Source organism: Manihot esculenta, chromosome 12 (assembly GCF_001659605.2).
Source record: "Manihot esculenta cultivar AM560-2 chromosome 12, M.esculenta_v8, whole genome shotgun sequence".
Taxonomy (NCBI): Eukaryota; Viridiplantae; Streptophyta; class Magnoliopsida; order Malpighiales; family Euphorbiaceae; genus Manihot; species Manihot esculenta.
Genome location: NC_035172.2, coordinates 1372957 through 1925878, shown reverse-complemented (window position 1 = coordinate 1925878; position 552922 = coordinate 1372957). Strand labels below are relative to the sequence as shown.

General features: G+C 35.9%; 76 protein-coding genes, 1 non-coding gene and 2 pseudogenes across 128 annotated transcripts; 33 read left to right on the top strand and 46 right to left on the bottom strand.

The window, feature by feature from the left end:
• The first annotated feature begins 2507 nt into the window (after window positions 1–2507).
• On the top strand, window positions 2508–8729 carry LOC110628536. Its single transcript, XM_021775253.2, has 2 exons — window positions 2508–3036; window positions 3918–8729. The coding sequence occupies exons 1-2, from the start codon at window positions 2956–2958 to the stop codon at window positions 5013–5015; spliced, it is 1179 nt and encodes a 392-aa protein (XP_021630945.1). The 5' UTR covers window positions 2508–2955; the 3' UTR covers window positions 5016–8729.
• Window positions 8730–8923: 194 nt separating this feature from the next.
• On the bottom strand, window positions 8924–10505 carry LOC110628158 (probable E3 ubiquitin-protein ligase XERICO). The gene has a single exon (XM_021774677.2). The coding sequence runs from the start codon at window positions 9624–9626 to the stop codon at window positions 9192–9194; it is 435 nt and encodes a 144-aa protein (XP_021630369.1). The 5' UTR covers window positions 9627–10505; the 3' UTR covers window positions 8924–9191.
• Window positions 10506–10653: 148 nt separating this feature from the next.
• On the bottom strand, window positions 10654–17550 carry LOC110628156. Of its 2 annotated transcripts, XM_021774676.2 has the most exons (15): window positions 17043–17546; window positions 16018–16175; window positions 15751–15862; window positions 15446–15586; window positions 14531–14635; window positions 13681–13764; window positions 13488–13603; window positions 13294–13395; window positions 13069–13182; window positions 12912–12968; window positions 12724–12790; window positions 12556–12609; window positions 12380–12454; window positions 11265–11300; window positions 10654–10963 (listed from the first exon to the last, which is right to left on the bottom strand). In XM_021774676.2, exons 2-15 carry the CDS (start codon window positions 16035–16037, stop codon window positions 10850–10852), a joined length of 1197 nt encoding a protein of 398 aa, XP_021630368.1. In that variant the 5' UTR covers window positions 16038–16175; window positions 17043–17546; the 3' UTR covers window positions 10654–10849. The 2 variants fall into 2 exon arrangements, with proteins under 2 accessions (XP_021630368.1, XP_043804502.1); XM_043948567.1 differs by lacking the exons at window positions 10654–10963; window positions 11265–11300 and adding an exon at window positions 11308–11462 and having other exon boundaries at window positions 17043–17550.
• Window positions 17551–33691: 16141 nt separating this feature from the next.
• LOC110627911 (probable protein phosphatase 2C 14) lies at window positions 33692–36349 on the top strand. The gene is made up of 5 exons (XM_021774301.2): window positions 33692–34307; window positions 34406–34576; window positions 35197–35367; window positions 35462–35641; window positions 35780–36349. The coding sequence occupies exons 1-5, from the start codon at window positions 34029–34031 to the stop codon at window positions 36242–36244; spliced, it is 1266 nt and encodes a 421-aa protein (XP_021629993.1). The 5' UTR covers window positions 33692–34028; the 3' UTR covers window positions 36245–36349.
• A 2727-nt stretch (window positions 36350–39076) lies between these two features.
• On the bottom strand, window positions 39077–41182 carry LOC110628370 (alpha-L-fucosidase 3). The gene is made up of 5 exons (XM_021775011.2): window positions 40893–41182; window positions 40141–40350; window positions 39885–40054; window positions 39516–39786; window positions 39077–39452 (listed from the first exon to the last, which is right to left on the bottom strand). The coding sequence occupies exons 1-5, from the start codon at window positions 41134–41136 to the stop codon at window positions 39181–39183; spliced, it is 1167 nt and encodes a 388-aa protein (XP_021630703.2). The 5' UTR covers window positions 41137–41182; the 3' UTR covers window positions 39077–39180.
• A 2404-nt stretch (window positions 41183–43586) lies between these two features.
• Window positions 43587–46189, bottom strand: LOC122721378 (GDSL esterase/lipase At3g27950-like). The gene is made up of 5 exons (XM_043948990.1): window positions 45205–46189; window positions 44918–45127; window positions 44649–44824; window positions 44240–44510; window positions 43587–43974 (listed from the first exon to the last, which is right to left on the bottom strand). The coding sequence occupies exons 1-5, from the start codon at window positions 45500–45502 to the stop codon at window positions 43733–43735; spliced, it is 1197 nt and encodes a 398-aa protein (XP_043804925.1). The 5' UTR covers window positions 45503–46189; the 3' UTR covers window positions 43587–43732.
• Window positions 46190–46330: 141 nt separating this feature from the next.
• LOC110628624 (eukaryotic translation initiation factor 4B2) lies at window positions 46331–52299 on the bottom strand. Its single transcript, XM_021775399.2, has 3 exons — window positions 50912–52299; window positions 48019–48450; window positions 46331–46755 (listed from the first exon to the last, which is right to left on the bottom strand). Exons 1-3 carry the CDS (start codon window positions 52057–52059, stop codon window positions 46731–46733), a joined length of 1605 nt encoding a protein of 534 aa, XP_021631091.1. The 5' UTR covers window positions 52060–52299; the 3' UTR covers window positions 46331–46730.
• A 151-nt stretch (window positions 52300–52450) lies between these two features.
• Window positions 52451–56544, bottom strand: LOC110628347 (sufE-like protein 2, chloroplastic). Its single transcript, XM_021774981.2, has 3 exons — window positions 55717–56544; window positions 55556–55610; window positions 52451–54545 (listed from the first exon to the last, which is right to left on the bottom strand). Exons 1-2 carry the CDS (start codon window positions 56404–56406, stop codon window positions 55590–55592), a joined length of 711 nt encoding a protein of 236 aa, XP_021630673.1. The 5' UTR covers window positions 56407–56544; the 3' UTR covers window positions 52451–54545; window positions 55556–55589.
• Window positions 56545–57922: 1378 nt separating this feature from the next.
• LOC110628346 (protein PECTIC ARABINOGALACTAN SYNTHESIS-RELATED) lies at window positions 57923–65239 on the bottom strand. The gene is made up of 11 exons (XM_021774980.2): window positions 64824–65239; window positions 63962–64012; window positions 63769–63859; window positions 62972–63048; window positions 62209–62297; window positions 61667–61786; window positions 61401–61517; window positions 61135–61278; window positions 60922–61045; window positions 59885–60076; window positions 57923–58524 (listed from the first exon to the last, which is right to left on the bottom strand). The coding sequence occupies exons 1-11, from the start codon at window positions 65112–65114 to the stop codon at window positions 58165–58167; spliced, it is 1656 nt and encodes a 551-aa protein (XP_021630672.1). The 5' UTR covers window positions 65115–65239; the 3' UTR covers window positions 57923–58164.
• Window positions 65240–65878: 639 nt separating this feature from the next.
• Window positions 65879–71962, top strand: LOC110628847 (coilin). Of its 3 annotated transcripts, none has more exons than XM_021775664.2 (13): window positions 65879–66143; window positions 66223–66287; window positions 66402–66677; window positions 66861–67010; window positions 67401–67470; window positions 68798–68875; window positions 69205–69445; window positions 69601–69641; window positions 70217–70411; window positions 70646–70720; window positions 70805–70957; window positions 71389–71548; window positions 71654–71962. In XM_021775664.2, the coding sequence occupies exons 1-13, from the start codon at window positions 65961–65963 to the stop codon at window positions 71839–71841; spliced, it is 1875 nt and encodes a 624-aa protein (XP_021631356.1). In that variant the 5' UTR covers window positions 65879–65960; the 3' UTR covers window positions 71842–71962. The 3 variants fall into 3 exon arrangements, with proteins under 3 accessions (XP_021631356.1, XP_021631357.1, XP_021631358.1); XM_021775665.2 differs by lacking the exon at window positions 71654–71962 and adding an exon at window positions 71232–71260 and having other exon boundaries at window positions 71389–71530; XM_021775666.2 differs by having other exon boundaries at window positions 66088–66143; window positions 66446–66677.
• A 5443-nt stretch (window positions 71963–77405) lies between these two features.
• LOC110628151 (protein-tyrosine-phosphatase MKP1) lies at window positions 77406–81670 on the bottom strand. Its single transcript, XM_021774670.2, has 2 exons — window positions 78572–81670; window positions 77406–77834 (listed from the first exon to the last, which is right to left on the bottom strand). The coding sequence occupies exon 1, from the start codon at window positions 81122–81124 to the stop codon at window positions 78866–78868; it is 2259 nt and encodes a 752-aa protein (XP_021630362.1). The 5' UTR covers window positions 81125–81670; the 3' UTR covers window positions 77406–77834; window positions 78572–78865.
• A 3521-nt stretch (window positions 81671–85191) lies between these two features.
• LOC110628734 (NDR1/HIN1-like protein 6) lies at window positions 85192–86810 on the top strand. The gene has a single exon (XM_021775531.2). The coding sequence runs from the start codon at window positions 85297–85299 to the stop codon at window positions 86482–86484; it is 1188 nt and encodes a 395-aa protein (XP_021631223.1). The 5' UTR covers window positions 85192–85296; the 3' UTR covers window positions 86485–86810.
• A 112-nt stretch (window positions 86811–86922) lies between these two features.
• LOC110628733 (serine/threonine-protein kinase AFC1) lies at window positions 86923–91238 on the bottom strand. 3 transcript variants are annotated; one of them, XM_021775529.2, is made up of 12 exons: window positions 90968–91238; window positions 89843–90023; window positions 89273–89299; window positions 88992–89145; window positions 88858–88906; window positions 88650–88764; window positions 88303–88394; window positions 87963–88119; window positions 87806–87870; window positions 87625–87722; window positions 87434–87536; window positions 86923–87304 (listed from the first exon to the last, which is right to left on the bottom strand). In XM_021775529.2, exons 1-12 carry the CDS (start codon window positions 91067–91069, stop codon window positions 87155–87157), a joined length of 1293 nt encoding a protein of 430 aa, XP_021631221.1. In that variant the 5' UTR covers window positions 91070–91238; the 3' UTR covers window positions 86923–87154. The 3 variants fall into 3 exon arrangements, with proteins under 3 accessions (XP_021631221.1, XP_021631220.1, XP_021631222.1); XM_021775528.2 differs by having other exon boundaries at window positions 89843–90029; window positions 90968–91235; XM_021775530.2 differs by lacking the exon at window positions 89843–90023 and having other exon boundaries at window positions 90968–91230.
• A 26111-nt stretch (window positions 91239–117349) lies between these two features.
• Window positions 117350–119282, top strand: LOC110628369 (annotated as a pseudogene).
• Window positions 119283–120889: 1607 nt separating this feature from the next.
• Window positions 120890–124516, bottom strand: LOC110628209 (paramyosin). Its single transcript, XM_021774752.2, has 5 exons — window positions 122735–124516; window positions 122563–122639; window positions 122355–122466; window positions 122053–122169; window positions 120890–121490 (listed from the first exon to the last, which is right to left on the bottom strand). The coding sequence occupies exons 1-5, from the start codon at window positions 124145–124147 to the stop codon at window positions 121140–121142; spliced, it is 2070 nt and encodes a 689-aa protein (XP_021630444.1). The 5' UTR covers window positions 124148–124516; the 3' UTR covers window positions 120890–121139.
• A 1444-nt stretch (window positions 124517–125960) lies between these two features.
• LOC110628368 (mitogen-activated protein kinase kinase 7) lies at window positions 125961–126905 on the bottom strand. The gene has a single exon (XM_021775009.1). The coding sequence runs from the start codon at window positions 126903–126905 to the stop codon at window positions 125961–125963; it is 945 nt and encodes a 314-aa protein (XP_021630701.1).
• Window positions 126906–140580: 13675 nt separating this feature from the next.
• LOC110628361 (E3 ubiquitin-protein ligase RGLG2) lies at window positions 140581–145786 on the top strand. Of its 2 annotated transcripts, none has more exons than XM_043948983.1 (11): window positions 140581–141312; window positions 142743–142968; window positions 143057–143170; window positions 143256–143353; window positions 143884–143963; window positions 144082–144187; window positions 144280–144407; window positions 144495–144732; window positions 144859–144915; window positions 145009–145187; window positions 145315–145786. In XM_043948983.1, the coding sequence occupies exons 1-10, from the start codon at window positions 141046–141048 to the stop codon at window positions 145087–145089; spliced, it is 1395 nt and encodes a 464-aa protein (XP_043804918.1). In that variant the 5' UTR covers window positions 140581–141045; the 3' UTR covers window positions 145090–145187; window positions 145315–145786. The 2 variants fall into 2 exon arrangements, with proteins under 2 accessions (XP_043804918.1, XP_043804919.1); XM_043948984.1 differs by having other exon boundaries at window positions 140583–141312; window positions 144498–144732.
• A 138-nt stretch (window positions 145787–145924) lies between these two features.
• LOC110628360 (protein SIEVE ELEMENT OCCLUSION C) lies at window positions 145925–150740 on the top strand. 2 transcript variants are annotated; one of them, XM_021774999.2, is made up of 7 exons: window positions 145925–147935; window positions 148151–148258; window positions 148344–148789; window positions 148963–149075; window positions 149177–149304; window positions 149446–149934; window positions 150019–150740. In XM_021774999.2, the coding sequence occupies exons 1-7, from the start codon at window positions 147756–147758 to the stop codon at window positions 150622–150624; spliced, it is 2070 nt and encodes a 689-aa protein (XP_021630691.1). In that variant the 5' UTR covers window positions 145925–147755; the 3' UTR covers window positions 150625–150740. The 2 variants fall into 2 exon arrangements, with proteins under 2 accessions (XP_021630691.1, XP_021630690.1); XM_021774998.2 differs by having other exon boundaries at window positions 148139–148258.
• Window positions 150741–154574: 3834 nt separating this feature from the next.
• Window positions 154575–157538, top strand: LOC110627720 (protein SIEVE ELEMENT OCCLUSION B). Of its 2 annotated transcripts, none has more exons than XM_021774068.2 (7): window positions 154575–154863; window positions 154960–155058; window positions 155131–155579; window positions 155659–155768; window positions 155854–155996; window positions 156087–156578; window positions 156677–157538. In XM_021774068.2, the coding sequence occupies exons 1-7, from the start codon at window positions 154657–154659 to the stop codon at window positions 157301–157303; spliced, it is 2127 nt and encodes a 708-aa protein (XP_021629760.1). In that variant the 5' UTR covers window positions 154575–154656; the 3' UTR covers window positions 157304–157538. The 2 variants fall into 2 exon arrangements, with proteins under 2 accessions (XP_021629760.1, XP_021629761.1); XM_021774069.2 differs by having other exon boundaries at window positions 154584–154863; window positions 154963–155058.
• A 4285-nt stretch (window positions 157539–161823) lies between these two features.
• Window positions 161824–163372, bottom strand: LOC110627428 (protein JINGUBANG). The gene has a single exon (XM_021773728.1). It carries the CDS (start codon window positions 163275–163277, stop codon window positions 161964–161966), a length of 1314 nt encoding a protein of 437 aa, XP_021629420.1. The 5' UTR covers window positions 163278–163372; the 3' UTR covers window positions 161824–161963.
• A 3123-nt stretch (window positions 163373–166495) lies between these two features.
• Window positions 166496–167510, top strand: LOC110627792. The gene is made up of 2 exons (XM_043948604.1): window positions 166496–166773; window positions 167074–167510. The coding sequence occupies exons 1-2, from the start codon at window positions 166669–166671 to the stop codon at window positions 167161–167163; spliced, it is 195 nt and encodes a 64-aa protein (XP_043804539.1). The 5' UTR covers window positions 166496–166668; the 3' UTR covers window positions 167164–167510.
• Window positions 167511–170354: 2844 nt separating this feature from the next.
• LOC110628786 (vignain) lies at window positions 170355–172045 on the top strand. The gene is made up of 4 exons (XM_021775588.2): window positions 170355–171028; window positions 171103–171335; window positions 171424–171564; window positions 171676–172045. Exons 1-4 carry the CDS (start codon window positions 170557–170559, stop codon window positions 171934–171936), a joined length of 1107 nt encoding a protein of 368 aa, XP_021631280.1. The 5' UTR covers window positions 170355–170556; the 3' UTR covers window positions 171937–172045.
• A 2796-nt stretch (window positions 172046–174841) lies between these two features.
• On the bottom strand, window positions 174842–178096 carry LOC110628009 (protein terminal ear1). The gene is made up of 5 exons (XM_021774442.2): window positions 177186–178096; window positions 176171–176858; window positions 175940–176059; window positions 175674–175815; window positions 174842–175564 (listed from the first exon to the last, which is right to left on the bottom strand). Exons 1-5 carry the CDS (start codon window positions 177925–177927, stop codon window positions 175265–175267), a joined length of 1992 nt encoding a protein of 663 aa, XP_021630134.1. The 5' UTR covers window positions 177928–178096; the 3' UTR covers window positions 174842–175264.
• Window positions 178097–181944: 3848 nt separating this feature from the next.
• LOC110627455 (D-cysteine desulfhydrase 2, mitochondrial) lies at window positions 181945–186410 on the bottom strand. 2 transcript variants are annotated; one of them, XM_021773764.2, is made up of 8 exons: window positions 186255–186334; window positions 186052–186127; window positions 184607–184933; window positions 184093–184135; window positions 183628–183975; window positions 182835–182964; window positions 182526–182702; window positions 181945–182322 (listed from the first exon to the last, which is right to left on the bottom strand). In XM_021773764.2, exons 3-8 carry the CDS (start codon window positions 184895–184897, stop codon window positions 182049–182051), a joined length of 1263 nt encoding a protein of 420 aa, XP_021629456.1. In that variant the 5' UTR covers window positions 184898–184933; window positions 186052–186127; window positions 186255–186334; the 3' UTR covers window positions 181945–182048. The 2 variants fall into 2 exon arrangements, with proteins under 2 accessions (XP_021629456.1, XP_021629455.1); XM_021773763.2 differs by lacking the exon at window positions 186052–186127 and having other exon boundaries at window positions 186255–186410.
• Window positions 186411–187653: 1243 nt separating this feature from the next.
• LOC110628730 (protein SDA1 homolog) lies at window positions 187654–192541 on the top strand. The gene is made up of 15 exons (XM_021775526.2): window positions 187654–188149; window positions 188365–188541; window positions 188637–188761; window positions 188847–188991; window positions 189269–189418; window positions 189512–189565; window positions 189839–189934; window positions 190031–190090; window positions 190230–190304; window positions 190380–190433; window positions 190628–190729; window positions 190843–191487; window positions 191646–191744; window positions 191883–191990; window positions 192155–192541. The coding sequence occupies exons 1-15, from the start codon at window positions 187757–187759 to the stop codon at window positions 192302–192304; spliced, it is 2433 nt and encodes an 810-aa protein (XP_021631218.1). The 5' UTR covers window positions 187654–187756; the 3' UTR covers window positions 192305–192541.
• On the bottom strand, window positions 192527–200227 carry LOC110628729 (oxysterol-binding protein-related protein 1D). The gene is made up of 8 exons (XM_021775525.2): window positions 199185–200227; window positions 197516–197869; window positions 196728–196815; window positions 195813–196282; window positions 195239–195394; window positions 194753–195061; window positions 193995–194339; window positions 192527–193017 (listed from the first exon to the last, which is right to left on the bottom strand). The coding sequence occupies exons 1-8, from the start codon at window positions 199722–199724 to the stop codon at window positions 192844–192846; spliced, it is 2436 nt and encodes an 811-aa protein (XP_021631217.1). The 5' UTR covers window positions 199725–200227; the 3' UTR covers window positions 192527–192843.
• A 5989-nt stretch (window positions 200228–206216) lies between these two features.
• LOC110628229 (actin-related protein 3) lies at window positions 206217–213082 on the top strand. 2 transcript variants are annotated; one of them, XM_021774787.2, is made up of 9 exons: window positions 206218–206724; window positions 206856–207312; window positions 208906–209052; window positions 209894–209986; window positions 210103–210222; window positions 210932–211042; window positions 211512–211637; window positions 211728–211826; window positions 212403–213082. In XM_021774787.2, exons 1-9 carry the CDS (start codon window positions 206678–206680, stop codon window positions 212481–212483), a joined length of 1281 nt encoding a protein of 426 aa, XP_021630479.1. In that variant the 5' UTR covers window positions 206218–206677; the 3' UTR covers window positions 212484–213082. The 2 variants fall into 2 exon arrangements, with proteins under 2 accessions (XP_043804852.1, XP_021630479.1); XM_043948917.1 differs by lacking the exon at window positions 210103–210222 and having other exon boundaries at window positions 206217–206724.
• Window positions 213083–214645: 1563 nt separating this feature from the next.
• Window positions 214646–219341, top strand: LOC110628331 (T-complex protein 1 subunit epsilon). The gene is made up of 9 exons (XM_021774949.2): window positions 214646–215058; window positions 215573–215891; window positions 216632–216980; window positions 217151–217283; window positions 217411–217463; window positions 217788–217890; window positions 218434–218600; window positions 218708–218821; window positions 218948–219341. Exons 1-9 carry the CDS (start codon window positions 214860–214862, stop codon window positions 219116–219118), a joined length of 1608 nt encoding a protein of 535 aa, XP_021630641.1. The 5' UTR covers window positions 214646–214859; the 3' UTR covers window positions 219119–219341.
• Window positions 219342–221576: 2235 nt separating this feature from the next.
• LOC110628710 (probable pectate lyase 5) lies at window positions 221577–223567 on the bottom strand. Its single transcript, XM_021775504.2, has 4 exons — window positions 223393–223567; window positions 222558–223298; window positions 222304–222442; window positions 221577–222052 (listed from the first exon to the last, which is right to left on the bottom strand). The coding sequence occupies exons 1-4, from the start codon at window positions 223509–223511 to the stop codon at window positions 221831–221833; spliced, it is 1221 nt and encodes a 406-aa protein (XP_021631196.1). The 5' UTR covers window positions 223512–223567; the 3' UTR covers window positions 221577–221830.
• A 4587-nt stretch (window positions 223568–228154) lies between these two features.
• LOC110628709 (ultraviolet-B receptor UVR8) lies at window positions 228155–232369 on the bottom strand. Of its 3 annotated transcripts, XM_021775502.2 has the most exons (7): window positions 232090–232369; window positions 231256–231295; window positions 230830–231118; window positions 230386–230735; window positions 229878–230279; window positions 229237–229627; window positions 228155–228761 (listed from the first exon to the last, which is right to left on the bottom strand). In XM_021775502.2, exons 3-7 carry the CDS (start codon window positions 231052–231054, stop codon window positions 228519–228521), a joined length of 1611 nt encoding a protein of 536 aa, XP_021631194.1. In that variant the 5' UTR covers window positions 231055–231118; window positions 231256–231295; window positions 232090–232369; the 3' UTR covers window positions 228155–228518. The 3 variants fall into 3 exon arrangements, with proteins under 3 accessions (XP_021631194.1, XP_043804640.1, XP_043804639.1); XM_043948705.1 differs by having other exon boundaries at window positions 231256–232369; XM_043948704.1 differs by having other exon boundaries at window positions 230830–231295.
• A 15387-nt stretch (window positions 232370–247756) lies between these two features.
• Window positions 247757–252480, bottom strand: LOC110627927 (ALBINO3-like protein 1, chloroplastic). Of its 2 annotated transcripts, XM_021774330.1 has the most exons (12): window positions 251994–252480; window positions 251791–251901; window positions 251638–251712; window positions 251446–251506; window positions 250768–250841; window positions 250578–250682; window positions 250134–250241; window positions 249826–249929; window positions 249499–249684; window positions 249282–249420; window positions 249072–249185; window positions 247757–248341 (listed from the first exon to the last, which is right to left on the bottom strand). In XM_021774330.1, exons 1-12 carry the CDS (start codon window positions 252333–252335, stop codon window positions 248261–248263), a joined length of 1500 nt encoding a protein of 499 aa, XP_021630022.1. In that variant the 5' UTR covers window positions 252336–252480; the 3' UTR covers window positions 247757–248260. The 2 variants fall into 2 exon arrangements, with proteins under 2 accessions (XP_021630022.1, XP_021630021.1); XM_021774329.1 differs by having other exon boundaries at window positions 249072–249420.
• Window positions 252481–253040: 560 nt separating this feature from the next.
• LOC110627928 (photosystem II core complex proteins psbY, chloroplastic) lies at window positions 253041–253879 on the top strand. The gene has a single exon (XM_021774331.2). It carries the CDS (start codon window positions 253171–253173, stop codon window positions 253762–253764), a length of 594 nt encoding a protein of 197 aa, XP_021630023.1. The 5' UTR covers window positions 253041–253170; the 3' UTR covers window positions 253765–253879.
• Window positions 253880–254739: 860 nt separating this feature from the next.
• LOC110628727 lies at window positions 254740–255845 on the top strand. Its single transcript, XM_021775523.2, has one exon. The coding sequence runs from the start codon at window positions 254933–254935 to the stop codon at window positions 255707–255709; it is 777 nt and encodes a 258-aa protein (XP_021631215.1). The 5' UTR covers window positions 254740–254932; the 3' UTR covers window positions 255710–255845.
• Window positions 255846–257023: 1178 nt separating this feature from the next.
• LOC110628856 lies at window positions 257024–262127 on the bottom strand. Its single transcript, XM_021775677.2, has 6 exons — window positions 261317–262127; window positions 261069–261136; window positions 259591–260974; window positions 257797–259440; window positions 257601–257652; window positions 257024–257415 (listed from the first exon to the last, which is right to left on the bottom strand). Exons 1-6 carry the CDS (start codon window positions 261459–261461, stop codon window positions 257274–257276), a joined length of 3435 nt encoding a protein of 1144 aa, XP_021631369.1. The 5' UTR covers window positions 261462–262127; the 3' UTR covers window positions 257024–257273.
• A 152-nt stretch (window positions 262128–262279) lies between these two features.
• Window positions 262280–265370, bottom strand: LOC110628684 (very-long-chain 3-oxoacyl-CoA reductase 1). The gene is made up of 3 exons (XM_021775476.2): window positions 264365–265370; window positions 264180–264249; window positions 262280–262728 (listed from the first exon to the last, which is right to left on the bottom strand). The coding sequence occupies exons 1-3, from the start codon at window positions 265000–265002 to the stop codon at window positions 262474–262476; spliced, it is 963 nt and encodes a 320-aa protein (XP_021631168.1). The 5' UTR covers window positions 265003–265370; the 3' UTR covers window positions 262280–262473.
• Window positions 265371–266330: 960 nt separating this feature from the next.
• On the bottom strand, window positions 266331–268716 carry LOC110628343 (very-long-chain 3-oxoacyl-CoA reductase-like protein At1g24470). The gene is made up of 3 exons (XM_021774971.2): window positions 267887–268716; window positions 266895–266964; window positions 266331–266779 (listed from the first exon to the last, which is right to left on the bottom strand). The coding sequence occupies exons 1-3, from the start codon at window positions 268525–268527 to the stop codon at window positions 266531–266533; spliced, it is 960 nt and encodes a 319-aa protein (XP_021630663.1). The 5' UTR covers window positions 268528–268716; the 3' UTR covers window positions 266331–266530.
• A 155-nt stretch (window positions 268717–268871) lies between these two features.
• LOC110628344 lies at window positions 268872–286950 on the bottom strand. 3 transcript variants are annotated; one of them, XM_021774973.2, is made up of 8 exons: window positions 286624–286949; window positions 286271–286549; window positions 285734–285794; window positions 285375–285499; window positions 284829–284891; window positions 284616–284740; window positions 283668–283859; window positions 268872–269250 (listed from the first exon to the last, which is right to left on the bottom strand). In XM_021774973.2, exons 1-7 carry the CDS (start codon window positions 286726–286728, stop codon window positions 283715–283717), a joined length of 903 nt encoding a protein of 300 aa, XP_021630665.1. In that variant the 5' UTR covers window positions 286729–286949; the 3' UTR covers window positions 268872–269250; window positions 283668–283714. The 3 variants fall into 3 exon arrangements, with proteins under 3 accessions (XP_021630665.1, XP_021630664.1, XP_021630667.1); XM_021774972.2 differs by having other exon boundaries at window positions 268872–269253; window positions 286624–286944; XM_021774975.2 differs by lacking the exon at window positions 268872–269250 and adding an exon at window positions 283022–283500 and having other exon boundaries at window positions 286624–286950.
• Window positions 286951–287278: 328 nt separating this feature from the next.
• LOC110628342 (nucleoprotein TPR) lies at window positions 287279–294414 on the bottom strand. Of its 2 annotated transcripts, none has more exons than XM_043949042.1 (8): window positions 294020–294414; window positions 293660–293899; window positions 290258–293557; window positions 289271–290129; window positions 288515–289179; window positions 288152–288299; window positions 287993–288074; window positions 287279–287632 (listed from the first exon to the last, which is right to left on the bottom strand). In XM_043949042.1, exons 1-8 carry the CDS (start codon window positions 294137–294139, stop codon window positions 287530–287532), a joined length of 5517 nt encoding a protein of 1838 aa, XP_043804977.1. In that variant the 5' UTR covers window positions 294140–294414; the 3' UTR covers window positions 287279–287529. The 2 variants fall into 2 exon arrangements, with proteins under 2 accessions (XP_043804977.1, XP_021630662.1); XM_021774970.2 differs by having other exon boundaries at window positions 288515–289185; window positions 294020–294412.
• A 1677-nt stretch (window positions 294415–296091) lies between these two features.
• LOC110627893 (GDSL esterase/lipase At3g48460) lies at window positions 296092–297851 on the top strand. The gene is made up of 2 exons (XM_021774275.2): window positions 296092–297048; window positions 297135–297851. Exons 1-2 carry the CDS (start codon window positions 296092–296094, stop codon window positions 297849–297851), a joined length of 1674 nt encoding a protein of 557 aa, XP_021629967.1.
• Window positions 297044–300160, bottom strand: LOC110627892 (E3 ubiquitin-protein ligase AIRP2). The gene is made up of 5 exons (XM_021774274.2): window positions 299755–300160; window positions 299157–299319; window positions 298997–299063; window positions 298652–298886; window positions 297044–298553 (listed from the first exon to the last, which is right to left on the bottom strand). Exons 1-5 carry the CDS (start codon window positions 299841–299843, stop codon window positions 298343–298345), a joined length of 765 nt encoding a protein of 254 aa, XP_021629966.1. The 5' UTR covers window positions 299844–300160; the 3' UTR covers window positions 297044–298342.
• Window positions 300161–301520: 1360 nt separating this feature from the next.
• LOC110628185 (probable LRR receptor-like serine/threonine-protein kinase At1g67720) lies at window positions 301521–306517 on the bottom strand. Of its 2 annotated transcripts, XM_021774712.2 has the most exons (15): window positions 306294–306515; window positions 305500–306037; window positions 304888–305402; window positions 304661–304793; window positions 304148–304219; window positions 304004–304072; window positions 303795–303866; window positions 303570–303638; window positions 303305–303477; window positions 302979–303232; window positions 302715–302841; window positions 302558–302623; window positions 302291–302477; window positions 302078–302210; window positions 301521–301973 (listed from the first exon to the last, which is right to left on the bottom strand). In XM_021774712.2, the coding sequence occupies exons 1-15, from the start codon at window positions 306361–306363 to the stop codon at window positions 301647–301649; spliced, it is 2805 nt and encodes a 934-aa protein (XP_021630404.1). In that variant the 5' UTR covers window positions 306364–306515; the 3' UTR covers window positions 301521–301646. The 2 variants fall into 2 exon arrangements, with proteins under 2 accessions (XP_021630404.1, XP_021630403.1); XM_021774711.2 differs by having other exon boundaries at window positions 302979–303477; window positions 306294–306517.
• Window positions 306518–307966: 1449 nt separating this feature from the next.
• LOC110627349 (two-component response regulator ARR11) lies at window positions 307967–316011 on the top strand. Of its 2 annotated transcripts, XM_043949068.1 has the most exons (12): window positions 307967–310104; window positions 310273–310349; window positions 310477–310567; window positions 310646–310782; window positions 310879–310955; window positions 311078–311546; window positions 312705–312785; window positions 314206–314358; window positions 314487–314873; window positions 315058–315134; window positions 315270–315833; window positions 315876–316011. In XM_043949068.1, exons 4-11 carry the CDS (start codon window positions 310767–310769, stop codon window positions 315729–315731), a joined length of 1722 nt encoding a protein of 573 aa, XP_043805003.1. In that variant the 5' UTR covers window positions 307967–310104; window positions 310273–310349; window positions 310477–310567; window positions 310646–310766; the 3' UTR covers window positions 315732–315833; window positions 315876–316011. The 2 variants fall into 2 exon arrangements, with proteins under 2 accessions (XP_043805003.1, XP_043805004.1); XM_043949069.1 differs by lacking the exon at window positions 312705–312785 and having other exon boundaries at window positions 307968–310104; window positions 310477–310782.
• Window positions 308957–310734, top strand: LOC110628367 (two-component response regulator ARR11). Its single transcript, XM_021775008.1, has 6 exons — window positions 308957–308969; window positions 309477–309578; window positions 309740–310011; window positions 310124–310145; window positions 310273–310364; window positions 310477–310734. Exons 1-6 carry the CDS (start codon window positions 308957–308959, stop codon window positions 310732–310734), a joined length of 759 nt encoding a protein of 252 aa, XP_021630700.1.
• A 6358-nt stretch (window positions 316012–322369) lies between the features above and the next one.
• On the top strand, window positions 322370–327040 carry LOC110628565 (two-component response regulator ARR11-like). Its single transcript, XM_043948924.1, is given in 6 exon segments — window positions 322370–322717; window positions 324719–324732; window positions 324734–324872; window positions 324963–325349; window positions 325535–325611; window positions 325742–327040. Coding segments are annotated over 6 exon segments (1752 nt in total). The 5' UTR covers window positions 322370–322587; the 3' UTR covers window positions 326747–327040.
• Window positions 327041–327282: 242 nt separating this feature from the next.
• On the bottom strand, window positions 327283–330761 carry LOC110628566 (protein WVD2-like 7). Its single transcript, XM_021775302.2, has 8 exons — window positions 330430–330761; window positions 329180–329770; window positions 328795–329109; window positions 328637–328698; window positions 328483–328557; window positions 328048–328153; window positions 327877–327948; window positions 327283–327789 (listed from the first exon to the last, which is right to left on the bottom strand). The coding sequence occupies exons 1-8, from the start codon at window positions 330496–330498 to the stop codon at window positions 327574–327576; spliced, it is 1506 nt and encodes a 501-aa protein (XP_021630994.1). The 5' UTR covers window positions 330499–330761; the 3' UTR covers window positions 327283–327573.
• Window positions 330762–332605: 1844 nt separating this feature from the next.
• On the bottom strand, window positions 332606–333795 carry LOC110628332 (small heat shock protein, chloroplastic). Its single transcript, XM_021774950.2, has 2 exons — window positions 333381–333795; window positions 332606–333295 (listed from the first exon to the last, which is right to left on the bottom strand). The coding sequence occupies exons 1-2, from the start codon at window positions 333625–333627 to the stop codon at window positions 332790–332792; spliced, it is 753 nt and encodes a 250-aa protein (XP_021630642.1). The 5' UTR covers window positions 333628–333795; the 3' UTR covers window positions 332606–332789.
• A 583-nt stretch (window positions 333796–334378) lies between these two features.
• LOC110628366 (tryptamine 5-hydroxylase-like) lies at window positions 334379–336477 on the top strand. The gene is given in 3 exon segments (XM_043948937.1): window positions 334379–335361; window positions 335557–336276; window positions 336379–336477. Coding segments are annotated over 3 exon segments (1722 nt in total). The 5' UTR covers window positions 334379–334458.
• On the bottom strand, window positions 336315–338906 carry LOC110628333 (protein HHL1, chloroplastic). 2 transcript variants are annotated; one of them, XM_021774952.2, is made up of 6 exons: window positions 338540–338906; window positions 337998–338135; window positions 337258–337344; window positions 337052–337099; window positions 336639–336803; window positions 336315–336548 (listed from the first exon to the last, which is right to left on the bottom strand). In XM_021774952.2, exons 1-5 carry the CDS (start codon window positions 338813–338815, stop codon window positions 336657–336659), a joined length of 696 nt encoding a protein of 231 aa, XP_021630644.1. In that variant the 5' UTR covers window positions 338816–338906; the 3' UTR covers window positions 336315–336548; window positions 336639–336656. The 2 variants fall into 2 exon arrangements, with proteins under 2 accessions (XP_021630644.1, XP_021630643.1); XM_021774951.2 differs by having other exon boundaries at window positions 336661–336803.
• A 2672-nt stretch (window positions 338907–341578) lies between these two features.
• On the bottom strand, window positions 341579–343028 carry LOC110628906 (annotated as a pseudogene).
• Window positions 343029–346864: 3836 nt separating this feature from the next.
• LOC110627275 (BAHD acyltransferase At5g47980) lies at window positions 346865–348454 on the bottom strand. Its single transcript, XM_021773525.1, has one exon. The coding sequence runs from the start codon at window positions 348437–348439 to the stop codon at window positions 347144–347146; it is 1296 nt and encodes a 431-aa protein (XP_021629217.1). The 5' UTR covers window positions 348440–348454; the 3' UTR covers window positions 346865–347143.
• Window positions 348455–351948: 3494 nt separating this feature from the next.
• TRNAF-GAA lies at window positions 351949–352021 on the bottom strand. Its single transcript has one exon. It is a non-coding gene; the product is annotated as a tRNA-Phe (tRNA).
• Window positions 352022–353216: 1195 nt separating this feature from the next.
• Window positions 353217–357639, bottom strand: LOC110628215 (serine/threonine protein phosphatase 2A 57 kDa regulatory subunit B' theta isoform). 2 transcript variants are annotated; one of them, XM_021774760.2, is made up of 3 exons: window positions 357479–357639; window positions 355611–357303; window positions 353217–354066 (listed from the first exon to the last, which is right to left on the bottom strand). In XM_021774760.2, exons 2-3 carry the CDS (start codon window positions 356826–356828, stop codon window positions 353707–353709), a joined length of 1578 nt encoding a protein of 525 aa, XP_021630452.1. In that variant the 5' UTR covers window positions 356829–357303; window positions 357479–357639; the 3' UTR covers window positions 353217–353706. The 2 variants fall into 2 exon arrangements, with proteins under 2 accessions (XP_021630452.1, XP_021630453.1); XM_021774761.2 differs by having other exon boundaries at window positions 355611–357252; window positions 357479–357637.
• A 2094-nt stretch (window positions 357640–359733) lies between these two features.
• LOC110628240 (serine/threonine protein phosphatase 2A 59 kDa regulatory subunit B' eta isoform) lies at window positions 359734–378138 on the bottom strand. 2 transcript variants are annotated; one of them, XM_021774805.2, is made up of 4 exons: window positions 377968–378138; window positions 376055–377776; window positions 373230–373583; window positions 359734–360033 (listed from the first exon to the last, which is right to left on the bottom strand). In XM_021774805.2, exons 2-3 carry the CDS (start codon window positions 377264–377266, stop codon window positions 373263–373265), a joined length of 1533 nt encoding a protein of 510 aa, XP_021630497.1. In that variant the 5' UTR covers window positions 377267–377776; window positions 377968–378138; the 3' UTR covers window positions 359734–360033; window positions 373230–373262. The 2 variants fall into 2 exon arrangements, with proteins under 2 accessions (XP_021630497.1, XP_021630496.1); XM_021774804.2 differs by lacking the exon at window positions 359734–360033 and having other exon boundaries at window positions 372896–373583; window positions 377968–378137.
• Window positions 378139–380601: 2463 nt separating this feature from the next.
• On the bottom strand, window positions 380602–412405 carry LOC110628853 (probable thimet oligopeptidase). 5 transcript variants are annotated; one of them, XR_002490127.2, is made up of 21 exons: window positions 412154–412405; window positions 411856–411977; window positions 411491–411654; window positions 406816–406906; window positions 406470–406649; window positions 405430–405510; window positions 404807–404887; window positions 385445–385537; window positions 384658–384738; window positions 384398–384560; window positions 384155–384275; window positions 383999–384071; window positions 383288–383395; window positions 383062–383159; window positions 382932–382977; window positions 382630–382726; window positions 381877–381950; window positions 381689–381793; window positions 381448–381528; window positions 380872–381217; window positions 380602–380734 (listed from the first exon to the last, which is right to left on the bottom strand). XR_002490127.2 is itself a non-coding variant. In XM_043948950.1 (21 exons), the coding sequence occupies exons 1-20, from the start codon at window positions 412311–412313 to the stop codon at window positions 381107–381109; spliced, it is 2130 nt and encodes a 709-aa protein (XP_043804885.1). In that variant the 5' UTR covers window positions 412314–412405; the 3' UTR covers window positions 380602–380990; window positions 381060–381106. The 5 variants fall into 5 exon arrangements, 3 of the variants coding, with proteins under 3 accessions (XP_043804885.1, XP_021631364.1, XP_021631366.1); XM_043948950.1 differs by having other exon boundaries at window positions 380602–380990; window positions 381060–381217; XR_002490128.2 differs by having other exon boundaries at window positions 380602–381217; window positions 381689–381783.
• Window positions 412406–413181: 776 nt separating this feature from the next.
• On the top strand, window positions 413182–417035 carry LOC110628336 (signal recognition particle subunit SRP72). 2 transcript variants are annotated; one of them, XM_021774961.2, is made up of 6 exons: window positions 413182–413551; window positions 413660–413796; window positions 414298–414650; window positions 415052–415148; window positions 415248–415526; window positions 415850–417035. In XM_021774961.2, the coding sequence occupies exons 1-6, from the start codon at window positions 413410–413412 to the stop codon at window positions 416834–416836; spliced, it is 1995 nt and encodes a 664-aa protein (XP_021630653.1). In that variant the 5' UTR covers window positions 413182–413409; the 3' UTR covers window positions 416837–417035. The 2 variants fall into 2 exon arrangements, with proteins under 2 accessions (XP_021630653.1, XP_043804964.1); XM_043949029.1 differs by lacking the exon at window positions 413182–413551 and having other exon boundaries at window positions 413664–413796; window positions 414295–414650.
• Window positions 417036–419913: 2878 nt separating this feature from the next.
• LOC110628218 (F-box protein SKIP14) lies at window positions 419914–424171 on the top strand. Of its 2 annotated transcripts, none has more exons than XM_021774766.2 (3): window positions 419914–420257; window positions 420760–421681; window positions 422621–424171. In XM_021774766.2, exons 2-3 carry the CDS (start codon window positions 420773–420775, stop codon window positions 423170–423172), a joined length of 1461 nt encoding a protein of 486 aa, XP_021630458.1. In that variant the 5' UTR covers window positions 419914–420257; window positions 420760–420772; the 3' UTR covers window positions 423173–424171. The 2 variants fall into 2 exon arrangements, with proteins under 2 accessions (XP_021630458.1, XP_021630457.1); XM_021774765.2 differs by having other exon boundaries at window positions 419914–420278.
• A 1791-nt stretch (window positions 424172–425962) lies between these two features.
• LOC122725245 lies at window positions 425963–427016 on the bottom strand. Its single transcript, XM_043962237.1, has one exon. The coding sequence runs from the start codon at window positions 426457–426459 to the stop codon at window positions 426211–426213; it is 249 nt and encodes an 82-aa protein (XP_043818172.1). The 5' UTR covers window positions 426460–427016; the 3' UTR covers window positions 425963–426210.
• A 144-nt stretch (window positions 427017–427160) lies between these two features.
• On the bottom strand, window positions 427161–429475 carry LOC110627280. 4 transcript variants are annotated; one of them, XM_043962235.1, is made up of 3 exons: window positions 429136–429475; window positions 428557–428893; window positions 427161–428389 (listed from the first exon to the last, which is right to left on the bottom strand). In XM_043962235.1, exons 2-3 carry the CDS (start codon window positions 428580–428582, stop codon window positions 427417–427419), a joined length of 999 nt encoding a protein of 332 aa, XP_043818170.1. In that variant the 5' UTR covers window positions 428583–428893; window positions 429136–429475; the 3' UTR covers window positions 427161–427416. The 4 variants fall into 4 exon arrangements, with proteins under 4 accessions (XP_043818170.1, XP_021629229.1, XP_021629228.1 ...); XM_021773537.2 differs by lacking the exon at window positions 428557–428893 and having other exon boundaries at window positions 427161–428400; XM_021773536.2 differs by lacking the exon at window positions 428557–428893.
• Window positions 429476–431041: 1566 nt separating this feature from the next.
• LOC110628876 (trihelix transcription factor GT-1) lies at window positions 431042–438615 on the top strand. 2 transcript variants are annotated; one of them, XM_021775700.2, is made up of 5 exons: window positions 431043–431948; window positions 435964–436002; window positions 437531–437662; window positions 437814–438038; window positions 438223–438615. In XM_021775700.2, the coding sequence occupies exons 1-5, from the start codon at window positions 431348–431350 to the stop codon at window positions 438423–438425; spliced, it is 1200 nt and encodes a 399-aa protein (XP_021631392.1). In that variant the 5' UTR covers window positions 431043–431347; the 3' UTR covers window positions 438426–438615. The 2 variants fall into 2 exon arrangements, with proteins under 2 accessions (XP_021631393.1, XP_021631392.1); XM_021775701.2 differs by lacking the exon at window positions 435964–436002 and having other exon boundaries at window positions 431042–431948.
• Window positions 438616–439921: 1306 nt separating this feature from the next.
• LOC110628877 (mitotic spindle checkpoint protein MAD2) lies at window positions 439922–441902 on the bottom strand. Its single transcript, XM_021775702.2, has 7 exons — window positions 441612–441902; window positions 441489–441504; window positions 441267–441397; window positions 441040–441160; window positions 440832–440935; window positions 440624–440745; window positions 439922–440325 (listed from the first exon to the last, which is right to left on the bottom strand). The coding sequence occupies exons 1-7, from the start codon at window positions 441682–441684 to the stop codon at window positions 440269–440271; spliced, it is 624 nt and encodes a 207-aa protein (XP_021631394.1). The 5' UTR covers window positions 441685–441902; the 3' UTR covers window positions 439922–440268.
• Window positions 441903–446209: 4307 nt separating this feature from the next.
• LOC110628875 (putative ABC transporter C family member 15) lies at window positions 446210–452529 on the top strand. Of its 3 annotated transcripts, XM_043962206.1 has the most exons (11): window positions 446212–447555; window positions 447631–449060; window positions 449161–449247; window positions 449360–449962; window positions 450067–450231; window positions 450396–450486; window positions 450586–450690; window positions 450912–451432; window positions 451505–451568; window positions 451680–451919; window positions 452161–452529. In XM_043962206.1, exons 1-11 carry the CDS (start codon window positions 446655–446657, stop codon window positions 452298–452300), a joined length of 4347 nt encoding a protein of 1448 aa, XP_043818141.1. In that variant the 5' UTR covers window positions 446212–446654; the 3' UTR covers window positions 452301–452529. The 3 variants fall into 3 exon arrangements, with proteins under 3 accessions (XP_043818142.1, XP_043818141.1, XP_021631391.1); XM_021775699.2 differs by having other exon boundaries at window positions 446213–447555; window positions 450396–450690; XM_043962207.1 differs by lacking the exon at window positions 452161–452529 and having other exon boundaries at window positions 446210–447555; window positions 450396–450690; window positions 451530–451568; window positions 451680–451763.
• LOC110628879 lies at window positions 452493–453516 on the bottom strand. Its single transcript, XM_021775703.2, has 3 exons — window positions 453241–453516; window positions 452950–453038; window positions 452493–452834 (listed from the first exon to the last, which is right to left on the bottom strand). Exons 1-3 carry the CDS (start codon window positions 453268–453270, stop codon window positions 452672–452674), a joined length of 282 nt encoding a protein of 93 aa, XP_021631395.1. The 5' UTR covers window positions 453271–453516; the 3' UTR covers window positions 452493–452671.
• A 4134-nt stretch (window positions 453517–457650) lies between these two features.
• LOC110628896 (glyceraldehyde-3-phosphate dehydrogenase, cytosolic) lies at window positions 457651–460376 on the top strand. Its single transcript, XM_021775719.2, has 12 exons — window positions 457651–457778; window positions 457872–457904; window positions 457989–458089; window positions 458172–458287; window positions 458394–458493; window positions 458863–459009; window positions 459091–459151; window positions 459236–459333; window positions 459521–459663; window positions 459764–459847; window positions 459930–460019; window positions 460123–460376. Exons 1-12 carry the CDS (start codon window positions 457775–457777, stop codon window positions 460169–460171), a joined length of 1026 nt encoding a protein of 341 aa, XP_021631411.1. The 5' UTR covers window positions 457651–457774; the 3' UTR covers window positions 460172–460376.
• Window positions 460377–464018: 3642 nt separating this feature from the next.
• Window positions 464019–467715, top strand: LOC110628103. Its single transcript, XM_021774597.2, has 2 exons — window positions 464019–465522; window positions 466195–467715. Exons 1-2 carry the CDS (start codon window positions 464815–464817, stop codon window positions 467476–467478), a joined length of 1992 nt encoding a protein of 663 aa, XP_021630289.1. The 5' UTR covers window positions 464019–464814; the 3' UTR covers window positions 467479–467715.
• A 319-nt stretch (window positions 467716–468034) lies between these two features.
• On the top strand, window positions 468035–474419 carry LOC110628104 (DNA polymerase alpha subunit B). Of its 5 annotated transcripts, none has more exons than XM_021774598.2 (17): window positions 468036–468505; window positions 468801–469087; window positions 469174–469249; window positions 469454–469585; window positions 470025–470385; window positions 470465–470560; window positions 471081–471160; window positions 471630–471705; window positions 471803–471979; window positions 472373–472477; window positions 472580–472675; window positions 472758–472850; window positions 473022–473060; window positions 473154–473195; window positions 473524–473654; window positions 473751–473877; window positions 474023–474419. In XM_021774598.2, the coding sequence occupies exons 2-17, from the start codon at window positions 469012–469014 to the stop codon at window positions 474179–474181; spliced, it is 1866 nt and encodes a 621-aa protein (XP_021630290.1). In that variant the 5' UTR covers window positions 468036–468505; window positions 468801–469011; the 3' UTR covers window positions 474182–474419. The 5 variants fall into 5 exon arrangements, with proteins under 5 accessions (XP_043804660.1, XP_021630290.1, XP_043804662.1 ...); XM_043948727.1 differs by having other exon boundaries at window positions 468037–468505; window positions 469161–469249; window positions 469515–469585; XM_043948726.1 differs by having other exon boundaries at window positions 468037–468505; window positions 469161–469249.
• Window positions 474420–474486: 67 nt separating this feature from the next.
• LOC110628105 (TLC domain-containing protein At5g14285) lies at window positions 474487–476042 on the bottom strand. Its single transcript, XM_021774600.2, has one exon. It carries the CDS (start codon window positions 475395–475397, stop codon window positions 474654–474656), a length of 744 nt encoding a protein of 247 aa, XP_021630292.1. The 5' UTR covers window positions 475398–476042; the 3' UTR covers window positions 474487–474653.
• A 252-nt stretch (window positions 476043–476294) lies between these two features.
• Window positions 476295–477979, bottom strand: LOC110628490 (TLC domain-containing protein At5g14285). 2 transcript variants are annotated; one of them, XM_021775174.2, is made up of 2 exons: window positions 477151–477979; window positions 476295–477051 (listed from the first exon to the last, which is right to left on the bottom strand). In XM_021775174.2, the coding sequence occupies exons 1-2, from the start codon at window positions 477639–477641 to the stop codon at window positions 476901–476903; spliced, it is 642 nt and encodes a 213-aa protein (XP_021630866.1). In that variant the 5' UTR covers window positions 477642–477979; the 3' UTR covers window positions 476295–476900. The 2 variants fall into 2 exon arrangements, with proteins under 2 accessions (XP_021630866.1, XP_021630865.1); XM_021775173.2 differs by having other exon boundaries at window positions 476296–476742; window positions 476867–477979.
• Window positions 477980–478123: 144 nt separating this feature from the next.
• On the bottom strand, window positions 478124–483193 carry LOC110628488 (3-oxoacyl-[acyl-carrier-protein] reductase 4). The gene is made up of 11 exons (XM_021775171.2): window positions 482823–483193; window positions 482524–482666; window positions 481059–481112; window positions 480645–480725; window positions 480184–480229; window positions 480009–480103; window positions 479894–479926; window positions 479386–479520; window positions 479194–479287; window positions 478961–479043; window positions 478124–478363 (listed from the first exon to the last, which is right to left on the bottom strand). Exons 1-11 carry the CDS (start codon window positions 483010–483012, stop codon window positions 478331–478333), a joined length of 987 nt encoding a protein of 328 aa, XP_021630863.1. The 5' UTR covers window positions 483013–483193; the 3' UTR covers window positions 478124–478330.
• Window positions 481088–482517, bottom strand: LOC110628489 (putative F-box protein At1g67623). The gene has a single exon (XM_021775172.2). It carries the CDS (start codon window positions 482075–482077, stop codon window positions 481280–481282), a length of 798 nt encoding a protein of 265 aa, XP_021630864.1. The 5' UTR covers window positions 482078–482517; the 3' UTR covers window positions 481088–481279.
• Window positions 483194–484542: 1349 nt separating the features above from the next.
• LOC110628365 (putative F-box protein At1g67623) lies at window positions 484543–485635 on the bottom strand. Its single transcript, XM_021775007.2, has one exon. The coding sequence runs from the start codon at window positions 485633–485635 to the stop codon at window positions 484841–484843; it is 795 nt and encodes a 264-aa protein (XP_021630699.1). The 3' UTR covers window positions 484543–484840.
• A 9906-nt stretch (window positions 485636–495541) lies between these two features.
• On the top strand, window positions 495542–501585 carry LOC110628074 (microtubule-associated protein futsch). The gene is made up of 6 exons (XM_021774536.2): window positions 495542–496644; window positions 496775–496883; window positions 497242–497362; window positions 497486–498208; window positions 498571–500533; window positions 500876–501585. The coding sequence occupies exons 1-6, from the start codon at window positions 496449–496451 to the stop codon at window positions 501295–501297; spliced, it is 3534 nt and encodes a 1177-aa protein (XP_021630228.1). The 5' UTR covers window positions 495542–496448; the 3' UTR covers window positions 501298–501585.
• A 461-nt stretch (window positions 501586–502046) lies between these two features.
• On the top strand, window positions 502047–505833 carry LOC110627910 (uncharacterized membrane protein YuiD). Of its 2 annotated transcripts, XM_043948598.1 has the most exons (6): window positions 502047–502405; window positions 502892–503431; window positions 504236–504392; window positions 504498–504548; window positions 504945–505037; window positions 505484–505833. In XM_043948598.1, exons 2-6 carry the CDS (start codon window positions 503301–503303, stop codon window positions 505559–505561), a joined length of 510 nt encoding a protein of 169 aa, XP_043804533.1. In that variant the 5' UTR covers window positions 502047–502405; window positions 502892–503300; the 3' UTR covers window positions 505562–505833. The 2 variants fall into 2 exon arrangements, with proteins under 2 accessions (XP_043804533.1, XP_021629992.1); XM_021774300.2 differs by lacking the exon at window positions 502047–502405 and having other exon boundaries at window positions 503320–503431; window positions 504228–504392; window positions 505484–505831.
• Window positions 505834–507356: 1523 nt separating this feature from the next.
• On the top strand, window positions 507357–513493 carry LOC110628329 (cyclin-dependent kinase G-2). Of its 6 annotated transcripts, none has more exons than XR_002490042.2 (8): window positions 507357–507517; window positions 507725–509605; window positions 510010–510145; window positions 510292–510380; window positions 510567–510678; window positions 510768–510874; window positions 510968–511565; window positions 512980–513493. XR_002490042.2 is itself a non-coding variant. In XM_021774943.2 (7 exons), exons 2-7 carry the CDS (start codon window positions 507900–507902, stop codon window positions 511065–511067), a joined length of 2250 nt encoding a protein of 749 aa, XP_021630635.1. In that variant the 5' UTR covers window positions 507357–507517; window positions 507722–507899; the 3' UTR covers window positions 511068–513493. The 6 variants fall into 6 exon arrangements, 1 of the variants encoding a protein (XP_021630635.1); XR_006348085.1 differs by having other exon boundaries at window positions 507722–509605; XR_006348086.1 differs by lacking the exons at window positions 510968–511565; window positions 512980–513493 and adding an exon at window positions 510462–510482 and having other exon boundaries at window positions 507722–509605; window positions 510768–510786.
• LOC110628364 (luciferin 4-monooxygenase-like) lies at window positions 512499–515652 on the top strand. Its single transcript, XM_021775006.1, has 8 exons — window positions 512499–512633; window positions 512726–512818; window positions 512922–513003; window positions 513379–513452; window positions 513775–513831; window positions 513926–513966; window positions 514081–514142; window positions 515519–515652. The coding sequence occupies exons 1-8, from the start codon at window positions 512499–512501 to the stop codon at window positions 515650–515652; spliced, it is 678 nt and encodes a 225-aa protein (XP_021630698.1).
• Window positions 515653–522271: 6619 nt separating this feature from the next.
• Window positions 522272–527079, bottom strand: LOC110628328 (lipoxygenase 6, chloroplastic). The gene is made up of 9 exons (XM_021774942.2): window positions 526400–527079; window positions 526033–526310; window positions 525708–525948; window positions 525295–525621; window positions 525097–525182; window positions 524903–525010; window positions 523819–524120; window positions 523422–523688; window positions 522272–523230 (listed from the first exon to the last, which is right to left on the bottom strand). The coding sequence occupies exons 1-9, from the start codon at window positions 526782–526784 to the stop codon at window positions 522471–522473; spliced, it is 2754 nt and encodes a 917-aa protein (XP_021630634.1). The 5' UTR covers window positions 526785–527079; the 3' UTR covers window positions 522272–522470.
• A 3914-nt stretch (window positions 527080–530993) lies between these two features.
• LOC110628330 (NADH dehydrogenase [ubiquinone] flavoprotein 1, mitochondrial) lies at window positions 530994–534460 on the top strand. The gene is made up of 3 exons (XM_021774948.2): window positions 530994–531216; window positions 531707–533165; window positions 534125–534460. Exons 1-2 carry the CDS (start codon window positions 531214–531216, stop codon window positions 533162–533164), a joined length of 1461 nt encoding a protein of 486 aa, XP_021630640.1. The 5' UTR covers window positions 530994–531213; the 3' UTR covers window position 533165; window positions 534125–534460.
• A 1474-nt stretch (window positions 534461–535934) lies between these two features.
• Window positions 535935–539190, bottom strand: LOC110627699 (GDP-mannose transporter GONST3). Its single transcript, XM_021774048.2, has 2 exons — window positions 538973–539190; window positions 535935–537454 (listed from the first exon to the last, which is right to left on the bottom strand). Exon 2 carries the CDS (start codon window positions 537436–537438, stop codon window positions 536338–536340), a length of 1101 nt encoding a protein of 366 aa, XP_021629740.1. The 5' UTR covers window positions 537439–537454; window positions 538973–539190; the 3' UTR covers window positions 535935–536337.
• A 1322-nt stretch (window positions 539191–540512) lies between these two features.
• LOC110628900 lies at window positions 540513–545411 on the top strand. Of its 2 annotated transcripts, none has more exons than XM_021775726.2 (9): window positions 540513–540654; window positions 540900–541597; window positions 541882–542930; window positions 543159–543420; window positions 543525–543731; window positions 543894–544067; window positions 544357–544551; window positions 544639–544752; window positions 544920–545411. In XM_021775726.2, the coding sequence occupies exons 2-9, from the start codon at window positions 540935–540937 to the stop codon at window positions 545247–545249; spliced, it is 2994 nt and encodes a 997-aa protein (XP_021631418.1). In that variant the 5' UTR covers window positions 540513–540654; window positions 540900–540934; the 3' UTR covers window positions 545250–545411. The 2 variants fall into 2 exon arrangements, with proteins under 2 accessions (XP_021631418.1, XP_021631419.1); XM_021775727.2 differs by having other exon boundaries at window positions 540649–540751.
• Window positions 545412–546230: 819 nt separating this feature from the next.
• Window positions 546231–550908, bottom strand: LOC110628898 (OVARIAN TUMOR DOMAIN-containing deubiquitinating enzyme 4). Of its 7 annotated transcripts, none has more exons than XM_021775724.2 (7): window positions 550316–550448; window positions 549701–549822; window positions 548551–548591; window positions 548222–548320; window positions 547470–547634; window positions 546702–546749; window positions 546231–546499 (listed from the first exon to the last, which is right to left on the bottom strand). In XM_021775724.2, the coding sequence occupies exons 1-6, from the start codon at window positions 550371–550373 to the stop codon at window positions 546734–546736; spliced, it is 501 nt and encodes a 166-aa protein (XP_021631416.1). In that variant the 5' UTR covers window positions 550374–550448; the 3' UTR covers window positions 546231–546499; window positions 546702–546733. The 7 variants fall into 7 exon arrangements, 6 of the variants coding, with proteins under 6 accessions (XP_021631416.1, XP_021631417.1, XP_043804950.1 ...); XM_021775725.2 differs by having other exon boundaries at window positions 546231–546466; XM_043949015.1 differs by having other exon boundaries at window positions 546231–546749.
• Between the last annotated feature and the right edge of the window lie 2014 nt (window positions 550909–552922).

The window sequence follows — 552922 nt, the reverse complement described above, 5'->3', positions numbered from 1 at the left end:
ATATTTGAAATTAAAATTTTAACCATGAATATTATTTAACATAAAAATAAAAATATATATAAAAAATATCTTATACTTTTAACTGATATTATTTTAACATAAATTAAATTATATAAAATAAAAATTAATAAAATCACATTATATTTTTTATATCTATTATTTCAAAAAATAGCATTTAAATGATTTTTTTTTTATCTTATTTACAACATTTAAAAGACTTTATAAGGACAGAGTGAATTTAAGAGACTCAATTCCCAAACCTCTGAATAAGATCCAGAAAATGTCATGAGTTTGGACTGTACGAGCTTGGCTTAAATGACTGATTCAAGTGGTACACGCTACTCAGACATGATTGACCTCCTAACATCAAGCCAACGTTGATTTTTTCTTCTTCTCCTTGTATTGTTCATTATGATAATGGTTTGCTTTCCGGTTGAGAACTTGACTCTTTCAATTGGAAATGGGTCATCAAAATTAATTACACCCATTACTCCTTCCTCCCATTTGGTTTCAACTACAACTTAGCAAGTGGGTCAATTGGTCCGGTTTTAGTTTCTAAAACTAGATATTTATATCCAAGAAATTATATATTAATGTCATTAATCATGAATTCCATTTTAATTACCAACATTTAACTATATAATTAAGCGATTATATTAAATAATTTATCAAAATATTAATTTAACAGTAATTCTATGAGTGTTTTCTTCCTTCAGTTTTGATTTAATTTATCTTTAATTCTTTTTTAAAAATTATTATAAATTTTCTTTCGTCGAAAAAGATTGTTATAGTTTAAATTAGACTTGTAGGTGAAAGCAAATATATGTATTAATATAAAACAAAATACTACTTTTATATAAAATTAAATTACAAATTTTAAAATAAAATATTGATTTTGAAGTGAAAATAAATAAACTATAAAAGTATTTTTTATATATTTTTATTAAAAAATTATAAATTTTTTAATTAATAATAAATATGAAATTTGTTTTCTATGTGTATTTCAACTCATATTTTAATATTTTTTAAATTAAAAAAATTAAAAATTTTCATTTTAAATAAGATAATTGTTAAAAAAATTAATTAAATTAAATTTCGTAAAATCCTTTATTCCAAATAAAAAAATAAAGTATATATTATAAACATATAATATATCCAATATTAAAAAAATAAAAATACGTGATAATAATAACAATAATAGTAATATTTAAATCAATAACAACTCAATTTCAATAAAAACAATTACTATTAGAGCTGTATTTTTAATGATATTATTTCTTATTATCTCAAATGACGCTATTCAAATTATTTATTATTAATACTCTCTTATTTTATAATTTTTCTCCCTTTTTTATTATTTTAAAATTATTATCTATTTATATATATATATTAAATATATATATATATATATATAATTATTATAATTCTATTTAATTTTATTTTATTTTAAAAATCTCTCATTAATTGTTAAAATATATTTTAATATTTTTAAAATGAATATAATTAAAAAAATTATTTTTCTTAATATATATATATAAATAAAATAGATAAAAATTATAGAATGAAAAAGTAAAATAATTTAATATTTTTATTAATTATTTTAATAATAAATAATTAAAAGCAAAAGTTTTATTCAATGTATTAATTTAAAGTCGCTTATAAACGCTTTAAGCTTATGTTTGGATATGTGGAAAATAAGTGGGGAATGAAAATAATTTTTATTTTTTTAATTATTTTTTCTCCAATTTAGAGAGGGAATAAAAAAAATGTACTTTTATTTTAAATTTACATATATATCCCTACATGAATAATAAAAAGAATAAAAAAGAAAAATATAATAGTAAATTTAAAAATATATCATTATTTTCCTCTCGTCTTAGATATTTCTCAGCTCTAATTTCACATAAATTAATTTTCATAAATTCCATCCAAAAATGTTGAATAAATTGAACTTTTATTTCATAATTGGATAAATTTTAAAATTTTTATTAATATATTTGTGAATATAAAATTTATAATTAATCACATTTTTATTTTTAACTATCCCCTAATTCTTTTTCTTCCCATAATTGTTGGAAAACATCGAAGCACTTTTATTTATTAAATTTAATATCCATTCCTCTTTCCAACATATTCTCTACCAAATTTATAAAAGAAAAAAAGAAAAGAAAAGAAAAAGATATTTCCGTTACCCATGTGCGTCCAGTCCAATCCAAAACATCTTCCAATTTTTAAATTACAAAATTAACCTTGTATTATTTTAAAAAATTAAAATAAATAAGCTTTTTAGAATTTAGAATTAATAACCTGTATTAAAATCCTCGTCGAAGAAAGCACACAAGAGGGACACTTGTCTTGAGCCAGTCGTAGACGCGTCAGGAGCCAAATGACATAATTGTCCTAACCTTTCCTTCCATCCCCCAGCCGATGTAAGGGTAATTTGGTAAATCTAAAAATAATACTCTTCTTCTATATAAAATCCATGGAAACGGCTCATTCTTCTTCAACATACCTCTGGTTAAAGCAAACAGACATAGACGGAGTCTTTACAACTGCCATCATTAGCAAAGTGAAATAGGCCATACCCTTTCCTTTACTTCCTTTATATTTTTTTATTTCTTTCTCCAATTTTCAATATTATTTTTGAGGGCCATCTCTTTTATCGAAGCTTTTGTGCTTTCTTGTAAAAGGGGAGTCATTTTGAGAGGGTCAATAAAACGGCTAAATTTGCTGGTTCTTCGCTGGTGAGAAGCGGAGATCGTGGTTGGGGTTTGTTTTGAAGCAGGGGGACTTGCTCATTTGGCAAGGGTTTTTGAGGGGATCTATTGATCATTTCGTGGTTGCTGATCTGGTTTTGGGAGAAGTTGCAAAAGTGGGGTTTCGAGATTGGTGGAATTTGTCTGGTGGGTAGATTATAATTTCAAAAGGAAAAACAAAGGGGAAAGCAGAATCAAAATGTGGTGGATGATGAGTGAAAACGGTGGACATTACTGCTCCAAGAAGACTGATGATATCTGCGGTGATGTTTGTGGCCAGGTATTTCTGTAGTTCAAGGGTTTTCATTATTTGCTCGATTTGTTTCAATTGTTTATTAGAACCCAATTGGATCTTTGTTCGGTTACTGAAGTGAGGAATGGTTTTTTTTTCCCCATAGAATGTTGCTAATAGATGCATGTGATGTGATTCTAGCTCACTGGATTTTAAGGAGTTTCATATGTGCAATTATGTCAATTTGAATTCCAGATTTGCTTTCAAGTTTTACTTTGAAATTCAACTGTTCTTGTTTCAAAAGTTATATAATTGAGTGTTGGGCTTTTCTGAAAATGCTTGTTTGGGGATTTACATATCACTGTTGAGGGCTTTTCAGTTTGAAAAAGATGGGTTCGTGGATATTTCATTCAGGAAATCAGCGCCCCCTCCGCTCCATCCACCCCCTCTTCTCTCTTCCTTCTTAAATAATCATTGAAATTTTAAATTTGATTATATAAGAAAAGGATGCTGATGAATTTGCAATATCTGGGTCCTTTGATTCTGGGTGTTTTCTTCGCCTGCTGGAAGCTGTGATTTTGTCTTTACTTTTCCACTAATTTGGAGAACATTTGAAGCATCTTCGGAAAAAGAAGCCACCTTTAAGCAATCATTGTTTGCATTAGCTTTCCTCCAGGAATTGAACAGAGCAATCTTTGTTTTCATTAGCTTTCGTCCATCTTTAAGCAATCTGAGCTAAAAAAATGAAACATGTTGTCTTGTGTATCTCTTTTTTTTTTTTTTTTTTAAATATGGTTTCCTTTGTTATATTTTTTCCATGTATCTTTTCTAGGGCTATCAAATGTCATAGATAGAAAATTGTTTAGCTTCATGCTTTCTTCTGAAATAGTTTTGATATAACGAAAATGAACTGCTTTGATGATGTGCAGGACTCGGGCAGAGTTTTGAGCATGTCCAGACTCCGCTGTATCCTCCGTGGCATAGATTTAAAGACCATGTTATTTCTATTCATTCTTGTGCCAACATGTGTCTGTGTTATCTATGTGCATGGACAGAAGATCTCATACTTCCTGAGACCACTATGGGAAAAACCGCCCAGAACCTTCAATGAAATCTCACATTATTATCATGAAAATGTGTCGATGGAGAACCTCTGCAAGCTCCATGGGTGGAAGACTCGTGAGTTTCCTAGGCGTGTTTATGATGCAGTTTTGTTCAGTAATGAGCTAGATATTCTCAAAATACGGTGGAAAGAGTTGTACCCTTATGTCACACAGTTCATTCTTCTTGAATCTAATTCAACATTTACTGGCACTGAAAAGCTTCTCTATTTTGCAAACCATCGGGATGAGTTCAAATTTGTGGAACCCAGATTGACTTATGGAACTGTTGGAGGGAGATTTAGGAAAGGAGAGAACCCATTTGTTGAGGAGGCATATCAGCGAGTAGCATTGGATCAGCTTATTAAAGTAGCGGGGATCTCTGATGATGACTTGTTGATAATGTCAGATGTAGATGAGATACCAAGCAGGCATACTATTAATCTCTTGAGATGGTGTGATGATATACCTTCAGTTCTTCATCTTCGGCTGAAGAATTATCTCTATTCTTTTGAGTTTCTCATGGATAATAACAGCTGGAGAGCTTCAATCCACAGGTATCAGTCAGGGAAGACACGGTATGCACATTATCGCCAGGCAGATGACATTTTGGCAGATGCAGGGTGGCATTGTAGCTTTTGCTTTCGTCGAATAAGTGAGTTTACATTCAAGATGAAAGCTTACAGCCATTATGATAGAGTCAGATTCAAGCGTTTTTTGAACCCTGAAAGAGTCCAGCAAAAAATATGTGAGGGTGCTGATTTGTTTGATATGCTTCCAGAGGAGTACACTTTCAAGGAAATAATTGGAAAAATGGGACCAATTCCTCATTCCTACTCAGCTGTTCACCTACCATCCTATCTATTAGAAAATGCTGATAAGTATAAATTTCTCTTGCCTGGGAATTGCATGAGAGAAAGTGGGTAATTTTCTTAGGTAAGTTTCAGTATCTATTTCTGTAAAGCTTAGGCAGAGATATGCTGCTTCTGAGACTCCTTATGAAGGTCCAAGCGCGAACGTGTGACAACTGTGGTATGTCACCGGTGCACGCCAACTAAATTCGGAAATGTTTGGAGAGTTGGGTGAATTCTTGGATTTCATAGGGTCAAATTATGTATATAGCTGTCTTCTGGATTTGGGTTTTTATTCAAAGGCAGAACATATCCATTTGAGCTGATGGAGAACTTGCTGTGATGGTAACAGCCGAGTCATTACTGGGCATTTGTGTACTTCTCTTACTATGGGTAGAACTTGATTTTACAAGTACTCCAAAAAATAGTTTGAGCTTCTGATTTCCCCCTATAGGGGAGTTTTGTTATGAGAAGATTTATTCCTCCATGTCATTAACACCTTGATTCGTTATATTTGTTTGCATTTTTTATCCTCCTTTAATCACAAATTCTCTAAAGCTTCTTTCAAAGAAAGTAATTTGCTGATGGTTTCTCAGCTGTTAACTGAGTGTAGCCATTTCTAGTTTGTATGTTTACAATGTGTCGAGGATTCCCAGAAATCATCCTTTCGTTTGAATTACAGCAGCTGTAATGGTTAAAAATCAGATCGACTCTTACGTTGGCATTATCAAAACGGAGACAATTACCAAGCTTGATGTCCGTCTCAACCATTATTATACAATGCATGATGACAAAGAAGCCAGTATACGAACATGCAGCAAGATTCTACATGTCTGGTTATGGGTACAAGTGGATATTTTTTGGCGGTGATTCTTTCTCTTGCTTTCCTTGTTAAAACGTCTTCCTAGATATGACCGTTAAGCTATCATTTACTTAGTATTCAGCAATGTCATATAATGTCGGAAACAGCTTGCCCTGTAATGGAACACCTATTGTGATTTTTTCCAAATGTAAGTTTGAATAATTCTGAAAGGTAGGCCATTGCTTCTCTGGCAATGAAGCTGGCAGTAGCTGGGCAGTTATTCCCCTCTTAGATCAGATTAATTAAAATTAAATCTAAAATTGAATTGAATTGAGGTCAATTTTGATTTAGTCCATTAGCCACGTCTAGCTCACTAATGTGGTGGCACTTGGGCCCTACTTTGTTTTATGCATATTAAAGGCTTAATTTGGTGGGAATCAAGAATAAATCAACATGGTGGCATCCATGGAAAATATTTTAAAAATTGGAAATTAAAAAAAAAAATGAGAGAAGAATATTTGCATCTGCGTATTGATTTTATGAGGAGTTGGCTGGCAGGGCAAGAGGCAGGATTGGCATTCAAGCCTCAGGTCTAGGTGGTTGGGATTAAAAATGCTAATGGGTCCATGCCACGTTTCACAAACATGACCAAATTTATTGTGAAAAGGCTACATACGGAGACCTTGTGAAACGTATTTGGGAATAAAGCCAGGTTCTTTGTGTAGGACAAGAAAATATCGAGAAAATTACAATATATTAATATGGATATTTTAAAGAGACAAGTAAGTTATAATCGCATTGAACTTTGCTTGGGAAAGTTTTTAATTTCAACCTGATATTATGAATGCATATTTTAGTATCTTTCATGCAAATATGCAATTTCCAAAAAAGATCGTCCTTGCCTTTAGTAGCTCCAACTCATCCTTGAGCAATTTTGATAAAATTTTCTTATACAAGACAATTGCTAATATAAAGCTTGATAAATAATGTTCAAGTAATAATCTATGCATATGCAACATTTTCTATTCTACTTATTATTTCATGGAAAAATCAAAATATACAGGACAAAAAAAGGGTGTTTGGAGGAATGTGAATCATGTCCCACTTTTGTTTTAGAAATATGTATTTCCTGACCATAGCACTCCTTGAAAGCATAGCGTCCACTCAAATTGGAGAATACAAATAGCGATTTTTTTTTTTATTAAAAAATTGCTCATGAGAATGAGATGCAGCCTTAACTTTATTTGGAAAAAAAAAAAAAAAAAAACCTTCAAGCTTATAAATATCAGTTTGATCCGCAAGGAAATGCACAGCCAAGAAACCCAAAACTTAAGCTTTTGTTGCTAGTGATTGTAAATCAACTTCAACAAAAATGCGAAGAAGTTTTGGGTTCCAACATCAGAACTTTTCCACGCAAGAAGAATCATGGTACGCATTACAGCCATGTATCTAGCATCCAGATGCTGCCAAGGCCTTGCTCTCCTAAGCCCTCAAAGCACCACCAAACCATGTTCAATCATGGAAGCCTGTTTGTGGCATGGATGGTACCCTATTTTCAGAGGATGACATGTTCAACAACGCAACTGTGGATGGTGAATTCAGAACTGCTGCTAATCGCCGCCTGGTGCTGGTGCATTCTCCAGCACAGGCAGTGAATGTGGAAGAGTACAGGTATGAGCATAGCAGTTGGTATGCTGATGGTGGCCAGTGCCAAACACTTGATAATAACTTCAATTGGAAGCTCAGTGGCTGCAAGAATTTCTAAAGTAAACGTCAGAGGGGGAGGTTTGACACGGGAGCTGCCATTTACATTAAGAAAGTAAAACTGTGCTTGCATATGTATCTGTTGGTTTCTTGCAACTGCTAAAAGTATTAAATAAAAAGGCCCCCTCTGTTGTTACTGCAAAATCCATCCTTCATCTACAAAGCTACCCTCCTACCAGCTTTGCAAGTCTCAGCAAATCAATCTGGATGAACAAAAACTCATTAACTTTTGACTTGGTGATAAAAAATTTGAAAACGTTTAGCATAGGTAGGCTTGGACCAACTTGCTTGGAGAACCAAACAAAGCCTAATGATTCAAGTCACGTATCTGATTAGAAGTTTCACCAGAATACTTCAAAGTTTCGCAGGATGACAAGCTACAACTGGATGGCTTTCATCCGTCAATTGTTTTCCGTAATATATGTTTATGAGCACATGGAGATTATCCCACACCAGCACATAGTATATTCCAGAGAAAGGCATAAAATTCCCCACTAATATCTCAACTTGGTCTAAATACAAAGCTCATTGCTTCACTTTCCAGATTCTTTTATTCATAAGGATGGCTAAAAATTACATCATCCAGGTCAAAAGGTGAAGGTATCAGATTCACTCTCATCATAAAACTGGTCTATAAAAACCCAGTTCTTGCCAAAAGATACAATCAAAAGACATTGTAGTTTCAGAGCCTGTCCATAAGCAAGAAAAAGTGACTGAAAATGTCCGACCAATATCAACATCACCATCATCATCATCATGCCAAAAGCCCCACCAACAATTGGGATGCCTCATATGACAGCTTCCAGGACTCATCATTCAACAATGGATACATGTATTTTCTTGATCCTCCAAAGAGGAATCATGTTGCAGAACATCATCAGGAACCACCTATTTGTGTTAAGCTGGGTGATAAAGAAATCTGCAGTGAAAGTGTTGATACTGTAGCTGAGGAGTTCATTAAGTTAGAGCACAAGAGGTTCTGATATAACAAGTGGATATGTGGTTGCCTGGCTGAGAAATTACAAGCAGCAATCCATCTATGCAACAAAGCTTCAGTCTGGGTAATTTCTACCCAGCCCATAAATAACTTTGTATGCAAATAAGACTACATATATGATTATTGGTATAGCCTTTGTATCTCCTACTCTCTCCCTTTCATTTCTCTGATATTGTAATTAATTACTGTGGTAATTTCTCCATATTTTATCTATTACTTTTAGTCCATGTTCCTACAAGGAAGCTCCCAATTTAAGATTTATTTCTTTTAATGCAAGCCCTAATGGCAGCTTCTCTGATTTCTTTTTTAAATGTCTTTGCAAATATCTTTATGAAGATAATCCAACATCACTTTGCTCAGTCTTTAATTATCTGAGAGTAGAGTAATGATTTTTATGGCAAAAACTAGAGAAAATTGAGAAGTTAAAAATAGGTCCAAACCCCTTGATGATCTATTCTGAAATGTTCTTGTCACTTGTGCTGTTGCACACGCTGAAACTTAAGGTATAAAAATGGAACTTTTGCTAGATACAAAGAAGGCAAGACAATAGATATTGTCATGTAATATGCTTTAACAAATTTTGCTAAAAAATCAACCACAAAAAAAGCCAAGCAAAGCTACGAAAAAGTGAACAAAAATATTCTCCCACAAAATCCTAAACATCTATTTAGGACAAAAATTTCCATCAATTAGTGAGTTGATCGACAAAGAGGACAGGTACTATGTTTATTGTCAAACCACTTGTCCAAGCACCCTTTGTGGAAGAAATGTTTGCAAGACAGTTCACTCACCTCCTCGTCAGCTTCAAATCTACATAGACACACACAACATTCCACCGTAGCACCACCTCTCCGACCACTCTCACCACCACCATCACTGCCACTTCCACTATTGTTGGTCAAGGACTTAAACTGGGTTATCGATATTCTTCTCTCTCCTGCATGTTCTTGAGGATACTCATCTGGGTCTTCGTCTTGCTCGTAATTTTCAAGAGTCCAATTAGCACCCATCACTTGGAAAACAGACCTGACCATGTTCTTCAACAGAGCCACAGATAGAACCGTGTTCATAACCAGCACCGGAAGCACCCCTTCAGATGCACTAGGAAAACTTGAGAGCCCCATACGAAGAAAACCCACGAAGGAAAATCACCTTCCGTTGCTAGATTGCTAAGAAGTGGAAGAGAAGAAACCAAAGAAGCAAGCAATTTGCCTCCACATAAAAAGAAAAGAAGCAGAGAGAGAGAAAGAGCTTCAGCAGCCTGAAACGAACAAGTTAGGTGTTGGGGATAAATAGTTAAATACATTAAAACAGGGGAGGGTCAGGGTGAGGACCATCTTAAGACCTCAAGTGGCGCTAACCACCAGAAATGTTAACTCTAATTGGACAGGTTGAAGATGGGCTTACACGTGTGAGACACGTGTAAGAAATATGAAGAGAGGGTGACAAATGATTGATGGTAATAGAGAGAAAAAATATTGAGGAAAGTGGCGAAGATGGAAGCTTTCACGGGGACAGAAGAGGATTAATCTGGAGAATGACACGTGTGTCTTTAGATTTTACGGGTGGCGAAGGAGGTGGTGCCTGGTGGCAGCTTAGGTATGGCTCCGAAGTTTCTTGAGGCCTGGGATGGGAGCCGCGTCAGCCTTCACTGATTTAATTTTTCTTTGGTCCTCTCAATCCTGAGACGTCTTCATTATGGTCCCAAAACTTTGGCAGTGGGTTGGTGTTTCTGTTTCAGATTTTTGTTTTTCAGCATGAATCATGGTTCTGATAAATTCTTGTTCATCACGCGTGTGCATAGGTATTAAATATCAAGTAGTGTGAAAATTGTAAGGACATCAATGTGGAAAATTGGAAGTGAGACCCATTTGGCACTCACCAAAAGCAGGAGATACAAGAAAAACGTGTATAGAATATGGTGTTGAAGGTAGTGCGGTTTCTTCTTTCTTATATGCATTGTTATTTATTGGCCAAAATTGAAGTTAATGATTGCAATCTACATTTGTTGAGACCCACTAGTCAACTCATTCACATATAAAATAAAATCATGTATTTTTATCATTTTTTACTTTAAATTTATAATTTAAATTATACCAAGATCAACTTAATAAATAAATAAATAAAAAAGATTAATATGAAGAAATGGAGTAACCAAAAAAAAATTATATTACAAGGGAATTATTTGTTCTCTTCCCTTCGAGAACTCTACATGGGTTTCAGATGCATTTTGGTTCACAGGTGAAAAATGATCGTTAGTAAATAATAACTGCTCCAAAACCTGAAGCCGCGGTGTAAAGATGGTTGTGTACACTCTACACTCTCAGCTTCTACCATTGCTGTCATTCTAATGGGCTGTGGAATTGGAAGATTCCATTGCCTTTGACCTAAAATATGCATTTTCAGCATTCGTCAACCTGTTTTGGAACATAGTCCACTCCTTCCTGCACCTCTCCCTCACCTGCCATAACCAGGGATAGCTCAGCATATTTCATAAACAAGTTAATGAAAATGACCATCATGCATCTGCAATTTCGAGCTACAGTTTTATACGAGCGAACTTATAACAACTGCGCCGAGACAGCATGAGAGGGACTGGCAGGGAAAGAATCAAACCATTCCATGGATGATGATTTTCCAAACACAAGAATAAAATGCAGAAAAACATAGAGAACCGCTAGACCTCTTCCCCACAGGGAGAGAAAAGTCGGGAGGGATTCATGAATACAGTATAAATGAGAGTGTGATTATGCGTTACATACCCCTTTCCATGGCGCCTTTCCATTTTCTGTCTCGCCCTAGCAAAAGTAACCACGTAATGAGTATTTAATTCCAGCATATTGAAAGATAGAATGGAAAGGAAGAGGAAATTGGCCGAGGCATTGACGGATCTACAGTGCAACCAAGTGGCCATGTATCTCTTATCCAGGCTTGTTTAGGTAATTTTTCATTTTCCAACTCTAAATAAATGAGAGAAAAATTATTATTAAATCTCTAAATCTTTAAAAAATTTATTAGTTCATACTTATTTGAAAATTATCCAATTAACTTTTATTGAATATTTATATTTTTAATTCATATAATTTTAAATATAAATATTATATAGTATCTATAAATTTAAATATCCATACTATTTAGTTATTCTTATCAAAGTCTAAATAAATTCACTATAATTTTTTAATAAATTACTAAATAACTTAATTTTATAAGATATAAAAATATTTTTACTCATGTAATTTTAATATAAAAACGAACTAATAAATTTTAAACTTGATAGTTATTCCCTCATAAATAAAATCACAAAGTTGAATATTATTTTTATAGTAATAAACTACTCCATTTTATTTCAATCTAAAAAATTTAAATTTAATCTTCGATATTTCAACTTCAAGTATATTAATATTTTTTCTTTTCAAAAATATTTATAAGCTAAATTATTCATATTATTTTCTTTTTACAATAATATTTATGCAATTGAAGTTATATATTAGATTATTTAAATTTATGAAAAATAAATTTTGATTTTTTAGAAAAAAAAAGTATTATGCATAATGGTTAGATTATTTAATATTTTTATAAATTATTTAAATATAAAAAAATAAATCTAGAAAAAAATGAATTTAATAAATTATGAATTGGATTTATTTTTTTAAAAAAATAAATCATAAATATAAATAAAATTAAATAGTATTTATGTGGGTAATAGGTTAAACTATTCAAATTAAAAAAAAATTAAATAAAAAAATTCATTCAACTTGCAAAATTTTATCTATGTAAATTTTCTCCTAACTTGAAAATTTTATTTTTAATATCTATATTAACAAAAATATTTTCTAAAGTAAATAAAATTAGACTGAGGCCTAGGATATCACTTTACCTGGTTTCCAAGTGAGGGAACACTTTGATGAACAATCCATTGAGAATCCACAACTCCTATCTTCTCATGGGCAGGCTATTTTCACGACAAAAGTAATTTCATAGAAGAGTTTCATTATGACAACCACAGCAAGAAATAAATCAAATTACCAATGAAAGACAGAAGCAAATCACTACCTCTACACATTTTCTAAGGGCGAAGTCAAGACCCCATCCATGAACCAAGTCATTCTGCAAATTCCAGTTTACCGTAATAAAATATTCAAAATTTATTGTAACAGAGTAATAGGCAAAGGAATAAGAGAAAGGAAGCTCTAACAAGTAAAGGAATAAGGTGAGAAATACCTGAATCATATGCCACACACAGCGCCATGCATTTCGTGAAAACACAGGAGCCATAATCTCAACAAAACTGTATCCACAAGAGGTCAAACACCTTAAGCATTTTGCACTCCACCCTAAGAGCAAGCATGACAAGATATCCATAGGCATATAACATTTAATAACAACAAAAATGGGGGAAGTTTTCATACGCTGCACAGGGTGGCAAAAGTGGGTCAGTGCACCAGCCTGGTTTCTCCTCTGTTATTCTGAAAGGAATTCATATGAAAAAAATTCAAAATTTGTTCATATGTTAACATAATTTTTTTAAAAAAACAACAAAATATATAGTCATCCTATCATGCTTACTTGTGAACTTCACGGTCACCTCTTCTCTTTGTCATCTGCCAGGTTAATCCTTTATTAGGTTCTAAACCAGGCTGTGAAATCTCCAAGCCATGCTTCTTCACTAGTTGTATATATCTGGAATTCCATAAAACGTTACAAAAATTGGCATCCATCTAGGAAGAAACCTCTTCTCTTTGCCCGATTAAGGAAAAAATGAAAAAGGTGTTATTTGTATTTAATACTCACTCTTCTGCATTAAAATGCTCAACTCCCAGGTCCTCATCCCAGATAAATATGTAGTCATATGGCGCAACAATATCAGGATGTAGAAAACGCTTGGCATACCACCTAGGAACAAAGAGACCCAAATGAATGATACTTCATGCTATTAAACTTGTAAACCTTTGACCTCAAGACTAAAGTTTGCAATCGCTCCTTACCATTTGGTTTGCTTACGAGCACTCACATGAATAGCCTGCTTGGACCACTCAAATTCATCCCATTCACTCACCCGTCCATCATAATGAAATAGGAGGACTGTGAAGTTCCCTGAAAACTGAAAGAGGCAAAAGTTTAGATACATACACGTACCTAGAAGTTCTCATGAATGCACATGTGAAAGCACATGCTAACCTTTTTAATGTTTGCATCAATATTTTTTCTCTGATCATAACCAACTGTGAAGGTTACAAGATATTTTGGTGTGCTGGTCAAGTCCTGCAGATGCCAATTTGATAAAAACATCCCAAGATTTCAATTATAGATTACCAATAAGTTACATTTCAACTGCAGAGGATATTCACAGCAAAAATAAAAAAGCATCTATTTATCATCATCAATCCCATTTAATTGCCTCGATCAACTATAAGAGAGAGAGAGAGAGAGAGAGAGAAAGGGAGAGGAAGAGGGAAAGGGAAATTCACAGTTTTTGTCCTCCAGAAATTTCTTTCGAATAAGTTCTGGTTACAATAATAGGCAGCAAGTTGGACAAAAAAATGTATCAAACAGAATAAAGATTTCAGACATTATCATTTCCTCTGTTCGAGAGATCCTCTAGACTGGTGAAAATATAACAAGACAGAATGATATAAGGATAGGGATAGCCATCATTCCAAGATATATAACTACCCATTTCCATTTTTCTTTTCCTTATCACTCAGGAAAAGTTTTTCCTTCTCACTCCCCTTTCCCAACTCCCAACCATAAGATTAATATGAGTCAAGGGCAAGCCACCAGAAATTGTTTACCAGCAGACGCATAACAATTGTTACTCATTCAAAGCAAAAGTCTCAGCCCACATATTTGCAGTTAAATTAAATTTAAATATAAGTTTAGAGTTGCATGTATTTTCAAAAGGGAATTCAATTACAAATATTATTACATCTAAGAGTGATCGAGCCACAGAGGAAAGTTGCAGGCATATCAAAAGTGAGTTCAAGGATAAAATTATAATACATATGACGAGTGATGGTAGAATACGCACCTCACTAGGATTACCCCATAATCTGCGTAAATAGAAATCTGATTCAGCTTCAATCATTCCTGGCGGCAGTCTTTCTGCACCATGGGGATTTGAAGGGACCCAAATCTGAGAAGTTATAAGAAAGCATACTGTGAGTGAGAAAATTATGCTGACCATATAAGAGAGCTTCACTTTTTCTCCCTTCTTTTTAACAAAGAGAACACTGCTACTTGGGTTGTGCACTATAATATTACACAAATTGTAGAGGCATGTTGCATGGTCATGCATGTGATGAATTTGCAAGAGTACGCAAAATGACACTGGTAGTTCTATGATAATCAACAATAGAAGAAATATATATATACATATATATATATATATGTAGCCCAGCTGTATGTAACAATTAAAAATGCTCTTTAAAATCAATAATGTAGGGTACACATATGCAGCCACATCATTAATATTACGCATTACAGAAGCACTATGTATCCTTTTTTAGATAGGCAATGGTGTGAGAATAACAATCGTGCTTTTTCAATGTTATTCTGGAAGCAAGTGTATCATTCAACAGCAGTCATTCATTACATCCTGTAATAAACCAATTCCCAGGTTTCTTATAACAAAAGGCACTCAAATATTATATTTTTTATCATAAGAACCAAAAAAATAAAATGAAAACATAAGAACAAAAGCAAAGTGGACACCCAATCAAAGAATTTGCTGCTCCCTAATCAATCAACTAGCATCAAACACCTAGTAGCTCTTTGAGTTCTTTGCCAGTTGAAAAGACTTGCTATTCATTATATACCTGATTGTGAAAACATGTTCTGAATAAACAGAGACTCAGAAAGCTCCCTGATAACAACAAACTTGTACAAAAGCAATCTAGCGATTGTGAGCAGCATAACAATGTTAATAATAGGGAAAATCACATACCTTTGATGTGTCATTTAGATTTTCTGCTTGAGCAGTGTTCTTATTGTTATCCTTCGACGTGGTTTCAGTGTATAAGCCCAGTTTTCTGCTATCCACGTATGATAGATCAGCAGAAGGAACAAGGCTGGATGAGATATTCAGCTGCCAAAATTTAAAAACAATGTAATGTTTATCATCTATCTTAAGGAAATATAAATAATAGAAATTACAAGCATAACCATGTACATGAGAAAGTAACCAACAAAAAAAAAGAATAAAACCAGTAAGCACAGAAAACTTGAAAACTAATTGCAAAATTTGGATACCTTAGTCCGTGAAAATGTTGGAAAAGATACCCCTATCAGGAATCCAAAAACTACTCCAAGAAAAGTTGTTACAATAAGCCTCATTGTCTCATTTGGTTTCTTACTACCCATACTGCAGAAACAATAAAAAGAAAATCAGAATTATTATAGTTTCATCATATCTACATCTATGTAAACATTCTCAAAGAGAGGGAAAAACAACCAAACCAACGAAGGTAAAGAAAATCAGATCTTTTCATTGAAAAAGCCATCAGAAGATCCACACACCTGCGGGAAAGGATTCCCATTCTATTTACAATAGTATCTGGTATTCCCGAGGAATATGTGCAGCAATGTAACAATTGAAACTCTTATGCTGTTTACTGGGTCCTGAGTTGCCAATCTCCCATGATATAGATAGAGACCTTTAGGGAAGGAACGAAAACCTGCATAGCAGTAAACAAGGATATCACTATCAGTCCATGAATATTATTCATGAATCCACAAGAAGAATTAGCCAGAACAAGAAAACACAATAGTAACCAAAGTAAAAATTCAAATTGAAATTATGCAACATGGTCAGGAAGCAAGTGCCTAAATTTTGAGACCATAAAACTGTATAATTAATCCAATGGAACCGATATAAGTTTGTCATATAAAATGAAATTGTATTCTGTTACAAAGTAAAGAAGTCCTGTTACAATGCAAAAGTCAGTGAGAAACTAAAATGATAAGAATTGCCAAGATAATAAGCTCCTTCTTTCTCTCCTTTCCATTAGTCATACTCTCTAAATGACTTTGCTTATTCATAGCCTCAGAAATTGCTCAATTCATGGAGTTATAAAATTACTCTACTTATTTACTAACATTTCCTAAAACACCATCATACAAGCATGTGCTGAGCCCTTTTACAAGTAACTCTACTGGGAAACCAACCAAGTCGCCTGTTTTACAAAATAAACAAACCAAAGCACGCAATTCAAGAGACTCCAATTCAAATCCTCAAATTTAATTACCTACATAATCAAGCTACTTCATGGCCCTTTTAATTAACATCTAAATCTTAATTTGTAATCAACACAAAAACCCAGATCCCCGGCATTGTATTAGGACAGAAAAGCAGATATAGAGGAAAAAAAAGAAACAGCTTAAAGTAAATAAGAATACAGCTAGAATTGCTTGTAAATGAACTTCATCTATTTACTAGTAGCTCGAAACAAATCAAAGGAAAGTTGTTAGTATCATGAGAAGGTCTTTTGAAGTTGAAGGAGCAAAAATCTTGAGATTGCATACATAAAGCATGTAAAATGCACCTGAATAAACAGATTCTGAATAGCTAAAGCAAGATCACTAGAAGGGAGTTAAGAAACCAAGAAACCACGAGAAACCCACTTCCAAGAGAAACGAAATCTGAGGTCTAATAGATTTAGGAAAATGAGAAAAGTCGTGATCGGCTGCTGGAGTTAGGAAAACAGATAGAAGAGAAGAAAACGAGGAATTTTCCGGGAAAAAGGAAATTGCAGTGATTGGTGGGTATCTGTTTTTCCGTTCCGATGGTGAAGCTCCAGAAAAGAGACAGTTGGATCTTGGAGAGTAGGCAGATATGGAGAATCTAATACAATTTTCCGTTACTCGGGTTTTTCTCTTGAAGATATGTACGGCTATACGCTATAAAGACTTCTACTTTGGGTTGAATTTTCAAGCGAAAGTTTCAAACTTTATTATTTTCAAATTAACATTAACGAAAATTGACATTTCCCTGTTTTTTCTGGCTTTTTCTTCACTTTGCATTTTCCTTCTTTTTTTTCTCCACAATGGAATGGAATTGGACCAACCAAATTTCCAATGGACTTTGAAACTTCAGGCCATTGCATAACTTTTTCTTTTCCTTTGTGCAGAAGAAAATTTTTAATTAATGATTAATAATTTAATAATATAGTATTTTCTTTCATAATTTTTTTATTTTTATATTAATTTAACGAAATTTAATGCTTAAATTTTAAATGATTGATCTTTATAATTAATACATAAGAATATATAATTTTTAAATGATTGGATGACGGTTGAATCAATAATTTTGAAAATAGTGTTTGTGTTTTATTTCAATTAAAATGTTAATATTTAGAAGTTTAATTAATAATTTAAAATTTTATTTTTATAATATTTAATTAATTAATATCATAATAACTAATAATTAATAAAATCATTAATGATTATTAAAATCTTTAATATTTTTTAATAAAGCGACTACATAGAATAAAATTTTTTAATAAGTTTAATAATTTAAAATTATATACTTACATTTGTAAGTTTTATATATTCATTATTTAATTATGTGAAATTTAATTAATTTTTATTTTCATTTTAATTTATTCTACAAGGATTTAAAGTTCCTAAATTTTTAAATTAAATTTAAAATTTTGAATGGTATTTTCTCAATAAGCAATTTAAATATATTTTTCATAAAAATAAAAATATATTTTTCATAAAAGTAAATTTACTTTAAAAAAAAATTTAAATATTGTTAGGTACTTACAGATCTAACCTGATAATAGGTAAGTTTGAGTAAATATGAGAGATCTCCTATTTTATTTTTTTAATTTTCATTTTAAATATATATATATATATATTTATTTAAATTAATAACTGTTATTTACTTTTTTTCTAATGTATCCTTTACTTATATTATTCATAATTCTATATTAAAATTAAAACAGCCAATTTTAATTAAATTAAGGAAATAAACTTATAATTTAATAAATAAAAAAATAAACCTGTAATTTGAAATGAATATGAAAATAAATTTATATTTGTTAAATTGAGGGAATATTGATTCATTAAAAAATTTTGAAAAATGAAAATATAGAGCCTACCTTTGTTTTTATCCTAATTACCGTAACAACAAGGGTAGACTAAGTCCTCCCGAATTAAATTCTATTGGATTGATTGATTATTGGTTTTATAGACTCAAGCTGATCTCTTTGACTCGTTCTACTGAGTTTGAGTTGGATCAGAATAAATGAGAATTGATAATTTGAGCCAATGCTATACTTTATTAGAAGAGTAAAATTTTAAAATAAAAAAAAACTAAAAATTTATTACAGTCAAATTAAATTAAAATTAAAATTATTTTTAATTTAAAATTTAAATTATTAAAAATCAACACGGTGTTGGATTTAATTCGATTAAAATTTTTTGAATAAAAATAAAAAATTTTGATTTATCTGTAAAATAATTAGAATAAATTATATAAAATAAAATATTTATATTTTGTTGATAAGGTTAACGAAGAATTAGCCGCTAAGAAATGTGGATAGATAGGTTGCACGAAGACTGAAGACTGATGACGGAGACGACTTTGACTTTAGCCACGCTGCCCTCTCTGTCCCTTTTACGTGCCACCGACTTAAAGTTGGCAAAACCATCAACAACGAATGCAGTAATTCAAGTCGACCACAAAAAAGAAAAAATAAAAAAATAAGCTAACCACAAACCCATCCAAATGGCCACCTCAGCTTGTCACAGTTTATTTATAATTTTTATAATATCGTAATTTTATTTTTTAAATAATTTGATAATATATTATATAATTTTTTAAATTAAAATAAAATAAGTCATAAAATGCAAGGTACCCGATCCATAACATACGCCATGGCAAGAGAGCTAGAGATATTAACAGCACTCGATCTCTGCTCAGTCATACATTCTCAATGGCTCATCAACTAAAGTCTGAATTCCCCATGATTTCTTATCTGAGCTGGAAGCCGAGCATGGAATTTCTTATCTAATCAACCAATGGGTGTTTCGCCATTGGAAACACAAAACCTTTAAGCTCTTCCTAGAATTAAAGCGCAACCATCATTCTAAATCCAGTAAGCTAGCAATTGCACATAAGAGCTCGAGTGCAGCAGCCCTTAAACAAGTTGGATATTCTAATAACAACTAGTATTACAGTATCCGATGCATTTATTCCCAGATGAGATGTTATTCTACGCAGCTCCTGACTGTCCATAACGTAACTGCCTGCAGAAGTGTTGGAGTCTCTGCGAGTGGCAGAAGCGACAGCGGAGGCGGAGGACACCAGCTTTACTGCTCCTTCCGGCTCGTCATCAGGAAGTGTGCTCGTCACGTAATGGAGCAAGTTAGGATTTTGCAGAGAAGGGTAGCTGCTGCAATTGGTGTTGTTAGTAGTGTCCTTTGGGTTAGAGAGAGAGAGAGAGGTGTCTGGATAACAATGGCGGGGAGGAGCACTGTTGGCTGCTGAGGCATTGCTGATAGGCAAAAAGTACGACTGCTTTTATTGGATTTGGGTACATCAATTCCCATTGGCAGATGGGTTGGGCAAGGCCTGACTCTAAGCCACGTTGTGTACTGAAGTCCGAGTTCGGCTCGGCCCGATTATTCAAGTCTATGAATTTAATTGAAATTTAATTCAATAAACTCTACTTAAAAAGGAAATTATATTATTTTTACATGCAATTTATAATGCGTAGAATCGATTCGAATAGTTTAAGACAATTTTGAATATTTTCCATCTCATCCAATTAGAAGAAATTTATAATACGCCGTGTATTTTTCAAAGTCTAACAATTTAACACAAATATGCAAATAAAAAAACTAAACAGATGACCTAAATAAAAATCCTACTGCAACCGACAGAAAGTTTTCACACCATCGATAGAAGCTATTCGCCATGATAATCTAATTGACTCAAAGTTATCGAAGAAGTAACCGCCAACACCCAAGTAAATCTACAATCTTTCGATAACGTTCTGATGATCTGAGATCCAATAGAATAGAGTTTTACAAGGGTTTTGCGTTACTGAATCAGGCTTAAACTTTCTGAGAAGGGGACTCCTCTTTTATACATTGTCTTGCTTGCTGGTGACGTGTAAAGGTCTCTCCAGGATTGGGCCACGCGTCTCTGCCATACAGATTCGGGTGTACTAGGGTATCAGCTGCCTGTTACATGCGTAACGGCCTCTGATTCTCCTCATGCGTACGTACGAGCGGATCTGCCAGGCTGTCTGGTGAGTACTGTGCTGGACCCCGGGCTGGGCCGAGAGTTGGGCTGGACGCTGGGCCTGAGAGGGGTCTGCTGGTCAGGGATCAGGCTGGACTGAGTGAGGAAGCTTGGTCGAGCCCGGCCCGGAAGCTGGGATGAGCCAGGCTTGTTGGGGGGTGTCAAGTACGTGGGCCTCTGTGTCATGGGCCTTAGGCTGGGGTCAGGCCCCTGTTCTGGGGTGGAGAAATCCAGCGGTCATCAATTGCCCCTTCACCTTCTCGGGAGTTATTGCTCCAACTGCCGAGGGGGTGAATATCAAGAACCATCATGGCCGCGCCTGTTCGTGTCCAGGTGTCTTTATAATACTCTTTCATTGTTTTATCTTTGCGCAGTTTCTGAATCCTATCTGCTCTTTCCTCTTTCGGGCTTTTCTTTATTCTCCGCGTTCTCGGTTATTCTGCTTTCCTGTCCTTGTTATCTGGACATGTCTTTTCTTTCCTTTCTCATGAATATCTTTGAAGGATTCTGACAGCATTAATTGAGAATTCGGCTCTGCCTTGTCCTGCAAAACATAAACTTTTGGATATATATGTTAACCTCACCTCTTTACCATTCCCAGGCACTTTGTTGGAACAGAGAGATTTTCTTGTTTTATCTGTGAAGGACCCATTTGGTGCCTTCTTCAAGCGGGTGAAGGCGAGCTTGATATTACATTGCCGTGTTGCTCCAGGAATTTGTTTTAATCTTACTTTTACCATTTCGACGGAAAATTGTGCTGACTTATCTCTGTCTTGGGACTCTTTCGTAGTACCTGAGATGAAAATGGGTCAATTCAGAATTTCAGAGGAGTGGACGTTACCTCTAAGGAGTTTGAATGTCGCTTTGGGGATCCGTCTGGTAGGGCGGTTGATGGGTGGGACCATTCGGCAAGTTGCTGAAATTATCTTGCCCAGATCTTCTGGCCGACCTCCCCCGTTGCTGCCTCCTTTGGATATAAATGGAAAGGGCTCAAGTGTTCGGTTCGTTGTTTTCTTTGATGTGAAGCACCAGTATTATTAGTCTCTTTGATGTGAAGTACCAGTATTACGCGAGACTGAGATCTGCTACACTCAGCCAAGCTTCTGCTGGTACCTTCACACGTTAGCCCGGCGATCCTCCTGAGGTCGTAATCTGAAGCCCGTGTTTTTTTATGCGTGATATACACACAGCATATGACATGTGAGTTTGTCATGCGTATCACACTTGGGCAACCGAATGCCGTCCTACAGAGGATCCATGGGAAACGCTTATGAGGATTAACTTCTTGGCTTTCTGCAGCTCTTTCTGCCAAACTCACATATCGAGCTGCGAGAGTTTCTCCGAACCGAAGGCCGAAGTAGTAGGATAGGTGATAACGATGTAATTGTTGATGATGATGCATGTGGCTATGTAAATCCTTTAAGGATAGTCTTTCGTCCCGTAGTGTAGGCCTTTGTAACGTGCTGTAATGTGCTTTTCTTTTAATGAAGTTCTCGTTTTCGTTCATACTTGAGTTGTTCTTTCTCTACCATGGATGGAGTACTGAAACTGCTTTTCTTCGTAGCTTTAACTGAAATTTGTTTTTTCTGAGCTGAACTAACTGTACTGGTGAGCCGGACTTCGGACCCATTTAGCCAACTGGGCTTTCATATTTCCGAACTGGGTTGTCTGACAGATCTATGAGCTCGGTCTCTACTTAGATGAATTGAGCTTTGAGTCTCCTTCATCCGGGCTCTCAGGTGCGTTGTCCGAGCTGGACTAGCCGACCTGAGAGCTCTGTCTTTCGCTTAGTGAAATGAGCTCTGGGTTAGCTGGCCGGGCTCTCAGGTCATGTTGTCCGAGCTGGACTATTCCGACCTATGAGCTCGGCTTCTGATGAGTCGAACTCTAAGCTCTCAGCTCAGTATAGATCCGAGGTACCCTTGTTTTAACAAGTCAAATCTTATATATTCTATGTGATGAGTAGGTCTAACCTTTATCATGCTTTCATCTGCTTGCATCTTTGAGTTTTTCTTTCCATTTCCTTGATACTTGCCATGGATGTGGTGAAGTGATGAATCTTGTGGGTTACGTTGTCTTGGCTGGAGATCAGGTCTGAACAAGTTGGGCTTGCCTGGGCCTTTAAGTGATGGGCTATCATTGTGGACCTGGCCCTTGATAGATGTAGACAAGCCCAGCGATCATCCTTTTGCCCCTTTACCTTCTCTCCGGTTATTACTTAACCGTTGAGAGGGTAAACTTCGAGAGCAATTAATGATCGCGCCGCTCCAAGACAAAACTGTTCAGATCAACGTTCCGTCTCATCATTGCCTTTCATTTCGAATTCCTTCTGTCTTCCGAAGAAATTAGCTCTCTTCTGCTCTCTGGCTTCCTGCGACTCCTTTTGCGTTTTTCACCTTATTGTGTTCTCAGGTACGCTCCCTTGTTCTTCCATGGCAAGTTCAAAGCTTCCTGATGTTGTTAACCTTGAGTCACGCATTACTTCTTCCAATATAACTGATCACATCTCCCGGAGGCTTCTAGATACTCCGTTGTATTTCATTCGAGCACCTCGTCCAAATGAGAGGATAGTTCTTCCCTACCCTCCCCCTCCTGGTTTAGTGGATCCCCAAGAGGGTCGTAGCATAGTATTTTTCCTAAAGCAGAGAGAATTTGGTCTACCACTTCCCTTTTCCCCTTTCTTTGTTGAGGTCTTTGAATACTTTGGGGTGACTCCTCGAATGTTATCCCCAAATTCCATTTTATTCATGTCCTGTTTCGAGTCTATTTGTTTGTGTTGGGGTTTCACCCCTACGGCTTGTCTGTTTGTTACTTTTTTCCGCCTGGTTAGGGCGAAGCAAAACTTCTATTACTTTTCCCCCCGCAATGGGCTATCTCTTCTTACGGGCTACAAGGATTCTATAAAGGGGTGGATAGAAAATTTCCTTGTGGCGGAGCTGAAACTAGGGTCCTGCCGATCGTGGGATGTGGGCCTAAGTTGGGGGGAGATCTTTCCGGGCTGTAATGATCTGCCCGAATTGAGTCTTATTGAGCAGGTTGGGCTGCTTCGACTGACTTCCGTTGAGAGGAAGTATGATGTCGAGAAGTGTATGTTTGCGGCCAACCTTAGGGATATCCAGGACACGGGTATAGTGCTTTGTCCGGCTATTCCATTTCTTCGTTATTAAGAATATCAGATAATATGCTGATTCTGTACAATTTCTTATTTTTTGCAGCTTCTGAGGTTAAAATGGACGGCATCAAATTCCCCAAGAACCTTGACTTGTCTCGGGAGAACATGCACGCAATTTTTGACGCCTTTGGGGATGGGCGTTCTGTAACTGAGATTGCTATAGAGCTAGCTCAGGTCGCTTCCTCCGAGAAGGTCAGCCGGCCGTCTGGTAAAGCTTCTTCTCGAGCTTCCAAGCCGAGCTCTCACAGCACTAAATCAGCTCAGCCATCTAGCCGTGGTGGGTTGAGCTCAAAGTCTACTGAACAAGTGGGACAGGGTGCTGCCCATTCTACTGAGGAGGTGTCAAGGGGAAAGTTTAAGTCCCCTGCTGAAGACAAGGAGACCTCTGGGACGGGGATGGAGATCATCCTCCTAGGGGATCAAAGTCCAGAGGCTTCTGGTGAAAGTGCCCCTGTCCCTGTGAGGACTGAACCTGAGGGTTCTGAGGGCATTCCAGCAAAGATCGGAGGCAAGCGCCCAGCCTCTTCTGGAAAATCTGCCTCTTCTCCTGTCCGGAAGAAGTCCAAGGTTGCGACAGGATCTTTTCCAGCTCTTCCTCCCATTGGGAAAGGGAAAGGTGTTGCTGCTGACCCGTCATTGCCTTCTCCTGGCAATTCTCTAAAGACGTCGGGTATTACATCCGAGTCTCCGGCCAGTGCTGTTGCCGACCTTCTTAGGGAGCAAATGTTTGGTGGAACCACAGAGGCCTCGGATCCACGCCTTCTTGCTCTGACCGGCCTTTTATCCAGCTTTACCAAGGAGCAAGCATCCTTCCAGTCTCGCTCTCGTGAGGAGCTCGGATCGTCCATTAGGGAGATGCTTCTAATGGTAAGTCATTTTTCCTCCTCCTTTCAGTTTGCTTTGTTTCTTTTTCTTGATGGTTGCGTTTTCATGTTAGGTGACGGGCCTCTTTATGGAGGTGGATATCCGTGATCGCTCCCTCCGGGAGTCCGTAGATCGCCGAATTGAAGAGGCACGCCTGGAGGAGAATATATCTGCCACCAGTGATGCGAGGGGCAATTTGGTAGCTGCTCGGGAGCAGATCCAGTCCCTCCAGGTGGAATTGCATTCTGCGTTGGAGGCCCTCAAAAAGGCTGAAGAGAAAACAGCCGAGACGGCCAAGCATACCTCATCCTTAGAAGATGAGTTGTCTCGGACTCGCAATGTTCTCCAGGAGGCTGATGAGAGGGCAGCTACCTTGGAGGTTCGCTGTAGAGGAGTGCTAGAGCAGCTGTCCTCTATGACAGAGGCTCTCAAGGAGAAGGATGAGGCCGTTAGCCAGAAAGCTGAAGTCCAGCGCCAATTTGATGCCTTAAAGGCCGATTTCGAAGGATTTCAGACTCATCTGGAGGAAGTAAAGGCTCAGAGAGAGATGGCCGTAGCTCGGGTGCAGGTCCTTGAGCAGGAGTTGAGCACAAGCTCTGACCGTATCAGAGACTTGACTTCCTCGGCTGAAGAGTTCGACCTTCGCCAACAACAGCTGAAAAATGAAGTCAGAGTTTTGGAACGTAAATGTTTAGCCCTGCTTGAGGTGGTAAAGTATGCCGAAGAGAAGGCTATTGCGGAGTATCAGAAGTCTGATGAGCTAAAGGGTAAAATTGATCAGGCCTGTGAAGCTCATCTTCAGGACTACAAAGATTCTTCTGAGTTTGAGGAATTTGTAGCCGAGGCTTGTGAAGAACATCTTGATGAGTATAAAGCTTCTAGTGAAATGAAACAGGCTATCTTTGATAGGGCCTACCGCATGTATGTAACTGGCTACAATCGCGGTTTAAGAGAAGCTAGACAGGCTCCTGATATTCCTTTGGCCAAACTTCGTAGGCGCGAAGTGGACTCAGATGGCGAGTCAGTGCTATACGGGGAGGATGATTTCCCTTTGCCCCGAGGAGATTGTCGGAGGGACCGAGATCGGCCAGCTGAGTCTTCTTCAAAGGGATCCGAGCTAGGGTCGGAGGAGGACGATCCTGATTCTGTGAAAGAAGGCCTTCACCCTGGGTCAGAAATTGCCCCTACTATTGAGAGCGTTGGTCCGAAGGACACCGAGCTTCCTTCAGGGGTGGCTGTAAATAGAAATAGTGAGGGTGGGTTTATTGATGTAAGTCCTTTAAGGACTATTCATCCTTCTTCCTCACCGGAGAAATAAATTGTAGTAGTTATTAATGGAATATTAGTTTTCCTTTTGTTTTTCATATTCTTTGACATTTATCTTTACTCTTCGTATGTGTGATGTAGACTTCATATATTTATTCAGAAGCTCTAAATTAATCTTAAGTTGTGAGTTTAGCTCTTAGCTGTCGTCTGAGAGATCAAATCTCGGACCCATTTGATGGCAACTGTCATGCTAGTTTTCGACTTCTAGTCCTTCTTTCTTCGTTGTGACTTTGTATATAAACTGATTTAGGCTTTTGATTATAGCCTGAATATCCGCCTAAGGATTTATGAGTTCTTCTATGGAGGGAGCTCGGCCTTTGTTTTTGGCTTTCGTATCTTGATCTTTTGAAGAAATGAATCTATCCGAGCTAGGAGCTCGGTCTTGGGCTTATCGGGTCGAGCTCCCTTTGTTTTTGGCTTTCGTATCTTGATCTTTTGAAGAAATGAATCTATCCGAGCTAGGAGCTCGGTCTTGGGCTTATCGGGTCGAGCTGGGAGCTCGACCCCCTTTTTTTTTTTTTTTTTTTTTTTTTTTTTTTTTTTTACCTGCCGGAGGTCTTACGAGATCCTGGCTGTGCCGGGGTGACCTTGGGGCCTCACCGGCTATCCTTTATTTTGTTTTTCCGGGAGTTCTACGGGATCCCGGTCTTCTACCTCCAGGAGGTCTCTATGTCTCAAGGAGGCCTTCTTAGTGCCAGGAGATCTTGGGGATCCTGGTCTTTTACCTCCAGGAGGTCTCTATGTCTCAAGGAGGTCTTCTTAGTGCCAGGAGATCTTGGGGATCCTGGTCTTGTAATTCCGGGACGACCTTGGGGATCCCGGTCTTCTTCCTCCAGGAGGTCTCTATGTCTCAAGGAGGTCTTCTTAGTGCCAGGAGATCTTGGGGATCCTGGTCTTCTACCTCCAGGAGGTCTCTATGTCTCAAGGAGGTCTTCTTATGCCAGGAGATCTTGGGGATCCTGGTCTTGTAATTCCGGGACGACCTTGGGGATCCCGGTCTTCTTCCTCCAGGAGGTCTCTATGTCTCAAGGAGGTCTTCTTAGTGCCAGGAGATCTTGGGGATCCTGGTCTTCTACCTCCAGGAGGTCTCTATGTCTCAAGGAGGTCTTCTTTTGCCAGGAGATCTTGGGGATCCTGGTCTTGTACCTCCAGGAGGTCTCTATGTCTCAAGGAGGTCTTCTTATGCCAGGAGATCTTGGGGATCCTGGTCTTGTAATTCCGGGACGACCTTGGGGATCCCGGTCTTCTAGTTTTGTTCTTTCTTTTTCAAAGAGAAGTAACATTCTTAATGGAGATAACATCATTACGTAAAGAATGGCGTTATTTTATTTATTTGTGCCTTTCAGAGTACAATATTTTTCTTTACATATATTTCAAGGGAAGTACCTTTTTAAGTGCTGGATGTTCCAGGCGTGGGGCTCGGGGTTTCCTTGCATATCTTCAATTCGGTATACCCCGGGCTTGACCACTTTTGTTACCTTGAATGGACCTTCCCAGGTCGGTGCTAGCTTGCCTGCGGCTGCTCTTTTTCCTGTAGCTTCCAAGTTTCTTAAAGTCAGGTCTCCCACCTTTAAGCTTCTTTCTCTGACCTTTTGATTATAATATCTTGCCGCTCGTTGTTGATAAGCAGCAGTTCGGACTTGCGCTTCTTTCCTAACTTCTTCAAGAGCATCCAGGTTGCTTCTTAACTTGTCCCCATTAGTGTCTTCGCTGAGAAATTGAACTCGATGAGTGGGGATCTGTAATTCAACTGGAACTACGGCCTCCGTACCGTAAGCGAGTGCGAACGGTGTTTCCTTAGTGGGTGCTCTGGGAGTAGTTCGGAGTGCCCATAAGATACTATTGAGTTCTTCTGCCCAATTTTCCTTTGCACCATCCAGCCGCTTTTTTAATCCTTGGAGGATTGCCCTGTTAGTGACTTCCGTTTGACCATTGGTCTGAGGATGGGCCACGGAGGAGAACTTATGCCATATACCCACGTTCGTCGTGAAGGTTTTGAAAGTGTTGCAGTCAAATTGTCTGCCGTTGTCTGAGATAAGTACTCTGGGTATGCCAAATCTGCAGATGATATGCCCCCATACGAAATCTATCATCTTTCTGGCTGTGATTGTTGCTATTGCTTCTGCCTCTGGCCATTTCGAAAAGTATTCCACAGCTACCACTACAAATTTTCTTTGCCCCGTAGTCTTGGGGAAAGGGCCCAGGATGTCAATTCCCCATTGCGAGAAAGGCCATGGACTGGATATGCTTGCCTGAGGAGTGGCAGGGGTCCTGATGGCATTAGCTAATCTCTGACATACGTCGCACCTTCGGACAAACTCTTCTGCTTCTTTCTTAACAGTGGGCCAGTAGTATCCTTGCCTGAATATTTTGTTAGCTAATGTCTCTGCTCCCTCGTGAGCCCCACATAGGCCTCTATGTATTTCCTCCATTACCCTTGCAGCTTCTTCCGGACTTACACACCGGAGCCATGGGCTGGACTTCCCCTTTCTGTACAAAGTTCCCCTTATTACTTGGTAATTGGCAGCTCGAGCTGCTATCTTTCTGGCTTCGTCTTTATCTTCAGGGAGTTCGCCCTTCTCCAAATACTTCAGATAGGGGCTCATCCAAGTTGGGCTCTGGTCCACCTGCAGTACCATGTTTGTCTTCTTGAAAGCAGGTGTGCGGATATGCTGTATGTATACTTCGTCAGGGAGCTGCTCTAATTCTTCTTTGGTCAATCGACTAAGCAGGTCTGCCTCCTCATTTTCATCCCGAGGTATTCTTTGAAATCTGACAATAACTCCCCGCTCTGCGAGCTCGGCTTCTATGGCTTTTACTTTATCAAGATAGTTCTGCATGATGGGGTCTCTGGCTTGATATACCCCCGTTACCTGGTTGATCACCAGTTGAGAGTCACTATTTACTTCGAGGTCGGTTACCCCTACTTCCGAGGCTACCAGCATCCCATTCACCAAGGCCTCGTACTCGGCCATGTTGTTAGAAGCCTTGAATTCTAATCGTAAAGCATAACATACTTTGAAGCCCTCCGGCCCCTTAAGCATTATCCCTGCACCGCTGCCCTCAGATCCTGATGCTCCGTCTACATATAGCTTCCAGCTAAATTCTTGGGAAAGCTCTCGCTCTCCTTCCTTTCTAGGCATCTCCGAGGATGATTCTTCCTTCTCCTCGTTGAATGAGCATTCTGCTATGAAGTCAGCCAGCGCTTGAGATTTTATTGCTGTTCGAGGTCGGTATTCCAGACAGTAGGGGCTGATTTCCACGGACCATGCTAACATCCGTCCTGAAGTTTCCGGCCTACATAGGACCTTCTTTAAGGGTTGGTTCGTCATCACAACTCCTTGGTGGCCTTCCAGATAAACTTTGAATTTCCTGACTGCTAACAACAAGGCATAAGCCAATTTTTCAATGTTCGAGTACCTGACCTCAGTGTCTCTAAGTACCTTGCTGATGTAGAAGACAGGTTTCTGCTCCCCTTCTTCCACTCTTACTAGTACTGCGCTGACTGCTTGCTCTGAGGCTGCCAAATATATCAGGAGTTCTTCCCCTTTTACGGGGCTGCTGAGCACGTGAGGCGAGCTGAGGTATTCCTTAAGCTCTGTGAAGGCTTTTTGGCAGTCTTCTGTCCATTCAAAATTCGGGACCTTCCTCAATTTTTTGAAGAATGGCAAACACTTTTCTGCCGACCTTGACATAAATCGGTTAAGCGCCACCACTCTCCCGGTTAATCTCTGGACATCCCTTACGCAGGTTGGCTCTGACATATTCAATATGGCCTCTACTTTCTCCGGATTAGGCTCGATGCCTCTTCCACTCACCATGTATCCCAAGAACTTTCCGCCCCTGATGAAAAAGGCACATTTTGCCGGGTTTAACTTCATTCTGTATTGGTCTAACACCCCAAATATCTCCCTTAGATCTGCTATGTGTTGTTGAAAAGTTGAACTTTTAACCACCATGTCATCCACATATACTTCTACATTCCTGCCAATTTGGTTCTTAAAGATTTTATTCATTAATCGTTGGTAAGTTGCCCCGGCGTTTCTTAATCCGAAAGGCATAGCTTTGTAGCAGTAAGTCCCATCTTCAGTTATAAACGAGGTTTTCTCCTCATCCGACTTCTCCATTGGGATCTGGTGATAACCAGACATAGCATCCAAAGAAGACATATAATCAAAGCCGGCCGTCGAATCGACCATTTTATTAATATCGGGGAGGGGGTAACAATCTTTGGGGCAGGCTTTATTTAGGTCGGTGAAATCTATGCACATCCTGTATTTGTCATTGGCTTTCTTGACTAACACAGGATTTGCCAACCATTGTGGGTACATCACTTCCCTAATAAAGCCTGCTTCTTCTAACTTCTGCACTTCCTCCCGGGTGGCCTGCTGTTTTTCTCTTCCTACTACTCTCTTCTTTTGCTTCACTGGTCTGGCCTCGGGGAGGACATTCAATCGGTGTGTCATCACTTTAGGGTCAATTCCTGGCATGTCTGAGGGCTTCCATGCGAAGGTCGACGCGTGATCTCGGATCAGAGTCATGACTTCACCTTTTTGTTCTTTGGTGAGGTTGGCGTTGAGACTGAAAATCTTACTTGCATCTGCTTCTGATAAGGGGAAGGTTTCCAATTCTCCAACTGGCTCTGTCCGGGCTTCTTTTGTTTCATCTCTGACCTCCAGAACTTCTGAGTCAAGCGCTTCTCCAGTTGAGCTTGGTTCTGTTACTGTGGCCAAGTATACCGCCCTTGCTTTTTCTTGGCTACCCCGAACCATTCCCACTCCTTCTTCCGTTGGGAACTTGAGTGCCAAATACCTGATGCTGGTGACAGCTTCAAAGCTAAACAACGCCGGCCTCCCTAAAATCGCATTGTAACTCAGTGGGAGTTTAACCACCAAAAACACCTCATGATGGGTGCGAGCTCTGGGTGCCTCTCCCAAGGTAAGGGCCAGCTTCACCTTTCCTTCCACAAATACCGGTGCTCCTCCGATCCCTTTGATGGGTGACTGGTCCCGAACCAGCTGTTCCTCCGGGATTCCCATCTGCTGGAAAACCCGATACGGCAATAAATTGACCTTACTCCCATCATCCACTAGAACCTTCTTCACCCGAAAATTATGAATGACTGCTTCAATAACAAGCGCGTCATCATGGGGCATCTGAATGCCCTGTGCATCTTCTGAGGAGAAAACGATGGCCATGGGTGAGTGTTCAACGATCTGCATGACCTCGCCATTGCTGATCTCTCCTTCCCGGTTTCTCTTCTTTCCGCGACGGCTCATCCGTCCTCTAGTTCCTCCAACAATCATATTAATAGTCCCACTAGACCCATTATTCACTGGTCCAGCTCCGGTTCTCCTAGGCATCTGGGCTGCCGGATTAGGCGAAGGCCTCTGCCCCTCCGGTTTCTTCACAAAATTTTTGAGATGCCCCCTCTTTATCAATCTTTCAATCTCCGTGATTAACTGAAAACAGTTATTTGTATCGTGGCCGTGTGTCCGGTGGTACTGACAATACTTGTCAGGATTCCTCTGATCTGCTTCCGACCTCATGGGTTTAGGCCACTGGAGGAACTCCTTATCCTGGACTGCCATGAGCACTTCGGCTCTGGAAGCGTTGAGGGGAGTAGGCTTCTCAGGAACCCAAGGGGGGAGCACTCGTGGTTCATGAGCCCTGGGAGGAGGGGGGGGCCTTTGATCCCTTCTTTCCCAGGCCTGCTTATATGGCTCAGGTCTCTTCCCACGCTTCTTCTCGTGTTTCTCCAGCCTTCCTTCCTCTGGGGCTTTCTCTTTTCCTGCCACCCCTTTGGCAAATCTACTCGTTACTAAGGCGTCATCCTGCCTTATGTACTTTTCCGCCCTCTTCATCAACTCGGCCAGTGAGGTCGGAGGTTTCCTGCTCAAAGAACCAAAGAACTCGGCCGAGGTTGTTCCCTTTTGCATGGCCTCTACCGCCCTTCCTTCGTCGAGCTCGGGAATCTGCAGGGCCTCCGTATTGAAACGGGCGACATACTCTCTGAGAGATTCACCAGCTTTTTGCCTAACTGTTTCCAGATAGCTTGTCTTCCTATCTGCTGGCACCCCGGCTACGAACCGGCTAATGAAGCGGAGGGCAAGGTCTCCGAAACTTTTAATGCTTCCGGCCTCCAGGCTGTTAAACCATGCCCTCGCTGGCCCCGAGAGCGTTGTTGGGAACACCTTGCACATCAGAGCATCTGACAGAGTTTGCAACTCCATGAAGGTCTTATAGTTCATGACATGTTCTCTCGGGTTTCCAGCCCCATTATAGGCCGCCATCGGCGGCATCATAAACTTTTTGGGAACGGTCTCCTGCTGCATTACCTTTGAGAAAGGAGAAGAAGTAGGCAAGGAGGTTTGACTCTGATCTTTCTGACCTAGCTCGACTAGGAGCTGCTCCTTCAACCTTTTCAGTTTTTGGTTCATCTTCTCATCTTCTGGATTGGATCTTTTGCCCAAACTACATTCTTCCTCCTCTGTTTCAGTTCCCACTTCCCTGGTTGTTTCAGCAGAATAGTCGTCCACCTCTTCATTTTCTATCATCTCTCTTGCCCTTCTCCCATGGATTCGGGCCTCCGGTTCTTCCTCTTCTCCGGCGTCGTGGTTGTTAGTTTGGAGGCGGATAGAGGTGGGTCGGGGTTCATCGGTTCTGGGTTCCTCCACTACTGGGAGTGCGTTTACTGGGGTGCTAAGTCCCCTTTGTTGCATTATCTGCCCCAACCAGTGAGCAGTGGTTTGTAACTGGAGAGCCATGGTTTGAATGTCTTGGTTAGACAGGGTCATGGTGGGAGCATTCCCTGCCAAGCCTGGCGAGGGATTAAGAGAGATGGGTGTTTGGTTATTTAACGTCGTAGGGCTAGAAAAAGAGAACTGCTGCCCCTCCTGGGCGGAGCTTAAGTCATTTGGAATATTAAGGTTACTTTCTTGGTGGTTTGCCATTGTGGATCTCAGTGGGTTTTGAAAGTGAAAACTCCGGTGATGAAAAGATCTCCTTCGTTTCCCACAGACGGCGCCAATTGATGATCTGAGATCCAATAGAATAGAGTTTTACAAGGGTTTTGCGTTACTGAATCAGGCTTAAACTTTCTGAGGAGGGGACTCCTCTTTTATACATTGTCTTGCTTGCTGGTGACGTGTAAAGGTCTCTCCAGGATTGGGCCACGCGTCTCTGCCATACAGATTCGGGTGTACTAGGGTATCAGCTGCCTGTTACATGCGTAACGGCCTCTGATTCTCCTCATGCGTACGTACGAGCGGATCTGCCAGGCTGTCTGGTGAGTACTGTGCTGGACCCCGGGCTGGGCCGAGAGTTGGGCTGGACGCTGGGCCTGAGAGGGGTCTGCTGGTCAGGGATCAGGCTGGACTGAGTGAGGAAGCTTGGTCGAGCCCGGCCCGGAAGCTGGGATGAGCCAGGCTTGTTGGGGGGTGTCAAGTACGTGGGCCTCTGTGTCATGGGCCTTAGGCTGGGGTCAGGCCCCTGTTCTGGGGTGGAGAAATCCAGCGGTCATCACGTTCAAATTTAGTTAGTAAGTACAGATTACGTGCGTATAAAAGAAAAGAAAAGAAAATAGATAAGAGCACATGCGAGTACTAATAACCAAATCAGAGGTTCTCGCTCTGTGTATAATAATTAATCCAGCTTAATTATTCTCGCTCCCTCCTAGCTCCTTAACAACTATGCATTCAAACTTTTGACCAAAATTCCCAGGTTCTAACGGCTCTCTGATGAGCTGCAAGATACCACTTTGACCCCTCCAAACCCTAACTGCCGTCCACTATTTTTACTTTGACTCCTCTTTGCTCCTCCCTTCTTCCCTCTCCTCTCCCTTTTCGTTTTTCTCTTTTATAGCCGTTGGAGCTATCCTCCATCTCTCTCTCATTCTCTCCCTTTGTATTTGTGATGTTTTTGCAAAAAATGAACGCGAACCCCACCGCAGAACTGCCTTCTAATCCAGTTGTTTCTTGTTCTTTGAAGCGAAAGAGACCACCCAAGATTGAGATCCCAAATGTGTTGCAAGAAATTCAGGCTGATAAGCTCAAGTTCAAAGACCTCACCCCCAGAAATGATCCCGTTTGTTTCAGTGGAATGGGTGTTGGCGTCTCTGCTATCAAAGGCAATAAAAAGTTCATGGAAGATACCCACAAGATAGTTTCTTGCTTAAACGGCAGCTCAAACAAAGTAAGTTCTTAAAATAACAATATTTGTTTATGAGTTAGCATTGTTTCCAAAAATTTTTCTATTTTTGCTTATTGGGCTTTTTTGTTGGTGATATCCAGGGCTTTTTTGGTGTTTATGATGGGCATGGAGGGAGAAAAGCTGCGGAGTTTGTTGCAGAGAATTTACATACCAACATTCTCGAAATGATGGTGAATTGTACAGGAAATGTATCCAAGGAGGAAGCTGTTAAAGCTGGGTACTTGAAAACAGACCAAGAGTTCTTGAAACAGGTATATTTCTAACCGTATTATTAGTCGAACTTTATTTTCACTAATCAGAAGTAAAAGATGATTTTTTGCTCTTACAAGATGCTTAGAAACCTTCCAGCCAATAAATTTGGGTCCTGTTACACTGTCGTGGAAAATCTGAGCTCATTCTGATCTGTTGGTTAATCATAGATCTTAGCTTGTAACAGAGTGTTTCTTGGTCTACAAAAACTGGCTTTATTTTACTTGAAAAGACAAACTGAATGTAACTATAACGGTAAAAGGGTGATTTATGATAAAAAGACTACAAGAGGACTTGTGAAACTTCATATTTTTCTCTTGGTCTTATATGGAGCCCTATGTCGAATTTGAAAGTGTCATAATCAGAATTCTCTATTCAGAAAAAAAAAAAAAAAGAAAAGGAAAAAGGAGAAAAGGTGAGAGAGATGAATCCTGTTTATGTATCCTTTTCCATCTGCTGATTTATGCTGCAGTTTAATTCTTGGTTTCTACATTTAATTCATTGACATGGCTCTGGTGTATGGCCGTATGGGAGCACAACTGCAATTTCTTACTTACCACTCTGTTCGTTTTTATTTTTCATATGCGTGGTAAATCCTGAATGAAAATGTGACTAAATGCAGGGCGTAGTCAGTGGTGCCTGCTGTGTCACAGCATTGATTGAAGGGGAAGAGGTTGTTGTCTCAAACTTGGGAGATTGCAGGGCTGTTCTTTGTAGAGGAGGAGTGGCTGAAGCCCTTACAAAAGATCATAGAGTAGAACACGAGGAAGAACGAAAAAGAATTGAGACTAAGGTATTTATTATTATACTAAAACTAAATTTGGTGAGGTAGTTGAAAAGAGAAGTTGTAGATAATGACTGATGGAGTTCATTGATACTTGATCCAGGGAGGATATGTTGAGATCCATCGAGGTGCGTGGAGAGTCCATGGTGTCCTTTCTGTTTCTAGAAGCATTGGAGATGCTCATCTGAAGGACTGGGTAATGGCCGAGCCTGATACAATGATCCTACAGCTGACGCCGGACACTGAGTTTCTAGTCTTAGCTTCTGATGGACTATGGGAAGAGGTTAGTTTGGAACAATTCGCGGAAGGCTTTATGCACATACCTCAATGCCTGATCTTTAACTCAAACTACATATTAATATATTTGGGAATTGATTTATGCTCGACTTTATTGACTTTATTGTTTGATATCATGGCTTAGGTTGGGAACCAAGAAGCTGTTGATACTGTGATTTCATTGTGTAAAAATCAGAAGAAATTGGGATCCATTCGAGATATTCAAAGAGAGGATGATGTTTGTCATGGCTGTGTCAATGTAAGTCCTTCATCAAAGTTGCGAAGGGTGTCCTTGGTCAAGCATCAAAAGGGTTCAAAACAATCACCAAGAAACAAGCAAACAGTTGATAGCGGGAAAGATCTGCAAGATGATTATGCATGTGAAAATGAAAGTCCTCCTACAAAGTCGAGAAGGATTTCATTGTTCAAGCGAAAAAACACCAAGGTTGATTCACCTAATAAAGAAAACAGTGCCCATAAGAAGGGACCTGCCTCTATGGGGCTTGGGGCTGCTTGTAAAGAGCTTGTGAACCTTGCTGTGAGAAGAGGTAGTCTGGATGACATTACTGTGATGATAATTGATTTGAATCACTTCAGATGTAACAACTGACATGTGGATTAATCTAGTCAGTGCATATTGTAGCTGCCTGGGTATGCTGATCTCAATTCTAAGAATCCATATAGATCACATTAGTTAAGCATTTTCGGCGATTTCACATTAGCTTTCACTTTCATTTCCATTCAGTTCCTGAGATTTAGCACTTGAGCTAGAGGTTGAAGTTATAATCAGCTTTAGCTTATTCTACCACTTAAAACCAAGGGAGCTTGTTTAAAATTTGTATTTAGGCAAATTGGTTTAAAGCAGGATATGAAGGCTGCCATACAATGTGTTCTTGGTAGAGCTGATAAATAATTCATCTGCTTCAAAGACAATACAAAAATAATATTAAATCAACACTGAACATATACTAAACCTTGAATCATTTTTAAGGAAGATGCAGTTTGAAGTAAAGGACCAATCATGCTGTCCCTATCTATCATGAAAAGCAACTAATTATAAGGAAAGTCTCATGAGGAAGAGATTAGGATGAAAAAATAATTTTAAGAATTCAGAGTTCAGATCATGATCCCACCTGATGATGTGATATAATGATCAAATTAAGCATAGAAGGACCAACTGTTGGACCTGATCTGCTACATATTACTCAGCCTTTTCCCCTCATCATCTGTCCCTCTAAGATTCCTTGTCAACTCACGTTCAACTGAAAAGTTAAAAACTATAATTATAAAATAATTAGATCTCATTTACCCTACCCACATGAGCTTATTCTGAAAGCAAGCTCCATTTCCCACATCAACCTTTTATCCTTTCTAGGACTACACTTTCTCAAAAAGAAAAACAAAAAAAATCCCAATTTGATGAAACAGTTTCAGTTTGCTTTTTCACTGTGGGAGAAATTATATGATTTAGTGAAGATAAAGCCTGCTACTGAAGTTAACCCACTTTAGAAGAGGGAAAGAAAGTGAAGTTGGGAAACAGAATGAAAGGCTTACACGTTTTGAATATAATCAAGTATTAGATGCGTTGCTTTTCCCACATTCTCGCTCATTTCCACCTTCTAAACAGCTAGTCTGCAAACAAACAAGACGTAAATTATAGAACTGAGGTTCTCTTGATGATTCCACGCTCAAGAGAACTTCTGACAATGGCAGCTTATATGAGAAGATCTCATTTGCCTCCAGCTTGTTAATTTTGCACTCCATTTCCATTTTTGTTCATCTATTATCTCTAGTATCATGCATGATTCACTAGGCATCCTGCTCGCTTCTCATCAACCTAGAAGCAAACCTATGAGCCGGCTGCAACCATAACCAGGTCAGGTCAGAGTGTATCTATGTCTGTATACGGGACGAAATTAGCCGCTCACTGCCGTTTTATCACCATCACATGGTGCAAGAACCTGATGCTGCATGGCCTTTTTCTTTCTGTTCAAGCAACAGATGTAAACGAGAATCAGCAGTGCAAAATTGAATTGAAGCCATGGTACTTCTGGACGAAATTATTTTTTTATAACATTTAATTAATCACTACCCTAATAATTATGCACTATTTAAATAATTAAAAACTACTATAATAATTAATATTGTGAAATAGAACCTAAATTTAAAAGTCATGTAAATTGTTGAATTGGTCTTTACAATAATTGAAAAAAAAATCAATTGTTTATATTTTGAGTTATCCTTAAATATAAGAGGATTTCAATTCTATTTCTATAATTGAATTCTACTTGTTTATACATAGATTGCAAGGTTATTTGCTTACACACATAAATAAAAGAGAAAAGTAGGTCAAGCCATGCCAAAAGAAAAAAAGAAAACAAATATTATTTAGTATTTTATTTTTGAAAATAAGTATCTATTTAATTCTTCCATGTATTTAAAGAGTTAATAATGTGTTAAATAACTAAGATATTTTTATTTCTGTTTAAGAAAAAAATATTTGATTAATTAAAAATTATAACATTTAATCTTTTAAATTGTTAACCATTTCAAAATATAGAATAACTAAAATAAAGATCAAGTAAATAATTTTACTACATCACAAAAATTAAACAGTAATTTTTTGAAAAAATTAAAAAACAAAAGAAAGGAATATAGAAAACAGTGTAGATGGGCCATGACAACCATCCTGTCACGTGCCATGAAACCACGAGGAGATGTTTTTTTTTTGTCAGAGGTAAAGAAATTCATTGATTAATTCTGTTTAACATTATGATTTAAATTACTATTATTGTAAAAAATATTATTTTAGTTATATTAGTTAATTTTTTTTAAACAACAGAAACAATGTGAGGATTGAACCAACTGTACATCTAATCAAATTAATTTCAATTATTTTTTTTTGGAATTTTAATTACTTTGCTAAATTGCATCATATGAAATGTGCACCAACTAATGATGAAATATCATACGAGTATTTACACACACACAAAAAAAAAGATATCATACGAGTATCAATCAGCAGGTTGGTAGAAGAGAGCCTGTCCACTGGGAGGAGAGGCTCGGCCAATGTTGCAGAGAGCCCACCTGTGTTAGAAAATTGAATATGGCAGTAGACTCACATGACGTTTCTTCTGAGACTGATGCCACTGATACCTAGAAGCTCAACCCCAACACAACATGCCTCAATCACCACCCAGACCCCATTGAGATTAGAATGAGAAGAGAGGAAAATTCAACTGGGAATTTCGATGGTGAGCCAAGGCCTGGTTCAGTTTCAGTTTCTAGAGTTTGAGCCAAAATCGGATTGAAGAGTCTTTGGGTTTAATTATTAATTCAATTTTGATACCACTTGGCTCAGATTGCTTTTCTAATGCTACGGCTGTATTCTCTTGATTTGTCTTAATGAAACTGGCTTCTTCTCTAAAAGTAAAAAATAAACTAAATGAAAAGGCGAATTTCATAAACCAGCCTTTGAAATGCCATCACATTTGGTGGGCAATATTCCAGTTCTGGGAGCCATCAGCCAGAAAAATGACAAGTAAATTAATCAACTCTAGGCTGCCTATGGCAAGCCATATTCAATGGAATTGGTGGGTCTGAAAATGAACCATTTACAATTTGTTCAAAAATCCATTTGTTAGCTGCCTGAGTGTAATGAACTCCATCCCAGTTAATCCATCTTGAAGGATCTTTGCATGGTTTCCCAACCAGTACTTGTTTTCCTTGCACTGTAATCTTTCCTCCGCATCCAATGTGCTTGTTGTAATTATACTTTCCTCCATGTCCACAGCAAGCTCTCAACGATTCCTCGAACCCTGCAAATTTTCACGTCAATTTTACTTTGAAAAATTATATGTTTTCTAAAAGTTCACACGCACCGTGCTTTCTTGCTCGGCTGATAAGGTTGTATTTTACTGTGTAGACGTCGACATAAGTTATTGAAGCATGGGGCAATTGCTTTCTCAACTGGGCAACAACCTTCTTCAATCCACGATTGAAATATTGAGCTACCTCATTGAATGGAATCCCACATCCAACATCGTCAAACTCTGCTTTTGAAATTGGCATGCGATCTATAACATAAGCTAGACAACCAAATGGTCCTGTATTATGAATCCAAAAGTTTCTTCCTCCTACGCCATAGATGTACTGTTACAAATTAACAATGCAAATCAACATTAAATCAATTAATTGATTTTGTTAATAATGATGATACTTCGGAAATGATGGCTTATGCTGTCACTAACCGAAACAACGTTCTTGAACTGGTTGAGAACATCTGGAACAGATGCTCTAACTTCATTAGTAGACATGTTCAAGAAATAACCAGAAGTAAGATCGTTCTGACCAATATCAAATGTATACAACGCACGAGAGAAATCTGAAGCCTTAGGCAACAAATTTTTATAAATTCCACCTACGTATACACCAAATAATCCAAATCCAGATCAATATTTCATACACAAATCCAATAACCAAAAGCCTTGGTGATAATTAATTTACCTTTGCTACGAATGATTTGGGATCTTCTGTGAAAATCAGAGAACTGATACCATTGAACATCCAAGGAAATGGGACTAAAACCGCTCTGGCGAAGAGTGGTGTTTTGAGGTCTAATGGTGGATCCAGCAGTTGCAAAATTTGCTCCATGTCTGAAGTTGCTGCCTAATGAATCAAGGAATGCGCTCAGATATGGCAATCCAAGCTTCTCCGCTGAAAATAACACACTCAGTTAAACTTGAAAAACAATATTATTATACAAATAGCATTTCTAAGCGCAACAATCTTGTGGGAATTTTGGCAAAGCAAAAAATAATAAAAGAAAAGAAACAAAAACATGGAGATTGAGGCAACTCCATTAATTAATACGGCGTGAAGATTACAGTGGACCCATTTGGTGGATTGTCGGTGGATTTATTTTAAATTAATTTTTTAAGAGAAAAAAAGCCAACATCCCAATCCATCTCGAAGGAAAAGGACAACCAAAGAATGCTTTGCTTGATGGCGTTTGGTTCACATGAGTGGTGAAATTTAAATCTTTTTGTGTACTTTTGCTACACTTTTCTACAGATTCTTCTCTGCAGGCTTCGTGATTACAAAGCCTATCCACTGTGCCCACAAGCTTTTTCTAAACATTCATTAAGCTTCGATCACTAAGCTTTTCTTTATCTTTTTTTTTTTTTTTTTAACTGAATGATTAGCCTTTTATAGATCGAAAAATATTATAAAAAGGAAGGATTAATATGGAAAAGTACCAATGAAGTCGACAATAAGGCGGCCATCACAGTAGCGTCCGGCGGGGTGGTGGAAAAAAGACTCGCCATGAGGAGGACCTGCCTGACCGAAAGCGGCAGACAAGCCACCGGTGTCGGAGTTTGAGTCTCCGAAGTTAAAGATTGCCGGAAAATGACATGGAGAAGTGGCAAAGCATAAGGGATTCCAACTGATAATTAATAGAACAAGGATAGGAAGGGTTGAGAGTGAAGGATGTGAATCCATAAGCGATCAGTGAAAAAGCTCAGAAGAAACAGTGTTCTGAAGGCTCACAAGTGAGGGTACAGTCGAGTGTTGTATATATAGAAGGGTGTAAAGTGTGGCCCATGAGTCAAGTCTCATAAGCTTTGTTTCTAAAGGCAAATTAAATTATTAATAATTTCCATTTCTTTTTTTATTTTTTGAAAATTAGTTGTTAACAAATTTACAAGTTGATTCATATTTTAAAATCATATTAAAATATTTTTATTTTATAAAATCAAATTATTTATTTTTTTTAAATAAACCGTTAGCAATTTATTTTAACTCAAATGAACTAAATGATGTGAATAACTAAAATTATATAAATTAAATAATATATATAATTAAAATTATAAAATTAAACAGTATAAATATTAAAAATTATTATATTTTAAATAAAAAATTATAAAAAATCAATTCCAAATAAGGGTTTTTGTTTCTAGCATGTTAAATTATCTTTATAGAATTTTCCCATTATAAATTATGTTTAATTAGTAGTGATCCACAATTTAACACTCAAACCAGAAATAGCCAAAATCAAAATTTTTTTCTTTTTACGATTCGATATTTTCCCCCCAGTTTTGGCAAGAAATCAAATGTAAATCAAACAAGCAGCTGTGTCTCTATTGATGAAAATGGATAATAAGAGCTGTTTCTGCCATGAAAATTGAATCAAGCAAAAACTGAAGAAACGCATAGGTAATTGGCTGAGGCATTTCTCAATCAAATGATAGGTTATGATCCATGCTCATTTTGATAAAAGAAAGGCTTGTAGCACGCTTCATTGATGGGAGTTGCAGGATCTGACGGGAAACCATAAAAATCCCCCTAGCAATGATGGGTTTGCCCTTATATCGTTCTGGGTATAGAAATTCGAATCTAAATCTAATAAGGGAATCTTTAAACGTCAAAATTAAGCTAGGCATACGGCTGCAAAAGCTGTATGTGAAGAGAAATGGGGCTAAAACCACTCTCAAATATTCCATTTCTATCATCCATTGGCTGTCTTTTGGATAATCTTTTTGTCGGTAAATATATGGAATATATATAGAAAGGCTCTATTGCATGCGAGGCAGCAGGATAGTGACAGTGAAATGGAACCCACAGCACCACTACAGTGAAAATAGGATAATGCAAGGCAAAATGAAAGCACAAGGGAGGAGTAGTGAAACTTTAGTTCAAATATATTATTTTTTTGCAAGTTTTTAACTTGCACTAAAAAGTAATAATTTACTTTCCGTACATAAAAAAATTTAATTTCTCAGAAAGTAATAAAAATTTAAAATTTTTTAATTGAATTACTCCGATAAATTAAGATTATATAAAAAAAAATGATCAATATAACAACTAAAAGCTAAATAAGAGGATAAAAATTACAATATAATTAAATAATTAATAAAATTAAATTATTAATTTTAGTATAATACTTGATATATTAATTTATCTCAATTCGAACATCAAGAATGAATTATTTTTAAAATTTGAAACTAAGTAGGGGTGTAAACGAACTAAACTGTTCGTGAGCTATTAGAGACTCGACTCGATAAAAGTTCGATCGGGCTTGACTCGTTTTCTAAACGAGCCGAGCTCGAGTTCATTTTTTAAACTTGTTTAATAAACAAGCCGAACTTGAGTTTAGCAGTATTCGGCTCGTTTATACTCGCGAACTGACTCGTGAACAAGTTCGTAAGCAAGCTCGTGAACAAACTTGTTTGTTAGCACTAATTCCACGTCGAAAGTTGAAGGGATACGGAGAATCGTGACTTTTCTATAAAAGTACAACTCTTCTATAATTTTTTTTTATTAATTTTGGATTCGAGAGTTTAATTAAATAAAAAAAATTAATTTAGAAGTCTCTTAATAACCTTATAATTTAAATTTGTTTATGATTTAAATAAATTTGAATTATATTGAGTTTGTTTATAATATAATCGAGCTAAAATTCGAGGTTAAATGAGCTCAAAAATTTGAGTTTTTTAAATAGAGTTTGAGTTGGTTTGTTAACGTGATAAACAAGTTTATTATGAGCTTATTATGAATCGAGCTCGAACCCAACTCGAGTTTAATATGTATTTTATGAATCGAGATCTAACTTATAAATGAAAGTTGAATCGAGCTCGAACTCGAATTCGAGTTTTTAAATTTATTTTTTAATCGAGTATTTATTTTTTAATCGAGTATGAGTCTATCAAAACTCGGTTAAGTTCGGTTCGATTACTGTCTTAAAACTAATCATTTTGTTATTTTTAATTAGTTTGTTCAGTTTAAATATGGTTTTGGAAAAAAAAAAGCCCAATTAATTCTTCAATAAAATTGTGGCCTTTGTCTGTGATGCCAAATGACATTGACGAGTTGGGTATTATGTCAAAGTCCTATCCACCTCATTGGTTGATTTCTTTTTCTTTCATTCTCTTCCTAATTTAATCCAGAATCCATTATCATTCATTGATCCACAGCATTTAGATAGTTTAAGAAATTAATTCTAGAATACATTTGAGAACAAATCATTGTTTTACAAAAGACTTTATCAGGAACATTATTACAATGACAAATTTTAGCTAAAAAAGTGTGCAAGAAGAGGCTACCTACAAGCTTTGATGAGAGGTGCTGGAGGATCTGACAGCGAGCCATCTATGATGCGGTTGGCTACCCATTTGTTAGCTGCTTCAGTATAATGTATCCCATCCCAGCTAATGTATTTTGAAGGATCGCTGCAAGACCCCCCATAGACATTAGTCCCATTCACCAATTGCAATGTCTTCCCACAATCAACTCTATAATCCTCATAGTGCCCACAACAGTAACTCAAGGGATCATCAAAACCTGCACTAACACATAGAAAAGTTAGTGACGGCCTCATTTGTATCAAGATTCTCTTCGGCAAGAACAATTGACGGTTATTAAAACAACTAGTATTACCGAATAGGCCTAAGCCAACTTAATTGAATTAGAATGGCTTATATTATTGAACAATTAACAGTTATTAAAGCAATTAACAATTATTAAAACAGCTAGTATTGCCCAATAGGCCTAAACCAACCCAGTTATATTAGAATGTTTATGTTGTTGATGAGGATGTGTAACTTACCGTATTTCTTTGCTTGGCTAATAAGAGAATATTTAGCTGAGTAGATATCGACAAGAATAAGCATTGCATCAGAGAGTTGAGTCCTTAGTTTGGAGACCTTTCCCTTGAGCTGCTTGTTAAATTCTTGAGCCACTGCATTGTAGGACTTCACACAGCCAATTTGGTCTGCATTGTCAGGCTTTGGAGGATAATTGATGACAAAAAAGGGCAAGCAGCCGATAGGACCAGTGTTGTGTATCCAAAATATTCTTGCTCCTTCTTGGTAGAGTTCCTGAGACAAATGCAAGTCTATAACATGACAAACTCAACTCTGCTTAACTTAATCTCCATTACCTTATCCTACCTTACTCTAAAAACCTCGATGTGCACGCGAGCGCGTGTATATGTATAAAACAGAAAGTGAGAGTACCTCTATGGCTAGAGCAAACTGATTGATTAAACTGGGGATGGATGCCACTGCTTTCTCCTCATCTCCCATGGACGTAATCCCAAAATGAAGATCATTCTGCCCACAGTCCAAAGTATAAAGTGCCTTGGAGAAGTCCTCTGGCCTTGGGAGGCGGCCTTGTCTCCATAAGTTTCTATCTGAACAATCAGAACACAGATTTACACTAAACCTGATAAAGAAATGTCTACTCACAAGGTGACCTGCTTAAGCAAACTTCTTGGCCATCTAACCTTGTGTATACAACTCAATGGTTCGGTCTTTAAACTGTTGAAACTGTGAAAGCTGTATGCTGAGAGATAATGGGTTAAACCCTGCATCAAACAATTTTCCATCCACAGGTTGAATGGTGGATCCACTGGCAGCAAAATTTGCTCCATGTCTGAAATCTGATTCAATAGAATCAAGATATGCACTCAGGTATGGCAGCCCCAGCTCCACAGCTGCAAAGTCCACTCTATTAAGCTCATGTTGCTGACAAAGTCTTCAAATCTTGCAAAAACTAGTTGCTTCAACTAACCTATAAAATCAATTATTAAACGCCCATCAGAACACCGGCCAGAAGGTTTGCCGAAGAAAGTCTCGCCGAAGGGAGAAGGAAGACGTCCGAAGGTTGCTGAGACACTGCCTGTATCAGAGTTCGAATCTCCGTAGTTGTAAATTGCTGGAACCTGACAAGCACTTGATGGAGAGAAGACGAGCAATGAAGAAGAAAGCAGAATGATTCCAATCGCCATTGATATGGCAACAGTTTTGCTGATTCTCCAGGGACTCTTCCATCTTTCGCTGATACTGTTAGTAAGTCCTGTAGAGTTCATGGAGGTCTCCTGTTGCTTCTCACCCACACCCTTCAGTCAAACAAGCATATGTTGCTGAAATTTCAACATTGTATGAACCAGACAAGAAAGAAATCAGACCCTTTACTTTAATTTTAACAAGGAAAGAAACTTAAATTTCAATACAGAAGAGTACTGCTTTGAAAGAAGAGATTTGACTATACACCCTATGCGAGAAGGACAGATTTAATTTAAAATTTTGTATTACTTTTTTTTTATTACACAATAATTTATTTTAATATTCTGCTATGCACAAGTGTACATTATTATAATGAAAATTCAGAATTTTTGCTATTGAGCGTTTTTTTATTACATAATAATTTATTTTAATATTCTGCTATGCACAAGTGTACATTATTATAATGAAAATTCAGAATTTTTGCTATTGAGCGATCTAACTTCAAGGGTAAATTAGTAGTTAGATCTAGTGAACTCAGTCATGAATCCAAATCAACTGAACAGTAAAAAACTCAAACTCGCCCATTTATCAAGCAAATGTAAAAATTGTGCTGGAGCAATTAAGCAAACAAACTAGGAAAAATTGAAGGGAGAGAAAATAAGTTGAGAAAAAATATGTATATTTTTTAATTCTTCTCCATTCTCCCTTATAAACTATCCAAGGGGAGTGTAAGAAACAAGTTGACTGAATCACAAGCAATAAACCGGAAAGGAAGATGACAATAATAACACAAAATAAAGATTATTATAATTTTGAGCCTCTTTTACACAAATAATAACACAATAGTAGCCCTCTGTTGATTGTGGCTAATCCAACCACAACCAATAAAATGGGAAGGAAGATGACAATAATAACGCAAATAAACTGCATCAATCAAAGCAGCTTCCTCGTATCCATAACAGAAGCAATAGCTGTGTAACAATCAAGATGATCATTACAAAAATAAACTAGCAAGTCCAATGGTGTTCTGTTCACCTGTTCATTAAAATTTAAGAGTCCCTACCAAATAATACAGGCTCCTTTCAAAACAGACCAAAGAAGGGGGAATGCAATTGTACAGTGTTTCAAAATGAAACAATAGATTAACGCAAGTGTTCCAATGCTACTACTCAGTTATCCTCGCTCCATTTACCAGAGCAAAAAACAAGAGAACAATTAAAAAGAGTCAGACAGAGAGTGAGGCAAAACATTATTTGGCTCAACGAATCAAATGCTGGAATAAGAACTCGATGGATCAGCAGTATCAGTCGCTCACCATCTCTCCTTTGACCTTGACCTACCAAACAGGAAATGTAGTTAGCATTAGGGATTTTTCTTTTTCCTTTTAACAGACAAAGGAAGAATATGCACATTGCGGGAAACATATTATTACAACAATAATTATTCTGAACCTCCAAGCAAACAAATTAAAAAAGCTAACAAAACCGTACATTCAGTAAAGATAACTTTTAGTATTTTACCCTGACAACCTCACAAAACACATCATCTATACAGAATAAGATCAGGTTTTAAATAAGAATGCATTACCCTTAAATGCATCTGCACAACAAAATACCATGAAGCCAAAGCAAGCTTATAAACGGCTGCATGGCACTAACAAGCGAAGCATTCCCCTCTTCAAACTCATGTCAGAAGAGTAATTAATGTGCTTTTTTGTCTGAAGATAGCACATTGGAACATTAGTTATTTATTTATTTATTTATTTATTTTGGGGGGGGGGGGGGGGCATGGGCAGTGGAGGGTTATTTTTGGTTGTCAACTTATGTTCGAGGTATTTGTCACTGGCCATTGGACTCTTTCATATTTATATAGGCCTCTAACCTTTCAGAAGGAAAAACAAAAATTATTGACTGAGATGGAAACAGAGATTGTCTATCACTTGTATCTACATTGCAAAATCAAAACATTAAATTCCAAGTAAACAAACAAACTTCAGAATTTTACGAAATGATCTTAGTTTCCAAAAAAAAAAATCCAATAATGTTCTAACTATGTTCATAACCATTTTTTCCATGATCCATTTATAGCAATTGAATTGCAGCTAATAACCTGTTCTTCCCAGAACTTAGCCACTGTCCTAGCAGGTTGTGGCCCCAAAGCCTAAGGGTTAAAGAGCATTGGAGCTCTGAAATCGACTGTGTCAAGTGCAAAAAACTACCTCATAGATAAAGAGAATTTTGAAGTTCTAGTTGAATAGGCACAAAGGAAGATAACTGTAGATTAGGCGAAGGGCCAATCCCCAACACCCACCCCCCAACCCCAGAAAGGAGGATTAACTTCTTTGCTTATGTTAGGAGATGCACTGCAATAGCAAAAACACTACTTCAAACAATTTAAATGGCTCCAGGATATTGAATCCAAACCCCTTGCAGTCTTGCACAGATGATTATTTTATAGGTATACTTTGGGCTTCTCTACAATTCACAAGGTCTTAAAAGGTCCAAAAATGAAAAGTATGGGAACAGGCTATCATCCTTAACCAGAATGGAAAGGAAGGAGCATAATTATAGGAGACAAAACAATACTAATATAATTTTACCTGTCAAAGTCTCTGCTATGAAGAAATCCTCTTTCCCTGCCAACTTGAAATGCTCTTCGGTCATCACCAGGCCTTGTCCATGTGTCTTGTGTACCACGTGATCTAGGCCTATCCGCATACTCCATGCTTCTAGACTCATCAAAAGACCCAGATCGAGAAGATGGTCTCTCAGAGGAACTAGTAGCAGCCCTCCCTGCCTCAGAACCTGGCCTTTCAATGGCTTTCTGACCAAATCGAACTTTGTTATCTAAACCGCGGGTGAGTTGTTCTAATTCCTGCTCTTTCTGAGATAATATGCCTTGTAAATTAGGGTCTTCATCAGCTGGCTCTTGCTGATATTCCCCATTACCTTTGACTGTAAGTTCTTTCTGGAGCTCCTTCTTTAAATGTTCTATTTCTTCTTTTAATAATTTCTCCTCCTCTGTTAGAGGCCTGAAACAATTTTTGTTAGAAAGCAAAATAAAAAGATTATGTGACAGGCAGCATTGTTGATCAGCCAATGGGTAGAAATAACAATTAGAATGCATCTACAAACATCAGTAGAAAACCAATCCAATAAGCCAAAATGGAGAATCACATGAGGATGTTCAAAGCTAAAAAACTCCAGCAAGGTGCTTAAAGGAAAAAAGGCACCGGGGATAGTAAATGTACTAGCTTAGGTTGTCATACGAGCAAGTATAGGAAATTGTGTTACATGGGGGCCATATATTACATGGACAGAACCAATATATTGCATCAATATGCGCTTGTGGAAATAGCTCAACTGAAGAAGTGATGAACACAACCACAAAAGGAGTAACAAAATGAGCAAGCTAAAATAACTAAGAAAATACATTGAAAAAGGGCCAAAACCTACATGGGGCTTCAAACCTACATGGGGCTTCAATATAAATTTCATCAAAAGCCCACATGAATATAAGACTTGAAGAAGTTGCAACTCAAGAACCACAAAATGTAAGGAGAAGGGAGGAGGAACGGCAAAAAATGAAAAAAAAAACCCCATAAATTGCTGACCTTCTGACCCAAGACCAATCAGCACATTAAATAAGCAAGGTTTTCAATCATAAGCCACTAAATCAACAAGCTAGGCTAACAGAAGCCTGATCATTCAAACAATAATGAAGGTAATACCACATGCAAACTAATCTTAATATGAATGTTTCACCAGCAACATTGTTCCTAGCATCAAGGAGCAATAACAAAAATATGAGTGGGAAAAAGGCCAGAGATAGCATCATTTACATAAATATCACATTTCTGTAGTCATGTTAAATCAATACATAGAATGATGAAGATCCAGAACAAAAAAAAAGGGGTTCTCTGCCTCTCAAGCCTAACCATCAGCAGAGAGAAGAAAACGGTGGGTGCTGGACCTGCTAGCTGCTGCAGAATAATACCTGCAACTGAACTAGGTACGTCACTTTCTTCGTTCTTTTCTTCTTCCTTCCCTTCTGACTTCTGTCTCTCCCACCAACTTGGATTTTCCTTTTTCTCTTAGATTTTTTGGTGCTGGGCTGCTAGCTGCTGTGTCATAATATCTGCAATTAAACTGGGTTTGTCACATTTTTTTGTTTCTTTCCTTCTTATTTCCCTCCTTTCTCCACGCCACCCACTTGGATTTTCCTCTTTCTCTTTGATTCCTTCTTTTCTTTCAGCTTTCCTCAATTTTCCAATCAATTTCTCTAAAAGGTTCCACAGTTTTGGCCCTATTTTAAAAAAGGATACTATAATTGATGCATTGTTTTTTTCTTTTCTTTTAGAATTGGACAGTTGGACTTCTCTACTAGTCTGCGGTTGGCAGGGTGCATATGCGAGTGCTCCTAAATGATTTCTGACCTTTGAGCAATTGTGTTTTAATTTGAAGAAATTAAAGAATTTTCTGGAAAGCGATTGTGATTTACTAATTAAAATTTGGAAAATAGTATGATCATATACCTAGTATAATTTAGTCTTATTTATTTGAATTGCATTAATATTATTACTTCTCTATTTGAATGTTCTATTTTATATGGGATTGATATAGATATAGATAATTATCATATACATACACACACACATATATATATACACATATATATATATATTGTGGCTCGCCTCACTCAAGTGCATGCTACCCTTTATGCCTAGGCTCTGGGGCTCCTTCACAACACCTCAGTACGCCTTGCGCCTTTAAGAAACTATGCACATGTAATAATAAGAAAGGATGCAAGGCATAAAACCCAAAAGTATTGGTTAGAGATTTGGAGTCCCTCAACAATAGTTAACACAATAACTGCATAGAAAATTTAAGAAAAAGATATAAAATTATAGTAATGTATTATTTTCACTACCATGCAAGTGAAGAGTTCAATTGCTACCAATTTTTGCAGAAGCAGCCTCTTCATTGCCTATTCCAACAGAAAACTAATAAAAATTTTGGCCTAGCAAACTTCTACAAGATATCTCTCACCATATTCATAGATTTCCCACTTCAGTAATGATCTACATGAAGAGATAACAATCAACATCGAGTAATTAATACACTAGTGTGCTGAACAACTACAAGGTTGTCAAAACTGGAGCTGAAAGGGAAAAAAAAATCCACCCATTATAATTATGGCTACAAGATTATAGCATTTTATCCATCTTATTAATAGCCCTAAATCATAGGAATGGACCTCAAACTATTGTTATGGAATCATAGATAGCTATATGTGCTACAACCCCCCAAAATATATTCAAAAGATAACTAAACTACCCAATTCAATGGAAATCTGATAAGCACGCTAAGCATTTAAGCATTGCCGTCAATGCATCGTAATCAAGGCAAGGAAGACATCAACATTGCTTTTCAAAAAGTTTGCCTCCAACATGCATCACTAACACCAATTGAAAACCTTCACAAAATACAGACCTGTCAATGGAATTGCTGCGATGCTCCAATTCAAGATCAATCTTCCGCCAATCCTGACCCCTTTCCTCCAATAGCACTTCCCTAGGCTTTGCGTCTCCAAAGGGATTCACCTTTGGTCTTGGCTTTGAAATTACATTCTCTAACCCCTGCTGCAGCCCCGGCCCCTCTGACCTGGCAGAATGTGCACTTGAAGGCCTGCTTGAATGTGAACTGGTAGGCCTGCTCGAGTGTGAGCTTGTCTTCTTACCTTCTATCTCTATCTCAAGCTTTTTCCAATCCAAACCTTTCTCCGCCAACACCTCTTCTCTCGGCCTCGCTGCCCCAAATGGATTTGACCTATTTGTTTTAGGAATCTCATTAGCACCTACATCAGCTTTCGGCGGATCTAAAATCAATCTAGGCCTCTCCTGCTCCGGTTCTCGATTTCCTCCTCTTCTCCACCGATCAGGGTCAGGTCCGGAATCACGAAAACCAGAACCAAAAGTAGAAGATCTAGTAGGAAGTGGTTTCTTAGCAGTGCCCCAATTATCAACTTCATCAGCCCTAGAACCACCTCCCATACCGCCGCCGCCGCCGCCGCCGAGTGAACCGTAACGATTTTGGCGGCCAGAATCAACCGAAGGAAGGGATTTCTTCGTCATTGCCCAATTATCAGTCTCATCAGCTCGCGAGGGCTGATCATAGTCGGAAACCCTAGGAGGCGGACCCCTTCGCTCCTCATCAATTCCACCATACTGCCTTCTACCACCTCCCCAAGAGCCATCGGTGTCATCACGGTCACGCATACGGCCCGGGGGCGGACCTGTTCTTCCATAATTGGAAAATCCGCCACCGAGACGGCCGTACTGCATTTCCTCAGCGGAACGTTCCTTAGGACCAGTGGGGAGCCGAATCATCTCGTCAGGAGTCAAGCCTTTCGCTTCTACCACGCGACCGCCACCTAAGCCACCTGAGGAGGTGTGGAACTCGTTGAGAGACATCTTCTTCTTCTTAGGCTTGGCAGTGACAGCCTCTCGGAGGCTGGGGAAGTTCTGAGACGCAGCTGACGCGCCGGAAGTTGCTGAAGCCGCGGCTTCAGCGGCCGCTTCCTGCTCCTCACGCTCGACATCGGAGGCCCAATCGCCGATGGAGCCCCATGCCTTTGACATTGCTTAAAATAAAAACAGAAAATGAAATTGAAGATCTGATAAAGGAAAAGGAACAAATGGAGAGATCGTTAGCACATGCAATCGGAGAATATGGAGATGTTGGATAGGCAACGAGCTGGGGCTCCGTTAAGGGAGCCGGAGCTCCGAGAACATGCGAAGAAGAAGGGAAGGTCACTGTGTGCAAGGGTTGGTTTTGGTTCTGCCTCGTTTCTTTTTTTCATGAACCAGAAAAATAATAATAAATTAAAGAAATTTAAATTCATTTATTAAGAATAATACGGATAGAGTGACGAGGCTGCGAGGAGTTACAATCACGCGCGGGTGATGAGAATGGTGGTCACGATGCATCTGCTGGATAGGTGTTACTGCTTCTTCCAGTTGGGTGATGGAAGGCTGTGTGTGAACTGTGAGGAGAGCTTTCGTGTACTGGTGTGACCCACTTTACGTGGACTGTGATTTTGGAGATTATTGAATTCTACTGTCAGGATTATTTTGGAAACTAGGAGCTGTAACACTGGATCATTAAAAAAATAGAAAATGTTTTATAAAACAAAATATTAAATTTAATCCAATATATATATTTTTTACCAAATGAAAATTTTGATTTGGAAGAAAGTGCTAAGCATCAAATAAGTTTAATTTGGTGTGGTAGGGTGTTTTTCCAGCTCTTCCCAATCCTATAGTGTCTTTTTCATTTGAAAAGTTTTGAACTTAAACTATTATGTTACTTAGAAAGACAAGGATTTTACATGTTGCTATTGCAATTATTTCACTAATACTGTTGAATAAGTCATGCATGGTACAGTAAGTGAGGCTCATGTATTTTTTATTGATATAAAACTTGCCACAGAAATTGACTTCCACTCTATTATTTGAAATTGATTTTATTATTTTTTATCGCATCCTTCAACATTCTTTGTCTTTTCATCGTTGGGATATTTACTGCGACAATAGCAACTATTAAGATATTTAATTCTTATCTTATGAATATCTCTTTCTACTGAAAATCTAATTCAATAAATCTTTTTGCATATATTGTAGTGAATTGCAAGTGTTCAATTTAGCTCCATCATCATCTTGAATTGCAAGATCTATAATCAGCTTCTTCGATAGGCTCCGAGAATGGTCCAGATTCTAATACACTTCTGTCAGTCCTTCATTACTGAAAGGTTGCAACATTTCCCATTTCTATTTGCATTGAATCTCCCAATTCCAATTTTTCCCACCAGCTCTTCTTGTCTTTGAATGTACCTCTCAATAATTTCAAGTAGATCCAGCAGGACATTTTTTTGCCAAGGTTGTAGTTCCATATAGACTGATTGTAGAAGGTTTAAGCTAGTATCTCCTTAGGATTGCAGTACAAAACAGGAAAGAAGCTTGCGAAGCTCTGTAATTGATGAATTACAAAAAGTAAATACAAGGAAGAAGTGGAGAATTAGCTCTCGACAATTCCAGCTGATGAAAGAAGAGAATGGAAAACAGAAGAAAGAGAACATGTTCTTGGTAGTTACAGAAAGGAAAGAGAAAACAGGGAGAAAGAGAGGGAAAATAGAGCACAAAGAGTAAGAGAAAATAATTCACAAGTTTCTTGATACATCATAGACTTTGGAAAAAGATTCTGGTTATAGAGGAAGAAACAAGAAAAAAACAAAGAAGAAAAAGAAACAGGATCTATCACGAAGAAAAGAAGAAAGTAAAGGAAAAGAAGGGAAGAATTCTCAGGAAAAGCGGAAAAAGAAACAGAGGAAAGATGTATGAAGTTTGAGAGAAAAAGGAAAAAGGTTTTTGATTTATCAGAAAAACTAACTGTTTCTATATACATATATATATAAACTCAATCTAGCTGCTGCAATAAAGACATGCAAACACACATGCTGCAGTTAAATCAATAAGCTCTTTATACGTGTCTCAATCAATCTAACCTAACTGACTTTGGCGGAATCTTTCACTTCGCCGCCTCTGTTCTTTTTGTTGCACGTATCAACTGATAAGAAAGGGAAGAAATATCAGCCAAGAAGAAAGAAGAATGAGAGGAAAAAAAAGAGAGAAAGAAACGTGAATGTTGACATCAGTGCAACTCAGAAGAACTACTTTGCAGCTCCAGAGCAGGTCAGAACCTAACTGATCTAATATAACAGAATAAGAAAGAACAGAAAGAGAGTGAGGTGACGAAGAGAAGGAGAGAATTAGATCGACAGAAATTAGAGAGAAGACAGTGAAATTTCATTAATGACTCTGGAATAGTTACTCTAGTTAAAACATCTGCTATTTATACAGCTTTAGACATCTCTAGTAATTGTTCCTGTCACTCTCCAACTCACTCAACAACTTCAGTTCTCCACTTCTCCTAACCACCTGCTAACTAGTTACAGTCCGCACCTTCTATACAGAATCTCATCTCTTCTTCTCCTGTGGCATGTAACAAAGGCCATCTGCATGCCTTCCCATTCCTAGACTCTACTTCCCATTTCCACTTTGTTGGTAACCTGCATTTTATCACGTCACTAAGCAAAAAAATGAAAAAGAAAAAAATGTAATAAAGAATTTGAAAATATATGAACTGCAATATGGTTAAAACACAATATTAGTTCTTAAATTACTATACCATGAGTGAAGGCAGATATTTAATCTGATATGGGGAAAAGAGTGAACATTGAGCTAAGTAGCAGTTTACTCCGGTAAATATAGATTCATTATGCAAACATTTCATCAAGGATGATGGCAAGAAAGCTATGGGCCATATTTCAGATTCAGAAAAGGTATCAACTGGGGAAAATTCACAATACTGGGAAAAGTACCAGGACATCTGAGCTGTTTCTTTGCCTAGATTGTTAAAATGACTGAAGTAGTTCAAGCTGAAAACAGTATAGACATAATGGGCTGTTCTGAGCATGTGCCAGAAAACTTTAAATTTTTTCGTTTTCCCCAAAAGAACTTACCTATAGGAACTAAAAAACCATTTAATATTAGGATAACTCTTGCAGAATCTGAAAGCAGAGGGAAACAGATTCTCCAATGCATCCCTTTGAACTAGTGCCAAAACTAAATACACAATGAACATGAGTAAAATGCAGAATCACTAGCCAACACAAATCCTTAACAGTTTTAATATAACTGAAACTAGTGAAGGCTGTAAAGAGGAAAATGTTATATGAATCAGAGTAACATTTTGATTGGTCGTATAAACACACTGTTTTTTCCCAAAGCTGGCTAGCCAGAGATAACTACTATGCAACATAAGTCTTAGCTCCAAACATGGAGGATAGATTGCAAATTCAAAGTTCAATGCACATCATAGATGAATGATTTTTTGAAATCATGCAAATGACTTGAAACATTGATAGATTGATGGAAGCTCTATTCCCAATGAAACCCAATATAAACTAACATAGGTTTTCTATTTCATAATATTAAATTTGTGAAACTACATGAGGTTTATAAACTAAATATGATATTTATTCCATTACAATTAAATGCTGAGTAAAGCATCTACCACCTGTTAGAAGGGTTGGCAAGGCATGTCAGCAATATTATGCACAGTTGATACCCAACTGCATGGATAAAACTAAACCAACTCAGAATTATGTGATCGTCAGGGGACAAAAATCAAATAAATAATAAACAAAACTCAAAGAGGGAGGAGAAATTTCTACCCACCTGAGCTTGAGCAAAACTTTCAACCACAAGTGACTGCTCCAAATGCAACTCCTTTCGCTTCGCATCCAAAGCCTTAGTCCTGTTCTGCATACTGATCAATACATTATGCCAAGTATTCACTCTCGATTGGGCCTTACCATGCAAGCCCACATTCAGTGCCCCCAAATCCTCCGACTTCACCGCCACCACCTCACCGGGTTCCGCGCCATCAAGCAACCAAATCAAGCAGGAAATGAAACCCTTGGTTATCTCCGAGTCGCTATCGGCTCTGAATCTCATTCTTCCATGTTCATCCATTCTCGCTTCTAGCCACACCTGAGTCGTGCAACCCATGACTCGGTTTCCCGGCAAGCGAGCCGACTCATCAAATGGAGGGAGACGGGCGGCGTAATCTAAAAGCCGCTTCACCCGGTCAATCGGCTCTTTAAGAGACTCGAATTCAGAAACGAGCCTTTGAATCCTATCGTCAGTGACCTCGGCTCTAGCGGTGGTCGCCACAGGAGCATGGATAGCCGCAGAACAAGAAACCGAAGCGCTATGCCTTTTACAATTAAAATTCAAGGTTAACGAGTTGATAGTGTGATTCAAAGATAGACACAAATAAAATATCCTTCTACGTTCAGGATTGGGGTTATTGTGTACAGAGAGTTTTGAGAAGGGCAAGAAAGTTGGTATTTTGAAGGTTGTCATGTTTGGATTGAGAGAAAGTAAGAGAAAATCAAAAGAAATTGATGAGAGAAAAGATTGCAGAGGCGAAGAAGAGGATGGATCCTTAAAACTGCGAGTTCTTTCTGGTTTCAGAGGGAGAAGATAGTAGTGGTTAATCAGTGCATGGGATATTTATAGAAAGAGCAGTCAAGGAGAGACACGGCATCCAGCTTCAGAATTCTGATGCGACAGCCCGCCAAAATTTGTGGAATTAAATTCACAATTGCACGTTGGTCCTTTACTTTATGGTTATTTATGTTTTCTTATCATATATTTTAGACTTTTTATACTATAATTTTAAATATTTTTTCTATTTCTTCTTAAATAAGTGAGTGATAGTTTCTCATTTAATTATATAATTAAAATATAACCATTCATAAAAATATAATATTTCTTAAAATTAAAAACATTATTAATTAAATAATTAATTAAAATGGGAATTTTAAATTAAACAATTAATTCAAAGCTTATTTATTGGCAATAACATATTATCTAATTTGAATACTTTTTAATTTTTAATGAATAAAAATATTTTTCTTATCTTGACTTCCATATATTAAACTGCTTGATGAAATATAAACTAATTAAAGTAAATTCACATAATAATTAAATTAAAAATTGAAATCGAAATGCAAAAGCATATTCTAAATCAGGATCTCAAAGAGTAAATTCTAAAAATTCAAATCCAACCCAGATTTGATCCATCAATATACTTAACAACAATATGAACTGAAATTATTTAATTTTTATTATATAAACCTCATCTTGGTAAATATATAAAAAATAACAAAATGGGAAATTAATTATGACCAATGAAATGGGAAATGCATGCTTGATAACCATATTATATGGGATTTAAAATAATTATATTAATTAATAAAAGTTAAAAAGGGAGAACAAAGATCCTTGTGTTATGATAACTAACATAATCCCCCACACATAACCTTTGTAATTGGCAAAAGATGACAAAGAAATATCGAACAATCTTTCTTCCTGGCATTAACAAACATTTGGGTCAATTTTCAAAAGGCAAATAATTGAAAATTTTGCAATGATTTTTCTAATTTTTCAATTGAAAATGGTAGCAGCCAGGCAACCATCATGCATGATGACATGAACAGTAGCGTTCACCTATTGGAGAACTTGTTTTTGGGATGCAATATCAGTGACTTTCAATAGTGAATCTCACTGTTTTGTCTTTGCACCAATAATGCTAATAATTTATTTCACACAACTTCTTTTTCTTCTCTTATTCTTAGGTTTATTATATGCTATCAACCTCAATAACCTTCCAACCTTGGGACTAGATTGACTAGATTTATAATCCCAAAATGAACGTCTGTTTTTTTTTTTTCATTTAAAATATATTTAATTAAATTTAATTCTTCAATATTATAATACAAATGATCATGCATTGTTTTCGTACTCTTATTATGCTATTCTCATTTTTATACATAATATAGATAAATTGTACATAATTTCGAATGATACACAATAATGATCAAATTGTCTAATGCAACAGCTTTACTTTATCTATTGTTTTGGAGACAAAACTGCTCAACTCCAGTCACAGCAAAGAGAATGCTAATACAAATGGTTACAAGACAACCTTCCTCTCCAACTCTGAATTTCTTTCTTCTAAGTACAAGAATTAGTTTCTCAAACAATGAAATGTAGCTTCTATATAGACACGATCCTTGAAATAAATTAGTGAAAACTTCTAGCTAGAAATCCATGTGTTCAAGCTTTACACATGCAAGGAGTCAGAGGGTTTTCCCAAAGGTCATAGTGAGGGAATGTCTCTTCAGGTAACCCAGTTCGTGTTTGGTGGGTAACAATCACATCTTCTACAAAAGTGGCCCATCCCATGTAAGGGTCTCCAAAAGATTTAGACATTAGCCCCTTGTCTGGTTTTATGGATTTGTGACGGTGACCCATGTACCTACGTGCCCCGATTATCAATTTAGCAAAGTTGCCTCCATGCGTCATTACAAAAACATCAGACTTGAGGCAAACCAAGAAGTCCAGGGCTGCCAAGCTCGTTACATGCTTCCTGAAACCATCCAGCTCTTCCTTGGTAGCTAGCTCCTCCTTTGTTACCTGTTATATAGTCTCAATACAGTTAGAAACAAATAAACAAAACTTTAAGCAAAAGAACTATACAGAAGTATGCCACCAGTTTGGGTCAGTCAGTTCACATTTTGATACAATCCGATGATTGAAAATTCCCCCCCTTCTTTAGAGAAGGAAAAAGCTGGTTTCAATGATAGTTAGTAAAGGCACCCTTCAGACTCGAGATTCATCAAGCTCTAACCCTAAACCGCTATTCGCTTAGGAGTGTGCCTTATTCAAAGCGGAAGAATCAAGGAAAACACAACCATTATCTCCATACTCCGACAAGTATTTCCATTGATCCCAAAAGAGGGAAAAAATAAAACCCTCATTCAAGAATTAATGATCTATTAGAATCCAATATTGATGACTAAGATGTTTTTGAAATTAGTATTACCAGTTATAACTAGTCGCTTTTAATCTTTCTCATACGTTGTTTTTAATATTATCTTACTATATTTCTTTATTAGTTGCTGTTTGGACTCCTTTATTTCTAATTTATCTGAAACTATCCTTCTTAAATACAATTAACAACGATATGTAAGTAATTTATTGTGAAATTGCTTTTTCTTCTTTTTTTTTTTCTAAAGAAAGACATATTATATAAGTAATTTATTTCTTGATTATATTCCATATATTTTTAAAGAAAATAAATATTATCATGTTATTTAGGTCTTGTTTCTTGATCATCTAAAATTGTTTTTTATTGATTTTTTTTTCTGAGCCTTACCTTGCCCAAGAGGCCAAGATCCTTTGCATCTTAGCATACCTTGAGCCTTTAATAACTAAGATTCCAGTTTGATTCAAAAGGAATGAGAGAGAGGGAGAGAGAGAGAGAGAGTGATCTAGCTCCATATTGTCCCAGGTTAGAACAGTCCAGTTCAGATCCGAACAAAAACCATAGACAGGTCTACATTTAATGGTATCCGCATAAATAAAACCATAGACAGGTCTACATTTAATGGTATCCCCCCAGTTTATGCGCCAAGATAATTCAGACAGCAACCAAAACAATGTTCTTTTCCTTTCCCTTCATTTGGTGATCTTTGGAAGATTAATGAGATAGGGGTCAAAATTAAATGTACAAAGTAAGCTACAGAAGCCATCCTATTAGACACAAGTTTCATTTTTAAAGCTACTTATCAGTGCCATGTGCAGCAAAAATGTCAAAATGAGATTCATGCAAATGATTTCTTATTCCATCTGCACAGAGAAGGCTAATGCAATACAAAATAGAAACATACGGTGCTTACCTGCACATATCACTCATCCTAACTGCAATTTATAAATGAAAAACTGTGTAGCAATGCTTTTAAATAAGTGATAATCAAGGACTAGAAGACCTTACCAGATTTGGAAACATGTTCCTCAATGGAGCCATCCGATTTTGTCCGCCATAAACTTGGCCAGAAGCTACATAAATCTGAGTTTCCTTAGGATAACCCATTGCTCGAAGAATAACTGCGACCTCCCCAGGTTCAAGAGGGCACCGTCCTTCCTTCCGCTTTTGCAATGCCAGTTGCCATAGATGGGAACCATTCTGCACATTGGATCAACAAAAAGCACATGACATACACGTTCATTTTGGGTTCTAACCATGGTTTTAAATCACAGTCGTGGTTGCGGGTAACGGAAACAGACCTATAACGGCCGTAATGTAACAGTAACAGGCTGGCGTTACGCAAATTTTTTTAAAAAATTTGCAAAGTTTATAAAGAAAATGATATTGATTAGATTTAATTAGAACAATGTATACAAATGCATAATAAACATAAACATATAAAATATAGATTATTTAATTTAAGTTAAACATCATATAGTTTAAAATAAGAAAAATCAACATAATCTTTATAGATCGAGTAAACTAATAGCTCAAAGTACAATTTTAATTCAAAACTAACACTTTAATCCACAAAAACTTACAAAAAAAAGAGGAAAAAAAACAACAATTAAAAACTAAAATAGATAAAATTTAACTAACTTTTTAGAAGAAATAAGCTCGGAAATAGAGTAGTTTATAATGGATTTAAGTTTATATGAGAAATATGCAGGAAGATTGAAATTTGAAAGAGAAAGGGAAGAGAAAACTTAAAAAATATAGTCTTTGAAGTTACTGAAAAGTGTAGAAACTAATGAAAATGAGAATGAGAGCAAAAGATAAAAGACAAAAGAATTTTAATTATTGGTAACGGGCATTACCATTACGTAACGGGCGTAACGGCTGCCATTACTGTTACATAATGGCCATTACGCCTGCAAATCAGGAGGGGCCGTTATATAATGGAATAACGAGTAACGGCCCCCCCAAAACCCGTTACATAACGTAATGGCCGTTATTTAAAACCATGGTTCTAACCAAAAGCAGAGAGCTTACAAAACTTGCACCTTATACCGTCTAGGCCATTCTTTCTTTCTGTATTCAGCCATTCTAGCTTTCTCCTCTCTTGTTCCCACAAAATCACAGAATGATAGACCCACCATCCCTTTCTCAAATCGAAGATGAAGAGCCCTGTGCCATAGTAATGGTTAATAGCATAATTCAGAATTATAACAAAACTCAGAATGTTTCAGCTAACTTCAGATCCAAGTTTCACTTACATAAAAGGATTTGAACTTTCTGTACGGTTCCTCATCCTTGATACCAGCAAATCAGCCATCTGCTCTATCTCTGGAAGAAATTTCAGAGCATGATAATTCACCCTGCACCTAAGCCTGTTGATTTCTGGAGGAACATTATCATACCTGAATCAAGCACAAATTCAAAAACTAAAGAATATAAAAACAAGGAAAACCCAAAGTTTATTCTTCCAATAGAAGACAAATTTTAGCATAGAACCATACAGATTTCAACTTTCATAACTTACCCAAGCCGATCAACAAAAGGCTTTAGGGCCATAATCTTCTTCTCCTTGATTCGAGGTAGAACATTATCAATATAGAATTGGGCAGGTGCATACTTTGGAATATTTTTCACTGTTCGTCTACAACATAAGTTAACAAAAATTTCATAAAAGGAATTCTGAAGGCAACACAATGGAATTCACGAGTGTGCTCCTGTCTCATTTGGTGGGCCAAGAGAAATGTAAACCAAAAACAAAAATAGAAACAATAATAATGCAATAAATCAGACCTTATGCTTGAGAACAATTCTGATTTGTCAGTGAACCACTCAGGTATGTCTCGAACAATTCGCACATCATCCTTCAAATAGTCAATGAAATGGTCGACATCAAAAATATCTTTAAATTTCCTGCACATGCCCAAAAGTAGTATTAAATAAACATATGCATTTAAGTTCTTGTTGAACAATGTGAGCTAAAACAGCTTGAGAGAACTCTTACCCAATTTGAACTGATGTGTATATGAAGTCAAAATTTTGATTGATGGAATTCCCCACAAGGAGGAATATAAGTTTTGGTTACACTTGTTACAGGAGCTCATCATAAAATATTCTGGTGTCATTATTATTAAAAGTAGGTATTCTTGAAGATTTGTAACATTCAATACGTGAGATATCAGAAGCACAGACTTCCTCCAACAAATCATCATTTTTAAATTCCCAGAGTCAAAAGAACATATGTTAAGAAGATTTACATGTGCAAGTACATGTGCTCTCAATATATATGCTGTGAAAATAATATATGCATCAGAATACCCATGGTGATATCTTACGTTTGGTCTTTCCAAATCTGGTCCTGCTTCAGCACCGGCAAAATAAGGGTGGCATTCATTATTTTGGCCACTGCCACTGCATTGCATATCTACATGCAAATTCACTATGATTAAATCACAATGAAGCTCATTTCAGGTAATTAAATAGAAATCAGCATTTTTTTATGAGAATTCTTCAAAGAAAAATAATTTTCGCTAAAATTAAAAAAGCTTATGGGACAAAAAAGACTAGCAGATTACCAAGATAGAGAATTAAGAAGGCATCACCAAAACAAAACACAAGTAATTAGAAAGTCCAAACCACCTTATCAAGAAATTCTGATTTTGATAACTTTGAACTTTGCTTGTAATATTATAGGGCCAACTGAATACCATGTTTGCAACAATGATCACTTAGAAGAGCCCATATAAGCAAGGTGATTAGTGAACTACGCAATGCATCCTAAAGATGTAAAGCATTATACCTTCTTATAGCCCAGTAGGTACAGAAGTCTAGTTATCAGAAATTCTCCTTTCACCAAGGCATTACAGTTCTGCTTATGTTGCTAACGGGCAATCTAAATCAAGGGCATATTGTGCCAGAATCTAGGATGTAGAACATAAATCATGTTACATCCACATTTACTTCAGGACTAAGTTTAACAACAATAGTTCAAGAAATTTCCAGCCCTTTGAATACAGAAGACACATTATATATATGTGTGTGAATGTCTTGTGTGTATAAAAGAGAGGCAGGAAGAGTTAAATGGAGAAAAGTCCATACAGCAATTCTTTGCTGATTCAAACCACCCTCAGCATGGATAAATATGTAACCAGTTGTTTCATTCTCTGGTGGAACATCTGCAAAGGTTCAAGAAAAATTGCAAAGCCAAAACAAGACCAATGAGAAAGGAAGAAAGTTAAAACATTTAGACATGTCGAATATCAAGCATAACTTTTCTGACAAGACATAACTGGGACTTCTTTTGTGTGATTAGATATAATCAGAATATAAAGCTAAAAGTCGTACAAGTGTGTAAGCTCTTCCAAGGTTCATTTAATTCCCATCCATATTGTATCATAAGTTATATAAACTGCCTCATGGTATAACATCTGGAATAATTATAATTGTTAAATAATCAAGATAAGATTTCATTAAACACAAATAACACAATCAGAGATCAGTTATGAAACAGAGCACTTGAAAAGTTATGAACTATTTAAAACATTATTATACTACAAATAGAGTAGTTATTCCAGAAATGAAACAACAAAGGAAATCAATATGCCCTGAAAACAAAGGGAGTTTTCTTGGATATTGTAATCAATACAGTTTATGATATCAGATTTTTTCTATTGTGCAGAGAAATATAGAGTAGTTACTAATTACAGAGTAGGGATAGTGCATTACTGCATTTAATCAAAGAGAATGCAGAAACATACTCCCAGAATAAACCACATCAATCTTCACAATTTTCCAAGTTGATGGAATGATCTTTTTTTTTTAATAATACGATCCTAAAAACTATGGAATAGAGGAGAACATCATCCAAGTGTTGTTTCAAATTTATGGTAAATCACCTGATATTCCACCACTGCGGCGTTCAGCACAAGGTTTCCAAGAGGTGGTTGCAGAATATGGATTCTCCCAGAGTGAAGCAGGTTCCTTAACCTAAGATGAAGCAAATGAACAATACAACAAACAGTTCAGATAAAAAACCAACTGAGAAGATAGTAAATAGAAATAACAATATCTGATCCTCCAAGAACTTACATATGGACAATGAAGTACAATTCCATCTTTTTTACACAAGTAGGGAGCATTCTACAAAAAGTTCCAAGTAAGGTTAGTACTGTAAAAATTATAATGGCAAATACAAATGGAGGGAGAGAGAGAGAGAGAGAGGGAGAGAGAGAGAGAGAGAGAGAGAGACGCCTATTCTGCATCATAGTTTCAATTACCTAAATTTCAACACAAGCAGCATGCATGACCTTTTCATTAAGAAACTATAGCAAGCACTTAACTTTTAGGTGTCGGAAACCATAAGTTCACACAGTTTCCAAAGTAAACTTGAACAACTAACATTAAAAAAAAAATTTCGAACTTTCAAAATTAATGGCCAAGACGACCAACAATTTAGCATGCCATAAAACAATAGATGAAGAAAAGCACATATACACAAAATAGAAGTGACGCCAAAATGCAATTGTTAGTTTCCATAGTTGAATCCATATTTTATTTTACATAATATCATAACATTCAACAGTAATTCATGATTGCATGACATTCTTGAACCAACACAGCAAGCATATATCAACTTCAGAAACACCAACACATCAACATCATTCAACAAGCATGAAGTTCATAACTTCTGACAAAATGCATATAATATCTGCTCAAACAGTACATTAGGAAACTAAATTCTACAAAATACAGCTCCAATTGAGTCCTCATAGACAAGAGGATACAAGGAAATCAAATCAAACATATCTTACAGCTCCATAAAAAATTTGCAGACCGCAATCCAAACACGTAATTATCGATAATAACTCAATAAACCTCCGCTTGCTTTACTGCTGCTAACACGGATCAACTATTTATGCACAAATGCATGTTTAAAATAACATAAACTCACCAACTGGTGGAAGATCGAGAAAACCGAGATTACTGCAGCGAGAACTATAATACCAAGCAAAAATAACGAGATCCTAGAATTGTAAGGAGAAACCCTAAGATCGTCACCGAAGAATGGTAGATTGGACCAAAACGGACGGTCACGATCTCTGGTTAAGTGATGGCGAGCGTGGTGGTGATGGTCGTTATCGGTAACATTTTCGTGTATTAGAGGAGATGCGTCTTCATCTCGTTTCATTGGAGAGTTGGAAGCTCGAGTCCCGAGCGAACTCGAGTGCCTGAGCTCCGCCATGGCTCGCTTCGGACTGAAAGCTAGCTCCTAATGGAACTGTAAAATGCAACCCACTTTTATTTTTCACTCCCCGTCCGAGTAGCGGTGATGGTATTTAGTACAGTTCAGATCGAGTCCAGAGAGTGGAGACATAAAATGCCAAATCTGTAATTATGGCTTTATACTGAGGGTGTTTGGTCATTGTGTCAGAAAAAAACTTTCTCTATCACAAACAACGGATGTATCTTAAGATTACAGCTCAAATCCCTTTATATGAGTTTTAAAAATAAATTGATTTGTTTACTTAAAACAATTTTTAAATTTAAATTGTAATTATAAGTTTTAGAAATAAATTGATTTGTTTACTAAAAATAATTTTTTTTAATGAAAAACATATTACTTAATTTTTATATTATAAAAAAATTATTAATTATTTTTTATATTAATTATAGTCATTAAATATTATAGGATAAATTATATTTTAATTCTGAATTTTAATATAATTATTAGATTAATCTTTTTATTTTTAAAATAAAATATTTAAACTCCTAAATTTTTAATTATTATCTTTAATAAAAATATCTATTTTACTTTATAAAATTTTAAATGGAATATTTAATAAATTTTAAATATTTTTATTCTATAATTATTATTTATTAATATATTTTAATTTCTAATAATATAAAAATATTCAGATATACAGAATTACAATTGAAAAATAAATTTTTTATTATTTAAAATTTTTAATATATAAATTAAGAAAAAAAACCACATTCGGCTGAGGGTTTAAGAGCCAATCCAAAGGGTTCTTGCGACGTCGCGCGACATCCAATTCCTTTCTCCTGCTCTTCCTCGGCGGGGTTAACGATGGAGTCAGTGAGGCTCCGTTTAGTGTTTGGTCACATTTTAAGCAAATCGCACGAGACTGAGGGCCTGAAACGGTGTTGGATTCTCCTAAAACCACAACTCCAAACCATTTCTGATCTCTCCTCCTATCTCCTCCATGTCTTCGACCTCCAAAACGACTGCCCTCGCGGTCTTATACTTTCTGTAAGTGACTCATTATACACATATCTATGCTGATTCCTTTTTTCTTCTCATTGGGTGATCATTGTTCCATGAGTTGCAGATGGAAGGGTTTGCTTTACCACCTTTTGAATCGATTTCTATTTTGAAAGACAAGGATATCATCCGGTCAGTTCATAACCAAACACATAATTGATTATAGCTCATTTGATGATTCCTTGTTTCTATAATGTTTTTGCATGTAAAAGATTTAGACAATGTTTTGTGTTTATATTGTTTTAGAGTGGAAAAGAATGGTGGGATATCTTCTGAATTATTGATGGTAGGTGATAAGGCTAATTCTTTGGAGGTGTTAGAGATTGTGGAAACTCGGCCTGTAGCTGCTGGCATGAATCTTCTGGCAAAAGAGGAATTTGAGAAGGAAGCTGGAGGCTATCGAAGTGAAGATGAAGAGGACACACCAGAACAGGCGGAAGACGCAGTGGAGGTGGGAAATGCTCGAGAAGTCCAAAAGGTTTCGAAGAAGAGAAAGGCATCAAAGGAACTTAAGAGTTCAAAGTATGTGCATAGTCAAAAAGCTCCAGTCTTCTGATTTTCTTATTTGATATTTGGGTTTGTCTGTAGTGGTGTAATGCTCTGTATTTGATTTCCAAAAAGTATCGACCATATTTACGGGCTAATTTTAGAATTTGTGCAAATATTTTGAGTTTATTTTTCACTTCTAAAATTTATGCATTACAGGAGGAAGAAAACTAAATCTACTAGTGGTAAAAAAGGAGCAATCGTGGAAGATATTGGAAATAATGTTTGTGAGGAGCAGAATGGAACTTCGGGCACTGCCATGGATGATGAAAGAATTGAGAATATTAAAGCTCTACCCGTTGGAAAGAGGTAGATTCTAGATTGGATTGATCCTACTAAGTTTGTGGATCTTATTTCTTCATCTCTTTTTTTTTATTCATTCCATGGTGAGCTAGGCCAAGTAAAACGTAAGCACTTGTGGTTGCTGGTTTTACTGGTGAGACAGATTCGTGAATATTTCCTAGGACAAATAATATACCTTTTTTTACTAACAGATGATCAGACTCTGTGATGTAGATATTTTGTATTCCTTAAATGTGGCGCAGAATAATATGGTAGGTTCCTGCAGTGTAGCATATTGTACAGAGCATTGCATGTTGATGCTGAGATGTTTCTTTGGAGTTATTACGCCTTCTATTTTTTTTTTTACCGTATATTGGATTTACCAAATACCTACCTCTCATCTTTTCCATTCTGTAGGCTCTCTCAGCCTCAACAAAATGGCAATGGAACTGCAAGTGCAACGCCAACTTCTAGTGGAACTAAGAAGGTTGAATCCACAGTTTTGTTTACTAGTAGCGTTTTGTGATTATTAATGGAAAAAAGTACTATGTGGTGATTGGCTTATCAGCTGTATTGTCATTACAGCTCTGCTATATATAACTTTTCATGTTCAATCTCTGCATGCTTATATCATGCACTGAAGTTCTCTTTGTTTCAAATGACTGCTCATGAATTTAATTTGTCTGCCACACAAAATGGCAGGCATAGATAAGTTGATGGTTTGGAAAAGTTTTGTGTTTCTAATCCATTGGAAGATATTATTCTTTGTGTGTTAAAGACATGGTTTAGGCAATGTCAGATCTGCCAATGTTCTGATATATAACCAACGTGAGCTAAGCAGTATTCTTAAGATTTTCACATGCTATTTTGCATTATCTGAAATGTTTACTTGACTTTCATTAATATCCTGTCCTACATCAGACGTCAGGTTAATTTCTATCTGCATGTATGATGTGTCCTTTATGATTACTTGAGGAATTTGCATATTGAAGTTTCAAGATCATGTATACATCAAAATAATGGCGCAAATGGCTAATAGCCTCTCTATCAGAATCATGTTTGTGTTTCTAAAGAGGAGTCTTGGTAGTAACTTTCATTCTGCCTCCAATTCATGGTTTTTAGATAGTGGAATCAGAAACAGTTTCAGAAGCAGAAACTGTGGAATGAAAATTGTGATGAATCAGACTGAAAAGGACTTAATTGTCTGCAGATTCTGTGAATTTGTAAACTTGTAGTAGACATGGTTTAAAATAATGGAATCGTAAATGGTTTTGGAATTGGAAAGGGTGTATTGAGATGATCTGAATTGGTTTAAAACCACTGATACTTAAAACCATGCTCCAGTGAAACAAGTATTCATGTAGGATACTTATAACACTGCAAAGTACCTGATGCTTGTCGATTTCACAATAATACAATGATAATTATAATAAACCTTGTTGAGGACCATATAGGATCAATAGATTTCTTTTTATTGGTTGTCTAGGGTAGAGTATGGAGCATCCATAGTTATTGATTCCTTTGTACATCACTTTGTAATTGTTCATAAAGAGTAGCATATTTAAAAGTTGATTCTAATCATCTAAAGTTATCGTACTTTACAAGCTGGGTTGTTTAGAGTATGACCAGTGAATTCAAAGCCTGGCTACTAGCCTTCCCTGGCTAGCAACCAAACCAGGCAAGCAGGTTTCCAATTTTGTATGACTTTTAAAACTTCCAAATTTAGCTTTTCATAATCTAGACCTCATAGGTTGGCCTTTTCATCACTTGAATCTCAGGTGTGATTTTATTTCTGTTATACTTTACTTTTTCAGTTGCCTAGTAGAAGTGCTCGACGTAAGAAAGCCAAGAGGCAATGGTTGAAGGAAAAACTGAAAGCTGAAAGGAAGGAGGTAAATTGATAACTGTTTTCAACTCATTTATTCTCATTGCACTTGTTTGAATTTCAATGGTTTTGCTTTTGCTCAAGTACTATTAGTGAAGGGGAGGGGTAAGGGTAGGTTGTACGTGCATAATGCAAAGCTCACAAATATTTTGCATGCATATGTGCACTTGAATTGATAAATACATGAAGTCGGAGAGAGAAAGTATGTTGCGGAGATAGGGAGTGTGAATTTGGTTCCTATCTTAGTATCCCATGGTTCATAAATATCTTTCATGAGAATAAGAAGTGGCATCTTTCTCTGGTTACTGACCTTTTTACTATTATTGAATTCTTCAGCAACATCAGAGGCAGTTACTCGAAAAAAGTGATCAACGGTCATTTGAAAAGGGTAACCTGGGAGTCTCTGAAGTGTCTGCTGAAAAAGGAAATCAAGAAGTTTCTGAAGTAGTACCTGCAAGAGATAATGAAAAACTTCAGGAAGACCATCAACAGCTAGATCACGATAGTGATGTAGAGGATGATGTTGTTCCCATAGTAATAAGGCCAGGACATATACGCTTTGGGCCGCTAAGGAAAGGTCTGATGCTGTGTGCATGTATTATGGGGATAGAGAGTTTCTATTCTTCTTTGCTATTATGTAATTCAAGAAATATAAGATATTTAATGCAAGTAAGTTGCTCTATTAAGTCTCTGTCATAATACGTGATGTGTTTGACATGTTTCCTATTCCAGTGGATGCTGATCAGGCTGCAGAGCAAAATCAAATTCCTTTGGTATGTTTCTTTAAACATTACACATCTCTGTTTTAATTAATTAAGTAATTGAGGATGGAAGATGATATGTAGTTTCCTGTAGATTCAGGTTAGATGTTACATTGACTTTTGGGGGAAAGATTTAGAGTTTAAGAGAATAGGGGTTCTCCTTAAGTTGCAATTGCTAACTTGAAACTGTCCTAACTCTAGCAACAAAATGTTGCCTTATCAAAATTTTGCTCTTTAGTTGGTGAAGTCTTATTATATTCATGACCATATTCTTTCAGAAACATTCCAACTATTATCTTTAATGTGCCATAATATACTTGTAATCTTGTGTTCCTTTCCATGCTCATACAATTATGTCATGCAAAAGGAGGGTGTTCAAGAGAGACTAAATGTTGCATAGAAGTGCCTATTTTACATGTTTGTGAGCTGCATTGTGAGATTAGTGTTTCTAGTCCATAAATTTCCTCAAAATTAACTATTAAGGGACATAAAATGAAATACTGATTTTGGTGGTTTTTTTACTCAATTTATTAGCTTGTAATACCCTTTGTTCTCCGCTTGACATTAATGCCAAATTGGTTCTTCAGGAGACCTTTCAGTGGAATGGAACAACAAGCAAGAAGAAGGGTCAAAAATGGGGTAAAGAAAAAGTTCCATCTTACAAAAGGAATGATTACAAAAATGTCAATCAAGAGTGTTCCAGGACTCAAATTTATGGAGCGAGACCTATATCCACTCATATTGACTTTGAGAAGCTTGAATTCTATGCTAGCTTACCTAAGGTTTGTTTTTTCTATATTTCATTGCTGTGGTTGCATGGATCTTTGTTTCTCTTGATTGGTAAATAAATGGTGGCAATTGGGCGTATGGTAGGAGTAACTAACAGATCTACTTCTTAGAACTTCTCTGGATATGTAGTTACTTTTTTTAGGACTCCTGTTTAATGTTGAGCAATATGCTGGATTATTTCATTCTTTTTGCACTTTAATTCTTATTGTGTTCTTAAAATTCTGCAGGAAGGTGATGTGATTGCTTACCGATTGATCGAATTATCATCATCATCCTGGACCCCTGAACTTTCATCCTATCGAGTACAACTCTTTGTGAATTGAATTTGTTGTGGAACTCATTATCATTAAAAGAAAATGTCATTTATCATGTTCCTGTGTTTGTAGGCTGGGAAGATATCACGATATGACATTGAGACCAATAGGGTTTGGCTGGTACCAGTCCCAGAATATCCAATGATTCCTGTGAAGGAGATTGGTGACGATTCATCTGCTGAACCATCAGAAACATCCTCTTATGCAAGAGATGGTTCATTATGGGTACTGACTTAATTTCTTTTCCTTGTTTTTTTTTTTTTGGTTTTGGGGTTGGGGGGGGAGGTGTTATTTTTGGGGTGGGTGGGACCTGTTGGTGGACTGGCGGGCTCTAAATTGGAGAAGTTCTGAATTCTCATTGAATATGCTAAAGTTGTGCACTTCTGGAGTTCTAAACCTTGGTGGATGAGAACAGTTATAATCCAATTAATTTATCGCTTTAGTGGTAGACATGGTATATGGATTTTGATGTGATTTCATCTTTTTTATGTATTGACAGCTTGATGTCCAGATTTGGGTTTAATTACGGTATAGTTTGAATTGCCCAATTGCAACTTCCAGCAATTTTTATAGAATTAGCCGCATGCTTGATATTTTCCTTGCTGCTTCTGGTTTGTTCTTGATTAAGAAAACTCACAAGTATAGCTCTTTTGCAGATAGAGTTTTCATCGCTTGTGGAAGTTCGCCTTGTCACCCTAGGCAACTTAAATTCAGGGAAATCAATTGGAGTCTCTGTCAGAGGTCAATATACTGATACTGATACTGAAACAGGCGCCAAGTCCAACAATGGCAGTGAAGCTCATGCTTCTGACCGAGGTATGCCATGTCAAAAATCAAGTAATTGATGGTCTTCGAGGAGCATGCAACCAATATAACTCATGTAAATGAGCAATTACATTCTGTTGTGTTTTTGTTCCGCAGAAAATGGAGAAGTAAATGCGTGGGAAGAAATTAATCAGGCTTTGAATGCAAAGAAGGAACAGCTATCAGAGGAGGATAACTGGAACAAGACCCCGGGTTCAGGCAGGAGGCCATGGTCTTATAAAGCCATGAGAGGCAGCGCACTGGGTCCAACAGTGGCTTTGTTAAGAGCGCAAAATGAACTATGAACAATTTTGTTTTGGAAAAGTTACTTTTGAGTTTTCACTTGTTAGGTCACTTGTTGAAGCTTGACTGGAGATCAAGAGTCGAGCATGATTAATGCATAATGAATCACAGTTTTCCTTTCTATATATATAAGTTTGGAATCTTCTCAAATTTAGCAAGAAATCACAATTATCACCCGAATAATCTTACGCATATATGACAGAAGCTGCAAGTATCAACAACAACCCCCCTCTCCCCCTTTCTGGAAGACATAGTTTGATGCAATTATGACATTGTACCATTAAAGCCATACTTTTCTTTCTAATACATTACTAAAAATGGATGTTCTTTTTAATACATTATTAAAATAATTTAACAAAAGAATTTCCTTTTTTAATACATCACTAAAACATTTCGCCCTGAATAACAAACCACAAAGCCTATTGCCTATTCATGTCATCATGTCTGCTCCATGTAGTTGCTGCATCAAGGTAAACCAGATGCTGCAGAAGAAACAGAAACCACCACTTAAACATCCAAGGGCAGCACTATTTGAAGAGACTATTTGAAGAGATCTGGATTCAGCCGGTCTCTGCCAATAAAGATAAGTAATTACAACATTTCAGATAAGAGTTTTGACTCACTGTAAATAGAACTAATTTGCAAAGCCATGCATATCAACATGCACGTGTATGTGTGTGTTTTTGCACCTACTCGTTCATAAATGCAGCTCTTACTTCGTAATGTCATCAAGGTGATCATCAAAATCTACCACATCCTGCCACTTCTGAGATGAAATAAAATCCAACAACACAATATTTGCTGCTGGCATCTTGAATATCAACCTACTGCCTCCATCAGATCCAGCTAGCTTCCAATTATTTGATGCATCCCTTTTATAAAGATAGTGCAAGAAGACGAACATGATACTTAACTGATGGTTAATTAAAGAAGAGTCCAGTGGCCAATGATTTTCTAGAACTCAACAATCAAGTAACAAAATGATGTGCAACGAAGTAACACAATGGAACTTAATTGAGGTGAATACAAATTGCACTAGCAAGGAAAAAAAATAGCATGTTGCATGCAATGTTAATAGCAGAAATCCCATTGCCAACCGAAAATGACGACACTGCAGAAATTTCAATTATATAAATCTGAAACCACACATTCAGCATAGAGAGCAAAAGAATAGAGAACTAATAATTTGCTACGAATCAAAAGTTTCATACAGACAACTAAATAAAAGTCAAATTATGTCACTGCTCACATATAAGTGCCTCAAAGTGGTAAACATAGGCATCATGATAACCATATGATATTTTGCAAAATGAGTCAGTTAAATTGCTAAATATTAAGCACTTGAGTTTTACTTCGTTGACGAATTAAAGTCTTTGCAAGTTTCCAAGGAAACTCCAACAGGGGTATCAAACCTTGAAGATAGTAGACCAGTAGGCTTACCGAAGTGAAGAGGCAACCATGATAAATCAACTTGCAGCCAATGACTTGTTTCATGAGATTTTTATCATGGTTTTCCTCACTGGCTTAATTAAGAATCTATAAGTCACCTACCAAAACTAAGGCTTCAAAGCTAGGGGTAACTTTGAGCAAAAGTGCTCACTCTTCTGAAAATTCAAAAGACTTAAAAATTAGATTTCTCTCTGTTTTTCATTTGTTGGCATCTGCCAGCATAGATACATCAATTGACTTATTACAGCACGGAGCAGTAAGTAGGAAACAAAAATTTGCAAGATAAATTTAGAAATTACAACTTTTTTAATTAATAATTCAATGAGGATTACTTTATTAAAAGTATTATTAATTACAAACAGTAAAATTACTTTTTAATTTTCAAGTATAACAATTTATTTTTCTGTATTTGAAATTCAACACTTTCGTTTTAAGATCTAATTTCATTAAAATTTAAAATTTTCATTAAAAATTTCTATTAAATCAATGATTTATACATGTTAAAAAAAAATAAATATAATTTTAAAAACTCCTTTATTAATAATAAAATGGGATAATTATTATTTAGTCCCTATACTATAGAAAAACTTGCTAATTAATTTCTCAATTTTGAAAAATATATTAAAACGTTCCTCATATTTTAAAAAGTTTACTAGGTAATCCCTCCATTAATTTTGTCATTAAATATTTTATTATTTAGTCCCTATAATTTTGAAAAATTTATTAGTTGGCCTCTCAAATTATTAAAAAGTTTATTATTTTATTTTCCGTAACAGGGGTATTTTAGATTTTTTTAATACTTAACGATTAAAAATTAATGGAATAACTAATTAGTAAATTTTTTAAAATGTTAGTGATCCACAGCGAACAATATCAAAAAAGTAATTTCTATTGAGTTTTAATTTTTTATTTTTAATAATTTAAATTTTATATATTTTAATTTTTATTATATGAATTGAGAAATATTAAATTTATTGAAATTTTTATTTTTTTTTAGAGATTGAATTTGAGATTTTCTTATTTTGATGGAATTAAATTTTAAAAATTAAAGTATTGATAAAAATAGAAAGATAAATCCATTAATTATGTAATATTTTAAGGAAAAAATTATTTTTTCCTTCTATTCTTGAAAAGAGAGACTATAAATTTATAGAAATTAAATTTTAATGACTTGACGTGTTAAGTTCTAGAAATTAAATTTATAAAGATATTACAGTATTAGTTATGCGAGAAAATTTGCTTTGTAGGTGACTTAAAATTGCTAAACTTCATTATAGACAACTTGGAAAATTTATTGTTTGGAAAAATACTTCTCTTTGTTTTATAATTTTTAAAATATTTTATTTTTTCACATATATTAAAAAAGAATTTTTTTATTAATTTTATAATTATATTCATATTAAATACATTAAATTATGAATATTTATTTGGAAAAATAATAATTAATGAATGTTTAATTTGAAAATAAAAAAATTAAATAAATATGTTACTATTAAAGTAAATGATAATTTGAAACAATAAAAAAATATAAATAAAAAATATGAGAGTGAGCGATTTATATATATTTTTAATAATAAAAATATAGTTTAAATTGCATAAATATGATATACGATGCCACTTTACAAATAAATTGGATTCCACTTGTCAACTTTTTTTAAGTTTAGCTTTATTGAATAGATATTATTTAAGTGCTAGTTAGAAAATGTACAATTAAATCCATAGATTTCTTTAAATAGTCATTTAAATTCTAAAAATAGTGATTAAACTCATTTATTCTCATTGCCATTTGTTTAACTTTTTAAAAAAATTTTATAGGCAGCAAGTTATTGAAATAAACAAATTCATCCATGTTTGAAAAAAAAAAAAAATTTCTCTCGACTCACAATTTTCTTTTCTCCAACTCTTGTTTAATAAATAGCCCCTCCATTTTTCCATATGATCTTCTAATTTGATATTAATAACTGAACGTTAGGATATCATGATTTTTCTTCCTCCATTCTTCATTCCAGATGTAGATATAGCCCAATTGAACCATTGAAGATGGGAGAATCAGACCAAGATTGGAGCACAAAAGGATTCAGGCCCTACAATATACAGGTTGGAGTGATTGAGATCTCTGCAAATAAGTTAAGGCTGCCAAAGCCTATTGATGCACTTTAAATCTTTTGTTATTGAAAAAATACAAAACAAATAAAAAAAATCAAACATGATATAATTCACGGGTGATAAAAGTATTATTCACGGGCAATAAAAGTTTATAAATTAATTTTTCATTAAATTTTTTATTATTTTAATAAATTTATTTTAATTCTAAATTAATTATTTACTCAATTATTTAAATAATATTATTCACGGGTGATAAAAGTTCATAAATTAAATTTTTGTTAAGTTTTTTACTATTTTAATAAATTTATTTTAATTCTAAATTAATTATTTACTCATTATTTAAATAGTATTATTCACGGGTGATAAAAGTTTATAAATTAATTTTTTATTAAATTTTTTATTATTTTAATAAATTTATTTTAATTTTAAATTAATTATTTACTCGTTATTTAAATAATATTATTCACGGGTGATAAAAGTACTGGATATCTTTCGGATGGTGCTTCTTAAGATTCGTATTATTAAGTGATAAATTTTAAGAGCTATAAAAATTAAATATATGTAAGCTATTTTTGTTTCTTCTAATTTTAATACTCAGCTATTTAAGGCCTCCAGCAAAGGAATAAACTTCCCCACTTAGCTTCATTGAGAGCCCTTTGGATATTTCATTTGACAAAGCTATCAGTTTATTGAATCTGATAGACATACTCATCTTTGGTCAAAATTCCATCCTTTGGTCTTCAAAAGCTTGGGGACTTGGAGTGAGTGATCCCTCACCCTCCTCCAATATTTCAATAGTTTGCCGTGCTTAGCAGCCATGGTCATGTCTCACAGAGCTAAAGGAACCATCTAAGCAAGCAGAGTGTCTCGGCCAATGTCTAGCAGACCGACAAGTCACAGAACGGCGGGCTCTGTTTATGAGTCTTTTATGGCTTAATTTTTACTCTTTTGTCTTGTTTTTAGTTTCTTGTGTGAGAATAAAACTCAGTTTTCAACTGAACCCTCGACCAAATATTTGTGGTTGAGTGTTGTTGTAAACTGAACCACTTTCTTCAATCTGCTACTTTATATCAGTTTTGCTTCTCTGAAGAGAGAGCATTTAATTTTGCAGGAACCATGAAAAATCACTTATTGTTATTTGCCTAAAAAATCTGATTCAAAATTAAGATAAATTCATTCCCAGCGTGATTTAAAATGGAAGAAAAAACTCAATTTCTAAGGATAAAGGTGTTGGCCTATTGACCTTAGTTTCCCTTGAGAGAGAGAGAGAGTCGTTTCAAAGGAGTCATTGTTTCACCTTGCATCACTTCCTTTCGACGGATTTCTCGGCATGACATCATCGTCCATTATAATCTTAGGCTGCTTCCGCTAATACGACAGAAAAATTATTGAGTGCTCCGAAGTGGGTTCCACTCAATGATCTAAGCAAAACTAATATTATCCGAGTGAGAGTCCACACCCACGTAATCCACTGAGTGCACCGAATCCGTAGAATTTGTCTATAAAAAGAAAATTACTAAATTTTCTACAGCCCCACTTGACAAATTCCAATAAGTCAAATGTCTAGGACAGTAAGTTTAGACAAAGGATGCAAGTTACAGCAACGTAATGAAGCTCCAGCCAACTTTGTTTTCAGCTAGCCCACAAGACATGAGAAACATTTTTCTCCATCACACATCACATGGGCAAAAATAAGATAAGAAATTTCCCCATTTGCTTCTGATGAAGTAAAATGTCATTCTTGCCTAGGAGCAACAGTAAGCTCCAATAACTATTATTCTTACCATTCACATAGATAACATTCACAGAGATATGTTCCCATTAGTCAGTCTCTCTCGTTAACCAACGTTGTTGACCTCAAACAACTTGTGAAGGCTAAGGTTATTTCGATCTGAGTGCCTACGCAGTCTAGATTCAAGAAGTTGTTCGTCTAATAGTCTACTAATCATGTATACAAAGTACTACCCCCAGCCTCAATTCCACCTAAACCTCTCACCATTATCACTGAAGCTAAAACAAAAATGGGAACATATTATTTCCTGGTATGAAGAATCATTTCATATAAGAAAACACAAGTCATTCAAAATTTAATGTGATCAAGAACCATGAACATATAAAAGCTTCCAGAAATTTCTTTACCCATGAATGGAAATTTAATGCGATCTTTATTGCAACTGATTATTTACTTCTAATTCCTATTAGCACACAGCACATATATTTTGTACATGATGGTCAGTTAAATCACTTGTCCTGCTTGAGATGCCCACTCACCTTTACTATGAATTTGGTTCATCCAACATTTCCACCAGAATGATGAAAGAACTTATGAACTGAACTCTAAGAGGCCACCTAAGCTCTAGCTGCTGTCTTCTACCTTTTGAATTGGGACACCATTGAGAAGGTTCAGGAACTGCTCTGGCTCCCCACCTGCTCTAATGATCTGAAGATACAATATGCAGAGGAATTTAGGCAATCGATTATTTCAACAAAATGCATATTAACATGAAAGTGGCTATAGATTACATTATTAACAGAAAAGAAAAAGGAGAGGGGAGGGGAAGGTTTATTGGCTTGAGCAGAGTTCGAATCTAATATGCCATTCTGATGTCCAGACTTGGAAATCTATGCTTAGTGAAGAAAACTTTCAGCCCTTAAATTTTCAAAGTAAATTGAACCATACACTATCACAATAGTTCTTTTTTTCTAAATACTATGTCTCTCTTTTTAAGAATGACAACAGGAAATCATCTAAGCTTTCTTACAACATATATGACAACACAAGTGAACATACAAACATATCAAAGTGTTTTTTTAGCAAAAATAAAAAAGAAATATTGCATAGGGATCAGGGTTACAGAAAGAAAGTTCCTTAATTGATCTATCTAATCTTCATCCTAAGGAGTTGTTAGTCCAATTAAAAAGGCAGATTCAGAATTCTTATTTTTGCTAGAGTTGACTCTATTGTACGCATATTTCTAGTCACTTCTAATGATCATTTTGGCCTAACAAGAACCTACTAGCTAATTCTCTATTCATCATTGTAATGGTACAATCCTTTGAATTTACGCCAATTTCGGAGGACATCCTATTAACATCTCCCCATGTTATACTTAATAAAACATTGGCACAGAGACACAAAAGTGCATATTAATTATGTTAAAGATATACAAAAGTTACCTGTATATGAGTACTTGCAGGGAAGTTCATTTGATCAAGGAAGTTGTGATCAATCACCTCCTGAATCTGGATCTACTCGACTATCTTTGACAATGCTAGTGCTGCTTTTAGGTTCCCTTTGCCTTCTTCGCACAAAACTTCTTGCTCCAACTAAACATATAATATTCCAGAATTACTTGAATGTGAAGTAATTCTGGAGCCAATAACATATACATTGATCCAGGATCAGGGAATTTAAGTCAATTCATATCAACTTCGTTCATGTTAGGTCACTGGTAACAAGTGAAGTGGTATTTATGCAGCTTTCTTGATCCCATCGCGCAAGGGATGATGAGAGTTATTGTATTCTTTTCCCTCTTCAAACTCACTTTCTGCACTATCACCTGCACTGCTGGTATTAGCATCCAACATTTGTTCTTCTCTACTACTTACATGCTCAAATTGCTCATTGTGAACATCCTTCATCTCATCATCCTCCAAGTCCAGAAGAGAAAAAGACCAGGATCTTACCAGGTTTTTGGGGACTTGAGCTGCCTCATCAACTGAGGGTAACAGCATAAGGGAAGGAGGGTTACTCCCTCTGCGCACTGCAATAGAAGAAGTGGAAATCCCTTTACCTGGCGAAGAAGTATCATCTAATCTCAAAGCTCGATTATCAGAAAACACCTTTCTGGTGGAGGACGGAGTTTCTTTGTAAGGTAAACAAAAATTATCTGCTGAGGGAGCATTCTTGGCATAAAATGGATCTGTGGCTTCCAAGCCAGAAGGTGAAGGCTGCCGGGAAGACAAGTATGACAAGTCAGACCAATTAGACGATGAGGGTGAAAAGGCAAAAGAACTAGAGGAGTAGTCAGAGGTTGAAGGTGATAGAGTAGGAGACTTGTAGTTGCACTTTGGGCTGCTGTCTAGAAAACATGAAAAAGAATCCAGCGAACCAGTGGGAGTTGGTGGTGGCAATAAAGGATCAATAAGCGGAACAAAGTGTTCTGCTTCATTAGAATTAATTACCCTATTTGGGCTGCTGTTCAGAAAACAATCAAAGGAATCTGGAGAACCGCATGGAAAAGCTGAAGGTGATGATGATGGATCATCAACCGAGGAAACAAGTTCTTCAGATTCTTTACAAGCATCTACAATCATATCTGACGCGCCCATGGATGAAACATGGCCATGTTTCAGCTTAGAAGACGCCAGAAATTCTTTCATTATGCCATTAGCAAACTTCTGCCTTATTCTGCCCCACCCACTTTCCCTGGCAGGGAGGCAGGTTTCTGATCCAACGTTGGATACTGCAAGTGGAGGAACAACCCCACCAACAAGTGCCTTGTGGAAAAGTTTAAAGTCCAAATCATATTCCTCAACCTTCTTCTCACAAACCCCACTACAAACTGCTGCAGCAATGTTCTCATTTTTCCCAGAAGACAAAGCTGCTTCTTTTATAATCTCTACTTTTTGGCATCCATCAGATGGGATCTGCCCATTGGCAATAGCATCCCAAAATTCTGATGGTTCTTCCCCTTCTTTGATGATCATAATTGGACCATGGGCCCTTTCATACCGGATGACCTGGTTGGCAGCTATTTTTGCTTGGTTTGACATAACTGAGTTGCAATTCTTCCCTATCCAAACAAAGATTGCAGTAGGAATATGGACAATGAATGCACCCCGAGAGTCAAGTCCGCTTGCACCTGGCTGGCTCAACATTTTTGGCACAAGATGAAGAGGATCATAAGACGAGTGTGGTGCCATCCTATACATCCTAAGCATAGAATTTGGGCTAGCCGGCACAGCATGAACTCGCTTCTGGCACTGCAGAAGTTGACAAGCAAAACCCATATTTGGATTTGTAACTCCTCTAGCTGCCTTCACATATTGAAAGGCATCTTCAAAGCTTTGGCCTTCCATCCACATAAGGTAGGCAATGACCAAAGAAGTGGACCTTGAAACTCCTTGGCAACAATGGACAAAAACTCTTCCACCTTGTTCTCGAACATCTTCAAAGTAATCAAACACATCATATAGAATGCTTGTGATGTCCTCTGATGGGCTATCTTGCAACCAAAGTGTTTTGTACACAAGATCGCCCTTGAAATACTCGGGACAAACAAAACCAACACAATTCAGCACATGGGTAATCCCATTTTGGCGCAAAATTTCACGATTCTTAGCCACAGCATCACTCCCTAAATAAATATGACCAGCAATCCTCGAGCACTCCTTATCAAAAAATGCAAGCTTATCCTTCTTAAACTGAAATTCCTTCACAGGCTGCTCAATATTAGAATTGTCAAGGGGTTTAATAGGGCCTCTTGGGGTCTGGGGATTAGGCCACACCCCAAGGTCATCAGAGCCAGCCGCGGGCCACTCCTCAACAGGACGGCGGGTGATTGAAAGGGGCTGGAGGGGAGGCAAACAGGACCGAGCCTTACTGTTGGGCTGGGGTCTGGGGTTAGGTTGAGTGGGAGATCGGTCAGTCCAAGAAACGGACCGTAAATAGCTTTTCCGGGGGATGCCACCACCTGCAAGGCGGTCATTATCTTGCTGGCCGAACATCTCAAACTCAGCTCAATGAAATTCAACAAATAAATGGATACCCATTAAAGGATTCTTCTTGGAAAGGCCATTCGAAAAGGGAAGTTGGTTTCTTGACAATAAATAACTGATTATGAAATCTCAATTTCTCTCTTTTCTCTCTCTTTCCCAGCTCTTTTTCTTCACCTAAAACGCTTGACTGTCTCAATCTCTCTCAAGACTACTATCTCTTTCTAAAACTAGAAAGATGAAGGAGAAGGACGTAGAAAAATCAAATACGAATTAGAAAAATACAATTAAGACTTGGTAAAAGTATGAGGCATGGGACTGCCATGTTGAAGAATAGAGACAAAAAGAAAATGAAAGGAAGTGCAAAAAGAAAAGAAAATAAACAAATTCTAGTAATATAATATAGCAGACATTGTTGAATGGAGACTTACTTGCTGAAGTCTGACATCAAAGTAGAAAAACCTATAGATATTGTTTGGGTTTGATGAGGTGCGTGAAGGCTAAAGTGAAGCCTGCAGCAGCCATTTTCAGAAATACCAAACAGAAACGAAAGACTGGACAAGTGGTAAACCATTCAAAGGAGAGATCAGAGAATGGGTCAAAGGTGACACGTCATCATGTGATTCCCATTATAAGCTTGCTCGTCAAGTCTTGTGATGTCATTTATATCCCTGAGACGTGCGAACGAGTTTATTTTATTTTTTAGAATTTTACTATATACCCCTCCGTATCAAAGTCTATATTTTTTTTTTCCGAAAAATTTATAATTTAGTCCCTAAATATTGTCATTATTAATAATTCAGTTTCTATATTTTTAAAAATCTATTGAAACGCCTTTATTTTTTTTTCCGTTAACAAAATATTCCTTTAATCTATTTTTACTATTAAAAATATAGTAAAAAATTAAATTATCCCCTATTATTTTCCTCCTCCTCCTCTTCCTCCTCCTTCCTTTTCTTCTTCATCAATTCGTCCTCCTTCTATACCTTCTTCTTTTCCTTCTTCTTCTCCTTCTACTTCTGCTTCTGCTTCTGCTTCTGCTTCTTCTTTTTCTTCTTCTTCTCCTTCTTCTCCTTCTTCTCCTCCTCCTTCTTCTTCTTCTTCTTTTACTTCTTTTTCTTCTTTTTCTTCTTCTTCTTCTCTTTCTTCTCCTTCTTCTTCTTCTTCTTCTTTTTCTTATTTTTTTTCTTCTTTTTCTTCTTTCTCTTATTTTTCTTCTCCTTCTTCTTCTTCTTTTTCTTCTTTTTCTTCTTCTTCTTCTTCTTCTTCTTCTTCTTCTTCTTCTTCTTCTTCTTCTTCTTCTCCTTCTTCTTCTTTTTTTTCGGAGGAGGAGGAGAAGGAGGAGGAGAAAAAAAAAGATAGGGATTATTTCGTTGACAAAAAAACGATAAGGACATTTTAATAGATGTGAGAAAATATAAGAACTATTTTGTTAACAAACAGAAATGATAAGGACGTTTTAATAGATTTTTAAAAAATAGGAAGGGACGATTTCGTTGACGGAAAGAAACGATAAGAGAGGACTATTTCGTTAATGCAAAGAAACGATAAGGACGTTTTAATAAATATGAGAAAAGATATAAACTATTTTATTGACGAAAATAAATGATAAAAACGTTTTAATAGATATGAAAAAAGATAAAAATATTTTAATAAATTTTTGAAAATGTAAGGACTAACTTGTTAATAATAACAATATCCAATAATTAAATAAAAGATTTTATTTGAGGATAAAATTGAATTTTAAAATTTATCTCTCCTCCTTTATCTAATTTTAACGGAAAAGAAGACAGAATTACTATTTCATTGACGGAAAAAAAAACATAACGATGTTTTAATAGGTTTTTAAAAGTACAGAGACTGACTTGTAAATAATGGCAATATCCATGAATTAAATTATAAATCTTCTTTTTTTAATTAGTTAATAAAAAATAAATATATTATAATTTTTATCATTAACAATAATACAAATATTACAAAGAGCAAAAAAATTCAAAATGTTTATGAGCAAATGAAAATAAAATTTTATATAGTAATTAATATATTTTCATAGCACCTCTCTCACTTATTTTGGAGAGAGACTTTTCTGTTGAGGAAAATTTATCACGCTTTTTATCAATTTTTTTATGTCTCGTTCGAACAGAGGAAACCTCTATTGTCGGAATTTTTCTCCTCACTTCTATTTTTATCCTTTTTTGTGTTTTTATATTTTTGCTGGCAAACTGGTGGATATTTAGATTTACTAATTATTTTAGTTTTTCTTATATGTGCTTCTGTTATAAGTTGCATATAAATGGAATTTATCAAGTTGACTGTTTTTTTTTTTCAAGCTGATCAAAATCTAGATTGTAGCAGCTCACAAAGCCACGATTTGGAAGGTGCAATTAAAATGTCGAAGAGCATACCTCCTTCATGGCAGTTGAAAATTCTCTCATTAATCTTGAAGTCTTCATTAATTGATTTGAGTTGTTTTCTTTTTATTATAAAACTAGTGATTTTATTTTTTTTTGTTTTATATCCATCTTGATAAATATCAAGTATGATTTAATTGGATTAAATTCATTATATTTCAGTATATTTTTTTGACCATATGAAAGTTTTTTATCGGTGTATGGTTAAATTGTAGTTGAAGGGACTTACATCTAAAAAAACTCTTAATTTAATTTCAGATCAATTTATATTAAATTTTTAAGCTTTTAAATTTGAATCGTAAAATGTATCGAAGCATTGGATAGTAAAAAAAAGCGGAATACTGAATTTTCAGAATTGGATTTCATATTCGAACGAACATCGTAATAGTAAAAAAGTAGGTTTTTAGCTATGGAACTAGCAAAAGAAAAATTATGATAGAAACTTATGGAGTCTCCCCATTCACAATCTGACGCGAAAGTTTAGTTTTTTCTCAGAAAACATCCATCTCGTTCGTATTTTGGATATTCGTATAACCATCGAAGACTGTTGAAGTGACTAATTCCTATAAATTAAGGAAGATTGAGAATAAAGAAATTGTTGGAGTTAACTTAATATTTTTATCTAATATCAACATGCTTGATGTTAAAAAAAGATTTTTTACGGGAAGGTTGACTAGAGATTTCTTGTAAAAACACTATTCTCGCTCAGTTCATTATTTATACCCTAAAAGTTTTAGTTGTGAATTATATTTGTAAGGCTTAGACTTTTTATTTTGATTAATGAATTAGCATCTTGAGGGAAAAAAAAACAATCTATTTTCACTTGGGTAGATTTTATGTAGCACTATCATCTTAGAAACTCATTACCTTTGTAGCTCATATCAAAGTTTATAATATCAAGTATCAATAAAAGAACATGTTTTATTATTAGGCTGATTCAGTAGAAAACTCTTATAAATTTGAAGTCTTTAATAAAAAAAATTAATTATATGCATTGTATTTTTAATTACTAAATTGCCGAATAGGCAAGATAATATTATATTAAGAGGTAGAAAAACAAATGGTGAAAATAAAATTCCACAAAAAGAGAAAAGAATTCAAAAATAGAAAGATAACTTCAATATTGAAACTCAGCAGTGGCAATCTAAAGAAAATATTTTGGAAGAAAAAATGAATAAAAGGAGAAGAAAAAGATAAAATCTAGATTCCCTTTATTTATAAAAAAATAATTTATATTTAAAAATATTTTTAAAGATAATTTATAATATAGTTCTTAAAATTTAATAAATTAGTTTTTCTATTAAAATTATAATAATTTAATTCTTCAAATCTTACTTTTTATAACAATTTAATATTTTTTAATTTGAATTAACTTTTTTAATTAATAATTTTAATAAAAAAACTATTTTTTAATAAATAAAAAATGAAGTAAATTATTTAGTATTAAACAAATAGAGAGTAAGAGGAGCATATGGTCTGAATCACAATGGGATCTCAATGTCCTCACTTCAAGCATTCTTACTTTAGAATAACAGGAGCATATGATCCTGTAGGCTGTAGCATTACCTTGAAACATAACTTGAAGAGAAAGAATCACCAACCAAGATTACTTGCCTCTATTAATTATCCTATGTTTGATTCTTTCCCCTAATCAGAATCATTCTTGAAGTTCTTATCAAGTTATTCACTTGTCTTAACAACTCTTCTTCATGTTCCCCTTCTTTTCTTATTCCTCGTTTCCTGCCAAACTTGTTTTTACTAATTTTTACTACCATGCCTCTCCACCATGAAATTGAAAATAATCCTTACTTCATTACACCACAACAGCACAATGAAGGCCAACATCCCCATACACTGCCTACTCCGGCGGGGACTCCACCTAGTCCAGCGCTGCTATCACCACCACCTCAGCGTTGGGAGCGGCAGGACCAGCCACAAAGCCGACGTGTTCCAAAACCTCAACGACAACGCTCCAAGCCACAGCCACAGGAACAGGTTGATGTCCAAAATAAACGGAAGCCACCAGCTCCGCATCCCCAATCCAATCCACATGATCAACAGCCTGATGGTGAATACCGTAGTCCATGGATGTTTCCACATCGTCCAGATGAAGACAACCGCAGTCATGATCCACAGCGTGATGGCAAATATCGTAGTCCGTGGATTCAACCATCATCCCATAATCCAGATGAAGACATCAAGATGAGTCCACAGCAGACTCGTCCGCAACATCAAGATCAGCATCCCAAGAAGCTGAAAAGTGCCAGGGTGACAGAACCAAAGGATCAAGACCACTATCCCCTGCATCCCATTCCCAGTGATAGCCTCCCACCAGCACAGCAACAAGACCGCTCTCGTCCCCCTCGTGGTTTGAGAGCTCCAGCGCCCCAGCAAACCAGGCCAATCACGTGGTTAGGAGCAGCCTTGTGCGCCATTTTCTGGATTGTAGTATTCCTAGGAGGCCTAATTGTTCTCATTGTGTATCTAGTCTATCGCCCACGTAGCCCTCGGTTCGAAGTGTCTAGTGTCACCTTGAATGCAGCCTATATCGATGCAGGTTCTCTGCTCAATGCTGATATTAGCGTGCTTGCAAACTTCACCAATCCAAACAAAAAGCTTGATTTGGGGTTCAGTCGCATGATCATTGATCTATACTACGGGAATACTCTCATTGCTACCCAATATATCGATTCTTTCTTAGCACCAAAGGCTGAGTCCAGGTTTGCCAATGTTCATATGTTGACGAGCCAGGTTCGGCTTCCCTTAGGAGACAGCGCACAGCTTCAGGATGAGATCAATAGAAATGCAATCATATTTAACGTTAAAGCAGTGTTTCGGGTGAGATCTAAGCTGGGGAGTTTACTTACATACTCGTATCGGCTTTATGGTCATTGCACCATCATGGTGACAGCTCCTCCTACTGGCGTCCTGAGAGTAACCAGATGCAAAACAAAACGTTGAGTTGAATGGTCTCCTAATTTATAGTAAGCATTGATTTTGCACATTGTCAAGAATGATTCTTTCTTCTTGCTTAGTAGCATCAATTTCCGTTTTTTGAGTCTGATTACAATGGTTTAAGGAATCGCACCTTCTCTGATTTAGACTATATCAATCCCATATTCATTACATTTTGCATACTCCTTTTTCTCTCGAGAGAATACTTTCAATGAACTCAAAATGCATGACAATCGTCTGCAAGTTTCAAAGCATGTGGTAGAAAATGGAAAGTATTTTGTATGTATACCTTGTTGATTAATAACCAATAATTGGAGAGTTTTCCTTGCTGATCATCGATGTACCAAATTTATTTTTATTCTTTTCGGAATGACATTTACAAGGGCTCCAACCCCAACAGGGGGATAGAGAGACAGGGACTGTTTTAATTATACTCATAGCACAGAAAAAAAATGTGTGGAGAAGACTTCTCCTTTCAGTAGGTTTTATTTACAAATGCTCCATATGACCGAAAATTACAAAATGCCTCAAAATCCTGGCTAGCCCTTTTCACTCCTTCACAAGGAAAAACAGTAGAAGAAAACAATACACGAATACAGACCAGCCAGTTTAACTCGATACCATAATGAACGAATAAAACCTTCCGTAGTAAAAGAAAAAACACAATTTCCTCTCTTTAAAATCTCCTGTAATGATCTCTCGTAAAGAAGGGATGCCTGAGAGCCTCATGAGCTGTAAGTCTGTTGGAGGGATCATATCTAAGAAGACCTTGCAATAGATCAATAATATCCCCGGCGGAGTGATCGACGTGCTGCATCACTAGATTCTGCCAATAGAAATAAAATTGGAAAAAAAAAAAAGTGAGGTGGACTTATCCTATGATAAATTTTCAGAAACACATCGAAGTGATTTGGAGTGATACAGCTCCAAGGTAACCAAAGTGGCTCATATGCACCTGAAGGCGAGGTAGCTTCACAACCGCTTTGATGCTTTCCCTAGAGGTTGCACCATCTGGCCAGTCCAACCTTCCCCTTCTAACATACTTCTCTGCGTGCCGGCTGAAATAACCAAACAAGTAAAAATGTAATAGCATTTTCTTTGCAAAAATTTAGATGCTAAAAATAAGAGTATCAGAAAAGCACATACTCTGCTCTTCTCAACATGTGCTGAGGTAATGGACCCAAAACCCTCTCCATCATGGCCAAGTGCTCCAAGTTCTCATGTGTCTGGAACAATGCTTCACCCTGCAAATAATTATACTTGTATTTTTTAAGCTTTTTGGTATTAGAACATACTTTGTGAACTTTCAGAGGCTATGGGAACCTACCGAGCAAAGTTCTACCAAGATACAACCAACACTCCATATATCACATGGATAACTCCATCCAAGCCCTGATCAATAAAACAAGCTAGTATCTTAATTACAACAAATAAATGATGACAAACATCCATCCAAAAATCAATGCAATAGTTGAATAGCATACCTAGAATAACCTCAGGTGCTCGGTAGTGCCGGGTTGAGACAATATAATTGTGCTCATGATGTCCGTATGCTGTGCTTCCAAAATCAATAACCTTAATAGCACTCGACTTAGGCAACCTCTTGTAATAGGCACCCTCAGTAGGTGAGACTGATGGAAACTGCAATAGTAGAATATTAATGAGGTTAAAATTCACAACAGCTTTACTACATGGAACTAGAAAAGGAAAAAAAATCTTTATCAAACAAAAATGATGTGGCAAACAGAAATTTAGATCACTGGAAGCTTTTCATTGCTAACATAATACAAAGTAATGCAGAAGAATCTACAATAAAAGGTGTACCTTGTAGTCTGGTATTTTTACATACTCAGGAGACACAAAAAGAATATTCTCTGGCTTCAGATCTGTATGGATGAGGCGCAAATCATGCATGACTGCAACAATAATATTTAAAGAATCAAAACAAGCACCTTAATAACTACAGCCTCAGCACTGACATTTCCTCAAGGGAGAAAATAGAGAAAGGAATAACTTTTATCAACTAAACATAACATTAAAGATATTTAAAAAAAAAAAAAAAAGAAAGAAAACTGTATACTGTACATAACAATGTCATCCATGCAACTTAAAAAAAAAAATTACAGTTTGCAATTAAGGTAAGGAAAATAGCAGAAGCAATATCTACACACATGCTACACATTCCAAGAGTTGTCTGCCAAGCTCACGGACAAGATCAACCGGAAATGGGCGATAATTATTTTTCCGTAGAAAATCATACAAGCTTGGTCCAAGCATCTCAAATACCTGTTAAACCATTTAAATCCACCACGAAATCTTAATCCCCAGAATTTATGAGGATGGGGAAATGACATTATTGTAAATAAATTATATACTTACAATACAGATATGATTACGATAATCAAACCAGTTTCGTATTTGAACACAACTGCAAAGAATAAACCCACTTAACAATTACACAGTTTACCTCAAACTACTAAGAAGCAAATAAAGACAATTGCAATTGCACTCACCGACTGCCACTTCTGTCATACTTTCCTAGTAGATGGAGAACATCAATTTCCAACATTGCTGCTTCACGATATTTCTTCGTACTTCTGACAACTTTTATGGCAACCAGCTCTCTTGCTTCCCTATCCCAGCATTCCAAAACCTGGCCGAACGTGCCTGTACAATAATAATAGTTCAAAAAATGGATGCCAAGAGCAAAATATAACTAGGACATAATTCATCCATAGACAGAGAAGCTAGTAATAAAGAATCTGATGGAATCCTTCTGTCAAAGTATACTAACCTTCACCAACTTTTCTCTGGATCTTGTCTGCAGGTACATAAGCAAAGGAGCATAAGGAAAACTTGTAAAATAAAACTTAAAGCATGCAAATACCATAAATATCAAAAACTAATAAGCTTCAAAGCTCTTAAGTTTAATTAGATTGGTCTACAGAGCCAGTGAAAAGATAGAAATAATAAGAAGCTAGTGCTTCAAAAGAATTGTTAATGCTATTCTTCTTCCTCCTTTTTTTTTCCAAAAATATATATACATATATACATTTAAGCTGCCACTAGCCAGGCAGTATTTAGTTTCATAAGGAAACTAGGTGCACCTTTGCAGAAATAATAGAGGATGATTCTTTAAAACATATTAACTTAATTTACATATCTAACAAGAAAATTATAAATATTGTCTCAAAAAAACTTCCAACTTAATTTCCATAAACTCTAGCTGCACAAAAAGACAGACAAAGTAATTGAATGGGAAAACACAATAACAACAGAAAATTAGTTTCTGGAGCTTATTATGCAATATAGCAAGTCATATTATAATGTAAAAGCCTATTCATTGGTGATTAAGTGTAATTACAGCGAGAGGTTAAATTCTCCCCGAGAGCAAACATGTAATGTCCATCTTTGTCATCATCTCGCCATGGGGGAGAGCCTTTTTGAGCCAATCCCTTTACAAATAGACTGGCATGGTCTGGAAGTACTCTTGATGGTCCAATGCTTGTTCCATTTCCAACCTCTTGCCCATAATACAATCCTGACTGAGCCTACACACAGTCATTTGTTCATTTTTTGCAACACATAACAATGATTAAAAAAATTACCCTTTCCTTAATAATTCACTTCCCTTAAGTTCTCTTGCACCAGACCAAATACAACTCCATAATTTTTTACAGTATTAAGCAATCAAATTATGAACATCACAAGAAAGAAAAAAAATGAACATCAGAAAATGCCAGCAATTGGATTCTATGTCCATGAAATTATTATATAAGCAAATACCTATCCTTATATATTCAACTTGACGAAACTCAACTGAACAATTCTCAATGTACACTAGTTTGAGTTAGCTATATAACCCCTCCTTCTCCAATTTGCTCTATGCAGGGTCAAACCTTCCATACCCTGTTTGTGATGCTAAGAATAAAAAATTTAAACTACAAAATCAGGGAAAATCTTCAAGATCCAAATAAAGACCATCTTGAACAATAATCCAGATAATTGGGCAAAGAACCTGACTATATGTTTTGACATTAATCAACCAATTGTCAATTTCATCAGGCCAGCTGGACTGACTTAACAAAATTTAATAAACTCAATAGAGTAAATTCAGTTTTCTAGGAAAATATTCCCAGAAGGAAATTGAAAGATCATTCCTTTTTTTTTTTTGTTTCAAATCTCTCCTTCTCTCCCTAAATTACATTACCCTAAATCCTCCAAGCTTTCATCATTCCCTTGCAACGTACGCTACCATTTGTTTCATTATTCAAAAATTATGTAAAAAGGATAAAATTTCTCCCTCTAGCTGATTGAAGACACATGAAAAATTTTCACAAAATCCATAAAAGAAAAATCAGAGCCATCAGGGAGAATTATTCCTACAATTTTTTGAAAGGGAAACAAACAAACCGTTAAACAAGAGTTTGATTCAAAAACAGATCCAATTTAAAATTTGCTTTAAAAAAAAAAAAAGAACAAATATTACCTTCGTGTGAGCTTGAGGAATATCCCAAGCAAACCTGGGTCTCTTCCTGGGACGACGATCCATATGATTGTGAGGAAACTGGGTGACATAATCCATCTCCATATGATAATTGACAGAAATCCGAACCCTAAATCTGATTGATGATCGACTGATCTGTGATCGATTAAGCTTCTGCAAGTAGGAATAATTGCCCTAACCCTAGTTCTTCAGGATTTCTTTTTCAAAAGTTGATCTAGACCGTTCGTTTTTGTTGACCATACTTAGTTAGATAAGCCTGTGATATATAACCGTGGTTGAGTTAGCTATTTCTTCAAAAACTTTTTTTTTTATTTGAAACAATTGTTTTTGGAATATTCTTATTTTTTATAGCTTCTCTCCTCTCTGCAGAGGGAAAAAGCTAACAAAAACTTGAAATAAAATTTATCTTAGCCTGCATAAATAAATAAATTTAGTTTTGTATATTTAAATATTCCCATACTTAATCCGGTGGCATTTGAATAAATTTAAAAAATATTATATTATATTTTTTTAATTTTTAATTTTTATTTTAAAAAAATTAATTTATATATTCAGAAATATAATTAATAAAAATGATTATTTTAATTATAAAAAATTAAATTATTTTTTAACAAATTATTGTTTCAAAGAGCTATTTATTTTGTATACTTTAAAATTTTAATTAATATTATTATATATAAAGCTATTAATATCTTTTTATTTTTAAAATATAACTAAAAAAATATATTATTTCTAAAATATTTTTTATAAAAAAAATTTAAATATAAATTATTTAAACAAATCCATAAAGGTTTTTTTGACCATACAAATTATGTTGCATCGAAAAGCTCATAAGTAAATATCAGTACAAAGAAACAAACCCTAGAAGTAATTACTCAGCCCAAAGCCCATACAAATCACAGAAGTCCAAACATGTAGCCCATCCCCATAACCCAAACTCAAAAATAGCTGGAATGCCAAAGCCAACCCACACCGCTTGCGCCGACTCAACCGCTCATCGCCTCCCCTCTCCCACTCTCTATATAATTTTTAATATATTTTATTTTTTAAATTAAAATTAAACAATAAAAAATAAATTATTTTATTAAAAACTATTTTCATAAAAAATATTTTACACAAAATATTTTTTATAAAAATATTTTTTAAATATAAATTATTTTCTTAAATAAATAAAGCTTAAAATTATATTTATTTCATTAAATTACATTTTCAAAAACTTTAATAATTAAAATTGATGATCTGAGATCCAGAGAAATAGGGTTTTTACAATGGGCTCTGTAAAATTAGAAAAAGTTTAAACATAGAGGAGGGTATTTCTCCTTTTATATGTCTCCTTTTGTCCGCTAATGACGTGCTAACAGGACGCATATCATTGGACCACCTGTTTCTGCTACGTTGATATGGACGTACGAGGGAATCAGATCTCTATCCCATGCGTAACGGCCTTTGATCCTCTCTGGGCGCGTGTGGAGGGGTCTACGAGGCAGACGGATGGGTCTTCCTTCTGGTTCTGGGCTGGGCCAGAAGATAGAAGCAAAGCTGGGCCCAAAGGAGATCGGCCCAAGGTGCAGTGAAGGCGAGGCCGGCCTGGTTGAGAAATTCAGAGGGGTCCGGTGTCAAGGCTCGAATGGACCTAACCTGTCAGCGCAGACGGTGTGTGGGCTTCTGAGCGATGGGCCGCGATCGAGGGCTTGGCCCTTAACCGGGGTGGAGAAATCCAGCGGTCATCAATTGCCCCTTTACCTTCTCGGCAGTTATTGCCCCAACTGCCGAGGGGGTAAACATCAAGAATCATTATGACCGCACCTGTTTGAATTCAGCCTGCTCCCTGAAGTCTTTTCATCTTTTTGTCACTTGTAGCTTTAAATCTTCTCCGTCTTTTTTCTATTTCTAGCTTTCCTCTGCTCTTTGTGCGCATTGTTATCTTCACTTTCCTGCCTTTATCTTCCCGATACGCTTTCTTTCCTCTTTTGTGAATAGCCTTTAAGGATTCTGATGCCGCTAGCCTAGAGTATAGTGTTGCCCTGCCTTACATTAAAATCTCAGCCTCTGGCTATATATTAATAACACCTCCTTCTCATCCTCGGGCTCCTTGTCGGCACAACGGGATCTCCCTTTCCGATCCTCCTTCCTCTGGTTCGATCGATCTCCCGAAAGATGCAAGTTTAGTTTTCTTTGTCATGTGGAAAATGTATGGTTTATCCTTCTCTTATTTTCTTCTTTCAACGGGGTTTACCAATATGTCGGAATTATTTTTCGGACGCTGACCCCTGGTTTTAATCTCTTTATGTTTTCTGTCGAATCTGCTATGTCTTTCACGGGGGTCTGTCCTAACCTTGCTTTTGTGATTTTTGCAGCCTTTGGGGGCAAAGATGAACCGGATTACGCCCCTTAAGACTCTTACGCCGACCATAGGGAGCTTGAGCGTTGCTTCGGAGGTCTTCCTAATGGAACGATTGGCGGAGGAGGTTACTCGACAAGTTGCCGGAATCACGTTTTCCAGTTCGTCTGGACGGCCTCCTCCCCCTGCTCCTGCCCGGGCTCCTGTCTTCTTTTCTCCCGGGGAGGAGAAGGAGATTCTCGTGGTGCCCCTGATGTCTGCTCCTGACTCAAACTCATGGAATAACATGGTTTTTGAGGCTTACTATGAGATACAAGATGTTGTCTACACATGTAATATTAGCAAGGGTAACCTGCTAAAATTAGTCCAACATAGTATGTGTGTAGGTTTGCAACATTCACTTGTTCCATTGCTCTTCAGAATGCCTCGTCGATTTTCCTCGGCTTGCTCGAGGGTATCGTGCATCACATTTGGGCGATAGGAAGCCGGTCTGTGGCGGAACAGTGAGAGATGCTTATGGGAATCAACTTGTTCAGCTCTCCTATAGTAACGAGACAGAGCTCAGCCGGCCTGCGAAGCTCATCTTCCGAACTATGAGAATTCTTCTGAAGTCGAAAGCTAAGGTAGTAGTGTAGGTGATAATGATGTAAACGTAGATGATGATGTATCCGGGCATGTAAATCCTTTAAGGGTAGTCCTTCATCCCGTAGTGTAGGTATCTGTAACATGCTGTAATGTATTTTTCTTTTAATGAAATTTTTGTTTTTCGCTCATACTCGAGTTGTTCTTTCCTTATCATGAGCGAAGTATTTAGATCGCGCGTTTCGTAATTTTGCTGAGGGATCCGCTGTATCATTTTTTCCTTCTCGCCTCCTAGCCGATCCGAACTAGAGTTTATTTAGCCAACTGAGCTTTCGGTTTACTCTTTCCGAGCTGGACTAACTGCTTTTGGAGTTTATTTAGCCAACTGAGCTTTCGGTTTACTCTTTTCGAGCTGGACTAACCGCTTTTGGTTTACTCTTTCCGAGCTGGACTAACTGCTTTTGGTTTACCCTTTCCGAGCTGGACTAGCCGTACCCGCGAGCTCTGTTTTTAACCAGTGAGTTGAGCTCTTGACCCACAGGTTTGTATGATTCCAAGACGTCCTTATTACTTTGTTACTACCACATGGGGCTCGTACCCTTTGCTTAATAATGATAAGTCAGATCATGTACCTTTTTAGGTGGTGAGTAGGTCTGGTCTTTATCATGCTTCCGTCTACTTGCGTCCTTGGATCTTTCCACGACTTGCTCTTTTACCTTTTCAGTATCTATCGTATGAGTGGTGATGAGGTAAATCTTGCGTGTCAAGCCGTCCTGGGTGAGAGATCCAGGTGGAGTTCGGTCTTAAGGCCTAGACGAGTTGGGTTTGTTTTATGCAGATAGCATGTGGGCCTTTGGATGATGGGCTATTGCTGTGGGCGTGACCCTTGACAGGGGTGGGAAAGTCTAGCGGTCCTCTATTGCCCTTTTACCTTCTCGGCAATTATTGTCCAACTGGTGAGGGGGTAAACTTCGAGAGTAATAATGACCGCGCCGCTCCAAGACAAAACTGTTCAGAGCCACTCGTCGTCTCATTATCGCCTTTCATTTCAAATTCTCTCTGTCTCTTGAGGAAACTTGTTCTCTTCTGCTCTCTGTTTTCCTCCGACTTCTTCTGCTTTCTCAACCTTATTGCGTTTCAGGTACGCTCTCTTATCCCTCCATGGAGAGTCCTAAACTTCCCGATGTTGCTAATCTCGAGTCGTACATTACTCCTTCTTCCATAACTAAGTATATTTCTCAAAGGTATTTAGACACTCCGCTCTACCTTATTCGAGCTCCTCTCCGAAATGAAAGGATAGTTCTTCCAAACCCTTCTCCTCCTGGTTTGATAGATCCCCAAAGGGGTCGTTGTATAGTTTTCTTCCTTAAGCAAAGGGACTTTGGTCTGACTTTCCCTTTTACCCCTTTCTTCATCGAGGTTTTCCGATACTTTGGGATAACCCCCCGGATGTTGTCCCCAAATTCAATTTTGTTCATGTGTTGTTTTGAATCTATCTGCTTGAGTTGGGGTTTTACACCCACAGCGTGTCTATTCGCCACTTTCTTCCGCCTCGTTAGAGCGGTTCAAAATTTTTACTACTTTTCTCCCCGTGGTGAATTGTCTCTTTTCACGGGCTACAAGGACTCAATAAAGGGATGGGTAGAGAGTTTCCTTGTGGTAGAGCTGAAAAAAGAGATCAACCTATCTTGGGGAGTGGGGTTAGGCTGGGAGGATGTCCCCCTGGGTTGCAACGACCTGCCCCAACTAAGCCTTACTGAGCAGGTGGGGTATCTTCGACTGACTTCTGTGGATAAGAAGTATGACGTCGAGAAGTGTATGTTCGTGGCTAACCTTAGGGATATCCGAGATACGGGTATAGCGCCTTGTTTTAGCAATTCTGCCCCTTTTTTCTCGGAAGTGATATTGGCGAGTACGCTAATTTTTCTGGTTTTGTGTTTTTTTTGCAGCATCCAACGTTGATATGGACCCGATCAAGCCCCCAAAGAATTTAGTTCTGTCTCGGGAGAGCATGAACGCCGCCTTAGATGCCCTTCGGGCTGGGCGCCGCGTGTCTGAGGTCGTTGATGAGGTGGCTCAGACTGTGTCTTCTAAGAAGGTAAGCCGACCTCGTGCCAAAGCTTCCTCTAGAGCTCCTAAGCAGAGCTCCCACGGTGCCAAGTCCTCTCGGCCGTCTGGCCGTGGCAGGTCGGCCCCTACCCTGAAACCAGTTCAGGAGTCTAAGTCTAGTCAGGGTTCTACGGAGGATGCGGAGGGAGCTCCTTTAGTTGTTGTGAAGCAGACAGGGGACATTGAACAGACGAGGTCGGATCTTGCTCTTCCTTTTGAGGAGGCACCAAGGGGAAGATTTAAATCCCCCATCATTGAAGAGGAGGCTTCTGGGACGGGACTAGAGGTCGTTCTTGTTGAGGACAGTGTCCCGGAGGCTCCTACCAAAGATGCCCCTGAAAAGGTGGGGTCTGACCTTGCCAAGGACGAGGATGTCGTAGAGAAGGTAGGGGACAAACGTCCTGCCTCCCTCGAAATGCCAGCCCCAGCTCCAGCTCGGAAGAAGTCCAAAGCTTCCAAGGGATCAGCCCCACCTCTCCCTCCTATTGGAAAGGAGAAAGAAGTCCCTGTGATACCACTGCTATCCGCTCCTGACAATGACATTCTGAACGCAGAGGATATCACTCATCAGTCCCTAGCGAGCGTGGTTGCTGAGATTGTCAAGGATCGGATGTTCGGTGGCGCCTTGGAGGCTTCGGATCCACGCTTGCTTGCTCTCATTGGTCTCTTAGCCAGCTCTACTAGGGAGCAAGCAGCGTTCCGTTCCCGACCTCGTGGGGAGCTTGGAAACACAATCAGGGAGATGCTTCTGATGGTAAGCTAAGCTACCTCCTTTGTTTTCATTCCTTTCTTTGTTTTAACAGTTTTTCCTTTGTATTAGGTGATGGGCCTCTTTATGGAGGTGGATGTCCGCGACCACTCTCTCCGGGAATCTGTGGACCGCCGGATTGAGGAGGCGCGTCTGGAGGAGAATCTATCCGCAACTAGTGATGCTAGGGGCAACCTCACAGCAGCTCATGCTCATACCCAGTCTCTCCAGGCAGAGCTACATTCTGCATTGGAGGCCCTCAAAAGAGCTTACGAGAGGACGGCTGAGGTACAAGAGCACACTAAGTCCCTGGAAGCAGAGTTGTCTCATACTCGCAGGGTTCTCAAGGAGTCTGATGAGAGGGCGGCTGTGGCAGAGGTTCGAAGTGAAGAAGTTTTGAAGCAGCTGTCCTCCATGGTGGAGACCCTTCGTGAAAGGGATGAGGCTATAAGCCAGAGGAATGAGGTCCAGTGCCAGTATGAGGCCCTGAAGGTTGATTCGGAAGGACTTCAAGTTCACCTGGATAAGGTGAATGTTCAAAAAGAGATAGCCTTAGCTCGGGTGGAGGTCCTTGAGCAGGAGTTGAGCATAAGTTCTGAACGTATCAGAGATCTGGCTTCATCGGCGGAGGAGTCCAAGCTTCGTAATCAACAGCTTAGCCATGAAGTCAGGACTCTAGAACGTAAATGTTCAGCCCTGCTCGAGGTAGCCAGACATGCTGAGGGCAAGATCCAGCTGGAGTGCGAGAAGCGTCTGGTGGAGTATCAGGAGTCGGATGAGTTAAAAAGAAAGATTGAGCAGGCCTGTGAAGCTCACCTCCAGGACTACAAGGATTCCCCTGAGCTGAAGGCAGTTATAGCTGAGGCCTGCGAGTCACAGCTTGCGGAGTATAAAGCCTCTGAGGAGATGAATGTTGCTATTTGGCAGAAAGCTTTCCGCATGTTCAGGACTGGTTATAATCGGGGTTTAAAAGAAGCCAGACATGCTCCTGATACTCCTCTGGCAGAACTTCGAGTTGCCGAAGTGGACTCTGATGGTGAGAACGTGTTGTATGGGGAAGATGATTTCCCCTTGCCTAGAGGAACTTCTAGCATTGCAGCTGGGTCTTCTGAAGAAGAATCCGAGCTGGACGGGGAGGATATAGGGGACCTCAAAACTGAAGAAGACGATCCCGAGCCTGAAGGGGAAGACCTTGGCCCTGGGCTGGAGATTGTGCCTATTGTTGGCGTTGGGGGACCTGAGTTGGAGGGTGCTAGATCTCCTCCAGATGCAAATGTAAATAAAGATAATGTAGGCGATAACATTCTTAGAAATGTAAGTCCCTTAAGGACTGTTTTTCCTTCGTCCTCATCAGATGAATAGGTTGTAATATCTCTCTTTTTTTTTCTTTAATGAAGTTTCACTTGCATTTACTTTGCTTATTGTTTTAGCCTCATTGGACCACTTATTCTGTTAAACGGTCTGACTTATTTAAATTTTAAAGATTTTGACAAGAAACACTTAAGCTGTGCTTAATAAACTTTGTAAAGAATTTAGTCTCATCAGAGCACATTCTTTTCACAAGGCATTCTTATCAGTAAGCTCTTTCCGAGCTGAGCTAACTGCCCTCGTGAGTTTTGCTTTGTTACTTTATTAATGTGAGCTCGGGCGCACAGCCTTTGCTGAGTGATAGTAAGTCAGATCATGTACCTGTCTCGATGATGAGCAGGGCTCGTCTTTCTGCTTTGGTTCTATCTTTACAGGGGCTGGAGCTGAGGTTTTATTTGCTTCGTGTCTTTAGATTTTCTTCGGATTGCCCCTTTACTTCCTCAGTACTTATTTCATGAATAGTGAGGGAGTAAATCCCTGTACTTTATTTGTACTTGCATGGCTTCGTTTATCCTCCTATACGTTCCTGCATTTATGGGCCTTTTCATAGAGGGAGCTCGGTTTTCTGTTGTTTCCTCTATACTTGGCTTCATTCTACCTGAGTGTTGCAGGTTGCGAATCTATCCGAGCTGGGAGCTCGACTCTTTGCTCTTTGCTTGGGCTTTTATGCCCACAGTCTGTAACGCTTCTTATACCCTTGAGTATTTTCCGGGCTCTTTGCTGTTTAGACCTCTCTCTAGGTTAGCTAGTCCGGCGCCAGCGGTCAATTCGCGAGGTCGATGTAGTGCCGAGCTTACTTTTTAAGGTCAGCTTGGGGCTGTGGCACTCTTGGCTATTATGCCCCGAGCTTCTTCGGGAGGTCGGAGTTTGGTTTTTCATTGGTAGCTTAGGACTCGTCTTTGGCGTGAGATCGGAGCCGTATTTTTATGAGTTGTCCCTGCATATGATATTGGGAATTTTTGCACCGGGAGGCTTTTAAGACCTTCACCGATCATTTCTGTTTTGTTTTCTCGAGAATTCTAGGGGATCCCGGTCTTCTTTGTTTTCCCGGGAGTTCTTAGGGGATCCCGGTCTTCATGCTCCGGGAGGTCTTTTAAGATCCTCGCCGGCCGTTTTTGTTTTGTTTTCCCGAGAGTTCTAGGGGATCCCGGTCTTCTTTGTTTTCCCGGGAGTTCTTAGGGGATCCCGGTCTTCATGCTCCGGGAGGTCTTTTAAGATCCTCGCCGGCCGTTTTTGTTTTGTTTTCCCGGGAGTTCTAGAGGATCCCGGTCTTCTTTGTTTTCCCGGGAGTTCTTAGGGATCCCGGTCTTCATGCTCCGGGAGGTCTTTTAAGATCCTCGCCGGCCGTTTTTGTTTTGTTTTCCCGGGAGTTCTAGGGGATCCCGGTCTTCTTTGTTTTCCCGGGAGTTCTTAGGGGATCCCGGTCTTCATGCTCCGGGAGGTCTTTTAAGATCCTCGCCGGCCGTTTTTGTTTTGTTTTCCCGGGAGTTCTAGGGGATCCCGGTCTTTTTTGTTTTTCCGGGAGTTCTAGGGGATCCCGGTCTTCATTGTTTTCCCGGGAGTTCTAGGGGATCCCGGTCTTCATACTTTGTTCTTTCTTTTTAAAAGAGAAGCAACATTCAAAATAGAGGTAACATCATTGTACAAAGAATAGTGTTATTTCATTCATTTGTGCTTTTCAGAGTACAATATTTTTCTTTACGAATATTTCAAGGGAAATACCTCTTCAAGTGTTGGATATTCCAGGCATGGGGCTCAGGGTTTCCCTGCATATCTTCAATTCGATATACTCCTGGCTTGACCACTTTTGTTATCTTGAATGGGCCCTCCCAGGTCGGTGCCAATTTGCCCATTACTGCTCTTTTTCCCGTAGCTTCTAAATTTCTTAGGGCTAGGTCCCCTACCTTTAGACTTCTTTCCCTGATCCTCTGGTTGTAATAACGGGCTGCCCGTTGTTGATAAGCAGCAGTTCGGATTTGAGCTTCCTCCCTAATTTCTTCGAGAGCGTCCAAGTTGCTCCTTAATTTGTCATCGTTAGTGTTCTCGTTAACAAATTGGACTCGATGAGTGGGGATTTGTAGCTCGACTGGGACTACGGCTTCTGTGCCGTAAGCCAGTGCAAAGGGTATTTCTTTGGTGGATGTTCTGGGGGTAGTTCGGAGTGCCCACAGGATACTGTTGAGCTCTTCTGCCCAGTTCGCCTTTACCCCATCCAGCCGTTTCTTTAACCCTTGGAGGATAGCTCTGTTGGTGACCTCCATTTGACCATTAGTTTGAGGATGGGCTACGGAGGAGAATTTGTGCCATATGCCCATGTTCGCTGTAAATGCTCTGAAGGTGCTGCAGTCAAACTGTCTGCCATTGTCTGAGATAAGCACTCTTGGTATGCCAAATCTACAGATGATGTTTCCCCATACAAAGTCTATCATCTTGCGAGCTGTGATCGTGGCTATTGCTTCCGCCTCTGGCCATTTTGAGAAGTATTCTACAGCCACCACCACAAATTTCCTCTGCCCCGTGGTCTTGGGGAAGGGTCCCAGGATGTCTATTCCCCATTGTGAGAATGGCCATGGGCTGGATATGCTGGCTTAAGGAGTGGCTGGGACTTTGATGGCGTTAGCAAATCTTTGGCATATGTCACACTTTCGGACAAACTCTTCTGCTTTCCTTTTAACAGTGGGCCAGTAGTACCCTTGCCTGAATATTTTATTGGCTAATGTCCCTGCCCCTTCGTGAGCTCCACATATTCCTCTGTGTATCTCTCCCATCACCTTTGTAGCCTCTTCCGGGCTCACACACCGGAGCCACGGGCTGGACTTCCCTTTTCTGTACAAGGTCCCCTTTACTGCTTGATAGTTGGCAGCACGAGTTGCTATCTTTCTGGCCTCGTCGTTATCCTCGGGGAGCTTTCCCTTCTCCAGGTATTCTAGGTATGGGGTCATCCAAGTTGGGCTTTGTTCCACCTGCAGCACCGTGTTTGTTTTACTAAAAGCAGGCGTAAGGACGTGTTGTATGTACACTTCGTCGGGGAGCTGTTCTAGTTCTTCTTTGGACAACCGACTAAGCAGGTCTGCTTCCTCATTTTCTTCTCGTGGTATTCTTTGAAATTTGATGGCAACTCCCTGATCTATGAACTCAGCCTCTATTGCTTTTACTTTTGCCAGGTAACTCTGCATGGTTGGATCCCTGGCCTGATATGCCCCAGTTATCTGATTGACCACCAGTTGTGAGTCGTTATTTATTTCAAGGTCGGTTGCCCCTACCTCCATTGCCACCATCATTCCGTTTATTAGGGCTTCATACTCAGCCACATTATTGGAGGCCTTGAATCCTAAGCGCAGGGCGTAGCAAACCTTAAATTCTCCAGGCCCCTTAAGCATTATTCCTGCACCGCTGCCTTCGGCGCCTGAAGCCCCGTCCACATATAACTTCCAGCTGAACTTTTGGAAAAGTTCTTCCTTTCTTTCCTTCCCTGATACTTCTGAAGATGATTCTCCTTGTTCCTTACTGAATGTGCACTCTGCTATGAAGTCGGCAAGGGCCTGAGATTTTATAGCTATTCGAGGTCGGTACTCTAGACAGTAAGGACTGATCTCAAGGGACCATGCTAGCATCCGGCCTGAGGTCTCTGGTCTATGCAGAATCTTCTTCAATGGTTGATCTGTCATCACTACTCCTTGGTGGCTCTCTAGATAAACCCTGAACTTTCAGACTGCCAATAGTAGAGCGTACGCTATCTTCTCAATATTCAAATATCTGACCTCGGTATCTTTAAGCACCTTGCTGACATAGAAAACAGGCTTCTGCTCTCCTTCTTCTTCCCTTATCAACACAGCGCTGACTGCTTGCTCAGAGGCTGCCAGGTATATCAGAAGTTCTTCACCTTCTATGGGACTACTAAGCACGTGAGGCGAGCTGAGATAACTTTTGAGTTCTTTGAAGGCTTCTCAACAATCTTCTATCCATTCGAAGTTTGGTACTTTCCTCAACTTTTTGAAGAATGGTAAACACTTTTCTGCCGATCTCGACATAAATCGATTAAGTGCCACTACTCTCCCGGTTAGTCTCTGGACGTCCCTTATGCAGGTCGGTTCTGGCATATTTAATAATACCTTCTCCGGGTTGGGCTCGATGCCTTTCCCACTCACCATGTATCCCAAGAATTTTCCTCCTCTGATGAAGAAGGCGCACTTTGCTGGATTCAGCTTCATTCTGTACTGATCTAATACTCCGAACACCTCCTTCAAATCTGCCACGTGCTGTTGGAAAGTTAGGCTCTTGACCACCATATCGTCCACATAAACTTCTATGTTTCTGCCGATCTGTTCTTTGAAGATTTTGTTCATCAGTCTTTGGTAAGTTGCCCCGGCGTTTTTCAATCCGAAAGGCATGGCTCTATAGCAATAAGTCCCATCTTCTGTTATGAACGAGGTCTTTTCTTCATCCGACCTATCCATTGGGATTTGATGATAACCAGACATTGCGTCCAAAGACGACATATAATCAAAACCGGCCGTAGAATCGACCATTTTATTAATATCAGGGAGGGGATAACAATCTTTAGGGCAAGCCTGATTCAAGTCAGTGAAATCTATGCACATCCTATATTTGCCATTGGCTTTTTTGACTAGTACAGGATTAGCTAACCACTACGGGTACATGACTTCCCTAATGAAGCCTGCCTCTTCTAACTTCTGTGCTTCCTCCCTGGTAGCCTGTTGCTTTTCCCTTCCTACCACCCTCTTCTTCTGCTTTACTGGTCTGGCTTCGGGGAGGACATTCAGCTTATGTGTCATCACTTCAGGATCAATTCCGGGCATGTCAGAAGGCTTCCAGGCGAAGCTTGGCGCGTGACTTCGGACCAGGGTCATGACCTCGATTTTCTGCTCTTTTGTGAGGCCGGCGTTGAGACTGAAGACTTTATCTGTTTCCACCTCTGACAAGGGAAAAGTCTCCAGTTTCCCCACCGGCTCTGTCCTGGCCTCTGTTTTCTCGTCCCTGACCTCTAAGACTTCTAAATCCAGCCCTTCCTCTGTTAGGCTTGGCTCTGCCACCGTAGCCAGGTATACTGCTCTTGCTTCCTCCTGGCTTCCCCGAACTATCCCCACCCCTGTTTCTGTTGGGAACTTCATCGCCAGATATCTGATACTGGTGACGGCCTCAAAGTCAAACAGCACAGGTCTCCCCAAGATCGCGTTGTAGCTCAGGGGGAGTTTAGCCACCAGGAACACTGCATAATGGGTGCGAGCCCTCGGAGCCTCTCCCAAAGTAAGGGCTAGCTTTACTTTCCCTTCCACTGTCACTGGTGTTCCTCCAATCCCTTTAATCGGGGCTTGATCCCGAACTAGTTGCTCTTCAGGAATTCCCATCTGCTGGAAGACTCGATAAGGCAACAGGTTCACCTTGCTTCCGTCATCCACCAAGATCTTCTTTACCTAGTAGTTGTGAATGACAGCTTCAATGACAAGGGCGTCGTCATGAGGCATCTGAACACCCTGAGCGTCCTCCGAGGAGAAAGTGATGGTCGCTGAAGAGTGTTCGACGATCTGCATGACCTCAGCATTGTTGTTTTCTCCCTCTTTGCTCCTCTTTTTCCCCCTTCGGCTCATCCGACCTCCTGTGCCTCCTACGATCATATTGATGGTTCCACTGGACCCATCATTTACCGGGTTAGCTCCCGTTCTTCTCGGCGTTTGGACTGCCGGATGGGGCTGAGGTCTCTGTCCTTCCGGTTTCTTCACGAAGTTCTTCAGGTGTCCTCTCTTTATCAACCTCTAGATTTCTGCAATCAACTGGAAACAGTTATTGGTGTCGTGACCATGAGTACAATGGAACTGACAGTATTTGTCAGGATTTCGCTGGTCGGCTTTCGATTTCAGGGGCTTGGGCCATTGTAAGAATTCTTTGTCTTGGACGGCTACGAACACTTCGGCTCTAGAGGCATTAAGTGGGGTCGGCTTCTCCGGAACCTATGAAGGGAGTAGCCTCTACTCTGAGACCCGAGGGGGAAGAGGTCTTTGGTCCCTTCGCTCCCAGGGCTGTCTGTAAGGCTCAGACCTTTTGTCGTGTTTCTTTTCATGCTTCTCCGGCCTCCTTTCCTCTGGGGCTTTCTCCTTGCCTGCCCCTCCCTTGGCGAATCGGCTTGTCACCAGAGCGTCATCCTGCCTTATATACTTCTTGTAACAGCCCGGAAACCGGTACCCCTCTAGTAACGGCCCGACCTGCTCGGCGCTAGGATTCAGATCGGCTTAAGGCCGCCGGAACCCGTAGCAAGCCTGCTAGACATCCTGAACAACTGGTATAATCCCATACATGATCACACTTTACGTAAAAACTAAAACTTTTGTTTCGAAAATACATCAGCCTGAACTATGCATGGAAACATAGAACCTCATACCAGATGGGTCATCAAGCTTGCTTAAAAACATATCCGCTTTGGGTCAAGGGATTGGAACCCTTTCTTCCCTCACGGCCATCAAAACACATAACATTTGAAATCATTTCTTATCATGGAAACCTTACATACATCTTGAAAACATTTTTAGTGATCACGCACAAACTAAGGGATTAACCAACTCTCTAGGCAAAGCACAATTCTATACATCACATGCTACAACACATGGCATATCTATACTTTTCTTAACCTTACTCTATCTCTTATAACATGCTCTTTCCATTCATTCATATTCATACATCATCATCATGTCCACAACTAGGCTATAAACATACAATGCATACATGACATAACATCTCTTTACATACATCAAACTTACATAACATGCTTTTTCCTTTACATAAACTAAGCTATTCTATTACATCCAGACATGGCAACCCATGCCCAAAATCTTCTCCCAAAGCTCTTTCTGACCTACTCTGGCATACTAAACTCTGGCCCTGCAAGACTGGGGATAAGGGAAAGGGGTGAGCTACGAGAGCCCAGTGAGTAGAAACAGAGAAAAACATTTGATTTAGTTCCTCCTTTTTTAGATATATTATTATTCTTTTTATTGTTCCACCCTTTTTAGATATTTTATGCTAAAGACATTTTATTAATCCAATATTATCATTTGCTTTAATTCCACACTTTTTAGGTATATTATTATAACTTAACTCTTCATGCTTCATGAAATGCAACACATCACAAATAAACACATCAAGGATGGAATTGTCACCTTTAGCCCTCTACAAGAAAAGAACCTCAACAATGCAACATGCTCAACAAAGCTCTGTTCCAGGGGCGATACGGCCACGCCTGGACTACATATACATACTCTGTGTCAGGGGCGATACGGCCACACCTGATCTCCTCATACTCTGTGCCAGGGGCGATACGGCCACACCTGGTCTACTCATCTCTTAATGTGCATGACATATCATAACATGTAACATTACATCACACTGAGGGCTATAGGATCATCCAGTACCATCCACATCAAATCATCGTATTATGCAATGCATCAACTTCGTGATGTCTAATGCAAACATCCTACTACATATAAACATGGTGCATGGCATGGTGAAACTAGTGCAATCATCCTATTACATATAAACATGATATACGTGATGCATGAACATGCTTTAGGCATTAATTCTTAATTAAGAGATTAAGTTAGTTCTACTCACCTGAAGCCTCTGCTCAGCTTACTCTACTGGCCAACTATCTCTGAAACTAGACACCTCGCCTCGGGTCCGATCCTACACAGATGGACTCAAATGAGGTACCAAACACACTCTAACAACTCATAAGAAACTCCCCAAAAACCCCTCTAAACATCCTCAAAACAAGCATAGAACTTACTCAAGAAAGGGCTGGACAGGGCACTTTCGGCGGCACTTTCGGCGGCCGAAGGTCCCTTCCAGAGACGAAAGTCAGGCAGGTTCGGCGGCACCTTCGGCGGCCGAACCTTCTCTCCAGAGACGAAAGTCAGGCACTTTCGGCGGCCGAACATTACCTTCGGCGGCCGAAAGTCTGCTTTCAAGCCAAAACCTCAACTATCGGGGGCAAGGTTAGGCGGCCAATCCCTGCATCCTCAGGCAGGTTCGGCGGCCGAAACCACCTTCGGCGGCCGAACCTGAGTTCATCCAGAACTCTGCCTTTGGGCATTTCAAGCCTCCCAAACCTTCCAAAACACCCCAAAACGAACACACAACCTCTAAAAACATGCATAACACCTTAGTCATGCAAAAAGGAGCTTAACAACTAGATTAAACTCCAAAAACAACATCAAGAGCACTCATAGATAGTTTATGACCCACAATGGCCAAAACCATCAAAACAACCCATAATCTCACTTGCTCTCTCCCAATCATGCATACACTCTCCCACAAACATAAAGGAGCATAAACTAACATATACTCCTCAACACAAACATCACTTAGCATACATTGGGCATAAAACCCTCAAAAACCTAAACATGCATATCTACCCAAACTCAACCATCAAAACATCATTAAACTTACTTAAAACTTATTTAAAACACTAGGAAAGCAAGGATCTACACTTACCTCTTGAAGATCGAGGGGTGGTGCGATCCCTAACTCGGAGGTGTGGAGGATTCAAGCTCCAAAAGCCTCCAATGCTCCCAAAACTCCTATGAAAGCTTCAAAATCTTCAAAACAAGGGTAGATCTCATGAAAAACTAAGGGATGAGTGAAGAAAACGTGAAAGCAACCCAAGGAGGACCAAGACTCACCTGAGCTCGAGAATGGGGAGGAAACTCGCCCATTTCCGATCTGGGGGCTCTTTATAGGTGGCCTGCCGAACCACCTTCGGCAGCCTAACGTGCCCCCTAAACTCATGCATGTTCGGCGGCCGAACCTCACTTTCGGCGGCCGAACTTCAGCTTGTTCCAACAAAGCTTTCGGAGGCCTAAGGCGCTCCCGAAGCCTTTCCATGTTCGGCGGCCGAACATCACTTTCGGCGGCCGAACCTGGGTTCTCCTCCTTAGTCTATTCTTTTAAAAACTTAACTTTCTTTTCATTTAAAACCATGAAATCACATGAAAACATTTAGGAAAACCTTTTGAAAACCTTTGCTATACCCCTCACAACTGATCCGACATCCGAGATTCCACCGGACGGTAGGAATTCCGATGTCCGAACGAGCGGGGTCTTACATTCTTCCCCCCTTACAGAACATTCGTCCCCGAATGTTCAACAAACAAACAAACAACAAGGGTACAAAAGAACCTATAACAAACACTCTAGAAGAGACGAGGGTACTGCTGGAGTGTAGACTCCTGGGTCTCCCAGACACATTCTACCAACTAAGGGGTGGTTCCAAAAGACTCTTACCATCGGGTTCCTTGCTCCCTCGCCTTCTAACTCATGTGTCCATGATCCATACTAGCTGCTCAACATAGGTGAGGTCTCCTAGGACCTCTGCTCTCGGTTCACTCAGAACCTTACTTGGATCTGACACGTACTTCCATGATGAGGGAACATGGGAAAACGGATGGATTCTATCCATGGAAGCCGGTAAATCTAGCTTGTACGATACAGCCTTAACCTTTTTCAAGACTCCGAAGGGTCTGATGTATCGTGAAACTAGCTTACCTTTCTTCCGAACATGAACCACTTCTTTCCTGAGAAGACGCCTTAAGCAATACCATACCTCTCTCCCAGAAAACCAAGCTTCCTACAGACATCTGCCTAACACTTCTGCCGGTTCACGGCAGTCTTGATCCTTTCTCTTATCATCGGCCTTCTTTCTGTTGTAAGGGAATAAACTGCTAAGGGGTTTCCGACCAAAGGCATCTGTCATAACATCTGCCTCATCCGGATGATACTGAGACTTGTAATCACAGCTGCTAAGCAGTTCAACCCACGCCTCCTGAATTGTTTAGGAGCATAAGCAATCACCCTCTCTCTCTGCATCAACACACAATCTGATCCCAAAACGGGACACATCGCAGGACACTGCGAAGCCTCCCCTACTGATGGGCAGAACTAACGCTGATGCTGACATCGACCTCTTCTTTGGCTCTTCACTGCTTCCTTTATACTATTCTGACCAAGCCAACCTCTGATTCTTTTTGGTCAATCCGGTCGTAGGAGTAGCAATTCTGGAGAAGTTCTAGATGAACTTCCTGTAGTAATCTGCCGAACCCAACAAGTTCTTACTCTTTGTTATTACCGTGGGTCTGGGCCAATTAGCTACAGCTTCTACTTGCTTGGGGTCCACTTCAATTCTCTTTTCTGACATGTCCTAACCCAAGAAAGGTACACTCCTTCAACCGAAACTCACATTTGGAGAACTGGGCATCCAAGCCGTGTTCTCCTGGGGTTTACTGAACTGTCCTCAGATAAGGGGCATGCTCCTCTACATCCTGGGGTGCACCAAGGCATCGTCGATGAAGACAATACCAAGAGCTGCAAAAACTGACTGAAAACTCTTGTCCATGAGGTTCATGAATGCTGCAGGGGCATTGGCTAGCCCAAACGGCATCACTAAGAACCCTAAAGCCCATATCTGGTCCTGAGTACTGTCTTCGGCACATCCTCCTCACTGATGCTTAACTGGTGGTACCCAAATCTCCAATCTGTCCTGGAAAAAACAGATCGTCGATCTTAGGTAACAGATACTCAATCTTGGTAGTGACTCTGTTCAACTGTCCACAGTCGACACAAAGCCTTAAGGATTCATCCTTCTTTCTCATGAAAACCTTTAGAGCACCTCTAGTGAGATACTAGGTCGGATGAAGTCCTCATCTACCAACCTTTACAATCGTTCTTACAACTCTTTTACATCTGCTGATACCATCCTGTGGGGAAGGATAGAGATTGGTTGAATCTCAAGTATTACTTCTGGTTTGGACTCTATCTCCCTGACAGGTGGTAGTCCTGAAACTCGTCTGGGAAAACATCTAGAAACTTCCTAACAACGGGCACTGAGGCTGGCTCCCTGACCCGACCATCAAACTCTCTTTCAAGAGCTAAAACCCCTGATAACCTTTCCTGAACAACCTACGAGCCTGAAAGGCTGGTCTCAGACCTCTAGGTGTCCCTCACTCTGACTATTCTATAGACTACCTCTGATCCATCCTATTCTCTGAACCTGACTACCTTGTCTCTGCTGTCCAAGGTAGCACTATGAGCAGAAAGCCAATCCATCCCTAGAATGACATCAAAACAGTCAAGTCTAGAACCACAAGGTCGGCTGGAAGGCATCTACTCTCTGAACATACTCCGACTATACTGGCAGACTAACTCTGCCGCAGATGGATCACACTTGGGTCTACTGACCCAAAGAGGACACCCTAACTCAGAAACTATCAAGCCCAACCTCACTATGGCTCACAAGACAACAAGGAAAGAGAAACCTCAGGGTTCATAAAACATACACATCAGAACATACCAGAGTGAGATTACCTGATCCCATCGGGTTCGATGTGCTAGCCTCCTGCTGGGTCATGGCGAAAATCCGCGCCGAAGCTGATGGACCTTCTCCACGGGAACCTGCTGAAGGAGGGGCTGTCCCCCTACCTCCGCCTCTACCACTGCCCTGCATCAAGGATGGAACTACTGGTCGAGCTATGATGCCTGGAGTTGTCTGATGGGATGGTGCCATAAAAGCTACCCGAGGACACTCCCGAGCTATGTGTCCCTCCTGGCCGCATCTGTAACATACTGCAGTCCCAAACCGACAGACTCCTTTGTGCGGCCTACCGCACCTCGCACACTCTGCAACCTCTGTGCTTGAGCTCGAACCATCTCCTAAACCCAGACTTGATTTCATCCGATTCCAGAACTTGTTCTTCTTCGATCTCCTGAGACCTCGGTCTCCCTTTTTACTCTTCATAGTAGCCTCGCTCAAAGAGGCGGGATCAACATCCCCTGTGCTCTGGGTTCTGAAACCCGAAGATTGTGCCATCCGTTGCTTAACTGACTCTTCAATGATAGCACTAGCCTCCATTTTCCGAGCCATATCCACTATGGCACGGAAGCTCTCCCTTTCTACTGATTGGATCAGGGAGGAATACCTGGGATGGAGCCTCATGGTATACCTCTTAGCTTTCTTTTGGTCATTATCATATTCCTGACCCACATACTGTAGCAACTCCAGAAACTGGTCTGTATACTCCTCGACACTCATATCCTCCGTCTGTCTCAATTGTTCAAACTCTATAACTTTCAGCTCCCTCGAGCTGTCTGGAAACGCCCAACTGGTGAACTCATTGGCAAACTCTTCCCATGACATCCCTTCTAACCTCGGGTCCACATAGTGCTTAAACCAACCTCGAGCTTTCTTACATTTCAATGTGAACCCTGCCATCTGAATGGCTCTACTATCATCAGCTCCTAACTCATCCGTTATCATCTTCACTGTCTGGAGATACGCAAACGGGTCATCACCCGTCTCGTACTTAGGAGCATCCAATCTCAAGTAATCCGTCATTTTCACTTTGCTCCCTCCAGATGAGCTAGGTTTTGGTACTTGGACATCAGGGACTACTGTTTCTGCTGGTGGTGGAGGAGGTGCAGCATTCCCCTGGGTAGGGTTTGCTGGATTTGGATAAAAAGACGGGGGTGGATGCATGGGGTACTGTGGGTAAAAGGGAGGATAGGGCATAATGGTGGGATATGGGTTATAACTGAAGAAATCCGATGTACCTCCCATCGGATACCCTGGCCCTTGCGGGTAGGGTGGATACTGTGGTGGAACAAAGCCCGAGGCCTGAGTGCCTCCTTGGGACTCTTCCATATCCTCTACTGACATACTCATGCCCAAACTACTATCTCTTCTTTGGTTATCCTCCTCTGTCTCCATCACATCCTCTGACATATCACCCAGAACTGTTCTCCTCCGACTTGCATCAAAAGACCTTCTAGGGTCCCTTGATGTACCTTCTCTACTAGTCCTACAAGATCTTGCTCTCTGCAGAGCAGGGGGATGGGCATCCATGCCCTCATTCTCTGGCGGAGCTCCAGTCAATCTAGCAGATCGACGAATTCCTCTCATCTTAACTTCTGAAAACATAACATACAAACATACAAACATTAGCATCATATGGTCCATGTGAAGACACACGAACCCACATCATACAGAACATATCATTAATGCGCATGCATATAAACATGGCATTTCACAACATCATGCAAGACAGGACTCTACATCCTATCCTAGTGGACATGATCTTACTCTTGCTCTTTTCTTATTGTGCTTGCCTTACTAAAACATCTATTGCAACCTCTTTCCGATGTGAGATCCCTTGATCCCTGAGCATTCTCTGCTCAATACATCGTACTCTTGAGGCCCTATGCTCTGATACCAACTGTAACAGCCCGGAAACCGGTACCCCTCTAGTAACGGCCCGACCTGCTCGGCGCTAGGATTCAGATCGGCTTAAGGCCGCCGGAACCCGTAGCAAGCCTGCTAGACATCCTGAACAACTGGTATAATCCCATACATGATCACACTTTACGTAAAAACTAAAACTTTTGTTTCGAAAATACATCAGCCTGAACTATGCATGGAAACATAGAACCTCATACCAGATGGGTCATCAAGCTTGCTTAAAAACATATCCGCTTTGGGTCAAGGGATTGGAACCCTTTCTTCCCTCACGGCCATCAAAACACATAACATTTGAAATCATTTCTTATCATGGAAACCTTACATACATCTTGAAAACATTTTTAGTGATCACGCACAAACTAAGGGATTAACCAACTCTCTAGGCAAAGCACAATTCTATACATCACATGCTACAACACATGGCATATCTATACTTTTCTTAACCTTACTCTATCTCTTATAACATGCTCTTTCCATTCATTCATATTCATACATCATCATCATGTCCACAACTAGGCTATAAACATACAATGCATACATGACATAACATCTCTTTACATACATCAAACTTACATAACATGCTTTTTCCTTTACATAAACTAAGCTATTCTATTACATCCAGACATGGCAACCCATGCCCAAAATCTTCTCCCAAAGCTCTTTCTGACCTACTCTGGCATACTAAACTCTGGCCCTGCAAGACTGGGGATAAGGGAAAGGGGTGAGCTACGAGAGCCCAGTGAGTAGAAACAGAGAAAAACATTTGATTTAGTTCCTCCTTTTTTAGATATATTATTATTCTTTTTATTGTTCCACCCTTTTTAGATATTTTATGCTAAAGACATTTTATTAATCCAATATTATCATTTGCTTTAATTCCACACTTTTTAGGTATATTATTATAACTTAACTCTTCATGCTTCATGAAATGCAACACATCACAAATAAACACATCAAGGATGGAATTGTCACCTTTAGCCCTCTACAAGAAAAGAACCTCAACAATGCAACATGCTCAACAAAGCTCTGTTCCAGGGGCGATACGGCCACGCCTGGACTACATATACATACTCTGTGTCAGGGGCGATACGGCCACACCTGATCTCCTCATACTCTGTGCCAGGGGCGATACGGCCACACCTGGTCTACTCATCTCTTAATGTGCATGACATATCATAACATGTAACATTACATCACACTGAGGGCTATAGGATCATCCAGTACCATCCACATCAAATCATCGTATTATGCAATGCATCAACTTCGTGATGTCTAATGCAAACATCCTACTACATATAAACATGGTGCATGGCATGGTGAAACTAGTGCAATCATCCTATTACATATAAACATGATATACGTGATGCATGAACATGCTTTAGGCATTAATTCTTAATTAAGAGATTAAGTTAGTTCTACTCACCTGAAGCCTCTGCTCAGCTTACTCTACTGGCCAACTATCTCTGAAACTAGACACCTCGCCTCGGGTCCGATCCTACACAGATGGACTCAAATGAGGTACCAAACACACTCTAACAACTCATAAGAAACTCCCCAAAAACCCCTCTAAACATCCTCAAAACAAGCATAGAACTTACTCAAGAAAGGGCTGGACAGGGCACTTTCGGCGGCACTTTCGGCGGCCGAAGGTCCCTTCCAGAGACGAAAGTCAGGCAGGTTCGGCGGCACCTTCGGCGGCCGAACCTTCTCTCCAGAGACGAAAGTCAGGCACTTTCGGCGGCCGAACATTACCTTCGGCGGCCGAAAGTCTGCTTTCAAGCCAAAACCTCAACTATCGGGGGCAAGGTTAGGCGGCCAATCCCTGCATCCTCAGGCAGGTTCGGCGGCCGAAACCACCTTCGGCGGCCGAACCTGAGTTCATCCAGAACTCTGCCTTTGGGCATTTCAAGCCTCCCAAACCTTCCAAAACACCCCAAAACGAACACACAACCTCTAAAAACATGCATAACACCTTAGTCATGCAAAAAGGAGCTTAACAACTAGATTAAACTCCAAAAACAACATCAAGAGCACTCATAGATAGTTTATGACCCACAATGGCCAAAACCATCAAAACAACCCATAATCTCACTTGCTCTCTCCCAATCATGTATACACTCTCCCACAAACATAAAGGAGCATAAACTAACATATACTCCTCAACACAAACATCACTTAGCATACATTGGGCATAAAACCCTCAAAAACCTAAACATGCATATCTACCCAAACTCAACCATCAAAACATCATTAAACTTACTTAAAACTTATTTAAAACACTAGGAAAGCAAGGATCTACACTTACCTCTTGAAGATCGAGGGGTGGTGCGATCCCTAACTCGGAGGTGTGGAGGATTCAAGCTCCAAAAGCCTCCAATGCTCCCAAAACTCCTATGAAAGCTTCAAAATCTTCAAAACAAGGGTAGATCTCATGAAAAACTAAGGGATGAGTGAAGAAAACGTGAAAGCAACCCAAGGAGGACCAAGACTCACCTGAGCTCGAGAATGGGGAGGAAACTCGCCCATTTCCGATCTGGGGGCTCTTTATAGGTGGCCTGCCGAACCACCTTCGGCAGCCTAACGTGCCCCCTAAACTCATGCATGTTCGGCGGCCGAACCTCACTTTCGGCGGCCGAACTTCAGCTTGTTCCAACAAAGCTTTCGGAGGCCTAAGGCGCTCCCGAAGCCTTTCCATGTTCGGCGGCCGAACATCACTTTCGGCGGCCGAACCTGGGTTCTCCTCCTTAGTCTATTCTTTTAAAAACTTAACTTTCTTTTCATTTAAAACCATGAAATCACATGAAAACATTTAGGAAAACCTTTTGAAAACCTTTGCTATACCCCTCACAACTGATCCGACATCCGAGATTCCACCGGACGGTAGGAATTCCGATGTCCGAACGAGCGGGGTCTTACATTGGGAGAAAGTGATGGTCGTCATCCACCAAGATCTTCTTTACCTAGTAGTTGTGAATGACAGCTTCAATGACAAGGGCGTCGTCATGAGGCATCTGAACACCCTGAGCGTCCTCCGAGGAGAAAGTGATGGTCGCTGAAGAGTGTTCGACGATCTGCATGACCTCAGCATTGTTGTTTTCTCCCTCTTTGCTCCTCTTTTTCCCCCTTCGGCTCATCCGACCTCCTGTGCCTCCTACGATCATATTGATGGTTCCACTGGACCCATCATTTACCGGGTTAGCTCCCGTTCTTCTCGGCGTTTGGACTGCCGGATGGGGCTGAGGTCTCTGTCCTTCCGGTTTCTTCACGAAGTTCTTCAGGTGTCCTCTCTTTATCAACCTCTAGATTTCTGCAATCAACTGGAAACAGTTATTGGTGTCGTGACCATGAGTACAATGGAACTGACAGTATTTGTCAGGATTTCGCTGGTCGGCTTTCGATTTCAGGGGCTTGGGCCATTGTAAGAATTCTTTGTCTTGGACGGCTACGAACACTTCGGCTCTAGAGGCATTAAGTGGGGTCGGCTTCTCCGGAACCTATGAAGGGAGTAGCCTCTACTCTGAGACCCGAGGGGGAAGAGGTCTTTGGTCCCTTCGCTCCCAGGGCTGTCTGTAAGGCTCAGACCTTTTGTCGTGTTTCTTTTCATGCTTCTCCGGCCTCCTTTCCTCTGGGGCTTTCTCCTTGCCTGCCCCTCCCTTGGCGAATCGGCTTGTCACCAGAGCGTCATCCTGCCTTATATACTTCTCAGCCCTCTTCATCAGCTCGGCCAGTGAGGTCGGAGGCTTCCTGCTTAATGAGCTAAAAAACTCGGCAGAGGTCGTCCCCTTCTGCATGGCCTCCACCGCCCTTCCCTCATAGAGCTCGGGAATCTGCAGGGCCTCCGTATTGAAACGAGCTACATACTCTCTAAGCGATTCCTCCCTTCTCTGCCTTACTGTTTCCAGATAGCTCGTCTTCCTATCCGCTGGCACCCCGGCGATGAACCGGCTGATGAAACGAGTGGCCAGATCTCCAAAACTTCCAATGCTTCCGGTCTCTAGGCTGTTGAACCACGCTCGCGCTGGCCCCGAGAGCATCATTGGGAATACCTTGCACATCAAGGCATCCGATAAAGTTTGCAGTTCCATGAAGGTCTTGTAGTTCATGACGTGCTCCCTCGGGTTACCAGCTCCGTCATAGGCCACCATTGATGGCATCATAAACTTCTTAGGGACAGTCTCCTGCTGCACCCATTTCGAGAAAGGTGAAGAAGTGGGCAGGAAGGTTTGGCTTTGATCTTTCTTTCCCAGCTCGGCCAAGAGCTGCTCTCTCAACTTCTGCAGCTTCTGGTCCACATCCTCATCTTCCGGCCTGGGCTTCTTCTCCAGGCGGTATTCCTCCTCCTCTGCTTCACTTCTGGTCCACCTGGTTGTCCCGGCGGAATAGTTGTCAGCCTCATCATTTTCTACCATCTCCCTCACCCTCCTTCCATGGATTCGGGCCTCCGGCTCTTCCTCTTCTCCGGCTCTTCTCTCCCTTTCCCCGGTACCGCGGCTGCTGGTTTGAAGGCGGTCGGGGATAGGTTGGGGCTCATTGGTTTGGGGTTCTTCTACCACCGGGAGTGTATTCATCGGGGTGTTGAGGCCCCTTTGTTGCATTATCTGCCCCAACCAGTGGGCGGTGTTCTGTAGTTAGAGGGCCATGGTTTGAAGGCCCTAGTTGGATAAGGTAGCGGTGGGACCATTCCCTGCCAAGCTTGGCGAGGGATTGAGAGGAATGGGTGTTTGGTTGTTTAGTGTTGTAGGGCTAGAAAAGGAGAACTGCTGCCCCTCTTGGGCAGAGCTCAGGTCATTTGGGATGTTAAGGTTGCTTTCATTGTGATTAGCCATCGTGGATCTCAGTGGGTTTGGTTAAGAGTGGAACTCCGGTGATGAAAAGATCTCCTTCGTTCCCACAGACGGCGCCAATTGATGATCTGAGATCCAGAGAAATAGGGTTTTTACAATGGGCTCTGTAAAACTAGAAAAAGCTTAAACATAGAGGAGGGTATTTCTCCTTTTATATGTTTCCTTTTGTCCGCTAGTGACGTGCTAACAGGACGCATATCATTGGACCACTTGTCTCTGCTACGTTGATATGGACGTACGAGGGAATCAGATTTCTGTCCCATGCGTAACGGCCTCTGATCCTCTCCGGGCGCGTGTGGAGGGGTCCACGAGGCAGACGGATGGATCTTCCTTCTGGTTCTGGGCTGGGCCAGAAGATAGAAGCAAAGCTGGGCCCAAAGGAGATTGGCCCAAGGTGCAGTAAAGGCGAGGCCGACCTGGTTGAGAAATTCAGAGGGGTCCGGTATCAAGGCTCGAATGGACCTAACCTGTCAGCGCAAACGGTGTGTGGGCTTCTGAGCGATGGGCCGCGACCGAGGGCTTGACCCTTAACCGGGGTGGAGAAATCCAGCAGTCATCAAAAATATAATTTTAAAATTTATGGATGTATGGTTTTAAAATCCTTATTTACTTTACAAATTCATCCCTATATTTTGACTAATAAATTCATAAATATTAAAATTATAAATATATAGGTCATTGTATTTTGACAAGTTAATATCACTATAAAAATATAGTTTTTGAAGACTAGAGAGTGAGAAGAAAATGAAGATACAAAGTTAAAAAATATTAAACGCTTTAATAATTTATATGAAATTCACTATAATAAAATATTATATATATAATATGGTAAGAAGGATACGCTTTACCCTTCCTCTCTTCTCAAATTTTAATTTTTTTTTTGTCACTTCAAATTGAGATGTAAAGAAAGGAGGTGACAGTAAGTTGTTTATTAAAAGAGAATTTTTAATTACTCTCTGTGAGTGAAAAATTATATCATATAATTACTATATATATATATTGATTATGGTAATTGGTAAAATTTACACGCTTTGTATTATAAAATTTTTGGTGACAATGGCATCCTTAAGTACTAATAGGCATGTTCGTGGTAGTGCCAAATCATGAAATTGACCAAAACAATGGATTCCAAGGTGATAAGGAAATGGATATACATTGCTGAATGCAAATGATTGCCTACATAGAGAAGACTTTGAATTGCTTTCTATGTGTCGGTCATTCAATGACTTAGAAAAGCCAATTTCATTTGAACTACCAGCTGGTTGTGGCATGGAAATATCACTCTGTCCTTCATGTATTAGAACTTGAGTAGATAGGAAAAGATCTGCCAACCGCATCTTATTTCGATGGACAAGAGCGTCACGCTTGATCCGATTATTTCTAGTTCGAACCTGTTCTCTCCCAGATGTAATGTAATCCGCTCGATGCAGGCTTTAAATGATATAATGTATGGTTAAAAAAAAAGAGGAAAAGGTCTGCAGCCATCTTATTATAGAAACAGCAAAGTCCTATCAGGCATCTCACAAGTAACAAGGCAAAAACTTCCAATTATACTAGTATGCATGCAAGCAAACAATAGTAATTTTGGGTTAAGAAGAAGTGACCTTTTTGGCCATTTTTCTCTGAAGTGGCAGACTGGCTACTGGTTCATTTAAAGCTGAAGAATGATTTCAACATTCATCCTCAAGCTAGCTAAGGCTCCAATTACTCCCTATACTCTACCTATGTGGCTTCCTTTTCTCTTACTCTTGCCCCTATTTCTTACATTCAAACAGAAGAAGGAAGATAAAGAGACAAAAGAAGAAGCAGCTATCACCAGGCCCTCTTAAGCTTCCAATTTTAGGCAACTTACACCAGCTTGGTGAACTGCTTCATCAATCCCATTGGCATCTGTCCAAAAAATATGGCCCTGTCATGTTCCTTCACCTCGGTCGTATCCCAACTGTTATAATCTACTCTGCTGAGTAAGCAAGGGATGTCTTGTAAATTCATGATCTTGCCTGTCGCAGCAGACCTCCTTTAGCTGGCTGTGGCAGAGTCTCTTACAATTATAAAGATGTTGCTTTTGCACCATATGGTGATCACTGGAGAAGCATGAGGAAACTGATTGTTCTTGAGCTCTTTAGCAGGAAGAGGGTGCAGTCTTTTCGGTCGCTTAGGGAAGAAGAAGTTGGATTGCTTATTGATTCTGTCTGCATGCATGGTTTTAAGATTGTTATTCTTTTCTGGCAGAATTAATTTATGGGTGGAGTAGACACTTCAGCAATTACTGTGAATTGGGCAATGGCAGTGCAAGATGAAATTAGAAATCAAGTTGGAAAAAAAGGAAGAGCAACTGAAGGTGATATTGATAAGCTTGAATACCAGAAGGTGGTAATAAAAGAAACTTTCAGATTACATCCTGCTGCTCCACTACTCCTTCCAAGAGAAACAATGTCTTATTGTAAAATCAATCATTACAATATTCATCCCAAGACAGTGATCCAAGTTAATGCTTGGGCAATCGGGCGCGATCCTCGATACTGGAAGGACCCAGATCAGTTCTTCCCTGAAAAATTTGCCGATAGCTCAGTAGACTTTAAAGGACAATTTTTGAGTTTTTGCCCCTTGGAGCTTGTAGAAGAATTTCCCTGGTATACTCATGGGAACAATAACAGTAGAGACTGCACTTGCAAATTTGCCGTACTGTTTTGATTGGAAATTACCAAATGGAATGCAGAAGGAAGATCTAGATATGGAAGAGCGAACCGATTTTAGTCTTACTGTCTGCAAGAAGACACCTCTCATGCTTGTGCCTGTAAAGTTTCTTCAGTGACTGCTAGAAGATAACACGATCTCTAAAAGGCATATTGGTACATGCATATTTATTTTACTAATTTGATCGGAAATTGCGCAACGGATGGAAGAACAAAACATGGAAGAGGAAGCTGGACATGCAGTTGCTAAGAATATATTCTTTAAGTTAATTATTTTACATTGTGTCAATAATGACAAAACAGTAAATGGCGAATTGCCCTTACTTTCATGTAATACACGATTGTCTCACTCACGTTTGTATAAATTTTTGCAGGGTTAATGTGATCGCAGTCAATAAATTCGTCGAAGTTGCATTTTGTAAGATCAATTAATCTTTTTTTTTTTCTTTTAAAGAAAGGAAATGGTAAAATGTAAGCAAAGTGGATAAGAAACAAAATAATGATAGAGAGCACACAAAGAAAATTAAAAGGGTAAACTGCAATTTAGTCTCTCTAGTTTAGTGAAATATAATATTTCGTCCCTCTGTTTTAAAAAATCTTCAATTTAGTCACTGTGATTTTTAAAAAGTATACCATTGATTCCTCCTATTAGATTTTCAATTAAATCGCAGTTAATTTTAATTAAAAGACTAAAATACCCATAACAGTTTTTTCACTCCTTACCTCACCTGCTTTCTCTCAAATGGCCACTTCGGCATTCAAGTCCACCACCAAGCCAATCCCATTGCGAAATCCTCGGCTTCCTCCCAAATGGCCACTTTAGCATTCAGATCCACCATCAAGCGAACCCCATTGCGAAATCTTCTGCTTCTGATGACTCCTCTTCTTGCTTTTGATGACTCCTCTTCTTCCAATCGATTGTTTTCTGCTTGTGTTTCTAATTCTCCACGTGTCAATATCCGGTGTATTTTGGGGTATTGCAGAAGAGCTATGTAGTGGAGGAGAGCGACGAGGAAATTGAGGATAAGGAAGGTCCACAAGCAGAGCCTGAAGAGGAAGAAGAGGAGGATAAGATAATCGAATCGGATATAGAGATTGAGGGCGAGACTGTCGAGCCTGATAATGATCCCCCTCAGAAGGTCTTGTTTGGGAATTTACATCGTTTATACGTTTAATTTTGCTTGGTTCGTGAAATTTTATAATTATTTGCGTTTTCGTATGGCATTGGCTGTTTGCAGATGAGTGACCCGTCAGTAGAAGTCACAGAGGAGAACCGCGAGACCTCACAGGAGGCAAAGTTCAAAGCTATGGAGGCCATATCTGAAGGTATTAGAATGAATGTGTGCGTAGATGGTGTTATATGGCTTGATATGAAGAAACCCAATGCTGCCGGAAGGAGGAGGAGGAGATCGGAAAGAAGAAGAAGAAAAAGAAGATGGAGATCGGAGGAGAAGAAAAAGAAGAAGAAGGAGATCGAGAAGGAGAAGAAGAAGAAGAGGAAAGAGAGAGAATGGATATTTTAGTCTTTTTAACTAAAACTAACGGTAATTTAACTTAAAATTTAACGGGAGGAATTAATGACATGATTTTTAAAAATCAGTGACTAAATTGAAGGTTTTTTAAAACAGAGGGACGAAAGGTTGCATTTTACTAAATCAGAGGGACTAAATTGCAGTTTACCCAAAATTAAATTTAAAACATCTAAATTGATCCTGGCACTCTTCGCTTCCAGTAAGGTAAGAACAGTAACTATTTGCTCGCATTAGAAATCCAACAAAACATATATAAAAAATTTTTAAAAAAAATCTCTGGAACTTTTGAAAAGCCATAAAAGCCCAGTGTAATTGGCGACAGGATAAGCAGAAAATTAGGTGAAATATCAGATAAAAGAATCAAATGAAAGAAATTAGGCAACTTCCTGCAAAAGAAAGAAAAGAACAACTGCATTATTTTGACGCCAACTACATATCATGGTGTGAAATATTTTGACATCAGTTACGAGAGAGCATTACTTCTGCAATCCTGCTTTCATCCTCGTGGAACCAACAGCACAAAATGAGGTCGCCCTGAACAAGGGTGCAATGAAACAAACCACCATTTCTTGAATGTAAAGAATTAAGTTCAAAATAAATACACAAAAAAAAGAAAGGAAGAAAAGAGAAGGTATAATCATAAAAGGGGTTCAGAAAGCTCCATTTCATTTGAACTCTGTTGTTGTGTTTCAGGTCTGCGGATGCCCATAAAGTCAATTCCAAGCCACTGCCATGGCCAACATACATATCTAGGACCACTTCGTCCCCTCGAGTCTTCTCGAGTTTCAAACTCTTCAAGCTGATGGCTAAGCTCCTCGACTCTATCCCTCAGCCTAGATGCTCTCATGTCAGCCAATATCAATGATTTCTCAGCAGCCTCTCTAGCTGCCATGGCAGCAGCTGCTGTCTCTTCTTTGAATTTTAGCTTTTTCTCTGATTCTAACATGGCTAGCCTTGTCTCTTCGAGTTCCTGTTTTAGTGCCGATAGCTGCATATACATTAGCAAGTACAGAAAATAAACTTAATTAGAAGTTGCTTCACAAAACTATAGCATAAAAGGAGAATTGAACTCGTAGTCTTTGCTTTTTACACTATTCTTAGATAAAAAGAACATAGACATCACATATTCAAATTGCCATGATAATAAAATCAATGACACTACACATGTTTTAGTCTGTGAGTACTTAAAACTCATACTATATCTAATGAATTCCGAAAGAATGAAGGCTATTGGATCAGATCACACTCTCATGCATTTGCAAATTTTTATTCTCTCACATTAACCTTAGTTTTTCAATTCTCACTGCAAACAGTTTATCCAATCTTGAGCTGATACTATAATATTTTGCTAATCAATTTCCCAATCATTTACAAAACCTATTTAGCTCTCCCATCAAGAACCAGCATATGTCCTTGGAAGTTCAATAACATAACAAGTTTATTAGAAAGACATAATCAAATTCCATATATGAGAAAAGATGTTGTTCATAAGATTTTGTTGGTCACATGAACCGATCAATGTAATGTTATGGCTGAGTTGGTGAGCATACCTGAGCGACAAATTCTTGCTCAACAGCTCGGCCAGCAGCAGCCTCTTGCTCTGCTGCTACTTTCCATCTTGTTATTTCTTCCTCAGCAGCAGCTACGTCCAGCATTAGCCCTTCAACCTATAATGCCAGAGGGGGAAGTTGATAAAATCGATTCAATAAAGGACAAAAAAGAAGTCATGGATTTTTCTCAAAACTAGTCCAACAATGCGGTTCAGGAAATATTAACACAAGCTCCAAGGGCCAAGCATCTAATAAAAAATTATTAAATTATCAAAGTGACCCACAAAATATTAACAACTCACACTTTCATTTGCCACTCTCTCCTTCTCTTCAAGTTCCTCTATTCTACGCATTCTATGGTCCAGCTCCTTTGCTTGAGCCTCTATATGCTCCTTAAGTAAACTCACTTCTGCCCTTAACACAGTAACATGGCACCCAAAAGAAAGAAATATGTGGTAAGTACATAAATAGGTGCACGTAGCCTTACGAGTTCAGGTATGTTGGAAGTACCTCAATTCCTCCACTGAATGCCGCAGCTCAATGATCTCAAGGTGAGATGTCTTGACTATATTCTCCAATGCACCAGCCTGTATACAATGTATAAATGCAAGGATAATTTTTTATGTAATACACAAGCAAACCTCCAAGATCATTAAGCAAATAAATAATAAAGAGCAGTTACCAGAGTGTATATTTCATCCCCTTCCATATCTAAAGAGCCATCTCGATCTTGAGAAGCTGGAACCTTGTGATCCCCAAGAATCTCGCTAAATTTGAAATCTATGCCAACCTCTTTTAAGCCGTTCTCTGCAGCTTTGAACAATTCGTTTGTTTCGTCCAATCTCGACCTTTTTGACAAAGCACTTCTAAGTAAAGAACCAATCTGTTCTTTCTCCTTAACCAATCGATCTAACGATTCATTTAAACTCTTCACTTCGCGACTCTTCTCCTCCAACAAATCCCTTGTTTTTTCCCCAACAATTCTAGCCAACTGATAAATTGATTCCATCCCTGCTAAAGAAGCACGTATATTCTCTTCCATGTCCGTGTGTCGTGGAAGAAACAAAGACTCCGACAACTCTGAATCCAGATGATTAGCATCAACTATCTTGATAGCATCATAAAGACGATCATGAATTGTCGCTACTAAATTCAACTGATCAATCAATAAAGGCCTCTGCAGTTCCATCCTTGAATCCAAATTCCTCAACTTATCCTCGTATTCACTAATTAACTCCCTCAGCTCCAAAGCTTCATTTTCTACCAATTGTGTCTTCTCAAACATCTCTCTCTCAATCTCAGAAAACTTCCCTTCCTTTTCCGCAACACTTTTCTCTAAATTCTCAATCAATGAAGTCTTCTTCTCAACTTCATCTCTTAATCGACTAATTGTAGCTTCAAGCTGAGAAACCTCAATGGCAATCTCGTAGTTCCTCTGCTCCATCTGTTCTCGTGCTTCATTTCTAGATTTTGCGGTGGCATCAATCTGCCTAAGGAGCTCTTCAACGATTTCATTTGTCCTCTTAATAACCCCATAAGCAACAGCCGGCAATCCATTGTATTTCTGTGATCTAGGCAACCCTGACGCAGCAAAATTCTTGAAGTTACTCACTTTTCCGGATATCTTCTCAATTCCGCTAACTAGCATGTGCCTCGAATTCTCAATCTCCGATTGCAATTCATCCCTAGCTTTCACCGCCTCCTCAAATTGCTTCCCTATCTCATCTCTCTGCTTCACAGACTCTTCCTTAAACTTGCTCAATTCAACCAATTCCGCAGATATTCTTTCCTTCTCTTTCAAAGCCTCTTCCTTCAAGCGCAAAGCTTCATCTCGCTGCCTCCCGCACTCGTCTCGCTTCTTGATCGCCTCATGTGCGAGCGCCTTTAACCGATTAAACGAAACCTGCAGTTCTGACTTAGACGTCTCAGCCGCCTCACGAGCAGCTCTTTCGCGATCGAGCTCGGCGAGAAGGTCGCGATATTTCTCAACGGTTACGTTATCCAAACTCGGACTTCTAATAACGATCGGCACCGGATCTTCACCCTCCACATCGCTCAAAACGGCGTCGTCCTCGTCACCGGCACCGCTGGCCATTCCAGATTGAATTAAACAACGACAGTGGGTGATCAATCCATAATACTAATTACTCAATCCCTAATTAATGCAACCTAGAATTGGAATTCGATGAAACCACAGTAAACGATTGCTTGAAATGAAAGGAAAATGGATGTCGGAATTGGGCGCTGACTTGCTAGTTTTAAAAGAGAAAATTGAGATTTTGCTTAGAAGTGAAAATAAATTGGAGTCAGAAAGAGAGAGAAGATGAGCAGCGCAGGTGTAATTACAGGAAGAAGAATGAAACACGAGAGGCGAAAGACAGCGAAAAACACAACAAACAAGGAAAGTTACAAACCAACCGGTCTATCTTTCTCCGCTCCTAACTTTTCCTGCTTGTCAAAAAGCAATAGAAATAATTTCACCAAGAAAATTGGGAAATCACCTTAATTTAGTGACAAAGTAAATTTTAATTAGGATAATTAAAATTGTGGGTCCAATTTTGTTTAAGTTTAAATGAAAAATTGAACCGAATTATGCTTAATTAAAATTTTATTATAATTCAAAATAAACAAATTGTTATAGAAAAATTCAAAGTTTATTTTTTAAATTGTTGTTGTCAAGATGTCAAAAAAAAATATTTAAAAAAATTAATTGAAAATTTAGCATTTTTAACTACAATAATAACAAATTGAAAATTCTAGACAATATTGTATAAGATTTAAAGAATTAATTATAATTATAAATTCATGCAAAACGTTTAGATCTTTTTTATTCAATTGGGCTATAAAATTATTGAATATTTAAATTAATTATAAATAAAATACAAGCAACCATTTTTTATCATTTTTTTAAAAGTTGAAAACAAGGAAATTTGGCTTTCTCATCTCAACCAATTGGTCAGCATTAGAGAAAATAACAAAAATGAATAAATAGAAAAAGGAGAGCATAAGAGAGAATTTTGAGGACTTTGAAGACTTCCGTTGTTTGTTAGCATTGTCTCAAGTCTTTTTTCCATTGACTTTGGTAGAATTGAATGCACTTGTATGTGTTCGTTAAAAGTCCTCAAAGCACTCCACTGCCCATAAGTGCAAACAACCCATGCACAATAGAGCATTTGTTGGACGGTGCTCTATGGATAATGCGTGTTTTTGAGATAAACGTTTCGGCAAAATGCCTTCATTGCTTTTGCTTATCACTCGCTTTTGTCGCCCATTTCACTTCCTCCTATGAATTGATTAAAAACCTCTGCGACTCTGCCCACATTTTTCCTCCTCCTCCTAAACGAAATTATCTCAAGGCATGGTTGTGTTTACTTCGCTCCATGTTATTTTTTGCATTAATGGGTATCTTAAAAATTTAATGAAAGAGAAATTTTTTTAATGAAATTGAAAGTTTAGCATAATGACTTTTATTTGTAGACAATGTAAAAAAAAAATATAGGTTACATATATTTTTTTTATAAAACGATATTGAAAGTTACAAAATTTGTGCATCCATTCAAATAGATATATGGAATAGGTAAATATTATCCATCATTTTTAATCTGTTTTTTTTTTTTAAAAAGTTGCAAAGTGAATTATTGTAATATTCTATTTCATATTCTACATTAATATTGTGCTTCAAGAACTTGTTATTTTAGATGCTCTCTGAAAATTTTGCATCACCATGCTTTATAGTCTATTCCCGATTTAATTGCAGTAAAACATATATATTGCTACCTAATAAGGAAAAGAAAATCAATGGTCTTGTTAATTCTACGAGTGCTATATAATTAATTTTTTAATTGCAACAAATGGTAGCATAGGCTAACTATTTTCAAACCCTTAGATGAGTATCAGGCAGCAACCTATTAAGGTTCCCTGTCCATGCAGACAAAAGGGTGGGACAAGAGTTGAGAAACTGTCCACCTTTTACTCGGTTCTCTTTCCAAGCAACACTCAAGGAAGTTCCCAAACTCCCGGGATGCCTGTTTTGGCAAGCAAGGGAATTCTCCAAAACATATCACCATCACAACCTCCATCCAACTGGGCCTCTTCCCAGCTTGAAAAAACGGAAAATGTCCCACATACAGCTCCCACAAACTAACCCCCAGGCTCCACACATCCCCTGCACAAACATCCCCCGACCCAAACCTTTGCGAGTCCAACCTTTCGGGACTCATGTAAGCATACGTCCCCTGGCTGCCCAAATTGTCGTAGGTTGTCGAACTAGTGTCGTTCACAATCCTGCTAACTCCAAAATCTCCAATTTTCACGTTCATGTCTTTACTAACGAGAAGGTTCGAAGGCTTGATATCTAAATGGACAATATTGCATGAATGAAGATAGCTAAGGCCATTGAGTGCTTGGTGAGCAACATGGGCAAGTAAAGTTTCAGAGAAAGGACCATTGGCTCTAAGAACAGTATCAAGAGTTCCTGCATCCATATACTCCATAAGAATTGCTTTCTCGCCTGCTCTAGGCTCGAAAATCCCATGGCATTTAACAACGAAAGGCGAGTCAGTGCATGCTAAGATTTCTGTCTCGTGGGATAAACAAGGGCTGCTGATGTCTTCCCGAACCATTTTCATTGCATAGATCGCTGAAGTTGGCCTGTGGAGTACCTTGTAGACAATGCTATGGTTTCCATGGCCAAGAACGCAGAGTTTTTCAAGGTCACAGAAGTCAGCCACCCCTTGAACTGTAATGTTAGATGCAGGCTCAGGGAAGCAAGTGATGGGAGTGCACAGGCCAAGTTGGAGTTGTGGAAGGGGAAGGTGGAGATTTCTTTGAAGTTTTTGTCTCACAAGAGCCATGTTAGCAAATTCTTTGGCTTCCTTTTCTTGGGCTTGAGGTCTTGGCGAAGGAAGCAGGTGAAGATTTTAATGGTAATTATTAGAAGTTTGTGATTAATTAGTTTTGATTCTTAATTGGTTATATAGTGAGATGCGAGGAATCGTATTGGTGGATTATGCAATTATATATGCAAGTAATAAAGATTCAAGGGAAGCAATAATTATACCAAAACGAGGAAGAACATATAGAGATTTAAATTCATATATAAAATTAGTAATTCAGAGAAATTAAATGAACAATTTTTTAAAAAATTACATATCTAATTAGCGTTTAAGAAAATATAAAAACTTCACTACTTTTATATTTATTTAAATTTCACTCTAACTGTTCATATTTTAATTAAAAAATTTATTAAATATTATCGTCTCTCTAATTGAGATAATATCATTCTTTATTTGATTAAATTTTATTAATATAATAAATATTTTTATTTTTAAAAAATTACTCTTAAAACTTAAATTAGTTTTCCTTATGATATATTTTAACTCTATGAGTTTGGTGCAGCATCATTGCAAAATTATTATTTTAAATATGATTCATTCTGAGTTGCAACAATTGAACAATAAATTAATCTATATAAATATAAATAAATTAAATATATAATGTTTATTTTTATTTTTAATTGTTTTAAAAATTATTTTAGAAATAATTTAGAGAAATACAATTATTTAAATTAAATTATAAAAATAAAATTGTGAAATTATTTTAAAGAGAAATAATTAGGAAGCAAAACGTACGCGAAAGAAACTTTTTATTAACACGGTTGTAACACGATCGAAAGGTAAAATACCAGACCGCAGACTTGAACCAGGCCGAGTTGCATGCGGTCTTCTCTCTCCCTGCGTTAATTTATTTTTTATTAATTAATATTTACTTGTGAAATTAATAATAAAAATAATTTAATTTTACAATTAATTAAAAAGTTAATATTTATTCTCCTTTAAAACTAAACTGTGTTTGCTCGTTTAAACATTTTTTATTTTTACTTATTTTTAATATTAGACACTCAGGTTTTTTTTTTCAAAAAACATGAATATTATAATTTGAATAACACGGTTGTAACACGAACAAAAACCGCCGACTTTGTAAACTTGGAAGGCCACTTAGTCTATCCTTTGTATTTTATCGACACGTGATCACTCAATAAATTAAGAAGTCAGCTTTCAATTAAAAGAAAATTAAAATTTCTTTAAAAAATACTCATTTGGTGGAAAAAATATTTGAATAAATTTAAGAAATTTTATATATTTTTTTAATTTTTAATTTTTATTTTAAAAAAATTCTTAAAAAAAATAAAATAAAATATTTTTTATATTTTTTATTATTTAAAACATTTAAAAAAATTAATTAACAGAAATATATTTTTTTTCTTTTTAATTTATTAATACACACTATGGGAAGCGTATTTTTTATTATATAAATAAATAAATCCAAACTCAAAATTTTTTGGATAATTTATAACTAAGTCCTTGAATTTTATCAAAATTTAAAAACTAATTCCTATTTAAAGTTTGTATACAAATTAAATCCTTAAAACAAATTGCTCATTCTATTAGAAAGAGACTAATTTCCCGTTAGTTAAATTTTTTATGACACTAATACCCACAAGAATATCGGGGAAAATGGGATTTCGGTTCTATGAAGATCTGATTTCACTGATGTATTTTGGTGAGTTTAATTTAAAATTAAATTGAATAAATTAAAAATTAAAATTTTTATATTTATAAAATTAAAAATTAAATTATTTTATCGATTTAAATTTTTAATAAATTTTTTATTTTTTATAATTTATTTTTAATATTTTAAAATTTAACTAAAATATATTAATTTTAATATAATTTAATTTTTTTATATTATTAAAAATAATATATTTGTAACGACCCGAAAATCGGATCGCTACCGGCGCTAGGATCCAGGTCGGCTTAAGGCCGCCGGAACCCGTAACAAGCCTGTCATACAACCTGTAAACCTGTTTAATCCCATACATGATCAAGAATATACATAAAAATTAAAACTTTTCTTTCATGCATTTCTCAAGTACCAACCTCAACATGTGCATGCACTGAACATAAAAATAACCATAACATTGACCCCTCTGTGGGATCTCATCAAAACCCCAATGGGCTACATAACATGCGTTGAGTTGGTTCACATATACGTCATAAAACATTTGAGATCATGTATTAAAAAGGGATTACAATATACTATGGTCAAGCACACTTCTAAACCTCAATATCATCATTACATAACATATCTATTCATCACTTTACAATTTCTCATTCTACAATTCGTCATGTCCACATTCTATCAATTACATACATAAGACTTCATTACTCTTGCTGACCTCCTGGTCTACCCTGTACCTGCAAGCCTGGGGGTTAAGGGAGAGGGGTGAGCTACAATAGCCCAGTGAGCAGAATAATAAAACATTTAAAACATATGATAACATGAAATGCATCACATCACAGCTAATCACATCAAGGATGAATTTGTCACCAATAGTCCCCTACATGGTCCAACTGTGCCAGGGGCGTAGAATGGGCCTCGCTGGTTTTTCTCTTACATGGTGCCAGGGGCGTAGAATGGGCCTCACTGGTCTTCCGTACCGTATCATCATCATCATAACATATGGGGACTAAAGGATCATTCAATATTCACCCACATCATCAACATATTATGCAATGCAACATATTCGTGAGTCTAATGCAAACACCCTATTATATCTCATGGCATTCATGATGCGTGAATCATGCTAAAACTGATTTATTTATTTAAAAGCATAAGGTTTATTCCACTCACCTCTTGCTAAAGCTCTACTGACTCAGGAGCAGCTGAACTCACTGCTGGGGTCCTCGGTTCCTCGGGTCCGAACCTACACAGGTGGACTCAAATGAGGGACCAAACAACTAGAACATATCTCTAAAAACATTCCCCAAAAACCCCCTAGAACATCATGAAACAATCATAGAAAAACATGTAAAAAAGGGCTGGACAGGGCACTTTCGGCGGCAGGTTCGGCGGCCGAAAGTCCCTCCAGAGCCGAAAGTCAGGCAGGTTCGGCGGCACCTTCGGCGGCCGAAACTCCCAGACAGAGGCGAAACTCATGCATGTTCGGCGGCACTTTCGGCGGCCGAAACTCCCAGACAGGGACGAAAGTCTCCTTTCGGGGGCAAGCTTCGGCAGCCGAAGGCTGCTTCCACAAGCATGTTCGACGGCCGAAAGTTCCTTCGGCTGCCGAACTTGGTTTCTCCCTTAGTGGCAGAAACTCAGCTCTTTTATGCATATACGCCTCCCATTCCATCCAAACATGCATAAACCTATTCTACAACACACATACACAAGCATACAAGCTCCTAGGGGCTTCAAACTACCTAAAACCCCATCTACAACACATCAAACATACATTGGCAAGCCACATTGCTCAAAACACAACAATAACTCAAAAACCTAACTATAAGCTAAACATGCATTCTACCCCATAGATCTTTATAACACTTACTTAAAACATGCATTGAGCTTAAGATCGGCTCTTACCTCGTGAAGATCGAGAGAGAGATGACCTAAACTCGGAGATGGGAGATTTTCAACTTCCTTGGGTCTCCAAGCTCAAAACTTGCTCAAAACTTGAAAATCTTCAAAACAAAGCAAAAACTTGTGAAAATCTTGAAAGATTTAAAGGAAGAACTCAAAGATTGGTGAGGGACGGCGGAGAGCTCACCTTGGCCGACAATGGGGAGAAAAGCTAGCCCATTTTCGACTAAGGGACCCTTTTATAGTGGCTGGCCAGGCCACGTTCGGGGGCCGAACGTGCCTCCGCATGCATGCCATGTTCGGCGGCCGAACTTGAGGTTCGGCGGCCGAACCTGGACTTCCCTCACTCATGCCTTCGGGGGCCTAAGGCACACTCAAAATGCCTGCATGTTCGGCGGCCGAACCTGGGTTTTCCTCCAAGGTTGTTTTCATGCAAAAACTCATTTCCTTTTTACTTAAAACCATAAAACACATTAAAACATTTTATGAAAACATAGTCTTACCCTTCTAGAGGTCTCCGACATCCGAGATTCCACCGGACTGTAGGAATTCCGATACCGGAGTCTAGCCGGGTATTACATTCTCCCCCCCTTAAGAACATTCATCCCCGAATGTTCCTCAACTAGCACATAGCATGGCATACACATATTAACATACACAGCACATAAAACTCATAAGGAACTAACCTCAGAAAAGATAAGGGTATTGCTGGAGCATGGACTCCCGTGCCTCCCAAGTGCATTCTTTCATATTGTGGTGGTTCCACAGGACTTTCACCATCGGGATTTCCTTGTTTCTCAGCTTTCTGATCTGGGTGTCTACGATCCGTACTGACTGCTCAACATAGGTGAGATCTTCTTGGATCTCTACATCAAGCTCACTAAGAACCTTGCCCGGATCTGACACAAACTTTCTTAACATGGAAACGTGGAAAACCGGATGGATTCTTGCCATTGAAGCAGGCAAATCTAGCTTGTACGACACATTCCCAATCTTTTGTAAGATTTCAAAGGGTCCGATGTATCGTGGGGCTAGTTTACCTTTCTTCCCAAAGCGAACCACTCCTTTCATTGGAGACACCTTGAGCAATACCAGGTCCCCCTCCTGAAACTCTACTTGCCGTCTGCGGATGTCTGCATAACTCTTCTGTCTGCTTGCAGCAGTCTTGATCCTTTCTCTGATTATGGGTACTACCCTGCTGGTAATCTCTACTAGCTCAGGCCCTGCCAAGGCCTTTTCTCCAACTTCTTCCCAGCAAACAGGTGATCTGCACTTCCTCCCATACAAAGCTTCATATGGAGCCATCCCGATGCTAGCATGATGGCTGTTATTGTAGGCAAACTCCACCAAAGGTAGATGCTGCCTCCAAGAACCGCCAAAGTCCAGCACACACATTCTGAGCATATCCTCTATGGTCTGGATGGTCCTTTCTGATTGTCCGTCCGTCTGTGGATGGAAAGCAGTGCTAAAATCCAACCTGGTACCCATGGCATTCTGCAGACTCCGCCAAAACCTGGAGGTGAACTGGGGCCCTCTATCGGATACTATTGAAACAGGAACCCCATGCAGCCTGACGATCTCGTCAACATATACTTGCGCCAACTTGTCCACAGAATAGCCACTCCTGACACGGATGAAGTGAGCAGATTTGGTGAGTCTGTCCACAATCACCCATATGGAGTCCAATCTGTTGGACGCTGCCGGTAACCCCACTACGAAGTCCATAACTATATTCTCCCATTTCCACTCTGGAATAGGTAGCGGGTTAAGCATTCCAGCCGGCTTCTGATGTTCCAGCTTCACCCTCTGACACACTTCGCAGGCTGACACAAACTGTGCCACTTCTTTCTTCATAGCTGGCCACCAATAAACCTTCTTCAGATCTTGATACATCTTGGTGGCTCCGGGGTGAACGCTGTATCTTGCATTATGAGCCTCCCTCATAATGTCTCCTTTTAGCCCTATGTCATCTGGTACACACAATCGACTCCCATAGCGGAGGATCCCCTTACTGTCGAATCTGAACTCACTGTCTTTGCCTGACTGAACAGTCCTGGCAATCTTTACTAACTCTGGGTCCTCATGCTGTTTCTGAGCCACTTGCTCCAGAAACACGGGTGCCACTCTCATCTGAGCAACCAAAGCACCTGTACCAGACAACTCCAACTGTAGACCTTCATCAATGAGCTTGTAAAACTCCTTCACCACTGGTCTCCTCTCTGCCGTGATGTGGGATAGACTGCCTAGTGACTTCCGGCTTAGGGCGTCTGCCACGACATTCGCCTTACCCGGATGATACTGAATCTTGCAATCGTAATCACTCAGCAGCTCTACCCATCTTCTCTGTCTCAAGTTCAAATCTCTTTGACTCAGGATGTACTGCAGGATCTTATGATCTGTGAAGATCTCACATTTTACCCCATAGAGGTAGTGTCTCCACATCTTGAGTGCAAAGATTACGGCTGCCATCTCTAGGTCATGTGTGGGGTAATTCAACTCGTGCTTCTTCAGCTGTCTAGAAGCATAAGCAATTACCCTTTCATTCTGCATTAGTACATAACCCAGTCCCACACGGGACGCATCACAAAAGACTGTAAAGTCTTCATCACTAGATGGCAGAGCCAACACTGGTGTTGAAGTCAACCTCTTCTTAAGCTCTTCAAAACTCTCTTCGCACTGGTCGGTCCACACAAACTTTTGATTCTTCCTGGTTAACCTGGTCAGAGGAGCTGCAATTTTTGAGAAGTCCCGGACGAACCTCCTGTAGTAACCTACCAAACCCAAGAAACTCCTAATCTCTGTCACCGAAGTGGGTCTAGGCCAGTTAGCCACAACTTCTATCTTCTTGGGGTCCACCTCTATTCCGTTCTCTGACACTACATGCCCCAAGAATGAAATGCTCCTCAGCCAGAACTCACACTTAGAGAACTTGGCATACAAGCCGTGTTCCCTCAAGGTCTGCAGAACCAACCTCGGATGATGGGCATGCTCCTCTGCATTCCTGGAATACACTAAGATATCATCTATGAAGACAATAACAAAGTAATCCAGGTATTGGCTAAACACTTTGTTCATGAGATCCATGAATGCTGCAGGGGCGTTGGTTAACCCGAACGGCATTACAAGGAACTCAAAATGCCCATATCTGGTCCTGAAAGCTGTCTTTGGCACATCTTCTTCTCTGATCCTCAGCTGATGATACCCAGATCTCAGATCTATTTTGGAGAAACAACCCGCTTCTGCTAGTTGGTCGAATAGATCGTTGATCCTTGGCAATGGGTACTTATTCTTGGTAGTGACTTTGTTCAACTGCCTGTAGTCGATACAAAGTCTAAGGGATCCATCCTTCTTTCTCACAAACAAGACTGGTGCACCCCAAGGTGAGGTGCTCGGTCGGATGAAGCCCTTTTCTACCAGCTCTTGCAACTGTTCTTTCAATTCTTTCAACTCGGCTGGAGCCATCCTGTAGGGAGGGATAGAGATCGGTCGGGTTCCAGGTATCAGTTCTATCTCGAACTCTATCTCCCTAGCAGGTGGTAAACCTGGCAGCTCATCTGGGAAGACGTCTAGAAACTCTCTAACCACCGGCACCGAGGCGGGCTCTCTAACCTGACTGCTAAGCTCTCTCACATGAGCCAAATACCCCTGACATCCCTTCCTAAGCAACCTACGAGCCTGAAGAGCTGATATCAGACCTCTAGATGTACCCCTCCTGTCTCCCCTGAAGACAACCTCTGACCCATCCTGACCTCTGAACCTGACTACCTTATCCCTGCAGTCCAAGGTAGCACCATGGGTAGATAACCAGTCCATCCCTAGAATGACGTCAAAATCTGTCAAGTCTAGAACCACAAGGTCGGCGGAAAGGCATCTTCCCTCAACAAAGACTGGACTGCACTGGCAGACTGACTCTGCCACTGATGGATCACACTTGGGTCCACTGACCCAGAGAGGACACTCTAACCCAGAGATCATCAGACCCAACCTCTCAACGGCTCTCGGAGCAATAAAAGAATGAGATGCACCAGGGTCCATCAAGGCATACACATCTGAACAACCAATGACTAAGTTACCTGCCACCACGGTGTTAGATGCATCTGCCTCCTGCTGAGTCATGGTGAAGATCCGTGCTGGAGCTGATGGACCTTCACCTCTGAAACCCGCTGAAGAAGAGGCTGCTCCTCTCCCTCTACCTCTGCCACTGGCCTGAGTCGTGGCTGGAGCTGTTGGCTGCGCTACACTACCTGAAACTGTCTACTGGGACTGTGCTCCAAAAGCTGCCCTAGGACACTCCCGAGCCATATGTCCCTCTTACCCGCATCTGAAGCAGGCTGCTGTCCCAGCCCGGCAAACTCCCTTGTGTGGCCTACCACACTTTGCACAAACTGCATTATCCGCACCAGAGCTCGAGCCACTTCCTAGTCCCAGACTAGACTTGACCTTGTTCCAAAACTTGTTCTTCTTTGGCTTCTTGGTAGTACTGCTCCACCTCTTGTTGCCTGAAGCTGCTGCACTGAAAGAAGAAGAGCCTGGGGTCTTAGAACCAGAAGGCTGTGCCACTGACTGCTTAACTGTCCCTTGAATGATGGCACTGGCCTCCATTTTCCGGGCCATATCCACTATGGCATGGAAGCTCTCCCTATCTGCTGATTGGATCAAGGAGGAATACCTGGAGTGGAGTTTCATGATATACCTTCTTGACCTTTTCTGGTCTGAGTCAAGATTTTGCCCTGCAAATGGCAACAGCTCCAAGAATCTGTCCGTGAACTCATCTATACTCATATCATCCGTCTGCCTCAACTGTTCAAACTCTATCATCTTCAATTCCCTTGAGCTGTCAGGGAAAGCCCATCCTGCAAACTCGTTTGCAAACTCTTCCCAAGACATGCTGTCCACCCTCGGATTCACGTAATTCTTGAACCACTCTCGTGCCTTCTTGGACTTAAGTGTGAACCCAACCATCTGAATGGCTCTACTATCATCAGCCCCAATCTCATCTGTGATCACCTTGACCCTCTCAAGATACACAAACGGGTCATCCCCTTTCTCATACTGAGGAGCACCCAGCTTCATGTAGTCGGTCATCTTGACCTTGCTCCCACCAGATGAGCTAGGCTTCGGTACTGGATTTTCTGGAACTGTGGGTTCTGCTGGTGGAGGAGGAGGTGCAGCATCCCCCGGGGTAGGGTTTGCCGGATTTGGATAGTAAGGTGGAGGTGGATACATTGGGTACTATGAGTATGGTGGATAATAAGGTGGGTATGGCATCTGTGTGGGATAAGGGCTAAAGCTATGGTAATCCGATGTGCCTCCCATCGAATACCCAGGGTTTTGTGAGAAGGGTGGGTAGTAAGGTGGCTGAACAAATCCCGAGGCCTGAGTGCCTCCTTGGGACTCTCCCATTCCTTCTTCTGACATGCTAACTCCCAGACTGCCATCCCTCCTCTGCTCTACATCCATATCATCCCCCATGTCCTCTGACATTCCTCCCTGAACTGTTCCCCTCACTGATCTGCTTCTACCCAGATCCAAAGACCTTCTAGGGTCTCTTACTGCTCTTTCTCTACTAGACCTGCTTGACATTGCCCTAGGCAATGCTGGAGTACGGGCGCTCGTGCCCTCATCCTCAGGTGGTACTCCAGTCAATCGTGCAGATCGACGAGTTTCTCTCATCCTGCTTTCTGAAAAGCAGCACATAACAAGCAAACATTAGCATCATATGGTTCATGTGGGCACACATGAACCCTCATCACATACATCACATATCATTAATGCACATGCATATAATCATGGCATTTCACATCATCAAACAAGACAGGACTCCACATCCTATCCTAGTGGACATGATCTTCCTATTGTGCTTGACCCTCTATAACATCTATGAGCCCGACACTCTAGGTCCGATCATATGAACCTAGGGCTCTGATACCATTCTGTAACAATTCGAAAATCGGACCGCTACCGGCGCTAGGATCCAGGTCGGCTTAAGGCCGCCGGGACCCGTAGCAAGCCTGACATACAACCTGTAAACCTGTTTAATCCCATACATGATCAAGAATATACATAAAAATTAAAACTTTTCTTTCATGCATTTCTCAAGTACCAACCTCAACATGTGCATGCACTGAACATAAACATAACCATAACATTGACCCCTCTGTGGGATCTCATCAAAACCCCAATGGGCTACATAACATGCGTTGAGTTGGTTCACATATACGTCATAAAACATTTGAGATCATGTATTAAAAAGGGATTACAATATACTATGGTCAAGCACACTTCTAAACCTCAATATCATCATTACATAACATATCTATTCATCACTTTACAATTTCTCATTCTACAATTCGTCATGTCCACATTCTATCTATTACATACATAAGACTTCATTACTCTTGCTGACCTCTTGGTCTACCCTGTACCTGCAAGCCTGGGGGTTAAGGGAGAGGGGTGAGCTACAATAGCCCAGTGAGCAGAATAATAAAACATTTAAAACATATGATAACATGAAATGCATCACATCACAGCTAATCACATCAAGGATGAATTTGTCACCAATAGTCCCCTACATGGTCCAACTGTGCCAGGGGCGTAGAATGGGCCTCACTGGTCTTCCGTACTGTATCATCATCATCATAACATATGGGGACTAAAGGATCATTCAATATTCACCCACATCATCAACATATTATGCAATGCAACATATTCGTGAGTCTAATGCAAACACCCTATTATATCTCATGGCATTCATGATGCGTGAATCATGCTAAAACTGATTTATTTATTTAAAAGCATAAGGTTTATTCCACTCACCTCTTGCTAAAGCTCTACTGACTCAGGAGCAGCTGAACTCACTGCTGGGGTCCTCGGTTCCTCGGGTCCGAACCTACACAGGTGGACTCAAATGAGGGACCAAACAACTAGAACATATCTCTAAAAACATCCCCCAAAAACCCCCTAGAACATCATGAAACAATCATAGAAAAACATGTAAAAAAGGGCTGGACAGGGCACTTTCGGCGGCAGGTTCGGCGGCCGAAAGTCCCTCCAGAGCCGAAAGTCAGGCAGGTTCGGCGGCACCTTCGGCGGCCGAAACTCCCAGACAGAGGCGAAACTCATGCATGTTCGGCGGCACTTTCGGCGGTCGAAACTCCCAGACAGAGACGAAAGTCTCCTTTCGGGGGCAAGCTTCGGCAGCCGAAGGCTGCTTCCACAAGCATGTTCGGCGGCCGAAAGTTCCTTCGGCTGCCGAACCTGGTTTCTCCCTTAGTGGCAGAAACTCAGCTCTTCTATGCATATACGCCTCCCATTCCATCCAAACATGCATAAACCTATTCTACAACACACATACACAAGCATACAAGCTCCTAGGGGCTTCAAACTACCTAAAACCCCATCTACAACACATCAAACATACATTGGCAAGCCACATTGCTCAAAACACAACAATAACTCAAAAACCTAACTATAAGCTAAACATGCATTCTACCCCATAGATCTTTATAACACTTACTTAAAACATGCATTGAGCTTAAGATCGGCTCTTACCTCGTGAAGATCGAGAGAGAGACGACCTAAACTCGGAGATGGGAGATTTTCAACTTCCTTGGGTCTCCAAGCTCAAAACTTGCTCAAAACTTGAAAATCTTCAAAACAAAGCAAAAACTTGTGAAAATCTTAAAAGATTTGAAGGAAGAACTCAAAGATTGGTGAGGGACGGCGGAGATCTCACCTTGGCCGACAATGGGGAGAAAAGCTCGCCCATTTTCGGCTAAGGGACCCTTTTATAGTGGCTGGCCAGGCCACGTTCGGGAGCCGAACGTGCCTCCGCATGCATGCCATGTTCGGCGGCCGAACTTGAGGTTTGGCGGCCGAACCTGGACTTCCCTCACTCATGCCTTCGGGGGCCTAAGGCACACCCGAAATGCCTGCATGTTCGGCGGCCGAACTTAAGGTTCGACGGCCGAACCTGAGTTTTCCTCCAAAATTGTTTTCATGCAAAAACTCATTTCCTTTTTACATAAAACCATAAAACACATTAAAACATTTTATGAAAACACGGTCTTACCCTTCTAGATGTCTCCGACATCCGATATTCCACCGGACGGTAGGAATTCCGATACCGGAATCTAGCCGGTTATTACAATATTATTATCAATAATCTATTCACTTTGATTTTTTTTAATTTTTTATTATAATTAAATTAAAATAATTAAAATTTTTAAAATTAAAAATTAATTCAATTAAATAAAAATTAAATTAAAATTTTAGATTAATTTAATTCGATTAATTTTTTTAATTTCTGTGATTAAGGTAACTAAACTACTGGTCCGCTTATCCACGTTTAATTGCATCTACATACACCATTCCCTTGAGAATCATAATATTCTCAAGGGTAGAAATTAGTTAACGGAAAATTAATTTCTTTTTAATAAAAGGAGCAATTTTTTAAATAGATTTAAATTTAAAAAATTTAATCATTATATAAATTTTAAATAAAAACTAATTTATAAATTTTATTAAAATTCAACGACTTAATTATAAATTGTTTAAATTTTCTTGAAAAGTTAATAATATTTTTTAAAAAATTAAATTAATTAATTAATTTCACTAAATTATACAATAATAGTAACTTCTTAACTCATTATGCCATACACATTATATTTAGATAAATTTATTAAAAAATTTTTAAATTTTAATTCTGTCTAAACTTTAAATTTTTTAATATATTTTTTATTCACATTCCTATGTATTTCTTCGTTTAGTCTCTTAAATAGTTTATTATTATTCATACTTTTATTTATTTATATAAAAATAAATTAAAATATCCATATAATTGTTAATTTACAAGATCAATTGTTTTTTTAGGACGAATTAGAAAAATCAATTGATTTTTTTACATTTTAATAATTTTAATTTAAACATTTAAATATTAAAATAATAGTTATATTTCTAAAAAAAATTGTTAAAATTTATCTAATTTTTTATTAATCAAATCAAAATCCATCTTTGTCTTATGTACAGTTATCACTGAAATATAATTTTATTATGTTTATCAAGTTTCCTATAAATTTATTTTTATAACTAATGTGTATAAAATAATGATAACTAATTTACTTAAATAGTTAAAAGATTTTAATGCACAATAAATACTAAAAAATATGTATTAATAAATTTATATATAAAAATTTTAACATGATTTTTAAATATTAAAAATGAAAAAATATTTTTTAAAAAATAAATGAAGTGTTAATTATTTATTTTAAATTAAAAAATATAAGTGTTAAAGATATTTTTAATAAATTTTAAAAATATAAATACTAATTTATTAACAACAACAGCAGTATTTAGATGTTTAATCTAATTTCTCTTTATTATTATTAATTTTTTAAAAATTTATTATTTAATATTTAAATATTTTTATTATTAACAGATCAATATTATATTTTTAAAAATTTATTAAAATATTTTTTTATATTAATCAAATAGTCTTTTTATTTTTTTATTATAAATAAAAAAATGAAAAAATTTTTAAAATTTTATTTTATTTTTAAATAAAAATTTTTAAATAAAAATTTTTATTTAATTTTTAAATATTATCATTATTATAATAATAAATCAGTCTAATTGATATATTTTAAAAAATTTATTAAAATATTGGATGAAACTGTCTCTACAAGTAAACGTTTAGACGATGTTAAGAAAAGTGTAGAAGAAAAGAAAAAAAAAATTTATTATATTTTTAAAAATAAAAATAAACAGAAAAATTATATTTTATTGATGAAAAAAATATTTTAATAAATTTTTAAAAATAAAAAACTGACTTATAATTTTTTTTTTATAAGCAATTCACCCTTATTATTTACTATCCTTTCTTATCAATGCGAACGATTTTTAGCTGATAAACTTCAGCAGGATCTTTTTTCTCTTATCAGAAAAAAAAAAATAAAAAATTTCAATCTCAATCTTAAAATTTTCACAGAAACTTGTAAGCTTTTGAATAACAACAGTTGATGTCAAAATTGCAGTTGACCAGAATACTTTACTGCCACCTTTGCTTGGTTTTTGCTTGCCTGTGAGTTACGTATTTGCTTTAATAATCTTTATTTGCTTTTATCATTAGCGTAGTGTTCTTATCTTGCGTGCTTCACTCTCTAAACCCATTTGAGCTTTCCTTCTGATACAGCTTGTTTTTGATGTTTTCATTTTTAATCTTCCCATCAAATTTACAGGCAAGTGCTGCTGTTTGCAGAAACATTTCTATGGTCGGCGGCAGATCTTTGAATTGGTCATTTTCTTTAGCCGACTTATAAATTGTCTTGGTCTTTGTTTCATATCGGTTCGCTGTTTAATTTTCTTGGTCGACTCAGAAACTTCCATATAATAATCTTTAATTTGAAGATTTGAATAAGCCCACAGAAACCAAATTTATTATAAACTTCAAGATCTTTTGTATTCTCCAATTTTGCAATTTCCAGACTTTCTTATTATTTCAAGTTTCAGGTGTTGCTGATAAAGAAAGAAAAATTTTTGCCTCTTGAAAAATTCTGAGGATTTCTTTAGGTGATGGGAGGGAAGAGTTCAAAAGGGTCGAGTGGGAGGCATATTTCATCATACGGTGCATCCAATTCATCATCCTCATCATGGAATCAGTATGGACACCCACAAGCATCACCATATCCATACCCATCTCAACAAAACCAATACTACACACCTCAGCAACATCAGCCCTCTAATTCTTCTTATAGCTATGAAGCAGAAAGTCCTCGGCCACAGAGGAGGTTAGATAGAAAGTTCTCCAGGATTGCTGATGATTACAAGACCTTGGATCAGGTTGGACCATAGTTCTTCACCATATTTCTGAATTTTGATTTATTTCTTTAGGTTGTATATGATCTTTTTACTTGTAGCCTATATGCCATAGACTTAAGAGCTATAGTAACTAGATTAAGGGTATGTTTGTCATTTTTGTTGGAGCCATAAGACTGAAAATCATTTTCTTAAATATACTATTTAGAAAATATTTAAAAAAAAAAAAATTATATCCATATAATTTAGTCATAGCAATACCAAAATAGCAAAACAATTTTTCTCAAACTACTTTTCAATAGAACTTTTTTGGTCTCCAAACTCGATGGTAAACACTCCCTAAGAGAGGCCAAGGGTGAGAGATTGATGTGAAGGCCTGAGTCTATGATTAGATATTAGTTGGGATTAGACCATGATCTCCTGAAGGGTGGTGACAAGTATAGATATTGATGATGAGGATGATGATGTTAAGCTTCGGAGCATGAGGTATAGGTATTTTTCTTGGCTTTAAAATCTTTGACCACAAGCATAACTGTGCAACCAAAATATTGGGTCAACTTTCTGGTTGGCTTGCGGGTGGAAAAAAAAAGATGCATTATGACTCAAAATTAGCTGCCAAGAAAGAGTTTTGGAATATTTTATGATGATATTTAAGTGAATTGGTACAGCTTAATCGAATTTAACTTTTTCTTTGGGAGTAGATACTAGGAGAGGAATAGCCAATGGCTGCCTGACCTTATATGGGACTTTTATGACCCTTTGTTCTGGATGAGCCTGAAGGATGTTATTGAAAAGGATGTGAAACTTGAGTTGAGTTGACAACATTGAAATATAACAAAGTATATACATTGTTACATAGTAGAATTGTGATAGCTGCAGAAAGTATGTCTTTATGCGTTTGAATCTATTTTGCAATTGAAAAATCATTAAATTTCAATATAATGATAACTTGAAATGCCTCATCATTTAAGAATACGCATCTATATGTAAATTGAATATATTAAGTTTAAAAATGAAATAAAAGAATGAGGTGGATGATTGCAGTGACAAAAATATGACTTTTGTGACTTAGCTGACAATGATATCCTGTGACGAGTATTTGTATGGGGGGTATTCAGACGGACATATCTATTATTGGTATTTCCAACTTTAGGACATCAGGATCTTGCAAAGATCTATGTGTTAACTTCAAAAAACCTTGAGGATCTTCTGCCGGTTCATTACCTAATATATGGTAACCTGACTTTTTATCCTAAGACTTGATATATCATTTTCTTTATTATCTGCTCTAATTTCTCTCTGCAACTTCTTTAATAACTTTTTGTTTATTTCTGGCTATTAAGAAGTTCCTATTATTTTTGAATAATTTTAAGGCAAAGTAACTCTTTGTTAGATAATTTCAATACTTAATTTGTGATGATAAATAATACTATAATAGAGATCATTAACTACAGGTCACTTCTGCTCTTGCTCATTCCGGCCTGGAGTCTTCTAATCTCATTGTCGGCATTGATTTCACAAAGAGCAATGAGTGGACAGGATCAAGATCATTCAATCGACGAAGCTTACATCACATTGGCAATGGACAAAATCCTTATGAACAGGCAATATCAATTATTGGCCGGACTTTATCTGCATTTGATGAAGATAACTTAATTCCATGTTTTGGATTTGGAGATGGTAGTTTCATCCGGAGCATTCTTTTAGTTATTGTATGTAGAAGTAATCTTTGGAATATGGAGATCTTATTTGTCTTGTGTACTTTCAGCATCCACACATGATCAAGATGTCTTCAGTTTCCATGAAGATGAAAGATTCTGCAATGGTTTTGAGGAAGTGCTGACACGATACAGAGAAATTGTTCCGCAACTTAGACTTGCAGGTGTGATTCTATTTATTTCATTAGTCTATCTATGTTGCAGCATCAATAATGCTCTATTTCTAAGGCACAGACATTCCTATGGCAGGACCAACATCTTTTGCACCCATCATTGAGATGGCCATGACTATTGTTGAGCAAAGTGGTGGACAGTACCATGTTCTGTTGATAATTGCTGACGGGCAGGTAAGACTAGACACTGTCAAGTCAGACTTTTCTCTTTCAAAGCAAGTCAGGGTTGGCAGATTCATAGATGTGTTACTAGTCTACTTTATTACGGATTGTTCTAGGATTTCTTAATGAAACACTACATATTATCATCCAAAGTCAGTGAGTTTCTATTCCACATATGGGAGATGGGCTCTCTTAATAATGCTGCAACACCTCATTTCCAAGTCTTAGAGACTTGGCAGCTCAATTCCTGGAAACCCGCTGAAATAACGGCATCAAATGAAACTGTGTGATGCAGGAATATTATTATGCATTGATGTTGAAAGGTTATTGGAAACGTTCAGTAGAGCCGTATCCCTTATAGTGCTACAGTAAACCCAGCTAAGGCTTGTCTTCCCTAAAGTAGTTAAACATCTCTCTCTCTCTCTGAAGTGGGAAATGCTGGTGGTGAATTGTTCCATGAAGCTGCATTTTGCATGATAGGCATAATTCTTCTAAGCACCAAATACATTTTTGTACCTTACAGAAATTACTGATCATGACAGGTAACAAGGAGTGTTGATACACAGCATGGTCAACTCAGTCCGCAGGAGAAAAAGACAATTGATGCAATTGTGAAAGCAAGGTAATCCAGGAAACTTTCTTAAAAAATTGAAAAATTAAAGAAGAGAGCAGAAGAATCTTTTAAAAGCTAGTTGCTTGGATTTTCCGGCACACTTTGTCACATGCTTGTTTCAATGCAGCGAATACCCTTTATCAATAATTTTAGTGGGGGTTGGTGATGGGCCTTGGGACATGATGAGAGAGTTTGATGACAACATCCCTGCTCGAGCCTTTGATAACTTCCAGGTAAGCAGCAGTTCTATAATGTAAAGTATTTTTGGCTTCATTGTCACGGTTCAGACCTTAATTGGAATAATTGTTTTTCTTTGTTTCCTTAGTTTGTGAATTTCACAGAAATAATGTCAAAAAATGTGAACATATCCAGAAAAGAGACGGAGTTTGCTCTATCAGCATTGATGGAAATACCTGCTCAATACAAAGCGACTATTGAGCTTGGCATATTGGGGTAATTAGAAGCCATAATGTGTCTCTTTTTTATTTGTCTTTGTCATTTAAAATCTTATAACTTCCATTGCTTTGTCAACTGGTAAAGCAGTCGTAGGACGGGGAATGCTCCAGAGAGGGTTCCTCTTCCCCCACCTCTTCATGGACCATCTTCTTTCAGCAAGAGTGTAAAACCTTCCAGCTCAAGCAGCTTTAAGCCACATATACCTTCGTATTCTGGATATGATTCATCAGTACCTTCCTACTCTGGATATGACTCACCAGTTGCTGGATATGATACGCCAGTAAACTCAGCTTCATATACAAGTTCTACTTATGATAATCAGGTGCAAAAACCATTACTCATAAGGCTCTTTCTATGAATGTTGAATTCATCATCGCCTACGCCTTCTGCACTTATTTGAATCTCTTAAAAGAATATTAACTGTACCTCTTTTTTTATACACTGACAGGTTTGTCCCATTTGTCTTACTAATAGAAAGGACATGGCCTTTGGCTGTGGGCATCAGGTAAACAATTTTCTATGTTTGTGTTGTATTGCAGTGGAATTGAGTTCATGACAAAATAGCCATGCTAAATTGCTGATACCCCATCTATTTCAGACTTGTTGCGAGTGTGGAGAAGACCTGCAATCATGCCCCATATGTCGAAGCCCAATACAGACTAGAATCAGGCTATATTAATCATCTTTAATGCAAATCTCTGAGATGGTCTCTGCCAAACAATGAGTTTGCTTCGGTGAAAACTGATTCAAATGCCCATTTTCCAGAGGCAGGGACAGGTTAACAATTTGCATATCATCCTTTTCTCATTAGTTGCTTTTTTTTTTTTTTGCCTTCTTCAAATAGCAAAAAAGTAAATTTTCTCAATAAGCTTCACTGAGAAGGAAACGGTCTTGCAATACACAGGAGTGTGGCTCATATCTTGGTAGGTGAATTCCTTGGCAAGAGACACAGGGAAAAGCCAAGCTGCATGGGAAGTATATAACTGTTGGGGTCTGTTAAATATTTGCAAGAAGAGTTCGATTCTACAATGTCCAGCCAAATATGTTCATTCTTCCTCATCAAAGCTTCTGCTTTTCTATATGATCATAGCAGAAGCTAGCTGTTGAAGGTTCTTTAGATTGTTGGTAGACTTGGGTTTTAGAGCAGGTAGATGAAACTTGAGTCAACATTTTTTTATCTATTGTTATCTCTAGTCTTTTGTGATTGTTAATGTTAGATAAATTTGTTAGATTGTGAGAACCTACACTTGGTAGGTTAGGCTTGGAATTTAATCACAAAGCTTGTATTTCAATTGTATTGGATTTGATGTACACATGCAGTATAGAAGTCTTATTGTTACAGGGGAGAAATATAAATGAATTATTTCTTAAGTTAATTTCTTGTGTGGTAGCTCTTTGAAATTTGCATCGGTTGGCTAGTTTGAAGGGAAACCAGCTTGAACTTGGTTTGAGAGTCACCACCAACCCATTTTCAAAGTACAGTGTAGTGATTTTTGGAAAAACTTCATGTCCTTAAACTACTTTTAAAATGATTTGTTCCCCAAGCACAAGCTTGGACCAGCAATAAAACACTACATATTTGAACTGATTAGTGATTTTGCACTCACAAATTTCCCATTCCTAATCCACCTAAATTTGCTTGAACTCCAAGCAATCTTTCCTTATATTGATTTCAGTCGAAATCAGAACAGGAAGTTATGGAAGATCTGATACAACTGCCGCGTTTAGAACAGAAAAGCAGAATTCTAAAATTAGAAAACAACGTTCCAAAAACAAAACACACAGAATTCTACAGAAAAACATTCTAAGCAGCAAAACGGAGAAGAAAAAAGCTAGATTCTTTACTTTAATAAGAACATCTCAAAACATGAGACTAACATGACAAAAGAAGAGAAGATGGAGAGAAGATCAACATAAATTTCATTATTATTATTGCTATTATTGTTTTCCAGTTTTGATAGGCTGCATAATTTGCACTTGTTTTGTCGCAGCTCTTTAACCTTCAGAATGCCTGTGGAGAATAAGATGACACAGAAACCAAGTCCTACTTCTTAATTGGCTTCATAGGATACTTGCATGTTTGCTTCAGCAATCCTGATATTTAAGAAAATCAATGCTTTTGCATCTTGGCATCATTTATATTTCCAGATCTCCTGGAGCCATTTATGTTATCACCTTCAGTTGCATGTCCATGTGAAAAGAACCAACTTGAGACTCAACTGTACTCTCTCTCTCTCTCTCCCTCTCTCTCTATGTGGTACAACGATGAAAATCTCTCTTAAGAAGGCTCTAGGCTTTTGAAATTAGCTACTTAATCTCCATTTTGCCTTTGAATTGACCTTCAAGTTTAGGATAAATAATGGGATTTAGGAACTAAAGGAACGAACGTTTATGTTTTCTATGAGTAGTCTCAGCTCCAAGCCTCCAAGCATCTCAAGTTTTCTTCTTTCTTTTTTTTTTTTTCTTCCTTTTCCCTCTATTTTGCAGCAGACTTCACCATCGGTGGATGCAGAGTCAAAAACGAAAAGAGAAAAGAAAAACAGAATGCTCTCAATATTTTTTAGTTGCAATATTATTACATTCACACTCATTTCCAGGAAATTTTTTTTAAAAAATTCTAATATGTAATTCTAAATTTGCATTTAAAGTTCCTATGCTTAGTGCAGTACAAAATGAAATGTGTGTCTAGCATAAGATCTTGTAGGATTATTTATTTCTTTTACTTTTTCAAGTAACTTGTAAGTTAATTCCCTTGCTTTAAGTTTTCAATTTTCCTCTTTTTTGTTAACCCTCCTTTTCTTTTTTCTTTTTGGCTCCCACAGAATAAGATGCAAAGAATGTTGAAGGACACCTGCTTTATCTTTTTTTATTTTGAGTTCCTTTGAAGTTTTGTCCATGAAATCCAAGACAAATTATTCCCCTACTAAGTTGAATTCTTTATAGATGATAATATACTTTAGTATTTTAACAAACTATTTTGAGAATTAATTTTTTTTAATAGGAAAAAGCTTATTGCCAGGAAAACCCTTCAGTGATCTTTTAAATATTTCTATGGGTACCCTTCCAAGTTATACATATTAAGGAAAAGTGCAAAAAGGGATTATGGGATTAAATTTGATTCTGAGACATAGTACAAGCCTTTAATCAAGAACCACTTAATTTAGTGATCTCCAAGCAAAACAAAGGAAGCCATAGCTTTACCTTCATTTCAGAGTAGTGCATTTGTGCAGAATCACTGTTGACTTGTCTTCCATATATAGCATCAGCATCAATCTGTCTATAAGCTACAGCTCATTGTATCAACTCATGCATTGATTAGCTTTGGAGTCACAGATCACTTAGGCCATGAACTTCTTTGGAAATGACCCATTTTCTTTGCATTCCTCATCAACATCTCTGGCAGAAGACATTCTCATAAAGAAGATCTTGCTGACACATGATCCTGATGGTCGTCGCCTAGATTCTGAGCTATTACTTTGTGCAATGGAGAATATCATGTGTTACACTGCTACATCTGAAGTACTAGTAAGTATCGTGATTTCCTACATACTCTTATGCTGAGTTTACATCATTAATGTGTTTATGCATGTATATTTTCTTCAAAATTGTTCGAATTTTCAAAGAAAATGATCGATTCTCTATGTTTTCAGTAGCCCCATAGAATGCAATCTATTCTACTAGCAATCTTAATTAGATTTAAGCAAGTATGCTTAAATATGAATTTGAAGTTCAATTTGCAGGTTAGCAGGTTCAATATTGATGCCATTGCAGAGAATGATATGAGCAACATTGAAGTAACAGGAGCAGAAGAATCATTGGGACAGATCATCCACAACATTTCAAATGAAGTAATTATGTATTCAACTTCACTCTCATGCGAAGATGCAAGTCACAAAAATTTTAACCTCTCTTTTCTCTTTTCTGTGATTGCAGATGCTTTTCAAAAATGCTGGTGAAGGGGATCTGCACGAAAGGACTATGATCTTGTTTGATTTGCTTGGAAATTACAGATGGGATGCCAAATTAGCATTAATACTTGCAGCATTTGCAACAAGCTATGGTGAATTCTGGCTGATAATGCAGCTATACCCTCATAATCCGTTGGCTGTATCAGTTGCAATGCTTAAACGGTTACCTAATGATGTAAGCATTTTGAAGCCTAGGTTTAAGGCCATAGGCAAATTGGTTAAGACAATGGTGGATCTAACAAAGTGCATTATCAAGTTTGAAGCCCTACCACTTAGATATGTAAAGCTGGATGATGAAGCAAATTCAATTGCAAAATCTCATATATATGTAGCTGCTTACTGGATCACAAGAAGCACACTGGCATGTTCTTCCCAGATCACAGACTTGATGGCCATGAAGCCTGAGCAAGTGCATGTTCCTTCCCTTCAATCAGCATATAATTATGTACAAGAAACTGAGCTAAACAGATCTATCATATTTTGAGATAAAATTTTGTTTAAATTTCTTAGTTTTTTTAGCAAAATGAAAACCCATATGAAAATTTCAGATATTGCTGTTAAAAATCAATGCATTTTCTCTTCAGGTCTTCAAATCAAATAGCACTTGCACTGTGGCAGCTCTCAAGCCTGGTACATAGGCTAAGCAGCATATACAGTCACCTAAATCAGCAGATGGATTTGTGTCATCAACAAATAGGTTACTCTTCTGATTCTGCAGAAGTTTCTGAATCTGTTCTGTATGTAAATGTGATATAAACTGCAGTGTTTTTAACACCCTATCTTCTGCATTACTTGCAGAGACAAGATTGCATCAGAAGCTGTTAAAAATTCTCCCAGAGGCCCATGCTGACAACCAAGAGGTCCTTGGCTTGTTATTGGCTCTGCAAGATGACTTACCACTCAAGAAATCTTCTACTCGAGAGAAGGTATTTGCTTTAAAGCATGATTCTGATATGCATCTGGTTAACTAAGGTGCCTTGTGCTCCAAGTACAACTAAAGTAATTTATTGAACCAGAAATTGAGAATAAGGATAAATTTTCTTGAATTTCATATTGCTTGCTGACAGCTAGGTGTGTCTGAACTGAAAGATAAGGTAGTTGTACTTTTGGTCTCAAAGCCAGAGCTCCTTCCACTAGAGAGACTACTCTTGCTGGTTCATCAAACAAATGTTCATCTTCCCCACAAGAATTTAGATGAAAGCTATGAAATTGTATGGATTCCAATTTCATTTTCTGATAAATGGAGTGAAGCTGAAGCAGAAAGATTCAACCTTTTATCGGATTCATTGCCATGGTACTCACTCCGGCGACCTTGGTTACTCAACTCTGCTGTGGTGAACTACATAAAACAAGTATGGAACTTTAAAAGTGACCCTCTTATGGTAGTGTTGGATTCACAAGGGATGGTTACAAATTCAAATGCAATTGATATGATATTGATATGGGGTGCCAAAGCATATCCATTCTCATCTTCAAGAGAAAAGCAGCTCTGGGAAGAAGAGCATTGGACTCTGAAACTTTTGGTTGACGAAATCGACCCCCTTCTAACCAGATGGGTATGATTCCAATGAAGCATATTTCAATGTTGCATATCAAAGAACATTGTTGCTTAATTACTTATTCCTTTTTGTTGGTGTCAGGTAGAAGAAGGCAGAAACATTTGCATTTATGGAAGTGAGAACGTAGACTGGATCAGACAGTTCAACAGTAAGATAATGGAAATTAGAAGTGATGGTATACAGATTGAGACAGTGTATGTTGGCAGCAGGCATCTGAGTGAAAATGTAACACACATTTTAGCTACCATCAATGAAGAAATGCACAGAAGTTTCCTCTCTTTCACAGAATTACATTTCTTCTGGTTTCGATTGGAGAGCATGAGAAGATCAATATTCCGAGCAGGACAGTCTATCAGATCGCATCACATTCAGGAAGAAGTCTCCACTCTGCTAGAGAGTACCGACGAGGGATGGGCGATAATAGGGAGAGGAAGCACAAAAGATATTATGAAGCTTCAAGGAAGAAGAGCAATGGACTGCTTGAACAAGTTTTCAGAATGGGGAGAAAAAGTGATGAAGTTAGGATTCTTGGGTGCACTCAGAAATGTTGTTGAAGGAAGTACTCTCACAGGGGCAGGGCCGTGTGGTCATTCTAATATTGTTCCTTATGCTGAAGGATTAGTTGAAGAAGTTGCAGTATGCAATAAGTGTAAGCGTCTGATGGAGAGTTATGTTGTGTATGAATGAAATGAGATCAAATGGGCATCTTTTAACTATGTTGCCTTGTCAATTTAATGTCTTTTTTAGCTGATTTACTGACTGCTAAGCCCTCATAAATACACAGACTAGTAATAGTTATGTTCTGTGGTTGGTATTCTTATCAGTTTTTACATTTTTTCCTTTTTTCCCCTTTGTCTCGTTGACTACCAGAAGGATATTGTAGTTTTTACATTAAAATTTAGGGATCTCATTATAATTTTGCCTTCAAAATATAGTACGAGATAATTACTGAGTGTTGGGTGTATCGATAATGCCCGTGGAACCCTAAGGAGAGAAGATAACTCAGGTTCGATATATGGAAACAATCCTATTAGAAGGAACAGTCACGGATTCAAGGGATTTGTCTTCCACAGACCTGTTGTAAACTAACACGGTTGGATGTCTGGTCAAAGACAGAAAAAAAAAAACAAAAAGAGATACATACGGGTAGATTTTATCGTGTCGGTCAGCTTTTTTTTTATATATATATAAAAATACATTATAACACTGTTAAATGCAAAAAAGAGTAATTTTACAAATTTATAATTCAAAGCGATCGATAACTCAATAATTTTAGAAAAGAAATTTTTTAAAAAAAAAAATTAATTACTGTATCAATGAAGCAATTGGTCGTATTATGAAATATATGTAAATGTGACATGCAGAATTTAAAAATTAAAAGATAATATAACCAATATTATTATACTAATTTTTCAGATGAAAAAGTGCATGGATACACACAATACACTATATAATAGTGAAGAGCGGCTAGATATTAAGCACATGACTATGTTTCAATTTAAGCCTCCATTTGGCAGCATATAACGTTGAATTTGCTCACGATTTGATTTTGATTGTTATGGATTAATATCAAGATCTAGTTATAAATAAACTGATCTGATTTTAACGGTCGGCGGCATAATAATTATGAAAATAGCTATTTTTTAATAAAATTATATGAATAAATATCTGAATCAAAATATATTATTGCTATAGAACATGTATAATTATAGGGGAGAATGTTCGGCATGGATTCTTATCGCATTATGAGTCGATAATTTAATTTCTAATTAGGTGTTTATTTGTTAGGCCATTCACTTAAATTGAAGACAATTATAAATGTTATAACAAAATTTTATAAAAAAATATCTTAAAATTTTATAAAGATCTAATTATAAAAAAATAGTATTTTATTACTAATTATAATGTTCATATCGGAAATTATGATCACAATTACTTATAGTATTTTTAGGACCGTAATCAAATCGAACCGGATCGAGTTTGGATAAGTTCAAATTTAATTAAAAAATAAATTTAAAAGTTTGAGTTCGAGTTTCGCCTCCAACTTCATTTATAAATTTAAATTTGATTTGTAAAATAAATATTATATTCGAGTTGGTTCGAGTTTGATTCGTAATAAATTCATTTATCATATTAACAAACTAACTCAAACTCCACTTAAAAAACTTGAATTTGAGTTGGTTTAAATTCAAATTTAAGCTCAATTATATTATAAACAAATTCAATATAATTTAAATTCATTTAAATTATAAATAAATTTAAATTAAAAATAAGATTTACATTATAAAATTAGACTTTTAAATTAAATTTTTTTATTTAATTGAAATCTCTCATATTCAAAATTAATAAAAAATAATATAGAAAAATTATTTTTTTACAGAAAAACCACAATCCCCTATATCCGTTCAATTTTCTATGTGGAATTAGTTAGCATGTTTGAAACAGCCGGACCCAAATTGGCCCAAATAACTTTTGAACCCAAATTGGCCCAAATAACTTTTGGACCCACTTTTCACTCGGCCTAAAATGGTTAACCCAAGTTATTTAGTAGTTTCGTGCTAACTATTATATACAAATCAATTTCCTTCAAATCTATCGATGTGGGACGAATCAGCTACCGCAATTCCGCAAGCAGGCAGCTAACCGTTACACTCAGTCCTGCTAAATTTGTGACGTCCTCGTCGCAACTGATTCGGTTACAATTGCTAACTAGGACCGGACCCTTGGGTATTGTGATTCGCTAGTACCTCGGGTGGCTCCACCTCGTCTCTCACGGGTAGCCCTTTCCTCGCAGGCCCACTAGCTCCGCACAATTTGTCTGATTCGGTTACAATTGCTAACCAAGGTGCTAGCTATTATATACAAATCAATTTCCTTCAAATCTATCGATGTGAGACGGATCAGCTGCCGCAATTCCGCAAGCAGGCAGCTGACCGTTACACTCAGTCCTGCTAAATTTGCGACGTCCTCGTCGCAACCAGGACCGGACCCTTGGGTATTGTGGTTCGCTAGTACCTCGGGTGGCTCCACCTCGTCTCTCACGGGTAGCCCTTTCCTCGCAGGCCCACTAGCTCCGCACAATTTGTCTGATGCGGTTACAATTGCTAACCAGGACCGGACCCTTAGGTATTGTGGTTCGCTAGTACCTCGGATGGCTCCACCTCGTCTCTCATGGATAGCCCTTTCCTCGAAGGCCCACTAGTTCCGCACAATTTGTCTGACCCAGAGTGGCTCTGATACCAATGGAAACAGCTGGACCCAAACTGGCCCAAATAACTTCCTTCAAATCTATCGATGTGGGACGGATCAGCTGCCGCAATTCCGCAAGCAGGCAGCTGACCGTTACAATGTTCATGTTTCCCGAGCTTATTTATGAGTCTTTTTACAAGTCGAGTTCGTGAGTTTAAACAAGTCGAATATTACTAATCTCAAGTTCGGCTCGTTTAGAAAACGAGCCGAGCCTAATCGAATTTTTACCGAGTTGAATCTCGAATAGTTTAAGAACAGTTTAATTCATTTAGAACGTTAAATATTTTGCTTTATTTGGAAATAGAATTTCTGTTGCATTTATGCTCACAGAGTATTTTGCTTTATTTGGAAATAGAATTTCTGTTGCATTCATGCTCACAGAGTATTTTGCGTTATTTGGAAATAGAATTTCTGTTGCATTTATGCTCAGATCTGCTCAGCAGCACGCTTCCCCTTTTGTGCTTTCTCCGTTTGCTTTAACATAGGGTCCATTTATTTCTAAAAAAAAATAATAAAATAAAAATATTGGGGCCATACATTAATCTTTTTACTTCTTAAACCCAACACTAAGTTTAAAGTTCAGAAGATTAATTTATTTTATGATTTTAAAATATTGCAAAACTTACATATTTTATTTTATAAATTTTATGTTAAATGATATTTTTAATAATTTCATTAAAAAAAATTAACTTAACATAAAATAAAAGTATGTAAAATTTCTGAAATTAAACATTTAATTTTTCCATAAAATAAAGTATTGTTATTTTATTTTAAACAAAGAAAGACAGAATAGAAAAAGAAAATCCATGATATTTCTACCCAACTTTTCACTTTAATTATATCTAGATTTCTCATATCACAAACTTTGGAAGCATATAGCATCAAGTGTAAGAGAGACTTCCTTTTCTCCATTTTTTTTCCCCTTACTATGACTGTAAGAAATGCTAAAATCAGCTGTAAATTTGTTTTTGTTATCAATTACAAAATTTGTTTTAATGACATTGTGGTGGGTTTAGGTGCATTACTTCAAATTTCATATACTGGAAGGATAATTCTGCAGGAAAAGGACCTGACAGTGAAAAGAGGAATCCATGGACAGCAGAAGTTACTCAGTAATTGGCAGATAAGTGGATAATGCAAGATCTGTTATATGATAAATACTATATTCTCAACGTGTTTCACACAAGTAAAAGGTTAATAAACGTTCCAAGTGTCCGAATCTTGGTCTCAACTTTTTTATAGCATATCAATTATAAAGCTAAAAGCGAGAGATTGATGATGCAGCCAGCAGAAAAAGCTCCTAAACAAAATTCTTAAACCCCATTAGAAGCAAGGTGCAGTTTTAAAGTTGTTGTTTCCAATTTGCGTGATCTATATAAGGGTCAGAGTTTAACCAAATCCAAACACACAAATTTCTTGTCTTCTCTTCTTGTTCTTCTTTGCTGCTTAGAGTGTCAACTTTACCTGAATATGGCAGTTGTACCTCACAGGCTATCAAATCCCAGAAGCGAACGTCATATGTTTTCTTCATCAGATGACAATGCAATGATGAAGCAAATTCAGGCCACTCATGCTCCTGATGGCCGTGACTTTTCTGTCAGACCTCTTCTTCAGCTTGTTGAAGACATTTTCCAACGTGCTGCACCAACTGGCCTGGCTACTCTTGTTCATCATCAAGTATATAAAGCAGTATCCCTTTCACTCTTTATTTGTTTCTTGCTTTCAGATTTAACATGAAGCTGATCACTTGTGACTTCATTTTTGGGAGCTCAGCAGGCGCAACTGGATGCATTGGATGATAAGGCTCTTCAAAATGGAGTTGATGAAATTCTTGATGTTTTGTCATACACAATCAACAGAATTGCGTGCGAGGTTAGTATATGCTTCTTGCTATGGTATCATTTTACTGGATTCTGATGTTCTGACGTATTTGCTTTCTGACAGATGTCCTGCAAGTGCTCTGGTGGTGGGGATGCACATGCAACAACATTAGCAATATTTAACTTGCTATCAAGCTACTCATGGGACGCAAAAGTAGTGCTAGCCTTATCAGCATTCGCAGTGAACTATGGCGAATTCTGGCTTGTTGCTCAGCTATACCTTACAAATCCGCTGGCAAAAGGAGTTGCACTCCTTAAGCAATTGCCAGATATACTCGAACGTGCTGATGCACTGAACCCAAAATTTGTGGCACTCAACAACCTTATCATGGCTACTTTGGATGTTGCCAAATGCATTGTTGAATTCAAGGAGCTTCCATCTCAGTACATCACTCCTGATACACCAGAAATGTTAACTGCCACTGCCCATATTCCAACAGCTGTTTACTGGACCATCAGGAGTATTGTAGCTTGTGCATCACAAATCACTGGCCTCATTGGCACGGGTCATGAGTATGTTTTTACTTACTTAATTACTTGAAACCCTAGCTTATAAACATAGACTCTGCATCTCATTGCCTGAGCCATACAGGTACATAGCATCAACAACAGAAGCATGGGAGCTATCAAGTTTGGCCCATAAGGTCAAGAGCATTCATGAGCATCTCATGAAGCAGCTCACTCTTTGTTATCATCACATAGGTGAGTGTCACACTCGCTCTTATGCTAAAACGATAAGATTAACATTTTCAGCAGCAAGCAAGTGATCTTCTTGTGATATATGCAGATGAGAAAAGGCACAATGAAGCATATCAAACGCTCATTCGCTTGTTCGAAACTAGTCACATTGATAACATGAAAATTCTCAGAGCTCTGATTTATGCTAAGGATGATCAACCACCACTTCATCATGGTGCCACCCAGAAAAGGGTTGATTGCATATTCCTTTTAATTAGTTCTTCCAAATAAAATTGTCATAGAAACACTCAACTTCTCCAACAATTTTCTTTGCTTTTACAGGTTACACTTGAGGTGCTAAGGAGGAAGAATGTGCTGCTATACATCTCAGACCTTGAACTATCCCTTGAAGAGCTTTCAATGCTTAACCAAATGTACACGGAGGCTCGGCAGCAGCCGACAAGGACAGAGAGCCAATATGAAGTAGTGTGGCTACCTGTTGTGGACAGATCAACTCCATGGAATGAAGTGAAACAAAAACAATTTGAGAGTCTTCAATCAATGATGCCATGGTATACAGTCTATCATCCTTCACTGCTTGATCCAGCAGTCATCAGGTACATCAAGGAGGTCTGGCGCTTCAACAAGAAGCCATTGCTCGTGGTTTTAGACCCGCAAGGGAGAGTAGTGAATCCTAATGCTATTCATATGATGTGGATTTGGGGAAGCATAGCATTTCCTTTCACAAGCCACAGGGAGGAAGCACTCTGGAAAGAAGAAACCTGGAGAATTGAGTTATTGGCAGATGCTATTGATGCAAATATCCCCGACTGGGTATAATCTATAGCTCTCAATCTCAAAAGCTTGCCATTGATGTTTTGCTGATAACTTGGCAATAGAACACTAAACTTGTGACTTTTTTGGCATTTCAGATACATGCAGGGAAGTACATATGCTTGTATGGTGGTGAGGATATAGACTGGATCCGCAAATTCACCGTAACAGCAGACGCCGTTGCACGAGCTGCCAACATCCAACTGGAGATGCTCTACGTAGGCAAGAGCAATCCAAGGGAGAAAGTGAGAAAAAACAATGATATAATCAAAGCAGAAAATCTCAGCCATACATTGCAAGACCTTACGATGATCTGGTTCTTCTGGGTGAGGCTGGAGAGCATGTGGCACTCCAAGGTCCAATATAACAGAACTGTAGAGAATGATTCAATCATGCAGGAGATTGTGACCATGCTCAGCTTCGACGGAAGTGATCAGGGCTGGGCTGTGATTAGTAGAGGATCAGGAGGTGGTGATGAAATTGCAAAGGCAAAAGGGGGTGATATTTTGAAGAGCTTTAATGAGTTTCAGTCATGGAAGCACATTATAGATGAGAAGGGATTTGTGCCTGCACTCAATGACTACCTCCATGGACACCATGACCCACATCACTGCAACAGGTTGATTCTGCCGGGGACTACAGGAAGCATCCCTGAGAGGGTGGTTTGCGCTGAATGCAGCCGCCCCATGGAGAAGTTCATCATGTACCGCTGCTGCACAGACTAAGCCTTTGCTGACGAAGCTAATACTGTGCATCCCGCAGCCATATCTGCGGTTTCTGCTATGGTTGGAGATTTAATAACTGGCTGATGGAGCCGGTGCTTGCTTGCCACTTTTAATTTTTATATTTAAGATGTTGAATATGCAGGAGAGGGAACTTGCTTGCTATTCTCTCTATGCATTTGTAATTTTTCCATTCAAGTCTCTTTTAGTCAATTTCTTTTTTTATAATCTCTGTCGGTCAAACGGTGTGTTGGGATGGAGCAGAGGAACTTGCTAGTTGGGCTTGTGGATCCACCCCACATATGTTTGGTGGATCAGTGGTTAGGAAGCTTGGTTCTGAATTTTAATGGGTGGTTGTAGTTTAAGGTCTAAGGAAAAGTTTCAATTTGATTTTAATTTAAATTAAAATTAATATAAAATTTTTAAAATTTTAGAAATTAGTTTAACTCAAAACTGAATTATTTAATTTCTGATTCGATTTTTCTTAAACAGTAGTACTATTTGTTGTTTTTGTTGGTCTCCAGATTACAGCCCAAGCCCATAATGAGGAGACATTGAAATTTGTAGTGTAGGACATCCCCTCCAAAAACTTTAACTTTCTTCTTTTTCTTTTACCTTTCGTTTGGATAAAAAATTTTATAAAAATTTAACTAAATAAAATTTTTTTTCTAAAATTTTTATTGAGAATAAAAAATTTTAAAATTTTTTAATTTAAAAAATTTTTATATAAAAATAAAATCAGGAATGATTTTATAATAATTATTTTAAATTTGAGTTGTCACTCCTCATCCCGTAAAAGCTACCTTCCAAAAGCTAAAAAGATAGACATTGAATAACATATCTTCTCCCCACGCCCCAACACACCAAACAGAAGCATAGCGTTCGTTTATGCGAACAAAATATTTTCAAAAAATTCTGCCAGAGCACTTGTTATTTCTTTAAAAAAATTAAAGTTGTTGTATTATTTAATTACAATGCTTAAAAATAAAAATATATGTATAGGAAACTTAATAGTATTAGAAATATTTTTAAAGTATCTAAAATACTTTCTTTTATTATTACTAAAGCTAAATCCTTTGTTTATTTCCATTTTAATTTTCTCCGTCATCTCTTACATTCATCATTTTATACGTTATTGTTCTCTTTCACGGTCTTAGATCTTATCAATTATGGATGAAACCGGATTCAAGAGAATAATGTTATTTCAAAACTCATGAAATCTTTACTCAGTTAATTGGTTCAACGTATCAATTTGCGGTCTAAATACATAAGGTAGACCAAGTCAATCATAAGTCTAAAACCAATAAAAAATGATCCAGTCCGGTAATGTGATGTGAAAAAGAGTAACTAGACCAATCACTTCGCAGTCTATTCGCATACTGTAAATTCTATTATCTGAATTTAAGAACATCACTTACTATTAAAGATAATTTAAAGTTTCACTTTTTTATAGTATATATATAGATATATATATATATATTAAATTGACTTTCTTTACCCATATGCTTGGAAAATAATAATATACTTTCATATCACAAATAAATACATTATGATAATCATTATTAATTAAGTCAAAACTTCTTTTTATTATAAAAAATTACTATTATTTGTATTATTTAATGTTGTGAATAGAAAAGTTTTAATTTTATTAATGAATACAATCATAAATTATCTATTGTTTATTGGAAACATGTAATAAAAAATAAATACTACATAAAATTTTATTTTTTTTATAATTAATAATATATAAAATATAATGTTGTCTCGTATTTCATTATTGAACTAATGAAATAACTATATTAGATGAGAGATAAAATAAAATTTTAAGAATTAATCGAAATAATAAGAAAGATTAAAATATTTTAATGTGTTGAACATGAGAAAGACAACTCTTTGAACTTAAATTCCCAATACACTTCATTTCAAGAATAACAACTTCCTCATTTATTAAATCCATTCAATACATTCCCCTCTATTTCATCTAGCAGCCAATACTCTCATAAAGGGGAAAAACAGAAGAAAGAAAGATAGAAAGGTATAGATTACAGAGTGTCAAATTTGATGTTGCATTGGAGAGCACTCACACCATTGTAGAAGAGAAAACACTTTTGGCAGCTCCTTATTGGCTGCAACTTCCAACATTCCAAAGCTATGGATAAAATATCTAATCATCTTCCCAAGTAATTCATCCATTGAAGCACACCCTCCCCTCCCCTTTTCTCTAGATTTATTATTTTTAAATGGGCAAGTTGGCAACTTGGATTTTCTTTCTTTTTATTTTATTTTGTTTTATTATTGTTTTTTTTAAAAAAAAAAAAAAAAAACTAGTGTGTGCACTGGCTACTGGGGACAGAAGAAGGTTCAAGAAACACCCAAATGGAAATTTTATAATAATAATAGCTTAATCATAACATAAAATTATCTAAAAAATTGCAACCTTTTGTTCTTATCTATGGTCCTCAAGGTATTTAAATAATTATCAATCAGTCATAAGGATCTAATTTGCATTATTATTTAATATATCCACCACCATCCCAATTTACATGCACATATCATAAATTTTTTAAAAAATGCAATTTGAGACTATTCCAGCTTGGAGTAGTCTAGACTTTAATATAAAATTCTCCTTACCTAGATATATATATATTCTTTTTTAATTGCAGCTGGGATATTATAAATTTAATTCTATTTTATATTTAAAAAAAATGTTAACAATTAATCTTGTAATTAAATAAGTAATGTAGAAACGTATGGGTATTAATTAAGGCTGTTCCTTCATAAATAGGGAGACAGGAATCATGTGTTTACGTCGATAATTGCATCTACTGTTGCTTAATTTGACTTTTATTTAATTACCTATCAAAAACCAACAAATGGAGCTCATAATTGCGAATAGGACAAAACAAAAATGGCTCATATTATCCATTTGGCTGTGTACTGAGGCCATGCATTTTGAAGACGATGATGCCATAAGCCCTATCCACTTGATCTATTATGTTTGAAAAACATAATTATACTGAAACTTATTGTTTTGGTTTGATGTGCAAGTCAGTCGTCGTCGTAATAACAGTTGACCATTTGAGTCCCTAGCCACCAGCAGCTTTCCTTATGTATTCACTCTCATGCTCAAGTTGCCAACTTGTTCATGCCTCAACCCCAACCCATCTCTCTATCTATACACCACACCTCTTCAAATCGTCGGTTGGCAGACTTTTTATTTAATAAATATGGTAGACTTTCTTTCGTTGAACAACGGAATTCTACATTATATGAAATTATGATTAATATATATTTTTTATTTTTGGTGCTATTCTTTTCTTGTTGGTTATATCCGTAGAGAGAAATTAAACAAGAAACTAAGGAATATATAAATGGCCTGTCGTTCATGCATTTGGGCAGCACTTTTCTGCTGTCTGTATTGTACAAGTTGCTTTTACTCAATAAAAGATTGATCAAAAGATTGATGATCGGCCATGAAAGAAGCTTCTTCGTAGATGATCTGCTTTTTCTGAAATCCAAAATGGAGCTTCTTTGTTCTGTCATTTGTTCTTTTCTTGTTTTGGATAGCTTGTGATGAGTTTCTCCTCCATCTATGTATTCCTTTTAAATATTCGGTAAAAAAGGACCATGCTTAGCAAACAAATTTTCGAATTTTCATCTCCCCGTTGAATTATTAATTAATGGATGAATCTGCTTCTGTTTTAAGATTTAATAATCTAATGGGCAAACCGGCTTGAAATTGGCTATCTCAATTTAAGATTTTTTTTACAAGGTTCCCCATAATTTCAATTGAGTTCTAATTAATTTGATCACATCTAACCATTGAAATTTGTTTAAAATTTTTTTTTATATAAAAATAATAATAAATCCCGGCTCAAATGTGAACATTTCCCATCTCATCAAGCTGATTTTATTGATTTTGATTTATTTTCTACTCTAGATTGAATTTTGTTGATTTCATTTTAAGTTTTGAATGGGTTATTGACTGCATCTAATTAAGTATAAAGTCGTACCATGATTCGTAATTTTGAAATAATTTTACCCATTACTATTTTGCATCTATATATAATTGTTCTTCATTAATTTGTTAAAAAAAAAAAAAGACGAAGAAATACAGAAAATGTTTCTGCATTTAGTTAGGTACCCTTCCACTGCTTCATATATAGTCAATGGTAATGATTAATCGAACATATCCAGACAATAAAAATTTGTATATTTTCCAACTTGGAGACAGTAAAGAATTCAAACTAAGTTTAAGAAAGTCAGAATTAGTGATCATCAGAAATTGACATATTTTCTTTGATAATAATACTTCCAATTCTCCCTTACTGGCTCTTACGCAGAAATTTTATTGGATAAAAAAGAATAATATAGGTATATTCCTACAGATTAGAGTTAAACAGTTGATTAATTAAATTCAATTGGTAGTTAAAATAGTTGATTAAGTACGAAAAAAGAGATTTAATGATAGACAAATCTCAATTGTCACCATTCACCTGAGTTTGTAATTCTTGCAAATTTGATTTAACAAAATTATGAATTAATTAATCCACTCAATTAATCTAAATAATCAAAACAAATTAAGCCTTACACAAGCATAAATAATATACAAAAATCATTTTTTACTTTTTTAAAAATTTTTTTGTTATTATTTCACAAACTTCTAAGTTTTGATTGCTCGATATGGGGAAATCGGACTGCACGGTCTAGAAGCTGAGACTTGCCATGCCTTAATTTCTCCGTCCAGACTGCCACTGTACACTGATATGACACCGTTACTTCCTTCTTCGCATGTCGCGGCTAATGACTTCACCGGTTTATTGTGACCCTCCAAAACTGCCAAACAACAGTATTTTCCATCTGGACCCTGTTGCCAAATCCTCACCGTCCGATCAGCTGAACCACTTAATAGTAAATCAGAGACGTTGATTAAACTTAGAATGGCCTTCCCATGGCCTCTCAACGCTCCGGTCACCGCCATGTGATTGGCGCTGTCTTCTCTCTCCCATACCAAAATGGAACGATCACATGCTCCTGAAAACAACACCGATCCGTCGTCGCTCAGGGCCAAAGCATTTACTGCTGATTTGTGCTTCTCTAAGGTCGCAATCAGCACATGTCGCTTCTCGTTTAATGGTCTGCCCCATACCCGGATTTTACAATCCGCTGACCCGGTGTAAACGGTTCCGTCGGCGGAAACAACAACGGCGTTAATTGCGTCCTCGTGTGCTTTGATAGACTCTAAACACCGGAGATCAGATGCTCTCCAAATCTTCAAATACCTGTCCCAAGAAACAGAATAGACCAAGCCATTATTAACGGCGAGACCAGTAACTGCATCGGCATGTTCGATCCAGAGCAGCTTCTTGTGGCGCCGGACTTTGATGTAGTTCTTCGGGAAAATGAAACGGCGTAAACGATCATTAACAGTGGGGAGAACGGTTACCAACTTGTGGTCTTTGTTCGGAGTCAGTTTCCAAACACGGATCCTACAGTCCTGATGAGCGGTGAAGATTTTTCCTTCACAAAAGGAGACGGACTTGACAGCACCGGAAGAGGAATCTTCATCATTGAACGCATGGAGATGCGTGCAGGTGGTACGATCGTAGACATTAATTTCATGAGAGGAGGCAGAGTAGAGGAAGTTGCCGTGGATGGCGAGGCAGGTGATTGGAAGCTTTGGGCGAGGTTGAAGAGAGTTTGAACAAACAAAAGAGATGGAAACATTTAGGACTTCGGGTGTAAGCTTTTGAAGAGAAGGAACGGAGGGAAGAGTCTGAAGGGAGAGATTGCTCTGGAGGGTAACACTGCTGGCGTCGCTGGTGTTTGAAGATGAGGAAGCGCTGCCAGAAGTATCGGAGGAGCTACTGCTGTCGGAAACTAGATGTTTGGAAGACTTGGGTTGTTTATCGGAGAATAAAATGACGGTGGTTGAGGTGGTGGTAGAGCAGGTAGCCAACCATGAAGGAACTCTCATTTTTCAGCTGATTTTTTATTTTTCTAAATTTAGAGGAGCGGAGAGAACGATTTCGACCAAAAAAGGAAGGAGAAAAAGGGAGGAGCGATGGAAGAGTATTGCGAGGGAGATTAAATAGAGATTTGAAAAAAGATTTGCCACGTGGAGGGGAGAAGGGATAGGGAACGATTTGTCCGAGGTTGAGAAAGGCTGTAGCCTGTCTTAAGGAAATTACATATGGAAGAAAAACAACGGATGCTAGGCTATTATTCTATAATTATTTACTGAGGTTAAGAGTGTAAAAAACCAAAAAAAAATCGTAACTGAAACTGATTCTAACTAGATCTTAGGAGTCAGTTTCAAGTTTCGACCCAGAAGGGGACCCGAGGCCAGGCCCAGTTGCAGGAACAGAATCCGAAACCAGTTTCTATTTTGTTTCGTCTGTTGGATGGTGGAGAAAAACAAGCAGCGGCTAGTGGGGTCAAAGGGGTAAACATGGAAATGCAGATAGGATTAAAACGCGTAGGATTATCCAACAGCTGTGAGAGAGAGTAGCGAGGGTGTTTCCTAGTTGTCCAATAAATGGGGCCCGCTTTGCTTGTTTGTGCTGGTTTGCAATTTTTGGTGCTCAAATGATGATTATTGATTTTACACAGCTGAAAACATCCAGAAAACGACGACTTTCAAGCTGTCTCCAGACACCACCCTCGGTAGTTATCTTCCAGGCAGGGACGACGACGCTGCTGCCGCCGGTGCATAGAATTAAATGGATATTTTTGCTAAAGCATGAAATTAAATTATATAATATAATATTTATATTTAAAAATAAAGTATGAAGTGTGAAAAAGGGAAGGAAGCAATCAGATTCTTTTTACAAAAGGGAAGGCAGCAATCAGATTCTTTTACCCTAAATTGGACCAGACAAATCAAATCGAAGAGGTTGACAAAGCCATGCATTATAGAAGAAGAAGCCGACAATCATGAAAATCTTAAGCAATTAATGACCATTTTCGATTTATGACTGATCTGACCTTAAAGATAAGAAATCCAAAAAAAAAAAAAAGAATGGAGTAGTAATTAAGGACCACTTTCGATTTCAATGTCACAATAATCCAACTGCTTCTTTAATTTCTCTCAACTAATTAATCTAATCAAGGAAGAGATTAAACATAACCTCAACATCAACGAATTAATTATAATATCTTAATCAACCAGATAAACAAAAGTGCTTCAGCTATTCCTTCTAAATTGATCAAATTTCATTATATTATATATAGGTATCTATCAAATTACAAGTTGGCTCAAAAGTTTCCTACGTCAATATCAAGAAAAAGTAACATTAAAATAAATATTTAAAATTAATAAATAAAAAATTTTGTTTCGAGATATTATCTATTTTATAGAGTTTAAATAGCATTATTATTTTTTTAATTAATCAATAAATTAAAGTAGTTGTTGTTAAGTTAATGGATGTTTGATTGAATCGACGGCAGGAGGCATCGAAATTAAAAACTAAAAAATCCATGGTAAGACGTGAAGAACGAAGGCAAGACATTAATTACTAAATTTACATAAATTACAAAAATAATTGAGCTGTATTGAAAGCTAAACTCAGCATAAATTATTTCTTAATAAAGCACTTTTCTCTTGACATAGAGTTGGTCCCCTCCCATGCAGGCTTGAATAGTAGTTTCCATGACTCAATTGATTGTGAAGAAGAGTGATTAATTAATGACTAATTAATAATCAGTGTTTTTTAATTTAATAATTAATGTAATTATGCTAAATTAATAGTTAATTTTTTTTAATGGGTTAAGGAAAAGGACATGTTTTTCTTGCCATTTTTTTTATAGGGTCATATTTTATTGCAGTAAAATAAGTTAGAAGATAAAAAGATAAAATTCAATTGACATGGAAAAATTTTGGTTTGCATGTTTTTTCCTTTTGGCTTTTTTCCCATTTGCCTCGTTTAATTCATCCTTGCTTTTTTAAATGTAGTTCTCTTTTTTTTTCTTTGTTTTTACAGTCTAAATTATTTATAATTTTTTTTAACTATCTATACATTTCTTCATTCAATATAACTAAATAATATAAATATTTAAAATACTAAATATAATTAAAAATACAATGACTAAATAATATAAATATTTAAAGTAATTAATAAATTTTTTTATATAATTGATTAAATTATTAAAATTTATAAAATATGAATGATTTTAAAATATAAATAAATTAATAAATTTTTGAAAAGTTATTTAAAATATAAATAAATTAACAATTTTTAAAAAAAATTCGACGACTGTGTGATTAATGTTATTTTTTAAATTAAATTACTATTTATTTCCTTCCTATTATAATTATTTGCAATCTCATAACCTAACGTTATAATAATTTAAATATTAGTTCTATTTTTATATTTATCCTCTCTTTTTGAAGATAGAGTAATATATAAAGAGGGAAAGAGATAAAAAAAATAAAGAGATTAAAATGATAAATATAATTATAAGTAATTACAAAATTAAATGATGTATTTTCTTAAAATATATATGTATTTATAAATAATTATAATATTCAATAATAATTAAATAGTGATTTAATTTTTAAAATTAATGTAAAGCGGATAAAGGGATATAAATATTTAAATAAATTAAAGGGAAGGAGAGTAAATAATTTAATTTTAAAAATTTACAAAACGCTGTTTCTAATAGCATCAAGGAATTAAATAATAAAAAAATTATTATATAATTTATATAGAATGAAAAATTTTATTTATGAGCTTTTAATTTTATAAAAATAGATGAAAATATGTTTTATTATTTTAAAAAGTTTAATAATTATTTATTCATTATTTTTAATGGTTAAATATTAGAAAAATTATAAATTACTTTTTATAAAAAAATAAATTAATGAACTTTTTTAACACTTTAAAAATATTTTAATTATTTTTTAAAATAAAAAAATCAATTAATAATGAGTTTTCTTGAATTGCAAATATTGAATAATAAATAAATAATAATTAAAAATAATAAATGAATGAATTAATAATTTTTAAATATAAAAGATATTTTTAATATATTTTTAAAATTAAATAAATAATCAATAAATTTCACAGTATTAATTTTTACTAAATAATAGATTTAAAAAAATAAAGCACATAACCATACTGTTCCTACATATATTTGTATATATTTACATTTTCTTAAAAAGGCAACAATATATTGCGACTCATACTGCGTCGTTTTGTACAGGCCATATCTTATCTGGGGCAGAGAAGCAGAGTTCAGGTTCGCACTCTCCGATTTATGCAGCATTCTTCTCTCAATCTCTATTGCTGAGCGATCATCCCTAATTGATTCATAGATCGACAAATTCAGAATTCTAGCTTCAGGAGCAAGAAGAAGAAGAGAGGAAAATGGTGAAAGTGGCCACGTACTTTGCAATGACATTAGGAGCCTTCATATTCTGGCAGTCTATGGAGAAGGTTCATGTCTGGATTGCCCTTCATCAAGACGAAAAGGTTCTTTCTTTTTCCATATCAATTTACTTTTTCATATATAATCGGTTTTGATTTGGATCAATTTAAATATTTCAGAGATAAACCCTGGTATATCAAAACTTTTGTTTACCATCGTATTTAGATCTACTGGGTAAGCTTAGCTGTTATCTTTCGTGGCTTTTGGAATTTGAATCTGAAATCGATGGTGATTCATCTTCGCATTGGGCTTTTTGCTTGATATGTGTGATTATGGATGTTGGGTTTTGTCTAATTTGTCCAAAATTTATAGTTTCAGAAGCGTTTGTGTTGTTGTTATGACAGAAGGAGAGACTGGAGAAGGAAGCAGAGATCAGGAGAGTAAGAGAAGAGCTCCTTCGACAAACCAAAGAGAGGGAAGATACTCTTGCTTAACGTCTCTTCCCTTTGTATTGACCATATGCATAATTTATCACAAATCTCACGAATTAATTCAAGAGTAAACGTATGTGGTGGCTCCTAAACGAACTTCTCTCTTACACCTGATAGTCTCTAGTAAGCTTATCGGATTTGATTGTCACTGGCACTTTATTGTTCGGTTATATCAGTCACAACTTGTTTCTATCATCAGAACTTAATGGAACCTGTAATTTCACCTGTTCTTCATAATGTGCCTAATGCAACTTTACTTGCTTTCGGGTTTAGTCGGAACAAGTAATAAGAAGTTCACATTGGTGATCATATTACCCCTTTTATAAATATGCTGTGGAACTTGAGTTTTATTTGAGTTATTTGTAATTTATTGTTTTGCAGCAGTCTTTTGAGTTGTTATGATGTTTAAATGTGAATATCTTCATAAGCAAAACCAAATTTTGCATTTAGCTTGAAATAGATTGCCAGGGATAGCCTTATTCTTTAGTATATTTATTTTCAGAATCTCTTCAATCTCCAGGAATCTTCAGTCAAGAGCTGTAAAAGATAATTTCTTTTGCTTGATGCTCATATGTTGTGTATGTGGCTACTCCATATCCAAAAATAGAAATGCTATTCTTGGTGTGTGTTTGTGCATGCAAGAGAGAGAGTTTGGGGGGTTTTTTGGTTGGGGAGGGGGGGGATATTGAGGGAGAAATGAGAAGCTATTGTTTTACCATGAAAATCTGTTTGATATCATCAATACCTCTATTATATCTAGTTTGAGTTGTGTGAACTCATGTGGGCGCCATCAATCACACAGTTCCCCATCATTTGTGTGAACTGCTCTGATGGATTGGCGTAGGTTTTCTTTGCACCTGAATTTGTCTTGTTTTCTTTTTTGCTATTGTTCTATTGTATGCCGCATATAATGGTCAGATATCATTCATTGGAACTCAGGGCTTGATGTGTGAATGAGGAGTGCCGTAGTAGTGAATTATCAAACAGATGAAATCTGCTTTCTTGTTTCTTTCTAAATACTTAACCCCTGGGAAATCTTCAGTTGATATGCCCTTTGATTCCTTTTTCAAAGTGAATCAAGGTTATAAAATTATTATTATATAGTAAAAGTAATTTTTTTAATTATCTAATTTTTTTTATATAGTGCTTATTTAATTTTTATAAATATATTTTTAATATTTTATTGATTATTAAAATAAAAATATAATAAAATTGTTTTAATGATAAAAATATAATAATATTTTTATTATAATATTAATAATATAATATATTAAAAAATAATAAAACATTAAAAAGTGGTGACAATAAATATAATAAAAATTATATTTATTATATTAGAAAGTGATAGGAAATCAAAATATCATATATTAATAGTGATTAAAAAAATAATAAATTATATTTATTATATATACATTAATTATTATTTTATATAAAAATAAAATTAAAAAAATATAAAAAAATTATAAATATATTTATGTCACATATCATAAATATTTAGAATTACTTGTCAATCTATCATCAAAGATCCAATTATATATATATATACTAAAAATAAAAATATAATTAAGAATACATATTATAAATTTAAATATATAATTTCTCACATTTTATAGTTAGGGATATAAATATATATTAATTTTTTATTGATTATTTTAAAGATATAGTTAATTTTTAGTTTTATATTTTTTTAATTATACATTAATATATTTATATTAAAAAATTAAAAAGTCAAATAATAATAATAATAAATTTAAAATTCATATACAAATTGTAATAATAAAAATAATAAATTATATTTATTATGAATATATTAATTAATAATATTATTAAATATAAAATATAATTTAAAAAATAAAATAAAATATATTAAATGTGTCACTTGATACAAATATATAAATTTATATGTGTCTTAAGATAAAGTGTATGAATTTAAACATGTCTATAAATCCCTCCATAACCTATTTTAAATATATCTAACTATTCCCGATTCTAAATAGCAAAAACAAAACCGGCATTAAAAATTGTAAGATTAAATAAATTTTAATACAATGGTGTTAGAATTATAATTTTATTTTCTGAACAAGGATTAAAACATTGTAAACGATTAATCAATTAATTGCTTTTAATAAATTAATTATAACAATTTAATCAGTTTGAAAACGTCTCAAATTGATCTTGAAAAAAAATTGATTAGGACAATCAATCCTAATCAAATCATGTATTTTACATCCTTATTTATTGAGATAACTCAATTAGAAAATTTCACTTTTTTTCATTTTCTGAAAAGTTAAAAAATCTTAATTCTTTTATTATAAAGAAATAATTTATTTTATCGATTTTTATAATAAATAATTTATTTCACCAGTCCATTTAAATTATTTTTTAAAAAGTGAATTTTTTATAAAATAACAAATTTGAATCAAATAATACTTAAAATTCGGAGAAAGTTATCTACATAATCAATTCTCGTCTTATTCAAAACAAGTTCACCAAAAGGAACGTGGGTTGGCATGTTGATTCCTGAATGGACCCAAGTTAGCAGCCCTCATCCATGGAAGCAGACAAGTAACCATCAAAAGATAACCACCTTTTCTCCTCTCCTTTCCACTAAAAGCTGTAAATAACTTCTTAATCCACCCCCATGTTTATGTTCACACGTTTTCCTTCTGTTGATGCCTGTCAACATGACTCCTACAACCTGCCTTTATCCTTAACTTTTTCTGGCGGAGCGGAACCGGTCGATTTTGAAGAAATCAAGTTTTAATGCGTTAAAAATTTTTTTAGATCAAACCGAATTTAAACTTCATTTATTTTGAATTCGAGTAAAATATTAATATATTCAAGTTTAGTTCGTTGGAGAAACGTGTTTAAATAAATTAATTTTTTATCGAGTTTAATCTTGAATATTTTACAAATAATTCAATTTATTTAAAGATATAATGAGTTTTACTTTAAAATTAAATAATTTTAATTAAATAAATATATTTATAAATTATCATTTATATTTTAATTATCCCAATATTTAAAAATTTTAAAAATATAATTAAATTATAATTTTAAAAAATTTAAATTTAATATATGAAAATTTGTAAGTGTATGAGTTTAGTTTTCTTATGATATTACTGTTCATAAAATTATTTGCGAATATGCTCATAAATTTAAAATTGAGCTGAACTCACTAGTCAAACAATGTAGAACTCAAGCTCAATTTATTTATTTAAGGAGCTTAAATTAATATCGAATTTAGCTTGTTTAAAAATCAAATTAAATCTAATTGAGATTTTATTGACCCGAGAGCCAAACAATTTGATTCATTAGCCAGAACAATTTGATTCATTTACCCCCGATTTCTGATGATCCTCCCTCTTCAGCATGAGTATATAACTTGGAGCACCTATGCTTCTTCAGCCCTCTGAGTACTTTGCTATGGATTCAAGGAAGCTCATCCTGTTTGCACTTTCTCTAGTGCTGGTGTTGAAGGTGTCTCAGAGTTTTGATTATCGGGATGAGGACCTCACTTCAGAGGAGAGTCTCTGGAACTTGTACGAGAGATGGAGGAGCCACCACACGGTGTCTCGCAGCCTGACTGAAAAACATCAGCGTTTCAATGTGTTCAAGGGAAACTTGAAGCATATTCACAAGGTGAACCAGATGGATAGACCTTACAAGCTGAGACTGAATAAGTTTGCTGATATGACTAACCATGAGTTCATGAAACATTACGGAGGCTCAAAGGTTAGCCACTACAGGCTACTTCATGGATCCCGGCAGCAAACTGGGTTCAGTCATGAGAACACTGATGTCCCACCGTCAATTGATTGGAGAAAGAAAGGAGCAGTCACCGGCATCAAGAATCAAGGCCTTTGCGGTACAAGTCATAGATCATAAAACTATCATATCAATATATAATCTCCACTCAAACTAAGATTTTTGATGTTACAGGTAGCTGTTGGGCATTTTCAAGTGTAGCTGCAGTGGAAGGTATAAACAAAATCAGAACAGGAGATTTGGTCTCTCTATCTGAGCAGGAGCTAGTTGACTGCAACTCTGTTAACCATGGCTGTGATGGAGGATTAATGGAAGAGGCATTCAGGTTCATTGAAAAAACTGGTGGCTTAACAACAGAGAATAACTATCCTTACTCTGGCAAAGATGGATCCTGTGACTCGAACAAGGTTAATTATATCAACTAAAACAAAATAAATTCACATGCAACTTTACAAATAATATCATATTTGATATATAGCTGCGCTGGTGCTGCAGATGAATACTCCTATGGTGACCATTGATGGGTACGAAATGGTACCGGAAAACGATGAGAACGCATTGATGAAAGCTGTCGCTAACCAGCCTGTAGCTATTGCAATAGATGCTGGTGGCAAGGATTTTCAGTTCTACTCAGAGGCAAGTTTCATCCTAATCAACTTCTACTTAGTTTTAAGTGAACCACGTTAAAATTTTGTATTTTAATTTATTATTTGTAAATGATTATTAGGACATTTTGCGATTTTGTAGGGAGTATTCAGTGGACACTGTGGGACAGAGCTAAACCATGGGGTGGCACTGGTGGGATATGGAGAAACCGTAGATAGAACAAAGTACTGGATAGTGAAGAATTCATGGGGTTCTGAATGGGGAGAAAATGGATATGTTAGGATGCTGAGAGGGATTGAAGCAGAAGAGGGATTGTGTGGTATAACTTTGGAGGCCTCCTACCCTTTGAAGCAGCGTTCCGACTACAAGAAATCAACTTCCTGGGGAAGGGATGAACTGTAGTTGATCAGCAGAAATTTAAGCCTAGAGAATGGATGTAGCAGTCAGAAAGTTTCTTAAATTATACTACGACGTTTGATGTTTCTAGTTTGTGAGTTGAAGTTGGATTTGTTTGCCATGTTTGTATATCTTGGCTTGGATCAAGTGCTTATTATGGCAGTATAAGATTCTCAATAAATCATCAAAATTAATAATATTTTATATTCAATAATTACAAATTAAATTTTATAAATAGAAATTTACTCAAGCTTTGAATTTAATTTAATTCGAGCTAATTTAGTGATTAATTTTAAAAAAAAAATTTAAGAAACTAACCATTTAAATTAATTTGATTTGGTTATAATTCCATAAAAAAATTAAATTTTGTTTGAAATAAAAGATAATTTTACTTTAAATTCAAAATTAAACTGTTTTTGAACTATACCTATACCTATATTTTTAAGGTCTAAAAGAGGATAAAAGTACAATAAGAATGGATCAGAAACCATAGAAAGCCCATAAAATAAACCACCAATCCAAACTAGAAACCAAAAATCAAAAGTTGAAAACTAAAAATTGAAAGTCAGAACTGACTCTGAGTCCAGTATCGTCAACGACCACGTTAGTTTTTTAGAAGATGGTGTAATAGGCTGTTTAAAATTTTTAAAAAAGAAAAAAGTTTATAAAAAATCATTTGATGATATTATTTATTTAATTTAAAAAAGCAATGTTTCAAAATATTTTTATTTATAATTTTACCTTAGTTTATCACGTTCTAACAATAAAATATTTAAAATAAAAAACAAATCAAATAAAAAGATATTTTCCAGATGACAATTTAAAACTGAATTTTAGCTTGCCGATTATAATTTTTAAATAGAATCTAGTGGGATTCGAATTTTATAATAACAGATATATATGATAATTGTATTATAAATTTAATGTTAAATTATTTTTTTAATGCTTAATTATCATTCCTCCATTAAGAATTAATGAGAGGGCAAAAATTTTGAATATTTGATATTTTTACAAGAATACATTTTCTTCTCTTAAAAAATGATTAATGCACATATAATAAAAATAATTCATTTTCTATCCAAAAAATTCTCATCCTAATTCAACTGAGATTAGTCCTGCCTTGCCGAGATGTACGTGTAATGTACACGCTCACATTTTTGTGATGAATGCATATTTTTACTTTTTATTTTTTTTAAAAAAAATATTATTTAATAAAAATTAGATAGAAATTTTTATAAATTTTAAGAAAAATGATTTTTCAATTTAAAAAGTATAATAGAAAGGTTGATGATGTTTTAAAAATTTATTAATTTTAATTATTAAATATTGTAAAAAATTTTAAAATATTTTTAATAGAGAAAAGTTAATTAATATATATTTTATAAAATTAAAAAATTAATTAATGAATTTTTATAAATTATGAGAATTAAATAATGAAATATTTTAATAATTATGATTAACAAAAAAAATTAATGTATATTATAAAATTTTAATGTTTTTTTAAATTAAGAGATCTATTATTAAATTATAAAATAATAAATTTTCCTAAATTTTATTATTTAATTAAATAGAACGGAGAGAATAAAGGAGCATCCGACGACGACGGATGTGGATGAGGCCTGAGGGTGTGAGGGAGAGGAGCTTTTATAAGCTGTGTGTGTCAGCACCTGAGGCTACTTTGTGGCCACATATAGTGTACGGTACAAAGTCAAAAAGACTCTTTGGCCAAAAGTAATGGCACGTCAGAATTTGTAATACGTGGCATTCGATTGTTAATCTTATTCTATTCTGCTGCCAATGCCAGCAATCACGTGCCTCTCCTTCCCTCTTCTATTTGGAGCTGTTATTTCCAACCGCAAAATTTTAGATTCGATGCCATTCTCATTTGTCAAACTGCCTTTCACATTTAAGGGTTCCAAACGGCTACTATAGTTTGCGTTTTATTGCTGAGTTTTTCTTTTTTTTGGTATTTGCAAGTTGGAGGCTTTGCTATATAAAATAATTTATGGTTTATTCACTGATTTATGTCATTGAAAAAAGCAAATTTTATTACATCTAAAAATAATATAATAATATTTAATATAAAAGAAGTAAATGGGCTTAGTTTTTGTTAAAAAAAACAAATGTTGTTTTAGTCTTTATTCCATTAAAAATTAAATAATTCATTCAACTAAATTACTCATGAAATTAATACAAATTTTATTTTCTCAAAACGTATTAAATAAGAGCATATCAATAAAATTAGTAAAGATACTACATTATAAAAAATAGTCTATAATTTTAAATGAAATGAACTAAAAATAAATATATATTTAGAGATAAAAGTTAAGTTATTCACTCTAATTAAAAAATAAAAAAGTAAGTTATTCACTAAAATAACACTGATTAAAATGAACTTTTGTCTTCAATAGATTTTTTTTTTTCCATGGATTAATATTTCATGCGTCAATGACTCGTTAAGCTATGTCGGTTTTCGGGCTACTATCCGGCCGTTAGAAATATCAAATTGCAACAACTGACTTTAGCTCAAAAAAGAAAGGACCGAGTGAGGAGAAATGAACTAATTGGATTGCGCCAGGGAAAACCAGATCTTCAGTTCAAATCAGTCAAACAAACGTATGGACAATAATAGCAACTTACTGACGTATTCATGCTTCCCCACTCTCTCTCTCTCTCTATTGCCATATGCCCGCCAGCGAACGGCCACAGAGGGTGGCTTCCTTTTATCCAGCACTCGCTCCCCGCAACCCCATCCCTCTTCTTCCAAATTTCAAAATACCGAAATTCACATGCACACGCATACTCACTATTACAGACAAAAATTAATTCTTTTTCCCATTAATGCATTAACTATTTGATGAGCTTTCTTATATTTGAAATTTTTTTATGAAAAAAAAAAATCCGAAAAGTATTCAGAGCTAAAAATTTCATGTTACAACAAAAACACTTCTTCGCATAACTAGCAACAAAAAAAAGAAGTTAAGTTTAACTAGCTACTAAATACACGATACAGAGAGCGTCAAATGGGGTTGATGGTGGTCAGGTAGCTGACCTGAGGGGAATATGACAAGGAAGCTGTAGGATGTGGTGGGAGAGGCGAGGTGGGCTATGCATATTAAGACCAAGACGAGGCTCGGAGCTCAACGAGAACCTCATTGGTGGAGTGCAACTGTTCAGAGCAGGCAGTCATGGACACAACGGTTGGCTGCAGTAATTATATGATATCATATTCATATCTTCCCAGTTCCAAGAGAATCACAACTTAATACCATTACCATAAAACCCTCGATCTCTCTCTCTCTCTTCTATTTTTAGGTTAGGCCCTCCCTATAACTCAGCTGCCACCATTGCTGCCTTTGTCTTCTTCATCACTGCCGTTTCGGCTGCGCCTGCGGTTCGAAATTTCGTCGTCTTCTTCTCGGTCAGCGTCTCCGTTGTTGTTCTTGCTGTTATGATCGGTTGAGTCCATGGGAAGACCAAGAATCATGGGGTGCTGTTGCTTCTGGCCGACAATGGGTTGAGGCTCCGTCAGTTGCCTCCCGTCTCGAGGAGGTGCAAACACCACTGGCAGGTAGTGTTCCATCTCGCAAGGGAACTTTGAGTTCTTGAAATGCTCCTTTAAAGCTTCTAGTCCCTTCATTTAAAATTTTCATTTGCCCACAAATACCATAGACATCCATCAGAAGAAATTACTTGTAGACTACTATTCACTAATCTGAGTAAAAGAAATCAAGTAAAAATACCTGAACTCTAGCGTAAGTGACTTCACAGATTTTTCTTGAATTAAACACCTCCCAATGTTGATGGTTAAAAGCCTTGTACAGCCTCCAAGTTGCCTGTGGGGACGTCATATTCACGAACCCATATCCCACATTGCACTTGTTACTGTTTTAAATCACGATTGATTCAAACAAAAATGAGCACAATCGTTCCACTATCAGGGATGAGAAAGGCAAGGCAACTCAAATATAAATAAGATGTAAGGGGGGGGAGAAGAAAAGGAAGTCACTTGAAATCGATAGGGAGATAGACAAAATCGTAGGAGGACAAGGGCTGGTCTTCGCCGTTTGCAATCTGCTCGTTGCAGTGAATGCAGTGGTTGTCTAGCATGTTTAAGAGCAGCTTCTGACTGCAATTATTCAAATATGAAAACCAAAAGAATCCCAAATAGTGAGGAATTTTATAAAGAAGTTACACGAGTGAAAAAGGGGAGGAGGGGGATCAGACGCAGAATACCCACCTGTACTTGTTGGGTATGTTCTTGATCATGACAGTGGTCCTAGAATCACTGGAATTCGATTCCATCATAGCACCTTCATTTATGAGAAAACGAGTATCAAACTTCTTTGCTTGTCTGCTCTTCCATGGCCTATTTCTATGTTGCTGCTTCGTCGACGTAGGACAAGACTCATTTTGGCTTTTCTTTGAGTTTCTCTTTACAGGCCCATCACCAACCTTGTCTACAACTCCATCCTCGTCTCCCCTATTTATTGTCAAACAACCCTTGTCGTTAACATTCTCTTTAGGGTTTCCCTTGCTAAAATGCGAGGCTTTCTTCGTGGAGGATTGAGTTTGAGGTAAAGAAGCGCATGGAGAAGCATTTGGAACAGAAGGGCTGAAGAATTTACGAGGCATTGGTGGTGGAGGCGGTGGGGGAGGTGGTGGAGGTTGCGGTGAAGCATACCTTGAAATTTTCGTACTAATGAATGCATTACTAATGGAGGAGGTTTTAGAGGAGGAGGTGGGGGTGGCGTTGAAAAACCTTCTGCCATATCCACCTGGTCGACTAAACTCGATAACAACTGGCTTCCCATGAATTTCTTTCCCATTCATCTCCCTCAGAGCTTTAGCTGCATCTCTTATGTCATAAAACTCCACAAATCTTTGTTGCTTCTTTAATGGTGTCTCTCTCAATTCTTTAACAGAACCTGCAACACCCAATGCAGAAAAAAAAGTAAAAAATAAAAATAATTGAACTCGCACAGTAAATAACAAAATTAAACTATGAAGAATTTGTTTTTTGTTCCTTTCTCGTGGAAAGATATCAATTATGGAGACAGATAAAGAGGAAGAAAGAGACCCATCGCATTGAACCAACTGACAAATCCATCCAAAAGTAATAATCAAACACTTGCAGATCTTACAAGTCCATACACAAACTGAAACCAACTAAAATGCATCAAAATCAAACACTAAAACCTCCATAAAACCCAGAGAAGTAGAAGAAGAAGAAGAAGAAAGCCATGCGATTTTACCAAAAGCTTGGAAAATTTCCTTGAGGGACGAGGTAGAAACATTCGGGTCTAAATTGAAAACTACTATAGTCCCTTGGTTATGCCCGTCCGGAACAGCGTTACACGAAGGAATGATGAATTGGGCCCACACAGCACAACCGGAAATGAGCCCACGCGCCGCTGGAGACGGTGGTGCAAACAATTTCTCTCCAAGTCCTATAAACCCAGAACTTCGTTCTAAGGTAGCAAAGAGGTTTCCTAACCTGCTTTGCTGCCGCATGTGTTGGTCTCGTATATCCTGTAACGCCTTCTCTGCATGTCTCAGATCGTAAAAATGGACGGTCACGATTCCCTCACAAATTTTCTCCATCTGGACCCCTCTCACCTCTCCAAATACCTCTAATTCTCTCCTAATGATCGACTCGCTGACGTCGCTCGGCACCGAACTCAACACCAACGTCCTGGTTGGTGCCGCCGACTGTGGCGGGAGAGGCAGAACGGTGCTCACATAAGCTGGGGGTGCAGCAGAAGGGTACTGCGGGTACCCTACAACTCCGTCATCAGTAAACGGCACAGCTTGAGGAGCAGCATACGTATAGTATACTTGATGCGGAGTAGGTGGAGGTGGAGGAGGCAGCGGTGGAGGTCCAAAGAGAGGCATTCGTTGGGTGAAGTTGACGTTGTTAGGGTTATTTCTTGGCCTGAACTCTTGTGCTCTAGGGTCTAGATTCCCCGGAAACCGAACAATACCGGTTTCTCCCATGATGGTGGGGTAGCCGAGATTCTCAACCTGATCGCAAAACCTCTAATACAGTTTTCCGGCGAAGGAAACTTCTGGGTGGTAATACTCTAATTAGTACATCTACTTCTTTCTCTTTCTCCGTATCCCTGAAGAGAAAGCATAGAGTGGCAAAAAGCAGAAATAGATTATTTCTTTTTTTTAATTTTTAATTTTTATTTCTCTCCGCTTTCTTATAAAGCCAAAGTTGCCAAAAATGTCCTTTCCCCATTACGTAAGTGGTTAAAAATTAAGAAGACGAAAATGACCTTGGAGGGTTTCTTGAAAAGTGCGACCTTTTTCATATTGATTTGATATGGGTTGGGGTGGTGGAAGGTGGAGGAAGTGGCGGTGATGGGTTGAGAAGGGAGGTGGAGCGTACACGTGGCGGTGGATGTAAATGTCTTAATTGGAGTGGGCAGTGAGATAGTGGTAGTACAGAGGTACACAAATTTGAAAGGAAAGAAAGCTAAAAACTGGAGGGTAATAACGGGAGCTGCTATATTCTTTATATAAATTATAAAATAGTGGATATTTTTTGAATAATAATATGCTTTCTTTTATAAGTATTAATAAAATATAAAATATTATATTAAAAGAAATTTCAAGTTTTCTATATAAGGAAGTGTAGGGTGCAGAGGGTCATAAAGACTTTGGTAGAAATTAGTAGAATAAAGGTATTATGGGGACATAGACCAATTAAACTTAGACTTGCTTAATTTGGTATCACCTTAAAATGGAATTTTGGAGCTGTTTATTATTTCTTGTTGGAGGTATAACTTCTTTAAATACATTAATTAAATCATTTAAAATTAAGTTTTGTGAATTTACTTAATAATTACTTTTTTTAAACAGCAAAAAAAATTAAAAATCTTATTGAAAACTGGAAAAAGAAAAAAATAAGAAAAGGGTCTTTGAGAACGTATAGACATTATAATATGCGTGTTTCATTTGAACACCTTGTTTTTGAGAGCAGACAATAATTCTTGGTCGTGGAGATCAAATTGAATATTGATTATCACACGTGGCGTGCCTTTATCCATATATATATATATATATGTACTATAAATAGAGACGAGTAAAATTTACAGATTGGTCTATGTAGAATTTACACTTAGCAGGTGGGTCAATTCTTCCTTGGTTAATTCTCTCCTCACTGCTACAAAAACTCATGGATTGCTCCCAAATTGTGTCTTGCTCACGGTGTTATCTTGCATTGCCTACTATGTTTTTCCTCTAGTTCTTCATTGCTTTGTAAATATTCAATCTAATAATTATTTTGGTAAAAAACATTTTTGAACCATATATAGTAATATTTTATGAGATGGGTAGATTATTGATTTTGCATTGGTAGCCTAAAAATGGAGAGTGTTTGAAGTGAAGAAAAAGAAGCCTAGATGCGTGAGCAAATATTGAGGCTGGCAAATAGTAGCAAGAGCATGGTGGAATTTGTAACAAGGGGTCCAACATGAGATTTCCAAAGCCTCCACTTACCTCAATTCTTGTTTTTTAATCTTAATTTTTGTTACTTGCCCACACTCTTTTGTCTCCCACTCTATCTCTTCTATTCTCTAAAATTTGCAAATGGGTATAAATAGTTTATGATAAATTTTAATTGAATTTGTAATAACTTTAAAAATTAAAATTGTTGATAAAATTAAATAATAAATAAATTATTATATTATTTGGTGTTCCCCCACCTAATGTAGTTGAAATTAAATCATTTGGAATAGATTTCTCCTTTAAAAAACTCATCCTATCTCACAATATTCAAGCCTTCATGCCCTTAGTCTTATTCGTTAAGATGTTCTAATTTGAAGTGAACTTAGATTCTCAATACTATTGTTTATATTTATTTTAAATATAAAATAATAAAAATATTCTCAATTATTATTACATAATGAGCCGATTTAAATCGATCCTAATCGGATCACATAAAGAAAATAAGATGTATAGTTAATTAGATTTAATATGAATCGTACATTACTGATCGTTGAAATCAACGGCAGTGGATTGTTAAAAAAATTAAAATTTATAAATTCACTTTCATATTATTAATTACACCCTTTTTTTCTATTGGTGTTTGCAGTAGCTAGAATTTTGCTGTTCATTTGGATTTCTAATTTTAGTCAATTAAAATATTTTATTTATAAAAATATATTAATGATTTACTATTAATTAGATATTTCTTCACCGAATAAGAACTTTCATAAATTAACATGGATAGTATGCATTTAAATTTTATTTGGCAGATTCTTAATAAGAAATAATAAAATTAGGGTTGTGTTGGTGTGTTCCCCATTAAGTCCACAGGAGTTATGGTGCAAGTAGTAGAGTGTTTTGAGAGGCATGACATAAAAAGGAAGTGAAAGGGATGTTTGGGTTTGTGGCCCCACCTTTGTTTTAAGGATTTTTACTTACTATCTATATGTTGTTTAAGCATAAGACATTCCATATGTTTTTCTTCAAGTTTGGCCCACTTTCTCTATAACTTTCTTACATCCTCTCATTCTCTTGCACGCTATCTTGTTTTAAACCTATTGCATTTAACTATTGCTTCAATCCCTAGCTTTTCTTCATCACACTCAAACTTCAAATGTCTTCTCCATTTTTTACAAATTAGAAAGAAAACAAATCATTAATGTTGATATTTTATAAGAAATATTATATGTAATTGAAAAGAGTAATCAACCACTATGATTACACACGATATCGAATTTCTGAAATTCGAATTGAGGCTAGCCCTAGAAAAGAAAACAGACATAAAGTCTAATAAATTCCAATGAACAAGCTGATCCATTATCGCACCATTCAGTCCGTGATTAAAGTAGGTCGCATCGATCCTAAACTTAAATCCATCAAAGGAGAATTTAATTTTGTGACGTGACGGGAGGTAGGAGAGTAGGTCCAATTATCTTGCGGCCTTATCAGCATGCATACCGAAAAAAAATTAGATGACTGTCTGATAAAAATGAATACGCTGGTGTATGGGTTTGTATGGAGTAGGTGACAATATAGCAAGATAGTCTGATAAAAATAAATACGCTGGTACGTCCGTACATATGGATTTGTATGGAGTAAGTGACAATATAGCAAAATAGCAATTATGTGTTATTAGAAAATAAAAAAAAAAAAAAAAGAATACGCGATCCTTTAAATTAAGTTTCGACACATTTTTATATATATTTTTTTTTAAATTTCAGAACATCAATATAATTATAATATAATAATAAATATAAAAGACACTTGGCGTTTCTAACCAAATTATTAAATAAAAAGGCTAAACATAATATGCAAAGGATGTTTATTTAGTATATAAGAAGGGTGAGTAAGCGGAAAAAGCATGATGAGGAGTTGAAGAAAGAAGAAAGAGATGGAAGGAAGCATAATCGCAGAATGATTGGGCAAACAAAGGGAGAAGAAGAAAAAAAAAACACAGGGCAGAAGCAGACAAAGAGACGAAAAGTTTCATGGGACCATACTCAATTGCTCCCCTTGTTACATGGAACTCTGCTTCCCTCCCTCACCTTCTTCTTTTTTTTAATGCTTAATATATATATATATATATATAATCTGGGAATTGAAAAAAAATTGGAAATCTAATGTTAGAGACAGACATATGTGTGCGAAATGCGGACCCATGTCGTCTCACTGTGGCGAATCGTTTTTGGTAGAAAAATGGTTTCTGTTCGTTCATTTCTGGATTTGTTTATTAGGGTTTCTTAGATTCTGCTGTTGGGTTTTTCATTTGTTTGTTTATTATTATTATTATTTTTTACCTTAACACTGCCACCAAGAATGTTCAAATATAATAATATTTTTTGAAGCTGACAATGCAGACTTTATTTCGTATTATTACCAGAGCCAATCTCATATATATTTTATTTCAAACTGTTCTTTTTTGTTTAAGAAAGTTTCTTAACTTCAAAAGCTCAAATCCAATCTGAGCTTGAATCGTGATTGAATTAAATTGAGAATATACTTATTTGATTCAGGCCAGAATTGAATTTAATAGAAAATATGAAATTCAGAGCTAGCAGATGCTTTCGAATTGCAAGAGATAGAAAATTGTTACCACATAATTAGTAAAAAAAATGGCTGAATTTCTAAGGTACAAAATAACTATCTGCAACTTTTGCAGGGGAAACTCCATCTTTGAGGTTATAGAAGTAAGTTTTATACCTCTGTGCTAAGCCAAACATGCCAAGAGTTCCTCCTGTGTGAAGCATTACAATTTTTGCACCCCCATCTGTTTCCTCCTTGCTCAGCTGAGTTGCCATTTCCCAAGCAGCTAAGGTATAAATAGGATCGACCAGAATCCCAGTCTGTTGTGCAATTTTTTGGCATGCCTCTATCTCTCCTTCCAACACATTGCCAAATCTGCAACAAACAGAGAGAGAGACAGTTAGCTGCGCACTAGAGAGTTTTTATTTCATTTCTGCAAAGTAAGTTGAAAATGTCATACTTCGTCAGGGTTATACACCAGATTGTAAATAGATTTTAAGTGGGGTGAAGGCTAGGGGATAAGAGAAATCAAAGTTTGAATTAAGACTAACGTTAATACAATTATAGCCGTTACTCACTTTCTCCTATGGCTGCGCTCCACCCAGTGGACTACTCCACCCTTGACTTCATTTAAGCTACGGTCAATAAGGTGAAAACCAAAGCGCGTGCTGAAATCAGAAATTAAGTCTTTCTCCTTTTGTTTGTATGCATCAATTGTATCAGCAAGCATGACAGCATTTACCTGCCACGGAAGCCTGAGATAGCAACAGGAGCAGTTAAAAATGATGCACAAGGCTTCAGAAATTCACAACTCAGTCAGTCACACGATTATTCAAAAATTTGTTAGTCAATTCAACTAAAATGTTGTAATGAAAAGCAGAACCCACCCTAAACATAAGGCTCCGAGTCCCAAACCTATAGCTGTTGTACCAGTCCCAGCATCTACCACCAATTTTATGCGTCTATCTTTTCCAAGTAAATGATTCCAGCATAAGTACTCCACCAGGCGAATGACACCTATTCAAAAGAAAAGAAACACAGAATCCACTTGTAATCAAATCAATAGCAAGATCAAACTTGGTAAGAGACATGAGAAAACAACAGTCTTAAAAGAAGTGCTTACACATTCTTAAATCAATCAACAAATAATCAAATGCATTTTCAAATTCTCGGCAAAGGGCCTGGGATGACAACTATTTCAAAGACCACAGAGTTACACTGAAGTTTAATGCACACACCAAACAATATTTTCAGAAAAAATGTAAGTTCATAAATCATCAACAAATTTTGTCTTCCACTCAGAATGAAGCTGAAATAAGAGACCTAAGATAACAACCCTGACTTACAAAGTAATAACAATGGCAAAAAGTAATCTCGAAATTTTCAAGTAGACGGTTTTACCAATTATTTTCACCTATTTAAATATAAGAATAAGAAAACCTAGTAGTTGATAGCAACAGCAAATTCTCAATTTATGTACAGATATGACGATCCCATCTGACCTAGGTAGCAGAAACTCATTCCCATCACTATGACCCAGGAAACTGTCAGCATTCCATCTCCCTAGCATTAGCATCCAACTTTTATCCACAGAGGAAAAATTAATAATACAAAACAAATGCATGTAAATGAAAAAACAAATGTAAACATTTTATGGCAAAACCATAAGTTTGCAGTTACCTAGCAATGCTACAGCATCCCCAGCTCCTTCATTCACAATCAAAACCTTCTTTGGATGGTTCTCAACAATTTTACAAGCATCCACTTGCCCCAGGTTCAAATCAATAGATGTTTGGTTTGTTAAAAAAGTCTCAAGGATATCATTACACTGTACAACACTGCCAGTATTTCCAGCCACCAAATTAGCATGGGTCTTCAGCATACTATCCCTGTGGGCATAAAGAGACCTCGGAACATATGTAACATTTCCATATATTGTTGAAATCAGGTTATAACCAGTCAGAACTTCAGGCTGCTCCCCTCTCAGAAGCAAATGAGGCTTTACCCCTGTCTCTGCACATGAAACAGCTGCAAAAACCAACTCACAAGTTCAGTCATGGCCTCTCACAGCTGCTTAGCATAAACAATTGTACTTCGAAAAATCAGACAACTGCCTACTGTAATTGTAGCAAAAGTGTGACCTACCAACAGCTGCTGCATGTGCACTTTGACAGCCTCCACATGTAACCTAGAAAATGTCTCAGTTGAATGTTATTTGGTCTTCAAAGCCCATAAAATTGAAGAGTTTAATTACTTATGACAAACACTGCATGTCCTAATTTCCTAAAAATGGAAACAAGTTGAAAAAACATAAGCTGAGATCAGTCATAAGCTTAGGTCAGAAAGAGATTTCTTATGCCAACTAAAGTGAATTAAGCACAAAGCAACTTCTCCCTGAGGATTATATTGAAACCGAAACATATTCCAGAAGGACCATGATTAGCCCGGCTCACCTAATCAATGTATAGTACATATTCTCTTATCAAACTATTATCTATGCTCATTGACCTATCAAAAGAAATAATGAAAAAGGAGCAACCCAAATTTCCAAAAGTTGGCAAGGAAAATAATACGGTAATCAAATCAAAATTCTGTATTCCAGTAGATCATGTCTCTAACTTGAATTGCCATCTTATATCCAAAAGAAATGTAATCTTACCACATCAGTTACTGAATGATCCACAAGGAGTGGAATCAATCCATCTAACTTTCTTGCTTTATTACCATTTACCAAGGGATGTAATAAATCATCCCTCACAACATAGAAGGATGGCTGTCGACTGTCTTTCCCCATTGACTGATCTCCAAAGTATGGGTTAGAGTTGTTTACAAAAGAAATATTACTAAATAGTCCATCTCTATATTTTCCTTGCACTGGAGAAAGCATTATTTGGTGAATTTTGGTATCAGGAATCTGCAGCATCCATTTCCTGTTAAGCACGTTCAACATTAATTCTTCACTAGTCAGTTTGACTTCAGAAAGACCCTGCAATGAGTGGAAAATGCTATTTATTAGTCTACATACAAGAAACCTTTTCTTTGCAAAGGAGAAAAACATCTACATTGAACACTTGCCAAGTGAACACAGCTATAAGGCTGTAAATAAGCCCCAAAATTTAAGAAAACATTATCTTGTAACCTAAACTTGAAGAGTATAAATTTAAGGATCTTCCACATGAATTTTCATCTTCAGTTAATCTGAAGTTGGAAAGCAACTATGCAGGTAAATCCCCATTTGAAGCCCTTCATTTGACAAAAAAATTGTCGCCATTGACCCTACTGTGTCACTTTGTTCTCCGACACTCAATTAAGCTCACCACTCATCATTAATTCCAAAAACTGAAGGTAGCTTAGAGAAGGGATAAAAGAAATTTAAAACAAAAAAAGGAGATTCAGCCGATTTAGTTCACCACAACTATGCTATAGAGAAATTGAACAGGAGGAACAAAATTTCCGCCCTGAAAAAGAGCTATGTCCATGTGTTTTCTGAAGTTAGTTAAGTTATGAAGGCATCAATGATGCAAATCCCCAAGCAAGTTTTTCTTTTCTTTTGACTTTTTTTGCCAAGCAATTCAGCTGCAGAATATATAAGATTCTTAAGCAAGCTTATTTGAAATTCAAGAAGCAAATTCCCTGTTTTTCAAAATTTCAATCTAAGCAACTTCTGGCTCTCAAAAGTAAAGTCATTATAAAATAGGAACGCTAGCAGCAGTCGCTAGCCCACATTTACTCATGTAAAAGGCCACCTGCTTAAGGTCAGCTTCATAGACAGGCAATAGGATCAATACATGAATTTGGGACGTCTTTGGATTTTGAAGCTTGAAATTGAAGGCTTAGTTGTACGTCTTTGATGTTCAGTTGAGTTGAAGAAGATGAAAAGTGCCAAAATATTATGGGATTGGGTAATGCTGCTGAATGGTGGGGTAAAATCATAAAAGAGATTTTTTTAGAGAAATATCCTTTAACCTATTAACAATAAACATATAGAACACTCTCATTATAAAATTTAGCATCTTCAATAATTAGCTAAAGAGTCCCAATAATCTCTTCTCAACAAATCAAAAGTACCAAATAGGGAAAAAAACTCTTCCTTCTCTTTCCTACCTATCCTAACTAGTCTGGTCGTTAGCTTAGAGTCACTTATCAATCCAAACCATAAATTCGAAACAATATCTTCCCACTGAGAATAAGAACACAGATAATCAATAAGAATTGGTAGAAAATCCAGTAATGAAAAGCAGGGACAACATGAAAATACAAGAAGAGGAAGTCTCAAGCTAAGAGTTGTAGATGACAGAAGAGAGTACCTGAGAGCACCTGTAGCGCCCGCTCTTCAGGGCTGTGATCGTCGTTTTACCACTTGAGAGTTGCAGTTTCATTCCAGTGGCCTCCAAGAACGGGTAAGCTAATCAACTCCAACAATATAGGCTCTGCTTCTGTGGGCTCCGGGCCCAAAGCTAATTTTTCGGCGGTGTCTAACGTTAGTTTTCACTTTTATTTATTTGAACATTCAATTTAATGATAAATTATACTTTAATTTTTTAATAAACTTCTATATTTTCAAATTTAAACACTTAAATTTTTATATTTTTAATTTATTTAAAAAATAATTATTTTATCCATTTAAAATATTAAATTAAAGGCTAAGAAGTGATTAAATATTTTTAAATTTTTTCTTAAAATATCTTTTATTTTATTTATTTAAAATAATAAAAAAATTTAAGTGTTTTAATAAATAATGATTGAAAAATAAAATATTTAAAATTAATTAAATTTGATAAATTAAATTACAATTAATATTATGATATTGATATTATCAAATACTAAATTATATTATACAATAATAAGTGAATAACAAAAAATTTGAATATTTATTGAATTGTATTATGAAATAATGAAATGATTAATAAAAATTATAATTTTAATTAATATTTTAAATTTAAAAAGAATTATAAAGATATTTCAACTCAAATAACTATAGCTAATAAATAAAAAAAATTAATTTTAAGATGGACTGAAAATATAAAAGCATGTTTAGTTATAAAAAGTATATCTGTTCTCTGAATTTTTTTTATTTTTTAAAAAATTTAAAAATTATTTATTTTAATTTTTTAATCTATTTAAAAAATAAAAAATAAAATTTCAATTTTTTAAATTTTATAAAGGAAATGAAATAAACAGTCATAATTGTGTTCTAAGTTTACTTCGTTATATTGAAAAATTTTAAAAAAAATTCAAAATGAAAATAATGAAACTCTCTATACAAATAGATTTTATATAAATAAAATATAATTTTAATAATTATATTTATATATTTAAATATGTATAATTTTTTATTTTAAATTAATATAAAAATTAGGAGGGAAATATTATAAAAAAATAATGATAATATAAACATTTTTTAAAATTTTTTAATTAAAAATAATTTTTAATATTATATGAAATGAATATATTTTTTATTTTTTATAGAGAATAAAATAAAAAAAAAGAAAAAATTGAAGTTAAAAATAAAAAAATTATGTTTATAATTAAATGTATTTTAAATGTTTAATTAAAAATATAAAATTGATTTTTTTAATTGCGTTGAAATTTAGAAATTAATGTGTAATTAAATTTAATTTAATATAAAAATTAATTTATTTTCTCTAATATAATTTAAAAAATATAAAAAATAATATAAAAAAAACACTAAATTGGGAACCATGAAATTCATCGTTGAGCCTATATACAAACACGACAGGCTCCATCTAGGGTTTTGTTAGGGTTTTCTGCATATTCAAACTCTAACCCTCAAATCAAACGACTGCCAATGGCGTTGGAGCCGCTCTCCGCCTCTGGCCGGGACGCCGATAAGCTAAGTCTCCCTGCACTCCAATCCAAAATGAAAATCGACCCGGAAGGTTATGAGACCGAGCTTGGCCTCCTCTACAGCCAATTCAACTCGGCTCTCGAGCTCTTTCAGCAGCAAGCAGCTCTCAATTTCACATCTATCTCCTCGTCTGGCGTCTGCGCAGACCCCACCATTGCCAAGGATCTCGGGGATCGATCTATGTTCTTGGCCCATGTGACGCCTTTTTATCCCAAACAACTGGCCAAGTTCCCAAGTCAACTGGCCGAGTTTCTCAAAAACTCTGCACGGTCGCTGCCTTCGGGGCTGAGATGTCATGTTACTCAAGCTCTGATTCTTTTAATTAATCGACAGGTACCATTTTTTTAGTTGCCTTATGGCTTTCTAGGAATTGGTTCCGGTTGAAATGAAGTACTCTGCTTTCCTTTCCTTCGTTAGCAGTTCTGTTTAGAGCTGCAAAAAGCAAAATGTGGGGTGTAGTTTTTATTGCATATGGTTTGTTAGCTACGAAGATAAGCAATTGCATGTTTTGTTAAAATACTGAATTTCATGATCTTTTTAACTGCTAGATGGTTGATATCAGTGAAACTCTTGCATTGTTCATGGAGCTTCAAACTCTAGGAGATCGGAATTTGAGAAAATTAGCATTCTCCCATGTTATTCATAGCATAAGGCGCATGAATAAGAAGCACAAGAATGAGGCTAAGAATCGAGCCCTTCAGAATATCTTGTTTGCAATGCTACAGGTTTGAAAATTTTCCCTTTTTTCTTTATTTTCTCAAACTTCTGTTTGTGTTTGTGGATTTATTGTGCTTTTTTTTGGTGTTTGGTGTTCTATTAGCAAGAGGATGAAGCGAGAGCCAAGAGATCTCTCATTACACTATGTGAGTTTCATAGAAGAAAGGTGTGGTTTGATGATAGAACTGCAAATGCAATTTGCATGGCATGTTTCCATTCATCATCTAGGTATGCCTTTTGGGTTTGGGACAGTTCACGTGTACTTTCAGCTTTATGGTTTATCAAAATTTGTGATTGCATTTGAATTTTTCAGGATCATGATTGCTGCTCTATCATTTCTTCTGGATTATGAGAAGATTGAGGATGATGATAGTGATGACAGTGATGCTTCCAGCAGTGAAGATGACTCAAATCCTCAAATCTCTCAAGTTGCCCTTGGTAAAGAGGCTATTTATAAGGTCAGTTGCATTCTGTTATTAGTCGTAACTAGTTTACAAATATATTTGTGGTATATCTATCTACCATGATGCTTGTGTGGATATGTGAACGACTTGTTGGAATTGGTGATCTGAATGCCTATTCAATTTCTGTACGATGTTTGATTTAAGACATTGTTTTCCATTTACATAATATGTGGACGAAGTATCCTACTCACTCTCTTTGAGAATTTTGAGAGTTTAAAGGAGATGTCTCAGACCATTCAATTTTTTTAAAAAAAATAAAATAAAAATTCAGGCACATCATAAAGGCACGGTATCCAGTAAAAAGAAAAAGAAAGCAAAACTGCAGCGTGCCATGCGCAGCATGAAAAGGAAGCAACGGCTGTCGGCAGAAAGCAGCAATTCAACTTATTATTCACCACTTAATCATCTTAAAGATGCACAGGTTTCCTTCTATTCTCATTATCATATCAAATAGGCTATGCCAAAAGTTTATATATTGGATAAAGCAGATTTTGGGACTTCATTTCTCTTGCAGGGATTTGCTGAGAGGTTCTTCTCTCGCCTCCAGACTTGCAATGAACGTTTTGAGGTGATTACTTGTACTATTTTTTGGCTCTAGTCAGATTTGGTTTGTTTTGCCTCCATTGGTGCATGCAACTCTTAAAATATTTGAGGTTATAGGAAAATTGAACCGTGCATGCAGATGTGTTCCTGTATTTGATATTGTTTTCAAGTACAGCTAAAGTGGATTTACTAGTAAAGTGATGCAACAGACAGTTAAATTGAATCCTTTGACTGAAAATGATGCATTTATTTTATGATTTCAGAAAAAAAGTTCAAGCTTATATTGTGTGATTCTCAGGTTAAGATGATGATGTTGAAATTAATTGCTCGAACTGTTGGACTTCACCGATTGATAGTGTTAAACTTTTATCCTTTTCTTCAGAAATATGTTCAGGTATTTGATGTGTCTAAATAATAGAAATATGACTACAATAATATCCTTCTCTTACCCCATTCTTTTTCTGGTCTGAGACTTTATTGTTCTTTGCAGCCACATCAACGTGATATCACAAATTTACTTGCAGCAGCTGTTCAGGCATGCCATGATATGGTAGGCTTTTGCTTTTCCATAGGTTATAGCAAATGATTTGCTTTTTTTTTTTTAATTGTTATCTCTCTCTCACATATCCTCTTTCTTACTACTTTCAAGGATTCCTGTCTTGCTAATTCAAGCAACCTTGTTTATCCAGGTGCCTCCAGATGCAGTTGAACCATTATTCAAACAAATAGTGAATCAATTTGTACATGATCGTTCACGTCCAGAGGTATTGCTTTGCACCTGCTTGGTTATTCTTGCTCTCCAATATTCACAACTTATTATATTTTCTTGCTTGTTCCAGGCTATTGCCGTTGGACTCAATGTGATAAGGGAAATATGTTTGCGAATGCCTCTGGTAACTATACCCATTATTTTATCAGCTTTCTGGCCAACTTTTTCTTGAACCTCAATTTATTAATTAGATGTTTGCTCTGTTGTCTTTGATTCATGATTTGAGTCTTAATTACAAAAATTGATTCCTTATTATGTTTCATATTTGTTTTCATGAGTTTTAATGCCAAATATTAATCTTCTCTTTCTGCTTTCTAGCTGATGACAGAAGATTTGCTGCAAGATCTGGTATTGTATAAAAAATCACACGAGAAGGCAGTTTCAGTTGCAGCTAGGTCACTCATGATTTTATTTAGAGAGGTATTTGAATAACTGTCTTGATTTTGTCCCTCTGTACATACATATATCTGTTTCTAAATTTATTTACATGGGCATTGATGGGTTAGGAAGATTAAATGCCTTGTTTCTTGCAGGTTTGTCCTTCACTATTGGTTAAGAAGGATCGAGGTCGTCCTAGTGATCCAAAGGCAAAGCCAAAAGCATATGGAGAAGTGGATGTTGTCAGCAATATACCTGACCTTGAGCTATTACAGGAGAATGATGATGATGATGATAATATGGAGATGGACCATGATGAAATTAATGAGGATGGTGATGATATCGATAATTTGGAATCCAGTGGACTTGATGATGAGGGTGATAATGATGAGATTGCTGCCAGTGATGATGAAGACAATCCGATGTACAGTGATGATGCTGGAAGCGAGGACGGGGATTTACAAGATGATTCAATTGATGAAGATAGTGATAACAGTGTTGATGAGAATGATGGCAATATCAGTGATGATGATGATGAGGGCGAGGAAGAGGATGAAAATTTGGAGGAGGATGGAAAAGATAAGGATTCTCCTGAAAGTGATGACAGGGGAATGATAGAAGTTAAAAAGCCCAAGGCAAGTAAGAGGAAGTTTTCTGATTTCAATGGACAACTTACTGCTGCTGACACAAGTCTTCGGGCTCTAAAGAGATTGGCAGAAGAGAAGTTGAAACCTACCACATCAGAATCAGAGGATGGTATTCTCTCTAATGAAGACTTCCAAAGGATCAAGGAATTGAAGGTATGATGGAACCAAAGCTGAATCAACATTTACTTTGAAATATGGTGTAATTTTTTACATTATTTTTCTCGTACATTGCGATGATATTTCAGCAGCTATTAGATATCATAAATATATCAAGTGTTTGATGTTTGGATACCTCTATGCTATAATATTAGGCAAAGAGGGAAGCTAAAGATGCCTTAGCTCGGCAAGGGGTTAAAGTTCCAAGCTCTGATCAACTGAGTACTAAGCGGTTGGATCCTGCCAAGCTTGAAGTAAGTTTTCTATTTTCTTGCATTGTGTTGTAGGTGGCTATTCTGGCGTTAGATGTGCATATTCTCACCTATAAAATTCATTTTCGTCTTGTAAGTTGCTTGCCTTGAATATTATATATTGTTCACTTTGTGGTATAGGCTCATGTGCGGAAGAAGCTGACTAAGGAAGAAAGGCTGGCAATGGTAAGAGCAGGAAGGGAGGCTACAGGGAAATATCAATCTCGAACTGCTGTAAAACAGAAAAAGGTATCTTTCTTTTTTTTGTGTGTGTGAAATGAATGATGTCTGTTGTGCTTCTTGGCAATTCCTACAGTCTTCGGTTCTTATGACTTAGAAGTTGGTAATTGGCTGCTTAGTAAGTTTGCGTTGATTTATGATGTTTGGCAACCGTTTTTGTGGTGAATGAGCAGACTGGCGGTAAAAGTAATCGACAGAAGCAGCATGATAAGGTGATGCCCTCAGCTGCAAGGAAAGCTAGAGCAGCTAGATCTCGGGAAGGCAAAAAGAAAAAGCAGAACCGCTTTGGCAAGCAGTTTCGCGGCAAGAAAGCATGGAAATGATCAGGATTTTGCAAATCTTCTATACCAACTTTTTTATAACCTTTTTCTTTTTCCCATTTTTTGTTTAAGTTTAAGATGTTATGTGACATTCATTCTTACCAGTTTTAGTTTTGTATTCGCCAATATGTATAGAAGATGAATGTTTCTGGCACAGGCATTAATCAACTTCCCCAGTAGTAAGACCATTCTATGTAATTAACGAACTGCAAGGGACAACTCTGATGGATTTAACTGCAATTTTTTTTTTTCCAGCAGAAAAGAGATTGGGAGAGAAAAAGAGTTACGTTTGCAAGAGTATGCAAAAAAATAAATTGCCTCTCCGCAAGTTTCTGAGACTAAGCTAATTTCCTAGAATCAGTATATGATTACACCTTAGAGAAACCTGTAAATTGTAAATGAGCAAAAAGAGGCAACTCTAAAATCACATTTTGGGATCCCAATACCCAATTCCCAATTGAAAGGGACTAGAGAAACAAAGGAAATTGAATAATGAAAAGGAGAAATGGGACCCAAAATATAATAAGAGGAACCCAAGGCAATCATTCATCAACTAAACGGAAAGGTGAGTTACAACTTTGGCCAAATATATCAGGAATTCCATCCCAATTCCTTCTCTCTCTTGCTTCCCAGTACCCCCCTATATAACGATAACAACCTTCCCCATCCTTCTGAAACCATCTTGGCTGCCAGCCCCTTTCCTGCAATTTTCTTGCCTGTGCCAGAAATAAAACAAAGGTTACTTGGCATGTCTTTTGTTCAAGACATCCAATATTTGCGTTCTAAACAAACTAGAGCAGCACTGCACATTATCATTCTAAACAATCTGCATTGAAAGAACTATTGAACTAATGACGAAAAGATTTAAGGTAATCTCCCAAAGTTCTAATTACGAGAGCTTTTGGAGAAAATGTGCAGACTTGAGTTACATATGTTAATTTGTCGCAAAATATTACAGCAATTGGGACTGGATCAACCAGATGGTTCGAGAGAGTTATGTCTAGTTCATTGGAGGGGGAAAAAAAATTTAAGACCAGACCAATGAGGCCATTGGTCTACTTCCTGGTTACCCAGATCAACTGGTAGGTGCGGCTAACCCAAATACGAGCGAGCAAACAACAAAACTGGAAACCGATCCACCAACCAAAACCAGCATAACAACCGAAAAAATGGTTAATTGACTTGAACCATCAAATTGGATTTCAGTATATCTATTTGCAATTTGGTTTTGGTTTTTCAATAGAACACTGCAGTTAAAACCGCAGATGAATAGGCATAAAGCTTTCGGTCTAGTTAAGCAATCAATATATATTTATTTTTATATAATAATATGAATATTATTAGTAATTCCATCTCATTATATCTTTATAATACTTGCCATCTGAAGAACTCATTAATTATTATAATTGAATTAGATTTTGAATAAAAGATACTTTAACACTAATTTTATCAAAACAAAAGAACTTCTATATTACTAGATTATGCTTCTTTTATTTTCTTAGCATTATAAATATTATTAGTAATTTGAATTTAATTACATAACTTTATTAGTATTATATTTTTCGTATTAACTTTATTTTGTAAATCTTATTCGTGTAATTTGAATTAAAAAGGACCAGCTAGACCATTAACCAGTCTGAATAGACTAAGCATACTCAATACCTAACACAAAGATAGACGTGACAGTGAATACCTGTCTTTGTAACTGTTCAAGTCTCAACTTCTCTGCATTTGCCAACTCATATTCCCCATTTTCCAGGTGTCTCTGATCTGGCCTTAGCCTTGAATCAGTGGGAGGCAATTTCTCTAACAAGCCAGGAGTCAATTCATTCAAGGATATTGCAAAAGGGGTGAGATTGTATCTGGTCTTGGTAACAGATTTGTCTCTTTCCCAAAGCAAGACAGCTTCTGTCATTGGATCATACCCCTTTGGCTTTGTAGTTGGATCACCTAGTACATAGTACATTGCTTCATCCCACTTCCCAACTAACATTGCTACCTTCTCTCCAGTCCTATTATCTTGTACAAATCCATGAACCTAAAAAAGAACAAAAGAGAGAATGGTGATGAGAGTGTTGCTGCAAAGGAACTATTTTATACAAGGGTAAACCATACATCATAAATCTTCATATAATCCAAGATTTACAACAAGGACCAAAAGCTATCATTCTTTTGAGCAGTAGACAGAAGTTAAACACATAAAATATAGAAAGAACTACAAGTGCTGAGGCTGATTCTTCTGGAGATACCAATCACACATTGTATCAAATTATAACTAATAGAACACTAGTGATCATTAACAATGACAAATCTTTCATTATCAAAATTCAGCGAAAAAAATAAATAAAAGCTACAAAATCATAACAGAAAATAAAGGACTCTCATATCAATAAATGGTTCATTAGTGTGTCCAAGAATGGCCCTTGTCACTTATTTGCAAGTACAGAGTACCTGATGGGGATTTCGGTCTATGATGGACTGTTCCTTGAATTTGAGCTTGCAAGAGTACTTGTCACTACCTTTAATGCGCATAGTGCCATAGTGATCACAATATAGTTTTCCAAGTATAATGTTGTATATAGAAGTGGTGACCTTGCTCCATTGGAAGGTATCACCATCCTCAAACTGCAGGGTAAGGACACCAACAGGATCAAGCTGAATAGAACGCCCCCAGAACTTCCCTTTGATGTTGGAGTCTGCCCAGAATTTCCAGCCTCTCCCCTCACAGTGACAAGCAACAATCATTGGGTGGTGACTTACCTGAATGAATGTGGCACATCAGGGAACATATAGAGGATTAAACAAAATGCCATGTGTATTACCACACAATCAACAATGAGGAATAACATCGAACTCATTTGTGTTGGTATAGTATCCACTCATGGCTATGCATCTTGTTTAAGAAGATAATTATTTTAAATCAAGAAAGAGCATTACCTTTTCAGAGAAAAAACGAAGCCCTTTATCTGGATAGTCAGCCTCATAAGTCTCCCCTAGGAGAGGGTTGAATGGCTTGCATTGCCGGCCTTCTGTTGAGGCATAGCCAGATACAGCAAAAGCTGCAATATTCAGAATTCTCATCAAGTCATTCCCCTGCAACACGTAAATGACTATTATACATGAAAATCAAACAAAAATAATGATATAACATAATCACTACCATAAATCATAGGTATTTTTAGAAACTTCAGTTGACACCTGTAATTTTCTGCTGCAGTATTAACTATGAGTATCAAATTCTGCAACAAAGCAATAATAACACCCTAGAAATGCTTATGTCAAAACCAGAAAATCTGCAGTACCTTATAATCCAACTAGTGCAAGTTTCCTGAACAGTGCTTACACTCATAAAGAAGATAGAATTTATCCAAGGAATGAACAAAGCAAAACAAGCAACAAATGATGCAAACTACAACCCTGTGAGGTAGTTGTTTTAAGCCTAAGCTGATGTATCAAACATCCACACATAACAAGCATTTCATAACAAAAGAGAAGATAGCAGAGACTTCACCTGCTTCCCCCATTCCAGTGCTCGATCAACCAAGAATGAATATTCCAAATCCTCAAAGCACTTCTGCAGCGAAGAGAGTGGTTCGTTAAAATAAACAGGAAGACAAACTCCAGACAAGTCCTTCCCAATATTGTCCTTAATAATTGACCACAGGCCAACAGGCTTCTCTTTTTCCTTTGGTTCCGGCAAATTATCTCTTCTTTTAACAAATGGATATTGGATTGTCCTGATTACCTTCACAGACGTCCCATGTATATGATCAGAAAAAAAAGGGTTATCATATATACATGCATTTCCTATAGCTTCCCTACTTCTATAGGAGGCACTTCTTAAAGCATCTGAAGAGAAAAAGTCATTTGTATCAAAAAATGTCCCATCATCTTCATCTGTTTCAACATCTGCTCCCTCTTGACTTTCATTATCAGCTTCAGTATCACTTGGACTGCCCTCAGACATGACCGAATAGAAATCTGTGAAATGGAAGGAATAGAGATATCAATAAATCTTGAACAATGAAATGATCACAAGTCGCTTCAGGAAAAGAAAAGAAAGACAAGGAAAAAGGAAATCTTTTGAGCAATATAACCAAAAGTTCCCCAGAGCTGAAAATGGCATTAGCAAGACTGAAATGAGGAACCAGCCATGTGGCTATATATAACGCCTTAATGGTAACCACCACCTTTGTCCAATATGTAATACATCGACAATCTACTCACTTGAGAAAATAACAACTATATAAATCCTGTTGGCTTCATAAGTCATGTCAAATTTAAAGATGAATCTTTAAGATCCAAGAACAACTTGTAATTGATTAAATATTCCAAATGTTCATTGCTCACAAAAACATCAACTTGCTTCAGCAATATGTTACCAATGAAAATTTTGGCAAAAAGGAAATATAGAAGCATAACTAACCACTAAATCTTCTATTTGCTTGTCCACAATATGATTCACGCTCTTTTGTTTCATCTACTACAGTAGTTTCCAGCTCTATTTTCTCTGTCTGCAAAACATTTTAAGAAGAAAAAAAATTTTACTCAATAAATGAAGTTTTTCAACAGCAGACCCATTAATATATGCAGAGGATAGCTATTTTGGCGAGGAGATAATGGATTAAAATAAGACATGCTGGAATACCAATTGAGTGAAAATTCGTAAATGATATAAATCCAAAAGGCATTGCTGTCAGAATTTATGTTTTAAAGCACAGCTTGCAGAAGTTTGTTGAGACGCATAAAATAATAAAACACTAGTATCTTCATGTACATGGCAATTCAATGTCCACAAAGAAAGCCAAACTGCTTGATTATATTCCCAATGGCAATATGAATGAGCCATATGATACAGAAACATTACAAGTGAACTTTAAAATATTTTTTAAAAAAACATAGCATATTCTACAGATTGTTCAACAGTTTATGAATACTGGCACATGTGTCTTCTCCACTCCACTTGAGGCCTTAGCAAAAATCTTATACAACATTAAAACTGAATTATTGATACCCATTTCAATGTGATGGTCACATGGTGGTAAGCATCTAAAAAACAAGTACTATTTTCAACACAATAAAGACAAACAAACACAAGCAATCCTGCGCCATTTTCACAATTCTGCAACAAGAATACATGTTTGTCATGCTTGCAAATACTAAGTTTTAACTTCTACACTGTACCTAGATGGAAAATGTGAGAATGGAGAGTACCTCTAACTGCCTCAATGTGTCTAACAACATTATGTGTTTATGTTGAAGATTCTTCAACTGATTTTGCAACTCAGAGAGTTCTAAGAGCATAATTGACTCACAGTCTTGGATGACTGCCTCACTAATGCCCTCCTGCAATAATCGCATTTTTAATTTCTCTGTAGAAACACTATCTTCATAAGGTGAAAAATCAATATTGGTCAACACTCTAGGAAAGAGATCTTTAGTGGCCTGCAGGGACTCGAGCCATGCTGCTCTATCCTCTCTTGATATACATCGCAAGTGTAGAGTTTTTGTCCCAGTGAAGATGGTAAGCCTTTTATCATCTGATTTGCTTGCACGAATTGATGAAACCTGAAAACCAATTAAATACCACATAAGGACTCCGTTACAACCAAACAGATGAACTTGCATGCCATAGTGGTCAGAAGCATGCAAATATTGCCTCTCATCATGCATTAGACAATAAAAGAATATGAACAGTGCTTGTGTCATGAGGGAGATCAATGATCAAAATCATGCTTCAGATTCTATATATTCAAATCCCATGAGATGCTTAATAAGAATTATAGAAAATAAGTATTAGCAAGTTTAGCACCTGATAGGAGTTCTAAAGGCATTTGAATAATAATAGCAAAATCAAAAAGCTTGTCAGGTAGTAGTTTTGATAGAGCAGCATCCATTGGAGCATCGATATTTAAGAGATAATTTAGTGCACAAGTAAAGGATTAATTCATGCAATGAAAAACTAACTTACAGGCTACAATCAGAACAGTGTTGATACTGATGCTAGTATTGGAATATTGCGATTTATGCAGACTAATATACTTCAATTAATAGTAGTTTGAAAGATTATTTCTGAGTATTGAATTATAACACATTTCCCATGCTATAAAACCTCATTTAAACACCATCATGTGGATATAAGCTATTGAAGGAGCAGCACAATGCAACTGGCAGCATTTTTCTAGAGCTGCATTCTATTCCTTTGCGTGCATTTTCATATAGTGCTTTGAGATGAAGATACAAGTCTTTATTAGACAAACATTATTTTCATTTGAAGTTTTTCCTCTTCCCTTGCAAAGATCGGATCATAGCGCTTCTTCCTCAGTTGTCAAGGAAATTATGGTCATCAAATTTCACTATAGCTTTCCTACTTACTGACGTTGCCTAGCCTATTTTTGGGTGATCTCGTCGTTAGATGCAATTTACTTTCAGTAATTACCATATACATTACCAAACACCTTTTTCCACTCCTTTTGAATGAAATTTGGATCCATAATGGAACTGCATTGCTGAACACGTCTAAAACACCGTCACCCCTCAAAAAATAATTTGATCGGTTCCCGGCTTAGTAAGTCATAATTCATAAAGCAAGAGACTATAACAGATCACTGAAGCAAACAAAGGATATAAAAGAATTTCATATATGTCCATACTCCAATAAAACAACAAGAAGCAGGAAAAAGTCAGAGAAAGGAATTTCTCACCAAAATTTAAAAAATGACACTTGGTTTCTACATCGTCCAAATATACGAATACACACGCTTTTCGTTTTTACTAAAAATAACGTTGAACGCCATATATATATAGAGCCAGAAACAACAAGCAAGCAAAAAGAGAGACACCTTCACTTTTCACGCCTATAGAAAGCAACAAAGAAACAAACCTTCAAATGGATTTCGCCGAATGGTTTGCACTGTCTGACGGCTGAAGCGGCGGTCACACCAAGTCGATTACTAGTCCAATTAGCCTTTCTCATGTACCTTAAAGATTCCTCTCCAATCACCCTAACATCCTTCTCCCTCGCCGGACTCATCAAAATCTTGTCAGGTCCATGAATCTTGTAATACGAAAGCACTCCATCCTCGAGCACGAACCATCTCGACCTCCATCCCTTCCCGTAATTCACCCATTTGTAAAGAATCCCCGCCACAGCGCCACTCACGCTCCCATTCACACTATACGCCTTCGAATCCCTAGCTTCAGCGACCAATTCTTCATCATCTTGATTACCAAGACCGGCAAACCTGTCCAAATCAGTACCGACAGACGAAACCTGAGCTGAGAAAGTAGGTTTGGAGCTATTGTTGAGTGATTTATCAACACCTTCAAGTCCTAACTGAGACTGGTTAACAGATTTCTCGACCACCGGGTTAGCCCGATCCCGATCGATGGAAACCGGAGCAATGCAGCAGAGAGGATTCATCGCACTAACTAACAAAGCATCGATCACGCAAATGCACGAGACAACAAGCACTGATCACACAAGTAGAGCTGCAGGAGCTCCGATTGGGCGTAGTTGAGGCAAGAGAGGAAATGCAGGAGCCGATCGGAGCTCAGAGAAGCGAAACGTTTCGGGAATGACATAAGATCGGAAACGAAACGGGACAGAGTGCACAGCTACTGGAAGGAAAATTTGCAGAGGGCACGCAGATCCATTTAAAGGCAGAGGAGAGTAATGAGAAGGCAGAGAGTAGAGAGGACAGTGAGGCCTGAAGCGTAGGTTAAGCTAACGATAGAGAGGGAGCATTTAAAAGATGAGCATAATATAATATAATATAATATAAGCATAATATTAAATGCATGGAATCGGAGGGTGGTGATGATTGTGGAGAGACAGCTAACGTGCACATTTTGATCACAGGTGATGTGTTGTGGTGGTGGATTTTGCATTTTGGGTTTGGGATAGAACTAGCAGCAGGGGTAGGGTAGGGTAGGGAAGGGAAGAGAACCATTTCTTTGTCTGTTGGGCAAGGGGAAGATCCCCTTCCCTTTTTGGGCCCCTGACCCATTACTATTCTAAAAGCTCTGTAATTACTTTTTTGCCCCCTGGCCCTTTTCCTCGCTTCCTCTCTGTTTAATCCTCTATGTTTATGAAATTAGGCATTTAAACCTAATTTTCTGTTAGAGAATGTATTTATCCGTGTAAACTTACACGATGAAAGCACTTGCTAAAGTAGCCTCAAATTTACATTAGAGGATTAAAAAATAAAAAGGAAGTACCTTCCCCAAAAGTTTTGCTTGAGGCTTAAGCTTGTTGGGTTGTGTTTCTCTATTTTTTTTTTCGAGTTTTTTATTAAATACTAAAGAGTAATGACCAAAAAAATAAATGTTTTTTATTAAATATCAAAAAGTAATGACCAAAGAAACAAACGAGAACGACAAAGAGTCGAACTAAAATTCTCTATATTTATAAATAATATTTGAAAGAAATCAGGAATGGAGTTCCAAACATGCTCACCACCAATCCATGAATGAAAAAATCTCTGATTTCCTTACAATTTGACACAGTTACCAAACTCAGCGAAATCTGGCTCACAGGAAAGACTTCTTAGCTATCCATCCCACATCAGACAATTTCCTTACAATATCAGACAATGCAAAATTATTTATGCATGATAGCGCCTCATGCACGGTCATCACCTTTGCAACTTCGGAGGGAAGTTACCCTCAACCAGCTTGAAAATGCATAAATAAATTTTCCATGATGATCTCCAAACTACAACCCAATGAAATCTAAAACCATGAACTTCTTTTTTCTTAAATTCCCTCATTTAGTATGAATAGTTTTACAAGATAAGAATTCAAATGAATTCTTTTCATTCATATTTTATTTTCACATATAATGAAAATTTTTTAAATCAAAAAATTTTTGAATTTTTCTATTTTAAATAAAAATTTTATAAAAAAAAATTTAATTCAATTCAATTTAATTTTTATAAAATTATTAATTTCAAACAGAAGATTGTACTGTTACACAATAGAGATTCTGACCACTAAGTTTTATGGGGACACATTTGACTTTGGAGGGGTATTTTGGGAAATGTAAAAAAGATTAGTGAGCAAGGGAATGGATAACAGTAAATAGCTTATTGGGATTTTGTTGTTGTCCATCGTGGATGAAATGAAAGGATGAGAGGCTTAGGACCTTTGGGTTCTCTTCTGAGCCATTCATTTGGATTTTTCCATCTTTTTCATTTCAAACCAAAAACAATTCTTTATTTTACCATATTTTTCTTCATTTTTATAATTCATGTACTCTTTTATACGAAGAAAATCAATTCCAATACAGTAATATCAATTTCAATATCTTCAAATACCCAAGATCTTCAAATACTCTAATATTTTTAGAAAAAAAATACTCTAATATATATATATATATATATAAAATCATTATAATAATCGATTCATATTCTTTTATTAACATAATTTTAGATTTTTTTATGTAAAATGTGGCTAGTGAAATTATAATATAAATATTTTAATTTACTCGTAACAAAAAATATTTTTGTAATTAATAATATTTTTATTTTTTTCCTTACTTTCCACAATATTAAATATATATATATATAGGCGGAATACGGAATTTGTCTGCAAAACTTATCATTGCTTGCTTCTTTATGCCTCTAACTAAAGGAGAAAAAGCTTCTCATTGACACTCCTTTTTGTGCACCTACCACAAAATGAATGTTGTTTCTTTTCCTTTAATTTAACAAAAATTTAAGAAAAAATAATTATATAGTCACTAGTAAAATTTATTAATTTTAAAAAATTTATTAAAATATCATTTAAATAATAAAAAATTTATTAATCATTACTTTATTAACTTTATACATTAATTATTTTACTATTTAATTTTTATAATATAAATAAAATTTATTAGTTAAACTCGAGATTTAATCCAGTAATAAGTATATTTGAGTAAATTTAAAAGGTCTTTTCTCGATTTTTAATTCTCAATTCAAAAAAAAAATTATTAGTTGATCTCTTACCGTTATCAAAATTAAATTAATTAAATTTTTAAATAATTAAAATTAATAAAAAAACTAATAAATATATTATATTTTAATTTATTTTTAATTAAAGAATTAATTAATTAATTTCATTAAATACGAGGGATTACATTGTAATTTTTCTAAAATTGAATGAATGGAAATAGGGCTGTGCAAGGTTCGGTTTCGAATCGAACCGAATCAAAAAAATCGAAAACCGAAGTATAAAAATATTAAAAATCAAAAAAACTGATTATAAAAATATAACCGAACCAAATCAAACCGATAAAAATCGAATCGGTTCGGTTCAATTCGATTCAAATCGAAATCTGTAATTTTTTTTAATTTTCTGCTTTTAATTTCAGTAGAATAATTTAATAAATATTTCACATAAATTTATCAATAAATATTGTTTGAATACATAATAATAATATTTAAAAAATTCATAAAAATCCATATAAAATTTAAAAATATATATAAAATCAGTATTTATATGTATAAAATCAGTTTTTTAGTTTTTCGGTTATTTAACACATTTAAACTAAATCGAACTAAAAACTGAATAAATTGAAAAATATTAATCGAACCGAACCGAACCTTCCGATTAACCGAATCATTAAACCGAAATTAATCGGTTCGGTTCGATTTTTCGATTCAGACCGATTTATGCTCTCCCCTAAATGGAAACCACAAATGTCGCTTACAAAATAGGTGGTTTAATTTTATGTTCTATTATATAAATGATAAATTATAATAGCTTATAAAGGAAGAATACTCTTTTTGTAATGACTGAAAAAAAAAAAAAAAACAATTCCATCGTCCAATCCAAATTTGTAAATCAAACTAAAATGTTAAGCGGGTTGATTCAAGCTTTGAGATGCGTTACCAACCTCTGCCACTTAAAAAGTTAAAAAGGAAATCTAAAACTCATTAAATAATTTTTTTATTTTAGAAAATATATTAAAATATTTTTAAAATTTTAAATGTATTAATTAATTATTTCATTATTTTAACTATTAAGTATTTTATTATTTAATTTTTATAATTTAAAAAAAATGATTAATTGATTCATCAATTATCTATTAATTAATCTTTTATATTGAGAGTATATTAAACTTCTTTTTTATAATTTTAATGACTAAAATTAATTAAAAAAATTAGTAATAACTTTTTAAAATTTTAAAAATATTTTAATATATTCAATTAATAGATTAATTAATGAATTTTTTATAATATACAAATTAAATACTAATTTTTTTCAAAAAGTAAAAAGTGAAATAAATAGAATTACCTTTAATTTTTTTATACCATGCACACTCTATTTAAAATTCCATTAATAGCAAATTACGAATAGCGAAAATTGATTTTAGTAATTCGAAATCGATATATATATATGTATTACAATTAGGGTTTTGACAACTACCTTATTGACTAAATTACTATATATATGTGATGAGAAATTATGATAGAATAACTAAATTTCAGAATTAATGGTTGCCGACAAATTTTGATCGAACACAAACAAGAGCTTCTTAATTATATGGATGAGAAAAAGGTTGATGATTTGAGAAACTAATTGTGCATGAGCTTAGAGAACAGAAACTCTATAATCCCATTAGAAGAGAAAGGACAAAAGAGTAGGTGAGGTGGAATTCAATCATGTTTACATCAAAACCCTAATTTTCTCGAATGGATTCATTTACCAACCTTCCACTGATTTAACGATCTTTTCGGGCCTACTCTAATCAGCAACCTTCTTCATGGATGTGTAGCTTTGTTAAGCATAAGAATGGAGAATATAACTCCAATATCCATATCTTTTCTCTCACTCTTCTTCCTTTGCAATCCTCCGAACCAAAGAGAGAAATCATTACATGCTTTTTTAAAATAATATAACCGTCATATCAATAATTTTTTAAAATGATACAACCATTAGATGATCTGAAATTTAGAAATATATAGATTTTTTGTATATATAATTAAATTTAGTCTAAATAGTTAACACCTTACTCTTTTATTTATTTTTCTTTTCTCTTCTAGTGATGCATAATTGTCACCCTCTTATAGTACAAACTGTCGTTGTCATACAGAATTATATGTACTGATGTAGTTGTGGCATAACTGAATTTGCTCCCCTACTCCCATCACGTCAAATGATTCGGGTCCCTGAGGAGTTCTAGACTCTAACCACCTCAATCTGCTCGATTGTGGATGAGATTGTGTGCTAATAAATCACCTGAACTGATGGGTTTTGGACCTGACTCATACAAGAGTTTATTACGGTCTGAATGTCAGTAGCCCACTGATCATAAATGCCCCTGCTCATTAGTTATTCCATGATTAATAAAAAATAAAAATTGAACATTAGTTATTCCATAATTAATAAAAAATAAAAATTGAAGGTTCAATTATGACCGCGTAGTCTAAGAAAGCTCCTATTAAATTAATAAATTTCTTTTCATAAAAAAAAATACAACGGTTGAAATAATTTAAATTAATTGAATATCACAGTTTGATTTACGATTCACGGTCCAGAGAAAGCTAGTCTCTCCATCTCGCAGACATTCTGCGATCATGACTTTTCATGAAATGAAATCTCAAAGACGGTCCATTTTGATTTTCCATCTTGCAATCAAACATCGGATCCTCTCTCTTTCTCACTGAATGCGTCTTTAGAGGCATATTCTATTATCCTTCTTCTTCGCATTCAGCTTTGTCTCCTACTACGTCTTTTAAAGGCTATCATTTGGACATTACATCCCCACTGTCGGCTGTCCTTCTTCTTTACATTCATATATTAATCTCTGCCTCTTTTTGAAGATGTCCTCCAAATTCCATATCAGCCATTGAGGATGGCTAACCAAACTGGGAAATTTGAGTTTCTGTGCTACCAGTTTATGCTCATCTTGAAATTTGGTATGCTTATTTGGACTTTATTTATAATTCTCTTTACATGAGGAAGCTTTTGATTTTATAATTTAATTTTAGTTTAATATATTGGGATTCAAATAAAAAAAAATGTTCAATAGCTTTTCAAGCAAAATAAAGTAAATTATATAATATATTTAAAATGTGTGATTTTTTTATTTGCATAAATATGTGATGATTTTTATAATTTTTTTAAAAAATAATCTATATTTATATGAATTTAAAAAATAAAAAATGTAATTTTTTGATACACCCAATAATTTCCATGTTTCAAATGGAGAGAATTTGTACTTAATATCCAATAAACAACCATGGAGGCACCGACCCAATGAGCTGTCTCAATGGATTTAACGTGACAACACGTGCAAATAGGTTAGTGCCTATCCTATTTTTCGACTACCTTTATTTATTTTAAAAAATTATAAATAACCATATAGTAAATTAACTAATAATTTTAATATTTTAAAAATATATTAATTAGCTTTAATAAATTCGAAGACTCAGTTAAAAATACTTTACCGTTAAATTTTTTATTATTATAATTATTTATTGTGAAAAATTGTATATAAGTTGTTTTTTTATTTGAATTAGATTAATATTTATTCAAAAGTTAATAAATTTAAATTAAATCAATACCTTTTTTTAATTGAATTGGAATTTAATTAATTCATAAAATTTTTATTAAATATATCAAAAATTTTAAAAAATGAAATAAGTTTGAAAATTAAAATAAAAGGACCCTACAGTTGGATCCTGAACCCTGCAATTGAAATATGAAAATGAGCCGTTTGACTATCGGACAGGACAGGCCCGGTGGCCAGTTTAATATAATTACGTTAAATTTTTGAAGTGAAACATGGGCCTTAACCACCGTGAACGTCACACCAAGCTACCGCCACTCTGATTCCAACGCTCGTCGGTCCCACATAAAGTTTAAGAATCTGACGGTCGAAAATCGTACGAACTTTGACTCTCCTCAATTCCTCACTGAAATAAAAATAAAAATTAGAATCCTACGAAGACGAGAGGGAGTCATCGTTTCCTTGTTGGGTTGGTGCTTTGTGTTAAGCTCCGACAAGGAAGAAAAGAATCCAAATCGGAAACACAACACGCACTCAAAATAGATTCATATACAGATTAGATAAGAAGAGAGTGGTAATGATGATGCTCAAGCTGATGAAGAGAACAAATTTTTTGTGCTCTTGTTGAGATGGGTAGATTTTTATTATTGTTATTATTATTCACCAGCTGTAAGTTTCCATTACCATTGAGTTTCTGGTTTCACTCGGGATCCAACTCTACTCTCATCACCATCACCAATTCACCTTCCCTTTTGCGCTTCTCTAAGCGCCCCTCCCGACCATGAGCCTCGCCCTTAAACCCTCTATTGGATCTCCTTCGCAGATCCTTCGTCAATTCCCCCACCACAGTTTTATCTTCATTTTCTTCTTCAATTCCCATGGACCCCACCTCTCGACCTTCTGTCGTCATCGACAATGGCACCGGGTATTCTCCTTTTCTTTCTATTCTCTTTGATTTTTTATTTTAGAGGAGCGCGGAGGGTGTTTGATAAAATTTCCCAATTGGGTATTTGCCGAACTGTGAATTTTTTGTTTGCTTTTATGGTTATTTTGCAGGTATACTAAAATGGGTTTTGCGGGAAATGTAGAGCCGTGTTTTATTTTACCAACTGTAGTAGCTGTAAACGATTCTTTTCTCAATCCATCTAGAACTTCAAAAGCTAATTGGCTTGCGCAGCATAGCGCAGGGGTTATGGCCGATCTAGACTTCTTTATTGGAGAAGAGGCCTTTGCTAAATCGAGATCGAGTAGTACCTATAGTCTTAGCTATCCAATCAAACATGGTCAGGTTGACAATTGGGATGCCATGGAAAGGTACTGGCAGCAGTGTGTATTCAATTATTTGCGATGTGATCCAGAGGATCATTACTTTCTTTTGACCGAGAGCCCGCTTACTGCACCGGAGAATCGCGAATGTACCGGTGAGATTATGTTTGAGACGTTTAATGTTCCTGGTCTTTATATTGCGGTCAATTCGGTGCTTGCTCTAGCAGCTGGGTACACAACATCCAAGGTTCGTTGGGTTTGAGGATTCTGCTGGTTATTTCATTTCAGTTATGTATATTCGATGGACTTTGAATTCAACATACATAGCATTGAAATGTTTAGTTATGTGCTATTTTATATCAATGCCTGATATTTTTTATTTTGAGAATTATGCTGCTTGTCAAAGTGACAGCTATGCAATTGATTTTGGGTCTTTAAATTGGGGATGGAAATGACAGTTACATGGAGATATTTTATAACTTATCTGCAAGCTAATTGCATGAGAATGACATTTGCTGAAGTTGATTCTGAAGTAGAATATTAAAGAATTGAATGTGAAATAGTTAACCGCAAGGAAAGGTCCCATTTAAAGCCTTTTTGGAATTGTTTTGAAACTATATATATATATTGGAAATAGCATTTTAGATTTGGTTGAAAAAAGTGGTTTGAACAAGTTGTTTTGTTATTTTGAAGTTCTCATGGCTCAAACATGTTAAATTAAAATTAAAAATTCTCCAGTAAAACATTTTGAGATGATGCCTTTTTTTTTTAATGTATATACAATTCAATTTAATTCCCCATCTCAACGGTTCAAATCTATATGGTGAATCTCAAATAGACTTGAATCATTATTGAATCAGAAAAACTGATTGTGAATTAGGTGAATCTATGCAAATCGACATATTCAGTCATTTCGTTTTCTACAAGATTCTAAAGATATGTCACTTAATTTTGTAATGAAAAGTGCACACAAAACATTCTTTTAGCTGTTTTACAATGAAAGTGCACATAAAACATTCTCTTAGCTATTTTTTAATTCACCAGCCATTCTTTTCCCCTTCCCTGTTCTGTATTTCTTTTTTTTTTTTTTTTTTGTTAACTTATTTCACTAATTATAGATGTCATGTTATGACATTGTATATTGTTATATTTTGAATTTTTAATTTAACCTTCTATTTTTTAAATATTTATTTATTTGATTAAATTTGAATGAGTGTCTCAACACATGCAAACTGATAATCATTGTTTACAATTTAGGAGTTATTTTTGACATAGAACTATATAACATAAGAATGTCATTTTGATTTTTTTCAAACTTATTTTAGAACATAGATATATTTTAATGATTTTGAGAATTTTTATTGAATCTTCTGATTTGATTTTGATTTGTATTGATTTTTTATTTGACACCTATGGTTCAAACGGAAAAAGCCAAAAAAAAAAAATTGAGTTTCAGGTGCCCTTCTACTTTACCAACATTTAGACACTTTTTGAATGATTGTATTAGTTTTGACCAAAATGCAGAAGGTAGTGATATGTCTATAGAGTTCTGGACTTGACTATGAGGCTAGAACTATTCATAGCATGTTCACACACCAAGAACTTGGATCTCAGCCTTAAATTTGCCCAATTTGAATTTGATGATCTTTGGCCTTATTTGAATTTGGTGTTATTTGCATTGCTCCACTGAACATTAATTATTGGCCAATTACTGTTTATGCAAAATGCTTATGAATAGATATCAGATTCAAGAATAGTAACTTGGATCTCAGTTTTATATTATTTTTAATGTCCAACATGATGTTATTTTTCCTTTGAGCTTGACTACTGTATTTTTCAGTGTGAGATGACAGGGGTCGTGGTGGATGTTGGAGATGGGGCTACTCATATTGTTCCTGTTGCTGATGGTTATGTTATTGGGAGCAGCATTAGGTCAGTTCCTATTGCTGGAAAAGATGTGACTCTCTTTATCCAGCAGCTCATGCGGGTATGTCTTTGATCTTTAATGGTAGGGCCTCTGTGGTAGCTAGCAGTTTGTAGATCATTTCCTTCATATCATCTTTTAGACTATATTTGGTTTAATTTCTAGTTTGAAAAGGGGACAAGTAAATGAGAGGGAGGGAGGAAAGATGCATGATTTTTCATTTAGCATTTCCTTGTTAAAGTGAAAAGGAAATTCAGAGAAATTTATAGAAATCTCATGGAGAGCTACATCATGTGCCAAAATGATGTGCTTATCTTAATTTTTTTTTCTGCATTACAAGTCCTAATACTTTATTCCATATTTAATTAACCCCTGATACTTTTTTCTTTTAAACAATCAAGTTTTGATATTTGTTTCAATAAATTAAACCACTGTTTCTAAAATGTTAATGTATGAATAATTTAGTATTTCTAAAATTGAGCTGGTTAACTGGTTGATTTGCTAGTTTGATTGATTAAGTTGATTTGACAAAGCCAGTAAAAGAAAATGCACAAACTCATAAAAAGATATGTAATAATAATTTTGAAAGGTAAGAAGTATTGTTGCTTTGGTTGTGTCGTTTTAATATAACCATGTTCCTGTGAGCTTGTTGTCTTTATACTAAAATTAAAAAAGAAAAAAAATCAAGTCAAGAGTTCTACACGGGTTGGAATGATAGGTGAGTGGACTAGATTGGCTTGTTTTTTGGCTTTCCAATGCTTAAACACTCACGGAAGTCATTAAATGGCTCCAGAAGTGATAATTTTAAATGTTTTTGAATTGTATAAAGTATTTTGGATTTATGGAATGGACAGTAATAATTTTGCATTCATGGTTTCCTGCTTGTTAAAATTGGTTGTTACAGGAAAGAGGAGAGAATGTGCCACCAGAAGATTCATTTGATGTAGCTCGAAAAGTTAAGGAAATGTATTGTTATACAAGTTCTGATATTGTTAAGGTAAATTTTCTCCCTTAAATTTTGAGTTGAATCGATTTTGAAAAATTATGGATGTAATTTCCTTCCTATTTGCATAATAAGCATGACAAAATTCCATTTCCATAATTACATTCCAGGAATATAACAAGCATGATAAAGAACCAGCCAAGTATATTAAGCATTGGAGGGGTATTAAACCCAAAACAGGGGCACCATACTCCTGTGATATTGGCTATGAACGATTTCTTGGCCCTGAGGTTTGTTTCATGTTTTCTAGTCCTACATATTTGATTGACCAAGAATTACTATCTGGAGTTTTCTTAATCAAATACTGTCATGATTATCTTAAGATGACTGAAGCAAGTATCATGTTCTTTCAGCAATATTAGTTGGGTTGCTTGTTAAGCCTTTATGACTGTAGGAACTAATGAATTAATATGCATCAGCATCTGTTTATTACATGCACCTCAGCCGGAAGCAGTTCTGTTCTGTCTTTATCCCATTTAAGAAATTAGTGAGATGTGCTATTCATTCTTCCGGTGCCTAGATCAGTTGTTTTCCTTTTAATCACTATTCTGCCAACTGGCTCTGTTCTTTGTGTTCAGGACTGAAAATTGCTTTAGCCATGGCCTTGTGGAATAACATGATGGCTCTATGAAAATAACACGGTACTTACTGTGGGACAGAAAAAAACTTTAGTTGTGTGATATTCTTAGGTTACTAGATTTAATTCCTTATTCTTTAGGACAAAAAAAAACTTTAGCTATGTGATATTGTCAATTGTTTAGAATGTGAGGATATTACTTTAGTATATGTTGAAAATTGAGTAAACGCCAGTAGACTTTGCATACTTTGGTATATCTTGAACATTGAGTAAACACGAGTAAACTTTGCTGCTTGGGCATTCTTTCTCACATGAACATGCTGCACTATTTTATTCTGATGGTTTGTTAAATTGCTCTTCAGGTTTTCTTTAATCCAGAGATTTACAGTAGTGACTTCACCACTCCTCTACCAGTTGTAATAGACAAGTGTATTCAGTCTGCACCCATCGACACAAGGAGGGCTTTGTATAAGGTGAAGTCTACCTACAATAAGAGAACAAATAATGCTAACTTTGGCCTGTAGATGAAATATATTCCAATTTGTTGTAAGGATTCTAGCCCCGATGTTTGAAAAAATGTGGGAGTTTTGAAGCGAGGAACTTTTTGTATTTTTGGATCTTGGACGTTATGAATCTGACTCCTTTTCTGAATGCTTAATGGATCTGTTCTGTTGTCTTGCATTTCTTCACTGACGATCCGAGGGTTTTAACACTTTATACTTTGGACCATATAGTCTTTATCTTCCTTTATTTATCTATTAGAAAAAAATTTGGCCTGAGTTAATTCCTTCTAACATATTTGTCAATTGGTAACTTGATTGGTTGTGTCCACAGGCTGACATGACACTTGCAAATATTTATATTTGCACCTTATCTTCTTAGTTCATTATTGTGATTTTTCTTTGACTTACTGTTACATATTGCTTCTGATTCTCATCTCAGAATATAGTGTTGTCTGGGGGATCGACCATGTTCAAGGACTTTGGTAGAAGGTTGCAACGGGATCTGAAGAAGATTGTAGATGCACGGGTTCTTGCATCTGAAGCTAGATTGAAGGATGAAGTAAAGGTAAGCTTCTGAACCTTATAGTGATTCTTCTATTTTTCAGTGGGCTGTTAGTAACACAAGAAGTCTGACTGTATTTTTCTGGGTTTCCAGACACAACCGGTGGAAGTTAATGTTGTTAGTCATCCCATCCAGAGATTTGCTGTATGGTTTGGAGGTTCAGTTCTTGCATCGACACCTGAATTTTTTGCGGTATGATTTCTCCCTCTATTGGAAACTATAAGGCAACATAAATTTCACAGGAATTGGAAGGGGCAACTCTTGATCTGCCAAGTGTCTTGATTGTCATCTCTTGTTCAAATGGGATCCTTGATGTAGGGCTAGAATTGGAGAAACTTTTGTAATATGACTTTTCCATTTGAAACCTGAGATGAAAATCTTGCAAGTTAAAAGTAAGTTGGCCTGTTGTGCCTATTTTGTGTTTAGTAATCCTTGAGGACGTTGGTCAAAATTGAGATCCAGATGAGTGAAAGCAGGTTTGTCTATACGTGCTTAAAGTTGTGTCATTTTAGATGAAATATCATCAGTTATGTGCTGCTTTGGTTGGGCCTAGTAGGTCAATTTATTGTTGCAATTGCTGTAATTGTTCTGGTTGTTACTTCAGATAGTATCATTTCTGATAACAGATGGGAATGGTTATTCTGTAGCTCAATTTTAAGTTTCTTCTCTGAATCATGTGGTGATTATAATTTTTGGGTTTATTTCTCCCTCTCTCGTGCTGATTGTTACTCACACCATGTTTTATTATTTATTCCTGATCCTGTGCAGGCTTGCCACACAAAGGCAGAATACGAGGAATATGGAGCAAGCATATGCCGCACAAATCCTGTTTTCAAGGGAATGTATTAATGCAGATGGTTCAGCAGTAAATTTTCAGATGCCACTGCCAATGCTTCTCGGAATGGCACCATTTTTTATTTCCATCAGATGGCTCGATTCACTTCCCTTGTTATATCTCTGTATGGTGTTGTTCATCCTATTAATGGGAGGTGAGAGGTGGTGTAAAGTATGGATGGTTGATCAAAATTGCAACAGAGAAGATGGGTTTCTTGTATTGATTCTTTCATTGGTTACCTCTTTAGGATGTCAGTTATTTATGTTGCTAGATAGGCCCTGCTTAGGAAACTCTTAGGTAAGCATAGTCGAGCTGAAATTTTAGTCTTAAGCTTAGTTAGATTATGATAACCATATACTTTTTTCTGTCTTCCATTTGTTTTGTGAATGGTTATGACCCCATATATATTCATTCGTTTGCATGAGTTGGATAAGTGGAGCAACTGGTTGGAAATAGAAATTTGTTCTAATCCTTTTTCTTTATATGGCGAAGGATTGTATATCTATTAAATATTTTCTGCAAGAACGATCATTATCGCAGGGACAGTCTTTGGCCGGGTGAATGGATTTGTATTTAACGGTGCCTTATTAATCTGATAAAACATTATTATTTAGTCCTTGTGTTATAGTCAAATTAACCAGCTAGTCTTTATATTTTAAAAAATATATTAAAGGTCTTTAAGTTATAACATTATTGTTTTTAGTTTTGCACGAATATCGTTAGCATCTCTCTCTGTGCTAAAATTTAATGAAAAGGTTCTTAATATATAGATTAACTTGTTAATTTTATTATATTATATGAATTAAATAGTAATATTTTTAATCTAATTTCGAATGATACATGCAGTGATGATCATCGTAGATATTGCAAATTTGGCTACTTTTATGTAGCGGTGAAATTTATGTTAAGGTTCAAACTATCTTCTGTATGTATGGTAATCAAGGAATGGAATTGTGATGCGGTAAAGTTGATGGATGATAATAGTGTACAATTTATCTCTGGCTTCAGGCTTAGCCATGTTTGTTCCTACTAGCTACTACCAGTGGTTCTTCTGTCAACTTCAAATAAAGACTAAATGCAGTATGAAAAGGATACCTCCTCAACAACTGGCTTCATGTAGTATAACTGTTCATTGTATTTTTTGGAAGAATGGCATCATGATGGCCGTTGTATATTGGGACCCTAATTAATACATTGCTCTCAGTTGATGCATCCTTTATTTAAAAAAGACAATAAATGCAAATTAGCTGTCTTTGGAGGTTCTTTTCAAAATTATCATTTTTTATTACCTGAATAATCAAAACAATTGATGATGTTTTAGACTTTATCTAATCTTCATAGTTAAAATTAACCAACTAACTAATTAGTAATGAGTTTTTTTATACTATAAAAATTATAAAAAATTTTATTTAAAAAATATTATTTTGAACATATAAGCACAATAATTTCAAGATATTAAAGTATAGATTTTTTAAAAATTAATAGAATATAAAATAATATGTTTTTAAAAAAAGCAGTTTCAATCTTTAATAAAAAGGATGTGAGTAGATAAAAATGACTTAATTTTTAATGAACCTATTAGAATTGTCGATTCATTAAAAACATTTAAATTAATATAATTCATAAAATTGATTTTTACTTAGAAATTAACTTTTAGCATTAGATTTTGAACTTATCAACATAGCAAAAAAATATAAATAAAATAATGAACTTATTTTTCATCTATAATATCCGAAAATAATATTTTAGCCAAAAATAATTTATATTACATTTCATCGTAGTCGGCTAAACATATAATTGATTATTATAATATTATTTATTTTTATTCTATTTTTAAAATCTCTTGTGAATATTTAAAATATTTTTTAATATTTAATAAAATTTAATATATTTAAAATGAATATAATTAAAAAATTAGTAAAAAAAAATTATCTTTTTATATATATGAAAAATAAAGTAAACGAAGTTATATTATTGATAATTTTTCTGAGAAAAATAAAAATTTATCACTCATCGATGAATTGCACTGTAAATCTTGCTAATTGAAATTTTTTAATAGAATTTTAATATAAAAATAATTCCAAACGGGTAAATATGAATAAATGGAAGGATTCAAATGGATATTTTGGCAACACTTTGGGTCCTAATAGGCCCTTTCATCAGGCGACGTAACCAAAGAAACGTAGCCCAATCCAGTGAAAAAGACCCATCGAGGAGTTAGGGTTTTGAAAACCCACAGCCGGCGAGTGATCTAGCTCTACTACCTCTGAACTGAAGAGTTTCCAAATTCTTCCTCCATTTCTCCATTTAGATTTCTCTGGTTTCTTAGTTGCAGAGTCTGAGAGCCGAGTAGAGATAATAAGTGAACTGTAGAGCAAAATCGAGGAGAAATGGCGTTAGCCTTCGACGAGTTTGGAAGGCCTTTCATTATCTTAAAAGAGCAGGAGCAGAAGACTCGATTACGGGGTTTAGATGCTCAGAAAGCTAACATTTCTGCCGGAAGAGCCGTAGCTCGCATCCTTCGAACCTCTCTCGGCCCCAAGGGCATGGACAAGATGCTTCAGAGTCCCGACGGCGATGTCACTATCAGTTTGTTCCCTTCTATCTGCATCTTTTATGTTTACTCGCAATTATCTCTTTTTGGGTACTGTGAAGTTCATTGTAGGCAGTTTTGTTGGTTTGGTTTCGTTTTCACCTGGTGGTAGTTAGATATTAACCGTAATTTTGATTAACTTGAAGTTCATAAAGAGAGGAATCACCATCTAGGAAGACAAGGTTATAAAAGTAGTGGTAGAGATCAGTAAGCTTGTGTTATTGATGATTGTTATGCCTGTGATTAGCCTACTTATGAGCTTGGTGGCTGCTAGACTAGGATTTAACTGTGATCTCTGACCTGGAAGCTAGAAATTGGCTTGAGCAGATGAGATTTGCATTTCTTGTGAACGCAAGTTCTTGTTTTATATGGGAAGGGACATCTTATATGCGTGCTTCTACTGTTACATGTTTCCATTTATTGCATTTTGTGTAATGAGTAAATTTTGAGTGGTTGATATTAATTGCCTGTTAGAAGTTGCCTTGATGTGTTATTTATTTGTTTTGTCAGCAAATGATGGTGCTACGATCTTGGAGCAGATGGATGTGGACAATCAGATTGCCAAACTGATGGTTGAGCTTTCGCGAAGTCAGGATTATGAAATTGGTGATGGAACAACTGGTGTTGTTGTTATGGCTGGAGCACTTTTGGAGCAGGCTGAGAAGCTCTTAGAGCGTGGAATTCATCCCATTCGTGTAGCAGAGGGTTATGAGATGGCTTCTAGAATAGCTGTTGAAAATTTGGAGCGCATAGCTAACAAGTTTGATTTTGGAGTGACAAATCTAGAGCCCTTAATTCAAACTTGCATGACTACTCTGTCCTCAAAGATGTAACTTTACTTCTACTCACTTCTTTCCTGCACTGAATGGAAGAATGCTTAATAGGATTTGTCAATGTAATTGATCGAGTCTTAGCAGAACAGTAGCTTGTCCTATTGGATGTTTTCCGTTTCCAATACTCTGCTGTTTTCTGAAGTTCCATTTTGCATTTGGTACAGAGTTATTTTCTGCGTGTTGAATGTACATGAGTTTGTTACATGTGATAGATAAGTCTCTCATATCAGTTCTTGCACATAAACATATTGTTTTTTTTATGTGCTTCATTTATACTGTCTTATAATTTAATGGTAGTGCTGATGGCATGATCTTAAATTGTTTCTGCAAAGTTTGTTTGTTGCCTGCTATGTCACTGCCAAATTTATACCACAATTACATATAGAAGTGGTGATTCCTGATAGATGCAAACCTCATGAGATTAATCATTCAGATTATAGTAGTTGGTAGTTACTACAGAAATTTGCTTTTGGTACTTGCTTGGGAACTTCAAGTTTAGCCTATTTTCAGTAAGAAGCATCCCTGCCTTTAGTGTTTCTTATTGCTGTTCTTTACATATGTGGAAGGGATGTTACTGGTGTATAGCATGATGAATTAAGGATAACTGAACTTTGGAGCGTTCAAAACATAGTGCCTTCTTAAAACTTCAGTGAAGATAATTTTTTTCCTTCTCAAAGCATGGCTGTCTTTCATGTTATCTGTTGTGAATGTAAAGCTTTGCTTCTTTATTTTGCAGTGTGAATCGTTGCAAGCACAGTTTGGCTGAGATTGCTGTTAAAGCAGTTCTTGCTGTTGCAGATTTAGAGAGGAAGGATGTTAATTTGGATTTGATAAAAGTTGAAGGCAAAGTAGGAGGCAAATTGGAAGACACTGAACTAATATATGGAATAGTAGTTGACAAGGATATGAGTCATCCACAGATGCCAAAACAAATTGAAGATGCCAAAATTGCTATCTTGACTTGCCCCTTTGAACCCCCGAAGCCAAAGACTAAACATAAGGTGGATATTGATACGGTGGAAAAGTTTCAGACTCTACGTAAGCAAGAACAGCAGTATTTTGATGACATGGTTCAGAAGTGCAAGGTTGTTTGTCCACTATCTATTACCCATAAAACTTGTTAAACTTTAATAGTGATGGGTACTCATTCATTATTTTTTTTTGGAATAACTGGACAGAGGCTTGCAACCTGTTCATTTTGCTTACACCTGTTCATTTTGCTTACACCTTTTTCTTTCTAAAAATTTGAGTACAGGATGTTGGTGCTACCCTGGTTATCTGTCAATGGGGGTTTGATGATGAGGCAAACCATTTATTAATGCACCGGAACTTGCCTGCTGTTAGATGGGTTGGTGGTGTGGAGTTAGAGCTGATAGCAATAGCCACAGGTTTGTTTCATTTCAGCTTCTTAGCAATCTTGTGTTGTTTGTTTGTAGGTAAAGTGCGTAAGCATAATGTAGCTGCTACTGGGATTTAATTGATTATCAGCAACTTGATGGTATATTGGTATCGTAGGTGGAAGAATAGTGCCACGATTCCAGGAGTTAACAACTGAAAAGCTGGGCAAGGTAATTTTTCTTATGGCCTTATTCCTTTTTATTTTTAAAATTTTGTCTGAATAGACACGGTGATAATTTATGTATTTCCTAAGTTATAGCCGTTAGAGGGATACCATGAGTTTTTTTTTTTTAAGATTAGGTTTTCAAAATAGTTGTATTTATGTATTTATTCAAGTGGTTTAGAAATGTCATCAAGGAACTTGAAACTTTTAATTTATTTTTTTCTCTTCATTTTTTCCATGTATATGCTTGATTCATGTGCACTTGATCACTTCAGAATTCAGATTGTAATTCTGACCTCTTATTTTTAACCCTTCATTTTATTTGTGGAAGGCTGGTTTGGTTCGAGAAAAATCTTTTGGCACAACGAAAGATCGAATGCTTTACATTGAACACTGTGCAAATTCAAGGGCTGTTACCATATTTATTCGTGGAGGTAGATTTATAGTCATTGCTTGTTTTGTATTGCTATTGACTTGTTTTATCTTTACCTTGCACTGTAATAGTGATTTTCAGATGCTTTTAGTTACCTTTCCAAATTGTGGTAGCGATTTCATAAGGCCTTTTGGGGCCCTTTTCACTTGTGTTTGTAGTTTATAATGCAAGTTAATTATAGATATTTCAATTTCATATCAATTTCTTCCTGATGCATGAAAAATATCAGTGTGAACCTATTGATCATTTGGGATGAACTATGTATGAGAATATGCATTGTTGTATATGTTATTATAGCACCAAGATGATCTCCAAAAGTATAATTGTTTCTTTTAGTGCAATGCTGGAATCCTGCATTTGAAATTACCTTACATGCTTAAGAATGTCGAGGCATTACAGTATCCAAGTGGAGAAAAGGAAATTACCTTATATTTTCATTAAAGAACAATAGGGGAGCGTTGAATAATCTTGTGTGGGAGATGTCAGAGATGTTAAGACTTATTTGTTTGATCTCATGCAAGGTACTTGTGTTTGGTGATAATAGGTAACAAAATGATGATAGAAGAGACAAAGCGTAGTCTCCATGATGCTCTGTGTGTGGCCAGGAATCTCATTCGCAACAATTCTATTGTATATGGTGGTGGCTCAGCTGAGATTTCTTGCTCAGTTGCAGTAGAGGCAGCTGCTGATAGATATCCTGGAGTTGAACAGGTATATATATATATAATTTATTTAACTTGTTTGATTCCTATCGTTATCATGGCTTCTGCTTTGCTCGAACACTAACAATATTACTTTTTCCTTTACTTAATCTGCAGTATGCCATCAGGGCATTTGCTGATGCATTGGATTCCATCCCAATGGCACTTGCAGAAAATAGTGGTCTTCAACCCATTGAGACACTATCTGCTGTGAAATCTCAACAAATTAAGGTAAATGGGAATGTGATGACCAATTTTGTAGCCTGGATAGTTACCTCTGTCCTTGTCCCCCCCTTTTTTTAGTCTAATTGTCCAGCATTTCATACGTTAATTTTGATTTTACAAATGAATATGCAGGAGAACAATCCTCATTATGGTATAGATTGCAATGATGTTGGCACAAATGACATGTGTGAACAAAATGTCTTTGAGGCTCTGATAGGGAAGCAACAGCAGATCTTGCTGGCAACACAAGTTGTCAAAATGATATTAAAAATTGACGATGTCATCTCACCTTCTGATTTTTGAGGTGTGGTATTTGTTCTATTGCACTGCTTAACCAGCATTGAAACTCATGCTTTTGTTGGCTTTGATTTGGCATGATGGTGGAGATGCTCATTTTATGAGAGCTTGTTTAGCTTATAAATTTTGGATTGGCATTCATCGAGTATGTTGTACGAAAATTCTTGTGTAGTTGAACTATTTGTTTCTTTACTATCACGCATTTGTGGAATGCAACCCTTCTTTTTCCCCTCTTTTTTTCCATGCTTAGTCCTGATAGGTTCGGTGTTAAGAGGATGAAGGCTCTTGCAGATGCGCAACAAATAATAAAGGAGGAAAGGGAGATTAAGGGCTGGGAAAGGAACAAAAAAGTGGGCAGATAGTAAATTCGTAACTCTAGGAGGGAAAGAAGTAAAGAAGAGAGTACAGAGAAGAAAATAGAAGAAACAAAGGAGCAAAAGAAAGGACGAGAGAGGTGGGTGGCAATCATATTAAGATGAGAGGAAACATGTGAGGTTTGTGAAAAGAATGTGTATATTTGAGGATTGTGTGGCGGAGATTATTTCAACGCGGATTGTTAAGATTGATTTAAAGGTTTAGTAAAAATGAAGTGAAAAGTGGAGCTTGACTTAGGTCTCGAGACCAAAAACTTCCTCCTTTGAACTGGACTGAATAAATCAAACTATATCAAAACAAGTCAAATTGAATCTAGTTTAGTTCAAAAATCAAATTAAAATTTTAAATTAATTCAGTTAGGTTAATTTTTTAGTTTTATTAAATACTGCTCATCCCTTGTGCAAACAGACTGAAACCACCATTAATTCAATGCCTACTACGATGGTGAAAATTCAAATGGAGGCTAGTAATTATGAATTTTGGTTTGGTTGACGGTGCCTGTCACTGAAGGGTGGTGGTCTATTATTGAAGCCCAGGGTGGTTCATATCATTCAATAATGCAAGCATTAATTGTGGATATTATTAGTTGAGCTTTATATGAGTTGTTGTCGTCCACCCTTTTTGTTTAACTGGGAATGTGCAATGCCTTTTTAGTTACTAATCATCCATAATCAAGCTAGACAGTCGAATGCATCTGTTGATACTCATTTCTATTTAAGACTATCAAGTAAGAAAAGAGTAAAGAAAAATTTGTACTTAGCATATATCCCAACTAAATCATTTTGAATTTAGTAATGCATATTAGAGTACTAATATGCTTTTCATTAGATTCAATGTATTGCTCAGAAAATTTTCATATGGTTAGAGCGTATTCTATAATTTAAGAGTGGAGTATGTGTTTCCAGTTCATGCACTGTCCTTTTCATTTCATATACTTGTTGATGAGTTACATAACAGAGACAACCCTATCTTGTTAGAATACTAATATGCTTTTCATTAGTTTTAATGTAGTGCTTTCTTCAAATTTTTTCATGGATTTGAGCATGCTCCATAATATAAGGGTGGAGTATATGTTTGCACTTCATTTAGAATTTTGTTACTAATTTTAACAATGATAAATGAGTGAAAAAAGATCATAAATTAATTAAACAAATGAGAGAAAGAATGATTATATGTATATATGATTTCCATTTCTGCCGACTTTTTTTAATTTGTAGACTAGATGGGAATAGTAGAGTGGCATTAATGGCAATAGGAATTGTCGGAGACAGGAGCTTTAATAATGGAGGAATTCGTAGTTATATGATGGGAAAATGGTCGGGTGAAATTGGCCTCCTTTTGAAACAAGACACAAAGCATTACATGCCATTGCAACTTCTGTCAACACATACATTAACAACGTAGTTGTAAGCACTTCCACTAAAGAAAATGGTCCCATTTAATATCCACCTTTCTCATTTTCAATCCATGTGATCTCAGGGAATGGGTTACATCCCATATGGGTATATGAGCCCCATGTGAATTGTGAATATACATTAATTCTGCCTAAGTACATAATTTCACTAGTGAATTTTACAAAAAAATCAGTTGTTACTTTAATTTCTTGTGATTCATTTTCAACATACTAACTTTTATAAAAATATAAATATTTAATTCTAATTTTATAAATATAATTATTTAATTTTTGAAAATTTAAAAGATATGTAATTTAAGTCCACCATAAAAATTAAATAACTAAAATGCTAAATTTATCCATATGCTATATAACAGAGATAAAAAAAAATGTCAAATTTCATATTTTTATCTAAATTTACCATTGAATTATCATTAAAATATCGTATAAAATTATCAGAGGTTTTAAAAGTATGAACTGTCCTCTCTGTACTTAATTTAATTTTATTTAAACTTATTTAACTTTTTAATAATAAATTTAAATTAAAAGATGAATTTTCATATTTTTAACTCCTATTATATAGTTTAGAGATAAATTTAATTTCTTTAGTCAGGAGTGTCAAATATCGGCTTCTTAACTTTCGCATCAAATAATAATTTACTGATTTCTATGCAATATGAAAATTTCATCTTATATGCTATATAATTTTTTCTTTATAAAATTGGACTTTGAACGCATGAAGTTTTCTATCATGATTCTTCATTTAGATACACATGATGGTCTGTCTTATATAACCCTAAAGTTTGAAACCATCAATATCAAGAGTTAAAAAAAAACCCTAATGCCCCAAGTAATTACAGTTGTCCTTATTGCCTTTTTTTAAACCTTCTATATTTCACCATTTACCCTTTCCCTTGAAGCTTGATAATTGCTGGTGACCAAGCCACTAGTCAACAACGTTTACCCTTTTTACAAAAAAGGGCACCTGATCCAGCTGTGATTGAGCTCACTAGAGAAGATGGTCTTGCACCTAAGCTAGATGCTCTTGCATAACTAGAAGAAGCTCCAGCCCCTGATGGCGTAAAGAATGCTCCATTCATCAACAAATCTCCTTCAGATCTCCAATTCCAATGCCTCCACTCACTTTCTGGTGCGTCCTCATGTTTAGTCACCTGAATATTTTATTAAACTTATTGATTAGAAATGGTTACTTTTCTGATGAATCAGAAATTAAAGTTCTGTTCGGTCAATAATTTTGAAGACAGTGTTAGTGTCTTAACTGAATCAAAGCACTATTAACGAGATTGAAGAGGTGAATGAGGAGAAATTATTTCTTATAACAACGATAGACTATTAAAACAAGTAACAACTAGTAAAATAATTAATATTATTAATAAAATATGAGATTATTAAATGCATTCACCTCTTTGTTAAATCTATCATTAGGAGCAAGGAATCTGTTTCCTTGACTATTAATGGTAGGATCAGCACTCCCACCAATTGCATACATTTCCCAGTGGGAATAGTCATTGTTCACAACATGGAAATACCCATGTCTACACCTGCAAAAAGTAACAAATTCTCAAGGATCAGAACCATATAGCCCTATTCAGCACACCACCCATTTGCACTTTTGCATAAGCAAATCAAAGATGAAAAGAATTGGAGACTTTTTACCTTGGCATTCTCTGCACAAGCCCTTCACCAAAATGGTTGAAAGCAATTGTGACCTGCATGTTCTTATCCTGAGTATAGCCATCACTGTGACCCAAAAGCATAACTTTGTTATGATGGGTCATGTAATTGTTAGAGATAGTAATGGCTGTGGAACCATGGATGGCATCAATCAATCCATCATTGCAATTCGATAAAGAGCAATGATCTACCCACACATGGCTTCCTCCAAAGATTGATACCCCATCACCGTCTGATATAGTTCTCCACCCATAATGGCTTGGGGAGTCCCTCACATAGGCATTCCCCCCTTGCTTACAGTCATGTATATTTAAGCCATGGATTATAATATTGGTCACATATTGTATAGTGATACATGGACCACCAGCAATGTGAACACTAGCTCCTCTTCCATCAATGGTCTTGAAAGAGTTCATTATAAGCTCTTCCTTTAGCTTGATCACCATGTCACGAGCAAAAATTATCCACAGAGGCTCTTCTTGTATAACAGCATGTCTTAAAGTTCCTGGCTTGGGATTCACAGGATCATCATTACCAGAATCTGTAACAACATATATCTGACCATCTCTTCCACCAATTGCATGTTTACCAAACCCAATTGCACAATCAGCCAATCTCTGCCGGTTCCTCTCCCAATTGGGGTCACACCGCCAGCAATCGTCGATCGGATTCCCAGTTCCACAGGAGAGAAACCCCAAGTTCCTCCTGGAAGCATTGATGCTCCTAAAACCAAAAACAACAAGACAAAAAGAGAATGTCAGATTTATTGGTATCATAAATGTTGTTGACAAGGGCAATGCATAAATAAATAATGTACCTGTGAACTTCTTCTGCTACTAATTCAGGATCCTGAACTGGGGAAGAAGAGATAAATCTGGGGGCCACTGCTAGTAGTAAGAGGATTAAAAGAGAGAGTGGAGTTGCCATTGGCTTCATCTCTTTAGTGTAAGAGATAGCAGGAAATGGGCAATGAATTAAGATTTGTGAGAAAGTAGACGGAGTAGAGATGGGTTTATAAAGGGAATGGACTTGCTGAATATGAGTTTGTTATATTATTATTGGATTTTCTGTTAAAATTAAAATGGTCCCAATCAGTTAGTTTGGACAGTTAAGCAAAACCCTTCTTTCTTCCTTTCTTTTCTTTTAATTGCATATAAACACTTAGTTTTAAATTTGCTAATGTAATCTAATGAAGGAATTTTTAAAAAATATATATATATATTTTTTATATTTTTTAATATTTGGATAACTCATAAAAATTAGCTAGCAGAAAAAAAAAATTTATAAAGAATATAAATTCTTGATCAAAAGAGAAATTCATTTTCTGTACTTATAATATAAATAAAGTTGAAAAGTTTTTTAAAATAAGAAATATAGGGTATTAGTGGTTAAATTGAGTTGTAATATAAATAGCAAATTAAATTAAAATAATATTCAATAAATAAAAAAAAAGAGAGGCTAAAGTGATATGTAAGTTTAAGGTAAACAAACAGAAAATTATTAAAAATTAATACACCGACACTTGTATAGTATTAATGTTGGTGTCGGTGTTTCTGTTGAAAATGAAGTCATCCTCTACGTTGCTCCTTTCTAGCTTTTTTTTTTCTTTTTCCCCCATAAACCAAGTTGCATGTAGTCATGGTCGTTCATGCTCGTCTCTGTTTAACTGAGATATTTTTTTCTAAAATAATATCAGTTATTTAATTGTTAGTGAGAGTAAGTGAAGAGTATTATTAGAAAAAAATAAATTAAATTTATTACTTGTAATCCTATTAACTACATTTGCTTATACACAAAATTAAATGTTCATGAATTTATTTTATACACAAAATTTCATGCAGGGGGCAGGGAGTTGGGAGTAGCGAGTAGGTTGGTCCATGAGCTCACATGGCATACACAGTTAATGTTCTAAGCATAGCAGCAATCTCTTTACACATTCACACTATACTTTTTGAATATATAACCTGTCCTTAATTATTTTTTTTTAAATATTGAAATACGTGGTAAATATTATATTTCCATAATCACGTGCACGTGTGCAGCGACTTATTATTTAAAAAAATAATAATTTTTGATACGCATAATAAGAGAGATGAAAGCTTTTTTAATAAAATAAATAAATTTAATTTGTTTAGTTAATTAGAAAAATCGAAGTCAAAAAGAAAAGAAAATAAATAAATATCCACATGGGCTGTCCGTACTATCCATCAATATCTGACATGGCTAATGCTTTTCTTTTTATCGCCTTGGAAATGCACGTTCGCCCATGTGAGTTTTGTTCCCTTATATTCCTCTCCAGTGGGCCCCGACCCTATGATCTCTCTTCTCATCCACTAGATCGACATACTAAAGTTGACTGCTACTCTTTGGTAGGTCCCACAAATAGCAAAGGCCGAGCTCTGATCTTCATTATGATTGGCTCGTCTTTGTACGTTAGTGATCTCTACTGTTCCGTTAACAGCCCCTGTCCACCTCATTTTTTTTTCTCAAAAATACGAAATTCATTAAGCCATCAACTTAAAACGTTGGCTCACTGAGATTTTGCCACTTGGCAGACGGCTGTTTTGGCCCTTTCTGTAAGCTTGTACGTGTCAACCAAAAAAAAAGCAAAATAATCTCAAAATTAATCTTCAGTTTAAGTAATTAAACGGTAAAGTTTCCATGCTCTCGTCTGTTTTGTTTTTTTTTAAAACTTAACTTCCTCTTTTTATTTTTTTACGAGTCGATATATATTAATTGATAGGGATGTTAAACGGTGAGTTGGATTTCAAATCGAATTGAATAAAAATAAATTAAAAATTAAATTATAAAAATATTAAAAATTAAAAAAGTTAATTATAAAAATATAATCGAATCGATAAAAATTAATTTGGCTTGATTCGATTCAAATCGAAATTTGTAATTTATTTTAATTTTTTGCTTTTAATTTTAATAGAATAATTTAATAAATATTTCACATAAATTTATCAATAAATATTGTTTGAATACATAATAATAATACTTAAAAAAATCCATAAAAATCCATATAAAATTTAAAAATATATATAAAATCAGTATTTTTATGTATAAAATCGATTTTTCAATTTTTTGATTATTTAACACGTTTAATCGAACCGAACCGAATCGAAAATCGAATAAATTAAAAAATACTAACCGAACCGAACCTTCTGATTAACCAAACCATTAAACCAAAATTGATCAGTTCGGTTCGATTTTTCGGTTCAAACCGATTTATGCTCTCCCCTATAATTGACTATCAATAAAAAAAATATTATTCCTATTAAAAGTTTTAGAAATATTCCAATCATTACTTATAATTTCTGTATGGTGGTGATATTTTTTACATATAATCCAATCAATTTTCAAAATATACAAACCTATTTAGCAGATTTATAGCATGATTTAGAGGAGGATGTTGTTGTCCTTGATAAATTTGATGAAAAAATTGCAGTCCGAATAAATAATGATACTAAAAAAAAATAAAAAAATATTAAACATAACGTTGTTATAGATTTTCATTCCTCTCAACAGGATGCCTCTAACAACACTACTACGAATATTAATTTGACAGGTAACAGTGAAGTGGTTCATCCTATCAAAGGTCGGGATAGTTAAAAGCAATGATCGTCCTGTGTTGAAACTGTTGAGGCTTCGACAATCCTCAGATAGTTAATGCATTGAAGGATTTAATTATTAAATACAAGTCGGACATTTTATTTTTGATAGAAATAAAAACTCTTAGTTTTCGTATGAAATTTTTTCGTAATTTTTTATATTTTAATGGTTGCTTCTCAGCGAATAGACGAGAATTCGTTAATGTGAGAGTAATGTGTGTTTCTGTGGATGGTTTTTCTTTAAATTTTATTGATTTGATTGTTTCGAAAAATAATGTTCAATGGAGGTTTACCGGTTATTATGAGTTTTCGGAATCGCAACGACAACGTCAGTTTTAAAACTTTATTCGAGGTTTATCTCGTAAAAGTTTTTTTTCGTGACTTTGTTCGGAAGATTTTAATAATTTATACTCGAGAAATGAAAAAGAGAAGTATTTTTACCAAATTATCTTATACAAAATTTGATTTTGAATGATTATAAATTTTTATTAAATTCTAAAATTGATATTTCTGTTAAATGTTGAGAAAATGTGTTGGTGGACCTAATAGATTCTACTAGTCCTGCTTTCAAAATCAGCATCTCTTTCTTTTGTAGGTCTAATATATATTTATTTTACTAATTATTAATCTGTTAGTATAGTTAGAAAAAATATTTGTAGTTAGGACAAACCCAAGCATAACTTGATACGCATATTTAGATTATTGTCTCTAATAAAATTAGGTAAAATAGTTATTAATATGAGATGTTATGCAAAATAATGGTCACTTGTAAGAAGATGAAACTATATATGTGTGAAAGCCAAGTGGCCACTTCAAGCTCATAACGTACAAATTGATTTTGATGGGCATGTGATTGGAGAAGGAAACATAATCAAGAAAAATTTTGTGAATGCGATTGCGAATTGAATTTGGTAGAGGATAAGGCAGTGCAGCAGGAAGCTGAGGAGTTGCATATGTTGACGTGAGAGTGAAGTGAAGGTTGTCAATTGCAAAAGTCTGAACATGGCATGTGGTTGTGCATCCCCAACCTCTGATTTTGACAATCCCCTTAACCCTAATCCTTTGTTATCTTAATGTTGGAGTCTTTGTTTATTCTGCTACCATGAGTCTTGTGATTTACATCCATTTTTAGGATTATAAGTAGTAGGTTTATTTATTTATTTATTTTAAACTGGAGATGCATTTTAAGACCTATAAATAAATACATATCCTACAAGACTTGCATGCAAAAACCCTATCCAACTTAGGGCAACCCCACTAACAACCTAACACCTATTTGAAATTAAACCCATTAATTGGATCCCTAAATTGTGCACTGCCGCCTGTTCAACTTCATTCAAATCGACCCAACCGAACTTTTGCTAGATGGCAGCTCTGAGAGACGCTAACCATCGAGATAAAGCACACAAGCAATCTCTCAAAGTTACCACCATCACACGCATGCAAAGGAGTTCCTATCAAACAAGAAAGACTTATTCCAAACCATTGCAAACTTCAGTCACATATCATCTCTAGAACGCCGTCTAATAAGAAAGCCCTAAGCCACCAAATGAAATGATGGAACAGAAAAGGAAAAGCACTAGCCGAACAAAGAGAGGGTGTTAACTTCGGTGGTCCAAAACTTGGAAGAGCCAGTAAACTTCTTTAAAAAAATAACACAAATAAAAATGGGATCGCCATATTTTTTTTTCGAGAATTAAGAATGGTATACATGTCAAATGAATCTATTTTAAATGATCGTGTTGAAGACAATTGTCCAAGGACGTCCCTCTTCTACTCTCGAGCCTAGACACAAAGGCCAGTTTGGGTTGAGTTTTGGGCTAGCTCATTATGTCAGAAAAACCAAAGATATTTTCCATGAAAATTTCAAAAACATAATTTAATTTATTAATAATAGTGATTTTAACAAAATTCTTAAATTTTAAAATGCAAAAAATAAAATAAAATAAAAATGAAAAAGGATAATGCTTTCTAAATTATTAAAAATCTTATTGAGGTTTAAATTTTTTACATTTTAATTTAACCATACTAAGAGTCCAAATCTGCATAAACAAGTTATAATGAACCTTAAACAAATGTATGAACTATTAACAACAACTACAATGCCCAAGCAGCACTCACCTTAATTTTCTTTAGAAGTAAAGTCATGGAGGATGAGGAGTATGGGCCTTTTGCTACCTAAAACCTTGCTTCTTTAAATCTTCACAATTCTTTCTGTTTTTCTATGTACAAAATAAACAGGGAAATCTAGACGCCAAATGCATAGAATAATGCTCGTGCTGATGAGTTAAAAAAGGGTAAGGAACAGTAAGGCGAGCCATTTTTCCGGCTAACTTAGATCGATTTCCACTGGTTCCGGATTGCCTCTTTCGGTCTGGTTGTTCACTAGTTCTATACCCAGTTGCCCTTTGTCTCCTGCGCCAAATGCGTAGAGTTTCCCAGATTCAGTTAGTGCAAATGTGTGAGCATTCCAGTATATTGAATTGGTGAGGCTGATCTGCACCACTCGCTCGTTCACCTCCTTCAGCGATGTTACTAGTTCTGGACTCAACACATTGGCATGCCTATTTCCCTGAGAAAACAAAATGCAACATGGATTTCTATCAGTTTCCTATATTATTAGTACACAACAATCTCTTCTCTAAACACGCAAGTTCCTGAATGGCAACCGGATACAAACTCCGGAGAGTAAACAATTGTTAGTTTTAATGTCAGCAGAACTGCCTCCCAACAGACGAAACGTAACCTTAACCTCAGGTTTTCTGAGTGAGGGAGACGCAAACTAGAGTAATATGTCTTTAGCTGCTAGATCAAGTCAGTGCCTAGCTAGACCAAGTCAGGCTAGGCACGTAACCTCATGTTTCATGAGATGCAATTCTTGAATGACTTCATAATTTCATAAATGTATCAAGAATTAAACACCAATTTATTATTGCATTCAAGGGGTAAACTTAAGGGTGCTTATATGAGACATTTAGCATGCTAATTCACATGTTAAATCACCTAAAAACTAAAGAAAACAAGGAATCATGAAAGAGAGACAGCACCTGTGCGTCAGCAGCAGCAGCAGCATTGTGTCCGAGACTAGCAGATTCCCCACAACCAAATGAGTATACATCACCCTCATCAGAAACCACAAAGGTCGTGTAATCCCCCGTAGCTACATGAACAGCTTTGACCTTGCTTAATGATTCTACAACCTTAGGAACTGATTCACACTCTTCATTCCCATGACCCAGGCACCCATAACGTCCCCAACCCCACGTGCAAACCCGTCCATCTCGCCCTACCACAGCTGCGTGCCAAGCACCAGCTGCCACCACCACAGGCTGAAGGTTCAAAAGCTGAAATTGTTCAATTAATCGAGGATACTTCTCATCAGTTCTTGATCCATGCCCCAGCTTCCCACCCAAGCCGCATCCAACAGAGTATACTGACCTGATACACATAAAACAGAATAACACACAGCTTAGAAATAACATCCATTGTGATCATCAATTGAGTAATAAACATAGTCTAAGCGGCATCAGTTAGTTGCCAGATGTAATCAAATTACAGAACTGTCTCAAGGATTTTAACAACTTATATGCCCGACTAAAATGAAATTTCTGGAAGATACTTTCCACTTTTGTTTTTCTTTAGGATATCTCAGAATGTTTTCTTAAGGTAAACAGATGGAGCAACTCACATGCCACTAGGTTGACATGCCAGAGCAAGAAGGTAACAGTATCCAGCTGCAATTTGCACCACTGGTATATTCTCAAGTGCCCCCAACAAAGGATGAGGTTCCACATCATTTGGCTCAGTCTGATGACCAAGTTTTCCATCACTGCCCCAAGAAAATGTGTACACCCTGCCTTCTCTGGACAATACAGCAGTGAAGAAATTTCCTATTGCAGCTTGGACAACAAATACGCTTTTCAAAGATTCAACCAGTTGTGGAGTTGTAACCAGATTAGTTCCTTGAACCCCATATTCAGCTTCACCGAAGGAGTCCTTTCCAAAGGCATACACCCGTCCAGCATCACTAATTAGCATTGTCCTGCCAGGCCCAGCAGCTGCTTGGATAATTCGAATGCCTTGCAGGGATCTGCAACATAGTGAAGTTCTATTAACTCTCTCTAGACAACTATCTCCCTTGGCTTTTCCTGCATTCACAATATCCTGTCTTAAGTAATGATCATAGAATTAGCAACCTGATTTGTCGAGGTCGCCATTCCTCTTCAGTGGTGCCGTGACCAAGTTGTCCTGAGCTATTAGAGCCAAAGGAGTACACTGCTCCCTTAGATGTCACAGCAATACTATGGCCCGGTCCTGCTATTGCCTGGGACTTCTCCCTCCTGCAACATGCTTCTCCAGCCACTAAAAATCTCAGAACTAGTTTCCATGAGCCCCCACATCTTTGCTTCAAATGTTCACGTTCTTCTGGAGTCATAGGCTTAAATATGGCTCTCTTTTGGCACATATCCAGAGCTGCAAGCTCTGATATGGATAATCCATGGTCAGGGGGAAAATTCGCAGGCTGCCTAAAGAAGGAACATGTTGCCTGCATTAAACATGCAAAAAAAATCTGCAGCATTATCAATTCTAAGAGTAAAAAGTAGTTTCATAATTAAAATGTATCACAAAAGGAAACATGCCTCTAATTTTGCAAGGTCTTGGGGATCCAAATTACAAGCAGTCAGGACATGGAGGACAACGGATGGATTGGCAGCCAATGGGAATTCTCCAGGAGTGGAGTCCCCAAAACAATGGCGTTGGCTTCTTTGAAATGTTGATACAGGAGCAGCAACAATGGCAGTAATGGGCTGGTCAGTTATGTTATGGTAATGTATACTTGAGGTTCCACTCGTTGTGGCATCCATGGGAAATGGGCACTGCTTAAATTATGGCAGTGCCCAAACTTGACAGAGAAGATTATCTAAGTTGCTGGACAGTTGATGGAAAAAGAGATACCAAAATCACTACATTAGTCTCTCCATCGTCCAGCATATCACCTAAAGTCTATAACTTCATTATTGGCACTAGTTCTTTTTTCAAGTAAAATCTTGGTCCAAAGTATCTACCTTAAATTATGCACTAATCAGCAAGCTTCAATTCTCAAACCTACAGGTAAGAACACACGCTAATAAAATTTCCTTAAATAGCAGGAAGTAGAAAGCAAAATTAAATATCCAAAAACTTGAGTCAATTGCTAAAAGAACAGATAAAGGATGCTTAAAAGTTTCCATTGATGTATAAACAAAAGACAACACTTAAGCAGAAGTAGATAATCTAACAAAAGCACAAGCAAAGGAGATGAGACCCAGATAAGCAAAAGGGTGACCCGATGATTGAATATTAAGCTTGACCAAAGCAATTTAGATCATCCAATTGAATCTGAGAGAAATTGCAATCTATAGAAACACTGAACGAATACTTGGAAGAGAAGAGTACTATTCTTAGATGAAAGGATATTCCACACCCAAAAAGAACCCAAAAAGCAAAGAATACCACAATCAAAAGAGAACCTTCTGTTCACGTAAACTCATTAAAACATCCCAAAAAAAATTAATCAAAGTCTCTTTGTTGACCTGATGAACAATAACCCACAACAGCAAAATCAGAATCCATGGTCTGAAAACCCAGAAACAGAGGATGTGATTATCAACAACTTTATACCCAAGAAAAAAAAAAAAAAAAAAAAAGCTTTTTAGCATATCCAGAAAATAAAACCAACATCAGATTATCTACAAGGAGTACACTTGACCATGCCAACCAAAACAAGCACAAGAGAATCTAACCCAAAGGCAAGCCAAAAAAAGAGAAAAAGAAAGAAAAACGCAAGCTTGAACAGCTTTATAATCTGTACATTATGATCGTTATAGATCGTGATATAACAATTAAGAAACAAAGATTACACATGATATATGGCCATGATTGCTCAAAACCCATCTGCATCTGTCAATAATTGAAGAAAATCTCAAGGTTTCCAAGGCATAAACATTAAAATTAGGATCAAATTGGAGAGCAGAGAAAGAGTTTCTGATCAAAGATTGCTCTCTTCTCTCAAAGAGTGAAAGAAAGCAGACAAACAATTGCAATTATAAGAGAAAAGGTAAAAGAAAGAGATTTTTATTGTTGAACAAGAGTGAATAAAAGAGGAAGAGAGGTGTCTCTTTTCCCTTTTATATCTACAAGTTTTTTGCAGGGATGAGGTGTCTTTTATAGGGTGTGCATGATTTTTGAAGTTTCAATTAAAATTATATTAAATTAATAGTAATATTAATACAGTGATTTTTTAGAAAATTAATATATTATTTTTTAAGAATAAAACAAATTAGTATTTTTATTTTTATAATATTAAATTATCATAATTATATTTTTGGATGGAAAAATAAAATCACACAATTGAAATCCATAGTTTACTTCAATAAAAAAAAAACATAATTTACTAATAATTCTATATTAATATTAAATTTAACTTCTCAATTCATATTTTGATATCCAAACATATCAGAAATTTATTTTCTTTACAAATTTAAGATAATTCAAGAATATATTGTTTTGAATATCTAATATAAATATTTGAAATAATTAAATACTTGCCATCACTTTGAAGCTCTAATATTTTATGTGTTATTTATTTATTGGAAAAATTTGCAGTTTGATAATGAAAAAAAAAAACAAATCTATCAACAAATGGAAAAAAACAGGAAAGTTATAATCACTGAATATTTTTTTTATTTAAAATTTATATTTATATATATATATATTTTTACAATGCTTTAGTATTTTTAAAAATAAATAAAAATAAATAGAATTACAATAATTAATTATATGTTATTTATGATATAAATAAAAAATAAATAATAAGTTTAAGATAATTAATAAAAATTATGAGACAGAATATTAATTATAAGAGGAAAAGTTGTAGTTTGAGATGGAAGCTGAGAGAAACAGACGTGTGAGACAAGGTGCATTATTTTGAGCAACGTGACATGAGAAGGCTAAAGCAACTCTCAAACTGGGACCATTTTCCCTTGAGGTTGCTTCTTCTTTCACCTCTTTTCTTCCTATTTCATTTATTCTTTGTAATTTTAGTTAAAAAATAAAATTTTAAAATTAAATTTACTCTTAATTATATAATAAAAGTTAAAAATATTAAATTTTATTTTTCAATTTAAATTTATTTTTAAATTATTAATAAAATACTAAATAAAATAAATTTATTTAACCTTTAAATAATAATTCAGAAGTGAAAAGATGAAATTTAATATTTTTAACTCATTCTATAATTAAAAGTTAAATTTAACTTTTTTAGCTAAAAGAGAATATGACATGCTAGGAGATGGATCTATCATGGCCAATGCCAAAAAATATATAAGTTCTTCGTATGGTATGATAGCATCTTCATATATGAGATTATAAATATTTTTATTTTTTTTAAAATGAGAGATTGAGAGAGTAGAATACGAAATCTCTCAAAATTACTCAAATATACTTATCAACAAATTAAATATGTAAATACAATATTATAAATATTTTATAAGTAATTTTTTTAATTTAATAATAAAAATATTAATTTTTAAAATTAATTGTATATTTGATATTATTATTTGAGTTGCTATCAATAAAAATAATTTTTATAATTTATTGATAATATTAAAAAAAATAAAAGAAATAAGAAAATAATTTATTTCAAATCGTTCTTTTTCCAAAGGCATTTAAAGTGATAATTTTCTGAAAAATGTTTTTGCCCTCTAAAACTAAATGTGAAATAGCCCTTTATATATGTAGGGGTGAGCATTTTTCGGTTAGAACCGAAATAACCAACTGAACTGATTTAATTTAATAATTTGGTTTGATTTTAAAATAAAATCGATTCGATTCGGTTTTAATTTTTAAAAATTTCGGATTGATTAGTTCAGTTCGATTTTGGAGACAAAATAGTTTGATCGAACTGAACCGACCGAATTTATCCTTAAACGCTGCGTTTTATTATAGGGTTATATCACTTCGACACTTTCTAGTTCCCATCCCGCATACACAGCCACCGACCTTCATCTCTCTCAGACCAAATCTCTTCTCTCCATCCTTCGCGTCTTCAGTCCTGTAGCCACAGCCACCCATCCTAGTTGTGAGCGAGTCCCACAGCCACCCACCGGCCACCCACCCACTCGCCAAAGCTAGAGTCTCTTCTCTCCATCCTTCGCCGCTTCAGTCCCGCAGCCACAGCCACCCACCCACCCAACCGCCAGTCCCACAGCCACCCACCCTGCCACCCACTCGCCAAAGCCAAAGTCTCTTCTGTAATACCCGGCTAGACTCTGGTATTGGAATTCCTACCGTCCGGTGGAATTTCAGATGTCGGAGACCTCTAGGAGGGTAAAACCATGTTTTCATAAAATGTTTTTAATGTTTTTGATGATTTTAATTAAAGAGGAAATGAATTTTTGGAATAAAAACACCCTTGGAGGAAACTCAGGTTCGGCCGCCGAAACTCAAAGTTCGGCCGCCGAACATGCATGCACTTCGGGAGTGCTTTAGGCCCCCGAAGGCATAAGTGAGGGAAGCCCAGGTTCGGCCGCCGAACCTCAAGTTCGGCCGCCGAACATGGCATGCATGCGGAGGCACTTTCGGCCCCCGAACGTGGCCTGGCCAGCCACTATAAAAGGGTCCCTTAGCCGAAAACGGGCGAGGTTTTTCCCCATTTTCGGCCAAGGTGAGTCCTTCCGCCATTCCTCACCATCCTTGAGTTCTTTCCTTCAAATCTTTCAAGATTTTCACAAGTTTTTACGTTGTTTTGAAGATTTGCAAGTTTTGAGCAAGTTTTGGAGCTTTGAGGTTCAAGAACTCAAAATCTCCCACCTTCGAGTTTAGGACGTCTCTCTCTCGATCTTCAAGAGGTAAGAGCCGATATTAAGCTCATTTCATGTTTAAAGTAAGTTTTATGCAAGATCTATGGGGTAGAATGCATGTTTAGCTCATAGTTAGGTTTTTGAGTTAATGTTATGTTTTGAGCATGTATGTTGGATTTGAGTTGTTGTTGTGTGTTGTAGTTGGGGTTTAAGTTAGTTTGAAGCCCCTAGGAGCCAATGTATGTATATTTGCATGATTTGGATGAGTTATATGCATGTTGAAGGAATTGGGAGGCAAATGTGCATAAAGGAGCCAAGTTTCTGCCCTTTGGCAGAAACCAGGTTCGGCAGCCGAAGGAACTTTCGGCCGCCGAACATGGCTGGGGAGGCAGGCCTTTCGGCTGCCGAAGTTGCCCCCGAAAAGAGACTTTCGTCTCTATCTGGGACTTTCGGCCGCCGAAGGTGCCGCCGAACCTGCCCTATTCAGCCTTCCTTTACATGTTTTTGCATGATTGTTTGAGGTGTTTTAGGGGGTTTTTGGGGGATGTTTTTAGAGTTATGTTCTAGTTGTTTGGTCCCTCATTTGAGTCCACCTGTGTAGGTTCGGACCTGAGGAACCGAGGACCCCAGCAGTGAGTTCAGCTGCTTCTGAGTCAGTAGAGCTTCAGCAAGAGGTGAGTAGAATAAACCTTTATGTTTTTAAAGCAAATGAATTATAAAGTTGAGCATGTTCATGCATCATGAATGCCATGTGATGAATTAGGTTGTTTGCATTAGAATTCACGAATATGTTGCATTGCATTTATGATGTTGATGTGGATTGGTCATTGAATGATCCTTTAGTCCTCATATGGTATGATGATGCTACGGCATGAGATGGTATGGAAGTCCAGGTTGTACCCATTCTACGTCCCTGGCACATTGGTATGTATGATATGCTATGTTAAGAGAAAGACCGGTTGTACCCATTCTACGTCCCGGCACTTTGGAAATGTAGAGGACTATTGGTGACAATACCATCCGAGATGTGATTAGTTGTGATGTGTTGCATTACATAATGGCATGAGATTTAAATATTGTTTTCTATTATTCTGCTCACTGGGCTCTTGTAGCTCACCCCTTTTCCCTAATCCCCCAGGATTGCAGGTACGGGCTAGACAGAGAAGTCAAGAAGAGTAAAGTCTTATGTTTGTAATAGTTAGAAAGTGGACATGATAAATTGTAAGATGATGTATAATTGAATAGTTATGTTACGTATAATGATATTGAGGATTAGAAGTTGTGCTTGACCCTATAGATGTTGTAATCCCTTTTTATTACATGATCCTAGATGTTTATTGATGACTGTGTTAGCCAACTCAACACATGTTATGCCACCCATTGGGGGCATTGATGAGATCCCACAGAGGGGTCAAGATATGATTATGTATATGTTCAGTGCATGCACAGGTTGAGTTTGGCGTATGATGGAATGTATGAAAGAAAAGTTTTTAATTTTTATGTATGTTCTTGATCATGTATGGGATTAGACAGGTTTCCAGGATGTATGTTTGGCTTGCTACGGGTCCCGGCGGCCTTAAGTCGACCCGGATCCTAGCGCCGGTAGCGGTCCGATTTTCGGGTCGTTACAAAATGGTATCAGAGCCCTAGGTTCATATGGTCGGACCTAGAGTGTCGGGCTCATAGAGGTTATAGAAGGTCAAGCACAATAGGAAGATCATGTCCACTAGGATAGGATGAGGAGTCCTGTCTTGCTTAATGATGTGAAATGCCATGACTATATGCATGTGCATTAATGATATGAATGATATGTATGTGATGAGGGTTCATGTGTGCCCACATGAACCATATGATGCTAATGTTTGCTTGTTATGTGCTGCCTTTCAGAAACAGGATGAGGGGAACTCGTCGATCAGCAAGATTGACTGGAGTGCCACCTGAGGATGAGGGCATGAGCGCCCGTCCTCCTACATTGCCTAGGCAATGTCTAGTAGGTCTAACAGAGATAGAGCAGTAAGAGACCCTAGGAGGTCTCTGGATATGGGTAGAAGCAGATCAGTGAGGGGAACAGTTCAGGGAGGGGAACAGTTCAGGGAGGAATGTCAGAGGATATGGGGGACGATATGGATGTAGAGCAGAGAAGGGATGGCAGTTTGGGAGTTAGTATGTTAGAAGAGGGAATGGGAGAGTCCCAAGGAGGCACTCAAGCCTCGGGATTTGTGCAGCCACCCCACTACCCACACTTCTCACAAAATTCCGGGTATTCGATGGGAGGTACATCGGATTACCCTAGCTTCACCCCTTATCCCACACAGATGCCATACCCACCCTACTACCCACTATATTCACAATACCCAATGTATCCACCCCCACCTTACTATCCCAATCCAGCAAACCCTACCTCAGAAAATGTTGCACCACCTCCACCACCTACAGAACCAGCAGCCCCAGTTACTCAACCTTCTAGACCTAGCTCAGCCAGTGGGAGCAAGGTCAAGATGACCGACTACATGAAATTGGGTGCTCCTCAGTATGAAAAAGTGGATGACCCATTTGTGTATCTTGAAAGGGTTAAGGTGATCACAAATGAGATTGGAGCTGATGACAGTAGAGCCATTCAGATGGCCGGGTTCACGCTTAAGTACAAGAAGGCACGAGAGTGGTTCAAGAATTATGTGAACCCGAGAGTGGACAACATGTCTTGGGAGGAGTTTGCAAACGAGTTTGCAGGATGGGCTTTCCTAGATAGTTCAAGGGAGCTGAAGATGATAGAGTTTGAGCAGTTGAGGCAGACCGAGGATATGGGTGTAGAGGAGTTAACAGACAGATTATTGGAGCTGTTGCCATTTGCAGGGCAAAATCTTGACACGGATCAGAAAAGGTCAAGGAGGTATATCATGAAACTCCACTCCAGATATTCCTCCTTGATCCAGTCAGCAGACAGGGAGAGCTTCCATGCCATAATGGATATGGCCCGAAAAATGGAGGCCAGTGCCATCGTTCAGGGAACAGTTAAGCAGTCAGTGGCACAGCCTTCTGGTTCTGAGACCCCAGGCTCTTCTTCTTTTAGTGCAGCAGCTTCAGGTAGCAAAAAGTGGAGTAACACCACTAGGAAGCCCAAGAAGAACAAGTTTTGGAACAAGGTCAAGTCTAGTCTGGGACTAGGGAGTGGCTCAAGCTCTGGCGCAGATAATGCAGTTTTTCCAAAGTGTGGCAGGCTACACAGGGGAGTTTGCCGGGCTGGGACAACAGCCTGCTTCAGATGCGGGCAAGAGGGACACATGGCTCGGGAGTGTCCTAGGGCAGCTTTTGGAGCACAGTCTCAGCAGACAGCTTCAGGTAGTGTAGCTCAGCCAGCAGCTCCAGCCATGACTCAGGCCAGCGGCAGAGGCAGAGGGAGAGGGGCAGCCTCTTCTTCAGTGGGTTTCAGAGGTGAAGGTCCATCAGCTCCAGCACGGATCTTCACGATGACTCAGCAGGAGGCAGACGCATCTAACACCGTGGTGGCAGGTAATTTAGTCATTGGTTGTTCAGATGTGTATGCCTTGAGGGACCCTGGTGCATCTCATTCTTTTATTGCTCCGAGAGCCGTCCAGAGGTTGGGGTTGATGATCTCTGAGTTAGAGTGTCCTCTCTGGGTCAGTGGACCCAAGTGTGATCCATCGGTGGCAGAGTCAGTCTGCCAGTGTAGTCCTGTATTTGTTGAGGGAAGATGCTTGTCCGCCGACCTGGTGGTTCTAGATTTGACAGATTTTGACGTCATTCTAGGGATGGACTGGCTATCTACCCATGGTGCTACCTTGGACTGCAGGGACAAGGTAGTCAGGTTCAGAGTTCAGGATGGGTCAGAGGTTGTCTTCAGGGGAGACAGGAGGGGTACACCTAGAGGTCTGATATCAGCTCTTCAGGCTCGTAGGTTGCTTAGGAAGGGATGTCAGGGGTATTTGGCTCATGTGAGAGAGCTTAACAGTCAGGTTAGAGAGCCCGCCTCGGTGCCAGTAGTTAGAGAGTTTCTAGACGTCTTCCCAGACGAGCTGCCAGGTTTACCACCTGCTAGGGAGATAGAGTTCGAGATAGAATTGATGCCTGGAACCCGACCGATCTCTATCCCTCCCTACAGCAGCGTTCACCCCGAGTTGAAAGAGTTGAAGGAACAGTTGCAAGAGTTGGTAGAAAAGGGCTTCATCCGACCGAGCACCTCACCTTGGGGTGCACCAGTCTTGTTCGTGAGAAAGAAGGATGGATCCCTTAGGCTTTGTATCGACTACAGGCAGTTGAACAAAGTCACTACCAAGAATAAGTACCCGTTGCCAAGGATCGACGATCTATTTGACCAGCTAGCCGGAGCAGGTTGTTTCTCCAAAATAGATCTGAGATCGGGGTACCATCAGCTAAGGATAAGGGAAGAAGATGTGCCAAAGACAGCTTTCAGGACCAGATATGGGCATTTTGAGTTCCTTGTAATGCCGTTCGGGTTAACCAACGCCCCTGTAGCATTCATGGATCTCATGAACAGAGTGTTTAGCCAATACCTGGATCACTTTGTTATTGTCTTCATAGATGATATCTTAGTGTATTCCAGGAATGCAGAGGAGCATGCCCATCATCTGAGGTTGGTTCTACAGACTTTGAGGGAACATGGCTTGTATGCCAAGTTCTCCAAGTGTGAGTTCTGGCTGAGGAGCATTTCGTTCTTGGGGCATATAGTGTCAGAAAATGGGATAGAGGTGGACCCCAAGAAGACAGAAACTGTGGCTAACTGGCCTAGACCCACTTCAGTGACGGAAATCAGGAGTTTCTTGGGTTTGGCAGGTTACTACAGGAGGTTCGTTCAGGACTTCTCGAAAATAGCAGCTCCTCTGACCAGACTAACCAGGAAGAATCAGAAGTTTCTGTGGACCGACCAGTGCGAAGAGAGTTTTGAAGAGCTTAAGAAGAGGTTGACTTCAGCACCAGTTTTAGCTCTGCCATCTAGTGATGAGGACTTTACGGTCTTTTGTGATGCGTCCCGTGTGGGACTGGGTTGTGTACTAATGCAGAATGAGAGGGTGATTGCTTATGCTTCTAGGCAGCTAAAGAAGCATGAGTTGAATTACCCCACACATGACCTTGAGATGGCAGCAGTAATCTTTGCACTCAAGATGTGGAGGCACTACCTCTATGGGGTAAAATGTGAGATCTTTACAGATCATAAGAGCCTGCAGTACATCCTGAGTCAAAAAGATTTGAATTTGAGACAGAGAAGGTGGGTAGAGCTGCTGAGTGACTATGATTGCAAGATTCAGTATCATCCGGGTAAGGCGAATGTCGTGGCAGACGCCCTAAGCCGGAAGTCACTAGGCAGTCTATCCCACATCACGGCAGAGAGGAGACCAGTGGTGAAGGAGTTTTACAAGCTCATTGATGAAGGTCTACAGTTGGAGTTGTCTGGTACAGGTGCCTTGGTTGCTCAGATGAAAGTGACACCCGTGTTTCTGGAGCAGGTGGCTCAGAAACAGCATGAGGACCCAGAGTTAGTGAAGATTGCCAGGACTGTTCAGTCAGGCAAGGACAGTGAGTTCAGATTTGATAGTAAGGGGATCCTCCGCTATGGGAGTCGACTGTGTGTACCAGATGACATAGGGCTAAAAGGAGACATTATGAGAGAGGCTCATAATGCAAGATACAGCGTTCACCCCGGGGCCAACAAGATGTATCAGGATTTGAAGAAGGTTTATTGGTGGCCAGCTATGAAGAAAGAAGTGGCACAGTTTGTGTCCGCCTGCGAAGTATGTCAGAGGATGAAGCTGGAACATCAGAAGCCGGCTGGAATGCTTAACCCGCTACCTATTCCAGAATGGAAATGGGAGAATATAGCTATGGACTTCGTAGTGGGGTTACCGGCGGCGTCCAACAGAGTGGACTCCATATGGATGATTGTGGACAGACTCACCAAATCTGCTCACTTCATTCCTGTCAGGAGTGGCTACTCTGTGGACAAGTTGGCGCAGGTATATGTGGATGAGATCGTCAGGCTGCATGGGGTTCCTGTTTCGATAATGTCAGATAGAGGGCCCCAGTTCACCTCCAGGTTTTGGCGGAGTCTGCAGAATGCCATGGGTACTAGGTTGGATTTCAGCACTGCCTTCCACCCCCAGACTGACGGACAGTCAGAAAGGACCATCCAGACTATCGAGGATATGCTTAGAATGTGTGTGCTGGACTTTGGCGGTTCTTGGAGGCAGCATCTACCTTTGGTGGAGTTTGCCTACAATAACAGCCATCATGCTAGCATCGGGATGGCTCCATATGAAGCTTTGTACAGAAGGAAGTGCAGGTCACCTGTTTGCTGGGAGGAAGTTGGAGAGAAGGCCTTGGCAGGGCCTGAGCTAGTAGAGATCACCAGCAGGGTGGTACCCATAATCAGGGAGAGAATCAAGACTGCAGCAAGCAGACAGAAGAGTCATGCAGACATCCGCAGAAGGCTAGTAGAGTTTCAGGAGGGGGATCTGGTATTGCTCAAGGTGTCTCCAATGAAAGGAGTGGTTCGCTTTGGGAAGAAAGGTAAACTAGCCCCACGATACATTGGACCCTTTGAAATCTTGCAGAAGATTGGGAATGTGTCGTACAAGCTAGATTTGCCTGCTTCAATGGCAAGAATCCATCCGGTTTTTCATGTTTCAATGTTGAGGAAATTTGTGTCAGATCCGGGCAAGGTTCTTAGTGAGCCTGATGTGGAGATCCAAGAGGATTTCACCTATGTTGAGCAGCCAGTGCGGATCATAGACACCCAGATCAGAAAGCTAAGAAACAAGGAAATCCCGATGGTGAAAGTCCTATGGAACCACCATAATATGGAAGAGTGCACCTGGGAGACACGGGAGTCCATGCTCCAGCAATACCCTTATCTTTTCTAAGGTTAGTTCTTTGTGAGTTCTATGTGTTTTGTATGTATGTTATGTATATGCCATGCTATGTGCTAGTTGAGGAACATTCGGGGACGAATGTTCTTAAGGGGGGGAGAATGTAATACCCGGCTAGACTCCGGTATCGGAATTCCTACCGTCCGGTGGAATTTCAGATGTCGGAGACCTCTAGGAGGGTAAAACTATGTTTTCATAAAATGTTTTAATGTTTTTGATGATTTTAATTAAAGAGGAAATGAATTTTTGGAATAAAAACACCCTTGGAGGAAACTCAGGTTCGGCCGCCGAAACTCAAAGTTCGGCCGCCGAACATGCATGCACTTCGGGAGTGCTTTAGGCCCCCGAAGGCATAAGTGAGGGAAGCCCAGGTTCGGCCGCCGAACCTCAAGTTCGGCCGCCGAACATGGCATGCATGCGGAGGCACTTTCGGCCCCCGAACGTGGCCTGGCCAGCCACTATAAAAGGGTCCCTTAGCCGAAAACGGGCGAGGTTTTTCCCCATTTTCGGCCAAGGTGAGTCCTTCCGCCATTCCTCACCATCCTTGAGTTCTTTCCTTCAAATCTTTCAAGATTTTCACAAGTTTTTACGTTGTTTTGAAGATTTGCAAGTTTTGAGCAAGTTTTGGAGCTTTGAGGTTCAAGAACTCAAAATCTCCCACCTTCGAGTTTAGGACGTCTCTCTCTCGATCTTCAAGAGGTAAGAGCCGATCTTAAACTCATTTCATGTTTAAAGTAAGTTTTATGCAAGATCTATGGGGTAGAATGCATGTTTAGCTCATAGTTAGGTTTTTGAGTTAATGTTATGTTTTGAGCATGTATGTTGGATTTGAGTTGTTGTTGTGCGTTGTAGTTGGGGTTTAAGTTAGTTTGAAGCCCCTAGGAGCCAATGTATGTATATTTGCATGATTTGGATGAGTTATATGCATGTTGAAGGAATTGGGAGGCAAATGTGCATAAAGGAGCCAAGTTTCTGCCCTTTGGCAGAAACCAGGTTCGGCAGCCGAAGGAACTTTCGGCCGCCGAACATGGCTGGGGAGGCAGGCCTTTCGGCTGCCGAAGTTGCCCCCGAAAAGAGACTTTCGTCTCTGTCTGGGACTTTCGGCCGCCGAAGGTGCCGCCGAACCTGCCTGGGTTTCGGCTCTGGAGGGACTTTCGGCCGCCGAAGGTGCCGCCGAACCTGCCCTGTTCAGCCTTCCTTTGCATGTTTTTGCATGATTGTTTGAGGTGTTTTAGGGGGTTTTTGGGGGATGTTTTTAGAGTTATGTTCTAGTTGTTTGGTCCCTCATTTGAGTCCACCTGTGTAGGTTCGGACCCGAGGAACCGAGGACCCCAGCAGTGAGTTCAGCTGCTTCTGAGTCAGTAGAGCTTCAGCAAGAGGTGAGTAGAATAAACCTTTATGTTTTTAAAGCAAATGAATTGTAACAGCCCGGACGTGATCCCCGGCACTGTTACCGCTCACGGCCCAGGGCTATCCCTCGCCTGGCCTCTTGCCACCTCGGGCTTTCCACTGGCGTCGTGAGCAGCTCTTAACATCCCTTCACCCTCATGGGTTCCAGGCAGGATTTGTCCCCTTGGGTTCTCGTCAAACGCATCCTTCCCCAAGTGGATTTGGCCCAAATTTCCCTTGGGAAATTAGGTCGCCTCCCCCACTGCTCGAACCCTTGACCTCCCACTTTAAGGGAATAGTCTGGTGAGAGTGAGTACCAATTGTTCCATTGGAACAATTGGTACTCACTCTCACCAGACTAAGCAGTGGGGGAGGCGACCTAATTTCCCAAGGGAAATTTGGGCCAAATCCACTTGGGGAAGGATGCGTTTGACGAGAACCCAAGGGGACAAATCCTGCCTGGAACCCGTGAGGGTGAAGGGATGTTAAGAGCTACTCACGACGCCAGTGGAAAGCCCGAGGTGGCAAGAGGCCAGGCGAGGGATAGCCCTGGGCCGTGAGCGGTAACAGTGCCGGAGATCACGTCCGGGCTGTTACATGAATTATAAAGTTGAGCATGTTCATACATCATGAATGCCATGTGATGAATTAGGTTGTTTGCATTAGAATTCACGAATATGTTGCATTGCATTTATGATGTTGATGTGGATTGGTCATTGAATGATCCTTTAGTCCTCATATGGTATGATGATGCTACGGCATGAGATGGTATGGAAGTCCAGGTTGTACCCATTCTACGTCCCTGGCACATTGGTATGTATGATATGCTATGTTAAGAGAAAGACCGGTTGTACCCATTCTACGTCCCGACACTTTGGAAATGTAGATGACTATTGGTGATAATACCATCCGAGATGTGATTAGTTGTGATGTGTTGCATTACATAATGGCATGAGATTTAAATATTGTTTTCTATTATTCTGCTCACTGGGCTCTTGTAGCTCACCCCTTTTCCCTAATCCCCTAGGATTGCAGGTACGGGCTAGACAGAGAAGTCAAGAAGAGTAAAGTCTTATGTTTGTAATAGTTAGAAAGTGGACATGATAAATTGTAAGATGATGTATAATTGAATAGTTATGTTACGTATAATGATATTGAGGATTAGAAGTTGTGCTTGACCCTATAGATGTTGTAATCCCTTTTTATTACATGATCCTAGATGTTTATTGATGACTATGTTAGCCAACTCAACACATGTTATGCCACCCATTGGGGGCATTGATGAGATCCCACAGAGGGGTCAAGATATGATTATGTATATGTTCAGTGCATGCACAGGTTGAGTTTGGCGTATGATGGAATGTATGAAAGAAAAGTTTTTAATTTTTATGTATGTTCTTGATCATGTATGGGATTAGACAGGTTTCCAGGATGTATGTTTGGCTTGCTACGGGTCCCGGCGGTCTTAAGTCGACCCGGATCCTAGCGCCGGTAGCGGTCCGATTTTCGGGTCGTTACATCTTCTCTCCATCTTTCGCGTCTCTCTCTCACAGCCATCACTCGCGTCTCTCTCTCATAGCCATTGCTCGCGAGACTCTTTTCACTGTAAGTTTTATGAACTTAGCTTGTAAGTTTAGCTTGTAAGTTTCAGTGTTTCACAGACGTCTCTCTCACAGGTTGTAGAACAAAACCTGAATCGTCATCTCGTTGGACTGTGTAAGGAGATACAGACAAATCTATCATGCATCCGAGAAGAAGCACAGATTCACAGAAGGTGATTCACAACACTCTGAATACTCAATAGCATCATTTACTTGACCAAATTTTGGACAAATAGGGATAACTTGTTTATTGGATAAAAATGATCATATATGTTGAAGTAATTGGTTACTTTTTCTCAAGGAAATAATGGAAAATAAATATACATTTGCTGAGTTGAGAGAGCAGTAAATCCTTATTGATCATTCTGTAGTGTGAATAATTGTTTTTATTTATATGAGGATCCTTTCACTGATTTTAACCTTTTTCCCTCAAAGAATAATTTCTTAACTGCTCTAGTAAAGATATATGGTTGGTTGTTAGTGAATTATATGAAGTATATAGACATAATATAGAGTGTGGACTACTTATTATTATATTTTGATGTTGTTTGAATTATTTTATAATTTAACTATTATATTTGATTAAGTATATTTTGTTGATTAATTTGGATTTTATGATTAATAGATTGGATTTTATGATTAATTAAATATATTAGATTTAAATCAATTCTTATTAGGACCAAATTATAGTATAATTCAATGAAATTAGAGAAAAAGCTCAAAAATCGATTTCAAATCGAATCGAACCGAACCGGTTCGGTTCAATTCAATTCATTTTCTATCTTATTTAGTTTGGTTCGATCTACAATTTAAAACAATTCGATTAAATTGATTTTGATCGGTTTGATTAATACCGAACCGAACCGACCGATGCACACCCCTCTATATATCTCTACATGTCATCATGGAAGATAGGCTTGATCATAGTCTGATTCAAAAACAAACTGACCTAATTTAGAATTAAAATTAAAATTGAAATTGAAATTATATTTAATATATCGTTACAAATTATTAAATATTATATTTTTAATTTTAATATCTTAAATTTGAACAATCGAGTTAACCGCAATACCTAGTTTATCAATTTCGGCTTAATTATTTATCCATTTCATAAAATTAATTTGGTGGATAGATGTCTTTTTTGGGGAGAAATTAGTGAATATAGTCAACTTTGTTAGGGATGGCAATGTTGAAACCAATTGGAATCCTGTGCTCAGGCTGATTAAAAGATGAAAACAGCATTATAGCCCTAATTAAATTTTGTGAATTTAGAAGCAATTGCCTAATTCAGCTAAATTGAATGTGTCTTTTTGGCATAAAGTTGCTGCCTTTAGCTTTCATGAAAGGTAGGGAATATTTGTGTACAACTACACGTACATGCCATATGCAACTTGCCTAAATTTGGTTCTATTATTATTTTTATTTTTCATATTCTTAGTAATTTAATAATAAAATCCATATTTTTAAAAGGCGACACTGAGATATTACAAAAAATATATTTTTTTTAAATATAAATTTTAAATTCAAACTCTGACTATGAAATATTTTTAAAAAATATTATTTGCAAGATTTTCTATTTGTTTAATAATTTATTTTTTAATAAATTATTAATATTCAAAATTCTATTAATTCGATTAATTTAAATTAACGTTAAACCGATTCATTAAAATTAAATATTTTTTTTCAAGATTTTAAAAATATTTTTTATTCAAAATTTAAACTCAACGGTATCATATGCTCCATCTCTTAAAAGTTATTTATTCTAAAAATTTAGAAAAGAAGAAGCTATGAGATAGACCGCCTCATGTCTCCATGTGAAAACTTTGTTTTTTTATTTTTATTTTTATTTAATATCTTTATGCAACTCCAATAAAGGCACCAATTTGCTTTTCCAATGACTACACACATCCAAAGGCATGAGTCGCCAAAAGGCACAAAACATTTTAAAAATGCTTGGACCTTACTTAAGAAGCAAGTGTGACAGCACTTTGAAGATCAAAAGGACATTGAAATCAATCTTCAAAGTCTTTGATAAATTAGATGTCTGCCTCTTTCCCATTATTGAGGACAAGGAACCCATTTCTGTATTCTCAACAGCACAAATAATAATAGAAGCACAGTAAAAGAAATGAGACTAATCAAGAAGCCATGGTGAGGAAGCATTCATCCATATGGTGAGGGTCAAGAATGAAGATTTTCTGAAAAATTTTGTATGGGTCACCAAATAAGAGACAAACCACAGTAAAGGTACCAATAATTGTTCCATTTTGGCATGTGAAATAATAATTATTAACTTAAAAAACAATTAATTTCAGAAGTTTTTTGCATTAAGCAACCAAATTAGAAAGATTCCTACTCATCACCTTTTAATTTAGTGAGTACAAAATATGTGCAAAATGAGTTGCAGCGTGTACGGCAAGCCATTCTAGCATCTTCGTCTTCTGCTAAGTGTTATTTTAAACAAACAATTTAAAATAATCCCACAAAACATGCCCTAAATTGCTCAATCTTCTTTCCCTTCTCACAGGTTGCTCCAGAAATGGCTTCAAACTCATATAACTAAGATCATTTGTTCTGCAAATCACACACACAAAAAAAAAGAAAAAAAGAAAAGAAAAAAAATCCCATCCAGTCTAGCAAATATTTAACTTCATCAATTTAATTATACTTGAAAATATACCAATGCCTGCCACAGAATCTTGTAGCTATCACATGGCCAAGGCACCAGTCCTAAAGGAAATTGACTGAAGGCTGTGAAACTTTGACACCCACATCCTTTCCATGATAAGCAACATGACTTCACTCTGATGACGAGTAATCATATAACCAAAATAATTCACCAAAAAAGAACAGTCAACTTCATATATGACATGCACCAAAGTCAACTATCAAAGTATCAATTACAATGTAACAACTTCTGCCTGGTATTCCTGTAAAAGAATAAGTGTAAACAGTATTTTGTGGGATTTCTCCACATAATTCATTATTTCTTTTCTGCTAAAAGATGAGGAGAAAAAAAAAGCAGCAAAACTCCTACTTTTCTGCTTGTACAGTGAATTTTGCTACTGAAAATCTAGAGGGATTGGACCACTTACAAATAAAACCTGGTAAATATCCACCAAAAATCTGTATCGTCCACATTCCACCTCAGTAAATGCTGCACACAGTACACCGCAGCAAACTCACCAATCACAAAATCAACCTCAGTACCAGATATGCAAGTGAGGCTGCTTGGTCATGCTCCTTTTACCAAGTACAATACAAAAGCTTGCTCTCCACATTCTACCTGTAAGTGTCATTCAATTTTGAGTACCATTATAATGGTGTCCCTGTCTTCCATCAGTCCCTTGTGACTTGATGCATGTCTTCTTCAGAATGTTTGCTGTCTGTTGTTGTGCTACCATGTACTTCAACTACCTCCTGAGTGTTAAAGAAATGAATCAGGATGATCTTTGATTATTTATGACAACACTGTATACTTTCCATATCAAACACTCAAAAATATATATGAAACAAATTCCAATATTGAATAATGCCATCTCTAGAAGTAAAGAGGAAAAAGACCAGGGTTCACAAATGACTGGTGAGTTGTGACTTGGAGGTCCATTTAATCAGCAGCTAAGGTCTCAATGTGATTATGTGTTCAACCAGATGCCACCAATATTGACAGATAACTCGCATATAAATCATTTCCTTGCAGTTTCCATGCCCGTAGTGAAGAAAATAGACCTTTATCGTCGTGATTCATAAATTTCTAACTATCTAATTTCTAGTTGTGAAATTAAGAGTCCAGACATCAAAGACGAAAATAAAGTTGCTATACGAAACATGATATCTACTAGCTACACACACAAAGTAATTTGAAAATTCCAGTATTGCCTTTCTCGACCTCACCATGCACTTTGCATGTCCATGGACTAATCTAAATTTATGCATAACTTCAGGAGGAAGAATTTTCCAGCTAGCTCTCACTTTTTCTGTTCAGTCAAATCAACAGAACTACCGAGAACTATGAACAATGAAAAAGAATTATGTATTGCACAAAGCAAGACAACAAATGAATTCAGAGTGCAGTCACTTTTTTCCTGAAGGTTATCAAATAATTACGAGTAAACCAGTCCTAGATCATAAAGCATTGTTACAATTTTACCTGTTGTTTATTTTCATAGGCCTGATGTTCACTGATTCCAGAGGCCTCAAGATCAGAAACTTCACCTTTTTCCGTGCTAAACATGGACGTCGTCTTCTCATCTTTCTTAAGGTTCTGCCCAGATAAATCACCATTTACAACTCCAATGGTAGAGGAATTGCTAATGCTGTTTGCAGACTTCTCCGATACATCAGTAACAGCCAAACTCACCCCATTTTCCCTCTCAGATGCATATCCAGGACTACCATTTGGTAGTGGATTTATTTTTGCAGCAGCCTCTTCCGCTTTTCTCTTCTCTTCTTCTCTTTGTTGTCTTCTTTTGGCCTCTTGCTCCTTTAGCTGTTTAAATCTGAATGAATAGACAAATTTAGACCAAAAACAACCATGATGGTGGAAAACAAGACACAGATTCGCAAAACTGAGAAACCTTTCACCAGGACGTAGCCCTTCTGGTGTCAACTTCTCAACTTGTTCAGCCTTATATTTTGTCGAATCCAATTCAGGGACTGATTTCTGAACCGAAAGTTGATCTTCTGGGATCACAGGATTCTTTGCACCCCCTAACTTCTGAAGCCACACCTGTTGTGCTGTGCTCAATATGTTATTTGTGAACCTGCACAATATCACACACAAGTTCTAGAAAAATATAGGGAGAAATATGGTGGAAAACAGGTTTTATGAGAATGGCTGAAAACAAAATCCTAAAGGAAATTTCACAGTGATCATAAAATTGAAAGGCTCAACGTCTGCTCACCAATAAAGGCTCAGACCAGAGGGAACTGAAAGAGAAAAATAACCAATCATTAGTGGCAAGAGCTTTGTTACCGCTTGAGAACTCTTCATATTTGGATCATTACTCTGCAAATGGCAAACACTTATTACAGTCTGAAAAAGTAACGGATACTGGAAGCAAAGTTAATGAAAAATAGAAAGTCAAAAGCTGGCAAAATTATATGATTTCTATTTCTCCCTGAAAACTCATTCCAAACCCAGGCTTTAGCTCACAGGTCGGGTAAGCATTAATTTCCTCACAGAGCAACCCTAACTTGGGAGATGACTGACCTGTGATGATTGCATGATTTGAACAGAAATGTATTGTGAAACTACCAGCAACACAGGCAAGACAAGATATGCCAAGGTATCAGACCACCCAAGAGGCGGATGTCCATCCTGCGAGGGAGAAAAAGCAAACCACCTAGAATAAGTTCCATCATTCCGGGACAAGAACAATCAGGTATGATAACTCTACTACAATTATTTACTATATCTGAAAGACAAAAAAAATGCCTAAGAAAAGGGGAAAAAAAACTCTGCGGACTGCAATACTTGACTAAACTACACAACTACATTTAAGAGAACAAGATAAGACATTTTTTAATTATGGTTCAACTAACTCTTATCTTAATATATAAAAAGCAACAAGATGCTTGACTGGAGTATGATATCCACCAAGTTATGACACACTTTTCCACCAAAAGGGTCCAGAATTTGTACAAAGGCACTCACAACAAAAGGGAACAGCCAAGAAATGCCACTGCCATTTTGACGAGCAGCAATTGTAGTTGGACCAGCAAGGGAGGGTATCCAAAAGAAGCCTTCAGTAAGAAGTCCCTTCATATCAGACATGGAGATTAATTTAGAAAAGGAAAAAAAAAACCCAGAAGCAACAAGAAAATTAATAAACTCGGGGTCTTACTTCATCCGCTACATTTGAAAGGGCTCTATATAGTCCAATCCATACTGGTATTGTCGCTAGAGTAGGTAGGCACCCTGGCAACAGCAGTAAAAAGAAATTAAAGCGATTGGCAACTTAGAATAGCAAGGAAAGAAAAGTTCATTCCACATCAAAAGGTAAAGAAAATCTCTTTAAACAAAACTGGTAATCAACAGTTATAATCTAGATAAATTGTAGCACATGAATAGATAAAATCATTAATCCTTAAAATTCGCTCTTTTTATAATTGTCCCAAAAGAACATTACAATCAGATGCCACAAACACATTGGAAAAGGTTCAAAGATAAAGCCCTGGAAAGAAACAATAGTATCTTGTAAGCAGGCACAAGCGAAAGTCTCAAGTTTAGAAACTTTGAACCAAGTCTTAGAAACTTTCATTGTACAACTAAACCAATAACCTGAAGCTGATGATTTGTGCATAGAAGGTTGCTTAACTTCACAGAAGAGAGGAATCATGACAGATACCAATACGATGTTTAGAAATACTTGATGTTTTCAGCAATCTATCAGTATTTGTAAACATATCAATGGTTATCCAGAATCAAAGAAAATCAACCAAAGCATAGATGAAATCCCAAAAACTTACAATTATCGTTCAGAGATTGTATCAAATCTATAATAGCTAAGCAATAGAAGTACCTGCAAACGGGTTTATGCCGGCTAGTTTATACAATCTGGCTGTCTCAAGTTGAATTCTCTCCTGCCAGTAAAAACAAGTAATAAACGTGGTAAATAAATAGGAAGAAGCCATAAAGCTACAGAACTTACATTAGTTTGTACTGTGGCAGACAGTAAGTGACATATAATTCAGCATCAAGAACAAACATTCACCTGATCTCCAGCATATCGTTGCTGAATAGCCTTTATCTGAGGCTGCAGGGATCGCATTGCCATTGTAGATTCTACCTGCCACAAAACAAATTTACAAACATGTACAAAATTCTTCACACGAACTCAAATAAGAGCTTCAGTATTGACACAAACCTGCTTCTTAGTCAAAGGGAAAGTCGCAGCCTTAACAAGAACAGTTAGGAGTATAATTGCGAACCCATAAGCATAAGGAACATGCAGAGTAGATAACCCATCTTTTAAAACCTGAAGTGGAATTGAAATACACAGCCATTTTTTAAGTACAAATTCCTTGACCCAATAAAATTACATAAAAAAGTGAAACTGAAAGAACACACCTTTAGAACACTTTCCATATAATAGGTGATACCAGAAAGCCAATCACTGTTCTGTTTGGTTGTAGTTGTAACATTATCCGAATTCGAGACAGCTGCATCGGCAATCGTATAAAGAACACTCTCAGCTCTGCTAAACAAATCCTTAACCAAGCCGTCGGCAGCGCCATCTGGGTCCGGAAAAAGACCGGGTTTGAACCCAAAACGAGCGACGCAGACCGACCCACGAAGAAACGGTTTGTGGGTAGAGAAGGAACTGAATTGAGCAAGGTTTGAGGTTCTGCTTCGGTCCGGGAAAGGGGAGAGGACGAGGTTGGGTAACGAAGAAGACAGATAAGTGGACATTTGAGGTACTTATGGAGACCGAGAATTTAGGTTGCTATGTTCGGTGTTGCAGAGGTTGTTGGAGCAGAGCGAGCGGGTGTCGTTTGCTTTGTGCAAGCGAAGAGAGCGAGAGAAGAAATTTCAGAGGAGACGTGGGCTTCCAGCTCTGGGAGTTTGAGATATTTTAAAAAAATATTATATTTTTCAAATGTATTAATTAGAGGATATTAAAATTATAAAATTAAAATTAATATCATTATTAATTATAAAAAATTAATAATTAAGTTAATATTCTTAAATAATATAATAAAAATGTGCATTTTCAACAATAACTGCAATAAAAATATCAACTATCAAGCAGAAAAAAAAAAAAAGAGCCCAGATACCTGGGCTTCTGATGTGCAAAGTAAAGCAGGAAAGGGCTGGAAGACCCTCCGAATGCCTGGGAGGCCAATAGGCAGCCCAGCTTTACAATCCATTTTGCATTAAGCCACGGAGAAGTAGAGGAGAGCTATGGACCTTTATTAGCATTAATTCTTGGTTGTATCTCCACACTACTGGATTAGGTTTAAATTTGATTAGGTTTAAATCAAAGGATTATGGTCTCTAAATGAAAATAAATTCAGTTGAAAGAAAGTGATAAGAAATTGAAATGTGAGGTCCATATGTTTCCATTTCCACACTATGGATAAGAGAAGTATCTAGAAATCACAATTCTATTGGACCATGTTTCCTTGAGTTGGCTTTACTATCTTGTCCTGGCAGAGAGCTCATTTGTTGTCTACCATTGCCTAGATCATCACCCGAGAAAACTAGAGAGCTAGCTTCCCCTAACAACACCAAGAATCATCAATCAATGGCAACAGCTATGGCTACAATGGCAATGTTAAACGCCAAGTGCTTGAGCATCAACTCAACCAAAAACATCAACCAAAACAAGCCATCTACAAAACCCATTTCTCTTCTCTCCATGCAAGACCTCCCCAAAGGTTTAACAATCTCAAGGCCAACTAACAACACAGCTCTTGCAAGTACTGCAATAGCAGGAGCCATCTTTTCTACTTTGAGCTCATGTGATCCAGCCTTGGCTGCCCAACAAATAGCAGAAATAGCTGCAGAAGGAGACAACCGTGGCTTAGCACTTTTGCTTCCCATAATACCAGCCATAGGTTGGGTACTGTTCAACATCCTGCAACCAGCACTTAACCAATTGAACCGCATGAGGGAGACCAAGGGGGTGATAATTGGACTTGGGCTCGGTGGGTTGGCTGCAACAGGGTTGATGGCGGCCTCAGAGGCATCAGCAAGTGAAATTGCTATGATTGCTGATGCAACAAATGACAACAGGGGTCAACTGCTGTTGTTTGTGGTTGCTCCTGCTATTCTGTGGGTGCTGTATAATATTCTACAGCCAGCTTTGAACCAACTCAACAGGATGAGGTCTGAGTAGTGAGATTGTTATATATACATGTGCATGTGGGTGGTGGAGGTGTAATGGCAGAAAAATTTTACTTGTAATTGCACCTTATATTAATGAAAATCTCTTGGATTTTTTTCCTGGTTTCCTTTCCTCCTGTCTAATTTTGATCTTTCAAGTGTAGTTAGTTCTTAATTAATTGTTTATTATCTAGCCTCAAGTTTATTGCAGACTCTCTCTGTGTGTGTAGATATTCTATTACCATCTTCAAGTTTCTCTAACTCTAGGAAGAGGATGATGCTAGGTTGGATAGAAATGAATTAATTCACAGTTAATTAGTTGGAGTCATTTCAACGGCTATACACAACAATATAATAATATTATAATTAACCCATGTAATAAAAAAAAAATTATTCACAAGTTTATTTCGATATTCAGTATATTTTAGTAAATATGAGAAATTTCAGATTCTACTCTCCCAATCCTAATCCTCAATTTCCAATTAAAAAAAACTGTATTTTTTCTCGTTAATATTTTTTCTCTATTTTCCTCTGGTTTTTAATCTAAACTCCAAGCAAAACTTGATTTATTAACATAATCAATAATAAAAGCATTTGATGATTAGTCACATGCGTCTCTCCTAACAACCTAACAAAATTATCAAAGGAAAAAAAATAATTTCTTAATTTGCATGCCAACCATAGTTAGAACAATAACAACTAAGCATGAATTCTACCAACTACTCTCTCTATTCATACTTTAATTCATTTAAAACAACCAAAATTGATGCATATTATAGGTAAAATTAGCAACTAATTAATCATTAATTAATAATTTAATTGCTTATAATTATAACTTCAATGGCGACTCTTCATGATTGAATCAACTAGGCAAATATATAAAGATGGTCCACCACAAAAATTTATCCCTCACCTACATTGAATCATTATTGCCAAGAGTAGTAGCCGTCCAAACTAAGCCATATATACTTTGCAACCATCGATTCTTTCATTTCATAACCCATTTACTCCTCCATTACCCTACCACATGTCACTCCTTCATTGGCTCAACTCTCCCTCCCTCCATCTCTTTCATGCAACCAGCACATAACCTGAACAAGACGGAAAACAATTCTCCAGGGAGGAGGGGAAAGGAAAATGTTTTTTAACAGAGAAAGTTTTAGTTTTTAGTTTGTAGATAGATGGCTAGATACATGCAAAACATGAAACAGAAACCTCATATACTCAAATACTTTCTTCTCTTCCTTTTCCTTTCCTTTCCTCTCTTTCTCTTCTTCTTCATTCTAAAAACAACCACCAACCCACCACCGCAAAACCCTCCCTCTGCCATCAAGGACCTCAGAATCCGACCAGGATACACCTCCTATGATTCCTACATACAGCATCAACTCAACAAGACCCTTAATCCTAAACTACGAAAAATATGGACGACCAGAGATTGGGACCGTAAAATCCAAGTCTTTGCGAGTTTCTTTCAATATTTTAAGCAAAGAAACCTCCTTTCCAATGATTCCAAGGCGTTGTGTATTGGTGCCAGGGTTGGCCAGGAGGTGAAGGCTCTTAGACGTATCGGCGTTGCTGACTCCGTTGGTATTGACTTGGTGCCCTTCCCGCCGCTGGTGATAAAGGGTGATTTCCATCACCAGCCGTTCGATGATGAGACTTTTGATTTTGAGTTCTCTAATGTGTTCGATCATGCGTTGTATCCGGACAAGTTCGTTGCCGAGATTGAACGGACGTTGAAGCCCGGTGGAATATGCGTGCTACACGTGGCTATTTCTAGACGAGCTGATAAGTACTCGGCGAATGATTTGTACAATACAAAGCCGTTGTTGGAGATGTTCAAGAACTCGGAGGTTGTTCATGTCCGGAAAGTTGACGGCTTCGGATTGGACACAGAGATGGTTTTTCGAAAGAAGAAGATGAAAGAGAAGGAGAAGGTGATCCAACGGTCCTGATTTTATTTTTTTGTTTTTTTCCCACAATATTTCTTTTTTCTTTCTTTCATACATCCGCACTTTCTTCTTCTTTTTTCCTTCTGCATTACTCTAGACTTGTGTATTGGTTTGTTCATATTTACTCTAGACTTTCGTATTTTAAAGTTTTTTTAAAGAAAAAAAAGTAAGTAAATAAAACTTCATATGTAAAATTATTGATATTTTAAATTAAAAAAATACATATTTTCAGTCTTAAAAATTTAAAATATTTATCTTATTTTATTAATAATATCTCAAGTTAAACACTTAAAATTGTCTTAAATATATAATTTTTAATTTTAATATAACACAAAAATAACATTTATAGTATAAACCCTGTAATTATAATATAATATATAAAGGAACAATGAAATAATATTTTAATATCAAGTTGATACAATCAAAATTATAAATTATGGAAAGAAATTCTTATTTAAGATACTAATAAAAGGAAAAGAACAAGTAATAAAATTCTAAAAGATATATAGTTGTCACAATCCTCATAATTTTTTTTAATTTAAAAATTATAGTAAAAAAAGTAGCCTTGTGTATATAAATGATTAAATATTCCATCTTTATTTGAGTAGAAAATTGTTTGATTATGGGAAAAAAGATGTGATCCCTTGTCATACTTTTGACTTTTTTGATGTCACCAATTGCTTAAATAAGTGCAGATTAATTGTAGGAGTTGATGAAGCCACAGTAAGAGCAACTTGATGCAAAATACCAATATCAGGTGGAACTCATCATTGGCTCATTAGAATAATATGCCAAATTATGATTGCAATATAAATTATGAAAAATTATTATAGAAATCAATAAAAATTTTTATATTATACGAACTAAATAATAATTATATAATGTAAATTATTATTTTAATACATTCAATGAATCACAAATTTTAATGTGAAAAATTATAAAATATAATTTTATATTTTTATAAAAAAATATTAATTAATAATTATATTTTATTTAATACATCAATCTATCTTTCTTAATTATTATTGAAAATTATTATTATTTGCTAACGCCAAATACTATATTGACTTTAAGTAATTTTAAAGTGAAAATGAGTGAAAGAATAATGTTTTTTTTTTTACCTTCCCCTAAATTTATATGCAAAAGAATTTAATACTATTAAGTTGAATATCTATATCAATATTTATATAAAATTAATTAAATGTATTTAATAAATGTATAAATTTAAATGTAAATTATTAATTTAACAATTATTACATCCATTTTCGGAATAATAGCATAATTTTTTTTTATAAGAAAAGGTTAATCTTGATATCATGTACCCAATTCAAATAGTCAATATCAAAGAAATAAGCATCCAAAAACTCAGGTTGTTTCGATGTCCTTTACAATGCTTCTAATCTCACAAACAAGGTGAAAAAAGAAGAAAAGAAAACATCATTCAATTGCCTGATGCCTCACTGTCTCGGCCAAAAATAATTCCAGGAACACGGCGGAGGTCTCTGCAGACCACCACTTAAAAAACAAAACTCCTGGAGGACATAGACATGATAATATGGCAGGGCCATTAAGGGTTTGGTTGACTATCAGGGACAAAATCAACAGGCTGGCTTTCTGTGTCCTCAGCTTGTGATTGAGAAGCTGTAAGCTTCGCCTTCTTGTATCTGCTTGAACTTCTAAGAATCGTGTCCAAGGTCATGCCAGAAGAGCTGCTTAAATGAAAGGCAGAGGATAAAGTTAAAGAGTGCTCATATGAAAAGAAGTATACATATTCAATTTCTTTATAAAGACATCAATTTGTAAACTTGCTTTCTAATGTTTTGAATTGGAAGTGAATTATACTTGAATGATCGATGCTTTAAATCCATCACTAATAATGATGTGAGGAACTTACAATTGTTTTGTGAATGCTTTTCCACCTCCCTCTCTTTTCCAGCTGTGAAATCCTGTGGCAAATTTCAATTAAAAGGAATAAATGAGAAAACAATCATCCATTATATGCTCACTCATTCCAAAACAATTTGATCCGACAACAAAATGCACTCAACCATAATGAGAAGTAATAAATCCACAAGGCACATATTAGATACCATTTTGTGATGAGTTAAAATCTGTATTGCTTTCTCCATCTGAGTAGTCAGAAGACAATGAATTGTCTGATGGAGTTCTAGTACCGGCATCTGAATTATCAGATTCGTTCATAGAAGACTCATTACTGTCGTCATTAAATATTGAACCTGAAGCTCCTATTAAGCTTTTCTTATGTTGCGAGTTGTTCACAACTTCCCCAGTATTAATTCTGGACGTTCTTTTACCATCCATATGATTGTGATTCTCACGTGATTGAAGACCATTAACTCTTGTATTTAGAAAAACTCTGCTTTTAGAATTTTCCAAGCTAGAATTTGGTGTAGCCCTTTTACTCTTTGCATGAGCACTGGTGACAGAAGGCTTGGCAGCATTAGGTATTCTAGCTTCTTCAGGAACAGAATCAAACTTGTCAGAGGTGCTACATGGTAGAGCTTTTGCTACACTCCTAGAAGCATTCAAAGGTTCCTCGTTCGGTTGAAGCACGACATTTTCGGACTTCGTATTTGACACTGAACTCAGAAGCTCTCCAGTACTAGAGTTGTCACCTTGAGTGTTCACTCCAACTGCATGGTTCTCATTTAACCTCTGCGAACTGTGCATGTCAGGTGAAGGACCATGATAATGTGCATCATGCTTACTTTTGTCCACCTTAACTTTCATCTTACCATCTACTCTCCTTGTTTCAGTCGCTTTATCAACAAGAACCTCAGCAGAATCACCATTCTTGTGGCTATTTTGGCTAGGCAAAAAATAATCATTAAAGTCAATCCCGTTACTTTCACAGGAAACTTCCTTAGCATCAGTATTTCCCTTTGTATGGCCACTATCAGAGGGATTCACATGGACAACAGCTTTGACACAACTTCCCTCACGATTTCTTTCCAGTCTATGTGGTTTAACTTGGGAAGATTGAGGGCTGTGAGGATCATTGTCAAATGTAATTTCTTTTTCACCCTCCAAATTTGATCCATGTAATTGAATTGTGGAATCTGCATTCGCCAATTTAGCTTGTTTCATCACCTCAGCTACCTCTCCTATGTTATCAGCTGGTGCAGGTTTATCACCAACATTCTCATTTACTTTTTCAGATTCTGCAGACTTCTTTTTATATGAACTCCGCTTCTTCCTAGTTGTCTTTCTTGATGTCCCATCCATAAGTTGAGAGTCCACTTGGCCTTTTCTAATCTGTTGCACTGATTCCACCACATTTTGGATTACATTATCAATTTCCTTATCAGTAGCCAAAAAAGAAGTACTAATTGTGTCCATTCCTGATACTTCTTTCCTATCCTCTGGATTTATATTGATTTCCTGCATATTAACATTAGCACCAAAGTGATCTCCATTGTCAGCTTTATGAGGCGCAATTGATACTTCTTTCCTGTCCTTCGGAGATATATCACTTTCCTGCTTATTAATATTGTCACCAGAGTGATCTCCATCAGCAGCTTTATGAGGCTTAGTTGGAGATGTGCCAATATCAGAACCTTTAACCTGTTCTGTAACAGATGTGGATGGTGTTCCACTCAATGTGTCCTTTGCTTTTTTGGTCTTCTTTCTTTTCTTCGATGATTTTGAAGGACCTACAGTTTCAATATTTCTGTCTTTCACACTGCCAGCTGCTCTGTTGCTTCCATCAAATTCTACAAAAGATCACAAGAATGTCAGCCACAGATGTTTTCTCAACATACTTCGTTTCTTTGAGATCACTGGGGAAAGGAAAGAAGAAAACACTGAAATAAGAAGTGAAAAGCTGAACAAATGCGCACATGCATACAATCCACAGCCCTCACCTTGGGAAGAAAGTGTTGTGTTTGCTTCTTGGAGAGGATTCCCATCCTTTTCTGTCAGAGAGACTCCACCATGCTCAGAAATTAATGGACTCTGGATGTGTTGTCCACTGAAAAATTCTGCTTTAAATTCTTCACACAAATCCCTCAGATCCCCACGATTTTCTTCCCCAACATTTGTCCCAGAAGGAGCAGCAATTTTTTGATTAAGAGTATTTGATGATTTCTTTTTCTTTTTCCTCTTCTCATTGGTTGGATCTACTGATTGCAAATGGACAACCTCAGGAGTGTCAGTAGAAGAACCATCTAAACGGGCATTTATATTTTTCATTTTGTCAAACAGAAATTGCTGAGAGACTGTGGGATTCTCCAACATCTTTTTATTAGAATCAGAGATTAGAGTTTGATCATCTTTCAGTAAATCTTCACCTTTTTTTCCCTCTTCATTTTTACGCTTTTTCTTAGCTGCTGGCTTTGATTGTGAAGCATCTTCCACTAATTTAAAACATTGCACATCATTGCAATTTCTCCTTGATTTATCATAAATGCTTCCGTCATGTCTCCCTAGCATTCTAGTCTCCTCACTCAAAACAGTTGTCCCCTGCATTATAGAATCCATCCCCCTATTGGCATCAGAATATGAAACCATGCTTGGCTCCTCAATACTATTCTTGTTTCTTGTTCCAACTGTATTTTCCAGAAAACTTTGTGGCACCACTGTCTCTGGCTGTGATTCATTTTTACCAGATTCGGGTAATGAAATATCCTCCTTTAAAGCCAGGTCATATATAGGATGCTTACTTTTGCTTTTACCTTTAGGTTTTTTCTTTGCATGATGTCCAGTTTCTAAAGCACCTTCTAGCAGTAAGCTCCCCGGCACATCTTCAATACCAGTCCTGGAGCTGGTTTTGCTGCCTCCGATTGGTGTTTTCTGAATTTCATTTTCATTATCACATTGATCAACTTTCTCCAATGTATGAGAATCTGACCCATTGTTGATGTCCACAGATTTAGCTATGCCATGATTGTCACCCATCTGTTCAACTCTTATCTCCAAATCCTTTCTAGCATCTTCCCCATTCCCAGCAACATCCAAAATCAACCTGGCAGCAACAGGGATTTCCAGATGCTGTTTATCAATAACACTGGACAACTTTCTAGGATAACCATCATGAAGAAGATTAACCCCATGAACAGAACCGTTGCAAGAGATACCATAGCAAACAACCATGTTGTTACAATCCGGAATAAGAAAATGCTGATTGTTATCATGCTTGTTTACACTAGACGCGGCAACACTAATGAACCAAGTTTTATTAATCCCATGAAAAGCACTTTTCACCAACATAGAATCAGATAAATGATAATAGCACCCTCTCCGCTTCACCTGATGTTTAGAAAATATATATAAAAAAATTATAAAAATAATATATATGAACCCAGTCAAGCACAATCGCTAAGCGCAACAAAAGTCTAATTACCTTTAAAGCTAGGATTTGAATATCTCCAATTTGAGGAAAGCACTGGGCATGTTGAAGCATTATCTTCTCTGCAAGTTAAAAAGCATAAACACATCATCGATATAATAAACTTGGAAATATTTACGGTATTTGCTTAGGCATTGTACTGGAAGTAATACAGAAAATTTCTATACGAAGTGAAGCTTTATGAGATGTTCAATGGGCTAAAATTTCAAAATATCATGGGAATAGAAAGGATGATTGATTACGCTTGAGATCGGAAACAGTGTCGGTGCTGGAGACGATCATGGCCAAGTGAGTGTCGAGGTCGGTGTCTATGAACACGGTGTGGTACGTCGTATCATCGGAGTTGGTGGCTGAGCTTGGTTTCACCATTGATATGAATGGGATCATCACTGAGTGTATGGTGAAAGAAAGATTAGTGTCAGGGTTTTTTAGGTTTAGCGTATAGCGTGCAGTTTGTGTAGCTGCGGAGATGTTCTGCGGTTATCTTTCTTCACATTCCCATGGCGGCTAGACGGTAAGGGGGAAGAGAAACTCAACTAAATTAAATTAAATTCCAGACGACATCGGATTGGAACGACTGCTTTTGCAACGTGAGTTGCAATTCTACCTGAGATTAAAGGTAAATTACTTTTTAGTCCATGTATTTGTCATTATTATTATTTCATCCTTTTTATTTGAAAAGATGAACTAATTTTTAGAGAAAATAATTTGTGGAATATTTAAATTTTCCCTTTTATTTTTAATTCATTTATTTATTAATACTTTTAAGAAAAATTGTACTTCTCTTTGCTTGCTTAATTAATGAAGTGTATTCATTTTGCTAAATATTTTACACTAGACCATGGCCGAATAAATTGATCCGCAAGACAGTGATTGCCAAAAGCATTCAGTGCACAATACAAGCAAACAAATATGAAGCTTCTCAATCAATACGAGGCCTGCAGAAGAGCATGATACTTCCGGTTTCAACTAAAGACTTGTAGCTGTTCTAAATTGCATGAACAATGATGGAGACATGTAAAATGCATGAATTTCAGGTTGTTCTAATAGTATTTTGATATTAAAGATTGAACTCTTCAATTTACGCACTGTTCATGCTTTACATAAGCTCAGCATGTCTTACGCAGGTGGAGTTCTTGGAGGAATAGTGGATTTCACACTGCTTGAACCATGTTCTTGAGAAAACCAATGGACCCCATGAAAAATGAAGTTCAAGAATAAGCATGTTAATGTTCAAGGCAAATGCCAATCAGAAAATGTTGTTTTCGGTGAAAAATGCCAAAAGAAAATGTAAGAATGATGATGGAAGAAAAGATTGAATTCCATGTGTTCAAAACCACAAAGTGAACAACATATAATGACCAGCTAGGCTGACTCCATTAATACAAAGGAGTACTGTTTATTCCTTCTTCCTAGAATCCTTCAGCTGCCCTTTCTTTCGAATCCCAAGGCAATAGCGGAGTCGCCATCCATCAACAATGGATTCTGGCAATGCACATAGCAAACCCCAAAGAAGAGAATGAGGCCAGTACGGTGTGCAACGAGGTTCATAGCCTATCCAACGCAGACCTGCCCGGGCATAACCATCTGTTGACGGAACGAAGAAGGAAGATCTCCTAATGGATGCCATCTTTGTTGCCACATATAGTGGAACCTGGATCAAGAAATTGTTTGGTTGATTAGACCAGCACAGAGCAAAGGAAATTGAATTCATCTTGTTCACTGTAGCAGCGAACATCATCTACTTAACGTTTAATAACACAAATAACTCAGTACACACTACACTCATGAAAACCACATTTAGGAGTGGAAATTAAACGTTCTAAATATTTACAGATATCAACAGACTAAAATTAAGACACTAAACCTTCGCCTCTATCAGTTAACACAAAAACAAAGACTTGTGTGCATAGGCAGGAAAGGCAACATCAATTATCTATATTTTTGGCCTTCCCATCGCACAATGCATTTCAGCTATGCCTAACTATATCATTCACACTAAGCAGTTGATAAAAAGGGAATAATCATGGGTACAAGAAAGATATACGAAGAGGAGAAGAAAAACAAAGATGACATCCATTGATAAAATAACACAGGAAATATTTATTATATATAGCATAAGGAGCTCATTATGATGTCAATGGACTTTCAGAATATGGTGCATTAACATCTACAAAGTATTTGGTAGTAGGGCAATGCTAACAAACTAACACTTAAAAGGAAAACTGAAACACGGTTAATTCATGGGTAAACGAAGTTATTCCTTTTTGTAGTCTCCTATATAGATCTAAGAAAGAATAACCACTGGAATTAGGAAATCCCATCACTAGAATCATGTTTGACATGTAAATTATTACCTCGGATAAAAGAAATGAATAAAATCAATCTGAATTTCTAATAAGAAAACTGGTCTAGAATAGACCAACTTTCCATTCTTATTGGAAGAAACATAGATTAAGCTAAAACAGAAAAGGCAAAGTATCTGCCTTGTTTCTACCAACCCAAATTTCAAGTGGTTAATAGTTTTTTCAGAGGTTAATCTTGAATAAAGACAGGAACTACAGATCAGTTAAAATATCAGAAGAATGAGCAGAGTACCTATATACCTTTCCTTATCTATTGTTACCCAAATATGCATTTTTAATAAATTTCCTCATGTTAAAAAAAAAGCATATTCTAATATTCATTCTCATTTGATATGAGCCAACCAAAAGGAAATTGAAACACAATTTAAGTCATGAATGGATGAAGGCATTATTTCTGTAGTCACTTATATTGATCTACGAGCAATACAAAAAACCAATAAAACTCAATCTGAAATTCTTACAAGCAAATCAGGTTTTGATTAGACCTATTTTGCTTCCTCTCTGAAGATACATATGTTGCGCAAAAACAGGGCAAGTCACAGTATCTGCTCTGTTTATGCAACTTTTTACAGATTTCCCATGTGAATAGCAAATATGCAAATTCATTCTCATATAGATATAAGCTACAAATTTACACAGAACACCTCATCAATTCTAAAGAATTTTCAGAAAATAATAACCATATAAGCATTATCCAAAACTTGAATCTAGCAAATTACTTGGAACAAAGAAACAGTACCTGACACTGCACATCGATCCCACTTTTCTTGTATTCAACATAAAGGCACCTTGAGAATTGATCTATGTACCTGAAAACATACAAAAAGAAAACTAACTTAGACCATTAAATAAACTCAACATTAACCGATTCAAATCTCTAGTTAAGGATTTAAATCACTGAGAAACAGAAAAGTAAATGCTTACGCTTTGGTGGCCGCATAAACAGCATAAAGAGGATCAGAAGGAATGACAATTGCTGCACCAGAACCGATATTAACTATAGCACCTTTCTTCCTCTTCAACATCCCAGGCAAAACAGCTTGTGTAACTTTGGTAGTGCCTTCTACGTTCACCTTAATCAAGTTCTTCAACAAGTCATCATCCACTTCATGGAAAAATCTCGCATATGGATATGAAACCCCAACGTTATTAATCAAGACACCAACATCCAATCCTTCAATTGTCTCCTGAATTTTCTTAACACCCTCGTCGATATCCCCACTGAAATCAACAACAACGTTCTTGATTTGGACCTTACCATATTTGGACTGAATAGAATCCGAAACATCCTTGAGCTTATCAGGATTTCGACCAACCAAAACCAGATTGAGACCCTTTCGAGCCAATTGAAAAGCGAACCCTTTCCCAATACCGTCAGTAGGTCCGGTTACAAGAGCCCATGATCCATACTTCTTCAGATTCTTAGCGGGTCTAAGGAAATTGACATAAACCCAATTAAGGAAAGCGAAGAAGCATTTCAGAACTGATAAAGAACCCACAGTGAATAGCACAAGAATCCAGGAAGGTTGACCCTTGAGCTTATCGAGAAAATAAAGCTCCATTTCTAGAGAATAAGCGTTTCCTTGAATCTAAAACGAAAAGGGAGAGATCTGAGAAGTGGGTTTTTCTCCTGAGAAAGTGTATTAAATTCCTATATAGGGTTTTAAAGCTAAGAGTGGTATGAGTGAGATTGGAGTACGCGGAGATGAGCTAACAAGGAAAACAGAGGATGAGTGAAACAGAGAAGTAGGGTTAGGCAGAAACAGTTGAGAGCGCGAGATATATTAAGATTTGAAATGGGAAGAAGAACGGTGGCGAAGTAGATGAGCTGAAAACCACCACATTTAACTGCTAATAATGACGGCCATAACAGAAAATCAGTTCAGACCTCCACCTCCCCTTTCCACCTCATTGCTGCTCTGCCTCTGGGTAATTAACTATGATAATTTATATAAAATTTTCAAGTCTTTAATTATTAATTTATTGTAATTATACTCTATTTTAAAAATAATTTAATTTAAAAATTAAAATAATTAAATTTAAATACTTTTAAATTATATAGTTAATTAAAATTTAAAAATTATTTACATATATATAACTAATATTTAAAAAAATAACCCACAACATTATACTTACTTTAATTTAAATTTAATTAAAATTATTTTAAAAATCAATTATAATTATAAAAAAATTATAATTATAAAATGAAGAGGGAGGTATACACTTATGTCAACTGTTAATGATTGATATAAGGATATGCAAAAATTGCAAAAATTTGCATTGGTCTCTTGGAGCAAGTATAGTAGGAAAAAGTAAAATATGAACTATAATTTTTTTTAAAATACTTAAAAATTATTATATATATATGAAAAGGAGATTTGTTTTATTACTTGAATAATCTATCCTATTTTAAAAATTTATTTCAATTTATTCATTTAAATCTAATTCCACATTTATTTTACTTTTAATAAGTAATATTCAAGAATAAATGAAAAATAATTTTAAGATGGAGTTGGATAGGGAGAGAATATTCACAAAAGGAATAAAAGGAAAAAAATGATGAAAGTAGAATAAACATCTTTATTGTTTTTAAATTAATAAATAATAATACATTATTATTATGTGGTCATTCAATTAAAATAATAAAAATTATATAATTTTTTTAAAAAATATATTAAAAATATAAATTTTTATTATTATTTTACGATATAAATTTATATAGACTTAATATAAATGAATATTTCCCTTAATTGATCAAAATTCTTATGAGGAATGAAGTGGTGAGTTTTCACATAGGTAGGTTAGGTGACCTTCCAGTTCTTTACTAATAAAGGTGACCTAATTTCAATTGACACAAATCTTTTCTTGTTACTTTGGCTTTGCAAATATAGGCAGACCAAACAGACAAGAAAGCTTAAATGGGAATTGTAAGGTCATCAATATGCTGAAACAAAGACATGAACCTCAAACCTCCATTACCAAGTGGCAAGCAAATGGCCAACAAGATAAGATTGGAGAAAAACAGATAGGCCTTGGGCTTTATTTAGATGTACTTCAATTTCATGTAGATCTAATTCAAACAAGAAATTTTCATTCAAGAAATGATGTTCCTCTTCGGCGAATACCGATTGAGAGACGCCAAGAATCGAGAAGGGAGTCGGGAAGGAGACGGCAGAAGAACCATTGGATGGAGTGAGGCCAGTAGGGGGTGCAACGTTCTTCATACCCAATTTTGTGAATAGCGGCTTCTGCGTAGCCTTCTGCCGATGGTATAAACAGTGATGAATTCTTTATAGACGCTACTTTTGATGTCATTTCTGTTGCAACATACAGTGGCACCTATAAAAAAATTAATTAGTAAATTAAAAAATTAAATTAAATAATAAATTTCTTTAATTATAATTAATAAAAAAAATATTGGTAACATTTCTTTTTAGAAATAACATGTAAATACCTGACACTGCACATCAATCCCACAGCTTTTGTATTCCACGTACAAACATCTTGATAATTGGTGAACATAACTGCATCACATGTATGTAAATTCAGTCTCCATGTATAAATTTAAACGTAAAAACTTAATTGTGAACAAATTATTTAATAAAAAATAAAAATTATTGTAATAAAAGGGAATAACCCTAATAGTAAATACTCAATAAATACGTTCCTGCAAAATATCAGCAGTTCTATCCACGAGACTAGCCATAGATGATAAGGTCTGACCGTCATGGACGGTATTCATTAAGGAAAAGTAACATTTGCACTTGGGGTAGGTTGGTTTTGTACTACTTGGCCTTTACACATCCATCCACCTTTTCTTTAAATTAATTACTGTCATATAATTTTATTATTTTTACACTAAAATCTATAATTTAATTTATATTAATATTTATATAATTAATAAATAATAGTAATTTTTTAATATTAATAAAAATATTAATATAATAATAAAATATAATCATTAATTAATATTTTTTAAAAAATACATAAAAAATTATCATATAATTATTTTTTTCATTTTAAAAATATTATATAATTTTACTTATTTTTATTTTTAAATTTATATTTATTTTATATTAAAATAATATCTCATCGTATACTGTGTTAGAAATATATTTTATATTAAAGTAATATCTCATCGTATACTGCGTTAGAAATTATCACCACCGCATAACGATATATTATTTTTAATATAAATTAAATAATAAAATATCAATAAAATTATATCATATTTTTTTCCTTTTTCTTTAAATTTATGAATGCAACATTATAGTAATCTTGATTAATTAATTAATTAATTAATTTTTAATTCCCAGAAATTTATATTATTCACTGATAATACAGTAACCATCAGATCTAGAGACTAATCATGTAAGCAAAAAATGGTGTAATTGGAAAAAAAAAAAAAAAAAAAAAAAGAGTTAGGGTTCATTCATTGTTTCTTACGCTTTTGTAGCAGCATAGCTGGTGAAGAGAGGATGTGAAGGAACAACAATGGCAGCTCCTGAACCAATATTAACAATAGCACCTCTTTTTCTTCTGAGCATCTCTGGCAAAACTGCTCTAGTAACCCTAGTGGTGCCCTCCAAATTTACTCGAACAATCCCCATCCAAATTTGCTCATCCACTTCATGGAAGAATCTAGCTTCAGGATATGTGACACCCACATTGTTTATCAGAACACCCACATCAAGCCCTTTAATGGCGTCTTTTATAAGATGAATCCCACTTACAATTTCCCCGGAAAAATCAAACACCACAGTCTTGATCTTGGTTTCAGGGAACTCTGCTTGGATTTCAGATGAGACGGTTTTGAGTTTGCTGGGGTTTCTGCTCACTAGTATTAGGTTTAGGCCTTGTTTGACTAGTTGATAAGCAAAGGCTTTGCCTATACCGTCTGTGGCTCCGGTGATGAGAGCCCAAGAGCCATATTTTTCACTCAGATTCTTTGGTGGTCTGAGCAATGTTGCATAAACCCAGTTGAGAAATGAGAGGGAGAGATTGAGGAGGGAGAGAAAGCCAAGAGATGAGATTAGAAGAAGCCACAAGGGTTGGGCTGCAAGGTGGTTGATGCATGCTGAAGGCATTTTCTTAGAATCTGAACAGTGTGGGTATATTTTACTTTGAACTTAAAAAGGCACATATTCACCGCCAAGCACCGTTAAAATAATTGGTTCCACCCTATAAATGAAGTAAATACTCACTAAAAATTTTATTTTTTAGTGAATGGATCTAAATATCAGTTATCGATTTACACTTTCTAATGCTAATTAATTAGTCATACAATAAAAATATGGGATTAGCAATATTTTTAGAAATATATATACCCATTTAGATGATATATAGGGAGAGCACAATGCATGCAATTTGTAAACGTTTCATCATTAACATAAACATCAAAAATTTATTCCCTTCAGCTCTAACCATTATATCAACTGTTAATGAAAAAATATAAAATTATAAATAGTGTACATTATCTTCAAACACTCCCATGAACAAGAGGTTGGAGGTAGGTTTTGCATGTGAAATTATCAACTCATACGTCCCTAATTGTTATTATTAATAAGTATAAGAAATAGAAAATTATTATAGATAATTGTGAAAATTTTCAAATAAACTTGCCTACCTAACAGCGAAAATAGTATTTAATGGTCTATGGTCCCCCTTGAGCTTTTTAACTGCACCCACCGCCATCGTTCCGTCCATCCTTGTATAATCAATGTAGCTCGGTGATGAGTAGTCTACCCATGTACTCTCTGATTTAAGAGTGGCAACACCAACTCTAAGCATGGCCTCCTCGACCAAAGGTGCTGCTGCAATTTAATCAAAATTTAAAATTAATATATAAATTTTCTTTTTTTATACATATAATAATATCATATGTAATAAGTAGAAAAAGTAGTAATAGGTCACCTCCTTTTTTACCTAACTTTAATGTATTCATAAGTGAAATCAAATTACCCTCAGCGTTATGCATAAAGACTTGGGAGTTTCATTTACCCAACATTCAAAACCACCAAAAAGCAATATCTAATAAGAAAATGATAATAATCGCTTTGGTATTAAACAAGATCATTGAATCAATATATATATATATATTTCTTACATCAATATTCAATCTAAACATTATTGAACTTAATTTTATACAAGATCAAGAGCAGTGAATAGCAATCTCTCTTGTATAACAGTTGAGATTAAATTGAGTTTGAGTTAATGCTTTTTGATGATCTGAGATCCAATAGAATAGGGTTTTACAAGGGTTTTGTATTACTGAATAAGGTCTTCCCTTTTATGAGGAGGGGACTCCTCTTTTATACATTGTCTTGCTTGTTGGTGACGTGTAAAGGTCTCTCTAGGATTGGGCCACGCGTCTCTGCCATGCGGATTCGGAGGTACTAGGGTATCAGCCGCCTGCTCCATGCGTAACGGCCTCTGATTCTTCTCGTGCGTACGTTCAAGCAGATCTGCCAGGCTGTCTGGTGAATATTTTTCTGGATTCTGGGCTAGGCCGAGAGTTGGGCCGGACGCTAAGCCTGAGTGGAGAGGGCCTGCTTCGTGTGGGCCGGGCCGGCTTGAGTGAAGAAGATGGGTCGAGCCCGGTCATTGAGGGTTGGATGAGCCAGGCTTGTTATGTATATCAGGAGCGTGGGCCTCTACGTCATGGGCCTTGGGCTGTGGTCGAGCCCCTGGCCTGGGGTGAAGGAATCCAGCGGTCATCAATTGCCCCTTCACCTTCTCGGCAGTTATTGCTCCAACTGCCGAGGGGGTGAATACCAAGAACTAGTATGATCGCGTCTGTTCGGGTTCAGGTGCCTTAATAACATCCTTTCATCTTTCAGTCGTTGCGCAGCTTCTGAATTCTATCTGCTCTTTTCTCTTTCTGTCTTTTTTCTATTCTTCTTGTCCTCTGCCGCCTTTGCTTTTTTTGTCATCATTATCTGGACATCTCCTTTCTTTCCTTTCCCGTGAATATCTTTTAAGAATCTGACATCACTGGCTTAGAGTCTAGTGTAGCTCTGCCCCGTGCTAAGTCCTCAGGCTCCGAGTATATATCAGCGCCAGCTTTTCTTCATTCTTGAGCCTTCTGTTGAAATGAGAAATTCTTGTTTTATCTGTGGCAGGTCTATTCGACGCCTTCTTCAAACAGATTGCCTTGTGTCTCAGAGGTTTGTTTTGATTTTGCTCTTATCATCTTAAGGGAGAACTGTTTCTGACTTGTCTCTGTTTTGAAACTTTTTGCAGTTCCTGAAATAAAAATGGGTCAGCTCAAAATTCTTGAAAATTTGATGTTACCTCTAAGGCGTCTGGATGGTGCATTGAAGATCCTTCTGGTATGGCAGTCGAAGGGTGGGACCATTCGGGAAGCTGCTGAAACTGCTTTACCCAGGTCGTCTGGCTGGCCTCCTCCTCTGCTTGTTGCCCGGGCTCCAAAGAAGTTCTGGGCTATTGAGGGGTTCGCTCTAACTTCACCTTTTTCCGCAGAGAAAAAGGGAATTTCCTCGATGCCCCTGTTGTCCTCTTTTGATATAAATGGGAGTGGCGCCGGCGTTCAGCTTGTTGTTCTTTTTGATGTGAAGTACCAGTATTATTATTCCCTTTGGTGTGAAGTACCAGTATTACGTGAGACTGGGATCTGCTGCACTCAGTCAGGTCTCCAGCGATTTCTTCGAATGTGTACTTCGCGATCTCTTCGGGGCCATAGCCCGAAGACTTATGTTTTTCATGTGTGGTGCACGGCCGGCATACAATATCTGAGCTTGTTCGAATGTACCGTTCATCACATTCGGGTAACCGAACGTTTGCCCAGGGGGACAGTGAGAAATGCTTATGGGAATCAACTTGTTCAGTTCCCCTATAATAGCGGGACAGATCTTGGCCTTTTCTGAAAAACTCACATTCCGAGCTACGAGAAGTCCTCCGAGCTGAAGACTAGAATAGTAGGGTAGGTGATAATCGTAGATGATGAAGTATCTGGATATGTAAATCCTTTAAGGATAGTTTTTCATCCCGTAGTGTAGGCCTTTGTAACGTGCTGTAATGTACTTTTCTTTTAATGAAGTTCTTGTTCTGCTCTCATGCTTAAGCTGTTCTTCCTTTATCATGTGTGAAATACTTTAGATTGCTCGCCTTATAATTTTAACCAACTGAGCTTTGTCCTGCTTTTTCCCGAGCTGATCTAACCATATCTGCGAGCTCTGATGAGTTGAACTCCGGATCCACTTAGCCAACTGGGCTTTCAAGTTTCCGAACTGGACTGTCTGACCGACCTGTGAGCTCGGTCTTTACTTCGATGAATTGAGCTTTGAGTCCCCTTCATCCGACCGGGCTCTCAGGTCATGTTGTCCGAGCTGGACTGACCGACCCGAGAGTTCTGTCTTTGCTTAGTGAAATGAGCTCTGAGTTTCCTTTAGCTGGCCGAGCTCTCAAGTCATGCTGTCCGAGCTGGACTAATCCGACCTCTGAGCTCGGCTTCTGATGAGTTGAACTCTAAGCTCTCAGCTCTGTATGATTCCGAGGTGCTCTTGGCGCCTCTTTCCGATCTCACATCCTTTGTTTAATAACGATAAATCAAATCTTATAACTTTTTAAGTGATGAGCAAGTCTGACCTTTATCATGCTCCCATTTGCTTGTACTTTTGAGTCTTTTCATGACTTGCCCCTCTGTTTCCTTGGCATTTACCATAGGGATGGTAAAGTAGTAGGCTAAGTTGCTCTGACTGATGAGTTGGGCCTGTATTATGTGGATGGCGAATGGGCTTTTAAATGATGGGCTGTCATCGTATACTTGGCCCTTGATAAATGTAGATAAGCCCAATGATCATCCTTTTGCCCCTTTACCGTCTCGCCGGTTATTACCTAACCGTTGAGAGGGTAAACTTCGAGAACAATTAATGATCGCGCCACTCCAAGACAAAACTGTTCAGATCAACGTCCTGCCTCATAATTGCCCTTCTTTTCGAATTCCTTCTGTCTTTTGAAGAACTAGCTCTTGTCTGCTCTCTGTCTTCCTGCAACTCTTTGTACGGTTTTTCATCCCATCGTGTTCTCAGGTATGCTTCCTTGTTCTTCCATGGCAAGTTCAAAGCTTCCTGATGTTTTTTACCTTGAGTCGCATATTACACCTTCCAACATAACTAATCACATTTCCCGGAGGCTTTTAGATACTCCGTTGTATCTTATTCGAGCACCTCTTCCAAATGAGAGGATAGTTCTTCCTTACCCTCGCCCTCCTGGTTTGGTGGATCCCCAAGAGGTTCGTAGCATAGTGTTTTTCCTGAAGCAGAGAGAATTTGGTCTACCGTTTCCTTTTACCCCTTTCTTTGTCGAGGTCTTTGAATACTTTGGGGTAACTTCTCGAATGTTATCCCCAAATTCCATTTTATTCATGTCCTGTTTCGAGTCTATCTGTCTGGGTTGGGGTTTCGCACCTACGGCCTGTCTGTTTGTCACTTTTTTCCGCCTGGTTAGGGCGAAGCAAAACTTCTATTACTTTTCCCCCTGTAATGGGCTGTCTCTTCTTACGGGCTACAAGGATTCTATAAAGGGATGGGTAGAGAATTTCCTTGTGGCGGAGTTAAAACTAGGGTCCTGCCGATCGTGGGATGTGGACCTAAGGTGGGGGGAGATCTTTCCGGGCTGCAACGATCTGCCCGAATTGAGTCTTATTGAGCAGGTCGGGCTGCTTCGACTGACTTCCGTTGAGAGGAAGTATGATGTCGAGAAGTGTATGTTTGCGTCCAACCTTAGGGATATCCGGGACACGGGTATAGTGCTTTGTCCGGCTATTCTATTTCTTCTTTGCTCATAATATTAGGAAGTATGCTGACTCTTTATAACTTATTGTTTCTTGCAGCTTCTGAGGTTAGAATGGATGGCATCAAATTCCCCAAGAATTTTGACCTGTCTCGGGAGAACATGCATGCAATTTTTGACGCCTTTGGGGATGGGCGTTCTGTAACTGAGATTGCTGCAGAGCTGGCTCAGGCCGCTTCCTCCAAGAAGGTCAGCCGACCTCCCGTCAAAGCTTCTTCTCGAACTTCCAAGCCGAGCTCTCGCAGCATCAAATCAGCTCGGCCATCTAGCCATGGTGGGTCGAGCTCAACCTCGACGCCTGCTGAAGGGTCTAGATCCGTTCCAGCCTCCTCAGAGGTCGTGAGGGAAACTTCCCTAGCTATTGTGGAGCAGACCCAAGCTACTGAACAAGTGGGGCAGGGTGCCGCCCATTCTACTGAGGGGGTGTTAGGGGGGAAATTTAAGTCCCCTGTTGAAGACAAGGAGACCTCTGGGACAGGGATGGAGATCATCCTCCTAGAGGATCAAAGCCCAGAGGTTTCTGGTGAAGGTGCCCCTGCCCCTGTGAGGACTGAGCCTGAGGGATCTGAGGGTGTCCCCTCAAAGACTGGGGGCAAGCGTCCGACCCCTTCTGGAACGCCTGTCCCATCTCCTGCTCGGAAGAAATCCAGGACTGCTGCGGGTCCTTCCCCACCTCTTTCTCCCATTGGGAAGGGGAAGGGTCTTTCTGCTGTTCCTTCGTCGTCCCCTACTGACAACATTCTGGACCTGTCAAGCATTTCCTCTGAGTCTCCGGCCTCTGCTGTTGCCTCACTTCTCCGGGAGCGGATGTTCGGCGGGATAACAGAGGCTTCGGATCCTCGTCTTCTGGCCCTGACTGGTCACTTGGCCAGTTCTACCAAGGAGCAGGTGTCCTTCCAATCTCGCTCTCGTGAGGAGCTCGGATCTACGATTGGAGAAATGCTTCTGATGGTAAGTTATTTTTTCACTTCTCTTTGAGTTTGCTTTGTTTCTTTTCTTGACAATTGTTCTTCCGTACTAGGTGTTAGGCCTGGTTATGGAGGTGGATGCCCGTGACCTCTCTCTCCGGGAGTCCGTGGACCGCCGGATCGAGGAAGCGCGTCGCGATGAAAACCTGACTGCCACCAGCGATGCGAGGGGCCACCTGGCAGCCGCCCGGGAGCAGATCCAGTCTCTCCGAGTGGAGTTGCATTCTGCGCTGGAGGCCTCTAAAAGAGCTGAGGACAGAGCGGCTGAGGCGGCAGAACATAGCAAATCCCTGGAATCAGAGCTGTCTCGTACTCGCAGGGTTCTCCAGGAGTCCAATGGGAGGGCAACTGAGGTGGAAGCTCGTTGTGTAGAGGTTGTAAAGCAGCTGTCCTCTATGACAGCGGCCCTTCAGGAGAGGGATGAGGCTGTAAGCCAAAAAGCTGAGGTCCAGCGCCAATATGAGGCCTTAAAGGCCGATTTTGAAGGGCTTCAAGCTCACCTGAATGAGGTGAGGGCTCAGAGGGAAAGTGTCCTAGCCCGGGTGGAGGTCCTTGAGCAGGAATTGGGCACAAGTTCTGAACGTATCAAAGATCTGTCTTCATCGGCTGAAGAGTTCAACCTTCGCCAACAACAGCTAAAAAATGAAGTCAGGGCTTTGGAACGTAAATGTTTAGCCCTGCTCGAGGTGGTAAAGTATGCCGAAAGGAAGGCTCAGCTAAAGCGTGAACAGTGTATAGCGGAGTATCAGGAGTCTGATGAGCTGAAGGTTAAAATTGAACAGGCCTGTGAAGCTCATCTTCAGGACTACAAAGACTCTTCTGAATTTAAGAAATTTGTGGCTGAGGCTTGTGAAGAACATCTTGATGAGTATAAAGCTTCTGGTGAAATGAAACAGGCTATCATTGATAAGGCCTACCACATGTATGTAACTGGCTACAATCGCGGTTTAAGAGAAGCTAGACAGGCTCCTGATATTCCTTTGGCCAAGCTTCGTAGGCGCGAAGTGGACTCAGATGGCGAGTCAGTGCTATACGGGGAGGATGATTTCCCTTTGCCCCGAGGAGATTCTCGGAGGAACATAGACCGGCCAGCTGAGTCTTCGTCAGGGGAATCCGAGATAGGGTCAGAGGAGGATGATCCTGATTCTGAGAAAGACGGCCTCCACCTTGGGTCAGAAGTTGCCCCTACTATTAATGTTGAGAGCTCTGGCCCAAGGGACACCGAGCTTCCTTCGGAGGTGGCTGTAAATAGAGATAATGCAGGCGAGGGTGTTCTTACTGATGTAAGTCCTTTAAGGACTATTTATCCTCCTGCCTCGCTGGAGGGATAAATTGTAATAGTTATTAATGAAATATTAGTTTCCTTCTTGGCCTTCGTACCTTTTTAATGGCAACTATCATGTCAGTTTTTGGCTTTTAGTCCTTCTTTCTTGGTTGTGACTTCGTATATTTGTTTCAGATAAACTGATTTAGGCTTTGATTATAGCCTTTTTATCCTCCTAAGGATTTCTTCATTTATGAGTCCTTCTATGGAGGGAGCTCGGCCTTTCTCTTTGGCCTTCGTATCTTGATCCTTTAAGGATATGAGTCTATCCGAGCTGAGAGCTCGGTCTTGGGTCTTTGTGAATATCGGTCCGAGCTGGGAGCTCGACCTTGAGTTTTGTAAGAATATAAGTCTATCCGAGCTGGGAGCTCGGCCTCTTTTTTTTTTTTTTTTTTTTTTTTAACACCTCTGGGCTCTTCTCTTTCCGAGGTCGGAATTGGATTTTATAAGTTGTCCCTGTGGTGTGGGGAAATTTTTCATTTCGGGAGGCTCTTAAGTCCTTCACCGACCTATTTTTGATTCTAGGAGATCTTACGGGATCCTGGTTTTCTTTGAATTTCCGGGACGACCTCGGGGCCTCGCCGGTTGTTTTTTGTTTCCAGGAGATCTTACGGGATCCTGTTTTTCTTTGAATTTCCGGGACGACCTCGGGGCCTCGCCGGTTGTTTTTGACTTCAGAAGATCTTACGGGATCCTGTTTTTCTTTGAATTTCCGGACGACCTCGGGGCCTCGCCGGTTGTTTTTTGACTCCAGGAGATCTTACGGGATCCTGTTTTTCTTTGAATTTCCGGGACGACCTCGGGGCCTCGCCGGTTGTTTTTTGTTTCCAGGAGATCTTACGGGATCCTGTTTTTCTTTGAATTTCCGGGACGACCTCGGGGCCTCGCCGGTTGTTTTTGACTCCAGGAGATCTTACGGGATCCTATTTTTCTTTGAATTTCCGGGACGACCTCGGGGCCTCGCCGGTTGTTTTTTGTTTCCAGGAGATCTTACGGGATCCTGTTTTTCTTTGAATTTTCGGGACGACCTCGGGGCCTCGCCGGTTGTTTTTGACTCTATGAGATCTTACGGGATCCTGTTTTTCTTTGAATTTCCGGGACGACCTCGGGGCCTCGCCGGTTGTTTTTTGTTTCCAAGAGATCTTACGGGATCCTGTTTTTCTTTGAATTTCCGGGACGACCTCGGGGCCTCGCCGGTTTTTTTTTTTTTTTTTTTTTTTTGGTACCCGCTTTGGGGTTTTGTACAAGATTCAGGCTCATTGGCCTTACTGTCGCTTTGTCATCTCAGCTGGTTTTGTGCCTAACTGAGGCCTTGTTTCATGTAGAACGTTATTCATAATCACATTGTATAAACAATTTTTATTTACTCATGTCTGTCAAAATACAACATTTTTCTTTACGAATATTTCAAGGAAAATACCTTTTTAGGTGCTGGATGTTCCAAGCGTGGGGCTCGGGGTTTCCTTGCATATCTTCGATTCGGTATACCCCGGGCTTAACCACTTTTGTCACCTTGAATGGACCTTCCCAGGTCGGTGCTAGCTTGCTTGCGACTGCTCTTTTTCCTGTAGCTTCCAGGTTTCTTAAAGTCAGGTCTCCCACCTTCAAGCTTCTTTCTCTGACCTTTTGATTGTAATATCTTGCCGCTCGTTGTTGATAAGCAGCAGTTCGGACTTGGGCTTCTTCCCTAACTTCTTCAAGAGCATCTAGGTTGCTCCTTAATTTGTCCCCATTAGCGTTCTCACTAACGAATTGAACTCGATGAGTGGGGATCTGCAACTCAACTGGGACTACAGCCTCTGTGCCATAAGCAAGTGCAAACGGGGTTTCTTGAGTGGGCGCTCTGGGAGTAGTTCGGAGTGCCCATAGAGTGCTATTGAGTTCTTCTGCCCAATTCTCCTTTGCGCCATCCAGCCGTTTCTTTAATCCTTGAAGGATAGCTCTATTAGTGACTTCCGTTTGGCCATTAGTCTGAGGATGAGCCACGGAGGAGAACTTATGCCATATGCCCATGTTCGTCGTGAAGGCTTTGAAAGTGCTGCAGTCAAATTGTCTGCCGTTGTCTGAGATAAGTACTCTTGGTATGCCAAATCTGCAGATGATATGTCCCCATACGAAATCTATCATCTTGCGAGTTGTGATTGTGGCTATTGCTTCTGCCTCTGGCCATTTCGAGAAATATTCCACAGCCACCACTACGAATTTCCTTTGCCCCGTAGTCTTGGGGAAAGGTCCCAGGATGTCAATTCCCCATTGTGAGAAAGGCCATGGACTGGATATGCTTGCTTGAGGAGTGGCAGGGGTCCTGATGGCATTAGCAAATCTCTGACATACGTCACACCTCCGGACAAACTCTTCTGCTTCTTTTTTAACAGTGGGCCAGTAGTATCCTTGCCTGAATATTTTGTTAGCTAATGTCCCTGCTCCCTCGTGAGCCCCACATAGGCCTCTATGTATTTCCTCCATTACCTTTGCAGCTTCTTCCGGACTCACACACCGGAGCCATGGGCTGGACTTCCCTTTTCTGTATAAAGTTCCCCTTATTACTTGGTAATTGGCGGCTCGAGCTGCTATCTTTTTGGCTTCAACTTTATCTTCGGGGAGTTCGCCCTTTTCCAAGTATCTCAGGTATGGAGTCATCCAAGTTGGGCTCTGCTCTACCTGCAGTACTGTGTTTGTCTTCTTGAAAGCAGGTGTGCTGACATGCTGTATGTATACTTCATCAGGGAGCTGCTCTAACTCTTCTTTGGTCAGTCGACTAAGCAGGTCTGCCTCCTCATTTTCATCTCGAGGTATCCTCTGAAATCTGGTAATAACTCCTCGGCTCGTGAGGTCGGCTTCCACAGTTTTTACTTTATCAAGATAACTCTGCATGATGGGATCTCTGGCCTGATATACTCCCGTCACCTGGTTGATCACCAGTTGAGAGTCACTATTTACTTCGAGGTCGGTTACCCCTATTTCCAAAGCTACCAACATTTCGTTCACCAAGGCTTCATATTCGGCCACATTATTAGAAGCTTTGAATTCTAGCCGTAAGGCATAACATACTTTAAAGCCCTCCGGCCCCTTAAGTATTATCCCAGCGCCACTGCCCTCAGAGCCTGATGCTCCGTCTACATATAGCTTCCAGCTGGACTCTTGGGAAAGCTCTCCCTCTCCTTCTTTTCTTGGTATCTCCGAGGATGATCCTTCCTTCTCCTCGTTGAATGAGCATTCTGCTATGAAGTCAGCCAACGCTTGAGATTTTATAGCTGTCCGAGGTCGGTACTCCAGACAGTAAGGGCTGATTTCCACGGACCATGCTAACATCCATCCTGAAGTTTCCGGCCTACGTAGGATCTTCTTTAAAGGTTGGTCCGTCATCACAACTCCTTGGTGGCCTTCCAGATAAACTTTGAATTTCCGGACTGCTAACAACAAGGCATACGCCAATTTTTCAATGTTCGAGTATCTGACCTCAGTGTCTCTGAGTACCTTGCTGACGTAGAAAACAGGTTTCTGCTCCCCTTCTTCCACTCTTACTAGTACTGCGCTGACTGCTTGCTCTGAGGCTGCCAAGTATATCAGGAGTTCTTCCTCTTTTATGGGGCTGCTGAGCACGTGAGGCGAGCTGAGGTATTCCTTAAGCTCTGTGAAGGCTTTTTGGCAGTCTTCTGTCCATTCAAAATTCGGGACCTTCCTCAATTTTTTGAAGAATGGCAAACACTTTTCTGCCGACCTTGACATAAATCGGTGAAGCGCCACTACTCTCCCGGTTAATCTCTGGACGTCCCTTACACAGGTCGGCTCTGGCATATTCAATATGGCTTCCACCTTCTCCGGATTGGGCTCAATGCCTTTTCCACTCACCATGTATCCCAAGAACTTTCCTCCCCTGATGAAGAAAGCACACTTTGCTGGATTCAACTTCATCCTGTATTGATCTAACACCCCAAATATCTCCCTTAAATCCATTATGTGTTGTTGAAAAGTTGAACTTTTAACCACCATGTCATCCACATACACTTCTACATTCCTGCCGATCTGGTTCTTAAAGATTTTATTCATTAATCGTTGGTAAGTTGCCCCGGCGTTTCTTAATCCGAAGGGCATAGCTCTGTAGCAGTAAGTCCCGTCTTCAGTTATAAATGAGGTCTTCTCCTCATCCGTCTTTTCCATTGGGATTTGGTGGTAACCAGACATAGCATACAAAGAAGACATATAATCAAAACCGGCCGTTGAGTCGACCATCTTATTAATATCGGGGAGGGGGTAACAATCTTTAGGGCAGGCCTTATTCAGGTCGGTAAAATCTATACACATCCTGTATTTGCCATTGGCTTTTTTGACTAACACAGGATTCGCCAACCACTGTGGGTACATAACCTCCCTAATAAAGCCTGCCTCTTCTAGCTTCTGCACTTCTTCCTGGGTAGCCTGCTGCTTCTCTCTTCCCACTACTCTCTTCTTTTGCTTTACTGGTCTGGCCTCGGGGAGGACATTCAATCGGTGTGTCATCACTTTGGGGTCAATTCCCGGCATGTCTGAGGGCTTCCATGCGAAGGTCGGCGAGTGACTTCGGATCAGGGCCATGGCTTCACCTTTTTGTTCTTTGGTGAGGCCGGCATTGAGACTGAAGACCTTACTCGCTTCTTCTTCTGATAGGGAGAAGGTCTCCAGCTCTCCAACGGGCTCTGTCCGGGCTTCCTTTGTCTCATCCCTGACCTCCAAAACTTCCGAGTCAAGCGCTTCTCCGGTTGAGTTCGGTTCCGTCACTGTGGCCAAGTATACTGCCCTTGCTTCTTCCTGGCTGCCCCGGACCATTCCCACTCCTTCTTCCGTTGGGAACTTGAGTGCCAGATACCTGATGCTAGTGACAGCTTCAAAGTTGAACAACGCCGGCCTCCCCAAAATCGCATTGTAGCTCAGTGGGAGTTTGACCACCAAAAACACCTCATGATGGGTGCGAGCTCTGGGTGCTTCTCCCAAGGTAAGGGTCAGCTTCACCTTCCCTTCTACAAGTACCGGTGCTCCTCCGATCCCTTTGATGGGTGACTGGTCCCGAACCAGCTGTTCCTCTGGGATTCCCATCTGCTGGAAAACCCGATATGGCAATAAATTGACCTTACTCCCATCATCCACCAGAACCTTCTTCACCCGAAAATTATGAATGATTGCTTCAATGACAAGCGCGTCATCATGGGGCATCTGAATGCCCTGTGCATCCTCCGAAGAGAAAGCGATGGTCATGGGAGAGTGTTCAACGATCTGCATAACCTCGCCATTGCTGGTCTCCCCTTCCCGGTTTCTCTTCTTTCCTCGACGGTTCATCCGTCCTCCAGTTCCTCCAACAATCATATTAATAGTCCCACTGGACCCATCATTCACTGGTCCAGCTCCAATTCTCCTGGGCATCTGGGCTGCCGGACCGGGTTGAGGCCTCTGCCCCTCCGGTTTCTTCACAAAATTTTTGAGATGCCCCCTTTTTATCAATCTTTCAATCTCCGCGATTAACTGAAAACAATTATTTGTATCGTGGCCATGCGTCCGGTGGTACTGACAATACTTGTCAGGATTCCTCTGATCTGTTTCCGACTTCAAAGGTTTGGGCCACTGGAGAAACTCCTTATCCTGGACAGCCATGAGCACCTCGGCTCTGGACGCATTTAATGGAGTCGGTTTCTCCGGGACCCAAGGAGGGAGCACTCTCGGTTCATGAGCCCTGGGAGGAGGGGGAGGCCTTTGATCCCTTCTTTCCCAGGCCTGCTTGTACGGCTCAGGCCTCTTTCCATGCTTCTTCTCGTGTTTCTCCGGCCTCCCCTCCTCCGGGGCTTTCTCTTTTCCTGCCACCCCTTTGGCAAATCTACTCGTTACTAAGGCGTCATCCTGCCTTATATACTTTTCCGCCCTCTTCATCAACTCGGCCAGTGAGGTCGGAGGTTTCCTGCTCAGAGAACCAAAGAACTCGGCAGAGGTTGTTCCCTTTTGCATGGCCTCTACCGCCCTTCCTTCGTCAAGCTCGGGAATCTGCAGGGCCTCCGTATTGAAACGGGTGACATACTCTCTGAGGGATTCACCAGCTTTTTGTCTCACTGTTTTCAGATAGCTCGTCTTCCTATCTGCTGGCACCCCGGCTACGAACCGGCTAATGAAGCGGGTGGCAAGATCTCCGAAACTTTTAATGCTTCCGGCCTCCAGGCTGTTGAACCATGCCCTCGCTGGTCCCGAGAGCGTTGTTGGGAACACCTTGCACATCAGAGCATCTGACAGAGTTTGCAACTCCATGAAGGTCTTATAGTTCATGACATGCTCTCTCGGGTTACCAGCCCCATTATAGGCCGCCATCGGCGGCATCATAAACTTTTTGGGAACGGTCTCCTGCTGCATTAACTTTGAGAAAGGAGAAGAAGTAGGCAAGGAGGTTTGACTCTGATCTTTCTTACCTAGCTCGGCTAGGAGCTGCTCCTTCAACCTTTTTAGCTTTTGGTTCATTTTCTCGTCTTCCGGGCTGGATCTTTTGCCCAAACTACATTCTTCCTCCTCTGTTTCAGTTCCCGTTTCCCTGGTTGTTTCAGCAGAATAGTCGTCCACCTCTTCATTTTCTATCAACTCTCTTGCCCTTCTCCCATGGATTCGGGCCTCCGGTTCTTCCTCTTCTCCGGCATCGTGGTTGTTAGTTTGGAGGCGGGCAGAGGTAGGTTGGGGTTCATCGGTTCTGGGTTCCTCCACAACTGGGAGTGCGTTTACTGGGGTGCTAAGTCCCCTTTGTTGCATTATCTGCCCCAACCAGTGAGCAGTGGTTTGTAGCTGGAGAGCCATGGTTTGAATGTCTTGGTTAGACAGGGTCATGGTGGGAGTATTCCCTGCCAAGCTTGGCGAGGGATTAAGAGAAATAGGTGTTTGGTTATTCAACGTTGTAGGGCTAGAAAAGGAGAACTGCTGCCCCTCTTGGGCAGAGCTCAGGTCATTTGGAATATTAAGGTTACTTTCTTGGTGGTTTGCCATCGTGGATCTCAATGGGTTTTGAAAGTGAAAACTCCGGTGATGAAAAGATCTCCTTCGTTTTCCACAGACGGCGCCAATTGATGATCTGAGATCCAATAGAATAGGGTTTTACAAGGGTTTTGTATTACTGAATAAGGTCTCCCCTTTTATGAGGAGGGGACTCCTCTTTTATACATTGTCTTGCTTGTTGGTGACGTGTAAAGGTCTCTCCAGGATTGGGCCACGCGTCTCTGCCATGCGGATTCGGAGGTACTAGGGTATCAGCCGCCTGCTCCATGCGTAACGGCCTCTGATTCTTCTCGTGCGTACGTTCAAGCGGATCTGCCAGGCTGTCTGGTGAATATTTTTCTGGATTCTGGGCTAGGCCGAGAGTTGGGCCGGACGCTAAGCCTGAGTGGAGAGGGCCTGCTTCGTGTGGGCCGGACCGGCTTGAGTGAAGAAGATGGGTCGAGCCCGGTCATTGAGGGTTGGATGAGCCAGGCTTGTTATGTATATCAGGTGCGTGGGCCTCTACGTCATGGGCCTTGGGCTGTGGTCGAGCCCCTGGCCTGGGGTGAAGGAATCCAGCGGTCATCACTTTTGATTATAGTAATTGCATTCCCAGTATGCATAAAGGTTTATGTTCATTTGATGATTCCTTACGGAAATAAATTTTCTTATGGAAATAAATTTTCTCTGAGCATGTTTAACAATAAAGACTCTAGGAAGCAGAGAGTTTGTGAACATTCCTCAGACGACAAAATCAAATTATGTCACATCCCTCTATATTTACTTATTTACAGCATCTAAGACGGATAAGAATTGCACAAAGCATGCAAAGAAGACCAGTAGAGATGAAAAGGTTGATTCGATGCCCGGAACTGTAACTGGTGATGCCATGTTCTGCTCTATTTCTGTACAAGTTCTCATACATGTTGTAATGCTTTCAATATATCATATTTGATTGTAATAAAATACCAATCAATCGTCTACAAGAAGAACAAATAATTATGAATAGAAGTATTTCTGCATACTTTTTATCAAATAGTTAAGATCAACAATTAACAATGATATGTTATTGTATAAAGAGAGCTTGCATATTTCATTAGCTTGGGCAATTCTTCATCTTAACATCATTTTGAGAATGAAACTTTACCTATTTTTTGCTGAATCGTGTAGATAATAACCATCTGATTCTGATACCTACTCTACTGTCTTTGACAACTTCGATGTGCTGCTCCACAATATCCCTCCAACCAGATTGTTCAATGCATGAGATGCCATTGGTACAATGACGCTTGAAGACACAATGGTAGCATAGCCATACGCTAGTCCAACAAAGGTTGCCCTGAAAAATTGTTTATTTTTTAGCACAGAAAATCATGGCTGTACATTGCGGTAAACTATAGGTTGAAGATAGGTCCAAAAGATAATTAAGTACCGCATAGTATCAAATGGAAAACACAAGTATGGGAGTGTTCTGCAATCTGCACATTCTGAATCTTACTTTAATGGTGACATATTGCCAAATAGTATCGCACAATCGACTTTTTTTCCTTGTGCTAGTACTCAAATTTTGTCAGTGGTTAAGGGTCTTTTAGCATTGTTTAGAGCTGTTATTGAGAAAAATATCTTCTTAAAACATTAGTGAGATGGTAATTAAAAATTAATTTAAAATTACATGTTATGTTTGGATCCATAGATTTGAAGTTGAGGATTTGGATTTAATTTTAACATAAATTCTTTATAAATTATGGATTTCAAATTGCACATCTTATTTATTCAGAGCTTTTTGGAGTGGATTTGAAATGACACTATTTTATGAATTATTTCAAATCCACATTTAAGTATGGTGCTTTCCATGTTTATAAAGCTTAAATATATATTCATCAATTTAATGAACTGAACAAAATATATACTTTTATTTTCAAATTCAAATTCTCCAATCCAAATGCAAGGTTATAACCTTTCTTAACATGATTCAAAGTGATGATTTTTCAAAAAGTGCTTTTTTAGATTCCCAACCCAAACCTCCAAGAAGGGCCTGAATAATTTTTGGGTTGGAAAAAAGAAAAATTATGCATTGATTTTAGAAGATGAATACCAGACGGCAAAGGAGTACTTTCTACCGCCCCCCAAGTGTAGAACACCAAATACGACAGCAACTAGCAAGGCACTCTTCGAATCCATTCCAAAAAGTGGAAGCAAAGCCCCACGGAAAAGCAACTCCTGGGTAAAACACACATTTACGTAACATCTTCATCAGTTGGTTAATTCTATAAAATAAAGGAAAAAGAGTTTTTGGTAATCCACATACCTCACTAATCCCAGGCAAAAATGAAACTACTACGTAATCCAAAGGTTGAAGTGATGTAAGGACCTAGATGGATCAAAAATAAAGATCTGTGTCAGTGTTCAATAAAGTAATAAAAAATTGCACATTCATAGAAGCCACAAGGATGATCAGCATTCAGTGGCTACTGGAAAAAGGTTTAACCCGATTGATCAATAACACCAGCAGAATATATCTTGATGATTTGACAGAGGGTGTTCCAAAGCACAAGGCTTCCCAGCAATAGACGTAGAAAGCCTTTGCTTTGTATGCAAGGAGGCTGTTTCTATGATTTGAACTTGTTTCCATCAGGTCACTCTGGAGTAACCTTAATAGTGAAAAGTGTTCCAATCCAAGTGCCACCTATGTATTCATGATTTGATAACAGGGAAGGAAGAGGGGGGGAAGAAAAAATATAAAATATGCAAACCATTTGGCCAAGCATTAAACATACTTTATAATCATGTGGGCTAATTGAGATAATAAATAACTAAAGCCATATATGCCAAAAATACAAACGAATAGAGCTACCTGCTGATTGGCAGCTTCTGTAGATTCAGCAAAATCTGGCCATGTCTTCAGTAGGAAGTATCGGCATAAAGATATCAGCATAACCAATCCTGTAATCAACTCAAGATGCCACATCTCAGTACCAACTGTAATGAAAAAGGAAAAGAGTGAGACTCTGAGAAGTAACTGAGAGTTGATATTCTTCTTCAGGATGAATGCTTCTGAAATGGGCAATTAATATAGAGGAAAAAAGAATATATTTCTACTTTCCAATTCAAAATGCTCTTTATGTGGATTATCTATTCGACGATTGATTCTTATCATCAAAGAGAATGAAGAATAAATGAAAAACTGCAGGAAGGCAAACATAAAATTTATACATGAAACTTCTGTAGAGCAGTCAAGGATAGGCAATCCTTCCACTGATGCAACATGAGATACCTGGAAATTACAATTAGGAAATGGCATTTAATACACAGATTATTTACCAGATTAAAACAACAAAATTTGTTCACAAATTTATTTGAGTTACTTCAAACAGGAAGTTAAAACATGTGTTACTGCAATCTAACAAGTCATACACTGAAGCTAAACTCGACGTTCAGTTCTCTTGTGACTGATGTCTGCTATAACACTGTCCACTCAATGTAAGCTAGAGTAATGTCTGTTGTTCCAGAGGAAGAAGATGCTCTCATTTCAGCATCTAAAATGAAAACTCTTATGATAAGGTGAGGGGGTTTATATTTGAAACCACACGAATTCAAACTAAGTTTCCATAATCAACCATCACTAAAGATAAAAAAAAAATTCGTAATTACGGTGCTTCAGACCAAGATTCCGCAATTCATGAAATAACTTTGTAAAACGATTGTGGGCATACACACCAGAGCGAGCAATTGGATGAAAAGGCTACATACCTGTCGAATTAATATACCTAAGGCAGCTATCGCTCCAGATGTGACAGTGCACGCCTGAAGAACAGCACTTCTAGAAGGGAAGTTGAGTGAATTCTGCATAACCTCGACATTATTGTTACTCTCTAAAGAAGACCCATCGGATAAGATCTTGTTCTCATCTTCTAAACTCTTACGGGTAGACTTCAACGCCATCCTATTTGGTGATTGCACATCCCTCCTCAGCTTTTTCACCGATTTCTGCCGCGCAAAAGTCCTTGTGCAAAATCTATTGCCCTTCAACTTCAAGAAAACAAATAGCTTCGTAAGAAATTGCTGGCTTTTGTTAAACAGAAGGACGAGAAATAGTATCTTACGCTACTTGATTTGGCAGGTAAAATCTTGGGAGAATCACAGAAGCTAGTCAGCATCCAAGAGCAGCTGCGGGTTGTGGTTAAACAAGTAGTAGTGCAAAAAGGCATGGTTGTCCAATCTCTCAATTGGATCTGTTGCGAACCCAGATTGATTTTGCAATTAAAGCATCTTCACAGAAGGGTGGAACAAACGTATTTACAAAAGTATGTAGGAGAATAGAGCGTTGAAAGATTATTCAAGTTTCAGAACCTCGGCGGTTATCCGTTATTCATTTTGTCCCTCTAAATCTTGGGCTGTGCCACGTGGATGGTCAGAAGGCCACCAGCTATTTTAAGCTTCTTCTAGCCATTCCTTTTTTAATTTGTTTCTTCTAACTATAAAAAACCCCTAATTCTGATTGTTTGAGCTTTTGATTATATATATATATATATATATATAACAATTTCATCAATTTCTTAGTTCAAAAAATAATAATTACTTCAAACTGAAGATTTAACAATTTGCAACTTAGCTTCAGAGAAATTTACCAGATTTCCAGTGGCATATAGCTGTTGCCTCCACAGGGCATATTGAGGAAAACAGGGATTATTGAAATGTTATAAACACACGCAGAGAGAAAGGGGATTTCACTATCATCTACCAACTATCCTTCAAATCTCTATCACAATCTTCCCGTTGGAGACTAAAAAGGAGGAATATGTGTATTATTTTCCACAAGCATATAGGCTTGGATTTTCCGAATCCCAAAATATGAATGCAGAGAATAAATTGGGGGAGTAAGAATTTATATAAACAACATATTTGGAGAGGGAAAAAAGAGGGGGAAAAATTATCTATGATACAAGTTGCAAAATGCTGACGACAACTGCTTCAAGTATAGGATTCAGAGAGATAATGATCAAACTTGTTTACAAGATCGTTCCCAATAGCCATAAATGCAAGAAAAGCCAATAGGCAATAAGGCCCAGCCTTGCTCTGGGACGGCTCATAAGAACTCGACCACCTGACACCCTGCACAGATTAAAGGAGCACCTTAGTTTGAAGTCATACATGGATCCATTTCCAGAAAATTTAACACCAATAGCAGAACTCCTAACCATCTAAAATTAATTTAAAAAACAAAAAGCTCCTATTTCCCCTTTTTCTCCTAACTTCCTCACAAAAAACTATCCAAAAATTGTCATGAATAGAGAACCTGGAATGTAGCACTTGCTCCCCCCACCCTATGCCCACATCAAGCTAGGGAGCACATATACAGGACAAATGAAACTAGAAACAACAATTCAATTTTTGCCTCATCCTCCCACTCACCCACCCCCAAAACCTTGCCAGCCAGCTAATTTTATGATTAATGGGCATTGAGAACTTTACCATATTCCATCAATTCGATCTGCAAGAGACTTTCCTTGCTTGGGAATGAGACCTGATGTGTTAAGAGACTTGAATACATGACCTGCCACAGAAGAACACCATAAATTATCCAAACCCTAAAACTTGTCATTTGTGCGCATAAAACCCCAGTTTACAGACCTTTGTCCTCGTCAGTTTCCGCATTGTTGATCAGACTACTAGATTCTGAATCAATACTGAGAACAAGATGGTCAGTTGATCCCTTCCGCATAGTACGCAATTGAGCAGCTGATGTAACAGGAGATATTGCATTGCTTCCAACTCCACCCTGCATGAGCATCAAGAATAAAGGTTCAATAGATGCAGCTGAAAAGAGGGAGAGAGAGAGAGATGCCACGTTCAAACTTATATGATTCCTACGTCATGCAAAACTGTAATCCGCACTTAAAATGAGCTAATGGCATTACCCAAATTCAAAAAGAGTTAAGTGATGATATTTCATAGGGGGAAAGTTTGTGGTGGAATATAAGATGAAAATTTTACCACGTCTTCAATTTCAGATATCTCTGAGCCACTGGGCAATGGAGGTGCTTCGAAGATGCTTCTTTCCTGGACAATCTCTGGCTGAACTGTTTTACTTCGGAATGAATCTTCAAGCAATTTAAGCTTCGTTGATAATTCCTCTATAACCTTCTGGCTCCCAAGCAACCTTGTGTCAAGTTCCTGAACTTGAGATTTAGAATTGTTCACTTCCCAAAGCAAGGCCATAATCTGTTTTTCTACTACTGACAAAAGTCTCTGCACACCAAAAGAATTTTGGTCACCAGCAATTTTTTGGTCCGCAACAATTTCACTACCTCCCAGTGTATCAATGATTTTCTCCAAAACTGATGTTATCTCGGACATTTCTTTCTTCATTTTTTCAGATTCTTGTTTACTTGTAATGAGCGCTCCATTTTCCTCTTTTAGATGTTCAATTTCAACAAGCTGCATTGACGCGGTTGATAGTAGCTCGCCTTTTTCATGAGATAACACATTTATTTGACGATGCAACTCAGGTACACTATCAATGATGTAAAACAGTTTCTGTACGTCAACTGAACTATGAAGCTCGACATCCTCAACTTCCAACTTAGCAAAAGAGGTTTCAACACTTCTTATCTTATCAAAAAGGGTTTTCAATTCAGAAGCCGACATGAGAGCTTCTTCTGCCACTAGAATAATACACATTAGTCAGAAAAATACAGTGAGCGAGTAATGCTACTAAATAAATGACTATAGTACAATAAAATTATTCACCTTGTTCTTTCATCAGCAAATCACTGTGTAAATTCGAAAGTTCTGCTTCTTTTTCCTTCAACTTCTGCTCTATGGCTTGATAGTCCGCTGCTTTGAGCTTCAGTTCTCTGCAAGAATTTTGCAAGGCTTCTACATCAATTTCCAACTCAGAAACTCTACTCTGAATTAGATCCCTTTCTTCTACGGCTTTGTCATAAGCTGCTCTGCTTTCCGTCAATTTCTTCTGCAAATCTTCAATTGTGGCAGCTGCCACGTTACTTGTGCTCTCAAATAGTTCAGTTAGAGTTTGAACTTTTCCTGTAACCAGTAATAAATTTTCAGCAACCTTTTCATATTGGTTGTCCTCAAAAATTTGCGGCTGCTCTACATCATTAGAATCAAGTTCAGTCGCTTCTAGATTCATATTTCGACTCAACCTTTCAAGCTCGGGAATAGAGCTCAGCTCCAATAGATTGTTCTTAACTTCAAACTGCAGTTTGCTTGTGGCATTACTGCAAGCAGATAGTAAAACCCTACAATCTTTTTCTAACACAGCAATGGTTTTCTCTTGTTCCTCTTTATGCATTTCCATACTGTTTATTTTCTGTTTCATAGACTCCATGCGCTCAGAAATAATAGTCACGGCATCCACCGTTGCCCTTAGTTTTCCCAACAGAGCTTCAATAAACTCGCCTATAGAGGCAGAGAAACCTTCAAAATTATCCATGAGAACTGCATTTCGCGACTGGAACCCCTCAACAGTTTTCTTAAAATACAACGAAATATTGTTGACATCTGCCGCATTCACTTTGTCACTGATCATTTCTATGTTCCCAATATTGCCAAGGCCATCAGGGAAAAGTTTTGCATGCAAATCTTCCTGTAAAGAACTAAAAGCACCGTTAGACGAAAGCCACATAAACTCAACTCAAGACACACCCCCACACACACACACAAGAAAAAGAAAGAGAGGGAGAGAGAGATAATAATGATAAGTTATTGTATTACCTCCATGATAGGGTGACCTGGCAACAGTTCTGAACCTGTGTTAACCAAATGCTTCTTGATGTCCCTGAGAATGATATCCATGTTCCTCAGGTTCTCAAATTCCTTCTCAAAGTGTTGTCTGACTATGGGTAACAGACTCTCATTTCTCATATGCATTTGAAGGTCACTAAAGTGATGGATTAGCTCTGCAGATCTGTTTTCTAAGCTACCACTGGTTATGGCTAATTCATCCATGCATGCCTTCAACTTAGAATCAAGCGTAGAAATCTCCTGCTCGGCAATTCTTTTTTCACCTTTGAGCACAGAAATATCATTGTCTGCCTTTGATAATGCATCTTCCAGATATCTCATAGTTGTAGAGGCATCTGCCAGCTTACTAGCCTGTGACTCAGCTTTTTCTTTCAGCTCCTTTAGTTCATACTCCAAATTGGTTCCACCGACCTGGAGATTATTATTTTGTTCAGTAAGCGAAGACATATTGGCCTCTGCCACAGAGAGTGCATCTTCAAGAGACTTTATAGTTTTGTAAGCCTCTGTCAGCTTGCCAGTTTGAACAGCAACTTCCTCTCTCACTCTCTCTAGCTCAGTCTCTGTAGCAGCTTTGCTCAGTTGAGCCTCTTCTCTCTCTTTGATTACCAGAGAAATATTGTTTTCCGCCAGAGAAAGTGCATCTTCAAGTGACTGTCTAGATGCACAAGCCTCTGCCAACTTGTTAGTTTGAGCATGAGCTTCATCTTTTGATTTCTGCAAGTCCTGTTCAGCACTTTCCTTAGCAGCTTCTATTTCCCTCTGCTCTTCCTTTAGTTGAGTAATACGGCTATCTGCAATTGATAATGCATCTTCTAGTGACTTTATGGTTTGTTGTGCATCAACTAATTTACTAGCTAGGATAGTACTATTCTCCTTAACTATATCCAACTCTTCCTCTGCCTGGCTCTTAGATTTCTGGCATTCATTCATGTACCCTGCCAGCCAGTTCACCTTTTCTACAGGCTCTTTAAAAACTGAATTAACAGGAAGAACAATTTGGTCAACCGATTCAATTACTCTCTGTAACATGTTGTTGCTCTCCAACAAGAACTGCTCAAGTTGATCCCTTTGATTTTTAATATCAATAAGCTCAGCCTCTAACTTTGGGATTTGTTCTAAATCAGTAGACAATCTATTTATCTGATCCCTATACCCAGAAACCATATATTCTTGTTTGTGTAGTTCTATCTTCAACTTTTCAATTTCTGAGTTCTTTTCATCCAGAGAAAGTTTCAAGTTTTCTCGATCTTGAACCAATCCCTTGCCTTTTTTAACTGCCAAGGACAACTTCTCCCTTAGCAAGGTAGATTTCTCTTCTGATCGCTGAAGATCTTTTTGCAGAGAGTTTTTTTCCTCCTTCAATGCAGCAAGTTCTGCAGATGCCACTCTCAACTCATTGGACAGATTACTCACCTCTGACCTCACCAGCATATCTTCTTCTAGAAGTTTTTCACTGAGCGTCAATTCCTGATCCCTGACATACAAGAGATTCTGAATTCTTTCAAACACCTCAGCATCAGCAGGAGAAATACCAAAAGAAGCAACACTTTGTTCTTTTAACTTCCCAAAACATCTCTCAATAAGTTCAGCCACATCAGAATAACTCTCTGTTATTCCGGAACCCTCCAACAACAGCTTCACCATCTGATCCTTCTCGGAGGAGGCTTGATGTGCTTCTTTGGCAACACCTTCAAGTTTACATGCTAGGGCATCCATCTCCATTTTAATGTATTCCTTCTCTTGTGATTCCGCCAAAAGTGCAGCAGTTAAGCGGTCAATCTCATTATTTGCAGCTTCCTTTGTTCTAACAATTTCATCTTGCAACATATTTATTTCACCTTTTGCCTGATTAATGGATTCCTTAAGCCAACCTATTCGAGTTTCCAAATCAGATGGCGAAGCAGTTTCTGGTAGATCAACTAAAGACAATGCATCTTTAAATTTATGGAATTCCACCAAATTATCCTTAAGTGCATTTCTCTCCTCCACAATCCATTTGAATTTCTCAAGAGTTTCCATTGAATTAACTTCTACAGGTGCATTGACCTGGGAAAGATTTTCTTCCAGGCTGTCAAGAATTCTGTTCCTTTGTGAAAGCATTTCCTGCAGTGATGCAACCAAATTTAAAAGCCATTTTAATCTCTCCATCATATCCATTGATTCTATTTCCTTGAAGACACTAGTCTGAGAAAAAATTGCTTCAAAATTTTCAAAAATTGCGTTCTTTTCAGAAAGTGTTTCCTGCAGGGATGCAACCAGATTTACAAGCCATTTCAATCTCTCAGAAATATCCATTGACTGAAGTTCCTCAGGCACATTGGCCTCAGAAAACACTTCCTCACATCTTTCAAGAAGAACGTTCCTATTTGAAAGTGTTTCCTGCAATGATGCAACCAAGTGTTCGCTCCTGGCTAACTCCACCTTGCAAAGATCAGCAGTCTCAGCAACACTTGACTTCTCTTGCAACTCAATCAAACATTTTTCAAGCTCGCTCGTTTTCTCAGCCAGAGACTGCCTTAGTGAATCCCGCTGCTGAACCAATGCCTTCCCTTTTGTCACAGCCATGCTAAGCTTTTCTTTCGTATTAGCACACCTATTCTTTTCCTGATCAAGCTCCACCTTTACTTTTTCAATCTCAGAATTTGTGGTCTCCACCATTGCTTTTTCCTTCTCCAGTTCACCGATCAATTTCCCATTCATATCTTCAAGGTGGCTTATTTTTTCCAGCACCTCTTCTTCTCTTTTCTTGAGCTCCAGCAACTCATCACGGGCAACGCTAAAAACTGACCCGTACCCAAACTCCTCTTGCAGCCCAACATTGAACCCTCCCTCTAATAAACACTGCCTAAGTTGATCAACTTCATAAAGAAACCACCTATACTGTTCCACTAACAAAGAAGTATTTCTCTCAACATGAGCAATCTTCCCCATAACAGAGTAATCCAATAGCTCTTCTTGATTAATCACCATGCCAAGAGAACCTAACATCCTGTCTGCCATAACCTCAATGTTCTGTTCCATCTGAACTTTCCCATTAAAAGCTTCTATCTGTAGTTGGAGGTCCCTGATCATAGTCTCCGTCTGCAATCGCTCTTCCAGAGAAACTTTAACAAGCTGGAAGCACTCACTCATCATTTCACTCAATGAAGCATCACCAACTATCTCTTCTTGAACCTTGTCACTATCACCAGACAATGTCTGTTTGCTAGTCAAATCCCTGAGCTGTTGCCGAAGAATAGCAACTTCCCTTCTAAATCCCTCTGTCTCATCCTACACGAAAAAGAAGGGGAAAAATGGAAACAAATCCCATCCATTAAAGAAACAAAAAATATTTCCAATAACAATCAGTAAACGATGGACCAAAAAAAGAACCTTGTAGTCCTCCGTAACAGTGTATTTATCGGCAATAGGGGAATCATCTTGCGTACTCCCGTTGTCCATTTCCAGAGATTGATTGTCTTGCATATCATCGGTTGCATCGACGAACATATCCTCTTTACTTTCCGCATGCCGAATTTGCTCAGCCACTGCCTCCGGTTCTGGTGCTGGTGTTGGTGCTGGTTCTGGTTCTGGTTCTGGCTCTGGTTCTGGTTCTGGTTCTGGTTCTGGTTCCTGCATATGCTCTCTTCCTCAGCCCAAACGATAGACATACACATAACATAACCAGCAAAGCATCATGTATTCAAATAGAGAACTTTCAACATTTAGCACCCAAATTATCACATTAGCTACCTGATTAATGGAAATTTCGGGACTGATATGTCCATTTGAATCCTCTTTTTCTTCTACATCATGACTCGCGAGATCTCCATTTTGGAGAGTTACCTCCTCTGAATCATTACTATGTGACATTACGATTTCTATCAATAACAACCAAATTAGCGGGAAAATTTAATTTAAGATCTGCAGATTGAAGAAATAGTTTTGACGGAAACCCTATGATCAATAGCTGAAAGATTTGGGGATTTTGACAACAACTGAAGACAGAAACGGAAGCTGGATCTGAGAGTCTGAGCCGTGACGATATCAACGGTGATTTGGTGCGTTTGATGAGAACTGTGGGGTCCTGATCGGACGGAGGAGAGTTTAGTGAAGTATGCGAGAAGGGAAAGTGCGGTATCATGTTAACAAACTTATTTTTTCTTCGGATTGGTAATTTTGTTTTCATATTGTTCGTTGATGGGTAATGTGAAGACCCCCAAGACAGTTGGCGGTTGGAAGTCGATCCGTCGCCCCGGAATTTGCTTTGAATAAACGGTGCCGTTTTAGGATCATTTGTTATCACAAAATCCTTAATATATATATTTAAAACGTTTTGTATTTTATGAAGAATCCCAACTTTTGAACCAATACTCCTGCTCAATCTCTTTTCATTAAGGATATTTAATTTTGTTAATCTAAATTAGAGGATGCGGCTCCTTTTTTGAAATTCAAGTGATAAAATGATTTATTTTTTTAAAAATTGAGAAATATAAATATTAATTTTAATATAATTTTAGAAGTTAAAAATTATTTTACATTTAAGAATATTTTAATTATTTAAAAAATAATTAATAAATGTTAAACGGAAAGACATCTTATCTAACAGAATAAAAAAATAGTAATTAAACTATTGAATTTTAAAATTAGAGAGATATATGTTAATGAAAAATAATTTACTTATATTTTATTATACCAACAGAGGTGAAAAGAGTCATAAAGCAACTTGGATTAATATGCTTTTTGACAAAGATGAGAAAAAAAAAAAAAAAAAAGGTAATTTTATTAAAAAATACCGAGAAAGAAGATTAAAGAAGGCATATAAAGAAGTGAAGAAGGAATAAGAGATTTAATAATTTTTATAAAAAAAATTACTATTTAATTTTTATAGTATAGAAAAATTCATTATATAATTTTTAAATTTTTATAAATATATTAAAATATTTCTTACATTTTAATAATTTAATTAATTAATTTTACTGTCTGCTGCTGCTATTAATTTCATGGGCTTTTAAAAATATTGTTAATATAATATAAATTACTTTTTAAATTGAATGAAAGTATGTGATTTTTTTATGAAATTATGATAGACATGTATTTGTATTATTCGCTTTTTGTAAATATTTTTATTAAAATGATAATTTTTAATAATAAAATATTATTGTTGGAACCACTCAATAAAATAATAAAAAAACAAAAATAATTTTATTATAAATAATTTTAATTTCAAATATGAGGCACACTTAAAAGAAATAAATAAATACAAATCTACATATATAAATTTAATAGTATTATGGAACTACTTTCATGTCCCAAATTTACTAATTTATCCTTTTCAAATTAGCATAAATATATATTTTTATTTAAAAATAGTAATATTGATTTTTCCAAATAATAATAATATATTGATAAATATATCATTATGAAGTTCCTAAGCTAAGGAACATGTGATGTGGGTTATGAAATTAGAGTTCAACATTCAAATGCCGTTCCTACATTAAAGGGTTAGTTTCCAAATGCTGTAGACTTGAAGGATTTGATTTTAAAAGAAGATTTTAAGGCCACTACTGAGTAAAAAAAAAAAAAAAGAAATTAAAAAGCAAACACTCACTTCCTAATTTAGCTTATGGATAGAAATTTAAGGATAATCAACACCTTAACCTCCTCAAATAATGGATCTTAGTTTCCTGTTCTTAGTATCAAATGGTATAAAATGCACAAAGCCTTTCAAGTTTATTCATCAATTGAAAAAAAACAAAAAACAAAAAACCCACAAAAAACCCACAAAAAAAAGAGAAAAAAGAAACTAAATTAGAGGCTACAGGATGAGGAAACTTGAGTTTTTCTTCCTTTGTAATTCTCTATTAATTGTATTTTCAACATTCTCTGTTTCTTATGCTCATGAAAAACCTGCAATTCCTGCAGAGCAAAATTCTCAGGCTTCTGCACAAGCTGATCAAAATGTTTCCTCATCCGGCCAACAAAATTCTGCTGCTTCTTCTGGTCAATCTACTGGCCAGGATTCTTCTGCTTCCTCTACTTCTTCTTCCACCCAACAAGCTCAAGGTACAGCTTCTGGCCAAACTAGTGCTTCTTCTAGCCTAGAAGCTCAAGGTGCAGCTTCTGGCCAAACTAGTGCTTCTTCTAGCCAACAAGCTCTAGGTACTGCTAATGGCCAGATTGATACTACTCATCAGAGCCAAGGCTCCTTTAGTGCTAGTGGAAGTGCAAGTGCCACTTTCAAAGGACAGTTTACAAAAGTTTTTGCTTTCGGAGACTCATTTACCGATACTGGAAATGCTGCCAGCCTGGAAGGGGTCAAACCCTTTGGACACCTTCCATTTGCCAAGCCAGGTAACCTACCCGGCCATAGAATGAGCAATGGTAAATTGCTTATCGATTTCCTCTGTGAGGATCTTGGTTTGCCTTCAATAAAAGCATATAAGGATGCTTCTGGTAACTTCTCTAGCGGTGCCAACTTTGCAGTAGCAGGATCAACTTGTCTTGCATCAAAATTTTTTACTACTCATAAAATGTTACACTCCTTGATGTTTAAACAAAAACCTGAGAATGCCTTGATTCAAATAGATTGGTTCAACAATTTTCTTCTAAATGCGGAATGTAAAGGTTTGGATGAGGCTCAATGCAAAGCTCACTTATCAAACTGCCTCTTCTGGGTTGGTGCTCTTGGTCTTAGTGATTATGCACGTATTATTGGATCGGCTATCCATGGTAAATCACTTACAGAAGCATCGGTGGATCATGTTTGCAAAATTCTTAAGGTATGCACATTAAAAAGAAAAATAACAAGATTTCATATCTTACCAATACTTCTCTTCTTAACGACAAGTGTGTTTTCCCTTGACAGGATTTGCTTGACAAAGGTGCAAAGTATGTTGTGGTTCAAGGACTTCCACCAGCAGGTTGCTGTCCATTACAAATGCTCCTGAACCCACCAAGGGAACGTGACAGTATGGGATGTTCATCTGGCCTTAACGCATTGATTCAAGCTCACAATGAAGTCCTCGAGCAAAGGTTGGTAGAATTTCGGGAACAGTACCAGGGTACAGTGATTATATATGCTGATACCTGGAAGGCATACAAAACAATAATGCTCAACCATAAGAAATTCCATTTTGAAGAGCCCTTCAAGGCATGCTGTGGAGCTGGAGGAGGACCACTCAACTTTGACTTGCATTCCCTTTGTGGATCAAGCGGCACCTCTGTCTGTAAAAATCCCCAGAACTTCATCAGCTGGGATGGAATTCACTTCACTGAAGCTATGCATAAACGTCTTTTTGATATGTTCGTCCACCAAGGCTTCTGCTCCCCATCGTTTGATGTGCTGATTCAAGCCAAGATGAAGGGTGGTCTTGCTCAGGGTGCTGCTGCTTTTGCTGCTAAGGGTATTACTAAGGGTGCTGGTGCTGCTTTTGCTGCTTCGGGTGTGGGTGCTGGCGCTGCTGGTGCTGGTGCTGCTGGTGCTGCTGGTGCTGGTGCTGCTATTGCTGCTAGGGCTGCTGCTAGGGCTCATGCTGCTAAGGGTATGACTAAGGGTATTCTTGGTCATAAATTACTAATCTGATTAAAGCAGGAAAAGAAAATTGGTGCATGTCATGTGCCGGTACCTGTTGTTTTGGCAACATGTGCACTATAGTAGTTTTCAATAAGTTTCCAGTGGTTAAGAATATGAAACTTCCACCGAGTTTTTCTCTTTTTGTTTTTTTACCAGTTGAAAATAGAGAGGAAAAAAATGGCATGTACCTGCTTTTTGGGCAACAAATATACTGTTAAATAAGCTATAGAGATTAATAATAAAAGTAGCCGCTGCACTGTCTCATTTCGAACAAGAGCTTTTCTATATTAAGTACAAGGAAATTGAACTTTCAACTAACAACAGCTTTGATATTAAGCATTAGAACAAGGCATCTGGAAACTCCAACAGGCAGCAGAAGAGATTGATTTTTATTGTTTTGGTCTAAGAATAGAGAAACAATTGTGTACTTTTACCATACTCTATTTACAATTGAGGGTTGGCTTTGCTATCTGTACGTCACTGCTCTCACCTTCTCCAATTCACATTAGATATTCATAATATACCAAGAAAAGAGCATCCGGGTAATCCTTTGGCAAGCTGTTGATATAGAGGTAGAAGCGCAACAGGTCCTCCTTGGATATTGTTTTCACGTCAACCACATCGTTGTTACACGTGAGCACCCATAGGTCTTCCGAGTTAACTCTCTTTAAGCTACCACGACAAAACGGGCAGGATTCTGATCGTGTGTTCCTGTAATTCAGAAGAAAACTCAATACAAGGGAGTAAAGGCAACTCTACTCCGTAACAAGGATGTTGATATAACAAGTATTTTTGACATTTGTGGTTACCAATTGCGGTAGCATTTGATGCACATTGCATGGCAACAATTAGGCAGTACCATTTTTGTGCAAGGCTCCAAGCAAATTCCACATTCGTCCTCTCTCTTTATATCTACATTGGCAAGAACAATATCTCCTTCCACCCTCTTCTTCCCCAAACTCTCTTTTCCCAGATACCCTTCCTTAACATCCTCTAACTCCACCAGATTATTATGAAGCCGTTGAAGAGATGGTAAAATAACACCTGCAATTTTTTTTTTTTTCAAGAAATGAAAAAAAAATCAAGACAAATGCAAAACAGTAACTTTTTGGCTGCAAAGAATACGTATAAATCGCAAGTCGTCGTTTACATACCATAGAATTCCTTGATTGTTGCTTTCCTTCCATGTGTAGATAGGTTCGGTCTACCATCTTCATATACCTGCATGAAATCAAAGAGCAAAGAATATAAAGATTCACAAAATAAGAACATGGACAACCATCTTAAACAATCAACAGCTGAAAAAATGGCTACCTTATATATAAGTATGTGAAAGAGATTTAGATATCTAGGAAACACACATATGCAAGAAGAATCTATCCGTTGTAGCAAAAAGAGAAGTAAGGAAGTCCATTGATTGTAAACCAATTTCATCTGAAGACTTGCACCACTCTTGCCTCTTGGAATTGCAGCAGCCCTGATACACCACAACTCAAACCAATTAGCAAATTAGTTCACTCAATCATGTTGTAATTAAGATATATTATTGATCACACTCAAGAACACAACTTTTAACCAATTTTGCTAAAAGCAAAGAAGTATCCATCTCTACTTGATGCTCCAGTAATAGCCAAAACAATCCACTTAGCTGAAATTGACTATGCATAAAGTACAGAACCAACATCAAGATAAAATCTTGTGTGAAAAAAATGCAGCCTTTCATGCTAAATTTCAAATACCCACTTGACAATTTGTTTCTAAAAATTCCCAAATTTTACAAATTCATCGCTCAAATGAAAAATCGTGCATGAAAATTATATACACATGAACAAACTGGTCCCTTTTTTCTACCCCTCGATCAGCAGAAAAGCAAAGCTAAATCATGAAGAAGTATCAGAGGAAGAACACTCACAAAGCATTAGCATGTTGTATATCAGCCTCCAAAACTTTGAGACATTCCTGGTAAGAGGAACTGCCCACTTGCAAATACATCATCTCCATCTCTCTATCTTACACAGACAACACACACAGTCCAAAAATAGCAACTGGGTTTGGTTTGATGAAACCTAATCCACCAAAAACCAAAAGAAAGTTAAAACAAGAGACAGAGAGAGAGAGAGGTATCTATCTCCCTCCAGCTTTCATCCAGGGCCAGCTTTTTTTTTTAATCTTTATTTTTGGATTATGAAAGCTTTTCTATGGTTGGAGAAAGATGGAAAATGCAAATAAAATAAATAAAAAACTTGCTTTTGCATTATGATTATGAGGTGAAGGCCGTTGGTTGCTTGTTGGGAATCGTTTTATTTAGTTTTCTCCTTCTCCTTCTTCTTCTTCCTCTAAATAACTTTCCATTTCTTTTAATATTTTAGTATTATTAAGTTTCTGATTTTCTTTTTTCTTTTTTTCTTTTTTCTTTTTTAAAAAATAATATTATAATCAAATTATATATAATATCTCTAATTATTTTAAAGGAAGCAGTTGATTCACTTTTCTAAAATTCTAATTAATATCTTGTTTTGCCCTTTTTTTTTTAAATTATTTCAATTTATGGACACCTTTTCTTTTTTTAAGAAATAATTTTTCACTATACCTTATTTAATATGCATTAAAAAAAGTAAATTTTATTAGTCTTAAGAATAATTTAATAATAAAGGAATATAAATAAAGCATATATTAATAAAAATAATATAAAGTTTATTATTTTTAAATATATTAATTATATTTTCCAAAATTTTAGTTCACAAAGCAATTCCTTTTGGCCAAAATATATTTAAAGTGATAATTTAAATGTTGAATTCAATATATAATAACAACATCAACCAAACAAAACCTAACAATGTGATACAGCAACTAAAACGAGAAGAGTAGTATTCGATTCAAATTGAAAAAATTGATCGAACTGAAATAATTTAAAATTTCAGTTTGATTTTTTTATTTTTTTTCAGTTTAATTCGATTTTTAATTTTAAAAATTTTAATTATTTCAAAAAAATTGATCGAACTGAATTAATTTAAAAATTCAGTTCGATTTTTTTATTTATTTCAGTTTGATTTAATTTTTAATTTTAAAAATTTTAATTATTTTGATTAAATTCAATTTTAATTAGAAAAAAATAAAAAAAAAACAACTGAATTGATTTAATAATAATAGTATATTATTTTTAATAATATAGAGAGATTAAATTATATTAAAATTAAAATATTTTAATTAAATTTTAAAATATTAAAAATAAAGTGTAAAAAATAAAAAAATTTATTAAAAATTCAAATCGATCAAATTAAATCAAATCGGTTCGATTCAATTTAATTTCTAATCAAAATTAATTTAATTTAATTTTCATAAATACTAAAAATTTAATTTTTAATTTATTCAATTCAATTTTATTTTAAACCGAATGAAACCTTAAACTAAAATCTTACCGGTTAATACCCAATGTATGATTCTTTTTGTGAAAATGTAATAAATAATTATTACCAATGTGCTTTAGTGGTCTTCAGGCCAGAGGTAACTTCAACCTTAATCAGAACTAATTGAATAAAATAATTAAAATTTTAATATTTAGTATCTAAAAAATTTATTAATTAATTTTTAATTTTAAAAAATAAATTAAAATTTTTCCATAGAATTAAATAATAATTTTATCTAATAATAATAATTATTCTAAAATGAAACCCATACTTGTATCAAAAGCTTGGAATTTTTCCAAGATATTTTGGGTCACAATTCAAGCTCATCATAATTGAAGTATGGCATTATATTAATTTAAAATACAGGATAAATCAGGCCTGAGAGTGGAAGAAAAATTTATCTGGCAGCTGGGACAAGGCAACCATTTGACAAATCAGGGCTCTCAATCTCAAGGAAACTTGTGAGTAATGTTTTTCTTGAAGATTGTCCCCTGGAGCTACCACTGCCATAAATTTTTTGGTTTCCATCACTTCCTTTCTCTATCTTGCTAGCTTCTTGTATTGCCAAGATCACTTCTTGCATCCTTGGTCTTGAAACCGCTCTTTGTTGCACACATTGGATGGCAACTTCAGCAATCCTCCAGATTGATTCAATTTTTGCATTCTCTATCAAGACATTATCCACAATGCTTGCAACATCCCCTTTACGAATCAAGGCCCTTGCCTACAAGATAACAACTCAGGTTGATGTCTAAGAATTGTAGGACAGGTACTCGACCATGTGCTTCAACCAACAAAGTAAAGAATGAAAATTGGAAGCATGCATACCCAGTGAACAATGTTCATTTCAGCACCAAAATCTTCTGTTGAGACAGGCTTTTTTCCAGAGATCAGTTCCAGGAGAACAACTCCAAAACTGTAGACATCACTCTTTTCTGTCAATTGCTGATTTGCATAATACCTGGAGCAGAAGCATGATGAGTCAAGCACATAAAGGAAGAGAAAGTAATTAATTATGCACACCTGATAATTATGGCTTACTCAGGATCAAGGTAACCAACTGTGCCTCTAGCCACGCTTGATATATGGGTTAAATCATCTTCAGCTTGTCTTGAAAGTCCAAAATCTGACACTTTTGCTCTCATATTGATGTCTAAAAGAATGTTGCTTGTTTTCACATCTCGGTGTATAATACTGGGGTTGCAGCCGGTATGCAAGTATTCGAGGCCTACAAGTATATAAACTCTGTTTATTCTATGAACTTGAAGATGATGGCACAAACAAATGATGAGAAGTTTTATATTGAACCCTTTGCAGCATCTTCAGCAATCTGTAGTCGAGTTAGCCAATCCAAGCGTTTCTGGTTGTCTGAACCTACCAATACATCAAGTGATTGATTTCAATACAAGGCAAAACTATCAAAAAGTTAGGAGGATGAGAGATAGCCTGATTAATATATGCAGACCATGAATGTGATCCCGCAAAGTTCCATTGTGCATGTATTCATAAACCAGAATGCGTTGATGTCCCTCTTCGCAGAATCCGATTAAAGGAACTAAGTTCCTGTGATGAATTCTTGACAAGAGGGCGACCTGCAAGGATGTTTCATATTTAATTAACGAACATTCAAGTTCATGATCTAAATTGATACTGTAATCAGGTTTCTTTTTGTTGTTTCAGAGATTGAAAGTTGAACCTCTATCTGTTTCGACAAAGTGTTTGATATTACCTCTGTCACAAACTGATGTGTTAGATGGCTAGATGAATCAGCCATTATCTTGACAGCCACTTCTTTCCCATCTTTCATTTGGCCATAGTAAACAGTCCCAAAACTCCCTTTTCCGATTTTCTTGGAAAAATTGTTTGTAGCTTCTTCAAGTTCAGAGAATGAAATATAGTATGAAACACCATCATCCACAAGATGCCAACCCCGACCAATTGAATAAGCAGTTGAAGGTTTTGTACTGGTGAGTAAAGAGCTACCTGGGAACACAACAACATAAGCAGAATGCAGAAGAGTCTGCAGTGTAACAAGTAAAACTGAGCTATGCATACCTTGGCCATTGCTTTTCTGATGTGATGTCTTCCTTTGCAGATTGCGTAAATATATCAAACTTCCTAATAGCAAAACTAGCAGAACTGCAAGTACGCTAATTGAAGTTCCGAGTATCAACTTATAATGCAACTTTTTTGCTGCATCTTTGTGTAGTCCAGGATTATTTTCGTAGCTGCAACATAAACTCTTAATGAATTCTCTTTAATATACCATTATTTTGAGTAATATATAGCTTCATACTCCATTATTTACATGCTTACATACTTAATGATTACTTTCCCAGTCAAAAGTGCTGGAGGTATTTGCCCGCTAAAAGAGTTGTTCTGTATGTATCTGCCACAGATAATTTTCACAATTATAGAACACCCTATTCATTTATCATGGGGGAAAATGCTTACATTACATAGATCAAAGCACGCTGAGTGCACTTTCTGATTATCTGTGATCAAATATCCAGTCTCTGTAAAGAAAATCCACAGTATTACTTACAATTCCCTTAAGGTTGGTAAACTACCAAGATACTTAGGTAATGAACCAGATAGCTTGTTGTTCTCCAGATGCCTGCATTAAATAAAGCAGGAAATGGATTTGTCAGTTGATTTCTAGATGGCTGCAAATCTACAGAAACATGCACCACTTGAAGTAAAATTTTAATGTATATAAGAGAAACGTGAACCATAAAGTTCCACAAAACTTACACAACTTTCAAATTAACAAGATGGCTTATATCTGGTAGTGATCCCGTAAGGAAGTTACCATCCAACCACCTAAGAAAATGAATGGGATTGTGACAGAGATCAAGAGGAACAAGCATAGATACTTTATAGCACAGTAGCACTTACAATTCTGTCAATTCCTCCATGCTGTTGATCTCAGGTGGGATTTCCCCTTCCAATTTTTTTCCTGACAGTTCACTGCTCAGCAGGTCAGTTCAATCCATCTCTTGCTATGCTATAGAATCTGGCTATGAACTTTTCAATAAAGCTGCTTGACTGTTCTCTCATATCAGATTTTTCATGGCAGTATATTTCTTGTAACAATTGCGACAACTTTCAATATATATGTCCAAAGAAACAACAACATGGAAGTTGCTCTACTGTGAATGTATAAACAAAATTTTTCAAATGCCATATTCTACAAACTCATAAGTGAAACCTTTTGATTTTTGCAGAACATGTTTCCTAGTTCACAAATAAATGAACTACTTGGATAAATATAATAAATTTGCAGTCTTACTAATACTAGCTGTGACAAGTTAGATTTGTTAATTACATGTATAAGGTAAAGATTATTAGTTAGAAATTATAGAGTGAAATGAACCTGATCTTTTCAGTCACTAAATGAGAGGAATTTACATTTTTGTGATTCTTGGTGGTGTAGTTGAGGAACAATTCACCCATTCCCACTGAGCTGGAACACACGGATCACCTCCTTCATTTGTCCAAGAACTTCTGGTAGACATGGAACGAAAGACATCTAGAACAGCCACTGTCAATGGTAAAATTGATTGCACAATTATTTTGTATGGTTGATATCTGTTAAGCGCATCCTTTCACATATTTGTAGCAGACGATTCGCTTACCATCCTGATCATCAGTCTTTGATCCAATCTTCAGGTATTTACTAATCTCAATTGCATTTAGGAGCGGTCCTTGTGTGGAATCACGGGTCTTAACAAATGAAAATGACAGAACAAAATCTAGACTCACATTCATGTAGCTGGGTTCATAAAGTCTGTAGCTCCCATTTGCATTTTCTGCAATATTTACCACTGCATTGCTATAGTCAGACATGTAAGGATTCATCATCAGTTTGAATTTTCGCGTCTCATTTGCTCCTAAGTCTTCAATCTCAGCAAAATATGCATATGCTCTAGCATTTGCAGGGAAATCTTCAAGGTTCAATCTATAGCTAAGTGTTCCTTCTTTGCCAACAACAGCTGTTTGCATTACTTTGACAGGAGGGTACTCTCTTGTCTGAATATCTATATTCTCTGACGTGTTGATTCTAACTGTGCCAGGGGCCACCCCCACAAGAAAATTTTGCCTTTTAATGAGATCTGAGTCCCATATTCTGTCATAGGGATCATCTGGGTACCTGAGATATAGACAAAATCATCTAGAAATCTCTTCACTAGTAGTATCAAGTTGTCTGGTAACATTACTCAAAGAACCAAAACTTTGAATTAGCTTACCTTAAGGCATCTTCAGTTGGAGCACCAAAATTTACTCTAGCTGCTAACTTTAAGAAGAAACTATCCTCAAAATCAGTTGCATACATAGAAAGATTCAGAGGCCGCAGCTCGACTGTGGATATGAAGGGAGAACCAGTTGTAGCACAGCAGATGCACACATCGATAGAACTCGAGGGAGCCCTGATAATCATTTCCTTAACATACACTCTTGAATCCTCCAAAATTGTCACAGTTGACCACTTAGTTGCATCCAAGTAGAGTTCAAATTTGGGGAATGAATCTTCATTTTCTAAGCTTCCATATTGAAACGTTGCACGAACAATATACCTTCTTCTCTCTTTGGTGCTTAAATTGTAACAGTACTTCTTGTTGTCTATAGAAAAGTCTCTGCGTCTCTGATACTGCACAAACTTTCCATCTGGATTTTTCACTTCTACTGATTTCCCATAGTTCATGATTCCATTGTCTGAAATCCATTGCAGCCCAGTTCTTGGGTCTGTGTAGTTACTTGTGCTTCCACAGTCTATGCTGATGAACTCTGTGGATGGAAATAGATCATAATATTTCATTACAATTCTAGCAGTATCATTCTATTAAGATTTTTCTATGATTATCATCACTACTTGCTAATATTTCTCTAGTAAGAGCAAGAAACAGCTTCCTCTAGCAGATTTCTTTTCCTGGAACTAAGTCTGTGCAAGTTATAGAGGATGGGATTCTTGATTACAGTGGTTTAACCTCAAATGAAATTTCCGTTAAAGAAAAGAAAGCTGCAGATTGAAGAAAGAACATACCTGTAACTTGGCAAAGAACAGAAGAGAGAAAGAAAAAATAAAAAACCAGGAAATGAGAATATAAAGCCATTGAAGAACAGAAGGACAAACCAATCCTTTTGATGTATTGTTTGTGTTATAGTATTTTCAATGAGTGATGAGAAAATCTTTACACTGTTAAGTTTCAGCATCTAATTCATCTTTTCTCCACTACTACTTACCTTTCAACTTTTTTCTTTTTTTCTTTGTCTTTCTTTTTCTTTTTCTTTTTGGGTTGATTGATGAGCTTGTGAATTGTTCATTCACGGTTGTAACCTCAATTTGGAATCTTCTTTTCTCAATAAATAAAGATTCCATGTTTGGTGTTGCTGCTTTTTTTCTTTTGAAAAGAAGTGTGTGACACAAGAAGTTAAGCCTTAAAAAGTGGGCAGGAATATCAACTTTAGGAGTTACTTGTTTATTTTTCTTATTTTTGCCCAATAACAGAAAATGAATCAGTTACTAAATAATTTCATCCTTGGATAAATACTGAAATGATCTCATTAGCACCTTGTTTGTGAAATTTTCGTTTCAAATCAAAAATTTCATGATAATTTTATTTTATTTTCTTTTATTAAGTAATTTTTTTTAAGCAAATAAAATTTTCATGTTTAAAAAAATAATATCGTTCGTGATTTTGGAAAAATTGATTTGAATTATTTTTTTTCCAAAATAAATAATGTCAGACAGAGACAGAGGGTAAGTGATAAAGTGGTTATTCCCAGATTAAAGGTAATTCATACCCAAAAACCAGTGATTAGGTGGAAGTGACCAATGCAATTTCATATTGCTTTTTGAAAGTAATATGAATATTTTTCTTATAAAAAAATAATTTATCTGAAAATTTAAATTATTAATTTATCGATTATATGTATATTTGCTTATCATTAAATCATATTTGGCTTAATTTCGCATTAATTATTAAAAAATATTAAATGGGAAAATTTTATATAGATGATTTTAATTATAACTTTATTATAAAATAAAAAAATAAATTGCTTTATAACAAAATGAAAAAGGGAAAAATAATTAGAAAAATGCCATGCAAAATTCTTTCTGTAAAGAAAATAATAAGAGAAAAAGAAGAAGGAGCTATATGCTTTAATTCACTTTTGCTTTACCAAATCACAAAATCTCCTTTTCATGTACATTGGGACCAACTTGTCTTTAGCTTTACAAATAATATTATAAGTTTTCAAAAAGTATGCATATTGTGCTTGTCTTCAATCAACACATAAATCAAACATGGTCCCCATTCCCATGCTAATCTATAAACTTTACATTAAGTTTTCGACAGTCTAATAATACGATGTATTTCGTTTAAATTAAAAAAATTGATAAAATTATTTAAAATTTAATTTAATTTTTTATTTATTTTAATTTAATTTTAAATTAAATCGATCAAATGATTATTCTATTAATTTTAATATTTTAATTTATTATTTTTTTTATAAATGATTAAACGTAATAAAAAATTATAAACTTGTCAAATTCAAGAAAAAAAAAATAACAATTAACATAGAATTAAGCATACCAACATGAGAAAAAGTGGATTTGCCCTCTAATCAAGACATTGACCATTTGTCTTTCTTTTTTTTTTTTTTTTTTTTTATGGATATATGTAATCAATTATTGTTGGATGAGGAGTATCCCACATTAGTTAGTTACAATAAAGATTAAGAGGATTTGTGATATGACAAAACTAAAACTTATTTTAATGGATGTAAATCTAAGTTCAAAGCATTAATTATTTCAAAAAAAAATTCAATATATTGATTTTTTGGGAGCCTGAATCTGAATAAATTCATAGACTAATGAAAAGAATTAGAACCTATAAAGTTCAAGTAAAAACCATAGTTCTGATGGACAATGTTTTCTCTTCCCCTCGTAACGCTGCGTTTCCTGCTGATCTCCGTGTTCTCGTTGTCGATGACGATCCCACCTAGTTGAAAATCCTTGAAAAGATGCTCAAGAAGTGTTCTTTTGAAGGTTAATTCGCTCAATCTCTCTTTACTTCTGCTCCTCTTTTCACTTGTTAGCATTTAATCAAGCTTGCTTATTATCACTACCACTGTAAATTATAAACTGGGTTAATGTTGCGGATGAACCTGCCTCTAATCCTTCAATATTTCCTGCATCAATTTCCTTTTCTTTGCTGTTCCATGGTGGTAATTAATAATTGACGCGTCTTTTCTATTCTGTTGTTCTGCTACTTGGGTTCTTTAGGATAGCGAGTTTTTCCTGTTGAAAATGCATTTGAAATTCGAATTTGTACTTTTTTTAATCTCAATAACAATGCCATTTGTCTTGTTCAAGTGTGAAGGCAACAGGAACCTATATGACATCATGTTAATATGGAATTCTGGGCGCCGTTGATGATCTTTCTGAGCATTTTTTCAGCCTATCCGTTGGATTTTTACTGTCTTAATTCAGAATTTAATTCGTGGATTTTGTTAAGTGAAACCACTGGTCATCATATAAACATGCACTTAATCTGGAGAACGTTCTAAAATTTAAATGGCTCAACGTTTCATTTCACTTATCAACTTTGCTTTTCGAGGTCTAACATACTCTTGAGCTCAAAAATTTCATAATAAGTAGGCAAAAATTTTAGTTAAAAAAAAAAATTGCCCTGTCAGCTGTACATGGTTTCAAGCGGTAATTTCATTTATTTTAGTTTTTCTCTTTTGCTTCTTCTATCAGCTCTTCTCTTTATCGTGCATGTGCTCACTCATGAAAATCAACTTGTAAGGAGAAAGTGCTTTGGGGCTTATTAATCTCTCGTCATGATTGTCCTTTGGCAATGTTGGATTACAATTTGATCCCATGTTTGGTGAATCAACCTTCCTGTTGGTCACGGTAAACACCATACATATCAGACCTCATGTCCTTACACAATGGGTTTAAGTCACTATTTCGTGAGCCACTATTACAAGTGTTGGATCTGGCAAGATAGTGTTGGCTCTTATATCATTTGCTATTAACCACTTAAGAAACAAGCCAAATAAGTAGAATTCACTCGTAAAAGAGGCCTGCAATGGAATGTGCCAAAGGACTTATTATCCACTCACTAAGGTTGTCATATAGCAATTTCAGACCATAGCATTGACGGATACATATCATCTTTAATAGTTTTCCCTTCTGGAATGCTGTTGTGTTGTTTAGTGACCAGATGTGCTTTAGCAAGAGAAGCTCTGCACTTGCTTCATGAGAGGAAAGATGGATATGACATTGTCATCAGTGATGTCAACATGCCTGACGTGGATGGTTTAAACTTCTTGAACACGTTGGACTGGAGATGGATCTTCCTGTCATTAGTCAGTTGTTTTCCCCTAAATATATGGATTTGAATACCAAAACCTTTCCTCTTTATTTATTTTTGTTTCTTATACGCTCTTTTGATAAAATGTATTCATGTCACTTTGCAGTGATGTCTGTTGATGGAGAAAAAAGATGGCTTATGAGAGGTGTTCAACATGGAGCCTGTGATTATCTTCTTAAGCCAATACGAATGAAAGAGCTTCGGAATATATGGCAGCATGCATTCAGAAAGAAAATTCTTGAAGAAATGGAAACTATGCAAATGACTATAAATGGACTAGATCAGCTCAACAATGGCTTGTTTTGTGGAGAAGATCTGACTTCAATCAAGAAAAGAAAAGAAAAGATACTGAAAGCAAACATGATCACAGATATCCTGGTGACAATTCTTCCACAAAGAAAGCCAGAGTAGTTTGGTCAGTAGACCTTCATCAGAGTTTTGTCACAGCGGTAATTCAGATAGGATTTGATGGTAAGTGTTGTACCTTTAGCTACAAATTTTGAGTCAAAGCGGTAATTCAGTTATATCTTAGTTACAAAATTTTAGTCACTGGATCACGAGTATGAATTGTGGATATTTATATGTTTAAAATTTTTGACATGTTTTTCGTATATGTGGTTTTCAATATCTGTTTGGCAGAAGTTGGTCCAAAGAAAATCCTCGACTTGATGAGTGTCCCATGGTTGACAAGAGAAAATGTTGCACGCCACTTGGAGGTATTCCTTGCTGAAGTAATGGAAATACACTAGCATGCTTGTTTAATATTAAACAGAATGAATTCTTTATGAAGTTTATCAAGTCTTAAAGTATGTATTCTCATTAGAAGGTTTTTCCTGGACACAGAAATACCTACACTATTTGAGTAGATTGGAGAGGGAAGAAGAGCTGAAAACTTGCGTTGGTGGGATAAAGCATTCAGACTCACCCGTGACAGGTTATGTTACCATTAGTACTCAGAACTTGATCAACATGCAACATCTTGATGTTAAAAAGCGCAACTGTGGATTTCCAGGCACTGGTTTACAAGTCCAAAATATGGAGCCTAGAAACCATGGCAGCGAGGCAAAGTTAAGATTTATGCAGAACGCAAAAGAACTTTAGCTGTAGAAGTTCCTAATCTTTGTAAGCCCTTGATGGAAAATCTAGTTGGTATCTACTTGGCATTGTTGGTTTTCAGTGATATAGCTTAACATTTTTATCACATTCTGAGGAGCCATGTCATTTGATGTCTCTTTGGTTTGGCAGAAGCTAGTCCGGAGAAAAACATTTACTGGAAAAAATTTCCATGGTTGACAGGAGAAAATGTTGCTGTACGTTGGCAGGTATTCGAATCTGACAAGAAAGAGAAAAGATTACCACATGCTCTCTCTAGCATGCATCTCTATTTTCTACAATTTCATTCTTAAGCACTGGGAATCCTCATTGGAAATTTTTCTCTTTGCAGAAATACCGTCTTAATCTTTGGACTGGATTGCAGAAGCAAATTGACCAAAAATTTGCTTTTGAATCAACATATTATTCAGAATCACCTGCACTAGATTCCACTGCAAGTGTTGACACTCAGTACTCATGCAACATGTGGCATGAAGGCGTTTCAAATTCTAGTTGTGAATTTTCTGGCAACTTGGAACCCAGAAGCTACGGCAGAAGCTATGTAAGTGATGAAGAGGAAACCGTTTCAGTGCCTGTGGTAGCATCCAAAAGATCTTTAACTACTGATGAGTCTGATACTTGGAAGCCCAGGAGTTCAGAGACTCAATTTAGTTATTCTAGCCCCTCTTCAGAATCAGGAGTAAACCTTGTAGCATTTGATTCTATATTTGTATGCTCAAGGGATGATGAAAAGAAAAAGAAGCACAAAGATGGTGAAGAACGAACTTCAAGCAAAAACCCATTAATGGCCGACGTCCCAGGTATTTATTCATACGTTTATATACCATACAATACTATAGATAATTTTGACAAGTACTGTATATTTAGCAACAGAATGGGAAATCAAGGAATCAACATGATACCATAAATTTTCATACCCATAAAAGCTGATGTATTAGACCTTGAATTGGAATTTGAATCCTGGTGTATTATGAGAAACATGCATGGAGTTAATCCTTCCAATTTGTTAGTCACCAATCATGCTCATCCTCTTTCATGGAAAATAATTCTCTTCGTTATAAAGTTGTAATTAGTGGGCATTTCCTTTTAGAGTCCATTGAGTTTATTTTAAATCTTTCCTTACTCGCTTTCTAAAAGGATATCTTTAAATTAAAATTAGAATGTGGACTTGAATCTGATTCTATTATATTGAATATGATACTTTAACATTAGATTATACTAGATTAGGTATTTTTTTTTATAATTTTTTTAAAAAATAAAATTTATTAAAGAACATCCAAGGTCGAACTTTATCTATAAATTTTTTAAAATAAAAAAAAAAATAATTTAAATTGATAGATTCGATGCTTGTCAATAAGTCATCTCTCGTGTAAGCCCATATATCAAAAAACAAAAGAAATAAATAAAAACAGAAATATTTAATAACTCTATCGGAAGGAGGAGAAAAAAACCCACATATAGACAGGATGGAAAGGCTGTCAATGCTTGAGAGAAAAAAACCCACTTGCAGGTTTCAAAGGTTGCTTAAGGGATTATTTTTAAAAGCAGGATGAAATTATAAAAAATTATAAAATATATGGTTAAATTGGAATTTACAACTTTTTTTGAAAATTAAGGTCAAGATGCGCGCCACGGCACAGGTACCAAACCACTAACATTCTCCTGCGCCTTCTCCTTCCTTTCTTTTTCTGTTTATATATATATTTTTTAAAAATTTTCTTTCGCTTTCTCGCCCTTTCTTCTCTGAAATGCTAAAAACCGAATTAAAAACCTGCATCCTCTCCTCATTTTAAGACCTTTTCTCTCTTCTGACCTCTGTCTCTCTTTCTCTCCTTCCTTCTATATCTCACTCGATTCCCACTCTCCGTCTTTTGAGTTTTGTGTCTTGATTATTGAATCCGAGCCGGCTGTGATGGATAATGGTTTCTCTTTCCAACGCTACGATGCGTTTCGTGCAGGTCTCCGTGTTCTCGTTGTCGATGACGATCCCATGTGGTTGAAAATCCTTGAAAAGATGCTCAAGAAGTGCTCTTATGAAGGTTAATTCGCTCAATCTCTGCTTATTTCCTGTTCCTCTTTTCATATTTGCTAACATTCAATCAAGCTTGCTTCTTTTCACTGCTACTGTTGGTTGTAAACTGGGCTAATGTTGCAGATGAACCGGCCTAACTCCTCCTTTTGTCAATCTTTGAAACTTCTAATCCTTCAATATTCCCTGCATCAATTTCTTTTTCTTTGCTGTTCTATGGTGGTAATTGTTGAGGCATCGTGTTTCCTGTTTTTCCTGTTGCAAAGTGAATTTGAAATTCGAAATTTATTGGGTTTTTTTAATTTTTTTTTTAAAGAATGCTTCTTGTCTTGTTTAAGCGTGAAGGTGACATGAACCTATATGAAATAATGTTAATCTGGTTCTGTGAATGCGGATGATGTTGTTTATGAGTATTTTTGCTGTGCTTTTCTGGGATTTTTATCGTGTAAATTGAGAATTTAATTCGTGGATTTTTTTTTTGATAAAGGAAAATTCGTGGATTTTCTTAAGTGAAATCACGGTCATCACAATACAGGCACTTATTAGGGATTTATTTTTAAAGGAAAATATGAGAATGTTGTAAAACTTGAGGAATCTAATATACACTTAAACTCAAAAATTTCAAGAAAATTCTTACTTGAACCAGGGTATCTATATATCTAATAAACAACAGAAAGCTATCAATATATATTTATAGGTAAGACCTAGCATGATTTTAGCTCATAGAGCAACGTATAAAATTAAACGGTGTATACAATCAGGTGCAAGCAAGATTTGTTCACAATTTCATTACAAGTTAGCACAAATCTGGTCTGCCTGCAGTCCATTCTTGTCATGCATTAACATAGCATGAGCAGACTATGTCATTAGTACTAGCATGTCACTTTCAACATAAGTAACTTTGTCATTTTATGAAAGTTTAAAACACAATCAGTAAAATTTAGAGCATAGCTGGTCATAAGGTTAAAATCTTTTTTTATTTTTGACAAGGCAGTTAATTTGTATTTAATTGTTATGATTTTTATGTTTAGATATCCAATAGATTTTGATTTTAATTCAAGTATTCAATAAGTTAATTCCAAATAATATAAGAGTGTAAACATATTTAGAAAATTTTTTATATGGTGTACAATTCAAATGGTATATCCAATTAATTAAAAATTAGAATATCATATTAATACGTGGACTCTACCATGTTTTGGATAAGATTTTCTCTTATTTTAGATAATGTGTGAATTTTAGATGGGAGGGGTGTACATCCGGGTGCATATAATTGGCATTCATACTGTTAAGAATTTGAACTTTATTTGATAAAAGTTTTCATTATACAAAATGGCATCTAGATATGTTCAACTTTCTAATCCGCATTGACATTACCATAACGTTGAGTTTTTTACTTTTCCCTTCTGGAATGTTGTTGTGTTGTTCAGTGACCACATGTGCTTTAGCGAGAGAAGCTCTGCACTTGCTTCAGGAGAAGAAAGGTGGATATGACATTGTGATCAGTGATGTCAACATGCCTGACATGGATGGTTTTGAACTTCTAGCAGATGTTGGACTAGAGATGGATCTTCCTGTCATCAGTCAGTTTCTTGCCACTGACATATGGACTTGAATACCAAAAGCTTTCCTCTCTTCTTTTTTCTTTTTTTGGTTTCATATGTTCACTGGAACCATACTTCTGATAAAATGTATTCATGTCACTTTGCAGTGATGTCTGTCGATGGAGCAACAAGTCGGGTTATGAAAGGTGTCCAGCTTGGAGCCTGTGATTATCTTCTTAAACCAATACGTATGAAAGAAATTCAGAATATATGGCAGCATGTAGTCAGAAAGAGAATATATGAGCCAAGAGACATTGAAATTCTTGAAGGAATGGAAACCATGCAAATGACTACAAATGGATCAGATCAGTCCGATGATGGTCACTTGCCTTGTGGAGAAGATCCGACTTCAGCTAGGAAAAGAAAAGATGTTGAAAGCAAACATGATGACGAAGATCCTAGGGACACTTCTCCCACAAAGAAAGCCAGGGTAGTTTGGTCAGTAGAACTTCATCAGAAATTTATCAAAGCTGTAAATCAGATTGGATTTCATGGTAGGTATCAGCTATATCATTGATCAGAAAATTTCACCAGTGGATCACAATTATGAATAGTGTATCTTAGTATGTTGACAAAAAGTTTTTGACCTATATTAGTCATTTATATGGTTTTCAATGTTATAGCCTACATCTTTATCATACTTCCATGGAGCCATGACATGTAATGTCTGTTTGGCAGAAGCTGGTCCAAGGAAAATCCTTGACTTGATGAATGTTCCATGGCTGACAAGAGAAAAGGTTGCAAGCCACTTGCAGGTATATTCCTCGATAAAATAATGGCAAAACATTCATATCCTTGTTTAATGTTTAAACAATTTGAATTCTCTGTTAAGTTTATTGATTTTTGAACAGTATATGAATGCTCACTAGGAAGATTTTCCCTTAATGCAGAAATACCGTCTCTACTTGAGTAGACTGGACAGGGTAAAAGACTTGAGAACTTGTGTTGGTGGGATATATTATCCAGAATCGCCTGCACTCGACTCCACTGCAAGTGCTGAAACTCAGTACTCATGCAACATGTGGCACAAAGGAGTTTCAAATGCTAGTTGCGGATTTTCTGGCGATAGCTTATCTCTGTATTACTTGGACCCCAGAAGCTACGGCAAAAGCTATGTAAGTGATGAAGAGGAAACTGTTTCAGTGCCTGTGATAGCATCCAAGAGATCTTTAACTACTTATAATTCTAATACATGGAAGTCCAGGAGTTCAGAGCCTGAATTTAGTAGCCCTTCTTCAGAATCGGAAGTAAACTTTGCTGTATTTGATTCTACTTTCCTATTTGCATACTCAAGGGATGATGACAAGAATCACAGGAATGATGATGAGCAAACTTCAAGCAAAAACCAATAATGACCCATATTCGAGAGATAATCATACGTGTGCTGGACTCCTCCATATAAAAATTACGTGGGATCTACTCTTTTATATCCTGTACGTTTGTGCCACACGTTTGTATTCCGTATTCCGTATTCCGTATTCCGTATTCCGTATTCCGTATTCCGTATTCCGTATGTTTGTGTCTTGGGTTCATTTTTAGTTAGATGAAAAAAGGGTGTACTATTTTATCAATAAAAAAATTATTAATATATAGTTAAATACTTATTGAATAAGTAGTTCATAAAATCTAAAATTTTAGTTTTAAAAATATTTTCTGATACTTCAATTATAAAAATTTTAATAATAATAAATAAAAATAGTCGTATAATGTATATATTTTCTCTAATTCATTTATGTTTTATTAGTAAATGTTAACTAATTTAGAGGATAATAAAAAATCTGTTAAACAACTAATGATTTAATAATATTTGAGATAATAAAATTCTATATTATGATAGTAAAAAATAAAAGGTAAAAACTACATATTAAATTATATTATTAAAACACATTTAGGAAATGATTTGTATTTGTAAAATATTTTTTAAAAAAATATTTTTTTTAAAATAGTTTTCATCAAAAATATTTTTCAAGGAAGTAATTTATTTTCATTTTAAAAAATAAAATTTACTAAAAAATTTATATATAGAGGTAGATGTGATTGCGGTTCGGTTTGGATTATGAATCGAATTGAAATTGGTTAAATTTGATACTGGATCACTCAATTAGTTTCGGTTTCTAAATCAAACTGAAATTAGACTAGGAAAACCGATTATGATTTCCCTCCTATGAATTAGAACTGGAATTAGACTGAAATTGGTTCGAACCGATGATTCAATTCGATTCTAATTTAATTTTTTAATTTTTAAATTAATTATTTTAAAATATTGTATCACTTAAAATTAATGCATAAGCAGATATAAAATCGTAAAAATTTGAAATCGTAATTGTCTTAAAATCGGATTAAAAAAATTAAAATTGCATTGTACCATTTTAAATAATCTAATTCCTAACCGTGAATTTTGAATCGAAACCAGCGTATGGCCATATTTATATAGAAGTCTTAATAAAAATATAAAAAATGTGATTTTTTTATTAATTAAATTTTTTAAATATTCAAATACTAGAAAATACAGAAATCAAACAAATGGAGCTGTAAGTTTGAGGATGCAAGTTTTTCCTTTTAGGAAAGATCCTTCTCTAAATACTAGTATATCACAAAGAAAATATAGGGTAATAAACAAGAGGTTAAAAGGTTGGAATTAAAATTAAAAAAATAAATAAATAAAGAATTAGGTTTTGTGGGCTTTGCACCAATTTTCTTGAGTAAGATGTTACAACTCTTCAAGGCCCAACAGCTCTAAAATTATTTTATAAATTGTATATAAATACATATTAAAGCACTATTTCACCCAATAAAGGAGGTTCAATTTTGCTATTTTTTTATTTTTTATTCATTTAGATCAGAAATTTCAATTTATACTCAATGTAGCTTAAAACAACGAAAAATCAAGAAATTGAGTTTCTTTAGCTTAAAAAATATTTTTATTTATGAATTATAGTGAACTTAAATTGAAAATTTTAAATTAATTTAAATAAAATATTAAAATTTATTAAATTAAACTTTATCAATAATTATAGAAATGAAATTGAGCATTGTACAAGTAAAAAATAATAATAATATATACTCCTATCATATATATTTTTTATTTTTCAATACCAATAGTATTTTATCACATCATGGACACTAAGGAAACTCTTGTGCAATTTCCCATTCAATCTCTCTAATAAAAATGACTTTCTTTTTTAAAAAAAATTATTTTCCACCCCATTAAAATTTTTATTAAAACTTTTATATATAAATTTATTAATGATGAGCTCTGGATTTCTCTACTTCGGTCAAGGGTCAGGACCACAGCAATAGCCTATCATTCGGAGGCCCACACACCATCTGCACAAAACAGGCCCGGCTCGTCCAAACCTTATTTTCTGGGCTCCACCTGGATTTCTCATCCAGGTCGGCCCGGTCTGCCCAGCCTCTCATATAGGTTCCCTTTTGGGCTCGGTTCTCATCTCATCTCACGGCCCAGCTCGGAACCAAGAACGAGACCTATTTATCTGCCTTGCGGACCCACTCACGCATGCGCACAGGGAGAATCAGAAGAAGCCGTTACACATGAGGCAGGTGCCTGATATCCTCGTACGTCCATATCTGTATAGCAGAAACACGTGGCCCAATGGCGGTGATTCCGTTATATGTCATTAGCAGATAAAAAGAAAAGAATAAAAGGACAGACTCCTCCCTAAAATCTCTAAGTTTTTTTATTACTTACAGAACCTCTGTAAAACCCTATTTTCTGAATCTCGGATTATCAATTAATAAATTTTATTTTTTAAATTAAAATTAAACATAAAAATTAAATTATGTTATTGAGAAAATATTTTTTTAAAAAAATTATATATAAATTATTTTTTACAAACGAACAAAGTAAAATTAGTGCTAAACACCTCATTAACATAACCAAAAATCTAGATTTTGGCATATTCTCAGAACAAATTGCCATTCCATTGCATTTTATTCAACCAATCATAAATAAATGGTAAAAAAATAATGAAAGAATGAAAAAAAAAGGCTAAAACTAAAGAAGAATAAGTAGGTAAATATCAAGAACCTAAGGCATCACAACAGAAAGCATTAAGAAGAGTTATATATATTCTTTTTATTTAATTTTTAAATTAAAAAATAATTAAATTAATAAAAAGCAACATCCCACTTAAGAGAAGTTGCATGGAGTTAATCCTCCCAATTTGTTAGTCACCAATCATGCTCATCCTCTCTTTCATGTAAAATAATTCTCTTTGTTATAAAGTTTTAGTTAGTGGGCATTTCCTTTTAGAGCCCATTGAGTTTATTTTGAATCCTTCCCTTACCCCACTTTCTAAATATTATAATTTATTGGTGAAACCTCAATCAACATTATCAAATCATCAACTAAACCCTCATAATTACCAAATTAATTACACTCATAATTAATTTGTTTTTAAGGATATGAGGATTAAACCCACTAATCATGATTGATGGACAGCAAAAAGGCCAAATTAAACCCACTACAGTTAAAGTACTTCAAATTCATTCTAAATACGCGAGTTTCTCGCTGTGGTTTTTTTTAACTCGATATTTTTATATTTTTCTCTTTTTTAAACTTAATTTCTTCTTTCTCCTTTCTATAAAAAATAATCTGCGTCAATTGATTATTGATAAAGATGAAGATGTTGTTGTCCCTATTAAGAACTCCAGAGATATTTCGATCGTCACTTATAATTTTTGTATGGTGAGATATTTCTCACATACAATCCAATCAATTTTCACAATATGCAAACCTCTTTGACAGATTTATGGCGGCAATCCTCGGACAGTTATTGCATTGAAGAATTTAGTTTCTAGTTACAAGTCGGACATTTTATTTTTGATGGAAACAAAAATTCTTAGTTCTCGTATGAAATTTTTTCGTAATTTTTTATATTTTGATGGTTGCTTCTTAGTCAATAAACAAGAATTGGGAAGAGACCTTTCGTTAATGTGGAAGAGTCATAGGTCTGTTTCTGTGGTTGACTTTTTTTCAATTTTATTAATCCGGTTGTTTCGGAAAGTAATGTTGAACGAAGTTTTACTAATTATTATGAATTTCCGAAATCGCAACGACGACGTCAATCTTAAAATTTTATTCGAATTTTATCTCGTATAAACTCTTTTCCGTGATTTTGTTCGGGAGATTTTCATGATTTATACTCGAGAAATGAGAAAGAATGAGAAATATTTTTGTCAAATTATATTATGCAGGGGTTTAAACAAACATTTAGAGAAATATTTTTACCAAATTATTTTATGTAGGGGTTTGATTTTAAATGATTGTAAATTTTTATTAGATTCTAGAACTGATATTTCTGTTAGATGGGTTCATCATAATATTATTCTAACTGCTCATACTTTGACTATAGAATCTATCAGGTATAATCATCTCTCTGTTTGAGATAATATCACACTTTGTTTGATAAAATTTTATTAATACAGTAGTTTTGTTTAAAAAAAAAAAAGTTAAAGTCCTTCCATGTAATTCATTACCATGCTAAGCATGAAAAAGCTTAACATTTATCGAGTAGAATAACTCTATTACTAGGCAAATCCCAGTACAATTGAGACAGCAAAAGAAAAAATAAGGTTTTTTCCCACTAGGAGCTTATGGGAAGTTTTGTCAAAGAGCAATTGGAGCTTTGTGGTTGAAGCTTTTTATGGGACCAAACACTTGTCCATAGGGGTGAGAATTTGAGACTTTTTAATGGGGTGATCTTAAAAATGGGTTTCCATTAAGTTTAAAATATTTATTATTTATTACCAAACAGAACCTTAACATTCCAAGTACATGAGTTTTAAAAAAATAAAAATAAATTAAGGGAATTATTGAGAATCCAAAAAGGCTTCCATTTGCTCCACTAATAATAGTTTAGAGTTCTTTTGTTTTTCATTCCCAAAGTTTAAAAAGAAATAAAGAAAGGTTGGGTAAAGGATTAAGGACTAAGTGATCAACACTTGTGTGGAAGAACACAATTCCCATTTGTGCATCATTACGATGAGGACAACAAAGAGGTACAATTAAACTTTTCATTTAGTACTAATTCAATATTTTTTTATTATATTTGCTCCAATTAATTTTATTATATTTGCTCGAATTAATTTAAATTTATATCGAATAAATTAATAATTAGAGTATTTTTCTTAAAATTTTAAAAGTATTTTACATTTAATTTTAAATTGTGGTCCATTTATACCTCGATACTCTCGCTTTTTACTTTTATGTAAATCTATTTTTTTTTCCTCCTTCCCATGCAAGATAATCTGTATCAATTGACTATCGATGAAAAAGAAAATTGTGTTGTTCCTATTAAATGCTCAAGAGATATTCCATTCATCACTTATGATTTTTGTATGGTGAAAATATTTCTCACATTAAATCCAATCAATTTTCAGAATATGCAGATATTTTTGACAGATTTATGACGGCAATTTTTGGACAGTTATTGTATTGAAGGCTTTTGTTCCTAATTATAAGCCGGACATTTTATTTTTGATGAAAACAAAAACTCTTAGTTCTTGTATGAAATTTTTTAGTAATTTTTTACATTTTGATGGTTGCTTCTCAGTCAATAAACAAGAATTGGGAGAAGACCTTTCGTTAACGTGGAAGAGTCATAGGTCCGTTTATGTGGTTGTTTTTTTTTTTTAAATTTTATTAATTCAATTGTTTCGAAAGGTAATATTCAATGAAGGTTTACTAGTTATTATGGATTTTTGAAATCGTAACGACGACGTCAATCTTGAAACTTTATTCGAGTTTTTATCTCATACAAACTCTTTTTCGTGACTCTATTTAGGAGACTTTAATGATTTATGCTCGAGAGATGAGAAAGAATAAAAAGTATCTTTGTCAAATTATCTTATGCACGGGTTTAGACAGATACTTGAGGCACTTGAGAAATATTTTTACCAAATTATCTTATGTAGGTTTTTGATTTTGAATAATTGTAAATTTTTATTAGATTCTAAAACTGATATTTCTTTTAAATAAGTTTGTCGTAATGTTACTCCTGTCATGCATAATCGTCTCTTTATTTGAAATGATATTTCTCTCAATTTGATGAAATTTTATTAATACAAGTTATTTTGCTTTTTAAAAAAATTTAAAATCACTAATGTGATGTGCTTCACAGTTGAGCTTTTTACTAGCATATTAATTATTAATAGGAATTATTTGATCATTGGTGGACCATAATCCTATAAAGGAAAGAAAATGTTTGAAAGCTTTGAGAGATGAAGAATGGATACAAATGCAATGCTATTAAAAATAAAAATAAAAATAAAAAGGCAAAGAATAAAATCTTGTCTTGTCTTGTCTATGCTTGTCCTTCAACCCTTAACCCATGCCTACATTAATTATTTCTTCAAAAAAAAAAAATTGATTTTATAAAAAATATTAATAAATTTTACATTTTTTTATATAAATATATTTTATTTTCTAATCATTACAAATTAAATTTAAAAAAATAATATTTTATGCTTATTAAAATTCAAATAAGTAAAAGAAATATTTTTTTTATATGATAAGTGATATAATTATACAAGATTTATGTGTATTATTTGTTTTTCACTTTCTTAAGTGGCTATAATCATTATCCATATTTAACAACTTAGGTTAAAATTGGATAAAGCTTAAAGAATATGATAAAATTGAAAAAAGAAAACTAAAATTAAAGAATATTTTACTATTATTATATTAATTGCAATGATATATTTTGCATAATATTCTATTTTCAATTTAATATATTAAAATTGAAATTTTAGTGCTAAATTATTATTAGAATTAATAAATTTTATTTTTTAAAATACATTAAATAAAATAGAAATATATTAAACTCTTAATGAATAAATTATAATTTCTGAAGGGAAAAAAAATACCGATGGGCAACCGGCTTGTCCGGTAAAAAGAAGAAGTGGATTGGAGGCTAACGTGCGCGCCACAGTCAAATGCACCAATATTCGCTTGTGCGTTCTTCGTTTCTTTCTTTTTTGTGTTTCTGTATTTTAATTTTCTTTCACTTTCTCGCTCTTTCTTCTCTAAAACCCAAACAAACAAATTAAGAAATTTACCTTTATACTCTCCTCTTTTTAAGAACCTCTTTCTCTCTTCTGTGTCATTTCTTCCATAATCTCACTCCACGAACACTTCCCGTTTTCTGAGTTTTGTCTCTTGATTCTTGCATCTGACTTGACCTGGCAATGATGGACAATGGTTTCTCTTCCCCTCGAAGCGATGCGTTTCCTGCTGGTCTTCGAGTTCTTGTTGTCGATGATGATCCCACCTGGTTGAAAATCCTTGAAAAGATGCTCAAGAAGTGTTCTTATGAAGGTTAATTTGCCCAACCTCTGCTTACTTCTGTTATTCATTTCTTATTAATTAACACTCAATCAAGGTTATCTCTTTTTACTACCACTGTTGATTATCAACGGGGTTAATGTTGCAGATGAACCTGCCTGATTCCTTTTATTGATTTTCTTTTTGAACTTTTATGACTTCATATTTACTCCCTGCATCTGTTTCTTTTTGTTTGATGTTCTGTGGTTGTAGTTATTGACATGTCGTTTCTATTTTGTTGTTCTGCTACTTGGGTTTTCTAGATAGCTTGTTTTTCTTATTGAAAGGTGCATTTGAAGTTCGAAATTTATGATATCTGTCTATCTCACTAAGAATGCTACATGTCTTGTTTAAGCATGATGGTGACATAAAACCTATATGAAATCATGTTAATCGGGGTTTGTTTAGTGAAACACGGTCATCATAAAGATATGCTTATTATTCAGAATGTTATAAAACTTGAATAATTCCGAAGGGTTTTGGTCTTTTTGTGGAATTTTTACTGTTGATAGTCATCTTGGATTGGATCTAGAAATATGTTTACTCCCATTATTGGTTGTGATTTTTTTTTTTTAACTTCTCTTTTCATCTCCATTTTCTGAAACGGAGGCATGGACGAATCAGACTGCTAGTCAAAAAGCAAGAGTTTTGCAGATTTTTATTTTAAAAGAAGTACAAGTACTTAATTAGGAAAGTTCAAGTACCGTTAAATGTTTTCTCATGGAACTCTCAAACTTCATGATGTGAAATTTCTTGTCATCAGACTTGTTGTGCTACTGTTTGCCCTTGTGTTTTCTAGTTTGCTAGATCACTTAACAGAAACTTTGTTGTAAACTGATTTCAGTACTTGTTCATGCCTCAACCAAGTTCTAGTTGGATGAGTTATCTAACATGGCATTTCAATTTAGATGACGCATTTGCTTATCATCCAATTTCAACTATGTTGATGCATTTTAAAAAGCTTAACTACTTAATTGGGGAAAATTTTAGGTCATGAAATAATTCATTAAAAATTCAACAACTATTCCCCATGTAATTATTTTCTCAACTTAACTAACTGTAGATTTGAGGCTTATATGTTGGATAAGATTGAAACAACTAGATTAAATTTGATTTCGGCGCTAGTGAACCATTAAGTCTGATAAATGATGGACATCAGGGCTTCAAGTTTTATATGCCTACCTTGTTAACATTAGGGATTATCTCACATTTGTAGATACTGCTATAGGGAGATTCTCAGCATGTCATGCCTTGCCTGAGACATATCAACTCTATACGGGGGTTGTACATTCTTAAGTTACGTGTCATGCCATTTTTAATGATACAAGACAACATATAAAAAAACACTAAAAGGAACTAATAATACAATTGTCTGAGGAATGATAAAGCGTTTGAGCGGACATATTGAATGTGTATTAATAAAAGGTAGCTTTCTTAGTGATGGCATGTTAGATTCCTGATATGTATTGATACAATACATGTGACTCTAAGCTTAGCATTGACACATAAGCTCCTGGCTGTAGCATTGCTAACATTTCCTTACCTAGTATCTACTGAAATGTGTATGAACATGGTCACTGGGGATTTGATCAATCATGATTATACCTCTGGCATTATTAGGCTTAAGTGAGATTAGATTGAACAGTCTAAATCTTAGCTTGGTTAATCTATTTACAGGCTTGAGTTGGTGCGCCTCGTAATTTCCTTGGTTCTGAGTGCTTTTTAACTGGTTCAGTGAACTCGGCTTATGCCTTTCAGTTTCTAGTATCCTTGTGGGCCTTCAAAGGGATTTCTTCTGGTGAACCTGAAGGCCCTTTTCCTGATCATTTTTATGTCATCTTTTCTGGTTCATATCCTCATGCTAATAATTTTGCTTGGTGAATGGAAGTAACATAGGATGGCTTTTATTTGCAACAATGTGTTTAGCTTTCTAATTCACATTACCACATATCAAGTTTTTAACTTTCCCTTTTGGAATGCTTTTGTGTTGTTCAGTGACCACATGTGCTTTTAGCAAGAGATGCTTTGCACTTGCTTCGTGAGAGGAAAGATAACTATGACATCGTGATCAGTGATGTCAACATGCCTGACATGGATGGGTTTAAACTTCTAGAACATGTTGGATTGGAGATGGATCTTCCTGTCATTAGTCAGTTCTTTGCCATAAATCTTTCCTCATTTTTTGTCTTATATTTATTGGAAGTGTGCATCTGACAAATTTATTATCGTAACTTTGCAGTGATGTCTGTTGATGGAGAAACAAGTCGGGTTATGAAAGGTGTTCAGCATGGAGCCTGTGATTATCTTCTTAAACCAATACGAATGAAAGAACTTCGAAATATATGGCAGCATGTATTCAGAAAGAAAATCCATGAGGTAAGAGACATTGAAATTCTTGAAGGAATGGAAACTATGCAAATGGCTAGAAATGGGTTAGATGTGTCCGATGATGGTTACTTGCTTTGCGGAGAAGATCTGACTTCAGTTAGGAAAAGAAAAGATTTTGAAAGCAAACATGATGACAAAGATCCTGCGGACAATTCTTCCACAAAGAAAGCCAGAGTAGTTTGGTCGGTAGATCTTCATCAGAAATTTGTCAAAGCTGTAAATCAGATAGGATTTGATAGTAAGTGTCAGTTATATCTTTGATTAGAAAATTTCAGCCAGTGGATCACAATTATGAATAGTGGATCTTCATATGTTGACAAAAAGTTTTTGACCTTTATTCGTCATTTATGTGGTTTTCAATGTAATAGCCTACATCTTTATCATGCTTCCATGGAGCCATGACATGTAATGTCTGTTTGGCAGAAGTTGGTCCAAAGAAAATCCTTGACTTGATGAATGTTCCATGGTTGACGAGAGAAAATGTTGCAAGCCACTTGCAGGTATTCTTTGATAAAATATTGGCAAAACACTCGTTTCCTTGTTTAATGTTAAACCGTTTGAATTCTCTATTAAGTTTATTGATTCTTGAACAGCACAAATTCTCACTCGGAAGGTTTTCCGTTAATGCAGAAATACCGTCTCTATTTGAGTAGATTGCAGAGGGAAGATACTGTCTCTGCTGGTGGTATAAAGCATTCAGACCCGCCTTTGAGAGATTCTGCTAGTAGTTTTGGTGCTCAGAACTCGATCAGCATGCAACAGCTTGATGTTGCAAGTCGCAGCTATGGATTTCTAGGCAATAGTTTACTTGTCCAAAATGGGGAGTCTAGAGGCCATGAAAATGAGCGAAAGGGAACTGTTTCAAAGAGTGCTGCAGAACCCAAAGGAGCTTTAAATGTTGAAGTTCCTGATCCTCGCAAGTCCAGGAGTTCACAAATGGAATTTGGTCGTTCTTTTACTTCTCTGGGATCAGAAGTAAACTTCGCAGAATTTGATTCAAACTTCCCGACACGGTTTTCGTGGTGTGAAAGTGAACTGAAGCAAGAACCTCAGGCGCTCCATTTAGATGATGGGCTTAGACAGCTAACACTGCCTGGTAAGCAGCAGCGCATTCAAGCTGATTATCCACAGCCGGCTCCACCTATTATTTCTGGATCTTCTGCAACTGAAAGAGACATAGGCTCTGTCAAAATAAAGCCTTTGTATGACGAGTGCAGGAGCAATGCTAGCCAAGTAAGTTCAATTGGGAGCACAATTGAGACTAGCGATGTTCAAAACAAGACTTATCCAGTGAATCATCAAGCCTTTGATCCCATTTCCACTAGCACATCAAGCATGAAAAACCAGCACTTCAATCTGAGTTGCATGTCGGACCTGGAATCAACCCAAAAGAGTGTAAATTCGGAACTGTCACCTTATGCAACACTGGATGATGATTTTCAAGTTTGTTGGGTTCAAGGTGATTGTTATGCTATGAATCTGGGACTCCAAAACATCGAGTTTCCGGAGTTCTGTGACCCCGGTCTCATTGCCGGTGTTCCAACTTACCTGTACGATTCAGTGAGGTTTGACTACGATAATCTCTATGACCCAACAGAATACTCTCTAATCGAGCAAGGCTTGTTTATAGCCTAACCTTGCTCCATTTCATTTGCTATCTTAAATAGATGACCAAGCCATCAAGATGGGTGTCCGAAACTCCTATGGATGGGGACATTATTTCCTCGTCGGTCATAATAAGCTTGCTTCTTCAGGTTTCTAAAACTTTCAACCTTGATTAGTAGTGTTGTATATGGATGTATAATGTATGATTAATGAGGGCATGCACATAGATGCATGTGGAGACTGTCATTATTCCTTGGAAATTTTGTAAGTGAAGGTCATTAGCTGCTACAAGTTAAATATATCTTCTTCTTGCCAATATGCCAATATTAATCCAACGGTAATGCATAGTTTGCTCATCACCTTTTCATTAGAAGTTTTACCCTTTATCTTTATCCTTGTAAGAAGGTCAAGTTTTGGGTAAAAGTTTAGTTCTTCTTTCTGATTTGCTGAAAACATTTCAATCAAGGACTCAGGACTATGCATAGAAGCCTCTCAATATTTGGCTCAGGAGTCGGAAGCATGTTCAAGTTATCATTTAATAATAATGGGATGCTAAACATTCACAATTTCATAAAAAGCACTTTAACTTTTTACATGCAATCATGTAACAATAATGCCAACCTTGGATACAAAAGTAATGCATTCTATCATCTAACCAAAATTGTTTTCCTTTCCAATTACATACACAAAGAATATCAAAGCAAAGAAGAAACCGATATCTCTCCACTAATATTACCCTAAGCTGAATCTCACTGCCATCACAGGATTATTTTTCTTCTCTGTAGTATCTAATTACAAAATGGAATCTGCATAATCACCTCTATGGATGCTTCCTTGAGTGTGCTCTCTGTGCATACTCAGCACTGGATATTTGGAGAAACATTTTCATGCTCTTTCTTCTTTCGTAGCATAGTTACTGAACGAGTAGTGCTTTGATTACCTTTCGGTATGATATGCTTGGAGCTTTCACCATTGACTGAAGGCCTCCGATGAAGCTGAATGTTTGTTTTCTGGACCACGTTGGAACATGGCTTCCTTCCGAGTTTTGGAGATTGAGGTCGTGCTGGTGGGATCTGCCATCCATGATGGATCAAGAGTTAAAATGCATGCAGAGGTCCACAAATACATTGGCACTATGAAAAGTTTTTATATAAAACAACCTTTGATTTTACTTGTGATTGTGTTTTCTCCATCTCCTTTGCATTGTTTTTCTCTTCAAGCTTCTGAAAGAACTGTCAAAGCAAATGAAAACAAGTATAAGTATCCTATGAGAAGAATCAAGAGTTTATTTACAAGGATTCTATGAAAAGAACAATAATTTCTAATCGTACTTCTTTACGTTTTGCAGCTCTTTCTTCACTCCTAAAGCTAAAAGGAGAGGAAATAATTGGAGATCGTGCTTTGCTTCCACCACTTGCAGATGAAGATTTTAAGCGGCTGCCATAGAATCAGTTAACAGTAATTTAGATCATACAGTATATGGTGCATTTCTGTTTCAGTTGCTAATTATGCAATCTCCACAAGGAAATGATTTCAAGAAAATGAATGCACAACAAGCTGTTGGGATAGGCATGCCAATTCATGACTTCAAAGTTAATTCTAATACTTTCAAGGTATACGCATAATATGACATCAACGGGGCACCTAGTAAGCATAGCAAATAGTTCCACAGAAATGGTTGGGAAGTGAGCACATGCTTATTAAGGTAAGCAATTAAGGCCTAACAAATATGAAGTATCTTCAAATACAGGTAGCACAGTTCTTACTCCCCAGAGAGGGCCTGCAATATCCCGCCTGCTATCTTCCCTCCAGAAACTGACTTGTTGAATAGGGAACGACTTCTGTAAGAATAAATCACAAATATCAGCAAAAGGAACATCTAAAAGAGCCAGCTGCTGGGTTTTGTAGGGGGCAAAATACCTTCGATCATCTGACTGGCGATTCACTGAGGGAAAGAGCTTTGATATCCCATAAACAGATGCCTACAGTTGGGAAATAGTTATAAAAATTTGTTACGAATGTCCATCTGTTTGCTGCACACAAGGCAACAGAGAGGATCGCTTAAAGAATGTAAATACCCTTGTTGGATTTTGTGTAGTAGTTGAACTCTCTTTCAACATTCTGACAGAGCTTTTGTTGGTTTCTCCAAAGCGAGGAGCCAAATTGATCGACATGTGGACAGATTTTGGAGTTGATCTCCTTTTATCAATCAAGTCTCCCACAGACTCATAGCCATTGGCATTGACATTTGTTCCACCTTGCATTCGTGTGGAGCTCGCCTGTTTGCTAGATGACTTTGGGATTTTGGACGCTCTGCTCTGACTTGATTTTGATAATGAATTTATTTGTCTTTTATTATTTGGTAAGGCCAAATTCAACTTCTCTGCGGGTTCCTGATAGAAATGATTGTAAAAAAGAGTTAAAGAGATATATGAAAACCGGAGGTGTAAAGGGACAATTTACCTTATTGGGGATTTTCTTTTCTGGTGTGGCCTCAATCTTGTCATGATCCTCAGAATTATCAAGCTGCTTTGAATTTTCCACCTGAATAGTGTTCTCCACCTCAGCCTTCTCTTCTATTACCTCTTCAGCTCTTTCCACCATTTCGTTTTGTAAATTTTCCTTTTCACCACCAGGACAAAACGCATTTGCATCAGCAGAATGAGGCGGGTCAAGGACGTCTTTTTCATGTTGTGTATTGATTACAGCATCACTAGTTGCCTCAGCCAACACAGAATCCACAGGACTGTCACAGTGATTTTCTTCTGAAGTTCCAACTTCAGGAATACTATTAGCAGCAATTTCTACTTGAGGGGCATTAGTTACTGCAGCATTTGCTTGCTCAAGCAAGGCTGCTGCTTTCATGGCAGCCCTCTTCTTATAGTGAGCTTCAAAATAAGCTTTCTTTTGAGCAACAGAACCTGGCTTGGAAAACTGCTCAACTTCTTCTAAGTAGCGGTTGTGAGAGAAGATTGACCATTTTTCCCATGCTAAAGATTCTGACATAAATCTACCAAATGAGATTGATTCTGTTAGGGCTCGAAGCGGGTCCCCCTGTAACCCAACATCTTCCACAGGTTAAAATTAGGGATTCTAATGTTACTGAAATCCAACAAACAATAAACACAGAACTGCAAAGAAATTCCAAGCTTTGCATGTTTCTGGATTAGAATAAAAAAGTTAATCCTTGATGCTATAACCAAACCAAGAGTGCTAACCTTAGAGATATAACACAAGAAAACACAAACCCAAAAGAATTTAGTAAGGAAAAATAAAGGCAATCTTAAAAATCAATCCATCTAAGTCTGGCAATGATCACTATCAATCAGAATATATCTAGAAGTTAAAAAACGAAACATAAGGCACTAACCAGCAAAATTTAGCAAATAAACACCCAAATAATTTTTCCATGTTTGGGTTCTCAGTAAACATTGAAAGCATTTCAAATAATTAAGCATAATCAAGAACTCAGGCTGTTAAAGGAAGACCCACGAATCGTCCTACGACGGATTTATACTCTGTTAGGTCCTAATAAAAGCGAACCATTTCCCCATTTCAACCACAACATTTCTACATTTTGCAGTTTGATCGGAAAGCAAACAAGTTATAAAGGCAAAACAGCAACAATTGTACCAAACCCACGAAAGATCAGTAGAGAAACATGAAATTTCCATAAATTAAACATTAATAAGAAAAAAATTTTATGGACTAACCTCTTTGGCTTCACGGGAAGCATTAGATGGATGAGAAAATGATCTCCTAAGACAAGCTGGTTCAGCCATCTCACTTTTTCTATCCTTCAATTTGATATTGCTTGTTATAGCTTTGCTTATTGTATCTGCCCGTGAACTCTTCAATGGCTCTCTCTCCACTCGTTTTCTCACTATATAATTTGAACCTTGGACTCACGTATTAATGGATCTTTGCTTGCCCAGGCAAGAAAAACAGAGACAAAGAAGAAACTGAGGTATGCAGAGAAAGGAAGAAGCTTTAGTGTCTGTTGGGCTTTAAAGTGCAGCTTTTTATTTATATTTTTGATTTTTCTGCTCTGTATGTTTGCTTTTTCTGCAAAATATGGAGCGGAGAGGAGCAGTGATGGGACCCATGTGGGTAAAGCTTCTAACGTCTAGTTTTCTTTTCTTTATTTGGTTAATATCGAATTTTTATTTAAGGATAGTATATTGTCTAGTCCGAAATTTCCTATTCAGTTTTTATTTTTTTTATAGCAAATAATTTATTTTAAAATTTTTATTTATAAATCAAAATAATTAAATTATAAATATTAATGTTATAAATTATTAAAATTAAAATAATTAAATTTTAGTTACTATATTTTAAATTAGCTTTGGTTTGGTCCACTCATGTGTTTTTGAATTGAGCCTAGCAAGCGCAAGCGCAAGGCAGACAAATCTTGTCCTCTGTAATAACGATTTACCAACGGCTTTTGTCTGCAAGGTCACCGGCCTTACATTTAAGTAAAAAAAATTAATTGAATTAAATTGAATTAATTTAAAATTTAATTTAATTTTTTTAATTTTAATTTTAATTTAATTTTTAATTTTAAAATTTTAATTATTGTTAATCAATTTAATTTAATTTTAATAAAAAAATTAAATTGAATTGATTAACAATAATAATATATTATTTTTAATAATATAAAAAAATAAATTATATTAATATTAAAATATTTTAATTAAATTTTAAAATATTAAAAATAAAAAATAAAATTTAAATCGATCAAATCGAATTAAATCAAATTAATTTAATTTAATTTAATTTAATTTCTAATTAAAATTAATTTAATTTAATTTTTATAAATATTAAAATTTAATTTTTAATTTATTCAATTTAATTTTAAATTAAACTGAACAAATTCTCACCCCAATATGACAAGCTTTATTCTAATTCATCACAATGAGAATTTGTTGCAATTATCAAGGGATTGTTGTTAATGGGTTGCCATATAAAGTGAGGAAGAGGAGCAACGGTCACTTGAATTTAGTATAAAAATTTAATGAATTTAAATATTGTAAAATAAATCTAATCATTAAATTAAATTAAAAAGAAAATCAAATTGAATACAAGAGAATCGAAATTCAACAAATTCAAATTCAACTTCTCTAATTCAAATTCCATTTGAAAGTTTTATGATCAATTAAGATCCGACCGTGTATTTTAATTTCTTTGCTAAAAGCATTTAAAATTTACAACTAACCGTTGGCGATAGAGGATCCAAATTTAATTTTAAAATTCCTTTAATTTATGAGTTTAGATATATAAATAAAATAGGTTATATTATTTATATGTGAAAAAATATACTTATAATATATAGAAAAGTTATAATTAAATAATAAATATATAAAATTATATGTTATTATTTTAATTTTTTTAATTAATGAAAGTACATAATTTAGAAAATATAATAATAATTATTATTAATATGCGTTAATAACAGAATAAATATATAGTATTATAAATAATTATATATAATAAATTAGAAATTTTGCTTTAAGTATGCATAACTTAAAGGTCTTGATCTAATAATTGCCATTGCACGATTAAATTGCATTAATCATATTTATTATTATTGATTTTACATTTTTTATAGTCAAATATAAAAAAATTTAACAAAATATGATATTATAATCATTAAAAATTATTTAATTAAAACATTATCTCATCATTTAAGATGAATTAATTAATAAATTTTGTTAGACTATAAAAATTAAATAATAAAATATTTAATAATTAAAATTAATAAAAAACTAATTATTTTTAAAATTTTAAAATGTATTTTTAAAAATTAAAAAAATTACCCAATAGTAAATAGAATTTTCCCTACCAATTTTTTTTTTCCAGCACACCAAACAAAGCATTAAAGAAAGAAAATAAAAGGAAAGAAGAGAAAACCTTCTTTCATCTTAACAAACAAAAACCAAGAAGCAATAAGAACTAAGAACTCTTGACAGTGGTCCTCTTTACATACAAAACTTACTTCCATGTTAATTTACGAAAACCAAAGAAATTTTTACGTAAAGCCGAAAAAGCCATTTTCAAGTATACAAAATTCTGATCACTTAACCTCGATATCCAGAATCTTGCCGGCGGTACTAGCTTTAGGGATGTTTATATACAAGACTCCATCTTTAACCTCAGCTTTTATCTTCTCAAACTGAATATTCTCCGGCAATGCAATTCTACTGCTATACCTTCCATAACTCTTAGCAGACCACTCCTCCTCTTCTTCTTCTTCTTCTTCTGCTGCTGCTGCTTTTTTCCCATTTTCTCCACCGTTCACTTTCTTCGCCGGCGTCTTCTCGGCTTTCACAACCAGCATCTTCTCCTCAACCCACACCTTCACATCCTCCTTCGTCATTCCAGGCATGTCGAATCTCATCTTGTACTCGCTTTCTCCCTCTTTTATCTCCCATGGCGTCCTTCCTCTACCGTACCCACTTTCATTGGTAGGTGCTGGTGATGGCCACCGGCCGGAATAGGCATATGGGTCCTCCATTATTCTCTCCATCGTCTCCATCATCTGCTGCACTGTTCTGGCTGTTGGGAATCTGTCCCACAATCCTGCATATCAAAGCAAACAGAAATTACCAGCAAGTTGGATTCTTTCATATATATATATATAAAGCTCAATAGAATGATAGATTACCCGGTGGGGCAACAGGAACCACCTTTTTCTTGGGTTGAGTCTGTTGCTGATGCTTGCTGGCTCTCTGAAGGTGGTCAAGATTGGCTCTGTTATCTGCTGCCACGACCTTGATGCTACTGTTTTTCTTGCGGAGGGAATTATAGCTGGCCCCATTTGTTTTCAAGAAGCAAAAGTTTCTTGATTCAGTGGATGTGATTTTTGCCGATGAAGGAAGAGAAAAGCTCAAATTTGACAGAACTTGAGACATGTTTGATTTGTTTTTTGTGACCAGAGTAAAACGTAGTTTAGGTAAATCGATGGAATTGGTGATATTTAAAGAGAAGTGTGGACATTTCTGGAGAAAGATTTTGTGACGGTGGGGCAGGAATGGCAGAGAGATCTTGGTGTTCTGGAAAGCTCCAGAAATCTCTCCAACTCGGATGAGGATTCTCGTTGAAATGGATAAATCGTAGTTCCTGATGTTGACCCATTTAAGCCACATATTGGATCAGGCCCTTCATGGGTATCCAATCTTCTCGACAGGGCCTACCTGGTGTAGCACTCGTTTTGTTTTTTTGGCTCGATTCTTCCTTATTGGTGTTGCACGGTGGTTTCCCAGGCTGCAGCACCGTGCAGTTTGTTATTTCCTTGGGTAGAATTAGTTTTGGTTTAAATTGCTGCTGATTTGAGTGGTTTGATTTTTAGATTGATTTTTTAGATCGGGTTGGGTTACTTTAGCGTTCTTGTCAACTTTCCTCAGTCGTACTCTTCCTTTTTAGGCTTGGAAATGCAATACCAGTACATGGTGAAAATAGACAAAGTTTGGTGTGGATTTCTAAGATTTTGTGTAATCACTAAGCTTCCTCATATGAAATTAATAAAAGAAATTTCAGAGAAATCCTGCAATATCTGATTCCTAGTTTCCTAAATTTTATATTTTTCATCCAATATCTTACCATAAAATAAAGCAAAATTTTCCTTATGTAATTTCCATGAAGAAAAGAAATGGTCCAAACGTAACGTAAAGAAAGCAATACTTTTAGAAGGGAAAAAAAAAAACGTAAAGAAAGCAATACAAGCTAAGCTAATTCAAGAGTCAATGGAGCTTCTTCCTCCTCAGACCCTCTACTTTTCCCTCCTACTCTTACTCCTCACCTATTTTGCATGGAAAATTATCAGCTCGTACTCCAACTCACTCACCACCCCACCGTCGCCGCCGCGCCTACCTATAATTGGCCACCTCCACCTCCTCACTGACATGCCCCACCACACCTTCACCCGTCTTTGCAACAAGCTTGGCCCTTTAATTTATCTCCAACTTGGTCAAGTTCCCACTCTTGTCATCAACTCAGCTCGCCTCGCTCGTCTCGTTCTCAAAACCCATGACCACATCTTCGCCAACCGTCCTCAACTCCTCTCCGCTCAATATCTTTCCTTTGGCTGCTCCGACGTCACTTTCTCCCCTTACGGTGCATACTGGCGCCAAGCCAGAAAGATCTGCGTCACCGAGTTACTCAGCGCGAAACGGGTCCATTCGTTCCAGGTCGTTCGAGAGGAGGAGGTGAACCGCTTGTTAGCTGCTGTTTTAGCCGAGTCCGGGAAGGAAGTTGATATGAGCAAGCGGTGCTTCGCTTTAGCCAACGACATACTGTGTATGGTGGCGTTTGGACAGAGGTTCATGGAGGAGGAAGGAAAAAAGCAGAATTTAGTGAACATTTTGACAGAGACACAGGCCTTGTTTGCTGGGTTTTGCTTAGGCGATTTCTTTCCTGGGTGGGAGTGGGTCAACTCTGTGAGTGGGTACAAGAAGAGGTTGATGAAAAACTTGGACGATCTAAGAGCTGTCTGTGATGAGATCATTGATGAACACATGAAGAGGAAGAACAGTGGGAGGGAAAATGATGATCAAAGAGAAGATTTTGTGGATGTTTTGCTTAGGATTCAGAAACGAAAAGATTTAGAAGTTCCCATTAGTGACGATAATCTCAAAGCTTTAGTGCTGGTAAGATATGATCAAGCCTTAATCATTAATTATGAAAAATCGTGATCTATATTTAAACTTTTATTGCAAGATTAGGTCACTGGGATTGTTGGGGATGATGCAAGTTCTTGTCTTTTCTGATTTCAATGTCTTCTTGTTTGTCCCTTTCCTCGTTCTTCTGTCATCAGTCTAAGTGTACAAGTGTCTGAAAAACAGGACATGTTTGTTGCTGGAACTGATACGTCAGCTGCAACACTGGAATGGACACTGACAGAGCTGGCAAGGCATCCGAGATTCATGAAGAAAGCACAAGAAGAAGTACGAAAGATTGCAATTGGAAAAAGAACAGTTGATGAGAGTCATCTTCAAGACCTGCCTTACATGAAAGCTGTGATAAAGGAGACAATGAGATTACATCCACCAGTTCCTCTGCTGGTTCCTCGAGAATCTATGGATAAATTTGTGCTCGATGGGTACCAAATACCTGCCAAAACTCGAGTTTTAATAAACTCGTATGCCATTGGGAGGGACCCAAAATCATGGGACAATCCTCTGGGCTACGATCCTGAGAGGTTTATAGATAATGACATTGATGTGAAGGATCAAGATTTCAGGTTCCTACCCTTCGGTGGAGGAAGACGAGGTTGCCCAGGTTATAACTTTGGATTATCAACAATTGAAATTGCACTTGCGAGACTTCTGTATCATTTCGAGTGGGCATTGCCTCGTGGAGTTGGAGCTGACGATGTGGATCTTAGTGAGATTTTTGGGCTTGCCACCAGGAAGAAAACTGCCCTTGTTCTTGTCCCAACAGCCAATAAAGACTATCAGTTCCAAGGTGAAGCTGTTTAGTCAAGAGACTGCAAACTCTTCCTGGGGAAAACGATGTTTAGTTCAGAGTTCAGAGTCTTTTCTTCTTGTAATTTTCTCATAGTTGTAAGTCTTATAAACATGTTCCCTGACATGTCGGAAAATAAAAAATAAAAAAATTCTTTGATTCAAACAAATTTAAGCATGGCATATATCATACATGCATAGAAAGGGCTACTTTTTGCATATAGGAGGAGGAAAATCTATGAACCAAACTATGCAGTATATCTGTGTCGCATGCTGCCTCATTGTCTGGCTTTTGTATAGCTTCACATTCGTAGAAACAATCACCTCGAACATTGTCAAGCATAAGGCCTCTTCATCTTCAGCCTTTAACTCTGATAAATGGAAAAATTATAATGATAAGCCTTCAATGCTCCATGTAAAAGTGACAAATACTAGGAGGTAAGTAAACTTGGGGAATTTACCAAGCGATGGAGTTTAACTCACTTGGCCTTTTCCTTGGGAACCTCCTCCTCTGCTTCCTCACTTGTTGAATTTAGAGAGGTAAGCTTTCCAAAAGACTCTTTTGCATCCCCAAAGAAGTCTTTCACTTTATCCACTACTGTTTTAAGTTGGTCTTGTGTCGGAAGCTGAAAATTCAATACAGATGCATAATGATTTTGAAAGAATCAACATGTCAAATAAATCAATAATCGAAACTCTCAAGATGTTATGATCTGAGTTGGAATAGAAAATTCAGAGTCACCCAGCAAAATATAATAGACTCCTAGGATCTACAATCCTAGAGGAAAATAGAATCTTGGATTCTTCTATGCCTCTTTCAAGTTCAGCAAGCTGAAAACTGTAAGCAAAAAATGACAAGGGATACACTACTCACCTCAATAACATCTGTAGTAGAAAGGGCAGCCCTCACATTAGCGTTTTCCTTCACATTCGACAAAAGAGAAAACTCAGGCAATGAAATGGTTGAATCTTACTCTTATATTTTTGTGAACTTATTAGTTAACATGTTGGGGACATGGGAAAAAGATATTGCAATTAGAACTTTGTACAATCTAAGACAGAGGCTATGAGGGACATTACGACAAGTTTGTAACCATATCTGAACTCTGTTGCTGACCGCAATACACGATGTTGTTTAAATGCTGTCTTCTGTATCTCCTTCTCATCCTATTCAAATCAAGGCCACGAGTCAGTAGCACATGGGAAAAATTATCTGAACTAACAAATGATGGTGATATGACAGGCACCAAAAAATGTTACGGAACAAGGCTGAATAAATATTAGTATGATGTATCTTCTTCTTTTCCCTTTTCTCAAATAAAAACAGACAGTTGTTTAATCAACAAAAGAAACATTCTGCTTGATCAGAATCCATGCTGAAATGAAAGGCCTTACAACAGCAAGGGAAACCATCAAAGAAATGAATGCAAGATGCTGTTTTCTGCATGTGAATGTGCTCTGCGACTACAATAACATGATTCCAATGAAAATACAAGGTATAAGTTGTCTAAAAACGGTGTATAAATGCTAAATACTATTTGGTTTGAGAAAACTTTCAAGGAGGAATCAGCCTTAGCTCCCATTACATTATTAACAGCAGCTTATTGACGGAGGCGTAAAGATTTTGAAACCAACAAAATCTAGAGAAAAAAGAATCCTGCATCAAAAGCAAGGCCTTGTAAAGCAAAAATAAAGGAGGCTTTAGCAACCGCAATCAATGATGAAACAAAAGATGGAGAAATCATGAACAGTGAAGGAATTTCCTCAAATACAAAGCTAGATGATAGTTCACAACAGAAATAATTGCTAAAAGAACTTACTCTGTAAATAACTGCTGCAAGGTTTCTAGCAAGTGTATCTTTGTAGATATATTTTCCTAGAAAATTATCTTTGGCAGCAACCATGATTTTAGCAGTGGTTCCACCCGTTACAAGACTTAATGGGTACCAAAGATAAACCTGGCAACAAAAAGCAAAAATGTGAAATTGCGCTAGTTAATTCTTCAATTTAAACGGATAACGTTAACAAGATAGACTTAAATCCCTCAAAAACTAAGATGCACAGACAACCCAGAAAGACAAATTCATGGAAGTTATTGCCACCAAGCTTATCTAGAAAATTCAATGGTTACACTCAACTTGAGAATTCAAAGCAAATGCTTACCCATGAAAGCAATTATTTCATCAAATACATACAATACCACCAGGAATCCACAATTCTATCAAAAAGTAACCAGCTTTTTTTTGCCCATGAATTTGGAATTCAAACTTGTAATTAGCTAGGAGCCAGAAAATTCTTCAAAACTAGAAAGATCAGCTATGGTATAAAGAGGAAATGAAAAAGAAAGGGAGAGAAAACAAACATTAGCCATGCGGATGAATATAACAAATTTGGGATTGCCATCATCTTCAATCTTAGGAAGGGACGGAGTTGGGGGCCTTTGAAACTGACGTGCTTGCATTCCTCTCTTTCCCTTAGCTTCAACTACCAATAAAGAGTGCCCTGTTTGCTTCTGAAGAGATTTTTGCGCAGTTCTAGTAGAGACCAGTGAGTGCTTCACCAGTACATCTTCACGTGTTCTTGAGGAGCTCGATAATGGAAGCCGAACCAGTGCATTTAGAGACAAACCCACTTCCATTTTCAGCTTCTTCGAATCAAAGCTCGAGTCTTTCTCCTGTTTTTCTAACGTTTCTGAAGTAATGGCCAATCTTATCTACGGATACATACCCAGACGAGGAAGATGGAAGACGATGGAAGTGTAGAAAGAATATCCACCATACACGTGGCAGATGCATGTCCTCCAGTTCGCTAATCGTCTGGTCCCAACAATGACTGGTGGCCCTGGGATGATCCACGCCATCTGTTTTGTTCTAGCCTCAACAATTCAATGCGTTTTCGGTGAAGAGATGACAATACGATGCGTTTTTGTGAGTCGAACTACTGTCCAGCCTCTGGACCAAAAATTATTTAATTCTACCATTCAATTTTTATCAATTTTATAACGATTTCTAAATTTTATTAACATTTATATATAAATTTATTAATATTTTTATTTTTAAAATTTTTGATAATTAATGAATAAAAAGTTATTTTATTTTTTAAAAAATATATTTTATAAAAAATATTTTTCAGAAATCATTATTTTCTACAAAGAAAGGAAAAATTGATTTTGATGACTTTGCTCGCGATTAAGAACATAAATGAATTAAACTATTCATAAATTATTTGAGATTTAATTTTATAAAAATTTAATCGGATTCAATTTAATTTTTAAATAAATTAAATTTAAATTTAATTTTTAAATAAATTAAATTTAAATTTAATTTTTAGACTTATTTATTATACAAATTAAATTTAAATTTTATAATATTCGACTCATCAAGAGACTCGTAAATTAACTTATTAAAAAACTTGTGAACAGACTCATTAAAATGCTCATCGAATAAACTCGTTAAGAAACTCAACTCGATTCGATTACACCGTTTTCACTTAATTTATTTATAGTATATAATTAATTTTTATATTTTTATTTCTTAATTATATAATTATATTATTATTTTATATATTTATTTTTCACTATACACTCTTTTTAAATTATTAAATATTTAAATAAATTATTATTATTATTATTACTTTCATATATTTATAAATAAATTTATATAATTATTTTTCTACTAAATATTATTTGCTTAATTTTACAAATTAAAATTTTTATATAATTTAAATATAAATTAATATAATTTTATTGATAAAATTTAAGTATAATTTATATATATAATTATATAATTTAAATTGATTATATTTATATTAATATATTTATTTTATGTAATATTTTATATTTATATTATATATATAATATTTTTATATAATAAAATAATTTAATATAAATTATATATTTAAATAAAAATAAATAATAATATATAAATAATGAAATGATAATATATAAATAATCAATAATAATATATCAATAAATTTTTCATTTAAAAAAAATATATCAATAAATTTTATATAAAAATATTTATTAATACTAACAATAAAATTATACAGATTTAATTAAAACTATATAATTTAATAAAAACTTTTTAAAAAACTCTCTAATCTATATAGACCGTTTATATATAAATTTATATATTTATTATATATATTTTAATTAACTTTTTATGTAACATAAATATTTAAATAAATAATTATTAAATTTAATATTATATTATTAATTTTATATTAAATATATTTTATAAAATTAATTAAAAGTTTATAATTAGTATTTAAATAATAAATATTATTTGATGTTATAAATAAATAAATAAATAAATATTAAAATCTAAATAATAATAAAAAAAATTTGTTGTTGATGGAACATGACTTTCGTAAAATCAGTACGCATTATTTTACGTAAAAGAAATTGAAAGTTTCTAAAACAATATTCTCTCTACCATATTCCCTCTACCATATTAGAAACTATATATTCCCTCTACCATATTTCCTCTACCATATTATAGAAACTATATTAGAAACTTTTAAGAATAGACATAAAACTCTTCTATAAATAAAAATTTTATATTTTATAGTATTTTAAATTAAGGATTTAATTATAATAAATTTTAATTAAATTATATTTAATTTTATTAAAACTTTTTTTTAACTTTATAATTTAAAATTTTAATATTTAAAAATTAAATTAATTAAATTTTTGTTAATGATCTTTTTAATTAGTTTTCAAGGTCGAATTTGAATTAGATTTATTATTAGTTTAAACGAATTTTTTAATTAAATTTAAATTTTAATTAGACTCGTTATTAGTTTAAATGATATTTTCACGAATTGAATTCGATTATAATATTTAATTTTTGAAATAACGATATTTTTAAAAGTTAAACTCGATTATAATATTTAATTTTTAAATCAAATTAAAGCTAAATATTAAAATTTAATTTCAAATTTATAAAATTTTTAATAAACGAATCCGAGTGCAATTCCACTCAATTCGATTATTCTCCTCTACTTTCACTTTTAAATTGATAAGCGTTACACTTCTAAGTTGGCAAGTGTTACGCTGTAAGCGTCATTTCTTGCTCCAACTAAAACAAAACGGTCAAAATCTGACTAACTTAATTTTTTAATATTGACATTAATTTATTGCTATTTTTATTTATTTATTGGCATTGTAAGTTATGTCACTAACAATGATGTTGCAAAGAAATTAATAAATCATATTCTAAAATTTAACGCTTACAACTACATTAAAATTTTAATTTATTAATAGAAGCATAATTTTTCATTTTTTTATAATGAAGAAGGCTAAATATTTATATATTTATACGTGTAAAAAACTTTAATTTGCCTTCTCTCAAGCAAAATTAAAAACATAAACATAAACTTCTTAATTGAATTTTTTTTTTTTTTAAAGATGAGACTTAGGGGTGATGGGATTAGAGAGTACACTAGGATTCGAAGAAGCAAATGCAAGCAAATCTTGATCATTTTCAAAAAATGCCATGTCTTCTTCACTTAGAGTCACCCAAGTCTCAATTCCATCCCCATCTCTACCATCTATCATTACAATAAGATTCTTGAAATCCCCACTTGGAATTGTCACCCACACAGGCTTCCCCCACCCAAAATCAATCCCATAAAATGGAAATCTGCACAAACTTGTAGTTATGTAGAAATCTATGTTGCCTTCTTCAAGCAAGTGTCCTGCTTCCTTGAAAGATTCACAAATTGCCACAAATGCATCATCTCCTTGAAGTTTCTTCACGTAGTTTTCGCCAAAATCTTTCATCCCTTTTCTCAGCTGGCAAACTAAGCTTGCCAATTCTACATCGCCTTCTGTAGCCTGTGAAGCGAAGTGTCCTGCTAGGTTCCCAAACTGTGTGTTCAGGCAATGGAGGAGTCATTCTTCTGCGGATGTTCACAGATTGTGAAAGTATTGATAGCCTGAAATGCTCTGTGTTTGATCTTGAAGCATTCATTGCGCATTTCCAGATGAGCCCTGTTACAGCTTCTACTCTTGTTGGATTCTCCACGCTTTCACTTGCAGCTTTAGCCTTAAGGGCAGCGATCTTGGAGGCTTCAAAGACAAATCTCTTTGTGATGTACGCCTCTTTCTGCAACTTGGAAGCTGGCTTTGTGAAGGAGAAATTTCTAGGTGGGAAGATAGCTGCTGCGTTAAATAAAGGAAGCAGAGAACTAGCTCCGGCAGCCGTGGCTGCCCAATCCTTGATGAATATCGTCGCTGTAATTGCATCTGATATCTTCTGCGAAATGCATACTCCAATCGCCAACCCACCACAGGCGAAACAATTGATCTGAATTTGTAGCAAACTACCTGAGAGTGCTTCTGGGGAATCAATTTCAACAGGAATCATCTTTCTTATCATCTGGGCATCAGGTTTTCTAAGAAACGTTGAGAGAAAACAGTTGACTCGTGTTTCAACAAAAACAACTCCCTCGTCGTTGCATTCAATCGATGTGTCGTCTTTGATTCTGCCGGCTAATGGGTAGAATCTGGTTAAGGTTTCAGATAAAGATGTCTTGAGAAGATGGGATCTTTCTGAAAGTGTAAGCTTCAGGTGATTGATTTGGGGATTTATGGAGTAGAAGAGAAGCAGAGGTCCATAACATACAGGAGCAAGCTGATCAAGAAGGGAAAGCTGGAAATTCCTCAGGTGAAATGGAGTCGGAGAAGATGGTTTGATGGTTTCTATAGTAACGATCTCCATTGTCGTCTGGCCGTTTTGCTTGCTACAGGAGATGTTTATTTTGAGGCCAATCACCACCATTAATAATCACATTGTTTAAGTTTATTTCTATTTAAAATTTAGCCATGCAAATCATAATTAAAATTTAAAAATTATTTATCCATATACATATGAAAATTTGTTCTATTTAAAATTAAAATTAATTTTAATATAAATTATTAAACGTTATAAAACTTGTGGTCTTCTAAATAATTTCTATTTAAATTTTATAAAGCTATATTTTATAAATATTTTAGAGTATCGAAAATAACTTAATTTATTATATAAACAAAATGTTAATTTTTAATAATGAAATAGTAACATTTTTAATACTGTCAAAAAATAATTTTTAATTTTTTAGATGCCACTTGCTGATGGACATGTCACATGGATATGATGGGAAGAACGAATAATGTAATAGCTTGGAATTAATAGTTATTTAAATTCAAGTTGTTATACCTTTGATCTCCTATTAAAAAAAAATAAGAATTATTTGAACCAAAAAATTACAACTAAAAGATTTGCAAGAAATATATTTTTGCATAAGTTTGTGAATCTTGTTTCAATATTCATTGGTATACGGGAGAGAAAAAACTCTACCCGCATCCGGATGTATACATCGGATGTGAAGCAATCTCTTAAATTTTATTTTAAATTATATGAAAATTTTCAATATATTTATGGCGAATCTATTTTACTATTATCCTTTCGATCATAATTTGAGAATGAGTTTTCTACAAATAAAAAGGAACGATGCGGAGCGATTAATATTAAATTTTATGATAGATTTAAATTGAATTTAATTTCTACTCTAAATATTCATTGAAAACCAACGATAATATTTTTAAAAAGAAAATTTTAAGACACATAACTTTTAAAAGTATAATAAAGGCTATAAATCTATCACAATGTTTGAGATAAATATTCTATTATTTAGAAATTAATTTTATATTTTTATTATTTTTTAAAATTTTTTTAATAATTTTTCATATTAAACTTTTTACTTTATAAATAGTTATTTTCTTAATTTTTTGGAATATTTTTTAATGTTTAAAAATTTAATAAAAAGTTTTAAATTTTAGTGTTTCGTTTTCTAAATTTTATTTTAACTAAATGTGATTAATCAATTATTTCAATTTCCTATAAATCAAAACATACAATATAAGCTAAAATTCCAGATGGAGTTTAATCGGCTCTATTTCAACATCCTATAAATCAAAATATATATATTCAAATCAGCCCCACGAGCTGAGTTTGCCCAGTCGATAATGAAACTGCTCACTGTGTTTCCATCAGCAATTTTGTGTGAAGTGGCCACACCAACCGGCAATCCACCACGAGAAAATGGAGGCTCGAATAAGTAACAAAGGTGCACCCCTTTGTTCCTCCAATGATTCAACAATGTAAACAAAAATCAAATTTCTAACCACCTCATTATTGGGTTTTCCAAGGAACTTGGACAGAAAGCAATCAACTCTTGCATCAATAACAACAAATTTTATATTTTTAATACAAAAGTTTTTTACTCACACGGTCTTATCTTTTTTTTTTGGGGGGGGTCAAACACTCACATGGCTTCTTCACCTTTAAGGCCACTAAAATAATTAGAACACAAGAAGATGGCACTGGCTAGCTGGGAATAGAATTTGAATGAAGCTGTAAATAACTTTTTCAACCATTTTTCATTTAGAGCAAATTATTTTAACAGTTTTAATACCACATTTATATATATAGCTTCTCTGCTAAACCCACCATGTGGGATTTCATGGTAAGCAAACACTCAGCTAACTTGTATCTCTGCTGATCCCATATATGAATTATGCAGTTGTGAGAATACAGTGTAGAGATGGAATGCAGATGCAGATGCATATCGAAATCATCACAAGAGAAACCATAAACCATCTTCTCCAACAGCTCCCCTCAGCAATATCAAGCTCTCCCTCATGGATCGGTTTTTTCCTGTGGCTTATGGCTCTATGGTCCTCTTCTATTTATTGAGTGGTATGATGGAGTCAAAGACAACAACATGATCGAATGTAATGATGATGGAGCTGTTTTTGTCGAAGCCCGAGTAGATTTCTCACTGGAAAAGTTTCCCTGAAGCTCAGGCTACAAGGAAATTCATTCCTGTAGAAAATGAATCCTCAGAAGCATACACAGGAACTTTACTACTTGTTCAAGCCGCCTACTTTGCTCTGCACTTCACACAAGATAGTTGATGCAAGCACCGCTTGCACATTCATGAAAGGCTGGGCAGCCACCGCTATTGGTTCCGGCGAAGAAGCTGAGGTTCCATCATGTGATCAAGTTGAATATTGATAACTGCGTTACCAAAATATTTGTGTTTAAGGCTTCAAAGGTTGCTATCCTTCAAGCTAAAGCTGAAGATCTCTGTTTTGGCTTAAAATTAGGACCGTAATTGAATCGAGTAGAGTCGAGTTTTGATAAGTTCAGCCTTCATTAGAAAATAAATTTAAAAGTTCGAGTTCGAGTTCCACTCGAGCTTCATTTATAAGTTCGAACTTGATTCATAAATAAATATTAAACTTGAGCTCGGTTCGAGCGTTTATTACATTAACGAGCCAACTCAAACTCCATTCAAAAATTTCGAATTTAAATTCATTTAAACTCGAATTTGAGCTCGATTATATTATAAACAAGCTCATATAATTCAAATTTATTTAAATTATAAACAAATTTAAATTATAAGGTTATTAAGAGATTTCTAAATTAAATTTTTTTATTTAATTAAGATCTCTCAGACCCACAACTAATGAAAAAAATGTAGAAATGTTATATTTTTATAGAGAAGTCACGATTCTTTATATCCCTTCAACTTTCGATGTCGGATTAATGTTAGCAAACGAGTTTGTTCGCAAGCCTATTCACGAGCTTGTTCACGAGTCTGTTCACGAGTCAACTCGCGAGTCTAAACGAGTCGAATACTGTTAAGCTCAAGCTCGGCTCGTTTATTAAATGAGCCTAAAAAATGAGCTCGAGCACGGCTCGTTTAGAAAACGAGCCGAGCCCGATCGAGTTTTTATCGAGCCGAGTCTCGAATAGCTCACGAACAATTTAGTTCGTTTACACCTCTACCCAAAATTGAACCATAATTACTTAATTTTTCTTTAGTTGATTAATATTTTTTTAATTTATTTCCTAAAGGAAATTTGACTCATCAAAATTTTCTATTCATAAAATTTACACTCAACATATACGATAAATTTTTACTAATTAGATTATTTAAGGAAATAAAAAAATACCCTATAATTAATTTCATGCTTGGATGGAATATAATTTATGTTTGACCAAAATTAGTAAATTATGGAGAAGGTTATAATTAAATAAGCTATTAAAGGAGCAGCCATAACTTCTGGCTTAAGAAAATAAAGAAGCAAATTTAAAAATTAAAATTTTTGATAAAAACGCAGCCTACCTACAGCTGGCTAATCCAAAAATTGATGCGTAAAATAACTAATTTAATTACACTAAATATTTTATTTTTTAGAAATACAAAAATTATATATAAATTTTATTAAATTGTCAAAACTAAATTATAGCTTATGAAAAAAAAAATCCTAAAAGAAGCTGATCAGCATCAGTCTCTCTTAAATAAAACAAATTAATACTTGCTTGGAGAATTTCCCTCCTTCTTAGCCCATCGAACACATGATTATATTTAACATGGAGCCACACGGCAGCCGGCGGCCCAGTCATTGATGGAGGAACGCATCTCCAGGATCTTGTAATACATGCACACAGCAATTGAGATTCCACCACAGTGACTAGAAAAAAAAAACCAAAAAAAAAAAAAAATCTGAACCACCAAGTGACTACTCAAGATTGCAGTAACATTGATCGTCCCTGAGCCTTCCAGCTAGCGGGCAGCGGCGCAGATGGAGAACTGATCTTGAGCACACAGGATAATAGATGATTTTGCTTTTTTTGGATTATGAGGTCATTAATGGCAATATTCCAAGTTTCTAACATGTATAACTGTTATTACATAACAACAGACACATAGCAGGCTGCCTGAAAAGCATTCTGTTTCAAACATAAAGAAAAATCAAGACAGTAAACGTTGCGGTGGTTTGTTACATGGCAGAAGAAGAAGACAATCTGTGTCACATGGAACATATACTCAGTTTTTGGACATAAATGGGTAGACGAAACACGAACTCCCAAGAGTAAAAACAAAGAAACTATACCAGCTGTTAATTACTTCGCTAGCTAAGGGGTACAGTAGGATTCGGTGCAGCAAATTCAAGCAGCTCTTTGTTAGATTCGAGCAGCGCCATGTCTTCGTCACTCAGAGTCAACCATGCTTCTATTCCCTCGCCATCTCTTGCATCCATCAAAATGATCACATTCCTTACTTTTGTACTTGTATTGCTAGCCCATATGGGCCTCCCCCATCCGAAATCAGCAGCATATAGGTCGAATTTACACCAGCTAGAGCAGACATAGAAGTCTATGTGATCGCTCATGGCAAGCTCGCCAAATTCCTTAGAAAACTCGCAGATTGCTAATAAAGCTCCCTCCCCCTGAAGTTTTTTCACGTAGTTTTCACCAAATCCTTCCATTTCTTTCCTTATTTTCCCCAATAAACTTTGCAACTCTAGCTCGTTATCATCAGCTTCCATGTTCCTTGGACCAATGAATCCCACGCAGTTGCCTGAGTAGTTTTGTGGTAAGGTCGGAGTCAGCCGCTTTCGCAAATCCACAGAAATTGCCCACATAGATGGCCTGAGAGATCCTGAGTTTGATCTCACCACAGACATCACAGTTTTCCAGATAAGTGCCGATACAGCTTCTACTCGTGTTGGCTTTGGCACGGTTGTGCTGGCGACTTTAGCTCTCAAGGCAGTAATCTTCGAGGCATTGAACACAAATCTTTTTGTGATGCACTTTCGTTGCATCAGCTCCACTGATGCATTTGGAATTGACATGTCTATGGGTGGGAACATAGATGCACCCATAAACACTGGACGCACTAGTTCACTCGAGCCATTAGCCATTGCAGCCCAGCTTCGGATGAATGTAGTTAACGTGGCTGCATCAGCCATCTTGTGCGAGATACAAACCCCAATTGCCAAGCCACCACAATCAAAGAAAGTAGCTTGGACGAGTAAAAGATTACCTGTAGCTGCTTCAGGAGATTCAATAGCCGCGGGCAGGAATTGCTTTAACACTTCTACATCAGGCTTATTAAGAATCTCGGAGAGAGAACATTTGATTCGAGCTTCGAGATATTCAGCTCCTTGATCTTCACACTCTATAAAGCTATTATCTTTGAGCCTGCCTGCAAGTGGGTACCAAAGAGTTAAGGTTTCAGACAACGATGACTTCAGCTTCTGTGATCTTTCAGCACTTGCAGGGTAAAATAGAATTATTGGTGTGTAAGTGATCGGAGTGAACTGATCAAGAAGAGAAAGCTTGAGGCTTTTGAGCTCAGGTGGGGTTGGAGAAGATGGCTTGATGATTTGTTTCTGTATGATCTCAACTTTCAATACCTTAGCCATCTTACTGGGGATGGTTTGAACACTTGCTTTGAAATCCTATGGCCGAGGATGATAATAATGGTTATATATATATATAAATTAAAATCCAAAGTCTTCTAATACTATTATAGTAATTAAATACAAAAAATAATAATAAATTGAGAATCAAATATGTATAGAGTTGGCAAAGGAATATAGTTGAAATAAAATTTATGATAATGGTAAGTAGGGTCGATTTCTGAAATACTATTAAATAAATTAATTTTATTGAATAAATAAAAATAAAATAAAATAAAATCATGAAGATTTTAAATAAAGAAAAGTGAAAATAAATAAATCAAATTTATTTATACTATATAAATAAATTGATTATCTTAAATTAAACTTTAGTTAAGATTTTAAATGCCTAATTGTCTAAAATATTTAATTAAAATTCTTATTTAGGTACGAGAGAATTAAGTAATTCAATTATATAATTTAGAAATTTTATATAATTAAGAGTTTAGAATTTTAATTAAAATTTAATTCCAATCAATTAAGTTATTTATATTATAAAAATAATAATATATAGTATATTATATAAATTAATTTAAAAAATTATTATAATTATAATAAATTTAAAAGTTGAAATTTTTTTATTTAAAATTAAAAATTTAGATTATAAATATGAAATTTTCTAAAATTAAGAGCCAATAAACCTTTAAAAATGGCGGCGAAATACAGTTTTATAAATAAAAATTTTTTTCCCCGTAAATTTTGGTTATTAAAGTAATAAGTTCTTAATACAAATAATTATAATAATAATAATGATAATGTTTTTTAGTAATTTTATTAATGTGTAGAGTAAGCATTGTAGCTATCCTGTGAGAGGTTTCTTCCTAAATTTGATAGTTAAATAATATTACGTAAATTATTGATATAACATATATAATTTTTTAAAGTTTCGATCAGATTAAGATTTCAACTCAAATTTTATGAGATAATGATGATGATTAGTTATTGTAGTTTATACAAGTATGACTTGATTTATAAAGTCAACGAGGTAAATTTAAAAAAAATAAATTAAAAATCTATCTTGATTGAAGAATAATGTGTGAATTAAGCAAATATAAAAATAATTAACAAATTAATTAATTGCATGTTCAATATATACAGCTGAGCCTCATAACTCCATAGCAGTTGACTTACTTAGCTTTCGTAGAATTCACATTATTAAAATTCAAATTTAAAATTTAATAATAATTTATTTATTTATTTGCTATTTTTAAAATAATTTTAATTATTTGTTATCAATTTTTATATAAATTGAAAAAAAAATAAGAATTTTGAACTGCATGATTTTATTAATTAGATATTTTAAGGAAAACATCGTATAGTTACGCATGCTTGATGGTGAGAATTTGACCAAAATAAAATATGGACAAGATTAATTAAAAATAATTAAGCGATGATAGGAACTGCCAAACTGCTGGCTTAAGAAAAATATTTTTTTTTTAATAAAATGTGTTTTTCTAGTAAAATGTATATAAATAATTTAAGCACAAATATGGAAAGGCTTAAAATTGACGATGTAATTTTTTTTTATTTGAGAATAATATTCTGATATACTGAGAATAGGGTTTATAGTAGCTATATAATATTGGCCGGAGAGGAGGTGTTCCTCTATTTTTATTCATTTTCTTTTGTTTATTAGTGACTCATAACTGTCTCTCTGCTACAGTGCTACATGTCTCTGTCACGTAGGTCCGTACATACGAAAGCGTCAGACGCTCTTTCTATACCAGATGGCTATTTAATTCCTTTTGGCGCGCGTAAAGACAGGACTGTAAAGTAATTGGACCTACTATCCTTCTTCATATTACGTCACCGGACTGAACTTCTTCTTACTAAATCTGCACTTGTGAATGACTCGGTCTGCTCCGCGTTTTCGAATCAAGACTGAAAGCGTTGGACCGGTCTGTTGTAGAAGGTTCATGAATTTCAGACTGGCACTGCCTTCTTAGACCCGGTCTCATCCTGTGGTGGTGAAATCCGACAGTCATACGAGAATATTAATTATTTTAGTCGTGGATAGTTCTTTTTTACAAGCGATTCACCTAATATATAAAGAATAGTTTTTAATAATCCACTAATCATTAAATCTATGTTGGAACAATAATTTTTAAAATAATATTAATTAAAATATTAATATTTAATGGTTTAAAAAATTAACTGCAGAAAATTAATACTTGTAACGTTTATTTAGTATTAAAATAGTTAATAATTACTAGAATAATTAATATTATCGAATCTTAATCATTTCACTTTAAATTGAAAGTTTTTTAATAGGAAACTGGTGGAGTAGATGCTCAAACTTGCTTCTACTTTTAGGGTAGACTTCAATGTATTAAATCAAATGTGTTCTTTTGATATGTTACATATAAATTATATATATAATTGTATTTATTATTGACTTGTTATAATGTATTGAAAAAATATATATTGTTTGATAATATAAAACATATTTGATTGCAGAGTCGATTGAGGAAGGCTACTATATTAGTAAAATTTTTAAAAAAAATAATCAAAGAAAAAATTATTATTTGATTCATATAATATAACAAAATTCATTAATTAATTTTTTTATTTTAAAAAATATATTAAAATATTTTTAATATTTTAAAAAGTATACTAATTAATTTTGGATGTTAAATATTTTATTATTTAGTCTCTATAATTTTTTTTTAAAACAAAAATTAAAGATCGAAAAAGTAAAACCTAAAATCTTTCAAATTTACTCAAATACACTTATCATTAGATTAGACTGTAAGTGTCTTTATAATTTCATAAAATTCATTGATTAATCTCTTAAATTTTTAAAAAATTTATTTATTTTAATGTATTTTTAAATAAATTAATAAATAAAAATTTTAAAATTTAAAAAATATTTAAATATATTTTTTTAAAACAAAAAAATTAACTAATAAATTTTTCTCTATCACATCACTTTTATTTTTATTTTTTGAATTGAAAATAAAAAATCGAAGGAGTTAAACTTAAAAATTTTTAAATTTACTTATTATTATTATTATATTAAGTTTATAAGTATTCATATCACATAAATTAAATAGTTAATTTCTCATGATATAATCAATACTAATTATCTACGAGAACATAATATAAAGTCTGGCAATTAATTAATATTGCTTTTAGAAATTGGACCGCCCTCGTCGTTACAGTTGATTGTGACATTATCTCTAATCCTTCCAGATGAAGCTGAAGATAAGGAAGTCTTTGGCACAGTGGATTTTCCGGGAAATGTTGTCACTGGACTGTTTGGGACAGCAGAAAATAAGCGGGAGACATATGCTACGACAGATCTGATCAACGGAGGAATTCTGAGGAAGGTTTAATGATCACAGTGGATTCGTTGTTGGATTAATTTTCAGTACTGCTTTAGAGCTTCGTGTCGATAGGATTAATTCTTCCAAAAAAAAAAAGATTAATTAAATAATTTTTACTTTTAAAAGGAAAAAGAAAAATAATAATAATGCGGTGAGCGTGGATCGAACACGCGACCTTCAGATCTTCAGTCTGACGCTCTCCCAACTGAGCTATCCCCGCTGACGTTTATTTTTGTGACATTAATATATAAACAAATAATTACATATTTTTTAACATGTAGAAAATATAATATTATAATCTATGAATATAATTATTTATTTAATATAATAAGAGCATATATTTTATTTTTTATATTTCTATATTTTTAATAATTTTTAGTACATGAGAGAAAGAGTTAAATTCACATAGAATATAGAAAGAAATATAGATTATATTATTTATTAATATTAATATTATTTTTAAGAAACCACATTAAAAAATATGAAAATTATATACTATGTAAAATTATATTTATATTACATGATAACAATTATTACTGCACATATAGATTTAATATGATAATAAGTGAATCTGAATAAATCTGAGAAATTTTTTATTCAAAAAAAAAAAAATCTGAGAAATTTCAGATTTTACTCCCTTAAATTTTCAGTTAAAAAGGAATAATTACTATCTAATATTATTTAAGAGGGTAATTATTAAATAATTTGTAATTTGTATACAGATAATTGGAAATTTATTAGATTGAATAACTAATTAATACAAATTCAAAAATTAACAAAATTAAACAAATTACAATTTATGAAAAAAAATTGCTATTTTGGAATAAATTTATCATCCTATATTCATCCATCATGTTTTAAATTAAAATATTTTATCAATTATAATAATAAGAAAATCCTAAATTTTCAATTTCATTTAATCAAACTACTAATCACTCCAAAATTAATTCACTTGAAATATGATTCAATTTTCAATTTTATAAATTAATGTATATCAGAGACAAAAAGAGAAATATAAATGTCATTTGTAAGAAAATACCTAAATTCCTTATTTTTCCAAAATCTCACTTTTTAAAAACTGTGGGGAGATAATAGTCCTCTTATATTTTACTTCAAGGGAGAAATTCCAATTTTAACAATTTATTTGATTAAGTTCGATTTGATTTTAAATCGAACCGACCGATTGCTCACCTCTATCCACGTCTGAGGCTTTTTGTCTCTTTCCAATACTAATAAAGCAAAAGGCTGAAAACATAAAGCATTCTAATTCCCAGAAAACCAAATCCTAGTGAAGGAGTTCTTGCAATGGCATACAAAAGAAATTGCAACTATTTTGCTGGAAGAGTAAAAGTACCCATCCAGCAAGAACTCGCAGAAATAACAGCACCTGCCCACTCACCCAAAAGGAAGAGGAGGAAAAAAGAATCACACTCTTTCAGATTAACATAGTTGTGAAAGTATGAATTCACACCAGCAAAGTTGAATATTACAAAATAAATATATATTATACATACCCATATGAAATTAGGCCAAGATTACATCAAAAACAATTAAACTCAAGACTGTGTACTTGAGTACCTGTAATTTTGTAGCTCCTTGAGACAGCTCGAGTATCGACTACAAGGCGGCCAAACTGACTAGCCATATCCCCTCCCTCATCATAAATATGGAGCACAGCTTACCGATACCTGCTCCGAATGTATAATATCCCCATGAGCAAATGGCATCTCAACTCCATTGTTTAACAAAGGTTTTCCTGAGTGTCGGGACTTTGACAACCAGAAAAAATTGGAGTGCAGCAACAGAGTAATTGGGCACTTTTTCTATCTTAGTAACCATCTTTTGGCTCCTAGACCAATCAATAAAATTGAATACTTTATACAAAACATGGATATCACTATGGCTCTAGCCTGAAGTTGTTAGGGTGGGTGCGGTGTGTGGAACATGCACTGCTTCACTATTTGTAGTTTTGCTTGCGGCAATCTCTTCTAAGCGCTTCCATGTGGCTTCTTGTTTCATTTTCATGTCCTCTGCCTTTGCTTCATCTTCTTCAAACTGCTTTAAGCACTCTTCAAACAGCTCAGGATCAATATCAGCAAAGATCTTCCGAACATTAACAGTTAAGCTCTGGACCACCTGATTCCAATGTTTACGTCCATTCTTTTCCAAGGCAGGGAAGATAATGGGCAGTATAACTTTTCGGTTCTGTCTGATTAAATTCTCAATATGATCATTGTTCCATAAGTACAAAGCCCTTTCTGCCACCTGAAGGAAAAGATTATTTACCATAAATTTAAATTAGAAAAGGTGCAGCATGAATGGCCAATAAGAGGTAGAATCTATTACAAACATATGGCTATTGCTTTCAAGTCCAAAATCCTCTCATCAATTTCTGAATTACTTGATTATTAATCAACAATAGTATATAGATTACTTTATTACCAACATGTCTCCAGATGCCCTCATGTGAAACTACATGATGACAGGCACTTGTAGGCATATACAACCTTACCTTGAACCATAACAATAACATCCATAACAATAAAGTCCAGTCAACCATAACACCAGATGAAGACACCATGTAAAGTACAGTCTACCTTTACCAAAGTCAAATGCTAAAATGCTAAAGGTCAGATAATGCAGAATTAAATGACTGCGTGCCTAAATTTTGTATCCTAGTTGAAGATTACTCCAACAACCAAAGCATTATCATCAGCACTACAAATGCTTCAACATCTACCAAGCCATGAAATTCATTTTTACTGATGCACGGAAACTAAAATACTTTCTTCATACAACATGAGTCAGAACCATTCAGAAATTCAAGATGGACATAGAGATCTTAATATCATAGTCAACAATGCAACTCAATTTCTAATGAAATTGACGTTTGAGCATAGAATTAGTAATGCTAAGTTGCTAGCAATCCTATGCAATCTGAAGGCATCAGAAAATTTCACATAGGAGGTTGAAATTTGTTCAGTTAAGAGTCCAAAGTCCCACTAATGAGTACAGAATACAGATTAGAAGCATATTCGGTATCTTAACTTTTGTCCTTTTCGGTTTTCCCCCTTGGATGAAGTCTAATATTTTATTCATCATTTCCATTTGCTGAGTGAACTGAAAGTCAGCCTCTCAGTACTCTTCCATTCTAATGGACCAGAATAATTATGGTCAGTGTCAAAAACATGACCCTGTAGGTTCATATGTAGTACCAGCTATAATATGCTGTATCTCATCGAGACAAAAATAGAATGTGTGTGTAGACATAATCAAACACATCTACTCTATAATAGAAAAGTAAACCATCTTAGAAGTGCAAGGCAAATGTATCTACAACATCATCAATAGCAGCAGAAAAATGAAACATATGCCTAAATTCACATATTAAGTGTAATAACCGGATTATAACAGTACAAAATTGGCACATAGATGTTATAGGATAAGCACAAATTTAAAAGATTTTGCAATAACCATTTCTTCTATCAAGTGGAAATGGAAATTACAAAAAAGTAATAAAAGCAACCTTTTTAAGCTCAAGAATAATGCATAAAACTGCAGCATATCAGGCATTTCAAGTCTAACTAAAAAAATGACACCACTTTGAAAGGAAAAAAGCATACTTCAAATTCCAAACTGCAAAAATCTCCCTCTCTCTCTCTCTCTCTCTCACACACACACACACACACACACACACATATCATACACAAAGCAATCTTTAACAGACAACATTTGATGCATGCTTCCATGTAATATGTTCATTCCATACCAAGCAAAGAAGGCAAGTATAGATTTTTATGCTTCACTACCTGGAAGTGTAAACTGCTTAAGCAACGAGCTATCTGACGGAACAGGGGTACCATACATCTTTGAAATTCTGCTGGCTGAGTTGCTTCTAAGATTTCCTCCAGCTCACCTAGGAACATTACCTCCTTGGAACTATTAGTGATAGGCCAGTACTTCAATAAACCCCTTATAACAGTGTCTGCAAGCTTGCAGTCTTTTTCCACAAACTGCGAAATGCAGTACGATAACTGCTGATGGTACATGGGTAAGCTCTTTGGTTTATGAAGGGGGATTAAAGACCGAACAAGGAACAATTTATGTTCTTCTTTTAGAGGCAGAGCAAACCCATTGATTATACTCCCTAAAACCTCTAAAAGTTCTGCAATGCCATTATGCTTCTCTGTTTCAAAAATAAAACGGAAGAATATGTTATTAATAGCCTTCCTGATAAACGGGCGATGAACCATAAACTTCCCATAGATGCGATGGAGAATTGTTTTCAGGTACTCCCTCTCCCTTGGATCCTCGGAATCAAACAGATCTAACAACTTGAGAATAAAAGAGTGATCAATATACCTTTTAGCCAACTTCGCATCTGTCTCAGGAGATGCAACAAATCTCAGAAAGAATTCATAAACAATTTGCAAGTGAGGCCATGCAGGATCCATCAAGGGTTCCTCCTCTTCCAAATCAAAGGCTTCTAAAGCCTTATTCTCACGGGGTTGTGGCGTAAGCGACCTAAATAAATTCACAGATACCATCTTTATACCTTCCTCCATGACAGTTTCTGTGAACTTCCCGTTTGCAGAACTTGCATAATCCACAAGTTCCACCAACGTCTGGCGCTTGATGTCCTTCTCTTTCAAATTCTTACTTGGATCCGTGAAGTCAAATACCACGCAACATAACTTCAGCTTTCTAATAAACAAATTTTGCTTCTCAGAATTGGGAACATCCTTGAATCCTGGCAATGCCTCATAGGTAGCAATTACTGAATTTCCATTCAGTTTTGAATTCACAGCCTGGGTAGGTTTACTTCCATGACCGTAACCTAAATATGAAGCAGAGTCAGAGGGAGGAGGAGATGTATTATCTGAAGTGACAGGCCTATTACTCGCAAGATTACTGCTTCTAGAACTAGTGGAAGTATTTGAAGAAGGTACAGATGAACCACCAAATTCACGATTCTCAGATGATTTAGATGGCTTCCGTGGAAGCCTACCAAGTATTTGCTTAATCATAACTCAAAATCTATATACAAGTTCACAAATTCCAACAAAACCCGGCTTGTTTAGAGACTCCTCTCGAGCGGATTTCAGTCCATTAAAAGGACAGAAGCTCAAATTCACGATCAGAGAACAGCACAAAAGTGCAAAAATCCATATCAAACAACGGAAACAAAATTCCAACCATACAGAGACCACTTCCAAACACAAACTAAGCAAAACCCAGAAACATAAGCTAAAGCATCGTAAGAAAGCTGCTTATTTCGACATATCATCATCTGGAGAATCGGGGAGAAGCTCTTTTACCAGTGCATAATCCAAGAACAGGAATCGAGACCCTTTTGTCGTCAAACTCAGGAACCCAGATGCAAAAACTGAAAAAATAACAGTCAACAACTTCCCATATAAATCACACAGAGAATAAAGCTTCTTCGTTGTTCTGTATACCAAAAACAGCAGCCAACACAGCTGAATCAGACAGGGATAGGATCTGGGTTCGATCAGAAACAACAAAATAGCATTATTAAACAAAAACCCAACACCAAAATTAAGGGAAAGTAAATAGAAAATACGTGAATTAAAAGTCAAAAACAAACAGTAAAACGATAAAAATGAAGCAAACCCAGATTACATTTGAAGAAAAAACAAGAATGTTTGATACTTACAAGAGATTTGAAAGAGAAGCAGAGCAAGAAAGGCTTTAATTTTTTCTTTCCTTCCCCTTTTCCTTTTTACTCGATTACTTTGGACCAGAGACGGAGAAAAAGAAAGAGCACAAGTGGCCAAAGCAGCTCCCTTTAACACTTCACAGACCGTAAATGGAACCCATGAGAAGATTAAAGAAAAATATAATTTTCAAAAAAAGAAAGAATCCAATTGGAATTTTTAATGAACACTAGAAGAAACGTAAAATAAAATATTATTGTCCTTTTTTATTTAAGGAAAAAAAATCGATTTGGTATATGATTTATCCAACGTTATCCCCACAGTCAACTTGTGCAATTTTGCCATATAAGAACTAAAGATATTGAAAAAAAGAAATATTTTTTCAAACATATTAATTAAATAATATTAAATTTAAATTTAACATAATTTAATAATTTTTATTTTAAAAATAATATTTCGTTCATCACAAAAATAACTTACAGCTTTTCACACGAATTTTAAAAAAATAATTAATATCAGTATAACAATAGATTTTGTTTCATTATTCTTTAAAATATCCTCATTTATACTGATTCGGTTTAAGAGGATGGAAGAGTGAAAATTTAATTATTTTTTTTTTTATAAAAGAGAAGAATTTAAAAAAAAAAAAAAAGAGATTTTCTTTTGCTTTATAAAACTAGCTTTACCATCATCATTTAGGAAACCTATCTATTTCACAAGTACACGTCGTTTTCATTTTTTTTTTTCATTGATTTTTTTTAATGGTATTATCGGCTCCCAATAGGCTATTAATTATAGACCTATGAATGATCTTTTCTAGTATTTTCTTATTTGCTGACATTTTTTCTCAAAATAAATGCATTTGAAACTTTAGTTTATGTGGAAAAAAACCTTAGAACTTTTTTTTTTCCCTTTTCTTCGATAATTTAATCTTACTAACAATTAAAAAATATAGAAAAATTAGAAATTAATGAAAAAAAACCTAAGAGAAGAAAAAAAAAAGCTAGAGAAAGAGAGAAGAAAGGTTGGGAGAAAAAATATTGTTGATTTTTTTTGTCATTTTTAAAATTAGAGGTTGTGTTTGATATCTTTATTTATTTATTTACTACCTTTGAATAGAAACGTAATTTTTATTTTTAAATATTTTTAAATTATTTTTTTTTTAAAATGCAGAGATTATTTTTATTTATTTTTACATTATATGTGAGATTTTTTTAAAATCTAAATATTGAGAGTGATTGGATAGCTCGGATTTAATGGTACCGAGAGTTTCCTTGTTGTGTGACATTAGATTTAAAGACCGTATCAATTCGTCCAGTGAATCACACTTTCATCGACTGTTCAGAGATTTAAACTCCTCGAATCGTATTGATTTTCTTCACGGCTGCTTTGATCTATTAAAGAGTTTCTTCTTTTTCCATTGGGTTGCATGCATGCCTTCTATCATGTGATTCTCCTATCCTTGATTCCTGTTGCGATTCTGGAATGGGTTGCCATCGATGTGGTGTTTGAGCTTCTTCCATTCTGTGTGTTTTGATGTTTCTAGTGGTGAGCTTTACATCTCAAATGTTGTGTCGACGTAAGTGCGATTGGCGAATAGCGAGCGTGAGATTTTTTCTTATTTGGAGTCTATTTAATTTTCTTTAGACCCTCTTTATTTGGACTATTTTATTTTTAATTCTCTTTATTTCTGTATTAGCCTCAGTCACTTGTAAAATGTAATAAAGTATTGTTTTTAATAATAAAATATTATTTTTATAATTTAAATCTAAAAATATTTAATATTGTTATTTTTATTTATATTGTAATAACAATAAATAAGTTTTAATAAATATTTTTATTAATATTATATTGTTATTTATATTTTTATTTATATTATATTGTGATCTATGCATGCACGCTTGTCTATATACATATAATAAATATCAAATTGGTAGTGAAATTCTATTGGCCTCCAGATCTCAATCATGTCTAGGACCTCTTAGGATTATGATTTCAACAGGCTTTTTTGAAAAGTCAATTTTAAGTTGAAAAATTATTTAATTATTTTTAAAAAAGTTTCTAACAGTTAAAATACATTTAATTCAAGTTAAATTTAATAGTAATTAATTAATATATCTAAATTATTTTTTTTTAAAAAAAAAGAAAATTCAAACAACAGGACTGATGCTAGTGATGCTAAGGAGGTAGAGCAAGGTAGGAGATAAGTGTTTGTGCAGCAAATTAAAAATTGACACAAAAGCAAGCATAATGATTGGAAATGAATGATACCCATTTTGATTTTCACAAAATTGAGCACACAAAAAGGTAATCCAAACACAGTTATTTTCCCCTAATCCTATATATGCTATAAAAACACAAGCAAAATAATAATAATAATAATAATAATAACCATTTCACTTGGCTTCAAGGACTGCCATTTCATGATGGAGGCCATGCCAGAGAAGGGTGGTATTCAATGATCACCATTTCTTACATATTCTTCTATTATATTCCACTAATCAAAACTTCATCCCCACCATACCCTCGTATTGGCACCCATCATTCTTCCATGCTAGAAAAAAAAAATTTAATTATTGTAATATAAATTTATGCAAAACTTTTAGTTTGAGATTAAATGGTCAAATTTAAAAGATTTAAATAAAATCATTCAAATACATAAATATTTGATTTTTTTTAATATCAATAAAGATTTTTATCTATGCAGCAACTATTGACTTCGGATACTCTATGATGTCAGCTAAACCAATTATTTTTTATTTATATAATAACTATTGATCTCTAATACTCTAACTTCATCTAAACCCATATAGGAAGGCTAGACCCTAGTCTTATTAAAGTCCGTTTTGCGGGTCTATCCATGAGGACACAGCTCTGATTTCATGCAAATAAGCCGGACAAAGTAGGACTCAAACCCATCGACGGGAGATCCAGCTCAACTGAGGGTTGCAGACCTTATATATCCGGGATCATAACAGCATGGTGCTAGAAGAAATTAAATGATTGCCTGACGATGGAAAAGGACGCAATACATCCGTACGTACGATCCCACGTAATAATGACAGATTGTACTGTAGCAAGACAACTATTACACGTCATTAGAGAGCAAAAGGGAAAAAGAATAAAGGGAGGAAGGCACGAGCCATCCAGGCCAAATTCACAAATACAAATCTTGAACCTACCCGCTATTAGATCTCAAGACATTAATTGGCGCCGTCTGTGGGAGCAAAGAAGATCTTTTCGTCACCGGAGTTCTCATTCTCACCATACTCACTGAGATCCGTATAACCAACCACGACAAAAACCATACTGGAAGCACCCTAAACATATGAGCTCTGCTCAGGAAGGACCAAGTTCTCATTTTCCAGCCCTACCACCCCACTAAATCAACCACATATGTTGTTTAACCCTTTGCCAAGCTCAACATGGACCATACCTCGAACCACTCCATCTGACCAAGAGCTACAAAACATGGCCTTCTAACTCCAAAATACTGCTAATTGGCTATGGTAGATGTTGCAACAAAGGGGACTCAGTACCCCATTGAGCATACCAACAATCACCGAATGGTTCAACATTAATGAGCCCCAACCCATACTAAAGCACCAAGCCCCTCAGCAAAGCAGCAGGAGGACGGGTAATGGAAACGGAGAAGCTAACAAAAGGAACGAGCTTGTGGCCAAAGTGAGAAGCCGAGCAGTAAGGGAGCTTATTGAGAACGATGTGGTTGAAAGTTATTCTTCTGAACCAGCAGAAAGGTCAGAAAGTAAAGAGTTGAAGAGAGATTACCGCCCAGAGAAAAGGCCAAGGAGAGAAGACGTAGATGTAGATTAGAAGCTGGAGAGGCTGAAGGAGTAACTACTAGCAGAGCTGGGGGCACGAGACAACAGTAGCCCCCTGCTACCAACCTCATCCCCATTCGTGAGATGGGTGCAATAGGAAACCATCCCAAAAAATTCATGATGCTCACAATGGCCGCGTATGACGGCACAGAGAACCCTCGGGAGCATGTCTTAAACTATAAGACGTTCATGGAGCTGCAAACTCATTCGGATGCTCTAATGTGCAAAGTTTTTTCCACCATCCTTATTGGGCCAGCCCGAGCATGGTTCAACAGTCTAGAGGCAGGAAGCATTAAATGTTTTATGGACCTAGCCAGCGTGTTTATCAGCAGGTTTATTGCCAAGGTCCTAACCAAAAAGAAAACGAACTACCTAGAAACAGTTCAATAGAGAAGGAATGAATCTCCGAGGGAACATGTGGCTAGGTTCAAATCGGAGGCTCTACAAATTTCCGAGCTCGACGAAGCCAGAGTAGTAAAAGCCATGCAAAAGGGTACCATCTCCCCCGAGTTTTTTGGACCGCTGTGCAGAAAGTCGCCCACCACTTTGGCATAGCTGATGAAGAGAGTAGAAAAATATATAAGACAAGACAATACCTTGACCACTAGCAGATTTGTCAGGGAAGTAGGAGATAGAGGAAAGACTAGGGAGGATAAGCGGCCAGACAGGCAGGAAAGGAGGTGATCAAGCATAATTTAGCCACATTTTTATCATAATTATTATTGTTTATTTACACATTTTTTAGTTTAATTTATGGTTTTTATCTTGTTTTTACAGAAAAGGAAGAAATTGGAAAATTGGAGAAAAAGTGCAGAAAATTGACAGAAAAGTGATTGGGTCAGTGATTTGCCCAAAACACTCAAATCACCGGGCAAAGCACTTTGACAGCAGAAACCTGGAGGCAACAGACAGAAGTGATATGGGCAAGTGATTTGCCCAAGACAATCGAAGACACTGGCCAAATCACTCGCAGAAGACAGAGAGCAAAAAACTGGACTGACTCACAAAAAAGTGATTGGGTCAGTGATTTGCCCAAAACACTCAAATCACCGGGCAAATCACTTTGACAGCAGAAACTGACAGAAGAGCGGGAAATTGGGCAGAAAACAGAAATCCGAATTTTCAGAAGTCCAATTCCAACCCAATCACTACCAACATAAAACCAAGAGCCACGAAAGAGATTCTCATCCAAGAAATTCCAATTGCAATTAAATTCAACATCAAAAGAGGAGTCAAACACCAAATCAAAAAGGGATTTTGAAACCCTAGATGGATGGAATTCTTCAGCTATAAAAGGAGAGCCTCCAAACCATCAGGGATCTTCTGATCATCTCTCAGCTTCAGAAACTCTCCAGAAACGCAGCAATCTCTTCTTTCTTTTTTTCTCTTTTGTGATTTTGTCCACCATGAGTGGCTAGACACTTTCCTTTTTAGTTGAAGTTGGAAAATTCATATTTGTGATGAATTGGGAGATTTAAATCTCCATTGTTAAACTTCTATTTATTTTCAATATTTATGCAATTTGATCTTTCTATAATTGTTGCTTTGCTTCTAGAATCAATTTAGGCCTATTGCTTTTAATTGCTTGAGTAACAATTGTTTGAATAATTTAAGTCCGTAATTGCTTATATTATTTGAACACAAATTTAATCAAGTTGCATGATCTAAACTTGACCACGCGGTTGGCAAGATTAAAATTAGGTTTCTCTAAGTCTTAATGCAGTTAACAGTTGTTCGATGCCAAAGGCCCCAAGGACGTTCCTTGGCAACTTGTTAACTAGTGTTTGATTAGCGAACGTTTCCTAATCAAACTAGAACTAAGGAGGAATTTGGATTGTGAGAAGCGTCTTCCACATCCTAAACTAATTTATTGAGATAAATAGGAGTATTAAAGAATCAATGATCAATTCTAAACAATCTGAAATAGATCCATACTTCAACTAGAAGCTTTTCTCTTATTAATTTACTCATCTTTAAATTATTGCTTTCTTTTGTTATTTAGTGTTAATCCATCAACTCAAAACCCCCCTCTTTTAATTACTTGTTACTTACTTGACCTAGTCATTATTAGGAAAATCATTGGTGTCAATTCCCTGTGATTCGACCCTATTGCCACTATCTACAAGTTTATTGTTGATTGTTTAATAGGTTTATTTTTTACGGCTTCGACAACCGCCTATCAAAAATTGGCGCCGTTGCCGGGGAATTGATCTAACTAACGTATTTTTCTTTTGTGACCAGGGCTAATCGTAAAGAAGCTCTTCTTTACGATCCTGAAATTGAACGCACTGCCAAGACCTTACAAGCATGGCTACGGTAAGTATGTATTTTCTCTCTTCTCAAATTTCTGAACTAACCTCTATGGTGAGAAATTATGGTATAGGTCAAGCCCAACAACTTCAACAAGCACATGCAGGATTCTATGGACAGCCAAGACATAATCCCTACCTTGACACATACAATTCAGGTTGGGGAGACAATATGAGCTATGGCTATACAAGGACAGACCACTACCATGACTACCAAAGAGATCTGCAATACAATCCATGTTGGAGGGACAATCCGAATTATGGCTATGCAAGGGCTGACTACTACCAAAACTATCAAGCCCAAGCAATACCTCAAAACTCCAATATGGAACTTGAAGAGATGGTAAGGAAATTGGAAATTTCTGGGAAAATTCTCCAACAGCAAGTGGATCAAGCGGTCAATTCAATGAACGCGCACATATTAAGAAGAGAGGAAGAGCTTCAAGATCTATGGGACGATGACAAAGAAACAGACCAAGCTGCTGAGTCTGCTGCACAAATCACCACTACACTTGAAGCTGAACCAGATACCCGATTCCAGGTTGCTGCAAAATTTTCTGCACCAGCAAATTCACCCAATGCCACACCTGCCACTGCTGAAATTGCACCGGCAATTGCTGAACCTACTGTCCAAAAATCAGCAAGTGCTGAATCTGCCACCATTGCATCCCTTGTTGCTGTCCAAACACCAGCAACCTCAAAAATTGACACAACTGAACCAGAAGATGTTGCACTTACTGAACCAGCAACATACACCACTGAATCAGCCACTATTGCATCCCCTGCTGTTGTCCAAAATCTTGAGCAACAAGTGAGCCAAATGGCCACTTCAATGAGCAAATTTGAGTCTCAAGGGAAGCTACCCTCCCAAACTGAGATAAATCCAAGACAAAATGCTAGTGCCATCACATTGAGGAGTGGAAAAGAGCTACAAGACAGCAAGGCTAAAAAATTGCAAAAACAGGCCATGGAAGAAATTCTGCCAGAAAGTGATCAGGGCAGTGATTTGCCCAATTCACTAGTAGAAACTGACCCGATCGCTGGGCAAACTGAGCTGTCCAGCAGTGATTTGCCCAAATCACCAGAGAAGGCAGAGAGTGATCTGCCCAAATCAACAGACCAAGCAGAATCCAGTCAAAGGCAGAAACAACAACTTATGGAGAAATTCAAGGTACCTCCTCCCTTCCCAAAGAGATTTGCAAGATCCCAAAAGGAGAAAGAGAAAAAAGAGATATTGGAGACACTTCGCAAAGTGGAAATCAACATACCTCTACTTGATACTATCAAACAAATACCAAGGTATGCTAAATTTCTCAAAGAGCTATGCACCAATAGGAGGAAACTTGTTGAACATAAAAAGGTAAGTGTGGGGGAGTGTGTCTCAGCTGTCATTCAAAGGAAACTTCCCACCAAATGCAAGGATAGAGGAATGTTTGCCATTTCATGCAAAATAGGCAACATAGGAATAAAGAAGGCCATGTGTGACCTTGGAGCTTCAATAAATGTTATGCCTCTTTCTATTTTTAACTTGTTGAATGCAGGTACACTCAAGGGCACCAGTATTATGATCCAATTGGCTGATCGATCTGTTGTCTACCCCAAGGGAGTGCTAGAAGATGTGTTGGTGCAAGTGGACCAATTAGTTTTTCCAGCAGATTTTTATGTTATTGACATGGAGGAAGACAAGGGCAAAATCACCTCTGATATCCTACTTGGAAGACCATTCTTAAGTACAGCAAGAACTAAAATTGATGTGCATGATGGCACATTGACTATGGAGTTTGAAGGGGAAGTTATCAAATTTAATGTTTATGATGCCATGAAATTCCCCAATGATGTTCCTCCTGTTTATGGCCTTGATGTTATTGATGATTTAAGTCAAGAAATTTTTGATTTTGATCAAGAAAATTTACTTTATGATGGTCTTTGCAGGAAAGGAGAAGTGGACAGCAACATCACTGAAGCAGAAAAAACAGCAGACTGCTGTAACTTGCTGGATGTGGGTGATTTGCCCAGTGATTTGCCCAGATCACCAGATAATCTGCTCAAATCACAGACCAAATCACTGGAGCAGACAGACTTGATAGACAATGATTTGCCCAGATCACCAGATAATCTGCCCAAATCACAGCCCAAATCAGACAGCAAACAGCAGAAATCAGCACAAACAGCAACTGCACCATAACTGAAACCATTGCCCAGCCACCTCAAATATGCCTACTTGGGAGCTGGAAATTCACTTCCAGCAATTATTTCTAACCAGCTCAGCCAAGAAGAAGAGGAAAAGCTCCTTGATCTGTTGAGGAAGCACAAGAAAGCAATTGGATGGACCTTGGAGGATATAAAAGGCACCTCGAGACCATTCGGTGGAGGCTCAAGACAGGATGCAGCACATGGAAAGCATGTTGCAGCTGCTGGTTCAACATTTTCTGCCCACAGACCAGCCACGACAGTGATTTGACCAGTGATTTGCCCAAATCACCTGCTCAAATCACCCACATCCCAGGCAGTCCCTTTCCTTCTCCTTATTAATTTTTTCATATTTATGTTTAAACATTGAGGACAATGTTTGGGATAGGTGTGGGAGTATTTGCTGTTAGGTTTAGGTTATATTTTTTCCGTTTACATTATCTTTTTGCTTTCTTTTTATTTCTTTTTGCATCTTTTTGCCCCATAAACACACACCAAAATTTTTTCACACATTTTTTTCACTTTTTGCACACACACACACAGAATTTTGACTTAGCTTTTGCTCTACTCAGTATAGATAACAAGGTTAAAAGAGTTTCCTATCTCATGACCCCATTGATTTTCCACCCCTTTAAGCCTAAATTGAATCAATTATAGTGTGCTACCTTCACTTTGGAAGTTCTTTTCTTAAATTGAATCTCTAAATTTGCATTGGTCAAGGGAAATAAAAATATAAATACATGCAAATAAAAAGTTAGTATAACTCCCTATGAGGTGATTTGCCCAAACTGTCATGAAAAGAAAAGAAAAAGAAAAACCAGCACAAAGCACAAATCATAAAACCTGTTCCTATGGCCAAATAATCTATGAACAGAGCTAGTAGCCACTTGAAGAAGTGACTAACTGAGTAACCGGGGGTGAATATCACCAATATGCACCTTCGCGTAAAAAGGTTAGTGACTTTTTCAGGCAAGAATAAAAAAAAAAAAGTGTTGCTGAATAAAATAAAATAAAATGCTCAAAGAAGGGCAAGTCTCTCTTAGAGGTTGCATTGAGCTTATACAAAGAGAATAAGCATGAATGAATCAAAAACCTTTCCTTTGACCATGATAGGTAAGGGGAAACAAGGAAAAGAGAAGAACAACCTTGGTGCATGTATTCTATACTGTGATACTTCAATTTAGGAGTCTAAGGGGGGCTGATTAAGTGGTACTTAGGCTCAAAAGAAAAAGGAGCTTGATTGACTAAGTTATTTATTGCTTGAGGACAAGCAAAAAGTTAGGTGTGGGGGTATTTAATCAAGCATAATTTAGCCACATTTTTATCATAATTATTATTGTTTATTTACACATTTTTTAGTTTAATTTATGGTTTTTATCTTGTTTTTACAGAAAAGGAAGAAATTGGAAAATTGGAGAAAAAGTGCAGAAAATTGACAGAAAAGTGATTGGGTCAGTGATTTGCCCAAAACACTCAAATCACCGGGCAAATCACTTTGACAGCAGAAACCTGGAGGCAACAGGCAGAAGTGATATGGGCAAGTGATTTGCCCAAGACACTCGAAGACACTGGCCAAATCACTCGCAGAAGACAGAGAGCAAAAAACTGGACTGACTCACAGAAAAGTGATTGGGTCAGTGATTTGCACTCAAATCACCGGGCAAATCACTTTAACAGCAGAAACTGACAGAAGAGCGGAAAATTGGGCAGAAAACAGAAATCCGAATTTTCAGAAGTCCAATTCCAACCCAATCACTACCAACATAAAACCAAGAGCCACGAAAGAGCTTCTCATCCAAGAAATTCCAATTGCAATTAAATTCAACATCAAAAGAGGAGTCAAACACCAAATCAAAAAGGGATTTTGAAACCCTAGATGGATGGAATTCTTCAGCTATAAAAGGAGAGCCTCCAAACCAGCAGGGATCTTCTGATCATCTCTCAGCTTCAGAAACTCTCCAGAAACGCAGCAATCTCTTCTTTCTTTTTTTCTCTTTTGTGATTTTGTCCACCATGAGTGGCTAGACACTTTCCTTTCTAGTTTAAGTTGGAAAATTCAGATTTGTGATGAATTGGGAGATTTAAATCTCCATTGTTAAACTTCTATTTATTTTCAATATTTATGCAATTTGATCTTTCTATAATTGTTGCTTTGCTTCTAGAATCAATTTAGGCCTATTGCTTTTAATTGCTTGAGTAACAATTGTTTGAATAATTTAAGTCCGTAATTGCTTATATTATTTGAACACAAATTTAATCAAGTTGCATGATCTAAACTTGACCACGTGGTTGGCAAGGTTAGAATTAGGTTTCTCTAAGTCTTAATGCAGTTAACAGTTGTTCGATGCCAAAGGCCCCAAGGACGTTCCTTGGCAACTTGTTAACTAGTGTTTGATTAGCGAACGTTTCCTAATCAAACTAGAACTAAGGAGGAATTTTGATTGTGAGAAGCGTCTTCCACATCCTAAACTAATTTATTGAGATAAATAGGAGTATTAAAGAATCAATGATCAATTCTAAACAATCTGAAATAGATCCATACTTCAACTAGAAGCTTTTCTCTTATTAATTTACTCATCTTTAAATTATTGCTTTCTTTTGTTATTTAGTGTTAATCCATCAACTCAAAACCCCCCTCTTTTAATTACTTGTTATTTACTTGACCTAGTCATTATTAGGAAAATCATTGGTGTCAATTCCCTGTGGTTCGACCCTATTGTCACTATCTACAAGTTTATTGTTGATTGTTTAATAGGTTTATTTTTGACGGCTTCGACAACCGCCTATCAGGAGGCAGGACCGGGGGCCTGAAGCGTTAACAGACACCAGTGGGAGAGGAAGGAGCAGAGACCCTATCAACCTCAGATTCCCGAGGTAAACACTCCCCTGAATGTGTCCAGAGTCAAAGTGCTCGGGGTAGTCCAAGAGAAGGACTTCATACAGTGGCCCAAACCAATAAAGGCAGAAGCAAACAGGAGGGACCCAGATAAGTACTGACTCATAGTCACGATACCAATGATTGCTATCAGCTAATAAATGAGATAGAGAGGCTCATTAAGAGAGGACACCTTAGGAACTTCGTGAAAAAACTGGAAGGTTAGAGACTACAACAGAATGCAGCAGGGGTTGGGCCCCGGAGACAGACAGGGGACCGGTGAATGACTGCTCCAGTGGGACAATCAACATGATTGTAGGAGGGACTAGAGGCCATAAGAGCAGAAGAGGGAGAAGAGAAGTAGAAGCGGGGAGGGAAGCAATGCCGAAGTAATGCAGATTGTGGAGCATTCTCTAATGGCCATCTCTTTTTCTCCGGAGGATGCCCCGGAGGTGCAGATGCCTCATGATAATGCTTTGATCATAGAAGCCGTCATCCACAACTTCAAAGTCCGAAAAGTTTTAGTAGACAACGGTAGCAAGGCGAAAAGACCAGTTTCAGGCATCAATCTCAAAGAATACCTCGAAGGCTTGCCATAGGAAAAGAAAAATAAAGTTAAAAAAGCCAAAGAAGGTAGAAATACCCTTGAGAAAAGCAGATGGCTTACCATAAGAAACAAAGAAACAACTCCCTTAAGCTATCCCCGAGGTCATCCAAAGAGCGAGTGTTGAACGCCGCCTGTTACTTGGTGGAGCAGGCAAGGTGGCTGATGAGAGCCAATAAACGGGAATCCAAGGCATTTGGAGTCTTCGAAATATTTTCTCGCAGAGCATCATGGCTGCCAAAGCTGGCATGGATTCAGAGTCACTTCGACAGCATTCAAGAGCTCACTATCTGGAGCTGATGATAACTACTCTACTGCCTTGTTCCCTTTGTCAGTGGGGGGTTGTCATCGTATGCTCTGTAGTACAGGCCCATTTAGCAGCCCTGCCTTTAGTAGTAGGCTCTGAGGATCGACCCGCTTGCTAGCTATCCCTCCAATTACTATGGCCTCCACAGCTTGGAGAGGTGGGACGTCCAAAGGGGCAATTCCAATGCCCTCCTCCAAACTGCTCCTGGTAGATTCACTAAGTGCAATGGGCTACTTGGAGACCTATTTAGGAGCTACCGGAGTCTTGGTGGGAGCCGACGCTTTGGCAAGAACGAAAGCCCTCAAAGCTGTAGATCGAGAGCCTCCGTGGCAGGAACCAACGCCAAAGTAGGGCAGGAGCAGGAGACTGGTTTGCAGTCATAGGAGCCACAGCATGAAAGACCTCCCGAGTCACATCGGCCACCGTCTTGTTAGTCTTAAAGGCTGCCAAGGTCGCCCTCATATTTTTCTAAGACAGGAAAAAGTTCTTCAGGAGTTTGATGTTATCCATAGGAATAGCAAAGGCTGAAAAGGAGATGTTAATCTAGTAAGAACTCAAAATAACGAAAAGAAAACGCAACAAGAAAGAAAAACAAAAAAATAATAATACTAGCTTTCTGGTAGTCCCGAAGGTTGGACATAAACATAAACTTCTCGATGTCATTCTTCTTCCTTATAGAGGTCAGTCGAAAAAGGCAGACTTGGTCCAACAGCGTCAATCTGGAAAAGTCATTGCAGCCGTAAAGGACTTTCCCCAAGAGAGATCAACATCCCAATTAATCCCCGAGTTCTTCTTCAGCTCGACAAACACAAAGGCCTCAGCCCGACCTTTTATCGAGTCCTTGTATCCTGTGAAGATGGATAACTCTGTCCAAGGTCTAAAGTAGTAGAATCCTATAGTTAAACCGAACGAGACGAAAGAAGGTGGAGAACAAAGCGACAGAGAGGGCAAAATCCCAACACAGACAAACAGACTCAAAGCAACACATAAACAGAATGAAATTGAGAGATAACATATGGAGTCACTTTGAAGTGACAGAAGGCCTTAATAAAGAAAGGAGTAAAAGGAAAAGTCAGTCTAAAATCGCCCTGCTTGACAAAGAAGACCAAGCTACGCGCTTGTTGGGCGTCTACTAAGCTTGCAGGAGGTGGATTGGAGAGGACAATCCTTTCATTAGGAAGGGAGCCCTGATCCTATAAATCATGGTATCAGCGTAGTCGCTAGAGAAGAAATTGAAAAGGGAAGAAGGGGTAATGGAAGGCACTAGACTCACGACATCGAGAATCCTAACTGAAGTCATGAGAAAAGTAAGACGTACCTCAAACTGAGAAAGCAAGGATTAATAAAGAAGAAGGAGAGCAAGATAGCGGAGTTAGAGCAAGAGGAAGAACCGTGAGTGAAAGCAAAAGGGAAATTTGAAACGAGTAAAGGCAGAGAGAAGACGTATTGACAAAAGCACTCCTAGAGTTGTACAGTCATAATTGAAGTTTTGGGATTTACCCCTCATTAATCATGGAATAATCAACGAGCGGATAAAGGGGAACTTGATAACTATTGGGCCTCGGATATCCTGGCCTCAACTAAGCCCATGTAAGAAAGCTAGATCCTAACCTCATAAAAGCTCGCTACGTAGGTCTATTCATTAGCACGCAGCCTTGACTTCGTGCAAATAGGCCGAAGAGAGCAGGATTTGAACTCATCGGCGGGAGATCTAGCTCAACTGACTTAAACTTACACGCTATTGAATCTCAAGACATCACTAGGAGACTCATATCTAATAATAAAAAAAAGTTGCATATAGTGCCACGCCATTAAAAGCACACTCCATTAATCCTAATTTCAAATTAGGATAAAATTGATATAAAATCTTTTAATTTTATACTAAATTACTAAAATTGAACCTATTGAATAAAATCATTATAAAATCTTTTAATTTTCTACTGAATTACTAAAACTGTTGGATAAAATCATCAAAACGCATAAACATTTGACTTTTAAGATCAATTGACTTTTTAAAAATATAAAGAATAATTAGTTTCACTAAACAAAATTGTTATAGGTTATACGAAGTAAATATGTTAATATAGAAAGTAAATATTGATAGATAGATCATTTGCTTAATCTTAGAATTGTATAATCATAGACTTGATTTCCCTTTCTGTTTAGATACCGTCTCATGTATAAATAGGTTGTAATCTCTATTGTGAAATACAACAATAAAATATTATTCTTCTACAAAAATAATAAATTTTGTGAAAATAAAAATGACCTATTGGAAATTCCCTCAAGCAAATTTCTTAAACTTGGCATTTCAATCGAACAAAATGTAGTTAAATATCTTTGTAAATCCCTTGTGAAGTGATCTTAGATAACAATTTTAATAATTCTTAACAACAATAAATAAGAATGAGCTTTAGTAAATTTTAGATTAAATATTTCTACTGAAATTCGTGCACTTATTATTTTAAATATTTAACATAAGAGTTCTTAGATTTGTTCTTATAGAAAATCAAATTTATATTAGATACACCAATAAGAGTTTTAATATACATAGATTAAATACTAATTTCTTCAGAATTTAGGAATTAAAATATTTTTTAAAGGAAACTATAATAAAAAAGAGAATATTTATTTATGATTGATCTTTGTATGTGCATTTAGCCTCATTGCTTTTCTTTTTTTCTTTCAAATGGTTTATCCTAATCTGCTTTTTAAGCTCAATGAAAAAGAGGGCATTTTTTTTTCTAGTAACGGATATATTTCATTGCAGGTGAAATACAAATATAAGGCCAACCCATATATACAAGGCTAAAAGACTCCAACAAAGGTCCAGGCCCAACAAAAGGGAGCCTTGAGGATAATATCCCAGCAAAATAGAAGACAACTGCTCCACTGGTGGATGATGTATATATATATATATATATAGAGAGAGAGAGAGAGAGAGAGAGATCCTAGCATCAATCTAGAACAAGATTTTGTATATGTCCAAGTCATCCAGACACAAAGTTATATTGCCATTAATGATGCAGGCATAGAAGGTGAGAAATTTTAGAATACAATCGATGTATGTACAATGGTTGTATTGTAGCCATTTATCATGATAGATCCCATATAGGTCCCACTATGTTAGCACACACTCACTGTACACGCAACAGTTGCATGAAATAATTTTTCATGCCGAGGACACTATGTTCTTGATACTTTCCACTTTTTCCATTCTCTATACAGATTCTCTCGTGCAAAAAGGAAGAAAAGTGATCAACATGCAAGAACATAAATAACTGCCTAGTGCCTACAAACATTTGAGTTTCTGGTTCTGATTTAAAATAATAATACTAATAATTCAATTTTTCCAAAACCATTTGCCCTTCATTCAGCTTCCTAATAGAGAGCATTATATTTCATAAAGCTCTCTATTAGAATTATAACACAAGGATCAATTTACAAAATGTAAAATATAGGCTTTGGCATAGGCGAGAATGAAAAATACTGTAGAAAGAGAAAATTTGACAGCGCGCAAGCATTCGACCACTTGAATGTTCTTATCAATGTAAGCAATTTGGTCTCAATAAAAAAATTGACAGTCCAAAGTAATGCCAATAAAAATCTCAACGTTTGCTAACCTGAAGAGCGGTGAGAGGCTGATATGTGAGGAATCAGCTTGCTTTGTTGCTTGAAGCTTTCTGAGTAGCAAGCTCTTCTAAATGTTTCCATTTGGCTTCACGTCTTGCTTTAGTTTCTTCTTGCTTCCTTTCCGCTTCTTCAAACTCGTGTAAGCATTCATTGGTTAGCTCGGGATCCAGATCATCAAAAATCTTTCGGACATTTAAAGTCAAGCTACGGACAGCTTGATTCCAGTGGTTTCTAGTATTTTTCTCAAGAGCAGGGAAGATAATGGGCAGTATAACCTTACGGTTTTGTATGATGAGGTTCTCAATGGGATCATTGTTCCACAAGAACAATGCTCTCTCTGCCACCTGAAATAACAAGCATTCTTTAAATATGCGATTAGACATTGAGAAGCTGAAGCATGGAGCTATCATCTCACCAAGTCAATACGATGAAGAGAAAATATTAAGATACACATAATTGGGGATCGTTTTATTTCCACGAAAGACATTTCCCAAAAAAAATACATTGCTTCAGCCTGCTACAAACCTTTGGAACATACAACTCTGATGTTCATCAGAATGGTATCCATCTCAAAATTTTTGGCCATTTCATTTATCCTTCTTGTCCTGTGTGCAAACTGAAGATAGCACAAGCATAAAGAACAAGTAGAGCCTATTTGGTTCACTTTGGAGATGGCATAGAAAGAGAAACTAATGTCATCCAAGCATTTTATTCCAAGATTCCCATTCCAATTTCAGTTCTATGATAAGCAAATATACCTTAATACAATATGATTTATTTCTTGACGCCAAACCACACAATGGAATCACTGAAGTAAATACAATAAAGGTTCATTTAATTCAGAACATCATGTGTTCAGGGAAGCTTAATACAAGATTTCAGTTTGATTTATTATAATCAAACTTGAACTTTGAAACTCACCTAAACCAAATTAGAGTACAGCTTTTGCTTTCCATTGTGATTTTTTAAGCAACCAAAAGATGCCCTCAATGAATTCCACTTCAAAAGCCATTGTCCACAAAAAATAATATTACCATCTACCAATAGCATATATAAAGATAAAACAATAGACTACTTCCACACAAAAGAGGGTTTGCAAAATATAGCTTGATTTTTCTATAGGTCCTTCGAATATCCACTATTCCACTGTGAACCAGCAAAACAAAAGGATAATCTTTTCAGGGGACGGTGGGGAAGAAGTTCATATTTCCTCATCCCAATTGCATGATTCATTCTCCTCCAATTCTACTAGCCCATAAAAATTAATCTAGAGTTCTAAAACTTATCAGTCTAGCTCTTGTTAGTTAATCTAAAGTTCCAAACCTTATCATAGAGCTCTTGTTATTTGTTACTCTGAGAATGTTGTGTTCCAACTATTTCCAAATGGCTATAACAGCACTATTCTCACATACACAAGAAGGGGGGGGGGGGGGGGAGTGGTTAACATCTGGATAAAGAAGAGAAAAGATCACCATGCTCAATTCAAACTACCTACAGAGTCTCATAGATCATAGCATTTCTATCTAATATATAAATGGTCCATGGCATTGGCTGCATCCTGTACAAAGAAGGGAAACCCAATGTGCCCCAAAAACTGTTTTGGTATCCACGATCAAAAGCAGTAACTGTCACATGTCACCATATAACCTTCACAACTTACAAGCCCACAGTATCTGCTCTAAATTTATTCATGGTACTCTCCAACAATTTATTACTGTCTCAAAGGCTTAATTTAAACCTCCTATGAGATAATCGAGCTATCCATTAGCATTTTACTCAAGAAAACCATATCTTCATTATGTGTAAATTTGTTGGTGGAATATTGATCTCTAGCTGCCATTTTACATAACAAAAGATAAATTCATGCACTTCTGTTAGTACATGAAATCCGACTAGACATGACCCTGAGTCTGGGTATCCACTTGGCCTGCATGGAGGAATTGTAGGGCTTGGTCAAAGAATTTTGTCTTCGATGCAACTGACCTAAGCCCATTCTGAGCTCAAAATTTAGAGTGTGGGCATGGCATGCTTCATTAGTCTCCAACCCAACCCAAAAGTATCTTCCAAGTTATTTTAATAAGTGTATTTAGAGAAGAAAACACAGCTGTTGCTAGGACTTAGGATCACAACCTCTATCACAAAACTATTAAGTGTTTGTGGGATACAATCAGCCATTACAATAAACATCATATTTGTCTCCCATCAAATATGGCATGTTTGGGTAATAGCTAAAGTCCAAATGTCTGAGCTGTGTTAAACTCAAAGCTAAACAGTTGGCCGGGCCTTTGATGCACATGTCTAATTCCCACACACAAATGCTAATATTAAGATCAGGGCACCAAACAAGATACATCAAAAGCAAAAAAGACTAGCAAATCCCAAGCAATTGAGAACTTCAGATTTAGCAACAACAGTTTACATAAATGGATCTTATACCAGCCCAAATCATCAGAAAAAGACAAATATATTGAAAGATGAGTTAGAACAGATGGGTTCACAACATAGGAAACAAAAGAAAGATGAGAAAGAATAATTCAGACTAGTAGTCAATACTAACCCGTTCCCAAAATTCTAGACATTCTAAATAAAAAATGAGGAAGAAAGCAGTGGTACAAGCTTTCAGATCTGACTGCAAAATTCTGTTTGCAGTTGATTGATAAGATCATAACTGATAACATACTTTCAAAGATTTACATGGTTCAGAAAAGATGTTCACTTCCACATAAATGGATAATTTAAAACGTGTTAACATAGAGAAGCTTGTCTAGCAAAAGAACTAATGGAAAACATTAACCGAAGTTTGGAAACATATTACCTGAAAGTGTGAACTATTCAAACACCGAGCAATTTTCTGGAACAGGGGCACCATATAACGCTGAAATTCTGCTGGCTGAGTTGCTTCCAAAATTTCCTCCAGCTCATTCAGGAACATGACTTCCTTTGAGCAGTTAGTTTGAGGCCAATACTTCAGTAAACCCCTTATTACAGCATCAGCAAGCTTGTTGTCTTTCTCCACAAACTGTGTAACACAGTATGACAATGGTTGATGGTACATTGCCAAGCATCTTGGCTTATGCAGAGGAATTAAAGCGTGAATCAGGAACAGTTTATGCTCCTCTTTTAGTGGCAAAGCAAACCCATTGATAATGCTACCCAAAATCTCTAAAAGTTCAGCAATCCCATTATGTTTCTCAGTCTCAAAAATAAACTGATAGAAAATGTTATTGATAGCTTTCCTGATATACGGTCGATGCACCATGAATTTGCCATAAATGCGATGGAGAATTGTTTTCAAGTACTCCCTTTCCCTGGGATCTTCAGAATCAAATAAATCCAGAAACTTAAGAACGAAGGATTGATCAATGTATCTTTTAGCTGGTTTTACATCTGTCTCAGGTGATGCCACAAACCTTAAGAAAAGCTCATACACAAGCTGCAAGTGTGGCCATGCAAGATCCATAGAAGGCTCCTCCTCCTCCAAATCAACACCATCTACAACTTTATTCTCATGTGGTTGAGGAGTGATTGTTCTGAATAAATTTGCAGACACCATTTTTATAACTTCTTGCATAACAGTTTCTGTGAATTTACCATTCACAGAAGTTACATAATCTACCAGCTCTAACAACGTCTGTCGCTTGATGTCCTTTTCTTTGAGATTCTTTGTCGGATCACTGAAGTCAAATACAATACAACAAAGGTTAAGCTTTTTTATAAACAAGTTCTGCTTCTCAGAATTTGGAACATCCCTAAGTTCAGGCAATCCCTCATATGAAGAAAACCCCAGAACTCCATTCAGCTTTGAAGTCAAACCTTGCTGAATATTCTTACCATGGTTTTGTCCAGTGTCTGATGCAGAATTATTTGCTGTTACAGATGTGATATTCAGCTTTGCTGACTTAGCCCCAATATCACTGCTTCTTGAGCCATTGGAATTATTTGAGTTGGCAAGATTTCCACCATGATCACGATTTTCAGTTGATTTAGACGACTTCCTTGGAAGCTTACTGAGTATCTGTTTGAACATAATTTTACATAAACAAACAATCTACCTACTAAGAGAACCAGGAAAAGGAATCCAAAAATTTAACTGCCCACTAATCAGAATCCTTCAAATAATACCAAATAAAAAATTTGCCATAACCATAAAGCGCTACTTGAAGAGAAGTGCTAGCATAGAACTAGTGTTTTCAACTCAACCAAAAAGCTCATTCAATGTCTTCACTTCCAAGAACAAAGCAAAGAAAGGGGCCAAAACTCCCCTCCTCATCCACAAAGCCAAAAGAGCACTCACTTCTCGATCCACACATTAACGCAATCCATGATTTCTCCAATCCGAGTCAAACCAAAAACAGAACCCTTATTCAACTTTATGCTTTCTCACTCTCCCGGTATCAAAAAAACCCAACTTTGCGACTAGAATTGGAAAACCCAAAAGTTTAAAGTCATCCTAAACTCGAGATCAGCAAGCAACTTTCCACATGAAATTCAACTGAAAATACAACTCATGCACCACATTCCCTTATCTATAGCTTCCCTGAATTAATTACAACATTCATCAGCAAAATTTCTCGAGTGAAAATATGGATAGCAATAAAAAAGATTGGGGAAAAGATGCACATGCAAGTGAACAGAGAGTTTTAGAGAAGAGAAAAGGAGAAACCCAAGATAAAAAGGAAGATTGTAATAGAAATTAGAAGGAATTATTCACTACAAGCAGATACTTACAGAGTCAGAATTCAAATTCGTTGTTTATCTTTCCGGTTGGTGTTTGTTGACCGGGAAAGTTATGAACTTTTCCATCCTTTTCTTTTTTATTTTTTCTTTTCTGGCATCGTTTGTTGCCTTCTCCAGTATTGGGGTTCAGTCAAATCGTAGGCTTGTCAACTTTTACGCGCTAATTAACTTTGATGGAAAATTATTTAAGAAGTCCGGATTATCACTTCATCAGGTGGCAGACATAACATATTAACAGTTCTATTAAAAATAAAGCCTTAATATAATTTTATGATACTTTTGATTCTTAAACTGTTTAATTCAAATGGCTTATTTAGCGAAAAGATTTACTTTTCAAAAAGTGTTATCAGAAAAAGTATTTGTACAAGAGAGAGGATATAAGGTTTTAAGTTTAAAATGTAACATTTTTAATATTTTAAAAAATTTATTAATTAAATTTTTTATTAATTTTAATACTCAATCGTTTTATTATTTAATTTATATATCTTTAAAAAATTAATTTATAAAAACTTTATTAATTAATTTTTTATATTGCTTAATGATTAAAATTAATAAAAAAATTAATTGATAAACTTTTAAAAATATAAAAGATATTTAATTTTTTTAAATTAAAAGATTAACTAATAATTTTTTATTATAAATTAAATATTAAATTTTCTGATAAAATAATCAATCAAATAAATAAAATTATAGCATTTCTGAAACTGAAGTTTTTTATTGAATTATCTTCGATCAAATAAAGTCCAAGATTTAAAATTAAAATTAAAATTTTAATTTTAATATAAATTTTTAATAAATTATAAATTTTTAAATTACCTACTTATTAGCTTTTGGAGTGGATTTTAAAGTAATACTATGATTTCGTATCTACATTTACATATGATAATTTCTATATTATAAAATTTAATATATATTTATATTTTGATGATTAAATAATTTTAGTAAATTTAGTTTTTTTTATTTTAAATTCACTTTTATTGTCATATAAATTATGAACGGTATGTATTTTAATAATTAACTTTTAAATTATATAATAATTTATTATATTATTATTGACTTGCGTACGGTCTCTCGATCTGATAGTAATAACCTATAGTTAAAAAGAAGACGCAATCACCCAACTTTGAGGGATCTTTTTTTTCTTTTTTTACCAAAGTTCTAACTTTGAGGAATCATTCAAAACGCAAGCACCAGACATTGGAAATTCAAAGCCAGAGAGTCAGCTAAAAGAAAATCAATCAATTTTATTCAATTTAAATCTTTACACGTCATAGCCGGCTCAAAATTAGAATTTTATTAAATGCAATCGCAGTCAATATGAAAAATGTATGTACTTAATAAATAATGGATGTTAGTTGTATTTTATATAAAAGTCAAATTTTAAATTAAATATTTATATTTAAGTTCACATATTTATTACACACATTTTAATTAATTTATAATAAATTCAATATAAATATTTAATCGAATATGTATTAAATTTATGACTATATAAAATCAACTTAAATATACCCTTTTAACATATATATATAATATTTTATTTAAAATTTATCAAATATATTATTATGTAAAGTTCAACTCATGTTAATAATTCTATACATATTTTGATTTCAAAAATATTTCAATGATGACGATTTAAATTATTGAAGTACAACTTAAAATTTACTACCCTTTGACATTTAAAATTCAAAATAAGGTTACATTTAACTTTAAAATTTTTAAACCATAAATAAGCTTGATGCATTATAAATACTTCAATATTTTATTTTAAATTAAGAAAAAAAAAAAGAAAAATACTATAGGTCCAAGTTCAGTATTTTCTCAAAAAATAAAGCCCACCAATCATATTTACCTAAATCAAAACACTGTCAAGTAAAATTTCAAAAATATTATATTAATACAATTGCTGGTCTTTCTTTTCACAAATTTTTAAGTCCTAGGAGTATAATTTGCGTATGTCAATTCAATAAAGAAACATGCAATTAATGATAATTTTTTTTACGAAAAAAAATGGAATTGCAATGGAATGAATGCTGCTAAATTAATTTACACGATAACTCATTGTTTACGGCAGGCTGTATATATTTAATTAATAATTAATTATTGATAGATTATTAAAATAATAGCGTATCAAAACAACAGGGGGAAATTTTTTTATAAAATATAATTTTCTAAAATCGCATTGATTAGTTATATAAAATGTGGATAAATATTTCGGATTATATACGTACAATATAATTTAAGAAAGCATGTTCTACATGTGTTGCAAATTAAAAGTTGTTAAGAATATTCAGTTTTGGAATGGAAGGCAAGTGGACTAGTATAGACCTGGTGACCCAGATTTTTGGCATTTGTCGTGTAGGACTGGGGAATTAATTGTTGTTCTTATTCTACAGCTCATTCTTCTAACTTTCGTTTTCCAAAAGCGAAGCAAAATGAGCTGTGAAATTGCCTAGTTGCATATTCTTTAGTAGTCGTCAATGATGGAGTACCGATTTCAATAATATAGAAAGTTAGGGTTCAAATATAGTAAATCATTCTTTTTAAGAATTTTCGAAATACTAAAAAAAATAGAAAAGAATTCTCTGGCTTATAATTCATTTAACTTCAAAGCACAAGGAATAATTGAGAAATAGCTTTACCATGCTTTTGGAGATCCCAAGAGCAAAACTGCCTTTAGATGGTTTAGAGTTGCTTTCACTTCGAACATTGTTCCTCCATACGAAGTTTTGAAACTCTCAAGACGGGTATCATATGCCTGTACAATTTATTGGGCAAGTTTAACATTAATTTAAGTCCAGAGCAGGTGGGGGACGCCTAGAAAATATTCGGCGAATCCATCCAAACCACAGTTGATGGTCCATAATAGCAAGCAAGCTAGCAGCCTCTGCTTACCGAGTCATTGAATATGAACCGCGCTTTCAGCAGTCACGACTGTACAATCTTAGCCATCTATCTCAATTATTGAACAATTGACTGTAGTAGCTTTCGAAATCTTACAAATAAGAACAAAATGTAGAAGAAAAAAACCAAATAAAGCATAGATTATTTCTGTAGGGAACTGAGAAATACAGATTGAGACCATTTTGATCGCAAAAACTCGCCTCCAATTTTCAGTAAATATTTGACATCATAAGCCATATTCAGCCCTGCTAGCAACAAAAGCCTGAATGGATGGTTCTCTTCCAAGAAAATCTGATAGAATTTCAATGGGTTCCTTTGCTCCTCCTGGGGCCAGTACCTAACATGAAATTTAATAAGATTTGAAGTAGAAATTAACAAAAGTACACCATCAAATATTATATTATTGACAGTAACAATAATACAAAAGGAGATCCACAGTTCCACAAGTGGTACATAAATCTTCAGAAATAAAATGAGACTTCTGAAACAATAAAAGCGGCAAGGCTCATCCCTTTAGAACAAGGCCTGGCCACACAACAAAGAGAAATTTCACACCAATGAAATTACCTTGTCTCTGAACTGCATGCCAACATTGTGGTTCAAAAGATCATCACGAAATTTTGAGGTAAAGATGTCTGCGGCAAAGACCTGTAAGGGATCTGATGAATCAGTAATAATTTTGATAGGGATCACTGTTGATGGAAAAATCAAGGTTCTATAGCAAACTGAAGCAACGTGGCAAAAAGTAAATAAAAGTAATTTTAAGAAAAATTCAACTGTAGGGAATTTTTAAAAGATTGTTTTAGACCTCACTCCAAATACGACTGTAACAAGCTGCTTCAGAACCAATAGCACTGCGTGGGAAACATGAAGCTGGATTGGCGCCATCTAACATAGGCAGACCTAACATGACCTAGAACAGATTCTTATTAGGTCCCATTTGAGTCTCATCTTAAACACAACTTTACAGAGTATTAGTTTAGTAGTTGTTTTTACCTTCTGATGAAGATGCTTGAACAACTCAACAATGTCAACATTGTCCGCAGAATGTATAATTTGATCAAAAAGACCTGATAATACAAATACATTTGAGTTGCACAGAAAGGCGGGAAAGAGATAATAGAAGCTTCAATATCAAATCTACAACTGTATGATGAAGCAAGTTATCATATCATACCCAAATACACCATGAGCTACTGAATGTAAAATGCATGGATGCCATAGGCAGTCATACAAGCGTATTAGACTTGGATAAACAAATCAGGAAGATTTAGCACTACTTTTTACATTGACCAATTTCAGCTTCACAATAAACACTAATAAGGATTTCAATCCCAATTTCACTAATTCTTTACATCGTTCATTTGGTTCTAGACAATTCTCGAAAACTGCTGTAGGACTAGTCACAAATCGTTGGAATATCTTTGTTTCATCACCTTTGCTTCAAACACATATCATTGAAGCATCCCACAAGATGGAAAACCCTAAATTAGTAAAAGGAAACTTGTATATATGGAGAGCAATAGACTTCCCTTTCCAATAATTGCTTGACACTATAAGAAAGTGAAATATGAAGGCAACATGAGTTGACAAAACTGGTGTACAGATACAATCATATAAACACCTCAATACAACACTCTGAAACCTTGCATGTTCTTACACAGATTTCAACACAGAATATCAACAAAGTAAAATATATATATTTATATATATTAATTTCCACAAAAGCATGGATATACTAAGACTTACAATAAAGAATTTCTTGCTTCAATTTAAGTGCAGAAAAGAAATATCGCCATCTTTTGAGTGATCTGCATATTTCATCCTTGATGGGTTTTGTAATGTCCTACAAATCACAAATATGGTGAATATCACAAATATAAGCTAATTAGTAAAAGTAAATCTGATAAGATCTAACAATCTGTTCAATTTTGTATCTAAAAATATATTTACATAGAAACACACAAACCCACCTCCCCTTCCAAATTTCACATTTTATGGAAGGAGGAAGACCAGATTATATCCAGGAATTTACAAAGAGAATGCATCACCTGATGGAAGCCAGATATCAGCTTCAAGGAGAAGCTCTCATAACACCTAGAATATTCCACAAGCACTGCAAGGTAAGTTTGTATTTTAATTCTTACTAATCACAATGGCAATTGTACTTAAATTACTTACCAGTTTTCTAGCACCAAAGAAGGGATCTCTACAAAGTCAGGATCAACACGCAATCCAGAGAATCTAGCAAATGATGCACGATTGCAAATGTGTTGGACCTAAAAGCACATTATCCATGAAGGTCATGTGATTTAGCATGATTTTATCTCTAATTACTACAGTAACAAATTTATTTACTTGTCAAAAAAGAAATGACACGAGAAGGCATCAATTGAACAGAACATACCACATGGCCAAACTCATGGAAAAGGCTAACCACTTCAGAGAATCTCAATAGACCATTGTGACCACCGTTATCCTTTTGCAATTGAGATATGAGTAATGCCACCGGAATCTAGTTACAAAAAAACCATTAACAAGTTTAAGTGATGGGCCTTCAGAATAATCAAGCACTATTCTACTTTTAGTTCATGTCAAATGTAAACCTCAACTAAGAATCAAAGCAATTCCTTTGAAGGAAGCACAGCAAGAGATATCAACCAGGAGATCTTTTTGACTGCTCAATTTCAAAACCAAAACAAAATTGTTGAAAGATGGTTGCACATGATACAATGCATGACAAATACTTTTGCAAGTTTATTTCACAAAATATGAAGAAAATAAAGGAGGATATTGAGGATGGATCCACAGGAAAGGAAGGCAGATGGGGAAGGCTCACTAAATCCTTCCATTTCAAAGCAGAAGACTGCAAGTTTGCAAACGCTACAAAAGCCCCAGTGAAAATCCAAAATTCCACTGTTTTCCAAACCCAATGGATGTACAGGTAAGGAGTGCTTTGTTCAACTGGAACGATATAAAATTGAACACCAAATCAGTTCCATGCAGAAACTCCTGAAGGAACATCAGAATCCAACGCAGCACACAAAGCAAAACCAGTTTGTGTTTAGGAGGTTTTAATATTAAAAATTTTTAGGGAGATTGAATGCAAAAATATCACCTGCCGTTCCCCGTTAGATGATAAAGCACCACTTTGAAGAGCTACAACACAAGTATTATCATATTTTCCATCCCTGTACACAAGACAATCTCATTCCTTTAAAAAACCAAAACTACAACTCAAAGAATACATTGATAAATCAAATAATGGGTACACCTTTTGTATAAATCAAGGTAGAAAAAACCCAAGAGTTCACAAGAACTTAAGTCGAACACTGAAAAGACACAAACATCACTGTGCCAAACTTCTGCATCTGCAATTTTCTGAAATCTTAACCCTGTCAAAGGCAAAGATAGGTAAATTATTGTAAGAGATGAATAACTGGTCTTCATCGAGTATGAACCAGAAATAAATTAGGAAGACACTGTAAATTCTACCATAATAAACAAATATGATTACCGAAAAGGTCTTGCAATATTTTGAAGATCCCAGATAGAACCAAATCAACAGGGAAGAATTGCCTAAGAGCTACAAAGTCCAGATCAAATTGCTTCTCTTCAACCCTCTTTACATAGTATAGCAGATCCTCAATTCCAAATGGAAGTTCTCCTTCCTCTTCCTTCTGAAACGTCAAGGCACCAGGAAATTAAAAACATAAGGCAAATTACATATAAACATATAAAATTTGCACAGGAAAAAATAGGCCTTAAATATTCTACCTTTAAATCTTTCAACATGGTGAGTTCCCTAGTTGCCATGTCATTTAAACTGGCAGAGATATCCTCCAAGAATTCAAATACCTGGTTTGATAGAAAGACAAGTTTTGTAACTAAAATCTCAGGAAATAGGACATACAATAAGATGCTTTGGCTAAAACAGCCAGGCATCCCCAAGAAAAGGTTTCAAAAGCCAAGTCTCAATCCAAATAAGTGAAAATTTCTTTGAAGTATTTCAACCCATTCAAACCAAGATTATGGCGCAAGGGAGTATTTGCATCTAGTTTACTCTTTTGATCGACTCTCAAGCACCACAAATTAGAATCGCTTAAAATGAGAAATTAGTCTTTACTACTCCAGTTACATGAGAAAACTGTTAAATGAATGATTATTACTCAGAGCATGATTGTGATGCAAGTGTTCTCTTTTCTTTCTTTCTTATTCTTTTCTCTTACCAGCAAAAGACTGTCCTCATCAGAAAACTCCTATTGCTGAGTTTTCAAGGTTAAACTGCTAACAATGATTACAACCACAATATACGAAGAAGATATAGGTCTATTTTGATAAGATGGCCCAGTGTTTTCCTGGATTCAGACTTACAAATAAGATGAATCTGCAATCCATTAATTATTTAATTCAGTCTATGATGATAAATCATCATTAAGTATACAAACTAACCTACACAAAAACTGAGATTAAACAGAACCCATGAAGCCACTTTTAACTTATTGCTTTAATAAGGAAAATTGCACACAATGTTGCTTTAACAAAATAACAACATTATACAAACCTTTGAGGATGTCTTTGCCATTCTAAGATCAACGGCATAATCTGCATAGTTTGAATAGCCAAATAACCGAGCATATTTGTGTCGCAGTTCAACCTAAATTCAGTAAGATAACTTATTTAATGTACTTAACTTAAAAACATATTATAAAATGTTATAAATAAATAAATATACATCCCAAGGACTGAAATTATTAACACAAGATGATTTTGATACGAGTTCTATCACAATTTCATAACATTTGTCATCCTAGAATTGGCTAGTTATAAGTAAAGCTTTAGGCCATGCAAAACATCACAAGAAGTTAATTTTGCAACTTAAAATGGAAGATACAAATACTCATAACAGTTGCATGTAAACTTTTATGGAAAAACAGCTTTTAAAACATCTAAGTCTCACTAAAGTTTTTTGATAGGCTGTCAGGCTTGAAGGTTAATATGTCCAGTAATGGAGTCATAGCATCGAATTCAATCCAAGCAATTGCTTTCACATTTGACTTTTTTTTGCAAAATGTATGAGATTGAAATGATCATTGATTTATTTTTATGGTCCCTTCAAGCAGTGATCATCTAGTGTATTCAAGGTTCAGTTGTTGTCTAAGATTACCAAGAGACTAGATCTTTGGGAGGTTTCCCTTTCTTTAAGGGGGCACATCACTTATTCAAGCTTGTTTATCAACCATTCCTATAATCCCCACAAAAATGGCTAATAAGACTGAAAAAGAAATAGTTTTTTTTTTTTGGTTCAGAGTAGGAAGAAGTAACAAATACTATTTTGTCTATTAGGATTAACCATTTTAGTTAAAGAATATATTGTATCATGTACATTCTCCATCTTCTTTTATAAATTTTTTTTTCTATGAAAAAAAAGAAAGAAAGAAAACGATAACAAATTTCATGCTAAACTAGTAACTAGTCTTTCTATGACTTTTACCTCTTAAATTCAATAAGAAAATAAAAATAGTGAAGATTGATAGTGTTGACTTATTTGCTAACCCTAACTGATTTTAGGGATATGATTTGATTTGATTTGATTAGGATCCTTAATTATCTCTGTAATTATTATTTGATTATTTGCTTCCTGTTTAGATATAATTATTTGTCTATAAATAATTATATAAACCAATTGTAAAGATTAAGAGTGAAATACAAGAATTCTCTAAGTTCTCCCAAAAATCTTCATGGTATCAGAGCATTTTCCTGATTTTAGGGTTCAAATTTAATTTTTTCCTTTTTAGGGTTTCAAAACCCTAGATCTACCTTTTTTGGTACTAACCCATCTAGGAGCCTTTCTTCCTCTCACCGTCGGCACCAAGATTGTCGCCGGCCGATTGCCCAGCTCCGATGCCGAAAAAGCCGCACGTGAGGCTCACGCGCCTCCCTTTCCCGGCGAGTGACCAATCGCCTGACGCTGCTTCGCGGCTTCGATCAATTCGGCGACGATTCCGACCATCTTTCTGGCCTTCCCGTGCCACTACCCGGTCCTTTGGTGAATCGATTGGGCTCTCTTGTGTGTACAACCTTGGGTACCTTTTAATCTTTCACGGTTCACAAATCTTTACCATGGCAGAAGGTAAAAGGATCTTGATTCCTAACTCTGATTCCTCGTCCTCCGATGCCACATCTAACTTTGTAAAGTCAGGCAATGCTTCCTCTCTTAATAATGTTCCATGGATTATCGATTCTGGTGCGAATAGACAAATGACAAGCTCTTCTAAAGGCTTTCTCAATTATTTTCCTTCTCTAACCAAAGATAGTGTGAGAATTGCTGATGGCTCTTTTACTCCCATATTCGGAACAGGTTCTGTTATTTGCACATCCAACATTAAATTATCATATGTCCTTCATGTTCCCCACTTTCCTGTCAACCTTTTATCTGTCAGTGCTATTACCAATGCCCTTAATCATTGTGTTATTCAAGATCTTCACACAGGAAAGAGGATTGGCAATGGCAGGCTGCATGTTGGCTTATATATGTTGGAAGGTGATCCAGGTTCTTTGATATCTCAAGCCTGTTTTGGAGAAAATAAGGATGCCAATCAGGAAATAATACAGTGGCACAGACGGTTAGGGCATCCATTATTTTTTGCCTTAGAAAAACTTTATCCTAATTTGTTTGCTAAAACTCAATTTGATTCTCTATTTTGTGATGCTTGTGAGTATGCTAAACACACTAGAACATCCTATCCTTTAAGTTATAATAAAAGTCAAATCCTTTTGCGACTATTCATTCTGATGTTTGGGGGCCTACTCAAACTGTCTCCTTGTCTGGTAATCGATGGTTTGTCACCTTTATTGATTGTTGCACTCGAATGACTTGGGTCTATTTGATTAAAGCTAAAAGTGATGTTTTTTCTTGTTTTCAATCCTTTCATAAGATGGTTTGTACTCAATTTGATACTAAGGTGAAAATTTTGAGAACTGACAATGGAAGAAAATACATGGATAGTAGCTTTTCTGCTTATTTGGAGAGTAATGGGATAGTACACCAGACTAGTTGTCCTTATACTAGTGCTCAGAATGGCGTTACTGAGAGGAAAAATAGGCATCTATTGGAGGTAGCTCAATCTCTTATGTTTACCATGAATCTACCCAAAGCATATTGGGGAAATGCAATTCTTGCATCTGCTTATCTTATCAATAGAATGCCTCTCAAGACCCTTGACTTTATGAGTCCTTTGGCGGTTCTACAAGGGAAGAATTCATACGTTGTTCCACCCAAAGTATTTGGGTGTGTTTGCTTTGTCCATACTAGGACGACAGGAAAACTGGATCCCAAGGCCCTTAAATGTGTGTTTGTTGGGTATTCTCCAACACAAAAAGGATACAAGTGTTATCATCCTCTCTCTAGGAAATACTTAGTTGGTATGGATGTTACTTTCCGAGAAACTGAACCTTACTTCAGTACCACCCACTCACCTCTTTAGGGGGAGAATAATGAGCAAGAAGAGGTGATCCCGAATTCTATGATTCTGAATGATATGGTTCAATTAGAAAGTTTGAGTTCTAGTAGACAGGGGGAGATGTCCAATCAGGGAGAGAGAACTAGTCGTTTGGACAAGCCAGATTTGAGAAGGTATTCGAGGAGAGACAAGGCAGAAGAAGCCATTATGCAGTCTACTCAGAGTCAAGAATCTTCTTCTGGTAAGTTACCCAATCATGAATCTTCTTCTAGTGAGTAACCCATAACTCTTTCTTCTGGTGAGTTACCCACAACTCTTGAATGTTTCAATGACTTAGATAAACCTATTGCACAAAGAAAAGGGGTTAGATCTTGTACTAAACACCCTATTTCTAACTTTGTTTCTTATGAATATTTATCTCCTTCCTATAGAGTCTTTGTCTTGTCTATTTCCTCTGTGTCTATTCCACAAGATTGGAAGAAAGCTCTTGCAGATCCTAAATGGAAGAAAGCAATGATTGAAGAGATGAAAGCATTGGCTAAAAATGAGACTTGGGAGCTTGTCACTCTCCCACCTGAAAAGAAACTCATTGGTTGTAAATGGGTGTTCACAGTGAAACACAAAGCTGATGGCACAATTGAACGGTTTAAGGCCAGATTGGTTGCTAAAGAATTCACCCAAACCTATGGAGTGGATTACCAAGAGACATTTGCCCCAGTTGCAAAAATGAACTCAATAAGAGTTTTGTTATCTTGCGTAGCCAACCTGGACTGGGACTTGCAATAGTTTGATGTGAAGAATGCTTTCCTCCATGGAGATTTAGAGGAAGAAGTGTTCATGGAAATTCCTCCTGGGTTCGCTGATGAGAAGACACAAGGAAAGGTGTGCAGGTTAAAAAAGGCTTTGTATGGGCTAAAACAATCTCCTAGAGCTTGGTTTGACAGGTTTAGCAGAGCCATGATGTCCTTTGGTTACCAACAAAGCAATGTTGATCACATTCTGTTTATCAAACATCACAAGGGTAAGATCATCCTTCTTATTGTTTATGTTGATGATATAATGGTGACAGGCAATGACAAAGAGGAAATGACTCAACTAAAGAGGTTGTTAGCCCAGGAATTTGAAATCAAAGATATAGGAAAACTGTAATATTTTCTAGGTATCGAGGTGGCTAGATCAGAAAAATGAATTTTCATCTCCCAAAAAAAGTACATTCTGGATCTGTTGGAAGAAACTGGTATGATGGGGTGTAAACCAGCATGAAACAACCATAGAAAAACATGCAAAGGAGGCCTGGACAGGGCACTTTCGGCGGCCGAAAGTCCCTCCAGAGCCGAAAGTCAGGCAGGTTCGGCGGCACCTTCGGCGGCCGAAACTCCCAGACAGAGACGAAACTCATGCATGTTCGGCGGCACTTTCGGCGGCCGAAACTCCCAGACAGAGATGAAAGTCTCCTTTCGAGGGCAGGCTTCGGCAGCCGAAAGGCTTGCCTCCCCAGCCATGTTCGGCGGCCGAAAGTTCTTCGGCTGCCGAACCTGGTTTCTGCCAAAGGGCAGAAACTTGGCTCCTTTTGCACATTTCGCCTCCCAATCTTCCAAACATGCAACAAACCTATTCTACAACACACATACACAAGCATACATGTTCCTAGGGGCCTCAAACCATCCTAACCCCATCTACAACACATCAAGCATCCACATTGTTCATGAACATACATTTTTACCCATAAACATAACCATAACCTAAACATGCATTCTAACCCATAGATCTACTTAAAACTTACTTAAAACATGCAATGAGCTTAAGATCGGCTCTTACCTCTTGAAGATCGAGAAAGACGACCTAAACTCGGAGTTGGGAGGGATTGGGTTCTTGAACCTCCAAGCTCCAAAACTTTGCTCAAAAGCTCAAATCTTCAAAACAAAGTTAAAACAAATGAAAATCTTGAAAGATCTAGAGGAAAAACATCAAAGATTGGTGAGGGACGGCGGAGAGCTCACCTTGGCCGAAAATGGGGAAAAAACTCGCCCGTTTTCGGCTAAGGGACCCTTTTATAGTGGCTGGCCAGGCCACGTTCGAGGGCCGAAAGTGCCTCCGCATGCATGCCATGTTCGGCGGCCGAACCTGGACTTCCCTCACTTATGCCTTCGGGGGCTTAAAGCACTCCCGAAGTGCATGCATGTTCGGCGGCCGAACTAGAGGTTCGGCGGCCGAACCTGAGTTTTCCTCCAATGCTATTTTCATGCAAAAACTCATTTTCTTTCATGTTCAAAACGTAAAACACATTAAAACATTTTATAAAAACATGGTTCTTACCCTTCTAGAGGCCTCCGACATCCAAGATTCCACCGGACGGTAGGAATCCCGATACCGGAGTCTAGCCGGGTATTACATTCTCCCCTCCTTAAGAACATTCGTCCCCGAATGTTCCTCAACTAGCACATGCAAGGCATACAACATAACATACACATAAAACTCATAAGAAACTAACCTTAGAAAAGATAAGGGTACTGCTGGAGCATGGACTCCCGTGTCTCCCAGGTGCATTCTTCCATATTGTGGTGGTTCCACAGGACTTTCACCATCGGGATTTCCTTGTTTCTCAGCTTCCTGATTTGAGTGTCAAGAATCCGTACTGGCTGCTCAACATAGGTGAGATCTTCTTGGATCTCCACATCAGGCTCACTAAGAACCTTGCCCGGATCTGACACGAACTTTCTCAACATAGAAACATGGAAAACCGGATGGATTCTTTCCATTGAAGCAGGTAAATCCAGCTTGTACGATACATTCCCAATCTTTTGCAAGACTTCAAAGGGTCCGATATATCGTGGAGCCAGTTTACCTTTCTTCCCGAAGCGAACCACTCCTTTCATTGGAGACACCTTGAGCAATACCAGATCCCCCTCCTGGAACTCTACTTGCCTTCTGCGGATGTCTGCATAACTCTTCTGTCTGCTTGCAGCCGTCTTGATTCTTTCTCTGATTAAGGGTACCACCCTGCTGGTAATCTCTACTAGCTCAGGCCCTGCCAAGGCCTTTTCTCCAACTTCTTCCCAGCAAACAGGTGATCTGCACTTCCTCCCATACAAAGCTTCATATGAAGCCATCCCGATGCTAGCATGATGGCTGTTATTGTAGGCAAACTCCACCAAAGGTAGATGCTGCCTCCAAGAACCGCCAAAGTCCAGTACACACATTCTGAGCATATCCTCTATTGTCTGGATGGTCCTCTCCGACTGTCCGTCCGTCTGTGGATGGAAAGCAGTGCTAAAATCTAACCTGGTACCCATGGCATTCTGCAGACTCCGCCAAAACCTGGAGGTGAACTGGGGTCCTCTATCTGACACTATAGAAACAGGAACCCCATGCAGTCTGACAATCTCATCAACATACACCTGCGCCAACTTGTCCACAGAATAGCCACTCCTGACAGGGATGAAGTGAGCAGATTTGGTGAGTCTGTCCACAATCATCCATATGGAGTCCAATCTGTTGGACGTCGCCGGTAACCCCACCATATTCACCCACATCAACAACAATCGATGCAATGCGGCATATTCGTGAAACTAATGCAATCATCCTATTGCATAATCATGATGCATGAAACATGATAAAACATTTAATTTCTCAATTTAAAAGATTTAAGTTTAGTTCCACTCACCTCTGGCTGACTCTGACAACACCGAAGCAGCTGAACTCACTGCTGGGGTCCCCGGTTCCTCGGGTCCGAACCTATAAAGGTGGACTCAAATGAGGGACCAAACATACCTGAACATAACTATAAACTACTCCCCAAAAACCCCCTAAAACATCATGAAACAACCATAGAAAAACATGCAAAGGAGGCCTGGACAGGGCACTTTCGGCGGCAGGTTCGGGGCCGAAAGTCCCTCCAGAGCCGAAAGTCAGGCAGGTTCGGCGGCACCTTCGGCGGCCGAAACTCCCAGACAGAGACGAAACTCATGCATGTTCGGCGGCACTTTCAGCGGCCGAAACTGCCAGACAGAGACGAAAGTCTCCTTTCGGGGGCAGGCTTCGGCAGCCGAAAGGCTTACCTCCCCAGCCATGTTCGGCGGCCGAAAGTCCTTCGGCTGCCGAACCTGATTTCTGCCAAAGGGCAGAAACTTGGCTCCTTTTGCACATTTCGCCTCCCAACCTTCCAAACATGCAACAAACCTATTCTACAACACACATACACAAGCATACATGTTCCTAGGGGCCTCAAACCATCATAACCCCATCTACAACACATCAAGCATCCACATTGTTCATGAACATACATTTTTACCTATAAACATAACCATAACCTAAACATGCATTCTAACCCATAGATCTACCTAAAACTTACTTAAAACATGCAATGAGCTTAAGATCGACTCTTACCTCTTGAAGATCGAGAGAGAGACGACCTAAACTCGGAGTTGGGAGGGATTGGGTTCTTGAACCTCCAAGCTCCAAAACTTTGCTCAAAAGCTCAAATCTTCAAAACAAAGTTAAAACAAATGAAAATCTTGAAAGATCTAGAGGAAAAACATCAAAGATTGGTGAGGGACGGCAGAGAGCTCACCTTGGCCGAAAATGGGGAAAAAGCTTGCCCGTTTTCGGCTAAGGGACCCTTTTATAGTGGCTGGCCAGGCCACGTTCGGGGGCCGAAAGTGTCTCCGCATGCATGCCATGTTCGGCGGCCGAACCTGAACTTTCCTCACTTATGCCTTCGGGGGCCTAAAGTACTCCCGAAGTGCATGCATGTTCGGCGGCCGAACTAGGGGTTCGGCGGCCGAACCTGAGTTTTCCTCCAATGCTATTTTCATGCAAAAACTCATTTTCTTTCATGTTCAAAACATAAAACACATTAAAACATTTTATAAAAACATGGTTCTTACCCTTCTAGAGGCCTCCGACATCCAAGATTCCACCGGACGGTAGGAATCCCGATACCGGAGTCTAGCCGGGTACTACATTCTCCCCCCCTTAAGAACATTCGTCCCCGAATGTTCCTCAACTAGCACATGCAAGGCATACAACATAACATACACATAAACTCATAAGAAACTAACCTTAGAAAAGATAAGGGTACTGCTGGAGCATGGACTCCCGTGTCTCCCAGGTGCATTCTTCCATATTGTGGTGGTTCCACAGGACTTTCACCATCGGGATTTCCTTGTTTCTCAGCTTCCTGATTTGAGTGTCCAGAATCCGTACTGGCTGCTCAACATAGGTGAGATCTTCTTGGATCTCCACATCAGGCTCACTAAGAACCTTGCCCGGATCTGACACGAACTTTCTCAACATAGAAACATGGAAAACCGGATGGATTCTTTCCATTGAAGCAGGTAAATCCAGCTTGTACGATACATTCCCAATCTTTTGCAAGACTTCAAAGGGTCCGATATATCGTGGAGCCAGTTTACCTTTCTTCCCGAAGCGAACCACTCCTTTCATTGGAGACACCTTGAGCAATACCAGATCCCCCTCCTGGAACTCTACTTGCCTTCTGCGGATGTCTGCATAACTCTTCTGTCTGCTTGCAGCCGTCTTGATTCTTTCTCTGATTAAGGGTACCACCCTGCTGGTAATCTCTACTAGCTCAGGCCCTGCCAAGGCCTTTTCTCCAACTTCTTCCCAGCAAACAGGTGATCTGCACTTCCTCCCATACAAAGCTTCATATGAAGCCATCCCGATGCTAGCATGATGGCTGTTATTGTAGGCAAACTCCACCAAAGGTAGATGCTGCCTCCAAGAACCGCCAAAGTCCAGTACACACATTCTGAGCATATCCTCTATTGTCTGGATGGTCCTCTCCGACTGTCCGTCCGTCTGTGGATGGAAAGCAGTGCTACAATCTAACCTGGTACCCATGGCATTCTGCAGACTTCGCCAAAACCTGGAGGTGAACTGGGGTCCTCTATCTGACACTATAGAAACAGGAACCCCATGCAGTCTGACAATCTCATCAACATACACCTGTGCCAACTTGTCCACATAATAGCCACTCCTGACAGGGATGAAGTGAGCAGATTTGGTGAGCCTGTCCACAATCACCCATATGGAGTCCAATCTGTTGGACGTCGCCGGTAACCCCACTACGAAGTCCATAGCTATATTCTCCCATTTCCACTCTGGAATAGGTAGCGGGTTAAGTATTCCAGCCGGCTTCTGATGTTCCAGCTTCACCCTCTGACACACTTCGCAGGCTGACACAAACTGTGCCACTTCTCTATTCATAGCTGGCCACCAATAAACCCTTTTCAGATCTTGATACATCTTGGTGGCTCCGGGGTGAACGCTGTATCTTGCATTATGAGCCTCTCTCATAATGTCTCATTTTAGCCCTATGTCATCTGGTACACATAAACGACTCCCATAGCGGAGGATCCCCTTGTTGTCGAATCTGAACTCGCTGTCTTTGCCTGACTGAACAGTCTTGGCAATCTTCACTAACTCTGGGTCTTCATGCTGTTTCTGAGCCACCTGCTCCAGAAACACGGGTGCTACTCTCATCTGAGCAACTAAAGCACATGTACCAGACAACTCCAACTGTAGACCTTCATCAATGAGCTTGTAAAACTCCTTCACCACTGGTCTCCTCTCTGCCGTGATGTGGGATAGACTGCCTAGTGACTTCAGCTTAGGGCGTCTGCCACGACATTCGCCTTACCCGGATGATACTGAATCTTGCAATCATAGTCACTCAGCAGCTCTACCCATCTCCTCTGTCTCAAGTTCAAATCTCTTTGACTCAGGATGTACTGCAGGCTTTTATGATCTGTGAAGATCTCACATTTTACCCCATAGAGGTAGTGCCTCCACATCTTGAGTGCAAAGATTACTGCTGCCATCTCAAGGTCATGTGTGGGGTAATTCAACTCATGCTTCTTTAGCTGTCTAGAAGCATAAGCAATCACCCTCTCATTCTGCATTAGTACACAACCCAGTCCCACACGGGACGCATCAGAAAAGACTGTAAAGTCTGCATCACTAGATGGCAGAGCTAACACTGGTGCCGAAGTCAACATCTTCTTAAGCTCTTCAAAACTCTCTTCGCACTGGTCAATCCACATGAACTTCTAATTCTTCCTGGTCAGTCTGGTAAGAGGAGCTGCTATTTTCGAGAAGTCTTGAACGAACCTCCTGTAGTAACCTGCCAAACCCAAGAAACTTCTAATCTCTGTCACTGAAGTGGGTCTAGGCCAGTTAGCCACAGCTTCTACCTTCTTGGGGTCTACCTCTATACCATTTTCTGACACCACATGCCCCAAGAATGAAATGCTCCTCAGCCAGAACTCACACTTGGAGAACTTGGCATACAAGCCATGCTCCCTCAAGGTCTGTAGAACCAACCTCAGATGATGGGTATGCTCCTCTGCATTCCTAGAATACACTAAGATATCATCTATGAAGACAATAACAAAGTGATCCAGGTATTGGCTAAACACTCTGTTCATGAGGTCCATGAATGCTGCAGGGGCGTTGGTTAACCCGAACGGCATCACCAGGAACTCAAAATGCCCATATCTGGTCCTGAAAGCTGTCTTTGGCACATCTTCTTCTCTGATCCTCAGCTAATGATACCCAGATCTCAGATCTATTTTGGAGAAACAACCCGCTCCTGCTAGCTGGTCGAATAGATCGTCGATCCTTGGCAATGGGTACCTATTTTTGGTAGTGACTTTGTTCAACTGCCTGTAGTCGATACAAAGTCTGAGGGATCCATCCTTCTTTCTTACGAACAAAACTGGAGCACCCCAAGGTGAGGTACTCGGTCGGATGAAGCCCTTGTCTACCAACTCCTGTAACTGCTCCTTCAACTCTTTCAATTCTGCTGGTGCCATCCTGTAAGGAGGGATAGAGATCGGTTGGGTTCCAGGCATCAATTCTATCTCGAACTCTATCTCCCTAACAGGTGGTAAACCTGGCAGCTCGTCTGGGAACACATCTAAGAACTCACTAACCACTGGCACCGAGGCGGGCTCTCTAACCTGACTGCTAAGCTCTCTCACATGAGCCAAATACCCCTGACATCCCCTCCTAAGCAACCTGCGAGCCTGAAGAGCTGATATCAGACCTCTAGGTGTACCCCTCCTGTCTCCCCTGAAGACGACCTCTGACCCATCCTGACCTCTGAACCTGACTACCTTGTCCCTGCAGTCCAAGGTAGCACCATGGGTAGATAGCCAGTCCATCCCTAGAATGACGTCAAAGTCTGTCAAATCTAGAACCACCAGGTCGGCGGACAAGCATCTTCCCTCAACAAACACAGGACTACACTGGCAGACTAACTCTGCCACTGATGGATCACACTTGGGTCCACTGACCCAGAGAGGACACTCTAACCCAGAGATCATCAACCCCAACCTCTCAACGGCTCTCGGTGCAATAAAAGAATGAGATGCACCAGGGTCCATCAAGGCATAAACATCTGAACAACCAATGACTAAGTTACCTGCCACCACGGTGTTAGATGCATCTGCCTCCTGCTGTGTCATTGTGAAGATCCGTGCTGGAGCTGATGGACCTTCACCTCTGAAACCCGCTGAAGAAGAGGCTGCCCCTCTCCCTTTGCCTCTGCCACTGGCCTGAGTCGTGGCTGGAGCTGCTGGCTGTGCTACACTACCTGAGGCTGTCTGCTGGGACTGAGCCATCGGGACTGCTCTTGGACATTCTCGAGCCATATGCCCCTCCTGACCACATCTGAAACAGGCGTTCGTCCCAAACCGACATACTCCTCTGTGCGGCCTACCACACCTTGCACAAACTGCATTATCAGCACCAGAGCTTTAGCCACTCCCAAATCCCAGACTAGACTTTGCTCCAGAACTTGTTCTTCTTACCCTTGGCCTTACTCCATCTCTTACTGCCTGAAACTGCTGCACTCAAGGTAGAGGGATCTAACCTTCCCCCACCCGGGGTTTTAGAACCGGAAGACTGTGCCACTGTCTGCTTAACTGTCCCCTGAATGATGGCACTGGCCTCCATTTTCCTAGCCATATCTTCTATGGCATGGAAGCTCTCCCTGTCCACGGACTGAATCAAGAAGGAATACCTGGAATGAAGTTTCATGACATACCTCCTTGACTTCTTCGAGTCTGTATCCAGACTCTGTCCAGAAAAAGGGAACAGCTCCAAGAATCTATCGGTGTACTCCTCTATACTCATATCATCTGTCTGCCTCAACTGCTCAAACTCTATCATCTTCAGCTCCCTTGAACTATCTGGGAAAGCCCATCCTGCAAACTCGTTTGCAAACTCTTCCCAAGACATGCTGTCCACCCTCGGATTCACATAATTCTTGAACCACTCACGGGCCTTCTTGTATTTTAATGTGAACCCAGCCATCTGAATGGCTCTACTGTCATTCGCCTCTAACTCCTCTGTAATAGTCTTGACCCTCTCAAGATACACAAACGGGTCATCACCTGACTCAAACTGGGGAGCACCCAGCTTCATGTATTCCGTCATCTTGACCTTGCTCCCACCAGATGAGCTAGGCTTAAGCAATTGGGTTTCTGGAATTGAGGTTTCTGCTGATGGTGGAGGGGGTGCAACATTTTCTGTGGTAGGATTCGCTGGATTTGGATAGTAGGGCGGAGGTGGATACATTGGGTATTGTGAATATGGTGGGTAGTAGGGTGAGTATGGCATCTGTGTGGAATAAGGGGTGAAGCTAGGGTAATCCGATGTACCTCCCATCGAATACCCGGGATGTTGTGAGAAGTGTGGGTAGTGAGGTGGCTGAACAAATCCCGAGGCCTGAGTGCCTCCTTGGGACTCTCCCATACCTTCTTCTGACATGCTAGCTCCCAAACTGCCATCCCTTCTCTGCTCTACATCCATATCATCCCCCATATCCTCTGAATTGTTCCTCTAGATCTTTCAAGATTTTCATTTGTTTTAACTTTGTTTTGAAGATTTGAGCTTTTGAGCAAAGTTTTGGAGCTTGGTGGTTCAAGAATTATGTGAATCCGAGGGTGGACAGCATGTCTTGGGAAGAGTTTGCAAACGAGTTTGCAGGATGGGCTTTCCCAGATAGTTCAAGGGAGCTGAAGATGATAGAGTTTGAGCAGTTGAGGCAGACAGATGATATGAGTATAGAGGAGTACACCGATAGATTCTTGGAGCTGTTGCCTTTTTCTGGACAGAGTCTGAATACAGATTCGAAGAAGTCAAGGAGGTATGTCATGAAACTTCATTCCAGGTACTCCTCCTTGATTCAGTCCGTGGACAGGGAGAGCTTCCATGCCATAGTAGATATGGCTAGGAAAATGGAGGCCAGTGCCATCATTCAGGGGACAGTTAAGCAGACAGTGGCACAGTCTTCCGGTTCTAAAACCCCGGGTGGGGGAAGGTTAGATCCCTCTACCTTGAGTGCAGCAGCTTCAGGCAGTAAGAGATGGAGTAAGGCCAAGGGTAAGAAGAACAAGTTCTGGAGCAAAGTCAAGTCCAGTCTGGGATTTGGGAGTGGCTCAAGCTCTGGTGCTGATAATGCAGTTTGTGCAAGGTGTGGTAGGCCGCACAGAGGAGTATGTCGGTTTGGGACGAACGTCTGTTTCAGATGTGGTCAGGAGGGGCATATGGCTCGAGAATGTCCAAGAGCAGTCCCGATGACTCAGTCCCAGCAGACGCCTCAGGTAGTGTAGCACAGCCAGTAGCTCCAGCCACGACTCAGGCCAGTGGCAGAGGCAGAGGGAGAGGGGCAACCTCTTCTTCAGCGGGTTTCAGAGGTGAAGGTCCATCAGCTCCAGCACGGATCTTCACAATGACACAGCAGGAGGCAGATGCATCTAACACCGTGGTGGCAGGTAACTTAGTCATTGGTTGTTCAAATGTTTATGCCTTGATGGACCCTGGTGCATCTCATTCTTTTATTGCACCGAGAGCCGTTGAGAGGTTGGGGTTGATGATCTCTGGGTTAGAGTGTCCTCTCTGGGTCAGTGGACCCAAGTGTGATCCATCAGTGGCAGAGTCAGTCTGCCAGTGTAGTACTGTATTTGTTGAGGGAAGATGCTTGTCCGCCGACCTGGTGGTTCTAGATTTGACAGACTTTGACGTCATTCTAGGGATGGACTGGCTATCTACCCATGGTGCTACCTTGGACTGCAGAGACAAGGTAGTCAGGTTCAGAGGTCAGGATGGGTCAGAGGTCGTCTTCAGGGGAGACAGGAGGGGTACACCTAGAGGTCTGATATCAGCTCTTCAGGCTCGCAGGTTGCTTAGGAGGGGATGTCAGGGGTATTTGGCTCATGTGAGAGAGCTTAGCAGTCAGGTTAGAGAGTCCGCCTCGGTGCCAGTGGTTAGTGAGTTCTTAGATGTGTTCCCAAACGAGCTGCCAGGTTTACCACCTGTTAGGGAGATAGAGTTCGAGATAGAATTGATGCCTGGAACCCGACCGATCTCTATCCCTCCTTACAGGATGGCACCAGCAGAATTGAAAGAGTTGAAGGAGCAGTTACAGGAGCTGGTAGACAAGGGCTTCATCCAACCGAGTACCTCACCTTGGGGTGCTCCAGTTTTGTTTGTAAGAAAGAAGGATGGATCCCTCAGACTTTGTATCGACTACAGGCAATTGAACAAAGTCACTACCAAAAATAGGTACCCATTGCCAAGGATCGACGATCTATTCGACCAGCTAGCAGGAGCGGGTTGTTTCTCCAAAATAGATCTGAGATCTGGGTATCATCAGCTGAGGATCAGAGAAGAAGATGTGCCAAAGACAGCTTTCAAGACCAGATATGGGCATTTTGAGTTCCTGGTGATGCCGTTCGGGTTAACCAACGCCCCTGCAGCATTCATGGACCTCATGAACAGAGTGTTTAGCTAATACCTGGATCACTTTGTTATTGTCTTCATAGATGATATCTTAGTGTATTCCAGGAATGCAGAGGAGCATGCCCATCATCTGAGGTTGGTTCTACAGACCTTGAGGGAGCATGGCTTGTATGCCAAGTTCTCCAAGTGTGAGTTCTGGCTGAGGAGCATTTCATTCTTGGGGCATGTGGTGTCAGAAAATGGTATAGAGGTAGACCCCAAGAAGGTAGAAGCTGTGGCTAATTGGCCTAGACCCACTTCAGTGACAGAGATTAGAAGTTTCTTGGGTTTGGCAGGTTACTACAGGAGGTTCGTTCAGGACTTCTCGAAAATAGCAGCTCCTCTTACCAGACTGACCAGGAAGAATCAGAAGTTCATGTGGAATGACCAGTGCGAAGAGAGTTTTGAAGAGCTTAAGAAGAGGTTGACTTCAGCACCAGTGTTAGCTCTGCCATCTAGTGATGCAGACTTTACAGTCTTTTCTGATGCGTCCCGTGTGGGACTGGGTTGTGTACTAATGCAGAATGAGAGGGTGATTGCTTATGCTTCTAGACAGCTAAAGAAGCATGAGTTAAATTACCCCACACATGACCTTGAGATGGCAGCAGTAATCTTTGCACTCAAGATGTGGAGGCACTACCTCTATGGGGTAAAATGTGAGATCTTCACAGATCATAAAAGCCTGCAGTACATCCTGAGTCAAAGAGATTTGAACTTGAGACAGAGGAGATGGGTAGAGCTGCTGAGTGACTATGATTGCAAGATTCAGTATCATCCGGGTAAGGCGAATGTCGTGGCAGACGCCCTAAGCCGGAAGTCACTAGGCAGTCTATCCCACATCACGGCAGAGAGGAGACCAGTGGTGAAGGAGTTTTACAAGCTCATTGATGAAGGTCTACAGTTGGAGTTGTCTGGTACAGGTGCTTTAGTGGCCCAGATGAGAGTGACACCTGTGTTTCTGGAGCAAGTGGCTCAGAAACAGCATGAGGACCCAGAGTTAGTGAAGATTGCCAGGAATGTTCAGTCAGGCAAAGACAGCGAGTTCAGATTCGACAACAAAGGGATCCTCCGCTATGGGAGTCGTTTATGTGTACCAAATGACATAGGGCTAAAAGGAGACATTATGAGAGAGGCTCATAATGCAAGATACAGCGTTCACCCCGGAGCCACCAAGATGTATCAAGATCTGAAAAAGGTTTATTGGTGGCCAGCTATGAAGAGAGAAGTGGCACAGTTTGTGTCAGCCTGCGAAGTGTGTCAGAGGGTGAAGCTGGAACATCAGAAGCCGGCTGGAATGCTTAACCCGCTACCTATTCCAGAGTGGAAATGGGAGAATATAGCTATGGACTTCGTAGTGGGGTTACCGGCGACGTCCAACAGATTGGACTCCATATGGGTGATTGTGGACAGACTCACCAAATCTGCTCACTTCATCCCTGTCAGGAGTGGCTATTCTGTGGACAAGTTGGCGCAGGTGTATGTTGATGAGATAGTCAGACTGCATGGGGTTCCTGTTTCTATAATGTCAGATAGAGGACCCCAGTTCACCTCCAGGTTTTGGCGGAGTCTGCAGAATGCCATGGGTACCAAGTTGGATTTCAGTACTGCCTTCCATCCACAGACAGACGGACAGTCGGAGAGGACCATCCAGACGATAGAGGATATGCTCAGAATGTGTGTACTGGACTTTGGCGGTTCTTAGAGGCAGCATCTACCTTTGGTGGAGTTTGCCTACAATAACAGCCATCATGCTAGCATCGGGATGGCTCCATATGAAGCTTTGTATGGAAGTGCAGATCACCTGTTTGCTAGGAAGAAGTTGGAGAAAAGGCCTTGGCAGGGCCTGAGCTAGTAGAGATTACCAGCAGGGTGGTACCCTTAATCAGAGAAAGAATCAAGACGGCTGCAAGCAGACAGAAGAGTTATGCAGACATCCGCAGAAGGCAAGTAGAGTTCCAGGAGGGGGATCTGGTATTGCTCAAGGTGTCTCCAATGAAAGGAGTGGTTCGCTTCGGGAAGAAAGGTAAACTGGCTCTACGATACATCGGACCCTTTGAAGTCTTGCAAAAGATTGGGAATGTATCGTACAAGCTGGATTTACCTGCTTCAATGGAAAGAATCCATCCGGTTTTCCATGTTTCTATGTTGAGAAAGTTCGTGTCAGATCCGGGCAAGGTTCTTAGTGAGCCTGATGTGGAGATCCAAGAAGATCTCACCTATGTGGAACAGCCAGTACGGATTCTGGACACTCAAATCAGGAAGCTGAGAAACAAGGAAATCCCGATAGTGAAAGTCCTGTGGAACCACCACAATATGGAAGAATGCACCTGGGAGACACGGGAGTCCATGCTCCAGCAGTACCCTTATCTTTTCTAAGGTTAGTTTCTTATGAGTTTTATGTGTATGTGTGTTGTAGAATAGGTTTGTTGCATGTTTGGAAGGTTGGGAGGCGAAATGTGTAAAAGGAGCCAAGTTTCTGCCCTTTGGCAGAAACCAGGTTCGGCAGCCAAAGGACTTTCGGCCGCCGAACATGGCTGGGGAGGCAAGCCTTTTGGCTGCCGAAGCCTGCCCCCGAAAGGAGACTTTCGTCTCTGTCTGGGAGTTTCGGCCGCCAAAAGTGCCACCGAACATGCATGAGTTTCGTCTCTGTCTGGGAGTTTCGGCCGCCGAAGGTGCCGCCGAACCTGCCTGACTTTCGGCTCTGGAGAGACTTTCGGCCGCCGAACCTGCCGCCGAAAGTGCCCTGTCCAGGCCTCCTTTGCATGTTTTTCTATGGTTGTTTCATGATGTTTTAGGGGGTTTTTGGGGAGTAGTTTATAGTTATGTTCAGGTATGTTTGGTCCCTCATTTGAGTCCACCTGTGTAGGTTCGGACCCGAGGAACCGGGGACCTCAACAGTGAGTTCAGCTGCTTCGGTGTTGTCAGAGTCAGCCAGAGGTGAGTGGAACTAAACTTAAATCTTTTAAATTGAGAAATTAAATGTTTTATCATGTTTCATGCATCATGATTATGCAATAGGATGATTGCATTAGTTTCACAAATATGCCGCATTGCATCGATTGTTGTTGATGTGAGTGAATATTGGATGACCCAATTAGTCCATGACAGGAAGACCAGGACCCCATTCTACGGCCTGGCACAGAGTAAGGAAAGACCAGGACCCCATTCTACGGCCTGGCACGGTTATGGGACTCGAAGACCAGGAGCCCAGAGGAGGCCCTAGGACAATGGTAAGTAATGTATGTTATGACAGGAAGACCAGGACCCCATGCTACGGCCTGGCACAGAGTTAGCTTGGACTAATTGGTGACAAGTTCACCCAGCCCTTATGTGAATTGTCTGTGTTATGATGCATTTCATAGAGCATAGTGTTAATATGTTTTATAGTTCTGCTCACTGGGCTTTTAGCTCACCCCTCTCCCTTTACCCCCAGGCTTGCAGGCACAGTATAGAGCAGGAGTCCGGATAGAGTAAAGAAATCATGTTTATGTAATAGCTAGCAATGGACATGATCAAATTGTAATGTAATGTCTTAATCAGTATGAGATGATGTTTATGGATGTTAGAGGTATGCTTGACCAAAGATTATTGTTATCCCTTTTAATACATGATCTTAGAGATTTTTATGATGTTTATGTAAATCAACTCAACATAAGTTATGTCACCCATTGGGGGCACTGATGAGATCCCACAGAGGGATCAATATTATATTAATGTATATGCACAGGTTGAGTTTGGTTGATGTATATAGAAAGAAAAATTTTAATTTTTATGTATGTTGTTGATCATGTATGGGATTATACAGGTTTACAGGTTAGATGTCAGGCTTGCTACGGGTCCCGGCGGCCTTAAGCCGATCTGGATCCTAGCGCCGGTAGCGGTCCGATTTTCGGGTCGTTACACTCGTCACTTGGAGGAGCAAAAAACAAAGTGTTGTTGCTCAGTCAAGTGCTGAAGCAGAATACAGAGCAATGGCCCAAGGTGCGTGTGAACTCTTATAGTTACAGAAGTTATTGGAGGAGTTGAGGTTGCCCGAAAGAGACAAGATAACTTTATATTGTGACAATAAAGCTGCTATAAGTACAGCACAAAATCCAGTCCAACATGACCGGACGAAGCACATTAAAATTAATCGGCACTTCATTAAAGAAAAATTAACAGATGGTGTCTTGAGCCTAGTTCATGTGACTTCTACTGGGCAACTTGCAGATGTGTTTACTAAAGGGCTCAACAACAAGATCTACCATAATCTGATTTGCAAGTTGGGCATGTGCGACATCTTTGCACCAACTTGAGGGGGAGTGTTGATTTATTTGCTAACCCTAACTGATTCTAGGGATATGATTTGATTTGATTTGATTAGGATCCTTAATTATCTCTGCAATTATTATTTGATTATTTGCTTCCTGTTTAGATATAATTCTTTGTCTATAAGTAGTCATATAAACCAATTGTAAAGATTAAGAGTGAAATACAAGAATTCTCTAAATTCTCCCAAAAATCTTCAAATAGTCAATTAGATAATTAATTCTTTCTCTGATTTTTATCGCTCACATCAAAATATGACAAATCAAATTGAGATTGATAATTAACTATCAAGTGACCTTTGATCTTGACTAAGCAGTGTTTCTAAATAAGAAAGGTAAAATATTTACCAAACGTTCTAAGACAGAAAGATTGACGTCTCCACACCTCTTCCCATATGTTGTTGCAACAATCCTTCTTGTTGTTCCTACCTTCACATGCTCAAAGTAAAATATCATTACTGTAAGCTTATCTGTTAATATAACCAGATCAGAACTGCAAATATAATAATAATAATAATAATAATAATAATAATAAGAAGAAGAAGAAGAAGAAGAGTTTAAGGTTATTCTTAGATTAATGACCAAAATCAACCAAAGCAGCACATAATCTATCAGTGTGCTTCCAGTAAATCAATTTGTTCAGTGCCAGTTGACTGCAACATCATTCTCTGGGTAATAGAATTGGCATGTAGATTTTTGATTTTGAGTATATATCAAAGCTCCTTTATATTTAGAACAGAATGATACCTATGAACTTAGCAAAGTTGCAAGACGAAATACTGACTATCTTCTCCTATCTTCTTTTATAATTCAAAATATTCCACCATAACCAACCCACATTTGATTTTGACTCAACGCATAAGTACTCAATCTTTATACAAATTGCAGCAGCAGAGATTGCAAAATGCAATTAACAAGTCAGAGCACACTGAAGGTGGGAGACACAAAATAAATCACCCATAATCTCATACCTTGCAAAGCTCCAACAATATAAGAACATGATGACTCTTCATTGCGACCTTATATTTACCATTTTCAGCCTTGTCCAAGCTCTGCAAAGGAGAAAATTCATGCACCAAAAGAAAAAAGTACATCAAAAAGTTTTGTTGACTTGTACATAAGCAGCATAGAATTTATTCAAACCCATAACTAGCTTTCCTTTGCCATTTCATTTGGCTATAATGTGTCCATACTCAAGCTTAAAAAAAATGAACAATTTTTTAATTCTGAAAGAAAAGCTTAAACACTTCAACCATGAATATAATGTTAAGACTCCTCTGAACGTGCTATAGAGTCAAGTTAAATAACTGGTATTCCAAAAGAAAAGCTTAAACACTTTTCAACTATGGATATGTTGTAATAATTTCTCTTTCCATGGCATGGAGTCAACTTAAAAAAACTCACTTTCCAAAAGAAAAGCTTAAACATTTATTTACTTAAAGCTCCTCTACACATGGTATTGGATCAAATTGAAGTACTGGTTTTCAAAAAGAAAAGCTAAAATACTAAAAATATAGATATGTTATAAAAGCTCCTCTAAAGTCTGAACATGGTGACTTCATGCTATATCTGGAATCTCCTACGCAGTATGCACAGAAAACTTTATTTGAAGCATCCACTTAATTCTATTATCCACCAATTCTCAACTAAAATGTCCAGGTCAATTGTTCAATAACATGAAAAAATAAAGTTAGGGCTAATTCCAATCCCCCTGTACTATAAGCAGATGTGAACATTTTAGCTACTATTAGAACAGAAGATATTTTAGATTACTGTCATAATTTTAAGCCATCATCTAATGTTAATAAAACCTCGGAATTTGTATATTGAATGTTGACCATTTCAGAGAAAGGGGAACATAGAGTACACAATTTTCTCCATGCAACTTATAAAGCAACATCAAGTTAGAGCCATCCAGAAATAGAACTATGAGCCTTCTCAGCACCCATGCCCAACCCCCCTTTCACATGGAGAGAGAGAGAGAGAGAGAGAGAGAGAGAGAGAGAGATACCTTCAGGTACTCAGGTGGTAATCCAGTCAGCTCTGCCTCACTGAAAAGGATACAAGTGCTATCATCATTCAAATTTCTGATGTAGCGCAAGCTTAGTTCATCAATTTGAGCTCTCAAGCGCTGAGCTTCCTCTCTTTTGGTAACAGTAAGGTTCAGACCATTCCGCTCAAAGTCTGTAACCTGTCACTAATCAGGAAAAAAAAATCAACACTTGGATTGAACAACTTACACAGATCAAAAGTTTTTCAAGAATTAAATGAAACCAATGTTCCTATTCATAAAAAACTAGATCATAATAAACCATGTCCCAATAATGAAAAAGATTACCAATTATAACTTTCCTTACCAGGCACTTAACATAGTGTTTTGCTTCAGGATTCATCCACTCTCCTTTCACAGAAAAAGCTTTTACAACACGATATAAATCTTCACGTTTACTGATCAGCTTGCATGAAATAGGATAATGGTCAATTCATATGTAATCAAGCCAGTGAGCACTCAACTTATTTAACACTGCCATAATTACATAATATGAAATACATAAGCCTTATGAATTATGATAATGCTGATTGCATCAACATAAAAATATCAGACCAAGTTAGTGCCAGAAGCTAAATTTACTTTCTTACCTTTTTCTCAAACATCTTCACAGTAATCATACCATCAACTAACCAAACATTTCCAATGTCTACTTCTTTTCCCTTAAAGAGAAGGCAAAAGGAAAATCATTACTAGATATTTGTTATTATTGCCATGTAACACTTCAGTCTATACAGCTACCTAGCCACAGTATACCTTTCATTGACTTTTTGGAATAAATACAATCAGTATAGTTATGTCTGATCTGAGTTTGTGTAAGGTAACTTAATTCAACCACTAGAATCAAAAAGTGTTAGCATGTATAGTTAGCTAGGCTTGTGTAGAAAGTTCTAGTAGCTTCATGTAGATTCTTCCATATATGTACACTCTATAAATAGGTATGTATTCTGAATTCACTACTAATAAAAATTACTGTTTACCGTCAGTCTAAGATGGTATCAAAGCGGGTCTCTTAAAACATTTTCTCTTTTTTTTTTCTTTCTCTTGTATCGAGAACCTTCTCAGACTCAGAGCTGAACGATGGAAGAAGGCAGCTCTGCTACAACACGATCTCAACCGGTTCTGGCAAGAGAAATTACCAAAAATACGGCCGATGATACTTTTACATTGCAAAATTATGACAATCAGGCGATGCCGCTTGTGTGTATCCAGCTAAACGAAACTAATTACAGAGGCTGAATTCGAGCGATGAAGATTGCACTTGGAGCCAAAAACAAGCTAGGGTTCGTGGAAGGAAAAGTGATGATTCCAAAAGATAGTTCTGAGAACTACGAGAGGTGGAGAAGGTGCGATTACATGGTTATATCATGGATTTTGAACTCTATTTCGAAAGAGTTGGTTGGAAGTTTTCTCTATGTTACCAACGGTAGAGAACTCTGAATTGAGCTCAGAGAGAGATACGGCAAAAGCAACAGACCAATTATCAAATCAAGCAAAAGATAGCATCGATCTCACAAGAAAATCTCTCTGTAACAGCATACTGCAGCAAGTTGAAATAAGTCTGGGATGAATTAGCCAACATCATGCTGATACCTCCTTGCAGTTGTGGATCTGAAAAACTTGCGACGGAAATCCACAATGCAAATCATCTTATGCAATTCCTCATGGGCCTTAATGATGCCTTTGATCAGGTTCGAAGCCAAGTTCTGCTTCTGGATCCACTACCAAAGTGAATAAAGCGTTCTCAATGGTCTTACGAGTAGAATCGCAGAAGGAAGTTCAAACGAATATTACAGAGCATACTAAAATTGCAATCAGGTCTCATGGCAATAGGAGAGAATATTGGAAGTACGATGCAAGGGAAGGTCACCGTGATTATTGCAATTTGGATGGACACACACGAGCGGGATGCTTCAAGTTGATCGATTATCTAGACTAGTTCAAGAACAAGAACAAGAACTTCATGAATCCAGGGACTTCCAAATCAAGATATATTGCTCATGTATCACATGTAGATGATCACAATACAAGATCAATTCCAGAAACATCAATAGACGATATTGGATCTATCACCACTCAGTTGAACAAGATTGAAGAAGTCAATTCCAAGTTTGAGTCCTTACAACTGGAGATGAATCAAGTGATGAAAGGTAAAGCCATTACTACAGTGAACACAGTCAATTCACATTCAGCCTATACCTATCATCCAATTGACTACTTTGGTAACCACTCTAATCCTTGTTATTTCAATACACAATCCACTTCTTCAATATTGAATTGTTGTGTTGTAATTACAGAAAAAGAAGCATGGATTTGACACTGGAGCATCAGATCATGCCACACCTTATAAATGTTATATGCCATATATCTCTACAATTGTTTCACCTATAACTGTCCATTTAGCAAATGGTTCTTCCACACAGGTCTCACATGTAGGCACCATTACACTGCACAAACGCGTGAAATTGCTGAATGTCCTCTTTGTTCCTAATTTCAATGTAAATCTATTGTTTGTGTCCAAATTACTTAAAACCTCTAACTTGACATTAAAATTCTACTCATCTTGCTGTTTTCTTTCAAGACCAGAAAAATAATTCTACAGTAGCTGTTGGAAGCATAACCAATGGATTATACATCTTAGATAGTACTAGTTTTTGTAATTCAATCATTCAGTCCTGTCTTGATTCTGTTTGTAATGTGATATCTTCCAATCTCCCTGTAAATACCACTAAGATTGATGATTGTAATAAATGGACTGCCTCTTTTATAAATTCAATTACAAAAGTTCCTTTTTCTGTTTTTCATACTAGGTCAGGACATTCTTTATGTTAAAAGATGTATCATATACATGATTTTAAGAAATATGTTGATTCTAATTACTTGTGCCCACTATGTCCCTTAGCCAAAATGTCTAAATTGCCTTTTCATAAAAGTAATACCACTGCCACAACTCCTTTTGAGCTGATTCATATAGACCTATGGAGTCATTTTGCTATACCTTCTATTACTGGTACTAGATTTTTCATCATTATTATCAATGACAAAACTAAAGCCACATGGACATATATGCTTAAGTTCAAAGATCAAACACACTCTATTTTGACTTTTTTTTTCAAATATGTCCAAACATAATTTGACAAACAACTTAAATCCTTAGGTCTGATAATAGAGGAGAATTCATTAATTCACAATGTGCTTCTTTATTTTTTTCTAAAGTGTCATTTACCAAACTACTTGCCTTTATACACCTCAACAAAGTGGCACAATAAAAATTAAACATAAGCATATTTTAAATCTTGATCTTTCTTCCAGTGATTTGCTTCTTGATCCAGATAAGTTTAGAAGATTGATTGGCTAGTTGTTATACATCAACATTACTAATCCAGACATTAATTTTGTTGTCCATTATTTGAGCCAATTCAAGTCTAATCCTAGGAAACCACATCGGAATGCAGCTTGCCATGTTTTGAGATATCTCAAGACGTGTTCATCTATAGGGTTATATTTTTCTACTACATCTAACTTGACTAAACTTACAACTTATTGTGATGCATACTGAGCCATTTATTCTTTTTCTTAAAAGTCTATCACTGATTTTTGTGTATTTTTTGGTGATTCTCTTGTTAGTTGAAAGACAAAGAAACAAAAAAGTCTCCAAATCCACTACAGAAGCCGAATACCGCGGCATGGGAGCCATAGTTTGTGAACTTTTATGGATATCATACATACAAAAGATTTACACATTGATGTGCAATTTCCTATTTCCTTACGGTGCGATAACAAAAGCAGCCATTCATATAATTTCGCAATCCTGTCTTTTATGAAAGGATCAAGTATCTTAATATCGATTGTGATTTCGTTGGGGAACAACTACAAAAGGGATTTATTGCTTCTAACCATATGCCTTCAGCATATCAGCTTACAGATATTTTCACAAAATCATTGTCTAGTCCTCAACATAAGTTTTTCTTCTCCAAGTTGCATCTGGTTGCCTTGCCACCTGATCCAACTTGAGGGGATGATAGCATGTATAGTTAGCTAGGCTTGTGTAGAAAGTTCTAGTAGCTTCATGTAGATTCTTCCATATATGTACTGAAACAGCCGGGCCCGAACTGGCCCAAATAACTTTTGGACCCACTTTCCACTTGGCCCAAAATGATTAACCCAAGTTATTTAGTAGTTCTGTGCTAGCTATCATATACAATTCAATTTCCTTCAAATCTTCCGATGTGGGACGGATTTGCGCCGCAAATCCGCAAGCAAGCAGCTGAAGCTGCTGACTATCACACTCGGTCCCGCTAAATTTTTGCGACGTCCTCGTCGCAACTGAATCCATTACAATTGCTAACCAGAACCGAACCCTTAGGTATTGTGGTTCGCTAGTACCTCGGGCGGCTCCACCTCGTCTCTCACGGGTAGCCCTTTCCTCGCAGACCTACTAGCTCCGCACAATTTTGTCTAACCCAGGGTGGCTCTGATACCAATTGAAACAGCCGGGCCCGAACTGGCCCAAATAACTTTTGGACCCACTTTCCACTTGGCCCAAAATGATTAACCCAAGTTATTTAGTAGTTTTGTGCTAGCTATCATATACAATTCAATTTCCTTCAAATCTTCCGATGTGGGACGGATTTGCACCGCAAATCCGCAAGCAAGCAGCTGAAGCCGCTGACTATCACATGTACACTCTATAGATAGGTGAACTTGTATGTATTATGAATTCACTACTAATAAAAATTACTGTTTACCATCAGTCTAAAAAAAAGTAAGTCTACGACTGAAACTATATATAATTTAATGTTGAAATTAATAGCACTATTTTTAATTTGGTTTTACATAACAGAGAAGTGTATACTTAAAAAATTCCTTACTTAATAAAGTCTAGGCTCAAGGACGGATTTAATTACAACAAACTGTTTTAAGAAAAAGGGGGAAACTAACAAGGAAATGCAATACACGATTAGCTGCTAAGTAAATAAAACCTGCATGTGGAAATGTGAGCATCTATTCTCCGCTCAGCTTCAGCACTTGCTCTCCGCACATCTTCCAAAGTGGATACCAACTTCGGAAACACGCAAGATTGAATCAGTGGAAATTGTTGTGCCTCCAAATCAGCCAAGGGAGCAATAACATTTGCATAAGAGACCTGCATAGTTCAGTAAGTAACTGATCAAGTAGGGGAAACAAACAACTTAGTAGTCAAAGCATGCAATAAAAGCAGCGATCAAGTAACTAATTCTTGCAATCACAATAGAATAATTGATCTTCCTCAGAACTAGGAAGTAAAAAAGGGAAAAAAATTAAGAGCTTGAATTTCACCCGAAGATGAAAATACAGAGTGAAGTACCTTGTCAAGGGGAATAGAAGTAACTGTATCATGAACCTCTTTCGACTTGGCAATGATTCTGTCAGCTAATTTCAGAATCTCAGGTGCCGGTAGACTGACACGAACAGTAGACCCCGGAAGATCTATTTAACAACAATAAATACACAGAAAATTACATGAGATTCAAACTTGTGTAGCACATAGAAATATGTTGACTACAATAACAAAAGAAATGCATTCCTGGAAGTGTTTAGCAAGCAAGAAACTGCCAAAAAAAGAGTAAAGAAATGAAAATAGAAGTGAAGATAAAGGCCGGGACCTTTCTTCTTTGATCTTCTGCGATGAGAATTGAAGGCGGAGATAGCGAAGCCAGCGGTGAGAGCGAGGAGAGCAGCAGCACCGGTGAAGGCGAGTAGGTTCGCGTCTCTCTTCTTGTGTTTGGCAGTCATTTTCTCGCTGCTCTCTTGACCTTCCGCCATTTCTGATTTCTCTACCAAGCAGCAATTGGGAGGGAAATTTTGGGGCGCTCTGGGCGGAAAGTGAACTGGAAGCGATGAAATTGTCCAAATTTAAAAACTATTTATATACACAGACAGAGGATAGATAAAATCACATGTCGGAGCCTTCGTTTTTAATTCGAAATAATTATAATTAATTTATACAAATTTAATAATTATTTGCTGTGATCATAATATACTTGATCCTATTAATTTTTATTCGAACTATCAAAGTATGTTTTTAATTATTTAAATAAACTCTTTTTTATTTAATTGAGTTTCAACAGATGAATAAAAACAAATGAGTTATTACAGTGAGAAATAATTTTAAAATAAATAAATAACTCAAACTTGATTAAAATTCTTAATAGAATAGTTTAAAATTATTATTAACAGATATAATTTAATAAATTTTTGTTATATTTATAAATATAAAACCTTTTAATTAGCGTATCACTTTCAAAATATTTAATAACTAAATAAATATAAAAATAAATGTATGTAATTTTATCTATTTAATAAATAAATAATATATTTACACTAATTTAAAATTTATAAAATTATTTTAAAATTTTACGATAATTATAAAAAGAGTTAAAGAGTTTATGTACACTATTGACAATTTTTACGCAAAATTTTAAATTTTTTTTATCTAATTTGATAATTAGAGAATATTTATAATTATAATAAATTTAAAAATTAAAATTTTATTATGTAAAATTAAAAATTTTAATTATAACTGTAATTACAAAGCCGTGGGTTTTATGGCAATAGCTCGAAATAAAATAAAAGTAAAGAAATTTTCATCCTCTCTCCTCACAGGCCATTACCCTCCCCCTGCCAATTGCCAAACAGAAGGCCCTTTAAATCCTGCCCATGTAAATCCAGAAACGCGCTGGTTGGTCCAATTCTGGCCCACTAGCGATCAAGCTGAGTAGACAAGAGAAACAAAACAGCGAGCAGAGATACGGTATACCGAGCCGAAACTCCTCCGCTTTCATCCGATCCCTATCATTCTTTCAGCACTTGCATTTTCTCTCCCTTTCCTTTCTCTGTTTGGTTCCCGATCAACATTAACATGCCTCCCAAGTCGAAAGACAAGGGGAAACCCTCTCAGTCGGCATGGCAGCCTCCGCCCGCCATTGAAGATCTCTTCACTACTCTTAATAAGCACATCCAGCGATCCGATTACGAGCAAGCTGTCAAAATTGCAGATCAAGGTCCAATTATCATATTCCAGTAGTCCTTTTTTTTTTCTCAGCTCTTAGTTAACGACATGGTTTGGTTTTTTCAATATTGAATTTGTTGCTGCTGTTGCTATTTTGCAGTTCTCGGAGTTGCTCCTGCCGATGAGGACGCGCTTCGATGCAAGGTTGTGGCTTTGATTAAGGCTGATAGCATTGAGAATGCTCTTTCAACGATTCAGTCAGCTCAGAAAATTCCTGTTGACTTCAGTTTCTTCAAGGTAGGCCAAATTGTGCTCTTCTTTATTCTTATATTAAATGTGGGTTGTTGTTTACGGTTACTGTCGAGCATTTCGACAGTTTTACTAAATTAGGGGGAAAAAAAAAAAGCGAAGATTGTGGCTACTTATTGAACTTTTGTTTGCTTATATGCATTAGCCATTCCGGCGGATCTTAGTTAAAGAGGTATGATGAGTAAAATAACTCATGGGAAGATGTAAAAGAAGAAAGAAGGATTTAATCCTTTATATTGGTTTTGCTTGGTAATTGAAGCTTATGGTTTCTTATATGTTTTTTGGTTAGCTTCTATATAGGTACTTGTAATGCTTGTCTTTTTTATTTTCATTTCATTATGCTGCTTGCTAAGTTACTGTAGTTTGAACCTTCTTTTGTTAGCTTACGTTTGATGCTCGATTGGACAGATAGCTGAATTTCTTAGATTCTCCTTCTGGTTCTCAAAGTGTCTTAATTGGAATTAAATGGCCTGTGTTTCTTCTTAGTAGGCATACTGTTTATACAGACAGAACAAGTTGGATGAAGCTTTGGTGTCCTTGAAAGGCCAAGAGAGAATTTCTGAAACGATGCTGTTAGAATCTCAGATTTTCTTTCGTATGGGGAAAATGGATACTTGTGTTGATGTCTATCAGAAACTTCAAAAATCCAAGATTGATTCCTTAGAAATTAATCTTGCTGCTGCTTTGGTTTTGGGTGGGAGAGCTTCTGAAGTGCAAGGAATGATGGAAGCAAATCGAATTAAAGCATCTAGCAGCTTTGAGTTGGCATACAACACTGCTTGTTCTTTGATTGAAAGGAATAAGTACAATGAAGCAGAACAACTTTTGCTAACAGCCAGAAGGTGATAGACTCATTCTATGTTTTGTGAGAAACTAGATGCAGTGAGCAACTTGCCCTCTACTCATTCAATAGTACTAAAATGATCACAATGAATTCTTAATATTTGCCTCATAAGTGTTTCCTTTATTATTTTATTGTCATTAGTTTGTGGGTATTTGAAATAAATTATTCAGCTCTTGAGACACACATAAGCTAGTTATAAGTTCTATTACTTTTCCTTTTCTTCAGTGGGTGCAATTTCTTTGTTCATTTTGCGGACAATGTTACATATCAGCAATGTTCACAACTTGTTCTCTTAATTGAAACTCCTAAATAGGGTAAAATTATTCTGAGCTATAAATTTCTCCAACAATGCAAGTACCATGGACTGACATGCTTTATATCTTCTTATATTCCTCTCAGAATTGGTCAGGAGACATTGATGGATGAAAACTTGGCTGAGGATGATATAGAGATTGAATTGGCTCCTATTTCTGTCCAGTTGGCATATGTTAATCAGGTAAAACAATATTATGTAATGCAAAAAGTTCCCCATAATTTTTTTCCTGTTTAGGTGATTTTTTAAATAGCCAATAATGGATATAGCTTATTTCGTCAGCTCTTAGGAAGACCGCAAGAGGCAATGGAAGCTTACACAGATATTATTAACCGAAATCTGGCAGATGAATCATCTTTTGTCGTGGCTGTTAACAACTTTGTTTCTCTAAAAGGAACAAGAGATGTTTCTGATAACCTGAGGAAACTTGATCGGCTCAAAGAAAAAGATGCACAGGGTTTCCAGCTTGCTCACGGACTTGAAAAGCTTTCTCCAAAACAAAGAGAAACAATATATGCAAACCGGGTGCTTTTACTTCTCCATGCGAACAAGATGGATCAGGTCTTCTATTTATCTTTTTGCATTTCTCAGTTTTGAGTTGCATTCTTTTAAAAATTAGCAATAAGGGCCAAAAAAATGTTGTTCAGAAAATAAACATCATTTTAGTTGTATTGAAAAAGCTATTAGAAAAAAGTTTAGTAGGTTTTCTTATGACTGAAATATGTCAAATATGATTTTAAATCAGTCTTACTATTTTCTAATTAATATATTTAAGAAAGTAGTCTTTTCAATAGTAGCTCTAACAATAATGCAAACAGACCCCAAGTGATTTGGGGGATTCTCAGCTTTGTTAATGGCCTCTGTTTATTGCCAATGTTTAACAGGCGCGCGATATTGTTGCTACTCTGGCAGACACATTTGCTGACAGTGTGGTGCCAGTACTGCTTCAGGCTGCTGTCCTGGTTAGAGAGAACAAAGCTGGTAGAGCTGAAGAAATACTGGGGCAGTTTGCTGAAAAGTTCCCTGCTAAATCTAAGATTCTTCTTCTTGCAAGGGCACAAATTGCTGCTGCTGCTGGCCATCCTCAAGTAGCAGCCGACTCCCTGGTTAAGATACCTGATATTCAGCACATGCCTGCCACTGTTGCTACCATTGTGGCTCTTAAAGAGCGGGCTGGAGATATTGATGGTGCATCTTCCATACTTGATTCTGCAATCAAATGGTGGTCAAATGCTATGACTGAGCACAGCAAGCTAGATGTTATAATGCAAGAAGCTGCTTCCTTCAAGATCAGGCATGGGCGGGAGGAAGATGCTGCTCACCTATATGAGCAGCTTGTTAAAAGCCACGGGAGCATAGAAGCATTGGCAGGGCTGGTAAGTACAGTTGCTCGTGTGAATGTTGACAAGGCAGAAGGGTATGAGAAGCAGCTGAAACCTTTACCAGGCCTGAAAGGGATAGATGTAGATAGTTTGGAGAAGACTTCTGGGGCAAAGCATGGTGAAGGTTCCCATTTGTCAGTTGCTGAAGTACAAGAGGAGGCCAAGAAAGAGAAACCGAAGAAAAAGAGAAAGAGAAAGCCTAGGTTTCCTAAAGGGTTTGACCCTGCGAATCCTGGTCCTCCTCCAGATCCAGAAAGGTGGCTTCCCAAGAGAGAGAGATCAAGTTACAGGCCCAAGAGAAAGGATAAGAGAGCAGCTCAGGTGAGAGGATCTCAGGGTGCTGTAGTTAGAGAAAAGCATGAAGCTGGTGCTAGTGCTACCAATTCCAGCTCCTCAAATTCGAAGTCAAACCAAGCTGCTAATTCCAATGCCGCTGCAGAACAATCAAAACCTTCATTCAAGTCTTCGAGAAAGAAGTCAAGGAAGTGACTCTCATCCCCCCTCCCCCCAAAAGAAAAGAGTTAGGAGAGAGAAGGGAAAAAATCTCTAGGTCCTGGTTAAAAATTTTCCAATTATTTGTCATTTATTTAACTTTTTCACTGAAGATGAGATTTTGGTAGTTTACCCTTGCTGTGTCCAAATTCTAAACAACTGGAACAAATAGAAAATTGATTTTCTTATTTTGCCATGCACAAGTGTGTTTTGTGGGGCAGTACTCCATCGTTTATGCCTCTTTTCGGTGGGCTACTTCAATTCCGGCCAAGGTCAGTCAACTTCAAGTTCAAGGTGCAGTTTACCGGTAAATGCTTGTCTTCATGTATTTTAGCTTGGAGTTGTTACTGCAGAATAGCTAGGATCTATCTATCTCCAAAATACAGCGGTTGGGGGATATAACCTTTTAGCATTGGAATGGTATCTTGTACTTTTATCTGCTTCAAACCAGGAATTCCTTTGGGTGCAAGTTCTCTTGTATTTGACTATTTCCTGTCGTGATTGAACAAAAAGAGGGACATAGCACGGTGGCTTCACGAAGGGACCCGCCTTTTTGAGAAAGGAGGAAAACCACTTGGTTTTGGTCTTTACTTTCAACATTTGTATCTTTCAGCTTTTGAATTTCAGATGCTCTGAAAAGGAAGCTTTTAAGAACGTGTAGTTAGGAAGGATTCCTGGTATTAGAGCTGCAAATGTTTGGAATCAGAATTGAAAAATCATACTGTAGCATAATTGAAAAAAAAAATTGATACGGTAGAAATTGAACTTATTTGATTTTGATTCAGATTTTTTTATTAAAAATCAAATTAGAACTAAACCGAACCGAAATTGTATCGAAAATCAATTTTATAGAGATACTTTTTAAATAAATGATATTATATTTTTAATATGATATTATAATTTATATTATTAAAATTATAAAATTTTATTTAATGAATTTAAATCTTAATTTTATAAATCGTTAAATAGTATATAATAAAAAATTATAAATAAATAAATATATAAATAAAATAATTATTTGAAAGTTATTTCAAACTTAATAAAAATTTAATTTTTGTGTATATATAGGCTCTTTAATTATTTTTATATTTAATATTATCTAATTATTTTTATAAATTAAATTATTTATATAATTTAAATATAACTCTCTATTAATTATTAAATAGTTACTAAAAATATTACAAAATAATCATATAATCTAATTAACAATATAATTTAAATAATTTAATTAGTTAAGCATAATTTATTCTATCTAAATAAACTATATATATATATATATATATATATATATATATAGATATATCAATCACTTTATAGTTTTAATTATATTATACAAGTGAATCACATATTAGTAATATAATATATTTTTATATATTACTTAGGCATGTATTTTTTATTAAAAATATATAATTAATAATTATATATAAAATAATATAATATTTTATTAAAAATTATATAAAATAAATATTAATATTAATATTTATTATTATTTAAATATTAATATTTTATTTTTATTATTATTTTGATATTAGTTATTTACTATTTTAAAATAAATGTAATAATATTATAATATTATTTAAAAAAATAAAATTAAAATTAAAAAGAATTAAAATAAAAATTGAAATTATTTAGTATCGCACCAAAACTATATTAAAATTTAATTTTAAATATGATTTTAAAAATAAAAGGATCTGAAATTTAATTCCAATTATGATTGTTAGCATGGTAGAAGGAATCAAACCACCTTACCTGGTATTGCACAAATTTGAAAGAGAAAGATATTATCTTTCCATGGTTTGCAGTTGGAATCATTTTCTGGTACCAATCCTTCTTGCTTCCTAGAGAGGCCAAAAACGCCCGCATAGGAATGGAAAAAGGTGGCGAAAACTTTAGCAGCTTAATTTCCGATACACTTGTTAAATTCTTCATTTTTTTTTTCCCCACTAATTTGGTTCTGATTACAGAATATTTCTGAAATTCATCAACAATTCTTTATTAATAAAATGGCGACAACATGTCTTTTAGGGTTTTCTAAAGTGATGATGATTGAGTCACGTCAAAAGGGTGACAGAGACTCAAGGATGCTCGCCATGACGTACAAGGAGTGCTAAGCAAATCAAACAAACACCTTCACAAGGAGTTTCTTGCCCTCCTTTGAACTGACCTTCATACGGAGTTTGCTTGAGCATTAAGGCAGGCATTTATGCTTTTCTTCTTCTTCTCTCCTTTTTAACTGTGCTTTTAGCTCACCAAATCAACACAGATTCCAGAATCAAAGCATCAGCTTCTTTTTAAGCATGTTTTGTAGCATTAAAAATCCTTGAGAGGGTATTATATAATATGGAGAAAATGATCAAACTCAAACATGAGATCCAAAGATCAAGCACTATATCTCTTAGTCTAAACAAAATAATATTAGGTTGTTAATTATCTTGAATGGTTCATAAAAAAAGTCTTCCTTTCACATTGCTTTTAGCATTTTGTTACGTTTCATTCAACTAATTTTAAATAATTAAAATAAATAAATAATAGGAATTTGTTAAAATTTAAATAAAATCGTCTATTTTCTAAACACTATCAAAATCATTAATTTATCTTTTATCCTTTTCCTTGCATTATCTCTTATTTAAATGGATTTATTTAATAGAGCTTTTCCATAGAAATATTATAATAACTTAAAATTTTTAATAATTTGACAACATACATGCTTTATCAGATCATAGATATGCCTAATTTTTAACATAAATAATTACTTATTTAAAAAATTATGAAAATCATTTTACATCAATGAATATAATCTTTTACAGATATGGTAAATTTTGGAATATTAATCCCATGAAATATCTAAAAGAATCTTTTCATAACAAAGAACAATTATAATTGATATATTTTTTTATAAAAAAATTATTAATTTTAAATTAAATAGTAATGAAAGTTATTTTTACTTATTCTTATTTATAAATTAAAAATTTACAGTAGTAAAAAAAAAAAAGCAAAATTTCACACCTGACACGCGTCAAAAGGGCAGAGGGGCTGCTCTTTCTTCTAAAATTGGGGACAAATTCACCGTTGCCCTTTACCCTCTCACTCGATTTCCTTTACGTTCGTTTCTTGTTTCTATTTTCTCGCGTTTTCTCGTCTCTCTTTCTCTCTCTCCCAACTCGGTCGACAGACTCCCATCTCTTCTTGGATCGAATTCCCTACCAGAAAATATCCCCAATCCAAACAAACTTTAAAGAGAAAAAGAAAACCCTTGTCTTCTTTTGTTTCACTTTTCCGCTTATAATTCCACTCTTCAAATCCTACCCTCCTTCTTCTTCTTCGGCTTATTCTTATCCTTCTTCGAGGATTCGATACCAAGGATATTTGCTGGTGTTATCTGTCGATTGCGGTTGCGTTTCTGGGAAACCGAATTAAGGTTTTGTTCTTCCAATTTGTGGTAATAATTCCTTTGCGTTTATTTGATTGTCTCTGATACCATCATCTTTGCTTATTCGATCTATCTTCTGTTTCGTTTAGTTCTTGTTAATATATAATCCATTTATTCCGAACCCTAAGAAAAAAAAAAAGGAAAAAGGTGATTGGTTTATTTTTTAATTGTATAGATTAAAAAAAATTTTGTATCAGCAGTACCTTCTTTATTTCCATTCTAGCTGATTTAGGTTTCTTTGAACAAGAAACTCTGTGAAATTTTTGATTGCGTTGTTTTAGTTTGCTATCCGAAATTGAGGGTTTTCTTGTTAGACTATTGCCTCCTTTTTTCTTTTTTCTTTTTCTTCTTTTTTTCCTTTTCTTTTTCTTCTTTTGTTCTTCTCTTCCCTTTCTCCTTTACTTTTTCCTACCTAAATTCCCTTTTATTTTCCTCTTATAACTTTTTTCCTTGCCGATTTTGCCTTCGACTGAACAAAATTGTGGTTTAGGACTTCACATAGAATGGCCTTGAATTTTTCTCATCGACCTCTGTTTCCTGGGCATCTTCCTGATGACAATTTGGTTTCCCCAATGAGGATTGCTAATGGGTACCTTGTGGAGGGTCTGCCAGACAAGGCTGAGAATTGTTTTGATTATGGGAGGGATAGGACCGATAGGTGTGGCTCACATGAATCAGTGCACAAGGACATTCTTGATCTTCTGCCATCGGACCCCTTTGGCATGGGCATAAGCACTACTTTTACTGCCCTTACTGGTTGGCTTGAAGATTTGGAGGTGGACTATGGTGGATATGGTAGGGATCAGATTGCCACGAATGATGGAAATTATCAGTTATTTGCTGGGTTGAATTTTATTTGGAATAATGCAATGAGGTTCCAAGCCTTTCCTGGTAATATGGAGTTTGATACTAGCCTGAATGCAGTTGGTGGATTTGGTGATCGATTTCTGGAGAAGGAAGTAGGGGGTGCATCTGGTCATGGTACTTTTAGGTTCTCTTGTAATGTGGAGGACATTTTGAGCTTAGGGAATGAATTAATTTGCAATAAAAGTGATGGTGTTGTGGATAAGATAAGTGGAGAGTTTCATGAGAGTGATGGGGTTTGTTATGATAGAGATGGAGGAGACCCTCATGTGGCTTTTGCTTTTGCTCTTGGTTATCTTGGTGTGCGGGATCTTCTTGTTGTTGAAATGGTTTGCAAATCCTTGCGTTCTACTGTTCAGAATGATCCACTTTTATGGAGGAGCATTCACATAGATCAACCACTGAATGAGAAGATCACTGATGAGGTCCTATTGCAATTAACTAATAGGGCTCAAGGTAACTTGCGCTGCCTGAGCCTGATCGAGTGTCCAAGGATTACTGATGATGGATTGAAGTTTGTTCTTCAAAATAACCCTAGGTTAACCAAGGTGAGTTTTTCTTTTTGTGATGCTGTTTGTTGTGTTTTCCGTGTCTTGTTATTTGTTGCTTATTCAAAGATGTACAATTTATTAGACTCAATTGCTTAGCCTTAATTGGCTGATGTAAATAATCTGAACTGTATTATGGTTATGATTTGGCAGTAAAATGTTTAATTTTGCTATTTTATTGACAGACTTTTCTGAGTTTCTCTCCTTAAATCCATGCCGGATTATACTTGTATCTGAAGCACTGATTATACTGTGAACCCTAGTTTAAGTGATTTGAAGTGTATCTATAGACGGTATACTACAGCTGTTAGAGCGGTAACTCATAACTGCTGTTGACAGATGATGACTTGCAGGAAGCAACAGTTTAGCTTTTGGGTTATTGTTCTTTAGCATGTTTCATATACTGTAAGGTTTCAGTTTGCTTGTGCCTGATTTCTGAAACAAGTAGTGAAGGCAAGATATCAAACTGAACTTGCTTGTGTTGAGGCATTAGTGGGTTTAATAATAAAATTTTATGCATAACATGATTATAGTTACAAAACTATTTAAATAGCTTTAGTGGGTTTAATAATAAAATTTTATGCATAACATGATTATAGTTACAAAACTATTTAAATAATGTCAAATATTTTTCCTTCCTAATTTACACTGAAGTCTTGAGGATCAGGTGGACTCCTATGCTTGTTCACTTCATTAATAGTTTTGACCTGTCAAACTTTTGTTCTTTTGGTCACTGTGACTAGGTATTGGGATCTACTGGAAGCCCAAGTCACCTTTTTTCCCAGACTGCATATCTCTTCTCAGTTTATTTGCATCAATTATTATGGGCATGGATTTTTCTAGCATCTTTTTCTTTAACTTTTATTTAGTTTAGTATATATGTTTGCTGTGCTGCTTTTCTGACTTTGATTAGATGCTAATTTTTCTTCCTTTGTGCAGCTGTGCGTGCCTGGATGTACAAGACTCAGCATTGAAGGCATTGTAACCAGCTTAAAGGCATTTAAGACTATGGGTACTCAAGGGGTGAAGCATTTAAGGATTGGTGGGCTCTATGGAGTGACAGAGAAGCATTTTGAAGAACTGAAGTTCTTGTTGGGCACAGATAAGTACAAGCAGCAGAATGCCTGCAAGCCACATTTTTATCACAGAGGAAACTTTTATCTTTCTTGTGATGATGATCGTACTATTGATATTGAAAAGTGTCCAAGATGCCAAAACCTGAGGTTAGTATATGATTGCCCTGCAGAGGATTGTCAGAAGAAAGCACATCCCATTCAAGCATGCAGGGCTTGCACACTTTGTATACCTCGGTGTATTCAGTGTGGCCGGTGCATTAATGACAATGAATATGTTGAGACATTCTGCCTTGAGTTGCTTTGTTCAGATTGTTGGAAGCAACTCCAGAAATGCCAGGAGAAACAAGATAGCAGGATTAGTCCTCCCAAGTCTCTTCTTGGTGAATCTAGCTGCAGCCTCCGACTTCATGGCTAGAGACAGATATCTGTTTATGCCTTTGGTTCCATTTTATGATTCAGATGTGCATAATTGGTTTTTTAGAATCTTATGGAGAAAATATGGGGCAGCCATCTAGTATTATGGTTCCCTTTCAGTTTTGTTTTGCCTTCTGGGTGTGTCGATCATCTGAGATGAAGCTATTGGCAGATTTGAAGATTGTCTTGGATGCAGATCAGATTTACTGCCCAAATTTATTGCTTTGTGGGGGAAAAAAGGATCGAAAAAAAAAGAGGAAATAACAAAAATTGGAAAAAAAAAACACAGAAAGCAAGGATATGGTTTCAGAGTCATTTCACTAGCTATGCACGGGTTGTTCACAGTGAAGGATCTTATATTCTGGTTTTCTTTTATTTGGCATGTGGCCTAACAGAAGTCTGATGGAGAAGGCATTCCTTTGCCTGTGGTGTGCGCAACTGGCATTTTTATCGGTATGGAAGTGGGGTATTTTGGCCGTGACAGGAGTTCCTTGTCATCAGCGGCAGAAAGCGGCTTGTCCGGTGTACATTTTGTATATGAGTAATTCTTGCTGTGAAAGTGAATCTTAATGTACGAGATCTTCATTGCTTGAGGAGGTGCGTCAATTAATTTTCCTGCTGTGAAGCGGATATGTGATGTGGGCTCTTCTAAAACTAGTATTGTTGTGGTGCATGGTTGTGGATGGAGCCACTGATTTCGCCGGAGCTCTCCATTTTTAGCTGTGGGAGTTGCAGATCCATATACTTCCGATGATCATGGATTTGTTTCACTTATGATCTCATTGCTGGGTTCTGGCTTGCTTCTTGAATTGCAGAGGCACAATCTGTTTTTGGCGGCCGTGGTGGGGTTTGTAACATCCATTAGTAGTATGGGTTTTGTATTTTGTGTCTTCCATACGAGGAAGTGTTGTGGGCCTCATTTTGGGCATCCGACTCTGTTATTTCTGTTTTAAATGGAAAAGAAAAAAAAAAGGAAGAAAGAAATTGGAATTTATGTGAATAGTTTTTGTTGGATGGAGTTCTAGTTATACATCTTGTAGCTTAAAGCTACCCAAAAAAAAACAAAAAAAATCAATTCATACTAATATTATTTGAAATTAACATGCGCTGAAGTAAAAGGCTTGGATGAAAAAAAAGCCAAACATTTATAAAAAAATTTACATTTATTAATACCGAAAAAAGTTTTGAAGTTTTATTCCATTAATAAAATAGTTTATTGAAATAAGTATTTTTAAATTAATTATATATTTGTATTATGTAACATTTAGGATTACTCATTAAATATTTGAATTAAAATTATAAATCATTAAATACTTAAATTTATAAAAATTATAATAATTAAATATAAATTAATCATGTCAATAATATCTTGTTAAATAATTAAAAATAATATCATTTTATTACTTACTGAAATTGAAATTTTGCTAATTGTTATTTAAATTTTTATAAAATTATAAAATTATTCTCGCCTCACTTCATAAATTTATAAAATTTAAAAACACAATCAGTAAAATTTAGACGATGATTAATTTATAATTAATAGTTATAATTTTTATAAGTTCATATTTTTTATAAATTACAAATTTTATTTAAGGAGCAGTGTGATACAGACGATGGAGGTATTAAGGGGGAGTTGTCGCGGAAGATAAATTCGGGTTTTTAAAGCCATGTATGGAAGGATCCATGGTTATTAGAAAATGATTCACCCTAGGTTCAGTCAACGAATAATACTGGTATTGATGACATTCGAGTTAATTTCTAAGATTTTTCAACCAAGAGATAAGAATGCTATCTTTCGAATACCTGCTTCTGCTTTATCTAATAGCGAAGATTGTTGGATGTGGAAGTATACGAAGAATGGGAGTTATTCAGTAAGGAGTGGTTATAGGTTGCTCACTAGTAACTTGCCCATGGTTGAAACAAATCTACAGGCTGTTTGGAAATGCATCTGTAAAATGCTAGCGAGTTTTGCACAATGTTCTATCCAGTTATGTAAATTTGAGGAAGAACCAAGTTCAGGCATTGAAAACTTGTCCTGTTTGTGAACAAGTGGCAGAGACGATTGATCACGTTCTGCTATCTTGTAGTTTTGCACGTGGAGTATGGCTCGTAGCTGGGCTGAGGTTCACCTCTACTGAGAATACATTGTGGGGCTGGTGTATCTTGCTGCTATAATCGTGTACTGAGACTGAAGTTGCGCTGGCGGCTTCGATTTTATATGAATTATGGCAGCATAGAAACTTGATTGGTGGGAAGGAAAAAGGAGGGCTGAAGGTGAAGTAGTGCATATAGCAGTTATAAAGCAGACAGAATGGAAGGAAGCTCAAGTTCAGCAAGTACGAAGGGCAGGTACAGTTTTATGGTTTGCTGATGCTTAATTTCAAAAAAAAAAAAGTTATAATGTACCATTAACTTAAGTTCAATTAATTAATTGGCTAAAATCATGATCAATCTTAAAATTTTAACTTTATAATTTTAAAAAAATTAAGATATAAATGTAATTTTTTAAAAATACTTTTATTTTTTTATTGATTTATTGATATCAAAAGCACATACTTTACATTAATAGATTGTTACGTTGAAGTTGCAATCAATCTAACATCTGCAATCTTTGGTACTGCATATGCTTATTCAGCTAGTCTTTTTCTTCATTTTCTTGGATATCTTATAATTTATAACATATTATCAATGCAATCTTATTTCAAATTGAAATTAAGATCTCTTCTAATTTACTTTAAAACATAAATACATAAAGCTTTATAATTTTAATATAAATTTCAATACAATTTTTCTGTCCACGTAGATCAGATTTAAGTAAGTATTTACCGAGTTACAGACACAGCAACTCATGCTTTGCAACTGTACTACTCGGATTACAAAAAAGAAAATCCATGAAATCATATAGAAATTAATAAATGAAAGATGAACAACAAAAGGACAAGAGCGTTGAAAACGTCAAGGGATCCAAGATTACAAAGAAAGAAAACTGTAATAAAAACTAATGGATTCTCCAGAGGATCCATTGATGCATACTGGTGTTTATTTTCCCTCCCCTTTCTGAGATTTCTTCTTCAGCTCTTTCATCCATCTGAGGCTCAGTAACTTCTTCCCCAAGGTGTTCTTGCTTCCATCCTTCTCTTTCTTCTTGTCTGTCTCAGACTCTGTCTGCGGTGGAGGGTCTGGATTCTGATTGTCCCATTGGTCAGCCCATGTTGGCCCTGAATTCATCTCTCCTTTTTCTTTTTCCTTTTCTTTTCTCTCCTCCATTGCTTCTTTTGTTATTAGCATAACAACATGGCTTTTTTAGAAGGTGCAGGTCCAACTGTCAACTGAAAGTAGTTTTGTCTGGTAAAAAAAATTTGTTATTTTTGGTTAACTGGTACCTGAATTGGCTCAATGCTTATTGCTTATTTTAGGTTTCTGTTGATTTTTAGCTTTCATTTAATTTGACTAATGTAATAAATTAGTTATTATGGTTGAACAGGTTTAGGAAGTAGTCCAACTCTCTCTTGCTTATTATAGATGAATGTTGCTATAATTAACTGATTATTCCTCAAGTTGGTCACCACCTTGCATTCAACTCTTTTGACAGAAGCGATGGTTATAAAAAGTTGGTTTTTTTTTTGGTACAAGCTGCCCATGAATCAATCTTAGAACTTCCATGAGAATTGAGAACTACCCTTAAAACTCAAATCTGACTCCCATATACCCATGCAATTCAATTTGAAAATTGTTCAAAATCGACTCAATTTAAGATTATAAACTCATAATTAGAGTTAAAAGTCCGAGTTTCAAATACTTTTGAATATCTCATTAAGTTGAATTCAAGCTCTAAAAATCAATATTGACATAACCGAATCAAACTCAATCTTGATAAATCAATATTGACATAACCGAATCAAACTCAATCTTGATATTGAACCGACTCTATTCAACTCCATCACACCCTTAATCATACTCAACTCTGTACACCAAACCAAGAAATCAGATTGCACAAGTGAAGTATATTATAAATCAGGTTCAGGAAGAATAGTCAAATACATAATGTAGTCCAACAGCTAATTGATGGATGAATGAAAATAATAAATGGAATACAAAAACTAAATGATATCATCTGCTTCATCACTTGTTATCACCAAGCCGTTTGACTGTGCTCGCTTAATTCCTAGCCGTGCTTCTCTTCCCTTTATCTTCACGCACGGTCAAGACGCCTACTCAGACAGAGAAAGTGCAATTTGGACTTCATCACCTGTAAAATTCCACATGACCAGCAATCTCCCTACACAGCAGCTTGGATTCACTAGCTAACTTTGAGCTCTGTAAAATTACAAACCCTGTCTGTCTGTGAGTCGGTGTTGGCCTATATGATTTTGCCTCCTCTTCCCTCCCAAGTGACAAAGCTTCCCTGGCAGGCATCACATTCCCCCACCAAAATTCCCATAAAATCTCCCGTATTAGCTCCCAATAAGCACGGTCCCTATGCACTCGAAATATAGTGCTTCCATTTGGTGTCCAACAATACAAATCTGCCCACTCTCTATCCATTATTTCCAATTGCCCCTGAACTTGAGGCATGTAATAGAAAGGCATAGCTGACCAGGGCAAACCCACCTGTGGCTTCCCCTTGTTATAGGGACACTTAACTTCCAGGATGCCACCTCCAGAAGAGCAATCGAGAAGACCATCAGGGGAGGCACCCAGCCAGTCAAATTGTTCCGCTGAATGGACTGCAAATCCTAGATGACTAACTTCACGGCCAGTGATGCTTTTATAACCGTCTATAGCAGCTGCTTCATTGAGCACACCCCATTGCATGGCTCTCTTAGCAGCTTCAACGAAATGTATCTCAGTTGCAAAAACCTTTTCATTCCAGAGTTCAAACCGACGGTTTCCCTTCCAAAAACCCAAGGCAGTACTGAAGGTGCTTGTGGTCAGCTTGTCCCTCCTCAGGGCAAACCATTCTTCTGAGCGTTGGGGTGCATCAGAATGCGTAATGCAGGCAACCAATGCTAGTGATGAGGGGGGATGGGCAATGAGAGAGTCTGTTGAAAAGATCAAAGGTGAACAGGTGGACAAGGTTCTGAAATATCCACCTCCAAACCTTCTTCTGGGAGACAATGGCCTTGACGCTTTATGATGAATACTGTGAAATCTACTTATGAATGCCTTGGTCATTGCAAAGAAAACGTGGCTGTTCCCTTTCTTCAGCCGAAAGACCCTACAAAAGGGCTGGAAGATTAGTAAGAAAGTTGGGCAAATAGACACATAAGAGAGAAAATTTCCCCCCATCTCATATAACATGAAAAGCAGCACAAGCAAAAACAAATTATAAAATCAGCAAGATTATCAAACAACTTAGAGAATTAGAGGATATTGGTAAGCTACATTTGAAGGCTGTCAGAAGGAAACATCAACTAAGGAGATATCCTTTTGTCACCCCCTCTCAAGGAGTTCAGCACATTTGAGTCTTGTTAGTCAATTATCCTTTCATCAAAAGAAGAGCAAAAAGTTGCACTGAATAAACAGGGTATGCAGCAGATTCTTCTATCAAAGTAATAGCCTTAAAATAAATCCAAGAAGCCAATTCCAGCATTTTTATCAAACCCCTAAAACCCAGTTCAATATGCAACAAAAAAAAAAATATGGTGATTTATTTTTCAATCATTGTAATCTTCCTTTTTAGAAGGTCTATCTTCAAATGGAATTTCCCTTTGTTTTGCACCTACAGCACAAAAGATATTCGACCCTTAATAGCACACCAAAAAAACACCAAATTGTTAACTCAACAGCAAAGGAGGAGCTCAACTATTTTTGCCAGGTAATTTAACCCAGTTCATAAATTCTGCAATTGTTAGAAAATCCATAATAGGATATCAGAATTCAACCATTGATAGAAAGAAACTCAATTCTCCAAGTCCCAAACAAAGCCTAAGAACAGTACACTTATTTTGTTTGTTAAAATACCTGAAAGAGACCTTGAGTTGCGAAAGCTGATTTCGTTGGCCGAAACAGAAAGACGATTAAAGGGTTTAAGATTAACAAGAACAACAGAAGCTCATGATTGAGTGGGAATTGGGAGGGGCTTGAAAAAGCTTCATATTCTTATGAAAATAAGTACTTCTCCATGGAGGGTATTCTACCAAACAGTACAAAGATTGCAACTTTTTAACTCGGTTTCTCTAGGAGAGAACCATTGCACATTGGATAACAGTAGCTTTTAGGGTTTAGTTCAATGACAAAAAAATACCAGCCACGATAATGCAGGGATAGGGAATGTGTCTGAGGGTGTGGGAGAGAGGGGTAAATAAAAGGCCCGACGTTGTGTATTTACATATTAATTTAAATCTTTTAATTTTAATTTAATTTACTCCAATTTTAAATTTTTGTTACAATTTTAATTGATTTATAAAATTTAATAATTTCTATTTCAAAAAAATTAATAATTTATATAATAATTTAATAATTTAATCGGTATATTATATCTATTATTATTATTTTTTAATTAATTTAAAAATATTTAATGTTTATATTATTTTATATTTTAATTAAAATATTTAAATTTTATATAAATTAATTAATATTTATATTTAAGTGTAATTTTAATTAATTTTTAAAATTAAAAATTAATAATAAATAATATAATTATTAAATATGTAGTTAATATTTTCAATAATAATAAATTTTATTTTAAACAGTAATAATTATAAATATTTTATAATAAAGATATTATTTAATTTAAAATAATAGTATATATAAAATAATTAAAAATAATATATTTATCATAAAATTTTATAATTATTTAGTACACAATAAAGTTTATCTAATTACTATTATATTTAAAATCAAATATATTATTAGTAAAGTATAAATTAATATTATTTTTATAAATAAATTAATTTATTTAAAAAATAATAAAATATTATATTTAACATTTTATTTGAATGACTATACTTTAATTTTTATAATAATAATTTTATAATAATAAAAATAAAATAAATAAAATATTAAATATTTGCTAATATAATTTATATTTTAAAATTTTGATAAATAATAATCTTGCATAATTTTTTAATTATTATTTATAAAACAAATTTAAGTTAAGATGAAACTTTATATTTTTATGTTGAAAGCAAATTTAACACTTTAGCTATTAATTAACGTAAATTTTAAATAAAAATTAACTAATAATCGTAATAATAAGAACTCCCTTTTATTTATGGTTCTAAAAAGAAAAATTCTTTTTACACTAATGGTAACGGCAACGTTCAAGCAAATATCAAATTATTACAAAATAGAATGAATTATTAAATTAAATAAAAAATAATTTAATTTTTATTTATTTGTATAATTAAAAATTACATCAAAATTAATTTTTATCCAAATAGTATTTATATTAAATACAATAGAAAGAGTAAAGGAAATAAAGAATGGAAATCAGTATAAATTCATCCCATATTTTTATTATTCTTATAAATTTTAAATATTCAAATTTATATACTATTTTTAATAAAAATAAAAAAGAATAACAGTTTAAAAATTGATTAAAAATTAATATTTTAATATATTAAGACGTATTTAGCTTTCAATTTAAAATGTTAATTTATTTAATAAAAAAGTTAAAAAATTATTATTTAATTTTTTATATTATAAAAAATTTATTAATTTAAAAAATCTATTAATTAATTTATTGTAACTATTAATTATTTAATTTTTTATAATTTAAAAAATTATTAATTAATTTTTAATTTTATAAAAAAATTGCTAATTAATTTCTAAATATGTTATTTTTTATATTAAAAAATAAATGAGTGACATTTTAATATATTTCAAAAATAAAAGCTAATTAATTGATATAAGCAAAGGAGAGAAGAGAGAGAGAGAGAGAGAGAGAGAGAGGCCTACATCAACTCTTTCCCTCTTTGTCGCTCATCATCCCGAACCTTTCACTTCACGCATCTCTCTCTTTCACTCTCTCTCCGCGCTGAAATCCACTGCAAAGCCAAACTTACCGTCTTCAGAAAGGTGAAAAAACAGTATCAAACAAAATTCCACCCAATCCTTTACTCACGTTACACGAACAATGGCTTCTCGTCGTCTTCTTGTTCATTTTCTTTAATCCCAGCTCTTCCTAAAACTAAATATTATCCCAAAACAAACATTCCGATCTTGTTCAGCCATGTATTTGTCGGAAAAGCCTCGCCCCATTGATTTCTACAAAGAAGAAGTACTGCCCACCACTAGAGATAACATGATTATCGAAGTTGTCTCGAGCAGTGGTGATTTGCCACCTCATCAGCACCATCTTCACAATCCTCACAACCCTCACCCGCAACAGCCGCCTCAGCAACAGCAACAGCAACAGCAGCAACAGATAATTCTAGGTGAGAGCAGCGGCGAGGATACCCATGAAGTGAAAGCGCCTAAAAAGCGAGCTGAGACATGGGTTCAAGACGAAACTCGAAGCTTGATAGGTCTTCGCCGAGAAATGGATGGTTTGTTCAATACTTCTAAGTCAAACAAGCACTTATGGGAGCAAATATCGGCCAAAATGAGGGAAAAGGGATTCGATCGATCTCCCACTATGTGCACCGACAAGTGGAGGAACTTGTTGAAAGAGTTCAAGAAGGCTAAGCATCAAGATAGAGGAAGTGGATCTGCCAAAATGTCTTATTATAAGGAGATTGACGAGATATTAAGGGACAGGAGCAAGAATGCCCAGTACAAGAGTCCCACTCCCACTTCAAAAGTTGATTCCTACATGCAATTTGCTGATAAAGGTAACTAGGGTTTTTGTGCGAGTGTATGTTGGTTTTGGCATTTTCTTAGTAGTTGTTTAAATTTTGCGTCTTTGTGGATTTGAATTTGACAAAATGGCTCTAGATTTATAGAATTTCTCTTCTTGGGTGTATGATAAAGCTCGTTGTTAAGTTTCTTCTTACTTTTTCTGGCCCCAATTAGAAGGATCTGCCTATAAGTTGACGCTGATGTGATGTACCACAGCACCAGCAAGAATAGAAGTAATAGCGTCTAGAACTAAGCTAAAATTGCCATGGATAAAAAGACGTTTGGAAGTTGTGACGGTGGATGGAATTTAGGTGTACAATTTGAAGAGAGCTGGAAAAGTGTCAACTTTAGGTGTTCTGGAAATCCCGCACTGTTGGTAGAAAGGTTTATTAGGCTCAAGAATATTGGTCATTTGGTGTCAAAAACAAGTTTTTATGAAGGTTTGGGGGTTTATGACGGTGCAAGGAAAATCAAGGTTTGGCTTGACACATAACTGTGAAAACTAAAATCAGATTGATGTTTCTAACTTCTTGGACTATGACCTGTTCTCAAGAGGAGTAACTTTGGTGGCTCTAGTGGCTTCAATTTATTTTGACTGTTGAAATTGGGAGTTTTATAATTCACGTACACTGTTGTTTTGATCTTAATCCAATGACTGCATCCTTGTAGTTTTTTTAGGCTGTGAAATTGAAGCTTTCTTAGTTAAATGGTAGCATTCTATCAATTTGTAAGCAATGGGGATATGGCAACACTCTTTATGTAATGGCTTTGGAAAGCTAAGGGCAAGAATAAGTTGAAGCTGCTTAACGTTTGATTATGACTTTAGGAGTGCATGTATCTGATTTGGAAGTTCATTTATTATGTCCAACTTTATGTTGTGGTGGTTTTTGAATCTTATTCATAAATTTCTATTCGTTAAGTGTGTTATTAAAGGCAACAAAAGACGCCAGGGGAGACAAGGCCTCTTGCAAGAGGCAATCATCTTTCCCTGCCTAGCTCAAGGTGTGAGGTGAGGCCTCTAGCAAGAGGCGAGTGCCTTTCCTCACCTGGCTCAAGGCGCAAGGCGAGGCATTGCCTCTTGAAGATAACATGCAGGGCTTTTTTTTTCTCTTTGAAAACACTAAATCCTAATCTATATTTTCTTTTGAAGTAGCTGATTAGAGAATTAAATTGTAGGTACTAATTAGGGGATATATCCATGTAATTATGCTAATTAATTAGAGATTTATATCCTATAATTAGGCTAATTAATGAGGATGTATATCTCTATAATTGTACTAGCTAATTAGGGATAGATGCTAAGCAATTAGGGGTTTATATAAAATTAATTATACAAACTAATTAGGAAAGAATAATATAATATTTACATGAATATCTATGTAGTTGACTTCTATCTTCCAATATTCAAGTATAATCCAATATTGAAAAAGATTACATATTTATATGTAAGTATGCCTATAATTATCAACTCGTGTTATTAAAGGCGGAAAAAAGCGAGAGGCGAGGCGCCACCTTGCCTTACCTGGCTGAGGCGAGGTGCTGTGCATAGAGGAACTGCCTCAGACCATTAAGGTACCCGACAAGAGGCGCTAGAGGTGACACCTCACTAAAGCAAGGTTATTTTTTAGAAAAACTTTTAAATAGCAAAAGAGAAACTGTAGTCTCTATCCCTTTCAAACAACATATAACACTTGCACAACATCCAAACCGCAAATTTCTTACTCTTTCTTGCTGTTGATACTAGGAACCAGTTATGTCTCTCCTCTTCTTTCTCCTCCTCTCTTTTCTCCCTACTAGACCTACACAACATGTCTTTTCTTTGTGTTTTTTAGTTTGTCTCCTCTTCTTTTTTTCTTTTTCTTCCTTTCTTCTCTCTTTACTGGACCTGGCATAGCAGCAGACCCTCTTTTTTTCTTTTCCATTTTTTAAAAAGGTTTTTCTCTCCTTTTCTATTGTTGCAAACAATATGCTTTTTAATTTGAATATGTTCTTTTTTTCTTTGAATATGGGTGTTCATTGATGTGTTTATATGTATGTATATGTATATTTAAAATTATAAAAATTTTTTGGCTTTATCGCATTTTCATAAAAGGCGTTGCCTCGTCTCGCCTCTTGCATGGCCCCTATCGTCTTTATAATTACTAACTAATTAAGAAGGAAGTAATAATATATCTATATATCTCTCTCCATATATATCTCTATAACTATATATATATATATATATATATATATATATACATATACACGCACGCATTTATGATAGACACCTGGTACTTCGACTCGTCGTGTGAGCGTGCCACATCGTTGTCAATACGACATGATACGCAACACGATCCGGAATATGTGTCTGACATGCATGCATGCGTACAGACACGTTAATGAGAGAAATTGTTTAAGATGAAATAGTCCAAGATGATGATGAAAAAGCCTCCATGATACGCAAAACAATATTTCAAGCTAAATAGAATCACTATATCAGCTGAAAAAAGGGATGAGGAAGCTTCTTGATACACATAAGTTTGTTTATACCGTTGGAAAAAGTTTATGTAAAAGCTGAAATGGAACAAAAATGAAGAAGAAAAACCAGAGGAAGAAGAAAGGTGGAATACTTGAAGTGGAAGAAGATATACAGTTGTTGGAAATTAATTGTAGTAAAAGAAGATAGAGTAGCAGGGGTTGAAATATGTGTAATTTTTATGGAGCCCATCAAACTTCCTTTTGTTAAGTGGCTGAAAAAATGTTAATTAATTGTTTTAAAAATAATAAAATATCAAGATGGCAAAAAGAAAGTGGTTACTGTGGCCTGTTTATGTATTAGTTAGTGGCTGCCATCATTTTTTCTTTTCAAATATTTCTACACTAAAATTATGGTTGGCCATCCAACAGTCAGTTCAAGTTTCAAAGCATTCTTTTCTCTCCCAATACTGAACTTTAAACTGCCATCAACTCTCTCAATAATAATTCATTAAAGTAATAAAAATGTTTTGCTTGATTGTATTTTGGATATTAGTTATCTATATCTAGACAATGATTATTTCTATATAATTTTGTTTTAGTTTATTCCATAAATGTATCCGAGCACTCGTGTCTTAATTTGGATCCATGTCCCTTTATCTTCTATTTAGGAAGTTCATGAATCTGACACATGAATATGTATCCGTATGCAACTCCTGTACGCGAGTCTGAGTGACATAGATATATTAGATACATATATGTATATATACAAGTATGGCACCTCACTTCAAAAAGGCCCTCGCCTAGGTTTTCACCTGTTGCCTAATGTCATAGGTGCCTTGTCCACCAAGTATCGCCTCTTGTCTTAATAACACTTGTTAAGCTTTATGTCTCGATCTTGGCATTCTGGGCTCGGTAATATGACAAAGAAGTTAGATTTATGAGATTTTTGTACATGTTATAAGAATCACAGGGGTTTCATCCTTGGTTGGTAAAGCTATGAAGCCTCAATGCGGCTGATAATCTTGTTGCAAAACTTGGTAGCTCATTAGGCCCTTGGCGCTCCTCTTTTAGTTCTTATTTTGGGTTGAAGCAGAGTTGGTATTGATAATGTAGTTACTAGAAATCCTAAATTCTGGTAATGTCATATTGCTTTCATCTTGTACTAATACATGCATGTACGCACTTATATAGGTATATATGAACATCCACACTTGTAAACATTTGTACTTAAGTTAATGTGTGTTTGTATTATCCTTTTTGTTAATATGAGGTTGGTATTCAGATTGCAATTGTTTAGCTAGTTTTTCTAAGTTAGTGTGATGCTCTAAATCTTCAAATGAACTTCACTATTATATTCTGCCATTTAATTGTCATTTGAAGGTAATGAAGCCACCACATATATAGATTGCATTTGCTTCTAATCACTTCAATGCCATAGCCAGCTTTTGTTGCTACGAAGTTACCTGATTGCCCTTTTGCAACATACATGAAAACTTTGATTGATTTGATTATCATTACATTAATATTTCAATGTCTGTTTGACTTGCCCAGGCTTTGATGATACAAGTATATCTTTTGGACCAGTGGAAGGTTTGTCATTGTCACCGACTTAGAAGCATTTTATTTCATATTATATATTTGGATTTCCAGTCCTTTTTTTAGGTCGGGTGTGGGGGATATTTTTTTTTTTTGAGTTGCTGATTCTTTGCTAGCCTTCACTTCATGACTCCCTAACAACCTGGTAGCCAACATTGTAATCTGTCTAAAAGATAAACCGATCAAGAATTTATCCATCTGATACCAACTCTATTGATTTATACAATTGACTTTTTACTTCAATTGCCTTAAGTACAATTCTTTAATGGCCCTCTATCTGAATTCTTTGAACTGTGATAAATATTAGCAGTGAGCTTGAGGAATTGATTCTGCATCATTTGTTAGGCACTCTTGGTAGAAATGTTCAATTGCCAGTACAAGTCAACGTCACTTTCTGCTTTATACAAACATCCAGACCAGTAGGGGTTCATCAGCTATGCGCCATTTATCCCTTCTGGTACAATATGCTCCCTATGTTCTTTAAAGGTTTCTTGAGAACCTTCCCTATTTCTTCCCAAAATGCGGATGCACCAGAAAGTGCCCAACTTTCATAAAGAAGTTATAGATGAGGGAAAAGAGATGTTTCATGATAGTACTTAAAAACACTAGTAGTTAAGGAAACAAAGTATGCTATCATTTTACTTCAGCAATTCATAACACCAATCAGGCTTTTGGTTTGTTGACTGTTCATTGGTAGCTGTGGATGATAGTTGAATTGGTGAAGAATATGTTATCAGAAGGTCCATTTTCTGGTGTTATGTCAATGCAATATGATGTCTTGTAATTTTTTTTCCAATTTATGTGTAGTTCTCCTCTTTGTTGGTGTGGATATGACCTGATTAAAACGTAAAGGAATAAAATGTTATTATCCCTTGGATTGTTATTTATATTGGATATGTATTCTATCCCTCGGGAATGCATCATCAAATAAATTAAGGTGTTCTTTTTATCCAACTCGAGTTTCACTGGTGTATGTATGGTTTCATCATCAATTGTTCAATGCACCTTTTTTTTTTCCTGGGGGAATTGTTTATTTGCAAGCACCAATCTAAATGCATTCTCAATATCATCCTCTATCCTTGACTTTAAGGTGATGATATTGCGGAAGAAAGAATTTAGATTTCATCTTCATGCTCTTTCAGAATCAGTTGGCCACCTTCTGATTCTAGGACATGTTTCGTGCATGTTTTTCCTATTAATTTTATTTCAAGAGATGCATTTCTTTGTTGAACTTCCTAGGTGTGCAATTGGTGGGTGGCTTTATACTTGCCACAGATGATTTAGAGAATTATTTATTTATTTGCACCCTCCTAATGCATTCTCAATCTCTTCCACTATCACCGACTTTCTAAGTGGACAATATTTTGTGAAAGAAAGAGTTTAGATATTACCTTTGGGCTTTGAGCCCTCTTCCAGAAATCAATTGGCCACCTTGTGATGCTACTTAACATGTTCTATGACCATTTCTTATTGATTTCATTTTAAAGAGTTGTGCATTTCCCTCTTTGAACCAAGCATGCAGCTAGTGGTAGACCAACACTCAACCTCGAAAGACGTTTGGATCATGATGGACATCCTCTTGCCATCACTGCAGCTGAGGCAGTTGCTGCAAGTGCAGTTCCTCCGTGGAATTGGAGGGAGACTCCTGGAAATGGTAAGTTTCCAATTTACACGTAATTATCTGACTTGTTTAGGATGTGCAATTTTCCACAGTCATTATGACTTGCCAAATTGAATCTGTTATAAGCTGGCAGATATTTCATGTTGACTTCTTTTATTATCCCATTAATTCTCCCATCCGGTAGGTGCTGAGAGCCAATCATTTGTTGGAAGAGTGATAACGGTCAAGTATGGGGACTATACAAGAAGAATTGGTATTGATGGTACTGCAGATGCCATCAAGGAGGCAATCAAATCAGCTTTCAGATTAAGGACTAAACGTGCATTTTGGTTGGAGGATGAAGACGAGATAATTCGTAGCCTTGATAGGGACATGCCTGTGGGGAATTACACTCTTCACCTTGATGAAGGTAATTGGTGAAATAACGTTATTATACTTCTATCTCCTACTTGAAAATACCTAAAAAGTTCTAAGCATTACAAAAACTATTCATTGATAAATAACAGCTGGTTTTATATATTAGTATTGTTCTTACTTTTCCAGAAAAGCTCATTATGCTTCAAATACTTACCTTGAACACTTCAATTTTTCAGGATTATCTGTCAAAGTATGCCTATATGATGAGTCGGACCACATTCCAGTGCATACCGAGGAAAAAACTTTTTACAGTGAAGATGACTACCGCGATTTCCTTACTCGCCGGGGGTGGTCATGCCTAAGGGAGTTTGATGGCTATAGAAACATTGATAACATGGATGATCTTCGACCTGGTGCCATATATCGTGGTGCGAGTTGAGAGCATTTATTCCATCTTCATGGCTTGCAATGCTCCTGAAGTTGTTATTGTTTATTGTTGTTTATCTCGCAATTTGTATAGTTATATAAAAAATTGTAGAAGTGGACCCAGTTTCTTGCTCGTCCAGTGGTTGTAAATATGCAGCTTCTCTTTGACAATGAAGGAATTCCCGAATTTTTTTCTCCTGGCATCAATTTTTTGTCCAATTATCTTTTTGTTCCAGTATTGGCCATTAGGATGCTCTGGTATCATGAACCATTGAAACCCCATTGGTTTTACAGCTACATTTGTAAATGAAAGACTGTGAACTTGATGGCTATATGGTTTTTGGGGTGTGGCCTCGAAGAGCTCTTTCTTTGCTGAGTCGTCCGACGAGCAGGGTCTGGTAAAAAGAAATGTTCTTTTTTTTCTTAGTGATTGTGGATACAGTCTGACGTTTGAGGTCCAGTGAGGGTAGGCTCAGAGTATATTATATTTAGTAAGCTTGGATTGTTTCCTTCAACCCATTTCTTTTTATTCCTTTTCTTCCACCTCAATTTTTTTTTATTTCTTTTTTTGTTTTGTTTTCCAGTGATGTATACGTTCTACATTCGTACTTTTCTGTCATAGTCATATTGATCGTACGGAAGCGACTGTTTAATTTCATTTGGCACCACGTGACATGATCTCAAACATTATAGGTTTGTTGTCCTACGGCTACGGGGTCATCCAGTTCAACTCATCAAAGCAAGTCTAGGACTTATATATAAAGTAGGCTCATGCATTAGGCTCTAATAAAATTAAGGCTTGACTTTTTTAAAACACACTCAGTTATAACCGAAACATGATGATCATACTTATATTATAATTAATGAGCGGATAAATGAATATTTGATGACAATCGGATCTGGATCATAATTAATGAGCAGGTGAAGGGGCTAATAACGAGTCGGACTTAGATTATAATTAATGAGCGGGTAAAGGAATACTTGATGATGATTAGGCTTAGAACGGTTTATCATAGCTGAGCCCGTACTAGAAAGATCATGTTTAGCTTTATTACTAGAAAGATCATGTTTTAGTTTTATTAGGATCTAATGCATGGACCTACTCTATATACAAGTCCTGTATTAGTTTTAATGAGTTAGGCTGAGTATAGACCTAAGTAGACTTACTCCATATACAAGCCCTGCACTTGCTTTGATGAGCCGGGCTGAATATAAATCTACATATGGGGGCTGGCCACGAATAGTAGTTGGTTTGGTGGAACAACAAATTCTGTAATATTCGGATCATATTTACACGCCGGAGGACAATCGAGAAAATGTATAAAAGTAAATGGTTTGGGAGGAACAAATAGAGAAAATGTATAAAAGGAAATGGGTTGGGAGGAACAAACCAAGCCGACTAAAATATAGTCCGAGCCTACCCCTAATCTTAGACATCATAGTATATCTCGAGTCTTTTCCTGTGTTGTGTTTCGATGGATCACTTAATGCGGCAACAATGTAGCTCTATTGGCAACTGAAGCAGACTTGTCTCATTTATGATTTTAGAAAAGCTCTGTTTGTCGCATTTGCACAAGTAATCGACCAGTGTTCAGGAGATGCAAGAGACTCGCCACGATAAGAAAGACAATATCAATTTAAAATAGAAATTAAAAGGAAAACAACCCTCAAGGCAAGCCCACACAAGTCTGGGTTGCCTCTGCATTTCATTTCCACTTTAGCCAAAAACATTAGGGAGCTTAAACCAGCCCGGAACAGAAATTTTAACTCCTCTTTTGTATCCACCCTACAAACAATATGTGAATAAAAGATTCACGCTCCATGAATAGCCAAAACAAGACTTGAGGTAGCTTTCTCTACTCCTCGTCCCATTCGTCGTTCTTGTATGAAACCAGAGTGTCAACCTTGTGAATCTGCATTTCCCAACACCAAAATTAAGTTACAACACCACATCAATAATAATTCTACCAGTTCTAACAATCTTAAATCTAGACATGAGCACCGTTTAGTTCTCAATACTAATATCAAAGGATTTCCCTCTATCGCGTTCTGGTTTTTAAAATGCTTTTAAAAAAAGTTAATCTTTTTACAAATCAGTGGATCCCTTTGACCATTTAATTTGATATTGTTCTTATCAAGTTCGAGTTTCAATGATTCTAGATCAGTTTTGATCTGGGTTTGACCTATGTGCTTAAGTCCATATATGTTTACCTTGGTATCAAAAGAATGCAATTTCACCATTTGTGGATTAGCAATCAATTTAGGATCACTCTCAATCCAAGTAAAAGGGACTGCCACGTCTTTATCTGTGTATGCTAACACATCAAAAACACCTGAGAAGCAAGCGACATAATAAAACATGTAAGAGAAATGGATTTTTATAAACATATTGATCAAGAAAGAATCTTTCTTTTCTTACAAGCTTCATCCAGGCATGGCAAGTAAGTAATACTTGAAGCAATCTGACGCATGATTGCTTGTATCTCTCTCATTATTTCTTTATCACTCTTTTCTCTTGACACCCTGATTTCATTCATTGTCATACAACAACACAAAATCATATGAGATCCTTTAATAAATGGGAAAAAAAAAATTAAATACTAACCTAAGTGTTTAAGAAATGTTACCCCTTCTCCACCACCTCACTATCAGTCTCTATACTAAAATTCCACCTCTCTAGAACTTCACCGGTGGCCTTGCTCATTATCACAAGCACAACCCTCTGTAATTTCCCAGCTTCCAGCCATTCTTTGCAAAATTCAAGGAACGTTTAGCTAAATCTTGTAAGGAAGAAAGAAAAGAAAACTTGGGTTTGGTTTACTTTCTTACCAACCAAACAGCATAGGAGTTTTACCTGATAACTGAGCATTTAGGTTGGCAATGAAGGATTTAACACCTTCATCCTGGGTAAGCAACATTGGGAGCCCATATTTCTTCACCTTCACAAAACTCTCTTCTGGGTAGACCCCTCGATTGTACAGTATACTAAACATCGATTCATCTATTAATAGTCTTTGACAGAAAATTATAACATTAATAAAAAAAACACTAAAAATCAAGACCGAATGAACTCTACCTGTTCGCTGCATATCCTGAAAAAGGGATTAAGCAGAAACAAAAAATATCAGCCCTTTCTCCAAAAACCCAAGAATTGAACTTAAGAAAAGGATTCAAGAACATATTAAGGACTATAACGTACCAAAGAACTCGCTGACAATTGCTGCAGAACCGCGGAGAGTGATGATGTCTCTAGCAACCGATTTGGATGCCATTACAGGTTTGATCTAGTAGAAATAAAAGGAGGAAAACAAATGGGTTCTTTTCAGAGGGATGGCAGGATGGAAACAGAAGATCGGTTTACGGAATTAAGATGATATTTGATTGGAAGAGACAGACTCTTATGACTTAACGCTGAAAAGGAAAATGAACTCGGTAGAAGGGAAGCCAAGGAGGCAACGGCTAATTTTCTGGTTTCGTCTCGAGGCTAACGGTAACTTTTTTAAAATGCGCCTTTAACGGTTATAAATGGGATAGGCTCCATTAGCTGATTTTGAACTCCGATTTTGCGCGCTTGGACGACTGTCGTTTTTAAAGTAGTCAACAAACGTCTAGTCGTTGGTGCTTGCTCCAGCCTCCAGTGACTCTGAATTGGCCAGGTGATGATGGTGGGAACTAAATTGTTGGGCCGAGTTGTTTGATTTGGGCCAAAGCTCTGCTTCTCTAGGGTTCTTATTGTGTTGGGTTGGTTGCAATCCATTAGATCTAGACTAGTGGTGAGGATTTAACGGAAGATTTGAATATATGGTTGAATTTAAAATTTATTAGTTGATTTTTTAATTTTAAAAAATATTTATTTATTAAATCAATTTTATATATAATAATGCCTATCCTCCACTAACATGGTAAAGATGAAGATGAGGATTCTTATTCTTCGGCGTGAAAGAGGATTTCCAAATCATGAAAGAAAGAAAGAAGGTATCCAAGAAAGCATGAGAAGCTGGTCAGGATTTCCAGAAAAATCATACACACAAACAAAAGCTATTTTCCCTAGGCACACTTACAGTTCATGGATTGGTGGAGAGCTTAGCTTATCTGTGCTTGTGGTCCTCTCTGTCCTCTCTCTCTTTCTCCATAACCAAACTTTCAATGTCTTTTTTCTTGTCTTTCTTCTTTAGGTGTTATCACTATGTGTTAATGTTTCCTCATTTTCTTAACAGCTTTCTAACCAGGAAATCAAAATCCATTGAGATAAAATCAAAAAGTACAATTATACACAATTCCAGCATAAAATTCCAGCTAGGCCCATCCAAAAAAAAAAAAAACATTATTTTTCTCAAAAAGTTAGTTCTTAACAGGAAAAAGAAAATACTGTTAAGAGTATGAATTTATATGTATAATTTAATTTTTTTGAAAAAACATATATATGAACAAACATTTATACTGAACTTTGTATATAATTAATTAAAAATATATATAATAAATATATAAATTTGAATACTTAAGACAGATGATCGAGAAATGAGGAGGAAGCAGTAGCTCTGCACTGCATGGCTTCAACGTCAAGTAAGAACCCTCGCCATTCTTTTATATTATTATTATCAGTAGCTCACACGCATCCATTAGATTAGCAAGTTGTGGGAATGCAAATATTGTAGGAAATAAAAATATTGGACTCTTGTATTTTTTTTTAGTAAATATGAAATTATAATAAAGTAGTATTTTTTTTTTCTTTTTTCAAAAAAAAAAAAAAAAACTAGAAAATTATGAAAAGTTTTTCTAATAAAAATTTTAGCTAAACACTATTAAAACAGCTTTATAAATTATTAAAATAGGTAATCTTACTGATCATAATTTTAATTTTTTTAGTCATATGGTTTCGGCTATGGAACTTTCCAACTTAGTACCTGTCCTTTACTCAATAAATATATACAAATATAACTATAATGTTTACACTCACAAATTTAGTATAGTATCTGTCTTTTACTCAATAAATATATACGAATATAAATATAATTTTTACACTCATAAATTTAGCACAGTAATAAATGTATCCGACTAAATTTAAGAGATTTTAGATTTTATTCCTCCAATTCCAATCCATTTTAAAAAAATATATATGCTCATAATACTAAAATCCAAAAATATAAAGGACAAATCATTCTTCCTAAACTTTCCTGCTTGAGATGTTATATACTTATATTAATATACATGTTCCATGGGATTTGTACCTTCCCTTATCTTTAATTTCCATTTATATCTTTCTATAAATAAATGAGAAAAACATAATAATAAATTCGTAGTTTAAAGGATTTTTTAAAAAAAAAAAAAAAAATTTAGTGCTCACCGCCTAATTGTTTTTAGGTAAATTATTCTTATATTTATAGAATATATCAAAATTAATATATATTTATCAATTTTTAAAATTTAATTATTTAATTTTTACATATTGATACTGTTAAATTAGAGGTTTATCCATCTAATTTTTTATTAATTTTTTAAAAATAGTTAAAATACTCTTAAATATATAGTATTTTTAATCTTTGAATTATATTAATAGTAACATTTATATTCTTAATATTTCAAAAATAAATGTTTATTAGCAGACTGAAAAAATTATTCAATTAAGTTGAAATATCGAAATTAATATATTAAATTTAATAATAAAAGGAAATACGTATTAATTTCAGCATGTGTGAAATATGCAAGTAGTTTTACTATTTTTTAATTCAGCCCCACACATCTCTGCTTGAGACTTGCTTCATTTTCCCACAAGTCCATTGCTTGCCCTCCACGTGCCTTGATTAGGTTTTAAATAAAATAAGACAATACAAGTTAGCCTACTATAGAAATTTGTGGCTCACCAAATCACAGCCGTACAATGGACAAAATTCAGATAATCATTGTTTGTCAGTGGCTATTAATTCACTTGGCGATTTTGATCATCTCTTTTAGTTGGTGGGTCCAATTCAGCCGCATGCAATGTGCTGATAAAGTATGATATTCCAACAGCATATGATAATGGCATATCACATCATGGATTCCTTATGCATGTGGGATTTATATCAACTATGGATAATGTATAAAATAAAATAGGAATCCCCTTTTTTAATTTCTGAAATTCATTATTAGTTAATGAAAAATTCTAAATTTTATTATATCTTAGATATGTTTTGCATCAATTTTGAAGCTTTGCTGCTTGTAGTTTGAAATTTTGATTCCTAATTTTTAAAGTTACTTACCACTTCATTTTAACATATACAAAAATAAATTTTAACGTGACTATAATTATCGATAACATATAGAATAAAAGATTTTTATGATTAAAACACGTATTTATGATCCAATCAGTTATTGACAGTCGAAGAATATCAATTCTGATAAAGGCCGAGCAAGCCGAACATAATCTAATACAATTAGAAATATTTATAAATTTTCATTGAAAATGATCGATTGTATTGATTCTTACTAGAGTCTTAAATGTATATATTAGGGGACAGACTAAGAGCCGCTTGACATATCTGTTAAAAAAATATCACCGTCTAATTTAACAAAACGTAACACAGAGTATTTGATCGATTAGAGTATATGTACCATGAACCAACCCTAATGGGATATTACTTAATTTCCTCTTAAAACTTTAGGTTTAGGTGACTCCCACAAAAAAATTTTAATTTGTCCAAATCAATAATTAACTTTATTATCTTGCTAACCACTAATTCCGACTCATTGATTTTCTCGTAACATCGAATTCTAATATAAGTGTCATAATCTGGTGAATCTTTTGGATCACAGTTCATTAGATATTTGACTTAATTTATAAATCTTCATTAGATATTTGACTTAATTTATAAAAATCGATTTATAAGTACATAGTATTCGGAGCTTATAAGCCTTTAAAATTTTAAATAAATATATGTTTAATTAAAATGCTTATAAATGGTTAATAGGCAGTTGATATGTTTGATAATAAATAATTTATAAGTATATTTATTATTAAAATCACTAAAAATAATATTTTTAAAATTAAATAAATGTTATATAGTAATTTGTTTAGTCAAATCCGCTTTATAAATTTTGTATTTATAAATACTAAAATAAAAAATTGCTCCCTTTAACTTATTTGTTGTTTAGCTTAGAAGCTGAACTTATAAATTTATAAAATATTATAAATAAATAGATAATTTAATTTTTAGAGTTTATAAGTTTTAGATAAATATTTTTATATTAAATTAAATTTGATATTTTTATACTATATTATATTATTTTTTATTAAATATAATTCCAAAAGAGTGAGAGAGGGAGAGTGAGAGTAATTGTAAAGAAAAAGAAAAAAAATCCTTATTTTTATCAATGAAGTTTGATGTTTGTTTTCCATCTCCATCAAGGTTGATTTTAAAAAAGTGAATCTCCTCGTTTTTAACTGAAATTAACTCGTCATTGATTTTATAAAGGTTTTTCCATTCCCTATAAAAAGAAAGAATTGATGTTGTAAAAGTAAGAGAGAAAGGAGAGTTTTTCTGCAAAAGTGAGCTTGAAAAAGAGAAAGAAGATGAGGGGAAAAAAAAAAATTGTAATATGGTTTTTGTGCTGGAAATCAAAGCAGAAAAAACAAAACAGGAAATTTAAGATACTCACTCCCTCAATTTCCTATTAAAATAATATATAAAATTAAATAATAATATTAAATATCAAATAAAAACTGGAGATATGTCATTAAAATGATGACATAATTGATAACATATATTCTTAAAAATGGTAAAATAGACCACTTAAGTTTCTAGGATCTCCATGATTAATATAAAAAACATATCTGCTGATCCTATTAAGATTCTGGTCCCGTTTTGTTTTCTTCCATATAAATGCTAAAGACATCGTCTTTAGAGGCCTAAATGAGGAGGGATTGCCAACAAGGTAACAGAGATTTTGGTGGTATTCAGTGATGGCGATTGATTTTCTTTTTTTTTTTTTTTTGTATGAGTAATTTTCTTTTATATAAACAAATCCTTAAGATCTCATCTTCACCAACCCTTAAACCCCCACGTGTTTGCCTTCACCCTTTTGGCAAGTTTGTTTCTCTGAGCAAACAATTCAGTTTTTGAAGACTTTACCATTCTTTGTTTGTTTGTTTCTCTCTGTTTTGATTATTTGTTTTATGGGTTCTTATTATTTTTGTCGTTGATACATTGAAGGAGGCTATTTTTTCAAGGCTTTACACACTGCAGTGAGTCGTATTTGTATTTTCATGGATATGGTTTCAGCTTTTGGCTTCAACTTTTCGGATTGGGTGACAACTAAGATGAAGTGGGATTCTCGTGTGGGAGCTAGAATGGATCTCTCCATTAATATTGCCAATGTAGCTGTTTCGATATTGTTGTTGGCATGGTTTTTGAAAGAAATCTTGAAAGAAAGGAGAGGTGGTAGTGGCATACGCAGGGAAGAATCTAGCCTGTTTACCAGAATAATTGTTCTTTGTAATTTCTTTCTTTCCATCTTGAATCTTGGTTTTGGGTTTCATGAGTACTCGAACAGTAGAATTGTTGACAGTAAATCCATCTTCTCATCTGTGACTTGGATTTTAGCTACAATGGTTGCTTTCTATTCACAGCACAAAACTCTTAGAGAAGAAGGCAACAAATGGCCCTTAGTTCTCATTCTTTTCTGGGTCTTTTCCTGCATTTTCTATTCACTTTCTGTATCAATTTACTTGATTAATCGTTTCAGTTCCATAGAATTGCCTGATCCCTTGCCTGAAACTAACATTTCAGATTTCGTTTCCTTACCATTATCAGTACTGATTTGCTTCAATGCTTTAATATTCAGTGGTAATACTAAGTCTCGAAGTGGTCTTGAACACCCTTTACTTCAAGAAGAACATAATGATGTGTTAAAAGTTTCTAGTTTTACTTGTGCTGGAGTTTGGAGCCAGCTCACTTTCCAATGGCTAAATCCATTATTTAGAAGGGGAAGGATCCAAAAACTAGAGCTGTCTCACATTCCTTTAGTTCCTCAATCAGAAACAGCAAAGTCTGCCTCCTCATTGCTTGAAGAATCACTTGGGAAAAGGAAAACTGAAACTTCTAACTTGCCTAAGGCCATAGCTTATGCTATATGGAAACCCCTGACCATCAATGGTGTTTTTGCAGGTACTTCTTTGTTCTTGTATCACTCTTTGGATTCTGCTAGCATCTGTTTATGCAGCTTCTGTTCATCTTTTGCAGGAGTTAATACGATTGCCTCCTATATGGGTCCCCTTCTGATCACAAGCTTTGTGAACTTCTTGTCGGAGAAACATGATAATTCAAGCTACCTTTATGGGTTAATTCTTGCTTTTATCTTCTTTCTGTCGAAGACAATAGAATCATTAACTCAACGACAATGGTATTTTGGTGCTCAACGTATTGGCATAAGAGTAAGGGCAGCTCTTATGGTACTGGTCTATAAGAAATCTCTATCTGTCAGATTTGCTGGTCCTAGTGCTGGTAAAATCATAAATATGATCAATGTGGATGTGGAGAGAATTGGGGATTTCTGCTGGAACATTCATGGAGTATGGTTGCTACCACTTCAGGTCTTTTTAGCCCTTATTATTTTGTACAGGAATCTGGGTGCTGCCCCCTCTTTTGCTGCTCTTTCTTCCACAATTTTGGTTATGCTGAGCAACACACCATTGGCCAATAAGCAAGAAAAGCTGCATTCAAGGATCATGGAAGCTAAAGACTCGAGAATTAAAGTAACTTCAGAGACCCTCAAGAGCATGAGAGTCTTGAAACTATATTCATGGGAATCTGCATTTCTGGAGAAGCTTCTGCAACTCAGAAAGACAGAGAGAAAATGGCTGAAAGAATACCTGTATATAAGCTCATTAATAGCCTTTCTCTTTTGGGCTTCACCAACTCTAGTCTCTGTCATTACCTTTGGAGTTTGCATTTTGTTAAAAACACCATTAACAACAGGTACTGTCCTCTCAGCGTTAGCCACTTTTCGGATTCTGCAAGAACCCATCTACAACCTGCCTGAGCTCATTTCCATGATTGCTCAAACTAGGGTCTCAGTTAATCGCATTCAAGAATTCTTAAGAGAAGAGGATCAAAGAAAGCAGATACCTTATAACATTTCACACGCATCTGAGAATGCAATTGAAATTGAGACTGGAGAATATGCTTGGGAAACAAATGATCAGAACTTAAGGAAACCTACTATTAAAATTACAGAAAAAATGAAAATAAAGAAGGGTTACAAAGTTGCAGTGTGTGGATCAGTTGGGTCTGGCAAATCAAGCCTACTCTGTAGTATACTTGGCGAGATCCCCAGAATTTCTGGAGCAGGAATTAAGGTTTATGGAACAAAAGCTTATGTTCCACAAAGTGCTTGGATTCAAACAGGAACAGTGAGAGAAAATGTGTTGTTTGGCCAGGATATGGATAGGGCTTTCTATGAGGATGTTTTGGAAGGATGTGCTTTGAACCAGGATATTGGGATATGGGTTGATAGAGATTTGACTGCTATAGGGGAGAGAGGAATGAACTTGAGTGGAGGACAAAAGCAGAGAATTCAACTTGCAAGGGCTGTCTATAGCAATTCTGATGTTTATATTCTGGATGACCCTTTTAGTGCTGTTGATGCACATACTGGAGCACATCTGTTTAAGGTAAGCAGCTTCCTGTTATTTCTTAGTCAAACCAATTCGCTCCTGCATTCTCGTCCTCTCCTGCAATCTCCTTAAATGTTGGATCTTTATTTCCCTGCAGAAATGTCTCATGCAACTATTGTCTCAGAAGACTGTCGTGTATGCTACACATCAACTAGAATTTTTGTATGCGGCTGACGTTGTTCTGGTAAGTAACAAACATATTTGTGTCCCATCATGAATATTGTCCAGCGGAGATTATTCTTTCACTTATTGTCCTGTGGAGATTATTCTTTCACTCATTGAATGCACTTTTACAGGTTATGAAAGATGGTGTAATTGTCCAGTCGGGAAAATATGAAGATTTAATTGCAGATCCAACTGGAGAACTTGTTAGACAAATGGCTGCTCATAAGAAATCACTGAACCAAGTGAACCCACCGCCAGAAGATAGTACCTTAACAAGTGGACCCCCTCAGTTAAATCAAAATGAAGTCACAGAAGAAAATTTTGAAGAGCCTGTCAGTAACAGTATAATTTCAGAGAGAATTCAAGAAGAATTAACAGAAACTGGTAGAGTGAAATGGAGTGTTTACTCAACTTTTGTTACTTCAGCTTATAAAGGAGCCCTTGTTCCAGTCATCCTTCTATGTCAAGTCCTCTTCCAGGGCCTACAGATGGGAAGCAATTATTGGATTGCTTGGGCATCAGAGGACAGACAAAAGATAACCAGGGAGCAGTTGATTGGGATATTCATTTTGTTGTCTGGTGGAAGCTGTATCTTTATATTAGGGAGAGCAGTTTTGCTGGCGAGTATTGCTGTTGAGACTGCTCAACTACTCTTCCATGGAATGATTACATCAGTTTTTCGAGCACCTATTTCGTTCTTTGATTCAACACCTTCAAGTAGAATTCTAAGCAGAGTGAGAATTTTTATTTACTTCCAAGTTCAATAATTTTCATCTTTCTCTGGCTGTGCATCTATCTCCTAGAAATAATCTTCTCCCTTTTTTCTTTGTCCTTACAGTCGTCTACAGATCAAAGCACAGTGGACACAGACATTCCCTACAGATTAGCTGGATTGGCATTTGCACTAATTCAGCTATTAAGTATAATTATCCTAATGTCTCACGTCGCTTGGCCAGTTTTCCTTCTCTTTCTTGTCATCCTTGGAATCTCCATTTGGTATCAGGCAAGAATAAAATCCTTGACAGTGTTTTGCAATCCCCTCTCAGCTGTCAATTTATTAAGATAATGATTGACCATATCTATGTCAAATGCAGAAAATAGGGATATTCTTTTGGCTCTATTCAACTCATAATTAAGAGTATTGTTTCTAATCAATTTTTCCTACAGGCCTATTACATTACCACTGCCAGAGAATTAGCCAGGATGGTTGGAATTAGAAAGGCTCCTATCTTGCATCACTTTTCAGAATCAATTGCAGGTGTAGCAACTATTCATTGTTTCAATCAGGAAGATCGATTTTTTATGAGAAGCCTGAGCCTGATTGATGATTATTCACGCATAGTCTTTCACAACACAGGCACAATGGAATGGCTATGCGTTCGAATAAACTTTCTTTTCAACCTTGTTTTCTTCCTTGCTTTGATCATCTTGGTGAGCGTTCCTAGATCAGCCATTGATCCTGGTAAGATCCTTCTCTCCTCATCCATCAATCCAATAGAGAAGAGGACTAAAGTTCAACAACCATTTGAAATGTGAATATTAGATATATCAGATAGAATCATTTTTAGTGAAAAAGTAATAAGTTTTATAGCTTTTCTTCACGGCCAAAATTCCCAGGAAGTTGCTTCCATTTACAAGCTTAAATGTCAATGTTAAACTAATGACCGCTGAACTGGATGTCAGGCTTGGCAGGGCTAGCAGCTACCTATGGACTGAACCTGAACATTCTTCAGGCTTGGGTTATATGGAACCTATGCAACGTTGAGAACAAAATGATATCAGTTGAAAGAATTCTTCAATTCACTAACATACCCAGTGAAGCTCCGATGGTGATTGAGGAGTGTAGACCAAATTCTGAATGGCCAGTGTATGGAAGAATTGAACTGGTCAGCCTTTCTGTCCAATATAGTCCTGCTCTCCCAATGGTCCTCAAATCGATAACTTGCACTTTCCCAGGAGGGAAGAAAATTGGTGTAGTGGGAAGAACCGGAAGTGGAAAGTCTACTTTGATTCAAGCACTATTCCGGGTGATTGAGCCCTCAGGAGGACAGATTCTTATTGATGGACTGGATATTTCCAAGATAGGTTTGCAAGATTTGAGATCCAGGCTAGGTATAATTCCTCAAGATCCCACATTGTTTCAAGGAACTGTGAGGCATAATCTGGATCCTTTGCAAGAACACTCGGATCAAGAAATCTGGGAGGTAAGAGTCATAACTCTGGTACTTTTATGGCAGGATCTAAAATTATATTTACTGAAAGAATATGTTTTCCAGGTCCTGAACAAGTGTCGCCTTGCAGATATAGTGAAGCAGGACCAAAGGCTTCTTGAAGCACCAGGTACATATTTATTACTTGGTCATTCTGAGGTCATCATATATATTATTTCTTTGAGAATGTAGTATGTTCTGATTCCTTTTAGTTAATACTGAATTATTGGGAATGAAATAGTTGCTGAAGATGGAGAAAACTGGAGTGTTGGGCAGAGGCAGCTTGTTTGTCTGGCTAGAGTGCTTCTAAAGAAGAGAAGAATTTTGGTATTGGATGAGGCCACAGCTTCTATTGATACAGCAACAGACAACATCATTCAAGTGACAATAAGAGATGAAACTAGTAGATGCACAGTCATCACTGTCGCGCATCGAATACCTACTGTCATTGACAATGACTTGGTTTTGGTTCTTGACGAAGGTAAGGTGAAATTATCCCACAGAAAATGAAGCAACTGTCTAATGAAAATAACATGGAACTTACTAGGATTTTGATGAGATGGCTACTAGCTCATGAGAAATATATGCATCATAAATGTGAGTCATGGATGAGTTGGATATGAATAGAATTAAGTGGATAACTTAAACTCAAATTGCATACTGCTTTTTTTTTTTTTTCTGAACAATCTGAAATCATTGCTACTATCATTTTGATGATGTAGGCAAGGTGGTAGAATATGACTCCCCTGTGCAGTTGCGCAAGGACAATTCTTCTTCGTTTTCGAAGTTGGTCACAGAATTCTCGAGGAGATCATCAACGAGAAACCAACATAGGGATTATCTTGACAAAGGGGGAGATTAAACAGCTTCAGCATTTCGCAATTAGAAATTAGCTCATATGGCTTATTGCTAGTGCAATATGATAAAAATGGCAGTAGCACTTAGATAGAAGGCAAAACTCATAGTGTTAACAAGCATACCGTACCTTGTACAGAACAATAAGTCAAATCACAGACAATGAATTCATGAACATTTAAGCTTCAGCTCATTAACATAAATAGAAATTATAGCAGATGAACTTTATTAGTCGGTAATTTGTTTAGCAATATATCAAAAACTTCAACAACTTGCAATGTGCAATTGCTCCATGCTCTTAAATGGAAAAATAACAATTGTTGCTCAAATTCACAAACACAAATATGAAAGGCTGATTTAAATGGTTGCAGTGAAATTCTATTTAGAACTTGGAAGATCAGGATCTGAGAAGAAGCCATTGACGGATGGCATGATCTGAGGAGGCCTTTTGCGGACGAACTTCCTTAAGCTATGTTCTGCATATTTTTCACCTTCTGCAAAGTTCTCAAGAACTCCTGCAGCCCTGTTCTCTTTGGTCACCCTATATATCACATTCAATATAGACTCAATCTCTCAAATTCAATCATTAAATAGACAACACGCCAATCAGATTTGAAACTATGCCAAGCTTTAAACAGTAGTTTAAAGAAGATCACCTGACTTCTGGGTTGGTGCAGATATTCCTAACAAGCTGCATCCCACAGATGCCAACAGCTACACCAACAGCAGCAAAGAGCGGAAACACCTAACTCATATGATAAAACACAACCAATTTCATTCAGAATGATTAAAAGACAATAAAACAGAAATCTTTTACTTTTCTGATAATTCTTGCAATCAGATTCAGGCTGAATTCTGCCGTATTATAAAAAGGAAAGCATCCCATTAAATCTTAGCAAAAGGGCAAGCGATTGAACTAAAAAGATAAAACATAGACACTCGCATACCTCAGGCCTAATCCATCTTGAAGTAGCCATTGCAGAGAAAAAAGAGCAGACGAAGAAAGCCCCTTCTCCAATAAAACAAGAAGAAAGAAAGGTTGAATGGGATGATATCACGGCAAGAGAGAGGCTAACATTGAAGGATTTGATTTTGATACAAACTCCTAAAAAATAGGGAAAATAAAAATATTAAAAGGAAAAAGCAAGGCGCAAGTCAGCAATGACCAGCTGTTTCATTCTGTTGGGCAACAGAATCGATACTCTGCTTAAAGTTTGCCTTGGAGAAAAGTCACGTTCTTTGACTCGTAGCCTTACGCCTGGCTTTTTGAATATGTAAAGAGTTCATTCACATGAATAAATATATTCTAAAATGCAAATTAATATTAATATTTATATATTATTATCATAGATTTATAATATTATATTCAGCCTCTGTTTGTTTTACACAAAATGCATTTAAAAAAAATAATTTTTACATTTTTAGTGTTTAAAATGCAAAAAAAAAAAAAATTAGGTCACACATAAAATAAATTTTATTAACGTTTTCATATATATAAATTTGTTAATATATTTATTTTTAAATTTAAATTAAATAATAAAAAATAAATTTTTTCATATAAAATATTTTCAATAAAAAATAATATTTAAATATAAATTATTTTACATAAATAATAAAATTTTAATCATGAAATTAAATTTATACTTCTTTCGTCTTATGTTTTTATTCGCTTTGTATTTTTACATATATTAAAAATATAATTTTTTTATTAACTTTTTAATTATATTCAGTTTAAATATATTAAATATTAAAAAATATTTTAAGAGATTTTTTAAGAAATAAGATAAAATTAAATAGGATTATAATAGTTAATTTATATATTAAGTAAATAATAATTTTAAAATAATAAAAAATAAAAATAGATAAAAATTATTGAAGAATATGTAAAAGTAATTAAAATATATATAATAAAAATAGTATTTTATTTTTTCACAATTTGCTCTAGAATTCAAACTTGGAAAACCTCTCAACCCCGCGTAACTCTAATGCCAATTTTGTAAATATTTGACTTAAACTCTTCTACTATAAGTTTGAAGTTATAGCTATATATATTAAAAATATAGGAAATTTATTATTATTAATAAATAAATTATTGCATTATTAAAAATTTATTTAAATATTTTTATTTTTTTTATTAATAAAATAATCATTTTATTTTATTTTGTTAAAAATAGTTAAAAGTTGGGAGAAAAAATTTTTCAAACCTAATTGTGCGTGCAATAAATTTTTTTATTTAATTTTTAAATATTACTATTATTAATAAAATAATTTATACATTTTTAAAAATTTATTAAAACCACTTTATTTTTTTCTCTGTTGATAAAATATTCTTTCATTTTTTTTTCTAAAAACAAAGAAAAATAAAAAAAAAATAAAACTGAATAAAAAGAAAAATAAAAAAATAATTAATTTTTTATTATATTTTAAAATTAAATAAAATGATTATTTTTATTGATGAAAATAAAAAATAAAAATATTTTAATATATTTTAAAACGAAAGAGTGAGATGTTAATTATGACATCCATGAAATAATAGTAAATTTTTCAAAAAAAAAATATTTGCTAATTATTTTTTTTAAATTAGTTTCAACCAAAATATGAACACGAAATATCATAATTTTATAGATGATTTTAATATTAATAAGTTAAAATACATCCGGACAAGTCTAAATTTTAAAAAAAATACTGGTCCAAGACTCATCAGATCTTATTCAAACAAAACCAACCACAACCTGTGTATATCAGTTTGTAATATGAAATAGGCCGGACGGGCCATGCAAATGGACCCGCATAAAATAAGTTTAGTCCGATGATGTGATAAAATACTGAAAACAAACTAAACAGATGACACTATATTACAGAAATAATTAGACGTCAGACAAAAAAAAAAGGATAAAAAGAGGTACTTTTTTTTTATCTGACCAAATTTATAAAGCCACCAGAATCTCTATTTTTAAGATCTCAAAACATCAACATTGATTCTTAAATTTTTGAATTAATAATAAATAATAATATATTTTTTTTATAAACAAATAATAATATATTTGATCTCTACTGTATTAAACTTTTTTATATATTATAACTATAATATAAATATTGTAAATTTAATTATTTTTACCAAAAACAATTCAGTTTGAGTATTATTATTTAAAATAAATGAAAAATATTATTGAATTCAATATATTGTCAGTTAGCATTAATTTGAGGGAATAAGTTGCATATTAAATTATCACTGGACAGATTAGATCACTGCCCATGCTTCTTCATTCTTAATTTTTTACTTTTGAATACAGATCACACAGATTCTCATGGTTTCATTTCCATAGCATGCCTGCCAATTATTTAATTTCTCCATTCTCTTTAATAAATTTTAATGTAATTCTTTATGACCCCCGAATTTTTCACCAGAGATGAGATCATACTCTGAAAAAAAACAGTCACAAAGTTCATTGAGCTGTTTTCAAATGAACCAATTTAATATTACGCGCTCCAATCAAATGACATAAATCTAACTGGATCGACCATGCACGCAGACCCATACAAAAATAGTCTAGCAAATGTGATAAGAGGTAAAAGAGTACGCCAGTCACCTTGCAGCCCTATCAACACACACGTCGAAAAAAATTAAATGACCATTTAATATGAAGGAGAGATGCGTAACAAAAATAGGTGGCATAATAATAAAAAACGGTCATGCATTACTAGAGAATTAAAAAAAAAAAACTAATGGAGAGAAAATTGATTTTCCTCTATTAAACTCATTGATGCACCGTAAACTCTTTGAATTTCAAAATATTAATTTCTAATATAAATTTTTTTTAAGAAAAAAAATTATGTATCAAAAATTTTAATTAACATTTAATTTTTTATGAAAAAACACCAGAATATTTTTAAATTTGACTTTTAAGTACTTTATATTAAAAAATAAGGAAATAATTGGCAACACTGATGACTTCAATGGCTCCACTAGTGGTTGGCACGACAATATCTTAATTAATTTAAGCATGATCATGTTAAGAGTGATGTCAAGCTTCATGCTACCTAAAAAAAGTCACCAGCACATATTGATCGTCACCTAATTAAATAAAATTTACAATTTTTTACAATTATATGAAAAATAAATAGATATACTTTTTTAATTTTTTATTTATAAAAGCAATGGACTTGTATAAAAATATTTTTAAAAGTAAAAGCATGTTTAACAGTTATTTCGTTCCATAATTTCTATTTTTTTTTATTATTTTAAAATTTTTATTTTTTTATATTATAATAATATATAAATTAATTATTATAATTTTATTTAATTTTTAATAAATCTCTTAAAATATTTTTTAATATTTAATAAAATTTAATATTTTTAAAATAAATATTATTAAAAAATTATTTTTAATACAGATTAAAAAGTAAAATAGTGGGATTTAATTTTTCTTTAAAGAAAAAACAAATATATATATATATATATATATATATATATTTACAGAAGAGGGGTGTAAAGCAGGGACGAGCAGTATTCGGTTCAAATTGAAAAAATTGATCGAATCGAATTAATTTTAAAATTTAGTTTAGTTTTTTATTTAATTCGGTTTAATTTAATTTTTAATTTTAAAAATTTCAGTTATTTGAATTCGGTTCGGTTTTGATAAAAAAAATTAAAAAAATCAAACTGAACCGATTAATGATAATAATATATTATTTTTAATAATATAAAGAAATTAAATTATATTAATATTAAAATATTTTAATTAAATTTTAAAATATTAAAAATAAAGTATAAAAAATAAAAATATTAAAAATTAAAATCGATTAAATTAAATTAAATTGAACTGAATTAAATTGATTCGGTTCGATTTAATTTTTTATTAAAATTAATTCGATTTAAATTTTATAAATATTAAAATTTTAATTTTTAATTTAATTCAATTTTAAAGCGAATGGCGCGAATGCTCGTATGTGCGGTGAAGAAAATTGACTTTTGGTTGCCGAGCATAGAACAATCTAGAAACAGTAAAATATTTTTCTCGTCGCAGTAAATTCAACTATTGTAAGTTACGCAGACAACTCACCTATACAATTTGCCCACGCGTCCCTGCCTTTTAACAACTACAGGCCTACCAACTTTCGAGCCCACCGAATAATCGCTCTAGTACCCCGAATATTCCGTTCCGTAATTCAAGCCACCCTCTCAATAAGGCAACTGCACAGTACTTCCCTTATTAAGCCAATAGAAATTAGAAAGTTTGCTCAGATTCCATAATAGCGAGTGTAGTTACCTTTTTATAAACCCACGGTAAAATCAGCGGCGAAAACAAGGTTCGTAGCTCAAGAAGGGCCCCACGTCACGTGACCAGTGGAATCACTGGTTTTTCTCTCTTTTGCTTTATATACTCCCCTACATTATCGTTTTCTTCCTCACATTAATCTCTGTATTAGCTCTCACTAGACTCGATCTCAGTTGCTAATATCTATTTTCCATTGTTAGTAATGGGTAATGTTCATAGCCCATTTGCTGTTTCTGATTAATGCTCTTTTGTTTTTTATTTTTCAATTTTGATTTGTTTTTTTTTTTTTTAAATTTCAGCTGGAGATAAGAAGATTAAGATCGGTATCAATGGTAATTTTCCGATCTGAGGCATTTTATAGTTTATGAGTTGGTCAATGCGATTTGTTTTTTATGTTATGAAATGGGTTTTCTTAGGGTTTGGAAGAATCGGTCGTTTGGTTGCTAGAGTCGCACTTCAGAGAGAGGATATTGAACTCGTCGCCGTTAACGATCCTTTCATTACTACTGATTACATGGTAACTTCCGTTGCTGGAAAAGTTTTTTTTGGTGGTTTTGTTAATTATAGCCTAATGGGTATACTGCTGCATGGAAATGCAGACATATATGTTTAAGTATGATACAGTTCATGGTCACTGGAAGCACACTGATGTCGCCGTCAAGGACGAAAAGACACTTCTTTTCGGTGATAAGCCAGTCACTGTTTTCGGGATCAGGTAAGAAGTCTATTGCTCACTGCAATTGCAGGATTTAGATGGATCTGAGAAACGGGGTTTTAGCTGTTTTCTTTTCTTTTAATTTAATTTATATTTTTATTCTTAGGAACCCAGAAGAGATTCCATGGGGTCAGACTGGTGCCGAGTTTGTTGTTGAATCCACTGGAGTTTTCACCGACAAGGACAAGGCTGCTGCTCACTTGAAGGTACGTTTTGTGATCTCTTGATTTACTTTAATGTTTTTGTTATACATTTTAATCTGTAATTTCTAGATAGACGGTACTCATTTTATAGGTATATGTGAAGATACAAGGGTTTAAATCCGTTTTCACAAATTCCTTAATGTTGATTTCAATATTGTTGCATGATATGCTCTATTGTGACGATCTGTGATGGAGGATTTAGTAGAACCATAAGATTTGTTACTGCTCTATCTTGCAATTTAAAATTTCATTGACCAATTTGAGTTTTTGTTTTATCTTGGAAAATGTTGTGGAGAGTTGTAGATCGTTAAATCTCTGGATCTAAGTTGAAATGACATGGTATTTACCTTGATTTATTTTGTCATTGTTCAGGGTGGAGCTAAGAAGGTTGTTATTTCTGCCCCCAGCAAAGATGCACCCATGTTTGTTGTGGGTGTCAATGAGAAGGAATACAAGCCAGAACTTGACATTGTTTCCAATGCTAGCTGCACTACCAACTGCCTTGCCCCCTTGGCCAAGGTTGTCTCAGTATCCATTTGCTGTTATCATAAATCTTAGTTCAAACATGAGAAATTCTCATCCTTTTGGTTATTTTTACAGGTCATTAATGACAGATTTGGAATTGTTGAGGGTCTTATGACCACTGTCCACTCCATTACCGGTAAGCTCATCATTCGTCGTGTTGATCCCTGCAAGATGTATTAAGTTGAATAATTCTCATTTTGCTTTGTATTGTGTGATTCAGCCACTCAGAAGACTGTTGACGGCCCATCAATGAAGGACTGGAGAGGTGGAAGAGCTGCTTCCTTCAACATCATTCCTAGCAGCACCGGGGCTGCCAAGGTAAGCTCATTTTCTTATATGGTTTGTTTGTTTCTCATTTACCCTCTGTTTGGAATCAAGAATTTTGTAAGATTATACCATCAAGAATTTTGTAAGATTATACCATGAATTGATGTATACCAGTTTACCATTTTGGTTACTTGATCTGCGTGAGTAATTTGTACATTTTGCTGTTGCAACTGCTTAGGCTGTTGGAAAGGTTCTCCCAGCACTTAACGGAAAATTGACTGGAATGGCCTTCCGTGTTCCAACTGTTGATGTTTCTGTTGTCGATCTCACTGTAAGGCTTGAAAAGAAGGCAACATATGAGGAAATCAAGAACGCCATCAAGTATTCAACAACTCCTTTTTCTTTTGGCATCTCAGATAATGCAGGATGCATTGGTTTCCTAATATGTAGTACTGACTTTTTTACTCTGGTGGGTGTGCAGGGAGGAATCTGAGGGTAAGCTTAAGGGAATTTTGGGTTATACTGAAGATGATGTGGTGTCCACTGACTTCGTTGGTGATAGCAGGTAACTTGTACTTCTAAGCTTCTCATATGCATATATGCTTGATTTTCCTGCAAATGTAATGACATGATTATTTACTGTGCAGATCAAGCATTTTTGATGCCAAGGCTGGAATTGCTTTGAATGACAACTTTGTGAAACTTGTCTCTTGGTATGACAATGAATGGGGCTACAGGTTAGTTTTCTCTTCCTGCATAATACTTTACTGTTTATCTTTCAAAGACTTGTAATTTGCTTCTTGAAGGGCATTCCTTTGACATAACTATTTGCTCCTGCAGTACCCGTGTGCTTGACTTGATTCGTCACATTGCTTCCACCCTAGCTTGAAGAAATTGATGATAAATGTTGAGTTCTGTATTCGAGTCAAATGTTTAGACGCAGGCTTTTATTTATGTTTAAATAAAAATTGAGTTGAGGTCTTCTGTTTTTGTTTTTTGGGATTTTAGTTGTTAAGCTATGGAGTTGTAAAACCATTTTAATTATGGGAAGAATTCCACCCTGTTTAGTATATCAGTAAGTTTCTTTCCCCCAATTCCATGCAATTATTTGGCTGTCTCCATTTGAAAATCAACAAATCAATCTCTACTGTAAAAATAAAACTAAAAATAGCTATTTATTTATTTTGATTTAAAGCAGCTCATAGTATAATATTAAGCATCAGAGAATCCAAAGCTGCAAGAGGCTCAAGAACAAGAAAGGCCTCTTCCATCCAGATACAACACTCATTACATTCGCTAATTAAAAGCTAAATATGTGGTGGTGCATTACCAGCTCTTTTAACAAAAGACCATTGATAGATTTCCAGGTTGGAAAAGAGTAATGCAGAATCCTGCAGCACAGCACCCAAACCATTGTTAAAAGATGCACCAGCACAGAAGTGTACACACCTCTCACTGTCAGGTTGATGAGCCGGTAATAACTCTTATCAAGAGATAAGTGGAGCTGAAAGCCATACCATATGCCTCTTGTGGTATCTGAGTTCCAAACCCCAGAAACACATTTTGCCGCACATGCCACCACATTAACTGACAATCTCTGAAAAGCACCCCACCAAACCATCGATCCCAACATCCACGTTCATTTTGATCCTCCCAACAGGAGGCGAAAGCCACTTTGTAATAGGAATCGACGTAGCCTCAAACCCGTCAAGTGCAATTGTAGTATGAAGTTGTCGGGATTCGGTTGCCATAAACCTGCCTTGTGTGTAACTACATGACTGGTAACACATACAAGCTAATACACAGTCGTCCAGCGTCCCCTTTGCATGTAAATCACTCCTCCATTGTTTGAAGTTGTTACCAGAGACAGACCCAATCCAACTAAGACCACATGTATCCTATAATTGAGCTACTATAACACAATCACAGAAAATGTGCAGTGGAGTCTCGAAAGCATCACATCAAAGGCAAACTGAAGAAACATTAGGGAGTAGGTGATGCAAAAACGCATGGGTTGGCAAAATACCCAGCACTGCTCTCCAAATAAAGGACAGCATTGTTGGAGGAACAAGCACTTTCAGAATGTGCTTCCAAAGGTCCTGAGAAGTAGAAGAGGAAGATGATGCCGGGATGTGATGATGACGATTTAAAGATAGAGCCACACGGTACCCACTTTTCACAATATACAAACCTTTCTTTTCAAAATGCCACAACCAATAGTCAGTCCATGGAAAAATAGATAAAAGAATGGAGAAAATTCTATCCACATCAATATGAAGACAAACACGCCCGAGTAAATTATCATTCCAAGTTTACAACTCCGTATCTGTTCATCAATTAATTCGGACACAGTAGCCTCCACAGACAAACTATTAGGCGGTGTGACAATTTTAAAAGCACACAGTAGCCTCCATGATTGCCATTTTATGCCACAGGTTCAAGAACTCAAGTCCTTTTAATATTCTCGAGGAGATGGAAACTTCGATTATTTGCAAGCCCAGTGTCCAAATTTACTACCCGCTGCTACTTTGTTTCAATCAACACCTGTTACCCATTGCTTACGTCATGCTTTAGAACTGGTATTAATATTTATGGCACCTTTGACTTCCACAATGTACGCTTCTGCAAATTAATTATCATTACAGCCACCACGTTTTTATCTGAACTTGAAGATGAACCACTCCCATATTCATTTGTTGGTCATTGTCCCCTTTGACCTATGTTGTAGTAAAAGTTGCAAGTCCATCAAGATTGAACTTGGGATATGAGTAGTACCCAGATGGAATAGAGCTTTGTCTATTTCTCTTTGGGTGTAATTGGTTTGGAATCATTTGGAATGAAACCCAGAATGGACCCTTGCTTTTTTAGCATTTGTTCTTGAATGCATCTCTTACATGGCCATTTTTGTAAGCATTTGGTGCGCATTGGAGATGCAGCTTCACATGCTCTTGTCTAATACCTCATCACCATAAAGAAGAGATCCAATGCTTTTTCTGAGCCCATCTCGCCAATTTCTATTTTGGCGTTGGAGATGGCCCTCCAACGCACGCCAAAATTCTACGGAATTTTGGTGCATTGCTACAGTGTCACGCTACCATTTTTTTTTTAATTTATAATATAATTTAAAATTAATATTTTTTTCTATTTTTTTAAATTATAATATAATTTAAAATTTATATATATTTTTAATTAAGTTTAATTTTTTTTCACTTTCATAATTTATTATATTTTTAATTTATTTTATATTTTTATAATTATTAAAATTTAATTTAAATTAATATATTCACAATTATTGAAATTTTTTTTTATTTATTTATGAAATAATTAAATATTTGAATATTGAATGGAAATATAAAATATATAAATATTTAGAGTGAATATATAAAATTATATGAATTTTTTGAATGAAATATATAAATAAAATTAAAGTAAAATAAATAATATAATATTAAGGAGAGAGAATAATATAAATAAAATATTTTTTTTAGTGTTAAAATTAGTGCAGAAGGTTAGAGAGAATATTGCACCATTTTAATGCAAAACACCAAAATAGTATGAAAAATTGTGCATACGATCGGAGATGTCTGATGAGCCATAAAAGATGTGAAATAGAATCGAAGGCTTGAAAGATGAATCCAACTCCAACCACCCCGTTTAGATTTCTGGCCGTTAAGCCAGCCACGTCCTGCAATCTATCCATTTTCTTGTTTATCTATTTTTCTCATAAGGAATATATATTTTAGACGTCAATAAAATTAAAATAAAATTTTAGTTATATTAATTATGTATTTCTAATGCAGAATTTCAGCTCATTGATATAAGATGCGTAGTCGGAGCTGCAGTCGAAGCTTAAAAAAAAAATCTCATATTTCTAATGCTACTGCCAGAGAACAACATTAGCCAAGCAGACGATTTAGGCTTAATTGATTTTGAAAAACAATAATAATGTGAATATAAAATTGATGATGATGCATCAACCAACCAATGACTGACATGGCTGGACTGGGCTGGGTACCCTATTAATTAAAGAGCCATGTGCATCTGATTCAACATTAGAATGCTTGAATAGGATCTGATTCTCCATCCAGTCTACTTAAAACCTTAAGAAGTATTGAATTTGTGGGTGGTTCGCGCACAGCAGGGCAGAACAGGCTATATTCTACCTAGTTGATCAAGTAGCCGAATATAAAGTCGCAATTACCACCGTCCTTCTTCCTCGTTGAAAATAAGTAGTCGGTGACCGGTGTTGCTCCATTTAGAATGCATGAGAAATATTTGTTTTAGAATAAATATTTAGTACAAATTATATAAACATGTATTTAATTATTTAATCTAAATTTATGTAAAATTAATTAATAGTCACTACAACTATAAATTTTTTAAAAAAATTAATTTTACCTGCACCTAAAACCGACATGAATATCCTTACATGTTAAAAAAGAAAAACACGGTTTCTATTAATTGAAAAAGAAAACAATAATAAAATTGTTCAATGTATCTTTCAAGTGGAAAATTATTGTATGCATTTAAATTATCACATGATGAAGTTGGACGCGGTGTATTAAATTAATAATATTGTAATTAATAATTCAAAAATTATGAAACAAATTGATGGCTCCATAAATATTTGATAAGCTGATATAAAATAATAAAGTTGTATATATATTTATGAAAAAGAAAATCTCTTAATATAAGAGGCCAAAAAGGATAGCAAAAAGTGTCCATCAATAGACCAAACCTACCTGACCGTCCTCATTATCATCTCCCTGTAAATGAAAGTAAACTAAACTAAACACACAGAATTGAGAATCCTTTCCTGTTCAGTCATCAGACACCTGCATGATTGCTCCCTTTCTCTCTCTCCCTTTCTCTCACGAGAGAAAGGAATCTAAGCCTTTTAAGTGCTTACTTTTCAGTTTGTAGCGTGTTTTTTCCACCGACCGTAAGAGCTTGACCAAAATATCCATAATCAAATGGCCCTTGGCCCCTTTTTTCTTGTTTTGTTATCTTCTGCAAACACACTGTTCAAAGGTTGGTATCTTTCTTCCTTCCTTTAACTGAGCAATTTTGCTTTGCATTTGTCGTCTCTAATTTCATTCCTCAAAGGGCTTTGCTTTTTCCTCCTTCTTGTACTTCAGTCTCGTTTCTCTCTCCTTTTCCCGCTATCAACTGTTCATCACAGTAATGGGTTTTCTTCGTTTTCTCATATCATGATGATCTAATGTTTCCTATCTTTCTCTCTCACAGTCTCACCAGCCCTGCCCCCTTTATAATCCTGCTAATTTTCGGATTCTTAATCCTTGACTCCAAGATTCTTTATTTTTTCGCTTATCTTTCCGAGAAAAGGACCAATGTGTTTCGCTTTTTCTCTTTTGCTTCCGCTTTTTAAAGTTCTAATTGGCATAACTGGATAATGGCAGTTTAACCGGTATATTTGTTCTCATTCCACAACTCCTGAATTCTGCATCTTTTGTTGGTAAGTAAGTTTAAATCCTGATCTGGGTCTAATAATAGCTAAGAAAATTGTTAAAAATGCCACCTTCATACTTCCCTCTTCGCTGGGAAAGCACAGGTGACCAATGGTGGTATGCATCACCGATTGATTTTGCAGCAGCCAACGGTCAGTATGACTTGGTAAGGGAGCTTCTCTACCTTGACACCAATCTCCTCATCAAACTCACCTCCCTTCGCCGAATTCGCCGCCTTGAAACCGTTTGGGATGATGAGGAACAGTTCATTGGTGTTGCCAGTTGTCGTGCTTTAGTGGCCAAGAAGCTATTTCTGGAGTGTGAAACAAAGAGAGGTCATAACACTCTCCTTAGAGCTGGCTACGGTGGTTGGCTTCTGTACACTGCTGCCTCAGCTGGTGATGTGAGCTTTCTCAAGGAATTGTTGGAGAGAGACCCTCTTCTTGTTTTTGGGGAAGGAGAATATGGTGTTACTGATATATTTTATGCCGCAGCCAGGAGCAAGAATTCTGATGTTTTCAAGCTCCTACTTGATTTCTCCATTTCCCGGAGGTGTGGCCTGAACTCTGATCAAGAGTTGGAGGATCAGCTGGATAAGAATTATTCAGAGTTTAGGCAGGATATGATGAATAGAGCTGTTCATGCTGCGGCTAGAGGTGGAAATTTGGAGATTTTGAAAGAGCTTCTTGGAGATTTCTCTTGTGTCTTTGCTTATAGAGATGCTCAAGGGTCTACTGTCTTGCATACTGCCTCAGGCAGAGGGCAGGTTGAGGTATCCACTAATTCTTGTATCCTGCTTGATCATTTTAGTTTGCTAGCAAATGATTACTGTAACAGACTTGATTTGTAGTAAATAGTCGATGTTTGGCAAAATGACAGAGACTCGAAATTGACTGCTTAGCTTCTTTAAAATGGGTAAAAAAAGTAAGAAGAAACAAGTTTCTGTCTGTATGACTTGCATTGCACATGCTCACACTCTTTGAGTCCTAAAGACAACCAGCCACTAGTTTAGAATTTATCTCTGCTGATTGATTGTTGTTGTTCCATGTTAAAATTAACTAAATCTTCCTGCATACTTGGGAAATGGGGGAAAATGGGACGGCCCATTGTCATCTAATTTGCATTATTTCTTTGTACTGCTATCCTTGAAAGTAGAAATGTGTTTCTTGCTTTGCAGCATCCCATTAACATTCCAGTGGTTTGAAGTCTCATTCTAGCAAATAAAATCCTTCGCATTGATGGTGAAATAAACTTGCGAAAAGACTCTTGGTCTCTTCTAGTGATAATGGATATTAGATTTAGCCCTTGGATGTGCTCATCCATTGGCAGCTCTTCAAAATTTTTAGATAAACATCAACTTGTTCCTTATGATGGTCCCCAAAGACTTCTTGAATCTTTTAGGAAAATGACAAGTTGGACTGAGTTTATCATCTTGCTTGTGCAGGTAGTTAAGGATATAATACCATGTGATGGACTTGTCGCCGCCACTGATTATCAAGGAAACACAGCATTGCATGTGGCTGCTTACAGGGGTTGCTTAGCTGTTGTAGAGGTTCTGATACTTGCATGTCCCTCATTGATCTCCATAACAAACAAATATGGAGATACTTTTCTCCACATGGCTGTGTCAGGTTTTCAAACCCCGGGTTTCCGCAGAGTAGATAGGCAGATAGAGCTCGTGAAGCAGTTAGTGAGTGGTGAACTTGTAAACATCCAAGGCATCATCAATGTCACTAACAATGACGGAAGAACGGCCCTTCACATGGCTGTAGTTGAGAATGTTCAATCTAATCTGGTGGAACTTCTCATGACTGTGCCATCAGTTAATTTAAATATTTGTGATGTTAATGGCATGACTCCACTAGATCTCCTCAGCCAACAGCCAAGAACTGCCTCTTCTGAAATTTTAATCAAGCAGTTGATTTCAGCTGGAGCGATATGTAATTCTCAGGAAAATATGACTAGAAGTGTTATTGCTTTCCATTCAAGCGGGCACGGTATAGGATGCAGTCCTGGCACTTCTTTCAGAATTCCTGATGCAGAGATATTCTTATATACCAGTACTGAGAATGCGTCAGATGCCACCTTCGATCTAACAAGTGTCAATTACAGTACATGCTTGAGTGAAGCAAGTGAATTTGACACAGCTGATTCTGCAAATAATAAGAAGTCAGCTTCTGTAAATAATGCAGCGAGGCACCTAAAGTCTCTCCTCCAGTGGCCTAAGAAGAAAGAGAAAAGAGATGCTAGTACAGAGTTGGTTGACAATTTTTCTTTAGATTCATTTAGCTTGTCCAGAAGTTTGGAAGATCATCCAATTCCACTTAGGCAGAGATACTCAAAGCATTCTTGCCTTTCAAGCAATGGAAATGTGTTTTCTTTCAGAAGTAGTCTTCCAAGTCCATTAACCAGAAAGAAGTTTACTGCAGGGCTAACACATGGTGTCATTCAAGCAATGCCACATTTTGCTGCTTCAGTTGAATCACCTTCAAGTCCTTTCTCACAATCATCCATGGCTTCACCTGTTTCACTAGATAAAGAAAAGGGTGTTGATATTGCAGGACCCTCGAGCTTGAATCCATCTTTGAAGCATAGACAACCATCCTTGAATAAGAAGTTGATGAACCAGTATTTTTGTTTCGGCGCACAGGGCCTGGCTGTGGATAATTCTATAAGCTATTCACAGAAAACTCAGAGTTACAAACGTACTGCTTCTCTGATAGCCTGAATTGATTGTACAAAAAAGACTTAGAACTTGGTGAGCAGTCGTTTTATTTTTGTTTTATTTCGCATCTAGCTGTTTCGTTAGAAGGAAATTTTCATATTTGCTTCCACATGTGTGATACATGTCCTGAATAGAAGAAGAGAAAGGAAGAGTGCTTGAACTTTGAAGGGACACGATGTTGTCCTGCTCATCATTGTCAACTCCTAAGTTTCTTGTTATAAAAATCTAATTTGGTGTCCCAACAAGCCCGTTTCTTTTCCATCCTAATATTTGTTTCAAGTACAATTGGTTCTAGGGATCGAACTCAAAACCCAGAGCCATTGGTCCTAACATTAATATTTATGCAAGAACTGTGAACTTCCTTTAATTTACTAAGTGTGGATGACTGTTAGCTGTTCCTTGATATCCCTCAAGACTTTACAGGTCAAAAAAGGAAAAATAACGAGAGACTCAACCTTTCAGAGAATCTTAGCTCTCATAAGAAATTATCCAAGTCATGTAATTTCCCATTATTGTGTGAAGTTACCAACAGGCCCCTCCTCAGGTCCCAATTACAAAAGCATGATCAGGACAAGTTTGTACACTTTCAGTTTCACAGCTGAGATGGATTCAAATTCAATTACTATAAAAAGAAATAGCAGCTTAGACCACAAACAGCATACTACGTTCCTTGTCCAAATGAGTAATGCTAATTATAGCATTTCAAGATCCATTCAACTCTCCATCTATGTTGGAATGTCAGACTGCCAGGAGGATCAAAAAGATCAATCACAGTCAATCAAATTTGAAAATCTTTTACATTCATCCAAAAGTTGAATCTCCTTTGAACAACCATCATTATGTTGACAACAATTGCAGATGATCATCCACTGGAAACTACAGCTGATGTGAGAAGGAAAGCCATTGATGACTGGCTTCCAATCACTTCCTCAAGGAATGCCAAATGGTGGTACTCTGCCTTCCACAATGTTACTGCCATGGTTCGTGCTTGTGTCCTTAGCCTTCCCTATGCTATGGCTCATCTTGGATGGTATGCTTCTTTCATTTGACTCGCTCAGAATCATTCATCCATGTTTAACCAAACAATTAGAAGAGTAGACATTAATATTTATAATTTTAAAATAATGTATTATTTCATTTTATAGTATTAACAATAAAACAATTAATCGAAAATTTTAATTATAAACAAAATATTTTTGAGTTATACTAATTTTTTAATATATAGTACATATAATGTTTATATTATAAAATAAATAGATGTATATTATTTAATTTTAATAATAATAATTCAATTTAGTTCAATTTTTTTATGGGCCGGATCAAAGTAATCGGACTGGACCGAACTGAACTGAACATGGACATATAGAAGGGCATTTCTGTTATAACGGCAAAGGAGGAAGGGTATAATAGACCAACAGACAACCCCCGAAGTCCCTAATTTATCACTCGCAAGCAGCGTTTTCCCGCCATTTTTTGCATTTGCCCTCCCAGTTCTCTTCAACTTACAGGAAACCCTAGAGAGAGATCGAGAACATCATGGAAGTGGAGATTAAAGAAGAATTCCACAAAATTGGATTCATGCTAGACAACGAAGAAGAAATTCTCAAGAAATGTAATGCTCTTCCATTTTCCCTCAATTTCCCCCTTTATCTCTTCACTTGAATTTGCTCTAGCTGATACTTTAGCTTTGACTTTTAGGCCTTACATTCTGTATAAATTACAATCTCAAGCCATCAGATCTTGTTTCTAGCTGGGAGGTTTACTATCTTAACAGGTAAAAATAATTCTTCTTTTTCTTCTTCTTTATTATTATTAGTATAATTGCGAATATGTTGTTGGGTATAAATGGGTAAGTTTTGTTGTTTTTTTTTCTTTTAACCTCATATTGTTTAAGATTTGAAGTGTAGATGGATTGAGGTATTTACTTTTCTTAATTTTGAATGAGTGTTTTATTTTAGCGGTATGTGATTTGGAACAGGCAATTAGATGAATCAACGGTGCAAAATTCTGAAATGGATGGATTTTTATTGCACTTGCAGACTGAACAGAAAGAAGCAGTTCTTAGAGAGGAACATAATTTGCACGTCTACTCTAGCAAAGATGTTGACATGTAAGCAGCTTATATTATTACTATTTCCTCAATTTACTTTCTTGTTTGTTGGACATTACATGGCCAATTTTGTCCTTTTGAAGTCAAAGTGCATATTGTAAGTCACTTGATTGGTTGCCAAATTGTACTAAATTTATTTCAACTCAGACTTCTTTTTTGTTCTCTATACGATTTTGTTTGAAAGAAATTGACTTGCGTTGTTGGTAAAATGGATTTCACTCTCGCAGTCAAATGTTTGGCTAGATGCAAGTCTTTCTGTATGAAACATGTTATGCTATTGGCATGATGCAGCTAGTTCAACCAGTACTTAACCTGGCTGTGAGAAAATGATTTTTAGTTGGGACTTGGGAGAGCTATAACTGTTTAGTTTGCGGACTTTAGTTTATGTAGTTTTTATAATTCAACAATTTGAATGAACTACAAGAAAATATTCATGTAGGATTTTGAACGATGAGGAGGAAGATTTGAAAGAAGTAATTCCTGGAACTCCAACAGACAAGACTCTAAGACTTGATTCAGAACCATTTGATTCTACAGTCAAATCAAATGCAAATGGTTATTCCTCTGGAAAGCCATCAAAGCATGTGACACCCTTTGGACTACGAACTGATAAGTTTGTGGTCAAATTCAACATCAATAATCTGCCTGATACAGAGAATGGTGACACTGAGCATGCTAATGAGAATCTTGAGGATGATATTATCAAGAGAGTGCATCCCGCCAAGAAGTGTTCCTTAGTATTCCATGGATCTGGGCCGGAACCAGGTTGCAGGTTCATGTATGACAGGATTGAAGACAGGGTATGATTCTTCTCATGAATATAATGGTTCTTCCTGACCTTTGGTTAATGTATTTCACTAACTTGTTTTGGTTATTTAGTTTAATGCACTTGAGAACCGCATCAGAAGGCATGCAGCTGTGCTTTCTTCTTCTGGACTCTATGAGGAACCAATGGACCCTACAATTGCCTCACAGGTAATGTGGCTGCTTCATTACTCTTTCTGAAAAAACTCTGGTTTCTTACAATGACCACGTACAATTTTTGTTTATGATGTTTTTGTTATAAGTTATAGAAAGTAAATATTGATAGATGTGTTAATTGCTTAATCTTAGGGATTGCATGATCATAGGCTTGATATCCTTTTCTTTCTAGACACGGTCTCTCGTGTATAAATATGTTGTAATCTCTATTGTAATAGATAAAAAAATATTACCTTTTTACAGTTTTTTTATTGTTGGGTTAATTTATATGTAGAGGATCACTCAGGGTAATTCATATGTTGAGGACATAATATTTACTATAAAAATCTTGTCTGCACGAGTGTTCCTGTATTACTTTTTCATTTAATTTAATTTTAATTTCTATTAATTTATTCTAAGCACATATCTAATAGATTCCTAGTTTTGTCATCGTTTTCCAGTCTGCTTTACGTTAAGAACTTATATATCATTGTAAGGATACATGTATAACATCTGATAATTGTTATCATTTCAGAGAAATGTGTTTGCTGTTGGAATGATCTGTTGTGATGGAGAAGGTCATTTGAATGAGAAGTCAATCTTGTTGCAAAGCAGGTAACAAACCTGTGGAGTTTCCTGTATTACTGCCCATGTGTATCAGTCAATAAAAGACAGATTTTTTTGGGGTGGACGGGTTTGTTTTCCGTGTATTAACCGCTTTATCATCATTCACCATCAGAGATGATTAGTTGCAAATGGACTCTTTTAATGTATATGGTACTGAAGCCAGTTCTTGAAAGCCAGTTAACTGGCCTCTATTTGCAAGCTCATGCATGAGACAGTATGATCAATGCTCTGTTCACTCTTCACTGTTTGGCCAAGCCCCCTGTTAACTGTGTCCATGCCAAAACAGGGACTAGATTGTCCATCTCTTTGGTACTTGATGTACTTGTTAGGTGATTCTTTTTTTATATCACTAGGATGGGGCAGCCAACTGCAGCTTTTTATGATTTTTGTGTCAATATGTGCCCTATCGTTACTTTTCCTGTTTAGTAGGGGGTTTAATCTTTCATAATCTCAGCAGTGTTGAGCATTCTGGAGGACAGTGTGTTCGTTTGGACTTGCATAACTTGAGCCAGTTCTCCATTTTCCCAGGACAGGTAAGAATATAAACTTGATAAGACTATATGTTTCAGACTTTATATCTTTTACTGTATATGCCAAACTGAAGTTTAACCAAGAAGAATTGCTCTGCAGATTGTAGGTGTTGAAGGTCACAATCCCAGTGGACATTGTTTAATTGCTTCAAAAGTGGTAGATTATGTTCCTTTGTTAGCTTCTCCTGATGAGGATTTGCACCCTGCAAAGAAGCAAGCTGTGGATCAGGAAATTCAAGCAACTGAGTCCACCTATACACAAGGAGAGATATCAACGGTATAGAAGCTTGTCTTCTGCATTGCTTGAGGATATGAAAATAATACTCTTTGGTATGCCCAACCATAAGATGCAATGCATCATAGAGACCACAAATATGGCTGGGATGGATGAGATTAAAAGTCCAAACAATTAAAGAATCCAATATTATATGATTTAATGATGAATTTGCAAAATTAAATAAATATAACATGTTTTAGGATCAGTTATATCGTATTCAGGTATCAATCAATGAACAGATGAATTGCAGACAGAGTCACTGAGGACATATACGATACCAATTTGCTTTTGTTGCAATGATCTTGCAATATATGATATTGATTTATAATATCAGGTAGTTTTTTTCTAGAATATCTCTATAGTAACTCGTTTTTTCTTTTTAATTATTCTCAGCTTATTGCTTCTGGGCCTTTTACCACAACAGACAACTTATTGTTTGAGCCTCTGACAGAATTGTTGGCATATGCAACCAGAAAGCTACCACAGTTGCTTATACTCGTATGAACCCACCTTTTCTTTTTAATATTTCAACATCATATTTGAGTCACTTACCTGGCCAGAGAAGTATCATATTTTTTCACTTATTGGCATTTTTCTCAGCTGGGACCATTTGTTGATTCTGAACATCCAGAGATTAAGAAAGGAACTGTAGATAGGAGCTTTGATGAGATATTTCATATGGAGATTCTCAGAAGGGTATATACTCAATAGATTAGTGCCATTTATCTAAGGAAGCATTTTGCAATATCATCATCTTTTTTTCCTATTTACATTTCAGTTGCAAGACTACGTGGAATATTCAGGCCCCGAAGCACAAGTGTTAATTGTGCCATCTACACGGGATGCTCACCATGATTTTGTTTTCCCTCAGGTGATAATTTTTCTAACTTTTAGATATAATTCCTCTGGTTTCTTTTTTTGGTTGCTTAGAAGTTGTATTTCATCTAGAAAAGCAAGTGTATATACGTAATACATCCATGTATATATGCTTATGTTCATATATTTGTTGCTGAGATTAAAACTCTAGATTTTGTTCATGCAGCCTGCTTTTGAAATTCATCCACCCAGTCTTAAACATCAGGTACATGATCTAAAATTTGGATTTCATCTTTACTACTGGAAGGTGTTCGTAGGTCATTGACACATTTTATATAATTTTCTTCCCTCATTCTAGATAACCAGTCTCAGGAATCCAGGAGTATTTTCAGCAAATCAGGTACTTTTTTATGCTTTATACCTGATTCTGTAGCATGCTGTTCCAATTTTACAAATATTTTTCTTACTCAAAAGTCCCTGTTTTTACATGTCTGGAAAAAATAAAAAAGATACTGATAGTTGTTTTTTGGAGCTACTCGGCTGAACTGTATATTTTAAAAACCCAATTAGCTAAGCAACTTATTATAACTTCCTGTATTCAATAATCCAAATAGATAAGCATTTGGCACTTTCAAGTCTTAATGGGTACTGTTCATTCTTCTTTCATACATATGCATGTGAATCAAAGCATGCAAGCATTTATTCTGCTAAAAAATTTCTAATTTCAGGTCAGAGTAGGTTGCTGCACTGCAGATATTCTGAGACAGCTTAGTGGAGAGGAGTTGTCACGAAATCCAAAAGATGGAACACCAATTGATCGAATGAGTAGACTTGCAAGCCATATTCTTAGCCAGTGCAGGCATTATATTAAAGCAAATCCTTTCTGAAACCTGATATTGTTAGTTGAAGTCTTGTAGAATTTGAATTTTTTTTTTTTCAATTATTATTGGAACAGCTTTTATCCATTATATCCACCAGCAGAAGATATTCCACTGGATTTTTCGCTTGCTTCAGAAGCACTTCATATCTCCTCAATTCCTGAAATTCTTATCCTACCTTCAGACATGAAATACTTTATAAAGGTCAGGCATCTCCATCATTTTCATTGTACTCTAAATTTCAGCTGCAGGATAACCTAAGAAAAGAAAATTCAAGACGCAATTGTTATTCTGATTGAAAGATTGGTTCCACTTTCTGTAACTCTCAAATGTGTACACATGGACACAGGTACTGTACCTGAGTGGAGGAAGTGAAGGAGAAGAGCATATGAAATGCATTTGTATAAACCCAGGAAGATTGGCCAAGGGAGAAGGTGGGGGCACTTTTGTAGAGCTTAATTACCAAGGGAGTGCTGACAGGATGAATGCTTCTGTCATAGGCATATGAACTCTGGAGAGAAATTCTCCAAGGAATATTTTAATTTGGCAGCTGGCTCTTAATGAGAATTAAAAATTTGACATACCAACTGTTAAACTTAGTGAGTTCCAAAACACCATCCATTGGAGTAGATTTGCATCAGTGTATAGTTCCGCCAAGTGAACAGGCTTTGTTTTCTTTATTTACTGGTAACCTCATGATCAATATTTTTCTTTTTGTAAAATTTGTACTTGTAATTTGCTATTCATTTTCAATTTTTTATCGCTTTTTTATTTCAAAGAAAAAATGAAACGCCTTGGAAGGGAATAACCTTCTTATCTCCTTAAAACTAATTAATTAACAAATAAATATTCTTTCATGATTCCTGTCATTACTACAATTGCAAATCCCCAAGATACAAGGGAATTGCTGAAATCCACACTTCACCCGTGCCAATTCAATGGATGAGTTGCAACTAAACATAGACCCCCCCCCCCAAATTCTACCCTAACTTCTTCTGAGCTAGACTTCTTTTTCTTAACCACCCTTTCCAATGATTTGAAACCCATAATATGCTAACTAAAATTGCAGTTACTGTCACAATCATCCAAGAAATCCAAGCCCATCCAGGAACCAAATCCTTACCTTCCTTGCTTAGATAAAACGCCCCCATCTTAAACGCAAAGAGGGGACCAAGAACACCTCTAACCACAGAATAATAGGCTAAAAACGGAGGAGACAAGAATTCATACAATCTTGCAGCAGCAGGAACTTCAGCTTTCCGGAAGCGTGCTATGCTCCAAATATTCTGGCAAGGACTTGTAACTTCAGCTAGTATAAGAAGCATAAGAATCCCATAAGCTCCATGATGAACCATGTATCGACAAGTGATGAGCACATAGAGCGTTGCTAGATGGTGAAGAATGAAAAGAATATCAGTAGGGAAGAAAATTATGTAGTGTAAGAGGTCCATCAAGAAATAAGCCATGCTGAACTCAAGGACTCTATGATGCAAGGTGGAGTTTGGAGAAGCAAAAGCTTGTGAGGTTTGGGTGTGGACTAGTGAACGGATAGCCAAGATAACAGCTGGAGTTCCATGAGTTAAGGACATGAAAGAGCTTGAAGCTTCTGCTCTGTTTTTTGGACCCCAGTTTCTGAAAATTATAAAGTAAGCAAGGAGATATGTGCAGATGAACATAATGAAGGATGTGGGGAGGATTAGGGCATAAAGAACCGGAGCATCCATGCCAACCCAGTATACAGTGAAAGGGAGAGAAGATTTTGAATAATTGAAGGAAGAAGATACTTAGGAGCTAAAAAACTAATAAATCCTAAATTAAGAGAGCGAGAGAGAGATAAGAGGTGAGATTTTCGTGCAAGAGAATATCCAAACTTTTGTGCCAATGGCCTATCAATTCTGTCACTATCAACTCAAAAAAATAAGCACGTGTATTATGGCAGGTAGACTTGAATATTAAAGTAGAATAATTAGTGATTAATCAATGTCCAAGTTGGATAACCTAACAATTTTCCGATCAAATTTGAACCAAAACAAAAAAAAAAAAGAGATATAGAGGGGAAAGAGTGAATTGCTTGACGGAACGTGGTTAGGACTAGCTTGGTTTACATAGGGAAGTTATGCTAAATGTTCCAGTGGATACCTTTGCAGGATTGGCTGCTCGACAATTTCCTTAGTTTGCACTCTGCACGTCTTCTTTTAATTGCTAAGTTTCACGATGAGATCAACAGATAAGAACAGTTTTATTCAAGTCTATTAAGAATGGTAAATTTATCCAATTTGATCTAGCTTTCCCAACAAATTCAAAATTTAGACCCCCTTGATTTACCAAAAAAATAACTTGCATTAAAAATATTTTTCAATAAAATAACTTATTTTTTATTACTTAATTTAAAAAAAATAAAATAACTTATTTTCTATTATTTAATTTTAATTTTAAAAATAAAATTTATTTATAAATTTATATATAAAAATCGTAATAAGAATCTCAAAATAATAGTTTACTTTTTTTATAACTAAAACAATAATTTTCATTGACTAAATTTTTTTAATATTTTAAACGCTAAAATATAAGAATATATTTTCTTATAAAATAAACAAAATCTTAATCACTAAATAATTTATTGAAGATATTTAGATTTTTTATATCATAAATCAATATACAAAACATGTGTATGTCACTCAAAATTTTCCTAATTTTCATGAATAAAGTGGCAATTACCCATTAAACCTGACAGTCAATTGGTTACCTTATTTGAATTATATAGTTAATATGGCCCTTAAGACCACCTTACCATGATGCTCCAAATGAAAATATACATGTGAACTGTTGGTCGAACAATTCAAGGAATTATCATCTAAAATTGTCCTGTCCAAAAGCTGGATGTAAGAAACAATTCAGGCTCAACAATCAATTTAGAACCACACCTGTCCTTATGGAATTGCCAAATTGATACAATTCACTTTACCTCGAGTGATCCTGCCAGTGGCATCTCTTTGTGCCAGGCCAAGCCAAAGCATGGCTTTCTGTGATGAAGACAGCAAGATAAGGTCAAGCCATGGCCAAGCTTGGCTACGATCAAAGCAACGCCACAAAGAAAAGATCGCCCAATGGCAAGTCAAAAAAATAACTGGAAAATCAATAATTTGGAGCAATCTGGTAATATAAACTAATACATGGGAAATGATTTATCTACCTTACAATATTTCCAAGTGATGTGCAGCAGAATTCTACCTTATTTTCTTCTGTGCAAGATGACTTCTTTCTCTCAACCATTCTATCCAATGATTTGAAACCCATAATATGCTAACCAAAATTCCAGTTACTATCACAACCATCCAAGAAATCCATGCCCATCCAGGAACCAAACTAGCTTCCTCACTTAGATGAAACATAACCATCTTAAACACAAAGAGGGGACCAAGAATACCTCTAACAACAGAATAAAAAGCTAGAAAAGGAGGAGACAGGGATACATACAATCTTGCAGCAACAGAAACATCAGCTCTCCTGAAACCTGCAATAGTCCACATATTCTGGCAAAGACTTGTAATTTCAGCAAGTGTAAGAAGCACAAGAATCCCATAGGCTCCATAATGAACCATGTATCGACAAGTCACAATTACATAGAGTGTTGCTAGGTGGTGAAGAATAAAGAGAATATCAGTAGGGAAGAAGACAATGTAGTGAAAGAGGTCCATCAAGAAATAAGCCATGCTGAACTCAAGAACTCTGTTATGGAGGTCGGAGTTTGGAGAAGCATAGGAGTGTGAATTTTGAGAGTGGAGTAGCGCCTGGACAGCAAAGATAACAGCAGGAGTGCCATGAACTAGGGAAATGAAACAACTTGAAACTTCTGCCCTGAGTTTTGAAGTCCAGTTTCTGAAAATCACAAAATAAGCAAGGAGATACATGGAGAGAAACATAATTAAGGAAGTGGGCAAGTTTAGGGTCCAAAGTACTGCATCCATTTCAATCTAGCTTCAGAGAATTCAGAAACCAGTGAGAGAGACAGAGAGAGAGACAGAAGATTTTGAATAGTTGAAGAAAGGAAGAGGATATTTTGAAGCTAAGAAGCTTAAAAGCATAGATTGACGAAAACATGAGAGGTGCGAGCTCTATGAAAGAGAATATCCGAGTTTGTACAGTTGTACTTAGGCCCTTAAATTTTGTCACTATCAATGGCAAAATAGAGAGGCGCACTAAGGTGGGTGAATTTAAGGATGTTGGTGTTTTAGTAATGAGAAATCAATGTCCAGCATGGTCATGGAAATTCAAACATCAATGCTAGGGGGGAAAAATTGACAAAATCAAATTCTGGGCAGATGGAAAGAAGAAAGTGATCTGCTTGCGGGTTTTCCATTTTTTTTCTTTTCCAAGTATCCCAATGGGATTGCTTAAGAATCAAAATAAACTTCAAGACCATCAGTTTACACCAAACACCATATCAATTAAAAAAAAAAAAAAAACAAAAGCCACATTCCATATGTTAACTATGCTTTAGGAAAACTGTTAATACATTTGCTAACATAATTAACTGAGATCATATCAAAACTTCAAAGCATTTGTTTATTACAGAAGTAAATAAAATCAAAAACCGCCTAGTCATTCTGGAGTATAGAAACTTTTCAGGCTCAACCACTCAGGGCAGCAAGCTAAATTACATAACCATTCCTCCATCAATGGTGAATACCTGCAAAAAAGCAAGATATTACTTGTTAATATGAAAATGAAAAGAAGACTAGGCTTCACCATATATTCCATTGCAGGTATTAACCTGCCGAATGCCAGGCATAAGTATGGAAGCATGAATTTGTGGCCAAAAGATAAACTAACCATCTCAACAGAAATACCCATATGAGTCATGCTACAAGAAAACAAAGGAATTTATTTGAAAAATAACCATGGCCACGAAGCGCGCATTGGAGCTTGGCCACAATGATAAAAAAGCCCATCATGATATGACAATAGACAAAAAATAGCACCTCTTGATCAAGAGTTTAATATTGAGCTCCTTGTGAGTTAATTCTCTTTAGCTGACTAATTACAACTACACAGTTACAGGTCCTTGTGGGCTAGCCAGCTTGATGAAGCTGACTATGCCTTTGTGTTGTCTTGACAATGGCATGTGTTCATGCAAAGGCCAAGAAAGCATGGTTTGATAAGGCAAAACAATGTCAAGATAAGCCATCCCCAAGCCTAGAATGATGAAAGATTCAAAGCAACCCAACAAAGAACTCTGGTCAAAATTTTCAAAACAAAAGGAATCAAAGCAAAATAGATTCTAAACCTGTCCAGTGATGTAGCTGGCAGCAGGACTAAGGGCCAGGAATTCTACCAATCCTGCAACCTCTTCCGGTTGGCCATACCTTCCTGAATGCATAGTAAATGCTGTATCAATATCTTTTATGAAATATTTCATTCAGTTTTCTCAACTCATGTGACTCCTGATTACTTGGAAGAATTTTTTTGAATTTACAATGCTTCTAAAACAAGAAAATGACATGTCAAAATGCTTCTCACCCAAGGGGATTGTCTCCAAGATTTTCTTCTCAATATCCTCCCCTAGTTTGGCCGTCATATCAGATGCAATGAATCCAGGGGCAACAGCATTTACCTAAAAAATAAATTTCAAGAGAGCTAATATATATTAAGAGATCCTGCTACAAATGTGTCGAATCACCAAAACACAGATTAGAAATTCTTAAAACTCACATTAATATTTCTGCTTGCATATTCCTTTGCAACAGTCTTTGTAAGTCCAATAACTCCAGCCTTTGCTGCACTGTAGTTGGCTTGCCCAACATTGCCAACTAAACCCACAACTGATGCTATGTTAATGATCCTTCCCTGTGAAACTCAAAAAACATGAGGACATTATATGTAAACAGAAATCAAGAGGGACAGAGACAAAACTCCACATTTCTAGGCTTCTAGCTCAGTTGAACTCAAGAAATTTCCTCCTTTAATTTCTGCAAATACTAGCTTTTAAGTGAGCTAATAATCCCAATATTGAAGCGAGAATTGCATTCACAATCAAAGCCCCATCAACAGTACTATATGCTCCAAGAGTTTTTTTTAGCTTCTTTTTGAGTTAGAATTCAAAGCTATTAATCCAGTTATTTAAGAAAAATAGTTAAACAGCAAGAAAATATAAATGCAAACACGCTAAGGGAACGTCTCAATACTCGACCAATGAACTTAAGATAGGCATGCAAATTACCTTTTTCTTCTTCATCATGATTTTGGCTGCTGCCTGCAAAGAGTGCATTACTCAAGCTTAAATAAGAGAATTCACCTATCCAATAAAGCAACTTGTTCAGTCTTAATGCAATTACCTGTGTGCAAAGGAATACACCTGTGAGATTCAGATCAATAACCTCCTGCCACTGAGATTTCTTCATTCTCATCAACAATGTATCTCGTGTTATTCCTGAAACCAAGGTTAAAAAAAATTAGTGTAACTAAAAAAGAAAGTAATATTGATGAGATAGAAAGTAAGCTGTCTTTCACCTGCATTATTGACTAGTATATCAACTGTTCCCCACGCATCAATAGCCTGCAGATGCAATAATGTGTCAAATCAGGAAGCACACCATAATTATTAATATCATTAAATTTGTTGGAATTAATGTGATCCCATGCTCCAACTTAAGGAGGAGTGTGGCAGAAAGTCAATTATGTATTTTACACATTCCTATTTAGGCAGATTTTACATATTCCTACTTAGTTAGAGAATCTCATAATTTATAGTATCATAACATTCATGTCTTGGGTCTTTTGTTATAACTAGACAAGCTTATGTATTATGAGGAGTAGAATGTGTCCGTGGATGTATAGGAGCCCTTTAAGGTTACGTGTCCGTGGATGTAGACTCTCTTAACTGAACCACATAAATATTCCCATGTTACTTTCTTTATCTTCTATTATTCTAACTTTACCAAAATTAGAGCAAGCAAGGAACATTTGCTCACAGTTTTCATCATTGATTCCACATCATCTTCTTTTGAAACATCTCCACCAAAAGTGAGAGCCTGACCACCATAAGTCTCAATCTGCAAGATATGCTCAGAGAACTTCAGTAATCAATTCATCCATAAGGTATGAGTTAACAATATTGGCATTACCCAATGAATATAAGAGATGGCAGCAGAATATACAAGAAGCCAAAAAAAATTGAGAGAGAAGCACCACAACCAGCAGAATTTCCTTGTGATAAACTTCTGAAAAGGCTTTTCGTACAGCACAGAGTGTGGACATGGGGTGAATCAACACAATAAGAAATAACAGAATAAAAAGAGGTGGTCTTTATACTTTTCAACAGATTAATAACCAGGATTATAACCTATCCTATACAAGTAAAGAATGTCAAAAGAATAGTCATTGACCTCTTTGGAAACTTCATCAGCCTCTTTTGATGACCTGGCATAATTTACCAAGACCTGTAATAGCAACAAGATAACCTCAATAAGGAAAAATCGAAATACGGCACCAATATTAGAATCACAGTGTTCGAAAAAATGGAGAATGTAGAAAACGGGAGTATACCAAGGTACCAATGACTATTAATTTACTTTTCATCAATAATACATATTTTTCAAAATAATCCTTAAAGTCTATAGCTTCCGCTTCTTAAGCTCTTACAAAAGAGAGTTGCTTCAAGGTCCCATAAACAAGAATCACAAGAGAAAGGGTCATCTTCAAAATCTTCATCAGAAGAAGTCCATCCTGCTCTAGGTTTAGACTGATCAGTAGTAAAAGAACACATTGCTAACTTAGAATTACAGGAGCTGCAAGTCTTTCTCTTCTTCATGTACTCTTCTTCTTGTGCTGGTCCAATTCCAACCACGTAATTGTTCACCCACATGCCCCAAGTAATTCTTTGCACTTTCTTTCTACATTCTGTGATAACCAAGCTTGATTTTGATCTCTTCAAATCAGAAAGTAGCTTCACTCCCTTGTTTCTAAGTTCAGCACCATGGCACACAAGTAATATGCCATATACGTATGTAGCTTCTACATGCCCTTTGCTTGCTGCTCTCTCTAACATTTTGAGACCAGAATCATGTTTCAAAGCGCTAAAGAAATCAATCATTCCTTGTCTAAACAAGGCTTCTGGGTTCCCACTCTTCTTGCACCTCTCTAAGAAAGAAGAGACACGATAGCTGATCTTCCAAGGAATGACAGGGAAGGAATCGAGCGTTACACGCTCAAAAATGTAATCTTCTGATGCAGCTTCAAGAAACTCCTTGCAACATGCTTTGGCATTGACGAGATCAGTAACCGATGAGGAGGCAACTCGAGCAAGAATTTCCGTCAGAAGCTCTTTAGGAACATACTTGAAAGGTTGATGATAATTCTTTCTTCTGCACTTGGTTATATGCCTCATTGGGTTTAGATTTTCCATTACACAGATGGGTGTGTGAGCTCAGATCCAACAGAGGGTATGTGAGTACTGAGAATGAGAATGGGTTCTTTTTTTTTTTTTTCTTTTGCCTATATATATATTATTCCAAATGTGTATCCTTCTCCTACATGGATTTGATAGGTAGATATCCTTCTGTTACATGTATTTAATTTCTTCCCAAAAAAGGCTTGCTGAATATACATTTACGTCATAATAATTTTAAACTAAAAGCATATTAGTTTATTAATCTGTATAATCGTTTGCTAACAATAGATTTTTCCTACCACAAATTAAACTTAATTTCCTACTTAAATACTAAAAAAGATGTGAAGAGGAAAGGAATCCAATCCAACTCGAATACCTATTTTAAAACTGACTGATTTTATTTTATTCCTTTTGATTTTGATGCAGGGAATTTGCTTATAAAATAAGGTAACTGTACTAACCTTACAACCAGCCCTTCCCAAGGACAAGGCAATTGCTTTACCAATACCTCTAGAAGCTCCGGTCACTACAACAACAGGTGCTTCCAACTTCTGTGTGGCCTCGGCGCTTGCTGCTTCAGCAGCAGCAACCTGAGCTCTTACACCTATATGTGCAATCACAATCAACTTCAAATATATTTCCAAGGATCCCAAAGATTACAAATTAATGACACCACCACCATAAAATTGCTTCTCTTGTCTAAAATCCTTTTTAGAGAAAAAAAAAAAAAAACACACTATGCAAGCTAGAAAATCAATACCAGAGGGAGCAAATGAACTCCTCGATCTACACTGAAGGACAGTGCGAGACTGCAGTTGTCCTACTCCACTAGTAATGGGAGACCATTGACGGACCTGAGCGACTCTCCGGTCACCGGAACTTCCAAAATTTGCAGAGCTTCCGGCGGATTTGAAGGCAATGACGTTGGATCCAGCAACAGACGCAGCCATGATGAGAGCTCCAAAGGGCCTCCGAAGAATCAAAGACGAAGGAGTAGAGAATAGGAGGAGTGTATTAGTAATAGAGGTAGCCAGAGAAGCGAAATTGCTTGGTTTCGGTTTTATAATGGCGAACGAAATGTGTGTTTCTTGCTTCGGGAGCTCCGGAGACTGGTAAAGTGGCGATGACAACGAGGCCTGTGTGTCTCTCCTGGATGCATTATTACATTAATGGATCTGATTGTTTAGATTATTTACCATACAACCAATGAGCTTCAAGTGGCCATTCACCAAGCGGCAATTGCAACTAGATGGCAAAATGGTAATATTTGATGTGTTAAGGGTACTATGAGGGATTTTAAGTAATTAATGGAAACGGGAAATAGGTCCATCCGCCCAGCTAATATTTGACCCACTTTTTTGTGCGCAACACCTAACGACGTCGTTGGATTTAATATTCAACGATAACAATTTCGACCATATAAATTGTTCATCCACATGCTCCAAGCAATTCTTTGCACTTTCTTTCTACATTTTGAAATAACTAAGCTTGATTTTGATCTCTTCAGATCAGAAAGTAGCTTCACTCCCTTGATTCTAAGTTCACCATCATAGCACACAAGTAAATCCAATAGCTTCTACATGTCCTTTGCTAGTTGGTCTCTACATTTTAAGATAAGAATCATGTTTCAAAGTGTTAAAGTAATCAATCATTCCTTGTATAAACAATTCTTCTGGGTTTCCACTCTTCTTGCACTTCTCTAACAAAGAAGAGACACCATGGGTTATCTTTCAATGAATGTCAGGGAGGGAATCGATTGTTACATGCTAAAAAATGTAATATTCTGATGCAGCTTTAAGAAACTTCTTGCAACATGCTTTGGCTTTGATGAGATCAGTAAGTGATAAGAATGCAACTCATGCAAGAATATCTATTAGAAGATTCACACAGATAGGGTGTGTATTTATATTGTTTGAAATCATATCCTTCTCCTGCATTGATTTGACATGTAGATATCCCAAATAGATTTTCTAAAAATTAATAAAATGTAAAGTAAACATATTAGAAAAAATATATATATATATTTAAGTTAATAAATCTAAAATTTATAAGAGAAATAAAATCACTTCTTCTATATAATTATACATATGTAAATAAAGAAAGAAAATTAATATAAGATTATATGATATGTATTGAATTTCATTTAATTTTAAAACTAAATAACTAATTTTAATTTGCAAATTTAAAAAATTTCAAAATAATATTTAGATAAAATTTTGTCATTCATATTTTTTATGTTTTAATTTTAATTATAGGACACATAAGTTCTGTTGTTTGCCCTGCAGCTCAACCTGGATATTAAAGAAACAAAACAGAAGATGCAACACCACAAACCAGAGTCCCCAAAGAAAAAAATAGTATGAGAAAGTATTTGAGAGATGAAAAAATCAGATAATTTTATTGAATAAACAATGCTGTATACATACATAAAGAGCTAGCTAGAATAGAATGATCTAGAAGATGTTCTGTTACTATAGAATTAGGTGATTTTTCTCTGAAATCAATCTGCAAAATATCACTAATATCCTTCATATTTCCTTCTTTTGCCTAATGCTTTGAATGAACAACTTTACAGGCTAGAACCTGAAAACCCCCACTAATGATCCATGGAGGAAAAAAAAGACTCTGATAAATCGCAAAGGAGAAATCGAAATATGGCACCAACATTAGAATCACAGTGTTCGAAAAAGTGGAGAATGTAGAAAACGGGAGTATACCAAGCTACCAATGGCTATTAATTGGCTTTTCATCAATAATACATATTTTTCAAAATAATCCTTAACGTCTATAGCTTCCGGTTCTCAACATCTTACAAAAGAGATTTGCTTCGAGGTCCCATAGACAAGAGTCGCATGAGAAAGGGTCATCTTCAAAATCTTCATCAGAAGTCCATCCTGATCTAGTTTTAGACTGATCAGTAGTAAAAGAACACATTGCTAACTTAGAATTACAGGAGCTGCAAGTCTTTCTCTTCTTCATGTACTCTTCTTCTTGTGCTGGTCCAATTCCAACCACGTAATTGTTCACCCACATGCCCCAAGTAATTCTTTGCACTTTCTTTCTACATTCTGTGATAACCAAGCTTGATTTTGATCTCTTCAAATCAGAAAGTAGCTTCACTCCCTTGTTTCTAAGTTCAGCACCATGGCACACAAGTAATATGCCATATACGTATGTAGCTTCTACATGCCCTTTGCTAGCTGCTCTCTCTAACATTTTGAGACCAGAATCATGTTTCAAAGCGCTAAAGAAATCAATCATTCCTTGTCTAAACAAGGCTTCTGGGTTCCCACTCTTCTTGCACCTCTCTAAGAAAGAAGAGACACCATAGCTGATCTTCCAGGGAAGGACAGGGAAGGAATCAATTGTTACATGCTCAAAAACGTAATCTTCTGATGCAGCTTCAAGAAACCCCTTGCAACATGCTTTGGCATTGACGAGATCAGTGATCGATGAGGAGGCAACTCGAGCAAGGATTTCTGTCAGAAGCTCTTTAGGGACATACTTGAAAGGTTGATGATAATTCTTTCTTCTACGCTTGGTTATATGTTTTGTTGGGTTTAGATTTGCCATTACAAAGATGGGTGTGAGAGGCTCAGATTCAATGGAGGATGTGTGAGTACTGAGAATGAGAATGGCTCTTTATGCTTTTTCTTCTGCCTATTGCACGTTGCATGTATATATATATTGTTTCAAATCTTCTCCAGCATGGATTTGAAAAGCAGATATCCTTGTCTTACATGGATTTGATTTCTTCCTAATACTGCTCGTTAACAAAATATTTTTCCTACCACAAATAAATGAATAATTTCCTAATTAAATACTAAAAAAGATGTGAAGAGGAAAGAAATCCAAACCAACTTGAATACCAATTTTAAAACTAACTAATTTTATTTTATTCCTTTTGATGCACCAAAATTGACTCATAAAATAAGGAAACTGTACTAACCTTGCAATCTTCCCTTCCCAAGGACAAGGCAATTACTTTACCAATACCTATAGAAGCCCCTGTTACTACAACAACAGGCGCTTCCAACTTCTGTGTCTGCCTCAGCAATAGCAACCTCAGCTCTTACTTCTGTATTTGCAATCATAATCGTGATGAATTCAGACATTTTATTGAAGACTCGGATCGATTTTAACGGATGGTCAATAAAAATAAAATTTGTAAAATAAAATATATAAAATAAATAAATATTTAAAAACTTTATAAAATATTATAATTAAATTATATTTTATTTATTTATTATTAATTAAAATATATTAATAATAAATTTATTTTTACATTTATAATTATATTTTTCTTAACGATCAATCAATAATTCTTCTCTCACTCTGCAATAAAATCGACTTTTAATAATATTTATTATATAAAAAACTTTATATTATAATTGTAATATGCAAATTCATAAAAAATAATATCTTAAAAATAACATAACACTTTAATATAATATTTATTATAAATTTTATTTTTTAAAAAATTAAATTATTTAACCCATTAACTATAAAAACAATATTTCCATTTCATTTTTCATAATTTAAATAATTTAACATATTATCTATAAAAATAATACTTAATTTATATTTAAATATTTTTAAATTTAAATTATCTAACCTATAACCTATTAAATTTATATTTTTTTAAAATTAAATTATTTTTTAAATTTAAATAGTACACAAAACTCATTCATTAATAAAATATTATTAATAAACACTTTTATTTATAAAAATTTAAAATTTATTTCTCTACATTTAAATAATTTAATAAATAATTTTAATTATATAAATAGATTATAAACTAATTAAGTGAGAGAATTACTTTTTAATAATAAAAATAGCATATAAAATTAAATTATATAATGAATGGATAATTTTTAGAAAGAAATTTACGTATTGTAGTTAGAAATTTAAAAAATGAACAATAAATTTTTTAAATAAAAATAAATAGAGAATGAGAGAAATAAAATAAAATGAACCACTGAAATTAAATCAATTAGATAGTATTAAAAGTGGATAAAAATGGAGCACGTGCAACTTTGTTAAGAGCCACTGGAGTTTTGCGGATTTGAGTTGGTCTGTTGATAGGTCTAGCAATGTTAAGGAGTAGTTTGAGTTCTACTTTTGACAATTTTGATATGGATCAAAGGGCTAGTGTGGCTACGATTTGCTGGTCAATTTGAAAAAATAGAAACTGCAAGGTATAGAGTCAGAAATGTTCTACACAGTTTGTGGTTTGTTCAGCCTTTTCATTCCTTTAATCTTAGCATAATGCACGATATTTCAAACTTTTTTAGCAAATCAAGACAATTATCTGACAATTCAGATTACAAATGGAAGAAACCAAATGCTGGTTGGACTAAAGCTAATATTGATACATATGTGTTTAAGTCAAAAGGAGCAGTGGGAGGCTATAGTAAAATTTTCAAAGACATTTCTGATCCGATGCTATTAGAAATATTGGCTATTTGGGAATCGCTAAGCTAGATCAAGCAAAGTAATTGTGGAGTCTAATTGTTAAGTTGCCGTTGATCAATTGAGCTTTTTAAATACTACAAGTTCAATGTTTTTAGAAGTTTACAGAGATTGTCAGTATATGTTATCAATTTTGTAGGATGTGCGAGTAGAATTCATTAGGAGATTGCGAATTTTGCGGGTCATCACCTTGTTAGAGCCACTCAATTCAATTCAAGTATCTATGTGTGAAATTTTACTCATTCCGATTGTATTATCGCAACTCTTGCCGCTGAATTACAGTAATAAATATTTTATTTTTAAAAAAAAAAATAAAAATTTATTTAATAAAAAATTAAAAAAAAAATTAACTTTATAAACTACAAAATATTTTAATTAAGTAATTTTAAAATAAAAATTAACTAATAAATTTTTTAAATATCAGCGATATATAAAATTATATAAATTCCCTTTGAAAATTTTTAAGGGGCATAGGTTTTTGACACCAATGTGATCAACTTTAAATCTTTCCAAGGATCCCAAAAATTACAAATTAATTACACTACAACCATAAAACTGCTTCTCTTTTCTAAAATCCGTTTTAGAACAAAAGAAATCCATGAAAAAAGTCATTCTCAAAATCTTTTAACATCAAATTAAATAAAATAAATTAAAATTTAAAATTTTAATATTTATAAAATTTGAATCGATTTTAAATAAAAATTTATTTAAATTAAATTTATTTAATTCGATTTAATTTTATTATTTAAAATTTTTAATGTAATTTTTTATTTTTTATATTTTATTTTTAATATTTTAAAATTTAATTAAAATATTTTAATTTTAGTAATGATATAATTCTCTATATTATAAAAAATAATATATTAGTGGTCACTTAGAAATCCAACTCCACAACTAAGAGTCTTGTATTCAATACCACTTAATTAAAACTAACTGATTTTATTTTATTTTATTTCTTTTGATGCTTGGAATTTGCTGATGTGATCAGGCAGATTTTGGGCATTAGATTCAGATTTGGGATCTTAGAGGATTTCTGTTTTCTATTTTTTTAAATTAAAAACAATTTTTAATTTCTGTTGTTTAATTTATATCAAAAATAACTTTATAAATTTTTATATAAAAATAAATAGTAAAATATATTTTTGAAATATGATAATTAATAATAAAATAGAAATATATATAATTTTATAAATAGTTCAATATAAAAATAAATAATAAATTATTTTTATAAAACATATATTATAATAAAAAAAATTACTATTTGGCTTATATAATTTAGAAAAATTTATTGGTTAGTTTTTAAATTTTAAGAAATATATTAACATGGTTAGAGATGTAAATGGATCTGCGAAAATTAAACCTATCTGCATTAGAAATTTGAATTCAATTTATATTAACAATATTCAAACTCAATTAAAAATTAAATTAAATTATTTAAATTCGTTTCAAATTCAATTATTATTATCCGAATAAAATTCATATTTATTTAGTCTTATATATTTTAATTAATAATTTATATAAAAATATTTTCATTAATAATTTTTATTTAAAAAATTCAATATTTCTTAAAAATATTTAAATTTTAATTTTTAAATGAAAATATATAAAAAATTATACATATTATTATAAATTTTACAAAATTTAAGAACAACTGCATAAATTTTTATAGAAACTAAATAATAAAATATTTAGAGGCTAAACTAATAGGAGAACTAATTAGTGTATTTGATATCTCATGAATATTTTGATATATTTTTTAAAACTAAGATACTAACTAATAATTTTTCAATTACACAAAAACTGAATAATAAAATTTTCTTAAATAAAAATTTAAAAAGAGAATAATTAATAGAAATATTTATAAAACTGAAAAATCAACTAATAATTTTTTTATTATTAAAAATAAATAATTAAAAAATTAAACAAAAATAACTAATTAATAGATTGTTTAAAACCTCAATGACTTTTTATTGTATTCTTTTTATTCTATAATTTTACTTATTTATTTTTTTAGTTATACTAAAATTTTTATCTATTTTCATTTTTTGCCTATAATAACATATAAATATACTATTATAATCTATTTAATTTTATTTTATTTTTAAAAACTCTCAAAACATCTATAGTATTTAATAAATTTTAATATATTTAAAATAGATATAGTTAAAAAATTAATTAAAAAAATTATATTTCTTAATCACTCCGTTTGAAATCAATAATTTTATAAGAATTTAATTCAATTGATTTTTTTTTCTTATTTAGAATAAAATAATTTAAAATTTTTTAACTTAAAAAATTTTTATTATGCATAGAAATGAAATTACGAATAAATGATTTTATAAGAATTTATTTAAATTATTTTTTTATAAAATAATTCATATCAAACAAGAATATATGGATGAAAAAGTAAGATAAATAAAAATTATGGGACGAAGAGAATATTTTTTTAAAATAATAAATTAATTAATAAATGTTTTCATATAATACAAATTAAATAGTAAATTTTTTTATAATAATAAAATAAAATATTATATTTTATAAATTAATTTAATAAATTTATATTTTAAAAAATAAATTTGATTAATGAAGATGAAATTTTAAAATTGTTAATAATAATTTAATAAAAGTAGCAAAAAAATAGGTTTGATAAAATATATATTTGTAGTTTTTAGTTTTTAAATGCTTTTTAACAAGTAATAAAAATAAAAATACAGCACTTTCAATTTAACAAATTTTCGGTTTCTATTATACTTGTGCATTTCAGATTACGGTTTCAGTGTTAAATCGAAGAGAAAATATATAAAAATTGTCATTAGATATAACCATTGCAATTCACATAGGATAAAGCAAAGAACTCATTACTCAGGCTTAGGAACGCCTTTCTGCTGGTCTGGTCTTCTTGAATTATTATTGGATTGAATCTTCACAAATAAGTTTTTGTTGTTTGCCCAGCAGCTCAACTCGGATATTCAACAAACAGAGATCGTCCACTCTTTCCGGTGAATTCCTTACTTCTGCTGCCACATGGACGGTTGACGAAGAGAAGCATGTTATCAACATTTTATCACTTGCCAAACATATCTGAATTAATTTTTTGCATGATGACCTTGTCACTCCTAACTAGTGCTTGGCTCTCAAGTCTCAGAGCAATAATTATGGATCTCATGATAAGAGGATGATCGAAGTTCTGCAGAGCTGAAGCATCAATGGCTTACTTTATAATCACTTTTTGGCTCTTATTGAGATTCGGAAGGGATTCTCCATGCTGGTTCCATTGAAGGATATATGCTTATCAAGAGACACAAGGCTAATGCTCTGATACTATGAGAGAATAATTGAAAACTAAAAACAATGCTCTATACATTGAGAGCTAGCTGGAATGGAATGATCTTGAAGCTATTCTACTACAATAGAATTTTCCAGCTATCTTGACTTGGGTGAGTTTTCTCTGCAATCAATCCACACCGTATTCATCTTTTCTTCTCGTGCCTAAACGCACCGTTTTGGTGAACAACTTACAGGCTAGAACTTGAAAATTCCAGCTTCCATGATCCGCAGAGGAAAAAATACAGCGATGATTCGGTTGGATCAAGAACGTGATAGGAATCGATGTGGTGAAAATAAATAATGGAAATCAGCCAATGATTCGTAAAATCAAACTAAATCACAATAAGAATATAACTGTATTTATTTCCTTGAAAATAAGAAAAAATTAAATAAAAATATTTTTTAATGAGACAACTTATTTTACATATTTTGGTTGCAATATTATATTGCTTCTTCAAATATAACGAAGACTTTAACAAAATTATTTTTTAATAAAATAATTTATTTACATATTTTAGTTGTAACATTATAGAATATTTAATAATATTAATGAAATTTTTAAAAATTATGAAATGATTTTTTTTAAAATAAAGTCAAGTTTTCTTAGAAATGATTTATATTTTTCTTTAATCATTCAAAATATTTTTTAGTTTATTGAGATTTTTTATTTGTTTTTTTTAAACAGGAGATTTTTTAATTGTTTAAAATGCCAAAAAATAAAATAATCTTTTTATGAAAAAATATTTTTTCGCTAAAAAGCATAAGTCTAAATATTATATTGCAACAAATTTTTAATCAAAATTAGAACTATTTTAATCAAATCAAAAATAAAAAAAATAGTGAGATTAAGGAAAATTTTGTACTCATATAAAAATTAACTTTTTAATTATTAATTATAAATAACAATATGTATATTTAATAAAAAAAAATTCATTTTTATGAATAATTTATATTTTATAATAAAATTAGTGCTAATATGAGTATGTGATTTCTTTCTATTAAAAATTTGAACTTATAACTTAATATAAAGGCAAAATAAAGGTTGGAAAATGATTGATACTTGTGAAAGACGTTGGCTACCATTGTAATGTTGTTTAAACTTCTAATCACCAATCAATCAATCATAAAATTAAATTACTGCAACTAATTAATACTATAATTAAACGGTTAAGTCGTCATTAGTTGCAATCACTGTCAACTATAATTCGAATGTTTGATAATTAATCATTAGTGGTTGATGATCCTCCTAAACTTCCAATAACGATGGTTTAATGGTCTCCCATGGATACAAACGCCACCTTTTAAGTTATTTCTAAGTGAAATTTTCAAGTTAATACTTAAATTATATATACATATATATTTTAATTTAGACATTTTTTATAATAAAATATTATTTTTATGTGATTAATAAATAAATAAACATTTTAACATTTTTTTAACATGTGAGTAAGAAAAATTAAAATTTTAATTATTATAACAATAATCGTGTATTTTAAACTAATAATAATTATATATATATATATATATATATATATATATGATATCATATCCGCTTAAAATATATTATGAATTATTATTATACGATAAAATTATATAGTAAAACTCTAATAAAATATGACACTTAGATTACTGAAATCTCACACATAAGAAATAACATTTAAATATTATAATAATCAATAATTATAGAATATTCATTCATTTATGACTGGTCAAACCCTTAATAATATCTAACTCTTACTATTAACAAATATTATACAGTAAATTTTCATTATATGGATGTAATCGCGTAATTTCTTATTTATTAATCGGTATTATTTAAATTTTAAAAAAATTTACTAGAGAATTTCATATTCTCACAATATAAAAATAAAATATGCATAAAATATTTTTTTTTTAAATTTAAGTCTGATTTAAATATTAAAATAGTTATATATAATCGTAAATCACATTACTAATTTTTTTAGAATGATTAATTATTTTTAATTTTTTTTTGCCACATCAATATAAATGAATCTTATTAAATTATATTTATATAAAAATATAATTTAATAATTATTTTATTTCATATTTATATAATCAAATATATTTTTCTCTTATCAAAAGAATTTAGAATTTTTTGATAAAACGTTTATATTTTTTTTGTAAGATTATTAATTTAAAAGTAAAGTTTATTTTTAATGCGTATATGTGAAGTATTAAAAGATTGCTTATGTAGAGTAAAACTGTATAAAATATAGTATACATATTTTAATAATTGGTACTTCACATTATCATTAAAAAAGATATAATAAATATGTTTTTGAAATAAAGTTTTTAGAGCAAAAGATTCAAATAATTTAAAATAAAGTTTATTTAAAGTTATCCACTCCACCTCATAAAAATATGACAAAATTATTTTTCTATGAATTAAAAATATATTTAAAATAATAAATTTTATTTATTTTTAAATATATTACATATATAACTAATAAATTTTATTTTTAATACAAATCAAATATGGATATATCATTTGTATCCAAATGTATAAATTAATTAATTAGTTTAATTATTATAAAATTAAAAATTTAAATTAATATATGAATAATGTCGAATCAACTTTTATTTATTTGACCAGCCTGACTTCTGATATCGTCAACTGACACGTGGTCTCATTAAGACATCCTTGCATTGGAAAAGTAAATAAATAAAAGTTACTCGTTGATCAATCAGATTTACGGTCAGTAACCTTCATCATTTAACCAAAACGGAAACCCACGGCCCTCGCGTGTCCTTTCCAAAAGTTGTACGAATTGGTCAAAAGACCAAAACAGCGTCGTCTCGTACTACTTCTCTGGGTTTTACTTTTTCATGCCTAAAGTTATTACAGTGATTTGTCTTTTTTTATATAGAAAAAAAAAGTGTGCGCTATATTTAGTATGATCTTTTAAATATTTGATTTAAAAAATATACTTCAATTAAAATTATTTAAAGTTAAAATTAAGATATTTCTAAAATTATTTACAATAATATTTCTTTAATTTTTCTAATGAGATTCATTCATCATAATTAATTTAGTACTGATAAAACGAATTTTATAAAACAATATATAAATTGATTAAACTATAAATATAATAATAAATTTATAACATTTACAAATTTAATCTAATAATAAATATATTTAAATAAATTTAATAAATTTCAAATTCTATTTCTCACTTTCCAATTATCAATTAAAAAATAATAATAAATTGATAATATTTGCAGCTTCTTAAAATATATCTCACCTTAAAGTTAGAGAGAGTAGATGATAGATGGGTCCCATGGAGAGAAGGAATGAAAAGTGAAGTTATGATGGGCCAATACAATCTTGAGATTGACTTCAAACCAAAGATTGATATTTCTCCAAACTATGGGTTAGCAAATCACAACAAATTATTAATTTAATTAAATAATCTAAATCAAACCTTGGTGTAATGGGGCAGCCTAGCTATCAATATACCTTTTTATAGGTCATTTTTAGAGTATAAATTTTTACCCTAAGTATATATATTTAATTAATTAAAAAATATCACATACATTAAAATTATTTTAAATTTTATTTATAAAAATATATTAATCACTCTTTATTTTATTTATTACTCGACATTTGATTCAGTTACTTATAATTGTAAGTCTCTACTTAATGAGACATATAGTATTAGTATTCATTATATTTTTCGATCTATTAATGGCAGCTGAAATGAACTGTTTGATCTCTATTTATATTTTTATTTTTGAGACTTAATAATATTTAATAAAATTTTTATAATTTTTTTTAAAAAATGTATAGACAATTTGGTGCATATAACTATTGAATTAATCTTCTGGATTTTTTAATTTAATTGATTATTTATTAAATAAATTAATAATTTTAAAATTAAAATTTAATTAAATTATGTCGATTCAATTCAATTAAATATTCATACTTTCTTAATATTGTTTTTATATATATGTGAGCCAACAAAAATTTAAAGTGAGGAGTTGTTATCATTATGTGTGCTTTAGCCCTTTTAAGTTTAATATGTCACCCACCAATTAAAACGACATCATTCTATTATCTTTCTATTAGTGGACATGGCTAATGATAACTCCCTTCTTGTGTTTTGCCTTGTCTTTAATTAATTAATCCCTAATTTACCTCTATTTTTATATTCTAACTAAGGCTTGAACTTAAATTTTCATATTGAATTTAAAATTTGTAATTTTGAAGATAACTGTAATAATTATTAAAACAAAATTTATAATTTTTAATAAACTAAAATTTTCCAATTTTTTAAAATTTGAGCATAAATTTTATGAGCCAATATTATTAATATGTCAAAATAAATGTTGCCTTGTTAAATAGTCCCACTTGTCTAAAAGCAACAATAAATTTTTTTCTTTTTTAAAAAATCCTCACTCAATATAAAAAGCTTAATATATCATAATTAATTTGTATTCAAATAAAAATTTTGGATTATTCTTTCTTACAATATTGTATTATTGTTTTTTACATAGAAATATAATAATGTACCTTTAAATTAAATATTTATTATAAAATTCACAAATATGTCTAATTATTATTTTTTTAAATAAATTTATTTTAAAATAATTATAGCATATGAATTAAATTAAAATAAATTATTATCTTAAAATCAATTAAATGGGGAAAAAAGAAATCACATAGCAAAGGGAAAGTAAGCAACTGAGAAAGAAAAGAGGAAAGAAAAATGAAGGCTTGCTGCGGAGGAAAGAAGCAATTCTAAGAACCAAGCAGAAAAAAGAAAGAAAAAGAAACGATAGAGAGGTTAGCTACTCACAAGTATTGTATCCAACTTTCTCTCATTTTCTCGGAGGAGAGAGAAAGCTAGAAACTTTATAACCGATTTTCTCCGATCTGCTTACTATTTATCAATAAACACCCAGCCATTAAATGCTTTAGATCCGAGTTTGCTACCCAGCATTCTTCGCATTGTAACTGACGTTCAAAGTGATTTTTTGTTTCCAATTCGGGATCTTATTCCATTCAACGAGCCTTCAGCTATATCATAGAAGAAATTTTGACTTGGGTTTTTGGATAAAGTCAAGTCAAGCTGCGTTCACTGAACTTCAAACGGTGAGTTATAGCTTTGTTTTGGAAATTTAAGCTTCAGTGGAAGGCTAAAACAGCTAAGAGCAGTTGAAATTGAGGAGGTTTTGAGGGTGGATGGTGAAATGTTACGGTTTGGTACCGCGGGATCATTTGGGTGACGGGAATTTAGGGTTTTCAGAAATTTTATTGCAGGGCCAAGGAAATGATATCGTGCTCATTGGATATGGATGTTCGACTTCCACATTTTTTAATGGTACAGTTGATTCGGTTTTTCTGACTTGTGTGTGTATAATTGCACTGTATTTGGATTGCTGGAGGTGGGATTAAGTTAATGGAATTTGTGAAGATGGCAATTTGAAAGCAAGGTTCAGTTGTTTTAGTTGGATGCTATAGTTGGATGCAAGTGATGGACAATTGGATTCGGAAAAAGGGTTATTTCAGTTGTGGTTGCAAGGAGAGGTTCAAGTAATTTTTTTGGAAGTTTAGTTTGTAGAGGAGATGCCTCCTTCTCCGGCATTGAGATATTCTCCTGGGAGGGAGCCCAGAGCGGAGAACCATAAGCGAGGCCGCAGTCTTGAAGGTGGATTGTTCTTCAAGGGGAAAGATGATGATCTCGCTTTGTTCAATGAAATGCAGTCCAGGGAAAGAGAAAATTTTTTGTTCCAGTCATCCGATGACCTTGAAGACACATTTTGTAATTTTCTGGACCAATCTATATTCTTAATCCACATATATTAGGTTTTGAACAGAAATATTTGTCTGTTTCTTCTGGTTGATGATGTTGCTTTATTTTCTCTTGTTGTTTTTAAATTATTGCAATACAGCCACAAAGTTGAGACACTTTTCAGATTTCAAGCTTGGAATCTCAATTCCTATTCGTGGAGAAAGTAGCGAACTGCTTAATGCAGACAGGGAGAAGAATGATTATGATTGGTGGGTTGTGATTTTTTCCTATTCTAGCACTCTGTGAACTTTCCATCGTTTATTCACTGGCTTTATGAAAACCTGCAAATCTTTTGGTTCAGAAATGCACAGAAAGAAAGATTTTGGTTTTACATAAGAAACACTTGTTACACTCCACAGATGTCTAAATTATTGGATTTATGGTGGAAAATAATTTAAGTTCCTTACTATGACTGCTGATTGTTCTATTTTTGTCAATTGGCCAATTTATTCACAAAGTTAAGGCGAATAATGATTTTTAAAGAATAATGTTGCATTTAATAGTTTGCGTAAGATTCTTGGCGAGTATTGATGATGATGGATTGCTTGGTGTTATTGATGCTTTAAGGTTATTAACTCCTCCCGACACTCCTCTTTTTCCTTCATTGGATGATGAGCCACCTCCGGTTAATGTTGCATCCAGGGGTAGACTTCGGAGTCAGCCTATTACTATATCAAGGTCATCCACGGTAGGTCACTGATCACTTTTACGCAATTGCATTTACTTGTATACCTTAAACGTTTTATACACACACACATGCGCACGTTATGCGTTTTAGTTTTGCTGCAAATGAGAGTTCATCCATATGCAGATGGAGAAAAGTTACAGAAGCAGTAGGGGCAGTGCAAGTCCAAATCGCTTAAGTCCATCACCTCGGTCTGGTAATAGTTCGGTTCAATCCAGGGGAAGGCCATCACCAGTACCTCATTCTAGTCCAACTCATAGCCAACGACCTGCCACTCCATCACGTAGACCTTCTCCTCCCCCTAATAAAGCTTCAACGCCTGCTCCAAGGTCTTCAACTCCAACTCCAAGGAGGACAAGCACAGGTTCAGGAGCAAGGGGAACTTCCCCTATAAGGACAAGCCGTGGGAACTCTGCTTCACCAAAAATAAGGGCATGGCAATCCAATATCCCTGGTTTCTCTTCTGAAGCACCTCCCAATCTCCGCACTTCTCTGGCAGATCGACCAGCATCGTATGTAAGGGGTTCCTCACCAGCATCTAGAAATGGTAGGGACTCGGGCTCAAGATTTAGCAGGCAATCAATGTCTCCAACTGCTTCTAGAAGTGTTAGTTCATCACATAGTCAAGATCGTATTAGCTCACGCAGTAGAGGTTCTGTGGCATCATCTGGTGATGATGATGTGGACTCTGTGCAATCCATTCATGTGGGTAGTTTGGACCGCTTGGCTTCAAAGAGGACTGAGACATTTCCAAATAATAAAGCTACGGCATTTTCTAAGAAATCAATGAGAATAACGTCTCCAAGTTCTGTTCCAAAAAGATCCTTTGACTCTGCTCTTCGTCAAATGGTATTTCATGTCTATTTCACTTGAATTGCATCCTTTAGGGTATTTTATTGCCTTTTTTTTGGGCTATTGCCTTGCATTACTGTCACAACTGTACACCATGCTTTTAGGGTAAAATGTAAGTAACACTCAGCTGATCTATATAATGAAATAATAAAAAGGAGCAAGCTGTCCTAAATATTAATCCATATTGGAGTGGTTTATTGAACCTGAAGAGGTTATCTAATCTGTCAGAACCTTATAGTATACACTCTTTTAAGCAAATTAGTTTAAAGAAAAACATTTAGGAGCATTGTCTTGTATCAATTCATACTTGTAGAAGTATCAATGCATATATCATTTACCTTGATCAATGTTCTGTGTAGGATCACCGGAAGGCTCCTCAGAACATGTTCAGGCCACTTTTATCTAGTGTGCCAAGTTCTACCTATTATGTCGGAAAAACAAATTCTGCACATCGTCCTTTGATATCCAGGAATTCTTCAGTTACAACCAGCAGTAATGCAAGTTCTGATCAATGTACCAGTGGTGCACCTGATACTGAAGGAAGTGACCACCACCAGGAAGACATGACAATTCAAATTGGGGAAAAAACAAATTCTGATGTGCAGGAAGAAGTATTTGCCTTTGATAAGGTGGATATGTTAAATAAGAATGTCAAGCATGATGTAGGTAACGAGTCAGACTTTCGAGTTGGTGATTCCCATAGAAACCCTGCAACTGAACGTCAACCTAATGACTCTGAAGAGTTCAGTCACCAGGAGATTGATATTGAAACCAGTTCTGCTTCTGACACTTTATGTGTCAAAGCTGATTTTTCGGAAGTCGATAGTACTGAAAACATAAAAGTTTGTTCCAGATGTGGTTGCAAATATCATACCATTGAAATGATAGAAAAGGACATCAATCTTTGTCCAGATTGCAGTAGACAAGATAGTAGTGTGGCTGCCTCAAGTCTGGAGACAATAACAGTAGCTCCTGAGACTTCCTCAGGGTTTTCCTTGAATTTTTCTGAAGAAGACAAGCGACATGATGAACTTGAGACTCAGGTGTCCATACTCAAGTTGCAATCCCAAGTTATTGATGAAGTAGAGTCAAGGATTATTCAGCAAGGAGATGGTGTTAAATGTGGCCAAGCTCCATCCAATGAGCGAAGCAATATGTATGCCCAGGAAAGTTCTCTTCTTAGGTCACTAATGGAGGGAGATGAGCAGAGGATTGCTAGCCAGCATGGAGCTGAGCAGCCAACTGGTAGTCACAGACTGCCTGATAGTGACTCTGGAGGTCAGCAATTGCTGCGATCTGGTGACTCTCGAAGTCTCAAGGTGGACGTTTCAGAAGGTGCTGGCATTTCTGTACTGCTTAAGAGGTCAAGCAGCATCAAGGGGCCTGTCGTGCAAGCTAGAACTTTTGTTGCCTCTAGCATCACTTATGATGATTTCTCTTATACTAGAGATAGTGCAAACAGTTTGAGAAGCTCATTTGGACATGGCAGTACCTCTGCTTCATCCTCTGTTGACTTTAGCTCAGGCAGGCATGTCGAAACTCGTGTTCAAAGGCAGTTAAGTGGCAGGAAATCTGACATGGAGAACAACAGACATGACACAAATACTAGACCTCAAAGCACCGGATCATCTTTGTCTGGAACTTCAAACCACACTAACCATGCTTTAGGTCTTGCGACCAGCACCTATGAAGAGAACATTGAGGCTGTTATTGGTGATATGAAGAATGAAGTAATGGAAGGAGCAAATCAAACTTCTCATGGAAAAGTGGTGGCTTCAGAAAATAAAGAAATGAGGGTTTCTAGTGCATCTTTTACTGGTGCAATAGCAACTGAAGAAGATTTATATGACCATAATGGCAGTAATAGATTAACGGATGCTTCTACCTCGAGTTTGTCATGCCATACAGTTGGTGTTCTGCTAGAGGAGAATTCAGTAGCATTGCTTCCAACTTATGAAGACTCTCATTTGCATGAAAATGAAGATAATTTTCCAAATAATGCTAGCAGTGTCGCAGGTGTAGAAGCATCAGTTATTTCTCCAGATCCCCCTGTTGAAATGGAACAGACCATGTTGAACTCTAGTGTTGATGTACTAAATGATGTTGGGGTGCCCACTCATAGTTCTCTGGCCTCAATATCAGAAATTGAAACTGAGAACTTGCGTCAAGTTTCCCCTGGCTCAGAGAATGATGATGTCTCCACAAATTCAAAGAGCACCATAAATGAATTTCAGGATCATTCAATCCCAACACATTCAGACAAGGAAATGTCTACTTCTGTTCCGGAGCATGGCAACTCAGATCACCTACATGTCATATTCGGTATGTTATCCTAGCATTTTTATCGTGCTGATGTTATCTTTTTGTTAGGTTGACCATGACTAGCTTCAACATGTTTCTCATATCATTGATAAGGGTGATATCTTTTTCTTGGTTAGCTTATAGCGTCTTGTTAACATTTTTTGAATGAGATCTTATCCAATGTGAATTATGTTTGTCCTGTTTTTGCATTTGTAAAGCTAGTGCCATGTGTCGTTCTTACTAATATAAAATGATGCTTTATTTTTTCCATGTGGTAGCAACATATTTGATGCTAATTCAAGCTTTGATATGGAACTAGCAAAATCTATCTTGATTCTCTGACAAATTCTTTGCTTGTTTCAGAGGATTCAACTGTAATGGTTCAGGAAGGAAGTAAAGCAAGAAGCCTAACCCTTGAAGAAGCAACGGATACAATACTTTTCTGTAGCTCCATTGTCCATGATCTGGCCTACCGCGCTGCAGCTATAGCCATTGAAAAAGAAGACTCGGTCCCTTTGGAAGGTTCTCGGCCAGCAGTTACAGTTCTGGGAAAATCCACTGCTGACAGAAAGGATTCACGCAGCAGAAATACAGGGAAACGCACATCAAAATCCATGAAAGTCAGACAGAAGAAGGTGGAATCGGATACAAAATCCCCTTCTAGCAAGACCGAGAACGATGAGAATGCCAATGAATCTATGGTGCGTAATGTTGGCCTTCCTAATAAAATGGACAGTGCAAAGCCTCCAAAGCTGGAATCCAAGTGTAATTGCACAATAATGTGAAAGCGTTTCATTCACAGTGTGCCAACAGTGCCCACCACAAAAATCTGCTGCTCCCTCCAGCCATATGGAGGAGAAGCTGAGTGCTTGTATGTTAATGATTTTATTTGTGTGTTTGAAGGGCTGTTTAGATTATTGCCCATCGGTTTCTGTTGGTTCAGATTTATTTGTAAGAAACACCACCATGTGTTGGTGACATAATTGTAAAGTTTTTATTTGTTGTTAGGTTTATTATTAGTCAAGGCATTGGAGAATTGTGCTTGTTCTGCTCCAGTTGCCACATTCTTGCTAGATTACACCCAACTCCATTGATGTCCTTGGTTAGAGAGAAGTGTGAATTAAAAAAAACAACCATTCATATTCGTTATGATTGTTAAAAAGTATAGCTTTGATTTTGCTTCATTTGCTTGTCCATTTCCATGGCTCGGTGAGCAAATAAGGATAAAAGAGAAAAAGGAATTTTTTTACCCATCAAATAAGAAAAAAGTTCTATTATTATTACTTTTTTTGGGGGGCTTTAAATGAATGTATCCAATTATTAATCTTTTTGTACTTTGTCCCCCAAAACAGAGCAATTGATGCCTTCGAATTTAAATTAATTGATTATATTTTTAAGTGAGGTTGCAATCTATTAGGCCCTATGATGGGCTTAGGCCCAAGTGAAAAAGATCTGCCAGTGACTGCCTTGGCCCAGTAAAAGAATATATACATTTTTGTTTTTTTCTATCTTGGGGGGGGGGGGGGGGGGGGGGGGCTCGGGTAATTTTCCTCTGGAAATTTGAGCGTATTTCCCGGATGGAATTCGATTCAGACTCCGACGTTTCACGTATCTAAGCCACCCCTTCAAGAAACTGAGAACCATCACCGTCAGTCCGTCACCTGTTATCTCCACCACTGCCACTCCCTCAAACTCATCTTCCTGAGCTGATTCTTTTGGTTAATGAGAAGCAGCATTGAATCGTTTCCTTGCGCAGGTTTATAGATTAGGAAGTGAAATTTTGGCTGTGGGCTGCCTACTTAGCGGTATCCTTCTGTCCGCAAATGCAACGTTAACAGTGGTAGACCAGACGGGGAACTCTCTCATCTGCATTCGCATTGCCCTTATTAATTTGTAAGTTTAGTGACTTAGTCCGGTAACGATTAGCAGTTGAGCATTAAGTTTTATTTTTATTATTATTATCAAACCTTAATTACCAAATCAAGTACAAGCTAGAACAATCTGGATTATGCCATTATATTTCTACTTTTCTTTTAAATAATTTAGTTTAAGCTAATTTAAAGTAGTTTGGCGTTTGTTTTTTTTCTGAAAAAATGCTAAAGAGAACGAAGATTTTTAGATTGAATCTGTTCGTCTACTATTTTGAGAGTAATCACTTTTATAGTGAGAAACTGTGTAGCCCTATCACTTGTTATTAAGCTATTAAATTTTTATTTAATAAAAAACTTAAAACTGAATAAAAATAAAGTGCAATGCGAATCAAGTTAGCTAATTTAAAAATTCAAAGTTATTAATAATTAAAATAGGTATTAAGGTATTAATATGTAATTAAATATAGTTATTTAAAAAATAAAACTATTGGATTTTTTTTTTCCCAAGGTAATATAGAAGGAGAGGCACATTCAGTTGAAGAGGGAAGAGAGAGAGAGAGAGAGAGAGAGAGAGAGAGAGAGAGAGAGAGAGAGAGAGAGAGCAGCAAAAGCAAAGACTGTTAGTTAAAGACGTGTGAAGAATTGTGAAGAATGAAGAAAGAAACTAAAGAAAAACAAAGGTGCCGCCAAGAACCCGCCTTGTAAATCCGATAACCACAACCCACCTCTCCTCTTTTCTTCTCCCTCTCATCTACCAAACTCCTCGCCACCTGTAACGCCCTTAAGCTTCTTCCAAGAAAAAAGACAATTTTCACAATTCTTTTATCTATCTATCTATCTATCCATCTACCTATCAATCTTTCTTTCTTACAGCAAAAGGGATCTTTGTATTGAATATTAGAGACGTACTGGACGGGATGGCTGGTGATGCAGCTGGGTCATCTATCCACAACACTGTTTCTTCTTCATTCATATTTACCAACTATCCACTTATTGTTGCTGTTGTTGCCTTCGTTATAGCCCAATCCTCCAAGCTCTTCATTTATTGGTATTGCTTTTTACACTTCTCTCAATTTTAGGAAAATTTTCAATTCTTTGCGTTTCAACAAATCTCTGATGTTTTGGGATCTGTGTTGTGTTTCTTGGCTTCTAAGTCTTTTTCCCCTCTCAATGACATTATTGGTTATTTGTTTCTTTTCTCAGCTAGGTTTTCAAAAGAATGTGAATTAATTAGTTTATGCACGACTCTTTAGAGTCAATTCAAAAGTAGACTTCAGTAGCCATATTCTTAATTGGGAGTTTATTATCTAAATATATTTGTTTTCTCTACCAATAATACGAATCATATGTGTTCATTTGCTTTTACAAACCTAAAAGGAAACTTGCCCCTTGATGACTTCTTTCACAACAATGCAGTAGGTCAAGTTATCAACTTTCGTTAATGAGGAGAGTGTGGAGTATTATGAAAGGTGAGGACTCTACAATGAGCCCACTGGACCTCCAGAGTCCTTGTGAATCTGACCAATAAAATGTGGGCAGTAACATGCTCTTCCTTGGACTGGTTGTCTTGACCAGCGGGTGGCTCTTCTTGACTGGAATTAAGATTTTAGTGTCTCTATCTCTTAGTTATGTTGATGTTTTCCTTGAAAATTGAATAGCAATATACAATTTCAGTTGAGGGTACTGTGTATGGGAACTAGTTTGATTGTAAATGTCCACCTATGAAGCTGAAGGCCTTTCTAGCCCATCATTGATTTGTGTTCTTATGATATTGGAGAACAGCGCGGCCAAATTTTCTGATCCTTTGTTAGGTTACTGATCCTAAGAGCCTTAAGCTTTCCTAGATTTGCAGGTATAAGGAAAGGAGATGGGATTTCAAGGAACTTGTTGGGTCTGGTGGAATGCCATCATCCCATTCTGCCACTGTTACTGCACTTGCCATGGCTATTGGGTTCCAGGAAGGCTTCGGAGGATCATTGTTTGCAACTGCACTAGTCGTAGCATGTATTGTAAGAATCCTTCATCCCCTATGATTCCTCCATTTACCCTGTTTAGCTCAGATGAAAGATATGTAAGGTAAAGGGTTATATTTTACACTGAGAATTTGGTGGCAGGTTATGTATGATGCAACTGGTGTAAGACTACATGCTGGGCGTCAAGCAGAGGTTTGATGCTTCACCTACTCCATTTCTTATGTTCTCCATTATCCTTCTAAACAAAACTAGTACACTACCCACTAAATGATGTTCTTTTTGTCATTTGGGCTCTATTTGTTTCACGGGAAAATATTTTTACATTTTCTGATATTTGGGGCACTCAAAAAAATTGGTTAGTGGAAAATATTTTGTTAGTGAAGGAAAATTTTGCATTAGAAAAAAAAACTCTCTTTTCAAAGAAAAAGTTATTTTCTAAGACAATGAATTATTATACGTTTTAAAGTTTAATAAAAAAAATTTAAAATTATATAATTGCTATTCCATGGAATAGTTATTTCATATTTAAATTTGAACTAGAATTCCATATGTACTGGGTTTCATGTATTTAAACTGTCTTTTCTACAGGTCTTGAATCAGATTCTATATGGACTCCCTGCTGAGCATCCTCTGGCAGAAAGCAGACCTCTACGTGAGCTTCTTGGTCACACTCCTCCCCAGGTTTGTAATTTCCTCATCCTGTTCTCTTATAATTTTCTAAAAGATCTACTGTATATGTAATATGCTTGTGAAGTTGCTCTATCACCTTCTTGTACAAAAACAACTGCCTCCCAGATGATGGTGACCCAGATTGTTATTTAGCAATTAGCAAATATAAGATGCAATAGCATTTAAATTTAGCTTTGAAAAGTGAAAAAGGTGAAGTTAAAAAAGCTTATTTTCCTGTAAGTTCCGACCTCCAATAACATTATAGGCAACATATGATACTGTCTAGAAAGGAAACTCCCACACTTAAAACTCATTTCCCAACTTTAGGGGGACTTCATACATGTCCTCCCCATCTGTGAACAATGGCTCAGATTGTGTATTAGACTCTTCATGTTCATGAAGCATGACATTGGAACCTGGACTAATTATAATTGTTCAATAATGCTGTTTGATAATAGGTTATTGCTGGTGGCGTGCTCGGGATTGTGACAGCAATTGTTGGCCATTTAATCAAAATGAGCACAAGTAGAAGTTGATGCAAAATGAAATCACAGCCTTCTTGCAGCAAATCTAATGGATAGGACTCTGATGACATTATAGGAAAGAATTACAACTTGCAGAGATTTTGACCAAAAGTGGTTCTTAAAATCTTGGAATGATGATTTGTGCTGTTTCCAACTCAGCATCATCTTCCATTAAAACTCACCTTATGCTCATTCTAATGATAACTGCTAATATTTTAGCTATGCAATTTGAACTGAAGGCGCATTATTATATGATGAGGCTCACATGTTTTGGATCCATCTATTCTTTGATTACATTCGTGTAAGAAGTCAATTCAATTCAATTTTTTTCTATTAATGTAATAATTCAATTTTTTTCTATTAATGTAATAATTTATTTATTTTTTAATTTATAAAATTTTTATTTTAAAAAAATAATTATAAATAATTTTGTAAAAATTTATTAAAATTTTTTTCTTATAAAATAAATCATACCAAATGGAAGTTTAATTTAGTTAAGGGTGTTCTATGAAATTTGTGTTAAATTCAAATCTCATTTAATTTAGTATGTATATATATATATAAATTTCTTCTTCCGAATGAGGCACAAAAGCTACATTTAGTTGATTAGATTTTTTCTTTCTTACTATAAAAATGTATATGAAGTAAGATAGAAATATTCGAACTTAAAATTTCACTATAAACACATTCATTCATTATTCTTACCGCATTCGATCGGTTTTAAACTCGCATTAGATCGGTTTGATTTAAAATTGAAAATTAAAATTTAATTATTTATAAAATTCAATTTAATCGATTTGATTTAAAATTAAAAATTAAAATTTAATTATTTATAAAATTAAATTAAATTAACGTTGAGTAGAAATTGATTTAAATTAAATGAATTTAATTCGGTTCTATTTGATTAATTATATTTTAATATCTTAAAATTTAATTAAAGAATTTTAACTTTAATTATAATTTAATCATCTATATTATTAAAAATAATATATTATTATTCATTAATCAATTTGATTTGATTTTATTAATTTTTTTTATTAAAATTAAATTGAATCAAAATAATTAAAATTTTTGAAACAAACGAAACGCTGCAACCTTTTTTATTAGGACTTCTCCATAAAATTTTTAAATTTGTCCATGTAATTAAAATGCAGAACCAGTTAATTAATTTTAAAAACAGAGTTAAATATGTGTTAATATAGTTAAATTTTAACGCTTATATAATGATTTACCTCTAAGTTTTCATTTAGTGATATTACAATTATATCTAAAATTTAAGAACTTAATAACATATACATAAAATTTACCATGCTCAAAGTCAAAATTGACTGACATTTTCAATTCTTTTTAAATCTTAATAAAATTTATATCTCAAATTTACTTAAATTCATTTAAATTTGTATAATTTAATTAATAATTATATAAAATATATGTTTTATTAATAATTCTATTTTAAAATTTTAATAATTGAATTAATTTTATGTTTTCTAAAACCAATATATGTTTTAATAGTTAAATTAAAATTTTAATATAAGTTTTTTTATAAAATACATTATATTAAATTAATTGTTATATAGGTAGATTGAGTAACGGATATTAAACACATAAACCTATAATTTTATAGTGACTTTATTATGCTAAACCCATAGTGTAATTATGCAGTTAATAAATATTATTTTAAGTCTATTTGGCAATAAGGTTGAAAATTAGGAAATTTTTTTATTATTATTTAAATATTTTAGGACTAAATTATATAAAATTAACTATAAATAAATTTTAAAACTTAAAAATTAAAGGGGATAAAAAAAGGAGGAAAATTATTTGGCGAGCGCTCGGGACCTTAAGCGCTAGTTTGTGGTGGTGACGTCTTGGACTGCCACTCAAACTGCGTCTTCGATCGAGGATTGTACACATCTCTTGCTTTCTCATCTGTTTCGAGCCGCCGGCCCTCTCTTCTCTTTTTCACTAGTAAGCCATAATCCATCTATTCACCTATCTGCCACCAAAATTGCGTTCTCGAATTGAAGATCGAGATTAATTAATCTTTTAGGGTTTATTTTTGTTTTCCCTCTTTGTTCAACTTAATTTATAAGGTTCTACAGCCATATATTCTAACTCGTCAATTGTTCTTTTTTTTTTTTTTTTTTTTTCATATATAACTTTGTACCTCAGTAGTCGAGGATCAGAAATCGATTGTGGTACAATATGCTTTGGTTTTTGCTATTAGATCCGTGATTGGACTCGATTCGATAAGAAAATTTGGGTGTTTAGGGTTTATATAGGTGTCGAATCAGGGGTTTTGAATTGGGATTAGGGTTTTACACTCTTGACGTGTTTTTTTTGTGATAACATGGCGGCTGGGAGATATGGGGGTTATCGAGGTAACGAGTTTCGGAGACGCGAGTCTGATATTGAATATTCTAGGAGGAATTTTGCTTATTCAAAGGAGGAGTATCATCAGATTGGGAATGGTAATCATGAAAACAAAATGAGAAACCAGGGTAGAATTAGGCAGAGGGGGATTAAGGACAGAGAAGTGATTGGTGGTGGGTATCGGTCCTCTTCTACTAAGAGTGATTCAGGCAGCGATGGTGGTACACGTGGACCCAGGAGATGTGAGTTCACTGCCAGGACCATGGATCGGGAGCCAGGTGAGTTGTCTAGTGATAGTGGATCCGATAATGCAGTTGAATCTGAATCACAGGTGAATAAAGATATTGAAGTTTCAAAGGGAGCGCAGAATGGGAGTCAGACTCCTCTGGGGAAGAAGAGGAAGTTTTCTCCTATAATGTGGAATAGGGATGACAGAAAAGTGATTATTTCTTCAAAAAGTAGGATTTCGCCGGCAGTGATTACTCTTACTCCTCCACCAACCCTCCCTAGGGCATACAGCCAATCACCTAATATTGTTCGAGATGGGGGAGGTGTAGAGATATCTCCTATTAAGGGTAGTGAAGGCCTGAGTTTGAAGTCTTCTCCAGTCAAGGATCCAGTGGCTGAACGGCCAGCTAGGTATTCTGTATCTGAGTCTCCAGTAAAGAAGGCAGCTTTGCCTCAAGAGTTGTGTAATGATAATGAAGCTGAGCTGTTAGAAGATGCTGATTATGTACCAACACGAAATATATTATCTTCTAGATGGGCTGCTGGGAACAATTCTCCTGTTGATGAAGGTGAAATTGTAGAAGATCTGGAAATGCCTGAGAGGAGGAAGAAGATGCCTCATTCGGAGTCCTTGGATTTCAGAGCACGCAACAGTTCATTGACTCCTGACCTTGGAGACCTTAAGGGAGATGATTCAGATGGGGTTAGGAGGAGGTCGGCCGTCTCTGACGAGCTAGGCACTCATGCTAGGTCTTTGAGTGGTGATGATTATCCTGATAATGATACTTACAAGGATGATTACATGGAGATTGATAATGGATATGACGAAAATAATGGTAGCAATGGCCGTTCTGGTACAGATTCTGAGAATGAAAAAGATTCTCTTGAGGTACCGGAACCTTCAAGTCCTCAAAGAAGTATAAACATGCTTCTGGGGTGTAGAAGTGTGGATGAGTTTGAGAGACTGAATAAGATAGATGAAGGCACTTATGGAGTTGTATATAGAGCTAGAGACAAGAAGACTGGGGAAATTGTGGCATTGAAGAAGGTAAAAATGGAGAAGGAACGAGAAGGTTTTCCGCTGACATCTTTGAGGGAAATAAATATTCTTCTCTCTTTTCATCACCCTTCAATTGTTGATGCAAAAGAAGTTGTTGTAGGGAGTAACCTTGATAGCATATTTATGGTGATGGAATATATGGAGCATGACCTTAAAGGCCTCATGGAGTCAATGAAGCAGCCATTTAGTCAGAGTGAAGTTAAATGCTTAATGCTCCAGTTATTGGAGGGTGTCAAGTATCTCCATGATAATTGGGTCCTTCATCGAGATTTAAAAACATCAAATTTGCTTTTGAATAATCGGGGTGAGTTGAAGATCTGTGACTTCGGGTTGGCTCGGCAGTATGGGAGTCCATTGAAACCATATACTCATCTGGTGGTTACTCTTTGGTACAGGTGAGCTGCAATTTGCCATTTTCATTTCTTTCATATCCTTAACCTTTCTATTTACTTGTTGTTTGATCTGGGTTGTCATGTGTGGATATTTTTTTTCTTATGCTTGGGCAGCTAACATTTCCAGTTGGCTTATCAAGTAATTTTAGTTTGTGAATTTGTTAGTTATGTAATGGTTAGATGAATATTGTCCGTCTTTTTGCCTCAGAGAGACTTATACTGATATAGCAGCTTGTTTATTATGGCTAACAGCTATGACCTATTCGCAGCTAGTTATGTGATTATTTATTTTTGGACTATTTGAAGTATGCTTGATCAATGATCATGTATATTACCTGTACACATTGCTTAGATTTGCTTTTCCTTCAGAGTTGGAGTGTGTGATGTTCTCAATGTATTTTTTGCAGGGCTCCTGAACTTCTTTTGGGAGCCAAACAATATTCAACTGCAATTGACATGTGGTCATTAGGTTGTATTATGGCTGAGCTGTTGTCAAAAGAACCACTTTTCAATGGGAAAACAGAACTTGATCAACTTGATAAGGTAATTTAGACTCGTGACAGAAGAAATAGGTGAAAGTTAAGCTAGGTAAACCTGTACAGCCATCGAAATATGGAGTTTTGTTATCTTTCATCCTGCTAATTACTGCTTTTAAGGCAATTATTTTGTTCTCTTATTATTGATTTCAGATTCTCCGAATACTTGGCACACCAAATGAGACAATCTGGCCTGGGTTCTCCAAGTTGCCTGGTGTGAAAGTCAACTTTGTTAAGCATCAGTAAGTATGAATTCTCATGAAGTTACCCTTCTGGTTAAAAATAATTTCAGTTGCCCTTATTTTTTGCCACTGTTTTCCCAGGCTTCCTGCTGGGTGATTCTGGTCTGGCTATCTGGCCTTCATTGGGATACTTTCACACAAGTTCATTTCTTGTTTGCACTAAAACAGCTGACATGTTCCTTTCAGGTATAACCTACTGCGTAAGAAATTCCCAGCAACATCATTTACCGGATTACCAGTTCTTTCTGATTCTGGATTTGATTTGTTGAACAAACTTCTAACCTATGACCCTGAGAAGGTAGATGACAGACTTCATATGTGAACTTTTTCAAAGATTGATAGATTGGTAATGTAACTTAATGAGGCATGTGGCATTTTTTTTTTCAGCGAATAAGTGCTGATGCTGCTCTGAACCATGAGTGGTTCCGTGAAGTTCCTCTTCCCAAGTCTAAAGAATTCATGCCTACATTTCCTGCTCAGCATGCTCAAGACAGGTATTTGACATTGTAGAGAGGAATTTAGTAGAAGTATCCATTCTTTAGTGACTATTTAATGGATTCATTTAAATCTTCTGAATGCTGTATTAGGCGTCTACGAAGAATATTGAAGAGTCCAGATCCTTTAGAAGATCAGCACAGGAATGAGCTGCAACAAGGTGAATTAGGAAATGGTGGTTTGTTTGGCTAAGAGGCCTTCTCTGCTAATCTCTGTGCTTTGCTTTCTACATGACTGACGAAGAATGAGGTTGAGGTGAGAGAAAGGAAGTTGCGAACATTGTTTCTCAGACAATCATTTGAAACTTTTTTTAGCAGGCTCTGTGATGATATGGGTGGAGTAATTATTTTCCTCCTGCCACCCACCTATCATGTAGGTTAACTTGAATCTTCAGCTCCACATATAGAAATTCCCGTGTATTGCAGGGTGTGGCATAACTAACAGCCTTTCATCTTAAACAATCAGTTTCAGCTGAAACTTGTGTATGTAACATTTTCATTTTTACACTGTAAACAATCCTATCAATTTTGTTTTGAAGTGTAGATCAGTATGCATTTATCTCCACTATCAGTTCTGTCATATTTTTGAATATTCACATTGTGTTTGCAAGAGATCGTTGGTGTGAAGTGGAGGAGAGGTTCTTAGCTTTTCAGTGACGAAGAAATAGACAGTAACCATAGTACGCAAAAGGTAATTTATTGATTTGATACTGTGGAATGTTGTCCCAGAGCGGGATCATTGTTTCATTGTTGATGGGCTATGTCTTCAATGAACACTTGTAGTAGATATACTGAGACTCAGCTATGTTGTTCATCTGTTGTTTGAGTGTATTAATTTTTCTACTATTTGTACGCAATTCGTCTCTTAATCATCAATGGAGGAACAGGAGGGAAAACTTAAGACGAATGGGAAAATGCTGGTAGCATGGCATTCTTTAAACTATTATTTCTTTTGTGAACCTCAGTGCGTGCACCAAAAAGGTCACCAAGATATTAGCAATGCCATAATTCCTAAGACAAATAAATTATTTAAGAATAATATCTGAAGAACGTGAGCATTACCAGAACACTCTTCAATCTTCAAGATGCTGCTTTAATTAATTTTTTTGAGCATATCTTTTAATTGCTTGCAGCCCTAACAATTCCTTGCTCTCTGCTGTGGAGTTGGTTTGGTTGAGATTAATTTCTAATTGTGCTATGCAATTTTGGTCATATGTTCATCTGATTTGACTAATGTTTGTAGGAAATTGCATTTTAATATGTGTTATGTTTAATACCAAAATCTATACGGCACAGCTTAATACACTTTTTAGTCCCTTCTTTTTTAAGATCCAGCATTTTATTTGCTGAATTTCTAAGGGTGACTTTCTTTTTATTTTTAAAATTTTGCCTTCAATAGAATCATTATATATCTCAAACATTGATGATTGATGGGATGGACTTGAAAAGGGAAGGGCAACCATCATTAATATGAGTGAATGATTATGTCTCCTTTTGCTTTATGTTACTTTTTAGCTAATTGGGATGGGAATTTAAGCGCCAATGCTGAATGCTTTCATCTTTTCTTTTTCCTCTCAAATTGTTCAGAGTACTTGTTTTTTTTTACTAATTGCTTTATTGACCAATGGATGATGATATTGGAGATGTTGATTCACTGTTGCCTAGACAGGGATATTACTGTTGGAAGGCTTTTTTCGCAGAGTTCTTTGCCCTCCTCAATATTGCACTATGTCACAGTTCAATTCTCCTCTTTGGAAAAGCATGATCACAAAAAAAATTTGGTGTTATTCTAGAACATATTGAGGAACTGCATGCTTTTGTTGAAGATCAATTTTGTATTTTTTTTTCCAGGATTTGGACTGCTTTTATATGGTGGCTTTTAACTCATATCTGTATTATTCAGTGTACATGTGTCCTAATTTCCGTGATTTCCATTTCAATATAGTTGATTCACTTCCCTACGAGTGGAATTGAATTCTTCATTAAGTTCTAACACTTGAAATGTGCTGAAAACAAGCAAATATTAGCTTTGTATTTATTTGACCAGATTAAAGCTTTAAGTACCCAGAACCTTTTTATAACATTATCTGTGGATGTCACTGCAGTATCAAAGCAAGCAGGTTCAGGAGGTTACCTGCAAACTGGATTGTAGAACTTCAATTATTTGTCTTCATCACTGGAGGTACAATACAAACCTTGGTTTGTTATTTTGCGTCAGTTTTGGTTACTAATTACTTCATGCTTAACCTTTACTGTGCTTGAGCTTTTACATATAGTAATGTGCAGGTGGAATGGTAGTTAGTAATTTATAATTATTGTTTGCAAGCTTCGTTTTCAGTTGGACAATTGAAAATATAGATGTTATTTTAGTTCTGCCAACCCCTTGAAAAGTTGATAGAATTGCCAAAGCCGTAGGCTGCTATTTAATGGGTGACCTGGCTCCTATGGTTCTCATTTTTTATGGCGGTGTGTGTTGGTTTGGGGGCTCTCTTTGGGGTTGACAGTATTTGTAAGGGTTGCATTGGGCTCTGAATGGGGAACATCTTTGAGACAATTGCGCTTCTGTACAGTAACTACTGTTAGAAATTGATATGATTAAATTCTTTGGTTTTTTATTGAGATACTGTCTCTAATACTTTCTTACATGGTGTCTGAATAGTGGAATATGAAAATTGCCTTTTGTATGTCATCTGTGAAGAGAGATCTGCCCAGTGATGACATTTCAAATAATTTGATATGAAAATGATTAAAGGTCTTGAATGTCAAGATTCCAATGAAACTAATAATGTGTTGTTTTTAAAAAGGTGCATCATCATTTAGTAAGTAGTGACAGGCCTACTCCAGAAATGGAACTATGAAAAAGGTCATGATTATTGGAAATGTGTTGCTCGTAATGTCAGAAGCTGGTGTTGGATAATGAAATCATCAAGGAAATAAAAGCTGTATCAAAACTCTTGGTAACATTTATATCATGATTTGTAGAGCTGTCAATATTTTATCACTAGATTTTAAGCAGCTTTGAGCAGTTTAAATGTAGATATATTTGGGCAGGCGGTGATTGCCACATCAGAGCAATCCTCCTCTCTGTTTCTGTTAACCTGTATTATATTTTATTCCCCTAAAAGAGGAGGATTGCTCTGAGTTTATGGTTGTAGCAGTTGTCTAAATTTTTGCATCTCGAAAAGTGGTTTCTGTTAGTTTTGCAGCTGTAACAAGCAGCTCACTCCCATGCTTCTAAGTTTCTGCGTGACTGTTCTTTCAGATGTTGGTATGAGATGTATCTATTATTTATTTTATACCATGTGCATGGCGGGAGACCTTATCTTCTGCTCATCATCTTTTTAAGTTTCCATTTTTATGCCAGCATTGCATTTCTTTGGGAAGCTGTTGTCCATTGAGGCATGGCTATAAAAATTGGAGTTCAGCAAGTCTTTTCCCATAGTCGTCCTTGTGTAAATATTCCAATTGTAAAAGAGTTGCTCATTACTTGTGTTTCGATGATGTTGATACTGAATGTTTCATATTGGTGTGACAATCCTTTCTCATATTCTTGATATTTATGGAATTTGCGGCTACTGCCGTTGCATTAAACCATTGCTTGGACTAAATTACTAGACTAAACAAGCCCAAAAAGCGGTAGTTGTTTTTTGCAACTAAACATGGAGCGTATTTCAAAGTAATTAATGTATAATCGATAAGGAAAAGTATGTTAGAACGCAAAATTTTAGTGTAATGGTGATCCGCATGGATGTATAGATTTGAATTTTATTACATATGACGCGTGCAAAAATATCAATCTGTAATTTCGTCAGAGTAATTTGAGAAAGAAATGCACAGAAGTGCCCAATGTACGTAAACACAACAACAATTGGAAACGAAATATCGCTTACTTAGAATAGGGCAAATTGCAAGGGTATGAGCCATCGGCCACATTAACACGTATCACTTGCTTGGAGTCGAATGGTTACGTTTGTTGTTCAAAGGCTGTTTTTGAGACTTGAAATCAGGAACAAGATCACCTGCGTTCGTTACATAAAGCACAAATTGGAACATCAGTTTCTACAAAGCATCGCTCTACCTTGTTCACAAAACAAAAGCCAACGGCTAGATAAAGAGGCAAATTCTTGGCAGACATCACAAGAGGGTAGTTTTTAGAGGAAGGATGTAGAAGGGAAACATTGGTGCTCAGAGGCAGAGAGCTAAGGGAGATTGATTAAGTTTCGTGGGTTGAATGAAGATGGGAGACAGATTGAGCGAGTGAACATGGGAGAGTAAAGTGACGAGGGTAATTTAGATATTTTAATTTTTCTATTTCATATGACCATAAAAAATTGTTTGATTAACAAAAAACTTAGATGGAGATAATTATAATTTTAACGAAAGGAATAAAATTATTAAATTTTTAAAATAGTGGGATTAAATTGTAATAAGTGCTAAAATTCGTAGAAGAAACGATAATTTTCCACCTTAAGAAAATTTTATTAAGAATTTTTTTTTGAAAAAAGCAGTCTTTTCTTTTAAAATGATTAATGTTTTTTAACTAAAAATATTTTTACCAATAAGTTTTCTCCCAGTGCACGAGAAAATTATTTTTGTTATGTTCTGTTTACTTCATATTCATGAATTTGTCCACCTATCGTGTAGGTTATGTTGGTGATGAAGAAGCAACTGCTGCAACTTTGTATTCTGCGGGATGGTTGAGAACTGGAGACCTTTGTTACATTGACAGTGAAGGCTTTCTGTTTTTTGTGGATCGCATTAAGGAACTAATCAAATAGAAAGGCTACCAGGTTGGATCCCTATGTCACTGAGATGTTAGTCTCATCATTTTTAAATCATTATTGTTTTGAATGATTACCTATTTGTTTTACATATTTATGATTTTGGGCTGCAATATCTATAGGTTGCTCCAGCAGAACTCGAGCATCTGCTTCAATCCCATTCAGATATTATTGAGGCAGCTGTGATTCCGTATGTATTTCCATTTTTATGATTCAATGAAACACAAATTTGTTGTTTAAATGGATCACAGTGAGATCTAAAACCAGAAATAAATTAGCAGGTACCCTGACGAGGAAGCAGGGCAGATACCCATGGCCTTTGGTACGACAAAGTGGAAGCTCCATTGACGAATCACTAATCAAGGATTTTATAGCTCGACAGGTACTTGCCTTTTCTGTTGCTCCCTTGAATGAAATAGAATCTGTTTTATCTGTCACCTTAAAAAGTTTTGGTTTTAGGTTGCACCCTACAAGAGAATAAGACGAGTAGCGTTCATTGATTCATTACCAAAGAATGCTTCGGGCAAATTTCTCAGGAAGGAATTAATAAAATTTGCTTTATCAAGTGCTAACTCTAAGTTATAAATTTCTCATTTAGTTTTGATGGAGATCACTTCAAATCAATTAGAAGTTTGTAAAATGTGAATAGTGTGGTAAAATTTTGTCCATACTTGAGCCGGAGCAGTTTCTATTTGTGCATGGATAGATGATGTTCACAAACTTCGGTGGTCGAAAATCGAATAATTATATAATTTAAAAATAAATATTAAAAAAAATTAATATAAATTTAATATGATTCATCAATTTGAATCTATGAGGGCTAGAATTTTTATATTTCTTTAAATATTTTTAAAATAAAATATATTAAAAAAATATTATATATTTATATATAGAAAAATATAAAAAAATAAAATAATTCTCAAAATAACACTCATTTTTACATATATGTTCATAATATATTATTAGACTTTTAGATTAGTTCATGGTAGATTTAAGACATTAATAAGAGATTAAGCCACATAAAAATTAAATGGAATCTATACTTTTGTCCTAAATCCACCATAAATCACGTAAACTAGAATTACCTCAATTATAATAGTTTTTTCATTTCAGTTGGAGTGTTAAGTGAACTACCTTCAGGCTATTTTGTCAGAGTTCTAATGTGAAAAATGGATTTTTCTAAACTATACCCTCCAATATTTTAGCCAATTATTTTACAGTAAAAGAGTCCAACAAAACTCATAATATTATTAGCGCCAAAGATCAGTTTGCTCGTGGAAAAAAGAATTTGCAATGGGCAATCTAAGGCTCAGAGAGGGATTTTTTTTTTTTTTTGGCTAATAACCTTGTGAACTACAACATTGTCTTCCAGTTTTATTGCAGCAGTATCTTTATGTTATAGGTTATAGGAAGTAAATATGTTAATATAGAAAGTAAATATTGATAGATGGGTTAGTTACTTAATCTTAAGGATTGTATAATCATAAGCTTGATTTTCCTTACTGTTTAGATAACGTCTCTCATGTATAAATACATTGTAATCTTTATTGTGATATACAACAACAAATATTATCTTTCTACATGGTATCAGAGTCATTATCGTAGAGATTTTTTTTCTTTTTTCTCTCGTCAAGTTTTAAATTTTTTTTCTTCTGGAAACTTAGGATTCCGTTCATTTGGGTTATCCATAAAGGGTAACATTTGAATTTCACCATCGCTGGAGTCGACACACCGACCCCTTGTCAGATCTAAGGTTTGTTTGTCGTTCGGGTGTTGGGTGGATGTGTTTTTTTTTGTACTGTTCACCGGTACTGTTCACCGGCACTGTTCACGGGTACTGTTCACAGGTACTGTTCTTCTAATCCTTTGCTATTTTGATTGTTTTGGGTTGGTTGTTCTGATGGCTGAAATTAAAACCACCGTAACTAATGTGATTCCTGTGATGATTAAAATCACAAAATACAAATTAAATAGATCTAATTTTTTAGATTGGAGTAAGACTATCCGTATTTATTTACGAAGTATTGCAATGGATGATCATCTTACCAAGGATCCTCCAACTGATGAAACTCGTAGAGATTGGATGAGGGATGATGCTCGTTTGTTATTGCAGATTCGAAATTCTATTCATAGTGAGGTGATTAGTCTTATTAATCACTGTGAATTTGTTAAAGAATTAATGGAGTATTTGGAATTTCTGTATTCTGGCAAAGGGAATATTTTCCGTATTTATGATGTGTGTAAGGCGTTTTATCGAGCCGAGAAAAATGATAGAACTTTGACATCCTATTTTATGGATTTTAAAAGAGTTTATGAAGAACTTAATGTATTGATGCCCTTTAGTACAGATGTGAAAACTCAACAAGCTCAACGAGAGCAAATGGCTGTTATGAGCTTTCTTGCAGGTCTCCCTCCAGAGTTTGAGATAGCTAAATCTCATATTCTTTCTGACTCTGAAATATCATCGTTATATGATGTGTTCACTAGGGTATTGCATATAGAATCTCCAATTCCTTCACACCCCACTATTGCCCTTATTAGCCGCAATGACAGTGGCAGACAGAATAATAGAGGTGGGCAAAGTGGAGGTTTTAATGGTAGTAAAAGATCTCAGCATTCTGGGGAAACAGGTTCTACTTCTAACTCAGGAGGAATCATTTGTTATTACTGTCGCGAACCTGGACATATTAAGAAGACATGTCAAAAACTACAGAATAAGAATCAGCACACACAAATGGCGCATATGGCAGTTGAAGCCCCTTCAGATAAGGGGATTTTGATTTCTGAAGATGAGTATGCACAATTCACCCAATACCAGACATCTCTGAAATCCTCTAATTCCTCCTCTATCACTGCAATTGCCGAGTCAGGTAACTCTACTGCATGTCTTGTGTCTTCATCCTCCAAATGGGTTATTGATTTTGGTGCTACCGATCATATGTCAGGTAATTCTACCCTTTTGTCCAATCTTGAGTCTCATGCATCGACTTCTTATGTTACTCTTGCTGATGGTACTAAATCTTTTTCATGGGTTCTGGTCATATCAACTTAACCCCTTCTCTTTCTGTATCCTCTGTGTTATATCTCCCTAAGTTCGCATTTAATTTGCTTTCTGTTAGTAAACTCACTCGTGCATTGAATTGTTGCGTCTCATTCTTTTCTGATCACTGTATTTTTCAGGATCTTTCGACGAAGCAGATTATTGGTAGAGAGCATGAGTCAGAGGGTCTCTACGTCTTGGATCAGCAACTACCTAGATCACTTGCATGTTCCACGCATTTAACACCTTTTGATGTTCATTGTCATTTGGGGCATCCTTCTCTCTCAGCTTTGAAGAATTTATATCCACAGTTTCATTCTTTGTCTGTTTTAGATTGTGAGTCTTGTCAATTTGCCTTCAGTATCTCGAGTCAATAAACGAGCTTCGTCTCCCTTTGAGTTGGTACATTCAGATGTTTGGAGTCCTTGTCTTACTGTGTCTAAGTCTGGCTTTAAGTAATTTGTTACTTTTGTTAATGACTTCTCTCGTACTACTTGGTTATTTTTAATGAAGAGTCGTTTAGAATTATTTTCTATCTTTTGTGCGTTTTATACTGAAATCCAAACCCAATTCAATATTCCCATTCGTATATTGCAAAGTGATAATGCTAAAGAGTATTTCTCTGGGGAATTTCAATCTTATTTGTTACAAAAAGGGATTTTTCATCAGTCCTCTTGTGTTGACACTCCTTCACAAAATGGAGTTGCCGAAAGAAAAAATCAACATCTTCTTGAAGTAGCCAGAGCCCTCTTATTCCAAATGAAAGTACCTAAATGTTTTTGGGCTGATGCTGTATCCACTGCTTATTTGTTGATTAATCGCATGCCTTCCTCCATCCTTCATGGTGATATCCCTTATAATATTTTATTTCCCACTAAATCTTTGTTTCCTATTGAGCCACGTATCTTTGGGTGTACTTGTTTTGTTCGTGATATTCGTCCACAGGTTACTAAATTGGATCCCAAATCACTCAAATGTGTCTTCCTTGGCTACTCTCGACGTCAAAAAGGGTATCGTTGTTTTTCTCCTGATCTGAATCGGTATCTTGTGTTTGCAGATGTAACATTCTTTGAGTTCACTCCATTTTTTCCGGCATCCTCTGTTTATAACACCCAAGGTGAGGAAGATGACCTTTTGTTATACAATGTTCGCTCTCTGTCTCCTCAGACTACTCCTACACCTTTCGCTCATGTGCTAGGTCGCCCTCCCATCTTTCATGTGTATTCCAGACGCTTAGAGGACTCTGACTCTGCTCCGCTACCCGCTTCTTCGTCAACAGATCCTGCTCCTACTGATCCTTCACTGTTTCATTTGGATTTGCCCATTGCTCTTCGCAAAGGTAAACGTACTTGCACTTATCCTATTTCAGCTTGTGTCTCTTATGATCAATTATCCTCTTCTTCTCGTTGTTTTGCCACTGCTTTAGATTCTATTTCAGTTTCCAAAACTGTTATTGAGGCTTTGTCCCATCCTGGTTGGCGTGCTGCAATGGGAGAGGAAATGATGGCCTTTGACACTAATGGTACTTAGGAGTTGATGTCCGTGCCCCCAGGAAAGCGGGCTATTGGGTGCAAATGGGTGTTTGCAGTAAAATTAAATCTTGATGGATCTGTTGCTCGCCTCAAAGCCAGTTTAGTGGCCAAAGGTTATGCACAAACTTATGGAGTTGACTATTCTGATACATTTTCCCTAGTTGCCAAGCTCTCATCTGTTCGATTGTTTATTTCCTTGGCAGCTACATATGATTGGCCTTTGCATCAACTGGATATTAAAAATGCTTTTCTTCATGGTGATCTTCAATAGGAGGTTTATATTGAGCAACCACTTGGTTTTGTTGCTCAGGGGGAGTCAGGCAAGGTTTGTAGACTTCGAAAATCCCTTTATGGCTTGAAACAGAGTCCTCAGGCATGATTTGGCAGGTTTAGTGAGGTGGTCCAACAGTTTGGAATGAAAATGAGTAAGTGTGATCACTCAGTGTTTTATAGAAATTTTGATAGTGGAGTAATTCTGCTTGTAGTATATGTGGATGATATCCTTATCACAGTGAAGTGATATTGCTGGCATCACATCCCTAAAAGAATTTCTTAAAACTCAGTTTCATACAAAGGATTTGGGTTCATTGAAATATTTCTTGGGAATCGAAGTTATGCGGTGTAAGAAAGGCATCTTCTTATTTCAAAGAAAATATGTTCTTGATTTGTTAGTAGAAACAGAAAAATTGGGTGCTAAGCCTTGTAGTGCCCCAAGGACCCCTAACCTTCAACTTACCACAAAAGACAGTGAGCCATTTGCAGATCCTGAAAGGTATAGAAGATTAGTTGGCAAGTTGAATTATTTGACGGTGACTCGTCCTGATATTGCATATTCAGTGAGTGTAGAAGTCTGTTTATGTCCTCTCCTACTGTTGCCCAGTGGGATGCTTTGGGACAGATTCTTTATTACCTTAAAGGGGCCCCGGGCGAGGGCTATTCTATGGCAACCATGGGCACTCAAATATTGAATGCTTTTCTGATGCTGATTGGGCAAGCTCGAAGGTTGATAGGAGGTCAACTATTGAGTATTGTGTTTTTGTGGGAGGTAACTTGGTCTCATGGAAAAGTAAGAAGCAAAATGTGGTCTCCCGTTCTAGTGCTGAATCTGAATATTGAACCATGGCACAAGCCGTTTGTGAAGTCTTGTGGATACATCAACTATTAGAAGAAGTTGGGTTCACAAATTCGGTACGTGCTAAGTTGTGGTATGATAATCAAGCAGCTATCCACATTGCCTCCAATCCAGTATTTCACGAGAGGACTAAACACATCGAGATCGATTGTCATTTTGTTCGTGAAAAGTCCAACAAAAGATAATATCAACAGGATATATCCGAATTAGAGAACAATTATGAGATGTTTTCACTAAAACTCTAAATGGAACTCGAGTTTATTATATATGTAACAAGTTGGGCATGATTAACATTTATATTCCAAGTAAATATTGATAGATGGGTTAATTACTTAATCTTAGGGATTGTATAATCATAGACTTAATTTTCCTTCCTGTTTAGATAACGTCTCTCATGTATAAATAGGTTGTAATCTCTATTGTGATGTACAACAACAAATATTATCTTTCAACACTTTATATAAAATTAATCTTACTAAATTATTACACAAAATTACTTTTTATTAATTTAAATTATATTATATTAATAACCCTTAAACCTATGCTTGCTATTAGGAAAAAAAAAAAAAGAGAACTCCCATTTAATAATTAATGAGGTTAATAACGTATTCTAGCATAATAGTGATATTTTATGTATTAATATTTATTTTTCCCTAGCATGAATAAATTTATTATTATAAAAATTTAATATTAAGTTTTTTGGTACAAAATAATTAACTATCATATTTTTTAAAAATTTTACTAAAATTTTAGCGAAATAAATACATATATATTAAAATGTAACTAAATTTATTTTAATAATTATTTAACGATGTATAAAATATTAAACATAATAAAACATTATAATTAACTTTATACTATGTATTTAATAATATATAATTTCAACCGTGAACTCTTTTCTTCCTTCACTGATTTAAGTGGAATTTGAAAACTTTACTTGAGACAATATATACTTCTACAGAAACTGCTCCAATTCTAAATACAAGAACACTACTGCACTCATAAGAAAAGAAACCCACTAAGGACATGTTATGCACTAAATACATAAACCACAGTAGCCCACATCTTGGCTCTTTCTATTTATACCCGACTGCCAATTATTCTAATTCCCTTAGATAGAAATGCTGTTGGGTATGCCACGACCGGTAACCCCTGGACCTGAAGTCGGAAGCAGCAATTCATATGGGGGAATTCCTGCACCATTTCTGTTTTTAAGACGGATATCCTTGTTTCTCATATTTATGGTCTGCTCTATCTCCTCTAATCTAGCTGAGAATCTATTGAACATTTCCAGTATTTCATGATCATTTATCCAATGACTATGTAACTGGTTCACCTGTCCCAAGTACTCTTCATCTGGGGAATGAGTTGACAGTGTGTCTTGGACTGCCATCACTTTCGTGGCTTGAAGTTGAGTTGGCAATGATGAGAGGAAATAATGCTGTGGGTTCAGGATAAACTTCTCATAATCAGGCTCGTTGTCTTGGGGGATGAGTTTTCTCATTAGAGTTGGACGATTAGGCACATACCCTCCGAAAGGATACTGTCCAAAGTTTATAGCTGCATGTTGACCTGATGCAATCCAGATCATTGTAGTTAGTATGCCGTATAAGTCCTCTTTGGTATCGAGTTTAGGCCACCATGGTTCATTCCGTTTGTCATGGTGGCCTTTGTTCTTGATCTCATTCCACCAAGCTTGGAGCTCAATGTCAGATGTGATGGAATTAGGTTCAGAGTAGAAGTGATTGACATATGATTCTACCCATTCTTTGATGGCTGACCAGATTAGGAGACCATCTGAAGCATAGGGGTAGTCCTCAATCACAAGTCTTACACCACAGGGCATTGAAGGATCCTCCACTGCCATGCCCCTGAAAATTTCATCAGAACTACCATTAGTGAGAGGCCAATAAGGATATTAAGATAGGACAGGTTTGAAATGGTAATACTACTGTCAGAAACTAAGCAAGGCAGGCCTCCAGGGCATCGAAGAAGCTCCTTTTTTCTTCTTTTAATTCTTCTATTATATTTTGAGGCATTCGAAAAATGCATTATAGTTTACCTGCGAATAAGATCTGCAGGCAAAGCCTCCATGTCAAACCGCCACATACTCTTGTATGCTGCAGAGCTAACCTCCATGGCATACTTTCCAGGACTGAAAGAAGCCTCAATAATTCCTCCTCCATTTATCAAACCTTGTCGAGCAAGTGCATTAATTTCTAGTGTATACCGCATATGAGGATGAAGCAGCATGTAAATTGGATGCATTGCACTAAGCTGTCTATGAGTTGCAATTATATAAGGCTCCATGCAAGCATGAGTCCTCAACCTGAGAATTAAAAATTACCCACCCATAAGCATTCCAATCTTTGATCCAAAATAATGATTAAGAAGTAAATTTGCAACAAATCCAATATCACAATATTTAAATTGTTGTGGAGTTGAAACCACTCTTTTACCAGTGATTTACTAGTTGATGGACGCCAGCATCATTTGAGCAGACATGAGCTTTGGCTAGCTTCCAAATCCAATGTGTCGTAGCATCATGCCCATGAGTGTAAACATTTTTATTGCAAGGAGAAGAACGTGTAGGAGGAAGTGAAAGCTCAATAGCTACTGGCCTCAGCATACCAGCCCGGTTATAGAAGAAAACTGTCCTTGAGGCATAAGCTTTTCTCCCTGGCAAGGAGTTCATCTTGTTCATAAATGGCAAAAGCATGTCATGGTAATCAAGTATAAACAGCCTCTTCTCCTCAATTGCCTGTATCAAATATCAGAGCAGCATTAAATTACAGTTTTTTTACCAGGGACTGATCCACGTTGATTTTTCTAATAACATCAAAATTATCACATATGAATCATACAACTGAACCTGCTGATGTTGTAAAACTGTTTGTCATTAAGCCTCTTTGTTTGTGGAAAATATTGCATGTGAAAAATGTTCCAAGAAAACAACTCATTTTCCATCATTTGGTTGCAAATTAAAAAATAACGGATGTTATAAATTTATGTGTAGAAAGTGTAACGGTATGAATAAGATCCTCAAGTCTAGATAATGACTATCTTTGAAAAAAAAAAGTTATTTTCCTTTAAAATTGCTTAAATTTCCCTTGACCAGGAAAATATTTCCTGTTAGACCAATTTTTCTGAGTACACTAAATGTTAAAAAATGCAAAAAAATGTGTTCATGCAAAATATTTTGAGTGAAACAAATGGAGCTAGAACCTAATAATAGCAAGACTGCCATTCTGCAGTTGGTTCACTAAAAAGTCTAATTAGCTTGAGAAAATGCAGGAAAAACCAGTAATACTGCTGGAAATAAAGCAAATTATAAAGTTACTAAAAACAGTCACCCATGCAAATCACATTAAAGTTTATGACACAGGATATGGAACAGCTTTGTCATTTTAAGCAGAAAAGGAAATAAAAATGAAAAGAAAAAGGAAGAAAAGAGGATAACAAAAAAGCAAGTATATACTTTCTCCGAATCACACAAGTGAATGCCCATATGTGGATGTACAAGTATATCGACACAAAATGTACCTTTTCTATGCTCATTCCATTGAGTTCATGCTCTATTAACTCCTTAGTGAGTGCTGATTCTGGAGGGCCATAAACAGCAGGGTCTAGTTTACTGATAATTGGAAATTCCTGTAAAGCAAAATTCAACCTAAGGACTCAAAAAGCATAATTGGCAAAAAAGCCAACCCTTGACAGAATATGATTTTAGACAATACCTTCAAAAGCTCAATATTCATTGGATTGACTCCGGCCAAAGTCTGGCGTGCAAACTCATTATCGCGCAACCAAGCAAATCTATCCCCTGAAAAGATACAACACAGTGGCCGAGTTCTAGTAAGCACCAAGCAAATGTAGCTTGAGACTTGAAAAGGATATTGTAACGTAGTTGAAAAGGGAAGAACAAAAATACATACGTTTTATAATAGCTGGGATTTCATATTTCAGTAACCTTTCGCCCACGCTAAGAACCTGTTTCATAGCCTTACCCAATGCAGGATGAACTAATTTATGCTCTTCGGTTCTTAAGAGAAGACCATCATTGTATAGCTTATCAATATCAGAGAAACATGTGAAAGGAATATCTGAACTTGACAATGCAGCAGCAATAGATGGAATCAGATTGTGAAGCAGAGCTTTCAACCTTCCAGCAGAGAAAGTGCTCTGCTTGATCTCCTCGAAAGTTTCATCCCGAGGAACATACACTGGATGTGGCTTTTCAATCCTACTCTCAGACCGAGGATCTAAAGAAATGCATACCCAATTCAAGTTAGCAGAGATGAAAATATCATGAATATAATTTGATCAAATTCTTTAGAGAAGGCCATACCTGTCTTAGTTGGAGGTCTGCCAGTTCTACAACGCCTAGGATAAGGCAAATCCTCACTACCTCCAATTACAGGCCTAGCAAGATCTTCATCCTTGTCAGGATTGCCCAAATCATTATAAGGAGCATAGTCATAAATTCTATCATAAGGCTTTCTCTCGCCTTTCCCATTGCCACGAATGCTAAGCAAGTCTTCACGCCGTAGATCTTTAATGCCAGAAGGTGTTTGTGATGGTAGGTAAGCCTGTTGAAATAGCATATGCATCGTTCAAACAGAAGAATTTAGAAAAAAGAAAAAAAAAAAGTAACCATTAAATAGTGGCCTCACTTGATTTCTGAAGATAATTCTGCTTTCAGGATTATCTTTCTGGGAATGAATCCAGGTATTTGCAGAGAAGAAAAAGGGACCTCCACTGATACCATGAATTACAATCTCCACCAAGTAGAACTCCTTCCCATGAAGATTAGTAACAAGAACAGCTCCAGGATTGCCAAAGTCGCAAGGAACTGTGAACTCAGCTGCATACTCAACAATATGAACATGGTTTGACGGCTTTGGCAACCATCCCCTGACAGAAGACTGCACACTCTTTCCTGAGTCGGTCTCTAAGAAATAGAACAGAACAAACAGAAAACGAATGAATTTAAAGAAGAAGAAGAAGCAGCAGGTTCAATTCAAGAGAGATGCTACTAACCAGGGTCAATCTCCTCACTGATAAGTTGAATCAAGATCCCTTGACCAATCCCATTAACAAAATACTCCCACTGATCTTCAATCTTCTCGTTGATCTTTTCTTTCATCTTCTTCCTTATAGTGATCACTGCTTTCACATCGATCTCTCCTCTTGTCTTATCAGATGAAGACAACACTGACCGCCCACTTACCTCCTTATTAGATTTAGCAGAGTCTACAGCCTTGTCATCACTGCTTATTACTGCCCGGATTGACCTAGAACAGTTGACTGGTGACACCGGCACTCGGCTCTTCGTCGGCCGAACTTCATTCTTTCCGGCACCCGCCACCGCCGCTGATCGTCGGAGACTGGTCACTGACTTTGATAATTGTTGCACTGCATACATCTCTGTGACTCTGTCTATATTTCCTAGATGCAAGATCGTTGCCCCGCAACTCAGAGAAAGCGGAAAGAGTTCACTATTTTCTCTGCGAGAAGAAGAAGCGAACTAGGTGGCAAGCTGATGAGGACAGAGAGCTACTTTTAATGATGGGGGAGACTGAAAACACCACTCTCGTTTGGCGGCGCGTGAGGAAGACGCGCAACTGGAAGGAGCTGTAGTCGGAAGCTTGTGTGTGAGTGTCCTGAACTTGCAGACGAGAGTGTGTGCTGTGGTTGTTGGGTGCAAATGAAACTTATGCTGCCTTTTGCTTGTGAAAGTGAAATCTTGAAAAAGTAATTAACCCGTTTATCACACTCAATTTAATTAATAAAATATTAAATAATATTTTTTATGGAAAAAACAAATTAGTAGTCTCTGTTATTTATATTATCATCAAGTGGACTTATAATTAATTAAAGTTGATAAATATTTTTTTTCATTTAAAAAAATTTTTTTTTATAATTTAATTTATATATATTAATTTTGAAGATGTTTTTATTTTTATTAATAAATTAAAATAAATATTATTTTTTTAAAAAATAAAAAATAAAAATTAAAAAAAGTAAAATTTAAAAATTTTTAAATTTATTCAAATATATTTAATATCTTGATTAAATATCTGACTACAATATCATACTTTATAATGTTATTAAAGTTTAATATTTTTTTTATGTGTGATTTTTTTTTCTGATATAATAACTTAATATTTGTTAGGTGAAGTGGTAATTTGAGAAAACAGTAACAATAATTCATCCACATGAGGTATTGTCTTTTTATTATTATTATATTATTATTTTTCTGCACCAACTTTAATATTATTATCAAATTATTTTACTATTATTGAACAAACAAATACCCTTTTATTTAGAATTAATAATTTAGTAAATATTGAATTTAATTGATTTATTCTTAATTATTTTTGAACTCAAAAAATATAAAATCTTCCTCCAAAAAACAAGACAATGTTAATTCATACACATGGCTATTATAATTTTGGTGTTCTAAACTTAATTTAAAAGATTATGATATCTTTGGATTGTCATCACCTTCATCACACTGTCTGACAAGGATAACAAATCAAGCCTTCCAATAAATAAATAAAACGGTTGAATGCATAATTTATTGATTAATTTTTAATGGTTTAATATTTTTATTTTTTTACTTTTAACGTATAATTATTATAAATTTATAATTATTTAACTTCTAAGAGTTAATAGTTATATTTATAAAATTTAAACGTTAAATATAGAATTCCTTCTTTGAAAAAAAATTACAACAGCTTATATTGCAGATAGAGTTTGTTTAAAAATATAATTGACTTCTTCTTTAACTTTCATTGAAAATAATAATTTCATAAAAATTTAATTTAATTTTTTATTTTTTTAAATATTTTTAAATAAAAAACATTTAAAAATAAATTAAAATAAAATATAATTGGGCGAAATTTTATATAAATTATAGGAAAATTAGTTTTTAGTCAATGAGGTTTAACGTAATTAACACTTCTATCCCTCTATTTTGGCGACCAAACACTTAAATCTCACACTTTCTCTTACGTCCAAATTCATAATCCTTCCGTCCATTTAAACGGTTTGGTCAAAGAATCAAAGGTTTGAGAGGATAATTTTTTTCAAAAATACCCTCTCTCAATGTGAAATCTCTGTTTTTCATCACTTTCATATTTTCTCTATTTCCTTTTATCCAATATTAATTATCCTCTTTTTTTTCTCTCTCGTTTTTTTTCATATTTTTTCTCCTTCATATTTTCTCTATTTGTTTTTTAACATTGTTGATTTTTCTTTTTTTTTTTCTTTTTCATTTTTTTTTCTCCCTTATATTTTCTATATTTTTTTTGACACTGTTGATTTTTTTTTCTCTTTTTCATCTTTATTTTCCTTCATATTTTTTCTATTTCCTTTTTGACATTATTAATTTTTCTTTTTTAATTTTTTTCTTTTCCATCTTTCTTCTCCCTTAAGTATTATTTGAGAGTTGTAAAAAGGTAGGAGTTATGGTGAAGAAAAAGAAAAAAAAAAGAAAAAAAAAAAGAAATTGCAGAAAGTATAGGAGTTATGGTGAAGAAGTTACAAAAAGTGTAGAAGTTATGGTGAAAAAGTTGCAGAAATGGTAGGAGGAAAAAGAAGAAGAAGAATAGGCAGAAAGGATAGGAGTTATGATGAAGAAGTTGCAGAAAGGGTAGAAAGAAAAATTTACAGTGAAGAGATATTGAGTTTCGTGATTTCGTGATTTTAAAATAGAGAGACTTTTAGTGAGAGTCAATTTTATCAATTTACGTGTTTCAAACGGCTATTTTGAACGGAAAGACTACGAATTTGAATAGAATAGAAAGTGACGGACATAAGTGTTGGGTCGTCAAAATAGAAAGATATAAGTGTTAATTACGTTAAATTTCAGAGACTAAATAGTAATTTTTTCATAAATTATTTATCTTATAAAATAGTATAATATTAAATGTAAAATTGAAGTGATGCATATGGAGAGTCAAACTGACGCAGAGACAGCTGCGATGACCGAGTTTAGCCTTATCTGTCTATCTTAAGCCTGATACACCAAAATAATAATAATATTATTTCTAATAATAAATTGCCTGCTTCACATGGCTTCACAAAAATATAAAATAAATAAATAAATATACACATATTACGTATGCATAAAGAAGTGCTTGTCATTATGCCAATGCTCACGGCATTTTACATAATATAAAATAAAAAAATATAAAATTTTTTATTATTTTATCAATTTTTTTATTTTAAAATATTTATGATATCGTATTATTAGTAAATAATAATATTTTTTAAAATTAAAAAAAATTCATATGAAAAGTATTATTTGTTATTGCAGGATTTGTGTGGGAAAGTGCTGCCATAAAATAGTAAATCTGGTCAGCCTCATTATTATTGTGAAACAGAAACCAGGATTTCGTTGTCTGTTTGCGTCCACAGAATTGTTTATTTTGGAAATCGGTTCTCAAGTTTCGGCATCATCGCCATTTTCCAATTTCATTATTCATGACCAATTTTAAAAAAGTAAAAGTCTCCAATTTCAATATCAAATTCTTTATACTATTTTAATTGTTACCGATCAGTATTCAGTAATTCAGTTAATTGTTATTAATTAAATTCAATTTTATTTAAAAAGTTTAATTATTTCCTTTGAATATTTTAATCAATATCAAAGAATGTGCTTTTGGAATTGGTTAAAAAAATAATTTTAATATATACAAATTCACGGTTTAAAAATGATTGCAACCAACTATAGATCTTCCATGATTGATGCAGGCCATGAGTTCCTGAGAGAAGTTGAAAATTCAAAAGCAAAGCTGTCAAGAAGAAGAACAATCGCTATCTCCCTCTATAAAGTTATTCTTTAAGGCACTCCTTTTAAACTAGTTTTTCTTTCTCCGTCTAATCTAGGCATGGATCTCCTTACCCACCACACAGGATTTGGGTGAAAGATTTTAAACACGTTATTTATGGTTGAATTGATATTGAGAGAGATTTTCTTTGGTGGTGTTTTATTTATGTTTTTCTATTGTGGTGTGGGGTCTGTGGTTTGGTTTTGTAGATACTAAGGCACTTAAATTCTAATGTTCTCTGCTGTTACGTTTCAATCAATGGGTGGTGTCGAAAGTCAAGTCCACTGGTGGTGTCTCGTCGAGTCCTGGCTATTTTGGGAGACATGAGCGTCTCACTGAAAGGCTCGACCACATACAATATTAAAGTGTGGAAATTAATTTTTTTTAAAAGAAAAAATTATTTTTTTTAGAATAGTTTATTTTTTCTTTTAATTATAAAAATAATTTTTATTAATTAAATTTTTTAAGTGTTTTGAAACGTAAAAAAATATGAAAATATTTTTTTGAAAAATATTTTTTAAAAAATAAAGAGTTTATTGATTCTATTATATTTGAAGTAAATTGAATTTTAATTAGAGCAAAAATAATTTAAATAAAAAACTAAAAATAACTAAAACTTTCCCTTAAAATTTAGCATTAAGCCATAGACATTTGAGTTCCAAAATTTGGATCTTAATAATTAATTCGGCCTCTTTCTCCTTTCTTTTTCAATTGTCCTTAAGCCCAGCCCAAGGATTAAAACGCACCGTAGCGTGGTGACACGGCAGCCTTGTGGATTGTGAATCAGTACCGTTCTCTTTGTGTCGCGGCAACACGGGGGTATCTCTACGTGTTACCATGATCATCACAAGCGCCCTCAATCTTTCATAGAGCATTAGATAATAATCACCGTACGATTTGCATAATCTGAATCCCTAGTCTCCATTCCTCACCTTCTAATTCCTTCTATTCTCCGTTGCCTTCCTCGATTTAGCTGACTGGCCGAATTCTAAACGCTAATCTGTGACGTTTCTCATTATGGTAAGTAGCCATTCTCCTTCGCCGTCGACGCCTTAGGGTTTCTTACAAATCGTTTGATTTCGATTTTAGTATTTTTTTTTTTTCTGTTTAGATCCACTTCAGTAATTTGTTAAACCATATGCTTTGATTGTTAAATCGGATTCGATGCTATAATGCTTGAGATATTAAGGAAGAAGGTTTTGAGTTTCGAATTTCAAGTTAGATGAATTAGAGATCGTCTGTTTGTAAAGGTTTTTTGGGGATTGTATAAGACGAAAGTATTCGAATTTTTAATCTAGAAAAAAAAAATGAAACTTGTGCCGGTTTTGAAGTCTAGTTTTCTCGTATTTCTGATTGTCTTTGTAGTTTTGTGGCTGCAATGGGCTATGCACTTTTCATTAGGGATCATGAAATTTTACGGCTATTTTTTTGCTATCTAATGGTTACACATATATAGCTTACCTTAGTTTGGAATTAATACACATTGTATTTATTTATTTATTTTGTATAGGCACCTATTAGGGGCATTTTTACATTGCACAGAGCTACTTTCGTTCAGCGTCATAGTGAAAAGTTGGTTATAGGCATCAGATCATTCAGCACCCAAGCTGCAACAAATGCTGGTAATCCACAGCCTCCACCACCTCCTCCACCGCCGGAGAAAACCCATTTTGGTGGTTTGAAAGATGAGGACCGGATTTTTACCAACTTGTATGGCCTGCATGACCCTTTTCTCAAAGGTGCCATGAAAAGGGGTGACTGGTATAGAACTAAGGACTTGGTACTCAAGGGTACTGATTGGATTGTCAATGAAGTCAAGAAGTCTGGCCTCCGGGGACGTGGTGGTGCTGGTTTCCCCTCTGGCCTCAAATGGTCATTCATGCCAAAAGTATCTGATGGCCGTCCCTCCTACCTTGTGGTCAATGCTGATGAAAGTGAACCTGGAACTTGCAAAGACAGGGAAATTATGCGCCATGATCCACACAAGTTGTTAGAGGGATGCTTAATTGCTGGGGTGGGAATGAGAGCTTCTGCTGCTTATATCTACATTAGGGGTGAATATGTGAATGAACGTATAAACCTGGAAAGAGCACGAAAGGAAGCTTATGAAGCTGGGTTGTTGGGCAAGAATGCATGTGGATCTGGCTATGATTTTGATGTTCATATACACTATGGTGCTGGTGCTTATATTTGTGGTGAAGAGACTGCACTTTTAGAAAGCCTAGAAGGAAAACAAGGGAAACCAAGGCTGAAACCTCCCTTCCCAGCCAATGCAGGTTTGTACGGTTGCCCTACAACTGTTACAAATGTGGAAACAGTGGCGGTGTCTCCCACCATTTTGAGGCGTGGACCAGAGTGGTTTGCTAGTTTTGGCAGGAAGAACAATTCTGGAACAAAATTGTTTTGTGTGTCGGGTCACGTGAATAAGCCTTGCACAGTTGAAGAGGAGATGAGTATTCCTCTAAAAGAGTTAATAGAGAAGCACTGTGGAGGTGTTCGAGGGGGATGGGATAATCTGCTTGCAGTGATACCAGGGGGTTCTTCTGTCCCATTGCTTCCTAAGCACATATGTGATGATGTGCTAATGGATTATGATGCACTTAAGGCTGTCCAGTCCGGGCTGGGGACTGCAGCTGTGATTGTAATGGATAAATCTACTGATGTTGTGGATGCAATTGCGAGGTTGTCATACTTTTACAAGCATGAGAGTTGTGGGCAGTGCACTCCATGCAGGGAGGGGACAGGATGGCTTTGGATGATCATGGAAAGGTTGAAGGTCGGAAATGCAAAGTTGGAAGAGATAGATATGCTTCAAGAGGTGACAAAACAAATAGAAGGTCACACTATCTGTGCATTGGGTGATGCTGCAGCGTGGCCTGTGCAGGGCCTCATAAGGCATTTTAGACCAGAGCTTGAAAGAAGGATTAAGGAGCGTGCAGAGAGGGAGTTGCTGGAGGCTGCTGCATAAGGTTTTCTATTCTCGTTCCTTATTGTGTCTTGTACTTCCAAATTAGGCTTTAAAGGAAAATGTAATAATTGCATCACGAATACGCATGATTTTTATGTAATTATTATTATTAAATTGATACATCCCTGATTTATGCTTTTATTGCAGGTGGGTACTAAGTGGCTAAGACTAGCTCTATATGTCTAGGTTTGGTAGTGATTTCATGAAAAATTATTCCCCCCCATCCCTTACATGCCTGATGTACAGATCTGTAATATAATCAGTATTTGCTTCATTCCCATGTATGGTTAACATGTTTAGAAAATATTAGGTGATCATTTCATCCTTAAAGAAGGACAAAGTAGGGATACTTGGGGAGAGGAGGAAAAAACCTCCCATCTGGCCTCTAAACTTCTTAAATTGCTGTAGTATATAATCTTATTAGTTTCCTTCTCTCAGAAATAATGGGAGCTACTAACCTAATTTGGGTTTGTCTATCTCTCAGTAGAGTAAGTAGATGCTTCATTTTGTAACACTGTTTTGCTCTCCAGTACTTGATGCTCTTTTTTTTTTTTGGGTGGTGGTTATGGGGTAGTGGAGGAAGTTGTAAGTCGCTTGGAATGCATTGTAATTTTGTATTACCAACATCACTGAGCATCTGCATTCTTTTTATATTGAATTACCTTGCAACATTGAATTATAAGCTGATACACTGGATGCACATGACCAAGGTGTAGCATAAAAGCTGTCTATGCACTTAATTTCGTTGTACTCTTTAGCAGAAGAATATAACTTGATTTATTACATTTTCTACTTGATGTTTTCCCCTACATGTTGGAAATAAATTATAGCTAGTTGGACGATTAAAACAACTGATGACTTTTGAGTCTGATCAGACAGTACAAGCTTACCATTGCATGAGTTGATATCTAGATTCTTACAAAAATTCTACGAGTAATGATTTTGCATCCTTCTGTGCAGGGAAATGATGCCAATGATGGACTTGTGGAATAAATGAACTACTGTTTAGTTTTGTGGTTAGTTGACTCTGGAATCAAGCAGTCCTATGAGATCACTTATTTGTTTGGGAACTGTATCAAATATGAGTTTCACTGCCCCAGATAAGTAGTGAATTATTTGGGAAGTGATGATTTATTATTAGTTCATGTGTTTTAACGTTTATCTGGGGACCATTTTTGAATGGGAAATAAAAAAAAAAAGAAGTAAAAAAGAACGTTGTTAATAATATCCATGTTTCAATCTGCGATGAACAGATTCTTGGTTTTGTAATGGAATTGAAAGTTATGCTTGCTGCAACGTTGATCACGCATGAAGGTAAAGCAGTATGCTTCCCGCTTTCTTCTTCTTGAGGGTAAGAATATGATGACAAATTATGATGAGGCCATTCCGTGAATTTGAATTAGATTGAGCCGAAACTTAGCCTAGTATGAACTAATCTTTGCATCGATGAGCTTGGTGGATGAGCTTGAACTTAATTGCTGTTGAAGGTAGAGCTCCAGCTATGACGCTTGAGAATGACGCTTGAGAATGCCGTTTGGTGACAAGGCTAAGCAACATTTTGGCTATAATTTAAAAGGAATGAAGGTTAAATGCTCTTCCAAACAGAGCTTAATGTTATATGTGATTGTCATCCTTGGAACGGTCTTCTTGAAAGAGTGGGAGATTTTAATTTTCAGTAATCTTCCATTGGTAAAACAAAACATACATTTTAACTCATTTGTTAGTAAGTGAAGAGACGATATACCTCAGTTGGGTTTGATTCGATATTTTAGTATTTCAGTTTGATTTCAATTTAAATATTTTTATGAAATCAGTTTTTCGGTTTACTAACTCCTACTTCATTGAAATAGAGTAAAGAGCAATTAATTATAGTAACAATATAGGGGGCAATATGTTATGGTTTCAAATCAAATTCAAGGCGTGTATATGATTGGTCCAAGAAGTGAGAAAAAAGCAAAAGCCCGAGCATGTTTGTTTCTATTTCAAACCGCTTTTTTTGACTTCCTAGTTTGCATGGTTCATCTAAAAATTTCAGTTTTAGGTGTTCTCCTATTTAAACTATAAATTTTTTTTTTTCAGTTTTTATTCTAAGCTAGGATTTAGTTATTTTCCTATTTTCCTTAGAATTTCTGATATAACTCAGATTTGTTTTCCTTCTAGGGGAGTCTAAATTATTTAATTTTAATCCCTGTTAATTAAATTTTTATTATACTCTCCAAGATACTTGGTCTATTGATTGGGTCACCTTTTGATAGCTTCACACTGTGTGAAAACCCTAGTCTCATCCATGGCCGCAGCCGCAGGTATTTTATATTTTGATGTTGAGTGCCGCGGCCGTGGCAGCAGCGTCAAAAGCCTCATGAAGCTGAGAGGGAATGATATTGCAAAGTCCATGGAAGAAATTGTACAGGGAAGATGTACTAGAGGCTTATAGAAGGAGAAACACAATCAAGCACTTGAGTAGGAAAACGAAGGTGATTAAATTATAGTTTCAGGCTCCGTTTGACATTTGCAGGAAATTTTCTGTTCACATTTTCTGAAATTTGAAGCATTCTTGCTCGGTGCATCATACAAGTAGTTGAGTATCAATTCTCCAGACACACCACTGTTTTACGGAATGTATCTAATGACAGTGCTTGTGCTTGTGTATAATCAAATATGCTAAGGTTATAAAGGGAGAGCCATCTTCACTGTAATTATTCGGAAAGAAAATTGAGAAACAAGAGAAAAAAAATACTAACAGAAAAATCATATTGAATAACAAGAGAAAAAAAATACTAACAGCAAATTTCATATTGAATAACAAGAAAAAAAAAAACTGTTATAATAACTGGGTTCTGCTTCATTTAACATAATTTTGGCCAAAATGAACATCCATTCCAAAACATTACTGCGAAAACCTATTTGAATAAAATGAAAGCTTTCTAACAAGAATAAATAAATAGAATGTAATCCTCCACCTGACCTGTTTTTCTACGTCTAATAAAACTGAAAATGGGTGGAGGAGGGTATATTTTTCTTTGGAAAAGAAGAACAAAGCAATTATCACCAAAATGTCTCGCCACAAAAATTTCTGTTCAAGCACAGGCTATCTGATGGTTCTTAAGATCAGATATTTCCATCACCAAAATATCTTTGAAACAGCCTCATTTTCCCTGATGAGACTCGGTAACTTATTTCTCATTGTTGTTGCTTTCTATCTTGCTTTGCATTTCTAGAAGCTTCTGTTGTTCTTCCTCTGCTTCTTCTACTTTTACTTCTGGCACAGACTTTGGCTTACTTGTGGACTGCTGATACATAATCCCACCTAGCATACAAATGAGAAGCCCTATTGTCCCAATGAACGAGGAATGCTTATCCCAAATAACCAGATTGATTATCACAGTCAACATCTTGTTCACCACTCCAAGAACAGTATATCCTGTTGCAGAAATTGCCTTCCGACAAGAAAACCCAAAGAACGAGATGGATAAACCAAACAAGCAAGACAATCCAACAGGCAGAACCACCTCTAAAGAGTACCAATCTGACTCATCAGAGATTTCATGCTTGATCTTCTTCAGTTCCCCCATTATAAGCAATTCGAGAGGAAAGAGAAGGAGGGCCTCAAGATTGTTGTACAACACAAGGCCCCATGTATTTAAACCTATGGTCATCACAACATGCTTAATGTACACAAAATCTACAGCCATGCTTATCAAATAAGCTAGAGCCCAACTATAAGCTGTGACAGTGAACTGGTAATCTGTTAGAACATAAAGCACACTTCCACCAAAGATGGTGGCCAGAGAGAGCCAGGTCTTCATTGCTGGCCATGGCTGATGCAGAAACATTGTTTCTCCTACTGCAACAAATATGGGGACTACAGAACGGAAGACAATAAATGTATCAACATTGGCATGAAGTAAGAGCTCACTGTTGGTAAAGAGTGAGAGATAGAACATTATGGCTGCAGGTAAGAAACGCCACATAGTAAGAAGGTCAAGTGGGTCACGCTCCACAAGTTTGAACCATCCACAGATAAAGACACCTGCAGCGCTAGTGAAATACTGTAAAGCAGTTAGAGCTCCAGGAAAAGGGAATTTCATGACAGCCCACTTGTTGATGATGGAGAGCAGAGATGCTGAAATGCAATATCCAGCAGCTACACCATAGATAGAGGTTTGATGCAGTAAGCCACTATACCAGGTTGGCTGAATTTCACTGACAGGAGAAGAGGCTTCAGGACCTTTTTGGTCAGCACCAACTTTAGGATTCTCCACATCATCAGACATCTTAAAAGTACTTGGTCTAGCAGGAAGAAAATCATATAGTAAGGCTAAAAATATATTTTACTTGCATGCAGCTAGTAAAAAAGAGTGATGAAGTGAGTTCAGAAAAGCATAGTAGAGAATTTGTGTCACATATGCATGCAAGTTTTTCCTATAAATATCCTGAAAATTTTGAGTCCACTTCATGGTAAACCAACAGATAGAATAAACTTTTTCATGGTATACAACAGAAAACAAAGACAACTAATTAAATTCCCCAAGAAGCAAGTTAGTAGCGGAATATAACCCTCTGTTTAGATGTGTGGAAAATAGAGAAGGAAAAATAACTTGAAGAAAATAAAGGAGGATAGACATTTTTCTCTGTTTGGAGAAAGAGAGAAAATAAAGGGATGAGGGAAAAAAAAAACACTTATTTTCTTCTTGATATTTCCTCTCCAATTAAATAACAAATCTCAGAAAGAAAAGTGTACCTTCTGTATGGAACTTACAAAATTACCTTTGAAGTCCTTCCCTTTTCAAAACATATAGGGTAGAATTGTAAATTTATCATAATGTTCTTTCATCTCTTTATTTTCATTCCTACCTCATTTATTTTCCTTCTACCCAAACAAACATAAAGAAAATAACAAGAGGAAGAACTTTATTTTCTACTCTCTATTTTCCTTTCCTTCTAAAAATTTACCAAACAGGACGTAAGGCTTTCTACATGTGATTCATCATTACTGCTGAATCTCTCAATTATATGAAGCAGAGATGAATGAATCAATAAATTACGAAAGTCTACAAAAGGAGCCACATATGCTTAACCACCTTCTAGTTCATTATACAATTCAATTCCACAGTCCACACTACTGAACATCAAATGCATGAACTAACTTCACTGGATCGAACAACTGGTTAACCCCACATAACTGCAATAAACTTTCACCATCGTTAGTTGCATTTTACTCCACTTTGCCATATCAATAAACCAAATACTGATAAACCCTAACCTTGAACAGATAACTCAATTTCACCTTAATTTGATTTTACAATTGACGGCCTTGAACCACCCAAACTTTCCATTTTAGAAAATTATACTTCGGAACATGTCACCACCTACCTTATCCAATCTTTTCAGTGTTGACTAAATCACTATCACTACCATAATCTACTCTTCCAGTACTTCATTTTATCCATTTTCTCATCAAAATTTCCTCTTTCTAAGTTACGTCATTATTTCACCCAATTCAGACTCTACTATCAAAACAATAAACAAACTCATGGGGCAGAAAACTTAAAAACTTTAACCCAAATCACGACACTGAACATCGTCAATACCCAAGCCGAGCTAAGCTTAATGGGTTTTATACAACTAAATTGAAAAATAAAGGAATTTATAACCACAGTTTCGTCTCATTCAATTTCGCAGCTTACCCAAATTAAAAGAACCCCAACAACATATTGTTCAAATCAAAAGGGAAAAGAATCCAAAAAACAAACACATTGTTGAAATAAAAAAAGAAAAGGAAAAGGGAAGAGAGGACAGAAAACGAACCGTGGATCTCGCACTTTCTGGCAGAATGAGCTAGTCCTGGGCTTCTCTGAGAAATTCGGTGTGAAACTCGTTTACATATATAGATGTATATAAGAATTGCGGGGGATTTGTGATGGAAATCGAGGTGATTCGAAATCATGGAAGGTTGTAGCCAGAAAAGGAAACTGAATCAGCAGGCCACTGGCAGCGGCCCTGCCATGTTAATACCATAACTAAATTAACTACAGCAATAGATAAAATATTTATTAAAAAAAAAGGTTAAAATACCTTCCAAAAATAATAATAATATACATATATTGTTATTTAATTATTTTTTAAATGTATTTAATTTGTTTTTACGTAAAATGGAATAATTAAATTAATAATAAAAAATTAATAAACAATATGATTAATATGATATATATAAATTTTTTATGAGAAAATTTGAATAGTTGAAATTTTAAAATGTTTAAATAAAAGTAATTACAAATTTAATTTGATGGTAATTTGAGAGGTTTCAGAATTTTATTTTCTTAATTTTTAATTTTTATTAAAAAATAATTTTGATAAAATTAATGTTTAATAAGATAATATTTTTTATATAAAAAAATATAAAAATAATAATAAAGGACTTGCCATAATTTGATTTTATCATATATATGAGATGAGATTTAATTTATATGAGATAAAATTTTACTGATTTCAAATTTAAATTTGAAAATATTTAGATAATATTAACACTGAGATGAGATAACTTAATTTTTTATATAAAAATTAGAAAAAAAATATTAAAAGAATTTGCCACAAGGTTGAGCTTTAACATAAATAATTTTATATGTTTTTTTTTTCTGAAATGGGATTTTATATGTTTTTTAATGGTAACGTTTAATTTATTTATTATAAATTTCTTTATATTTAAAATATAACTTGTGTCAACTTCTGAAACACATTGTAATAGTTTTTTTTTTTTTAAAAAAAAACTTTGCTTAACGCGGTTTCAGGCAGTTTGGTTAGATACGCGTCCAATTCATTTCTTTTTATATATATATATATAATTTTATAGGAAAATTTATTAATTAATTTATTAATTTAAAAAAAATAAATTAAAGTTTTATTAATTATTAAATAATATATTAATTATTTTTTATTAATTTTAAGTATTAAATATTTTACTCACAAATTTAAAAATTTCAAATTTTACTTTCTCATTTTCAATTTTCATTTTTAAAAAAATCAAATATTTTATTATTTAAATAATATAATATAAAAAATTTATTAACTGTTATTCAATTTTATTAAAATATAAATTAATTAATTCATCCAATTAAAGATATTTTAAATTTTTTTGTTTTTAATAGAAAAATTAATTAATAAAATTTTAAAATATTTTAATGTATTTTTTAAATTAATAAGGATTAAATAAATAATTTTTAAAAAATTTGCTTTTCAATTTAAAGATTTTTCATCTTTTCAAAAAATAAAAATTCATTTTTCATATGCGAGTTTCCCACTTGATTTCATAAAAAAAAAAATCCAAAACAAAGTGAAAAGGAAACCAACTCAGTCTCAGGCCTCTACGTATTCTCTGAAACACAATGCACAAGAAACACAAAGACATCATTTTTATCATTATTCTTAGCTTTAGCTTCTCATTAATCTCTTCTCTTCTAGATTCCTTCCTGCAACCAACTGTCTTTCTTCAGGTAATCCACTTGAATAATTTTCTATTTTGGTCTCTTTAGTTTCCTGATGAGTATTTTGCTTGCTGCATTTCCATTGATTGAGTGAGCTTCCATTTGGGTTTGTGTTTCTTATCTTTGATCTGATGTTCTATTGGTTTCTCTCTTTCTGCACTCTTCTTGGATTCCTGTGATGCTTGTTAACCAGTGAGTTGCAGCATTTGTTTCATTTATTGATGGTTCTGATTTTTTTTTTTTTGAATTATCAGACCCACCAGAGAGCAAAACTAGGATTTCTTATAAAATGGTTCTAGGTCTAAAATCAAAGAACCGAAAAGGGACTTTAGTACAGGTTGATTACCTCATTCATATTCAAGGAATCAAGCCTTGGCCCCCATCTCAGTCTCTGAAATCTGCAGAATCTGTATTGCTTCAATGGGAGAATGGTAACCAGAATTCTGGATCTTTCACTTCCAATGTTGGTGATGGGAAAATTGAATTTAATGAAAATTTCAGGCTTCCAGTTATGTTATACAGGGAAACAACCAGAAATGGCACTTCTTGTGACAGTTTATTAAAGAAACACTTGGAGTTAAGCTTGTATGAACTTCGGAAAGATGGGGCAATGAAAGGTAAACTCTTGGGATCAGCTGTTATAAACCTCGCAGATTATGGAAATATCAAAGATTCCATAACCATAAGCTCTCAGATCAAATTCAAGAAGAGTTCTAAGAGTACAGTGCAGCCTGTTCTTTATGGTAGTATCCAACCAGTTGATAGATATAACTCCAGCTTGTCTAAAGAAGTAACACCGGACAAGGATGTAAGTGAAGGGAATGATAAGGAAAATGAGATAGCCTCATTCACTGATGATGATATTGATGATAATGTTTCCTCACATTCATCAAGGGCTGTTTCATCTTTTGCTTTTGAATCTAGTAAATGTTCACCAGCTCAGGAAGAAAAGGTAAATTGTTCAATTATAGGCTTTCATACTTTGATCCCTTCCCCAATAGGTTGCTTTCAATGTTAAGCATTATGCAGATGTGACCAGAAAATTTAAGATCTTTATGACTTAAATTCAACATTATATATGAAATGATAAGCAACCCAACAGAAGTATTTCAACTCTGCTAACGAATTTAAGTGCAATTGTCTAAAATATTTGATTTTTTTTTCCATGTCCATTCATGCAGCTTTTTACTGATTAATGTGATGTGGATAATGTGCTTATGAAGTATTGAACTGCAGAATATACCAGGATCAGTAAACAAGGATACAAGGAGGGCCAATGTGGAGCCTACTCTGTCCTTAGGTGTGAGACCTTCAAACCCAGAGGTGAATTCTATGGCTGAAGCTTTCAAATATCTAAATGGAGCTTCCTCCACTCCATCATCATCAAGCTTATCATCTAAGTTGCAGAATCATGAAAATGATATTGGGGCCAAAGTTGTGTTGACCCATAATTGTACTCAGCTGGATAAGAACTCAAACCATGTAGGCCTTCATGTGTATCAAACCAATCAAGAGGCTGACAGAAAAGGTTGTAATGATGATAAGTGTGGACTAGAAATGGCTAAAACTAGCATTGTACATGTTGGTCTTGTGGAAGATAAACCGAAAAAGGAGCAGGAAGATAATGGACAGAATGAGGGGTTGAAGAACCATGCATTAGAGGTGGAACAATTTGTTGGAATGCTACCTCAAGAAGCTATGAAAAAGCAAGCTAATTTAAGGAGTAACACCCTTGCATCCAGTGGGAGGTCAAATGGAGTGCAGGGCAATACACGCGGGGATAAATTAAAGCATTTGAAGTCTGTTCAGCTACAGTTTAATGCAGCTGAAAATGATGAATGCTTCAACAAGATCCAGTTCAGGAAGAAGGCAGAGAAAATCGTTCATGAAAATTTTCAAAAAGGTGGTTTAAATTCCATACCAAGTGAAAAAAAGAAGAAGGAAATTGATGTTGCTGGAGAACCCAAAGTTGATGCAAGTTTTGCACCGAGTGATAGAGAACAAAGAGAAAGCAGCTTTTCTGGATTTAAAGTTGAATTGGAGTCTGAAGTCGAAATCCTCAAGGAAGAGCTGATGGAGGCTGCTGTTCTTGAGCATGGGATTTACTCAGTTGTTGCTGAACATGGGAGTTCCACAAACAAAGTTCATGCTCCAGCAAGGCACCTTTCCAGGTTCTATCTTCATGCTTGGAAGGCAAGTTCACGGGCTAAGAGGGCAAGTGCTGCTAGAGCTATCATCTCAGGATTGGTTTTGACTTCTAAAGCATGTGGAAGTGATGTTCCTAGGTATGTTCTATTACCAATTTGAACTTTACAAACCAAACTTGTTAAGTTTAGCAGATATAGTTCACAAACTAACTATCACGAACAAATGCAGTTTGTAGTTGATGAAATTAAAGGCTGACTTGTCTGTGAATGTGACGCTCAAAATTTATTTTTCTACGGTGATAAAACAGATACATGCAAGAGTACCTTGTGGAATAACATACTGAAAACTCTATCTCCTATAACCAGGTTAACTTTTTGGCTGTCAAATTCAATTGTGCTGAGAGCAATTGTAAGTCAGGTTGTTGAGAAATTAGAGATTGCAGCAGCACCTTCCATCAATACAAACGGAAGTCAAAAGCGCAGGCAGGAGGCCTCACCTTTGAAAGATGAGGAAACTGATAAATCAAAAAGTTCTGATGAGTGGGAGAAACATCAAACATTTGTAGTAGCACTGGAAAGAGTTGAAGCTTGGATCTTCTCACGAATTGTTGAGTCAGTTTGGTGGCAGGTAATATCATACTTCTTTATGGCTTATTCAGTTAAATTCCTTGATTCTGAAAGTTTTAGCATAAGTGAAATGTGCTTACATCATTTTCTGTTGCATTTCTACAGACTCTGACTCCTCATATGCAGCCCTCAGCCATGAAGGGCTTAAATTCAAAGAAGACGCATGCTCAGAGGTCCGGATTGGGGGACAAAGAACATGAGAATTTTGCTATTGATCTATGGAAGAAAGCCTTTCAGGATGCATTTGAAAGGCTGTGTCCTATTCGAGCTGGGGGCCATGAATGTGGTTGCTTGCCTGTGCTGGCTAGACTGGTATGTTTTATGTATTGCAATTTCTTCCACAATATAGATTAGATTGTAGAATTTCCTTTTCGATTAGTTGTTTTTCCCCTTCGAAGAATATATCATTGCTGGACTTTGCCAATTTCCACTTGCAGTGCTCACTTTTAGCTCTTTGGTTGGTTCTGTTTCTAGATAATGGAGCAGCTCGTGCGTAGATTAGATGTGGGCATGTTCAATGCCATTCTTCGTGAATCAGCAGATGAGATGCCAACAGATCCTATTTCTGACCCCATAAGTGATCCAATGGTCCTCCCAATACCAGCTGGAAAATCAACCTTTGGGGCTGGCGCACAATTGAAAAATGCTGTGAGTAATACACTTATTCTCTCAGGCTATATTATTAAAGCCAGTTTCCCATTGAACAAGCTATCTGCCTAGAAACCCAGAAAACATTTTCAAGGACGTCTCTGCATAGAAATTTGTCAAATGAGTTAATTCTGCATAATTAATCAGGAGATGTTCTTGAACTGCCTACTAGATTCTCTGTAAATGATCATGATGATGAAGAACAGTTTGTTTGGGGTTAATTAATGAGAAGATGGGCTCTCTTAGTTTCTCTTGATCTAAGGATCATGTTTATCTTCATGCCAAACAGGTAGGAAACTGGTCTAGATGGCTCACAGATTTATTTGGAATTGATGATAATGACTCTCTGGAAGATTTGAATAAACATGATAGCAACAAGATAGAATGTGATACTTCATTGAAGGCTTTCCACCTCCTTAATACGTTGAGTGACCTCATGATGCTTCCATTTGAAATGCTTGCAGATAGATCAGCAAGAAAAGAGGTAAAACACTGAGCTGAGTTTTTTCTTTTTTATACTTACCCACGATGGCATTTCCCTTATTATCTGTTCAAATATCATCATTTGAAGGTATGTCCTATATTTGGCACACGGATCATCAAAAGGGTTCTTAACAATTTTGTCCCAGATGAATTCAACCCAGATCCTATCCCAGAGGCAGTTTTCAAGTCCCTGGATTCTGAGGTTAGTCCATTCCTAAGATTACACTTTCCTCAGAATTGTTCATTCCCTGTTTGTTAAAGGATCTGAATGGTATTTTCTTCACATTGGATGGGAATCCATCAATCCTTGTGATCAGACGCGTAATATGCAAAAAATGCATCACATAATATTGTCTTCTCTTGATTTAGGAACTTACTGAAGATGGGGAGGAGTCTATCACAATCTTTCCATGCATGGCCGCTCCCGCCAGTTATTCACCACCTCCAGCAGCTTCACTAACAAAGATTATAGGGGAAGTGAAAAAACAAACAATGCAAAGGACTGGATCAGCAGTGCTTAAAAAATCTTACACTAGTGATGATGAACTTGATGAGTTTGATTCACCTTTAAATTCCATTATCATTGACAATTCCAGGATCTGTGCTCCAACAGCATCAAATTGGATGCCAAAAAGTAATGGAGGCAGGAAAGTTGTTAGATATCAACTCCTTAGACAATTATGGAACGATGGTGAATAGCTCTGTTCATTTCCTGCCTCAGTCTCATCCTCCTTTCTTGTCCCTGTTCTTGCTTCCCATATAATATGTACATATAGAAACATATAATTTTTGCAGGCTGGTGTTAATGTTTTGAGCTGTAAATATTTGATTTTATAAGTTTTGAAACTGGGCGTACTATCCACAGAGAGTTTCTATGTGAGAGTTTGGCGATTATGGTGATTTCGTAATGTGAGAGTTGTCAGGGATCCCGCTTCCGTCCTGACTGTAATATGCCGAATAAATATGAGCTGGTGTATCAGGAACAACTTGGAAGAAGAAATCCAGACATGGGTCTCCAGAGGACAGGAAAATTGGAGATCGGTTCTCATTAAAAACAGTTAGAAGTCCTGGCAAGGCCAAAATGATTCAGGTGTAAACCTTATAGTATCCTTAAAATTTTCAACCATCAATTCCATGAAAGTCTGACCAGCAATGGCTTCACTCTTTTCCACAGTTGAAGCACAGAGAGAGAGAGAGAGATTTCTGGTGGACTAGGAAGAGGAAAAAAAGGCTTGAATTTTGAACTTTGGAGATCAAGAGCATCTCCAAGTTTCTTGGTGAATGGTAACCAAAGTAGAGACGACGCCAAAACCTGAAATCAGAAAGAACTAAAACTCCAGTGTATATTGCGTTGAAGTTTATTCCTGTGGATCAAAATTATTATATGCAATTTCGGAGGCTGGAGGACAAAGGCGATTAATGAGTTCGAGAATTAAATTACGAATTCAGTTAAACTTTTCAAGCTTCGTCTGCTAAGGGTTGACAGGAAGATGGTGGTTTTAGGATTTTCATTGTATGCGAACGAAATGAGGTTCTTAGATAACCTCAATCCACTCAGTAAACGTTGATTCAACTTCTATACACTATTAATCAACCCACTATTGACCTTTTAACTTCGCTAATTAATGACCGGTCCGAATTTGAAAACATTACTTTTACTTTCCCTTTGCACATTCCATAAAACTCCAGTGCAGGTGGACTACCATATGAATTTCATTAGTGTCTTAATAGAATTCGGAACTCATCACCATTTCCCTTGTTTGATGCTTATCCTTTCATGTAACAATTCATAATTCAATCTACCGATTACAGCTAATCCATATATAACTATAGCTGAATCCAAACGTCAATGGAAGTTTTAGCTAGACTCGGTCTCCTTTCTCAGTTCAAGGGTCACATATCCATCACCAAGCAACCTGGGTTCAGCATGAGGTTCAAGCAGTTCAGCCCTACAGGTTACAGGGTCACAAAAGAAGCTCAAATGAACAATTATCTTTTCAGAGTCGGGGATACTTATTTATTGACACCCATCTAATCAGTTCATCGACTTCTTTTTACATTTTGGAGTACAATTGCATCATTCAAATCCATGAAGGAATAAGTTAAAATCTTCAGATATGAAACCAGAAATTCTACAGCATAATAGCTTACAGTTAAGCATTGTTAGAAAAGAAACCATTTGTTCATCTTTTCTTGCACCTGCCAAGAAACCAAATAAATAGTTCCATCAACCAAAGTTATTTCTTGCAATTCGCTAGCATTGCAGATATCTATCAAATATACATCCAGTTTACTAACAGCTACCTATGGGATCACGAGTCACGACTCAATAAAAATAGCACACAAAATTTACAAAACTATCAAATAGGTTAATGGTAGCCAGGAATTATATATTGCCCTTGTTTGAAATAAACAATATTGCAATAAAGAATTCAATTGAATTCATACAAAATCATGCATGAATTTTTTATTTCCTTTAAACTGAATTAAGTTAAAAAGAACAAAGTTCTTTTATTCCAAACATGAGAATTAGCAAAAAGAAATTAATCAAACTGAATTTTTGCAAGTTTCTTGATCCTAAGTACAAAGATAATATAGGTTGTACAAGAAACTGCCCTGCCTTTCCCCAAGCATTTCTTGCTGCATTTAAACTAAGCCATTAACCAGCAAAGGTCCTGCCCAGGTAAATTCTATTAATGCACTCACAAATTTCGAACATCTTCTCCCCCAAGACTTAGTTGCTTTGGTATATAAAATCTTTTAATTATTCACCTCACAATCCTATGCATAATGAATTAAATGTAAAGAGGTGATGATACAATGGTATTTACAACACAAGAAGTAGGATGAGTAGGCAATTTAACAAGAGGTTAGCATTACTTGCCCAAAGAACACACAATAAAAAGCAAGGGATCTTACTGGTTGGATTGTGAACTAGCAATCTGAGTCTGCAATGCATCATAGTGGCCATACCCATGGTACAATACCCGGATGGGATTTTCCTTGCCATACTCTTGACCATATTCAGCAATAATTTTTAGGCTACTAGAATTTCTGTCCCTCATATATACTGTGATTGGCATCCTAGAAATGAAATTTATGTTATCTCATAAGAAATGAGAATATTTTTGTGATTATAACTAAACCAGCCTTATCAAATACTGATAATGACAAAAAAATTGGCTCAAAGATGATATTCGCATATTGATCTAGAGTTTCAAAATGAGAGTGGCTTTAAAAAAAAATATTCAGTTCTACATAACAAATTAACATAAATTTCCAATTTCAGAAGAAAGTTTGTTTGCAATAATTACTAGTACAGATTCTGAACAAGTACATCGACCAAGGACCATTTAGCTTTCAAGGAAATCAAGTAAAATCCATAATGCAGCAAAAGTAATAAAAATTATCTAGTTCTACATGACAAATTAACATAAATTTCCAATTTCAGAAGAAAGTTTGTTTGCAATAATTACAAGTACAGATTCTGAACAAGTACATTGACCGAGGATTGTCTAGCTTTCAAGGCAATTAAGTAAAATCCAAAATGCAGCAAAACTAATAGCAGTTCCATATAACTTTTAGTTAGCATGTAGCAAAACTTAGAAAGGAGAATAACAGAGACTTCACAACTTTCTGATGTTTGAAAGAGTAGATAACCAGCAACTAACTTTAGAACATGCGAGGACATAAGCAGCTCAGGCTCCCCTCCCCAGACATGGGGCTGTCTCATTTGTCCAACATAGGTGTCAAAATCATCTTCAAGAAACCTGACAAATGCACAAACATTTTTAATCACTTGCTGGAGAATACTTGGCTAGATGGTCATTGAGATCCATTGACTGACAAATAAAACATAATACTGCCGAACTCCTTGAATATTATTTGTGCATAAAGATGGCTATGCCTAACCTAATAAACCTTACTCTTAACTCGTATTGCTTTTACAATCCCATTAACAAAAAGCATGCAAAATTAATAGGACCTCAAGCAAGCTTACCATTCAGTATCCCTGCGCCTTTTAATAAATTCATCTGCCACCTGTCCAAACCATAGGCTTTTCAGTAAAAGTCAAAATACTATGAAATGAAACAATAAAAAAGAGTGAATTATTATTTTATCCCTAGGATTATTCATGAGCCATTCCTTATATTTTGAACATTAGATTAGTTATCGTATGTGGTTTAGTTCCAACAAATTAGTCCTTTGTTCAATTTAGTCATTACTGATAAGTGAAAAATACCAAATTACCATTATTCAAACTCCTCTCCCCTTCCCTCCTCCTTCTCCCTCACAAACTCAGAACCATCCCTCACCCTCATGAGCACAGAAACGTCATCCAGCCTCTCCCTCAAGAACCCAGCAAGCTCACCACTGGCTGAGCCCCTACCCATCCACTTCTACTCAAATTTGATTGCCCAACTGGGCCAACTCCTCCTTACTGACAGCCTCTCCAACCTCACAACCACCCACCACCAACTAGCCTTGTCTCTGCCACCCCACTGCTCTGCTCCTCTGGCTTGTGATGTACAAGTAAATTATAGACAAGACAAACATCCTTTCTCCACCTTAAACTCTTGAAAATTGGCCCTATACCCCTCTTGTTTCTCAGTTCTATTGAGTTGACTGTCACACCACTATTAATATTTCAGAAGCTCATGGCTCCAATTTTGCTTCTCAGTTGTGATTTTAGAGTCTAATTCTATGGTAAATAATGCTTTCAAAACTTGCACATGGATGAGATTAATGTACCAAAAATCATCAGGCTAATGGCAAACGAATTAGCAGCTTTGACCTGGCGAAGCATAATCTAATTTCAAAACAAAGGGACTGACTAGTAAATAACAGAAGATCCTAGGGACTAAATTGTATTCTCCTTAGAAGAACACTATATACTCATGCAGAAACAGGAATTCAAATGCAGTTTCCACTCTACTGAGTGCAATGCGTTCATGATTCACATATGTACAACTTTCAAAATAGTTGGCATAAGTCACAACGGATTCATCAATTTGAACCAATTATTTCTGCAGAGATCATATTCAACTGTTCATACAACAAAGAGAATAAAGCTGAATAGAATTGAAACATGCCAAAATAAAATAGCAATTTCCAATATTTAAAACAATAAAAATTGAGTTTATTTGTACCTTAGCTCGTAGCTCATCTGCTAGTTCTTTCTCAAGGCTCTCGCTTGGAGATGGTTTACCTGACCTGAGACAAGCTCCATGAACCACAGACCGAAACAAACACCTTCCATCTCCAGGTATCCCTGCGCCATCCAAATTTGAAAAAGTGCCAATCCATTCATTACATCGGAGATACTTCAAAAGCATAGAAATAGGAACAAAAATAAAAGTAAAAAAGGTAAAAATGCAAATAAAAAGTTTATTTAGCATCTTCAGAAGAGTTCTAATAACAATTCTACAAAACAGACCAAGCAAAAGTAAATAATAATAACAATAATAATAATAATAATAAAGCTGAAAAGAACACGAACCCAGGCCATAATCCATATCAATTACCAAACTTTATCTTCGCAGCAAACGTAAAAAACTGAAACTAACAAACCCCAGAGCACCAAATGAGCAAAGAAGGAAAGCTATGGCGCTAAGCTAGCACGAAAAGGAAAGCATATACGGCAAGTAAAGAAAGGAACTCAAAAACCAAATTTAATAAGCAAGGTATCAATTTGGGTACCCAGAAATCCGTTTCGTTTGAGAAAATACAATCAATAACACAAAAATAACCCAAAAAACACATACAAATTTTTTGAAACTGAACCGAGTCGTTACCAAGCGCAGTTGAGTCAGATTTTGGCATTTCTCCAATAGCAAACCAGCGGAACCAAGAAAGAGCTATATTAAAAATTTCAGTAAAATCGATAATGCAAGAGGAGAGGAGTTACCTGAAAAATGGTCTCTATGGGAGCCAGATATGCGATAATAGAAACCATAAAATGGGAACCTTGTTCTCTGTTGTTATTTTGAGCTGGTAGAGTATGATAGAGAGAATCTGGGAATCGGAATTTGACACCTTTGTGGCTTTGTGTGGTTGGCTGTGGAGGAGGTGAGTTGAGCAAAGGGAATCCTGTGAATGCGACTCTTTAGGTGCAGTTAATTCCTGTCTTTTAACATACCTAAAGATATCTGAAGGATTAGGTACTGTGGCTTCACAGGACCAATTCTCAGTTCGAATGGCGAATGATCACGGCCGGGCAGGTCTTCCCGTTTTCATTACAGTCCAAGCCTTTAGTCCCAAATGAGTGGGACCATAAATGAGTCATTTATCTATGACATGCTAAGACTGCCAAATTTCATGAACACTGACTCTCCATCTCCATGGCTTTCGAGCTCCCTTGGACCACTAAGGAATGATTTCTAGATCCTGCCGAGAATAAAGCCTTCAGATAGGCCTATTAAGGCTCTTCGGTCCGCACTTGCATGGTTGCAATTTCACAATGGCTCTCTTAACTGACGGTGTCGCAAACGGTACACCAACAAAATTCGTGCCAGCATTCGAGCCTACAAATTTATTTATATATTAAATAAATAAAAAATAAAATTTTATATATATTAATATGTGAAACTTATTATATTTTAAATAAAAATAAGAAAGTGAGAGCATAAAATCTAAAATTTTTTAAATTTATTCGAAATGAATGTTTTAATTTTAAATTAGATATTATAATTCTATAAAATGAATATATTCCTACCCCGCTAGATCTCTTAAAAGCTGTTTTATCCACTTACCCTTAAGATTTTAATTATTTGGGCTTGGACTTCAATCGTCGTTAGCCTGAATGGGTTTCTGGATTGTATTAGGTAGTACGTCTCTATTTATTAATGAATCTCATTTTTATAAAATATATAATTTACAGTATAATTTCTAAATTTATCAAAACTTACAATTTTATTTTATTTTTTTAAAATAATATAATTTAATTTTAAAATTTTATTTTATTAATAAAATAATTTTTTTATTAAATTTATCATTTTATGACAGTAAATTAATAAATTTATTTTAAATTAAAAAAATTTAAATTATTAAAAATATTAAAATTATAAAATAAATTTACATAAATTATTAAAGAGATTAAATTATTATAAAAAATATAAATTAAAATATTAAACTATAATTTAATAATAACTGTTAATAGAATGATTAAATTGCACTCCAAAACTTAGTCCGGTGAAATTCAATTCCCACTCCCCATTTCAAAAAAAAAGTTAAAGTTGTGGGTTTAATTAAATCTCATATAAAATATCAAAAAATTTTATCTTTTAATTTTTTTTTCATATTGCAAATTTATATAAATCGCTAAATTTTTTACAAAGGTTTAAATAAATGCAATTTAATTTTTTTAATAGATAAATTTAGAACTTTACATCTAAGTTTAAATTGGTCCTTGCATGATAAAATATTATTTTAAAATCATCAAATATTATTTTCTTGAACTGGTAAATAATAAGAATTATTTACCAATTTTAATGACAATAAAAGTTAAAAATAAAAAACAAATCAGTAATCCAATCAATTAAACCCATAATTTAAACTCAAACTACATTAAAAATTGAGAGAAAAATCCAAATGCAACAATAAAGATTTTGCAAAAGCAATTCAATTTTTTTTTTTTTTTTGTGACGAGTTCAATTACCCGTGGATTTCTTCAAAGGATTAAAAGAACTTTTTGCGTTTTATTTTCCTTGAACGACCAAAATCAGTAAAAATTTATGCATTCATTCATTTGTATTAAACCTAAACATCAAGGTAAAATTTGGAAGATTAAAAAGAAATTAAACATTCAAGATAAAGTCAAAAAAATGTTCAAAACAAAATTATATATTTTATTTATAATAATTTTATTTTATTTTTATTTTATACATATTAAATAAAATTTTTAAAATTTAAATGATTGGCCGTTACATAGTGAGGTGGCCAGTTCTCTAATCCAAATCGTAAACCAAGAGGAGATTCACTGTCCCTGCTCTCAAAAGAAAAAAGGTTGCTCTCTTCTTGCTTTTAAATATACTCACCCTACCGTCTCAAGAAAATAAAACTCTCTATTTTTTAATTTATTTTTTATTGATTGGGCTATTTTTCTGTGATAAGAATAGCTATATGCAGGGGTTATGTAATATAATATGAACTATGTTTTATTTAATTATTTTGATATTAAAAAATTAATAAATTTTTCAAAATAAAACTTTACACATAGCGAGATTAATTAGAAGAATAATAATAAAATAAAAAATATAAAATAAAATCAGCAAAGCTGGAGCAAGTATAATCATTAATTTTCTAATTCATACTTTTTTAAGAATATAAATTAAATTTATCTCATTTTAAAAGTTAATTTAAATAAGAAAGAT

What these genes read in the sequence shown, in the direction of transcription:
- LOC110628536 (XM_021775253.2), top strand. Translation starts at nt 2,956, where the DNA reads ATGTGGTGGATGATGAGTGAAAACGGTGGACATTACTGCTCCAAGAAG. An exon ending in GCGGTGATGTTTGTGGCCAG is followed by an intron (nt 3,037 to 3,917) that starts GTATTTCTGTAG and finishes GATGATGTGCAG; the next exon opens with GACTCGGGCAGAGTTTTGAG.
- LOC110628158 (XM_021774677.2), bottom strand. Translation starts at nt 9,626, where the DNA reads ATGGGGCTCTCAAGTTTTCCTAGTGCATCTGAAGGGGTGCTTCCGGTG.
- LOC110628156 (XM_021774676.2), bottom strand. Translation starts at nt 16,037, where the DNA reads ATGGGAATCCTTTCCCGCAG. An exon ending in TATGGGGTAATCCTAGTGAG is followed by an intron (nt 13,765 to 14,530) that starts GTGCGTATTCTA and finishes TGGCATCTGCAG; the next exon opens with GACTTGACCAGCACACCAAA. An exon ending in GAAAGGCGCCATGGAAAGGG is followed by an intron (nt 10,964 to 11,264) that starts GTATGTAACGCA and finishes TGGTTATGGCAG; the next exon opens with GTGAGGGAGAGGTGCAGGAA.
- LOC110627911 (XM_021774301.2), top strand. Translation starts at nt 34,029, where the DNA reads ATGTTTTTGCAAAAAATGAACGCGAACCCCACCGCAGAACTGCCTTCT. An exon ending in ACCAAGAGTTCTTGAAACAG is followed by an intron (nt 34,577 to 35,196) that starts GTATATTTCTAA and finishes GACTAAATGCAG; the next exon opens with GGCGTAGTCAGTGGTGCCTG. An exon ending in CTGATGGACTATGGGAAGAG is followed by an intron (nt 35,642 to 35,779) that starts GTTAGTTTGGAA and finishes ATCATGGCTTAG; the next exon opens with GTTGGGAACCAAGAAGCTGT.
- LOC110628370 (XM_021775011.2), bottom strand. Translation starts at nt 41,136, where the DNA reads ATGGATTCACATCCTTCACTCTCAACCCTTCCTATCCTTGTTCTATTA. An exon ending in CCTTATTGTCGACTTCATTG is followed by an intron (nt 40,351 to 40,892) that starts GTACTTTTCCAT and finishes TGTTATTTTCAG; the next exon opens with CGGAGAAGCTTGGATTGCCA. An exon ending in CCAAATCATTCGTAGCAAAG is followed by an intron (nt 40,055 to 40,140) that starts GTAAATTAATTA and finishes GTGTATACGTAG; the next exon opens with GTGGAATTTATAAAAATTTG.
- LOC122721378 (XM_043948990.1), bottom strand. Translation starts at nt 45,502, where the DNA reads ATGAACTCTACAGGACTTACTAACAGTATCAGCGAAAGATGGAAGAGT. An exon ending in CATTGAGTTGTATACACAAG is followed by an intron (nt 44,825 to 44,917) that starts GTTAGATGGCCA and finishes CTGATTGTTCAG; the next exon opens with ATAGAAACTTATGGAGACAA. An exon ending in AGTTTGCTCTAGCCATAGAG is followed by an intron (nt 44,511 to 44,648) that starts GTACTCTCACTT and finishes CATTTGTCTCAG; the next exon opens with GAACTCTACCAAGAAGGAGC.
- LOC110628624 (XM_021775399.2), bottom strand. Translation starts at nt 52,059, where the DNA reads ATGTCAAAGGCATGGGGCTCCATCGGCGATTGGGCCTCCGATGTCGAG. An exon ending in CGCAGCAATTCCATTGACAG is followed by an intron (nt 48,451 to 50,911) that starts GTCTGTATTTTG and finishes AAATTGTTTCAG; the next exon opens with GCCTCTAACAGAGGAGGAGA. An exon ending in CATAGCAGAGACTTTGACAG is followed by an intron (nt 46,756 to 48,018) that starts GTAAAATTATAT and finishes CCTGTTTGGTAG; the next exon opens with GTCAAGGTCAAAGGAGAGAT.
- LOC110628347 (XM_021774981.2), bottom strand. Translation starts at nt 56,406, where the DNA reads ATGACAACCTTCAAAATACCAACTTTCTTGCCCTTCTCAAAACTCTCT. An exon ending in AAAGTTTTGCTCAAGCTCAG is followed by an intron (nt 55,611 to 55,716) that starts GTGGGTAGAAAT and finishes TTATCCATGCAG; the next exon opens with TTGGGTATCAACTGTGCATA.
- LOC110628346 (XM_021774980.2), bottom strand. Translation starts at nt 65,114, where the DNA reads ATGGCGGAGCTCAGGCACTCGAGTTCGCTCGGGACTCGAGCTTCCAAC. An exon ending in TCTCGATCTTCCACCAGTTG is followed by an intron (nt 64,013 to 64,823) that starts GTGAGTTTATGT and finishes AACTTTTTGTAG; the next exon opens with AATGCTCCCTACTTGTGTAA. An exon ending in CCTTTTGTTGATCGGCTTGG is followed by an intron (nt 61,279 to 61,400) that starts GTAAGTTATGAA and finishes TGCTTGATTCAG; the next exon opens with GTATGATAATGTTCCTCCAG.
- LOC110628847 (XM_021775664.2), top strand. Translation starts at nt 65,961, where the DNA reads ATGGAGTCAGTGAGGCTCCGTTTAGTGTTTGGTCACATTTTAAGCAAA. An exon ending in GCTCTACCCGTTGGAAAGAG is followed by an intron (nt 67,011 to 67,400) that starts GTAGATTCTAGA and finishes TCCATTCTGTAG; the next exon opens with GCTCTCTCAGCCTCAACAAA. An exon ending in CTTTGGGCCGCTAAGGAAAG is followed by an intron (nt 69,446 to 69,600) that starts GTCTGATGCTGT and finishes TTCCTATTCCAG; the next exon opens with TGGATGCTGATCAGGCTGCA.
- LOC110628151 (XM_021774670.2), bottom strand. Translation starts at nt 81,124, where the DNA reads ATGTTCGGCCAGCAAGATAATGACCGCCTTGCAGGTGGTGGCATCCCC.
- LOC110628734 (XM_021775531.2), top strand. Translation starts at nt 85,297, where the DNA reads ATGCCTCTCCACCATGAAATTGAAAATAATCCTTACTTCATTACACCA.
- LOC110628733 (XM_021775528.2), bottom strand. Translation starts at nt 91,069, where the DNA reads ATGGAGATGGATTATGTCACCCAGTTTCCTCACAATCATATGGATCGT. An exon ending in CCAGAGAAAAGTTGGTGAAG is followed by an intron (nt 89,146 to 89,272) that starts GTTAGTATACTT and finishes ATTATTGTACAG; the next exon opens with GCACGTTCGGCCAGGTTTTG. An exon ending in AGCACCTGAGGTTATTCTAG is followed by an intron (nt 87,871 to 87,962) that starts GTATGCTATTCA and finishes TTTATTGATCAG; the next exon opens with GGCTTGGATGGAGTTATCCA.
- LOC110628209 (XM_021774752.2), bottom strand. Translation starts at nt 124,147, where the DNA reads ATGGCCAGCGGTGCCGGTGACGAGGACGACGCCGTTTTGAGCGATGTG. An exon ending in GGGATGAAATATACACTCTG is followed by an intron (nt 122,640 to 122,734) that starts GTAACTGCTCTT and finishes CATTGTATACAG; the next exon opens with GCTGGTGCATTGGAGAATAT. An exon ending in AGCAAGAATTTGTCGCTCAG is followed by an intron (nt 121,491 to 122,052) that starts GTATGCTCACCA and finishes ATGTATATGCAG; the next exon opens with CTATCGGCACTAAAACAGGA.
- LOC110628368 (XM_021775009.1), bottom strand. Translation starts at nt 126,905, where the DNA reads ATGGCTCTTGTGAGACAAAAACTTCAAAGAAATCTCCACCTTCCCCTT.
- LOC110628361 (XM_043948983.1), top strand. Translation starts at nt 141,046, where the DNA reads ATGGGAGGGAAGAGTTCAAAAGGGTCGAGTGGGAGGCATATTTCATCA. An exon ending in GTTCTACTTATGATAATCAG is followed by an intron (nt 144,733 to 144,858) that starts GTGCAAAAACCA and finishes ATACACTGACAG; the next exon opens with GTTTGTCCCATTTGTCTTAC. An exon ending in CCTTTGGCTGTGGGCATCAG is followed by an intron (nt 144,916 to 145,008) that starts GTAAACAATTTT and finishes CATCTATTTCAG; the next exon opens with ACTTGTTGCGAGTGTGGAGA.
- LOC110628360 (XM_021774998.2), top strand. Translation starts at nt 147,756, where the DNA reads ATGAACTTCTTTGGAAATGACCCATTTTCTTTGCATTCCTCATCAACA. An exon ending in GCCATGAAGCCTGAGCAAGT is followed by an intron (nt 148,790 to 148,962) that starts GCATGTTCCTTC and finishes TTTTCTCTTCAG; the next exon opens with GTCTTCAAATCAAATAGCAC. An exon ending in TTTGTGTCATCAACAAATAG is followed by an intron (nt 149,076 to 149,176) that starts GTTACTCTTCTG and finishes CATTACTTGCAG; the next exon opens with AGACAAGATTGCATCAGAAG.
- LOC110627720 (XM_021774068.2), top strand. Translation starts at nt 154,657, where the DNA reads ATGGCAGTTGTACCTCACAGGCTATCAAATCCCAGAAGCGAACGTCAT. An exon ending in TCTTTGTTATCATCACATAG is followed by an intron (nt 155,769 to 155,853) that starts GTGAGTGTCACA and finishes TGATATATGCAG; the next exon opens with ATGAGAAAAGGCACAATGAA. An exon ending in ATGGTGCCACCCAGAAAAGG is followed by an intron (nt 155,997 to 156,086) that starts GTTGATTGCATA and finishes TTGCTTTTACAG; the next exon opens with GTTACACTTGAGGTGCTAAG.
- LOC110627428 (XM_021773728.1), bottom strand. Translation starts at nt 163,277, where the DNA reads ATGAGAGTTCCTTCATGGTTGGCTACCTGCTCTACCACCACCTCAACC.
- LOC110627792 (XM_043948604.1), top strand. Translation starts at nt 166,669, where the DNA reads ATGGTGAAAGTGGCCACGTACTTTGCAATGACATTAGGAGCCTTCATA. An exon ending in CCCTTCATCAAGACGAAAAG is followed by an intron (nt 166,774 to 167,073) that starts GTTCTTTCTTTT and finishes TTGTTATGACAG; the next exon opens with AAGGAGAGACTGGAGAAGGA.
- LOC110628786 (XM_021775588.2), top strand. Translation starts at nt 170,557, where the DNA reads ATGCTTCTTCAGCCCTCTGAGTACTTTGCTATGGATTCAAGGAAGCTC. An exon ending in CAAGAATCAAGGCCTTTGCG is followed by an intron (nt 171,029 to 171,102) that starts GTACAAGTCATA and finishes TTGATGTTACAG; the next exon opens with GTAGCTGTTGGGCATTTTCA. An exon ending in ATTTTCAGTTCTACTCAGAG is followed by an intron (nt 171,565 to 171,675) that starts GCAAGTTTCATC and finishes GCGATTTTGTAG; the next exon opens with GGAGTATTCAGTGGACACTG.
- LOC110628009 (XM_021774442.2), bottom strand. Translation starts at nt 177,927, where the DNA reads ATGGGAGAAACCGGTATTGTTCGGTTTCCGGGGAATCTAGACCCTAGA. An exon ending in GGAAATTTTCCAAGCTTTTG is followed by an intron (nt 176,859 to 177,185) that starts GTAAAATCGCAT and finishes TGGGTGTTGCAG; the next exon opens with GTTCTGTTAAAGAATTGAGA. An exon ending in TCACTTACGCTAGAGTTCAG is followed by an intron (nt 175,565 to 175,673) that starts GTATTTTTACTT and finishes TTTTAAATGAAG; the next exon opens with GGACTAGAAGCTTTAAAGGA.
- LOC110627455 (XM_021773763.2), bottom strand. Translation starts at nt 186,326, where the DNA reads ATGAAACTGCAACTCTCAAGTGGTAAAACGACGATCACAGCCCTGAAG. An exon ending in GGCGCTACAGGTGCTCTCAG is followed by an intron (nt 184,934 to 186,254) that starts GTACTCTCTTCT and finishes CACTCATTGCAG; the next exon opens with GGTCTTTCTGAAGTCAAACT. An exon ending in GAGCGCAGCCATAGGAGAAA is followed by an intron (nt 182,323 to 182,525) that starts GTGAGTAACGGC and finishes TGTTTGTTGCAG; the next exon opens with ATTTGGCAATGTGTTGGAAG.
- LOC110628730 (XM_021775526.2), top strand. Translation starts at nt 187,757, where the DNA reads ATGGCGTTGGAGCCGCTCTCCGCCTCTGGCCGGGACGCCGATAAGCTA. An exon ending in TCTTGTTTGCAATGCTACAG is followed by an intron (nt 188,542 to 188,636) that starts GTTTGAAAATTT and finishes GTGTTCTATTAG; the next exon opens with CAAGAGGATGAAGCGAGAGC. An exon ending in ATCATCTTAAAGATGCACAG is followed by an intron (nt 189,419 to 189,511) that starts GTTTCCTTCTAT and finishes TTTCTCTTGCAG; the next exon opens with GGATTTGCTGAGAGGTTCTT.
- LOC110628729 (XM_021775525.2), bottom strand. Translation starts at nt 199,724, where the DNA reads ATGAATCCTCTCTGCTGCATTGCTCCGGTTTCCATCGATCGGGATCGG. An exon ending in ACACATTGAGGCAGTTAGAG is followed by an intron (nt 196,816 to 197,515) that starts GTACTCTCCATT and finishes AATGTTTTGCAG; the next exon opens with ACAGAGAAAATAGAGCTGGA. An exon ending in CACTGGAATGGGGGAAGCAG is followed by an intron (nt 195,395 to 195,812) that starts GTGAAGTCTCTG and finishes TACGTGTTGCAG; the next exon opens with GGGAATGACTTGATGAGAAT.
- LOC110628229 (XM_021774787.2), top strand. Translation starts at nt 206,678, where the DNA reads ATGGACCCCACCTCTCGACCTTCTGTCGTCATCGACAATGGCACCGG. An exon ending in GTCATCGACAATGGCACCGG is followed by an intron (nt 206,725 to 206,855) that starts GTATTCTCCTTT and finishes GTTATTTTGCAG; the next exon opens with GTATACTAAAATGGGTTTTG. An exon ending in TTATCCAGCAGCTCATGCGG is followed by an intron (nt 209,053 to 209,893) that starts GTATGTCTTTGA and finishes TGGTTGTTACAG; the next exon opens with GAAAGAGGAGAGAATGTGCC.
- LOC110628331 (XM_021774949.2), top strand. Translation starts at nt 214,860, where the DNA reads ATGGCGTTAGCCTTCGACGAGTTTGGAAGGCCTTTCATTATCTTAAAA. An exon ending in CAACTGAAAAGCTGGGCAAG is followed by an intron (nt 217,464 to 217,787) that starts GTAATTTTTCTT and finishes TATTTGTGGAAG; the next exon opens with GCTGGTTTGGTTCGAGAAAA. An exon ending in TGAAATCTCAACAAATTAAG is followed by an intron (nt 218,822 to 218,947) that starts GTAAATGGGAAT and finishes ATGAATATGCAG; the next exon opens with GAGAACAATCCTCATTATGG.
- LOC110628710 (XM_021775504.2), bottom strand. Translation starts at nt 223,511, where the DNA reads ATGAAGCCAATGGCAACTCCACTCTCTCTTTTAATCCTCTTACTACTA. An exon ending in CTTGTGCAGAGAATGCCAAG is followed by an intron (nt 222,443 to 222,557) that starts GTAAAAAGTCTC and finishes TACTTTTTGCAG; the next exon opens with GTGTAGACATGGGTATTTCC. An exon ending in ATGATAGATTTAACAAAGAG is followed by an intron (nt 222,053 to 222,303) that starts GTGAATGCATTT and finishes TAAAATATTCAG; the next exon opens with GTGACTAAACATGAGGACGC.
- LOC110628709 (XM_043948705.1), bottom strand. Translation starts at nt 231,054, where the DNA reads ATGGATGCCACAACGAGTGGAACCTCAAGTATACATTACCATAACATA. An exon ending in GCATGTCAACCTAGTGGCAT is followed by an intron (nt 229,628 to 229,877) that starts GTGAGTTGCTCC and finishes TATGTGTATCAG; the next exon opens with GTCAGTATACTCTGTTGGAT. An exon ending in CTGCTGCTGCTGACGCACAG is followed by an intron (nt 228,762 to 229,236) that starts GTGCTGTCTCTC and finishes TTGTTTTCTCAG; the next exon opens with GGAAATAGGCATGCCAATGT.
- LOC110627927 (XM_021774329.1), bottom strand. Translation starts at nt 252,335, where the DNA reads ATGTCCACTTATCTGTCTTCTTCGTTACCCAACCTCGTCCTCTCCCCT. An exon ending in GGGCTACGTCCTGGTGAAAG is followed by an intron (nt 249,421 to 249,498) that starts GTTTCTCAGTTT and finishes CTATTCATTCAG; the next exon opens with ATTTAAACAGCTAAAGGAGC. An exon ending in CCTATGAAAATAAACAACAG is followed by an intron (nt 248,342 to 249,071) that starts GTAAAATTGTAA and finishes TTTAACACTCAG; the next exon opens with GAGGTAGTTGAAGTACATGG.
- LOC110627928 (XM_021774331.2), top strand. Translation starts at nt 253,171, where the DNA reads ATGGCAACAGCTATGGCTACAATGGCAATGTTAAACGCCAAGTGCTTG.
- LOC110628727 (XM_021775523.2), top strand. Translation starts at nt 254,933, where the DNA reads ATGGCTAGATACATGCAAAACATGAAACAGAAACCTCATATACTCAAA.
- LOC110628856 (XM_021775677.2), bottom strand. Translation starts at nt 261,461, where the DNA reads ATGATCCCATTCATATCAATGGTGAAACCAAGCTCAGCCACCAACTCC. An exon ending in CACTGTTTCCGATCTCAAGC is followed by an intron (nt 261,137 to 261,316) that starts GTAATCAATCAT and finishes TTTAACTTGCAG; the next exon opens with AGAAGATAATGCTTCAACAT. An exon ending in CACAACACTTTCTTCCCAAG is followed by an intron (nt 259,441 to 259,590) that starts GTGAGGGCTGTG and finishes GATCTTTTGTAG; the next exon opens with AATTTGATGGAAGCAACAGA.
- LOC110628684 (XM_021775476.2), bottom strand. Translation starts at nt 265,002, where the DNA reads ATGGAGCTTTATTTTCTCGATAAGCTCAAGGGTCAACCTTCCTGGATT. An exon ending in GTTTATGCGGCCACCAAAGC is followed by an intron (nt 264,250 to 264,364) that starts GTAAGCATTTAC and finishes GTATGTTTTCAG; the next exon opens with GTACATAGATCAATTCTCAA. An exon ending in GGATCGATGTGCAGTGTCAG is followed by an intron (nt 262,729 to 264,179) that starts GTACTGTTTCTT and finishes TTCTTGATCCAG; the next exon opens with GTTCCACTATATGTGGCAAC.
- LOC110628343 (XM_021774971.2), bottom strand. Translation starts at nt 268,527, where the DNA reads ATGCCTTCAGCATGCATCAACCACCTTGCAGCCCAACCCTTGTGGCTT. An exon ending in AGCTATGCTGCTACAAAAGC is followed by an intron (nt 266,965 to 267,886) that starts GTAAGAAACAAT and finishes CATGTGATGCAG; the next exon opens with TTATGTTCACCAATTATCAA. An exon ending in GGATTGATGTGCAGTGTCAG is followed by an intron (nt 266,780 to 266,894) that starts GTATTTACATGT and finishes ATTTTTTTATAG; the next exon opens with GTGCCACTGTATGTTGCAAC.
- LOC110628344 (XM_021774975.2), bottom strand. Translation starts at nt 286,728, where the DNA reads ATGCCTTTTTGCACTACTACTTGTTTAACCACAACCCGCAGCTGCTCT. An exon ending in CTGCTCTACAGAAGTTTCAT is followed by an intron (nt 285,500 to 285,733) that starts GTATAAATTTTA and finishes TTTTCATTACAG; the next exon opens with TTGGTACTGAGATGTGGCAT. An exon ending in CAGAAGCTGCCAATCAGCAG is followed by an intron (nt 284,892 to 285,374) that starts GTAGCTCTATTC and finishes TGATCCATCTAG; the next exon opens with GTCCTTACATCACTTCAACC.
- LOC110628342 (XM_021774970.2), bottom strand. Translation starts at nt 294,139, where the DNA reads ATGTCACATAGTAATGATTCAGAGGAGGTAACTCTCCAAAATGGAGAT. An exon ending in CCGAAATTTCCATTAATCAG is followed by an intron (nt 293,900 to 294,019) that starts GTAGCTAATGTG and finishes GAGCATATGCAG; the next exon opens with GAACCAGAACCAGAACCAGA. An exon ending in GATCGAATTGATGGAATATG is followed by an intron (nt 287,633 to 287,992) that starts GTAAAGTTCTCA and finishes TAATCTGTGCAG; the next exon opens with GGTGTCAGGTGGTCGAGTTC.
- LOC110627893 (XM_021774275.2), top strand. Translation starts at nt 296,092, where the DNA reads ATGAGGAAACTTGAGTTTTTCTTCCTTTGTAATTCTCTATTAATTGTA. An exon ending in ATGTTTGCAAAATTCTTAAG is followed by an intron (nt 297,049 to 297,134) that starts GTATGCACATTA and finishes TTCCCTTGACAG; the next exon opens with GATTTGCTTGACAAAGGTGC.
- LOC110627892 (XM_021774274.2), bottom strand. Translation starts at nt 299,843, where the DNA reads ATGGAGATGATGTATTTGCAAGTGGGCAGTTCCTCTTACCAGGAATGT. An exon ending in ATACAACATGCTAATGCTTT is followed by an intron (nt 299,320 to 299,754) that starts GTGAGTGTTCTT and finishes GTGGTGTATCAG; the next exon opens with GGCTGCTGCAATTCCAAGAG. An exon ending in TTCACATACTTATATATAAG is followed by an intron (nt 299,064 to 299,156) that starts GTAGCCATTTTT and finishes GATTTCATGCAG; the next exon opens with GTATATGAAGATGGTAGACC.
- LOC110628185 (XM_021774711.2), bottom strand. Translation starts at nt 306,363, where the DNA reads ATGGCTTTATATTCTCATTTCCTGGTTTTTTATTTTTTCTTTCTCTCT. An exon ending in TTACCAACCTTAAGGGAATT is followed by an intron (nt 303,639 to 303,794) that starts GTAAGTAATACT and finishes TATCTGTGGCAG; the next exon opens with ATACATACAGAACAACTCTT. An exon ending in TGCTGAAGATGCTGCAAAGG is followed by an intron (nt 302,478 to 302,557) that starts GTTCAATATAAA and finishes ATATACTTGTAG; the next exon opens with GCCTCGAATACTTGCATACC.
- LOC110628367 (XM_021775008.1), top strand. An exon ending in ACATGATCACAGATATCCTG is followed by an intron (nt 310,012 to 310,123) that starts GTGACAATTCTT and finishes TTGTACCTTTAG; the next exon opens with CTACAAATTTTGAGTCAAAG. An exon ending in ACAAATTTTGAGTCAAAGCG is followed by an intron (nt 310,146 to 310,272) that starts GTAATTCAGTTA and finishes TCTGTTTGGCAG; the next exon opens with AAGTTGGTCCAAAGAAAATC.
- LOC110627349 (XM_043949068.1), top strand. An exon ending in AAATCAGATTGGATTTCATG is followed by an intron (nt 314,874 to 315,057) that starts GTAGGTATCAGC and finishes TCTGTTTGGCAG; the next exon opens with AAGCTGGTCCAAGGAAAATC. An exon ending in AGGTTGCAAGCCACTTGCAG is followed by an intron (nt 315,135 to 315,269) that starts GTATATTCCTCG and finishes CCCTTAATGCAG; the next exon opens with AAATACCGTCTCTACTTGAG.
- LOC110628566 (XM_021775302.2), bottom strand. Translation starts at nt 330,498, where the DNA reads ATGGCTGAACCAGCTTGTCTTAGGAGATCATTTTCTCATCCATCTAAT. An exon ending in CGCCAGTCAGATGATCGAAG is followed by an intron (nt 328,558 to 328,636) that starts GTATTTTGCCCC and finishes TTATTCTTACAG; the next exon opens with AAGTCGTTCCCTATTCAACA. An exon ending in AATCACAAGTAAAATCAAAG is followed by an intron (nt 327,790 to 327,876) that starts GTTGTTTTATAT and finishes CATGGATGGCAG; the next exon opens with ATCCCACCAGCACGACCTCA.
- LOC110628332 (XM_021774950.2), bottom strand. Translation starts at nt 333,627, where the DNA reads ATGTCTCAAGTTCTGTCAAATTTGAGCTTTTCTCTTCCTTCATCGGCA. An exon ending in GGTTCCTGTTGCCCCACCGG is followed by an intron (nt 333,296 to 333,380) that starts GTAATCTATCAT and finishes TTTGATATGCAG; the next exon opens with GATTGTGGGACAGATTCCCA.
- LOC110628333 (XM_021774951.2), bottom strand. Translation starts at nt 338,815, where the DNA reads ATGGAAGTGGGTTTGTCTCTAAATGCACTGGTTCGGCTTCCATTATCG. An exon ending in TATTCATCCGCATGGCTAAT is followed by an intron (nt 338,136 to 338,539) that starts GTTTGTTTTCTC and finishes TTTTGTTGCCAG; the next exon opens with GTTTATCTTTGGTACCCATT. An exon ending in CTACTACAGATGTTATTGAG is followed by an intron (nt 336,804 to 337,051) that starts GTGAGTAGTGTA and finishes TTGAATTTTCAG; the next exon opens with CTTCCGACACAAGACCAACT.
- LOC110627275 (XM_021773525.1), bottom strand. Translation starts at nt 348,439, where the DNA reads ATGGCTAAGGTATTGAAAGTTGAGATCATACAGAAACAAATCATCAAG.
- LOC110628215 (XM_021774760.2), bottom strand. Translation starts at nt 356,828, where the DNA reads ATGATTAAGCAAATACTTGGTAGGCTTCCACGGAAGCCATCTAAATCA. An exon ending in TAAGCAGTTTACACTTCCAG is followed by an intron (nt 354,067 to 355,610) that starts GTAGTGAAGCAT and finishes CTTTTCCTTCAG; the next exon opens with GTGGCAGAAAGGGCTTTGTA.
- LOC110628240 (XM_021774805.2), bottom strand. Translation starts at nt 377,266, where the DNA reads ATGTTCAAACAGATACTCAGTAAGCTTCCAAGGAAGTCGTCTAAATCA. An exon ending in TGAATAGTTCACACTTTCAG is followed by an intron (nt 373,584 to 376,054) that starts GTAATATGTTTC and finishes TTGTTATTTCAG; the next exon opens with GTGGCAGAGAGAGCATTGTT.
- LOC110628853 (XM_021775672.2), bottom strand. Translation starts at nt 412,313, where the DNA reads ATGGCGGAAGGTCAAGAGAGCAGCGAGAAAATGACTGCCAAACACAAG. An exon ending in CTTCTATTCCCCTTGACAAG is followed by an intron (nt 411,655 to 411,855) that starts GTACTTCACTCT and finishes TGAACTATGCAG; the next exon opens with GTCTCTTATGCAAATGTTAT. An exon ending in TACCACCTGAGTACCTGAAG is followed by an intron (nt 405,511 to 406,469) that starts GTATCTCTCTCT and finishes TCTCCTTTGCAG; the next exon opens with AGCTTGGACAAGGCTGAAAA.
- LOC110628336 (XM_021774961.2), top strand. Translation starts at nt 413,410, where the DNA reads ATGCCTCCCAAGTCGAAAGACAAGGGGAAACCCTCTCAGTCGGCATGG. An exon ending in TGTCAAAATTGCAGATCAAG is followed by an intron (nt 413,552 to 413,659) that starts GTCCAATTATCA and finishes GCTATTTTGCAG; the next exon opens with TTCTCGGAGTTGCTCCTGCC. An exon ending in AGTTGGCATATGTTAATCAG is followed by an intron (nt 415,149 to 415,247) that starts GTAAAACAATAT and finishes TTATTTCGTCAG; the next exon opens with CTCTTAGGAAGACCGCAAGA.
- LOC110628218 (XM_021774766.2), top strand. Translation starts at nt 420,773, where the DNA reads ATGGCCTTGAATTTTTCTCATCGACCTCTGTTTCCTGGGCATCTTCCT. An exon ending in ATAACCCTAGGTTAACCAAG is followed by an intron (nt 421,682 to 422,620) that starts GTGAGTTTTTCT and finishes TCCTTTGTGCAG; the next exon opens with CTGTGCGTGCCTGGATGTAC.
- LOC122725245 (XM_043962237.1), bottom strand. Translation starts at nt 426,459, where the DNA reads ATGCTAATAACAAAAGAAGCAATGGAGGAGAGAAAAGAAAAGGAAAAA.
- LOC110627280 (XM_043962235.1), bottom strand. Translation starts at nt 428,582, where the DNA reads ATGTTTCCTTCTGACAGCCTTCAAAT. An exon ending in CCTTCTGACAGCCTTCAAAT is followed by an intron (nt 428,390 to 428,556) that starts GTAGCTTACCAA and finishes GCCCTTTTGTAG; the next exon opens with GGTCTTTCGGCTGAAGAAAG.
- LOC110628876 (XM_021775700.2), top strand. Translation starts at nt 431,348, where the DNA reads ATGTATTTGTCGGAAAAGCCTCGCCCCATTGATTTCTACAAAGAAGAA. An exon ending in CATGCAATTTGCTGATAAAG is followed by an intron (nt 431,949 to 435,963) that starts GTAACTAGGGTT and finishes TGACTTGCCCAG; the next exon opens with GCTTTGATGATACAAGTATA. An exon ending in CACTCTTCACCTTGATGAAG is followed by an intron (nt 438,039 to 438,222) that starts GTAATTGGTGAA and finishes TCAATTTTTCAG; the next exon opens with GATTATCTGTCAAAGTATGC.
- LOC110628877 (XM_021775702.2), bottom strand. Translation starts at nt 441,684, where the DNA reads ATGGCATCCAAATCGGTTGCTAGAGACATCATCACTCTCCGCGGTTCT. An exon ending in CCTAAATGCTCAGTTATCAG is followed by an intron (nt 441,161 to 441,266) that starts GTAAAACTCCTA and finishes AATTTTGCAAAG; the next exon opens with AATGGCTGGAAGCTGGGAAA. An exon ending in TGCATTCTTTTGATACCAAG is followed by an intron (nt 440,326 to 440,623) that starts GTAAACATATAT and finishes TGGGAAATGCAG; the next exon opens with ATTCACAAGGTTGACACTCT.
- LOC110628875 (XM_021775699.2), top strand. Translation starts at nt 446,655, where the DNA reads ATGGATATGGTTTCAGCTTTTGGCTTCAACTTTTCGGATTGGGTGACA. An exon ending in GAATCTCCATTTGGTATCAG is followed by an intron (nt 450,232 to 450,395) that starts GCAAGAATAAAA and finishes TTTTTCCTACAG; the next exon opens with GCCTATTACATTACCACTGC. An exon ending in TAGATCAGCCATTGATCCTG is followed by an intron (nt 450,691 to 450,911) that starts GTAAGATCCTTC and finishes ACTGGATGTCAG; the next exon opens with GCTTGGCAGGGCTAGCAGCT.
- LOC110628879 (XM_021775703.2), bottom strand. Translation starts at nt 453,270, where the DNA reads ATGGCTACTTCAAGATGGATTAGGCCTGAG. An exon ending in CAAGATGGATTAGGCCTGAG is followed by an intron (nt 453,039 to 453,240) that starts GTATGCGAGTGT and finishes CATATGAGTTAG; the next exon opens with GTGTTTCCGCTCTTTGCTGC. An exon ending in TGCACCAACCCAGAAGTCAG is followed by an intron (nt 452,835 to 452,949) that starts GTGATCTTCTTT and finishes TGTGATATATAG; the next exon opens with GGTGACCAAAGAGAACAGGG.
- LOC110628896 (XM_021775719.2), top strand. An exon ending in GACTTCGTTGGTGATAGCAG is followed by an intron (nt 459,848 to 459,929) that starts GTAACTTGTACT and finishes TTTACTGTGCAG; the next exon opens with ATCAAGCATTTTTGATGCCA. An exon ending in GACAATGAATGGGGCTACAG is followed by an intron (nt 460,020 to 460,122) that starts GTTAGTTTTCTC and finishes TTGCTCCTGCAG; the next exon opens with TACCCGTGTGCTTGACTTGA.
- LOC110628103 (XM_021774597.2), top strand. Translation starts at nt 464,815, where the DNA reads ATGCCACCTTCATACTTCCCTCTTCGCTGGGAAAGCACAGGTGACCAA. An exon ending in CAGGCAGAGGGCAGGTTGAG is followed by an intron (nt 465,523 to 466,194) that starts GTATCCACTAAT and finishes TTGCTTGTGCAG; the next exon opens with GTAGTTAAGGATATAATACC.
- LOC110628104 (XM_021774598.2), top strand. Translation starts at nt 469,012, where the DNA reads ATGGAAGTGGAGATTAAAGAAGAATTCCACAAAATTGGATTCATGCTA. An exon ending in CACCCAGTCTTAAACATCAG is followed by an intron (nt 473,061 to 473,153) that starts GTACATGATCTA and finishes CCCTCATTCTAG; the next exon opens with ATAACCAGTCTCAGGAATCC. An exon ending in CATATTCTTAGCCAGTGCAG is followed by an intron (nt 473,655 to 473,750) that starts GCATTATATTAA and finishes TTATTGGAACAG; the next exon opens with CTTTTATCCATTATATCCAC.
- LOC110628105 (XM_021774600.2), bottom strand. Translation starts at nt 475,397, where the DNA reads ATGGATGCTCCGGTTCTTTATGCCCTAATCCTCCCCACATCCTTCATT.
- LOC110628490 (XM_021775173.2), bottom strand. Translation starts at nt 477,641, where the DNA reads ATGGATGCAGTACTTTGGACCCTAAACTTGCCCACTTCCTTAATTATG.
- LOC110628489 (XM_021775172.2), bottom strand. Translation starts at nt 482,077, where the DNA reads ATGGAAAATCTAAACCCAATGAGGCATATAACCAAGTGCAGAAGAAAG.
- LOC110628488 (XM_021775171.2), bottom strand. Translation starts at nt 483,012, where the DNA reads ATGGCTGCGTCTGTTGCTGGATCCAACGTCATTGCCTTCAAATCCGCC. An exon ending in TGGGAAGGGCTGGTTGTAAG is followed by an intron (nt 481,113 to 482,523) that starts GTTAGTACAGTT and finishes TTGCTATTACAG; the next exon opens with GTCTTGGTAAATTATGCCAG. An exon ending in GTGTATTCCTTTGCACACAG is followed by an intron (nt 479,927 to 480,008) that starts GTAATTGCATTA and finishes CACTCTTTGCAG; the next exon opens with GCAGCAGCCAAAATCATGAT.
- LOC110628365 (XM_021775007.2), bottom strand. Translation starts at nt 485,635, where the DNA reads ATGGCAAATCTAAACCCAACAAAACATATAACCAAGCGTAGAAGAAAG.
- LOC110628074 (XM_021774536.2), top strand. Translation starts at nt 496,449, where the DNA reads ATGCCTCCTTCTCCGGCATTGAGATATTCTCCTGGGAGGGAGCCCAGA. An exon ending in TGACCTTGAAGACACATTTT is followed by an intron (nt 496,645 to 496,774) that starts GTAATTTTCTGG and finishes ATTGCAATACAG; the next exon opens with CCACAAAGTTGAGACACTTT. An exon ending in ACTCTGCTCTTCGTCAAATG is followed by an intron (nt 498,209 to 498,570) that starts GTATTTCATGTC and finishes TGTTCTGTGTAG; the next exon opens with GATCACCGGAAGGCTCCTCA.
- LOC110627910 (XM_043948598.1), top strand. Translation starts at nt 503,301, where the DNA reads ATGGCTGGTGATGCAGCTGGGTCATCTATCCACAACACTGTTTCTTCT. An exon ending in TCCAAGCTCTTCATTTATTG is followed by an intron (nt 503,432 to 504,235) that starts GTATTGCTTTTT and finishes CTAGATTTGCAG; the next exon opens with GTATAAGGAAAGGAGATGGG. An exon ending in ATGCTGGGCGTCAAGCAGAG is followed by an intron (nt 504,549 to 504,944) that starts GTTTGATGCTTC and finishes TCTTTTCTACAG; the next exon opens with GTCTTGAATCAGATTCTATA.
- LOC110628329 (XM_021774943.2), top strand. Translation starts at nt 507,900, where the DNA reads ATGGCGGCTGGGAGATATGGGGGTTATCGAGGTAACGAGTTTCGGAGA. An exon ending in AACTTGATCAACTTGATAAG is followed by an intron (nt 510,146 to 510,291) that starts GTAATTTAGACT and finishes TATTGATTTCAG; the next exon opens with ATTCTCCGAATACTTGGCAC. An exon ending in TAACCTATGACCCTGAGAAG is followed by an intron (nt 510,679 to 510,767) that starts GTAGATGACAGA and finishes TTTTTTTTTCAG; the next exon opens with CGAATAAGTGCTGATGCTGC.
- LOC110628364 (XM_021775006.1), top strand. Translation starts at nt 512,499, where the DNA reads ATGGATGATGATATTGGAGATGTTGATTCACTGTTGCCTAGACAGGGA. An exon ending in AAGCTGTATCAAAACTCTTG is followed by an intron (nt 513,832 to 513,925) that starts GTAACATTTATA and finishes ATATTTGGGCAG; the next exon opens with GCGGTGATTGCCACATCAGA. An exon ending in CAATCCTCCTCTCTGTTTCT is followed by an intron (nt 513,967 to 514,080) that starts GTTAACCTGTAT and finishes TTAGTTTTGCAG; the next exon opens with CTGTAACAAGCAGCTCACTC.
- LOC110628328 (XM_021774942.2), bottom strand. Translation starts at nt 526,784, where the DNA reads ATGTATGCAGTGCAACAATTATCAAAGTCAGTGACCAGTCTCCGACGA. An exon ending in CAGTGAGGAGATTGACCCTG is followed by an intron (nt 526,311 to 526,399) that starts GTTAGTAGCATC and finishes TCTATTTCTTAG; the next exon opens with AGACCGACTCAGGAAAGAGT. An exon ending in TGAATATTGAGCTTTTGAAG is followed by an intron (nt 525,011 to 525,096) that starts GTATTGTCTAAA and finishes TTTGCTTTACAG; the next exon opens with GAATTTCCAATTATCAGTAA.
- LOC110627699 (XM_021774048.2), bottom strand. Translation starts at nt 537,438, where the DNA reads ATGTCTGATGATGTGGAGAATCCTAAAGTTGGTGCTGACCAAAAAGGT.
- LOC110628900 (XM_021775726.2), top strand. Translation starts at nt 540,935, where the DNA reads ATGGTTCTAGGTCTAAAATCAAAGAACCGAAAAGGGACTTTAGTACAG. An exon ending in CACCAGCTCAGGAAGAAAAG is followed by an intron (nt 541,598 to 541,881) that starts GTAAATTGTTCA and finishes ATTGAACTGCAG; the next exon opens with AATATACCAGGATCAGTAAA. An exon ending in ATAGATCAGCAAGAAAAGAG is followed by an intron (nt 544,552 to 544,638) that starts GTAAAACACTGA and finishes CATCATTTGAAG; the next exon opens with GTATGTCCTATATTTGGCAC.
- LOC110628898 (XM_043949014.1), bottom strand. Translation starts at nt 550,373, where the DNA reads ATGCCAAAATCTGACTCAACTGCGCTTGGTAACGACTCGGTTCAGTTT. An exon ending in CAGATGAGCTACGAGCTAAG is followed by an intron (nt 548,592 to 549,700) that starts GTACAAATAAAC and finishes TGGTTTGGACAG; the next exon opens with GTGGCAGATGAATTTATTAA. An exon ending in AGGCGCAGGGATACTGAATG is followed by an intron (nt 548,321 to 548,550) that starts GTAAGCTTGCTT and finishes TGCATTTGTCAG; the next exon opens with GTTTCTTGAAGATGATTTTG.